Raw genomic sequence first — 471,648 nt, 5'->3', positions numbered from 1 at the left:
ATGCTCCATCTCTTACCTTGTTAACCCCTTGCTGGGGTCACAAGGAGTTGGTTGCAGTTGACGGCACATTGTTACTGTTCCTGGAGACAGATCAAAATGAGTCGCTATGTTAGCCTGTCTGTAGCAGCAGAAAAGAGCCAGGGTCCAGCAGCACCTGAAAGACTAACAAAATCTGTGGCTGGGGGGGGGGGGGGGGGGCGGAGGAGCTTTCCTGAGTCACTGCTGCTTCAGATATCAGCCTTGAAGAAGAGAGCACTCACTCATGAAAGCTCCTCCCTGCCACAGATTTTGTTAAGTCTTCAAGGTGCTACTGGACACTTGCTCTTTATTGTCGTTGTTGTTAGAGCTCCCCTTCAGCACAGAACTATGAACTGAGAAGCCACCTGATGCTGTGTTAGCACTTCAGACACCAGCCTGTGAAGAGTCCTGCCCAGGGCCATTTTGCCACTGGCTTTTTGTCTGAGGATTGAATTGCAGGGCTAAATTCTGCAGTCATGTTTAAACTGCCTTTTTACCCACAGTGCATCTTGTTCCAGTGAAATTTCATGCCTGTGGCTGCTGGTGCCATTGACACCAGACAGTGCTGGGGAGGCTGCAAAATATTCTGAGAAAAGGTTGGTTGTAACCTGCAGCGTTGCTGTTTTATCTGCACACTTTTTAAAAACTTGTCCTTTATAGGCTCAGAAATGGTACGTAGAACTTGGCTTTGCAGAAACGAGGTATGAAGAAGTCAGCACGCATCTGAAAGATGCTCTCTCAGAACTGCAGCACTTCAAGGAAGCTGAAATGGACTGCCCAAGAAAGGCTCCTCGCATTCCAGTGGTAGGGTCTGGCTTCTTTTTCTCTGCGCAAGTTGTGGTGCCCAGATTCAAGCATCTGGGTTTGTTTGGAGGCATAAGTGTTTGATTTCCCCCCTTTTTGTTTTCCGACAGAAAAAGTGGTAACTGAATGTAAAGCAGAGAAACCATTTTGTGGTTTTTTGGGTTGCCCGAATCAGTGGTTCTGTTCATTTCATGTTTTTTTTCAATTTCTCAAGCAATTTGTGGTTTGTTGGTTTCTCTGTTGGTTTCTTCTGTGAAGCAGAGAAAGACAAAAAGAAGTCAATGAATGCATTAAAATCAAGTAGCAGATCAGAGGGCTTTCTCCATGGCCCTTGCAAACGTTTACTTTCAAGAATGGAGGTGAATCTATGGAGCTGCACAGCCTGAAAGTTGTTATGGGATGGGCTAGGGATGGGCATGGAATGTGAAAATGGTGGTTCGTTTCATTTTGTGGTTCTTTGGGTTGCTCAAATCAGTGGTTCTGTTCATTTCGTGTTGTTTCCCAGTTTCCCAAGCAATTTGTGGTTTGTTGGTTTCTTTATTTTGGGAAGGCATAGAATGGCCCCCGAATGGGCTAGAGATGTCAAACTTGTGGCAAACTCTTCAGTGGACTCTCCTCTACCTGCTTTCCAAGTTTGGTGTTAATTGGATTTTGGGGACTAAGCTACAATCCTCCCCCCCCCCCCCAAAAAAAGCAGGTGCCCCCTGTAAACTGCTCTCCTAGGAGCTGGGGAAAGAGTTGGAGCTGCCCTGCAGTTTCCAGTTGGTTCCACCTCCAGAAGACTGGAAACTGACTAGATGCTGCAATTCCACATTCCCGGTGCCTACGCTTCTGTTCATTTTCCTGTGGAACTGACTAAAAGCCGCAGGGGGCTGAGAGTGGAGCTGTGGCATCTAGCCAGTTTTAGTGGAAACTGACCAGAAGTACAGGCCATGGGGAGAGCAGAGCTGCTGCTTCTAGTCTGTTTCACTTGAAACTGACCAGAAGTGCACATGCCAGTGGCAGGCTGTCTGGAAAAACAAAGCAAACATTGACCAAACCACATGCCAAGAAAAAAAGCTGGTTTGTTATGGTGGGATCAGAGGAACCAATTCTGAATAAACCATGCATCAGCCATTTTTAGCACAAATAGTGATCTGTGGTTCAGTTCTTGCCCATCCCTAGGGTGGGCTATCAAGTAGATGTTGTGGCTTAACCACTTCCATGTGCAGCTTGCAGCTGGTCTGCTGTGGACCCCATGAGAATGTTTACTGGGAATGCAAAAGAAGTTATGGGCCAATGAATGTGTTCCTGATTCAGGTGGTTCCAGGTGTTTTGGCTCCTCAACTGGAGAATGGAAACCTCCCTGTGCAGCAAAGTCTTAGTCCAGATTTCATCTACCTACATGGAACTGTGGCCCAGTAAGGTCTTTGTCCCCTGCCACAAAAGCTCCCCCCCCCCCAAACATCCACTCCTGTTCTTGTCTCTCTGTAATCTGTTTCACTGAAATATTTCAAATGTGGAGGACAAGGGTTAGATTGGATCATGACTCAATGATTAATGCCCATCCAAAATTTTATCTTCCATACCAAATTAAAGCTCTCCCTGTGCCAAAGTGCTTCAGATATATACTTGCACACAGCCAGAGCAGACTCTGAAAGACAGGGGCTTTGTGATCACAGTCTCTAATTATTTGAGAGATTCTTTCTTCTTTGTGTGCATTCTGCACATATTAAAAGGGTTTTATTCAAGCACTTAAATCTGTAGCACATCATACAATGTGCAGTGTATTGCACCACAGCATGAAGCCTTTGATGCATCATATGGTGTCCCTGTCAGAGAATCGTGAACTGTCAACACAATCCCACAGAAATGCCGAGTCAGCCAGGACTTCTGTGGAAGGGGGTGGGGGTGGAGAGAAAGTGCTGCTACTCGTGCTTGGGGCCGCTCTCAGCCCAAACCCGGCTCCATCCCTTTCCATCAGCTTACTGGGCTCTATCTCTCCCAAGAGCTTTGACAGTTAACATTTTTGCCATATTGTTACATATCTGGATATTTAGTCTTCCATAATCTGTATATTTTTGACTAAAAGTACGGTATATTATAATTTGCTGGGATTGTCTGTACTGCATAAAGTAGTGATTTATTTTTTGGGTATGATAATGAGTCTCCTGTAAGTGGCTCACCCTTGTTAAAATATGGTTACATTCATTGAGATTAATAGCAATTTGTTCTTATACATTTAAGGACCATTGGTGTGTGTGTGTGGGGGGGGGGGTTGTCTGTGGGGCCTCTGGTACTTAGTAGCCTTTGTGTTTTCTGATCTCTGTGGAGCCAGTGCTCTTAGGAAGGCTGCCTCTGAAAGCCATTGAGTCTCACATGCCCATTCAAAGATCACCAGAAAGAGTTCACATCTTGGTGCTCCTCCCACTTTGGCAAAGTTTTGTAGTTGATATTGGTGGGCCAGAGGCTGCTGTCTGTCTCCTGCCCCTCTCAGGGCTGCATCAGCTCCAGCTGGAGCCTCTTCTTCTCCCAAGCTGAGATGGTTTCCTCCAGGTGGAGCCTCTGCATCTCACATTCAGGGGCCATCTGAGCAAGGCCTATTTGCACTGTGATTTGGTGAGGCGGCTCTGGTTGGTCCACTTGCTTAAGCCAAGTTGTGACTCAGCCCAGACCACGGAGATCGCCCTCTGCCACACCCCAGTGCTGACCACTGTGGTACAGCCCCCCTGTAATGCTGCTCAGCGTCTCCCCCAGGAGACCCATTGTTACAAGACATAGAACTGTCAGGAACCCCTCTCTGGCTAGTGGGTGCACTCATCCCATGGCCCTGGGCAGACAAGGAAGTTCCATCCTCCACCCAGCCCCAGGAGGACTGCCTCTGCTCTTGTTAGTCCCCATTCTGACTAACCAAATGGCCCCTCACAAGCAAAAACCCTCCAAAACTTCCGCACCAATCCTCTGCTTGAGTTTACTCAAGAGTCATGTGTGCCCACTCCCAGCCTGCACAGAATTCCTTAATTCATTCTGCAGCTGATGCCAACAATGTGGTGGGACTGCCTTCCAGCCCCATAAATGTCTGGGTACTTTCTTCCCAGCCTTCCCCTGCCAACTCGCAGCCCACTTGGGAATCTGGGGTAGAAAGCTGTTAATTGCCCCTCCTTCTCTGATAGCATGCCACTACCTGGGGTAAAAACAGCTTCTGTCTCTCTTGGTGTTACCAGCAGGATTGCTGCCATGTGAGCAGGTGGATAGGAAAGGAAGTGTGCAGACTCTTCTGTTACACAGCTTTATTTCTGCAAGGCATAGACTCAAAGTAGCTACAAGTCAGGGTCTAATGCATCCAGCAAAATAAAGAAAAAGTTACTAATTAGATATTCAACAATCCATGGAGCATCTGGTCTTTGGCTGCATGATGCCCTCCCCCCACAGCACATCTTCTAGCATCATTCCCCTTTGTCATCTCTCATTTCAAATGAATGCTGTTGCAGGATTTTGAAGTCCAGGAGTATTCCTGGAGCCCCCAGTTCCCTTGAGCTCTTTTATTGGTTGGGTGGAAACTGGCAAAGGGCTGGATGTAGTAGAGAGAGGCAGTGGTACTAAAACAAAACTAGTCTATTCAATTAGAAGCTTTTTATATCAGAAAGTACTTCATCAATTATAAATCTTTAAGACAGAAAACATAACATTTCAATGTTCAGCATATCATAATTTCATAAAAGCCCAATACTTGACTTTGTGCATGCGTATGACCCTTAAGAGGTTCAGAAATACAGAACGTTCTGGACCGATCACTAAGGTCTCATAAGAGCTGTCGATGGCCAGCCTTGAGGAGACCATTTATACCCTCTGGGCTCAATCAAAATGGCTCACATCAGGCTAATGCAATTTTAGCAGAAGCAAATATCCAGTACAGTTTTACTTTGTACTCAGCTATAGATAAGAAAGGATGATATGTGATAGAGAGTCATAGATATCAATCAAGGATCATTCTGAGAATCTAGGAGCCTTCAGCAGATAAACTAATTGCTTTGCCATTACTTTTGATCGCATGGGGAATATAGCACATAGCTGTGGCCCTTGTGTGTTGGCAAGTATGATTGGTAGGTCATGTACTACCGAACTTCACCCAACAAGACTGCATCGTGGAGACCCATGGGCACCAGGAAAGGGAGTGATAACCTTAGAAAAATAGAAACAATTATTTTATACATAGGAAAGCCAAAGTCTCAAGGCAAGTGGTCAACATAGCATAGTGGTCTCAAGGCAACATAGCAAAGTCTCAAGGCAAGTGGTCAGCATAGACAAATTCAATTTATTCCATTTTATCAAATCTCCATCGATCTTACACCAGAGTTTCTCATAATTATTTTTGTACAAATCAATATTTTTTGTTGTTATTTCCACACCTAAATATTTTACTTTAGAGGTAACTTCACATTCTGTTGACCTCTGTAGTCCTTCCTGTTTGCTCTTTAACATATTTTTGCACAAAATTTTCGATTTCTTTGTTTAGGTAAAAGCCTGCCAATTCTCCATATTCTTGTATCTTACGAAGCAACAATGGTGTTACATGAGTGGGATTTTCATTAATAAACATTACTTCATATGCAAATGCTCTGTATTTATAAAAAAAAACTTTCACTTTCAGCCCCTCTATCTCTTTATCTTCTTGAATTTGCATTAGCAAAATCTCTGAAGTCATTATAAATATCAGTGGAGACAGAGGGCAACCTTGTCTTGTTCCTTTACTTATTATCATTTTTTCCGTTAAATCTGCATTAATACAGAGCCTTGCTTGTTGTTCAAAATATATCGCCTTTACCATTCTTATAAAATCTTCTCCCAATCTCAGTTTCGCCATTACTGCAAACATAAAGTCCCAATGAACATTATCAAATGCTTTCTCTGCATCTGCAAAGAATAATGCTACTTCTTTTTCAGGATGTTTCTCATAATATTCAATAACATCTATAACTGTTCTGATATTATCTCTAATTTGCCTTCTGGGAAGAAATCCTGCTTGTTCTTTAATAAAACTGCTCAAATGCTGTTTAAGGCGTTCTGCCAGAATTCTTGCATATATTTTATAGTCATTGTTAAGTAATGAAATTGGTTTATAGTTTTTTACATTTGTAGCATCTCTGTCTTCTTTTGATATCAACGAAATTACTGCTTCTTTCAATGTGTTGGGAATTTTCCCATCTGTTCTTATAATGTTCATCAGTTTCTGAAGTTTTGGTTATAACACCTCTGCGAGAACTTTATAAAATTTTGCCGTAAAGCCATCTGGACCGGGTGCTTTTCCTAACTTCATTGAGTTAATCGCCTCCTCTATTTCTCCTCTTTAAATTGGTTTATTCAACACCTTCTCCATATTTTCTGTTAAGGGATTTACCTTAATTTTCTGTAGATACGCATCATTTTTTTTTCTGTCCACGCTTTGACTTTTAAATAGCTTGGCGTAATATTTATAAAATTCCCTTTTAATTCCTTCATGATCAACAATGTCCTTTTCCTCCCGACACAATTTTGTTAATTACTTTATTCTCCCTTCTTTTTTTCATTTGACAAGCCAGATATTTTCCAGGTTTATTCGCTCCTTCAAAAAATTTCTGTTGGAGTCTTTTTAAATTCCATTCCACCTCTTTATTCAACAAATGTCTCGATTGGCTTTGTAATATTGTAATCTCTCTTATAATTTTCTTTTTCCAGGTCACTTTTTAAGCTCCTTCTCCTTTTTTCCAATTTCTTTCTAAATGTCCATCATTTGCTTATTTTTGGCTCTTTTATCTTTATTATTCAATGTAATTAAAATGCCCCTCATTACTGCTTTGTAGGCATCCCACACAATTTGGAATTGAGTGTCCTCATTTTCATTTATTTGGAAGAAGCATTTAGTTTCTGTCCAGCATGAGATCTCAAAATAACCAGTCCTTGAATTTTGAAACAAAGTTCGGTTTATTGATAATCCATGTGGCTCATCCGAGCAGGGAGAAATTGGAACTGATACTTTATAACAGAAGAATACAGGCTTTAAGATGGCACATCAAAGGTTCTATAAACAATTCTAAATTCACGTGTAAAATTCACACGCTAGGTTCCTTATCTATCTTGCGGCTAGCACATCCTGGGTTCAGGCCTGGCTGAGCCTGAGAACAAGTTCCAGGAGGTCTTATCTTCAAAGAGGACATTCCTGCATTTGTTAGTAGAAGTGAGAGAAGAAAGGTGGGGGTTGCTACTTTGATGTGCCTTGGTTTAATTCAGGGTTAGTAACAAATCTATACTTCTGAATACTATAGCAGAAGATGAATACACAATGCTTGACTGTTTCCTTTTCCAGAGACACCACTATCACCTGTTCCTGTAGCAAGTCCTTATTTATCCACCATCTTGGAGTCTTTTTCGCTGATTTTGTAGACCACATTATTGGATTGTGGTCTGCCGTTATTTTAGGAAGTATCTCTATTTTTTTCATTAATAGTCCAAGATCTTTTGTGGTTGATATATCAATTCTCAAGAAGGAATTATGCCTTGCAGAAAAATAAGTATAATCATGTTCTTTGGAATTTAATTCCCTCCAAATGTCTTCTAAACTCTTTTGTTTTACCAGCTCAAAAAATGACTTTGGTAATTTTCCTTCATTATTTTTTTTCCCAGACCTGTCCAGAGTATTTTTTACTGTTTCATTAAAATCTCCCATTATCATAATTTGTTCATACACCACTTGGTCTAATTGTTGCACAATATCTTTTTTAAAAGTGTCTTTTGCTCCATTTGGGGCATATATTCCCAACAACAAAGTTCTTCTATAGTTCAATGTCACTTCCACCACAATATATCTGTCATTATCATCTTTACAAATTAATTTTGGGTCTAATTCTTGTTTGATGTAAAAAACTATACCCTTTTTTTCTCCTTGGCCAATAAAATTCCATGCCAAGTTGTTTGTTCCATAAAAATTTATAATCCATTTGTTTGATATGTACTTCTTGCAGGCAAATTATGTTACATTTTTTTTCCCAATCCAATGAAAAGTTGCCCTTCTTTTTTGTGGTGAATTAAGTCCATTTATATTCCAAGATATTAATTTGTAATCCATAATGGTTTTTATTCTTGATCTGTTCCCCCAAATTCCTTATGATCCCCCCAAAACTTTGTCATTTCCTGTGTATTTGTGATGGTAAATCTCTGTCCTTTATATTCAAAACTTAAACCTTCTGGGAGTATCCATCTGTATCTCATTTCATTTTCTCTCAGCTTTTCTGTCAACTTTTTATAGAGTTTCCTGTCGCTGATGACTTTCCTTGGCAATTCTTTCATGATTCTTAACACTACTGCCATCCACCTCCAATGTGCTCTCAAATAGTTTACTCAGAATCTTTCCCACCATATCTCTTGTTACAAATCTTACTACCACATCTCTTGGTAGTTTGTTTCTTCTGGCATATTCCGAATTTACCCTGTAAATGTAGTCATAGAGATGATTAGTTTAATCTGGGTCTTCATCTAAAAATTCAGCAATAAATTTTATTATATATGTCCTTAAATCAGTCTCAATAGATTCAGGTACCCCTCTTAACCGTATCTGATTTTCCATTAGTTTACAGTCAAGTAGTAGTGCTTTCTCCTGCATTTTTTGAATAGTGGAATCCACTGTGTCTATTCTTGTACCTTGGTCTTTCACCTTTTCTTCCACCTCTTGAACTTTCTTCATCGCCACTTGAGAATCTTTTCTAAGATCTTCAATTTCTTTTTTAATTTCCTTTTTAACCTCTTCTGCACTGGACTCAATGTTTTTTTTATTTCTTTCTTTATTTCTGTTTTTGACTCCTTTATTATCTTTACCAATCTTGCTTCCATAGCATCCATTGCCTCCTGTCATTTCGCCATTTTTGCTTCTTCAAGTGACCCAGCCCTCGTTCGAATCTGCTTTGTTGCTGATTTTTGCACAGACATCACTGTTTGCCCATTGCTTAAATAGGCTCCAAAGTTGACCTCTCAAATTTAGTTTTCAAATACGCAGTCTTATAGATTGGACCATGCCCTTTTATATGAGCCCAAAATCTCCGTTCCCTGATGCTCCTAAGTCCAGATATTATTTTTTTTAAAAAATTATTCCTTCAAAATAGCATCCACGGCTTTTCTGCCCTTTAAAAAAATTTTTTTCCTTTTTTCTCCAAAACTGCACCAAAGTTGATTCTGAACATATAATCCAATAGATTTCACCTTTTAATAGTGATATCTGCCAGCTCCACTATTTTTTAAAGTCCTGATTTCCTTTAATTTTAAAAATCTAAAACTTAATTTTAATTAATTTTAAAAATCTAAAACAGAAACTCAGGCCCATTTAAATAAATTCCACTCCAAATGCACTGCTGGTCTCCCCGAAGAGGCAGATCCCCAACAAAGGAACAGCTCCCCTTTCCAGGCCCCTCGACACATAGACTCCTAGGGCCTTGGCCAATCTGGTGCCAGGTCAGGGGGCTCAAGCCTGCCAGAGTATGGACCCTTCAATCAAGAGGTATTCCCACATACATTAAAGAAGTTGCATGTTTTCCCTTAAGTTGTAAAAGATGCTGTCTCCCCTTCCCATTCTCTGTCTGTCACTTCATTTCTGTCTCTACATTTCCTTTATGTTAATGTTTTGGGGGCATTTCTTATTGACTTGTTTGTTTGGCAAGTTTTAGATGATGGGCTTTACTGGGAAAGTGTTGTGGGTGTTTGTGTCTTCTTGTAGAATATCCAGATATTGGAAGTTGTTGCCACCCAAGATCTAAGGAGTAGGACATCCTCAAGGGCTCCACTCTGCTCTTGACTTCCCCTCTTCATTTCATGCAGAAAAACTTCCACTCAGACTCTTCGCTTTGTATCTGGAATTCTTTCAGAACGAACCTCACGAACTGGTCGAAGAGAAACTCCTCATTCAGAAACTGGAGCAACAAGTGCTGACCTACAAGGCGCAGCATAGGGACCATGGATTGCTCCACCATCAGTATGAAGCCTTGAAAAAAGAGATGGAGCTTCTTCAGACACAGATCACGGAGAAGGTATGGGAGGCTGTCAAGTACATCGCAGGAAACATCCTTTGTTTTGTTTCTCTTCTCAATGGGAACACAAAGTGACTTCAAATATCATTCTCCCTTCCATCATTTTATTCTACCAACAACTACCCTGTGGTCTAGGTTAGGCTGTGAGAGTGTGCGACTGGCACTGTGGTGATTAGAACCCTTGGTCTGCTAGATCTTAGTCTTGCACTTTAGCCACCATGCCCCATTCCCTCTCTCAGTGCTTGCCAGAGAGTTGCTTTCCATTATACAATCTACAGCTGCTTCTCTTTTTCTCTTCTGCTCACTGCTTACATAAGGGAGGAAAGGGTACATTTACCTAATCCCACTCATTGTAGCCATGTCCAATTGCTGTTGTGCATGTTGTTCATGAGGTTCTCCAGATCTTTCCAGAGGATTCTAAGAGCAGCAGTCAGGATGTTTGAGGAGCAGGGAGGTGGGGACAGATTCACTCTGCTGATACTTTGCACAATGTCTTCTGCTAGATTTCACATAGAAACATAAGAGAAGCCATGTTGGATCAAGCCAATGGCCCATACAGTCCAACACTTGGTGTCATAGTTAAGAATGCTGCAGCCAGGCTGTTACTGGGTCTCTCTATTTGGGATTATGTGCAGCCGGGGCTGCGGAGACTGCACTGGCTGCCAATAGTATTCCGGATTCGCTACAAGGTGCTGGTTATTACCTTTAAAGCCCTATATGGCCGAGGTCCTGTCTACCTTAGGGACCATCTCTCCCCACATATTCACCAGAGAGTACTGAGATCTGGATCACAAAATCTATTAGAAATCCCCAGGCTGAGGGAGGTGAGAGTGAAGGCTACCAGAGAAAGAGCCTTCTCTATTGCTGCCCCCCACTGGTGGAACCAACTCCCTGATGTTAGAGCCTTGCGGGACCTTGCCCAATTCTGTAAGGCTTGCAAAACAACACTTTTTTGAATGGCCTTCAACTAAAGTACAGAGCTGCTTAACATCATGGTATGGAACATAGCACCAAAACTGTTTTTAAAATCTGTTCAATATTTAAAGTGTAATTGTTAATTTTAATTGATCTTACTGTAAATGTTTGTATTGCTTTATGGTTTTATTGTTGATATTTAATTATGTTGTTAGCTGCCCTGAGCCTGCTTCGGCGGGGAGGGCGGGATATAAATGCGAAAAATAAATAAATAAATAGTGGTCCAAACGGAGGTGGCATCAGGAGGTCCACCAGCAGGGCCAGAACTCCAGAAGCCCTCCCACTGCTGCCCCCCAAGCAGCAAACGGACAGAGCATCACTGCCCCAGACAGAGCAGAGCATTCCATATATACTTTGTGGCTAATGGAACTCTGCTCCATATTTTCATTCAATCCCCTCTTGAAGCTCCGCTTGCAACATGTGGCAGTGAATCCCACATGTTAATGACTCTTTGGGTGAAGAAGTATCCTTTTGATCTATTCCAAGCTTACTGCTCATTAATTTCATTGGGTGCCCACGAATTCTTGTATTGTGCAAAAGGTAGAAAAATACTTCTTTCTCTACCTTCTCTATCCTATGCATAATTTTGTAAACCTTTATCATGTCACCCCTCAATAATCATTTTTCCAGGCTAAAGAGCCCTAACCTTTTAAATCTTTATTCATAAGGAAGGTGTTCCATACCCTTACTCATTTTAGTTGCCCTTTTCTGCACCTTCCCCAGTGTTATAATATCTCTTTGAGGTGCAGTGTCCAGAACCATGCAGAGTATTCTGAATTAGACCACAGCGTAGATTTATACAGGGGCCTTCCTACTAATCCCCAGCATAGCACTTGCCTTTTGTATTGCAGTTGCACATGGGTTGACACCTTCAGTGAGTTCTCTATCATGACTTCAAGATCTCTCTCCTGGTCAGTTACTTCCAGTTCAGACCTCATCAACATATATTAATAGTAACAATTAGAATTACCCAAATGCTACAAGATACTCATGACTGTGTTTGGGGTTCACATGGTCCTTTTTTGCCTTTCTGGTGCAATGAAAACCAGACCTGGTGGTACAAATTAAATCAAGCCAAGAAAGCTCTTTTAGGCCTGATTTCAGTGTGATGCTGGCACGGCAGAAGCTGCTTGCCTGTGAATCTTTGCTTTTGCACAGGGTCTTGTTGGCACAAATTGCTCTGTATGTGCAATTAACACACCAGTGCAAAACACTCCCAGGCACCCTTGGTACACTAATGAATGTGAATCCCTGGCTTGTGCAAATTGGAGAACAGTTGTAATGTGAGGCTGAGTGGGAGCAAAGTCCTACTGGAGAGTGTTTCTACCTCACCAGCAATGTTCACTCTAAGCTGCAGAGTCTTGTGAGCAAAAATTCTACTTTTTGAAGTGCTGGCATTAAAGTTGTGAGCTCCTGGCATTAAAATTGTGAGCTACTGTATAAATTATTGTGCTCTGGAGCCATTGAGCTAAGACAAAAATGTGTGAGCTGGAGGCTAATTAACTGTGAGCTAGCTCACACTAACTCAGCTTAGAGGGAACACTGGTCACCTGTATCCTGGGCATTCTTTACCTGTCTGCCTCCTCCTGGACCTCCATCTTGGGCAGCTGGTCCATGGCTTCCCTATGCCTCTGTCTCTTCGTTGAGTTCCCTCTGCCTTGCCTCCGCCCCCCTTCCCGGCTTTGGCAATCAAACCGTTCCTTCTTTCAGCTTCCCCTGGCAGCCCTCACTCCCCTTTCTTCCTTTGGCTTCCTGTGCTTGTGTGCGCTGCTCTCTCACTCCGTTGTCACTGGTTTTCTTCTGTTAGAATGAAGAGCTCCAGAGAAGACAGTCAGAAGCGAAGCTTGCTGCAGCTCCATTCAAGGTAACCTGAAGTTTGCAAGCCATGTTAGTCCTGATAAGTGAGGAGTGGCCGTGGCATGCATCTTTCATCCAAAGCATATGTGCCTTTTCTCTCTCTCTCTGTCTCAACTCTAAAAGGTCCCAGCCAAGAGCCGTGTCCTGAACTCTGCTCTCTCCCATGAGGTGTTACCTCACATTGCTCTTCCTCTCTCATCTTGTGGTGTTCAAGCTAGGAATGCAGCAAAGTGTGCTGAGGCAGTGGGCCGAGAGCGTGGGAGCCTTTTCCAGAGGGGCCTCCTGATCCCATTCCACTTCTACCTGCTGAGAGGGAGTGGGCATCTTCTTCCTACTGGCCACAGCTCTTTCCCCCTGTGCCTGCTGATGATTGAGGAGGACAAGTGTTGGGAGGGTTGTGTTTTTGATGAATGGGCCTGTCATACCTGGTTGTGCCCTGGGAGCTACTCATTTTGGCTCAAGCTTGAATTGACTTCTGAGCCTTCTGCATAAAACAAAGTTTGAGTCCAGTCAGGCACCTTGAAGACCAACCAAGTTTCATTCTGGGTAGAAGCACATAGACATGGGCACACGAAAGCTTCTACCCACAATGAAACTGTGTTGGTCTTCAAGGTGCCTGACTGGACTCAAACTTTGTTCTATTGCTTCAGACCAACCTGAAGCTACCTTTTAAGTATGTCAGCAGGAGAGACCCTTGGCACTCAGGCACCCAGTTATAATCCTTCCCTCCGTCTGCACACTGATGTGCACTGCCATGTCTTTCTTTCTAGGCTAAGCTGGCCTGCCTTGTGCAGAAATGTCACAAAAGGAACTGCCTGATTGCTCGGCTGGTGCAAAAGCTTGGCCAGTGTGGCATCACTGAGGGCACTGAGGAAGCGGAGGAGCTGGTGCACGATGCTGCGCTGCACGAGTATGCCTCTGCCTTTGCACTGGAATTCAAGCAGGAGGTAAATTTACAGGAGGCTGCCAGGGGCTTATGTGAAGAGGCTGTGCAGGACGAAGCTCTGAGGCAAACAGGCCCCAGGCAGGAATTACAGCTCATCTCTCCAGACTACAAAATGGACGCTTCGAAGGATGGCCTCTGGGGCTTCACACCCCCACTGAGGCTCTTGTCCTTCTCCCCAGGCTCCATTCCCAAATCTCCAGGAGTTTCCCAACCTGGAGCTGGCAACCTTCCCCCCCTACCCCACCAGGGGGCAGGGAGGACCTGACAACCCCACTCTTGGCTCAGAGCTGTATTATGTTGAGGATTGTGTAGTTCTAAATCTCAGGGCCCTTTGTAGTTGCCTGGAACCTTTCTGAAATGGCCCTTCCCTCATGCTAGCCTCTCTTTGTCTTTGAATCACCATCTGCCCACATCCATGAGGGCAGCTGACATGAGCTTGTAGAGAAGTGTTGGTAGGGTGTAACCTGTGCCCCCCCCCCCATATCTCTACATCAGACACTCTTATTGGATACACTAATGAGGTAAATGTTGTCAAGTAGATTAAAAACACAGACACCTTCTCCTCATTTCTAGGTGTTTGTTTTTTTGGTAGTTGTATTATGTCCTTCTCTGTGGAGCTGAGAACTCTTCTCTAGAGCCATTTGCTGGGCAGAAGGTAGTAGCTATGTAGAATTTGGATGAACTAATGCTTTAAATTTAGCTTTTCCTTGGTTGGGGATCTAAAAAATAAAGCTACATGGGTAAGTAATATTGAGTGGCCTTGTATTTCTTATCTTCTCTGAACTTCCTTGCATGTACCAAGTGGCTTTGTGAGGAGGGGAGATTATGGTATCCATTCTAACAATGAGCAAAGGGGCTGTAATGGGGCCCCCAAAGTGGCACTGGCAGCACCTCCTGTGGCAGCAGGACCAGCCACTGCCTGTCCTTGAAACTGAGTGAGCAGCACTCAGGAGCCATAAGGAAGAGTCATCATGACAGGAAGCAGAGGAGGACTGGAGACTGCCCAGCGAAGGGACTTCCCTGCTCAGCTGACAGAGTGAAGGAAGAAACCTGCACACTCAGGCCCCGCATCAGATGTAACCAGTGCATGAAACGCCCACCTGGCAAAGCGCTGCTGGAAGGTCTGTGAGCAGCACAGGGATCCTTCAGCAGCCAGGAACCTGGGATCATCGTGGCTGATGTCCTCCTCCTGAGATGGGAGAAATGCTGTGCCGGCATGTGCAGAGCCCACTCCCGGGGGGCCTTCAGGCACAACACTGCAGATTTCCTTGAGGGCAGTTTTTTTCTCTTGGGTATCTAAGGCGAAGCTGAGCCCAGTGCTCATCCCAGGCCAGAGGAGGGCCTTGGGAAAGAAGCACAGCAGAGGAATTGCTCAGGGCACTGCGGTTTAGCTCCAGAAGAATGAAAATGGGTTGGGCATGGTATGCTTTGAGAGTTCAACATGCTTTGCCCATCTCTGTAATCCTTACAATACCACTATAAGGCGTGTCGCTATTAGCATTCCCTCCCATGTTGAGGTTCTGACAGTGGCCTCAGGGTGAAACTGTTCCCTTAATGTAAGAAAAGCTTCCTGCCTGCTTTTCCTAAGGTGGGGGGGGGGGCCTTGTGTTTAGCCCATTCCCTCCCTCCCTTGCAATCTCTCGCCCTCCCAAGCTGCTTTTCTCTTGCAGAACTGCTGAGGAGGCAAGAGTCAAATCAGGGGCTTCTTTGTTCCTGGCTGAGCTTGCCCTGAAAGGTGGTGCTGTGGTGCAGGCCCTTCTGCTAGCAAGGAGGCAGTACTTGTTTCTAGAGGCTGCCTTGTAAAGCCAGGCTCACCTGGGAAGCTGTCTTTGAAGCACTGGTCCTGGGAGTCCCCAGCTGTTCCTCTGCTGGGACCTGTGCCTAGTGAGGAGCTTGGGTGGTCCTCTCAGTTTACCGCCTCCCATCTGCGCCTTGAATTGTCAGAGTTCGGTGGACTTCCAACCCCTGCCCACTGTGCTCTCCAAAATGGAGCAAAATCTTAGATCTTCTAAATTTTTCTGTGGCCTTTAGTTTGCAGAAGTTAACATAACATACGGCAGACTGGACAGCTCTCAGCAATGATACTTCAGTCCTTAAAACAGTTACACCGTAGAAGACAGTGAGCTTTGAAGGGTGTAATTCTGCTTAGAACTGCACCATTAATCTACTGTGGTATAAACCCAAATAGTTAAAAAAAATCAATGACTAATAACAAGGCTGGTGGACACATTCTGTAAAGCAACCGGTAATTGTGATGAGTCTCATCTTGTTCAGTGTTAAAGCCATCTGACCAAACCCACCAGGGTCAGCCGAAGACAGCCTTTTCCCAGAGTTCAAATGTGACGGAATTGGCCTGGCAGCTTAGCAAAACCACAAATAAAACTTGCATTTATACAAACAGACAGACCGACCAACACACACACACTTAAAAATTGTGCTTGAAATTGTAGCACAGTCAGGGAGCTTGTTTAACTTGAGTAAAATTTCTGCTAGTGCAAGGAACTGTGTCCACTTGGCAATTTTGTGTTAGTATTTTTTCTTCCTCTAGGAAAACTTTTTTTACATTCACAGTTTTCCTCTTTATTCCAAGTGACTCACCATGTTCTCTTTTTGGTTTTGCTTCAGTTTGCATCTCCTCCTTCCAGCCCTGCGAGTGACCCGGGCGTGTGCCTGGCAGGAGCAAATGAGGATGCGGGGCAGCCGGTGGCAGCATCTGTTTCCCCAGAGGCAGGAGGCAGCTGCTCAGCCCGCAGCCCTCCTCCCATCAAGGGCACAGCCTCTCTCTTAAAATTAACAAGCCCAGAGAAAGTCATCGACTTCCACCGAGAGCTTAGCAAAAACCATTGCTTTGATTATAAGGTCAGTAATTTGAATACTTTGGATTGTTTCATGTGCATATGTATTTATATCGCTTCTCCCTGTTTTAAGAAGATGCTGCATGGGATTATTGAATCATGAATGTGCTTCTGCATTGGCCAGAACTCTCCAAGGGGGAAGGCTTGTGCTTATCCTGCCATTGACTGGTTGGATCAACTTGGGACCACTGCATGGTTATGGTGGGAGGAAACATGTTGCATCTGTTCTCTCTGCCTTCTCCCTTTGCAAATGATCCAATTATTGCCATGCCCTGAAGCTCTTTACAGTAATTTCCATTAACTGCTGGAATCCTGTTAAAAACAGAACTGATCATTTGCAAAAGCATCTCTGCTGCTAAACTTAGTCAAATTCTGGGAGATATTCACCTTTTCAGAACAATATCCTTCTTAGCCACCAAAATTTGCTCTTATACAGCAAAGGCAAACTAGTGGTAGCTGCATATTAGGGGGTTGGAGCATCTTCCCTGTGAGGAAAGGCTGAAGAATCTGGGACTTTTCAGTTTAGAAAAGAGACATCTAAAGGTGGGGCATGATAAAGGCTTATAAAATTATGCTTGGGGTGGAGAGACTTGACAGAGATATTGCATCCCCATGAAGAACAATGTCAGTATGAATTGGCTTGCAAAGAGAATGGTTTCTGGATAGTCAGGCTACAATTCTCCAGTAAGCACCTCTCAGCTTATTTGAAGTAGTTTCGAGCTACTTTCATCCCTTGAGTTTAAGGAGTTGAAACTTCTTGGAATAGTGTATGGGCCAGAGGGGCCCTTATACCCCCAACTCCTTCTCAATCTTGGGAGGCTTGAGTGGTGGCTGTGGGGTGTAGGGGTTAGGGGGGAGAGGCTCTGAGGCAACAGCCTTCTAGATGGAGGAATATCCAGTCCCCCACTTTGGCCTTTGCTAGACCCACCTGCCCACAGGTATATCAAAGGCAGGGGGACAAGATTTAATAAAGGATAGGTAGCAAATAAGCTGCTGGCTCCCTACAGGTCTGTTTATGGAAACCTGTGAGACTGAAGCTGTCCTTATATGACAGGTAAACAGAAACCCCCTGATGCTTAGATTTTTGGCTCAGCAAGGTAAGACACAGAGGGAGATGCACAACAATGGTATATTGAACAGAAAATAAAGTGTTTAATAAGGTATGTGCAGATAACTTAAGGTATATAAAGCAAACCTGGTTCTCTGTCATGTTCTCAGAGTGCAGGCAGGCAGGAGTCCAAAGCCAGTCCAAGGTCAAAGTCCAGGAAGTCAAGCAGGAGCCAAGTCACCAATGCAGAATCACAAATCAGAATCAGAAGTCATTGTCCAAAAGCCAAAAGGTCAGGGTGCCAAGGAAATCAAGCAAGTCAGGATCAGGAAGCAGTGTGGATACAACCCAGAGAATAGACTTGTTGCTTCCACAAGGTTACCAGGTCCTGGGTGGGAGCTATATGGGAGTCTCAATCAGCCTGCTCCCCTGGTAGCAGTGACTCTGCTATAACTCAGGGCTGAGAGACCGGAAGCATCGATGTGCCTCGTGTCTTTGCTCTGAAAGTTCTTTCTGGAGCCTGCTTTGAACTCTTGAGATGGGAGGAGGAGATTGATTGTCAACAGCTGACACTGGTACCTGGAGAGTGATTGATGGGTCAGCTGCTGTTTGTTCAGCTGAGGAACTGGCTGGCAACTCTTCCAGGTCTGTTAACCCTTCCAGTTCCTCCTCGTCAGGGCTCATTACATTCTCAAACAAAGCAAATAAACCCTGAGGGGAATTTTGGACAGGTGGGTTTCTCTGCAGGTTCCCAGCTTCTGTTCTTTTCTTTCTCAGAGCACATCTTTCCACAGAAACTGCACACATGCCCAGGTAGGAAGGGTGGGCCCTGAACAGCGATGCTTATTTGTACCATTGGTATAAGCTTTCTTCCCTAAACTGACCCTCAAATCCTAAATAGAAAGCCTGGCTAAGAAGATGGTTCTTCCCAGACCCACAAAACCCCTGCTCTCAAAAGTTGTGGTGTGTGTGTGTGTTGGGGCTGGATCAGCCCCCCTCCCCCATCCAAGGGAGTTCCATTGGGTCTGATTGGCTGACAGTCCCTTAGATTTGCATAAGGCCTAAATCACAGGGATTGGTTCAGAGCCCTGGTGGAGAGGCGGGACTTTTAAAGAAGACTTCCACAGCTGGAGGAAGGGGAAAATTAACTCCTGGGGAGGCATGTCCCATCACACCTTTTAAAATCTCTGGGGACTTCAGAGGACTTGCCACTCCTTCTCTGACCCAAAATTCACACTCTCCCCCTGCCACTTCAGTTAATAACCAGTTCCAGGCTGTGTACACACACACACACACACACACACACACACCCCGGCCGCTGCTGTCCTCCAGCAGCAGGCACAGCCCTGGTCCCTCACAGGGCCTGCGTTGGGCGGGGGGGGGGGGGGGGGGAGCCAGTTGCATCTTTAACAAACCATACTTCAGAGATCCCCCCCCCCCTCAGTATGCAAGCTCCCCCTCTCACTGCTTGTGTTTTGGCATTCAGAAATCCTTCCCTCCAGGAACCAGGGGTGCCAACCTCCAGGTGGGGCTAGAGATCCTCTTGAATTACGGTGGAACTCGACTACATGGATAGCTTCTTTATTTATTTCAAATGTTTATTCCACTTCTCCTGGAGAAAATGGCTGCTTTGGGGGGGGGGGGGGTTAGACTGTATGGCCTGATAACCAATGAAGGTCCCTTGCCTCCCTAAAGCTCATCCTCAAATCTCCAGATATTTCCAAACCTGGAGTTCGCAGCTCCTACCAGGAACCCACTCTATAAATAGAGATGGTGGCAAGAGGGGTGGCTGCAACAAAATGTTGCCTAATGTGTTGTGGCTTGCTTTAACTCACTGCAGTGCGTTCCATAGGTTAACTCCATGTGATGCTGGGGGGGGGGGCGAGTTCTTGGCAGAGTGGGGATTTAACCTGGGTCTTCCAGAGCCTAATTTATGGACTAGCCATTAGTGGTGGAAAGTGTTGCTGTCAAGGCAATGTATGGCAGTTCTGTGAGTCTCGAGGCAAGAGACTAACAGAGCTGGTTTGCCATGTCCTTCCCTCACATAGGAACCCTGGACTTCCTTTGTGGTCTCCCATCCTAGTACTAACAGAGGCAATTCTTAGCTTCTGTGATGCAGCATGATTACAGCTGTTTAAAGGCCTCAATGCTGGGGGTGGGGAGGAGGAGGAAGGTTTTCAGGACTTGGAAGATGATCCAGTGGTCAAGGAGGAAGCATCACTTTCTGGAGGAGTGGAGGGTGGGAGTGTCAGGCGATGGAGACTCAAGGACGTATTCATTTCAACAATGTATACTTTATTGGAAACGCATAGCTTGAAACAGAAGTTGAGACTAATACTGTCACGGCTGGGGCCGGGTCAGGCAAAGTCCAGGGGCAGTCCGAGGTCTGTAGCCAGTAAGCAGGAGGGTCCGAGGCGCCAAATCCGAATCACTGTACAAGTATCGCAGGTCGGAGGTCCAGAAGCCGAGGTCAGGGAGTCCAGAAACCAAAGTCAAGCCGGAGTGGATGCTAGAACGTCAGGGAGATGACTAGTTGCTTCCACAAAGCCTCCTCCCAAAGCCTACAGCTATATAGCCCTCTGCTGGCTGTTGCCCATTTGGGCTAATTGCTGGCTCAGAGAGGCAGCCAGGATCCTGTTACAACTCAAGCATCCTTGCTCTTAGAAGGGCCAGAATCCTCTCAAAACTCAGGGCTCAGGGAGCGTCTTGCTTGTGAGCGTGCCACCCTCCTCCGATCCCTGAGGTCCTGACGGAGGCGGTCACGCACACGCGCCACCCGAGAGGGCGAGGCAGGGGGGCTGGGATCTTCTCCAGCAGGAGGCAGGGGCACTGGTGCAGGTGGCAGGGGCACAGTTTCTTCTGCAGGCTCCACTTCCTCTGCAGGGTCCCCAGCACCCATGACAAATACCTTGGTATGGGTGTTTCGGGGTCTTATGGAATCTACTTCAAAGCAATATCTAAACAATAGCAGTATTCTCAAAACAAAGGGGAGTCGAGGTGCAAACTTTCACACGAGAGCTCGCTCTTATCTTTTAGCCCCTGGGAAGAGGCTAGCTAGCAGTCGTATCTAATAACGGTTACATTCCTTTGGTCTCACTGTCTCCTAAACACATTTTGCACTTCAAACATTCTCTTTGATATGCATGTGGACTACAGCATTCACCTAGACTAAAAGTTAGTATTAAACAAGCCATTTGATTAGTATTTGTTACTTTCCATAGGATAGAGTTACAGAGCCTGACAGGGAGGACAGTACTGCCTTGGGAAGTGTAAGCTTCGATGTTCCATTGGGGATGGGGAGGGGTGCCCTGTTAACTGTTCAGGAAGGGAGCTGTTGATTCTAAAGAGGCATTTAGATGCACCATGGGGAGACTCTCCTGCCACAGCTCCAGCAGCAGGGACCTGGCAACCTCCTGTGGCATCCTGCTGGCCACAGGAGGGACCCAGAGCACCTGCAGCTCCAAGGGCATTCTGCCGGCTGTGGAGAGGCACCTGGTGGGGTGTCCTGCTGGCTGTGTGGTTGCGGTTTGAGCAGCAGCGGGATGGTTAGTGGTGCGGCGGCTTGCTTTATACAGGTGCGATGGCTATTCACACACCTCTATAAGTTAGGTCTCTGCACATGTGCAGAGCAATCAGTTTTAGCTTTGGGGGGATTTAAGTAACCTTTGTTTAGTTTTTTAAACATGTTGTTTTTCTGCACACCAGGGGAGTGCCCCAAGTGTACAGAAGAGTCTCTTCCCTCCATGTGCCCCATATCTGTAGAAATAAGTATTTGCACATAGGGGGGATGTTGGGATTTAGATACAGGGCTGGTGCATGCGAGTAAGCCAGGTAGATGGCCACCTAGGACACCACCTGGCCGCAGGGGTGGGTGCCCCCTCCCTCCTCATGCCATCCCTGCTCACCTCAAATGTTCGCAGTAGCTCCAAATACCTTGGAGGTGAGCAAACATGCCACACGTCCCACCTAGACCCCTCCAGTCCCAGGTAGGAGAAACAGGCTGATGGAAAGCTAGAAAAAGGGAACTGAGGACTGGAGGCAGAGAATTTTGGGGATTCCTGCAGCAGGACTGAAGCTCCAGGTAGAGACTTTGTTGTTGGACAGTGTCAGGCAAGCCCCAGGACGAAGGGGCAAACTAACTCTTGCTAGTTGACTGGCAAGCACTAAAAGGCCTTGCCAAGGATTTGCAGATCCCAGTTACTTTCTCCATCCCCACCCTGCTTTGAATCTATACAATGAAAGTGTAGTGCAGTTGCTGGAACCCATCAGGGTTGGGAAAAGATTGCCAGTCCTGGAGCTCCATTAGCACTTGCACAGTTACCACTGGATGGGCCAGGCTGGCCTGTTCTCATCAGATCTCGGAAGCAAAACAGACTCAGGTTCGCACTTGGATGGGAGACCAGGGGTGCTACACACTGGCAGACAATGGCAAACCACCTCTCTTGGTCTCTTGCCTTGAAAACTCTGTAGGTCAGATGGCACTTTTCACATGGACAGTACTTGGTAGTTAATCCAGAATACCTTTTGCTCTGCAGACCCTTCTTTCTTTCTTGTTGCAGACAGCCCCTTTAAATCAGGAAAGCGCTTCCGGTTTGTTCTGGGATGATGTGACTTCTGTGGCGTCTAAGAGGCGGAGTGCGATAGGACTTTCTGACCCTGCTCATTTCACTCTGACAAAGAGGCAGGAACAATTATCCCAACATAGTGATGTGTCCCAGAATCAGACGGGAAATCTGCACCCAGGAGCTTTTGACCAGGGGATGAAACTGAAAAATGTCCTCATGAATAACTCATGGCTCTCTAGGGAGAAACCAGGTGGTTCAGCCTCCATTGCTGCAGCAAGAAACCATTTATCAGACACTTTGTCATCCAATAATAAATGCCTGAGGAGGCCTTTGGGGGAGAAAACAGCTGCATCAAAACGAGGAAACCTCACGGAAATAACACAAGGTAAAAAAAACACCTCACAGCGTATGCTTTCAGTGTTAGTGTTAAAAAGTATTTGGCTTTTAGTGTTAAATTATTTTATAGGCAGGCCCTCAGTGTTCAGGAATTACGTACTAAAATTAACTCCTGTGAAAAAAGTGATGCAAAAATTGAGCAATTTTTTTTTACTAACGTATTAATAAAGTTAAGATATTTGCCAGTTTGCATCTATATCTGTATTGTGTGTTGGTGTTATGTCTGCACATCTGAACTCTAGGAGAGAAGGAAAAGCTTCTGTCATAAAGGTATGCCTGCCCACACATACTCCCCTCCCCCATATAAGAACATAAGAGAAGCCCTGTTGGATCAGGCCAATGGCCCCTCCAGTCCAACACTCTGTGTCACAGAAGAACATAAGAGAAGCCCTCTTGGATCAGGCCAGTGGCCCATCCAGTCCAACACTCTGTATCACATAAGAACATAAGAGAAGCCATGTTAGATCAGGCCAATGGCCCCTCCAGTCCAACACTCTGTGTCACATAAGAACATAAGAGAAGCCCTCTTGGATCAGGCCAGTGGCCCATCCAGTCCAACACTCTGTGTCACATAAGAACATAAGAGAAGCCATGTTGGATCAGGCCAGTGGCTCCTCCAGTCCAACACTCTGTGTCACATAAGAGAAGCCATGTTGGATCAGGCCAATGGCCCCTCCAGTCCAACACTCCAAGCTGCCTCTCCCCGGTTTCACACAGACAACCCTTCTCTCTTCACAGAGAAGTGTGAGAAGGTTTGATGTTTTCAATAGCCTAAGATTCCTTAGTAGTAAAATAGATACTTGCTTAGTAACTTTTGAACCTGTGACTCCAGAATGCATCTGTAATGTAACCTTTGATGATATCCTATATAGCAACTGTGTAACCGTTTGTACCCCATTACTCCCAAGGCTTGTGTCCTTGGCAAAGCTCCTGAGTTTCTTACAATAAACCTATCTTTTGATTCAAAACAAAAGGTCTCTGTTATTGGGAAATATCGGCGCTTGACACCAAGATTTAGAGAGATAACTGAGAGAGTAATGAGATCTAGGAATCTTTTGGGGGAAGTAATGATTCCACAATTGTCAATGGAATGTAGACATTTGATAAGATACCCTATCACTTCTCCTAATGTCTCTCTCTCTCGGCTTGGCTTCGCGAACGAAGATTTAAGAAGGGTGCAATAGTCCACGTTTGCTGCAGGCTCGCTGGTGGCTGACAAGACCAATGTGGGACAGGCAGGTCCGGCCACAGCGGCTGCAGGGAAAAGTCTGATTTAGGGTTGGTCCTGTAGCAGTGCGATTCTTCCTCAATCTCCTTTTGTCCTCAAGACCAGCTATGCGTGCGTTCTCAAAGGAAGAGACAGCCTGGTGGATGGTGTGCCTCCATGCTTTGCGATCTGAGGCTAGGTCAGACCACTGGTGATGGTTGATGTGACAGGTGCTAAGGGATTTCTTCAAGGAGTCCTTGTACCTCTTCTTTGGTGCCCCTCTATTTCGATGGCCGGTGGAGAGTTCGCCATACAGGGCAATCTTGGGAAGGCGGTGGTTTTCCATCCTAGAAATATGCCCTGCCCAGCGCAGCTGCGTCTTCAACAGCAGTGCCTCGATGCTGGTAACCTCTGCCCGCTTGAGGACTTCAGTGTTGGTCACAAAGTCACTCCAGTGGATGTTGAGGATGGTGCGAAGGCAGCGCTGATGAAAGCGCTCAAGGAGTCGCAGGTGATGACGGTATAAAACCCACGATTCGGAGCCGTAGATGAGGGTTGTCATCACAACCGCTTTGTAAACATGGATCTTTGTGCCTTTTTTCAGATGCTTGTTGCTCCACACTCTTTTGTGCAGTCGGCCAAATGCACGGTTTGCCTTTGCCAGCCTGTTGTCAATCTCCTTGTCGATCTTGGCATCGGAGGAGATGATGCACCCCAGGTAGCTGAACTGCTGGACTGTCTTCAGAACTGATTCACCCACAGTGATGCAGGGAGGGTGATAATCTTCCTGGGGTGCAGGCTGGTGGAGAACTTCTGTCTTCTTCAGACTAACTTCTAGGCCGAATAGCTTGGCAGCTTCTGAAAAGCAGGACGTCATATGCTGCAGAGCTGATACCGAGTGGGCAGATAGAGCTCGTTAATGTAACACCTACCACCTGGAGGACTCACTGCCGGCGTCCCGGCTTACTGGGCCATGGCAGATGACCCCCAGGTGAAAGGCTGGAGCCAGTACCGTGCACACTGCGCTTCACCTAAAAAAAATTCCTCTCCTAATGTAACAACAATAGTAAAGATCCATGAAATATAACAGGGCAACTGGACCAGATGGATTCGAGAATGTGTTATATACAGCAGAATTGATACAAATTATGGTTAATTAATTTTCCCATGCAATTGCATGGGGAAAGAAATGTGGAGGGAAAATTAATGAGATAATAAATTCTCCTTGTCTAAGACAGGAAATTCTGGAACGCCTTTGTTTTGTAACTGCCAACAAGCATTTGATCAAATATAACTTTTTTACAAAGTGCTGAGGTCATTGGTTTAGATATTAAATGTAAACAATGGCTAAATATAATTTACAGTGTTCTGACATTAATTATTGAACAGCAAGCCACAAAAATGCTGACGATGTTTGGTAGCAGTGAAAAAGGCAAAACCCGTGCTGGTCTGAAGCAGTAGACACAGTCTGAGTCCGGTGGCACCTTGACCAACAAAGTTTAATTCTGGGAACACGCGTTTGTGCGCACACACAGTTTCTCGGATACTAATACCATGCTGAGTATTATTAGGAACAGGACTAAGATAGGGTTGCCGGCCACACTCTTCACTCCAGTACATTTACAGGAAGTGTGTGGAAATATTTGCTGGAAATATTAAAAAGTTGAATGGCTTTTTAAATAAGTTTTATGGGACTATGTGGATTCTCAGATTTTTGGAATTTTTAAAACTTTTGGATCACAAATTATAATGCCTCCCCCACCCTTGCTGTTTTCCCACCCACCCAGGTGAATGCATTCACTCCAGGAGAGCTGATCTCTGCCATCTGGAGAGCAATTGTAATTCTGAGCGATCTCCAGGTGAGGTGGCAACAGTGATTCCCCAGGAAGAAATGAAGGGTGAAGTGTATGGCATTGTACCTGTCTGAGGTCCCACCCCTCCTCAAATCTACCCTATCCAGTCTCTACCCCTCAAATCTCCAGGAATTTCACAACCTGGAGTTGGCATTGGCAACTGCTAAGTCACATTGGCTGTCATAGAGGGGCTGCTGCTGAACCCACCCTCTTTAGTTATAGCAAATGAGGGAGTGATAGGAAAGTGGCAGCTGCCATGGCTTCTGAGGAAATGTTTCTGGCAGGGGCAGGTCTTGCCACTTAGTTGCATTACCACCTTCATTTTCTGTCTGTTCACCATTTCCCCCCTGCTGCTGAATGAAGAGACTGAATGCCACAGAGAGTAGGTAAGCAACAATGGGCTGGAGAGAGGAGTGGGCCCAGCCAATAGCATACAGGTTCTTTTGAGCGGGGGTTGATGGGCCAATATCTGATGGAGTGCACACCATAGCCAATGGGAATGCCAGATTTGGCCAATTTCATTAGGAAATTATTATCTATATATGATGATTATACTATATGGATAGGGTATTGAAGATAGTTCCTTATTTTGTAAATCATTCAAATTGTTTTTGTTTTTAAATTACCTCTTTAAAAAGTCAAATACCAGTTCCCAGTTAATGGAGTAAGCTGCTTTTTCAAGCCATGAATGAGTAATTCTCATGTATGTGGCATATTTGCTGACATGGTGAAATTAACCTGGTGCAGGGAAGCAGCTACTTAAGGAATGGCTGTCTGCCTTTATTTCATCCATTAACATCCGTGCTTTTCTTTAGGTCTTTGTTTTATAGCTCTATTCCTTCCTGATTGCTCAATGAATCTGCATTTTATTTTATTTTAAAAAAAACAGCCATCACATTTTCTTCTTGTATTTTCAGTGTGATAGAAATTATAGGAATGGTCACTTGACCCTGAAACAGTCAAAGATAAAGAAATAGCTAGGCTGAAGGTATCGCATAGCCATGCTGTGGGTTTCCAAGGGCAGAGATTCCCTTTTCTCAATTGAAGCAGAAACAACAAGGTCAGCATGATGGATGGCGTTGGGTCTTGGGTTATTTATGTTGTGGTGTTAGGAATAATTTCCTTGTGGGTTTGATTTATGCTTACTTGCATTGCTGTGTCTTTTATGCATTCATGTAGTCTACGTTGGAGGCATCTGGGGAAGGTTTGAATGCTATGTTTTCCTCATTTGTAGAAATGAACAAGCTGGCGCTTCAGACTGGGCGCCTGCTAAGGGCTGGGGGAGGAATAAAGAAAAGAGAGATTTCCACCACCTAAATCTCCAAGACCCTGTCAGCTCTTAGACTTGGGAATTTTTCTTTCCATCTGTGCTGCATCCCCTACCGGCTCTGCTGATGCTCCATTGCCACTGGCGTTACATGCCACAGGCTGGGACTCTCCGTGGATTGTGCTGCTGCTGGCTCACAAGGGGAGAGGCTGTGGGTGCTGTCAGGGAAAGGAACAAGGAAATGGGGAGAAATGAGAGGATCATAGTGCCTTCGGGTTCCCCACTTGTTATATCTAATTCTGAACATGATGTAAAAACCCACAGAACAAGGCCATGAAAGAGTTTATACATGTTTCTACAGACTTGCGATAGCTCTCAGGTTTGCAGAAAAAATACAAAAGTAACAATAAGAGATCAGAGAATTGAAATTTTCCCACATCAGAGAACACTGGCTGAGATCTCATGAAATCTCCTGGGATCACAGTCAGCACTGTTAGGTTGCCTAGCAACCAAGGCTCTGGAGGTGTGGCCCAGACAATCCCGGCAGTGATGGATGAGGCAGGACCATGAATTGGTGAGCGGGACAAAGAAGAGGAAAGCCTAGGAAGACAAACAAGAGAGTGAAGAAAATATGGCAGGGAAACCTGGAAAAAAGTAATAAAGGGAGAGTGGATATAAGGCTACAGAGAAAGTGGGAAAATGTGTGTGTGGGGGAGATATTTTGGAAAAAAATGAAAACTGTCTCTGTGTGTGGTGCGTGTGTGTATGAAAAACTCTTTTGAGCATTTCTTGAGAATTCTATACCGTTCACTTCTTTCTTTGACATTTCTACAGTCCTCCCACTTAACAGGAAGTGTGCTTAATTACTTCTGTGGTGAAGCTAATGGTACTTTAATTTTTAACATGCCTTCAGCATTTTAAGCAAAATTACTGAAGATTTTGGGTGGTACCAATCTAATTGGTATCCACAATTTTAGGCATTTCCCCCTTTTCTCTAGATTTTTCCCTTATTTATTTTAAGAATAGGTTGAGATCGTTTCGGCCCCAAGACCTCTAATCATTCACTTTACCAGATAAAACTGCGGGTAGGGCTGTGCCCCCCGCATGACCCTCCCCCCGGGTGGGGGGGAACGGTGGGGGGATGTGGGGTTTTCTTGGCATCACTGCGAGCGCCAGCTATCCTGAGGGAAACTTCGGAGGGAACCAGCTACTAGATGGTTCGATTAGTCTTTCGCACCTATACCCAGGTTGGACGACCGATTTACATGTCAGGACCGTTACAGACCTCCACCAGAGTTTTCTCTGGCTTTGCCCTGCCATTTCTATCTCACTCTTTCTACCGAAGGTACTCAAGGTAACTTACAGACAGTGGGATGCATCTGTCACATTTTCCACTGGGGTAAGAATGAGGAGGGACAATCTGGCCTGATTCTCCTCCTCCCTGCCACCCTGTCCTACACGACTTTTGGGCCAAATGGGTCGCATAATCCTTGGCAGAGCCTCTAAGGGGGGATGGCACCAGCATAGTTATTAGGATCTAACCCAAGTCAAACAACATAAAAATACCATTATAAATAAATTGCATATTAAAATACAAGCAATGAAATAGAAATCACTTGTACTGAAACAGCATCAATAATAGTAACTTTCTTAGGCACCTCAAAACAACAGCAGCAATAAAATCAAACGTCACTGGCACAACAATTTGCGATAGAGAATTAATGGTGAAAGCCAGAATATAAACATCTATTTTTTAAAATGGTTTTGCCTAGAAGGTGGTTATCACATGATGTACAGTGTTGTCCTAAGCAGAATTACAACCTTCCATGACTTGAAGTGACCAGAAAGGGAACTGAGCGCTGAAGGAGGGGGAATAAATGCAGAACAAAAAAGAAAACCTGATGGACATGCGGGGTGAAAGCGAGGCAAAAGACCTGCGCCTAACTTGCTCAGCAGTTCTAAGGACTAATTGGAATGCATGTAAATGCCCTGAAAACTCAAATGAGCTGAATAAATGCCAGTTTTTGCTGCTGAATAATTCTAGGAACAGAAATGTGGAAAGAATAAATATAGCCTGACACGAAGGGGGGCTGTTGGAACTCACCTTGGTATCCTACAGAAGTGACAGAATTCTAAATGTGACCTTCTAGTCATTAAATATAACGTAAGCCTGTACTGGACTTCAAGCAGAGTCATCCATTTGTCCTTATGGTGCTTAACTGCTCTAAAGTTGTAATTATTTCCAAACTAAGATCATCTGAGCAGTTCTTGGATTTCTCCGTGGGGTATATGAAGCTGCCCTCTCCAGAGTCATATGGTTGGCTCCTCTTGCCCACTGGCACTGGCATCCTACATAGATTTCTGCCCTGCTTACCTTCCAAGCTCTGACAAGGATAACCACACTGGGCTGTTCAGGTTGCCAAGGCTGTGGCACAATTACACAGTTGTTGTTGTTGTTTTAATGCATGGCTTCTGATTGCAGGAGGAGGTTGTGATGGGTCTTTCCCAGGCAGCTGGTGCCAAATTGTTTTGGAGCTGAATGGCTAAGAATGTACACTCTGCGTTTATTCTTCAGGAGTCCCGGCCCCAGTCCTTTCTGTCCATGTTATTAAAACCATTGGGAAAAGCACTCTGATGGTTGGCTGGAAGAGACCTGCACTAGATGGATTAGGATGTAGCAATGGGACTTTCATCACCGGATATAAGGTATGTACCTGCTCTGGTTCCAGAAAGCACAGCATATTGGGTAGACCAGGATGCTGGATCTGTATGAGGGAGACCTGCCTTCGCATCTCCCCCCCCTCAGCTGTCGTGCCTGAGCCAGGCTGGGCCAGGTCGCCTCAGCACAGAGCTGTTTCTGGAAGGGTTGCCAACTACAGGTTGGGGAATTCCCGGACATTTGGAGGTGGGGCCTGGGAAAGGCGGGGTTTGGGGAGTGGCCAGAGTTCATCCACCCTCCAAATCAGCCATTTTGATCTCTGTAGTTTGAAAATCAATTTTACTTCTGGAAGATCTCCATGCCCTGCATGGAGACTGGCAACCCTGGTCAAATGGGATGTCCCTCTGCTTTGAGCTTCTTGAGGAAAGTGTGAGAGCCAAATGCAAAAAATTGCTAACTACATCTTAACTCTTCTTTCCAACTTAATGGAGCAACTGGACACCCACATCACATCCCAGGCGAATGTACCAAGTTATTACCCTCCCAGGAACTGGGGCAAGATCTTTTAAAACACTAATTATGTTTATATACTCTGTGCTGGACTCGCTGCTAATATTCTATCATTCTAACTACAGCCTAAACAAAGGCTAAAATATCCACATAAGTATTTAATTAGTTTATTAAGTAAGAGAACGGGTGAAGGTGTACATGGAAACAGCTGAGGAGAGGCTTCCTAACTTAGTGCCTTTGGGCTCATTATTTTACTAGTAATAGTCAGATATCAAAGAAAAGTAGTTAGCAATAAAAAGGTAAAGGTAGTCCGCTGTGCAGGCACCAATCGTTTCCGACTCTGGGGTGACATCACATCATGACATTTTCATGGCGGACTTTTTTTACAGGGTGGTTTCCCCAGTCATCTGCACTCCCCCCCCCCCCTAGCAATCTGGGTACTCATTTTACTGACTTTGGAAGGGTGGAAGGCTAAGTCAACTTTGAGCGGACTACCTGAACCCAGCTTCTGCCAGGGATCGAACTCAGTCGTGAGTGCCACAGGGCTGCTTAGTTAGTAATAAATGTCCTTAATCCATAAATACGGGTCTGTGTGACCCAAACAGTTAATAGCACAAGCAAACTTGAGGAGTTTACAAACATCCCCCCCAGGATGTGTGAAGGGTGTTGCCAGTTAAGCAAAATGGAATTAATTGATTTCACTGACTTGCTGCTTGCTGTGGCCTTCAAATTGCCAAGAGGCCTGTCCAGCCACGGACTGAGACGGAAGCCTTCTCTCTCTGGCACGTCTCCTCCGCAGTGGCTGGGGCCCAGAAGCATCTGCAGTCCCAGGCTGTGGTCAGAGGGCTGCCAGCTCCCGGGTGGGAAATATTTGGGAGATAGAGGCTGAGGAGGGCAGGGTTTGGGGAGGGGAGGGGCTTCAGTGGGGTATAATCCCATAGACTCCACCTTCCAAAGCAGCCATTTTCTCCATGACCTGGAGATCACCTGCAGTCCTAGGAGATCTCCAGCCACCACCTGGAGGCCAAAAGACACGAAAGAAAGAATGCGATACAAAGTAGATTAGCAAAAAAAGCACCTGTGGCTGTCACAATAACAAATTACTAATATCTAAAGAATTATCAATACAAAATATAATGTCTAATTCCCAAGGTAATCAATTAACATATATTTCATTTAAAATCTGCACAAGCTCCAACTTCAATTAGTGAAGCATTGTAATACAAGAGTCCATAAATGTCTTTAAAATCCATTTGTGGTTTGGAAATAATCTCATCATGATTCCTTAAAGTGGTAACTATTTCAATAGAAGCCCATGTGAAGAGCTAATAAGCAAAAGTCTCTTTCCTAATGTAAAGTACTTTTCACTCCAGGAACTTCAGCCTTCCAAGAGGAAATTAATTCCAAATTTCCTTGGGCTGTTACTTCACACAGACGGTCATAGTTGTATTGTTTAGGAAGGCAAACTGTGTCTCCTCCATCCTGGCTGATGAAGAGTCAACCTGGAGTGTCCATTTTCCCTGATGGCTTTTTCCAGGTTGGGACAGATTAAAGTAATTTAACTGAATCTTAAAAATCATACAAATTCACAATCCCAACTGGCTGACAAGAAATTAACAAGAAAAGAAAATACCGTAGTTGGTTTGGATTGTGAACGTGTATGATTTGTAAGCTTCAGTGAATAGGAAAAATCCCGTGCATGGTTATAGGATAGGGAAGACTTGTCGGTAGTAGTATGTGTGAAAAGGATCTAGGGTCTTAGCAGACCATACGCTGAACATGAGTAAACATTGTGATGTGGTGGCTAAAAAGACATGCAATATTGGGCTGTATTAACAGAAGTATAGTGTCTAGATCACGTGAAGTGATGGTATCGCTTTGCTCTGCTCTGGTAAGACCTCACCTGGAGAGGAGGTGGCTGAGAGGTGATATGATCACCATCTTCAAGTACTTGAAGGGCTGTCATATAGAAGATGGTGCGGAATTTTTTTCTATTGCCCCAGAAGGTAGGCTGAAATTAAATCAAAACAGTTTCCAGCTAAACATTATGAGGAACTTCCTGACAGAGTTGTTCCTCAGTGGAACAGGCTTCCTCGGGAGGTGGTGGGCTCTCCTTCCTTGGAGGTTTTTAAACCGAGGCTAGATGGCCATCTGACAGCAATGCGGATCCTGTGAATTTAGGGGGAGGTGTTTGTGAAATTCCTGTATTGTGCAGGGGGTTGGACTAGATGACCCTGGAGGTCCCTTCCAACTCTATGATTCTATAATTCTAATTACTTTAGTCTTTCCCAACCTGGAAAAAGTCATCACGGGAAATGATTTTTTCCCCCTGTGCAATGTGACTGGCATGGTGATGTCACTTCCGGTCCCGGGTGATGTCATCATGCCAGGCCCATTGGGGGCATGCAGAAAACACTTAGTGAGAGGAACAGAGTCCACTGCCAGCAGCCAGGTAAGACCTGGAAACCCTAGTGATAAATCATGGGGACATATTAACTCCCCTCTTCTGAGGTTTGCTGCTGTATTGCTGTTTGATACATTCTAAGTTGCCAACTAGGATGGATAAGGAGTAACTCACAAATAAAGAGGCAGGGATTAGAAATGGGCTAGAGAGGAATAAAGGCAGATCATGAAAGGAAAAGAGCAAATGAAGAAGTAGAAAAGTGTAGTAAAGAGGGAGAGAAATTCCTGGTTCTGATCTTTTTCTAACAAGGTTTTTTTTATATAAATACATTTTTTTTCACTATCACACACTAACTGGGTTGCCCTTTTTCAGGATCTGGCTGTAAACTATGGAGCTTGGTGGAGCTAAAGATGAGGGAAACCGTAGACAGATTGAGACAACAACCTTATTAGGAGGCTGAATCCTGGCAGTGACTGTAGTTTGTCCTGGCTGATCTTGCTTTGCTCCAGTGTCAACATGGTTGATGGGTTTAGCAGGATCTGACAAGCAAGGCTTTCCCTCAGCCTCCTAGTAAATGTTGCAGAGAGGATTGGCCAGCAGATTCTGAGGCGCTGCTACCATTTAGTGTGCTCTACCTTCCCTCTGCTCCTAGTGGCTGCAGTGCATAATTACATTAGAATAAAACCAATACCTTTCCATGCCAGCAGCCTGGCCCTGGCTTCAGGAGTCCTCCAGATGACTTGGGGGATTTCCACAGGCAGAAGATGGGGCAATTTTCATCTGTTCTCTCCTCATGCTATTTTTAAGGTCCTCCGTCTTGATAGCAGCAGCATTTGGGTAGACATTTGTGACTAAAGCTGGAGGATGGAGGTGAGGAGCTCATGTTCTTCTGATGGAAGTCTTTGTGTCAGGGGAAATATTCAGCTGGATCCAAGCCTGTAAACCCACAGAAGGAGAAATGGCTGTCCTATATATATGAAAGCTGTTTTGTCTTGACAAATCCAAGCTCCCTTATTGGTTGGGATTTGGTGAGACTGTGGTGCAACAACCTTTGGCCCGTCAAACCATCCATCAACTGCTCTTGCATCACATTGGCTGACTCTGCTCTCTTCCACCCAGTGCTGGCCCCAGAACAGATGAGGATTGGCCCTCTGGGGAAACTGCTAGGTGATTAACCTTGTTTCTCTCAGTAAAAAGCAACCAAGCTTGGTTCTCACAGTAAAAGGTGGTGGTGGAGGCACTTTCAAGTCCTATTTTGGCCTTTGAGGGAGAACTTACTGGTTGAATTTGCTCCTCTCTCTCGCCTGAGTTGCTGTTGCTAGCTAGCCAAGCTGATTTGGATTCTGTCATTCACAGGCAACCAACCTTGGTTCTGGTAGTTTATGGCTCTCTCTATTCTCCCATTGGCTAAGCTGCCTGTCGCTCTGGTTTGCAGAGGAAAGAAAGAACGCCTTCCCTCAACTGGCTGAGGGATGGAGGAGGAGGGCCATAGAGAAAGCCTTCTCATGATTGGCTGAAGAAGGGAGGAGGAGGGAAGGCTTTCTCTCGATTGGCTGAGGGCTCCCTTGATTGGCTGAGGACTCCTCCTTATTCTCCTCTGGAAAGGAGACAGACAGGGGAAAAAATGGTGTCCTGCACCTGCAGACCAGATCCAGAGAGAGTGATAGGGAGGGAAAGTGAGAGACAGAGATGAATTGAAGTACTGTGCTTAGGACCAACAACATTATCAGAGAGAGTCTGTTGGTCGTCTGAAAGGTACCACTATAGGCCTCTGAAGGAGAACTCATTGGGGTAATATAGTCCTAACTATGACTGCCAGTCCCAGGTTGATGGGAAATTCCTGGAGATCCTGTGGTGGAGTTTGAGGAGGACATAGAAATTAAAAAGGTAAAGGTAGTCTCCTGTGCAAGCACCAGTTGTTTCCAACTCTGGGGTGATGTTGCATCATGACGTTTTCACAGCAGACTTTTTACAGGGTGGTTTGCCATTGCCTTCCCCTGTCATCTACACTTTCCCCCCAGCAAGCTTGGTACTCATTTTACCGACCTTGGAAGGCTGGAAGACTGAGTTAACCTGGAGTTGGCTACCTAAACCCAGCTTCTGCTGGGATTGAACTCAGGTTGTGAGCAGAGAGCTTAAGACTGCAGTACTGCAGGGCTGTGTTCTTGCCCCTTATCTCTTTAATCTGTTTCTGAATGACTTGAATCAACACCCTACGCCATTAGTTAATTAGTAAATCAGGGCTTCAGAATGTGCTCTGTCAGACCCAGGTTAAGAACATAAGAGAAGTCATGTTGGATCAGGCCAGTGGCCCATCCAGTCCAAAACTGTATGTCACACAGTGGCCAAAAAAAACCCCAGGTGCCATCAGGAGGTCCATCAATGGATCCAGGAGACTAGAAGCCCTCCCACTGTTGTCCCCCTTCCCCCCCCGAGCACCAAGAATATAGAGGTCCTTGCTATGAAAGCTGACTGGGTGATTTTGGACCAGTCACAAATTTCCAGCCTAACCTGCCACACAGGATTGTTGTTCAGATCAAAGGGTGGGGTGGGGGGGAGAAGAGAATAATGTAAGCTGCCTTGGTCCCCACCACTGTGGAGAGAGACTAGATGGAGGCTGCAGGGATGAGGGAGGCAATGGAAAGCTAAAGTCAGAGGGGCAGATAAAGGGAAAGAGATAGGGTTGCTTACTCTGGGTTAGGAAATTCCTGGGTATTTAAGGGGTAGAGCCTGGAGAGTGTGGGGTTTGAGGAGGGGTGGGATCTCATAAGAACATAAGAGAAGCCATGTTGGATCAGGCCAACGGCCCATCCAGTCCAAGACTCTGTGTCACACAGTGGCAAAAAAATTTATATACACACATACACTGTGGCTAATAGCCACTGATGGACCTGTGCTCCATATTTTTATCTAAACCCCTCTTGAAGGTGGCTATACTTGTGGCTGCCACCACCTCCTGTGGCAGTGAATTCCACATGTTAATCACCCTTTGGATGAAGAAGTACTTCCTTTTATCCGTTTTAACCTGTCTGCTCAGCAATTTCATCGAATGCCCACGAGTTCTTGTATTGTGCGAAAGGGAGAAAAGTACTTCTTTCTCTACTTTCTCCATCCCATGCATTATCTTGTAAACCTCTATCATGTCACCCCGCAGTCGACGTTTCTCCAAGCTAAAGAGTCCCAAGCGTTTCAACCTTTCTTCATAGGGAAAGTGCTCCAGCCCTTTAATCATTCTAGTTGCCCTTCTCTGGACTTTCTCCAATGCTATAATATCCTTTTTGAGGTGCGGCAACCAGAACTGCACACAGTACTCCAAATGAGACCGCACCATCGATTTATACAGGGGCATTATGATACTGGCTGATTTGTTTTCAATACCCTTCCTAATAATTCCCAGCATGGCGTTGGCCTTTTTTATTGCAAACGCACACTGTCTTGACATTTTCAGTGAGTTATCTACCATGACCCCAAGATCTCTCTCTTGGTCAGACTCTGCCAGTTCACACCCCATCAACTTGTATTTGTAGCTGGGATTCTTAGCCCCAATGTGCATTACTTTGCACTTGGCCACATTGAACCGCATCTGCCACATGGACGCCCACTCACCCAGCCTCAACAGATCCTTTTGGAGTTCCTCACAATCCTCTCTGGTTCTCACCACCCTGAACAATTTAGTGTCATCCGCAAACTTGGCCACTTCACTGCTCACTCCCAACTCTAAATCATTTATGAACAAGTTAAAGAGCATGGGACCCAGTACCGAGCCCTGCGGCACCCCACTGCTTACCGTCCTCCACTGCAAAGACTGTCCATTTATACTCACTCTCTGCTTCCTATTAGTCAGCCAGTTTTTGATCCGCAAGAGGACCTGTCCTTTTACTCCATGACTCTCAAGCTTTCTAAGGAGCCTTTGATGAGGAACTTTATCAAAAGCTTTCTGGAAGTCAAGGTAAACAACATCTATTGGGTCTCCTTTGTCCACATGTTTGTTCACCCCCTCAAAGAAATGTAACAGGTTAGTGAGGCAAGATCTTCCCTTGCAGAACCCATGCTGAGTCTTCCTCAATAACCTGTGTTCATCAATGTGCCTACTCATTCTGTCCTTGATAATGGTTTCTACCAACTTTCCCGGTATTGAAGTCAGACTGACTGGCCTGTAATTTCCTGGATCTCCTCTGGAACCTTTTTTAAAGATGGGGGTGACATTTGCTACCTTCCAGTCCTCAGGAACGGAGGCAGATTTCAATGAAAGACTACAGATTTTTGTTAGAAGATCCAAAAGTTCAACTTTGAGTTCTTTCAGAACTCTTGGATGTATGCCGTCTGGACCTGGTGACTTATTAGTTTTTAATTTGTCTATCAGTTGTAGGGCCTCCTCTTTTGTCACCTCAATCTGACTCAGGTCTTTCAACACCCCTTCCAAAATTAGTGGTTCTGGGGCGGGCAAAAAGTTCTCGTCTTCCACAGTGACAGGAACAATGCCATACACTGCACCCTTCGAACCAGCCATTTTCTTCTCAGGAAACACTGTTGCCAATATCCAGGTGAGGGCTGGAGATCTCTCAGAAATGCAACTGCTCTCCAGATGGCAGAGATCAGCTCCCCTTGAGGTGGTGGTGGGGAATGAATGCCACTTGGGTGGGTGGGAAGACAGCAAGGGTATGGGGGCACTTGCCCACTTCTTTCTAGAGCCTGTTGTATTTTTCTCCTAGTTCCTCATAAATCTCTTAATTGATTTAGTTTCCTTGAAAAGCAGCTGTTCAGAAGAAGCCTCTGACGTTGCCCAGCTTGTAAGAGGGGACCAGCCACAAAAATCTACCGCGTATCAATCAGATGGTTAAACAAGGTTTTTTTCCTTGCTTCAACTAGTCTCCATTCTACCTCCTAGGTCTACATTGATGGGAGCTACCACAAGTCCATCACAAGCTCCGCATGTACTAAAGTAAGCAGGGAATGACGCTGGATGGCTTCTTGTTGTGGGGAGTGTTTCCTTTGGAGGAGCCATTGAGCAGCTTGGTTTGGTGGATGATGTCATTTTAATGAGTATTTGAGGGTACAGTACTGTTATTTTCTGTCCTAATTTAAATTCTTGTGGGGCAGCTGTATCACTCTGTGGCAGCAGAAAGAAGAGGCTCACGTGGCACCTTAACACATTTCTTGTGTTAAGGGATGCTCCGTCTGCAAGATTGTTATGAACCGAGAGCAGAAAAATGGTTGATGTGCAAAACTCAGAAGTATGCAGCTAAGCACAGTGCTTAAGCATATGGAACGTGACTCAGGAGAGAGTTTTGTTTCCTTGTTTGGCAGTGGCATAAACAGCTGGAGCTCAGTGGTGGTTTAGGCCAGATCACTAAGGCCAACCATAGGTGAATCAGGCAGTGACTGAGGGCACTAGGCTTTAAGGGGTTACAAATGAAGTGAATTTCTGTTCTCTGGTCAAAGTATATGAATATATTATCTCTTATAAATGAAAGTGTCAGATATTGAACTTGCGGAACAATACACCTTTGCCTTATTACAAGTTGTTATATTATTTATTTCACATTGTGGAGAATGGCAGGGTATGAAAGTGTTCATTTATAATAGTTAAAATTAAAATCTTAATTTATCTTTGTGGTCTCTGTGCTTCACACTTTAGGGATTTAGGTGCCTGCGCTGACTCCGAAGGTGATACACAAGCTCCAATACAAGGATTTTAGTGTCCTCCCTCTAAGCATGCTCAAGAACTCCACTGTGCATGCCCAGAGGAGCAAGTTCTTTTCTGACCACACGTGTGATAGGATGTCTTCTCCTGAGGCTCTGGTCAGCGATCTTTCTAATTTTTCCTCTCTTTCCCCAAGAGCCTAAAGGCCTCACATAACATCAGCATCCTGTTCACTTCTAAATCTTACAAACCCAAGTCCTAGTCTAGATAGTGGTCCAGAAGCAGTTCCAACAGAAGCTCTCTGGTCTCTTCCCGTCAATATAACACCTTTCAGCGATCCTTCTACCAGAACAAGTCAAAATGTCAGGGGCAGCAGCAACACTTCTGCCGCAAGACTCCCAAGAAACACCAAACAGAATCTTTGATTTTCCAGATGTTGGCCCACCAGATTCCACTGTCCAGTCATCCAGTCTATACCCCTACTTAACATCTTGGCAACTCATTACAACAGACAGATAGGTATTGGTTGTTGCAGATTTTCCGGGCTGTGTGGCCATGGTCTTGGCAAATGGGTACTTTCCATCATCGCCAAGAGATATGCTATTGAGTTCCAACATCTTCCACTCAACTCATGGATCATTATCACCCCCACATCTCTGGTGCTCAGAGAAGAAGTAATTATGCTGATAAACAAAGCAGCCATAAAACCTGTTCCAAGAACAGAGTGGGGGCTTGGCTTTTCTTCCCGTTAGTTTATGATCTCCAAGAATGGTGGCATCCTCCAATCTTTTCTTCCAGCCCTGAAGGGCAAAGTGTTATCAGTCTTCATGGACAAAACCGCAACCCTCAGCTATATCAGTCGTCAAGGAGGACCGCAACCCTCAGCCTCCAGGACTCTATATTCCCTTGCTATTCAACTATGATACTGGTGTATTCAAAACAACCTCTTATTACCCTTGGGACCTGAACACACAAGTGGACTTCTTGAGCTGGGGAGGAATGCTATTACACAAATGGGACTACCTGTACCCTGTTTTCCAGCATTGGGGACACCCAACCATAGATGTGTTTGCGACCAGAGCAATTAAGAAATGGGCCACATTGAACATGTTTATTAAACATTATGCACTAGACATCTATGCATGGCACAGGGCAGTAGTTGGAGTTCGATTCTTCACTCAGTCTGCAACTAATTCTAGACAGCATCCTCCTCCAGGTAATTTTTTTTCAGTGGTCAGAAGGAACTGGTGGGATCCTAGTGCCCTCCTCTGGGCATGTGCAGTGGAGTTCCTGAGCATGCTCAGAGGGAGGATGCTAAAATCCTTGTATTGGAGCTTGTGTATCACTGTTGGAGTCAGTGCAGGCACCTAAATCCCTAAGGTGTGAATACCCAGATGACCACTTGAAGATCATCAGTTACAGGTAAGCAACCTATTTTTCTCTATATTGAATATTGCAGGGGAGCAATGAGCAGCAGAACCCCATGGGCCAGCCCTACAGCTGTCCAGTAGCCACATCAATAATATTTTGAAGACAACCATGATGGTCTCACAGAGTAAAGTTTGGGTCCAGTGACACTTTTAAGGCCAACAGCAGCTTGGAATAAAATGCTGCTGATCTTCAAGGTGCCACTGAACTCAGACTTTGTTTTGCTGCTTCAGGCCCACACGACCCATCAGGCGTTCCTGACTCTGCAGCCCCACCAGTGTCAACGTTGGCCTGACTGCCACTGCTCTGTTAAATCTGCTTTCGTGACTGTGTGGATGTAATTTTTAGTGATACGGGGTGCATCCTACCCCTATCCTACCACTCCTCTAAGCAAAGTTTATTTGTTTATTAAAGTATAACACATTTGGCTGAAATGTGAGGCCTTCTTCCAACTTTAAATAGCTCTTCTCTATTGGAGGAAGAGCCAGTTAAAGTGGACAAAGGCTCCTTCAGCAGAAAGAAAGCTCTTTGGAAGACGGCTGGATCTAGTGCAGTATAAACTGGCTATGTAGTTTATGGCCAACAACAAGTTCGTGAAATCAGGGGGTGCCAGTTAATGAGCAGAGCTGGAACAACCTCTTGCTTCCAGAGTGACTTCGCAAAAGGCCCTGCTTGTCTCTAACTTCAAGTCTCTTGGTATTTTTTGCTTGTTTTTTCTCAGACAGTGTTAGAAAATCTTGATCTTTCTGTGCCGTTTGAAGTCAGTGTTCAAAGTGTTGGGGCCAGTGGCTTGGTTTCCGTGAAGAGGCATGTTCAGTACCATTGCTGTCCCACCAAGAAAGAAGCCTCAGAAATGCCTTTGAGTTTGGGTCAGGCTGAGCCAGCTGAGGCTGATCAAGAGGTACAAACGAGAGCAGCTTTGATTTGTGTGAGAACGGATGAAGCACTTGCACATTCATAATTGGAATTAGACAGCATTTTACTGTTTTACTGAGAGAGGAACAATTTGTTTTCTGAATCCTGTATTTTGCATATCCATTTTTTGGGTGTTACTGTAATGAATTTCTTTTTTAAATTAGAAAACTAGAAAAAGTCATGCTTAAATGACATGATTTCAGGGGTGTGAAACATGTGGCTTGGGGGCCAAATCAGGCCCCTGGAGGGCTCTTTTTAGGCCCCTAAGCAACTGGCTCTTGTCTGCTTCCCTCTCCCTCTCTCTTGCCTCTTTCTGCATCACAGCTTGCTTTGGAAGGCTTGCTCAATTGCACAGGAGCTACAGGAACTCTGTTTTCTCCATTGGCTGAGGCTCCTCCCTTGAGGAGGAAGGGGGGAGGCAGAGCTTGCTTTGCCAGGCTCTCTCAATCACACAGCAGGCTGAGGCTCCTCCTGGGGAAGGAAGGAAAGAGCCGGAGTATCCTTTGCCCAGTTCCCTGGATCCCATGGGAGAAATACAAAGAAAGCACCTTTAAAACCGAGTGCCAATGTTTTAAGCTTGTTTTAAATTAAAAAAAAAATCTTTAATGATGTTTGTGTTCTTTATAAAGTTTGTATCTCTACCTAATCTTAAATAGGTACATACATGGCCTGGCCCAATGATGTCAAGCATGCGGTTTCAATGACGAGTCGAAGTTGATACAAAACTACGTTTATTGATAAACTGATACTTTCAGTGTAACAGATTCTTGAGAGTGATGCTGCGAATACATTGATACAATACTTTTAAGGCTTACTTCAAAAGGATTCCAAAAGGTGGGGGCGAGGGATAGCTCTCACACATAAATTATCATAAATGTCTACATTCTCATAGCGTTATCAGGACTCCGTCCTTGCTTTCTGCAGATGCGTCGCACTCCCTAACAGGAGTGTATGGAAAGGTGCTGATTACTTCTTCTCAAGTTAGTTTCGTTTCTCTCTACTTCTACTTTGCAAGCAATAAAGCAGGAAGAGGGAGGGGAAAGAATAACACAGCTAACAGACCTTGGTCCTCCAAGATACTTCACAGACCAGTGTTATGGAGGACCCTAATACAATCAACTATCAATGGAATTTTACCATGCTTGACATACTGCCCCCCTTAACATCAGCGTTGGGGTTTTTGAGGGAATGCTTTATAAAACTTGTTTATCAAATCAGGGGCTAAAACATCATGTTCTGCTACCCATTCATTTTCACTGGCCGGGAAATGTTTCCATTTAATCAAATAATACAACACTCCACGTTTTACTTTAGCATCTAAAATTTCTTGTACTTCATGATGACTCTGATTCCCAATCTGGATAGGTTGTGGAGCTGGCGGTCAAGGGTGGCAAGGAGTACCACCTGGGTCGCTTCGCAAAAGACTGCAATGAAAGACAGGGTGTATTTTACTAAACATCTTGGGCAGCTCCAGTTCTACTGTCACTTTATTGATTACCCTCTTGATCTTAAAAGGACCCAGAAATCTATAAGCCAGCTTCTTTGAAGTCTGATTCAGTGGAACGTTTTTTGCTGACACAAACACAGAATCCCCAACTTGGAAATCCCAAGCGGGCACATGGAATTTATCATATTGCTTTTTATAAGCTTCCTTGGCCAATTCCAGATTCTCTTGGATCCCCTTCCAGCTGCCTTCCAATTTGTCCCACCATTGCTCAAAAGAGGTGGGGTCTCGGGTTCACTCTCCCCCCAGCAACAATGGGACAGGCTTGCCTTCATACCCATTTACAATCTGAAACGGGGAAGCTTTGGTTGCACACTGTTGTTGTAACCATACTCGGCAAACAGCAAGAGGTCCACCCAATTAGACTGTTGGTGGTTCACATAACACAGTAATACTGTTCTAAAAGCGCTTTCACCTGTTCCGTCTGTCCATCTGTCTGTGGCTGGTAAGCTGAGCTCAACCCCTGTTCTATACCCATCAGTTTGCAAAACTCCCGCCAGAAATTGGCAACGAACTGTGGGCCTCTGTCACTAATGATCTTATCGGGGAAGGAGTGGAGTTTCCACAATATGGTGGAAAAACAAATAAGCTAGTTGGCAGTTGCGCACAAGGAATGAAGTGCACCTGTTTGGAAAAGGTGTCCACTACTACCAGAATTACGGTCTTCCCTTGCGAGGCTGGTAGTTCGACTATGAAGTCCATTGACACTACAGACCAAGGACGTGTGGCTGTTTCTAAAGGTTTCAATAACCCGGGGGGGCTTTCTTCCCCTTTTCTTAGCCATTAAGCAAATAGGGCAAGAAGCCACGAATTCAGAAACATCCTTTTTCATGGATGGCCACCAGAACTGCCTATTAATCAGATGCAGTGTCTTCACATACCCAAAGTGCCCAGCTAGCTTGTTGGAATGGCAAAATTGCAGGACCTCTGAGCGGAGGCTCTTAGGAACATAAAGTTTGCCATCTTTATACCGGAATCCATCCTCCCCCTTCTGCACTTCACCCGGTCGGTCTTCCCCTTCCTTTTTGGTCTCTGTGGCCAGTCCCCCCCCCCCCACTTCTCCATTTGCAGATTCCGCCTTGTTTTGGATCAGGTGGTTACCATGGCGGCTACTTGAGAGGGAGAGATCAAGGAGTCCACTACCTCCTATTTTTGGCTGTTGTGCTGAGGGAGGTGCGAAAGGGCGTTTGCCAAGAAATTTTTTGTCCCCGGGATGTGCCTTAGTACGAAATCAAATTTGGAAAAGAACCCCGCCCACCTAATTTGCTTTTCATTGAGTTTACGATGGCCAGTGAGCGCCTCCAGATTTTTGTGATTGGTCCAAATTTCAAATGGCAGTTTGGCGCCTTTCAGCCATGACCTCCATGTTTTTAAGGCATGTCACAGCAAAAGCCTCTTTATCCCACACCGACCAATTTCTCTGCTCCTGGGAAAACTTTTTAGAAATATAGGCACAGGGCTTTAGCCTTCCCTCCTCATCTCTTTGCATGAGGATGGCTCCGACAGCGACGTCAGAAGCGTCACATTGCACAATGAAATGCTTCAATTCATTGGGGTGGCTTAAGACTGGCTCACTTGTGAACAGCCTTTTGAGCCTATTGAATGCTTCCTGACATTTCGGCGTCCAATTTAGCTTTGCTCCCAGTTTTTTGGAGTCTGGACCTGTCCCTTTTGTTTCCAGTAACTCAGTGAGGGGCAACATTATTTGGGCAAACCCCAGTATAAAGGTTCAGTAAAAATTTGCGAACCCGAGGAATGATTGGAGCTGTCTACGTGTTCTTGGGGGAGCCCAATCTAGTACCGCTTGAACCTTACTCGGGTCCATAGCCAACCCCTGCCCTGATACTCTGAAACCCAACGTCGAGTTCGGTCTTGTGGAACTCACATTTTGACAACTTAGCATACAACTTATGCTTTTTACCTTTAAAGCCCTATATGGCTGAGGACCTGTCTACCTTAGGGACCGCCTCTCTCCATATGCTCCCCAGAGAGCACTACGATCTAGCTCACAAAATCTCCTGGAAGTACCTGGGCCAAAGGAGGCCAAACTAAAAATAACTAGAGAACAGGCCTTCTCTATAAAAGCACCCCAATGGTGGAACCAGCTGCCGGAAGAGGTGCGGGCCCTACGGGACCTTAGTCAATTCCGTAGGGCGTGCAAAACCGCCCTCTTCCGGCTAGCCTTTCAAGATGGAGCTTGAAATAAACATCACGCCATCACAAATACTAATAACTGAGATAATAACTGAGATTATTTTAGACTGTTTTTAGATTGTTTTAGATTATGTAAAAAATTTAACAGTAAATTGTAATTTTATTGAATTGTGTAACTGTTTTATTGTTCAATGGCTTTGCCATACCTGCAAGCTGCCCTAAGCCTGCCTTGGTGGGGAGGGCGGGGTATAAATAAATTATTATTATTATTATTATTATTATTATTATTATTATTATTATTATTATTATTATTCAACAGTGTACTGAGGACCTCCCTCAATAATTTCACATGTGATTGGAGATCTTGTGAATAAATAATTATGTCATCCAGGTACACCACCACCCCCTTAAACAAATATTCTCTCAGCACTTCATTGATAAAGTTCATGAACACTCCCGGCACTCCTTGTAACCCAAATGGCATCACTAGGTACTCAAATTGTCCTATTGGTGTATTGAATGCCATTTTCCATTCATCCCCCTCTTTGATGCGCACCCTGAAGTACGCATCCCTCAAGTCCAGCTTAGTAAAGACCTTCCCCTCTGACATAGTACTGAGTAAGTCCTTGATGAGGAACGGGGAGGGGAAAGAATAACAGAGCTAACAGACCTTGGTCCTCCAAGATACTTCACAGACCAGTGTTATGGAGGACCCTAAAACAAACAATTATCAATGGAATTTTACCATGCTTGACAAATGAGGTCTCATTTATGTCAGATCTGTCCCTTATAACAAATTAGTTTGACACCCCTGCTCTACATATTCTCTACATAAGATAATTTATCCTGATACTTCCATATTCGTTGCTGTAATCCAGTCTAATACTCCCTTTTTTAACAATTCCATGGAAACGACCCTTGGCACTTACCGTGAGGGGTCCTTCTCCTAAGAGGACAGGAGGACATCTTGGGTGTTTCCCACCGTCCAATCAGGGAGGCAGGAATCTTAAAAAACTTCCCCTTCCTGTGGATGTGGGAACCACCCTCCTTCCAGTTCGGGTGACTCCGAGAAGCAGTAAAAAACTCTTGCAACCATTGCTGCTATGAAAAAAAGGTGAGCTAACTGGTGGTCGGTACAAAAACTTGGCATGAGCCTCCCAAACCGACTGAAATAAACTCATATAGAAACTGAGAAAAAACAGGTAAACTACAGGTAGCCTGTGTTAAAGAGTAATCAACAGCTGTAGATGAGACTACAGGAGAAGAAGTTAGATCCAGACACATAAAAGATAGATGCTGCCCGAGGTAGGACGATAGAAGAAGGGGAGGGCAAATTCTTGTTCCCCAAAGAGACAAAGGGTGACCATCCTTATGCAAAAGTATTTTGTACTCGTGATTTTTTAAGATAGAATCATTGAGGGATCTTCAGGGTCATCTAGTCCAACCCCCTGCACAATGCAAGATGGCCCTTGCTTTTACATAGAGATTTTACCCATTAACATAACAAACGACAGTTTTCAAAACCATAACTCCAGTGTTGATAGAACAAAGTCTGAGTCCAGTGGCACCCTTAAGACCAACAAAGTTTTTATTCAAGGTGTGAGAGCACACTTCTTCAGATACAGATGGGATAAAAATCCTTCTGTAGTTTCTACAGAGAATTACATCACAACAATATCAATTAGGCCCATTTTCACATGCTGAATTCACATTTGGGCCATCCAACTTTTAAAACTGGGAAGAAATATTTTTGAACAGCAATTTTTACAAATGCAACAGCTACTGGTATCAAAATGTGGCCCTACAAGACAGTTTCAGCATCTCCCTCATTCTTGGAAACTCTAATTGAATAAATGCAGAAAATGAAACCTACAGTATTTGTTTAGAAACATTTAATGTTGATTAATAAATATAATACACGAAGTTTCAGAAATAAATGGAATCAGGATCTAGATCACCCTATTTTGTCCAATAAATAAATTATGGCTCTAAATTTTTATACCTGTTGTTTCTATGAACCTTAAGCTCTGGTTTATTCTGCAAAAAATATATTGGGATACACTGGACACCAGAACAACTTTTTAGTAAAGGACTAAGTAACATGTCTAATTGTTGCCATTGTAACTTACAGATGCATCTCTTAAACTTACGCTTTTTAATCTCAAATAAAGCTTCATCTCATCTGAGAAGTAAGTTCCGTTGGGTGATTCTCAGAGCAAAACCTGACACACAGAGTGGAAGGAATAGTAAGAATTTCTCCTTGTCCTGCACCAGATGTGGTATTTACAAGCCAGTTCTTTGGGGCTGTTTTATGAAGTCCATGAAACCATCTTTTGACTGGGTGTAATGCATTTTTTCAAGATGGGTTGCAGTTATCTTCCCTGCCCCCATTCCATCTACTAAAATATTAATGAACTCTGCATGGGCTGTTTCCATGTTCTTACGTAGGAGCTGATGCAGCTAATTTTAAAAATCCTTTATGTTCTCTTTATTATCCAATTTTAGTGCTGAATTTACATACAACAGAACTAGTTCTGTAAGCTGAAGATGCCTTCGAGCTTGTGTTTCTTCAAGACCAGACTTTCATGCTACTTTGCAAACTGTTTTTGAAACGGAGGGAATTCTCACAAGCAGGTGGGTGGGTCTGATTTGAAAGCAAAAAAGAAAAGAAAAGGAAGTTGGCTGTCCCCCTGAGGGTAGGCAGGTTCTTGGATGTACTCAGAATCGCCTTTCAGAACATGGCCATTCACTTGCAATTGCTAATACATCCTTCAAAGAAATAGTATAAATTATCCCATTTTCCGGTGTTTGAAACGAATTATGGGCCTCAAGTGGATTAATGCTTTGTTGGGTGTGACAGACAGAAACAGGACACATCTGAACCCTGTAATGGATTAATCTTTCAAGTGCCCCGTCTGTTTCTAAATTCATTAGTCCGGCTCCCAAACCTTCTCAGCTGGCTCCATTCTATGCAGGTTGCTATGGTAACCTTGTTTCATGATGGTAGGGGAGGGATGTATCATGTCCACAGAAGCAAGGGGCATTTGTTAGAACTATTCCTAAACCATCTGAATTCCTAAGATTAGGCTCTCCAGAATTTATAATGCTGCATGAAAAGCCATTGGCAGGCAGATGCTGGCATAGATTTAACAATTCACTTAAAAACCCAAATGCTTGATATATAGTTTAATGGAGTTTAATAGTTACTACCAGGCCTCGGATTCAGTGGGAGCTCACAGAAGTGCAGCTCCTGAACCTTTCTGAGAGTTCCACCTCCTCCTTCCCATCTTGTCCATTGAATAGTAGGTGCAGCTGCATAACAATCCCTGGATGAGCTCCACCACCTATTTTCCTACAAAACGACCCCTGTTTACTACTAGTGATGGGTCTGAACAGGGCGCTCTAGCATACTATCGGTTAAGATCCTCTAGTCTTGCTGAACATGGAGCATGCACCCAACATTTGCCTGCAGTCAGCTCAGACATACAAACTTGAGGTCATTGCATGGCAACCTCTTGGTTCTAAGGCCTGGAGCTCCCTTGGATAGTCCCCAGTGTGGTAATTATGCACTAGCTGAAGCAGGCCTTAAATCTGATTATAGTAGGAGTCAAACAAATATTAGTGTAGTTCCAGTTTTCAATACTTGGAGGTAACATGGATGTTAATATAGTCTAGTGTGGAATGTGTTTACATTTGGATGTATGCCTTCTGCATAGTGGGGATATTTTCTCTTTCTTAAAGATCAGTTTACATGGTTCTCTGTTTTATTTTCACACACAGGACCAGGGCCAGGGTTTTGGGTGCCCTAGGTGAGGCCGCTGCCATCTGCGCCCTCCCTCCCCCCACCCATGGGCAAAGGCAGGCCAGGGCCTGGCCACCTCACTGCCCATGCCTGTCCCACTGCCCCCGCTCAGCCCCTTCCCCACTGCTGCCCACCCGAAGCACTCCTGGCCAGGCTGGACGGTGAGGGCAAGCGCAGCAGCAGCTGCAGGGCAGGCTCTGAGCACCTCCAAGCCCACATGCCATCCCACTGACCTTGCTCAGCCTTTCTGGATCTGTGCTTCCAGCAGAACTGGGAAGGCTGAGTGGGAGTGGCGGGGTGGTCCATGCGCTTGGGGGTGCTCGGAGCCTGCCCTCCCTGGCCACCGAAGCCTTAGAGGCTCCGAGCGCCTCTGAGCATAGAGGCATATTGAGTTGCATTAACCTGCCTTATTACCTGTTTTGTTCTGTTGCCTGCCATAACCTGTGTGTCAGACAGTGGAACTTCAAATTAAGCAGACTTCCATTGGTTACAATGTTAAGACTTTATTTGATAATCCAAGGTTTCTGAGCATGGATACATTGGAACTGATACTCTGTTCCTGGAGCATAGATGTTTTAACTAGAAGCACATCAAAGGTTTTCTAAACAAAACTACATTCCCACACCATAGTGATACATTTCACACATTTGCTCTCTCTTATCTTGTTGTGGTTCCCATTCTCACAGGAACAGCTCTGCTAGCTGCCCCTGAGGCATTTTATCTTCAAAGGGTTGTTGCCTTTGTTAGTACCAAGGAAAGGAATTCACAGTAGGGTTAGTAACAGCTTCACTTCTACTTTGATATGCAAGGTTCCTACTCAGGGTTAGTAGCAAATGTTAGAAAATGGAGTCAGTTAGGTCAAGCAACACATTGCAGTTTGAACATAGCATCATATCATAACATGAAAGCTTTCCAGTGTCTGACACGGTGACTGCATGCCGAAAAGCAAGGCCCAGTTCCTGTAACCAGGTTAGCTTTGTCAAATGAGAATTGCTGTGCATGCACCATGCTATGGTGGTGTGTTACCCACACACCTCAGGAAAGGGCCCTTTGCACTGCTTCTCAGCCAGAGATTTGTAATCATATAATCAGCCATTACCTAGGCATGTAGTGCAGCATTCCAGCAACCCATGTGCAGTGGATTTGATGCATGCAAAGGTAAGACGCAACATAAGCTGCATGAGGGGCATTTGAGGCAGACCTGGCAGAGGTCACTAGCCTAGCTCTTTTCATGTTAATTTTATTTGCAAAGAGCTATTCTTCTAATGGCAACAATGACGTGTATAAATCTATAAAATGATGACACACCTCATTTTATGATGCAGGAAAAGCCTCTTTCTTGAATTAGTCTCTTGCTGTTTAATTGCCTCTTGTTGAGAAAGCTGCTTCTTCCCTCCTGATCTGAATATTGCAGTGACCTGTAGTTGTCACTTCAATGACCTCAATTAAAGCTTTGCAATTATATAAAATTGGAAATAACAGTGTAAACCTGATATTTTTCTCCTGTGGCTTTTATGGATTTCCCTGGTGAAAGAAGCATTGGGGGACAGAAAACGGGCATGAACAAAAGGATTGGTGCCAGTTCTGTGGTCCAGTGAGTAACAGCAGGCTGATGCTGGCTAACGTTGGAAATGGGCTGTAAACTCCTATCTCCCACCCACTAGCCAAAAAGCAGTGATAGAAAACAGCTGGCAGCAGTTGGAACAATATGTGGGCTCTCTTATTACTGGGCATCCAGGGGCCAAAGTCTTGGTGGCAGGTGATTTAAATGTTTGGGTCCTGATGATTCCACCCTGGCCTCTAAATCCAAAGTATGTCTGGACTCTGGATGGTTTGGAGGAGGCCCAGAGCCTCCCCGTCAAATATGATGTTCTAAGGGCCAGATGGCTAATTTTGCAGGGGCATGCTTAGCAAAGTCATTGCTTAGGTTAGGAATGTATATCCAAATGGCTCTATCAAAAGAGAAATCTCAGGCAAATTCACCTTTGGATAGAGGCTGGAATTGGTTTCCTATCCATTTTCAAATGGGGAACTGGAAGTATAAACCCCAGGGGGCTGTTCCCTCTAATCTTTCATGAATTCCAGTCCAAATGGCATAGAGTGGTCTTGAATACCATTGAGACATTAGGCTTCTCTCCCCGAGCCCTTCTGGATCTTGGTATAGATCAGGCAAAATCACTTATCAAGCAGAGAGTGATGGACACTGAAAGATAAATGGATATTCTTAGTTCTTCATTTCCGCACAGCAAATAGCAGCTATTTATGACTGTTTTATCCTGCTATAGTCACAGATACCCAATTTTATGAATGCCACTGATGGTTTTATTATATGTTCTGTATTCAAAAGTATTATGTAAATTGATTGAGGGAGCTGGTTGTTGACTGTAACAATAAACTAAACTAAACTAAACTAAACTAAACAGTGACCTGTATTTTTCACTTCAATGGCTTCTATTAAAGGTTTGTAATTATATAAGATTGGAAATAACAGTGCGAACCTGATATCTTTCTCCCTGGCTTTTATGGATATCCCTGGCAACAGAAGTGTTGGAACAGAAAATGGGCATGGAACGAAAAGATTGGTGCCAGTTCAGTGGTCCAGTGAGTAACAGCAGACTGATGCTGGCTAACGTTGGGGCTGGGGTGGACTGACCACTATGGGTACCAGGACATCTCCAGACAGACAGATGCCTGCCCAGTGGCAGTAGGGCTGTGTCTTGAATACCATTGAGACATTAGGCTTCTCTCCCCGAGCCCTTCTGGATCTTGGTATAGATCAGGCAAAATCACATATCAAGCAGAGAGTGATGGACACTGAAAGACAAATGGATATTTTTAATTCTTCATTTCCCCACAGCAAATAGCAGCTATATATAGCCGCTCCTACAGCCTATTTCCCCAAATCTGTCCCTCCTGAGCCCTGTGTGGCCCAGGAGAGGCAGTGCTAGCAAGCTGGGTAGGCAGAGTGTCTCTTCCTTCCTCTCTCCTGGGGGGTGGGGGTGCAGCAGGGTGGGTGTGTTTACCTCCCTTTCCACCCACCCACCCCATTGGAGGGCATCTGCTTTGTGAAAGCTGTTCTTATTTTGGTTGCAAAAGATTATCTCTTTGCATATTACAATATTTGCATATTGATCACCTTTGCAAACTGTAGGTGAAGTCTTGCATTTTGTGGCAGGTAAAACTAACAGGGCATGGCCCCTCCTGTGAGAGTCCAATCCTTACTTGGAAATGTACACAGTTCTAGAGTTTATTTTTGGGTCTTGTTATCTACTGCATACATTGACACCTTTCTTGCTACTGATTGCTGCCTGGAACTTAACTTGAGGTACATCGATTCAGGTGGGTAGCTGTGTTGGTCTGAAGCAGCAAAAGCTGTACATGCACACAAAGATGAAGTGTACATGCACACAAAAGCATATACCCTGAGTAAAACTTTGTTGGTCTTAAAGGTGCCACTGGACTCTAACTTTGTTTTGATGTACATAATTAACAGAAATTAGTATTGTCATGAAAGGAAGAGACCGAGAGCTCTTGTTGCCATTACACTATTTATCCTTCTCTCTCTTTACATCACTTCTCCCTTTGTGGCCACCACCCTGTTCTTTAAATCCCCATCTCATGCACCTGGCAGCCTTCCACCTCGTACACCTGGCAGCCTTCAGTCCAGTGGCTCTTGGCCCCTTAAATGAGCTGCTGCCTCTCGCTCCCCATCACAAGTATAATAGCACATACATCACTATCAGATCTGGTTATTGGCAGCTGTGGTCTTACACGTGTCATGTTTTCAGAAAAGGGCCGCAGTAGTTAGCCTCAGTGTAATGCTCACATCTTTACTCTGGGAGCTGGCAGTTTGTACATCGGAATTCTCCTCTTGATTTGATATCCCCATGCAATTTCATATGAGTAGAGCGGCTTAACAGCAGAAGTGGAAAGTTTCACTTGATCCAAAGCACAGCAGTCAAGCTGTATTTGGAATGGTGGTGGGTGCAAGGAATGTGTCACCTCTTTGCTGGAAATCCTAAGCTGGCTGCCAGTTCTCACCTTGAAGTAACTGGATGGTTTGGCATCCTTGGAGGCCAGACTCAGTGGTGGCCCCTCATCTATGGAGAGCCTTTCTGGGTCACCTGGCACTTTCCTTACTTTTAGTTAGGAGCCAAATCAGAACATTTCTTTTAATACAAGCTTTTCCCTGAGGGGTTCTATCTTTTTGAAGCTGTTTTTAGGGCTGTTTGCTAGTTAGAGTTCTCTTTTCATTTGCTGAGTAGGATGCTTGGGTGGCTTGTTTTTATGCTGTTGGTTTTATGACTTACGAGCTGCCTTGAGCAGGTCTCTGAAGAGACAACTTATAAAACCTCTAAACAGTCAATTTATTTCATCTCTATCCCCCTTTCCCCTCCAGTGGAGAGACCCCAAGCTGGGTAAACCATCCTTCTCTCCATTTTATCCTCCCAACAGCCCTTTGATGTAGGCTAGAATGAGAGTGTGATTAGCTCAAAGCCACCCAGCCAAGATCATGGCACGAGTGGGGATTCAAATCTGGCTCTCCGTGATCCCAGCTCAACACTCTAACCGCTACACAGTACTGTATAAATAAACCCATATATTTCTTTCCCTCTACATAAAAATGAAGAGCAGACTTCTATAAAACTGCACATCCAGTACTTAAACAGCCCTAATACGAGCATCCAAGAAGTGTTTGTAGTCAGGAAATTCATGTGAGAAATGCAAGGATGGCGAAGCCGCAGCCCTGCCAGTTTGTCTGTTCAAGTTCTCCTTGGGGAGGGGGGGCAGCTGCAGTAAGGATATGGGGAGGGGAAAGGGAATGCCTGTGGGTGTGGCCATTTGGCCTTGCTATTTTTTGTTTTCCTTCCATTTATTTTGCTCACTCTAGAAAGGCATGAAATCCTAAAGGGAGGCATTCTGAATTAATTATGGTTTAGTGTCTGCTGCATTACAAATTCATGCAGTTTGGACTTGATGCTCCTGAATATCACATGTAAATACATGAATTCTTAATTTAAATCACCATATTTGAAAGATAAGGGCTTCAACAGATTTAAATGTTCATGGTACTGAAACCATTTTCTCCACATTAAAAATGGAAGCAAGACTAGTAAACAGGAAAATCTTACTGAATTAGTGTTGCTCTTTGTATGTCAAGATCATCCACAGAACAAAGACCTTTGGATTGCAGAGCCCTCACAAAAGATACCACATGTGCTGATCCACACATGGAGCACATTTGCTGTTTGTATTGATGTTGGTAGAGGGGAAGGCACAGGGAGCTCATTTTCATACATGAAAATGAATGGGGAAGCTCATTGGGACTTTCATGATTAAGCAATTCCAAAATCTCAGCAAGTGCACAACGGTAATGCTGAAATTCTGAAAAAGACTGTGGTTGCCTCCTCATCCTGGAAAATGTATCCCCCCATTGCAATGTGCTGAGGGCTGGACAAGCATCAAACTGGGGAAATCAAACTGGGGAAAGGGGGTTGCCCATCTTAGAAACAATTTGAATAGAGGCACAAACAAAACTTCCAAAGCTCATGCAGTAGATGTCTGATTTTAAAATCATGTTAAATTATGTATTTCCCAACCTAGGGTAATTAGGAGTATATTAGAGATGCTAGATGAAAAAAACACTGAACTGAACTTAGAATTTTGGTGGCAGCACTCTTAAAATTTTGCTTTTTTTATCTTCAGGGGCACACCAGTTTTCTACATAGCTAATTCCTGTATTTAGACTTCTGCACTACATAAATTCTACCTTCAACTTAAGGCAGGGGTGGCCAACGGTAGCTCTCCAGATGTTTTTTGCCTACAACTCCCATCAGCCCCAGCCAGCATGGCCAATGGCTGGGGCTGATGGGAATTGTAGGCAAAAAAACATCTGGAGAGCTACCATTGGCCACCCCGACTTAAGGGAAGAGCTGAGGCACCTACAAATGAACTTTTCATCTTTTAACAACTCTCAGCTGGGCACCAGCCAGATCTGGTCACCTGTTAATTTTTAACTTGTCTGTTGGTCCCAGAACTTTATCTTCAGTCTCCCTCCTGCTTCTGCCCTCCAAATTCCTATTTGACATGTAAAGAGTAATACAGGATACTTTTGTTGTTAATAGTCACACATGTAAGTACTATGATCCCATCATTAAAGCAGGGTGTCAAACTCATTTGTTATGAAGAAGAAGAAGAATTGCAGATTTATACCCCGCCCTTCTCTCTGAATCAGAGACTCATAGCGGCTTACAATCTCCTATATCTTCTCCCCCCACAACAGACACCCTGTGAGGTGGGTGGGGCTGAGAGGGTTCTCACAGCAGCCACCCTTTCAAGGACAACCTCTGCCAGAGCTATGGCTAACCCAAGGCCATTCCAGCAGCTGCAAGTGGAGGAGTGGGGAATCAAACCTGATTCTTCCAGATAAGAGTCCACGCACTTAACCACTGCACCAAACTGAGGACTGAATCTGACATAAATGAGACTTTGTTGGGATAGGCCATTTGTGTCATGAAATGTAATGCCAGTTAGTGGAGATATAAACTTTATAAAGGATGCAATCAAACACAATGGACTTTTTAAAACTTAAAATAAAAACATGCTTACAAGATTAGCACTCTTTCAATATTTTGTTTATTTTACAGTCTCGGATAACTGACACCTCTTGCTTTGAATTATTGCATCAAAATGTCTGTGCTTTAACAGTCTTGAGTATGCTCAAGTGTGTATCTGTGTATGCTGCAAACTTACTTTGGATTTATTATTATTTTATATATTGCCTAAGATATACAAGGAGGGGAGACCTGGATGACCCACTGAGTTGCACCGCAACTCTATTTTAGACCCAATTGCTAAATATTTAGATCACTTTCTAAAGCTCTTTGTTGCACAGTCCTCCTCATATATTAAAGACACAGTGGACTTTATTTTAAAAACTAAGCATTTGAATATACCTGCTGCAGCAATTTTGGCAGCATTAGATGTAATATCACTTTATACAAGTATTACAAGTATACCACACAAGGATATTCGAATCGGTATGCACAGTACATTAGAACTACGTATACATACATAAAGACCGTCCAACCCACTCTGAGTCTCTGATTCAGAGAGAAGGGCGGGGTATAAATCTGCAATTCTTGATTTGATATTGGATAAAAATTATTTTAGGTTTCAGAGACAGTTCCTTTTTCAGGTAAAGGGTGTTGCAATGGGCTGCGTGGCAGCAACAAGTATTGCTGATATTTTTATGATGGATTTGGGAAAGTGTTAATCTGTAATCAGGGTTCCAATCCATATTTTTTAAAAATATATATAGATGTTTCATAGATGATCTGTTTATGGTTTATGAGCATTCCTCCAGCTTCACTGATTTTGTTCAATGGCTTCATAACATTAATTCTTTAATTAGGTTTACTAGTCACCAGAATTGTCATAGTATTCCATTTTTGGATATGATTGTTTATTGGACTGAGACTAATGGCTTAGTAGTAAGAACTTATACTAAGCCTACAGATAAGAATGCCTGCCTGCATTTCAGGTCACATCACCCAAGGCATTTAAGACAAAACATTCTGTATGGACAATATTTGTGATTAAAAAGAACTTCCACCAACTCTTCTTACTTTATTACTGATAAGAAAAGATTGGAAAGATCCATTTCACAGAGGGGTTATCCAGCTTCCAAGAGGCAAAACAGAAAGCTTTAGCTAGACCTTGATCAGATTTATTCAAAGACAAAAACCAAACAGATACTCATAAATTACCATACCTGTTCCTTGGGCTTTGGATTTTTTGGCATGCTCTGATGCCATAAGTAAAATTGCTTAGAGAAATTGGCACTTGGTGCAACATATTCCAAGCCAACATATTCCAGGCCTTCCCTTTTGCAGGTTTGAGAAAAACTAAAAGTATTAGGGATATTGTAATATGATCAGATATTCTTCCACCTTTAAAAAGGTTTTATCTACTACCGGACATTTCTCTTGTGGCTCCTGTTCCGCATGTCCACAGTCCTGGAACATTACAAAAATTAATCCTGCCCAATGTTGTGAAAGCATTGACTCAATATACTACCTGCACCTCCTCAGGAGTCATTCATTTGATCTGGCGTATGTGCCTGGGGCTATACATGGATCAACTATGCGCCCAGTTAGACAAAGAATCTCGGAACATAAATCTTGATTGAAACAAGGAGTTCCAGATGCCCCTCTGATGAATGATTTTCAGGAGGGAAACCATGCCTATGATGAATTTAAATTCATTATTTTGGAGAAATTAGATATGCATATGTTTGTTGTTGTTCAGTTGCTCAGTCGAGTCTGACTCTTTGCAATCCTGTGGACCAAGTCACGCCAGGCCCTCCTGTCTTCCACCATCCTCTGAAATTTGCTCAAATTCATGTTAGTTACATCAGTAACACTGTCCAGCCATCTCATCTTTTGCCGTCCCCTTCTTCTTTTGCCTTCTGTCTTTCCCAGCATCAGGATCTTCTCCAGGGAGTGCTCCCTTCTCATTTGGTGGCCAAAGTATATGAGTTCAGCTTCAGCATCTGACTTTCCAGGGAACAGTCTGGGTTGATTTCCCTTTGGACTGATTGATTTGATCTTCTTGCAGTCCAAGGGACTCTCAAGATTCTTCTCCAGCACCATAGCTCAAAAGCATCTATTCTTCTGCGCTTGGCCTTCCTTATGGTCCAGCTCTCACAGCCATACATTACTACTTGTAGATGTACAATGTAATAAATATGCAAAGGGGAGAGCTGGTGGATCTTTCATTTGAATATGCCAGAACCTCAGGGGTTAAGCCAAGCAATGGATTTATCATGTTATCTATAACACTGTGGAAATATTATATGATCTAATGTACTATGTAGGAGTCCTTTAAAGATTTCTTCTGAGTGACAGAGCAGCTGTAAGCAGTTATTCTGAGTTCTTTTGTATAATGTGTGATTGTATCAGCATAGGGAAGAGCTATTAAATTAAATTATCTGAGCTTACAAGGCGAGTTCCTGATGTGAATGTTATTGGTAAAGGTAAAGGTAAAGGTGCAAGCACCAGTCGTTTCTGACTCTGGGGTGGCATTGCTTTCACAACGTTTTCACGGCAGACTTTTTATGGGTGGTTTGCTATTGCCTTCCCCAGTCATCTGCACTTTCCCCCCAGCAAGCTGGGTACTCATTTTACCGACCTTGGAAGGATGGAAGGCTGAGTCGACCTTGAGCATGCAACCTGAAAACCCAGCTTCCATGGGAATCGAACTCAGGTTGTGAGCAGAGCTTAGGACCGCAGTATTGCAGCTTTACCACTCTGCGCCACGGGGCTCTTACAGTGTGTTATGTACCTAGTATTAATAATATTAGTTGCATTACATTTTGACTTGATGCTATTGTAGGTTTTGCATTTGCTTCTAGAGACACATGAAAGATGGTGTTCCTGTGATTACTTTGTTTCCTCTAATCTGAATTAGTGAGTTAGCTACCTCACAGATTTTTAGCCTCCAGCTCACACATTTTTGTCTTAGCTCAGGAAAAATGGCCCCGGACACACTAATGTATTCAGTAGCTCACAACTCAGTAGCTCAGGAGTTGTTGCTCACAAGACTCCACAGCTTAGAGGGAGCATTGCTTGTTACTATGAGCTTGGTATAGCCTGTGAAACTGAACTGCGTGATTCATTAGTTTTGTGTTCTGAATATGTTTCTATGGAAAGAGTTTGATAGTCTTTAGTATAATTGGAAAAACTGACAGATTAATTTTGATACTTTGGATACAGCTTTATTGTGTCATTAGCTTGATACCCGTGCTTTGCTATGGTGTGTAAGGACTATTTGTGAACTTCTTTGCTGCATCTCTTAAGTTGCTTCCTCCTTATAGCGTTGGTGTATCTTACACAATGTCTGCCAGGAGTTTTCTTGAGGGCAGTAAGAGGTGATGGCTGTGAGAGGTGTGGGGGGGAGTTGGCTTGAGGGAGCAGTGGTGCGTAGACACTTGGCATGTTCATGTGAGAGGCTCGCTTCCAAATGGGCCTTCAAAAGGTCATGCACCATTTCCCCTGATCATCTGAAAGCTCAGTTTCCATACTGTCTTTTATGTCGAATCCCTAGCGAATTTTTAGAGGAAGACTGGGAGGTGCATATTACCTCAGGGCACATTTGATGACACCCCCCCCCCCAATTGGAAATGCATACTGTTTAGAATGTTGTGAGTCGCAGATGCAGATGACCACTGTGTTCCAACTGTTTTGGGGGTGGGAGGGGAGGTATGGAATGTTGTCAGCAGTTTCCTGTAACTGGAACTCAGAGCAGCCAGGCTCCACGGAAAGATTGGCAAGCCTATTGTTATTTAGAATATTGGAGGAGGCGTCCAATCAGGCGGGTTATGCAAATGACCGTTTGCGGTAACTGTCTCTATGAGCGGGAGAAGAAGCAGCAGCCTCCAAGCCATCCTTATGGGGAAACACATTTTACTCCTTTTCACCCCCTTAGGGGGTGAATTTCTTAAAATCCTTTCTTAGTGACTGTCTACATCATGAAGGGAATGTTCTCCCCAAATTTCAAGTCTCCAGGTCCAGGGGTTTTGGCTGGGGCTTGATTTGTAGGTCAGGAGACTTGTCTTCTATATATATAAAGACAAGTCTCCTAACCTACAAATATTTATATAGATCAGTTTCTTGGTTTTTTGATACTGTCTTTGGGCTGTGGTTCCTTTTTGGTTTTGATTCCTAACCCATAAACATAACATTTGACAAGTTAACAAGATAAAATGGAATAGAACAATTCACCCTTAACCAATCCAAAGGGATTGAGAACATGCAGGCCTCATTTTGGGAAGGAGCTCACAGGAGCAGAGCTCCAGAACCTCTACATTTTATTGTGCTATTTTTTTCTTTTCCCCGCCCACCCCCTCAAAAAAAAAATACTTGCTTTTGGGCTCCATTTTTCAACCCCCTTTGAGAATTTTGCTGAACTCTAAAGATTTGACAAACTTACTAATATTTTCCTCCACAAAAATTGCGGGGGCGGGTCAGACAGATGGAAATCTTCATCATGTCACTGTGGCCACATAGGAGAAAATAATTTAAAAAGTATAATGACAGGATTTATGATGGTTTTATGATGACAATTATAATTCAAGAAGCGTTTTAAGGTAGATGCTGAGCTGATATAATTTTGTACACCTTCCAGTGACGTCAGGCATATGCAAATGAGTTGCGCTGATGACCTCCGGCACCTGAGAACATGAACAAGCATGGTGAATTACAGGGGTTCTGGCACTGCCACTCAGTTCAGTTTATTATTACAGTCATTGACCAGAACATTGTAGTCATCTAGAACAGACACTGCCTTTGTCTCCTGTGTGACTGAGAGAGCCTGGCCAGAAAGCAAGCTGTGGTGCATTCCCTTGAGGAGGGGAAGGAGCTTCAAGCAATGCAGAGAATGGAGGCTTGCCTATCTATCTCTCCTTTGCGATTGAGAGAGTCTGGCAAAGAAAACTATGATGCAGCAGTAGCAGAACTGGAGATGGAAGCAGGAGAGGTAGTTGCTCAAGGAATGAATAGGAGCTCTGCAGGGGTCAGATCTGTCCTGCAAGCCATTTGTTTGACACCCCTGATTTAATGAACTCCATTTGAGTGCCTTGAACAATTCCATTTGAATTCTTGTGATCAGCTTTGTCAATTTAAATGAAGAATTCATGTATCTGTCAGTTTAAAGATAAAAAGTAAAGGCAGTCCTCTGTACAAGCACCAGTCATTTCCGACTATGGGGTGACGTCACATCACTACGTTTTCAAGGCAGACTTTTTACGGGATGGTTTGCCATTGCCTTTCCTAGTCATCCACACTTTCCCACCAGCAAGCTGGGTACTCATTTTACTGACTTCGGAAAGATGGAAGGTTGAGTCAACCTTGAGCTGGCTACCTGAACCCAGCTTCTGCCGGGATTGAACTCAGGTTGTGAGCAGGGAGCTCGGACTGCAGTACTGCAGTTTTACCACGCTGCAGCATGGGCTTCTTCAGTTAACTCTAGAACTTTTAAAATATGCAGATATTTCTCACTAAACTGGTGAAGAAGAGACCCCACAACATCCTTAACGTGTTGACATTATTGACAAAGCACAAACTGAAACTCTGCTTTGGTTAGGCACCCATATGGTCAGAAAGGTTAGCCTATGGAATTGTTTTTAAAGGACTTTAATATCTGCAGCATGTGAACACTCTTTTCTCCTGGTTTTACCCAGTTAAACTGCTTTGAGGCAATACAAAGCATTTCCCTGCATTGCTTCAGATTCATTCAGTAGAACTATTGTTAGGTAACAAAAATTGCACCAAGGCACTGATGTATTCCACAGTTGTTTTTATAATGAGTCACTTTTAAAAACTTCTGTTACATTAATAAAGCATAGAATTTGGATTTCACTTTTTCTGTGTTAAAAGACAGCTAATACTTTCCCTCTTCGTGCTACAGGAAAGAATGTCCGTGGCGAAAAGCATCGTGTTGCTGAATCCACCACACTCACTTCATTTGGAGAAGGAGCTTCAAAGCCAACCCATAATGACACCTGCTTGTCCAGCCCTCCAAAAGCAAAAAACAGCCAGATGTTTTCTTCAAGGATATTCATAGCTTAATATTTCAGTGTTTCAGACTGACCACATTTCATGCTGCATGAGTCTAATTACATGAAGTTGCTCTCATAACTTCTTTGAAAATAGATTCAGGCAGGTAGCCGTGTTGGTCTGAAGCAACAGAAAAGGTTTGAGCCCAGTGGCACCTTTAAGGCCAGCCAAGTTTAATTCTGGGTATATGCTTTCATGTGCATGCACACTTCTTCAGATAGATTCAGCTGTGTTGGTCTGAAGCAGCAGAACAAAGTTTGAGTCCAGGGGCACTATGACCAACAAAGTTTAATTCTGGTTATAGGCTTTCATGTGCACACCACATGTGCACACAAGAAAGCTTAACTTTGGTATGTATTTGTTCTGCTCATCACGTCTGAGAGTTCTTGGCAGGCTGACTCTGAGGTGGTGGTTTGTTGCCACAGGCAAGACACCCCGTCCCTCAGGGGCCCACACTGCTGCTGTTCATGTTCAAGCCAAGCTCCAGCAACACTGCAGGCCCAGGGGAGGCGCTGATGGCTGGGCGTAAGCTTGGGCACCCTTCCTTGTTGTGCTGGCTCAAGGAGTGGCCTGGGCGGCTTGGCAGGAGAGCTGGCCCTGGCCACTGGGAATGGTCTCCGCCCTCCTTCTGGGGGCCAGTCATTGACTGGTCCTGTCTGCATGCTTGCCCTTAGGAATCTCTGGCATTGCCAGTTTCATCAGAGGATCAACATAAGGATGACCTTATATTATCTTGGCTGAACTGGCTGTTGTGTAATGAGATGAAGCCATCCGGCGGTCTTGGCAGTGAGGCAGAGCAGAGAAGCTGATGGGCAGGTGGAATAGGTTCATCAACTGAGGTGCAGACATCTTGTGGCTCCCTAAAATAACTATGATGAAATAATCATTAGTGCACTGCTTTTCCACGATAACTTGGAAAGCAAATTGCAGTCAATAGAAACAAAGCTGAAACACAAGATAAATGAAAAACTAAGACAAATGTTAAATTTAAAAGAAGAACAAAACAGAGCCAGGCTAATTAAATCATAAGGGTTTTTTTTAAAAACCCAGTCTTTTATTGTCTCTATAGTAATGAGAATATTTGGTGGGATGGCCCTTGGCAAAGAATTCCACAGGGAAAGAACTGCCATGGAGAGAACTCTGCTGTCCCTCCAGCAAATGAAACTACAAGGGCATGAAGCAAGAAATGGAGAGGGCAAGGAGGGGATATATCATGTGGGGCTGTGCTTGCAAATATACATACTTGCTATCCTTACTTTATGAAACACTTACAGAGATAAATAAGGACCAGTGTTCCCTCTAAGCTGAGCTAGTGCGAGCCAGCTCACAGATTTTTAGCCTCCAGCTCACACATTTTTGTCTTAGCTCAGGAAGGATGATCGTAGAGCACACTAAATTATGCAGTAGCTCACAACTTTAATGCCAGTAGCTCACAAAGTAGAATTTTTGCTCACAAGAGTCTGCAGCTTAGAGGGAACATTGATAAGGACCATTTCTGATCATGATGCTGGCAACCTTTTATCTGCTGCTATAATTGCCTTCCTAGTGGCCTGCACACACTGGGGGCCCATTCCCCACAAACAATAGGATATAATGGCATGGGAGGTGGAAGAGCTGCCATGTAGTTCTTGGCAAAGTCTCCTTATTCTGGTACCTAAACCAGGAAGATGAGCTTGCTTAAAGTCCCCTGTATCCCAGGCTGGCTCCATAACTACCCCAATACTGGGAACTGCCCCTTCCATGATTTCTATCCTCCTCGGAAGCTACCATGAGCATCCGCCAGAGCACCCATGGCCTCGGATTCTTGTATCCCCTCACCCTTGCATGGAGAGGGGGAGAGGTCCAAGAAAGTGCCAAGGCTCCCCATAGTAGTAGTGAGTTGTGATGGGTGTGTTGTCATGTTATCCTGGCTGCACAGGGGGTGGGGGGGTGTGGCTAGAAGCTCCACACACTGTGGAACCAGTCTGAAGCACCCGCCATCCAGCCATAGTGCAGAAAGCTAATGCAGCTAATCTGGATCAGTTCTCAAATAAATTTAAACAACAGGTTATGTGCTCTGCACTCAAAGGCTGGAAAACAACACATTTGAAGCTTTTTTTGTGTACAGATTAATCTCTTGTTGATTAAAGGTTTATATATAATCAGGTGTCGTTTTATAGAAAAATAGGTGGTGGTGCTCATCCAGGGTTTGTTATGCAGCTGCACATACTATTCAATGGACAAGGAGGTGGAACTCTCAGAAAGGTTCAGGAGCTGCGCTTCTGTGAGCTCCCACTGCCAGAGGGTTTAAACTTAAGACCATTTTCTTGTGGCTTTAAATTCTGAGGCACCACATTTAATTTTTACTATTAACCAGGTCTCTTGTCCTGGCACATAAATATGAGCAAAGTCTAAAAACCTGTAAGTAAATAATAGTTGCATCTTTTCAATGATGGCCTTTGGGACCTAACAGTGTTGTTGGTTTGCTTTGGGGGTATTAAGGAATATTGATGTACAAACAGAAGTTGGGTGGGAAAGAGATGCCAAAGAATATGCAACAAATTTGTCAGCCCATTCAGAAAGCTTATTATAAATATCAAAGGTTAAGCCCCTAAATTTTTGCACCTTCCATTCATTTTGCTGTTCTTCCATCTGAGCATACAGTCATGCCTTCAATATGCTTGCACCACAATGTGTATATCCAGAAGACATTACTTTCTGGAACAGCAAATCAAACAAGTGAGGTGCTGCAGCTGTTTTTTCAGCCATCTAGGATGGTTTCAGAGTAGTACATGTTTCCATTTTTTTCTTAAAACCAAATGTTCATATTTATCAACAACTTTTTGAACAATAAATTAGAAAAAGGTTGCACTGTGTCCTTTGTGTTACCCCTACAACTAAGGGTTAAAATGGAAGTTACAGGTTGCTTTAAGGAGGACTTTGTTGGATCAGATCAAAGCTCCACCTCAACCAGCCTCCTTTTCCCAACAGCAGGCCAGGATTATTTGTGTGCCCCACCCCGCAAAAAACTACACGGGATACCCCATGGGAAGAAGGGTAGTGGAGACAAATGTACCATGGATGGAAATATGCTGTCGACCTGCGTTTGCTTCAGTATTAAGATGGGTTCATCAGGTTGGTCAGACAGACAGACTGCACTGAGCTGCCTGGTCACTGTACCTGCTTCTTTTGTAAGACCCTGAACAGGCAGGGACCACTCTGCTCTGCTCACTGGCCTGAGCTCCCTCCCTCCCCTTCCTGCCTGACCCCAGGGAGATCCCACTGCCCAGAAGTCAGAGCAATTCCGCAAATAACTGATGCTGGGCTGGGCCGGGACAGGCATCCCCACCCCTTACAGGGAAGGAAGTGTGTAACCATGTAGATTTTCATGTAACTACAGAGAAAACAGAATTGTAATAATCACAAAAGCTACTTTGATCACATTTTGTTGGTCTCAATTAATTGTGTAAAATGTCAAGCTACATTTTGTTACCAAGATGTATTTTTCTATGTTAAATGTATACTTTGTATAATTTTGCATATTAAAACGTATGCACATTTTCAGTTCAAACTTCCCCACTTTTTGTGAAAATGCTAAAATATTTTTGAAACCTATCTAAAGGAAATACTAAAAAACTGTGGGGGTTTGAAGAGTTTAAAAACCCAGCTGGTCAAACAACGGATGATTTCGTAAGAAGGTCCTGCCAGTGGGGAGGGGGCAGATCCCTGGGCAGCTGAAGCCAAGGGAGCCTCTTCGCCAGGGAAAAGCCTGCGGGGGGGGGGGGGGGGATTAACATTCCCGTTGAATCTGACAGCCAGCTGGCTGGGGAGGAGGTGTGTATGGTTAAACTTCTCTGCAGGAGTCCAGCCCCAGCCCCAGCCCCACACTGTTCCCTTATGTAGAGAAAAAAACTGCGCAAGGGAGTTGCTAAAAGATGCACCAGGCTGGAGGCTCAGTGGGGAGGGAAGAGAAGATGGGGGGAGGCTTGAATCCCACTCCAAGGAAATGGGAATGCAGGCTTCGGCAGCCGTTCCTGGAATGTCTGTTCCAGGTTTGGACCCAGAGACCAATACCTGGGAAATCCAGAGTGTATTCATACACGTTCAGTTTTGAGACTGCCTGCATACTGCTGCTGCTGTGCCCTGGGTGGAGAGAGAGCCAGGATACACATAGTCTGTGCAGGTATAACAAATGTGAATTGTACGCTGAATGTGTGAAAAGAACTCCTGCCACACACTCTAACATTGGAGACTTGGGTTTTTACACCACTAGTGATGTGCTCTGACTGACAGCAGTGTCAGTATCCTCTACTACCTGGGATGGAGAGTAGGAGGGAACTCATAGACAGGGGTGTCAAACATAAGGCTGAGCAACTGGTGCAAGGAGGCTACTCGTGGCAGAACCACTCTGATTGTGGCTTTAGCATGACAGAACAAACTCATCTGCAACAGTCAAGCAGAACCCCTTTGCTCCAGGGACAGCCACATTCTCATCTCTCCACTCAGCCTGCAGCTCTGGGGATGCTGTCCCTATGCCCACAGGAATTAGCATTTGCATGTGGGGGGTGCAGACGATCCTCTGTTGGGGCCTGCTGGTAGCCAGCTCCTCTGTTGTATTCCAGCCCCCTGTGCAGAAGCTGTGCTTTGGCTCATTGGGGGGGGAGGGGGGGCTGTCAAGCATGAGATTTCAAAATAACCAGACCTTGGGTTTTGAAACAAAGTTTGGTTAATTGATAATCCATTTGGCTCAGTTGAGCTAGGTATTGGGACGGAAACTTAGTAACAACAGAATCCAAGCTTTAAAATGGCACATCAAAGGTTCTATAAACAATTCTACATTCACGTGTGAAATTCACACTCTAACTTCCTTATCTCTATTGCGGTTGGCGCATCCTATTGGGTCCAGGCCTCGCTGGGCCTGGGAATGAGTCCCAGGAGGTCTTATCTTCAAAGAGGACATTCCTGCATTTGTTAGTAAAAGCGAAAGAAGCAATGGAGGGGGTTTGTTACTTTGATGTGCCTGAATCTAATTCATGGTTAGTAACAATTCTATGATCTGACAATTATAACAACTGGAAAATTCACAATGCTTGACAAGGGCACTCTTTGACCTAGTCCTGCCACCAAGAATGTGACTCAGTGGCCGGGCCTCCCTCCCCATGGACCATCCAGAAGAAGAAGAAGGTACTGGATTTATATCCTGTCCTCCGCTCCAAATCTCAGAGTCTCAGAATGACTCACAGTCTCCTTTATCTTCCTCCCCCACAACAGACACCATGTGAGATAGGTGGGGCTGAGAGAGCTCTCCCAGAAGCTGCCCTTTCAAGGACAACTCTGCGATAGCTATGGCTGACCCAAGGCCATTCCAGCAGCTGCAATTGGAGGAGTGGAGAATCAAACCCGGTTCTCCCAGATAGGAGTCCACATGCTTAACCACTACACCAGACTGGCAGCTGCTGCTGCAAACAAGCATCTCCATCTTCTTGGGCTTTGCTTGGCCAGGGTCACACTGTGCATGTGGCCATAGACCTGAGCTAATGCCCCCTGCTTCCACAAGTGTGTGTGTGTGGGGTGGTGGTGGTGGCGGTTAGTTCAGCTTGTCTTCCCAGTTCCCTTCCATGGTGGCTTGAGGGCAGGGGGGACTTCACAACACTCAGCTGCTTTGGCATAGTGGTTAAGTGTGTGAACTCTTATCTGGGAGAACCGGGTTTGATTTCCCACTCCTCTACTTGCACCTGCTGGAATGGCCTTGGGTCAGCCATAGCTTTCTCAAGAGTTGTCCTTGAAAGGGCAGCTGCAGTAAAAAGCTCTCTCAGCCCCACCTACCTCACAGGGTGTCTGTTGTGGGTGGGGGGAAGATAAAGGAGATTGTGACTGCTCTGAGACTCTGAGATTCAGAGTATAGGGTGGGATATAAATCCAGTATCTTCTTATTCTTTGCGTTTCACCCTGGCTCACAATGTTGGCAGTGGGAGTGGGCTGGGGAATGTCTGCCCAGTGCTGCATTGCTGGCTCTCCAGTCCGCCCATATTGGTTTTCCTCTGCATTCCCCCCCCTCAGCCTATAGGGCCTTGCAGTAAGGACACACACACTCAAAGTTCATCAGCTGCTGTCCTTTGTAATTTTATGGCACAAATGGCCCAGCCTGACAAAGTGAGGGGGAGCTCACCACCGCCCTAGGCAGATGTTTCCATTGCTGGACTACTCTTACTTTAAGGTGCTTTCATTCTCTGTAGTCAGTGTATGACTACTTTATCCTGTTGGGGGAGGGGGGAGTTCAACCCATATGTTGGAATTCTTTGGTGTGTCATAGAGACCCAAGGACTGGATGGCAAATCCCTACAGAGCTGCCATATTTGTTGCCATGTTTTGGAAACCCTTGCTGCTGCTGTGCCCTGGGTGGAGAGAGAGCCAGGATGCTGCCCTGCCTGCCTTGTTTTACATGCAGGTTCACTCAGTGATGGTGAGGATTCCTCCCTGGCTTGATGTGTGCAATGGTACACCCCTGGTGCTCAGTTTCTGGTTTCTGTGCCTGGCTCCCATGGTCTGCTGCCCTCTCTCCTGGCCCCACCACTGGCTAGGGTCATATTTCTGGCTCCCCTTCTTCCTGTCACAGGCCATGTGCTTGTACGTAGCATGTAATAAAAGGGAACACAGGCTGTGGCAAATCAAATGCAAGACTGTGATCAGGCAGGCAAAAAGGGACTATGAGGAGCATATTGCAAAAAACATAAAAACCAACAATAAAAATTTCTTCAAATATATTAGAAGCAGGAAACTGGCCAGGGAGGCAGTGGGGCCCTTGGATGACCAAGGGGTAAAAGGATTACTGAAGGAGGATAGGGAAATGGCTGAGAAGCTGAATGCATTTTTTGCCTCCGTCTTCACTGTGGAAGACGAGAAGTGTTTGCCCGCTCAGAACCACTAATTTTGAAAGGGGTGTTGAAAGACCTGAGTCAGATTGAGGTGACAAGAGAGGAGGTCCTACAGCTGATAGACGAATTAAAAACTAATAAGTCACCAGGTTCGGATGGCATACATCCAAGAGTTCTGAAAGAACTCAAAGTTGAACTTGTGGATCTCCTGACAAAAATATGTAATCTTTCATTGAAATCTGCTTCTGTTCCTGAGGACCGGAAGGTAGCAAATGTCACCCCCATCTTTAAAAAGGGTTCCAGAGGAGATCCAGGAAATTACAGGCCAGTCAGTCTGACTTCAATACCGGGAAAGTTGGTAGAAACCATTATAAAGGACAGAATGAGCAGGCACATTGATGAACATGGGTTATTGAGGAAGACTCAGCATGGGTTCTGTAAGGGAAGATCTTGCCTCACTAACCTGTTGCATTTCTTTGAGGGGGTGAACAAACATGTGGACAAAGGAGACCCAATAGATGTTGTTTACCTTGACTTCCAGAAAGCTTTTGATAAAGTTCCTCATCAAAGGCTCCTTAGAAAGCTCGAGAGTCATGGAGAAAAAGGACAGGTCCTCTTGTGGATCAAAAACTGGCTAATTAATAGGAAGCAGAGAGTGAGTATAAATGGGCAGTCTTCGCAGTGGAGGACGGTAAGCAGTGGGGTGCCGCAGGGCTCGGTACTGGGTCCCATGCTCTTTAAGTTGTTCATAAATGATTTAGAGTTGGGAGTGAGCAGTGACCTCTTCAGTGTAGTTCCAGCAGCAAAAAATGGACATGGGCTAAAAAGTATGCTGCTGTAACTCACAGATACTTGACATCACCTGGAGCTAGTCCATCATGGTCTACCAGCATCACTTTTTGAGAGAGTTGCACCAGTCTTTTCCTAATTTTATTTTTTAAAGAAAGAAAGCACCATGGGCAATTGCTAGCTGGAAACACTACCTGCTCCTTGGCCTGCCTTCCTCAATTGTGGGAATGTGGGTGCTGACAGGCAACCTCTGTTTCCCTCTGTATGTGTGTCTCCAGCTTGTTGAGATGACTGATGCTGGTGGAGAAAAATGGTGTACCCCACCCCGCTGGACAATGGGCTGTTCCTCCTCTTCCACTCCAATTTCCCTGCCAATGTTGGTTGATGGGAAGGAAAAGCCAGAGCTGCTGTTGATGTAGAAGATAACAGAAACATTGTCAGAACTGCAGAAATTAGAGAAAAGACATGTGGGAAATGAGCAGAGAAACTAAGAGGCTTGAACGAGACATAAAGAATGAAATGAATAAACAGCAAGCCAAGGAAGGAAGGAAGGAATTACAGGCCAGTCAGTCTGACTTCAATACCGGGAAAGTTGGTAGAAACCATTATCAAGGACAGAAGGCACATTGATGAGTAGGCACATTGATGAACACGGGTTATTGAGGAAGACTCAGCATGGGTTCTGCAAGGGAAGATCTTGCCTCACTAACCTGTTACATTTCTTTGAGGGGGTGAACAAACATGTGGACAAAGGCGACCCGATAGATGTTGTTTACCTTGACTTCCAGAAAGCTTTTGATAAAGTTCCTCATCAAAGGCTCCTTAGAAAACTTGAGAGTCATGGAGTAAAAGGACAGGTCCTCTTGTGGATCAAAAACTGGCTTAGTAATAGGAAGCAGAGAGTCAGTATAAATGGGCAGTCTTCGCAGTGGAGGACGGTAAGCAGTGGGGTGCCGCAGGGCTCGGTACTGGGTCCCATGCTCTTTAACTTGTTCATAAATGATTTAGAGTTGGGAGTGAGCAGTGAAGTGGCCAAGTTTGCGGATGACACTAAATTGTTCAGGGTGGTGAGAACCAGAGAGGATTGTGAGGATCTCCAAAGGGATCTGTTGAGGCTGGGTGAGTGGGTGTCAACGTGGCAGATGCGGTTCAATGTGGCCAAGTGCAAAGTAATGCACATTGGGGCCAAGAATCCCAGCTACAAATACAAGTTGATGGGGTGTGAACTGGCAGAGACTGACCAAGAGAGAGATCTTGGGGTCGTGGTAGATAACTCACTGAAAATGTCAAGACAGTGTGCGTCTGCAATAAAAAAGGCCAACGCCATGCTGGGAATTATTAGGAAGGGAATTGAAAACAAATCAGCCAGTATCATAATGCCACTGTATAAATCGATGGTGCGGTCTCATTTGGAGTACTGTGTGCAGTTCTGGTCGCCGCACCTCAAAAAGGATATTATAGCATTGGAGAAAGTCCAGAGAAGGGCAACTAGAATGATTAAAGGGCTGGAGCACTTTCCCTATGAAGAAAGGTTGAAACGCTTGGGACTCTTTAGCTTGGAGAAACGTCAACTGCGGGGTGACATGATAGAGGTTTACAAGATAATGCATGGGATGGAGAAAGTAGAGAAAGAAGTACTTTTCTCCCTTTCTCACAATACAAGAACTCGTGGGCATTCGATGAAATTGCTGAGCAGAAAGGTTAAAACGGATAAAAGGAAGTACTTCTTCACCCAAAGGGTGATTAACATGTGGAATTCACTGCCACAGGAGGTGGCGGCGGCCACAAGTATAGCCACCTTCAAGAGGGGTTTAGATAAAAATATGGAGCACAGGTCCATCAGTGGCTATTAGCCACAGTGTATGTGTGTATATAAAATTTTTTGCCACTGTGTGACACAGAGTGTTGGACTTGATGGGCCGTTGGCCTGATCCAACATGGCTTCTCTTATGTTCTTAAGGAAGGAAGGCAGGCTCTCCGCATGCACAGCTGCTGTGAGGGCCATAGTGGAAATGCACTGCAGGTGTGGTTATCTCTTGCCTAGTCTAAAAAAACCATTTTACAATCTGACAGAGGGCTTTTTATTGTCTACTGAGGCTTTAACCTTCTTGGAAAACTTGTGGTGTTTGTGCAATGACATTCAAGATATATGCAAAAAGGAATGTCAGGCCTTCACATTGAGAATTTATCATTTCTTGAAGTAATATCTTGACCTTTTCACTGGCACATTTACGTAAATGTTGCCTTTACCAATCACCCTTGTTATGCATACTGATGCCCTCTAGAAATCCAGATCAGGGAGGGGGCACTGAAAATGGTTGGGAGCTCCTGCTTGTTGGGGGATACTGGTTGAGGCAAGGAATTGTGCTGATGGATGGCATTTAATCCACTGTTGAAGGCAAGACAACTCATCCGTGCAATATGCTGGATCTAAGAGAGGCATTCTTAATTTATTACAGCCTCTGTAGAGGGCTGTGCACGGGGAGTCCCTGAGTGGGTACTGGAGGAGCACTCAAGTTCTGGAAGTTCCGCCAGGCGGGGCAGCTGCCGCTCAGCTCTCTCCGGTCTGCTTTGCTCAGCTGTGGCGGGCCACGCGCACCATGCCCAGGGAGGGGAGCGCAGTGCTCAGGAAGACGGGGGCGGGGCCTGGCGAGGGACGGCCTCCCCTGGGCGGGTGCTGCAGGGACAGCTCCGGGGGGCGGGGCGAAGCGAGGCGAAGGCGGGCCCGCCGGAGCTCTTCCTTCCTTCCTTCCTCCGGCGGGGTCGGGGCTGCTGCGGCCGCCGCTCGGCTGGGCTCTTTGTGCGCCAGGAGGCGCGATGGGGTCGGAGCGGGCGGGGCGGGCGTGGCGGGCGGCGGCCGAGGAGGAGCTGCCGGTGTACCTGGCGCGGCCGGGCTCGACGGCGCAGACGCCGCGGCAGAAGTACGGCGGGATGTTCGCGTCGGTGGAGGGCGCCTACGAGAACAAGACCATCGACTTCGAGGCCTACAGCGTGGGCCAGAAGGGCGCCCGCACCCCGCGCAGCGGCTCCCGCCACGACGACCTGCTGCTCCTCGACGGCTACAGCGAGACCGCCAGCGACGCCAGCGAGCTCTCCGGCTCCGCCATCAGCTCGCCCGGCGCAGACCTCGGCGTCCGCATCCGCCACGCCCCCGCGCCCGAGGGCAAGGAGCGCCTCTGGCTCCACGGCCTCCTCCCCGGCAGCGGCCAGGTACGCCTCCCGGGGGGCCCTCGCCAAAGCCGCCCTTTCTCCGGGGAACTGCAGGCGGGAGATGAGCTGGAACCCCGGCCTCACCTGGAGGCTGCCAGCCGGCTCTCCCAGGGAGCTCTGTCGGAGATGGGGCGGCGGCTGGGCGGTGCAGCCCTTCCTCTCCCACCCGGAAGAGCAACGCAGGAGCCGCCATCTGCTCAGTTGGCGCCTGTAAGGAGCCCAGCCTCACTTGGGGGGCAGCGGGGCTCACTTGAGGGCCTGTGTTGGGGCCCCACCTCTGGTCCCCTTCCCCTGCCGGGCACTCTCCCTGCCTGCAGTTCAGCCCACAGACTAATTTCCCATGCTGCTAACCACCATCTGGCTTTGGCAGTAGCTGGAATGACTGCCAACCTGAGAAGTTGCACAGCGGCAGGCGGCAGACCCTCCCAAGCTCCCCACCTCTTGTCTGAATTGCCACTTGTGCTGCTCCAGCAGTGCTGAGCTTTCCCAAGGGCCCTGGCTGGCTCCTGCCCTCTTCTGCTTGACTGCCCTCACAGAAGCGCTGTGGAATGCCTGCCTCCTTTCTCTGTGCTTTGGAGGCCCTTCCCTGAGAAACCCAGCTGGGATGGCTGCCCAGGAACCGGGGGAGACAATCCATTCAGGGGCTGCCTGCACATGCCCCAGACTGCACATCTTGATTATTTCCTTCCTTTAAGGAGCTCAGGATTAATCCTCACAACAGCCCTGCTGAGGTAGTTTAGGCTGATCCACAATCTGCTAGTGAGGTTCATGGTAGAGGAGGATTTGAACCTGGGTCGTCACAGGCCTCTTGCACAACACTCTAGCCCCTCTCCCAGACTGACTTTCAAACCATTAGGTGGGTCACCATGTTGGTGTGAAGCCACAGAACAAAGGTTGAATCCAGGGGCTCAACCAATCAAATCTTATTCTGAGTGTAAACATGAAAGCGTCTACTCAGAATTAAACTCTGTTGGTCTTAAAGGGGCCAGCTGGGCTCATCCTTTGTTCTGTGGCTTTGGAATGCTTAAAAAATAATTACTTGTCCTGAGCTGCAGCCTCCAGCCCCATCTGTTTCCCCTTGTTCATATGGACACGGGTCCTCTTTTGCAGTTCTGTTCCCCCCCCCTGGTTTTGGAGAATAGTGGGACCATGGGGGAGGATGGGTGCTCAGTATCCCAGAAACCCAAAGCTCCTTTGCTCTGCTTGCTCAGGGTCTTGAGGGTTGCTCAACCAGCGCCTGTTTGCAAGTGCTCTTTCCAGCCCTCTGGACAAACACCACTGGAAAGATGGATGGTGGGACATCATTTTTTCATGTAGAAGAAATGTGGTTTGTGCCTGAGGTCTGTGGGCATCTGTGGCAAAGTCCAGTAAGCCAACTTTCAGTCTTCCTAAGTAGCAGCTGTCCAAAAACCTTGTCGGGGCTACATGATCTTGACCAATAGGGGTTAGATAAAAATATGGAGCAGAGGTGTTGGACCGGATGGGCCATTGGCCTGATGCAACAGGGCTTCTCTTATTTTCTTCTGTGACACAGTGATGGACTGGATGGGCCATTGGCCTGATCCAACATGGCTTCTCTTATGTTCTTCTGTGACACAGTGTTGGACTGGATGGGCCATTGGCCTGATCCAACATGGTTTCTCTTATGTTCTTCTGTGACACAGTGTTGGACTGCATGGGCCATTGGCCTGATCCAACATGGTTTCTCTTATGTTCTTCTGTGATACAGTGTTGGACTGGATGGGCCATTGGCCTGATCCAACAGGGCTTCTCTTATGTTCTTATGTGACACAGAGTGTTGTACTGGATGGGCCACTGGCCTGATCTAACATGGTTTCTCTTATGTTCTTCTGTGACACAGTGTTGGACTGCATGGGCCATTGGCCTGATCCAACATGGTTTCTCTTATGTTCTTCTGTGATACAGTGTTGGACTGGATGGGCCATTGGCCTGATCCAACATGGCTTCTCTTATGTTCTTATGTGACACAGAGTGTTGTACTGGATGGGCCACTGGCCTGATCTAACATGGTTTCTCTTATGTTCTTCTGTGACACAGTGTTGGACTGGATGGACCATTGGCCTGATCCAACATGGCTTCTCTTATGTTCTTCTGTGACACAGTGTTGGACTGGATGGGCCATTGGCCTGATCCAACATGGCTTCTCTTATGTTCTTCTGTGATACAGTGTTGGACTGGATGGGCCATTGGCCTGATCCAACATGGCTTCTCTTATGTTCTTCTGTGACACAGTGTTGGACTGGATGGGCCATTGGCCTGATCCAACATGGTTTCTCTTATGTTCTTCTGTGACACAGTGTTGGACTGCATGGGCCATTGGCCTGATCCAACATGGTTTCTCTTATGTTCTTCTGTGATACAGTGTTGGACTGGATGGGCCATTGGCCTGATCCAACAGGGCTTCTCTTATGTTCTTATGTGACACAGAGTGTTGTACTGGATGGGTCACTGGCCTGATCTAACATGGTTTCTCTTATGTTCTTCTGTGACACAGTGTTGGACTGGATGGACCATTGGCCTGATCCAACATGGCTTCTCTTATGTTCTTCTGTGACACAGTGTTGGACTGGATGGGCCATTGGCCTGATCCAACATGGCTTCTCTTATGTTTTCTGTGACACAGTGTTGGACTGGATGGGCCATTGGCCTGATCCAACAGGGCTTCTCTTATGTTCTTCTGTGACACAGTGTTGGACTGGATGGGCCATTGGCCTGATCCAACAGGGCTTCTCTTATGTTCTTCTGTGACACAGTGTTGGACTGGATGGGCCATTGGCCTGATCCAACAGGGCTTCTCTTATGTTCTTCTGTGACACAGTGTTGGACTGGATGGGCCATTGGCCTGATCCAACATGGGTTCTCTTATGTACTTATGTGACACAGAGTGTTGTACTGGATGGGCCACTGGCCTGATTCAACATGGCTTCTCTTATGTCCTTAATGTTCCCTCTAAGCTGCAGAGTCTTGTGAGCAAAAATTCTACTTTGTGAGCTGCTGGCATCAAAGTTTTGAGCTGCTACATCAATTAGTGTGCTCTGGGGTCATGCTTCCTGAGCTAAGACAAAATGTGTGATCTGGAGACTAAAAATCTGTGAGCTAGCTCGTGCTAACTCAGCTTAGAGGGAACCCTGGTCTTGACCTCATTGTAACCTGTAAGCTGTGCAAGTGAGTGGCTGCTGATGAGCACAGGCATCCCTGCTCAGCAGCCATCTGGAGCCATGCAGGGTCTTAGCCTGCCAGTGGCCCATTTTAAGATTACAGCAGTTCTATTCTGCTCAAGATGTGAGCTGCTCCACTTGGGGGGTGGGGCGGCAATTAGAGGGATCATTGCTTGGCATGTAGGTCTAATTTTATAAATGTTTCTTATTTTCTTGATGGCCACTACATTCAGGCCAAAGATCTCTGTTAACCTGGTTAGAGTCTGTGCCGCAGTCTGGCCTCCATTAGGAAATCCCAGAAGCTTCTGTTGGAGTGGGGGAGACAGATCCCAGGAGACTGACCTCCAGCCCTCAGGAGGACCCAAGGACAGTTCTGCTCCAGATCTCTTCCAGAGTAGTCTGGGCGGGAGTCCCAGGATCCCTAGAATCCTTAGCTGATACTAAGTGAAATCTCCTGAGGGATGGAAATGGTTGGTCCTCAGGGCTTTTTTTTTTTTTTTTGTAGCAGGAACTCATTTGCCTATTAGGCCACACACCCCTGATGTAGCCAGTCCTCCTGGAGCTTACAGGGCCTACTGTAAGCTCCAGGAGGATTGGCTACATCAGGGGTGTGTGGCCTAATAGGCAAATGAGTTCCTGCTACAAAAAAAAAAAGCCCTGGGTTCTCTGCAGGCTGTTTGTTTATTTAGAATATTTATTAGCCACCTTTTTGACTTATGGAGCTTGAGGTGGCTTACAATATAAATAAAATATATAGAATAAAGTACATAAAACAAAAATATAGACTGACAATATAGGATTGCTTTAATCAAAGAGGTATAAACCTAAGTGCGCTGGGAGGGGGGAGGAGGCTGGCCTCCCCAATGCAGCAGGGCAGGACAAAGGGATCCTGGGCGCCCGTGTCTCCCATGCAGAGCCCCCCAGGCCAAGGGCCCCTGGGCGGCTGTCTGGGAAGCCGGGGAGCTGCCTGCCGCCGGGGCCTGGAGCGGGGCGGGCTGCCTTTGCCCTCCGTCTGGCGGGGTCCCCGCTCCCCCTTGGCGGCTTCCCGCGGCCGGGCCGGGCCTGGCGCCGAGAGGGCCTCTGGGGCGGGGACGGGCGCGCCGGTGCAGACGTTCGCGCCGTCACGCGTCTCCGCCGGAGGAGGGAGGGAGGAAGGAAGGAAGGAAGGAAGCGCTTCCTGGGCTGGGGGCCCTGCCGCCGCCGCCGCCCCTCCTCGCCCGAGCTGGCCGCGCCCCCTGCCGCCGCCGCCGCTGCCCCGCGCTTTGTTGCCGCCGCCGCCGCCGGCATGTCGGGCTTCCAGGGCAAGAAGAGCATCCCGCGCATCACGGTGAGGGCGGGCGGGGGGGGGCATTGTTTGCAGCACGTGGCGGCCGCGACCCCCCCCCCCCCCCGCCGCCGCACAAAAGGCCGCTGCGGCAGCCTGCACCCTCTCCGAGCCCCGCGCCCCAGGAAGGGCACGACGGCCTTTGGGCTGCTCTCTGGCCCCCGCCGCTCCGGTGGGCAGCGCTTCCCGCTGGGTTTGCCACAGCCACAGCTGCAAAGACATCCCTCAGTGCCTGAAGGGCTGGCTGAGAGCACAGGAGGGGCCAGGCAGAATGCCCCTGTGGGTGCGGATGGGGGAGAAGCACTCCTGCAGCAGTCCAGAGCGGGTTGACCACCTTCCCTTTGTGCAGGACCAAGGAGAGCAGCCTCAGGAGCTGGCCGGATGGTCAAGCCACGCAGCCTTGTATGGGCTCCTCTACCTCTGCCATTGGGGGTGCCTGAAGACCCTGAAGGTCCGAGCTACCTGTCCCTCCTCCCCCTCCTCTGCTGCAAGCCGACCCTCACTAAAAAGCCCCACTAAAGCCTGACAAATGCGATGTTCTTTCCAGGGCCACCCAATCCCCTGCCCCACAAGGAAGGGGGGGGGGGGTCCCTCCTTTCTTAAGCTGAGAGTGCTATAGCTCCTCCCATCCAGGGGAGTTTCATGGGCTCTGATTGGCTGGCAGCCAATTGGTTTTGCATGTGGCCCAAATCACAAGGATTTGTGATATGCCTAGATATAAGGGGGGGGGGGAGGTTAGTTGCCAGGAAGGGATAATTAGAGTCAAGCTACATAAGTGATCAATAAGTATGGCTGAGTTTGTAATGCCTGTTTGTGAAAGTTTGTTTTAATGTATCTGAAGTGTGCATCTACACATGCTAAGTTACTCAGTTCTCGCTTATACTCAGAATTAAACTTTCTTGGTCTTAAAAGTGCCACTGAACTCACACTTAACTCTCAGACATGTTTGTTAACTTTTTTATTTATAAATTCATTTGCTGCTATTCCCAAGTCTTACCAATTGCTTTAATTCAACCACAGCTGTACTTATGCATCTTGACTCTAACTAGTCCTTCCTGACAATTAAGCTTTTCTGCTCTCTACCTATGTATATATAAGGCTTGAGGAAGTCTTTCTCAATGTATTTGAAAAAGTGCATGCACATAAAACCAGAATTAACTTTCATTGGTCTCGAAGGGGCCACTGGACTGTTGGGAAAGATCTTTCCTGTAAGCAAGTAGCATGGGCTGCCTGGCTTGCTTTCACGGTCACATCAGAGGCGACACCTTCCTGTTGCTTTCTCTACCTCTGTCTGTCAGTGTCTGAAATTGTCATGAAGGCTCTTTGCTGCACTGAATGCTAAAAGTTAACCAACCCACTTTTATTATTAGGCATTCTGACAGGTGAATTTATTCAAACTGCATTTGTAAAGGCATATGACAAACAATAATCAAGTCTTATTTTAAGGCAAAGGTTTTTGGAGGGTTTGATTTAAGTTCCAAAGTGTATGACATACAAAGATGCGGAGGAGTCGGATTCTTGTGGGGCTTTGTGCTTTGACCTAGCATCTTAGGTCTTGCCAGTAATGCCAGTTTTTTGGAAGCAATGCTGATTAAATCGAATGTGAAGGGTTTTGGGGGCCATCTCAATTCTTCTGCGTCAAAGATGTTTACTGTGCATCTGGCTAGAAACAGGTGAACAAGCAATGGACTTGTTGAACAGTTTCAGACAGTGAAATGAAGACAATCAGTCAGGTCTCTGACATAACATGGGAGAAAGGAAGAGAGCAGAGGCCAGTTTGGTGTAGTGGTTAAGTGTGCAGACTCTTATCTGGGAGAACTGGGTTTGATTCCCCACTCCTGCACTTGCAGCTGCTGGAATGGCCTTGGGTCAGCCATAGCTCTGGCAGAGGTTGTCCTTGAAAGGGCAGCTGCTTTCAGCCCCACCCACCTCAAGGGTGTCTGTTGTGGGGGAGGAAGATAAAGGAGATTGTGAGCTGCTCTGAGTTTCAGGGTGGAGGGTGGGATATAAATCCAATATCATCATCATCACCTTCTTTATCTTGATAGGGAGAAAAAAAATGTTTTTGGGTGAATTTCTTATGTCTCTGTTAAGCAAATGAAGGAATCACCCTGGCAGTTGAGAAATCAGGTTAGGTACTGTGCAGCATCAAGGCCCACCCCTGATTTTGCGTGTTCACTGGAGTGTACAAGTGGGTCTCTCTGTAATCAGGAGCCCTGTTTATAAAAGATGGGTGGCCATATTAGTCTGTCTGCAGCAGGAGAAAAGACCCAGAGTCCAGTCCCACCTTCAAGGCTAACAACATCTGTGGCAGGGGAGGTGCTTTCGTGAGCCACTGCTCACTTCTTCAGATAGAGGTAGAGAGATTATTATCTGTGGGCTAGTTTGTGTTTCTGCACAAACATTTCAGAATATGTTCTAACAGATGAGCACGAGCCAGGGTGGAGCTTGCCACCTCTTGCCCTCCCACGGCACCTCATTTAGAGCAATTTAACAATAACATTAAAACACCTCTGTAAAGCACACCATATGACATAAGCTCTGAAAGCGACAATTAAGGAAATTCAGTGAAAATAAATAATGCACAGTACAACCAATCAAAAAGTGAGGCAGCATTTAAAAACAAGATAAGAACATAAGAGAAGCCATGTTGGATCAGGCCAACGGCCCATCCAGTCCAACACTCTGTGTCACACAGTGGCAAAAAATTTTATATACACACATACACTGTGGCTAATAGCCACTGATGGACCTGTGCGCCATATTTTTATCTAAACCCTTCTTGAAGGTGGCTATACTTGTGGCCGCCACCACCTCCTGTGGCAGTGAATTCCACATGTTAATCACCCTTTGGGTGAAGAAGTACTTCCTTTTATCCGTTTTAACCTGTCTGCTCAGCAATTTCATCGAATGCCCACGAGTTCTTGTATTGTGAGAAATGGAGAAAAGTACTTCTTTCTCTACTTTCTCCATCCCATGCATTATCTTGTAAACCTCTATCATGTCACCCCGCAGTCGACGTTTCTCCAAGCTAAAGAGTCCCAAGCGTTTCAACCTTTCTTCATAGGGAAAGTGCTCCAGCCCTTTAATCATTCTAGTTGCCCTTCTCTGGACTTTCTCCAATGCTATAATATCCTTTTTGAGGTGCGGCAACCAGAACTGCACACAGTACTCCAAATGAGACCGCACCATCGATTTATACAGGGGCATTATGATACTGGCTGATTTGTTTTCAATTCCCTTCCTAATAATTCCCAGCATGGCGTTGGCCTTTTTTATTGCAAACGCACACTGTCTTGACATTTTCAGTGAGTTATCTACCACGACCCCAAGATCTCTCTCTTGGTCAGTCTCTGCCAGTTCACACCCCATCAACTTGTATTTGTAGCTGGGATTCTTGGCCCCAATGTGCATTACTTTGCACTTGGCCACATTGAACCGCATCTGCCACGTTGACACCCACTCACCCAGCCTCAACAGATCCCTCTGGAGTGCCTCACAATCCTCTCTGGTTCTCACCACCCTGAACAATTTTGTGTCATCCGCAAACTTGGCCACTTCACTGCTCACTCCCAGTTTTATTCTTAGTGCTCAAACAAATCGTGGGTTATAAACAATAATTTTGGTGTGATGGTGAAGGGTGAAAACCAGTACAGGTGGTAAAAATCAAATAAACAGCCCTCACGCCACTCTCTTAGCATTCCCTACTTCTATTAACGTATCAACTCACCCCACTTCCAGGTGAGGGGAAAAGCTCTCTTGGTGAAGCTCCCTCCAGCTCAGCATCCTAGAGAGAACCAGTCTCCCTCTCTGGTCAGGCCTATTTATCTTCTCCTTCTAGGTCCCATTCTCCTCTGGGTCAGTCTCCCTCCAAAACTGCTTTCATCCAATCAGAGGGAGAGAAGGGATCCTGGGAAATGTAGGCCCACTAGCCAATTGAGGTAGGCTTCCCCAGGCCCTCTAGGCCTCACTAGGCCCCAGAGCATGACTCCTCATGGAAAACTAGAGAGAGAACCCAAAGAAGAAAATATTGTCTTTTGTATAATTAACTTGTACAACTAATTCAGGGGCAAAGGAGATCAATGTGACCAAGAAGAAAAATGCACCATTTATTACATAAGAGAATATCAAAAGCCATATTTACTAGATTAATTTTTTTAAAAAAATGTATGTTTCATAAGGATAAAATTTTACCCATATGGGATGTCTTCTAATTAATGGGGGGAATTAGCGTAACTGGAGAACGGTGAGATTTTTTTTGGGGGGGGGGACTAGGAGATCTCCACCAACGTCTTACAGGGATTGTTCCCTGAGAATGCACAAATATTAAGAAAAAGAACAAAGAGTAAAAACATACATAATTTTTTTAATTAAAATAGTAATACAACATAAATTTTAGTTGCATTACAGTAATAATATTGGAACTTCTATTATATTTTCAAACTACTAAAAGGTCATTAACATTTTAAACATATTGACACCCTGGCCAGGCTGCCACTGACTGCTAAAACATCATCTTGAGAACAGTTCTTTCTGGAATAGGAGTGTGCACATCAAAGAATTTTGGATCCAAATTTGGGAAGGCATGCTTTTCCTAATTCTTGCCTTACTGTTTCAGAATATTTTTTCCGGTTTTTTTTTGGGGGGGGGGTCCCAAAATGCAGGACCATTTTAAGATTTGCTTCCCACCCCCCAGAGGCAATAGGAGCAGGGAGGGAGGGAGAGGAAACTGTTAGGTTCGAAAAGGATCTAGGGGTCTTAGTGGATCATATGCTGAACATGAGTCAACAGTGTGATGCGATGGCTAAAAAGGCAAATGCAATTTTGGGCTGTATCAAAGGAGCATAGTGTCCAGATCACGTGATGCGATGGTATCGCTTTACTCTACTCTGGTAAGACCTCACCTGGAGTATTGTGTTCAGTTTTGGGCACCATATTTTAAGAAGGGTATAGACAAGCTGGAATGGGTCCAGAGGAGGGCGACGAAGATGGTGAGGGGTCTGGAGACCGTCCTATGAGGAAAGGTTGAAGGAGCTGGGGATGTTTAGCCTGGAGAGGAGGCGGCTGAGAGGTGATATGATCACCATCTTCAAGTACTTGAAGGGTTATCATGTAGAGGATGGTGTGGAATTGTTTTCTGTGATGCCAGAAGGTAGGACCAGAACCAATGGGTTGAAATTAAATCAGAAGAGTTTCTGGCTCAACATTAAGAAGAACTTCCTGACCGTTAGAGCGATTCCTCAGTGTAACAGGCTTCCTTGAGAGGTTGTGGGCTCTCCTTCCTTGGAGGTTTTTCAACAGAGGCTAGATGGCCATCTGACAGCGATGAAGAACCTGTGAATTTGGGGTAGGTATTTGTGGGTTGCCTGCATTGTGCAGGGGGTTGGACTAGATGACCCTGGAGATCCCTTACAACTCTATGATTCTAGTTTCTTTCCTTTGTGTTTTAAAGGGCTCCATTATTTTCAATGGGTGGTAGACAAGCCTGCAAGGACAGAGGTGTGCCCAGTCAACTGTTACTTGCTGTCTCCAGTCTCAAGGACCATTATTTTCTGTGCGTGTGTGTGTGGGGGAGTGTGGTCCCCGCAGAAAATTATTTCTGAAAAAGTATTGGCAAAACAGGTGATGGCTGTATGGACTGTGTTCATCAGGGAACTCTGTGAAGTGGGGGCCATCACTTCAAAAGCCGGGTTATTTTAATCTGTACTGTTTCTGGAGGTGGGGGGGATATGAAGAGTTCACTGTTACTGCTGGAGGTGTTATACAGCTTCTACTGTGTACTGAGGTTGAAAGACTCCTGGCCCACAGCGACTCATGAGCTTTTGGGAATAAGTGTACTGGCAGTCAGCATTGGGTGCTGCTGGGAGGGAGGGGAGGGGAGGGGAGAGCCAGGAAGACCCACAGTCCTTTTGTGGCTGGACGTGGCTGAGAGAAGGAAGGCAGGAGAACCTCGTGTGGCCCTTGCAGAGTCCTTGAGCTAGAGGCAGCCATTGTCTGTCAGTTCCTGGAGGAGGGACTTAGCAAAGTGGTCTTAGTTGGGCAAAAGAACTGGAAAAAGGGAGACTTTTGATAGCAAGGGCTTCTGTTACATTTCTTATCTATTACCAAATAGCCATTGAGTGAGTAAAAACTCTTGACTCCTTCTTCCCATGGTAGATTTAAAAAGTGGTAATTAGAAAAAAGACTTGAAGAGCAAAATGGCTCCATTTCCTTTTACACCCAGTTTTAGTGAGCAAGAGATGGCTCCTGAAAGCAAACGCTGCCTGAGCAATTAGCCCTTGGGCCCTGGATGGTGTCTTCTGCCTTCGGCCACTGAGGTTTAATGGCACACAGTTTTTATGGTACTTCTCTTGTTCCTGATGATGTCTTTCCCTCCCCACAGAGTGATCGACTACTCATTAAAGGCGGACGGATTATCAATGATGACCATTCATTCTATGCAGATGTGTACCTTGAAGATGGACTTATAAAGTTAGTTTTAAAACACTGAACTTTCTTTACCTGTCTTTTGATGCTGTCTATATTCTGGTCAGTTTAAGATCCATCAGTCTCTTTCAGCAATTGCATGTAAAAACTAATGTACTGCAAAAGAGTGAAGAATATGCCCCCCCCCCCCCCGCCCACTTGCTGGCACTTTGAATACCCACTGAAGATGAAGTTGTTAAAAACAGCTTAAAAAAAAATTAGATTCCAGTATGTGTTACGTGTGCATGATACTAAATTAAATGTTGTACATAGATTCAGTACACCCCTAGAGCAGTGTTGGTTTTTAAGACCATCAAAGGTTTATTCACGGTTATACCTTGAATAAAACTTTGTTGGTCTTAAAGGTGTCACTGGACTCACTTTGTTTCAGTGTTGTAAATTAGACCTTAAACTTGATCTTTATACCTGAGATCTTCAAGATGCTTGTTGCAGCAGGCTTAGATCCGTATGGATCCCATCTGATAATCACATTGCTTCCCTCTGACTCCACAGAGGCATCAGTGGAGAGACTCCTCGTGCCCGAAGAAAGAGCTTCCTTTAGTGGGTAGATCGGTAGGATTCAACCCACTGGTTCTGGGCAGTGGAATAAACAGCCCTTCTTGTTTTTTGTTAGGCAAATAGGAGAGAATTTGATTGTTCCTGGGGGAGTGAAGACTATTGAGGTGAATGGGCGAATGGTTATTCCTGGAGGCATCGATGTCAATACTTACCTCCAGAAGCCCTGCCAGGGCATGACTGCTGTGGATGATTTCTTCCAAGGCACAAAGGCTGCTCTAGCAGGAGGCACCACCATGATCAGTAAGTCTATCAAGATCCCTTGCCATTTTACTGTGTTGCTCTTCTGTCTGTTCTAAAGCACCTGCTATGCTGGCTAGGAAAAGCGAAAGCATTTAGGCCCTCTGACAAGGTCATCACTGTCTGTTAGAGTGTTTTGCTAACAACTATTGTGGCCCGCAGTAGCTTTAGCGCCTCCTTGCTCTTCCTTGCCTGCTCGGCAGCCGCGCACAGTCTAAGCGGACGAGGGTGTAAGGAAGAGAAGTTCGCGGGAACATGGCTCGTACCAAGCAAACTGCCCGTAAATCCACCGGTGGGAAGGCGCCCCGGAAGCAACTCGCAACAAAAGCCGCTCGCAAGAGTTCGCCCTCTACTGGTGGGGTCAAGAAACCTCATCGCTACAGGCCAGGTACTGTGGCTCTTCGTGAAATCAGGCGTTATCAGAAGTCGACTGAACTTCTGATCCGCAAACTTCCTTTCCAGCGCCTGGTGCGTGAAATTGCTCAGGACTTCAAAACAGATCTGCGTTTCCAGAGCGCAGCTATTGGTGCTTTGCAGGAGGCAAGTGAGGCCTACCTGGTTGGCCTGTTTGAAGACACCAATCTGTGTGCTATCCACGCCAAACGTGTCACAATCATGCCAAAAGATATCCAGCTAGCACGCCGCATACGTGGAGAGCGTGCTTAAACTCTACTAAGATGGATTTGCCATTCTCAAAACAAATAAAATCTCTTCTTCCTGTTATTGGTAGTAATGAACGTTAGATATTTTTTTCCATGGGGTTAAAAGGTACCTAAGTATATGGTCGCAAACGAAAAAATAGGGACAGAATCTGGTATTGGCAAGCTCATTTTTGTTTTCATTTGTGTGTGGATTTTTAATATAAACATGGGGACATATAAAGCATTATTGCTATCAAAAACCATTTCATTGAACAAGTTTCAGCAGTTCAACTTTATAAAGTATAAATATGCCAGTCAAACTTTTCTGGACAATGCCAGCATTTGGATTTTTTTAAAAAAACAAAATAAGTAAATTTCTTATTGATGGCAACTATATGGTGTCTAACATTTTTATCATACAGTAGATTCCATCCATTCACTATACTTTCTAACTAAGTTGTCCTACATGCAAGTACATGTTTTTAATGTTGTCTGTCTTCTGTGCTGTTCCTGTAAGTAACAACTATTGTGCTATGAGAATGTCTGCCTTGTAACAATTTTATATTTTGAACTTATCTCGCACCAGAAAATCAGGCATGCATGTAACAGCTAACTGCTTCTATATATCTTCACCTTCATTTGAACCGCCCTAATTTTGCCACTGGCCTTGCCAGTGGTACTGTCCTGTCTTACAATGAACGCTTATCCTAATGAAATGGAGAGTTGTTGTAATGGAAGATAGTCATAGACCTGACAAAGTCCAGGCAAGACGGGATGTGTTCCTTTTGGAGAAGAACTTGCTCTCCTCATTCCATGTGGCCAGAACTCTTGTAAAAGATGGTGGTTGAGGAGGGTATGGCAGTTCCCGGGGGTGTCTGCCAGTGGGTTTTCTGAAGGCCGGAGGGGGCATATGTGCTGCTGTTCAGTGAAGACCTTAGGCCGGATCCTGTGGGTGTTCCACTTATGGAAGTCGGAGGAGGGTAGATCTTGCTCGATTCCCGTCCTGGCTTCAGCCCCCTGACATCAGGGCCTTTTGTCTTTGAGAGTTCCCCAGCCTCCATGGGTTGCTGAGAGGGAGGGAGGCAGGGGGAGGCGAAGGAAAGACCCAGTAGAACATCCATAGAGCACACCTCCCTGCGACTGTATGCCCAGTGGTGTGACTGCTGTGTTTCCATAATCTTAGTTTTTTATGCTTTTTGCACTGTTGCAGTAATCTTATGCAGAGAGCGATTCGCATAATCTTATGCAGAGAGAGCCTGCTGTTGGTTCTGGGATCATAAACCTGGGTTTCCTGCTAGGAGCCCATTTGCCTTCAAGCTTGCTTCCTTTAAAGAGCGGCTGTATGATGTATATGTGTGCAAACATGATTGCCATTGTAGATTTGCATTGCAGTGAAAACAATATTCAAAGAAGCCTTGTGAGTGGATTGGAATGTGAATCTCTCTTGCTCAGGTGCATTATTCTGTCCCTAAATCCCATTGATCATGCACAGAAAGATGTAAAAAAAAATTGTTGTATCTATCTGCTAACTTTCTACCTATAACTTAAACCCACTTATTGTGGGTCCTCCTCTTCTGCCAAACAGGCACATCTCCCTGCCCTCCTCCCTGCCTTTCAAATACTGGAAGAGAGCAATCCCATCCCTCCGCAGTCTCCTCTTCTCCAGACTGAACGTTCCCAAGTTCCTCAGGCTTCCCTTGTAGGGCTTGATCTCCAGAGCCCTGATCATCTTCTTGTGTCCTGGCCCCACTGATGGGCCTCCTGATTGCACTTGTTTTTTTGGCCACTGTGTGACACAGAGTGTCCGACTGGATGGGCCATTGGCCTGATCTAACATGTCTTCTCTTATGGTCTTATGTCCATTGCTTTCCTCTGCATCTGCTGCATTCTGCCCACATGCAGGAAAATAACAACAGTGGGGCAAACTTTGCAACCTTTCAGACCTGCCAGGTTGTTCTTGGTGTAGTTATGTCCCAGCCAGCTCTCAACATTCCTGCTCTAGAAACCCACAATTCTGACTCTCCTTGGCAGCAGTAGGAAGACAAGTCTCCTGGGCTGGAGTAAAAACATCCTGTCCCTTATTAGAGGCTTCATGCAAAGGTGATTTACTGGGCAATGTTTTTTACCTCCATGCCTTGGAAAGCTTTTGACTGCTATTTCCATGCACTGAGCCTCTGTTGGAGGGGCAGGATTCCGCAATATGCAGACACACAACCCTTCCTGTCCCAAGCAAGGCATTTTGTTATTGACAAAAGGCAGATACTGTTTCCTGTCCAGAATGGTGCCTCAGCCAATGTGAACAGTGGATTGCAGTGGAAAGGGCACCACTTTTTCAGAAGGGCACCCAGCAGCAGAATCCAAACAAGTAAATCATAATACATGGACAAGATAGTCCACATTAGCAAATGCACATACCAGCCCTTCAGCAGATAGCCACACACAGAAATATGTCTCCCCAACAGTCTGGGTCCTTCCTCAGAACTAGGAAGGGGGATTGAGAGTTCTGTTCCTCTCAGTGGGAACCCCTAAAATGAGCAGGTGGTGGCAGGGAAGACCGAAGTGGAAGGAAAGGAATAGCTCCCTCCAGGAGGTGGCAACCCAAAGGAGGGAATGGGCTTAACAAGGTCCACAAGTCAAGCAGGCCTGTCCCGTCACACCTTGGAAAACAGCACACCAACAAAACCTGAGCTTTCATGGCCTGGCTTATTTCTGGTACCCTGTGAGATAAAGCTTCTGCTGGCCCTGTGTAGATTGTTGTGGCTAAAAATTCCATGGTCTCATGGTCTGTGTTCCTTTCTCCTTGCAGTTGACCACGTCCTTCCAGAACCAGGTTCCAGTTTATTAACCTCATTTGAAAAGTGGCACGAGGCAGCAGACACCATGTCCTGCTGTGATTATTCTCTCCATGTGGATATCACCACCTGGTACGATGGGATTCGGGAAGAACTGGATATCCTGGTGCAAGATAAAGGTCAGTTATGGGTGAGGGGAAAGGCGGGGGTGGGCAAGAGGCAATCTTGAGAGAAAGTGTGCCTGTCAGTTACCAAGAAGGTTGGCTGAGCCTTGGTCTCTTTTTCTGGGCTTCTCCAGGATTCAGTGGCACAGGCAGTGGTGGCCAGAGCTTGGTGCCTCCCATTTATGGAGACTTTCTAGAGAGCCACCCGAAAGCTCCCATCTGCCAGGCTTGTTTCTCTCCTTGCCATCACCTACACGACTGCCAGCACTTTATTTTTTTTTATTTTTTTTTATTTATTTAAGATTTATATCCCGCCCTTCCCACAAGTGGCTCAGGGCGACTTCCAATAGTAGATCCATCAAAATTACACATATAAAGGGATCCATATTTAAAACAGATAAAACAGATAAAACAGATAAAACCCTAGTTATTAATACACATAAATATTTCAGCTATATATAAAAGGAATCCAGCAAGTTACAGTAAAATTCTCAAGCTAAGTATAGGCTAGCCGGAAGAGGGTCGTCTTACAGGCCCTGCGGAACTGAACAAGGTCCCGCAGGGCCCTCACCTCTTCCGGCAGCTGATTCCACCATGTAGGGGCCCACTGAGGGGAGGGGGGACTTTTTCACCCGAATTTTGTGTCTGCAAACGGGCCTCTGCAGAAATTGGCACTGATAAAGGTGACAGGGCTAATCCATGTGGAAGACCTTCTCACAAGTAACTTAAGTGATCCCTCTGGGCCTTCTCAGCCATTAACTGCTATTGAAAACAGTTTGAACACACAGAGATCCGTGAGGGGGAGAAAGAAAGGTTCAGTTGCAGCAGTAGCAGCAGTGGTGACAGGAAGAAGAGGTGGGGCGTTTGAGTTTTAGGCTGATTCCGCATTAGCCTTTGCTCCGGCGCTGTGTTTCCCCCGGGGCAGATGTTGGTTTCCGCATATCTTGACCCGGGGCGGCAGTTTGACCCGCCTCCAAAGCAGTGTCACCGCATATTTAGGAGATCAGCAAAATGCAAGAGTTTATTTTTGATGCAGTTTCGGGGCTCAAAATTTATGTGCGGAACTCATGTCGATGCTCTGTCAAACTTCTTGCATCTGTAGAACACACCCACATAACTCCACGCCCATGATTCCGCCCAGTTATTTCGTCATACTTTCTTAATTTTACTCCCTTTGAAAATTATCCAATATTTTCCTGAAATAGAGTAATTTTTTTAAACAAACGTTTCACGTTACAACGTGAAAAATATATAACTATGTAACGCGATTTTCTTTTACTGAATACATCCCTTGCTTCCATCTGCCCCCATTCTTTATGGTATTCCACGTGATTTTGATAATGTGTCATTGCATTGTGATTACTTTCTTTCCCCCTCCGATAAAAATCGCTCCTGACTATTATAATTTTTTTTTCAAATAAGATCGTTATAACGCAACTAAATAAATAGCGATGTTACATGAACTACTTTAAAGATGCGTGATTGCCACCTTTTTTGATCCCCCCCCCCCCCGTATGGCCTCCAATGGGAATGGGAATTTGATTATGTTTATAGGTTTATATTTTTGATAGGTTGGGAAAACTTTCTCCTTTAACCCCTCTGCATAAATCTCCCTCCCCCTTCACGCATCTGTTTGTAATTTGTTATAGCTTTTAATGGAAAACTGTGTGCTTAACGTTCAGTGTGTGTGGATAAAAATGGTGGATCGCCGACTCAGATTTCCTGGGGCTTAGATAACCTGCCGATGGCAGGGTGAAAGGAAAACATGTGACTTTGCCAGTATTATGCCTCTGGCATTACGTTGTAATGCAAACAAAGACGATCGTGTTGTAACGTGAACCCACATGCGTGTTTAAAAAAAAAAAAGGGAAACGTATGAGGGAGGGGAAAATTGCTACGATTGTGGGGGAAACTCCGGGAGCAGCAGTAATGCGGAATCAGAACACACGGAACAGATTGGGAATTGAATCCGGGAGAAATCCTCTAGTGCAGAATCAGGAAATCACACCCGCATGGAACAACCTCGGAGTGAAAGGGAGGCAAACGCCAAATGCGGAATCAGCCTTAGCCTAGAATGTGTGACTGGCTCCATCTGGCCTGTGTGCTCCACAGAAAATTTCCCAGGCAGCAGTTTGAATGCTTCCTTCTGAGGAGGGCATCTGGCTGCACTTTTTCAGTCTCTTTCTTCTAGAAGGAGATCAGATTGGTCCAGTGGTGGAAGTGTCCAGGTGGGGCCACCTTTGTACCCCCCTCTGTCTCCCCCCCAGAGCTCTGCAGCCACTGGCCATGTCGTTGGCAAGTTAGAGGATGCAAAATCAGGTGGCCCACTCTATGGGCAAAGGGCAGCTGGGTGGGGCTGAGACTTCCCAAGTGAGGAAAGCGCCTCTGCTGCTCCCGTCTTGGACTGGCCCACAGATGTACTTCACCTGGCCCTGCTGCCAAGGCAGAGCCAAACGCCCATGCTGAAAAGAGGGAGCGAAGGTGGCATGGCTGTCGGGTGGCTAAGCAGGGCTGACTGGCTTGCCTCTGGAGAGCCCAGTGCCCCCTAGCAGTGCTGTGGGGGTGCAAGAGGCTTGGCATTGGGAACAGCTGTTGTTGGCAACTACAAGATTTGCTGCCTTAGGCTGAAAGGGGTGTTGGCAAATTCTGTTTATGCACAGCTCCTCTACCTCCAATTACCCAAACAACCAGGAACTTCTGAAATCACATCGATGGGTCACCAACTTCATTGGGAAATTTCTTTTGTATCCCCAACAGCACAAACCAAAAACTAAAACTTGCAGTTACCAAAACAACCTGCAGTTATCAGAAGGCTAATACACACTCACTAATAAGTTTTAAGACCTTGTAGATAAACTTTATTAGACTCCCAGTTTGGAAAAGCAAGACAGTTTATTAGACTCCAAGTTTCTCCTTTAGACAGAAGGCTTAAAATATATGATAGAAAAGTACAGTTGGATAAACGTAATACATTTAAGAAAACAATTACACAGTTAGAATTCAGTCAAGCATAAAGCACAGTTCTACAATAAAGCAGAGAGCATAATGAATGGAATGGAGTCGAATGGAATAAAGTTTATCTGCATTGTTTGTCTGTGGCTGTTTGGGTTATTGGGTACCGGGGAGTGTACTTAATGCACTCCCACTTCAAGGTGTGTGTTTTGCAGTGCTTCACAAGGCTTTCTCCTTGCACAGGTACCTGAGACTGCCCTTGCTGAGGCTCCCTGACTGAGCTCGTGGGGGTGGTGTCTGGCCTGCTTTGGGAGCTCCTGTGTTGTGTAATGCTGGGGGGAGGGGGGGCTTCTGTGTTTTGTTTGATTTGATTCAGGCCTGAAGGGCACCAGGGCAACTCTGGGGATGATTTAATGCAGGGGTGTCGAACTCATTTGTTAGGAGGGCGGGATCTGACATAAATGGGACTTTGTGGGGCCGAACCATACATGCCATAAAATGTAATGCCAGAGTTATAAACTTTATAAAGTACACAAACACAATTAAACATATTATTTTAAAACTTAAAATACAAACATGCTTAAAACTTTTACAAGATTTTGTTTAAAATGGAAAGTTGGGAGAATAGTTGGATTTTGCAATTAAATTCTAAAAATAAAGCATTAAGAAAAAGTACAAGGATCACAGCAGAAACTAAAAATATAAAATGCTCTCAGCCTGAGAAAACATCAAATGGCAGAGCATTGCAAACTTCTCTCTTCCCCCCACCCCCCATCTACTCAGCTTGGCAATGGCTCTCCAGTGTAATATCCCCCTTTGGCTGTGGGTTCCCAAGTTAGAGTACTCACTACGTACCAGTTCTCACATTCATTGAGTAAAGACAAAACTGGCTCAAAGCATCAACCCTTTATGTGCAAGGAATGCTGAGAAGTTACACTGAGCTCCATTCCATTGGAGCACATTGCAGCACAGACAAAGTTGCAAGGAAAACATGGAGTGGATTTTTCGATTCAGGTCTATGTGCCCAGAGGAAAATCCACTCCGCATTTTCTGTGCAGCTTTGCTTTCTGCTTTAGCCTCTGCAAACGCAAGGAAGAAGGAACTGGGAACTTTGGCAGCCTCAGAGCTTGGGTGAGGGTGAGGACAGAAGTGGGGGAGCGGAAGAAAAGAACCCTCTGGGCCTAATTAAAGCCCTGGGCAGACTGGTTATCTCATGGGCCAGACATTTCACTCCCCTGGTTTGAAGCTAGAACACTTAATCCAGAGTTCCTGAAGGATTTTCTCCATCCTTCCCAGCCCAGGGTTTGAGATTAGTAAGGCTGGCCTCCCTGTGGAACCTGTGTCCTGAGACTCTATTGGCAGAGCCCCTTGTCTGAGCTGGCTCAGAAGCAGTGGAATTCCCTCCCTGAGGAGGTGTCTGTCTTTAAGAGGTCTTCCGGTATGAACTGAAAATGGTTTTATTGTCTTTGAAAGGCGCTGTTGGTTTGTCTGAGGTCTGGATGTGGGTGGGCTGCTTTTTGGTGTTTTTTTAGGTCCTGTCTTGTATATTTTATATTGTTTCATGAGTTGCCAGCACTTTGAGGGCTTTGCCGGAGGCAGAAGGGTAGCAAATACTTAAACAAATAATCAAATGGAGAAGGGGCTCCTGTTGGCTTCTGGAGGGAAGAGAGGCTGTATGGATCCCTGGAAGGCCTCAGGGGAGCCCAGGGGTTGTCCTTTGAGAATGTCAAAAAAAGTGTTTAGTTAAAATCTTTCTATCCTGCCTTCTTCTTTCCTGGGCTGCAGGGCAGCCTGAACAATGCAACGTGGGAGTCATCACATAGTTTGCATCCACAGTCATCTTAGAAGGGCCTTTTTGGAGTGTGTGAGGGGAGGAACTTGATACATTTCTTGAGTTGGGGTGTGTTTATGTTAGACTTTCCCACACAGAATGTTTTGGCCTTGTGCTTGCAATTGTTGAGTCCTAAAGACGTGTATTTCTGCAGGTTTTTCACAGCCACACTGAGCTGGGTTTGTGGATATTATTTTTCCATTTCTCTGGGGAGGTCCTGAGCAGTTTGTAGCTCTTTGGCTCCTTTGCAGGCCTCTTGGTGGGGATTGTCTTAAAAGGTGCTGCTCCTGATCCGGGGTCTGGCTGTGGTGTGGTGCTGTCAGTTGAGCCAGGCCAGCCTTGAGGGCTTGGCAGCTTCTCAGGGCAGTGGGATGCCATTGCAGACTGCACTGAGGGATTCAAAGGAACTCTCCAGACCTCAGGGTAGGTTGAGGATGTATTGGGGGGAATTTTTACAGTCAGATGAGGGAAACCTCTAGACAGAGATTTCTTAGAAATGTGGTAAAGCTGCTATAGGAACTATGCCAGGATACTGAAATCAGTTAATGCAGGATCAAAGAGAGAAAACAGTGTATGTAACCCTTTGAATGGCACCCTTCTTTTCTTCCTGCAACAATCTGCCTGTGTTTTCAGTGCTTGGTGCGAATTATCTGCTCTGCTATCAGTCCACGAACTTAAACTGCTTCCCACATAATGCAGCATTTGCACAGGACATAAACAGAAGGCGCTTATGCACCCGGCCTGGTTCTGGGCCTTTGCTTTCTCCACATCTCCTCTGCCTGCATGCAGCCTTCATCCAGCTCACACAGTGGCTCTGGCATTCCACATGGGCTTTAAGACCCCAGTGTGGAGTAGTGGTTAGTGTACAATAACAAAAATGGGCTCCTGTGTTAAAACTGCACAGCTATATAAAATACAGGCAGATACACTCATGCAATTCAATATCTTACATCACAGTGAACTTTATATATGTTGTACAATAGTAAATATGAATCCATATGCAATTACTCTATTCATACAAAACATTCAAATCCTCTGTCTCCAGCAGTAGCAAAGTACTGGTAAGTTACTCAAGCCACATCTCATTAAACAAGTCCTCTCTACAAAACAAAAGTCCTTCAAACAGAGTGCTCAAGGAATTATTTAAGAAGACAAACTCTGGAAGACAATAAAACTCTTAGAAGACGCTGAATTCTTTGGCTCCTGAGGCCCCTTGCCCGATGATCAAGGGAGGGTCTTTCTCAAGGACTGGGAGTTTCTCCTCACCAGTAATTTATATGGAATGGTGAAGCCTTCCACAGCTACAGAAGGGGCCATGCTGACCTACAGTTTAAGAATCTGACAAGCCCAAGCTGTTTTGTATTAACAGAGTAATTGCATATAGCTTCATATTTATTGTTGTATAAAATATATATTAACTGTGATATAAGATATTGAATTGTATGAGGAGTGTATTTTCCTGTGTTTTATATAGCTGTGTAATGGTTAGCGTATCAGACTAGGGTCTGGGAAACGCAGGTTCAAATCCCCGCCCTGCTGTGGAAACTCCTGGGGTGACCTTGGGTCAGTGACATTCTCTCCCCCTCAACTCCCTCACTGGGAGGATAAAATGAAGGAGAAGAGGAGCAAAGGGGGGGGGGGGGTGGAAATGAAGCAAATAACTAACCAAAATGTATGCTGGGCCTGCCCATAAGCCACCTGGGCAGTGCTGGCTTGGCTCCTGAATCTGGGCAAAATGGGACTAGCTATGCTTAGCTGGATTAAAATGGAGGGACAGATGTGCCAAGTCATGTGTCATAATGTGGAGCACCTTGGATTGCAGGGAAAACAATATCAAAATCCAGATTGAGAGACATTTCTCAAAGAAAACAGAACAAGATGGGTTGGAGCCTCCAACTCCACGGGCTGAGGTTGAGTTGACTGCGAGGCTTCATCTATAGACGGTCTGAAATGCTAAGCTTGAATAAAGAACTCGCTATGCATGTGCAAGTCAGTAACCCAGAGCTGTTAATTAACATCTCCCATATTAATATCCCCGTGTTCTGTCAGCTGTGCAGTGCTAAAAGCAGGTGCTTATTCTCTTGTTTTGCATGACTTAATTTCCCCCTCTGTAACAGGTGTTAATTCCTTTCAAGTCTACATGGCCTACAAAGATCTCTACCAAATGACTGACAGCCAGGTAATCTGCATGCTTCCCCCGTCTCCCCACCCCCTTGTGTCCCAGGGCGCAGCCTCATTTCTGCTGCTTTTGAACTGAGCTTATCCTTGGGGGGGAAATCCCACTAATGGCTTCTCAAGACAGAGAGGTGTGAATGTCTTGCAGTACCTTTTGGAAGGTCATGTGATGTAACTCAGCAAGTAGTTTATTTTGCATTGATATTTTGTAGCGTGTGAGTGTGTAGAACCGTACATGGAGCCGGAACTGAATGTATTTGAAAGGATCACTGAAACATTTGAATTCTAAAACTGGTCGTTTTAGACCAGCACCGGGGAGAAGGTTCCCTTCAGTTTCCAGGAGATCTTCGCATAGAATCATAGAAGAGTTGGAAGGGACCTCCAGGGTCATCTAGTCCAACTTCCTGCACAATGCAGGAAACTCACAAATACCTCCCCAGTGACCCCTCCTCCAATGCCTGAAGATGGTGGGGAAAAAACCCTCCAGGATCCTGGTCAAACTGGCCTGGAGAAAAATCGCTGCCTGAACCCAGAGTGGCAAACAGCATTTCCCTGGGCATGTAAAGAAAGGGCCACAAGAATTTAGCATTGATGCAACCCTTCCCAGCCTCCTTCTCATGATCTGCCTAAGCTCACAGAATCAACACTGTTGTCAGATGGCCATCTGGCCTCTGTTTGGAAACCTCCAAAAACCTCAGGAGGCCCATCACCTCCCGAGGAAGCCTGTTCCACTGAGGAACCGCTCTGTCAGGAAGTTCTTCCTAATGTTTAGCTGAAAACTCATCTGACTCAATTTCAACCTGTTGGGTCTTGTCTGACTTTCTGGGGCAGCTTGCCAAGATTTTCCTGTGAAATCTATTCCAGGCTATTTTTTAATTTAATTTTTTATTTTTTAAAAATATTAAATGCCACAGGGCTGGGTATTATTGGTTGTGACATTGAGAAATTGTATATTTTCCCCAGAAATATTATCAAGAAATTTATGATGAGGTCCTGGAGCGGTTTAACCAGAGATTTTATTTATATACAAACATATTTTTAAGAGGTTTTTGTTGTGTTTTTTAATGCATTTGATCATTATTCCTCGGCAACAGGATTGCCCTGAAGGAAGAAGAGATGTATAATTTGTTCAGTTTTGATTGGATTTGCTTCCCAAAATAAACTATAAATTTATTGTAGGACTTGTTATTCTCTAGATATGAAATTATAAACAAAACAGTAAGCATTCAATAGCAAAAAATAGTTTAGTCAAAAGTACTGTGGATCTGGAGGTTGAAAACAATAGCTGAATTCTAGAGATGTTAAATGCCTGTTCATTGGGAGTTTGATTTTTAAGATAGTTCAGAAACTGGCCCTTGAGTGTTAGCACAATTTAGGTGGTTTAGTATCTATTCTAGGAACAAGATATGAAGAAGTAGACTTTACTGGGAAAGTTGTAGAACCTTTGACAGGTTTTTTTTTTTTTAAAATGTTCCCTCCTTACTTACCTCCTAAGAGTCAGTTTGCACGTGATTCCCCCCCCTCCCCCTTGAGAGATTTTTCTTGCAGTGCTTCAGTAGGGGAGGGGAGGGGACTGTTTCTTCACTGCAGATCTGAGCACCTGGGAGTGACCACATCTGTCAGGCTTGGGGCAGGGTCTGCCCTTTCTGTGGCTCCTTCACAGCATTGCTCTGTTTTCTTGGTCACTGGCAGACCTCATAGTTCTGGCCCAGGATGGAGAGGGGATGGACTTCAACAGTGCCTCCCTCTCCCATAAGTGGCTGAAGGAAAGGGGAAAGCGATGCATAGCTCTCAAAGAGAAGTGAGGGTTTGCCTTTCTAGGACTCTAGCTTCATCCAAAAGTGGGACGCTAAAAGTCATAAAATGCTATAAAGGTGGAAAGAACAGACTGCCGTCACTGACTGTGTTTTCTCTCTTTGTCCTGCATGTAGCTCTATGAAGCCTTTGCTTTCTTGAAAAGTCTTGGAGCTGTAATCATGGTCCATGCTGAAAATGGGGATTTGATAGCTCAGGTGAGAAAGCATTTTTGGTTCCATTTTGGAGGGGGTTTGATGCCTGTTCCCAGGGGATTCCTGCTTAGACTCCTGCCACTTTTTGTTTTGAGGGGACATTTTCTATTTCAGATTGTGGCATTTGTTAGAATGGGGAGGATACTCAGAAGCACCTGCCTATTTAGAGTCTCTTCTGCTGTGTGGCAGAGAAACCACTGCTGGCAAACCTCCCTGGGCAGTGGGAAGTAGGAGGCTCATCAGAATGAGCTGGAGAGGACCCTGTTTCTGTCTGGGCTGGCCAGGTTATTCTTCACCTGGACGGGGTCTGCTCAGTGTCATTTAGTGGCTGTTACAGAAGGAAAGAGAGAGAGAGGTTTGTTTACCACTGATTCCCCTGGAGCAGCTCTCTGTGTTGGCTTTGGCATCCATCAGCTCTTTTAGTGGGTGAAGCAGTTGAGAGGGAGGTCCAGGGGCAGCATCGCCTTTGAGCCACTTCTGCCCAGCAGCTGACACAGCAACTTGTTGTGATCCATTTGGTGGGTTTTAGTGGCAGCTTTGCGAGGCCTCCTTGCATGAGCTGGCACTTTCTCTTGGCTGTATGTTGATATGGCCAGGCTTACGGCACTGACCAGACGTGTTATTTTTCCAGGAACAGAAGCGGATGCTTGAGCTGGGGATCACTGGCCCTGAGGGGCATGCCTTGAGCAGGCCTGAGGAGGTGAGAGAGCAGCAGCCATCTTGGCCCCATGGGCTGAAATGATCTCATTTTGCAGGCACACACAATGCAGGATGGTTTGGGCAATCAGTCACCACTTCACAACTTTGCACTTCTGGGAGAAAAACACTCTAAATATAGAACAGCCCGCTCTCAGCTCCCCACCGAGGGATCTGTACAAGGGGCGTGGCTGATTTCTATGAGGAAGTTCATGCGGAGTTTTTTGTGACAGTGTCATTTTGGGGAGGGACCCTTCTTGTCCTTCTTCCTGCAGCTGCCCAGCTGGGTCTGCCGGTTACTTCAAACAACAGCACAGCACCTCCATCATTGTGATGTTTGCAGCTGTGTGAGAATTGCTTTCCAGAGGCTGCTGTGAGCTGCTGGTGCATTTTGGGATCTGCTCTGGCCATTGAGTCCATGAGAACCTTCTAATACAGCCAAGGAGAATTTTTGTCACAAGCCTGGGAATTGAACCTAGTTGCAAATCAAAGAATTGTGCAGGAGCCAAGCCTCTGCCCAGCCTGGGAGCCCTCTTCCTTCCACCTCTGTGCGGCCATGTGTTCCCCTCCCCCACTTTAACATTCTCAACCAGCTTGGTCTTCCTGGGGGGGTGGGGAGGGGTGTCTGGACTGCTGAAGCTGTTCTCCATGCAGGAGTCATTTGATGATTAAAGGCCATGAAAGCACATCCTTGTTTCTGTGGCTGCATTTGAGTCATGAATGATTTGTTTTGCAGTTGGCTTCAGACTAGTTCTAAGGCTGTATTCTGAGTCTATCATTTTGGTGCTGTAACTGGACTGGCAAGAGGGTCCTTGCAGGGTATTAACCACATCAAAGGAGTCAGCATTTTGTCGGCTCTTCCCCCTTTTCTTCTTTTACTCTTATGCTGACAAAGCAAATGTGCACGTATCCCTCAGTGTTTTGCAGCTGCCTGCCTTCTCCTGGTCTGCTTCACTGTGCAGACATGCTGCTGAGACGGAGGGAAGGGACGGGGAAGGGCTGCCCTTGGGGGACAGGAGTGCTTTCCCTTGGGAGGGGGCTCCCGAAAGAGCTGCAGGGCTGCCCTGAGCACGCTGGCTGGAGTGCCACAGTGGCAGCAGCAGGCCAAGCCCTACCATCGAGCCGCACTCCCTCCCACTGACTTGCTCAAGCGCCTGCCTTATTTTCCCTTCCCAGCCTTTGGGAGCATCTGCCTGGGAGAGATAATCAAAGACGGAAGGGGGTGGAGAACTGGAGAACAGTGTTTGGGAGGGAGGATTTCCTGGAGGTGGCCTGGAGTGTATTTTCTGGAGTTTGCAATTGATGGTTATTACTTACATTTTTTACTTATTTTAAAAATATTCATATATACTTACATTTTAAAATTATTATTTGATCGTACACCTTGATTGTAAATGCAACTCTTTTAATCTCTCTGGAGACTCCTAGTTTCTGATAGATGGAAAGAGATTATTATAATTTGTTTGTCTCACATCTCATTGCTAAGGAAGCCAGAGCACCTCTGGACTGGGAAAGGCCTGTTTAGGATGGTGGGGCCAAAACTTTGCTTGGAGAAAAAGCAGAAGAGACCAAGTAGGGTGGAGGGGTGGAAGGGAAAGGTGTCGAAAAGATGGTTGAGGTGTGGCCAGGAGAAGGCTGCCAACCCCTGGAGCTCCCTGTGTGAAGGTGCTGCCTGGCTATTCATGCCTTGCCCTCAGTGGCATTTCTGTGTTTGCATTTCAGCTCGAAGCGGAGGCTGTGTTCCGGGCCATCACTATTGCCAGTCGGATCAACTGCCCATTGTACATCACCAAGGTCATGAGCAAGAGTGCGGCTGACATCATTTCCTTGGCCAGAAAGAAAGGTACGGGATGTGCTTGGCCTGCTGGAACTGTGACTCAGTCGGGCCCAGCTGTAGAATGTTGGCTTGGGGGCCGAACTAGACCACGGGAGCATCTGGCAAAGGACTGGCAGGAACGTGCTGGGCTGGGCTGCCTATTGGCTGGGGGAGGTACTTGTGATTTCCTGCATTGTGGGGGGGTTGGACTAGATGACCCTGGAGGTCCTTTCCAATTCTTTGATTCTGTGATTCTAAGCCACTGATCTAAATGGGTGTTTGGACAAGAGGCTCTTCTGAGCCAGACGTAAAGAATACTGATACTGTTTCTCCCACGTAGCACATCATCAGTACTTGTTTTCAAGATGGTAGAAAAACACAGAACAAGAAAAAGCAAAAGAACGGTCAGTGCCTTGAAAATAATTCATTCCACTGGACAATCACAATTGAGTAATTTATCCCCCCCCCAAGGCACAAAAGGTTCTTTTGCTTCTTCTTGTCCCAGTCGCTGGGGGGCCCCTCTCCTTCCACAGCCTCCTCCACTCTGACACGCCCAGTGCTGCTTCACGCCAGCCGGCACCGGCCTCCCTGTTTCCCTGTGAGGATGGCTTGCTCCCGGCTGTAGGAAAGGTCCCGTCTGACTGCCTTTCACTGGCACAAGAGGGAGAGGGATGGCCCTTGAATAAAACCAGTGCTGGCTTCATCTCTTCAGCATCAGCAAATGGATGTTGAAAGCCCCCTGATGAAGCCTGCAGGTTGCTTTGCTTGTGCACACTGCCTCAGGAAAGGGTTCTGTTGTCAGGTCAGGCAGGCCCAAGTGAAACTCTCCAGTTGCCCTCAGTGGTTGTGCCTTTCCTTCTCTGCAGGTGCTCTTGTTTTTGGGGAGCCAATCGCAGCCAGTCTGGGGACTGATGGGACACACTATTGGAGCAAAAACTGGGCCAAGGCAGCCGCATTTGTGACCTCGCCCCCTCTGAGTCTGGATCCAACAACCCCTGATCATTTGACCTCTCTTCTCGCTTGGTATGGAACTGGCACTGCTGGGAAGCCACTGACTGGCTGGGGTGATTGAAGGGGATGAGAGTCACCAGGCAAGGCGGGGTCCTGATGTGGTCTGGAGTGCTGCTGAGCCTTGCTCACTTTCAAAGGAGCAGCAGATCTTGTATTCAGCTTCAGGCCGTGTTAAACTTCACTCTTGAAATGTGTTAAGTGTCCCCCAGCTTCTTAAACGCCAGTTGTTGCACTTAGGATTTGATGGCGGGGGGCTTTGCCTTCACACCATTTTCCTATCTACCATCCTCCTTCTCAAGTCAACTTCCCCTTATGTTGGGGGGAAGAAAAAAAAGGAGGTCTCTATCTGTTCCCCTGCAGGGTGGGCTGCAGTAGGAGGAAGGGGTGGGACAGGAAGAGTCAAGCTGCACTCCCTGCTGCACCTCTGCCTACCGGCAGTCAGTTGCCCATGGCTGCTTCTCAGGAATATAACTGGGAGGCTGGGAGGGGCGTTCTACTAGGGCCTGTTCCTTATTCGCCTTCCTGGCCTCTGGTTTGACTCTGCTGGAAAGGATGGGGCACAGAATCAGTTTTTAAAAAGCGAAACATAAATTAGCCCAGCCTAGTCACAATTAGTACTCATAGGAGAGACCACCAAGGAAGCCCAGGGCTGCTTTGCAGAGGAAGTCAGTGTGAACCACCTCTGCCCTGAAAACCTCCATGGCTCCTGAAGTCACCATCAGTCTGTTGTGACTTTGTGGCATGCAGTTATTATCAGTACATGAAATGAACTGAACTCAGATCTCTTGGGAAGATGAGCAGTCGGTGAGTGACAGCGGAGGGTGGAGCCAGTGGCGTAGCGTGGGTTGCCAGTGCCCGGGGCAAGGCAGGTATTGTGCCCCCTAACCTATGGACCATTAGCACTCCTGGAGTCCAGTATTGAACCCCTTACTCTCCAAGCACATGTATTGTATTTTAAGAAAATACTGATGTAATTAAAACAAATTTAATGCTAGTATACTCAAATTTATATAAAATCACCTGGTTTTAATTTGTGCAAATTTTTCAATAACAGTGTTGAAATCTACATTGAAATGTCTCTCAGTTGAGAGTAAAAGTTAGGTTACTCAGTCTTTCTTGATTCATTATAGATCTCTGATACGTTTGGATTAATTTAAGTTTTGAGAAACTTCTTTCACAACTGGCACTTGGAACAGTGATAGTTAAAAAGACTCTTAATGTCACACAACTAAGTTAATTAAACTCTCTTGCAGTTTCTACTTGTACACCCACTGAAGCAAATCTAAAGCTGTCCAGTTAGCAATCCGGTCAGTGTGGTGCTGAAGGTGATAGAATTTGTTGATCATAGCTGCAGCATTCAACTCTGTGTACTTAGCACATGGGTGCTGAATTTGTTCATTGATGAAATCATCTTTTTCAGTATCCAGCACTGTCTGGATTTGCAAGAGAGCAAATAGCTGGTGAAGAGTATTCATCTGTATTGTGCATTTCTGCTTTTAGCCAATCAATTGCTTCCAGTTGTTCTCTGTGTGTTTCTTGTACTAAGGTCAAACCAGGATCACAACTCTGCTCACCAGGCATCTTCTTATGTCTTCCGACTCTTCTCTCTGTAGAAATGTTGTACGTTTTGCACATCTGCAGAGCTTTCTCAGTTGCCTTTGACACTAGACAGTCTCATTTTTCCTGGCACAATAGAGCCAGTGCTTTCAACTTTTGTACACATTGATGAAGCTCAAGTCCTTCTTGCTGCAGGTAGATCTGAGCATCATTCACTTTACTTAGTATTGGGCTCCAGAAATGCAAGAATGAGAGAAGAAAAGGACAGGTCATGATGCAAACTAATAGACTTCCTGCATCACCCTTGGTTTCAGAGATGCCCATCTCGCAACACTTCCAAAGCTTCTGTTATCTCCTCGGTGTGGTCAGCAAGTAAGCGTATAGTTTCATGCTTTGAACTCCATCTTGTGTGAATTGGTACATGTTCCTTAAAAGCATTCCACCTATGTGTGGAGCTTGAGAAGAATGTGTCCACCTTTTCCACAGTGCCAAAGAAAGTCACAGACTGTGTCCCAACATCAACTGCAGGCATACCAGCGAGACTGAGCGAGTGATTGTTACATGGCACAAACACTGCCTTGGGATTCATATCCAAAATACATTTCTGTGTACCTCAGTCGTGGCATTGTCATATCCTTGAGTGCAGTAGTGCTTGCAACTTGTCACAAATCTGTGTTGTAATGACATTAGCTGATTTCCTGTGCAACTGAATAAAGTCAATGAAAGACTCTACCACACTGACTTCTGAATCTTCAGTGTGCACATATTGAATCACTTAGTACATTTGGTCAGTGTGAGAAATATCTGGAGTGTTTTCAAACATGATGTCAAACTACTTGGCCTTTGTGATTTTTTTTGAAAGATGGCTGTTCTAATGTGATCACTGAGCAGGCTGATGAACTCATTCTGGCTTTGCAGAGAGAGACAGGACACAACGTGGCCATCTATCTGCTGAACTTTGTGAAGATGCTGATTGGCAACTGCAAGACTGTTTGGCAAGTAACTTGAAAGTTTCTAGGAAATTTCCACAGTTACCATCTGTGCTTAGACCACGTTTGCCTGGCTAGACACATCCTGCACGCAATCAGGCATTCTGGCTAAGATTGCCTTCCACTTCTCACATGACCTCTGTTGTGCAAGCTGGGCAGCAGCATCAATACTGTCTTGTTTCTGTAGCTGCATTTCAGATTCTTTTCCCACACTGTACGTGCACGCGCTCATGCTCTAGTAATCTAGGGGTTAGCTTTTCCCATGCATTAAATCCACTTGGCTTTCCAAAAGAACTTTTCCCCTTGGCCTTCTGAAAAAGCATGAAAGGAAAGGCATATGCAGCACTGTTTACAGGAGAAGACACCAACCATGTTCTTAACATAGTCCCACCATTGTCCAGATTCATATAGAAACAATCTTTGGAAAATCACCTGCCATCACTGTCTTTTGGAAACAATGCATCCTTATTCTGCAGTTCCACTGTCCCTCTCTTGGCAAGTTCAGTTTTCAAAGTTTCATCCATAGTTTCAGGCCAAAAGCCGGTATCAGTGAAAACGTTGAAGTCAATACTCCCTGGCAGAATATTTGTCTGAGCAGAAGTGGAAGCCTCTTCAGGCACAGCTGCCTCTGCTTCTAAAGCAACAACAGTCTGGATCAGGCTCCTGTGGTGCTGCTGGCGAGTCTGGTGGGATCCTTGCAGCAGTGCTCACAAGAACCTGTCAGGGCTTTCGGCTGGCTTCGCTTGCTGCTCCTGCTCTGTCTTCCTGCCTTGTGCACCTGATGCTTTCTTGTTTGGCATTGCCCTGTCTAGGCCTCGAGGGCTTGAAGGAGCCTGCAAGACCTACATCTCCTAGGATCCCTCTAATGGGCCAGCCCGCAGTTTTAGAAGGGAAGCTGGCCCAGTGGGGGACAGAGGGGTGGGACCTGGGAGGAAAACAAGGAAGGCTTTACCCAGAAGGGGAGGTATTCTTTTCTCAGGGAGCGGAGCCAGGAAGAGGTGCTGTGGACAGAAAGAGGGTGAATTAATGAAGGAAAGCACTCAGAGAAACAGGGACTTATGGCTAGTCACATTAGTGTGTGTTGTTTCTTTTCCCTTTACCTTCTTTACTGTTCTTACTGTTACTTGCACCAATTTTCAACCAGTTGTTATTTCACTTTTAAAATAAAAGCATTAAATATTTAGAGATGAAGAATATGTCATTCTGAGTAGAAAATCTTCTACACACATATGCATTTTAAGGAGTACTTTAGGCTCGAGGTGGATTTGTCACACCCGTTGCAGAGGGGAGGGGAGGGAGGCTGTTGAGGGGCCCCCTTGCAACTTGCGGGTGGGAGACTGCAAGGTTTAATTATGGTTTTTATGCAAGTCATGGAACATTACAGGACAGGTATCTTCAAATGGGAAATCATGCTATTAATAGGCATAATGTATGTAATTCATCCATAAGGATTTCACGAGGACAGCATGGCTGTAATTAGCAAGAAGAAAAATACTGTAAATGTTACTTGGCAACATTTATTTGCTCCGTCATGTTGAAAAACTGTGTAGAATGTTTAAACACTAGATTTTCTGTGTGAGGGGGAGGGTGCACTATTTTAAAATTATTACGATTGCTTTTTTTCTTTTGAAAATTTGCTCCCCTAAGAATTTTGTGACTGCTCCTGTCTCCCCCCCCCCCCCAAATGCTACGCCAGTGGATGGCCCTGAAAACAGCAGATGTCAGGAGAGAGTATGTTTTGTGTCCCTCTCTGGCCCCACCCCAGAGTAATGAAAACTGCAGGCAGCCTTCAGCTTCTCTTGCAGCCATGTTCCCTCAAAGCTGAGTCAGTGTGAGCTAGCTCACAGTTTGTTAGCCTTTGGCTCACACATTTTTATCTCAGCTCAAGAAAAATCACCCCAGAGCAAAGAAATTTATGCAGTAGCTCACAGCTTTAATGCCAGTAGCTCACAAAGTAGTATTTTTGCTCACAATACACCACAGCTTAGATGGAGTATTGCTTGCAGCCAGTTCAAATCTCTCTCCTGTGAATTTTTTCAGTGGTGACCTGCAAGTGACGGGCAGTAGCCACTGTACATACAGCACAGCCCAGAAGGCAGTCGGGAAAGACAACTTCACCTTGATCCCGGAAGGTGTGAATGGGATTGAGGAGAGGATGACTGTGATCTGGGACAAGTGTGTGGTAAGTTTAGCCATTGAGAGGCTGCAGGGTCTGGGAAGCCAGAAGCACCTGGGCCAGAAGGTGGGCTGCCTGCAGCCTCTTCCTCAGACTCCAGATGGATGTGAAAGGTGTGGCTGTCACACAGACCCAATGTGTGAAACTATGGACTAGAATCATAGAGTTGGAAGGGACCTCCAGGGTCATCTAGTCTCAGTTCATTTATTGTAAATAGCCATTGGCTGTTACAAATCTACAAAAATCTCAAGAAAAACGAAAGTAAACTAGAAGTTAAAACATATGTGTCATCTAGTCAAACCAGAAATCCCTCCCCCCCACCCCACCCCCAGTGACCATGACCAGAAGACGGGAAAAACCTTCCAGGATCCCTGCAAAACTGGCCTGGAGAAAATTGCTTCCTGACCCTAAGTGGAGATCAGCATTTCCTTGGGCATGTAAGAAAGTGCCGCAAGAACTAAGCACTGATGCGACCCCTCCTGCCCTCCTTCAACCCTTCCTCCCCTCCTCCTTATGATCTGCTTAAGTTCAGAGGAACTTCATTGCTGTCATATGGCCATCTAGCCTCTGTTTTAAAACCTCCAAGGAAGGCAAGCCCAGCACCTCCTGAGGAAGCCTGCTCCACTGAGGAACCACTCTAACGGTCACGGAGTTCTTCCTAATCATAGAATCATAGAGTTGGAAGGGACCACCGAGGTCGTCTAGTACAACCCCCTGCACAATGCAGGAAACTCACAAACACCTTCCCCTAAATTCACAGGATCTTCATTGCTGTCAGATGGCCATCTAGCCTCTGTTTAAAAACCTCCAAGGAAGGAGAGCCCACCACCTCCTGAGCAAGCCTGTTCCACTGAGGAACTGCTCTAACAGTCAGGAAGTTCTCCTTAATTTTGCACCAGAAACTTTGATTTAATGTCAACTCATTGGTTCTGATTCTACCTTCTGGGGCCACAGAAAACAATTCCACACTATCCTCTATAGGACAGCCCTTCAAGTACTTGAAGATGATGATCATATCACCTCTCAGCCGCCTCCTCTCCAGGCTGAACATCCCCAGCTCCTTCAACCTTTCCTCACAGGACTTGGTCTCCAGACCCCTCACCATCTTTGTTGTCCTCCTCTAGACCTGTTCCAGCTTGTCTAGATCCTTCTTAAAATGTGGTGCCCAAAACTGAACACAAGACTCCAGGTGATGTCTTACCAGAGCAGAGTAAAGCAATACTATCACATCACGTGATCTGGACGCTATACTTCTGTTGATACAGCCCAAAATTGCATTTGCCTTTTTAGCCACCACATCACACTGTTGACTCATGTTCAGCGTATGGTCCACTAAGACCCCTAGATCCTTTTCGCACAGACTACTGCTAAGACAGGTCTCCCCCATCCTATAGCCATGCATTGGATTTTTCCTGCCTACATGCAGAACTGTAAACATTTATCCTTGTTAAAATTTATCTTTTTGGAGGACAGATTCTTGAGGCACTCCACTTGTCACTCCTCTCCAAGAGGATGAGGAAGCATTCACAAGCACTCTTTGGGTGCGATCAAAACTACATTTTACCAACTGGTCAACAAAGACAGTATGTGGAACCTCAAAAAAGAGATCTGGTTAGTCTGACATGACTTGTTCTCAAGAAACCCCATGCTGGCTCTTAGTAATCACGGCCATCCTTTCTAAATGTTCCAGGACTGACTGAAGATTTGTTCTGATGTTGAGTCGGAATCTCTTCTGACTCATGTTCAGCGTGTGGTCCACTAAGACCCCAAGATCCTTTTTGCACAGATTACTGCCAAGACAAATCTCCCCCATTCTATAACTATGCATTGGATTTTTCCTTCTTGAATGCAGAACTGTAAACATTTATCCTTGTTAAAATTCATCTTACTGTTTTCAGCCCAGTTTTCCAGCCTGTCAGGATCATCCCGTATCCTGTTTCTGTCTTCTACTGTATTTGCAACCCCTCCCAATTTAGTATCATCTGCAAATTTAATAAGCATTCCCTCTATTCCTTCATCCAGATCATTTATAAAAATATTGAACAGAACAGGTCCCAGGACAGATCCTTGAGGCACTCCACCTGTCACTCCTCTCCAAGAGGATGAGGAACCATTCACAAGCACTCTTTGGGTGTGATCTCTCAGCCAGTTACAGATCCACCTAACAGGAACAGGATCCAAACCACATTTTACCAACTTATCAACAAGGATAATATGTGGAGCCTTACTGAAATTGAGAAAAATGGTGTCTACAGTATTCTCCTGATCCAGCAAGGTCATAATTTAGGTGTGTGCTCAATTTCTTCCTGGACACTTGCATAAAAGCTTTCAGTTTCTTCATCAGTTTCTGTAGTTGGGGTGTAAACCTGGATGATGGTTAGGTTGATTGGCTTCCCATGAAGTCCGATTGATATTATTATAGACCCCCGAGTGCCTGGGCAACATCATGCTTCACTATTAGAGCAACTCCTTTTCTTCTGTGTTTGTCATTCCCTGATTAAAACACATTGTAATTTTCTGACTGAAAATGTCCTAATCCAATCCACTTTCGTTTGTTGGCTCACAAGATTGCAGTGTTTAAACAGTCATTTCTCATTTTCCATTTCGAGCTGACCTTGATTCCTCCTTCTCATCTTCTGTGTGCGTCAAGCAGCTTTGTACTTTCTCTTTGCATCCTCCATTCACGTCAACCACCGAACGTCTTTTCAGCTTGAGCCCATTTGGGGCATTAAGAGTCGTGCTTTTTGTAGTTGTCCTGCACTCACTCTTCCCTGTGAGCCGATGGAGTGCTGTCTGACCTGGTGGTCCCTCTTCCAGCACTCGATATCTTTTTTCATTTTGGATTGTCTCATGATAAGGTTTTCGAGGTAAGAGATGATCAGGAGTGGTTTCCGTTGCCTTCCTCCGTGCAGTACTAACTGGGGTTAGCCAAGGTGGCACTGCCATCGTCTAGGAAAGATCCTCCACCAGCATCACCTGCTGCCCAGTAGCTGCCCTTCAAGGATTTCTCTGCTCCCAGCCCACTGGAATTGCCTGTTCTCTCCTGCTGATCCCTGAAAGTGGGGCGGGGGGGTGCATCTTGGTCTGGGGTCCCAGCTGTGACTTTTCCTCCTTCGGTGGCTCTGCTGGGAGTTTAGCATCTTGACAGAGGCCAGCCTCTCGACTCCAGTGACACACACACAAACCCCCTTGCCATGTTCCGGTGTGTAACCAGTCGACTCTCTCTGTGCAAACTGCTTTGAGTCTCAGTGGGAAAGAAGGACTATTAATAATGAAAATAATTATTTTAAAATATGGTAGCACAACTTCATTCAAAGATTTGTTACTCATGGAAAATGGATTTCAGTCCACAGGTAAAATGGATGAAAACCAGTTTGTCGCAGTTACCAGCAGCAGTGCGGCCAAAATTTTCAATCTGTATCCCCGGAAGGGCAGGATTGCTGTGGGCTCTGATGCAGATATTGTGATCTGGGATCCAGAGAAGGGGAAGACAATCACGGCCAAAAGCCACAAGTCGGTAAGCCAAGGGCAAGAATGTTTTGGTCCCAAGACATAGTTGCTGAACCCTGGAAAACTGCAGCCTGTGGTGTGGCTCCCATGAGCCTGTGCTGATGTTTAAACACTGCTCCTAGTCTGTCTTGTTTGGTGTGCCCTCCCCTAGGACATCATGGTGCTCTTCATACATTTGGGCATTAGAAGGGGGTGTGGTAAACATGGCCTTAGCCCTGGGAGTCTTCATGAGTCAGTAGTCCAGGCCGAAACACAAAATATTCCCGTTGGATTATTGTAGATCACTTTTTTTCCTTACTACTGTTAATAAAAAAGAAAGCAGCTCTCAATTCTTTTTGCCATGAAGATAGTTTCAGGGGTTTGCCATGTTTGTCTGAAGCAGTAGAACAAAGTTTCAGTCCAGTGGCACCTCTGAGACCACCTAAGTTTAATTCTGGGTCTCAGCGAAAGAATAACACTTTGTTGGTCTTAAAGGTGCCACTGGAGTCAAACTTTGTCCTGTCCTCTCTTGTGCTCCTGATTTTTTGGACTTTAAGTGCAGCATCTTCAGGGCCCAAATAAGTTTGGGATCTGTGTGCATGGAGGAGCTCTGAGGAGCCAGCCCACTGTAGGCCGGGGGCTCTGGTGCAGCCTGGGGGTGGGGCCTGTGTTGTGCCTGCCTTTTTCCCTCCCAGGGCATCAAGCATCAGAAGAAGAGTTGCTGCCCTGTTCTCGCCCCCCCCCCCCCCCGATTGGCCCCTTTGTGGTGGCTTTTTGGCGGCCTCATGGATCCCCGGATCTTGTGAAGTCAAGTGGCTTTTATGGCTGCTCTGAGTAGCCAAAGAGGGACTTGTGATAGCTGGGGGGTTTTTGCTGCCTCTGGCCTGGGAATCCCTGGAGATTTGGGGGCAGTTCCTGTGGAGGTGGAAGTTTAAGGAGGGATTTCCCCAAGTCTCCCTCTGCAGCTGCCACTTTCCCCAGGGGGAGGCATTTTGCAGAGAGGAGCTCAGAGCATTTCAGGCCCCACCTGGTGGCTGGCACCCCTCTGAGGCCAGGGAAAGCCTGACTCTTCCTCACCAAGGAGAGGGGGGGGCAGGTGCTGCTCAGGAAAGGCCAGTCTCCTTCCTGTGCAGGGCAGCAGAGCTGAGTGGCTGGTGAAAGCAACCCGAAGATGACGTGCTCAGTATTATTTTAAGTTCCTTACCTAGAATAATAATAACCCTCCCCCCAAACACTTCAGCCCCTGGGCCTGTAATGTTTGAATTAAACTCTATTCATACATTAAACTATCAGACTCAGGAAGGAATTTGCTCCCTCCTGTTTCATTAGTATTTCCGTCAATGAACGAGAGACTAAACGGCATCTTTCTTCTGCTCAGGCTGTTGAGTATAATATCTTTGAAGGCATGGAATGCCGTGGAGCGCCTCTCGTAGTGCTCAGCCAAGGGAAGGTTGTGTTTGAAGATGGAAATCTCCATGTCAATAAAGGGATGGGCCGTTTCATTCCCCGGAAGCCTTTCCCGGAATACCTTTATCAGCGCATCAAAATCAGGAGTAAGGTAGGCTTGTGGACAGTGCGGTGCTCTCTCTCTTGCCCAATTAGGTGGGAAGCCTTTGGGTGAGAGAGGAGCCCGCGTGTCCCTCATGGCTGGCGAGATCTTCTGCCTACTTATTCACCATCTTGATGCATGAATTTTACCTTTGAGTTGCTGGTTCACAGCAGATGAAGTTGGTGGTTGTAGGAAAGACAGGCTGCAGCATTTGCGTGGTTTTATTGTACATGTATAAAAGGTTGTGAGCCGCCTAGGCGGGGAGGGCGGGATACAAATAAAATTTATTATTATTATTATTATTATTTAGGACTGCAGAGAATGTCTCTCAGCCAGCTGACTGGATTTTGCCAAAATACATCTTGTGATGTGCAAAGCAAGAAAAGAAAGTGCTGTTGCTCCCTCTGGTGGCTATACTCAGGCATTGCCAGCTTCTGTCAGTTCCTCAGAACCAGCATGCAACAGGAGTTGGTCTCCTGCCTTGGGGTTCTTGCTGTGAGACACAAAAGTGCCTTGCAGTGCCTGATAGGGAGAGAGCTCTTCCCTGTCCCCTTTTGCCATCCCTTCCGGGCTGAGAAGGATCATACAGTGTCATTAGCACATACAACTGTTGCATAAGAGCTGGAAGCAGTAGTGGAAGGGTGTGACTTCTTCGCATCCAAAGTCACTCCAAAGTATAGAGCACCTCTGTATTTGTGTATCTTTGTGTGTGCTATTGCAGGTAACAGGACTACAAGGAGTATCCCGAGGAATGTATGACGGGCCCGTCTATGAAGTCCCAGCGACTCCAAAATATGCAACTCCTGCGCCTTCCACGAAATCCTCCCCTGCCAAAAACCAGCCTCTGCCAATCAGGAACCTCCACCAGTCTAATTTTAGCTTATCAGGTGAAGTAGTGCAGCCCCTTGTGGTGTTGGACCCACGTTTGCTCGGCAGGGGGCCTGTCGCTTTGAAGCCACCCACAGCTGGCTCTGGCATAGCAGACGGCTGCCTGCTTGACTGGGAAGGGGCTTCCAGATGTGGATTACGGGTTGGTGGGGTGGGGTGGGGTGGGCGAACGCTGTATTTGCAAAGCCAGAGTTAAGCTGTGGGATTTCCAGACTAAACCTTTCAAATCTTAGGGAGGGAACTGCTCTTCCAGGAAACAGGAGCTTGGCCCCCATGTTATACACTTTTATGGAATTTCATTGGTGCACAGGGAGGGAAGGCGGGATGGTAGGTAGCCCCATCATGTCAGCTCTTGGAAGCTCTGCAGGGTCGGCAATTGGAAGGGAGTCTCTGCAGAAGAAGACAAGGGCATCCCCACCTCTGCTTCTCACTGGCCTTGAAAGCCCCTTGCTGGAGTGGCCAGAAGAAGATGATGATGATGATATTGGATTTATATCCCATCCTCCACGCTGAATCTCAGCTGCAGATTGGCTCACAATTCCTTTATCTTCTCCCTCCACAACAGACACCCTGTGAGGTGGGTGGGGCTGAGAGAGCTCTAACAGAAGCTGCCCTTTCAAGGACAATTCCTACCAGAGCTCTGGCTGACCCAAGGCCATTCCAGCAGGTGCAAGTAGAGGAGTGGGGAATCAAACCTGGTCCACGCACTTACCGCTACACCAAACTCGCTCTCTCTCTCTTTCACACACACACACACACGTTCACTCTCCTACATAAACTTTAACAAGAATTTAACCTTCCTTTAATTTATTTATTTTTTTGCCAAAAAGTCTGAGGTACTTCTGGTGCCCCCACCAGGGGCTTTCCAAGCAAGAGATGTTTCAGAGGTGGTTGGCTGCTGCCTGCCTCCACATCATGGCCCTGGGCTTCCTGGGGGGCCTCTCCTCCAAGTACTGGCCAGGGCCGACCCGGCTTAGCTGCCAAGTTCTGGCTAGCCTGGGCTATCCAGGGCCTTTAATGACCTGAGCAATTGTCCAGAGCCCTCTCGCAACACAGGTTTCGCCTGGGAACCACACAGGTTAACACCAATGCCTGGATACAAAATGTCGCCTCTGGTTAGCAGAGGGGGGGGCCCAGTTGGCTTTCTTCTGTTGGTGCTGTGTCAGCATCCCAGCAAAAAGCTGGGGGAAGGGCAGGGTCCTGTGTTCCCTGGGGGCCTGTGAACAGAGGGCCTGCTGCTCCCGCAAAACTACGCAAATCCATTTTGAGAGAAACCAGATTCTCCTTCCTTAGAACAGGCTAAAAGTTCACTAAAGATCCCCTGTATTTAGCTTTTATGATTGCTGGTGCCATAAATGTTGCATAAATGAAAATGAAAAAGCCTGTGGGGCCATTTCCTTTTTCTGTCCCTGTTTGTTGAGGTCACTGCTGCATTTTTGGCCTCAAGGCACCCAAGCCACTAGGAGCAAGGCCTTTTTGGTTATGGCACCCTAAGCCTGGAATGCCCACATCTTAAGATGGCTGCCTGGTGCCAGGTTCACTGCCTGTCTCTTGCTGGGTGAAGAACTGCTTATTCTCCCCAGCTTGCCTCTTCTTTGACCCGTCTGCTCTCTGAAACCCTGAACTGTGTCAGTTGGTGGGTTTTGTTGTTGTTTTAATCTGGATTTGAGTTTTGCTCATTGGGTTCCGTTTGCTGAGGACTGCTTCCTGATTTTCACTTGCTGATGTTTGTCTCTTCATCTCTCCACTGTTCAAGTGACTTGCAAATATAATTTGCAATTCATTGTGTCTGTGGACTCTGGTCATTTTGCTTCTTTGTAGAAACATTTTTCCCATTGGGTAGTAGGGGTGGGTGGGTGGGATAGAAGCATTCTAAAGAAATGAAAGAGGCCATTAACCCTCTCCTTCCCTTCAAATTACTCTTTTGCAGGGGCTCAGGTAGATGACAACAACCCGCGTCGCACTGGGCACCGCATTGTGGCTCCCCCTGGTGGTCGCTCCAATATTACCAGTCTTGGGTGAGCTCAGGTGGAAAAGCCAGAAGGAAGGCGGGTGGAAATAATCTGATTTCCCTTCTATGTCCTTGTTGTTGAACCCACAGTTTTATTCGGTACTAATGAAGAAAAAAATTAATGGTTTTTTCCCCTTTTTGTTTAATTTTTGCATAGAAAGAAGTCATCATAGTGTGGTGTGTTTGCTTGGAACTGATTGCCTCACCATTGTGCATTTGTGCATTGTCACCTTAAAGCATGGTGCTTCCATTGCCCCCCCCCCCCCCCTCCTTGACTCTGCTGCTTTTTGCTTTGTCTTGAAAGTCCCTGATGGCTCCTTTGCCCCTCCCTGGTCCCCTTAGCTGTGCTAGAGTAGATGATGCATGTGACTAAGTTATTGATGCAAGCTGCTGTTTGTGAGTGAGTCCATTTTAGAACCTCTTGCCAACAATGCCAAAAGAAGAAATGCCACAGAGCAGGATGGATGGACATAGACTAGGACCAGCAGATTTCTGTTGATATCTATTCCGTTCTTATCGACCCACCCAAGAAGTGTTTTCACCACAAAGCTTTGCCACACCTGTTGGCCACCAATCCCGCTTGTTTCTAAGGAGAGCCACAACTTCACAGAGTGGTGCCGTTGCCGTCTTGTTCAGGGGACTTCCACATAATGGGCAACCGCGCTCACCTTTGCATGACATTTTTTGGTACTTGCAAATAGTCCAACTTGCTGTTGGGTTTTTAAAGTTTTTGTACAAAATTCTCCTTTGTAATCCACGTTCATTTTTACTTGCGATAATGTATTGGATTGACTAAGTGTGGTTCATTTTCTGAATGGAAGGCTTGTGAAATAAAAGAAAAGTGAGTGTTTTGCCTCCTTTGGTTTCCTGTTCAGTCATTTGCACCTCACGGGATTTGGACCAACTAAAACATGCAAAATATCCAGTGTTCATTGTCATCTTCGTGTGGATTTGCATGGAGCTGGCTTCCCAGTGATTTCTTGTCTCTCTTCTGAAAAAGGGCTTTGAGTCTTGCTGGTTTAGAGAGATTTGAGACATTTGTTGGATTTGAGTTTTCCTATGGATTACTACCTCTTGCCTGAAGTAATTTGAAACTCACTCCCCTCGAATTTGCTGTGCATCCAACATGCAAGGCAGGTTTCAGCAGATCTTAACGTCCTGTCCTCCCAAAACTATACACATTCTTGTCACATCCAGCCTGATTAAAAGTCTTGGAGAATTCAAAAGTTTGCACACTGTTCTGTGTCACTTGGCTGATCCTAATAAAAGGTACTGCGTGGATTTGGTATTTGGATTTTACTTTTGGATCAAGCAAACCACTTCCTTCTGTCATGACTTGGCGGTACCTCAGTAAGAAAATTCTGCAGGTTGAACTCAATGAAATAGCTTTTAGCTGAAAAATAACTGCGAGGAAGTGATCAAAATGGCTGCCTGAATTGACTGTAATTGGCCAGCATAAATTCCCCTGCAAGGGGTTCATGAGAAAGAGAAAAAAAGCAGCCTCAGTCATGGAGGAAGGGAGAAACTGGCAGAGGAGGGCTTGCCTGGGTGTCCTGTCTCGTAGAGGCATTCGTGCAGCAAATGTCTGGGACTTCAAAACTGATAGCTTTTTCCACTCCCCAGGCCAGCTGACTCAGAGCTAGGCAAAAATCAGGATGGGTTTTTTCCTCAGCTGGCCTTTCTGGAGGGAGGGGTGCTGCCGACTGAAACAGCTTTTGGTTCTAGTGTTCTGTGGATTCTGTTCAACCTTTTGCAGCCGTCCTAACTGCAGAAAATGAGAGAAGATCTCGGCTGGCAGACAGATTCACATGGGCACAGATGCCCTGCATCCCTCTGGAGACTTCATTCCCTGGCCACGCTGTCCACGGCTGGGTAACAGCGCCCTCTCTCTTTAGGGTTGTTATTGTGTATCTAGTCCCTGGCCCACTTCTCCCACCATTTCATGGGAGACAGAAGTGGACTGCCGTGGGCTCCCCACAGGCCAGTGTCATGGGGTTGTTTGCCCAGTTGACTGTCAGCCAACAAGAGCCCAGCACTTCCAATAGCCCGCCTGGCAAAGACAGAGACTGCGTGTTTCCAGACAAAGTCCCAAAAGAAGCAACTGGGTCCCATGGGCATCTCCTAATAACTGTAATGCCTTGGGGTGATTTCAGTTTCAAAAACCAGGCCTGACCTTGAATGGCAGCATGTCTAGAAAGTCCCCCTGATCCAAGGAAGCTTGAAGCTGACCAGCTGCCACCTTGCCTGAGAAAAGCACACCTGCTATTGGCTGAGAGCTCTTCAGCTCATTTGGTGGCTTCTTAAAGAGGGGGTCTCCTTAGTGATGAATGGCCCTGGGAAACCTCAGTGTGTGGGGAATCCCCCCGTGGGCCGGAAACCTCAGGCAGCCATTTGGGGTGGGCGGGTGAGACAATCTCAGGGTTTATCAGAGGCTTCTGCTTGGAGGAGGAATAACAGCAATGCAGCACCCAAGTCACAAGCAGCTCCTGGCACCCCTGCCCAGCGGAGGGAGCAGAACTCATCACTGGCATTCTTATATTTGACCACCAGAGGGCACTCTTGGCATAGACTTGGGAAACAAGAGCAGTTAAATGGGGGGGGGGGAAATGGACTCTACTGCAAGGTTTATAGAAACTGAGAGCCCACGCAAAGCCTTTCTGAAGAGGGGCTGGGACTTCTTTCCGTCCGCTGTGGTGGTGGGAAGCGCTGTCAAGCCACAGTGGATTTTTGGTGACCTCAGCAAGGGGTTTTCAGAAGTGGTTTGCCATTGCCCGTCTCCATGTCGTGACCCTGGGATTCCGTGGAGGTCTCCCATCTGAATATTAGCCGGGACCAGCCCTGCTTAGCTTCTAAAATCTGACAAGATCAGGCTGGCCTGGGCCCTGCCCACTGCCCCACATCAGGGTATGCTTGTGCCCCCCCTCCACTGGTACCTGCAAGATGCACTCTGAGGCCAAAAGGTGTCTGGAGAAACAATGAAGGAGGCTGAGGCAGGCCAAAGAGGGGGCAGAGAACTGATGGCGAGACCTCTGCAGAGGCTACGGCTCTCTTCCTCTGGGCGAATGGGAGAGCTTCCTGCTGGCCCACGGAATCCCAGGAAGCGGGGGGGAAGGGCATGCTGTGCTGGCTAGAAGGCCTGCCATGTCTGGCCCCAACTGCCACAGGATTAGGCAGCCTCACCCCGAGTCACTATAGAGTCCAGTCAAGGAGCCATGAAGACAAACAGTTTAATTCTGCATATACGCTCTGCACACACATGAAAGCTTCTACCAGAATAAAACTTTGACAGTCTTGGAGGTGGATTCTAACTTTGTTCTGCTGCTTCAGACCAACACAGTGACCCACCTGAATCTGGAAGTCACTACAACCCCCCTAGTGTGCTTAGACTGGAGTTTTTGGCACAGCTGCTCCTGGAGCCTGGGGTGTGTAAAAGTCACAGTAAAGGTGGACACAAGAGAAGTGGAGGTGTCTGAGCGTACAGGTTGGATAGTGACATATGCAAAGACATATGAAAGAGGTATTTTCAACCACATGCCGAATTCCAGAACTTGACAGGGAAGGCATCTGAGCAGCTAACCCTTCTCAAGGGCTTCTGAGAGGCAACACAGAACAAGCAGGGGGTTGTCCACATGGAAAATTCAACATGCAAAAGGACCTCTGAATTTCTTAAACGGGAAGAAGCTATAATGGCCCCTGTCTGAGTGACGGCCAATCCACCATGGGCAGGGGTTTGGATGCTGTGTTCCTGGGATGAGAAAGGTAGGTGGGATGTCCGAAATTATCTCCTCGATACATTTAGAAACTAGTGCTGTAACAGTGCCTCGTTACTTCTGAGAAATACTCAGGGTGTAACTGTGGTATCGAGTCTACATTACAAATCACAGGAGTACCAGAAATACAAACTTGACATATGCCTTTAAAAAAACGAATATGAAAAATTGCTTTGAACCCTTTATTGTGAGTTCTAAAAGGGCACTTCCACAAAGCAGTTGTTCAGGTGCTTCTCGGTGTGCAGGGAGCTCTGATGCTCTCCATCCAGTCCTCAAGTGCTGCGCAGGCTGGCCTTTCAATCTAAGGCTTCCCCCCTCCCCAGATGCTACAGGAAGGATTTATACCCTTGCTAATTATCAGGGCAAGCATTTCTTTGGTGCTTTGCAATGATTTTTGGGGAAATTTGTGTTTAAATGGGGGGAATGCTCCAAGAGGGGGGGCAGGTATGGCGAGGGGCTTTGTCTGTCACAAGAAGAGCCAAGTCACTTGTCTTGGGAAAACTTCTGCTGCCCGCAGAGGGGAATGATAGATGCCCATTGAGCATGATCCAAGGACTGGACTACTGGCCAAATGCAGCAGACTCAGGGCTCCAATGCTGTGTCTCCAGACCACCAAAGGATTAATGTCTGCACGCAGATTTCCAGAGCACAGAGTCCCCCGAATGGCTTTGGGTCTCCGGCAGCACTGAGCAGCAGTCGGGAGCTGGCTGCAGTGGTGCTCCTGGAGGTGTTGGGCCTGACTCTGCAGGACGCTCTTGCAGCTGGGGGGCCTCAGTGTCAAGTCTGCTATGAATTACTCAATACTTGTATTAAGTTTGGTTCTGAAGTGAAGGAGTCTGGGTACTTTACAGTGTACACCGATTGCTGCTAGCTCACTTTCCTGCCCCCTCATTAGAGAGGCCTTTGTTGTGTAGTCTGCTTTGAAATGCTAACATGTGAATAAGATAAGGGCGCCTTCCCAGCCTTGCTCTCTGTGGGAGAGGCTTCGGTCTGGGAACGAAGGGAGTAGCATCCTAGTGCGAAAATGTGTTGCATAGATTACCCCCACCGTAGGAATTCCTTTCATCTATACCTTAAATGCTGGTTTAGAGCCTATGTATTTTAGTCCTTCAATCTCTGCCATGGTCTCTAGTTCTGTTTACAATAAACTTGTTACTCTGTTTCACCAAGAGACTCGTTATTGAATTCAGCCGACTTGACATTTTGAAGGACTCCCCTATCTTGGAGTTCAACCTTTCCGGCAACTGAAAAGGCGATGTCCGAACAGTCTCCGGAGAACGGAGAACTCCCAACCAGAGTGGAGGGGGCCGAGACACCCTGGCACATCCATACGGCCAGAAGGACCGCGGCCTCCCCTCCCCAGTTTCAGCTGGTGGTGACCCCACGGCAATACCAGCCAAGGACCTCCACCACGCTGATGGATCAAGCCCCGATCCGACGGGAGGCGATCATGACCCGCCACACCAAGCGGGTCCAACTGGCCGAGGCCGCCGCCGCCAACCCGGGCGAGACGAGCGAAGGCGCCGGAGCTGCGGGGACTCAAGACCCCGGGAGTGGAGGCGAAGGGGCCGAGTGCGGAGCGGATGACGGAGGGGCGAGACCCAAGGACCAGACCGATGAGGATTACGAAACGTTTCGGGCGATGGTCCGCAGGGAGATTGACGGGGCGGTGAGAGACCTCAAGGACCAGATGCAGACCCTGACCGCGCAGCTGGGCAGAGCGCTGGGGGTGACCGGGGCTCGCCAGCAGCAGCCAGCCCCGGCGGGTCCGCGGGGACCCCCGGCTCAACCGGGCCCTGCCGCCCCTCCACCCGGAGCGGCCCCGCAAGCCCCAGCGGCGCCCCCTCCTGCCCCGGTCAGACAAAGAGACCTGGGGGGAGGCCGGGAGCTGGACGCCACGTTTGATGGAGACCCAGAGGAAGTGAACTACTTTGCGATCCAGGCGAACAGCTACATGTACTACTGGGGGGACCTATTCCCCGATGAGATGAGCCGCGTGGACTACCTCGGGTCGAAGCTGCGGGGCGCAGCAAAGAAGTGGTATGTGAGCCTATGCGAAACTAACAGCCCGGTACTCCACTTCGTAAACACCTTCGTGCAAGCCCTACTGACCCAATACGAGGACCCCCTGCAAGAAGCCCGAGCGCTGGCGGCGCTGCGGAACATGAAGCAAGGGGCCCGATCCATCCGAGAGTACGCGGCCGACTTCCAGGCCAACGCCGCCCGGGCTCGGAATTGGAACGAGGTGATGAAGATCGAGCACTTCACCAATGGGCTGAACCCGAGCATCCTGGATAGGGCGCTCACGCAAGCCAGCCCCGATACCCTGGTGGGGTGGATTCAGCTGGCGGGGGAGGTGGAGACCAACCTGAAACGAGTGGCAATGCTGCGCCAAGCACTAGCCGCCGGCAGGGGAACGCCGAAAGCAGCCCCCGGGAAGGCTGAGCCACCTAAAGTCAAGAAGCCGGCGGCGGCTGCTCCGGGGGGGCCCCGACGTTGTTTCCGGTGTGGGGACCCCAACCATCTGGCCTCCGGCTGCCCCCAACCAGCCACCGGGGCTGCCCCACCGCAGGGAGCCACCCGCCCGGGCACCCCCGGCCCCAAAAAGACCACCGGCTGCCCTAAGGATGCGGCGAAGGGCAGCGCGCTCCTAGTGCAAGAGGACCTGCAGGAGGAGGAGGTGCGTCTGTCCGAGGAGCTGGCCGAGCTGGCGTGGGAAGAGGAGCCGGCGGGAAACGACGCCGACCTGCTTTGAACGGTGCCAGCCAGCAGGTCGACCGGGAGGAGGCACCACTAACGGTGAGACCCACGGGAAGGTTGTACTTTATAGTGGTCAAATTGTTGAACCCAAAGCTAAAAAGGTTCCTACAGATCCGGGCCCTCATAGACTCGGGCTGTAATAGAGAGCTGATTTCCCCCAAGGTGGTGGAGGCTCTGGGGTTGGAACGCTTTCAACTGCCCCACCCCATGCACTTTGAACAGATGGATGAGTCAGTAATGGGGGGGGAACCCTGCACGCAAGAGACTGAGCCGTGCCCCCTGGGGATTGAGGACCACTGGGACTCAGAGACGTTTGTGATCGCGCCCGCCTGCGGCTACCCCGTGGTCCTGGGAGTGGGGTGGTTGGAGAAGCACGAGCCTCTCATCCGCTGGAGAGCCCAGACCATCAGATTTCCCGACCCAAGTTGCAGCCAGCACCTTTGGCAAGCGGCATGGGGGCCACGAGCGCCAACCGCTCGGGAGAGGGCGTGCGTCCTGGTGGAAGAGGTGCACCATGTCCCGGACGCCTACCGCGACCTAATGGAAGTGTTTAGTGAACGGGAGGCCAACCAGCTACCCCCCCACAGGAGCACAGACTGTGCGATAGAACTGATCCCCGGGGAAAGCCTTCCCAGGGCCAAACTCTACCAAATGGGGTGGGCTGAGAAGAAGGAGTTGCGTAAATTTCTAGACCTGAACTTGAAAAGGGGGTTCATCAGACCCGCGACGGCCCCCCACGCGGCCCCCGTGTTGTTTAGAAAGAAGGACAACAGCCTTAGGCTTTGCACTGACTTTCGCGGGATTAACGCGATTTCCATGTCAAACGCCTACCCCATCCCCCTCATCAAAGACCTGCTAAGCACGGTGGCGGGGGGGAAAATTTTCACAAAGCGTGACCTGCGGGACGCGTACTTCCGAGTGCGCATCAAAGAGGGGGATGAGTGGAAAACGGCATTCAACACACCGATGGGACAATTTGAATACTTGGTCATGCCGTTTGGATTGCAAGGGGCACCGGGGGTGTTCATGAATTTCATAAATGATGTATTGCGGAAATTTCTGTACAAGGGGGTGGTGGTGTACCTTGATGACATCATTATTTATTCTCAAGATGAACAGTCCCATGTGAAACTAGTGAGGGAGGTGTTGGCCACCCTGCTGAAGCACCAGCTCTACGCCAAGTTGTCCAAATGCGAGTTTCACCGCACGGAACTAGATTATTTGGGCTTCCGGGTGTCTGGGGACGGGCTGGCCATGGATCCAGCCAAAGTTCAGGCAGTTTTAGAGTGGGCCCCCCCGAGGACACGTAGACAGCTCCAAAGTTTCCTCGGTTTCTCCAATTTCTATAGGGGATTCATTGAGGGGTTTGCCCAAATCGCTCTGCCCCTAACAGACCTCCTGAAGACGAAGGGGAGGGGGGAAGAGGCAAAGCGACCAGGGGCCAGGCTGAATTGGACACCGACTTGTCAGGCGGCTTTCGACCGGCTTAAACAACTGTTCACAAGCGAGCCGGTCTTAAGCCACCCAGATGAGCGGAAGGGGTTCGTGGTCCAATGCGACGCCTCCGATGTCGCCGTAGGAGCCATTCTCATGCAAAGGGATGAGGAGGGGAAGCTCAGACCCTGTGCTTACATTTCGCGAAAGTTCTCGGAGGAGCAGAGGAACTGGTCGGTGTGGGACAAAGAGGCCTTCGCTGTCATGTTTGCACTGAAAACTTGGAGGTCCTGGTTGGAGGGAGCCAGGGTGCCCTTTGAGATATGGACGGACCACAAAAATTTAGAGGCCCTAACAGGGAAAAGAAAATTGAGTGAAAAACAAATCAGGTGGGCGGGCTTCTTCTCCAAATTCGACTTCACCCTGAAGCACATCCTGGGGACCCACAATTTTCTAGCGGACGCCCTGTCCAGGCTCCCACAGCATGAGAGCCAGAGAGAGGAAGTGGTAGATTCCCTGATCCCCCCCACGCAAGTGGCGGCTATGGTTACCACCCGCTCACAGAGAAAAAAGGAATTGAGTGGGCTAAGCAAAGAACGAATCGCCCTAGAGGCCGAACGGGAGGGAGGTGGGCGGCCAGAGGGGTTGCAGAAAAGAAAAGATGGTCTTTGGTACAAGGGAGAGAAACTGTACGTCCCGGAAACCTTAAGGAAAGAAATTCTCCAACTGTGTCACTGCTCCAAGCTAGCTGGGCACTTCGGCTATGTCAAAACCTTGCACTTAGTGCACCGGCAGTTCTGGTGGCCGTCTCTAAAGAAAGATGTGTCGGACTTTGTGGCTGGTTGCCCGGTGTGTGTGATGGCAAAAAAGAGGGGGGGGGGGAACCCCAGGGCTCCTACAGCCGTTAGAAACAGCGAAACGGCCATGGGCCGTGGTGTCCATGGACTTCATAGTCGAGCTGCCACCCTCCCAGGGGAAAACAGTCATACTGGTGGTAGTGGACACGTTTTCAAAACAAGCCCACTTCATCCCCTGCAGCCAGTTACCCACAGCCAAGAAACTAGCAGCTTTATTTTTCGACCACGTGGCCAAACATCACTCCATCCCTGACAAGGTCATAAGTGACAGGGGCCCTCAGTTCGTTGCCACCTTCTGGCGGGAGTTCTGTAAATTATTAGGGATGGAACAGAGGCTAAGCTCTGCCTATCACCCCCAGACGGACGGACAGACAGAGAGAGTGAACGGGGTGCTAGAGCAGTACCTACGGTGCTTTGTAAGCCTACGCCAATCAGACTGGGTGGACCTCCTCCCCTTCGCAGAATACGCTTACAACAACAGCGCTCACAGTTCCACCAAAGCATCTCCCTTTGCAACAGTGTTTGGGTATGAGGGGAAGCCGATCCCCATGTTGCCAGGGGGGGAGGGATTGACGGGCTCAAGTTTCGAGCAATGGTGGCAAGGTCCCAGCCAATGTTGGCCAGCCATACAAGAAAACCTGAAGCTGGCCAAAGAGGCGTATAAAAGACAGTACGATAAAAGCCATGTGCCAGTCTGGGACTTGAAGGTGGGGGACTCTGTATTTCTGTCAACAAAAAACCTGCCTCTGGCACAACCGTCTAGAAAGTTGGCTTTTAAGTTCCTAGGGCCATTTAAGATCAAGCGGGTAATCAACCCGGTGACAGTAGAGCTAGACCTTCCCCCTGCTCTTGGTAAAGTCCACCCTGTTTTTCATTGCAGCCTACTGCGCCGATCTCCGGGGCCGTCCAAGTGGCACTCACAAGATTCACCAACCCTCCCCTCGAAGGGGGAGTGCCGGAGCCTCTCGGGGCCCGAGTTGCTGAGCCATAAATGTGAACCGCCCTCCTCGCAAGGCCGCCCGGCAGGGGAGGGGGCCTAGGGGGGGCAGTATGTCAAGTCTGCTATGAATTACTCAATACTTGTATTAAGTTTGGTTCTGAAGTGAAGGAGTCTGGGTACTTTACAGTGTACACCGATTGCTGCTAGCTCACTTTCCCGCCCCCTCATTAGAGAGGCCTTTGTTGTGTAGTCTGCTTTGAAATGCTAACATGTGAATAAGATAAGGGCGCCTTCCCAGCCTTGCTCTCTGTGGGAGAGGCTTCGGCCTGGGAACGAAGGGAGTAGCATCCTAGTGCGAAAATGTGTTGCATAGATTACCCCCACCGTAGGAATTCCTTTCATCTATACCTTAAATGCTGGTTTAGAGCCTATGTATTTTAGTCCTTCAATCTCTGCCATGGTCTCTAGTTCTGTTTACAATAAACTTGTTACTCTGTTTCACCAAGAGACTCGTTATTGAATTCAGCCGACTTGACACTCAGGGCAGAAGACCGGCTTCATTGTCTCCCAGCACGAGGCTGAGGTGACGCTTGGACACCACTGGAGCTTGTCTGATGCTGTCACTCCGCTGCATGTGATTCAGAACAAGTTAAAAGTGTTTTTTATGAAGTGTTCTTACACCTTTTCTCCAACAGCTTCTCTGGATTTTTCACACGGCCAGCTTCATCTTCCTGGCAACTCTGCCATTTATTTCTAGTAAGGAAAGACAGTGAAATCATTCCTCTGGACTGTGACAGCCATGGGCAACCTGCATGGAGCCCAACGTGTAACCGTTAACTGTGCAATCAGTGTTAACAGCAGCTGAGTTATCAGTTTAAACCTGGAAGCTGCAGCAGCTGAGTCTCCCCAACTGGCTTGTTCCGCCCTCCCGACAGGGTTCATGGAAGAGAAGCAGCATCAGCCCTGCCCCCATCTCACCCCCAAAGCTATGGGTCTGTCTGACCAGGATGGCACAGAATGTGGCGCATGCTGACAGCTGCCTATCAAGTACCCTGCCCAAGGCCAAGGCGCCCAGTGTAGGCACCGCATGCCACGTGCTTATCAGAGGCAAGTGGAGGGCAGAGTTCTGCTGAGTTCATGTTGAGCCCAGGAACATCCAGCATCCAGCCTGATCTGGGCAACAGCCCCCACTGCCTCCCATCTCTGCCAAGGCACCCTTTGGGCCCTGGAGATACGATTGTGGCCCTGGCCTCAGTCCCTGTGGAGAGTGACCCTCCTTGTCACCCTCCCTGCCATCCTCACCTTCTGGTAGGCTGCCCACGAGAGAAAGGGCATCTGTCCATGAGGAGGAATCCAGGGAGGGCTGGGACAGGCCCAGCCTAACGGGCAGCCCTCAAATGAGTCAAGTCCCTCACTGCTGATGGTTTCCTGGGCTGGGATGTCTACAATACCTGAAGGCCTTTGAGACTGGGCCAGGAGAAACACTGTCCTTGCCATGGTGGTGCTCCTCTCTTTCCTGGGAATGGAGATCCAGGCTTTTGGACTGTGGCTTCCTTCCTGGAGAAAGCGAAAGGCCAAGTGAAGGGCTGGATCATACTGGTGCACCTGTTCCCTTGACATCTGCCTCTTTCTCTCAGGGGCGGAGTTGGGTGGAGACAGCTGACCACACTACCCAGGGAAGAATCTATGCAGAGGCTTCAAAGGTGTTTCTTTTCCCATCTGAGGGGCTTTTGTTTTTAATGTGGAACTTCAACTATGGCCAACTGTAATCATTTTATGTATTTAATTTTTAACCTGCTCTTCCTACAAGTGCGCTCAGAGCAGGTGACAAATTTTGAGGCACTGCTAATGGCCAATGCAAGAACACTGACAAAAAGTTCTTTCCAAAAGTCTCTGGCACTTTAAAGAAACAAAGGCTCATATTTCTTAAAGAATGAAAATCGTTTTCTGTTTAGTAGGAGCAAAACATTTCCATGTGGAAAGCAAGCTGCACTGCCAAAGTCTCACCAAGATAAACTGCCAAAAGCCTTCCTCACATAGTGTGAATTTTTCTGGGAGTGCCTCTATTTCCTCCAGCCAAATTCCAACTCTCCCTTTCTTGCCTTCAGCCTGAAACCGTCAGCTGATCTTGCTTCACAGGCATTTAAGATGCCCAGAAGGTCCATGGACTGGCACTCCCAGCAAAGCACGTCTTCTTTGGGCTCAGGATACACCCCCGGTTCAACAGGTGGGTGAGCTTGATGGGCTCTTCTGCCTTTCTCATTTCCCTTGCTTGTGTGTTCCTGTTGCTTCATTTCTTTCCTTTTCTTCATGTGTTTTGCATACAGCAATGTAATCTCCAATTGGCTACTAGGGCTGTGATCACACATGCTAAACAATGCACTTCCGAATTGGATTTTGCCAATCCAGTTGGAAACTGCACTGAAAGTGGAATGAAAGGGCATCGTTTAGCCTGAAGGGAGCAAAAGACATTGAGAGAGCCCCCGCGACAGGGATCCAGGAGTGGGGAATGAGAACCCAGCACAGCCAGCCCAGGGAAGAGCTTCCTCCTCCTCCTCCTCTCTCCTGCAGCAGCAGCTCCTTGTGGCTAGAGGAGGGCTGGCGGGCAGAGATGCTCCTTCCTTCCTGACCCAGCGCGCCACGTGCTGCACATGGGGGAGCTGCCCTTGCTGCAAGAGTGTCCACGGGGTTGGCCAGGGAGGGCTTCTGTTTAGGCAATCAGTATTTTGGGGGGTTGGCTATACCAAACCTCCAAAATATTGGTGTATACCGATATTCCTACTATTGGTATCATTTGGGAAACATCTGGCAATATACCTTCCCTCCCTGAGTGGAGCCACAGCAGCAGTGACTGAAGCGAACACATTTAACCCTTCAAAGGCCTCCCCTTCCTTGGGTGAGGTGTCCTGCCACTGTGGCGCAACTCAGGGAGGGGAGGGAAGGCAATGCTCCTTAAAGTCTTTAGGATACGACTGGACTCTGACTGGACTGCAGCGCTGGCCCCCTGCCATTGGGCAAACGAGGCGACTGCCTAGGGCGCCAGCCTTCTGGGGGCACCACATTGGGCCTTCCCCCAGGGAGCTGCCAGAAGTCAGCCTTGCCTAGGGGGCCAGACACTCTAGGGCCAACCCTGATGGACTGCTGCTAACCTTGTCGAGACTTGCTCCTGTGTCTATTTCCGTTTCCACTCATTGCCCACTGCCTTGAAAGGGTGCTCTCCCCACCCTTCCTTGAGCTTCCCTGGCAAAGGCACACACTTCCCCAGCAGGATGGAGCTGCAGCCTAGAGGCATTTTAGACAGAGCGGCCATTTTGCCCTTTCAAAATATCAAACAGCAAAAGGTTCACCTAATTCTGCAGCTGATTCCAAGGGCTGCCTGTGAACGGGCCAGGGAAGGCGAATGGCAGCTGACAGCTCCGTCACCAACTGCTGCTCCGCTCTCTGAAGGCAGAAAACAGCAACAGAACAGTTAGGACCTCCAATTGCAGGATCCTGCTTCAGTGACATATTCTGTTAAGTCAGACAGGTGCCCAAGCTTGCTCCAGATGGCACCGCTGGTACTTCCTCTCCCACCAGCTTTTGGAGGCTGTTGTCCTCCTTCCCCCCCAGTGGCTCTGAGCCTCATTTCTGGGATGACCAGCAGGTTCTCCAGACAGATTTTTTATGTAAAAACCACTCGCAGTCCAATGGAGCCTCTTCTGTTTCCCAGTGCTGCAGCCAAGAAAATGGCCTCCTTGGGTCCTGCCTGCTGGTCTGAAGGCCCCTGGAGCTGTTTGGAAGCAGAAGTGGAGCAGGTGGGCCCTTTGGGAGCTCTGAGGGGGCGGGGAGGAGCTGGGAAAATAAACGTGTCCCAGTCAGTGTTCCCTCTAAGCTGAGTTGGTGTGAGCTATTTGTGTCTTAGCTCAGGAAAAATGGCCCCAGAGCAAGCTAATTGATGCAGGAGCTCACAACTTTAACGCCAGGAGCTCACAAAGTAGAATTTTTGCTCACCAGGCTCCACAGCTTAGAGGGAGCACTGATCCCAGTTATTTTGGATCCACTCTGTTTCTCCAACAGCCACAAAAGCAGCTGACAACAGGTTGGCTGTACAGTAAAACTACATCCAATAAGGTCCTGAAAACAAAACAGCACAGAAGTCATTCCTCAGAGAAGAGAAGAGCCCCCTGCCACCCAAGGCAAACCAGGCATTTCAGGCTGGCGGGCCCAACACTGAGATGGAGGCTGTACAAAGTGTGCTGCGCTCCTCTTGGTGGGCCCCAGAGCCCCCTCTCAAAGCTGGGTTTAATCCAAGGCTGAACGTTTCCCTCCCCCCACCCCCGCCATGTTACCATTAGCTTCTTCTCTAGTTCCATCTCCATGTGGTTCAGGCGCGCCACCTTTTGCTTCAGGACGGCTAAGCGGCCCCGCTGCTGGATGTCAAACCAAGCCCAGACCCTCTTTGGCTTCTGAAGTGTTCTGGCAAAACAGAGCTGGACAGTTAGACCTCCTGGAGGCTTCTTTACAGACTGATTTTGTTTTCAAATTATGGAAAATCATAGAAAGTTGACCAGCTGTTCCCAGGCAACAAGAAGAGCACCACATTTCCATGGCGACAGATTCCGATGGGAGCCACCTTGTTAGTCTGCCTGTGGCAGTCTTCAGATCTGAAGAAGTGAGCAGTGGCTCAGGAAAGCTCCTGCCCTGCCACAAATTGTGTTCGTCTTGAAGGCGCTCCTGGACTCCTGCTCTTTTCTGCAGCAACAGTGCAGTCATTTGTTTCAGCAGTGATGGAGTCTAGCAACACTGGAACTACCCTGGTTGGACCATTCTGTGGGTCACCAAGTATCCAACAGAGCATTTCCACAGACAAAAGGAGGCCTCTTAACAGACTGCAAGGAAGCAACCCTTCATGGAAATGCTCTGCTAGATCCTTTCCACTGTAGTGATGAGAAACACACACTGGAAAAACAATGGCTGGTGGAGATAATGTTCTATGCATTTACATGCACACACCTAGAGCAGGAAAAGTTAATTGCTACTGTGTGTGCCCTCGGGATGCCCGTCACGGTTACAGATTGAAGCAAGAGAACGAAGCTCTACTGTGACATCCACGTTCTTCTGCCCACCTCTGCTGTGGACCTCGGCTTGGATGCTCTAAACCAGGCAGCAAAGTACTAGAATAAATTAATACTGACCAAAGCTGCTAGTTTCTATAGTTACTTTCATTATTATAACAGTAATAACTAATAAGAGTCTTTCATTTTTACACCAGTTAATAAACAAATGAACCTCCCTAATAATTACAGTATACATTTCTTTAAAGGTAACTAAAAAGTAGTTTACGTATTTAATCCCGATAAACTTATGAATCCAAAATCAGCAGTTTCCAACTCACATTGATCCTTTTAAAAAAAATCATATTTAGCTGCTGATTGTAAGTGGCTCATTAAGTGTTGATTTCCATTTTGCATTTAATAATCCTCAAACATTTCTGCAAATAACAAGTGCTTAGCCATTCTAAGCACTTTGGCATGCATATTAATTTGTGAACAAACACACTCCTTCAGTGACAAGCAAAAAAAAGATGCAAAGAATCCGGTTTCTGAAGTTTGCCTCAATGCTGCAAGCACCATGTCTCACCTTTCCCGGTAGGCAGGTGAAGCGCTCGGAGGGTCTGGCCGGTCTCCTTGCTCAGAGTTCCACTTCCTTCGATGCCTCTGGCCTTCAGTCCTTTCTGTTAAAATATCACTTATCTATAACCTCCTGCTTGCTTATAATGAGCACTTTATGCCACAAATTGTAGCAGCCTGTTAACGGAGATTTCTTATCAGCCCAACACAGCCCACACCAAATCAAGTCTTTAAAGGGCTGCAATACAGCTCCTTTATACACCCGCTGGGTATACTTCTGGCAATGTAATTAAAAACTCTAGAGCCAGTTATTAAAAAATAGTATTTTTTTTAAAAAAAATCACATCTCCTGGATAATTAGATGTATGCAAAAGTCAGGAGCTTCTTAAAGTCTGCTCACAACATAAAGGAAGGAAGCATCTGCCCCTCTTCTGGCTTGCCATTGGGGCTGTCCACTTGCAGGGCATTTTCAGTGTGGTCCTCTGGGGACCTCTGGAACAGAATCCTCACCTTGGGCCTTTGCCATCTCATCTTCCTGCATGTGTGAATGGGCCCACGTTTCTTGCTGTGCTCCGTGGGACTTTGCTCCAATAAACATGCATAGGCAGAGTGGGGTAGTGGTTAGAGTACCAGCCTCCGAATCTCTGCTCAGCTCAGGGGAAGAGAGGACCAAGCTGGCTGCCCTAAGAACTTTCTGGAAAAGTTGGGATTTAAAAAACCTCCAAACCCGAGACTTCTGCTCACTGGGAAGGGAAGCCCGCCTGTTACCAACACAATTACTCCAAGGAATAAATTGATCTTCACAGGCCTCTCAGTTTGTCAATTAAATGCAGATACAAATAATGGAGGCTTTGCCCCTCCCAAGCAGCCTACCTTGCAATGTTTTCCATGCCGCATCTTCATGACTCTCTTGGATCTTGGCCACTTGCTCTGAGTAATTCTGCAGCAACACTTGAGCTTGGTCACTGGTCACGTAAACGTTCACCCTGGAGTCTTCCTTCAGCATCTCCTGCAAGGCACGGCAAGAAACAAAGAAGCCAGTCAGTTGAAGGATGCCTTCTCTCGAGCTCTTCAGAGGAGGGAAACCAACATCAAGACCACACAAACCATAAGGAAGTGGGCTCACTTCACTTTAATGCGTGCCATCATGTATGAATTATGCATTTCCATTCTACGCTGGTCATTGGAGAACCAAGGAACATGGATCAGACAAAACTGCAGCATTCAGAAACTGGTGGGGGAACATTTTAATCTTCCTGGACATACTGGGTTGCAGATCTGAAAGTCACTATTTCTCTCTCTCTCTCTCTCTCACACACAGACTTACTTCAGAGGGACAATGGTTTGCCAAAATGCTGAATCTATCATTCTGGTCTAGATCGACTTGAAATTCCTTAGGCCCTAATATTTCTGACAGCTCAAGAGAGCCCACTTTTTAGAAACTGTAATTGGCTGATCCCATCACGCTGCATTGTCCGATCACCCCTCATTGATGTCATTTAATTTTCTTGGGCTTCAGACTGTGTCAGTATTTAGTCTCCTAAGACCCACTTTTGCTTGCCGCACCCCACGAGACTCTGCTCCCCCCCCCGCACAGCTGCATTTCTTTATTATATCCCGCTCCCCCCCCCATTCCCCCCCCCCCACAGCAGGCCAAGAAGGTCACCCAGGGCGGGGGTGGGGACACAAACCCAGGCTTTGCAGGCTCCCAGCCCTCCACTCTCCCCCCTTCACCACACTGGCTCTAATCACCACCACTTCCATTGTTCCAGTCCCTTCTACAGAGAATCACACCTGAAAGGGATGGTGGATTTACCCCCAGCCTTTCCCTGCCCCAGCTCCTTTCTCCTCTTGTGTAATTTTCTTCATGAACATAAGAAGAACATTTTTCTCTTCATAGCCTTAAAGAAGTGAGCTCTGACTCATGAGAGGCCACCAGACTTGCCTTTTATTCAGTGCAGAAACCCTGTGTGTGTGTGTGTGTGTGAGCCTGGCTTCAGGTGTGACCAGGGAGGCTCCCGTTTCCAGCCATACCTTGAGGTCTCTGTCCTCATCTGCGTCATGCTTTGCTGCCAGCTGCCGGGCGTGCTGGGCCAAGGCCCGGCCGATCCCTTGCTGCAGGTGCCGCTGCAAGAACTGAAGGCTCTCCTGGACTTCTGCCGTTAACTGCTGGTGGAATTCCATCCTGGTCTGCTGCATCTCGTTGCCCAGTTTCCCCTCCTCTTCGGCAATGTGCAGCTCCTTGCAAACAGAGAAAACCATCAGTCCTCAAGCCAACCCGGCCTCAGGGGCCTGGAGGTCAAGAGTGGGTGTGGGGTCACCATCAGCTCCAGGCCTGGACCACAGGTGTCTTGGCCCTGTCGACACCTTTGAACCAGTCGGCCCAAATAATCTGATCTGTGCTGAGTCCTCCCTGAAAGCCTGTCTTCAAGTGGCCTCCAGGTCCTCCTCGCTAGTGGGGCTCAGCGCGTTCCAAACAAGGGGCAGCTCCAGCCACCCGGAATGCCGGTCCTTTCGTTTGGCCGTTTCACACTCAATCATTTCGTTAATGAAAATCCAGGAAAATGCTGCCTCAAGATTAGCAATTTATTTATTTACGTTATTATTTCCAGTCCCCCTTTCTCACTGGGACTCAAGGAGTGGGTCAGGACGCTCAAGAAACAATGACACAAGAGCCAACCAGAAATCTAAAAAAGAAAACTGAAGCAAAGCCTAAGTGTTCATATGACACATTCAAGGATGCAAGATGACGTAGTAGGATCCAATTTATAGCAAGCTATACACAGCAGTAAGGACCACAGTCCCTAATAATTGGCCCAAGTAACTTTTGGCATCATTTTGTACTTTGCTACCCCCTACTGTCTGTGTCAAGAAGCCCTCTTGGCTAGTTCAGGTTTGTGTAGTTTGTGGGAGCCAGGAGAAGGGAGGCCTTCCTGACCTCCCCAAGCAGACCAGTCTACAAGACGGGGGCCACAACAGAGAAGGCCTGTGTGTACGGGCAGCAGCTGCAGAAGGCCCTGCTGGGAGAAGCAAAGCATGGGGGGAGAGATGGTCCTGCAGATTCAAGGCTCCAAGTCCAGAGAGGGCTTCATATGGGGCAGTCAGACTTTAAATGGAGCCCAGTAATGGATGCGCAGCCAGTGGAGTTTGTGGGAACTGATTTAGGCCAAGGCTGACAGGAGCTGTGTGTGTGTGGGGCAGGGGGGAGGGAGCTGAGAAACAATATCTGTAGAATCTGTGTGGGGACAGCAGTAGCTCATCCACAGAGATGTCTGTTCCCTTTTTCAGAAAATAAATTTGAGGCAGTTTTGTCAGGTCCTGCTTAGGTAAAGCACTAAAAAATCAGGCAAAGTGGTGTTAATTCTAAAGCCTGACATAACTTTATTAAATAACAGTTACAAGATCTTCACAAAATCCTTGGCTTGTCATTTAGCGTAAATTATTTACAAAATATATAATCAATGATCGAGCAGTCATTACCTTCAAATATACTAATGTAATTCTAACAAAAATCTGTAATCTTTCATTGAAATCTGCCTCCGTTCCTGAGGACTGGAAGGTAGCAAATGTCACCCCCATCTTTAAAAAGGGTTCCAGAGGAGATCCGGGAAATTACAGGCCAGTCAGTCTGACTTCAATACCGGGAAAGTTGGTAGAAACCATTATCAAGGACAGAATGAGTAGGCACATTGATGAACACGGGTTATTGAGGAAGACTCAGCATGGGTTCTGCAAGGGAAGATCTTGCCTCACTAACCTGTTACATTTCTTTGAGGGGGTGAACAAACATGTGGACAAAGGAGACCCGATAGATGTTGTTTACCTTGACTTCCAGAAAGCTTTTGATAAAGTTCCTCATCAAAGGCTCCTTAGAAAGCTTGAGAGTCTTGGAGTAAAAGGACAGGTCCTCTTGTGGATCAAAAACTGGCTGAGTAATAGGAAGCAGAGAGTGAGTATAAATGGGCAGTCTTCGCAGTGGAGGACGGTAAGCAGTGGGGTGCCGCAGGGCTCGGTACTGGGTCCCATCCTCTTTAACTTGTTCATAAATGATTTGGAGTTGGGAGTGAGCAGTGAAGTGGCCAAATTTGCGGATGACACTAAATTGTTCAGGGTGGTGAGAACCAGAGAGGATTGTGAGGAACTCCAAAGGGATCTGTTGAGGCTGGGTGAGTGGGCGTCAACGTGGCAGATGCGGTTCAATGTGGCCAAGTGCAAAGTAATGCACATTGGGGCCAAGAATCCCAGCTACAAATACAAGTTGATGGGGTGTGAACTGGCAGAGACAGACCAAGAGAGAGATCTTGGGGTCATGGTAGATAATTCACTGAAAATGTCAAGACAGTGTGCGTTTGCAATAAAAAAGGCCAACGCCATGCTGGGAATTATTAGGAAGGGAATTGAAAACAAATCAGCCAGTATCATAATGCCTCTGTATAAATCGATGGTGCGGTCTCATTTGGAGTACTGTGTGCAGTTCTGGTCGCCGCACCTCAAAAAGGATATTATAGCATTGGAGAAAGTTCAGAAAAGGGCAACTAAAATGATTAAAGGGCTGGAACACCTTCCCTATGAAGAAAGGTTGAAACGCTTAGGGCTCTTTAGCTTGGAGAAACGTCGACTGCGGGGTGACATGAGAGAGGTTGACAAGATAATGCATGGGATGGAGAAAGTAGAGAAAGAAGTACTTTTCTCCCTTTCTCACAATACAAGAACTCGTGGGCATTCGATGAAATTGCTGAGCAGACAGGTTAAAACGGATAAAAGGAAGTACTTCTTCACCCAAAGGGTGATTAACATGTGGAATTCACTGCCACAGGAGGTGGTGGCGTCCACAAGCATAGCCACCTTCAAGAAGGGGTTAGATAAAAATATGGAGCAGAGGTCCATCAGTGGCTATTAGCCACAGTGTGTGTGTGTGTGTGTGTGTGTGTGTGTGTGTGTGTGTGTGTATATATATATATATATATATATATATATATATATATATATATATATATATGGCCGCTGTGTGACACAGAGTGTTGGACTGGATGGGCCATTGGCCTGATCTAACATGGCTTCTCTTATGTTCTTATACAGAAAGTTTCTACTTGAATTCAATAAGTAAAACTTAAAAGCTTCTTGATGCAGAAAAGGCTTTTGATAGTGTGGAACCTCAATTCAGATGGGCAAAGCTTAAAGCATTTGGTTTTGGTGCTGGCTTTGTTAACCGGGTGAGAAGAATTTATTCAGATGCATTGTCAGGAACAGCAATATCTGCCCCAATATATATCTTAAGAGGAGTTAAGCCTTTCAGCTCTATGTTTTGCAGCAGTGATTGAACCACTAGAAATCTATACATGTGATTCTCCCGACACTCAAGGGATTCAAATCCAAAATCATGGTTTCAAACTTTACGCCAATGATTTGGCAGTTTCCATGTTAGACATCAGAAAGTCTAACAGGAAGCTTAAGAAAGTCATCGGTGAGTCTGCTGCAATACATGGGTGTAAAACTCCAGAACTCCTGTTAGGACAATGGAAAAAGATGTAGATGACTGGAAAAGTATCCCATTTGGGTATTAAGGTATTAAGATAGAGCCGCGTGGCGCAGAGTGGTTCAGCTCAGTATTCAGTCTGAGCTCCCTGCTCACGACCTGAGTTCAATCCTGGTGGAAGCTGGGTTCAGGTAGCCGGCTCCAGGTTGACTCAGCCTTCCCTCCTTCTGAGGTTGGTAAAATGAGTCCCCAGCTTGCTGGGGGGAAAGTGTAGATGACTGGGGAAGGCAAGGGCAAACCACCCCGTAAAAAGTTTTCTGTGAAAACGTTGTGAAAGCAACGTCACCCCAGAGTCGGAAACGACTGGTGCTTGCATGGGGGACTACCTTTACCTTTTTTACCTTTAGGTATTAAAATACATGTAGATTTAAATCTGACATCTTAATTTGGAAGAGTTCTTAAATTTAAATTTGATCGTCTATTTTTTCTAGTTTTATTTGCTTGATAAAATTAATGTGATTAAAATGCTGGTCCTCCCAAAATTATTTATATTCATATTTAAAAATCTTCTGGTTTGTATTTCAGTAAATATGGTTAATTGAATGTTTGTTTGTTTTTTTAAAAAAAGGTTTTAAAACAAACCAAGCAATAACATCAATGGAACCAGCTTTGCTAAGATAAGTGGCATCAACCAGTTGGGGTCTCCACTCAGACCACACAGAACAGGAGCTATAGATGGCTGCTGGCCAAAAGCATGATCAACTCTCGAGAGCGAGATGGACCATATCCAGAAAATCTGGTGATAAGTGTGTAAGCCCCCACACACAAGGCTGTCAAGTTCTGTACAGCGGTCACCAATAAGCACTCCTAATTTAAGTAAGGATGTTTTTTAAGTGATTAAGCAGCTACAGCATACACGATACCTTGCTGAGGCTGAGGCTGCAGGCCTCAGTTCCCTCACTTATAGGTTCAGGTCCGTCCGTTACATTCAAAATGTGGAGCGCCAAAAGCTACCCATGACAGTCCCTCCATCGCCCACCAGCATTCCACGAGAGAAGTGAAAGCAGACATTCTCCGGGAATCAGACAGCATGAGCTGGCCCAGGTGCCCCTGCATTCTCCTCTCTCCCCAGGGCAGAAATGGTTACCTAGTGAGGTACAGACACAACAGGCAAAGCTGGCTGATAAAAGCTAAGCTGCACCGAGAGGTTACATGAAGTCATTAATACCCCTGCAAATGAAACCACCCGGAGCCCTGTGCAGCGTTCATGCCAGACTCTGCCCACAGGGCAGCTGCCAACTCCAAAAACCTGAGGACGGTCAAGGTGACTGCAGAGGCAGCCCTCTGGCTGTAGAGGGCAACAGGACAGGGCTGCAAAGAACCAGATGGTGAGAGACAGGCAGGGCTTTTTGATAGCAGGAACTCCTTTGCATGTTAGGCCACACACCCCTGATGTAGCCAATCCTCCTGGAGCTTACAGAGCTCTTCATAGAGGGCCTACTGTAAGCTCTTGGAGGATTGGCTACATCAGGGTGTGGTGGCCTAACCGGCAAAAGAGTTTCTGCTACAAAAAAGCCCTGCCCTGGAGACAGGTGGGCAGAAGTGTTGGCTGCATCAGCAGAACCCAGCATGTCAGAGGGGGCTGAGAGTCTGGCAGACCATGGAAGGGGGAGGTGCCAGTTCTCCTTGTCAAAGTGCTCTCCATATGCAGAGGCTCCTCCTCCTCACTGAGATGAGGACGGGACAAACACCCCCCCCCCCCTGCCAGTGTTCTTCATTGTCAGTCTAAACATAGGGAAAGGTTCTTATTTCAAGGGCTAAATTTAGATCAAATAAACTGTCATTTGATTACTTGAATACCTAATAGGAAATCAGGGGAGAAAGTGATGCACTTTAAATGTCCCAGGTATTCTCTAGGGCTACAGAACCTGCATCAATGGTGTGTTTTGACACCTCTTTCTATATATACCGCAGGCAGATGGTCCCTGCTTTTGTTTTTGTTCCTTGTCAAGAGCAACCTGTAGCATCAAAAAAAATGTCATCGCATCACAGTGGAGGTTGGGTTTTATTACAGCTAATATCCTGAATCAGATTTACGTTTTGGAGTCTAACCCAGGACCTCCATGGCCCCTCCTACACAGCTCAGCAGCAAACTTCACTGACATCTAATTGACACTAAAAAACCCCCAGAAGAACCTCCATGTGGAGACCCCTTCCACATGTGCAGAGCCTGGCCATGACAGATGACCCACGACTGGAAGCTTTTTCCCATCTGACAGTCGCCAGTGCCCGGAGCAGCCAGCAAGCCTGACTTCGAAGGAGACCAACCTGAGAACAGCAGATGAGAAGAAGGAAGATGATATTGGATTTATATCCTGCCCTTTACTCTGAATCTCAGAGTCTCAGATTGGCTCTCCTTTATCTTCCTCCTCCACAACAAACACCCTATGAGGTGGGTGTGGCTGAGACAGCTCTCCCAGAAGCTGTCCTTTCAAGGACAACTCCTATGAGAGCTATGGCTGACCAAAGGCCATTCCAGCAGCTGCAAGTGGAGGAGTGGGGAATCAAACCCAGTTCTCCCAGATAAGAGTCTGCACACTTAACCACTACACCAAACTGGAAACAAGGCTGCCCTTCTAGCCACTAATGGAATCAGGATGCTGGGCCTTTGGTGTGTTCCATGCTATGCTGAATCCATGTTTTCTCTACTGCTTTTGTTTTTATGAAAAACCGGTCATGATGTTGCTGGCAACACAGCCTGGGAGCTGCACCAGGCCCGGTGATGGCAGAGGTGCAGGCCTGGGCCTGCAAGAAAGTGGGAGAAGTGCAGAGCGGCTTCCTCCAGGGGGGCTGGGCCCTGGGCCACATCACCAGCCCCACTGAAGCTGGGGGCAGGCTGGGCAATGGACATCCAGAGGCTGGGAGTGGGCAGGGAGGGGATGGCCGCTATGTGGAGCTCCTGCCTGGAAGGGCCTCACAGCTGTCGCCCAGCTAAACCCTTCAACAGCCAATCAAGGAGGCCAGAGAGAGGGTCTTGAAGCCACTTCAGCCAGCCCCCTGGCTCAGCTAATGTGTGTGTGTGTGTGTGGGGGGGGGCTCTGGAGTAAAAGGATGAAGGGCACGAGGGTTTCCAGCAGGCAGGAATTCCAAACTTGGCCCCTCTGGGCGGATGCTTATTTCTGCAGATTGGGGGCACATGGAGGGAAAGAGATTTCCTTGCACACTTGCGGCACTCCCCAGGTTTGCAAAAAAAAAAAAAAGTTTTAAAAAGTACCCTGGGGATACTTAAATCCACCCCCCAAACGAAAACTGTGTTCCCATCACTGCCCGCATTGCTGCTAGGACTCCAGGGAAAGCCTGTTGGAGCTGCAAGGACAGCTGCAGCAGCAATAACCACCCCAGCCACTGCGTGGCCTCCCGCAGCAAGAGCTGTCTACGCCACTGCAGGAACCGCCCCGGCACCGTGACTGCTGACAAGGTAGGGTTGCACTTTTTCGGGCTGCTGCCGCCGTCACAACCACTGGCAAGAAGACAGCAGGGCTGTGCCTTCAACAGCCATGTGTGCATGAGAGAGTGACCGGGGGGGGGGGGGGGAGGAAAAGCCTCAGAGATCAGCAGCTGTGCAGCTCTTGGTCTCCAAGGCACCCATGTGCATGTGAGTGTGAGAGAGGAAGAAGACTCAGAGATCTCCGAGGCATGCATGTTTGTGTGTGTGTGTGTGTGTGTGTGGGGAGCAAGCCACAAGCCAAAACACATAATGCAACATTTTGTTGTAGGTCCCCACTTGTATGTGTACACACACACAGAGTTATGGAGTGGTGGAGGGAGACAGAGAAAAAGACTGACAGTAGCAATGATGGAGGAGAGAAAGAATAATTAGGAATGAGACACAAAGTAAGAGAAGGAGTGAGAAAAAAGAGAGATGGTGAGAAGCGGGGTGGGGGTGAGAGAGGAGAATAAGCAAAGGCGAGGAAATGGGCTGGCTGCCCCTTCAAGTTCCTTGCAGGTCTCCACTTGTCTATTCTATTAGCAAAGTTAGCCAAATCTGAGGAGACTTAAATCCAGAGACTGGAGTTGTGAACAGGCAAGATGGATCTTCTAACAAACCTGAAAAATACCTTTGGTTTACTGAAGAGCCTACCCAGTTCTTTGCTGCTACACAGAAGATGGCCTCCCTTTTTAGGAGTTCTTCCTGCCCTGGAAAGGCTGAATCACCTCTCCAGGTGCCCTGTCTTGGTGATGGAAGCCAGATTGCAATTTCACTCTAGAGCATCACGACCAGGGTTCCCTAGGTCTAACAGAGGTGCCCTTGTGGCAGCGTCCTTCACTCTGGCACAATTGAAACAGATCTAGCACCTAAACCTCTGCACTTGACAGATTTTGACCACCTTGTTATTCTGACCAGATGGGCTGAATGTGACCTGAGAAATAAGAGGGGAGCCAAAGGGCAAGGCTGGGTACCGTTTCCTTCAGCTGTTTCCACTGGAGTTCATCTAAGCAGTGCAAAGAACTCTGCTGCAGGACCTGATGCTCCTTCAGCTGCAAAATGAAGCTTCTTCTCTGGGAGGTTCGCATTTGTGCAAGAACACTCAGAGCCGTCTGTCGCAGGGCCACCCTCCGCAGGACAGGCTGCAACAAGGACTTGTGCTCCTGAGCTATGCATTTTGAAGCCCTGTGAAAAGATCACAGTTCATGAGTGGAGATTCAGGGAGAAGCATCTGTGGAATGCCACCTGAGGCTTGTAAGGCGCCTTTGATTGGAGTAGGGGTGGCCGAACTTGCTTAACATAACAGCCATATAGAATAGATGTCTGTGTCAAGCATGCATATTTCTGAGTACCATTGTAGCTCCTCAGACAAAGTACAGGACACCACGCTCTCCTGCCCACCCCCCCTTTACAACTTAAGGGCAATAATAAATCCATCTGGCTCAAGGATGTTTAGGTTAACTTAGCTGGTAATGGTGTGATACGCCTCTCCCCCAGATTCACACAGTCTTATCTACTTGCAGAGAAAGTGTGAGAAAGGGAGATGTTTCTATTACTTGCATTCCTTAACATAAAAGAGATATGTAGTAGTAACCTTTGAACTCATGACTCAAATTGCATCTGTATGTTATCCTTTGAAGCTATCCTATAAAGCAACTATGTGAGTCTGTACACGTCATTACTTCCAAGGCTTTTGTCCTTGATAAAGCTATGTAGTTTCTACAATAAAGCAACTTTTGATTTAATAACAAAAGACTGATTATTGAGAAATATCGATGCTTGACAGTCTGGAGAGCTGCAAGCCTGGGAGGGAGGGAAGGAAGGAAGGGCGGGAGGGAGGAAGGAAGGAACGGAGGGAGGGAATAGATGGGGATGGAGGGAGAGGTGGAAAGAGAGCAACTTTAACTCTAAATGCATTCTCCAAGCTGCTGGCTGTCTTGGCAAAGTGATTTAAAGAGAAAAATGCCTTCTCCAAGCTGGCTGATAGGGTGGGGGGTGGGTTCAAGTGCCACACATGTGAAAGAGCTAAATGCGGTTCCTGAGCCACAGTTTGGCCACCCCTGGACTGGAGCCTTTGCTCTAGAACTCATGTGGGTGCTGTGGGATAGATTCAACTATCCTCTAACCATCCTCCTGCAGCCAATGGGGCCTTCTTCCTCCAGCAAAAGAGCCCCTGAAGTCTCCTTAGATTGAAGAAAGGCTTCACACTTGAGCCAAAAGGAAAGGTGGGCATCAATATTTTAATAAACAAATAAATGAATCAATAAATGAATCAATGCAGAAGTGGTGGTGCAGGACCTTCAAATGGTCCTGCTTCTGTGCAAAAGGGGAAATCCTCTTTCACAGCCAGGACAGCGTAAGCCCAAAAAGGGAAAGAAAATCAAGAAACAGCCCCCCAAAGAGAAAGTCTTAGCAGAGAAAAGGCAGCAGCAGACCTGGCCTTTAATTCTAAGCCACTGATGTCTGATGAGAGAAGGCAGCCAGAGAACACAGCCATCCCTCCCAGGGCAAAAGAAGGAGCCAAGCCAAAGGCAACTAGACCATGTTGGTGGAGCAGCGCCTGCTCTCAGGCTCAGCAAGGGATCCAAGAGAAACGTGCAAACAGGCCACCCCTCTGCCTCTCACTGTATGTGCCCTGGCTGGTCATATCTTAAGGCAGGCTCTTGAAGTTAGAAGTTACAGAGTTTTAACAGCTTTCCATTGCTTTGTTCAGGCCTGCAGCTGCAGATGGGAGAAGTCCCTGTGTAAGATCTCCTTGCTTCTAGATGGAAAGAGGGCCTTCCCTCTGCACCAATAGGCTTTATTATCCCTGTTTTTCCACCTCTTCTATAGGTCAAAGAAGGCTTTCCTGAAATTTCCAGAAAGAGATTTTCTTGCATTGTAAAACTAAAAAAAATCTCTTTCCTGCTAGGGGTCATTGTCTTCTAGCTGGAAATGTGACTTGATCATCTCGTTTCTGGCCAGGGAGCAAATAAGCATTCCTAGAGCTGAGCTGGGTGAGACTTGACTCCCCCCCTCCTGCCTGTCTCTGCTAAGAGAGAGAAACACTTTTAAAATTAAAGGTGAAGGTTTTGAACAGTCCACATCTCCAAAGTAAAACACATTCTCATCCATCTCCAGTTTGGGACTGCTGGTTGGTACCAAGCCCCAACGGTGACTCTTTTCCTCTGCTCTCTTGCCCCAGACATTCTCTGTGTCAGCTTTGGGCACCCTGGCAATGCTGGTCTCAGCAACTGTTTGTTTAGGGGCTTCTGCTGCTGCAAGGACACACACTGTGTTTTCAGCATTTGTAACTCTGTAGAGAAATGCCCTTTTGTGTGTGTGGGCTTAACTGTCTGTGGGCTGGTTGGGAGAAGACTACCAAACTTTAGGTAGGTCTTGGCCTAATCTCCTCCTTCTTCCTCCTCCCCTCCTGTCTGTAACCAGTAATCTTAGGAGGGCAACTCCCTACAGAGTACAGGAAATCCCTCAGGGTTAAAGAGCTGCCCCAGAATGCTGCAGGAGAGAGAGAGTTCCTGGATGGGACCTGCTTGTTTTATATTATTGGGTTTGGGGCAGGAAGCAAGTCAGTCGGTTGAGCTTGCCCTGCTCCTGGGCCAGAATTGATTGCCATTTTGGGGGATACGTTTGACCAGCTTACCCCAGAGTAACTAAGGAAGGTGCCTGCCCCGCAAACCATCTAGATAGGGCATGAGTTTATCGTAGGGAGAGAGATGAAGCGCTTTTGCTTATGTTATTGTATTTTCCATTCATTTCTAATTTGCCTGTATGTAGTTGGAAGTTTAAAATAAATTTTTAAATTTATCGTGTTGTCAAGCGCGCTTATTTCTGTAACTTAATCATTAGTCAAAGAGCAGGTCACCAGCTCTCTACTGCTCCCCCCTTATTTACAACCATTGGGCAAGTAATAAATCCATCTGGCCCAAGGATGTTTATACTACAGCCTGGCTGTACCAGGAGAGCAGACCGATTTAGCAATAAACGTAGTTTTGTATCCACTTGACTCGTTCTTTTGAAAATCGCATGCTTGACACTACTACCTTAAAAAATTCTAATAATTTCTGGGCCATAGTCTCGGGTGCATTTCGGGCCGATGACCCATCTATGTCTGCCATTTCCTCTTATGTTTGGTTTCAGCACTTCTCAGTTCTGTTCCATCAAGATCTAACTTGTGCTCAACCATCTGATTTTCCTCTAGCCGATTTACCTGACTGGCCTCCTGTCCCTCCAGAGGAAATAAAAGAATTAATTACACAACTGAAATTAGGAAAGGCTCCTGGCCCAGATGCCATTTCCTCCAAAATCTTAAAATTAGACCCAGACTGGTGGGCTTCTCCCCTTGCGTCTCTGTTTACAATTGTAGATCGAACTGGCATGGTGGAATGCAATAGTGGTCCCGCTATACAAAAAAGGTGATCACACTAACCCTGCCAATTACAGGCCGATTAGCCTACTCTCCATCATTGGCATGCTTTACTCCAAACATCTCTTAGTCAAGCTCAATCTCTGGATGTTGCAGGAAAAAATTCTAGGCCCTGAACAGTTGGGCTTCTGCAAAGGGAAGACCACTTTAGACCACTGCATTACCCTATCCCATCTAGTCAACAAGTATACTGTGCATAATAAAAACAGGTTGCTTACCTGTAACTGATAATCTTTGAGTGGTCATCTGTGCAGTCACACACATGGGTCTTGCCGCAGGCAACAGATCCATACCTCGGAGTCTCCAGTAGCTCGCCTCAAGCATTTTTTGGCGCGCTCTCCCGCTCGCCCTGGGGAGCAGGCATCGACTGCGCATGCCTGGAGCGAGCAGGAGGCGCCCCTCCCACTCAGTTTCTTCCAGCCGCTACTGACAGTCTACAACGGTAAAAACCAAGGCAGAAAAAGCCAGCAGAGGGGAAGGCTGGGTGGGCGTGTGTGACTGAACAGATGACCACTCGAAGATCATCAGTTACAGGTAAACAACCTGTTTATCTTCATTGTGGTCTCTGTGCAGTCCCACACATGGATGACTAGCAAGCTGAAAGTCAAAAAGGAAGGTGGGTGCTGGCAAGAAAAAAACATTTTCATACTTATAACGTATGCATGCACTCACCTGGGGTGATTTCAGTGGAAGATGGACCTGAGGACCGCTTGGCCGAAGGAGGCGTCCTGTCTGGCATGAACGTCCAAAGCATAGTGGGAGACGAACGTGGATGGTGAGGACCATGATGCAGCAGAGTAAACGTCCTCTAAGGAGACGCCGTCCAGGAAGGCCGAGGAGGTCGAGACTGCTCTAGTCAAGTGAGCCTTAAGACCCTCAGGTAAAGGTTGGTTAGCAACTTCGTAGCACAACCGGATTGCAATGGATACCCGCTTAGAGAGTCTCTGGGTAGAAATTTTGCAACCTCTTTGAGGATTGCCGTAGGCCATAAACAAGTTAAGGTCCTTATGGAAAGCTTGTGTACGAGAGAAGTAAAAAGACAAAGCTCTTCTGACATCGAGGGCGTGTAGAGCTCTTTGTCCAGAGTCCTTAGGATCAGGAAAAAATGTGGGCAAAGAAGTAGAAGTTGAAAGATGAAATTTCGATACGACCTTGGGTAAGAAAGCTGGATCCGCTCTCAGGACCACCTTGTTCCTATGAAAAACTGTGTAAGGTGAGTCAGAGCGGAAAGCACAGAAATCACTGGCCCGCTTGCCGGAAGTGAGCGCAACCAACAGGGCAGTCTTCCAAGAAAGAAGATTGAGGTCCACAATAGCCAAGGGTTCAAACGGGGGTTTCATAAGTTGTGCAAGAACTAATGACAAACTCCAAACTGGCACAATCGGTTTGATAGGAGGGTGAAGGTGCAACATGCACCTAAGGAATGATTTGGACAGTCTATGGGAGAAAACAGTCTGACCGTCAACAGGCTTATGGAAAGCTAAGATGGTGAACCTTCATGGAGGAACAGCTGAGATCCGAAACCTGTAGAGACAGAAGGTATTCCAGGATCGAAGGGAGAGGTACAGACTGTGGATTAAGTTGTTGAGAAGACGGAAAGGAGCAGAAACGCCTCCACTTGCATTGGTATGAGCACCTGGTAGAAGGTTTTCTGGCATTTAGGATAACTTCTGCGACCCCTGGTGTTAAAATCAAGGCCGAATTCTCCATGCTGTGAGTTGCAGGATTTGGGGATTGTGGTACCATACTTGGTCGTGATTTTGGGTGAGGAGATCGTCTGCCAAGGGCAGACGGCGGTAGGTATGATTCGACATCTGAAGGAGTCTCATGAACCACGGTTGCCGTGGCCACCATGGTGCTATCAGTATGAAATCTGTACCGTCCCAAACGATCTTGAGTAGGGATCGAGTAATTAGAGGAGTTGGAGGGAAAAGGTAATGAAGTGGACCCCTCCAAGTGTGAAGGAAGGCATCGTTGCCTCTCCTGGAGTAAAAGAGAGGGCATTTTGAATTGTCCTTCGTAGCAAAGACATCTATCCGTGGAAGCCCTAAGCATGCAAAGATGCGATGCAGGTAGCGTGGACTGAGAGACCATTTGTGGTCGTCTATGCGAATTCTGCTGAGGAAGTCGGCCAACACATTCTCTATCCCAGGCAGGTGAATGGCAGTCAGGAAGATGTTGTTTTTGATGCACCATTCCCAAAGGACTATGGGTATGCGGCACAGACAGACAGACCTGGTCCCACCCTGCTTGTTCAGATAAAAAACTGTGGCCATGTTGTCAGTTGTGATCTGAACATGTAGGTCGGTTACAGATGGAAGAAAGGACTAAAGAGCCCTGTGAACAGCAATAAGTTCTAGGCAGTTTATATGCATAGCCCTCTTGGGTGCAGTTCACAGACCCCTGACAGTCTTGTCCTCTAAGTGGGCTCCCCATCCTCACTTGGAGGCATCTGTAGTCACAATGGCAGAAGGAGGAGGAAGGACAAAAGGCATTCCGCAGAGTAAATTGTCTGGTACTGTTCACCAGAAAAGGGAGAGTTGAACTTTCTGAGGTACAGTGAGAACGGTATTCTGAGGTTGTACATGTGGATGGTAGGCACGAACAAACCAAAGCTGGAGTGGCCGCATACGTAGTCTTGCAAAGTGAAGAACGGAGGTTGTTGCAGCCATGAGGCCCAGAAGATGTTGAATGGTAATTGCAGGTTGTGTTGGGGCAAGTATGACCTCCTGGGCCAAAGACAGAAAAGTCTGGGCGCGATCCATGGGAAGATAGATGAGGTGAGGGCAGGTGCAGAGATGAGCACCTATGAACTGTAGGTCCTGTGTTGGGGTGAGGTGAGACTTGGTAGCATTCACACACAGGCCCAAGGAGGCAAGGAGAGAGAGGGTTGTTTTGAGATTCTTTGCCAGTTGATGTGCTGTCGGGGCGATGAGCAACCAGTTGTCTATGTACGGGAACACAGGAAAGTTGCAAAGATGCAGGGCAACTGCCACCACTGCCATGCATTTCGTGAACACCCTCGGGGCAGTGGACAGCCTGAACGGAAGGGCTCGATACTGGAAATGATGTTGTCCCATGGCAAAGCGAAGATATTTGCGGTGCTGAGGTCTGATGGTTACATGGAAATAGGCATCCTGGAGATCCAGGGAGGCCATCCATGAATCCTGCAGAATTAAAGGTAGGATGGATTGGACAGAGATCATTCTGAATTTCTTGTAGACTATCTACTTGTTTAGTCTCCTGAGATCCAGAATGGGTCTCTTGCCCTCATCCCTCTTGGGAACTAGGAAATATCGTGAGTAGAAGCCTGTCCCTTGATGGTGATGAGGAACAGGTTCTATCGCATTTTTTGGGAGAAAGTCCACAATCTCTTGTTTGAGATGAGGGGACGGAGGGGTAACAATGAAATGGTGATGGCGAGGTGGCAAAATGAACTCGATGGCGTAACCTAGGCGAATTATGGTGAGCACCCAAGAGTCTGTGGTGATTGAGCTCCAAGTCGGATAGAACAGGAAGAGTCGTGTGTGATAAAGAGGATCCAGCTGTTGGGAAGGGTACAGAGGGAAGTCAAAGAGACTGCTTGGCTGGCTGGGTAGACTTTTTGGTCTGCTGAGAGCGTGGCTTCTGGTGGAAAGGTTGTTTTTGTTGAGGAGTTTTCCTCTTCCAATACTCGGATTGTTTAGGAGAGCGCTGACGCCTCTGAAAAGATGGTCAAGGACTAGGCGGTTTGAACTGTTGTGAGGCTGGCTGAGAGACCCCAAGACGCTTTGCCCTCTTGCGGCCGACATCTACAGAGGTGAGGACCTCATCAGTGAAGGCGTGAAAGAGGCCAAGGCCATCAAAGGGAAGATCTTTGATTTTCTGTTGGATGTCCGGTTGCAGATTTGTGGATCTGAGCCAAGCGTGCCGACGCAGTGCCACGGAAGATGCAAAAACCCTAGACGAATAAGAAACAGCATGCCTGATAGAATTTATTTGCTGTTTGGTAACTCTTGAGAGCTCGGAGACTAAGTTGGATGCGACCCTCTGAGAAGTTTCAGGGAGAGAAGGGATGAGAGACGTAAATTGATTGGCAAGATTGAAGGTATAGGCAGGGAAATAAGCCAAGTAATTGTTAACCTTTGAATTAGTAGAGGCAAGATTGTAGATTTTGTGAGCCAGGGTGTCCAACTTCCAGTCCTCACGATCAGGAGGTGTAGGGTGTCTAGAAGGCTTGGCTTTAGTTGCGGAGTGTACGATGATGGAATTTGGAGCTGGATGTGAGGCTAAAAATTTAGATTCTGGAGCATGTACCCTGTACAGGGAATCAAAGCGCTTCGAGGTAGGTGGAATGGAAGCAGGTTTGTCCCAGGCCTCACGAAGTCCTTCCAAATGCACTGACAGCATAGGTAGGAGTGACCCTGATGGGAAATCAGCTTGAACCAGATCGTGGACCACATCTGAAACCTTGGGTGAATCCGAAGGGGGAGTCACATTCAAGGCCTCAGCCATAGGGGTAATCAGATTAAGGTAGGCTTTTGAACCGTCAGATGGAGAGAGACGGGTTGGATGCGTAGTATCAGAACCAGGAGAGCCAGGAGGATTTTTGGAGTCAGAGGAGCCAGAACTGTCCTTGTCGGATTCGGATTCCTCTGGTTTGGGAGGAGGAGCTACAGGCTTGGTAGGTGCAGATGCAGATACAGGGTCCTCGGAAGGAAGAGATTTTGAATGGGATGGCAAAGCGGTCGAAGTCGTGGCAGGTGCCGAAGACATAGTGGTGCAAGCTGTGGCATGGGCTCGAGGCATATAAGACTCACGGTACCGAAGAGGTTCGCTGTCTCGAGAAGAGAGATACTCCGGGTCTCGGGTTCGAGAAGGGTCATGGTACCGAGGCGATTCAAAGTCACGAAGTCGAGGCGTTGACACTTCACGGTCTCTGTGGGGCGCGACATCCAGTTCATGGTACCGAGAGCGCCGGAAAGCTTCCTCTGAGGGGGAACGGGAGTAGCAATGGTAGACTCGACGGTGATGAGGTGATGGAGATCTGGAGTCAAGGAGTACTCATATTGACCCATTTCGTAATAATCCCGGTAGTCATGGTAGACTGGTAAGTGTGAACGGAGATCATGACATTGAGCCGGTGAGAGAGAGCGGACATGTTGGGTGGAAACTTGTGTCGAAGACTCCAGGTATACAGGTAAAACTCCAATGTCCCGAAAAGATCCTGCTTGAAGCAGAGACCGTGGATGCTCTAGAGGAAGGGTCAGAGGATCCGAACGTGGGTCGGGTTCGAAGATGTCAAACGGCATGACACTACGGACCGAGGGTGAACGAGACTGAACCAGAATGACCTTGACTGGAGCTGGAGAATGAGGAGTGAGATGAGGCATGTCTGAAATAACGTTGGAAGGCGCCAAAAGCTCTGGAGGAACTAGAGGTTGGGTCGAGACTGCTTGGGTGGAAACCGAAGCCATAGTTGTCGAGATGGTAGCTGTTGAGGTGGTAGCCCTCGGAGAAGTCGTCGACGTCGACCTTGTCGGATCGCAAGATTTCTTCAGAGCCGAGGCTGATGAATCGGTGTGGTGAGATTTCTTCGAAGACCTATGGCCGGTGTCGGAGTGCTTGGATGCTCTCTTGTCGGACTTATGCTTCGAGGGGTTGAGGAGCAGCTGACGCAGCCGAATCTCCCACTCAGTGTGGGGGAAGCGGCGAATCAGAGATGGGCATGGCCTGGAGAGATTTTTTGAGCAGAAAACTTTGGAGTCTAGCCACTTGATTTTTTCGCGCCTGTTTACCGAAGTTCGCACAGTGGGGGCAAGTATTGACCCGATGAGCTTCGCCGAAGCAAAAAAGTCAGTAAGAGTGTTCGTCTGAAGTAGGGATTTTAGTTCCACACCTCCGACACTTTTTGAAAGTAATTTTCCCTTCCATACGCTCTGGACAAGGGAGGGGAAGGGAGGGAAGAAAATAAAGGGAAAGGAAAGTGCAGAAACAAGGGCTTTTTTTTATTTTATAAGGACAAAAAAGACAGGGCAGAAATGGAGATAAAGAGAAAAAAGAGAATACGATACCAAAGGCAGGAGAAGACGAGCTGAGGGGAGAGGAACGCAGCAAGGTAGGTGTTGTCTGGGCGGCGGAAAGGAAGAAACTGAGTGGGAGGGGCACCTCCTGCTCGCTCCAGGCATGCACAGTCGATGCCTGCTCCCCAGGGTGAGCGGGAGAGCGCGCCAAAAAACGCTGTAGGCGAGCTATTGGAGACTCCGAGGTATGGATCCGTGCCTGTGGCAAGACCCATGTGTGGGACTGCACAGACCACGATGAAGATCCAGAAATTATTTGTTGCTTTTTTAGATTTAAAAGGTGCATTTGATTCAATTGACAGGGACCTCCTCTGGATTAAGCTAGATAAACGAAACATGGATAAAAGACTCCTTATGCTTATTAAGAGATTACACACTTCTACCACCTGCCAGATCAAATGCTCATTAGCAGGCAACCTAACATCGAAGATTGCTGCCAATAAGGGTGTCAAATAGGGTTGCATTTTGGCTCCCTTTTTATTCAATCTCTTCCTTAATGACCTAGCTATTCAGTTGTCTGGTCTTGACTGCCATAGTCCAAAACTCGGTGCATTACATGTACCCTTGTCACTTTATGCTGACGATACAGTGCTGTTGACCTGCTCTAGAGTGGGTTTAAGAGGTCTGTTGTCCCGTTGTGTTCTGTATTTTACTAGTAATAAGCTCCAGCTCAATTATGAGAAGTCCAAAATCTTAGTTTTCTCAAAACAGTGGAGACTTTACAAATGGGTTGTTGATGGTAAAGACATAGAGCAAGTCAAGTATTTTAAATACTTAGGTGTTTATTTTCAATATAATGTGACTTGGTCTACCCATCGCAAGTGTGCAGTGAAGATAGCTAACATCAGTGCATCTGCCATAGCTCACTTTTTTTATGGCAGAGGTAACCAATTTGTACCAGCTGCCATAAAAATATTCAAAGCCGAAGTGATTTCACAACTTCTGTATGGCATCCCAATCTGGATTGGATCTTATGAAGGTGCTATTGAATGCGTCCAATCCAAATTGTTGCGTAAAATTCTGGGCATGCCAAAATGTGTCCCATATGCTGTTATCTGCTTAGAGACTGGCATGTTTTTAATGGTTACTAGTGCATGGCTCATGATCTTCAAATTGTGGCTACGCTTGCACTACAACTCTGAACCGTGGAGCTATATCTCTCAAATGCTCTCTGAATTTAATTTGTCAAATTGGTCAGCGCAAATTGAGAGAAAAATAAAAGCAATGGGTTTATCCCTAGAACTATTGTCCATGCTGTCCTTCACCACCGCAGTCCAACAAATTAAAAACAGGTTGCTAGATGTTGAGTGCCAAGAACTATACAGTCTGGCTAAGAAAACTTGTTCTCCACTGAGTTTTGAGATTTCTCTTAGTACTGGGAAAATGGCCTCATATCTATCCGTCTTGCAGGTGCCATAGCAGCGTAGAGCTTTTTCCCTTGCCAGATGCAATGCCATGCCCTCCGCCATTCTTTATGGCAGATTTAACAAGACAGCCTACTCAGTCAGATACTGTCTCTGTAAGCAAAAATGTGTGGAGTCAGTTACTCATATTCTTCTTTATTGTAATTTGTATACAGATCTTCCTCACAAGTATTTACATCCTCTTTTAGTTAGCATGGTTGATTGTTCTGATGCACTTAAGGTCTATAATCTTTTGACTGATACTTCATCTAGTGTCACTGAGAAAGTGGCTAAGTTTCTTTATTCTGTTTTAAAGGCACGCAGAGGATCTCACAGAAATAGTTTATGTTTATGCTTTTCCTGATGTATATGTATGCAATCGTTCCATTTTATCTTTTTCTTTTAGCCAATTTGCTCTGATATATATATCTATATATTTTATGCCAATAAAGACTAACTTGACTTGACTTGACATGAAATGGATGGGACAGTGATGAGAGGGGAACCCTGTACAGAGCATACCAAGGGGGTGCCCACGGGAATAGAAGACCACTGGGATACAGACATTTTTGTGGTGGCTCCTTCTTCATCATTCGACATTGTTCTGGGAGTGGGATGGTTGGCCAAACATGAACCTGACATCAAAGGGGGTGATCAAATCATAGACTTTAGAGATGGGGGATGCGAGCCCCACCAATGGAACGTGGAGTGGGGTCTAGAACCGCCCCCCTTAAATGAAAAACTGTGCCTCACTACAGAGGAGGTGAAATCAATTCCCCATGAGTACAGAGACTTAAAACAAGTGTTCAGTGAAGAAGCAGCTAATGAGCTTCCCCCCCCATCGAGATATGGACTGTGCTATAGAATTGATTCCGGGGCAGAGCCTCCCTCAAGCTAAAATATATTCCATGGAGTGGGCTGAAAAAACAGAACTTCGCAAGTTCCTAGACAAGAACTTAAAGCGGGGGTTCATGAGACCGACTATAGCCCCACCACGCTGCCCCCATGCTGTTTAGGAAGAAGGAGGACGGGGGGCTCAGGCTATGTACAGATTTTAGGGGGAGCAACGCGATTTCGACCTCAAATGCGTACCCCATACCCCTCATAAAGGATTTATTGAGCACTGTGTCAGAGGGAAAGATTTTCACCAAGCTGGATCTAAGAGACGCTTATTTCCGGGTATGCATAAAAGAGGGAAATGAATGGAAGACGGTGTTTAACACGCCGATGGGACAATTCGAATACTTAGTCATGCCATTCGGGCTACAGGGGCCCAGGGAGTCTTTATGAACTTTATAAATTACGTCCTACGAAAACTTTTGTACCGTGGGCCAGTGGTGTACTTGGATAATATAATTATTTATTCAAATGACCTCCCCTCCCATGTGAAATTAGTGAGGGAAATCTTAGCAACCCTCTATGAAAACCAGCTGTATGCAAAACTATCCAAGTGTGAATTCCACAAGACCGAATTGGATTACTTAGGTTACAGAGTGTCGGGGAAGGGTTTGGCAATGGAACCCGCCAAAATATAAGCCATACTAGATTAGGAACCCCCAAGGACATGTAGACAGCTCCAATCCTTCATCGGATTCGCAATTTTTATCGTAACTTTATACAAGGGTTTGCACACACCATGCTACCTTTGACGGACCTTCTTAAGACGAAAAGGAAAGGTCCAGAGGCCAAGCGGCCAGGAGCAAAATTAAATTGGACAGAAAATTGTCAAGAAGCCTTCAACAAGTTAAAAAGTTTGTTCACCAGCAAACCCATCTTGATTCCCCCCCCCAATGAATTAAAACCCTTTGTGGTTCAATGCAACACCAGCTGTGTTGCTGTGGGGGCAATTCTCATGCAACCAGATGAGGGGGGGGGGTCCCTAAAACTGTGTGCTTACATCTCTAAAAAATTCTCTCAAGATCAGAAGAATTAGTCAATATGGGACAAGGAAGCTTTCACTTTAACGTTCGCACTAAAGACATGGCGATCTTGGTTAGAAGGGGCGAGGGTTTGAAATATGGACTGATCATAAGAACCTAGAAGCCCTTACTGGTCGTAGGAAACTAACTGAGAAACAGATCCGGTGGGCGGGATTCTTTGCTAAATTCGATTTTAAGCTGAAGCACATCCCAGGATCTCGACTGCCTCAGCACAACAACCAAAGGGAGGAGGTGATCGATTCACTCATCTCCCCCAGCCATTTGGGGGGAGTAGTAACTACCCGCTCACAAGCAAAACGCAAAAAGTTAGAAGTGCGTGTGTGTGTGTGTGAAAGACTGATTGTCAAGGTGGAAAAGGAGGGAGATGCAATACCCGAAGGGGTAAAGAAAGGGGAGGGAGGATTCTGGTACAAGGACAGTAAACTTTACGTACCAGAGAACCTCCGAAAAGTGCTTCAACTGTGTCACGAAAGCAAGCTATCTGGGCATTTTGGATATGTAAAAACCTTGCATCTGGTGAACAGACAATTTTGGTGGCCATTTATGAAAAAAGACATCTCTAATTATGTCACTTCATGCCCAATATGCTTGATGGCTAAGGGGGGGGGGGGAAGCCCCCAGGGTTGTTACAACCACTGGAAACAGCAACCAGACCGTAGTCGGTAGTCTCACTGGATTTTATCGTAGAGCTTTCCCCCTTGCAGGGAAAGGCCGTAATTCTTGTAGTAGTGGATACTTTTTTAAAGCAAGCCCACTTCATTCCATGTTCTCAAATACCCACGGCTAAAAGACTAGCTCAATTATTCTTCTAACACGTGGTGAAACTACACTCATTTCCGGATAAGTTAATTAGTGACAGAGGCATACAGTTCGTTCCCAACTTCTGGCATGAGTTTTGTAAATTAATGGGGATTGAGCTCTGCATACCATCCCCAGACGGACAGACAAATGGAAAGGATAAATGTGCTGTTGGAGCAATACTTAAGATGCTTTGTAAACTATCAGCAGTCCAACTAGGCAGAGTTGCTTCCATTTGCAGAATATGGCTGTAATAACAGCATACATGGCTCCACCAAATCATCCCCCTTTCTAGTAGTGAATGGGTATGAAGGGAAACCTTTACACAGCTACTGGGGGGGAATGATGCCTGAAATCCCGTCAACTTTTGAACAATGGTAGGGAAAGTTGGGGAAAGCTTGGAACAACATCCAATAAAATTTGGAATTGGCTAAGGAGAACTACAAAAAACATTACGATAAGCATTATTCAACCGCTTGGGATTTTAAAGTGGGAGATACAGTGTTCCTATCTACCAAGAACTTGCCTCTACCACAAACTGGCATACATGTTTTTGGGACCATTCCTGTAATCAATAAAGTGTAATCAATAAAGTGACTGTGTAATCAATAAAGTGACTGTAGAACTTGAATTAGCCAAACTGTTTAGTAAGATACACCCAATCTTTCATTGCAGTTTACTTCGGAGGGATGCTGGAGCTATGTCTTGGCCCAGCCCAAGGCTCCCAAGCCTATTTCAGTGGGGGACCTGAATCACCATGAAGCAAAAGAAATCTTAGATGCTAAACCGAAGCGGGGTGTATTGTATTTTCTGATTAGATCGAAACATTTTTCAACAGCACACGATGAGTGGGTAATTTGCTCAAATGTGAGAGTGCCAGCTCTTATTAAACAATTCTATGCTAAATATCCTTCAAAACCCCAGAGAAGGGCTTGGGGGGGCAGTATGTCAAGTGCGCTTATTTCTGTAACTTAATTGTTTGTTAGAGCTCTGTTATTTATAACCATTGGGCAAGTAATAAATCCATCTGGCCCAAGGATGTTTATACTACAGCCTGGCTGGTACCACTTTCAAGTCGCCTCTCCCACAGGTTCACACAGACAACTCTTATCTTCTGCTGGAGAAGTGTGAGAATGGGAGATGTTCCTTAGTAATAAAAGAGATAGCGTTTAGTAACCTTTGAACCCGTGACTCAAGTATGCATCTGCAAAGTATGCATCTTTGAAGATATCCTATATAGCAACTGTGTAACCCTGTATATGGCATTACTCCCAAGGCTTGTGTCCTTGGTACAGCTCCTGAATTTCTAACAATAAAACAGCTTTGATTTAAAACAAAAGGCTGCTTATTGAGAAATATCGGCGCTTGACAGGTGTTAATTTCTATTCCGCAAGCAGACAGGAGTGAAGTTCCTTAACTGTTGAAGGAGTGAAGTCCCTCCGTACCACACAGTTCCCCCAACTACTTGGAAACGCTAGGAATGGATATGGTGATCCCTAGGCAGGAGAAAAGTGGCAAAGGCAGGTTCCTGGTGACATGGGAGGGAGGTTGGGAGGCTGCCCACTAACCAGAGCCCAGGAGAGGGTCAGCGGTGGCAGCAGTATCCTAAGGCAGTGGAGTGGAACAGCCCCTTCAGGTCAGGGAGCCAGTTTGGTGTAGTGGTTAAGTGTGCGGACTCTTATCTGGGAGAGCCGGGTTTGATTCCCCACTCCTCCACTTGCACCTGCTAGCATGGCCTTGGGTCAGCCATAGCTCTGATAGGAGTTGTCCTTGAAAGGGCAGCTGCTGTGAGAGCCCTCTCCAGCCCCACCACCTCACAGGGTGTCTGTTGTGGGGGAGGAAGGTAAAGGAGATTGTGAGCCGCTCTGAGACTCTTCGGAGTGGAGGGCGGGATATAAATCCAATATCTTCGTCTTCTTCAGAATCCCAGGAGGGCTGGGCGGAGCCGGGGCCTGCCTGCAGACACAGGCCCGGTCTGCCACAAACTCTAATGGAAAAACATGCTTGGCTCTAACCTTCTGCTTACTGATCCCTTATAAGCCGCTTCAATACCAAACAAGTGATGCAGTTTAATTCTCTGGCTTAGCTACTTACGCCTTGCTCAGCCCGCCCAGTCTGGTAGTCACACACTGAATCACCTTCTCATTGGTCTCTGACAAATGCCTTTGCATCACAGCAGAGAAGGCATGATCTTCCATCCACAGCTGGTTTGGGAAGCAGGAAAAACTCTTTGGTAAAGCTGGTTCACAGCATTTTTTCAAATTCAAACATGACCAATTACAAAACCAACTTATTCCAGTAAGCAACAGATGCCCCTCCCCCACCCACCCCAACATCTCTAGATTTCAACAGCTAAAATAGCTTGGTTTCTAGCAGTGATTTTAAAAAAACTGTTCTAATCATGCTCCTTCAAATCTGTATCTTAACAAACAATAAAGCATCAGATACAAACTGACATGTTATAGAAGCTGTAATGGACAGTAAATGGTTAATGCTTTATCCTGGTCTGAGAACCTTGAGTGACAAGGGATTTAGATGGAATTCTTCAGTTGAGAATGTCAGTTAAGAATGACAGTTGGGAGTATAGTGAGAACAGTGAAGGAGAGTTAAGCAGAGGGAAACGTATGAACACATGAAGCTGCCTTCTACTGAATCAGACCCTCGATCCATCAAAGTCAGTATTGTCTACTCAGACTGGCAGCAGCTCTCCAGGGTCTCAAGCTGAGGTTTTTCATGTCTACTTGCCTGGCCCCTTTTTAGTTGGAAATGCTGGGGATTGAACCTGGGACTTTCTGCTTACCAAGCAGATGCTCTACCACTGAGTCACCGTCCCTCCCCAAAGGATCAATGACCGATCCTGAATTAGGGAAGTGGGACTTTTCCAGAACTCTTAAAAGGGGGTGGTAGTGCTTAAGAAAGAAAACTGGAACTTGTGCGAATGTTTATGCCTTTGTGAACTTAAGTATTTATGAGATAAAGAAGCTTAAGATCTTTCTCCACAATTTTAAAGATCTGCCTACTTCACTGTAACAAACTATCTATTGTTTATACAAAACTACCTAATTCCTGTTGCTTGTTCACCTTCTAAGTCCTAAACCTACATGTCCATTTCCCCTCAAAAGTGAAATAAAACCGTTTGTTAGTTTTGAATTACCACCAGCCTCTTGTGTGCCATTATCAGACAAAGACAAGAGAAGGGTTTTATTTAGTCCTTCAGTTTCCTAGGCTGGGTCAGCATATATCTATATACATTTCAACAAGTGGGACAGACAGATAAAGAAAAAGAAAAGGGACTGCTCATCAAACGATATAGAAAAATAGAATCAGAGAAAAAGAGGAATTGTTATCAAAGCTCATATTTAAATAAGGTTAATTTAAATTTAAAAAGTATAATGTAACCGCCCCCACTCCAGACTTCTTGTTGATCTGTGTAACCAAGGTCCCTGTGCCATACTGATAATAAAAGCCACAGAGACAGAATGCCTCTTCTGTGCCCTATTCAAGAGACAGCAACTCTGCAAAAGTCTCAAACTGGGGTCCAAAGATAGAGCCACAAGTCGTTCACAAGGACAGCGTACGAGTCACTTTCACACCCAACCGGCCAACGAAAAAAAGAGCCCTCTCAGGGACAAGCTACATGAGAGGCTTTTTTAGAACATCAGGTCTGGGTTCCTGGATCCAACTTGCTATCCCTGCAGTGACACGGCAGCTGTGGGGGGAGAAGGAGCTCCTGCCTCTCCCCCAAGCCTCTAAATCTCCAGATGAGAGTTATTTGCCCCACTTTGGAGCTGCACATGCAGTATTCCTACCTGACTTGTCAGAGAATGTCAGAAAATTGCCCCCCAGGCTGCTCTGAACATGGGCATGACCTTTCCCCCTCAGCAGAAGGGAGAGCAGTAAAGATGTGATAAGAAACAGGGCCGGGTCTCATGCTGTACCTTCTGCTCCTGCTGCATCTGGTCCTGGAAGAAAGTCCAAAGCTTCTGCCGCTGGCTCTCTGATTTCTCCAACTGCAGGGCCAAGTCCTCCTGCTGCTCCTCTTTCAGAAGCTCACGTTCTTTGAGTGGCAGACTTGTTAAAACAGGCAGAGTCCGAAGAAACAGCTGAGCAGTCAAATCCTCCAAACTACGAGAGTACTGAGAATACAGTTTCTGCAATGAAGACAAACTGTGATTTCAGAGGCTGCCATCCCTTCAGGAGTGCTGCCTGCCTACTGAGTCAGGCACCAGCTGTGAATTTCGTGCTGGGAGCTCAGCTCTCCAACGCGACTGATTTGGATCAGGACCTCAGCAAGTGGGGAGGAGGGGCTTCTGCTTCCCCATCCACTCTGCAGGTGTGCTTCTTTGCCATGTTAGGGACTGTGAATGTACTGCTAAGCCACACATGCAGTAGTCAATGCCATATGCAGCTCCCCCAGGGAAGTGGGACAGGGGAGAAGTCTCTGCTCCCTGCACGTAGGGTCCTGATCTGAATTGTGGCCCCACACACGTGAGAACATCTGACTAGAAGTCCCTACAGAGCACGAGTGTCAACATAGCATGCAGTTGGACCCTATGGCTATACACAGCTGTCTGAAAGGTCCTCTGTCTCCATCAAAGGTTACTACAAGCTAAATACCCAGCACTAATCAATGAAGTCTCCACATGACAGGGGTTACAAATACAGCGGAAGACAGAAACAGGATCCAGGATGATCTTGACAGGCTGGAAAACTTGGGCTAAAACCAATAAATGAATTTTAATAGGGATAAATGTAAAGTTCTGCATTTAGGTAGGAAAAATCCCATAAGAACATAAGAGAAGCCATGTTAGATCAGGTCAATGGCCCATCCAGTCCAACACTCTGTGTCACACAGTGGCAAAAATTTTTATATATACACACACACTGTGGCTAATAGCCACTGATGGACTTCTGCTCCATATTTTTATCTAAACCCCTCTCGAAGGTGGCTATGCTTGTGGCCGCCACCACCTCCTGTGGCAGTGAATTCCACATGTTAATCACCCTTTGGGTGAAGAAGTACTTCCTTTTATCCGTTTTAACCTGTCTGCTCAGCAATTTCATCGAATGCCCACGAGTTCTTGTATTGTGAGAAAGGGAGAAAAGTACTTCTTTCTCTACTTTCTCCATCCCATGCATTATCTTGTAAACCTCTATCATGTCACCCCGCAGTCGACGTTTCTCCAAGCTAAAGAGTCCCAAGCGTTTCAACTTTTCTTCATAGGGAAAGTGTTCCAGCCCTTTAATCATTCTTGTTGCCCTTTTCTGGACTTTCTCCAATGCTATAATATCCTTTTTGAGGTGCGGCGACCAGAACTGCACACAGTACTCCAAATGAGACCGCACCATCGATTTATACAGGGGCATTATGATACTGGCTGATTTGTTTTCAATTCCCTTCCTAATAATTCCCAGCATGGCATTGGCCTTTTTTATTGCAAGCACACACTGTCTTGACATTTTCAGTGAGTTATCTACCACGAACCCGAGATCTCTCTCTTGGTCAGTCTCTGCCAGTTCACACCCCATCAACTTGTATTGGTAGCTGGGATTCTTGGCCCCAATGTGCATTACTTTGCACTTGGCCACATTGAACCACATCTGCCACGTTGACGCCCACTCACCCAGCCTCAACAGATCCCTTTGGAGTTCCTCACAATCCTCTCTGGTTCTCACCACCCTGAACAATTTAGTGTCATCCGCAAACTTGGCCACTTCACTGCTCACTTCCAACTCTAAATCATTTATGAACAAGTTAAAGAGCATGGGACCCAGTACTGAGCCCTGCGGCACCCCACTGCTTACCGTCCTCCACTGCGAAGACTGCCCATTTATACTCACTCTCTGCTTCCTATTGCTCAGACAGTTTTTGATCCACAAGAGGACCTGTCCTTTTACTCCATGACTCTCAAGCTTTGTAAGGAGCCTTTGATGAGGAACTTTATCAAAAGCTATAGGATGGGGGAAACTTGTCTTAGCAGTAGTCTGTGTGAAAAGAATCTAGGGGTCTTAGAGGACCATACACTGAACATGAGTCAACAGTGTGATGCAGTGGCTAAAAAGGCAAATGCACTTTTAGGTTGTATCAACAGAAGTATAGTGTCCAGATCACGTGATGTGATGGTATCGCTTTACTCTGCTCTGGGAAGACTTCACCCGGGGTATTGTGTTCAGTTTTGGGCACCACTTTTAAATACGGATATAGACAAGCTGGAACGGGTCCAGAGGAAGGCAACCAAGATGGTGAGGGGTCTGGAGACCGTCCTATGAGGAAAGGTTGAAGGAGCTGGGGATGTTTCGCCTGGAGAAGAGGCGGCTGAGAGGTGATAGGATCACCATCTTCAAGTACTTGAAGGGCTGTCATATAGAGGATGGTGTGGAATTGCTTTCTGTGGCCTCAGAAGGTAGGACCAGAACCAACGGGTTGAAATTAAATCAAGAGTTTCCAAATCAACATTAGGAAGAACTTTCTGTTAGAGCAGTTTCTCAGTGGAACAGGCTTCCTTGGGAGGTGGTGGTCTCTCCTTTCTTGAAGGTTTTTAAACAGAGGCTAGATGGCCATCTGACAGCAATGAAGATCCTGTGAATTTAGGGGGAGGTATTTGTGTGCAGGGGGTTGGACTAGATGACCCTGGAGTTCCCTTCCAACTCTATGATTCTTTGATTCTATGTATCCTTCCACCAGGAAAAACCTGAAGACACCCTAAGAAACCCAGACAGACAGCACCAGGGATGTTTAAGAGCCACTGACATCTGAAAGAGACATAGCAATATCGCACCTTGTAGAGATCTACGACGGCCTCACTGATTTCATGATCACTCTCTTCTTCCATCTTGCATCGCGCTTTTCTCTGCCGTTCTGACAATTCAGGATAAACCTAAAGTTGAGAGAAGAGAACCTTCTTTAGAACAGAAGGCCACTGTCCTGCAAGATCTGGCTCCATGCTTCTGGGAGCCCACCCTAACTAGCTTTAGAGGGCAGAACAGGGATGTCTTTGTGCAGCTGAGAGTTACGCCAGAATCCATGCCAACCACAGATCCTACAGCGATCTGACTGATCCATTTTCTTGCTTATTAGAACATTTACATGCCTTCTGAGTCAAGGCTGAAGCCTTTCTCCAGTCTTAGGAGAGGTGCTTCAGATTAAGTGGTTCTCCTGTTGGAGGACACCTCCTTGGGCCAGAAGGGAGGCTCTACTCTGTATTTATTAAAAGATAATACTCTGTATTTATCCAACCTACTCTGTATTTATTAGAAGAGACTGATTCCAGGTCTGCAGTTGGAAATGGCAGTCTCCTTAAAATCCAAACCCTTCTGATGTTCAACTGCAATAGACAGAGATCACTGAAAGCTAAATCTACTTCTCCTTGGAGGGGGGGGAGGGAAGCAGCCTGACTGATGGATGCATCTGCTATTGATATGGACAGCATCTGCCGCAACATCAGCCATCTGAGCAGGCATCTACTCACATCCTCAGCAGAAAGGTCAAACACAGAGCTGGCAAGGACACACCCTGCGTCCAAGATGGGGGGGGGGGAAGTGCCAGTAACCCCCCCCCCCGCCATCTCCCAGAAGCTTGAGGAGCTCGACTGCTGTGCTGCTCTACTGGGGAAGGGCTGCAGCTCCGGGACAGAACCTCTGCTTGGCATGCATGAGCAACAAACCCTGAACCTTCAAGGAACCAGTTTGTGAGGTTTGTAGCACGGTAGAACTGCCCCCCTGCAAGCTGAAGGCATCAAACGTGCAGAGGACCTCCCTGGGATGCCCCTCTACCTGCCCTCCAACTCATGTGCAGATTGGCTTTTGGGGAGGGGAAGATCCTAGGTTCCAATGTGCAAAAGGGTCTTTAAAAGGTCTCTTCTCCAAGCTCCACCACTGGCGGCATGTCTGCCAACACGAACCACACTAACTTCCCTGTTAGGTTTGTGGGGGGTGGAATGGCATGAACCTTGGTTCACGAACAACAAACTGGGCTCGCTTCATCACAAATTTAGCCAGTTTGTGCCCATCCCTAGGTGCCAGTCTGGGTAGACAATACGGACTCGAATAACCAAGGGTCTGATTCAGTATAAGGCAGCTTCATGTGTTCTTTGAAGGCACCAGCACTCGCCATGAACAGCTGGGAGCTGCAGGAGGGGAAAATCTGGAACCTATTTGCATATTAGGCCACATCCCTGATGCCAAGCCAGCTGGAACTGCATTCTTGTGCGTTCCTGCTCAAAAAAAGCCCTGAAGATAATAGATTCAGGCAGGTAACTGTGTTGGTCTGATGCAACAGAACAAAGTTTGAGTCTAGTGGTACCTTAAAAGTATAATTCTGGGTAAAAACACACAAAAGATTATATGCAGAATTAAACTGTGTCTTAAAGGTGCCACTGGACTTCAACTTGGTTCTAAGATAATTTATAATCCTATTATCTCACCTTTTTTGCAATAATTTTTTGCAGGGCTGTTTTGATTATATGTAGCGCCCCCGCGGTGCAGAGTGGTAAAGCAGCAGTACCGCAGTACTGTGGTTTGAACTCTGCTCACGACCTGAGTTCGATTCTGGCAGAAGCTGGATTCAGGTAGCCGACCCAAGGTTGACTCAGCCGTCCATCCTTTCGAGATTGGCAAAATGAGTACCCAGCTTGCTGGGGGGAAAGTGTAAGAGACTGGGGAAGGCAATGGCAAACCACCCCGTAAAAAAAAAGTCTGCCGTGAAAACATTGTGAAAGCAGTGTCACCCCAGAGTCGGAAACAACTGGTGCTTGCACAGGGGACATTTTCTTTCCTTTGATTATATGAGTTATTTGTGAATTCCTTTGTGCTTGAAAGTTTTATTTCTGCAACCTGTTCTATTGGGATAAAAATTAATAGACTTTTAAAAAAAGATAAGCAGTCCATCAGCAGTTCCAAGGAACTCTCCAGCCAAGACTGGTTTTCTCAAAGGCTGCTGCTCTGAACTCTGTCTTTGGGGGGCAGTTTAGGAGCTTCAGTAACATCCAGGAAACGCAGAATTGCAGCATCTTGGAGTGTTAGGAGTTGCCTCCCTCCCAGCTCAAGTATTTCACAGCACTCTTAGACCCTCCAGCACAGACTCCCCCCCCCCCGCTAACTCTAATGGTGGAATGGTTGTGCATGCCACTGTGAAGGCCACCCTCTACGTGCTCACAGGACTTCCCTGACACAGTAACTAAACCAAAAGATGGAGGAAAAAACCTAATGATCCCTGAGCAGCAGCACACTCCAGGATGAAAGAAGAGTCCCTGAAAGGGAAAGTGTCCTGTAAGATCCCCAGGAGTCCGAAAGGGGAAACGCAGCTCTAAGGAGGGGCAGTTCCGTTATTTTACCACCCTAGCAACTCCTTGTGAGTTTCCACCTTTTCTGAAGAGCCATTCATGCTGTCACAGGTACCTTCAGGAATGCATCGAGGCTTCCCAGCTGCTGGCTTTCATTGAGGAGAGTTCTTTGCTCTGCTTCCTGAGCTTTGCTGAGGCTTTCTAGCTTCTCTGCATCACTCCTAAGGCACTTCTGGATTAGATTTTTGCCTAGCTGAACACAGTCTGAAATGCAGAATTTTAAAGATTCGTTTTTATAGCCCAGGAGAGAAAGAGAGAGTGATCTTCTGTATCTTAAAATAATCTAAATGAAGCATGTCATACTTTTTAATCTGAACTCTGCTTGTGGAATCCTTCTTCAAGAGCAGATGAACCACTTTTTAAATGCCTTTTAAATTCCCTCAAGACTGTGCCATGGCACCTGCAGACTGTGAGGTTTTTGCCCAACAAGGCTTCTGATTGGTCACTGGAGAGTTGATTGGGCGTACAGATTTTTAAAAATGTCACCTTGGTAACAGCTGCAATGCAACTACAGCACAAAGATTTTCACTGTGGGACTATAAAGGTAAACTAAAGCGGCCATTTTGTGCCTGGCCCTGTCTCCTGTGGCAGCCATTTTTGGCAGCCATTTTCTCGCTGTGCCCACCACTGTAAGAATTCTGAAGGTGCCCACAGGCTCAAAAAAGTTGGGGACCCCTACACTATAGGTTAACAGTCCTCTGACCAAAGAGAAGTCAGAAATTTACTTATTAAAACCGTCAAGCGAAAACCTTGTATCTCAAACAAAGACTACCTACATTTTTCTTTAAGGATTTTGATTTAAAATCAATCTGATCATTCTTAAAATGAGTAAATTATAAAAGAATCACAATGAGACAAAAACACTTGTATATATAAATGAAATCAGAAATGGAAAGACATACATATAATCCTAATCCTATGTATTTTAAGTTAAATACAGTCTTGGAGATTCTCACCAAAGTTTTTTCAGAAAGATTAGATAGTTTCATGTAACCCACATCTGACAGATTCAGGGGTCTTTTGGGTATGGCTATCTTATATAGGCCCAATTATGTGAAACTCACTTGTCTCTTATCAATGCCAATAAATTCATCTGTTTTGATTGTGTGATGTAAGCATTTTCAATCTTAGAATTATTTTTTCCAAAGCAATGGAACAACCTGCCTCATCCCAACTTTGCTAGATTTATTTCTGGACACTTCTTCAATAATTCACAATTACCTTTCCAAGGATGTACCAGTGAGATTTTGCAGAAAGGGCAAAAATAAATTCTCAGGCCAGATTTGTTCATTTGGGGTTCCGGACAAGTGTAATGATATGACAATATTCTAGCGCTCTGAGAGATAAAGAGGAGGAGAGAGACGGACACAAAAAGGGAGTTCTATGACTGGAGGAAGCACCTCTAAGCTGGGCCTTTGAGCTTTCTTCTGTTGGAGGAAGATGAGTGAGGAGGAGGAGGAGGTGGCTGCAGTGGGAGGGGGAGGAGAGATCTTGCTCCTCAGGAATTGCAGAAATGCAGTCCAAGCTTAAGAAGGTATATCTTTTTACAGAGATGGAAAGGTTTGATTCTGAGGACCAGAAAGTTGATTATTGTCTTGTTAGAGCTGGTGACCAGTAAAGGCAAAGGGAAGCTATTGTGTTGATCTCCCTGAGTCTGAGAAGGAGAAGGGGTGGGAAATGGTGGCCTGTGAGGGACACCTCTTGAGCCCAGCGGCTGAAGGTGACCCCCAGGAAGTTCTCCCACAGGAGCTACTGATCTGCTTCACTCATCCACATTTCAACAGGGCTTGCAGGGTGAACTCCTGGCAAATGACACTCACAGAGCTGGCAGAGTCCCCCTGATCCTGCTTTGCCCCCACAAGGAGGAGAGGGGGAGGACAGGTGAGCAAGTGCACATCATGATACTTCACTTTTTAAAAAAGAGAGAACAGAAGAAGGCAGTGACCTGGAGACCAAAAAGACCTGCGAGGAAAGGCTCTGAGGGGCTTGCAATAATCGGTTTAAAATAAAGGCAGGACGGTGCCTTTATTGGATATTTGATCTTAGGAATAACATCTTTGCAGTAAGAGTTGTTCAGCAGTAGAACTGGCTGCTCAGGGGGCTGATGAGCTCCCCCTCCCTGCCAGTCTTCAAGCCGCAGCTGGATGAACGCTTGTCAGGGATGCTCCTGCATTGAGTAGGGGGCTGGACTCACTGGAGTCTAGACCATCCCTTCCAACTTTATGACTCTATGGCAGGGGATAAGCTTTCGTGAGTCACTGTTCACGTCTTCAGATATACGAAGAATCCAAAGCAGTGACCCCCAAACGTTCTTTTCTGCTGCTACAGACAAACTAACATGGCAACCCATCTTGATCCATGAGTCCACAACCCCGACAGCTAGCAGAGGGGGAAATCCTTGGGGGCAGGTGATGCAGGAGAGAGGGAGTGAAGGCTCTCTCAGACCCTCCCAGCAGGTCAGTCAACTCTCTGACAAAGGAAAGGATCCTGCAGCAGCTGCACTGGAAGCTAAAAGTCATGAGCAAGGACTGTGACAAAGGGGGAGGAAAGCTGGGGAAGTGCAGAAGAGTACAGTGGCTTGAGGGAAATGTGGCCTGGATGCTCAGAGCCAGCAGAACATGGGGAGGCTGGAATCCGACCATCTCTACTTCAGAAATCCTCAATAAACTCACCATCTTCATAGAGTTCCACTTTCCCCCAAAAAGCCTTCTGGATTCCTGCGAAGAGCTCCTCCTTCTGCTTCACAGTGAGGTTATTCCTTTGAACTAACAGATCCAGGATGTGAGATATTGCATGGAGTCTGCATTTACTCTCTTCCTGCAACTGTGTCCTCAGCAAACCAACGATTTTCACCAGTTGCTCCCAGTTAAACATTCTTTCTTGGATGGCCTGAAAATAAAATGTGCCCCACATGAACACCAAAGAGGGCCATGCCAGCACGATGTAGTGGCATGAGGGTCTGGGAGACCTGGGTTCAAATCCCCACTCTCAGAAAAGAGTTCTGCCTGACCTTGAGCCAATCAACACCCTCTCAGCCTGACCAACCTCACGGGGTTGTTGTTGTGAGGAGAGAAGGAGGTCAAGCTGCTTTGGGTTCCTACAGGGGAAGAGGGGAAAGGAAAGAAGCACAAATCTCAGCTGTTTTCTTGCAGGGCTTTGCACGGTGGTGACTTCACTGGAGCTGCTGAGCAGCACATGCTGGGCTCCATTGGGAGGCACAACCCGCCCTTCAGCAGCCGTCTCAGAAAGCACAGCTGGGGGACCTGAGCAAACTGATATTTTCCAAAGTGTTCTGAACACCTGTAAACAAAGACCTCAAAAAACCCCTCCATCTCACATTATTATTTATTTATTTTTATTTTATTTTATTCGATTTATATCCCGCCCTACCCCACCGAGGGTTAGGTGGGTTAGTCACATTGGGTTAGTCTAATTCTTATACCATAAAAAGAGAACGGGGGAAATAAAAAGTTCCGAACTGAGGTCCTGGAATGCACCTGGCTCTTGCAAACTGGATTAATTAAGGGGCTTGAGGACAGGGACAGCTGCAGATCACAGCTGGGCATCTCTGCCTTCCAGGCCTCATTTTGGTCAGAAGCGGAACTCTGGAGCCTCTAAATTTTATTGCGTTCTTTATTTCTTACCTAAAAAGGTCAAGGTAGTCCCCCTGTGCAAGCACCATTCGTTTTCGACTCTGGGGTGACGTTGCTTTCACAACGTTTTCACAGCAGACTTTTTACGAGGTGGTTTGCCCTTGCCTTCCCCAGTCATCTACACTTCCCCGCCCCGGCAAGCTGGGTACCGACCTTGGAAGTATGGAAGGCTGAGTCAACCTGGAGCTGGCTACCTAAACCAGCTTCCACTGGGATCGAACTCAGGTCGTGAGCAGAGGGCTCCGATTGCAGTACTACAGGTTTACCACTCTGCGCCATAGGGCTCTTACTATTTCTTACCTGCCCACCCCAAAAAAACTTGCTTCTGGGTTCCATTGTTCAAACCCCCTGTGAGAATTTTGCTGAACTCCAAGGTTTGACAAACTTTCTAATATTTTTTTTCCTCACAAAAAATGGGGAAACAACCAAAACATATAAAGCAGATAGCTGGAAATCTTCATCATGCCACTGTGGCCACACAGGAGAAAGTAATTTAAAAAATATGATGGGAGTCAGGATTTTATTATGACAATGGTAATTCAAGAATCATTTTAAGGTAGATGCTGAACTGACATAATTTAGTCCACCTTCCGGTGATGTCAGGGGTGTGTGCAATAGGCAAATGAGTTGTGCCAATGAGTTGTGCTAATGAGCTCCGGCACCTCTTTTTCTATGAAATGACCCCTGCTGCCTTCTCTCTTCCACAGACTGCCTGTCCTTGTCCCCATCCTCCCAACCAGTGTTTCCTCTTAGCTGAGTTAACGGGAGCTCGCTCACAGATTTTTAGCTGCCAGCTCATGCATTTTTGTCTTAGCTCAGGAAGGATGACCTCAGAGCCCAATAATTTATGCAGTAGCCCACTTTAATGCAGTAGCTCACAAAGCAGAATTTTTGCTCACAACACTTAAAGAGAACATTGCTCCCAATCCTCTCTAGCTGACTTGCTTAACAGACCGCCTTTTAAAAAAGAGGTTCGAACTGAAGTAGAACAGAGCTGTCAAGAGTGCCTCTTGCCATTTAGACAGGATGTTACTTTCACTTCTCACTTAGCCAGCTCCTACGTCTATGCAACAACTGAAGCATTCTTTCTGCCTGATCTCAGGGATGGCCAAGGCCGTCTCTGCCTGATACGTGTGCACCTGTGAGGGGCCTGGGAAAAAAAGGGGGGAGGGACTGCTTCGCGTCTTAGGTATGAATGTGTAACAGTTTTAGCATAAGGTATAAGTAGAGGAGCCCCGTGGTGCAGAGTGGTAAAGTTGCAGTACTGCAGCCGAAGCGCTCTGCTCATGACCTGAGTTTGATCCCAACGAAAGCTGGTTCAGGTAGCTGAGGTTGACTCAGCCTTCCATCCTTCCGAGGTCATTAAAATGAGTACCCAGCTTGCTAGGGGGAAAGTGTAGATGACTGGGGAAGGCAATGGCAAACCACCCTGTAAAAAGTCTGCCATGAAAACGTTGTGAAAACTACTGGTGCTTGCACAGGGGACTACCTTTTTTATAAGTAGAGGAAGCTGGATTCAGGTAGCCGGCTCAAGGCTGACTCAGCTTTCCATCCTTCTGAGATCGGTAAAAGGAGTACCCAGCTTGCTGGGGAGAAAGTGTAGATGACTGCAGGAGGCAATGGCAAACCACCCCATAAAAAGTCTGCTGTGAAAATGTCGTCTGCCTTCTGTATTGTTCACAGTTCCCATTGCCTTGGTCAGTTTTTCATTGAATTTGTTTAATTTTGTTTAATGAATTTAATTTCACCTAATTCTACAGTCCTAGCCCAATTCTTCTGCCATCTGACTGCACTGTGTAACCTGCCTTGAGCATCAGCAAGAAAGGCGGGCTATAAAGGGGGCAAAGAAACAAACAAGGGCCGCACAGATATCTCCACAAACCTCCAGGAATGAAATGCCCGGCTGAGTGAATGGGAGCTCCAGCATTAATCTCACTAGAGGGAGTGAAAATACAATATTTGACTGGCCAGTCAGGAGTCAACGGCCAGTACTTGTGCCTATAGTTAAGAGTTGATGGGATTTGGGTGGGGTCATTTGCATGCATATAACCTTGGTGCTCAGTCTTGTTGCTGATTTCACTTAATAAAGCAGAGCTGTTTCACTGCCATGTGGCTTGAACCCAGGATTTAAAATAAACATTACCCTGGTCCATGAATCCTGTGAGTCTCTGAAGGACTCCTCCAGAACAAGCATTGCCTCCGTCAGGCGCATCCGGATTTTCTGGGCTTTGGCGCTTGTGCACTTGGATTGATCCAGGAGAAAGAGCAGGGCATGGCTGGTCTGTTTCCAGAAAGCTTCCATCTAGGCATTAGGAATTATAAGCGTTAGTATTTTATAATCGCTTGGAAGAAAAAGTATTTTATAATCACACTGTGACAGAAAGAGAGTTGGGGGCGGGGAGAAAGGTTCTAATAATGGGTAAAATATTCCAATGAGCCTTCTAATAATGAAAGAAAAAGAACTTGCACTCATTATTAGAAGGTTTATTAGCTGTTGGAAGAGTGGGGAAGATTACCACTCTTTCGTGCTGAATGATGCCAGTTTCTGGCCTTGGAAGTCCAGCTTGTGCCTCATGTACAGCAGTGATTCTCCATTGAGAAAGTTTGACTATGAAACAAGAAATACTCCTGGATCTTGTCTGGAATTGTGGAGTATCCTCTTAAGAATTTGCAATATGGACTATTGTTAATTAAATGTTTTTGGACACTCTTTGTGGTTTAGGATTTTTGACTTTATGAAAGTACCTTATGTGTGGATATGTAATTCTATTAAGTAGAATGTGATTTGGAGTAAATACTCCAATACAATATACAGTATATTTGGTAATTCAGTGTTATATGATTTGAGCCCACACAGTATTTTATTCTGAGCTGGCTTTGTTGTACTGTGAGCCTTAGTTGTTTAATTGTATCTGACAAAGTGTGCATGCACATAAGCTTATATCCTGAATTAAACTTTGTTGGTCTTAAAGGTGCCACTGGACTCAAACTTAGAGCCTTTCTAATTCGGCTGGTATTGTCCCATCATCCAGTAAACCAGTATAGGGACGGGGGTTTCACACAGCAATCTTCCTTCCGATAATGAGCTGTATCTGAAGCACTGTGTCATTTTAAACTGCATCACTTTCTTTTCTTGCCCTCCCCCCCTCCCCCATGTGAGTGATCTTCCTCAGAGGTTCCTCTTTTTTTGAACACTGTATTGGGAGTGCTATGGCACTGAAACCAAACTGCAAATCAACAGAATAACACCACCATTGGGATGCCTGGCCTCCAGGGTCCTGTTTTAGCACCACAGCACTCTCAATAGAATACTTTTTTTAAAAAAAGGAAGATTGTGTACATGACAAAAAAAGGGCATCAAAATGTCGTTGCAGGAAGTGTTATGGGGATTTTTCCCAGCATCCCAGTGATTCCAAAATGAAAGGGAAGACTGGGCAATGGAAGAAAGCAGTTTTCATCAGGAATGGCACAAGCCCCCTTCCCAAACAGGACTGAAGCAGGATTATTTGTAAAGGTAAATAAATACCGCTAGCAGCCAGTTACTGTAACAGAACCGTCTGAAAGGATAGAAAAAAACATTACCAGCCGGTTACTAGACCGGAATAGATAGGCTGTCTGAAAAGGTTCTTAAGTAGAAGGTAGTCTTGTTAAAATCATGGTTTCATAAAGGAGCACCCAGATCTTGAAACGTGTTCAGAGCTTCCCAAAACTGGCTCCTGCACCAGTGAACTCTTCCAAAGCACAATGAGGACTTTAAAAATCATCATCTGTCTTCATGTATCTGATTAACAAGTAATTTTTAAAAAACAGAATTAAGGTTTCAGGCGCTGAAGATTATCAACGTTTTTGAGATGATGTAATAAACAGAAGAAGGCAGAAATGCTGCACATGCCTGAAGCACTTTCCAAGCCCTCCAAGAACCAGGTTTTGGGGGCGGGGGGAGAGATCACCCCAAACTGAGGCAGCAAGACTTCGATCCATCAAAAGCAATCTGGACAGAGAAAGATCAAGGGGGGAAAGCCCACTGATCCCTATAATCCTATAATTGTGGTGTTAGGATATTTCTAAAGTCTGATAAAAAACACTGACGGAGACATTTCTTAAAGAGGAAGAGGGTGATTACATTGTCCAGGACATGATCCGCATATCCCTTCTCATTCCTCTCCAAGTCATCCAAGGTTTGATACTCTGTTTCATGAGCTCCGGAGACCTCCACGTTCAGGAGTCTGGAACTGAGCTGGGTTTGCAGCTCTTCAAAGGCCTGGGAAAGGAATACAACACAAGGTTTATTGGATTAGAATAACACTTATCTGGAGCTGGCTAATTGGTTAGAGGAAGCAAGCTGTTCTATCATTTCTCCTGCTGCCCTAAATAAGGGTGCACAAGATCCCCACTTGAGGACACCAGACAAAGATGACGCGCCAACTGATCCTGCCAAGCCGTGGGAGCCAGAGGGACATTTGTGGCACCGTGATGCAGCAGAGAGAGGCAGTGACCTGTTGGGGGCCTGAAGAAAAGACGGCTGTGGCAAAACGAAACCAAAAATCCCTTCTCCCTGCCAGGAGCACTATGGAGATGCAAAGGCTCACCAGACCCCAAAGCCCAGCACCAGCCAGAACGAGCTTTGAGACCGCACTGGTTCATTTGGTTGTAGCTTCCTTCCAAAGTGTGGCCTCAGCACAAAGGAGAAGCCTTGCAAAAATGACCCCTGATGGAGCTCTCTGAAAAGGTCGGCCCAGCCAAAGTCCTGATGGCCTCACAATATCAGGCAGGGTCACCTCTGAACTGCAACCCGGAGGCCTGGTTGTTCAAGGATACATCTGATGCCAGCCAAAATCTGGCACCAAGCTGTCGCTCTGTCTTCAGCAGAGGGTCCTTTGCAACCACTGGTGAGTGAGCAGTCAGTCTGCAACAGCAGCAGTTATGAAGGGGAGGCCCACAAAAAGAGCAGACGTCAACTTTAGAAAACGGGGCATCCCTTTGTCCTTTCTGCTGCTCTCAGGACTGGGGTGGGTCTTTCACAACCAGCCAGTTCTCAACCGTAGCAAAGTAAATGTCTGCACAGAAAAGACATCTGCCAGGAGAAGTTCTGAAGGACAAATCCTGCTCTCTTATTTGCAGATCCCCCTCAGCCTTTCTTGAACCAGGTTTTTAAATGAAATGCATCTTATCTCTGCCCCACTCTATTGTTCTGACCACTGCACTGCAGAATGCCTGGATTCACTGTCTGGGTTTGCTTTCTTTTTTTGTTTGGAATCAAGTCCCACTCTGTGACCAGACCTTAATGGTCCCCAGCAGGTGAAAACAATCAGCCACTCTCTGTGGGAAGAAAGGAAACTGCATGGAAGGGGGCGGGGGGGGGGGGGGGACAGGTGTAAGTTATTGCCAGTTATTGACTCCACGAATCTGTGCTCATATGGTTAGGACTTATTAAAGTCAGATATAAGAGATAACCTTCTGCTAGAAAGCCATTGCCAGGAATAACTTAATGGGCAATTATACACATCAAAAAACACAGGCTAACAGAATCCCCTCCCCCGCCCCAAGTCCGTTGGTTCTTACAGAAGTTGCTCCTGCAAGGCGTGAGGACATCTCCTGAGGCTTCTGACCTCCAATGCTGCAGTTGCATTCCCAGGCTGAACTGGCCCATTACAATAACAACTAGATAAGGAAGCTCATTACAACAATGATATATGAATAACAAGGTCTCTGTCTCCATCTCCCTCCTGCACCCACTTCATAATGTATAGTTACATGCAAGCACTCAAGAAGCGAAGCTTAACACAGTTAGGAAGAACTAAAGAAAGAATGCCAGGCTCATCCTGAAAGTGCGGGGGAGAGGGGGGGAGTGAGAGCCAGCGAGGTGCCTTGGGGTCAATTCTGCTCATGTGTGTTGGTGGATGGACAAACATAGGGCTTTTTTTGTAGAAAAAGCCCAGCAGGAACTCATTTGCATATTAGGCCACACCCCTGACACCAATCCAGCTGGAACTGTGTTCCTGCTCAAAAAAAGCTCTAGACAAAGAAGAGGAGATCGAGGCCAGGAGGTGGCTCTGAGCAGCCAAGGATGCAGAACCCTGGGAGACCAGCCCTGCTGGGCACAGGTGGCCACGTCAGCCTCCTCCCCAGATGCATCTCAGAATCTGATGTGGGGCTAATGGCTTCAGCCTTAGGAGGGAAATTTTCCCCCACTGCAACAGATTTTTTTTTAAGTATGAGAACAGAACTACTTTTAAAAGCATCTCATCTTTAAAAGCTGGCATAGTGTCATCATTATATAAAAATCTCAACACAGCCAAGTCATGGATACAAATCCAAAGACCGAAGCCATAAATAGATTTAGACAGATCTTTCTACAAGCCTGAAAAAAGCTGCAGAGAATCTGAAATTTAAAAAGTGAAACAAAACCCTGGGGGATTAACTGCCCTGAAAATAACAGAAGCAGCAAGGAGAAATGAATGGTCTTTGCTTTAAGAAATGAATGGTCTCTCAAAGAGCTGTTGCTAGGCAACCACTGTGTATCTATCATGAGATGCACACTAAACAGGTCTCTTCTTACCCTCTTCTTAGAGCCACTGTAGAAAGTTCACTATCTGGTCAAGAAAAATACAGGGTTTTTTGTTGTTTTTTTAAATCTTGGACAGCCAATTAATGAAGCTGGGGGGAAAAGCAGAATTGTCACTTTTAATTATAGCCTTTTTAATTTTGCTTGAGCAGTTAACAAGCCTTATCAGATATTATCTTACCACACCTGTGTATGATCTCATAAAATCATTTTGAGAACCAATCACTTATCTGTAAAGTCATCATACAACGAAGTTATGATTTTCTGAGATAGTGGATGTCCTTTTGTCTTTAGTGTTGCACTGAAAGAATTGTCAAAGAATGCATGTGATATTTGTGTCTATGTAAAGGATTGCCTAAGTTTTCTAAAGCATTCTAAGACAGCTATTTGAAATGTGATTCTCTCTACAGCTCATTTATTCAGTTATGAGAAATGTTAGAAGAGAGTTGATTTTCCTTGAATATGGTCTTTCAGTATTTTAGGGTTAATGCTTTTGTCTCTGTTTTTTATTAGCTTGTTTAATAAAAAGAGTTATTTCTTTTTCAGTAAAAGATTAACTTGCTGAAAGTTTCTGCCTGATTTTCTGGTGCAAGGTTAAACACAGAACTGACATAAATATTGTACTATTGTAGACAAGTTCCCCCTTTATCAGGTCTTATCTGTGTAGATACTTTTGAAGTCTGCGAAAATTACTTTGCAGTGAGAATAATTCTCACAAAGCAAGTGGCTCAAAACCTTTGAAAGGATACAGCATAATTATTTCAGTTACCCAACAACAGTATTGCCAGCTGTCAAGCCTCAGTTTCTCTCAGTAAGAGGCGGGGGGGGCAGGGCCTTATCCAAAACTGTTTTGGCCTCAGAAGGAGGACTCAGTGGGGCCAGGCCTACTAACAAGCACTGAGCAAACCACTCACCCAAGACTGACTACTTAGTACTGCTGTTCAACAGCAGCCATCCCAAGAAGGCCAGGGTGGTGCAGTGGCTAGAGTTTCAGACTAGGATCTGGGAGACCAGGTTTAAATTTCCACTCTGCCTGGGAAACTCACTGGGTCTTGTCCACTCACACATTCTCTGCCTAGCCTACCTCACAAGCAATGTTCCCTCCAAGCTACAGAGTCTTGTGAGCAAACATTCTCGTTTGTGAGCTACTGGCATTAAAGCTGTGAGCTACTGCATAAATTAGAGTGTTCTGGGGTCATCCTTCCTGAGCTAAGACAAAAATGTGTGAGCTGGATGCTAAAAATCTGTGAGCTAGCTCACACTAACTCAGCTTAGAGGAACACTGCTCACAAGGCGGTTGTGAGGATAAAATGGAGAAGGAATTATATCATTTGCTCTGGGAGGGAGAGAAAGCCAGGTATAAATGAAGAAAATACATAATAAATGCAGCCAGGGCTTTTTTTGTATATAGCCTTGTAAGCTCTTGGAAGATTGGCTACATCAGGGGGGGTGTATCCTAATATGCAAAGGAGTTCCTGCTACAAAAAAAGCCCTGAATACAGCTGAGAGATGGGGCGAAGATGAAAGTAGTATTGGAAAGGAGAAATGGAAGAAGGGGAAGCTGGGATATGGGGCTGCCAAGAGGAAACTAGTATATGGAGGAGCGATACAGGGCAAAGCGAGGTGCCCCCTGCATGTCTTAATGAGTTCCCCCCTGTGCAACTGAGCTTGTTGTTCAGGACTGCGCAACTCAGCCATAGTTCTCCTGCAGAGAGACGCCGCGAGGCACTGACTGAGGGGAAAGCAGATAAAAGTGTATTGGCTGGGTGGGTGGGAAGGACAGAAGGAAGCTGGAATGGGGAAGATACTATGTGGATTTCAGAAAAGGAAAGAAAAAATAACAGGGGGTGGGGGGATGAGATGCCTCACACAAATCCTTGTGGGTCCCCTATTCATAGGATACCATCGCTCTTCTTATCTTCTAATCTCAGAAACTCAAATGTTACTCAGATCCTCAGTGCTGGTCCCCGCATAACTAACTTTTCACGCAGCAACTGATTTGTATATCACTTTTCCTTCAATGACTCAGAACAACAGTATATTGCCATGGGTCACTTTCCTCTCCTCCAGTTTATTGTTACAACAAACCTGAGAGGTAGGTTAGGATGAGACAGAGAGCGTGAGACTGACCAAAGTCACCTAAAATAAGTAAATATAAAAGCTGAATAGGGATTCAAATCCGGGCTGGCCAGCTGTAATTCGACATTCTATCTATCACAGTACAAGACCAGCATGCCTTGAAGGTCAGCATCCTGCACTCTTAAGTGCTTTTTTTTAGTGCTGCAAATGTTAGGATCAGTTTGTGGGCACCATATTTAAGAAGGGTATAGACAAGCTGGAACGGGTCCAGAGGAGGGCGAGGAAGATGGTGAGGGGTCTGAAGACCAAGTCTATGAGGAAAGGTTGAAGGAGCTGGGGATGTTTAGCCTGAGAGAGGAGGCGGCAGAGAGGTGATATGATCACCATCTTCAAGTACTTGAGGGCTGTCCTAGAGAGGATGTGTGGATTTGTTTTCTGTGGCCCCGGAAGGTAGGACCAGAACCAATGGGTTGAAATTAAATCAAAAGAGTTTCCGGCTCAACATTAGGAAGAACTTCCTGACCGTTAGAGCAATTCCTCAGTGGAACAGGCTTCCTCGGGAGGTGGTGGGCTCTCCTTCATGGGAGGTTTTAAACAGAGGCTTGATGGCCATCTGACAGCAATGAAGAGCCTGTGAATTTAGGGGGAGGTGTTTGTGAGTTTTCTGAATTGTGCAGGAGTTGGACTAGATGACTCTAGAGGTCCCTTCCAACTCTATGATTCTATTAAAGGATTTACAGTCTATTCATCTATTTTTGTACATTAGCTTGTAAATGTCTAGAATTCTGTTTCTACTAAAGCTAGCATGAAAAGTGGATTCTGGTAAGCATGCAGTACCATAACTGTTCTCATTAACACTTACACTTTCTATGATGCTGTTCTTACAAACAGCAGAAGGATAAAAAGATGGTTAATTAGAGCTTATTGACCCAGTTGAATGAACAGAACTTCTCGTATCTCCAGCAATCTCAGTGCCTTTTTCCCTTGTAGCAGGCTGCACAGATTTGAACTGTCTGACTGTGACAGGTAGAACATTGCTCAAACACTGGCTTAAAACGATACATTTTGGAAAGATCAATAGAACTGAAGAGTTTGCTGATTAAATGGACCGTGATACGTACTGTTTCTTGTGTACAAAGGATGCTTTGATACAAATCTTCAGACATTTTCTTTTCTAAGATAAAAACTGACCGTGAGCATTCTGAAAATGTGCAAAATTGCCTATGTGAAAAACAGAATAAAGCAGAAACAAATGTCATCACAGAACCATCCTACCAGCAACTGTCACTTTTGCTGCTGAAATGTAATCATGAGAAAGAGCCCAGTCTGGAGTCTGCCTGGGGAGGGTAGGCTTTCCAAGTCTCATATTTAGTAAATTCACCAATGCTTAGTTACTCATTTAACTGGGGGGCCTGAGGGGATTCTGGCATCCAAGATGAACACATCAAGCTTGTCAGTGGCTTTCCACGCTCAGTGTCCAGAGATGCCTTCCCACCTACACAGCTCTTGAACTGCACTGCGCCAGCGGAAGACTAGTCAGCTCTCCCTGCTACAGAACTGGGCATCTTTTGGACTCTCTTCTAAAATTTTCTCTGAAGTGAGTTCTAGTTAGCTGCTCATCATTTAGACCAGTGTTTCCCATTTGCAGGGTTGTGACCCGAAGCCAAAGCTAGCCCCACCCCCAGCAAAGCTAGCCCACCGTCTCTGTTGTGCAGAGAGGAGCTGGGCTGCCTCTCCTTCCTTCTCCCCCGCTCCCAGAGTTTTGGAGAGAAAAGCTGCATCCACTGGCACTTTAGACCCATGAAGTGTCTTCAATATATGAACTTTCAGTGTGCCTTGCAGTATGTTCTTTTGGGGAGATTTCCCCGGGAGGCCTGGGCAGCAAAGGAGGGTGTGTGTGTTTTTTTCAGCTGGGAGGGGCAGGCAGTGGGGATTCCAGTAGCTATTCTTTTTACCAAATGACAGAATTTTTGCTGACTGGGGTCATCTGATGGTGAGGAAGACTTTTTTCTTTGCCCCCCCCCCTCTTTCTTTCTTCTTTCTTTTCTTATCTTTCTTTCTTCTTTCTTTCTTTCTTTCTTTCTTCTCCCCTGCATGTGATACTCTGTCTGTATTCTTGGTGCTGGGAGGAGGGGAAGCAACAGTGGGAGGGCCTCTAGTGCTCTGGCCCCACTGGTGGACATTCTGGTGCTTTCTGGGCATTGTATGAGGGAATTTTGGACTGGATAGTCCACTGGCCTGATCCAACATGAGCTCCTCTTATGTTTATGTTTTTTCTTTCCATGTCTTTCCTTTCTTTCTTTCTTTCTTCTTTCTTTCTTTCTTCTTTTCTTTCTTTCTTTCTTCTTCTTTCTTTCTTTCTTCTTTCTTCTTTCTTTCTTTCTTTCTTTCTTTCTTCTTTCCTTCCTTGTTTCCTTTCTTCCTTTTTTACTGGATGAAACTTTTCTGTTGATCATACCGTTGTTGCAGACATAAGAGCTCTGCCAATGAAAAATTGCCCCCCCCCCCCAGTTGTAGCCAAGTGGCCTTCTATGAGGTTTCTGTGTGAGTGAGTGAGAGTAAGAGGTGTGGGGCAGAAAGAGATTATTGGGGATTACTGCGGTATATCTCAACAGCACTGGAAGAGATGGTACTATGAACTTGGCACCATTTTACTGGTCCTGCTTTTAACAGCTGTCTGACACCAAAATTAAACTCCTCCTGTATGTATTAAAAAGGATGAAAGTAGTTCACTGGCTAAGTATCTGCACAACAGGTTGCTTTTAAAGGCATGGAAACACAGCCAGTAAAAAGCTGCAAGCCCCTCATAAATATCCTTTTTGGGATAACTGCAGAAAAGCTTGTATGAAGTTCATATAACTTGAAATTAATTCATTAATTGCAGTACAATTCTCTGCTAGCTTTTACAGCAATTTCCCCATGTTTCAACCAAAGAAAAGTATGAAAAATAGCTATCGAAAGATTTTCTTGAAACCAAGCAAGCTTGGTTATAGCTTGAGGCAGGGTTCCAGTAGCAGCAGCTGAAGGAAGGGCCTACTAAATGTGTCAGCATATTTTAAGGTAGAGCAGCTTCCAGGGCCCAGTGTGGGTGGTACACAGTGCTGGTATTCCTGATGGCAATGGCAACAGAACTCCCAATTGCATACAATGGCCAGTGCTGTTGAGGAAGGGATGTGTAGGTGGTGCAGGCAACTGAACATGGGCATTAGGAGTGCTTGCAAGCTGGAGAAGAATACACAAACAGATAGGTGCATGCAGATGTGAGGGTGAAAAGAGAGGCCCGCCCACTTTCACCCCCATTTTGGCTCAGCATAAGTTTCAGAGAGATTTTTCTGAAAATGAATTACTTCCGAAGAAGAGGCAGGTTTGGGGGAGTGCCCTGGAAGTTACAGAAAAAGGTGAAGTTTTGGTTCAGTGTGCCCCGGAAGTGACATCGCTTGGTCCTTGACACCACAGGAAATGACATAATTCCTGTCTCCCGGCTCCACCCCCAAATTTTAGTGGGCCATGAAGGAGAAGTGTAAAAATAACCAGGCCACGGGAAAGAAAAGGTTGGAAACCCTGATTTTAGACTACAAAATGACAGGTGAGAGCCACAAGGCCTCGCAAAGGAGGGGAAATCCCACTTCCCCTGCTGCCCCCCCTTCTCGACCTCCCACTGATTCTGTCTTCCCCTCCTTGGCTCTGCTTCCCACCCCCCTTACCTTCCCCTTTCCACCCAAATAGGGTCCTCTTGTATCTATCTATATCTGTGTTTCAGTTGACAAACATAGCTATGCTGGAATAATCTTTCAACATACAATTAATCTTTCAACATGAAATTAACTCGGAGCATAAAACAAACAAAACATGTTACCCTGATTAATCACAAAACTAATATTTATTGTATTTTTATCCGATCCACCAGGGACAGTGCGCAGGGCTCTGTGCGCCTCCATTTTATCCTCACAATGTCCCTGTATGTGGAAGGGGTTAAACCGGGGGGGGGGGCAGTGACTGGCCCAAGGCCTTCTAGTGAGATTCCTTAGGCCCACGTCCACCCCGTTGTAGCTGCTATGACACACCAGCTCTAAAGTATGATGTTACCAAGTAAACCACGTTTTTAATGACTTAAGAAACATTAGTGTGATGTGCCCTCAGGGAAACCTCTCTCACACTGTCTGAGTCTCAGAGAAGGAGAAAGTTTATGCGTAAAGGGGAAATATTCAAATAATTAAATTGAGTTCTATTTTTTGAAGGCTGCGGTCTGGAAAGGTGGAAGTTATCTACCTTAAAGAGAAGTTAATAGTCCCCAAAATGAGGAAGCATTAAAGACAGTCAGTGTGTGTGTGTGTGTGTGGGAAGGGTTTACAGTAATTCTAGGGGACTCCCAGGAGAAACCCAGCTGACACAAGCCGAGTCTCTCTGTTCTTGGTTATGCCCAGAATTGTTCTTGGTTATGCCCTGGTTATGCCCAGAATTGACTTTCCTTTTCTTGGAAGTGCCACCAGACTGAAAACTGCATTCTCACATCTGGTTTGCTAACTCTTGTATTTGTATGCTAATTTCCTGCTATTCATAGTTTTACCAGTTACTTTAATCCAATCTTTGCTGTACTTATTGGTCAGTTACTCGTGCTTCTTGACTCTAACTAGCCCTTCCTGGCAACTAACCCCCCTCCTACCCTATATGTAAGGCTTGAGAAAGTCTGCTTAAATGTTTCTAAAGAAGGGTACATGTATTCCTGTCAAGGCCAGTACAGGATTCTCTTTCTGTGCTTTCTGAAGAGGGAAAAGAAGCTACATGTTGGATGATTTGCCTCACTGTGTCCTACCCACCATCCTTTCAAGGAGCTCAGAACCACACAGGGGCCTTATTGCAGCACTTGAGAGGTGTGACACCCGGGCAGAGCAGTGACTTGCCCAAGTCTGTGCATTAAGCTTCTGAGCCAAGCAGGGATTTGAAGCAAGACTGCCTCACTGCCCCAGGGAGGCAGAGCGGAACCCAGAGCACAATCAGTGGGAACCATCTCCTAAGAAAACCCTCTGAAAGGAAAGGGGGTCCATCTGCTTTTGCCTGCCTTAGGCACCCAAATAACTCCAGCTGGGCATGATGAAATAACCCCAAATGTACCAAGTGCACCTACCACATGCTTCTGTTTCCTTAGTTCCATGTCCAGCAGTTGGAGAGGCCTCAGAAAGAGGCTGTACAAGCACATCTTCACATCAAATCTAAAACACCCCAAAGACATCTCATTAATATCTACGCAACAATGCATATACATTGGATTTTTTGCAAAGAAGCCAGTCAACACTATTAAATAATACTGCCTGGCTCTGAAAGTCTTGACAATTGTGACTGAGCTGTCAGGTCAGCTTAACCATGAAAGAGGGCAACTGCACAGCATAGTGGCCTTAAATCGAGGCTGTCCTGGTTTGACTTTGTCACAGCAAGATGAATGGCCATCACATGCAATTGCCATTTCCCTCACAGTCTTCAAAGTCCAGTCTGAAGTGAAGTGAAGCCAGCGGCCAAGCCGCAGGACTGAGGGTACCCTCTGCTGCGCCCCCCTCCCCAACTATTCTGTTTTCAGCACTGCCTGTGGTCACTGCTGTTAATCTGGTCCTGCTGCGCCCCTGCAGAATGTGGCTGCGCACACCCTGAAGACCTCCTTACTGCAGGTTTGCATTCAGTCAGAAGCAATGCATTGTCAAGCATTGATATTTCACAATAATCAAGCTTTTGTTTTTAATCAAAGACTTGCTTTATTGAAACTCCATGACTTGCTCCAAGGATGGATTCCTTGGAAGTAATGATTGACACAGTATTGAATAGTATCTTATAGGCTACTTCAAAAGGCAGGGTACTTCAATAGAATAACATAAGGATGCAAATTGAGTTGAAGGTTCAAAAGCTACTCGCTGGTATCTCTTTTATGACTAAAAAATGTTAACATCTCCATTTCTCAACACATTCTCTGCTAGCTGATAAGACATGGCTGTGTGAATCTGGGGAGAGGCACTTTACACCATTAATACAAGGTTACGCTAAACATCCTGGAGTCAGAGGGATTTTATTATGCATCCACAGGGGGAAGGGAGAGAAGAAAGGTATGAGTAAACCAGCACTTAGAAATAGCACGCTTGACATGTATCTCTGCTCAGTGAACGTGGCTTGACTCAGTTGTAACAGACTGAGCAGTCTTGATTCACTCAGAGCCACTGGAATGCTGACAGGAACAGGGGCCCAGAAGATATACAGAGCATCAAAGAAGAGACAGAGGCAGAAGATGGGTCTTCTCCAGCAAAAGAGCAGGAAAGTTCATCCCAGCCAAATGCTGAGTGAACCTTTCCAGTAGTAGAACGAGCCCCTAGCACCTGTCTGTTCTTTGTCTTGATGTGAAAAATAAAATGATGGTGCATTTATTTTGAGGAAGACACTGATCCCTTGAGAAAATGACTGGGTGAAACTGGGAAGGCAGATACTGAGAACAGAACTGTCTTTCATCTGAAACAATCCCAACCAATTTTTTTTTAAAAAGGCACATTAGGTTGAGAGCAATGTCCATTTTGGGGGAACATTTCTCTCCCTCCAGAGAGCTTTCCTCTTCCCCAATAGGAACTTCAAATGTCTTTTGCAATAGGGATAGGACCTTCGTCTTTCATCTCTCTCACTTTTCTCCTCCTTTCTCACAGTTGGTTATTTTCTCTTTCATCTTCTTTATTATTCTTGCTATTTTCTCCTTCGTCCACTATCCCAGCTGCCTGAAAGCTGTGCTGACTCCCCCTGGAAAGGAGGCAATTAGACTGAATGACCAACTGGGCCTGAAGCAGGGGGATTTTTAAAATTATGGATGACTCGGTTTAATTTTGCTCAGCCAATGAACTAATGTGGAGGTAACGTCAGGGCATGTCTGCAATTGCTAGAGCATGCAGCTTAATTTATGAAACAGAAGAACAGCTTTCAACCTGTTGCTTCCTATCCCTCGAGACTTTGTTTTAAATGCATCATGAATTGTTTTTTCTCTCCACTATGTTTTGAGAAGCTTCTGGATTGAATGTCTGTCATTACTTCCAGGTTCATCCTTCTACCACCTCATTCATAAACTTCAGATGCCTGTTCAGAGATTTCACTCACTAATGCATTTATGCTTCACTGAGCCCATAAAATGTGTTTCAGTTAAATGATGATGTCTCTGTGTTCTTACTGGTTAAGCATTACCCACTGGCAAGGCAGAGAACCCAGAATAATCCCCCACTAACCTGGGCAAAATCTCAAACAGGTTTAATCAGCAAACTCAGTAAACCTGGAAGTAACTGGCATCCTCAAGGTAAGTTTGGAAGCATACCAGTTGGCGTGATGATGTGTTATCTGCCCCAAATTCTTTTCAGAAAAGGTCCCCCCTTCCAGCTTCCCCACTGCATCATGTCACATTCATGCTCTCACAACTTTTCTACAATCTTTTCCAGACCTGCTCTGCCCTGAAGATTAGGGAAAGATCCCAGTAAAACCTGGGTGGCCAGTGTGTGGCCTGGGAAAATCCAGATTTTTTGGCTGTCATGGCAGCCACTTTCAGTGACCCCATCTTCACTGAAGCCATTTTCTCCCCTGCCTTTAGGGAGCATTTTTTTGAGGGAAAGGCACTCAAGTATCATTATCTTCATAGAACAGTGTTACAAGTATAGCAGGTTGTTTGAATTCCAAGCTTCTAACGTTTTTAAAAAGCAAGTCCCACCCTTGCAAAGATATAAGGGAAATAGCATATCTTTGCAAGAGAAGGAGGATAGAGATTTACATTTTTTTAAAAAAGAAAGCCGGTAACTCAGAGACTCTGATACCCATATTGTTGCAATGGTATACTGAGGTAATGATTATTCTAGTGCCTTCTCTTAAGTGCAAAAGGCAGGGAGGATGGCCACTTGTGGAGGCTTGGGGAATGGAAACTGCGTGAGAACCTGCTGCCGTTGCCCCCTCCCAAACAGCTCAGCAGCTTGGAGTCTTCAGTGGAAGAGCCGGTGGCTGAGGAGGGCAGGGAGGTAGAGGTGTGGGTTGATAGTGTGTCCAGTGGAGGCCATCCTGCCTGAGCCTGCAAGTAAGTCCTTGATGTTGGGCCCTGAGATATGCACCAGGATCCCATTGGGCAGAATGAGACCCCCCCCTCCCGCGCCGCCACTAGCTCATGGCCTCCCTGGGGTGCTCTCACTCCGAAGGAGCAGCAACAGCAGCAGCAGGCCCAAATGAGGCAAAGTGCTGGCTGCACTCCACCCCACCCCACCCAGAGCCAGGGGGTGGAAACTATAGTTCTTTGCAGGATCCTGGATAGGCACAGTGAGGCTGCAGGAGCTCAACACCTGCCAGCAGGGTGGCTCAGCCTGATTACTGCCTGGCCTATTTAGGCTGCGGCTTGGGAGATCTGCTACTAGGTGCAACCCCTGTGCTCCTTGCTGTCAGCTCCAGCCTGTGCCCCACTCTCATGATCCTGGTCTGAGGACACTGCTCCAGAGGAGACCTGGCCAGGCAGAGCATAGGACATGCCCCACCCCCGCCACGTGAAGCCCCGTAGCTCCTTCTCTCTATCGCCACTTGTACTGGCAGTGGGGAAACCACACAATCCCATCCCCAAGAACCAGGGACAGTGGTGTTGCACAGAACACCAACAGTGAGCCAGTCAGGGGGCCATGTGGGGGGGGGGGAGGAAACCGAAAGGCGATCTGGGTGAGGTAGTGTTGCCAGCTCCAGGCTTGGAAAGACCCGGAGATTCTGGGGTGGTGCCTGGGGAGGGAGGGGTTTGGGGAGAGGAGGGGCTTCAAGAAGGAACAATGCCACGGAGTCCTCCTCCCAAAGTGGCCATTTTCTCTGCTGCCAGGAGACTTCCAGCCACCACCAGCCGGTCAACAGCCCTAGGGGAGTGACCCTGCAGTCCACTCCTGGCTCATAAACCTTGATTTGCAACCAGCGCTCAGAGCTGGCCTGCCTAGGATTTACAGTATTTGCAAGAGAAAATATACTACACCAGCCAACGGCACAGTCTTTCACTCACAGCAGAAACCAAGTCTGCCTCTCTTACGTGTCACAGGCCAGCACTTCAGCAAAACAAGTCACTTCTGGGGAAGGTTCGATCCTGGTATCTGTCATCACTTGCTGCAGAGTGGATGGTGGTGGATGAAGCCGCGTCCTCTTTGGCTTCCTGGCCGAGAGACCCCAGGCTGCTTGAGGTGGTGGACCCTTCCAGGATCTGATGGGCAGAACCACCTGCTGCTTTGCCACTGTCATGTAGAGAGGGATTGGAGGAGCCATCTGCCAAGGGCTGTGGGGAGAGCGAATGGACACCTGAAGCTGCCTTCTACTTACTCAGACCAGGCCTCAGATTCAGTGGGAGCTCACAGGATCTCAGCTCCTGAACCTTTCTGAGAGTTCCCCCTCCTCCTTCCCACCTTGTCCATTGAATAGTAGGTGCAGCTGCAGAACAATCCCTGGATGAGCTCCACCACCTATTTTTCTACAAAACGACCCCTACTGAGACCCCCTCCCCCTGCTCCATCAAAGTCAGCACTGTCGACTCAGCCCAGGAGCACTTCTCTCCTGGGTCCCAGCTGAGGTCTTTGCCTACCTGATCCTTTTAACTGGAGGTGCCAGGGATTGAGCCAAGCAGATGGCCCTCCCCAATCAGTTACTGCTTCACAAAGTCCTTCCTCATCAACCTGTTTATGTGGCACATGGTGTGCCTTTGTCTCTTCTATATCTGGGACATGGGCTTCATTGCTCAAAGAGGACCTCTGTTTTTGGAGCAACAGGCAGAGCTTCCCTCAAACACTGACCATTTCACAGAGACCGGAGAGAGCAGAGCCTGCTGAAGGGGCAGGGCTGATTGGCTCACTGTCCTGTCCTGATGGAGGGGGAGGGGCATGTCAAGGGGTGTCAAACTCATTTGTTACGAGGACCGGATCTGACTTTGGGGGGGCCGAGACTTGCATGTAATAAAATATACTTCCAGATAGTGGAGACATAAACTTTATAAAGGATACAGAGAAACACAATTAAATATATTGTTTTTACTTAAAATACAAACAAGCTTAAAACTCTTGTGATGTTTTGTTTAAAATGGAAAGGTGGGGAAATAGTGGTATTTGGCAATGCGGTTTTTAAAATAAAATGTTAAGAAAAAGCTCAAGGATCACAGCAAAAACTAGAATATAAACCAAAGATATAAAATGCTCTGGGCATGAAATGGCTGGGCACGGCAAGCTTCTCCTCCTGCCCCCAGTTCTACTCAGATTGGCAATGGCTCTCCTTTGGCTGTGGTTAGGCACCAGTTCTAAGGTCCATTCAACAGAGACATGCTGGCTCAAAGCATCAACTCTTTATTGCAAGATCACACAACTCAGCAAGGAACAGCTTCTAACTGGCCATATAAAAGCTGAAAAGTGAAACTGAGCTTCACTCCATTAAAATACACTCCAGCACAAACAAGGCTGCAAGGAAAAGATGGAATGGATTTTTCCATTAAGGTCTCTGTGCCCAGGCAGACTATTCCCAGGGCACAGAGACCTTAAAGGAAAGTCCATTCTGCATTTTCTTTGCAACCTTGCAAGCCCAGAATTGCTTCCTGCTTTAGCCTGCAAGGACAAAGAAGAAAGAGCTGGGAACTTTGGCAGCCTCTGAGCTTCAAGGGGTGAGGGAACAGGAGAGAGGGGGGGGGGGAGAAAAGAGCCTCATGGGCTTGATTAAAGCCCTGGGCAAGCTGGTTTTGATCCACAGAGCCAGACATTTGATACCCTCAGTCTACATGATTCTGTCATGAGATGGTCAGCACAGACGGCTAGGCTTCCTTTAGTGGCTGTCACATCTTCTCCTCTCTTCTAAGGTGCATAAGTTTTAGGATACCCGCTCTTGGGTTTATGTAAAGTTTTGGAGTGGTGCCCCCAAGGGATGACCTGGTCAGTCACACAGGAACTGATGCTGCCCCTAGACCATGCACAAAAATCTTTTTCAGTTCCCAGGGGTCCTGGAAAAGATGCTCCATGAGCAAGTCAATTGCAGAAGCGTCCCCTTAAGTAGATGGTCTGAAAACCATTGCCTCTAAATGACCTTTGGGATCTCCCAAATCTTATTCTATGTTAGTGTTCAGATCCTACTTTGACTGAGAGAAAAGTTTCCACTGTTAATCTTTATTAATACTTTCAGTCAAAAGCAACACCAAATCCAGCCTCGATTTGGATAGCCCAGCCAAGCCCAATGTTGTCAGGGCCAACTCTGGCAAGGACTTGGCTGGGAGACCTCCTTGAAATACCAGATGCTGAAGGCGGGGCCAGGCTTTATTCAGCCACCTCTCTGAATAAGAGAGGGGTCAGTCACCATGACTTCCAGGTGCACATGCACGCTCTCACACGTAAAAATACCCCCCCCCCAAAAGCGGCATCTAATCCATAGAACATTTGTGATAAATGGAGGCCCCTTTCCTCCTAAATTCCTCATCTTCCTACAGGAAACCAGAAGATGCTACCCCCATTCCCCTATGGGGCTATGGCCTGAAAGGGTTTCTGCAGCAAAGAGCTAATTGTTTGCTGTCGCAGGTGCCAGGGAAAAGGAAACCATGCACATCAGAGAAGAGGACGAAGGGACTGCGCCACCTGGGTTGGGTGGGGGAGATTTCCTTCCACGATTTGAAGGATAATAAATGTTACAACTTGGAACGCAACACAAAAAGCAGGGGGGGGGGGGATAGAGAAAGGAAGGGAAAGGAATTTCAATTCAGTTATTTCCTCCTGTAACTATTTTCTCTTGGTGTCACATGAGGAGTCTTGCTTCTGCTTCTCTGGGAGAAAGGAACAAATTGGGGGCTCCTCAGATTAGCAAAGCAATGGCATTCCCCACCCCCACCCCGGCCCCTGCTGGCTCTGGACTCCTGTCTCTGCTGTGGCTCGAGGGGAGAGGCACATCAACCCTTGCCAAGCCAGGTGGGGAGGTGAGTTGGATGTTCCAGCTCTTGGCTGTTTTTCTACACAGCTGATGAGTTTCCACCAGCAGCAACACTGTTCTATCATAGCCTGTCCTATTTGTGAATCCTGGGATGGCCATACAGAGACATGCCGCTTACCATACCCAGGGGGTGACTGTTGGTTGAATGGAATTGCAACTTTCTTGGCTATGGTTTAACCCAAATGGCTATACTGGTCACCAAAATGAAACTTCATGGATGTTAACACCATTGTTCTCTGGTTCTTGCAGGTCAATAAGTTATCCTTTTGTTTTCACAAAACAATTCATAAGGCTTACCCTAAATTTTTGGTTGATTGGATAGATGACTTTAGCTTTTAGGGCAAATTCTGTCACATCAACATCCAGGGGAGGCTGGTCTTCCTGCAAGGAAACAGAACACAGGGGGGGGGGGGGGGAGTCTAACAAATCTGGATACGACAGCCAAAGATTGCCAGTTTTCACATTCAGGTCTACCAGAGCCAAAAATATATTTCGGTTTCCCAAATGTGTCCAGCTTTTCTCAGGTAAACCAGGGGGGAAATCCTGAGAAATTCCTGGATATATTGGGGGATTTGGGGTAGATCTGAAAAGAGCTGAAAACAGCAGATAGTTCCCGCCTCTTAGCTGTTAGTCAGGCAAGCTCATGCAGTCCTGTTAAAGCTTAAAGGGACTGCAGAAGTCAGGCTGAGGATCAGCCAAGGTGGCAGGGAGCTGAAAGCTTCCTGTCACCTTGCAGCTCAATTTAAACCGGTCTGCAAGAAAAGCCAGCCCAGATCAGCTGGATCAATAAGGAGTTGAAAGCTCCCTGATAGCAAAACTCTGTGCTACCTTCTCCTGCTGCCCAGGTTAATTTTTCTTCTTGGGTCTATGGAAACTGCCCCCAATTGGACTTCTGTAAAAGCCTGCATCCCAGGCATTGGAATCCAGGATTTTTCAGAAATTCCAATTGGGGGGGGGGGGGTCTATAGATCCCAGAAGAAAAATTCCAGTCAAAATGGCTTCTCCTGCAGCAGGGTTTAAACTGTGCTGCAGAAGAAGCTGGCCCCACGATCCGCATGCGGTTGGGGAAGTCTCTTCCTGGGATTTTGCAAAAATACAGAATTTTTTTTCCAGGTCCAATAAACTCAAACAGAAAAATAGCAGATAAAAAATTGCACGCCTCTGGTTTGCCCTTGGAAGTCATCTGGGAACCTCAGGAAATACCACTTGTTCCTGGCATCAGCACAAGCTCTGAACATTAGACTGAGAGACATAAAGCTGCAGAAGAGAAAATAGGAAACACAACGGTAATTCCTACTCGTCCCCTGTCAGAGTCAGTCTGGGAATATCAACAGCCAGACACAACTGCAGAAGTCAACTCAAGGATGTTGAGGTCAGTCACTTGGGCTAGATCCTGAAAGGCATCCACCCTGCCTGCCAGCTAAAGGTACATGAGGCCTCAGCTCACAAACTACCAGGCAATGTACTAGGTTAGATATGAGTCTCAGATTCTGAGGTCCAGCCATAGAGTCTTTAATACCCACAAACTAGACCCATTTTGCTATCTCTTCTTTGAGAATTACCTATAGCAGCAGTCCCAAAACTTTTTAAACCCATAGGCACTTCTGGAGTTCTGACAAAGGATGGTGTACGCAACCCCCCCCCCCCCAAAAAAAATGGCTGCCAGTTCAGGTGGAATCAATGACAAAATGGCTGCCAGAGGAGGCAGAACCACACAGAGAAAGAAAGCCCAAGTGCAGGAGAAGAAAGGAGAAACTTCAGACACCACTGCCTCAAAGCAAATGGCCTATTACCTTTCCTCTGGCTGTCCACATTTCTCTCTCCTTCATTTCTGGTAAGGAATAAACTTCATGGTGATGTTTCTGAGCCGCAGAGTGACGACCTGCAACCATTCTTCGGGAGTCTTCCTTTTGAAAACCCAAGGACAATTTTTTTTTTTAAGTTATAGAAGCAAAACAACAGACTTCATCTGAAATATTTTAAATGACCTTGCTTCAGACAGCACTACCTCTACTGATAAACTGGCCAGTTTACCATATGAGGTAAAGATTGCATTCCTGAAACAGTACGTCGAGATTCAATACAGTCTGTTCCCCAGCTCTTTAAGTTAACTTGCTTTTGCCCATCAGTATGGTCTGGCATCCTTTAGTCCTTACACTCAGTGGATCCCCTATATGTAGGGTTGCCTGCTCTGGGTTGGGAAATCCCTGGAAATTCTGGGGGTGGAACCTGAAAAGGGGAGGGGAGGGACCTCAGCATGGTTCAACTTCAAAGCAGCCATTTTCTCCAGAGGACATCTCTGTAGTCTGCAGATGAGTTGAAAGAACACATCACCAAGCCCTACCTGGAGGCTGGCAACCCTGTGTACACATCATAAACACATGCAGGGCAAGGCACATAGAAAGGGAAGTGGGATCCAGTGCTCTGTTTCTGTCCATGCCTGCTGCCTCTTGGCTCTGCCCCTTTGCTCAGGAAGGAATGCAGACTCCAGAATGCAGAACCCTAACAGGCGGTGGGGGCGGGGTGTGCAAGGGCTTCCAATTACAGAGATGGAGCCAGGCCCGGCTCATGGGAGTAGGCAAACTAGGCAAACGCCTAGGGGAGACGGGTGGGCATCCCCTCCCTGCTTCTGCTGTCCCCAAGCCTCGCTTCCTGTCTGCAGCCGAATTGGGCAAGTGCTGCGAAGCGGAAGGGCTGCTTCTCGGCTTTAAGAGGTTGCACAAGTTTCCCCCACCCCTTAAAAGCCAAGAAAAAACAGCACTCTACTTCTGCAGGGCTTGCTGAACTCAGCAAGGGCTGTGGAGGGGATGCGCTGAGTGCCGGCATGATGACGTCACCTCTGGGTGATGTCATCAGACTGTGTGCGCGTGCAAAAAAAATGAACTGGGGGATGGCATGCCTCGGGCAGCAGAACCCCACATGCTGGGCCTGGATGGAGCTTCTACCCAGAGGCTGGGCATTTACTGGTATGCAGCTTCCCACACGTGATCTCGTGCCGTGGTGAATGTGTGCATGATGTAGGGGCAGCACCGAGACACTCACTCCTTGGTGAGATACATGCTGATGTCAGCATTAAGTGGTAGGATTCTGAAGAGCAGGTGCAGGAATGCATCATATTCTTGCCATGAAAACAGATTCAGGTAGGTCACCATGTTGGTCTGAAGCAAGAGAACAAACGTTGAGTTCAGTGGCAGCTTTAGTTTAATATCAACAACGTTTAAACCTGGGTATAAACTATCATGTGCACACCGTGAAAGCTTCTACCCAGGATTAAACTTTGTTGATTTTAAAGGTGCCACTGGGTCCGTGCTAAATCATTCTCTCTGATGTGCTAGCAGCTGCTCACATGCAGGCAGGGGGTTCCTTAAAATATAAGGAGCCACTAAAACATTCGCCCACTCCAAAGTCTGAAGCACGACAGGTTGGAGCACCACAGCACTCATGCTGAAACAGATGCAAATGCATGTGGCAAATGGCCAAGGCCCCACAATTTCAAAGCAAAAGCACTTTGGAGCAGAGAAAGCTACACACATGCACAGAAATCTGGGTCCAACAGTTGGGCCTCCAGTCGTATCATTTCGTAAGCCAAGCCCTCCTTCCTGACTGGAGGCACTTATAGACACCATTTAACTGCCTGCTTTTATGGCCTTGAGGCTGCTACTGAGGGCCCTCGTGACCACAATTTCTGCCCCTTCTCAGGTCCCAAAGTTTAAACCACACTAATGCTTTTCAAATGGCACAGAGAAGAGGAATGGATCTTCCAGCTGGTTAGACTGAAGATACAGCAACACGTGATGCTTCCGACAGGCATATGTGCCCAGGGAAAGAGCACAGTGCAGTTAGGTCCTGAGCACTGAAATTGGTGGGAAAATTCCCAGTGGGTTACTGTTTTGCAAAGCTGAGCTGCTTGCTGGCCCTGCAGTGCTGGGCTGCGTCATGCTGCAGGGAGCCCTCAACATGGCCTGCTCCAGCACTATCCCTGATCCCAGACTGCCTTGCAGAGCAATGGCCCATTTTCTAACATGCCTTTAGTAAACATGCTATCATTCCTGCCATGTAAAAATGAACACCTGAATCACCTGTGGTCACTAGAGATACACTCACAGGCCCTGTCCCGACCTCCACAAATGTAATGTGTTATTTGCAAAGCACAATTCCCCACATCCTTACATCCATTTTTGCAGGCAAGAGACTGCACATGCAGCCAGGTGTACCGGTCTAAGTCTGGCTCCAAGGGATCCATGTTTGGAAACAGTGGGGGGTGGGGGGGGCAGGAAGGACTTGAATGGGTTCTGTTGACACACAGTCTTCCTGCAACAGAACAAAGGTTGAGTCAAGAGGCACCTTGAAGACCAAGAAAGTTTAATTCTGGGTATAATCAGCTTTTGTGTGCAGGCCCACTGCGGAGTGCCACTGGATTCAGACTCTGTTCTGTTGCTTCAGACCAACACAGCGACTCATCCGGACCCCTCTGAAGCAATGTGCCTGCGCGCAGAAGCTGATGTCTGAATAAAATCCAGCGGCTCCTCAAAGTGTGCCTGTCTGTACATGACGGCTTATTATTCGCAGAATTAAACTTTCCTGGTTCTATTGCTACAGCCCAAGCGGGCGACCCACCAGAATCTGTCGCAGTCCTGCAAAGGTTGGAGACTGAACGGGGGATGGGTGCAGGGAAAGACGGGGAGAGCCCGAAGGAGGCTCGGGGTTCTAGTCCAGCCCGGGCCGGGGGGGGGGGGGGGGAGGGCGGCCTACCTGGCGGCGGCGGCGGGCGGCGAGCGAGAGCAGGGCGGCCGCGCCTCCGCCCAGCGCCAGCCCGAGCAGCACGGCCAGCGCCAGGAGGCCCGCCGACGGCTGCCAGAGGCGCGCCCAGCCCCGCAGCTCCACCTCCGCGCCGCACGGGCCGCCGCCAGCCGCCCCCATAGCAGCCCCCGAGGCCGGCAGGAAGGCGAGCGCCGCGGCGCCGCCTCCCTCCCTCCCTCCCTCCCGCTCTCTCGCTCGTCGCCGTCCGGGGCGGGCCGGGCTGGGAGGAAGGGGGGCGCCCGCCCGCCCGCCTTCTTCCCGGAAACTTTGCGAGGGGCAGGCGAGAGCGGCTGCCCCTCCCGATGCCCGCCGCGCCCCTCCGGCTGCTGCTGCTGCTGCTGGCGGCTCCCTCGGGCTCCCCGGCGCGCCCGCCCGCCCCTCCCCTCCGCCCCGGAGCCCGCGCGGTGAGTGAGGGAGGGAGGGGCCCGAGGGCGCCCGGCCGCTTGGCTTTGCAGGCGTGGAAGGCGCGTGGCCGCCGCCCTGCAGAGGCAGAGAGACCCGGGCTCGCTCGCAGAGAAAGGGGCGGCAGGCGGACCTCTGCGGGGCTGCTGTGGCTTGGCCAGGCGTCTCCTGGAGCGGCTCGCCCCACTGGCCCCCTCTGGGCCCCTTCTCACCCCCCGCAGGGCTTGCTGCTTCTCAGCAGCTTTCTGGGACGGGGGCAAAAGCTGGAGGCTCTCAAAGCAGCCGCATTGAGGCAGCCGAGCCGAAAACTGTGGAGCAGCGAAGCGACTGAACCTTGCATGCTGCGGCGGGGCGGCTCTCTGCCACCCAGGCACTTTGGAGCCAGGAGCTCCAGCCCACTGCACATGGCTTCCTCTGCCTCCCTCCTCTCCACCTGTTGCTTCTCCTGCCACAGTGCCCTGTGGCCTGCTGTGCTCTCCTGGCTCTGGCTGCCACTGATGAGGCTCCACCAGCTCAAGTATGGCAAAAAGAAAATTTGCAAAAAGCAGACTGCGCCCCCCAGGCCTCCGTATGGCTACAGGCCTGACTCTCAGAAACCTCCACCCCCACCCCTGAAATCTTGTTGGTCTTGCTTGAATTTACCTGTTCTGGCTGGCAGCAGCAGCAGCAGCAACAACTCTCCAGGGGCTCCAGCAGAGAGGCCTATGACTGGACAAACAGGCAGCAGCTGTCAAGGGCCTCTTCTCACCTTAGCAGCCTGTTCCTTCCACCCACCCCCGCTGGATGGAGGCGGCCAACACCGCGGAAGAGGCCAGGCAGCCTGTGGCCCCTTCCGACCTCTTGCGGCTTTTCATCTACTAACTGCATTGGGTTTTGGCAGCTTTCTCACAGGCTCCGCAGCAAATTTTAATCCCGCTATGAAGCCTGCCTGATTTCCATTCTTCAGTTTGTTTGGTGACATCATGCCCAGCAGGGCCTCCAGGTTCAGGGGTATGAGCTGCTGCCCCCTTGCCCACGGCACGGTTATGGGGTTTGGCAGGTTACAAAAAATTTTCACTGCCTTGGGCTGCTTGGATTTCCAATTCTTCCAGAAGTTTATACAACTGGATAGTGCAAATGGAGCCTCTGGGGGTTCCTTCCCACTCTGTGTTTCTAAGTGCCATCCAAAAACATTTGGTATGGTGATAAATATTCAGGGGGGAATCAAGTCTTGGCAAGATATCAGAGATAAAGGTGTAAATATTCAATGGCTGCTATATTATCAGTCAGTCCCAAGACTAAAGGAGATCACTGAAAGTGGAGTTCTAAGGGATGCAGCTGAATTTGAACTGCTGATTATAAAACAAAAAGAACATTTACTATGATGGATATATAAGATTTATTCCAGATAGAATCAGAAGATGAACAAGTGAACAAATGTATGATTAAGTAGAAGCAAAACTTTAAAGAACAGATATTTATGCAACAGTGGGAATGACTATGGGGAAAAGATATTGAATTTATAGCCAGCCAGACCTTAAGAGAAATTTGGTACCAAATGTTTTTCAGACAGTATATAACTCTAAGGCACATTGAGAAAGTAGATAAAAACTACAAAGGAAAATGCTGAAAATGTCATGGTGTGGGTGGAACCTTCCTACATATGTGGTAGTGTAAAAAAGAAAAAAAATATTCTGGAAAGAAATGTATCAAAAATGTGGAACATATTAAAGTTTTAATTCTCAATGGAAGCTAAGAAGTGTTCTGCCTAACAAATTACCTTTAATATGCCAGTCCCAGGCTGCTCAGGGCTTTGAAGGTAAATACCATCACCTTGAAGCAGATCTGGTACTCAATTGGTAGCCAGTCCCAACTGGCGGAGCACCAGCTGATTACATATCTGTATGGGTATTTCAGTCAGCAGGTGAACTGCCGCATCCAGGTCAGGTTCAAGACAAGCTCACGTACAGTAATCTAACCTGGAAGTGACCATTGCATTGGTTACTGCGGCTGGGTCCTTGGTGGTGAGAGATAAGGAACTGATTGCCTCATCTGCTGTAGGTGATAAAAGGTAGACCTGGTGATAGTGGTGACCTGGGCTGCCATAGGAAGGTGGGCATCCAGGATCACCCCAAAGCTCCTAAGCCTTGGCGCAGGCCCCAGCGGTGTGCTGCTGAGGGCTGGGTGTCTGATTCCTAAACCAGCCGCCTCCTCCCCCCACCCCAGCTCAGACACAGGACCTCCACATTGATGGATTCCGTTTCAGCTGGCTGTGTTGCAACCACCCAGCCGCGGCCTGCAGAGCCTGGCCAAGATTTTCTGGGGTGGAGTCTGGGCAGCCATCCATCAACAGACAGAGCTGGGTGTCATCAGCATACTGGTGACAACCCAGCCCATACCTCCATACCATCTAGGTAAAGGAGCACATGTAGATGTTAAACAGCATTGGTGAGAGGATTGCCCCTTGCAGTGCTTTGCATTCCATTGGGAATGTGTTCTCACACATCCTCTGTTCTCACTGAGTGCCACCCTCTGTTCCCCGCCATGAAGAAAGGAAGGAAACTATTGTAAGGCAACCCCACTATTTTGGTGAGGCAGTGGGTCAGATCGTTAACCAACCATGTTGATGCTGCTATCAGATCTAAAAGCAACAGCAGAGACAACCCACCCTGATCCAGATTTCTCCGGAGGTAGAATCACAAGAGTTGAACGGGACCGTACAAGCCATGTAGTCCAACATCCTGTTCAATGCAGGATCAGCCTAGAGCAGCCCTGACAAGTGTTTGTCCAGATGTGGCTTAGAGACTGCCAGTGAGGGGGAGGGGGAGCTCACTGCCTTCCTTAGTGGCTGATTCCACTGTTGCACAACTTACTGTAAGAAAGATTTTCTTAATATCTAACTGCCCTATGTGCCCTTAATTTAAGCCCATGATTGTGAGTTCTCTCCTCTGCTGCCCACAAGCTCCCTGTCCTCTAAGTGACAGTCCTTCAGAGAGCAGTCGCTGCCCCCTCAACCTTCTCTTCTCCAGGCTGAAGATTCCCAAGCCCTTTAGCCTTTCCTCATAGGGCTTCGTCTCCAGGTCATCCATGAGGGTGACCAGTGCTGTCTCCATCCCATGACCAGAGTGGAAACTGGACGGGAGTGGGTCCAGGATAGATATTTCATCCAGGAAGAGCTGTAGTTGCTCAGCTACTGCCCTCTCAACTACCTTACCGAGGAACAGCAGGTTTGACACTGGGCAATAGTTGTCTAGGACCACAGCGTTTGAAGGTGGCTTCTTTAGGAGCGGATGTACCATAGCCTCCTTCAGCCCCACAAGAAAGGTCCCTGACAAGAGGGATAGGCTGATAATCTCTTCCAGGGGGCCCAAGTACGATTCCCACAGACCTTGACCAGCCAAGATGAGCATGGTCAAGGAGGCAAGTGGTAGGCCTTACAGCTGCCAGGATCCTGTCAACATCTTCCTGGGAGATGCAGATGAAATGGTCCAAACAAGGACCAGAAGACAGACAAGTTCTTTTACTGCTTTAAGTGTGGCCAAAAGGTCCTGGCAAAGGGACAAGACCTCCTGCGAAATGCATTACAGCTGATAGCTAATTCCCTACTAGTCTGTTGACCGTGTGGCAGTGCGGTTAATGATCAAATGGTCCTGAACCATTGGGCCAGGCGAGAGCTTGCAGATACAACGGAGGCCATGTAGAAGGCTTTTTTCATGGTCTTCATTTCCCTCTCATAGGCTTTCATAAGCTTCCTATAAGATGTTCATGCCGCTTTGTCATGAGTATATTGCTGCCTTCTTTTTAGCCATCTCAACTCTGGTTTCATCGTCATAGCTCTGGGGCATAACTTGTTACTGATCTGAGAAAAATAAAAATACATTTAAGCTGAAATGAAACTGTTAAATTTTCTCCACAGCATGAAGATGTGTCAAGAACTGCAATGTCTTCCATGCATGGAATCACTTTTCAGAAATGTGCAGTGGTAAGTTTGAAAGTCTCTCCTTAGAGCCACATGACCCAAATCTTTAATAAGCAGACTGCGCCCCAGAGGGCTGAGTTTTGGCCGCAAGTCCCTCCTCCCCTTTAAAAACATATATAAACCCCAAGCCAGTAAGCAGAATTAAACCATGGCCCAAATCTCCATTGTAACATTTTGTGTACCATGCCCTTTTTATTATTTTATTTTATTTGCTTAATCGCCCCATCCCAGCGTAGGTCGGGCTCTGGGTGATGCACGTCTGTAAAGTGCAAATTAAAAATACAAGAAATCCCCCAATAGCCAATATTCGAGTGCAGTTTTTTAAGTTGTCGCACTGGTACATCATGCCATATAAACTACATTTAATATCAAAGACCTATGATCTTTATTGTTGAAAAAAATATGGCAACATAGGAACAGTGTATCACCTATGGTGGGAATGCCCAATTATACAAAAAGTTTGGAAACAAGTTCACTACCAAATCTTTAACATAATGTCCACAAAACTCCCCTACTGATTTTTTGCTTTTTGGTCATTGGGCAGGTGTCTGCATCCAACGCACATCTAAAGTAGTGTTATCTAACCTGTTAGTGGCTGCCAAGTTGACTATAGCCAGTGCCTGGAATCAACCATCTCCCCCTTTAAATTTATGGCGTACTAAGCTGTGGGAACAATTTTTAATGAGTAGACAATGGACAATCCATTTTTTCTGGAATTTCTGGCATGTCCTGTATAGATCATCTGGAGCTGTGGTCACCAGTTTTGACTCTGCTAACCAGTAAAGAAACACTTCCTATAGTTGTCAATACTTTAGATGGTTGAGGTTCTAAGAAATGGGATCGTGTTCTTGGACTTACTTGATAGACTGCATTGGGTGTGTGTTATCTAGTGTTGGATATTAGATTTCTCTGTGTATAAATGAAATTTGCTTTCTCTTCCTGTTGCAATCTATATTTGGACACTTTAGTTATGGTTTTGTTTGTTGTGTACCTATTTTATTTCTGAATAATTTAAAAAACCCACAAGAAATCCGCAGATAAACATAATACAATAAAATTACAATAAAATTATCCTGATGGATAAGTTCTTCCAGGATATCGGAGCACATGGGGTGGGGATGGGGCAGGAAACCATCTTGGGAGGGGGATGAAGAAGAAAAGGTGTCATCTGTTGGGTTCTTCGATCAAAAGGCATCTCTGTCTTGCAAGCCCGTGGAATTGCCCCCAATCCCTCAGGGCCTGGGTGTCATCTGGCAGAGAGTTCCACCAGGTTGGGGCCAGAAGTGAAAAGGCCCTGTCCCTTGTTGAGGACAGCTAGGCCTCTTTAGGCCTGGGGATCACCAAGCAAGTTGTTGCCAGCAGAGTGGAATGCTCTTTCCAGTCCAAACAATGCAATGAAAGGGGGAAATGGAGCAGAACAGAAGGATGTTGCCCACTGTGGACCTGTCTGCACTCCAGCACGCAACTATTCTGCCTCTCCCAGAGCCTGATTAACAAGGCTCAGTTCTGTCCTGCATGATGCCTTGCTGGGATGTTCTGCTGCTCTTATTCAGTCCTGTCTCTGCATGTGCATTCGGACCAATGGCTTTCTGTTGCTTGGTTTCCAAGCAACCGTTTGCTGTAATGGAGATTAAAACCATCTTGAGAATTTGACATCAGAGTCTGGTGATATCTGTGAGTTCCCCCAAATGCCCCCAGAAAACCAGGAATGACCCTTGACCCTTTCTGTGCCAGAAATGAATTGGAGGCGCTGCATATTAGGTGGAGGCCTGTGCAATTTTCCCCAGTGGTCCCCCCCACACTTTTTGATTGGAAAGAAAGCACTGCTGCTGGGAGTCGAGGGGCTAATGCAGAAGGGGCATGACTATTTTGCTCATAGATGTTTTTTCTTCCCAGAATGGTTATTTTCAAGCTGCTTATCTCCATATAAGCAAGCAGAAACACATTCCCCTGTGGAAGAGAAACAGCTTGAGAAAGAGGGAAAGCTCCCCCCCCCCATGCTTTTCTCTGTTTCAGACAGCAGCTTCTAATGGCTTCTTTTCATGAGAATAATGACGAGGAAAGTTGCTTGGGTTTTGTGCAGTATGGTTTGGCTTTATGTTAAGGGTTGTTAATGTTTCTACTGCAATTAACACTGGTTTCATTCTCAGGTTCGAACTGAGCATGCACTTCAAAGAGCTTATGTGAAACTCCTGATTAACAACACAAATACACCACACGCATTCAACGTCACGGATCTTGTTTTAGTGGATAACATCACAGGTCTCCATATTCAAGGCATAAAGGGAAATCAGACTGCAGATGGGTTTCAGACATTCAGAATACAATTTTTGCATGGTACGTTTATTGGTTTTTTTCATAGAATGTAGGTCAAGATGGAATATTAGGGCTGAGGGGTACAACTTATTGAAAAGGGACAGACAAAGGAGGCCAGAAGTATAGCATTATATGTGAAGAAGTTATATACTTGTGAGGAAATACGTGAACCTGAGCATAGCAGTTCAGTTGAGAGTCCCTGGGTAAAAATAAAAGGAGTAAAAAATAACAGTGATATCATGGTGGGGGTCTTCTATAGACCACCAAGCCAGGCAGAGGACTTGGATGAGATGCTCCTATAGCAGAGAAGGTGTCAAGTCGGCTGAATTCAATAACGAGTCTCTGGCAGAGAGTTCCACCAGGGTGTCATCTGGCAGAGAGTTCCACCAGGTTGGTGTTTATTGTAATCAGAACTGTGGACCATGGCAGAGATTGAAGGACTGGAACACATATGCACTAATCCAGTATTTAAAGTATGAATCTAAAGGATTCCTACGGGGGGCAATCTATGCAACACATCTTCACACTACGATGCTACTTCTTTCGTTCCCAGACCGAAGTCTTGACACCCCATACTCCCCACAGAGAACAAGGCTGGGAAGGCGCCACTATCTTGTTCACAGGTTAGCATTTCAAAGCAGGTTACACAACAAAGGCATTTCTAGAGAGGGGGCAGGAGAGTGAGCTAGCAGCCCCCGGTGTACACTGTAAAGTACCCAGACTCCTTCACTTCAGAACCAACCTTAATACAGATATTGAGTAACCCATAGCAGACTTGACATACTGCCCCCCCTAGGATCCCCCTCCTGCCGGGCGGCCTTGCAAGGAGGGCGAGTCACATTTATGGCTCCGGAACTCGGGCCCCGAGAGGCTCCGGCACTCCCCCTTCGAGGGGAGGGTTGGTGAATCTTGTGAATGCCATTTGGACGGCCCCGGAGATCTGCGCAGTAGGCTGCAATGAAAAACAGGGTGGACTTTACCAAGAGCAGGGGGGAGGTCTAACTCTACTGTCACCGGGTTGATTACCCGCTTGATTTTGAATGGCCCTAAGAACTTAAAAGCCAATTTCCTAGACGGTTGTGCCAGAGGCAGGTTTTTTGTTGACAGGTACACGGAGTCCCCCACCTTCGAGTCCCAGACTGGCACATGGCTTTTATCGTACTGTTTCTTATACGCCTCTTTGGCCAGCTTCAGGTTTTCTTGTATGGCTGGCCAACATTGGCTGGGACCTTGCCACCATTGCTCGAAACTTGAGCCCGTCAATCCCTCCCCCCCTGGCAGCATGGGAATCGGCTTTCCCTCATACCCGAACACTGTTGCAAAGGGAGATGCTTTTGTGGAACTGTGAGCGCTGTTGTTGTAAGCGTATTCAGCGAAGGGGAGGAGGTCCACCCAGTCCGACTGGCGTAGGCTCACAAAGCACCGTAGGTACTGCTCTAGCACCCCGTTCACTCTCTCAGTCTGTCCGTCCGTCTGGGGGTGATAGGCAGAACTTAGCCCCTGTTCCATCCCTAGTAACTTACAAAACTCCCGCCAGAAGGTGGCAACGAACTGAGGCCCCCTGTCACTTATGTCCTTGTCAGGGATGGAGTGATGTTTGGCCGCGTGGTCGAAAAATAAAGTCGCTAGTTTCTTGGCCGTGGGTAATTGGCTGCAGGGGATGAAGTGGGCTTGTTTTGAAAACGTGTCCACCACCACCAGTATGACTGTTTTCCCCCGGGAGGGGGGTAGCTCGACTATGAAGTCCATGGACACCATGGCCCATGGCCGTTTTGCTGTTTCCAGAGGCTGTAGGAGTCCCGGGGGTTTCCCCCCCCTCCTTTTTGCCATCACACACACCGGGCAACCAGCTACAAAGTCCGACACATCCTTCTTTAGGGACGGCCACCAGAACTGCCGGTGCACCAAGTGCAAGGTTTTTACATAGCCGAAGTGCCCAGCTAATTTGGAGCAGTGACATAGTTGGAGAATTTCTTTCCTTAATATTTCCGGGATGTACAGTTTCTCCCCCTTGTACCAAAGAGCGTCTTTTCTTTTCTGCAACCCCTCCGGCCGCCCACCTCCCTCCCGTTCGGCCTCTAGGGTGATTCGTTCTTTGCTTAGCCCGCTCAATTCCTTTTTCCTCTGCGAGCGGGTAGTGACCATAGCCGCCACTTGTGTGGGGGGGATCAGGGAATCTACCACTTCCTCTCTCTGGCTCTCATGCTGTGGGAGCCTGGACAGGGCGTCTGCTAGGAAATTGCGGGTCCCCGGGATGTGTTTCAGGGTGAAGTCGAATCTGGAGAAGAAGCCCGCCCACCTGATTTGCTTTTCACTCAATTTTCTTTTCCCTGTTAGTGCCTCTAGATTTTTGTGGTCCGTCCATATCTCAAAGGGCACCCTGGCTCCCTCCAACCAGGACCTCCAAGTTTTCAGTGCAAACATGACAGCGAAAGCCTCTTTGTCCCACACTGACCAGTTCCTCTGCTCCTCCGAGAACTTTCGCGAAATGTAAGCGCAGGGTCTCAGCTTCCCCTCCTCATCCCTCTGCATGAGAATGGCTCCTACGGCGACGTCGGAGGCGTCGCATTGGACCACAAACCCCTTCCGCTCATCTGGGTGGCTTAAGACCGGCTCGCTTGTGAACAGTTGTTTAAGCCGGTCGAAAGCCGCCTGACAAGTCGGTGTCCAATTCAGCCTGGCCCCTGGTCGCTTTGCCTCCTCCCCCTTCCCCTTCGTCTTCAGGAGGTCTGTTAGGGGCAGAGCGATCTGGGCGAACCCCTCAATGAATGTCCTATAGAAATTGGAGAATCCGAGGAAACTTTGGAGCTGTCTACGTGTCCTCGGGGGGGCCCACTCTAGAACTGCCTGAACTTTGGCTGGATCCATGGCCAGCCCGTCCCCAGACACCCGGAAGCCCAAATAGTCTAGTTCCGTGCGGTGGAACTCGCATTTAGACAGCTTGGCGTAGAGCTGGTGCTTCAGCAGGGTGGCCAGCACTTCCCTCACTAGTTTCACATGGGATTGTTCGTCTTGCGAATAAATAATGATGTCATCAAGGTACACCACCACCCCCTTGTACAGAAATTCCCGCAATACATCATTTATGAAATTCATGAACACCCCCGGTGCCCCTTGCAATCCAAACGGCATGACTAAATATTCAAATTGCCCCATCGGGGTGTTGAACGCCGTTTTCCACTCATCCCCCTCCTTGATGCGCACTCGGAAGTACGCGTCCCGCAGGTCAAGCTTTGTGAAAATCTCCCCCCCCCGCCACCGTGCTTAGCAAATCTTTGATGAGGGGGATGGGGTAGGCGTTTGACATGGAAATCGCGTTAATCCCACGAAAATCCGTGCAAAGCCTAAGACTGTGGTCCTTTTTCTTTCTAAACAACACGGGGGCCGCGTGGGGGGCCGTCGCGGGTCTGATGAACCCCCTTTTCAAGTTCAAGTCTAGGAATTTTCGCAGCTCCTTCTTCTCAGCCCACCCCATTTGGTAGAGCTTGGCCCTGGGAAGGCTTTCCCCGGGGATTAGTTCTATCGCACAGTCTGTGCTCCTGTGGGGGGGTAGCTGGTTGGCCTCCCGCTCACTAAATACCTCCATCAGGTCGCGGTAGGCGTCCGGGACATGGTGCACCTCTTCCACCAGGACGCACGCCCTCTCCCGAGCGGCTGGCGCTCGTGGCCCCCATGCTGCCTGCCAAAGGTGCTGGTTGCAACTTGGGTCGGGAAATCTGATGGTCTGGGCTCTCCAGCGGATGAGGGGCTCGTGCTTTTCCAACCACCCCACTCCCAGGACCACGGGGTAGCCGCAGGCGGGCGCGATCACAAACGTCTCTGAGTCCCAGTGATCCTCAATCCCCAGGGGGCACGGCTCAGTCTCTTGCGTGCAGGGTTCCCCCCCCATTACTGACTCATCCATCTGTTCAAAGTGCATGGGGTGGGGCAGTTGTAAGCGTTTCAATCCCAGAGCCTCCACCACCTTGGGGGAAATCAGCTCTCTATTACAGCCCGAGTCTATGAGGGCCCGGATCTGTAGGAACCTTTTTAGCTTTGGGTTCAACAATTTGACCACTATAAAGTACAACCTTCCCGTGGGTCTCACCGTGAGCGGTGCCTCCTCTCGGTCGACCTGCTGGTTGGCACCGTTCAAAGCAGGTCGGCGTCGTTTCCCGCCGGCTCCTCTTCCCACGCCAGCTCGGCCAGCTCCTCTGACAGACGCACCTCCTCCTCTTGTAGGTCGTCTTGCACCAGGAGCGCGCTGCTCTTCGCCGCGTCCTTAGGGCGGCCGGTGGTTTTCTTGGGGCCGGGGGTGCCCGGGCGGGTGGCTCCCTGCGGTGGGGCGGCCCCGGTGGCTGATTGGGGGCAGCCGGAGGCTAGATGGTTGGGGTCCCCACACCGAAAACAATGTCGGGGCCCCCCCGGGGCAGCCACCGCCTGCTTCTTGACTTTAGGTGGCTCAGCCTTCCCGGGGCTTGCTTTCGGCGTTCCCCTGCCGGCGGCCAGTGCTTGGTGCAGCATCGCCACTCGTTTCAGGTTGGTCTCCACCTCCCCCGCCAGCTGAATCCACCCCACCAGGGTATCGGGGCGGGCTTGCGTGAGCGCTCTATCCAGGATGCTCGGGTTCAGCCCATTGGTGAAGTGCTCGATCTTCATCACCTCGTTCCAGTTCCGAGCCCGGGCGGCGTTGGCCTGGAAGTCGGCCGCGTACTCCCGGATGGATCGGGCCCCTTGCTTCATGTTCCGCAGCGCCGCCAGCGCTCGGGTTTCTTGCAGGGGGTCCTCGTACTGGGTCAGCAGGGCCTGCACGAAAGTGTTTACGAAATGGAGGACCGGGCTGTTGGTTTCGCATAGGCTCACATACCACTTCTTCGCTGCGCCCCGTAGCTTCGACCCGAGGTAGTCCACGCGGCTCATCTCATCGGGGAATGAGTCCCCCCAGTAGTGCATGTAGCTGTTTGCTTGGATCGCGAAGTAGTTCACTTCCTCCGGGTCCCCGTCGAACGTGGCGTCCAGCTCCCGGCCCCCCCCCAGGTCTCTTTGTCTGACCGGGGCAGGGGGGGGCGCCGCTGGGGCTTGCGGGGCCGCTCCGGGTGGAGGAGCGGCGGGGCCCTGTCGAGCCGGGGGTCCCCGCGGACCCGCCGGGGCTGGCTGTTGCTGGCGAGCCCCGGTCACCCCCAGCGCTCTGCCCAGCTGCGCGGTCAGGGTCTGCATCTGGTCCTTTAGGTCTCTCACCGCCCCGTCGATCTCCCTGCGGACCATCGCGCGAAACGTCTCGTACTCCTCATCGGTCTGGTCCTTGGGGCTCGCCCCTCCGTCCTCCGCTCCGCACTCGGCCCCTTCGCTTCCACTCTCGAGGTCCTGCACCCCCGCGTCGCTGGCGCCTTCGCTCGCCTCGCCCGGGTGGACGGCGGCGGCCTCGGCCAATTGGACCCGCTTGGTGTGGCGGGTCATGATCGCCTCCCGACGGACCGGGGCTTGATCCATCAGCGTAGTGGAGGTTCTTGGCTGGTATTGCCGTGGGGTCGCCACCAGCTGAAACTGTGGAGGGGAGGCCGCGGTCCTTCTGGCAGTATGGATGTGCCAGGGTGTCTCGGCCCCCTCCACTCTGGTTGGGAATCCTCCATTCTCCGGAGACTGTTCGGACATCGCCTTTTCAGTTGCCGGAAAGGTTGAACTCCAAGATAGGGAGTCCTTCAAAATGTCAAGTCGGCTGAATTCAATAACGAGTCTCTTGATATAGTAGCAAGTTTATTGTAATCAGAACTGTGGACCATGGCAGAGATTGAAGGACTGGAACACATATGCACTAATCCAGTATTTAAAGTATGAATCTAAAGGATTCCTACGGGGGGCAATCTATGCAACACATCTTCACACTAGGATGCTACTTCTTTCGTTCCCAGACCGAAGTCTTGACACCCCATACTCCCCACAGAGAACAAGGCTGGGAAGGCGCCACTATCTTGTTCACAGGTTAGCATTTCAAAGCAGGTTACACAACAAAGGCATTTCTAGAGAGGGGGCAGGAGAGTGAGCTAGCAGCCCCCGGTGTACACTGTAAAGTACCCAGACTCCTTCACTTCAGAACCAACCTTAATACAGATATTGAGTAACCCATAGCAGACTTGACAGAAGGGACACTGGTCAGGGGAGATTTCAGCTACCCAAATATATGTTGAAAGTCCAACTGCTAAAAACGAAAAGTCAGATACATTCCTGATTTGTCTTGCTGACAACTTCCTTTTCCAGAAAGTGGAGAGAGAGAAAAGGGGATTGCTATCTTGGACTTGATTTCCATCAACAGGGAAGAACTGGTTGAGGAGGTGGAAGTAGTGAGCACCCTGGGTAGTAGTAATCATATGATTTTGGAACTTACAGTCTTGGGGAAGGGAAAAGCTGTTCCTAGTCAGACAAAGAGGTTAGACTTCAGGAAAGCAAATTTTGACAAATAGTAATGCTGGGTAAGATCCCATGGTCAGAAAAGGGAGTTCATGGTCAGGGTAAGGAGAAGGGAGTTCAAGAAGGGTGGGAGTTTCTGAAAAGTGACATATTGAAGTCGCAATCAAACAGAGAAGGAAAAATGGAAGGAGCCTAAAGAAGCCGAGGTGGCTCCATAAACAGCTCTCTAGAGAAATAAACAAGACTTGTTTTGGAAATGGAAGGAGGGCCTTATAACCCAGGATGAATATAACCAAATCATCAGTGCTTGCAGAGAAAGAGTTAGGAAAGCTGATCCTGTGAACTTGGGCAGATCATGAGAAGGAGGGCAGGAAGGGTTGCATCAGTGCTTAGTTCTTGTGGCCCCTTCTTACATGCCCAGGGAAATGCTTTTTGCCACTTTGGGGTCAGTCAGCAATGTTTGCCCAGGCCAGCTTGGCCAGGGATCCAGGAGGGTTTTGCCATCTGGGCATGGAGCAAGTGCTACTGGGGGTTTGTGGGCTGAGGCATTTGTGAATTTTGTACAATGTACAGGGGGTTGGACTAGATTACTCTGGAGGTCCAGCTGTGGTTCTGTGAGCAAGGGACAATGTATGCCTTTGGTATTAGAGGGTGGTTTCTCACAAGAGATTTGGCCCGACCTAGCCCCGCCACCCATTCAGATCACATGAGCACATCTGGCCTCCGAGCTGCACCTCACCCCGTCTCCAGACGCCACCTATCCAGATTAAAAAGCTACCTGGATTCTCCTGGTAGTTTCTAGGTCACATAATCAGCTGCTGTCTGAATGCCTGGGCGCAACTCATAAGCGGAAGAGTTGTGTGATCGTGCCAAGCTGTTTCGGGCACAGTTTTTCCCCCTTCTTCCCCAACCCCCTTCCGGAGGAGCACTTGTGCACTTCTGTGCTTGAGCACACACACGGGGAATTTTTTTTAATAAAAAACCAACACTTTCCGCGGCGGGTACATGGTTGAACCATGCTAGCAGTGTGAATGGCCAACCACGGACTGCTGCCAGGATCCTGCCACTTCAACGGCAGCTGTCTGAGCCCTCTGAAATGGATAAAACTTATTTGGTTTTTTTGGCAATGGGATAATATTGCATCGGTTTCACGGTGTGAAACCACTCACAGGGTCTCGGCAGATTATTTTATCTCTTTTCTGTTTCCAAAGTAAATTCTGGTGGATGGCTGTGTTGGTCTGAAGCAATGGAACAAAGTTGGATTCCAGAGGCAACAAAGTTTAATCCCGGGCATAATGTTTTGTGTGCATGCTGCATGAAAGCCTACACCCAGATTTAAAGTTTGTCGGTCTTAAAGGTGTCACTAGAATAAAACTTATTCCAATATCCAAGTTGTAGCCCTAGAGGATGCAGATAGTGTCAGACTCTGTTCATTGATACTATTGCTGAATGCTGATTACTAACCAGATTGATTAACTCACATATATGCTCACTAACATGTGCTAGTAGAATAGGAGGGGGGGCCAAGTAGGGAATAGCCAGAGAGTAGCTTCCCAGGGACATCAAAGGTTGTTAAGCATTCTTTGAAGTGGAGACTGCCCAGCAGATTCTCACCTATCCCTAGAAGCAGCAAGGACATTGCCGCCGGGAAATGTAACCACCAACTGTAGAAGGTAAGGGGGAGCCGTGTGAAAAGTCTCATATGCAAAAGCAGCCTTTGTTTTGGGAATTGGGGGGTAGTTGTAATTGCTTTGATGTAGAATGTTAAATACCAATGACTCGAACTGCTTGCCATCAGTTCCAATGCCTATCATGCTGAAGTAACTTTGGAGTATACAATAAATGCAACTTTGTTTTAAATAATCAAGCTTGCTTATTTTGGGAGCTTCAATGAACTGTCGCTGACAGATAGGAGACAAAAGTATCCCAACACTTTTCACACATCTTTCCTTCTCTTTACTTTCAGTTGGGGAACATTATTTACTGGACTACATTGCCATGGTGAATGCAGAGGAATCAGGCAATGCTGGAGTGTTGATTTTGCCTGCTAGACTGACTTTCCGTTCATTGCTGGTATTTCCCTTATATTTCCAGTATACTCAGTTATGTACATTTCTGTATCAGTGTGGAAGCCAGTGTGGTATGGGGGCCAGAATATCGGATGAGGCCTGAGGGAAGACCTGGCCCAGGTTTCTGTTTCACCACAGAGCTTGTTGGGAAAATTGTAAATTGTCTGTTTAAGAAGCATTAATCTGGAATATCTTCTGAGCAGAAGAACCCCTCACTGTGGATGTGGAACTATTGTACTGGTATGATCACCTAGTTTAGACTGCCTTAAGGAAGGTTTGTCCCATCCAAACATGGTAGAAACAAGAAAGATGATATTTCAGAAGAATAATGTATATGCTAGTGGTTCTTCAGTGGAACAGGCTTCCTCAGGAGGTGGTGGGTTCTCCTTTGGAGGTTTGTAAGCCGAGGCTAGACGACCACCTGGCAGTAGTGCTGATTCTATGACTCCATATGAATTTTAGGCAGATCATGAGAGGGAGGGCAGGAAGGACTGAGCCAAGGCCCCAGGGTGATGCTGGTCACCATTTTGGGGTCCGGAAGGAATTTTCCTCCAGGCCAGATTGGCCCAGGGATCCTGGAGGGTTTGTTTTGGTTTGGTTTTTTGCCTTCCTCTGAGCATAGAGGAAGTGGGGAGAAATTTGTGAATTTCCTGTGTTGTGCAGGGGGGTTAGACTAGATGGCCCTAGAGAAACCTTCCAGCTTTATTTTTCTGTGTTTCAATGTGTTGTTACATTGCTTGGAAGAAGGAGGGATAAAAATGTTTGAAATGTAAATCCCATGTATGCCAACTTCTGATCTGCATATAAATAAACTATTGCGTGGTGACCTGAAGGTCTAAGCCTGGTGTGGCCAAGAGTTCCTTGGTCCCTGTGTTCGGAGGGGCTTGCATTGACCACTAAGCCAAACAGTCAGGCAGGGATATGATGACCTTAAGGAAATGGCAGCCAGTAGCTGTGGTCTGTGGCAGCTTTTTCATGGGAGGGGACTCTGCAGCCTTCTAGAGACATTTTGCTTTTCCGGCACTCCCCTTTGGTTTGCAACACTCTTATCAGTAGGTGGTGGTATCTCCTAGGCGCTTGTTAGAAAGTATGTGCTTCATGTGGTTATGATCTGATATTGTTCCATTTAGCTATTGGAGTCTGCCTTTGTCTGAAATTTGCATCATTTTGTGAGAGGAGGCGTGGGATGAACTTCTTCTGAAAAGATGATCTGAGTGTCAAGTTAGACTATGCTGACTGAAAAAAGCTGATAAATGGATCTGGTTTTTTGTCTCTCTTCAGAACAATTCTCAGTTTGATCCACTGACAGCATCACTGAGAATAAGAGGAGAAAAGAAGACACAGGTAAATAACTCTTCTTTCTCCTGCAAGCCCTTTCCTTTCTTTGTTAGCTTTTGGCGGTTTTATGGACCAGTTTGTGATGGAGTTCCTGGCGCAACTCATTCAGAAGTACAGCTTCAAGATTATGAAAGTTGCTGGTGATCACAGAGGAAAACACAACAGATCTGTTCTGGAAGGCTTGCTGGCTCTGCTGGCATTCTTTCTTAGACTGAGGCTGGTGCTGATGAGGTGACTACAAAGAGAACTGGCGAGTGAAACTGAGCTGTGAATCGGGGGTTCCTGGCTCAAGTCTCGCTGTTGCCACTCTTGAGGTGGCCTTTAGCAAACTATTTCTCTCTCTCTCAGCCTTAGTTAGTCTGCCTCAACTTTACTGTGGTTATAATCAAATCGACCTTATTTGCAGGGCATCTGGGCTCACAAGAAGGTCACAGACGGGGGAGCATTTTGAACCCTCTGATACACCATGTGACAAAGTATTTTGGTGTTCTGCAAATTGAGAGATCATCTAAAAGGGTTGTGACTGAGTGCCTCAACTGTAAAAGAAATACAATAAATAAGTCATAAACAATAGGTTTCCCCCCCACACCTGATTCCCACCCCCCTTCCTTCATTTATTTTCATCCTTGCCAACGAAAGTCTTGTTTCATCTGGCAGGTTTTTTTGAGGTCCAAAGGAGTGCACTGCTAAAGCAGTTGACAAATGATTACTCATAGAGTTTGACATGCTGGAGTGCACATTGAGTTAGTTTTGTGAAGTGGGAGTTTCAAGGAAATAAAAGTCAGAAAATGAAAACTACTAACCATTAAAAATAAACAGTTTTCTGTACAGCCTCTGGCTGGTCTGCCAAACAGTCATCCCAGGTGGCAGCTTGCTCCTAGATCCAGGGAGGGGGCAGCTTCCTGTAGCCCAGTCTCCCCAGCATTGCTCAAGTGCTGTCAAAGCCACCCCCCCACCCCCACCATGTGCTTCCTACTGGCAAGCTGCAGCAAACGGTGAGCCTGAACCAGGCCGTGCTTCTGGGTTGAGGATCAGCACATTCATGTTAGCACTTCTTGCCGTATTGATGGCCTGCTAACACTAGGAAACCAGGAGCATCTCTGTGCCAATTTACAAACACTTCCTGCTTGGTTCCTCTGGGGGCAATATTTCCTTATCACAGGCAACCAGATTACAAGACCTGTGTTAAATGTCTTATCAAACCTCTCCTGCTTTGTAAGATGCAATTTTTAATTCTGGTGGGTTCTTTTAATCTTGGCCCTTTGGCATCTAATATGACTACAGAACTACCTGCTTCCCCCCACCCACCCACTGTCCCTCAAAAATCTTTAGGCCTTTTCTGGGTTTTTTGGCCAACACTTGCTGGTATTTTACTGATAATGGTATTTGTGCAACTCCATCCTTGTTCTGCCACTCTTTCAGCCATCTTGAATTTTATTCATTTCTTCTTTTGCTTTCCCCACTCTAATAAAGCAGTCTGTATTCTGAGTGATTCAGCAAGGTACATTTACTGCAACTGCTTTGCCCTTTCTTCTTCAGGGAGAGCCAGTTTGGTGTAGTGGTTATCTGGGAGAACCAGATTTGATTCCCCACTCCTCCACTTGCACCTGCTAGCATGGCCTTGGGTCAGCCATAGCTCTGGCAGAGGTTGTCCTTGAAAGGGCGCTGCTGTGAGAGCCCTCTCCAGCCTCACCCACCTCACAGGCTGTCTGTTGTGGGGGAGGAAGGTAAAGGAGATTGTGAGCCGCTCTGAGACTCTTCGGAATGGAGGGTGGGATATAAATCCAATATCTTCTTCTTCAGCAGGGGTAACAAGGTGCTTTCAGTATATTCTATCAAACCCTATGCTCTTTTTCTTGAATTTTGTGGCCCTTTAACATACAGTTTCCTCTGTGTGTATATCTGGGGTCTGAGAAGTCACTTCATGTGTCTATTTATGCACCTATAAATAAGTTCATCTTTAAAGTGCCAAAGTATTCATGTTAGGAATGGAGAAATGGGGCAGAAATGTTTTCCTCTCTTGAGACACTGGAACTTGGGATCCTGTAAGGAAACTGATTGGCCAGTAGATTTGAGGGAGACAAAAGTAGAACTTCTTTCCACTGTTTGCAGTAAACTGATGCAATTTGCTGCCGCTGTTTTTGTGGTGAAGGTAACAAAGTTGGTGAAGGTAACGAAGGCTAGAGGATTAGACATGTTCATGGGGGATTTGTTGGTCACTGGTTATCTAAAGTAATAATTCTCTTATTGTCATGACCAAATCGAGGATGGCCATTCTCTAATACTTTGAGAACAAACGATTGGCCCATCACATGTTGGTTAGTGTTTCTGGCCTCCCATTGGCTGACTTCCCCACCCCTCCTACTCAGGCCCAGGAATGTTGAACAAACTGCCTGAAGCAGTCTTACCTCAGAGACAGCCACATCTCTTAGCTCTTCTCTGTCAGTTGACCTCAGAAAGGGCTGCAGAGCTCCTGTGGCCTCACAAAAGGCCCTATCAACAGCCCATACAGATGGCCTCCCAGCACACGCAGCCTCCGATAGATGGATGGTAGAGATCAGCTCCCCTTAAGGGGTGGGGTGGGGGAACTAGCCTGCAATAGCCAGGCACCGCCTCAGAGGGCATGGCTGTCCCACCTTTATTGTCTTTCATTCCCTCTCTCCTCCCTTTAGCCTCACCCCAGAATGGTTGCCTGAGAAGGAGATAGGGAAGCCACACAGAATTGTTGTGCAGATCAAAGGGGGGAGAGGAATGAGGAGAATGATGTAGGTTTCTTTGGTCCCCCCCCCCCCTCCGGCACTGTGAAGAAAGACTTCCTTTTCCTATCTAGAGGCTGCAGGGTTGCCAACTCCAGGTTAACAAATTCCAGATGGCAGAGATCAGCTCCCCTTGAGGGGGGGGGGGAGTGAATGGCTTCACTTGAGTGGGTGTGAAGATAGAAAGGCTTGGGGGGGGGGCACTCACCCAGAGGCCTTTAGTGATACCTTTCCAGGTTGGTGGGAAATTCCTAAAGTACCACTACAGGCCTTTCCTCCTGGGGAATCACTTTTGCCAAACTTCAGGTGAGGCTTGGAGAGCTCTCAGAATTACAACTGCTATCCAGATAGATGGTAGAGATCAGCTCCCCTTGAGGTGTGGGGGGGAACTGAATGCCTTCATATGGGTGGATGGGAATGTCAAGCATGCTATTTCTATGCATTATTCTGATTTCTTCTTCGCTAGTCATGACAACTGTCCCTTCTCATAGCTGCATATCAAAGCTAAACCACCCCACTACTTTCTCACCTCCCTTCCTCCTTTCCCACCTCTGGGTAGCAAATGTAGGAATGCTGTAACTTTGATGATAGAAAGAAAGGAGGCGCCTCCCCCGAACAGTTCCCATTCATTGCTTATCAACTGTAGCAAGAATGTATGAGACTGAGGGAAGTTTCAACCACAAGATAGTACTTTGCATAGTTGTAACAGTTCACACATGCTTGTTATCTCTTGAAGCTATCTTTCCTATACTCTTTGATGTAATCCTTAAAACACCATGCTATGAGCAACTCTGTATCACTTTCAAGGTGCTGCACCTTGAGCAACAATGGATTATCAATAAACTTAGACTTGGTATTCAACAATTGCTTGGTTACTTGAAATACCTATGCTTGACAGGGAAGACAGCAAGGCTGGGGGGCACTTTAGTAGTACCTTTCCAGGTTGGTGGGAAATTCCTGGAGATTCTGTGTTGGAATTTGAGGAGGACATATGAGTTAGGGCTTCAGAGTGGGATCTGCCAGACCCAGGTTATTGCTGTGGAAACTGACTGGGTGATTTCGGACCAGTCACAGACTTCCAGCCTAACCTGCCTTGCAGGGTTGTTGTTCAGATCACATGGAGGGAGAGGAGAATGATGTAAACTGCTTTGCCCCCCCACTGTGAAGAAAGACTGTAATTTTCCTACGTAGAAGCTGCAGGAAAGGGGAAGGTGATGGAAAGGGATAGAAGAGGATAGAAAATAGGGTTGCCAACTCCAGGTTAGGGAATTTCTGGAGATTAAAGGGGGGGCCTGGGGATGGTGGAGTTTGAGGAGGGATAGGACAGACAGATACAATGCCATTTCTTCCTGAGGAACCTCTGGAGATCACTCAGATTTACAATTGCTCTCTAGATGGCAGAGATCAGCTCCCCTTGAGGTGGGAGGGGGAGTCAATGCCTTCATTTGTGTGGATGGGAAGACAGCAAGGGTGGTGGGCAGAAAAATATTTTATTGAAATATCAGTAGCAAACACTCAGCAAGGTTGTCCTTCCCAGAACTGACACAAATGAAACTAAATGAATACTTATAGAAGCTCTAAACTGCTACCATTGCGCACCCAATCTTTCCCATGCTTAACACTTTTTAAAAGATTCCCAAGCCTGGCATTAGTTACATCTACTCCAAGGTTAACTAGAAACAGATACAGCCTGTGGTGGTACGGTCTCAGTCTGTCTCCTGGGAGACTAGATAAATGCATTCCACTGAGATAACACACAAAACCCTTCATTCTCACCGAGCTCTCTCCTTTTATAATAGTGTTAAAATAATAATATCCAACTACAGTAAAATATTGTTTGAGTAGGTTATATGAAATGGGAATAAGATTATATGATATAAGTGTCATAAAGAATCAGAAGGTATGGATATAATACCAAATATGTGATTAATAAGCAAGGAAAATAATACCAAAATACAGAACACACCACAGAACATGTGACCAATGAACAAGGGAAACAATACTGGAACCCAAGAGCTCAAGCCAGGAGATCATCCTGACAGCTGGCCAAATTGCATGTAACCCTTGATGTGTTTCTTCATACACAGTGCTTGCTTTGATTTGTTTTTAATCGCCATCTGAGGGATTTCCAGCTTTAAAGCCCTGCTTATGGGCATACCAAAACAGTTGGAAGATATTTTCCCTTGGTTTGTATTCATTGACTTACTCATCTACTGCATTTTGTTCCGCATATTTCTCCAAGGCACACAGGGCAGCCTATAGGTTTGCTATATTATATTCTGTTGGAACCACACACAGCTCTCATTGTGAATGTCAATGAATTGCTCTTGCATGGATGCAGGTGCCACAGAAATGCATGCAGTTTTTCTTTTCAGGTATTGTTGAGCCACGGCACCCACGCTTTGGGATTCTTTGCTGCTTTTATAATTTCTTTTGTGCTAACAAGTGTGACGTTGTGGACTGCCTACGGAACCCGGCAGATTCTCAGGGAGCACCAGGTGGGCCACTTTATTTACTTACTGTATTTTTCTCCCCCACCCCCACATGCCCAGGTGGCTTACAAATTAAAATGTATAAAATACAAGGTTAAAAACAACAAATCAGAAATCATTCAGCAGCAACCTGAAATTCTAAAACTTCACCCCCATATGAAATCAAGGGATAAAAGCAATACACGTGAAGTTGCCTTCTACTGAATCGGATCCTGGTCTAGCAAGGTCAGTATTGTTTACTCAGATTGGCAATGGCTCTCCCAGTGGAAGCTTTTTACCTCGCCTTCCACCTGATCCTTTTAGACAGAGATGCTGGGATTGAACCTGACACCCTCTGCATGCCTAGATGCTCTGCCACAGAGTCATGACCCCTCCCCAAACAAGTACATCCCAGTCCAGCAGCATCACTTAACCCTCAAAGGCCACCAGAAGCCCAGCATGGAAAGTCTGTTTTGTCCTTTTCAAAGCCTGGGGGAGGGGGGGCATCTTCACCTACCTCCAGAAAATCAGCAACAGGATGGGGGAGCGACCATGTCACTTGAACTAGGAATTCTGAAGCCCGGGGGCACTGTTGGAAAAGCCCTCTCCCATACACCTACCAATTTTACCTAATCCATGGCAGGCAAGGGTAGAATAAGAACATCCAAAAGAACATAAGAGAAACCATGTTGGATCAGATCAATGGCCGATCCAGTTCAGCAATGTGTTACACAGTGGCCAAAACCCAGGTGCCATCAAGAAGTCCCACAGCGGGGCCAGAACTCCAGAAGCCCTCCCACTGCTGCTCTCTCCCAAGCACCAAGAATACAGAGCATCACTGTATTCCATATAGTTCCATCTATATGTCAAGCATGAGATTTCAAAATAACCAGTCCTTGGATTTTGAAACAAAGTTATGTTTATTGATAATCCATGTGGCTCATTCAAGCTGAAGATTGGGACTGATACTTTGTAACATTAGAATACATGCTTTAAAATGGCACATCAAAGGTTCTATAAACAATTCTACATTCACACATTAAATTCACACTCTGGGTTCCTTATCTCTATTACGGCTATCGCATACTGGGTTCAGGCCTTACTATGCCTGGGAACAAGTCCCAGGAGGTCTTCTCTTCAAAGAGGACATTCCTGCATCTGTTAGTAAAAGCGAAAGAAGAAAGATGGGGGTTGCTACTTTGATGTGCTCACATTTTAACTTTGGGTTAGTAACATTTCTACCATCTAAATTCTCTAACATAAGAATAACAATTCTAAGGTCTGACTCCAGCAATATAGAAGGGGTATACAGTACTTGACAATATGCCTTACAGCTAATAGCCACTGATGGATTCTGCTCTTTTATCCAATCCCCTCTTAAAGCTGTCTATGCTTGTAGCCAGCACCATTTTCTGTGGCAGTGAATTCCATGTGTTAATTACTCTTTGGGTGAAGAAGTATTTCCTTTTACCTGGTCTAAATCTACTACTCATTAATTTCATTGAGTGCCCATGTGTTCTTGTATTGTGAAATTTCTCTATTTCTCTACCTTCTCTATCCCAGAATAATTTTGTAATCTTTTCTGAGGTGAGGTGACCAGAACTGTTCACAATATTCCAGGGGCATTATGATACTGGTTGATATTTTTTCAGTCCTCTTCCTAATAATCCCCACATAGCACTTGCCTTTTTTAGTTCAGTTGCACACTGGGTTGACATCGTCAGTGAGACAAGATCTCCCATTACGGAATCCATGCTGATTCTTCCTCAGTAGCATCAGTGTGCCTACTATTCTGTCTTTGATAACTGATTCCACCAATTTACTCACTATCAACTGACCAGCCTGCAATCTCCCTGATTTCCTTTGGAACATTTATAGGGATGGGGGTTACACGAGTTGCCTTCCAGTCCTCAAGAATGGAGGCAGATTTAGTGACAGACAGCATTTTTTTTTGTTAGGAGATCCACAAGTTCACATTTGAGTTCTTTCAGAACCCTTGGATGTATGCCATCTGGACTTGATGATTTGACAGATGTTGGTCCAATGCTTTGGATCCAGCCAGCTTTTCCACTGGTGAAGAAAGGGAGGTCAGGAGCCCTTTGATCAGCAAGATGGCTCTGCTATGGATCTCAGCTCCTACATGGACAAAATCCCTGTGGGGGTGCAGTAAGGAAGAGAACTGGGAGAGGCTGAGTGAAAACCAAAGACAAGGTGCTTCCTCATATTCATCGATCAACAAGATTTCCAGTGTATAAGCTTTCCCTTCTGTGAGGTTTTGCTCAGATTCATCCAAAGAGTCTTCTCTGATGAATGCAGAAAAAGCTTTTATTAAAAGATCAGTAGCAGACACTTGGCAAGGGTATCCTTGCCAGAACTGGCTTAATCAAAACTGAGCACATATATATCAGTTCTAAGTTGTGCGCCCAAAGTTCGCACTCTACACACATTTTAAAAGATTCCCAACCTTTACACTAACTATGTTCAGTGCAAGGTTAGTTTTCCGTGGGCTGGAGCATCTGCCTGGGCCAGTCCAGTCCCTCACCATGGATACCAGATAACAACATTCCTTGAAGAAACATTCTAAGGCTGATGCTCCCACCAATGCTATCCTATCAAATATCAATATCAAAACTACAAAATAAAATCGTTACATGATGATTATAAGATGAATAAAATTTATGGTGATTAAATGTCAAGGAGTATGGATATAATAATTGAATGAATAAATGAGCAAACAGAATCAGAACAAAATACAATATGAAATAGGATTAATAAGCAAGGAAAACAATACTGGAAGATGTGCTTAATTAGCAAGGAAACAACACCAACATACAGAACACACCACAGAGCCTGTGACCAATGAGCAAAGAAAACAATACTGGAAACTAAGAACTCCTGTCAGGAGGCCCTCCTGACACCTTTGTCAGATCCTCTCTCTGACAAAAGGGAGCTTTGGGTATTTAGAGCTTCTGCCTTGGAAATTCTGTTGGATCTTTTTCTTGGTCTCTGTGCTTCACACCCATGGGATAGTGCACCTGCGCCGATCCCCGAATCGGTACCTGAAAAGCCCGGGATTTTTCCGCGCTTGGCGCCAGTGGGCATGCGCAGGCATCCCAGTACGCATGCCCACCAGCGCCAGCACGGGGAATCCCGCCAGTTCCTTTCTGATCGCTGCGCGGAGAGGTTTCCCTTCTTATGTCCCCGGTCAGTGAGAGTCTTTTGGCCTTTGCTTTTCTCGTGTATATAGCCCATTTGTTGTTTTTGTTAGTGTAGTTAGTTAGATAGATAGATAGTTAGATAGTTTTAAAAAAACAAAAACAGTTTTTCCGTGTGTGTTTGTCGGACTGCCCTTCGGGGCTTTCCCTTCGCCTGTTTCCCCCAGTTTTTCCCCTCAGAGGACTCTGAGCGGGTTTTTTAGCGGCTATTGTCTATGGACAGTCGCTGGGGTTTTTTCAAGCGGTGCAGTTCCTGCGGAAAGAAGATTGCCCCCCCCAGACGGCCATTCTTTGTGTCTTCTCTGCTTGGGTGAAGCGCACCATGTGGAGGCCTGCCCGCACTGTCTCCGCTTCTCCAAGCAAACGCGGAAGAACCGGGCGGCGAGGCTCTCGGCAGCCTTAACTGAGTCAGCATTCCGCCCTCAGAGATCGGCACCGGGCCAGTTGGTATCGACAATGGTGGACGCCCAGGCCCTGGCGGTCACATTGGCCAATGCGACCCCAATCGCGACCGAAGTGCCGGTAGAGCGAGGCTCCTCCACCAAACAGTCCCATGATGGATCGGTGGATACGCCTGCCAAGAAGCGTCGAGATGACTCAGGGACCCGAGCATCTACATCGAAGAAGGCCAAGTCGAAGGAGAAGCAGAAGAGGCCCCGCACTCCATCGCCTTCACTGGACGCTTCGGCACCAATGACCTCCGAGCCGCCGAGGAAGATTCTGGCTTCCCCGCGTCGTAGCCCATCGGCACCGAGAGGCAGTGCCCTGCAGCCCCGTCTCTCGACGTCGGAGCCCAAGATCGACCTTACCCAGCGATCCTCGTCCTCAGGGTCGCGATGGCATAGTGGCAGCGAGTCGATCTCGGAGTTGGAGGCATTGGCACTGATGGACCCAGATACGCTGGTAAGACCTAGAGGCAGATGGGAGCCTGAGCCTCCATTTGAACCACGCTGGTTCCCACCACCTCCACCATGGGAGCAGCGTCGCTGGCAGTCCTATCCGTACTCCTACCCCCCGTACCAATGGTACCTGCCGCGGGAGTTTCCGGAGTGGGAGAGCAGTTGAAGGTGTCCTGCATGTCCAGGGTCTCACATCACTCCCGAAAGCGGTCGGCATCGGCGTCGATCCCTCCAGAGAGGCGCATCGTACTGGTTGAACCTCCTCGACGGCAATCGACACCGATTCAGTCACCACTGCGGGAATCGACACCGATCCTGTCGGAGCACTCCGCTCATCGGGAGTCCTCGTCGGAATCGGAGAGTGACGTCCAAGAGGGTGCCTTGGAGCCCTCGCCAGTTTCCCAGATGGCCGAAGATCTTCTGATTTCACTGTCGGAGGATCTGAAGTCTTATGGGGACCTAGTGAGGAGAATGCCTGCCTCCCTCTCTCTGTCGGTGACTCAGCCACAAACTGTCGTGGATGACAACGTCTTCGACATCATGCAGAGGGACACATCCACTGCTGTCGCCTTACCGGTCACTAAGGTGATTTTGCAGGCAGTCAAGGAACTCTGGAAGAAGCCATCCACAACACCGGTGTTTTCCAGAAGGCTGGACCACATGTACAGGGTCCAGGAGACGAGGGCTGAGTTCCTTTTCAACCATCCAAGACCGAACTCAGTTTTCATCTCATCCTCATCCAAGGCTCGCAAGGTCCACTCCTCCCCACCGGACAAAGAGGGGAAGAAGCTTGACAGCATGGGAAGGAAGGTGTACTCCACAGGGGCCCTCGGAGTGAAGGTATCTAACTATGCGGCTTGCATGGCTAGATACCAGTACTCTGTATGGGAACAGCTCACCCCTCTCCTCTCTTCCCTAAGTGAGAATAAGAAGGCTGCTGCTAGGAAGCTGTAGAAGGAAGGCTTTGCTGTAGCCAAGCAGCAACTGGCTGCAGCAAAGCACATGGTAGATGTGTCAGCTAAGGCTATCACATCTGCTGTGTGTATCCGCTATCACTCCTGGCTGAGGTCGACTGCCCTGCAACAGGACACCAAGGCATTTGTTGAGGACTTGCCTTTTGAGGGAGATGGCCTCTTCAGTGCAACTACTGACAGTGCTCTGCAGGAGTTCGACAAGAGCCTCAAGACCTCCAGAAACCTGGGTGTGCAGGCTTCCTCTAGAACACCCAGGATGAAGCAGTGGCATAAGCCTTGGGCCAAGAACCCCTATCAGAATTTTTCACCAGAACAGCAATGGCGTCCCCGATCGACTCAGCCTGATAGGCCATCCTATTCGGGCAATAACAGGAACCACTATGGGTCCCAGCCTGCGGGCAAGTCCAAGGGTGCCCGCCCTCAGAAGCAGGGCCTTTGACTTTCCTGTGGCACGTGTCGTCGCCCCCACTGGTTCATCTATCCGCCTCTGCCCTTTCCTGCCTGCCTGGGAGTTGATCTCCTCAGACAGGTGGGCTCTGTCCATCATAAAAGAGGGCTACAAAATAGAGTTTGTTCAGATTCCGAACCAATCCGTGGTAATCACTACTCCCCCTTCCCCACCTCTGCTGGCAGAGGTGAGCAACCTCCTACAGAAACAAGCCATAGAGAAGGTTCCGTTGGAGGCCAGGACGGGAGGTTTTTACTCTCGCTACTTCCTGGTCCCCAAGAGGGACGGGGGCTTGAGACCAATCATGGATCTTAAGAACATAAGAACATAAGAGAAGCCATGTTGGATCAGGCCAACGGCCCATCAAGTCCAATACTCTGTGTCACACAGTGGCAAAAAATTTTATATACACACATACACTGTGGCTAATAGCCACTGATGGACCTGTGCTCCATATTTTTATCTAAACCCTTCTTGAAGGTGGCTATACTTGTGGCCGCCACCACCTCCTGTGGCAGTGAATTCCACATGTTAATCACCCTTTGGGTGAAGAAGTACTTCCTTTTATCCGTTTTAACCTGTCTGCTCAGCAATTTCATCGAATGCCCACGAGTTCTTGTATTGTGAGAAAGGGAGAAAAGTACTTCTTTCTCTACTTTCTCCATCCCATGCATTATCTTGTAAACCTCTATCATGTCACCCCGCAGTCGACGTTTCTCCAAGCTAAAGAGTCACAAGCGTTTCAACCTTTCTTCATAGGGAAAGTGCTCCAGCCCTTTAATCATTCTAGTCGCCCTTCTCTAGACTTTCTCCAATGCTATAATATCCTTTTTAAGATGCGGCGACCAGAACTGCACACAGTACTCCAAATGAGACCGCACCATTGATTTATACAGGGGCATTATGATACTGGCTGATTTGTTTTCAATTCCCTTCCTAATAATTCCCAGCATGGCGTTGGCCTTTTTTATTGCAAACGCACACTGTCTTGACATTTTCAGTGAGTTATCTACCACGACCCCAAGATCTCTCTCTTGGTCAGTCTCTGCCAGTTCACACCCCATCAACTTGTATTTGTAGCTGGGATTCTTAGCCCCAATGTGCATTACTTTGCACTTGGCCACATTGAACCGCATCTGCCACGTTGACGCCCACTCACCCAGCCTCAACAGATCCCTTTGGAGTTCCTCACAATCCTCTCTGGTTCTCACCATCCTGAACAATTTAGTGTCATCCGCAAACTTGGCCACTTCACTGCTCACTCCCAACTCTAAATCATTTATGAACAAGTTAAAGAGCATGGGACCCAGTACCGAGCCCTGCGGCACCCCACTGCTTACCGTCCTCCACTGTGAAGACTGCCCATTTATACTCACTCTGTGCTTCCTATTACTCAGCCAGTTTTTGATCCACAAGAGGACCTGTCCTTTTACTCCATGACTCTCAAGCTTTCTAAGGAGCCTTTGATGAGGAACTTTATCAAAAGCTTTCTGGAAGTCAAGGTAAACAACATCTATTGGGTCTCCTTTGTCCACATGTTTGTTCACCCCCTCAAAGAAATGTAACAGGTTAGTGAGGCAAGATCTTCCCTTGCAGAACCCATGCTGAGTCTTCCTCAATAACCCTTCGGAATCTGAACAAATCTATTCTGTACCAGAAGTTCAGAATGTCTATGCTGCAAACAATCCTGCCCCTCATCAATCAAGGGGATTGGATGGCAACTCTGGACCTCAAGGATGCCTACTTCCACGTCAGCATCCATCCGGCATTCAGGCGTTTCCTCAGATTTGCAGTGGGTGCCCAGCACTTCCAGTTCAAAGCCCTTCCGTTCGGCCTGTCTACTGCACCTCGGGTGTTTACGAAGATGATGAGCGTTGTGGCTGCCCATCTTCGTCTCCAAGGAGTTGTCGTTTTCCCATACATCGACGACTTGCTCCTTGTGGCAAAGTCGAGGGAGAGTCTGTCAAGGCACATTGTCATCACTCTGCGTCTTCTCGACACCCTGGGGCTGCAGGTCAATTTGGAGAAATCCCATCTCACTCCGTCAAGGACAGTGCAGTTCATTGGGGCTTTGCTGGATACAAACCAACATCGTGCATTCCTGCCTTCGCAGAGGGCAAAGGACATTGTCGATCGGGTACAACTGCTTCGAAGGCGAAAGTGGGGCACAGCGCAGCAGCTACAGCGGATGCTGGGGCTGATGGCGGCGACGACAAGCGTGCTTCTGTTCGCGAAACTGAGAATGAGAGGCCTACAGTTGTGGTTTCTTCGCCAGTTTTGTCCGCTCAGAGACTCACCTCGGAAGAGGTTCACCATTCCATCCGAGACTCTCCAAACGGTACAAATAAAATTTATTATTATTATTATTATTATTATTACAGTGGTGGGAGTCGGAGAACAACATCTGCCAAGGGGCTCCTTTCCACCTTCCAACTCCTGCTGTGACCATCACCACAGATGCTTCTTTGTGGGGCTGGGGGGCCCACATGGAGGGTTTGTGTGTGGGGGGCCAGTGGCCGCCAAAACTGACTCAGTTCCACATAAACTATCTGGAGCTTCTGGTGGTTCACTTTGCCCTGTGTTCTTTCCGCCCCCTAGTGGTGGGGAAGACTGTAGCACTGTTCACGGACAATACCACTGCCCTGTGCTACATCAACAGGCAGGGTGGGACAGTGTCTCGTCGGCTCTGCGCATTGGCGATGGATCTCTGGTCGGAGTGTCTGCAGTACGACATCTTTGTAAAGGCGGCACACCTTCCGGGCAGACTCAACCTCCAGGCAGACTCCCTCAGCAGGGGGGGGGAGCTTCCCCACACGAGTGGGAACTGCAATCGCGTTTCCTAAAGCCAGTATTTCAGTGTTGGGGGTACCCGCAGCTGGATGTCTTCGCCACGGCAGAGAACACGAAGTGCCCCATGTTCTGCTCGGGGGTGTGTGTGTGTGTGTGTGCGGATCCAGCCTCTCTAGGAGACAGACTCCTACTTCCATGGGAGGGTTGGTTCCTCTACATGTTCCCGCCCCTGCTGTTGTTGACGAAGGTGGTCAACAAAATTGCAAGGGAGAGGCCACGATGCATCCTGGTGACTCCCTGGTGGCCCCGCCAGAACTGGTTCGCTATCCTGCTCCAACTTTCGGGGGGCGGGGTCTTCCACCAGTTTCCAGCACAGCCGGATCTCCTGTCAGCCCAGGGAGGGTATGTTCTCCATCACAACGTTCCGCACCTGAAGCTGACAGCGTGGTTCATCGACCAGTAGGGTTCTCTGACAGAGTCCAGCAGGTCCTTATGAACAGTAGAAAGCCATCCACCCGTGATTCCTATGACAGGAAGTGGCGGAAGTTTACTAAGTTTTTGGTGGACCCTTTAGTCTCGCCTAGTAGGGCGGGATTGTCAGCCATTTTTGTTTTTTTGTTGTCCCTAGTGGATGCAGGCCTGGTTTTCTCCTCCATCAAAGTTTATTTGGCAGCAATATCTGCCTTCCATGAGCCGGTGGAGGGGTACTCCGTCTTTGCACACCCTCAGTCCAAGAAATTTTTGAAGGGATTGTTTAGGCTGCACCCACCATCAAGATCGCCCCCACAGTTGTGGGACTTGACTTTGGTGCTGGACAAACTAACCCGTCGCCCCTTTGAGCCGATGGCCATGTGCTCTTTGCAGCTCTTGTCATGGAAGACTGCATTTTTGGTTGCCATCACATCAGCTCGCTGTGTTGGGGAGCTCACGGCGATGCGGTGTGATTACCCTTATCTTGTGTTCAGAGAGGCTGGGGTTTCCATGGCTCCGGACATTAGTTTTCTCCCAAAGGTGGTCTCTCAGTTCCACCTCAATTTAGAAGTTTGGTTGCCCACTTTTTACCCTAGCCCTTCCTCGGACAAGGAACGTAGGTTGCATGCTCTGGATGTTAAGCGTGCTTTACTGTTTTATTTGAATCGGTCAAGGGTTTTCCGTAAGGACAAGCAGCTTTTTGTTTCATATGCTGCTCCCAAGTTAGGCTCCAGGATTTTGTCTCAGAGGCTCTCAAAATGGCTCACTGAGACAATTAAACTCTGTTATTTGTTGGCAAAGAAGCCTTTACCTGGGCCTGTTCGTGGACACTCCACAAGAGCGATGGCCACATCGATGGCATTCCTGAGAGGTGTGTCCCTTTCCGATGTCTGCAAGGCTGCTACCTGGTCTTCTCCGCATGCCTTCATGAAGCACTATGCGCTGGACGTGCATGCTCAGCAGAGGACTCAGTTGGGAACTGTGGTGTTGCAAGCTGTTTCTTCTGGTTGACCGTCTTCCCGCCTCCAGGTATGCCTTGCTTTCTAATCTCCCACGGGTGTGACGCACAGAGGCCACGAAAAAGATAGACAGGTTGCTTACCTGTAACTGTAGATCTTCGAGTGGTCATCTGTGTATTCACACTACCCGCCCTCCTTCCCCACTGCTGACGGTCTCCCTCCAGTAGGGGCTTCCAGCGGTCAGGAAGGAACTGGCGGGATTTCCCGCGCTGGCGCTGGTGGGCATGCGTACTGGGACGCCTGCGCATGCCCACTGGCGCCGAGCGCAGAAAAATGCCGGGCTTTTCAGGTACCGATTCGGCGCAGGCGCACTGTCCCATGGGTGTGAATGCACAGACGACCACTCGAAGATCTGCAGTTACAGGTAAGCAACCTGTCTTTTTTAAGGTGCTTTGGGACTTGAAGCTTGCCCTTCTGCAGACCAACACAATGAATCACTTGAAACTCATCTTCATTGTAGCTTATGGTATTGCATTTTATATATGGTCTAGTGATGATACTTGGAAATATGTACTGAGGATTTAAGGACATTTCATAAAATCAGAAAAATAAAATAGGGAGATGTCATAGAGGCCACGTAGTCTAACCCCCTGCTCAATGCAGGATCAGCCTAAATCCTTGTTTGTCCAGCTGCTGTGTGAGGGGAACTCACGACCTCCCTAGGCAGCTCATTCCACTAATGGAAACTCTTTTTTCTAATATCCCCCAGTACCTCTCCTCCTGTGATTTAAACCCATTATTGTGAGTCTTATCCTCAACTTTAGTGGAGACATTTTATGGTCATTTTTAGATGTGTGTAGAAGGACAACAGTATGAACGCATTGGCTAGTTCAGACATAATGCAAAACTATGGTTTCTTTTAATGGCAGTTAGGTTGTGAAACAAGGGTTCAGCTCACAGATAGTTGAAATCCAGAATTGCTTCAGGAACTGTCAGTTTCATTGCATTTTTGAGAGAAGAAGCCTGGAGAAAACCAGGATTACTGCTGAATATTGATACAATTAATTAACACACAGCAGATTACTCAGTCATTTCCAAGAAATAATAATGATCTAAACATTTGTTTTATGTATGAATTTAGGAGGCAGAACAAGACCCTACCCCAGAGTATAAAAAGGAACACTCACACTTTAATTCGGGTGGCACCAACCACGAGGACATCTTGAATGACCACATTATTGACATCTTGTTTTTTGAAGAATCGGAGAACATGCTCCAGTCTCTACAAGAGTAAGCGTTTTTCTACCATTGCTTCATCTTTTGTGGTAGCAACAGGAAATCAGAGATAGGGAAGAACAACTACTTAATGGGGCAAGTAGTTTGCGGTCTCCCCCAAGGCCGCAGAAAGTCTGCGCTATTATTACACAAGGCAGGCACATTTTGCATTAGTTTCCATTGGAATAATTGGTTTTCAGGTTCCTTGATTCCTGTTTTCCAGAAAGATTTTGAATTTCATTGCCTTAGTCTAATTTGCAGTTAATGCTGTGATTCTGTGACCGCTGCTAGGGTATGAGGCCTGTTCACCCAGTGGAAATTGTATCTGTGCATAATATCTGGCTGCAGAAGTTTGTTTTTTAACCTCTTATGAAATGGTGATTCACTAGTTTTAAAGTTTCCAGAGGAGTTAACTTGGAACACTCTGAAGCCCTCTGAAGTTTTCCTGCACAGGCCTGATGGGAATGAATGGAGGTCGTGTAAGAGGACAGAGCCTGCTCTTACGCAGCTCTCATTCAGGTGCCAGACATCTTTTTCATGGATTGTGTCCACAGAGTTCCCCAGAAAGAGGTCACTTTCGGCTGATCAGCTGCAAAGAAAGAATTGAAGCTGACATAGTGATTTGGGTAGATGAGGACTTGCAGTCAGTCCATGGTGTCTGTTTAGTTTTGGATGTATTAGTTTGGAAAGCTGTCCTTTCCATGCCTGACATTTCTCCTCTAAAGGGTGTTTTCATCACAGTAAAGAGGGTTAGCCTAATTATACTGTTATAGAGCAGAGTTTTCCTTTAGGCCAGCATGACTTATACATGGAAAAGGGCAGCTGTCATTAGAACTCTTTGGCTGCTGAGATGTATTCTTGATCTTGGTATCTTTCAAATACCTGGAGGAAGGAATGACAGCTAGAGATGGGCATGAATCAGGAAAATGCAGTTCGGTTTATGGTGTGCCTCATTCATGAACTGCGGACCATCACAAACTTTTAGCTGCCTCGTGAGCCAGTTCGTAAGGTGGTAGAGTGCCCACCTGGCATGCTAAAAACACCAGACTTTCAGGGGATCTCTGGCTGACTCTTCTCTACCTGCCCTCCACGTTTGGTGGGGATCAGAGTTATGCCCTCGCCTCCTGAAGGTGCCCACAGGAAAGTGCTTTCTGGGCATATCATCGATGATGATGATGATGATGAAGACGAACCACCCAGTCCTCGCTATTGCAGGGCTGGGTGCTGTACAGTTTCATAAGAAAACATACAAATAAAACAATCAATACTTAAAAACATTTTAAAATCTGATAGTGATAATTAATCCCATAATTAATTACTTCACAGGCAGGGAGAGGAGACAAAATGCATCTGGAGAGCAGAGAAAAATGCCAGCTAAGATGGTAACCTTTGCTGTCCTTAACCAAAAGCCTGTGGAACATCTCTGCCTTACAGGCCCTGTGGAATTGCATAAGGTCCTGCAGGGTGCTTATGGAATCCAGCAGAGAGTTTCACCAGGTTGTGGCCAGAGCTGAAAAGGCTCTGGTCCTGGTCAAGTACAGTCTTTAAGGCTGGGGACCATTAGCAAATTTCTATCTGAGGAGTATAATGCTCTCCCTGAGACATAATGGAGGAGACGGCCCCGTAGGTACATTGGTCCCTGACCACTCAAGGCCTTGTAGGTCAATACTGAAACCTTGAACTTGACTCGGTGCTCCACTGGGAGTCAGTGTAGCTGGTGCAGCACAGGTTGTATATGTGTCATCCATGGCTTTCCCATCAGGATTTATGATGCTGCATTCTGGACTCTCTCAGCAGCAGCCACACAATAGACACACAGAAGCAATGAGAAGCCCCTCTCCAGCAGACTTCAAGCACTCATACTGTTCTTTCATACAGCAACCCTAGGTAATGCTCCCCAGCAGTTTTGGAAAAGCAAAATTAACACTCGCCTCACCAGCAGTTCTGTCCCAGCTCTAAGCACCTTCCTCCAACCCAGCTGAGTCACCCAACTGAGCATAGTTGGATGGCCAACAGATGGCTGCCCGATGACCATAGTTGGGGCCCAGATATTTAGAGGAGAGGAGAGTCTTTCAACTGTGTGAGTCTCTGGTTGTGAAGGTCATCATAACCAGCACCTTGAATTCATCTCAGAAATAGACTGGCAACCAGTGTAACTATTTCAAAATGGGCAACGTGTATTCCTGATGGTTAGCCCCTGACAACAGTTGGGTGTCTTCTGACCAGTTGTAGTTTCTGGGTTGTCTTCAAGGGAAGTCCCACATAGAGTGCATTGCAGTAATCCAAACAGTCATTCTAAACATCCTTATTCCATTTTACAGCCTTGAAACAGCGACCTTCACTCATGCAGACAGAGATTTGGAAGACTGTCGAGTGCAGATTTCCCAAGAAGCAATTGCTCTGTTAGTGAAGAACATGGTTGCAACTTGTGGGCTCCCTCCTCATGTGGAGAAAAGGATGAATTTGGCCTTCAGAAAGCAATTCCGCACCATGGAGGTGGAGATTCAAGAAGAGTACAACAGGAAGATGGTGGCTTTGACAGCTGAGTGTAGCCTGGAGAACAGGAAGGCAGCTGAGTCTCAGCACCGCAGAGAGAGAGCGGGGAGCAGAGAAGTTGAGGAATTGTTGAAAAAGGCCAATGAAAAGGTAGCTCAAATGCAGAAGCATCAAGAGGTAGCAGGAACTGTCTTTTCCCACCTTGGGGGAGGGCTGCTGCTGGTAATTACAGCTTTGTCCCTCTCGCAGTGCAGTGTAGATTAACAATCAAGGCCCATTTCCCAAGATGATGTTCTTGAACCCAGAATGTAAAATGAGATTGGTCATATCAGCAGTCAGCTTAATGTGCAAAAGTACTCTCAGTGAGGAGAAGACTTTCATTAAATGTGGGCAATGGATCAAGAGTCCTGAATACTCATCGCAGCTCAACTGGAACAGTGCAAAAGCCAACAAACACTTTTGTTTTTAAGGTTCCCAGGAACGGTCCTTTCCCTGTTCTGTCGGCCAGCAAGGACCCAGGCCAGGGAAACTGCCAAACCCCTGGGCTTGTCTCACCCAGTCTAGTAGGGCAGTTCCCAGATACAAATGAGCAGAGGTTTCCCCTCCCAGCCCACTCCCGAGTGCTGTGCCTGCCTCAGCATTTGAGCCGAGCCGGCCTGTGGAAGGGGACTGCGACTCCTCCTGCTTCTGGTTGAAAAGGGTGGGTGGGGGCTTTGAGGGTGGAATAGACTGGCAGTAACCGGCTGCTTGCTTCCTCAGTCGGCTGCAGAATGCAGAGCCCTCCTGGAGAAACTTCACCAGCTGGAGGACCGCCATCAAAAGAGATCTCTTCTGGCAAAGCAAGAAGAATACTTTGCTGTGGCATACAGAGAACTGGCTTGTTCTGAAAGAAATGAGATCCATAGCATCTTTTTCACTCAGATGAAAAGTATGATTTGTAAAGGAGAACTGAAGTTAGAAGCAGCTAAATCTCTTGTTGAGAATTACTCTAAAATACAGGTATTGGGATTTACAACAATAGCCCTCATGAAACAACAGAATAAACAAATCAATACTGTACATAGCTATAGTCACAGCTTCAATAAAGCAAGCCTGGGGCCTCTTTAGTGGTTGGACACTCGGGCAATGGGGCACACCAGCCCCATCTTCCAAGAGATGACCAGGTTTTTCCCAGGACCCACGTTGCTTAGTGGCAGAGGAACAGATGGGGTTGTGGGTGGGAGAATACTGAGATACCTGCCTTAGTTCTCCTTCCTCAGCTGACCATGAGCCTTTGCCCAAGTTGGTTGAGAGGAGAAGGAAGCAGGCCAAGCTAACTGGTAATCTAGTCCCCAACCCCCTACTTTTACTGGCATGTAGCTTCAAGAGAAGTGTGCAGAATACCAACACATTTGGGGAATCCCACCTCAGTCAAAAGTCTGGCAGAGTTTCTGACCAAAGCTGACATTGCCGACAAAGCTAGAGTGGAGAAGACTGTGATCCAATATGGACCTTGTCCACCAGCCAGTAATCTTGTCTGCCTGTGGTACCAACCTCCCTAAAACTTGCAACATACTGATGCTGTGATTTCAATTTCTCATTCCAGTTAATTGGATGTGTTTGTATATATTTTTCTCTGCAGGAGGACATTGAAGAGCGGATGGATCTTTTGCAAGCTCATAAGAACTACCACCTGAGTAAAAGATTTGCTCACAGGGAATCCCTCATTCAAATGATTCAGACACTGGATTTCCAGATGCCTTCTCTGTGGGATCTTGCAGCAAACCGGATAGCCATGTTCATTAGTAAAGTGGAAAGGTGACTGTTGCGATATTTGGAGAGGCACAGGGGGGTGGTTTTGCTAAGGAAAAAAAAGTTCAACATGATGTTTTAAAACAAATTTTGAGTCCAGTGGCACCTTTCAGACCAACAAAGTTTAATTCTGGGTATAAGCTTACGTGTGCATGCACACTTCTTTGAATTCTGGGCATAAGCTTTATTGTGCACTCTGTGTACTACTGGACTCAAGCTTGGTCAGTCTTAAAGGTACCACTGGCCTCAAGTGTTGTGGGTCTTGAACGTGCCACTGGACTCGAGCTTTGTGGTTCTTGAAGGTGCCTGATTGGACTCAAACTTTGTTCTGTTGCTTCAGACCAACGTGGCAACCCACCTGGAGATGTTTTAAATTTTGCTATGAAAAAGGTTGGGTTCTTGTGAAGAAGGTGCAAAACGAAGCCCAGCTCTGCTGCTTTTGGGCTGGCTGGCCTCCTGCATGCTACAGTGGGAATCCGCCTCAGGTGAGCGGGCCAGAGCAGTCCCGGGTCAGGGCTTGTTTGTTGTCTCTTCTCCCCTTCAGAGCAGTTCCGATCCGTGTGAGAGTCATTTTCTTTCTGAAGGTTCAGAAGAATTACACAGCCAGTACTTACTGCAAGTGTTATCCTTTTGTTCCTCTGGGGGCTTTCTTAATGCTCAGTTCAGCTCTGGTCCAGTGCCTGTAGAACAGCAGAACTGATAAGCCGCCCACAAGCTAATTTGTCTCAGGAACAGTGGTGCACACGGCAGACTGAGGAAGAGTGTCCATCAGTTGCTGGCAGAATTCAGAATTTTTCAGGGAGTCACGCCTGGCCCATCAGTTAGCAGAAAAAGATGACAAAAATGTGTAAAAATACTTCGATGGCAAGACTGTAAAAATAAACCCTCAATAGACATAGCAGTACAGAAAGTTCTTAATGAACAAGAAATTGACTAAAAGAGAGAAGAAAGATATGACCAGTTATCACACAGAACAGCAACCTATATAATGAAGAGTAAATCTCAGGTGTCTTCTAAAGAGAAAGGAAAGGGATGAAGTCTCCCCCCCACCCCCGCACTGCCAAGGTAAGAGATAATTGAGTGCTTAGAGAACAGACAATAGCATGGCTTTACGTTTAGGAGCAATGTGAAGGAACCAGTAGGAGTTTTTAAAATGCATCTTTCATTATAACTGAGTGAATATTGGATATCCATAAGCAGCACGAAAAATGGAAGAAAATGAGTTCACCTGGATCTTTTTTTCATGCATTACTAAGTACTGTAAAATTTAGTAAATACCCAGTCATAAAATGCAGCTAATTACAGTAGCATTATTGACCACAACTTCATTGGCTGGGAATGAGGACAGCTCAAAGCAAAATTCAGGCACCGGCACATTGCTGGGGAGATGTGGCAGGTCAGTATTCTTTGACCCCTGAGCATGGAAAAGAAAAAAGGCAAAAGAGTCCCAGGTTCAAGGAGCTGAGAATATATCAGTGACCCTTGAGTGCAAAGCAGCAATCATCTGTCATGCTGACATGTGCCCCATCTCAGCCATGTCTGCAAACAGCCAGCCAACAACACCTCACACACAGATTCAAACAAGGGAAGAGAAGAGGCAAAACAGCACCCTCTACTGGTTGGAGGACTTTGAATCAGTGCAAACAGGGCTGGTATTCTGAACATGGATCATGCGAGTAGAGCTGCCTGTTGTCTTTCGTTGAGTAGCTGTCAAGTGTAGGAAGCAACCACACAAGACACATGTCCTGGGAGAATTGCTCAGCTTGCAAGCCAGCAGTCTTTATTTTTATAGGATTTTGGTCTCAGATTTTGTCATCACAATCACAAGACTCGCATAAGGGACATGCAAAACATTTACCGAAATACCGAAATCTACCATGACAATTATCCGGAAATAACTTGTCTCAAGGTGACAGACGTAAGAACATCTCTGTTTCCCCACATTTGAGAAGGTCCCTGCTGACCTTTGTCTGGGTAGCTAGACTCGTGATCTTCCCACCCATCTAGTGGTTGCAGGGTCAAAAAGTCATGTAACTACTCTCTGTAACTGGGGCAAAGTATCAAGTCTCTACTGCATGATGGGTAAGTGCAATGTGTTACTGGTTTGAGGGTCCCTGTTCATGATGTATGGTACTACAGTCAAGCATCAGTAGTTTGAATAAACAAGCAATTGTTTGATACAAAGACTTGTTTTATTGATAATCCATTGTTGCTCAAGGTATGGAACCTTGAGAGTGATATAGAGTTTCACACAGCATAGCGTTTTAAGGGCTACATCAAAGGAAATAGAAAAGATAGCTTCAAGACATAACATATATATGTGAATTGTTACAACTATGCAAAAATACTACCCACTACTACCATGCGGTTGAAACTTCCCTGGTTTCTATACATTCCTGCTCCTCTTGATAAGCGGTGAATGAGAACGGTTCGGGGGAGGCGCCTCTTTTCTCTCTATCATCAAAGTTACTGCATTCCTACATTTTCTACCCAGAGGTGAGAAAGGAAAAGGAAGGGAAAAGTGAGGGGGGGAGTAAGCTTTGAAATGCAACTATGGGAAAGAAAAGGTTTCAGAATAAAAGAGAGGAATTAGATTCCAATAACTGTATTGATTTAATACACAGAAATAGCATCCTTGACAGTAGCAACACTTCTGTTCCTTTAAAAGATGCATTGACATACCACAGAACCATGGCAAGAGCTTCATGCCCCTGAGAGGAGCAACACCGGGGGTCAAACACTGAATGTTAAGCAGGTTGCAGGATGGTGCTGGAGCCAGTCTGGCAGAAGACAGTTGACAGCACAGCAGCTGGAGGCATTCTGGTCACCTACAGGCTCAGTACATGGTTGGCATTGCACTGTGAATGGGGTCTGTGTTACCTGTACCCCTCTGTCTGAAAAGAACCAAAAGTAACACAAAGAAAGCCACAAGTAACACATGTGCTGATTACTGCACTTTCAACTGACTTCCAATGCACTTTTCTGATCGTTTGCAAGTAGATTTTCAAATTTCACACAGTAAAATCCAGTTGCAAAGTGCATTGAAAGTGCATTATTCAGTGTGTGTGAAAGTGTCCATGGTCTGCAGGTGCAAGAGACAGCCAAGTGGCTCAAGTGCTTGGTGTGACCACAGATCTGAGAAAGGAGCACCACCCCTGTGTTCTCCTAAGCACTTGGTGACTCAAACAGCAAAGTGCATCTGTCAAGCATGATATTTCTGGTTATTGAATCAATATGTATTATTGAACTCTCTTTCTTTTCCTCTATTCCTTTTTCTGCATAAGACTACTCTTCAAAGCTTTCCCCCCCTACCTAGTAATTCTAAAGGATTCAGAATATGCAAGTAACCTTGTCTTTGTGAGTAAATTGCCTCTCCCACCAGTTCCCATCCATACGTCTTATCAGTAAGTCAAGAATGTGTGGGAACTAGGAGATGTTGTAGTGACCAAATGAATAGTTGAATGAACCTTCTCTGCAATTCACATCTGTGTGTTATGCTTTTGAAGCTATCTACTATTGTGCCTTTGAAGTAGTCTTTAAGATTCCATGCCGTGTGAAACTATGTATCCCGTCCAAGGTATCGTTCCTTGGAGCAAGTATTGGATTATCAATAAAACTAGTCTTTGAATTAAACAAAAGCTTGGTTATTTGAAATACTGATGCTTGACATTTTGGAAGTGAACCTGCTTGGGGTTTAACTTAACTGGCAACTTTCTAACCATATGGCGCAGAGAACACCAGACAATGGCAAACTCCCTACATCCCCGGAGAGGAGACGAGGCGAACGCAGGGAGGAGGAAGCTGGGGTGCGGACCCCTTTGTGGCACATCCTAGATGCCCGTAGAGTTACGGGGAGAGGGTCTCCTCTGCACATCCAACAACTCCTCATCACCTCCAGAGGCTGGGAGCTTGAACGTCCACTACCCTAATGGAGGAGGCACCAGCTCGAAGGGAGGTGATCCTGATGCGACCTTCCCGATGGGTGAGGGTGGTGGGCGAGAGCGCCCAAGACGAGGCGTGAGCTGGAAGCTGTGGGGAACGAGACGAACCCTGACTGGAGGAGGAAGAATATGAGGATCCTGAACCCCCATGCCCAGACGAGGAGGACGAGGATCCTGAGCCTGACGATCGAGGGCTCTTCCAGATGGTGAGGAGTGAGATGGCCGAAATGGCAAAGTGTTTGAGAGATGAAATGCAAGCCAACGTCACCTTCATGGCGCAAGAGATGAGAAGGCAACTGGAGAAAGTATTACCGCCGGCAGACCCCAGAGGAGCCCCAATACCCCCTTCAGTGAGTCAGCCAACAGCACCACAACTCCATTGCCACTTGTCCCTCGAGAGTATGGTCGGGGGAGGGAGCTAGATGCCACATTCGATGGGGACCCCGAAGAAGTGGAATACTTCTCCATCCAAGCCAATAGCTACCTGCACTATTATGGGAACACCTTCCCAGATGAATTCAGTCGAGTGGACTACTTGGGGTTGAAGCTGAAAGGGTACGTGAGTCTGTACGAAACCAGTCCTGAGTTGGACACCGTGGCCGCTTTCCTACAGGCGCTGCTAACGCAGTATGAAGATCCACTCCAAGAAACCTGAGCTCTGACTGCAGCACATGCAGCTCTGACTTGCGAGATATGCAGCAAGGGTTGAAATCAGTGTGTGAGTATGCGGCCGAATTTTGAGCAAACACGGCTAAGGTTCAGGGATGGAAGGAGCTAATGAAAATCGCGCAATTCCAGAGGGGTCTGAATGTGAGCGTGTTGGACCGAGCGCTATAACAAGCCTGCCCAACCACGCTGGTAGGGTGGGTGTAACTAGTCGGTGAGGTCGAGACCAACATGAAAAGAGTGGCCCTACAACGGCAGCAGCAGCAAGGGAAAAAGGGAGGACGTGAGTCTTGGATGGGGGCAAAAGCAGATGGGAAAAAGACCAACCCCACAGGGGGGAGCTAACAAACCAGCTACCCCACGACGTTGTTTTCGATGTGGGGACCTGAATCACCTGGCCGCCAATTGCCCGGAATGGCCTTGAGGCTCCCCTTGCTCCAAAGCCCAGCACACCAAAGCCAAAGAAGAATGAAGGCTGCCTGAAGGACTCAGCGAAAGGGAGTACAGTAACCGCAACTTCAGTGGACGAAGATACTATCATCATAGATGAGCTGAGCTAGATGTCCTGGGAAGATGAACCGGCGGGAAACGGGGACAACCTGCACTGAGAGGTGCCGAGCAGCAGGTCGTGGAACTAACGGCACCACTAAGGGTGAGGATAACTGGATCTTTATTTTTTGTTCCTCTGACATTATTAAACCCAAGGTTAAAGCGATTTATTCATGTTCGGTCCCTAATTGATTCGGAGTGCACAAGAGACATAATCACACCCAAGTTGGTGGAAGCCCTGGACCTCCACAAAACTCAGTTGCCTCACCCCATACAATTTGAACAGATGGACGGGACTATAATGAGAGGGGAGCCATGCATCAATCAGACTCAAGAAGTACCAGTGGGGATAGAGAACCACTGGGACACTGAACTCTTTGTGATAGCCCCCTCTTCATTCTTTGACATTGTATTAGGGATAGGATGGCTGGTGAAGCATTAGCCTGATATTAAATGAGGAGAACAGACTATAGACTTTACAGATAAGAAGTGTGATCACTCTCGCTGGGACAAAACTTGGGGCACTGATTCACCACCTAGGAACAAAAAACTGCTTAACGATAGAAGAAGTTTGCTTGATCCCTAAGGAATACAAAGACTTGAGAAGAGTCTTCAGTGAAGAGGAAGCAAATGAACTTCCTCCCCACCGGGACATTGATTGCGCCATAGAACTGATTCCAGGGCAGGAGCTCCCCAGAGCAAAACTCTACACGATGGGGTGGGCAGAGAAAGCCGAGTTACGGAAATTTTTAGACAAAAATTTTAAAAGAGGTTTTATCCGACCGGCTAGAGCCCCCGTGCAGCTCCTGTACTCTTCAAAAAGAAGGATGGAGGGCTGCAGCTTTGCATGGATTTTCGAGGAGTTAATGGAATTTCTACCTCGAATGCCTACCCCATACCCCTAATCAAAGATCTGTTAAGCATGATGTCAGAGGGAAAAGTTTTCACCAAGCTAGATTTGCGGGACGCGTACTTCAGAGTGCGCATAAAGGAGGGGGATGAATGGAAAACCGCCTTCAATACCCCATGGGTCAATTCGAATATCTGATCATGCCATTTGGATTACAAGGGGCCCCAGGAGTTTTTACGAACTTCATAAATGAAGTGTTATGCAAATATTTGTATAAAGGGGGTTGTGGTGTACCTGGACGATATAATTATTTATTCCAAAGACTTACAATCACATGTGAAGCTGGTGAGGGAAGTATTAAGCACCCAATACGAAAACAGACTGTATGCCAAGCTGTCTAAGTGCGAATTCCACAAACGGAGCTTGACTATTTGGGATATAGGGTGTCCGGGAGAGGATTGGCAATGGACCCCGCCAAAATCCAGGTGGTATTAGACTGGGAACCCCAGAGGACAGGTAGACAGCTCCAATCATTCCTCGGTTTTGCCAATTTTTACCGTAATTTCATTCAGGGGTTCACGCAAACGATGCTACCCCTGACGGACCTTCTCGAAATGAAAGGGAAAAGTCCCGAAGCTAAAAAACCAGGGGCGAAATTAGAATGGAAAGCCAAATGCCAAGAAGCATTCAATAAACTGAAAAGACTGTTCACTAGCGAACCTATTCTCATTCACCCTAACGAATTGAAACCTTTCGTGGTGCAATGCGATGCCTCCGATGTCGCTGTGGGAGCAATACTGATGCAACCCGATGACGAGGGGGGGGGGGTTTAAAACCTTGTGCATACATTTCCAAAAAGTTCTCCCAAGGGCAACGGAATTGGTCCGTCTGGGATAAGGAGGTGTTTGCAATAACTTTTGCATTAAAAACCTGGCAATCTTGGTTAGAAGGAGCGAGGGTTCCTTTTGAGATTTGGACAGACCATAAGAATTTAGAAGCCCTCATGGGGTGGAGGAAACTGATGGAGAAACAGATTCGTTGGGCAGGTTTGTTCGCCAAGTTTGATTTTACTTTGAAACACCTTCCAGGCTCAAAGAACTTTTTAGCAGATGCATTGTCTCGACTTCCTGAGCATAATAGCCAGAGGGAAGAAGTGATCGACTCCATCATCTCACCCCATCTCTTAGTGGGGGCGGTGACTACCCATTCCAAAGCTAAGAGGGAGAACCTCGAAGAGAAATGGGGGGGGGGGAGAGAGACTGATTACTGAAGTAGAGAAGGAAGAGGACCACAGACCGGATGGAGTTATTAAAGGAGATGGAGGATTCTGGTACAAAGAGGGGAAACTCTATGTACCTGCAAGCCTTAGAAAAGAAGTACTGCAATTTTGCCATAGTAGCAAACTGTCTGGACATTTTAGTTAGTTATGTGAAAACGTTGCATTTGATGAATCGGCAGTTTTGGTGGCCCTCCCTGAAAAACGATATTTCTAACTTTGTACCCCGGGACTATTACAGCCCTTAGAAACTGCTAACAGACCATGGTCAGTGGTCTCAATGGACTTTATAGTGGAACTCCTGGTGTCCCAAGGGAAAACGGTAATCTTGGTAGTGGTGGACACCTTTTCGAAACAAGCACATTTCATTCCATGCGCTCAACTGCCTACGGCAAAGAGACTGGCCCACTTGTTTTTCCAACATGTAGTTAAATTACACTCATTCCCAGACAAGATCATTAATGACAGGGGGCCTCAGTTTGTTGCCAACTTCTAGTGGGAGTTTTGTAAATTAAAAGGAATGGAGCAAGGTCAGAGCTCAGCGTAACTCTCAGACCGACGGACAAACAGAAAGAGTGAATGTGCTTCTAGAACAATATTTACGGTGTTTTGTGAATTACCAACAATCTAATTGGGTAGAGCTCCTGCCTTTCGCGGAGTATGGATACAATAATAGTGTGCATAGCTCTACAAAAACCTCCCCTTTCTTGGTTGTGAATGGGTATGAGGGAAAGCCTTTTCCGTTGTTACCGGGTGGAACTACCCCGGACCTACCGTCCTCTTCTGAACATTGGTGGGGAAACCTAGGGAAGGTGTGGAAAGCAATACAGGAAAACTTGGATGCAGCTAAAGACACTTACAAAAAACATTATGACAAGAGTCATACTCCAGTGTGGGACTTTAAAGTAGGAGAAACGGTTTTCCTTTCCACTAAGAATTTGCCTTTGCCTGTCAGACACTGGAGAATCTTAATGTGATATTATGCTGAATATGAATAAACTGTAACATGTATCTTGACATGACTAACCCCATTTTGAGGATTTGCTACTAACCATGGCACAGAGACCTTGCATATCAAAGTAGCTCTAAAGATGTTACTAATTCCTGCTGTGAATTCCTCTGCATAGTACTAACAAAAGCAACAGTTCTTTGAAGATAGCATGCCTCAAGGAGAGCCAGCAGGGCTCCTCTGTGAGAAGAGGAACCACAAGCGATAAGGGGCCGAGAAGGTGTTACTTGTAGTTCAGAAGTGTGAGAATGTAGTATTGTTTAGAAACTCTTTGATGTAGGCGTTTAAAAGTGTGTCTTTCCCGCTAAATGATATCAGTTCCAATGCTTGCCTGTCCAGAACCTTGAGATATCAAATAAACGTCTTAACATTTGCAACAAATGGAAGTCCGTTTACTTTGAACCTCCATCGTCTGACATTGCCTCAACCATCCAAAAAACTAGCCTACAACCATCCAAAAAACTAGCCTTCAAAATAAAGAGAGTTATCAATAGTAGAACTGGAGTTACCTAAAATGTTCAGTAAAATCCACCCTGTTTTTCATTGCAGTCTACTCTGCCAAGATTCTGGAGCTATGCCTTGGCACCCTCAACCACAAGCTCCATAACCTATCCAGATTGGGGGTCAGAGTCACCATGAAGTCAAGAAAATTTTGGATGCAAAATTAAAATGAGGGGTGTATTTTTTAATTAGGTGGAAACATTTCTCACCAAGTCATGACGAGTGGGTAGAGAACTCAAATGTGCGGGCAAAAGAATTAATAAATTTTTGCAACCTGCATCCATCTAAGCCCCGGAAGAAATCTTAGGGTGGGCAGTATGTCAAGCATGATATTTCTGGTTATTGAATCGATATGTATTATTGAACTCTCTTTCTTTTCCTCTATTCCTTTTTCTGCATAAGACTTCTCTGCAAAGCTCCCCCCCCCACCTAGTAATTCAGAATATGCAAGTAACCTTGTTTTTGTAAGTAAATTGCCTCTCCCACCAGTTCCCATCCATATGTCTATCAGTAAGTCAAGAATGTGTGGGAACTAGGAGATGTTGTAGTGACCAAATGAATAGTTGATAGTACCTTCTCTGCAATTCACATCTGTATGTTATGCTTTTGAAGCTATCTACTATTGTGCCTTTGAAGTAGCCTTTAAGATTCCATGCCGTGTATCACTTCCAAGGTATCGTTCCTTGAAGCAAGTATTGGATTATCAATAAAACGAGTCTTTGAATTAAACAAAAGCTTGGTTATTTGAAATACTGATGCTTGACAGCATCCTTGCTTGCCCCTGGAAATGCATAACTAGAACTGGATATGAGCCATGGTCCATGTATAAGTATGTTCAGCATAAAGGATTCAGTTGGGTAATGAAGAGGACTAAAGTCTGGGCTTGCAAGTCTTCATGAGATTTTTCACCTTCCTTGCAGGGATTGTTGCCTGACTGAAAATCATTTGGGGGGAGTCCTGAACATAGCTCAAGATGAACTGCACTCTGCTCAACAGAAGTTTGCTCGTATCGTAAAGGAAGAGAAACAAAAACTTCATCAAGAACTGATGGCCAGAAGGCGACAAGAAATTCTGCAGAAGGTAATTGAGAACTGGGTGAGAAGATGCATCCACGGGACAAGAAATGTGAGAAGGATCCTCCTTGGCTTGATGGGTGGAGCCAGGAAGCTTTGTGAGCGCCCTTTCCCATGCTCCCCATCAGCAAGGGGTGTGCTTTGCACAGGCACTCAGTCCTAGAGGATGAGGCCCGGCTGGTGCTGCCAGCCCCTCCCTTTGCAAGAGACCCGGATGCAGGAGGGATGCCTGGTGCCTGTCATAAGCAGAATCCAGACCTTGGACTTGGGATTGGCTCATGACGGCTCAGAATCTTGCCAAGCCCAGCTGCTCCTCACATTTAAAATGTTCCACTCTTGCATTGTAGGGTCCTGCAAACAGGCAAGTTTAGCAGTTGTCCAGACATGGGCCTTCTCTGTAGTGGCCTCTACCCTGCAGAATAGCCAGCCTGAGAAGGTCAGGAAGGTTCCCACAGTCCCGATATTCCACAAGCTGTACAAACTGAATTGTTCCGGACAGGGGTCATTTCATAGAAAATGAGGTGCCATAGCTCATCAGCACAACTCATTTGCATATGCCACACACCCCTGACATCACCGGAAGGTGTACTAAATTATATCAGTTTAGCATCTACCGTAAAAAACTTCTTGAATTATAATGGTCATAATAAAACCTTACTCCCATCATACTTTTAAAATTTTAAAATACTTTTAAAAGCTGCCCTGAGCCTGCTTCGGTGGGGAGGGCAGGATATAAATCCAATAAAATAAATAAAATTACTTTCTCCTGTGTGGCCACAGTGGCATGAGGAAGATTTCCATCCGTCTGCCTTATATGTTTTGTTTATTTTCCCATTTTTTTGTGGGGGGTGGGAAATATTAGAAAGTTTGTCAGATTTTAGAGTTCAGCAAAATTCTCACAGGGGGTTTTAACAACGGGGCCCAGAAGTAAGTATTGGGGGGGAGGGTAAGAAAGAGAGAGCACAATAAAATTTAGAGGCTCCGAAATTCCTGCCCAAAATGAGGCCTGGTTCTGGAGGGTATTGTATCAGAATGGCTGAGAAGATGCTGGAGGTCCCTTCCAGCTCTATGATTCTATGCTTCAAGGAAGCGGACAGGTCTGTGGATTTTACTACTAGGTATGGTATGAGTTATCTCCTGCTGTATGCATCATCAACAACAACAACAACAAAATTTTATTTGTATCCCGCCCTCCCCGCTGGAGCAGGCTCAGGGCGGCTAACAGCATCATTCAAGTTTCAGTTATACAGAGATAAATAAAATTACATTTAAACATTAAAATTCTGGTTAAGTTTTAAAAATTAAATTAAACTAGATTGGTAAAAGTGCTAATGCTATATTTGTTTTTTATGATGGCGGTTATCATTAGCAGTTTCCTTTTTCATCAGCGAAAGCCAGTCGGAAGAGGAAGGTCTTGCAGGCCCTGCAGAATTGTTCAAGATCCCGCAGGGCCCACATTTCCTCTGGAAGTTGGTTCCATAGGCTCGGGGCTATAGAGGAGAAGGCCCGGTTATGGGTGCTTTGCAGCTTCACCTCTCTCGGTCCGGGAGTAGTCAACAAGTTTTTCCCGGCTGACCTCAGTGCTCTCTGGGGTTCATATGGGGAGAGACAGTCCCTAAGGTAGACAGGTCCTCGACCATATAGGGCTTTAAAGGTAATGACCAGCACTTTGTAACGAACCCGGTATATAACTGGCAGCCAGTGCAGTTCGCGCAGTCCAGGCTGTATGTGCTCCCATTTAGGAAGCCCCAACAACAGTCTAGCTGCTGCATTCTGCACCAGCTGCAGCTTCCGGGTTTGGTACAGAGGCAGCCCCATGTAGAGGGCATTGCAGTAATCCAGTCTCAAGGTGACCGTTGCGTGAAGCACCGTTGCCAGATCTTGGCGCTCTAGGAAGGGAGCCAACTGCTTTGCCCGCCTTAGATGGAAAAAGGCTGACTTGGCAGTGGCTGCAATCTGGGCCTCCATTGATAATGAAGGCTCCAGTAAAACTCCCAGGCTCCTAACCCGGTGCGCCGCTTTCAGCGGCGCCCCGTCGAAGACCGGGAGAGGTATTTCCCCTTCCCAAGCGCCCTGACCCAGACAAAGGATTCAGTTTCAGCCCGCTCCTCCTCAACCAAGTTGCCATATCCTGCAAGGCCCGGTCTAAATTCTCTGGGACGCAGTCAGGCCAGCCATCCATCAGCAGATAGAGTTGGGTGTCATCTGCATATTGATGGCACCCAAGTCCATGTCTCCTGGCAATCTGGGCAAGGGGGCGCATATAGATATTAAATAACATTGGTGAGAGAACTGCCCCCTGAGGCACTCCACAGTCCAGTGTGCGCCTCTGGGACTGCTCGCCCCCAATTGCCACCCTTTGTCCCCGATCTTCGAGGAAGGAGGAGAGCCATTGTAAGGCAGACCCCCTCACCCCTACATCGGTGAGGCGGCGGGTCAGTAGCCGATGGTCAACCGTGTCGAACGCGGCCGACAGATCCAGCAACATTAGCACCGCCACACCGCCCTGATCCAGGTGCCGTTGGAGATCATCTACCAGGGCGACCAGTACTGTCTCCGTCCCATAACCCGGGCGAAAGCCGGACTGGCAAGGGTCTAGGATCATCTTGCCCCCAGTGCATTTCCTACTTAGGTAATACCATTTTCTGCACTGACCTGAGTGGCCCAGGCTAGCCTGATCTTGTCTGACCTCAGAGGCTAAACAGAGTTGGCCCTGGTTAGTATTTGGATTATAGCTCACGCCCAGTCCTGGAAAAGGCCTCAGCATTTTGCTGCTGACTCAAGGTGCTTAAAACCCCAGCTGGTGCTTTATGGACAAGAGATAGGAATGGATTGCAGGCTTATAAACTAAGGCTGACACATCATACAAAGGAGGGAAAAAATAAGACAAAGAGAGAGACCATAGGAAAAGGAGGGCTTTAACTCTATATTGTCCCATCTGAACTAACGAGTCTAGCTAGAAGGAAGAGGACCTGAGGTGCTCCTTATAGAGAGGAGTCCCAAATCCAGGGGCAACCTGGGAACTACAGCACAAGGTGCCTGGGATGCCACAGGAGATGGGGGCCGGCCTCAGTAGCTGCAGGTGGAAGAGCTCAGGGCAGATCATGCTCCGATTTCTTCATGGTCTGGAGCCAGTTCTGGGTAGGAACTCATTCTGCGTGGCTCCCACCTCGAGTCAGCCTGGCAGCAGGGAGAGGAGCTCCCAGAGAAAGAGCAGACGTCCCAAAGCTGCCCCCCATGGCCTCAGTGACAGCAAGAGTGGGGGGGGTGACTGTCACGGGTGGGGGGAGTAGTGGAATGACAAGGGTGTGAGCGTCGTTGAGCGGAAGAGGTGGTTGAGGGGGTGGGAAGACACCAAGGGTAGTGTGTGTGTGTGGAGGGGGGCAATTAATGCCTTCACTTGGGTGGATGTGTGGGGGCACTTGCCCAGAGCCTCTTTCTAGAGCCCGTTGTATTTTCCTCCACAGCAGGCCTTATTTTCCTCCACAGCAGGCCTTATTCCTAGTAAATAAATAATGTTGTTGCATTGGTCACAGAAAGAAGAACAACTGGCCCTCACGTGTCCTGAGGAAGCTTCCAGAAGCCCTAAAGACATCTGCTGTTTCCTGGCTCAGTGGGAAAGGATGCTGGTGGATCACTTCACTAGACTGGAGGAGCTCACTGAAAGACTTGATAATGAGGCCAAAGAAGAACTTGTCATGCTCAGACAGCATCTGACAGAGAGAGCTAGTGAGGAAATCAGGCGCATTCACTACCAATCTGTTGTTCAGGAACTCAGTGTGCCAAAACTGTATTTGCACAAAGCAATGGAGGAGCATCAAAGGGAGCTGGCTGAGGCCACACAAGAGCTTGAGAAAGGAGACCAGGGCAGAATAATGACTGCTGAAAGACTCTTTCAGAGTAAGAGAGAAAAACTGAGCAAAGAATTTCTGAACAGAATTCGAGAACAGAAGAAAGTAAGGGACTGGGAACATTTAGTGCTTTTGTGAGTATCTGCCCTGTCTCTTTTATTGATTTTCTCACCCAGAAGAAGAAATCTTAGGCATACTTGCCAGATATACAATCTTAATTTTGATATTCTTCTTCTGCTGCTGCAAACTGTACAGAGCCTGTTTTCATTTTTTGAAAAGCCTTTTCTGGTTTAGATTCAGGTGGATCACCACATTGGTCTGAAGTAACAGAACAAAGTTTGAGTCCAGTGGCACCTTTAAGTTAATTCTGGGTATAAGCTTTCATGTGCACACAGGATAGTTACACCCAGAATTAAACTTTGTTGTCTCTAGGTAGACAGAGGAGACACCTGGCTGAGGTGTACACGTTCAAGCTAGCTGCAGCTTCAGAGTGTGGTTTGGATTTTCTTTAATGCTTTCAGGCACAAACAGGCTTTCATGGACTAGCCATTCAATTGGATCCTCTCTCACACCTATGCAAGGTTCCAACCACACTCTTTGCAATGCTACCAGGTGGGAACTGCCCTTCAAATTGCTCTTTTGTTGAAGTAGACCTAAAACTATGACTCCTCCCTGAGGTGGACCTGAACTCAGTTCCTGCTGTGCTTCCTTCCAACCTTCCATCCCTGGCATCTCCAAAAAGGGTCCAGGCAAGTAGGCGTGAAAATCCTCAGCTTGAGACCCTGGAGAGCCGCTGCCAGTCTGAGAAGACAATACTGACTTTGATGGACCAAGGATCTGATTCAGTATAAGGCAGCTTCATGTGTTCATATGTTCTTCCGGAAAGGTGATTGGATGATAAAGCAGCACTCTTAGGGGCAGGACAGCCTCCTGTCTGTCTCATCCCTATGCTCTTTGAGTTTATGATAGGCTACAGAGCATTGTCCTTTAAGGTAATGATCGGGAATAAGCAGCCATAGAAATATCTTTCATTTTAAAGTGGGACAATTGTATTTCTGCCTAAAATGGCATTTGTAAAAAATCACATACAACAATATAAACAAAAGTATAAGCAAGTAAAACTAGGTTTTATTCTTTAAAATGTAATGTTGTTAGAAAGCTGCTCTGCATTAATGCAGATATTTCTAGCTGCAAGCTGGGAAGTGTAGCCATGATATAGATCAGTGGTCCCCAACCTTTTTGGCACCAGGGATCGGTTTTGTGGAAGACAATTTTTCCACGGACCTGCAGTGGGGTGGGGAGGATTGTTTTGGGATGATACAATTGTGTACTTTATTTTGGTATGGTGGTTGTGTGTGCAGACTCTTATCTGAGAGAACTGGGTTTGATTCCCCACTCCTCCACTTGCAGCTGCTGGAATGGCTTTGGGTCAGCCATAGCTCTGGCAGAACTGTCCTCATAGGGTGTCTGTTGTAGGGAAGGAAGATAAAGGAGATTCTGAGCTGCTCTGAGACTCTGAGATTCAGAGTGGAGGGCGGGATATAAATCCAATGTCTTATTATTATTATTATTATTATTATTATTATTATTATTATTATTATTATTATTATTACATTATAATATATAATGAAATAATTATACAACCCACAGCCCAGTTGCTAACAGGCCACGGCCTGGTACTGGTCTGATATAGATGGTCTTGACTGAATGAGCCTCATGTTGTTTGAGTGGGAGAAGTAATTGGAATCTATCTAACAAAGAGCGATATTTTAGAAATCTGAAGTGTGCTTCTCCGTGATGCCCTGTTGAGTCCAATGTGAACTGTTTGGGCTGGTCATGAAAAGGCACATTTTTGCAAATTATTCTGGTGGAAGAATTACATTCCCTGAAAAACCAAGAGTTTTAGCAACCTTCTGGGTCTGTCAGAATAATCTTCCCCAAACAGCAATGTGTTGTTGTTGTTGTTGTTGTTCAGTCGCACAATCAAGTCCGACTTCTTGTGACCCCATGGGCCATGCCAGGCCCTCCTGTCTTTCACCATCCTCCGAAGTCTGTTCAAATTCATGTTAGTTACATCAGTAACACTGTCCAGCCATCTCATCTTTTGCCATCCCCTTCTTCTTTTGCCTTCTGTCTTTCCCAGCATACCTGTCAAGCAAGCGGATCTCAAAGTAACCAGTCCTTGATTTTTGAAACAAAGTATAGTGTCAGAACTTGGAGAACTTCAAATGAGACTCATTACTTTGTTTCAAAAGTATAAGACATTTATTGAGAATAACGGGTTCAGTTATCGATACATTCTTTATGCAGTTGTAACAGAAACAATAAAACCATTTCTCACACTCTAGGAGACAGTTGTCTGTTCCCAGGGTCCCTTATCTCCAAGGAGGAGGAAGGAGCCCTGCTGTGAGGCTCTGGCAGGCTGGCTTCAAAGGACACCTGCAGATGTTTTCCAGAGGCTATCAGCCACCCTTCAGTGGTTACAGTTTGTTTGAAATGCAAAGCATTTGGTTAGTAGGCATGACTGCAAGGACATGGGGTTAGTAGGCAGTTGCAATATGGAGTCGTTTAGGCTAATATCATCAAGCTCAGCATACATAACAGTTACAAGTTCTGACATATAGGTTTATTGATAATCCATGTGCTTCTATTGAGCCAAGAATTGGAACTGATACAGAGTAATAGCAGAGTGTATACTTAAGGATGGCACATCAGAAGTTCTATCAACAAAGCTACAATTACTAAACAGTCCTGTATTCATGTGTGAAAGTTCACACAGTTCTTTATCTCCCTGCGGTTATATTTCCTGGGTCCAGGCTTGGCCTGGGAAAATGTCCCTGGAGGCTTTATCTTCAAAGAGCGAATTCCTGCATTTGTTAGTAAAAGCGAGAGAGGCGCAGGGAGGAGGCACCAGCTAACTTTTCTACTTTGATGTGCCTTAGCTTTGTTTCAGGGTTAGTAACAGGTACGGTATAGCAGTTATAGTCTGATAAACATAGACAGTTATAGTGAAATGAAACATTGCTTGACATACTGCCCCCCTAAGCTCCTGCTTGGGGTTTGTCTGGGTGCAGTAAAATCTTTTGAGAAGGAGAGGGCCCCTCAGGTCGGAGGATTTTACCCATTCATCACAGCTAGGGGGAAAATATTTCCAACGGACTAAGTAATATAATACCCCCCTCTTCTTCTTGGCGTCCAGCACTTCCTGGACCTCATGATGACTCTGACCCTTCACTTGAATAGGTTTGGGTTCTAGAGGGCGGGGATGCCAGTTCGTAGCCCCCGGATCTTTCCGAAGAAGACTGCAATGGAAAACAGGGTGAATTTTACTAAATAGTTTAGGCAGTTCTAATTCCACTGTCACTTTATTGGTCACCCGTTTTATTTTGGATGGCCCCAAGTATTTGTAGGCTAGTTTTTTGAATGTTTGTAGTAATGGCAAGTTCTTGGTGCATAAGAATACTGTCTCTCCTATTTTGAAGTCCCACTCCAGAGAGTGCTTTTTGTCAAAGTGTGCTTTGTAATCCTTTTTGGCCATTTCCAGGTTGTCTTGGATCACAGCCCAGCCTTTTCCCAACGTCTCCCACCACTGCTGGCATGAAGTAGGGGGTTGGGTCCCACTGTTGCTGGGTAACAGAGGGAAGGGCTTCCCCTCATAGCTATTTACAATTTTAAACGGTGGTGTTTTGGTGGAGCTATGGAGACTATTGTTGTACCCATATTCCGCAAAAGGCAGTAACTCCACCCAGTTAGACTGTTGGTAGTTAATATAGATCTGTAAATATTGTTCTAGAAGGGCGTTCACTCGTTCCATCTGTCTGTCCGTCTGGGGGTGGTACGCGGAGCTTAGCCCTTGCTCCATGCCTTTCACTTTGCAGAACTCCCACCAGAAGTTGGCAACGAACTGTGGCCCGCGGTCGTTAATGACCTTGTCCGGGAATGAGTGTACTTTAACAATGTGCTGAAAGAACAAATAAGCCAACTTCTTTGCAGCGGGCAATTTTTTGCAGGGGATAAAGCGGGCTTGCTTTGAGAAGGTGTCCACCACTACTAATATCACAGTTCATCCCTGGGACACCAGCAATTCCACTATGAAGTCCATAGACACTACTGACCATGGGCGTTAGGCTGTGGGGGTTGGCTGGAGGAGACCTGGTATCCCCCCCCCTTTTCTTTGCCATTATGCAGACCGGGCAGGTGGCCACAAACTCTGAAATGTCCTTTTTCATGTGTGGCCACCAGAACTGACTGTTGACTAACTGCAGGATTTTCACGTACCCAAAATGACTGGCCAGTTTGTTACAGTGGCAATGCTGTAAAACCTCCTTGCGCAAAGTCTTGGGAACATACAGTTTTTCAGCATAATACCAAAACCCTCCTGCCCCTTTTGTAAGTCCTTCTGGTCTCCCTTCACCCTCGCGCTCCATTTCCTCTGGGCTTTTTCCCCGATTGTGTGGCCACTGTGCCTGCTATGGCGCTAGGGGGAATGATAGAGTCTACCACCTCCTCCCTTTGGCTCTCATGTTGGGGCAGCCTCGATAGGGCGTCAGCTAAGAAGTTTTTCGACCCAGGAATATGTTTGAGGGTGAAGTCGAACTTTGCAAAGAACCCGGCCCACCGAATCTGCTTTTTGGTCAATTTCCTGCACCTGGTGAGCGCTTCTAGGTTCTTGTGGTCAGTCCAGATCTCAAACGGCACCCTTGCTCCTTCGAGCCAGGATTGCCATGTTTTTAATGCAAAAGTCACTGAGAACACTTCCTTGTCCCACACTGACCAGCTGCACTGTTCTTGTGAGAATTTTTTAGAGATATAGGCACATGGTCTTAACCTCCCCTCTGAGTCTTTTTGCATTAATATGGCGCCTACAGCCACATCAGAAGCATCACATTGGACCACAAAGGGCTTAAGCTCGTCGGGATGAGCCAGCACCGGTTCACTGGTAAATAAGCATTTGAGTCGCTCGAAGGCCTTTTGACAGGTGGGAGTCCAAATCAACTTTGCTCCAGGTTTTTTCGCTTCGGGCCCTTTTCCTTTAGTCTTAAGCAAGTCTGTTAGGGGCAACATCACCTGGGCAAACCCCTGAATGAAGCCCCTATAAAAATTGGCGAACCCGATAAAAGATTGTAGCTGTCTACGTGTCCTTGGGGTTTCCCAATCTAGCACAGCTTGTATTTTGGCGGGATCCATTGCCAATCCCTTCCCAGAGACACGAAACCTCACACTTTGACAGTTTGGCATACTGTTTATGTTCATACAGGTTAGTGAGCACCTTCCTCACCAGTTGTACGTGGAAGTTTAGGTCTTTCGAATAAATAATGATGTCATCCAGGTACACGACCACCCCCTTGTACAAGTACTCTCTTAGGACTTCATTTATAAAGTTCATGAATACTCCCGGGGCCCCTTGCAGTCTGAAAGGCATCACTAAGTATTCAAACTGCCCCATAGGAGTGTTAAACGCTGTCTTCCACTTGTCCCCCTCTTTGATTCGCACTCTAAAGTAGGCATCCCTCAGGTCCAGTTTTGTGAATATGGACCCCTCTGACACCGTGCTAAACAAATCTTTGATCAAGGGGATGGGATAAGCGTTGGACATCGAAATCCCATTTATCCCACGAAAGTTGGTGCAAAGCCTGAGGCTCCCGTCCTTCTTTTTCCGGAACAGGACGGGGGCAGCGTGCGGGGTGGTGGCCTTCTCATTAAAACCAGTCAGGTTTTCACTAAGCATTTTCCAAACATCCACGTCCTCTCCAGTTCTTTATAAGGACGGATGTTCAGGATAGCTGAGGAGTCTCTGAGGAATGAGTTTTTTGTGTGATGCTTTCTGAACAGGAAACTTCTGGGTTCCTCCCTCTCTTTATCTGAAGAAGAATTCCTGAAACTGAAGCAAGAGTTCCATGGGTGCTTTTCCCAGATGGACGGCAGCTTGGCTATGCCAAAGATCCGGGGCAGAGTGCTGCTTCAGAAGTACCAGTCTGAGTGGAGAGAAGCAGCACTGCAGAAGGTGGCTCAGAAGATGCAAGCGTTGAGCAAGCAGGTAAGACTCGGAGCCACCCGTAGGTTCCAGGCCTCTTTCTCTGTCCCCCTTATGAAGCCAGAAAACCCTTTCTTCAGCACCTGAAGGGAAACATTGAGGGTGTAAACTCTGCTCTGCCCCGATTGAACCTTCCAGCGTTACTGGCTGGAGTAATTTTTTAGCAGGCCTGGAGATGCAGACAGAGGTGATGGGCAAAACCAGTCCCTGTAACAAGCTGTCTTATCCTGGTACCTCCAGCTCTGCATTGTCTGTTCTGACTTGGAGCAGCTCTTCAGGATCTCCAGCTGAGGAAGGTCTTCTGCTGAGGGGCCAGGCCAGGCCAGACGCTGGGAACACCCGAGAGGGAGCTCAGGAGCCTGAGACATGCCTGGGCAAGACCGGATGTCTTTATCTGAGCCATGGGGCTGTAAATTGAAATTATAAATAAATATTACAAATTATAAACAAATAACATGCAAACAAGCAAACAAACTGTGAGTTGACCCCCCCCCCCCCCCCCCTTATACCATCTGGGAACTATCCTAGCATAATGTTGCAGTTGTTACCTGTCTGTCAAGGACATTCTGTTTTCAGCACTGGTGAGGTATTTGTCTCTAAATATATTTCTACTTTGTTTTTGAGGGAATGTGTGTTAAAGTAATAATAGCTGTACCTGATTTGGCTGTTGAGAATTGACTTTAATATATGATTTTGTCTTTCAGGAAGAGCCTGAAGTCAGTAGAAAAACAAGAAACAAAAATAAGATAGATGTTCTAAAGAAATCTTTAGAGAAAAAGATTTCCATCTATGAAGAATCTTTGACAGAGCGATATGAGGACAAGGTAATGGTACTTGATGCCTGTGCTCACTGGGACAAAAGAACATCATTTTTACAGTAGTTGCCTCCAAAGCCAAGGGAATGAAGCCTTAAGAGAGCTTCTGGAATACACAGTGGGAAGCTTTATCCTGATGCTTGGGGTGGAGGTCACAAACCTAGGCTTGAACCTGGAAACACAGGCTATGCAGGGGTTCTGTATCTGAGGAGTGTGTTGGCATGGGCAGGGCAAAGGACACATCCCTGTAACTAGTGAATGACCCGAGGATCTGATACAACCAAAGGTTCTTCCATAAATGCCTGCATTGGGCAGAGAATATTTGGCTATGACCCAGCCGAGGTCTCTGTGCAGAGCCAAGAAAGGGGTGGTGGTGGGAAGTGCTCTCAGGTTGCAGCTGGCTTATGGCGGCCTCATAAGAAGGCTGTTTGCCGTTGCCTGCCTCTGCACAGCAACTGTGGGCTTCCTTGGTGCTCTCCCACTCAAGAGCCAACACTACCCACCTGGATCTGATCAAGGATTTTGTCAGCCTTGCTGTAACCAGAGATTTGGGTTTCTTCCCCCCCCCCCTCCCCCAGATTCTCAGTGAACTACAGCTGGAAAGATCACGTCAGCTGCAGGCTTTGGAGAATAAAATGGGGGAGCAGATTGCTTCTCTGCAGTTCCAAAAAGCTGCAGAAATACCAGCTACGTTGGAGTTTTACACAGCCATCGTAAAGTTATGCACTTTGCTTCTGGAAGAGATGAGAACATCAGAGACCCTGATCAACTCTGATTGGGCTGAGGTTGTAGAACAGAGCAACTGTGTAAGTAACAAAAATAGTAACTTGAGCTAAGCTTTCAAACTGTGAAGTAACTGTATTGACATTGACTTCGTTCAGACAGAACATGAAACTGTGGTTTATTTTTAACTGTGGTTGGTTTGTGAAACAAGGATTAGGTAGCAGGCAATCACTCTGATTTTGGCTTGCCTCAGTGAATGTTGGTGTCATAAGTTAGAGAGGTTGTTAACTATGGTCTTTTAAAAGGCTAGGTATTGTCAAGAGTCACTCCATCTTTGTTCCTCTTGCCATGTGTATCCAATTAACTAACAGTTATACACTGCTAATGCTGTGCTTACTATGCTGGTTATTGCTTTGAAGCATCCCCACTGCTTATCTAGAGGGAGGGTAGCATGTCTGGGAATTTGTATGTTACTATGTAACCAAGGTCAAGGGAGCCGGTCGAGAAGTAGCCGAAGAGGTAGATAACAGACACCTGGAGTGATGATAGAGTAGGAGGGAACCCATGCAAAATCCCCGCTTTTGCTTGGCGCGCTTTGCTTAAATTGTAACGGCCAGGGCAAGGAATTATAAGACCTGGGAACTGGTGGGAGAGTCAGTTCCGACAACGCCTGTAACTGCCTATGATGCTGGAATAAAGATCTTGTTTACTTGTATTTTCCTTGCCTCTGGGTCTAACATTTTGTCGGAACTGTAACCACCTCTGAGTGGCCTGAATGGGGGCAACCATAACCACCACAACCAAGGAGAAGGAACCAAAGTTCGAAGGGCCGAGGGTGACTCCTGCCACAATGATGGTTCGGAGGAGAGAATGGGGTTCCATGGATTTCCGGGAGAGTATTATTGGAGATCTGAGAGAGGACTCCCATCAGCGCAACCAACTCTCAGGGCTACAGAGATCCTACCACCTGTGGGGATTCCAGGGTGATGAGAGTGGAGGGGAATATTCCCATGCGGGCAGCAAGGGGAATGGTGCTACCGAGTGGGTGCAGGAAGCCCTCGCTAGCCAGAGCAGCCAACTACGCGAGGAGATGCAAGCTATGCATGCCTTTGTGATCCAAGAGATTCACCACCTCGCCCAGCAGCTTCAGACGGTTGTGGAACGGGTAGCGGCTGTGCCCTCCCCCAACAAGTCCCGGGGGAGGGGCGGCCATCCAGTGGTCCTGGCGGGAGGGGAACCGCCACCAGCGGTGTCAGACTCTGTTCATTGATACTCTTCTTGAATACTGACCATTAACCATATTGATTAATAAAGATATATGCTTACTAATTCATATTAGTATAGTAGAAGAAGGGGGGGCCAAGTAGAGGCTAGCCCCAGAGTAGCTTCCCAGGAATATCAAAGGTTCTTAGCTAGTCTTTGAAGTAGAAAGTGCCTGGCCGATTCTCACCTCCTCACTAGAGGCAGCAAGGACATAGCCGCTGGGAAATGTAACCAACAACTGTAGGAGATAAGGGGGAGCCGTGTGAAATATCTCACATGCAAAGACAGTCTTTGTTTTGGGAATTGGGGGTAGATGTGAATATTTTGATGTATAATGTTAAATACCAATGACTTGAACTGCTAGCCATCAGTTCCAATGTCTTCGATGCTGAAGTAACTTTGGAGAAATCAATAAATGCAACTTTGTTTCAAATAACTAAGTCTGCTCATTTTGGGAACTTCAATTAACCTTCGCTGACAAGCGGGCGAGTCGCCCACCGGCGGCATACCGGCCCCCCAACCCAGACCAGAGGAACCAGCCCCGGTGCCCAGTGGGCCTCGAGTCAGTGAAACAAAGTTCGATGGAGACCCTGTGGAACTTGCCTACTTTATAGTATCGGTACGGGGCCACCTCAGTGTGTGGGCACGCAACTTCCCGACGGAGCAGTTGCGGGTGGTATACATCGGGAGCTGTCTTTGTGGGGTGGCCACCCAGTGGTATGTCACCCTGTTCAAAGTCGATCCCCGGCCCTCAATTAAGCCACAGATCTCCTGCGGACCCTCTGCCACCACTTCGAGGACCCCCTGCAAGAGACCAATGCCATATCAGCCATGCAGGACCTGAAACAGGGCGCCAGGTCGGTACGTGACTACCTCGATGAATTCAGGGCTCTGAATTCCAAGGTCCACCAATGGGACGAAGGGGCCAGGATTGAACAATTCAAGAGGGGCTTGAATTCCAACATCTACAGAGAGGCCCTAAAGGTGGGGGAGCCGAGAGACCTAGTTAGTTGGATCCAATTAACCTGTGAGATAGAGGATCGCAACAAGATGATTGCCCTCCACAAGAAGCAACGGGGGGGGGGGGCAAAGAGGCCAGAGAAAGAATTCCAACACCGAGCCTGCCCAAGAGGGCCCCCAAGTCACTATCCCAAGAGGAGTGAGACCGTAGAGCCAAGGCCAAATTATGCTTCAAATGTGGAAGGGAGAACCACATCGCTAGCGAGTTCCCAAGCAAGCCAATCAAGCCGGAGGCAAAGAAGAAAGCCAGAGGAGCGGTGGCCCTGATTGCCAAGGCCAAGTCTGCGGTGCTACAATGCCAGGAACCAATCCTGGAAGAAGAATCAGAGGGAGAAGACAGAGAGGCCCAGTTGATGGGAAATGACAATGACCTACTGTGAGGAGTGCGCAACAGCAGGTCCAAGCCACGGCCACGGCAATACAGGTGAGATTATCCAGGGCTTTGTATTAGGGCCCTACTGAACTCAGGGTGCTTGAAAAACTTACTATCGCCTAACCTAGTAGAGACGCTAGGACTGAGAACCATGCCCCTTAAATAGTCTTATATATTCGAGCAGACGGGAGCCCAATGAAGGGGAAACTGTGTAGCACGGGGATGGAGGTGTGCGCCCTGGGGGTGGGGGAGCACTGGGAGCCCTGCACCATCATCATAGCCCTGGCTGCCAAGTTCCAAGCTGTCCTCAGCCTAGAATGGTTGAGCAATCACGATCCGCTCGTCCAGTGGAGCGGAAGCGTGATATACTTCCTAGACCCAGTGTGCGAAAGCTACTGTTGGGACAAGAAGTGGGGCCTGCATCCCCTTCCCCAACTGGAAAGTTGTGTGTCATCAGAGCTGAGGCACCCTCCCTGCCCCCCCGAATACCAAGACCTCCATAAGGTGTTTGATGCTCAGGAGACAGAAAAGCTGCCCCCTCAACAGGATACAGACTGCACCATTGAGCTGGTGGAGGGGGAGCCACTGCCCAAAGCCAAACTGTATTCAATGAGCCGAGGGGAGCAGGAGGAACTACAAAAATTCCTGGAGCTGAACCTACGCTGGAGTTTCATCCGGCCAGCCAAATCACCCCATGCCGCCCCCGTACTCTTCAAAAAGAAAAAGGACGGCAGTTTATGGCTATGTACTGACTTTCGCAGCTTGAACGTGATTTCTATGAGCAACGCGTACCCTCCCCCGTTCATTTGGGACTTTGGGGGGGAGGTGTCTCAAGGGAAAATCTTTACCAAACTCGATCTCCGGGACGTGTACTTCCGGGTGCGCATCAAGGAGGGAGACAAGTGGAAAACTGCATTTAACACCCCGCTCGGACAATTTGAATACTTGGTCATGCCATTCAGCCTCAAGGGGGCCCTGGGGGTGTTCATGAACTTGATCAACGAGGTGTTGCACAAATACCTCTATAAGGGCGTGGTTTGTTACCTGGATGACTTGTTAATATACTCCCAGGACCTCCCCTCGCACATCCAACTAGTGAGGGAGGTACTCCAGACCTTATACGAGCACAAACTGTATGCCAAGCTGTCCAAGTGTGAGTTTCACAAAACAGAACTCGATTTCTTGGGGTATCGCATATCCACGGGGGGTTTAGGGATGGACCCGAACAAGGTGCAAGCAGTGATCGATTGGGAACCCCCGCACCCGCAAGAAGCTCCAAAGTTTCTGGGGGTTTGCCAATTTTTACCGGGGGTTCATCAATAATTTTACTGAGGTCACCCTACCTCTTACCAAACTGTTAAAAACAAAAGGGAAGGGGCCGCAAACCTTAAAAGGCAATTCCAGCCTCCAGTGGTCAGAGGAGTGCCAAAAAGCATTCGAGGAACTGAAGGCACGGTTTACATCTGAACCCTGCCTAATACAGCCCGATGAAAACAAGATGTTCGTAGTTCAGTGTGACACAAGCGACGTTGCATGCGCAGCTGTATTGCTCCAGGAAGGGCTGGACAGTCAACCTTCCGTATTGCTCTAGGAAGGCCCTGCGCGTACCTGTCCCAAAAATTTAACCCAACTGAACGCAATTGGTCGGTTTGGGACAAAGAAGCTTCCACCATTAAGCAGGCCCTAGAAAAATGGAGGCACTACCTAGAGGGAACCCGGGAACCTTTTGAACTGTGGACAGATCACAAAAATCTAGCCGCCCTCATTGCCACCTGCAGCCTCAACAGCAAGTGAGGTGGGCAGGCTTGGGAAGGGATAGTGGCTCAATGACAGAGCATCTGCTTGGGAAGAAGAAGGTCTCAGGTTCAATCCCTAGCATCTCCACTAAAAAAAAAGGGTCCAGGCAAATAGGCATGAAAAACCTCAGCTTGAGACCCTGGAGAGCCGCTGCCAGTCTGAGTAGACAATACTGACTTTGATGGACCGAGGGCCTGATTCAGTATAAGGCAGCTTCATATGTTCATATGCTTGTTCCGGCGCTTCAATTTTAAGCTGGGCCACATTCCGGGGAAGTTGAACTTTTTGGCTGACGCCCTGTCCCGCCTTCCTTAACATGACAGCAAGAGGAAGGAAGTCATTGTTCACGTCCTCCCAGTTAAGTGCCTTAGTGACCACGCGTGCACAGAGCTGGAAGGAAGCAGTGCCTCCAGAGGGGTTTTTATTGGAACTGAAGGAAGCAGTTACTGACAATCCACCCGGGGGGAGCTCCAATTGGAGAAATCTGAAGATGGGCTTTGGCAAAAGGGGGAGAAACTTTACATGCCCCCCCTTGCGCAAACAAGTATTCCAGAGGTCGCACGACTCCAAGCTGGGGGGGGCACTTTGGGTTCGTCAAAACGGTGCACCTAATCCAGAGACAATTTTGGTGGCCGGGACTTAGAAAAGATGTGGGGGAATATACAGCAGGATGCCCCAGTTGCATTACGGCAAAGAAAAGGGGGGCCTCCCTCCCGGGCATCTGCAACCTCCTCCCCCTGCCTCACGCCCCTGGGAATGTATTTCAATGGACTTTTTTCACCGACCTTCCCCCGTCTATGGAGAAAACAGTAATCTGGGTGGTAGTAGACACCTTTTCAAAGCAAGCTCACTTTATACCCTGTAAACAAGTGTCCACAGCCAAACAACTAGCCCAAATGTTTATCCAACACGTCTTCTGGCTACGCCTTCCCCAGCAAGGTGATTTCGGACTGTGGACCACAATTTGTCGCCAAATTCTGGTCACACCTGTGTGAGTTGGCTGGGATAGAACAAGGGATTAGCTCCGCCTACCACCCTCAAACAGATGGACAGACAGAATGCACCAATGTGGTGCTGGAACAATTCTTACGCTGTTATACCTCTTTTCAACAGGACAATTGGGTGGCTTTATTACCTTTTGCGGAATATGCTTATAATAATAGTGTGCACAGCACCACCAAGATAAGCCCGTTTAAAGCAGCGCATGGCTATGAAAGCAATCCCTTCCCCGAACTTGCCGCACCCCCTTCAGCACCAGTAAATTTTGCCGAATGGTGGAAGGAAATAGCTGGGGGGTGGACGGTTATCAAACAACAACTCCAGAGGGCGCAAGAGGCCTATAAAGCCCAATATGACAAGAAACATTCTGAACTGTGGGACTTGGCGGTGGGAGACAAAGTATAAATTTCAACCAAGCATTTACCCAACACCCAAAATTGCAAGAAGTTGGGACTAAAGTACTTGGGGCCTTTCCCGATCAAATGGATTATAAATGAAGTGACTGTAGAATTAGAACCGCCAAAGAATCTTAAACATGTGCACCCTTGTTTCCACACTAGCTATCTGAAACCCTCGTCATGGCACCCTGGGCCCTCGTCATGGCACCCCCAGATGGAACCACCACCCCCGACTCTGGTTCGTGGTCAGATTTATCATGAGGTGCAGGAAATTTTGGATGCCAAGCTGAAACGTGGTGAACTCTTTTACTTTTCCACTGCGTCAAGCGGAATGGGTCAAAGCCATGGACACGAACTTGTAAAGCTTTGATCAGGGACTTTTACAACAAGCATCTCGACAAGCCCGGGGGAAGGGGACCTTAGGGGGGGCAGAATGTCAGGAGTCACTCCATTTTTGTTCCTCTTGCCATGTGTATCCAATTAACTAACAGTTATACACTGCTAATGCTGTGCTCGCTTTGCTGGTTTTTGCTTTGAAGCATCCCCACTGCTTATCTAGAGGGAGGGTAGCATGTCTGGGAATTTGTATGTTACTATGCAACCAAGGTCAAGGGAGCCGGTGGAGAAGTAGCTGAAGGGGTAGATAACAGACACCTGGGGTGATGATAGAGTAGGCAGGAACCCACGCAAAATTCCCACTTTCACTTGGCGTGCTTTGCTTGAATTGTAATGGCCAGGGCAAGGGGGTATAAGACCTGGGAACTGGTGGGAGAGTCAGTTCCGACAACGCCTGTAACTGCCTATGATGCTGGAATAAAGATCTTGTTTACTTGTCTTTTCCTTGCCTTAGGGTCTGACAGGTATGACCTGGGAAAATGGAGGTTCATGAAGGTTCTTACAAACTTCCACAATCCTGTTTAGATGCACCACAGAATCCAGAGGAGGGTGACAACGATGGTGAGAGGTCTGGAGACCAAGTCCTATGAGGAAAGATTGAAGGAGCTGGGCATGTTTAGCCTGGAGAGGAGGTGGCTGAGAGGTGATATGATCACCATCATCAACTACTTGAAGGGCTGTCATCTAGAGGATGGTGTGGAACTGTTTTTTGTTGCCCCAGAAGGTTGGACCAGAACCAATGAATTGAAATTAAATCAGAAGAGTTTCCGGCTCAACATTAGGAAAAACTTCCTGATGGTTAGAGTGGTTCCTCAGTGGAACAGGCTTCCTCGGGAGGTGGTGGCCCCTACCTCCTTCTTGGAGGTTTTTAAACAGAGGCTAGATGGCCATCTGACAGCAATGCTGATCCTGTGACTGTAGGGGGAGGCATTTGTGAATTCCTACATTGTGCAGGGGGTTGGACTAGATGACCCTGGAGGACTCTTCCAACTCTATGATTCTGATTAACCACAGTTAGTAGAGAGGTCTGTGTACTGACCATGACACTAACCAAAGATAATTTAATTAATTCAAAAGTTTTTAGTGATGCCTGAAGCAAAGTCACAGTGACACTCTTGGGTCAATCATGAGGTGCTTCTCCCTGGTTCAAACTGAGATTTAGAGACACAGAGCTGGAAGGCACTCCAAAGGGTCATCTAGTCCAACCCCTTGCACAATGCAGGAAATTCACAACTACCTTCCCCCACCCCCACCGGAACCCTGCTCTATGCCCAGAGGAAGGAAGAAAATTTCCAGGATCCTTGGCAAATCTGGCCTGGGGGAGAATTCCTTCCTGACACCAGAGTGACTATTGGCATTACCCTGAGCATGTCAAAAGGGCATGAAAGCCCAGAACTGGCTCATCCCTTCCTGCCCTCCCTCTCACACTCTTCCTTAATTCACAGGATCCGCATTGCTGTCAGATGGCCATCTAGCCTCTATTTAAAAACCTCTGGAAAAGGAGAGCCCACCACCTTCCAAGGAAGCCTGTTCTACTGAGGAACTGCTCCGACAGGAAGTTCTTCCTAAAACGTTTTTGATTTAATTTCAATCCATTGATTCTGGTCCAATCTTACGGGGCAAGGAAAAACAGCTCCCTACCATCCTTTATGTGACAACCCTTCAAATACTTGAAGATTATTACCATATTGCCTCTCAATCATCTCCTCTCTAGGCTAAACATACCCAGCTCCTTTCCTCATAGGACTTGGTCTCCAGACCCCTCATCATCTTTGTTGCCCTCCTCTGGATGTGTTCCAGCTTATCTATAGCTTTCTTTAACTGTAGTACCGAAAACTGAACACAGTGCTCCAAGTGACCATTGAGATCAGGGTTCAGGAAAATGATCAGGAAAAATGATCTGTGAAAAAGCAGAACTGTGCATTAAAATGGAGTAGAGTACATCTCCCCACCATGTTTTATGTTAGAGGTTATATGGCTACTTGTGAGTTTGTGTCACACACATTTTTGCAGAGAGTTCTTCATGAATGCATCTCTTCTAGGACTTCTGGGTGTATTGGCATAGTCCAGCAAGAATGGGCAGCTTTGATGTATTTCTCCCAAGTGGCCATTGTTCCCACACAGCACACCAACCTCTTTCTTCTTCACGCAGCTCCACAAGACCTGATGTAGATTGGAGGGTGCACTTCATAGGAACTGGGACTTAAAGTGAAAACTTTACACTACTGGAGTGTATTTCAGGCAGGCTTGTACAAGAATATGGTATGCTCCAATACTGCCTCTAAGCTGTGGAGTCTTATGAGCAAAAATTCTACTTTGTGAGCTCCTGGCATTAAAGTTGTGAGCAGGTGATTTGGCTGCTGCATCAATGAGTTTGCTCTGGGGCCATTCTTCCTGAGCAAAGACGAAAATGTGTGAACCAGAGGCTAGAAAACAGTGAGCTAGCTCACCCTCACTCAGCTTAGAGGGAACACTGGTATGTTCCCATTTTGATTCTGGCAGCCCCCCAAGCAGCACTCTGCAAATTGGTGACAACTTTATAAGGTTGTAAGATTAGTGTTAAAATGCAGTTTGCAAAACTGCAATATGGTTTCAGCTGGTCAGTTTGTTCCACTGTATTTAAACAGTAAGATTTTGGCAACAAGATGTATGAATCCTTGTAAAGCAGACCTTTTTTTTTTTGTGGGAGGGGGGAATCAAACTTTCTTTTCTCTTGGTTTGTGTTGCTGAGGTAGTTTCATGATGTTGTTTGCTTTGAAAATAAAGGGAATTGAGGAGCTGGAAAAGAAGATGGAGGAGGAGCTGTTGCATCAAGAGCGACAGTTTTCTCTGATGAACAGGAAGAGGAGACAGAGTCCAGATCGAAGGGGCCTTGCAAACAGTGATGAGAACTTGCATGCAGGTGGACCAGCATCTGCACTCCTACAGCAGGCACTGGCCAAGCGCAAGCAGTTGGTGTGCCTGCACAGACAAAGGCAAGGCTCCCTGGCTTTCTCGCTCTCTCTGCCGGCTTAATTGGTAAAACCTTCATGACCGCTCTTCAAATCATAGGGATTGTTTTGTTTATTATTTGCTATAAACAGCAGAATTGGATTTGATAGTGTACCCATAACTTTCGGCTAAGAAGGTGGTCACGTCAGTAGATAATCCAGGGCTGGGAAGGAGTTGGGCAGAAGACTTAGGAATTACATTATCTAAATAAGAAAAAGGGAAGCTGAAATTTAAAGCGAGTGGAAAGAAAGGCCTTAAGGCCAGGAGGCTGATTGGCTGCATTACTTGGATTAGTCAGCAAATCAAGCCGCTGGCCAGAGGAAGTATCAGAGTATCTGCTGTGAACTATCCATTGCCCAGTGGGCAGCAGAATAATTTCAATATCCTTCCATTGCTACCCAGACTACAGTGACTTAGTGGCTCCACCCTGGGAGTAATGGGAGGATAAACTTATGCACTACACCTTCAGAAGCTGGGCAATGAAACATCATGGGAGATTGGAAGTGGGGAAAAAATACTGGAGTTTAACCCACTGATTCCGTGGGTGGCATTTCTTGAAAACCTCCAGGATTGCAGTTTAGAATCTAGAAATCACAGTGTGGGGGAAATCAGGGTGTGAAATTGTTTTCTGTGGCCCCAGAAGGTAGAACCAGAACCAATGGGTTGAAATTAAATCAAAAGAGTTTCTGGCTCAACATTAGGAAGAACTTTCTGACCGTTAGAGTGGTTCCTCGGTGGAACAGGCTTCCTCCTTGGGAGGTGGTGGGCTCTCCTTCCTTGGAGGTTGTTAAACAGAGGCTAGATGGCCATCTGACAGCAATGAAGGTCCTGTGAATTTAGGGGAAAGTGTTTGTGAGTTTCCTACATTGTGCAGGGGGTTGGACTAGATGACCCTGGAGGTCCCTTCCAACTCTATGATTCTATGATGCTATGATTCTAAGCTTTCTTTTGTCTTGCAGGCCTCCCATGAGTGCCGAAGAATATATTTTGGCTTTCAAAATAATATCGTTGCCTTTTTTAAATTTTAGTTTAAGAGAAGTTCAGCAGACTCTAGTGGTTCTTGAAAATTTTCTGGAGAACGTAGAAATGGATACCCTTTTGGCACTTTATGCCAAGGTAAGGACTTTGCTTCTATGTCACGACCCTGGACTTCCTTGGTGGTCTCCCATCCAAATACTAGCCGGGGTCGACCCTGCTTAGCTTCCGAGATTTCACGAGGTCAGGCCAGCCTTGGTTGTCCAGATAACCATGTAAAAAATTCCTGTCTGTATCTTTTAGAGACATCAACTTCCCTCCACTGTGCAGTTTTAGAAATGCATCTTGGTTTCCCACTATTTATTTCAATTATTACCTCCTTTATTTCACTGCAGGAGCTAAGATTCGCATCCTGTTTAACCCAATTGGCTCTCGTGCCCGTGGGAACATTGCAGAGACTCATGCCCTTGCTTCTACCAACTCACTCGCCAAATGTGCTCCTTTCTGTTCTGGCCTTAATTGCCAGTAATCACTCTGAAGCCGTCCTCAAAACAGACAGCGGTGGAGAGGAAGCCAGCAGCTGTCAGAAGAGGTAAAGGGGGCTGGGTGATGTTTTTAGCAGAAAATTCCAGGTGCTTCAAAGCCAAATATAGAGCTGTTTGGCAGCAATAGAGCAAGGAGATTCATGAGTGTGCTGGGTAAACATGTCCTTTTCTCAGGGGATCAGGGATTTGAAGAAGTGGGTTTGAATAAAATCGTGGCTATTGTGGCCTGGGTAGCTTATGAATCTTTGCAGTGGGTCAGCTCTCTGTTTCCTGAATGTGCCATCTCACTGTCTGTTCCCTTGACTGCCATGACCCCTTCTTGTGTATCCTGGGGCTGGGTGGAGGTCCACTGGCAGAGTTGCTTTGGATGGATGGTGGTGGTGGAAAGTGCTGTTGCAGCTGACAAAGTTTTTCAAGGCAATAGAGGAGCAAAGTCGATTTGCCGCTGCTTGCTTCGTTGTAGCAACCCTGGATTTCCTGGGTGGCCTCCCATCCCAATACTAACCTGCTTTGACACTGGGCTAGCCTGCGCTATCCAGGTCAGGGCAGTAGCTACCTGCAAGGCCCTGCCAGCTGTGTCCTTGCCTGCCCCTGAGCCTTCCAGCACGTGCAGGTCTGTCCCTTTGACCTTTCGCTCTGCCAGGCAGCTGTGCTTTGCCCCTGAGATCCATTTCACATCCCCGTTCTTGCAGCCTGCAGAGTGAGGTGGAGGGGAATGGCTCAGCTGAGAAGGGAACATCTGCAGTCAATACTCCTGTCACTTGCTTCTCATGTAGAATGTGTTCCCTCTATGCTGTTTTTTAGCCTCTGGCTCACGTATTTTTGTCTTGTTTATGCTGTAGCTCACAACTTTAATGCCATGAAGTAGAGTTTTTGCTCACGAGACTCCACAGCTTAAGAGGGAGTATGGGATCCAGCTGCCATTAAAAATTATTTGATAAATAAGGTTTTTTTTCTGTTTATCTTTGCAAATCTCTCCTGTGACTTCCCCTCAGGTGGCACCAACAGTCATGGAAAACCTTGGAAATCAAATTGAAACAAGAGATGATAAATGCCAACTTGGGGAAAATGAATTCAACTGACAGTAATAAAAGGTCTGGAAAAGCTTCTTACCTGTTTTGGGGAAGGGGGTGTAAAGCTTGGATTTCATTATGTGCCTTTTGATATCCAACATACTTCATGTCAAAATGTGGAAGGTGTGGGATTCCCTGCCAGAGGAGGTACTGATGCTTGTGAGGATAGTTGGTTTTAAAATGAGTTTAGACAGGTTCATGTGTCAGGCGTGGGTTCATTGAAGCTCACAAGAAAGCAGACTTAGTAATTTAAAACAAAGTTGCATTTATTGGATGCTTCAGAGTTACTTCAGCATGATAGGTATTGGAACTGATGGAGATCAGCTCTAGCTATTGGCATTTATTCTTCTACATCAAAGCAATGGCTTCTACCCCCTAATTCCCAAAACAAAAGGTTACTTTGCATGTGAGATCTTTCCCAATGCTCCCCTCCTTATCTCTTCTGTTGGTGGTTACATTTCCCAGCGCCAATGTCCTTGGGGCCTCCGGTGAGGAGGTGAGAATCTGGCATGCACTGTCTACTTCAAAGGGGCCTTGGCAACCTTTGATATTCTTGGGAAGCTGTTTTCTACTCTTCCCCCCCCCCTCCTTGTTACCCCGCTTCTATGTTAGTAGGCCTTTCTAGCAGCATTGAATATGATTAGTGACAGTATTGATTGGCATCATAAATGAACAGAGCCTGACATCATGGAGGAGAGAAATCTAGATGGGTAGCTGTGTTAGTCTGCTTACAGCAGTAGAAAAGAGTCCAGTAGCAAAGACTAACAAAATTCGTATTACCACAAAATTAAGATGCTGCTAGAGAGGCCTATTAGTGGCTACTAGCCGTGGTGACTGAAGGCAGCCTCCATGTCCAGAGGCGGGCCAGGAGCACTTGCCTCTACAACTCTAAATACCAGCAACAAGAGGCAGTATCGGGGGAAGGCCTCAGCCTCTGGATCCCGTTGTTGGCCCTCCAGAGGAACTGGTTGGCCACTCTGAGAGAAATAAAAATATTGGACTAGATGTACCCTCAATGGTCTGATCCAGCAGGGCTCTTCTAATGTTCATAGCTGGCCAGTTTTACTACAATATATAGAAAGAAGGGATTCAGGGAAAATGGGAGAACTGGAAATGATGGTAGCAGATCCGTGTTCCTGAGCACCAGCTGTGCATTGCGGGGGTGGGGTGTGTGTGAAGGAGTGGAAGACCTTCCAGGGAAGCCTCTGCCTGCCCCACTAGCTTCTGGAGCCCCCCCCCCCCCAACTCCAGTACATACACACATGAGCTGCTTTGTCTTTATTCAAACTTATTTCCAGTCTTGGAGACCTGCAAGGAGAAAAGGGACTTAGAGGAAGGCTGGTGGTGGTGCTGGTGGGGGAAAGGCTAGAGGGGTTCCTCCTTCCCTCTGCTTTTCTATTTGAAACCATTCCCTCCCACTTTACAACTGTTCATTTACAACTGCACATTAAGACTTCAGCCTCATGCCCCCTGATGCGCTTGTGAAGTCCTGCAGGGAGACCCCTTGATCAACATACTGGATCTAGTATATCAAGTCTTCAGAATCATAAATCACCTTTTATCTTGCTGCCCTTCCTTCTGGGAGGCTGGGGCAGCAAAAACAACCTGCCTAGGTTATAGTGACAAAATCGAATCTTTTATGGTGAAAGTATAGTTCACATTGCTCACACATTACATGTTGAATGCATTACATATATTCTCAATATTTAACAATTTTACAAATAAAATACACAAAATAAGTAGACTTCCAATGAAAATAAGTAGAGTTCCAATGTACAGATATCCTGCTTTGAGGTTTTCTTCCAGCAAAGGTGCACTCTACGTTCTTTTGTTTCTCAATGAAGACAACTCCTACAAGTTTTATAACACTTCAATTGGAAGGCACTTCACACTCGTCCTCCTTCAATATTACAACATTTCCTTATGTACAGTATTTATAAACAGGCACCAAGTCTCAGTGTTTTTTACAGCCAGCAACAGCTGCAATCACGGCTCAGCCTCATGCCCCTGTGAAGTCTGCAGGGAGACCCCTTGATCAACATATCAGGCCTTCAGAATCATAGATCACCTGTTATCTTGCTACCCTTCCTTCAGGGAGGCTGGGGCACATGCAGTGCTTTCCCCATTTTCATTTGTTCATCACAACATCCCTGTAAAGGTGGATTTTTCTGAGAGAGAGTTTCTGTCTCAGGTCACCCCAGTGAGCTTTCTGGCAGAGGAGAATTTGAATCCAAGTCTCCCAGGTCATCATAGTACCATATTCTGACTGCTGCATCACCTAAAGCTATGCCACATTTCATAACACAACATTCACCCTGGTTTGCAAGTAATGCACCTTGTGCAGTATAGATTCACCTCTTGGATCCTGTACATGACAGATGTTTGAAATGCCTCTTTTGCCTTTCTGAATCCAGAGCTCTGAAGCAAAAACAGATGGCCCTTCTGGAAAAAGCTACATTCTTCCATCCTGAGTGTTTGTCCGAACAACTTCAGCCAGATGTAGCCAGCATTGCAGAAGTTATCGAGCTCCCAGACACAAAAGAGAAGATACTTGTTTTCCGGGATTCTCCTTTTTCCATGGATACTACAGCAAAGAAAAAGAAGACCAGCTTTCTAAATTCAAAGAAATTGGGCTTTCTAAAGATGGATAAGTGAAATGTGGCAGTATTAACCTCTTACATTAAATATGTCATAAAGTTCATTCCCCCATTTGTCTTAAAATAGGAAAACCTCAGATATTTCTATCATTTGTATATAAACATCTATAATTTCCCATTTTGATCTGTAAGTGTTGCATAAATTGCATTTACAACATTTGCAGATAAATTAACAAAGCAGAAGCTGTTGATAGAAAAAAGAGACAGTGGTAGGTCAAAGGGAACAAATTAGATTATGGGTGGGGAGGGGTGAGTTTTCGGAAACATGGCTTTATTATGGTATGTTTCAGGTGGGCAGCCATGCTGGCTTGCAGTAGAAGAGCTAGACTGAAGTTGAGTAGCGCTTTAGAGACAAGCCAGATTTCCAGCGTAGAAGCTTTCAGGAATCCCCTTTGTGCTGTCAGGAATAGTACAGCCAGACGTAACGGCAGGTGGTTTCATCATCCCTGTTCTCCTTCCTTGGCACTAGAAAACATGAGAGTCTTGATCCCTGTGCAGATGCCAACCTAGTGCAACTAATCCATCTGCTGCGATTGCAACAAGAGCAGGAAAAAACCCTACCAAACCCAAACACACTAAATGAAGCACAAAGAAGAATATGAATAGTGGATGTCTCAACTTGATCCAGAACTCACCAAGAACTGAGCTCAAGATAGTGTTTGATTGGTAGATGATGGGGTTACCCAATGGGTTGTGAGTGCTGTGGGAGTAGAAGAATCGTAGCACCTGTGTGTGCCGTCCTGAAGCCTGCATCATGTCCCCCAGATATTTGCTGTCTCCCATTCTGTCGTTAAAAAAAATTTTCAAGCAAGGCTGTAACTCTCTGAAGTTCCTTATGTTTTCTGTATTAGTCCGGTTCTATGTGTGAATTTAAATTCTATCAACCAGAAGGAATGGACCAAAAAAAAGGTAAATGTTCTACTGAGCCCGAAAACAGTAAAAAAGACACAAGGCAGAAGGTCATTAGAAGATAGGGTGAAGACAATATTTTATTCCATACAATGGAAGTGCCTCCTTTGAAGGCATTTCAGTTATTGCCACATCAAAAGAATCGAAGTCATGTAAAGGATTTAAAGCAGGCGCTGTGCTTTGCTAGTGTTTTTGTTTTGTTACCACCATAGTACTCATGGAAACTGAACACCTATATATAACAAAACCCTAAATGGAACTGGCTCAATCCGGCTTTCCTATTGGCTGTGGTGTGTGTTCCCATGAACACTCACACAGTCACTCTCACATCCCATGTGCTGGCTATGGTCCCCTCCCCCACCTACTGGCCGGCTGGGGAAACAAAGCCCTTCAGAATGCCTGTCGCTTCTCCTGCTGACGCTCCTCCTGTTGGCCTCCCTATGCAAGCTCCCAGCGTACTGAGACAAGTGTCCAACATACCTGCTGCAGTGGGATCCTCTCCCACCTGCCCTGCCCTTCCCAGTTTGGTGCAGTGGTGAAGTGTGCGGACTCTTATCTGGGAGAACTGGGTTTGATTTCCCACTCCTCCACTTGCACCTGCTGGAATGGCCTTGGGTCAGCCAGAGCTCTTGTAGGAGTTGTCCTTGAAAGGGCAGCTTCTGGAAGAGCTCTCTCAGCCCCACCTACATTACAGTGTGGCTTGTGGGCGAAGGAGATGAAGGAGATTGTAAGCTGCTCTGAGACTGATCCAGAGAAAAGGGTGGGGTATTAATCTGTGGTCTTCTTCCTTCCTTCCTTCCCTTCTCTCTTATGCCATTCACGTCAATCTCCTCTCCACATTCCCTCCATATCATTTGTGGACCAACAGCCACTCACCTCACAGTTTCCTGGCACCCTCTCTTGCATCCGGCTGCCAGACAATGTCACCACGAGGGCCCAGCACACCATCCCAAATGGACCAAGATGCTGCCTCTCTTCCACCGTTTCCGGAGCTCTCTCTCTCCCACTTGGACTCTGCTGCCCTCCCCCAGTGCTCTTCCACGCCCAAAACAAGCCTCACAGAGGCCCTAGCAGATGCTGCTGCTGCTGCAGTTCTCCTGCACCATCCAAAGGCCTGCCAACGCATAGGTCCTCCCCCCACCTCATGATCCAGGCCTCTGCCACCCCATCTCCACCCCATGACCAGGCAGGAGACAGCCACCTTGCCAAGGTTGTCACCTCGTCTTTTGCGCTGCTGAACGCTTAAGAGAAGATTTTTGTGAAGACCTTGGAGATGGAGCCCAATGACACCATGAAAGCTGAGATATAGGACTAAGAGGTTCCTGGCAAGCAGCTAGAAGATGGCTGCACCCTCTCCAACCATACAATTTCAGTAAAGCTATTGGATTCCATTTTTTAAAAGTACAGTATACTTTACTTAAAAGAATGGCTCCCGAGTCAGAGAAAAGCAATTCAAGGAGAGATCTGCATGCCTGGGGTGGGGTGGGGGGGGCAAGGAGCTGCTTTGACCTGTCTCTGCAAAATCAGCACTCTGTCAGTCTTGCTCTGCCAGCTGCTGTTTAAAGACTCCTATCAGAAAAGCAGCTGTCTAGGCAGGGCATAGCAGCACTGTGGCGGCTCAGGAAAAGATTTCCAGGCCCCAGGCGTCTAAGCAAGGACTAGTTAGTTTTATTTATGTCAATGATACTTTACTCTGGAGCAAGTGTAGGGGTGGAAAGGAGAAAGATGCCTATCCCAAGAGCTGCAGAAAACTGTGTAAATACAACACAACTGGTTGTTTTAGATGAGGTTGCCAAACTTTTTGTGCCTGTGGGCACCTTTGGAATTCTGACACAGGTCACCAGGCACAATCACAAAATGGCTGCCACAGGAAGTGGAGCCACTTACAAGATGGCTGCCACAGGAGGCACAGCCAGCCACAAAATGACAGTGAGTGATGATACATAGAACTTTAACTCTTCAGACAGAAGCTCTGTCCAGAAGCTCAGAATCCCTGTCAGGCAGAAGCCTCGCCTAGCTCTGTCAACTTTTTAAAAGCCCTTGGCAGGCACCAGGAAAGGTGTTGGTGAGCATCCTGGTGCCCTTGGGCACCACCCCTGTCTTAGAGAATCATCCCACACAGTGGCAGAGGTGCTATTCTCTATATACCTATTAATGACCATGAGAATATTAGAGAATCCCCCTGCTGCTCTTGTTCACTGGCATATCTTCTAATTACAACCAGCCTGTGAATGGACATGACTGCATCCTTGTGCATCAGATGAAACATGGCTGCAATTATGCTTTGATACACTTCATGGGACTGTGATCATTTCATCCAATCGGCATGATATGATATTTACATTCAGGCAGACACTTCCAGACTTGACACAAATGTCTTCACAAGGCATGATCCATATTTCAGAATGAGTTTGCTGCTTGTAATTCATGTAGACAGAATATTTCCACTGGTGTTGGATGGAGCAAAGTTGGATGACATCTGCAGGTGGGCTTCTTTCAAGGTTTGTTCCAGAAAGAACTGTAAAACTTCAACATGTCACTGTTCAGGCATGATTACTGGTAGGACAGTTGTAAAAATCAAGATCTTTGTGCTTTTCAAAGATTTGCAGTCTTTATATTTGAATCAGTTTTGCTGAGAGGAGGGTTGGAGAGAAGTCCTGGAGCTTGCACAAAGAGTCTGGCTCCACCAGCCCTTTGAAGATTAAATTGTCTGTGGGCATCAGTTGCAACTAGCTGCAGCAGCCCCGTGTGCAGCCATGTCCCGGCACGTTGTTGTTGTGCCCATCCTGAAGTTTGCCATGAACTGGAAATATTGCTGTGGTATCCACGCCATCCATCTCACTTTGTTCTTCCTTTCTGAGCCTAAGAGAAACAAAATGGACATGGAGGCAGTCCTGAGGCTGGATACATATTGTCCCAATACACACCCCAAAGAAGACACAAAAAAGATCCTGCTTCAGAGTGGCACACTGGAAGTCCTGACTTGGCTAGAGCCACAAGGAGAGGTGCCACCTGCATGTTCCTGTGGCTCCATGTGGATCTTTAAGGGGTCTTTATGCAGCTGCAGCATCAGCCGCTCAAATGAACACGCCTCTGCGTCAGGTGCTGGCTCATGCAACTGGCATTACCACAAACCACCAGCTGGACTGTAAATCTGCTGGCAGCTCCTCCATGCCCATTAGAAACTTCATGAGGCTGGGGCCGGGTTGTCAAAAGGCCTGGGAGGAAATGTTTTGCCCCTTTAATAGAGGCTTAATTATGGAAAAGGGCAGTTGAAGCTTTTCATTGCAGGGAGGCAAATACATCACATGGCAAATAACATCCCATTAAGTGTCTGCAAAAAGGGCAGGGCATTTCTTCCCCAGGCAGTTAGCAAACCTAGGCTCTGACTGCACTTACATGTAGAATTGTCATCATTTGACCCAGCAAGACTACAAGGCAAAATGAGGAGGAGGATTTGAAAACCTTGATTGCTATCCTCCCCTGAACATCTGGTGGCATCATACGATTATTGATATAAAGCAATACAGAATGAAACGTGTGTCCACTGAGGGTGGGGCAGACATGATTGATGGTCAGAAGCTCCCCCTGAAGTCAGGCTGGGTTGTGAGAGAGGCTTCTCCCACAATCTACTCTCATCACTAAAATGTACTAATTTATAAACTCCAACAGTCAAAGATGAATCTGAAAACAAAAAAAAATCAGCCAAGAGCAAGAGAGGTGGTGAAAGTTTGTCCCCTCAGGTTCCCCCTCTGAGATTGTGATAGTAGAGAAGGGCTGAGTGCCCCCCCACATGACCACTTAGAAGGGAACTTGATAGTAAGTGAACAAACTTTCTTTTCTCCAGTGGTTCTGGATGGAGCAGCCACAACTCATGAGATGTACAGGTTGCTCAAACTTAGGGCTGCCAAGCCCCCAGTCCAAGCAGGGTTTCCCCTTCCCCACTTGGTGCGATGATGTCACCTGGAAGTGACGTTATCAAAATGGTGGCATGTGCATGGGCCGCTCTAGGCGTTTTCAGGAAAACTCTATTTGAGAGGGAAAACTATGGTACAATAGATACCATAGAGTTTTTTTTATCTCCCAAATGGCTAGAGCATCCAGGAAAACCATAGAGTTTTCCTGTAAATGCCTAGAACGGTCCATGCACATGCCACCATTTTGATGATGTCACTTCTTGGTGACATCATTGTGTTGCATGTGCACAAAGCTGTTCTGAAAGATGCCACTAGATTCAACCTTTGCTCTATTGCTTCAGACCAACACAGCAACCCACCTTAATATATTTTCAGTGGGAGTTTTTCTAAAGGACTCCTACCTCCTCCCACACTGCCCAGACACCAGTTACAACCTTCTCCCAGGCCATGCCATCTGGCCACCAGCCTGCTGAGCAGCCAGAGTCTGGCAGCTCCGTAGCCAGGATTTGAAGAATTGGGGGGCCCTGTTTTTTTTCAGGGGGCACATAGTGGCCTTCTCTCCTACCACCGCTGAGGAGGAAAGCTGACAGCTCACTGCCATACAGCCTCCCCCTCTCCCCACAGCTGCCCCAAGGTGATCCCTTTCCACCCCTCTTCCAGCAGCTCTGGTGGGGAGCCACTCAGAGGTTTAGATATGTGCCGCACAGTCTCCTGCCCTTACCTGTAGCATGATCCAGCTAGGCAAGCCTGGCGGGACAAGGGGGGGCGCGAGGTGGAAGGCACCACCAAGTCGCAACTGACTTCTGGGGCTACAAGACCTCCAAATCGGATTTCTTCCTGTCGGAGGGTGAGCCGAGGCTGCCCAAGCGCAGCTTCCACCCTCACTCTGGTGGCCAGCGAGACCAGGCCAGAAAATCCCTGCAGGCGAACATCACCTCTCCACTGATCCCCAGCCCCGGACTGCAGCCAAGACCTCCACTTGTGTGCGCCAGCCTGCCCTACCCTGCCCTGTCTGCAATGGAGCCATCCGCCCACTACCCCCGCTGTCCCACTTGAGGGTAGGGTTGCCAAGTCCAATTCAAGAAATATCTGGGAACTTTGGGGTGGAGCCAGGAGACTTTGGGGGTGGAGCCAGGAGACATTAGGGGTGGAGCCAAGATCAAGGCTGTGACAAGCATCATTGAACTCCAAAGGGAGTTCTGGCCATCACATTTAAAGGGATGGCACACCTTTTCAATTCCTTCCTTCCATAGGAAATAATGAAGGATAGGGGCATCTTCTTTTGGGGCTCACAGAATTGGACCCCCTGGTCCAATCCTTTTGAAACTTGGGGGTATTTTGAGGAGAGGCACTAGATGCTATACTGAAAATTTGGTGCCTCTACCCAAAAAAACAGCCCCCCCCAGAGCCCCAGATACCCGTGGATCAATTCTCCATGATTTTCTATGGGAATAAATCTCCATAGGGAATAATAGAGTTCCCAGCAGACATTTCCCTCCCCTCCCCCTGCTTTCTGAGGACCCTGAAGCGGGGGGAGGGTCTCCAAACCAGGGGATCTCCTGCCCCCATCTGGGGATTGGCAACCCTACTTGAGGGCCAGAACGGCCTCTTCTTGCAGGCGCCCTCTAGACCAACGTCAGCCCAACATGGAGCTTAACTTTCAGTCCTGGGTGCTGAAAGTGCCCTGTTGTTTCTGCTTGCTGGAGGGTCAGAGATTTCTTCCAGCCCCTAAGCAAGCAGAAGCAAGGTGGAGCTTAACTTTCAGTCCTGTGTTGCTTCTGCTTGCTGAGGGGTCAGAGATTTCTTCCAGCCCCTAAGCAAACAGAAGCAACATGGAGCTTAACTTTCAGTCCTGGGCGCTGAAAGTGCCTCATTGTTTCCTACTGAGGGGTCAGAGATTTCTTCCAGCCCCTAAGCAAGCAGAAGCAAGGTGGAGCTTAACTTTCAGTCCTGGGCGCTGAAAGTGCCTCATTGTTTCCTACTGAGGGGTCAGAGATTTCTTCCAGCCCCTAAGCAAGCAGAAGCAAGGTGGAGCTTAACTTTCAGTCCTGTGTTGCTTCTGCTTGCTGAGGGGTCAGAGATTTCTTCCAGCCCCTAAGCAAACAGAAGCAACATGGAGCTTAACTTTCAGTCCTGTGTTGCTTCTGCTTGCTGAGGGGTCAGAGATTTCTTCCAGCCCCTAAGCAAGCAGAAGCAAGGTGGAGCTTAACTTTCAGTCCTGGGCGCTGAAAGTGCCTCATTGTTTCCTACTGAGGGGTCAGAGATTTCTTCCAGCCCCTAAGCAAACAGAAGCAAGGTGGAGCTTAACTTTCAGTCCTGTGTTGCTTCTGCTTGCTGAGGGGTCAGAGATTTCTTCCAGCCCCTAAGCAAGCAGAAGCAAGGTGGAGCTTAACTTTCAGTCCTGGGCGCTGAAAGTGCCTCATTGTTTCCTACTGAGGGGTCAGAGATTTCTTCCAGCCCCTAAGCAAACAGAAGCAACATGGAGCTTAACTTTCAGTCCTGTGTTGCTTCTGCTTGCTGAGGGGTCAGAGATTTCTTCCAGCCCCTAAGCAAACAGAAGCAAGGTGGAGCTTAACTTTCAGTCCTGGGCGCTGAAAGTGCCTCATTGTTTCCTACTGAGGGGTCAGAGATTTCTTCCAGCCCCTAAGCAAGCAGAAGCAACAGGGAGCTTAAGTTTCAGTCCTGGGCTCCGAAAGTGCCCTGTTGTTTCTGCTTGCTGAGGGGTCAGAGAATTCTTCAGGCCCCTAAGCAAGCAGAAGCAACTGCTTATGATCAGGTCCCCTAAGCAAGCAGAAGCAATGGTATATGGCAGAATGGAGAAGGATGCAGCTGAGGCACTGGAGGCTGGTTAGGGGACCCAAGTCAGGGGGCCCTGCCTAGCAGTCATGGGGCTGTGCCCCCTCGTAGCTATGGGCCTGGAGTCTGGGCTCTTTCAGTGCTGGCACCTCTTGCCCTTTACCCTGGTGATTCCCTAGGCTGCAAGCAGAAAGATTTCTTTTTATCCAGGCTTCTGATTTGAGGATTGATCTTTTAAACCGTTATTTGAGACTTTAATGCTTCTTAATCAATAATCTGCCTTGGGTCCCAGTTGCCTGGGTGAACAGAGGGCTTATAAATATTTTAAACAAATGAGAAGGAAGTGTGAGAGATCTAAAAATCATTTCAGTAGTATATGATACTTACTTTTCTCTGTTGAAGATGAAGAATTCCTTCCTCACACTTTCCAGGCACTGCTGTAGGTGTATGTTCTTTAAAAAGAGGATGATGACATTTAAAAAACCCAAGACAACCACACAGAAAGCTACAGCAGCGCAACGGAATGCAATCAAAGCTTGGTAACAGGTATTGTGACTAACTTTCTCAAAGAACAGCTGACTCCTGATGTCAGAACTTTTTTTAAAAAAAGTGAAGTTGTTTATTTTCAATGGATGGCAGAAATTTCATAATTTAAAATGCAAGCATTTGTAAATCCTGAGGTCACATCATGGTTGTGATAAATGGAAGAATTTTATAAAAAGTTTCTGGAAATAGCTAAAGAATGAACAATGCCAATTTTGACAATGTTAAAAATGAAACAGAATGGTCTCAATCTTTCTGCCTTCTTTTTTAGGCACAGGAAGAAGACCCCCCCCCCCACCCCTTACCAGTGGGCAGCTGTCTTTGGTGTCATCTCTGGCTTTATTCTTAGCTAGTCGTTTCTTCTTTTTGTGAAGTGGTTTTGATTCTAGAATCATTTCTTCTAGTTCAAACGTTGGGTCACAATTTAACCTTCGTTTCTGTTTTGGGCAAACAGAGAGACGTTTTCCAAGAGATGTCTTTGCATTAGGGTTCCCAAGTCCCTCCGCTGCTGTGGCGGGGGATTTCTTTCACAACTGCAGCACGATGACTTCACCCAGAAGTGATGCCATCGCACTGCGTTAGGGATGCTCTAGGACTTGTGAAAAAACTCTATGGTGCCATAGAGTTTTACCATGATTCCTAGAGCAGCACACCAGAAACACTCTAGGATTCGCAGTAAAACTCTATGGTACCATAGAGTTTTTAGTGCGAGTCCTATAGTGTCCCCAGTGTGATGTCCCTGGAATGATGACCTTGCTTCCGGGTGACATCATCGTGCCGGGAAGGCACATGCTGATAGGGCTCTTTGGGGGCAGGAATCCCCCCTGGCAGCCTGCTCCCTGCCAGGGGGGATCCCCCATCCCCGGCAGCCCTACTTAGCATTTTACTGTACAAACAAGAAGAAAACAATAAAAGACTTTCATGACCAGGACCAGAACAGATCAGTACTTCACAGGTTTGCATTTCTGCAGATTGTTATGGCCATACAAAAGCTATCACATAAAAGGCACAGAAATATTCTTGATATTACCAATTTGCTTTTGAATTACAACATGAATTTAGTAACAACAGCAAAACTACAAAATGTGAAGGCAGGAACAGACAACTGTTTACCAAGAAGGTAGAAATTCAAGGCAGTCCTTAAAGAGTCAGTTTCCCATGGAGAGAGAACTGGAGAACTTCTGTCACTGGTATGAATCTCTTTGTGTGTCTGTGTGTGTGTGTTGAATGGACATTAGAGGGCTGTGGTGAACCCAGTCTGCAGCATAGGGTTGCCAGGCATTCCCTAGCAACCGGTGGGGGGAATTTTCTAGCAGTAAACTCAGGCCTCTACCACTGGATATTGAAGTGAATAGATATTGAAGCTCACACAACCCCGATTTAAAATCTGACGAAGCAATACATGAAACAGCTGGTTCCAGCCTGCAGCCCCATAATATTAATCAGAATTAGGGGTACAACTTCTGCGTCCACTGACAACCTTTGAAGAAGGACACTGGTTTCCGTTATGAAATTTGGAATGGCTTTGGTGGAATACTCAGTATTATGAACTGCTGCTTTGTTTGTCCTCGCTAACAGCAGGACTCTGTCGGGTCAAAGATTTTATATATGTAGTTGTTTGTGTGTTTGCAACACATTTAAAATCACTGAGATAACATGTTCATAAATTTTGTACATTTGCACAAGAACTTGAGATTGCCAGTAATTTATAGCCATGAGTTTTTGCTTGTATAATTTTCACACGGCATCCTCTGATTTGCCAGCAAAGACAAGGCAGAAAGCTGAAGCTCATGCTTCCTGGAGTTGCAAATAAAGGGTTGATGCTTTAACCTGGGAACCCATAGCCAGAGGGGGATATTACACTGAAGAGCCATGGCCAACCTGAGTAGACCTTGGGGTGCGGGTGGGTGGGGGAAGCTTGCAATGCCATTTCATTGTTTTCCCAGGCCCAGAACATTTTATATTTTATAGTGTCTTCTGTGATCCTTGTGCTTTTTCATGATGTTTTATTTTAAAAATTATATTGCCAAATCCCATTATTCCCCCACCTTTCCATTTTAAACAAAATACTGCAAGAATTTTAAGCATGTTTGTATTTTAAGTTAACAAATATCTTTAATTGTGTTTGTCTGTGTCCTTTATAAAGTTTATATCTCTGCTACCTCACATTGTATTTTCTGACCCACACGGCCTGGCCCCACAAAGTTCCATGTGTGTCATCTGCAGCCCTCCTCACAAATGAGTTCAACACCCCTGCTCTAAACCATTTATTTCCTCCGGGTAAAATGATGTCTGGAGTCTGGGAATCAGTTGTGATTCCAGGTGATCTCCAGGCTCCATCTGGAGATTGGCAACTGTAACTCTGCAGGACATGTAACATGGCAGTGACATGGCTTTGAACTGATTTTGTCATGCAGTAATCTCCTTAAAGGGGAAAACCCCCCAGCGAGAAATAGTTATCTGGGAAAGAAGAGTGCTGGTGAGGGAAGGGCCTTTGGTTGAGTGATGACATGTCACATCTAGCTTCTGAGAGGGAAGTTGGAAGTAAGCCTTGTCCTTTCACACAAGCTCTCTCCCCTGCTTCCTTCACTAAGGGTAGATGTGCCTGACTCTGTTCATCTGAATGATGTCTCTCCCTGGTCCTTAGATTGCCCCTTTCCTATCCAGCTACCCTCTCTTTCACACGCTGACAGAAGATGCTCATGTTGTTACCCAAGCTCTAAAATACATCCCCCTCATCCACCATCTTGTCTCCAGCCTAACAGACGGGAAAGAAGAAGTGGCACCATCATATAGATGACCGGGAATATTGACTCACATTTGGTATGAAACCCGGGACAAGGGATTTCTCAAGAACAGCATCCCAATTCATATCGGCTAAGTAGGGGGAACTCTGCATGTCAGAAAGACTGGAGACTCGGCACCCAGGGTCCTTTGTGAGGAGCTGAAATTAAAAATGGTGGTATTCAGTTAGAAGTGGCAGGAATTAGCTGCTGCAAAGTGGTAATCATACTAATCTTTTAAAAAAATAAAACTAGGCTAAACCCAGAGAACCATCTGATGCTTCTTAGAAGACCAAACATAGAAGAAGAAGAAGAAGAAGAAGAAGAAGAAGAAGAAGAAGAAGAAGAAGAAGAAGAAGAAGAAGAAGAAGAAGAAGAAGAAGAAGAAGAAGAAGAAGAAGAAGAAGAAGAAGAAGAAGAAGAAGAAGAAGAAGAAGAAGAAGAAGAAGAAGAAGAAGAAGAAGAAGAAGAAAAGAAGAAGAAGAAGAAGAAGAAGAAGAAGAAGAAGAAGAAGAAGAAGAAGAAGAAGAAGAAGAAGAAGAGAAGAAGAAGAAGAAGAAGAAGAAGAAGAAAGAAGAAGAAGAAGAAGAAGAAGAAGAAGAAGAAGAAGAAGAAGAAGAAGAAGAAGAGGAGGAGGAGGAGGTTGGATTTATTCCATGCCCTTCACTTGGAGGCTTACAATCTCCTTTTCCTTCCCCTTCCCACAACACACACCCTGTGAGGTCGCTGGGGCTGAAAGCTCTGGCAGAAACTGCTCTTGAGAGAGCAGCTCTTTCAAGAATTGTGACTGACCCAAGGTCACTCAGCAGCTGCATGTTGTGGAGGAGTGGGCAATCAAACCCGGTTCTCCCACATTAGAGTCTGTGCACTTAACCACTACACTACTGGCTCTGGTGTAGAATAAAAAAATGCTGATGCAGATCTGGACGCTGATCTGAGGCCTCTGGGAGTCCACAGGACCAAGTCAAGCCATTCTGAGCCCCAAGGCCTTTCTTCTGTGTTGCCAGGGTGGTCTCCAGAGACAATGCCTCTGCATCCCATTCCATACATTGGAATTGTGCCTCATCCAGTGCTGCCACAACCAATTCCATGACATGGAAGGGTTTGTTTGGAAACAGGTGCCAGCTACACCCATAGCCTCCTCTCACCTCCGTTGGAATAACTGGCTCTGCAGGACTTTAATTGCTACATTGCTCTAAGTGCGTATATGTGTTATTTCCTTGAATGAGATGCTTTTATTTGAGCCAGTTTGTAGTGGTTAAGTGTGCAGACTGTTATCTGGGAGAACTGGGTTTGATTCTCCACTCCTCCACTTGCAGCTACTGGAATGACCTTGGGTCAGCCATAGCTCTCGTAGGAGTTGTCCTTGAAAGGGCAGCTTCTGGGAGAGCTCTCTCAGCCCCACCCACCTCGCAGGGTGTCTGTTGTGGGGGAAGAAGATAAAGAATATTGTAAGCTGCTCTGAGACTCTAATTCAGAGAGAAGGGTGGGGTATAAATCTATGGTCTTCTATTTGTTCTTAACCTTAAAACTGCTCTCTGACCCCCCCCCCCCCGTGCCCTTTCTTCTACCTCTGAGGAGGAGGACATCTTGGTGGGTGATTCTTACCCTCCATTCAGGGAGGCAGGAACAAAGTCTTTCACCTCCAATCTCCTTGGTGGAAGTCACCCATCTCTTCAGTTCTTTTCCTGCCTCGATAGGGAGAACCATTTAGAATAGGTGCTGTCTATTTCTACTTTCTTTTTCCTTTCTTAGATCTCTAACTTACCTAATCTCCACTTCCTTCTAAATTCTGCTTCGATTTAACTCCCTTTCTCTCTCATTCCAACAAAGAGGTTTTAAAAACCCAAACCTGACTGCTGGCTGCAGTGGCCACTTTCGTGCCTTCTTCGCTCACCAGTTGTTTAGGTGGTGGACCAGCCCCTGGAGTCTAGCTCCAAAGGAGGTCAGTATGGAGTAGGTAGGCTTTACTTGTGGGCTGGTGGGTTCTAAAACAGTGTTCTTTTCAATATCAGTTAGAACAGCCTTTATTGGATGGAGAAAACAAGCAAAGAAGGACTCAGGCTGCCCAGATTGTTGGAAGTGAAAGACTGTGCAATGGCTCTTAGTACTTAGTGCACTAGGACAGTAGAGGAGTCAGTAGAATGAGTGAGATGGACAAGTCAGCTCCTTCTATCAACTTTCTCTTGTCTGCTCTGCTGCTTTCTCTCTTTGTCACCTAGATTGCTGTTTTTAGGGGCTTCCTTTCTTCTAATTCCATCTTTCACTTTTTCTGCTCTCTCTTGAGATTCCAGGAGGACAACACATGTTCTCTGAATCACTTGCCATTTCCTAGGTTAGATGTCTAGCCAGAGTGATCATCTTACCTTCCCTATTACAGTATGGATTTAAGAGTAAAGAATATCCTTTCTCTTCCTTAACACAACCAGCCTTCTGTGGACCTTATTCTACGGTGCCCCCTCTCTTCTGCTTGCACCCAGTCAGCACCTCCTAACACAGGTCTCAGTTCTGTCCTCCAGGCTGGCCCCTTCAGTCTCTCCCAAGACGGCCCTTTTTCCTCCTTACCTTCTTGAGCAGTGCCACCATGCCCTTGCACCAAGCTGAGGAGTAATGAACTTGCTCTACTTTGAACATGCTGAGGATCTCTTCAATTGGTGTGACTGAGCGGATTTCGTATGGCCTCTGGGGCAAAATATAAAGATGAACCACACAAAGTAAAATGCTAGAAAATAGCAGCATTCGACAGAAGTTCACTGTTCAAAACATTCTTTTAGGACCAAATTGCACATTACTTGACAAGGTGTGCAGATAAAGATACTGTACTTGTATAATCCATATGTATATGCATATAAACAAGAAGCTCAACATTTGGGGAGTGCATTCCTTCCATGACATCAGTAGTGCGCACTAAGATGGCATTTATAGACATTTGACTCCTAAGTGAGTGAAAAGGGATACAATGTGCTTTCCCAATGGGGTAGAGCTGTGCTGTGTACCTGGCAGGGTGCTGCCTGCTTCCACCCCTCCGCCCACAGGTCAAGTGTGGAGCTCTGTGTCCTGAGGTGGCAACCAGTTAATGGAGACTGCAGACAGTCGAAGCTCCCCCCTCTCTCTGATTGCTCAGCTGTGCAGCTCTGTGTTCTGAGGTAAAAATCAGTTTACACAGACTGCAGACAGTTGAACAGGTGTCCTGACTGACTCATCCATGCCCAGCCCGAACCCCTGGACCTGTGTAATAATATAGCTAATGCTGCTACTGCTGCTGGCAAGGACATAGGGTTGTCAACTCCACATTGGGAAATTCCTGGAGATTTAGAGCATGGAGAGGGTGGGGTTTGAGGAGGGGTGGGACCTCAGACAGGTACAATGCCATAGTCTCCACCCTCCAAACCAGCCACTTCCTCCTGGAGAACCATTGTTGCCACTCTCGAGGTGAGGGCTGGAGATCACTCAGAATTACAACTGCTCTCCAGATGGCAGAGATCAGCTCCCATGGAGAAAATGGCTGCTTTGCAGGCTGGACTCTGTGTCATTATACCTGCTAAGGTTGCTCCCCTCCTGCTTTGGTCCACATAGTGAGTTCAGACCACTCACAGACTTTCAGCCTAACCTACCTCACAGGGTTGTTGTGCAGACCAAAAGGGGAAGTCAGCTCTAAACCAGAATAGGCATTTTTCATAACAGTTGGTATGGAAATTGAGTTTCTAAATCTTCCAAAACCAAAACACTCTTCCTATCTAAAACAAATTTAGGTAGTTAAATGCTGTAGCAAAGCATGGGTTTTTGGCTAGTTGTTAATATTCCAGCAAAAAATATGGAATCATAAACATGGTATCAACCAAACTATGATGCATGGACTACAAAAATGGAAGTTATTGCCTGATTAAAAAGAAGGCTACATTTTTACCCAGCCTCGTAGTAATTCATATGTTGTGATTCCTAAAGACCACCAGTCTACAGGGTATGAGTATCCTGGGCCTCCATCCATAAATGTCTGGAATATTTCTGGAGCTGAAAAGAAAAGAAAAGTCCAACATCAGTTATTGGTAATTATTTCTTGGATACAATTTGAGTCCAGTGGCACCCTTAAGACCAACAAACTTTGTTCTTTTGCTTCAGACCAGCACAACTACCCACCTGAATCCATTTCTTGGATTGTTACTCCTTCTTCCCTTCCTCCCCCAAGCTCTGGGTAGTGCACAAGTTCTCTTTTATCCTTACCATAACTTGTGTGACAGGTCAGGCTGAGAGAAGGTGACTGACTGGCCTCCCAGTGAACTTCCATGACAGAGTAGGAATATGAAATTGTGGCCTCTCAACTCAACACTCCAACCACTTTGACATACTTAGTCTATGTTGTTCCTTGACAGTTAAAAATAAAGGATTTTATATGTTCAAAACCAAATAGCTGTATTGCTGAGAACCACTTTGGTGCAGTGGCTAGACTATGAAATTCCTCTTCGGCTTTGAAACTTTACTATGTGACTGCAACAGGCCCTTTCTTTAAACTGAGGGACCCACACATTCTCTTATGATTTGGGGAAACCAAGTGTGTTTTGAGCTGCAAACCTTCCCCTCTTAAGGTAGCAAGTGTAACCGCTTTAGGTTTCCTGCCGTTAGGTAAGCTTTGTGGTGAGGACAAAGACCATGGAGATCACTGGGGCAGGAGTTGCATGCAGATAAAAAAGATTAATTTTTTTGTTGATGGACCACATCACACAAGGCCCTTCTATTTTCCTCCACCCTCCTAAATTCACTCAAATGCATGTTCGTTGCATTGGTAACACTGTCTAACCATCTCATCCTTTGCCATCCCCTTCTTCTTCTACCTTCAATCTTTCCCAGCATCAGGGTCTTCTCCAGGGAGTTGTTTACAACAGCAGCACAGGTTCCCAGATAGTCAAAGAAGAAGCCTGGGCCTGGTTGGGCCATGTGGCTGGTGGTGCGCTCTGGTGGCACTTAAATGCCATTTGGAGCTCACTTCTGGTTGGGCTCTGAAAGTATTGAAATGGCTTTGGGGCCCACATGGACCTCCCCAAACTTTCAGGGAGGGTTCATGGGAGTCACATTTTCCCAACCTCTGTCCTGGTTCAGGCTGGTTCATGATCCTTTCTATTGAGGATCCCTGTACTATGCAAAAAGGCTCTAACGAATGTGGAAAATTTTGGCTGAAATTGGTTCCCATTTCCTTAGTTGCACATTCTAGTTTCTTATTCACAAAACCATCCACAAATATTGAGAAGTCAAAAGCACTGCACCCTAAAGTAAGTTTTGAACCACTACATAGCATATATCACCACATTAATGGTGGTGCATTTCAAAAGGACCTGTGTTGTTTCCTGGTTCAAAGCCTATTTTTGTGAGTGTTAAATAAGTATCACTGGCACAATTGCAGGTTAAGAACCTGGGGGATGCTGTATGACACGGGTGACAAACATGCAGTTCAAGGGCTGAATCAGGCCCCCAGAGAGGTCCTATCAGGCCCCCGAGCAACTGGCTGCCATTTGCTTCCTTCTCCCTCTCTCTTGCTTTCCTCTGCATAACAGCTTGTTTTGCAAGGCTTGCTCAATCACACAGGAGCTACAGAGCAAAACCTCTATTTTCTCTGTTGGTTGAGGCTCCTCCCTTGGGGAGGAATGGGAGGAGGAATAGCTTGCTTTGTCAGGCTCTCTCAATTGCACAACAGAGCTTACTGAGCCAAGCCTCTCTTCCTTCTATTGGCTGAGGCTCCTCCGCCTCCTGGTCTCCTGGGGAAGGAAGGAAAGAGCCAGAGCTTCCTTTGCCCAGTTCCCTGGATACCGTGGGAGAAATACAAAGCAAGCATCTTTAAGAACAATGAGTGCTAAGCATATCTTACATTTTTAAAAATAGATATTTATGTTTGTCTGTGTTCTTTATAAAATTTATATCTGTGCTACCTAATCCTAATCACATGGCCTGGCCTGACATGGCTTGGCCCAACCCGATATGGTCCATACCGACAAGGTCTCATTTATGTCAGTTCTGGCCCACATAATAAATGAGTTCGACACCCCTGCGTGTGATCTCAAACTAATCTTTAGACCAGGATCGCACATTCCCACAATGGAGACTGTCGTCTCATTCACATTTTTTCATTCTCCACATCTCCTCAGTAAAGCAAGGGCTGCTGCCAGGCTCTGGAGGCATAGGGGAGGGTGCTGGGGAGCAATTGTGTCTATTACAATTCCAAATTCCAAGGTCAACCAGGGCATTGATGGGAATGCTGACCACATCAACAGGAAAATCCCCTGGTGCCATCTGAAAACCAGCCCTGAAAACTATCAGGCTGCAGGAGTGGATCTATTCGTTCTAGCTTTCTTTTACAGACACTTTTAAAAGGGATACACAGCAAAGGAGACTCCAACTGGAATGCCTTCCCCCACCCTTGCTTAGGGCATCCTTGTCAAGCATGCTATTTCTGTGTATTGAATCAATGTATGTATTGGGAGCCATTTCCTCTCTGCCGCAACATTTTTCTCTCTCATAGTTGCATTTCAAAGCTTGCTTCCCCCCCCCTTTTTTCTCTCCTTCTTGTCTCACCTCTTGATAGAAGATTTAGAATATGCAAGTAACCTTGATGCTGGAAGCAAGGCGCCTCCCCTGACATCTTATCAGAAAGACAGGAATGTCTGGGAACCGGGAGAAGTTGTAGTAACATAATGGTAGTTGATAGTACCCTTTGAACCTTTGTTGTAATTTACATCTGCATGTTATGGTTTGAAGATATCTTTTCTATTGCCTTTGAAGTAGCCTGTAAGAATCTATACCGTGTGAAATTTTGTATCACTTCCAAGGTATCGCACCTTGGAGCAAGTACCGGATTAGGGTTTGTAGAATCTTTTAAGCTCAAGTGCCGTGTTCTACTTTCTCCAGTAGAACACGGCACTTGAGCCCGAAAGATTCTACAAACCCTAATGATGTTACCAGCCGTGAAAACCTGAAATCTTTGATAAGTACCGGATTATCAATAAAATGAGTCTTTGTATTAAACAATTGCTTGGTTATCGAAATACCTATGCTTGACAATCCTCCTCTTACATCTCCACCATCTGTGTGTGACAAGGTGACCAAGTCTGTATGATGAGCTCCCAGAAAGAAAACAACTGAAGGGAGCCTTGGCGCAGAAACAAAGATGAGGCACCAAAACAGCCTCTCAAACATGCCAATCAAAACCACACAAACAAAAATATTCCCTATTTTTGAGAACAAACTGTTTGCCAAATTGTTGTAGTGTGAGTTTCATAAGATGGAGCTGGGTTTCCTGGGCCACTGAGTGACTGGGGCAGGGCTAGGGATGGTCCCCACCCAAGCTAGAGATGTGGTAGGCTGGGAACCCTCCAAGACAAGATGTCAACTACAGTCATTCTTAGGGTTTGCCAATGTCTACCATCTGATTTTAGAAATGTCAAACCATTTCAAGAGAACTTTTTACTTCTTCAAAGGATTTTATGTATATATTTATTAAGGCATGAAAAGTTCTATCTTTGCTATTGTTCTATTGCTATTTATTTTGTGGATGTTCTTTAAAAAATCCTTGTTGTCTTCAGAAGGGTCCATAAGACTTACCCATATAGGGCTTGGTCCCAGCCAAGGAGGCAGCTGTTTCTGAGCCATTCACAACTGTAGCGATGTTAAAGTCTGTGATATGAACATGCCCTGCAGTTTAAACCAACAAAACAAAAGATTAAATACAGCTAGAAGTTTCTCTTCTAAGCTTCACCCATAGGAAGTCACTCAGCTTTGTTCACTGAACCAGAGAATGGTGCCTTTTAACTTTGCTTCTTCTGGATGCAGTTAAGATTTACTCATTTGCACAAAGATATCGAGAGACCAATAAAGAAAAATGTAGCCAAAATTGAATCTTGTCCAAAGTGCAGTTGTTCTTAACTGCATAAAAACAAACTGTTATTATATACAGTGCAAACAATCCCTATAGATAAGACTCAGAATGGCCAAACAGTTCCCTCCTAGGTTTGCAATTATTTTGATTCCAAGGCAGGCTGATGTCACAGTTCAGATATCCATATGGATAAAATTTCTTAGTCAAGGTATCAGCTTCAGCAGGATAGACAAAAGCAGGTGAAGTATTGCATTTAATATGTAAAAAGGAACTAAAAGGAAGATTGCTAATTAGCCATGGCAACTGAAAACTAGAATAATGCAGAAGAGAATCTTTATACGGAGGCTTCATGAAATGTTTGACACATAAATGACCTTTATGAACGTATATTAATGTGTCAAAAGAAATAAATCTGATCAGGGCCAGGCATGGGAAAAGAGGGTGGGGGAGGGAGGGAGAAGAGATTGGATTTATACGTTGCCCTTCACTCAGAGTCTCAGAGCATCTAACAGTCTCCTTCCCTTCCTTTCCCCACAACAGACACCCAGGCTGGGTCCAGATCAGCAGTTTAAGTCAACACAGGGACGGCTGGTCAACAGATTTAAAAATCAAGTCCAAATATGCGCATCTGTTTCCTGTCCCACTCATATGAAGCTGCCTTATACTGAATCAGACCCTCGGTCCATCAAAGTTAGTATTGTCTTCTCAGACTTGCAGCGGCTCTCCAGGGTCTCAAGCTGAGGTTTTTCACACCTATTTGCCTGGACCCTTTTTAGTTGGAGATGCCGGGGATTGAACCTGGAACCTTCTGCTTACCAAGCAGATGCTCTACCACTGAGCCACCATCCCTCCCCACTCTCGTGCTCACCCCGTTCTCCAGTGTCTCTGAGGAGGCTCAAAAAGCTACCACTTACAAAGTGATAGCAAATTCTTCTGCTGCATGCCATACACCTTAATGGGTGTCAGAACATGGGAGAGTGCCAGCGAGGCAGACTGTTGGGGTGGACCTGCCAATCTGCTCTAGGCACTCATTGGTATTCTTTAAAAAAAAACTGTCCTAGGCGCATGGGCACATGGCTACTAAAAAAAAAAGAAACCCAAACTGTACTATGGAGATGGAGTGCAACAGCCAAAGTGCCTCCCATGCGAGATATGGGTGTTTTGCAGGGGAGCATCTGAATGGGACTTGGCCGCTCCTTTTTGAACCTGCCTGATTTGGGATGCCTCCTGTGCGCTCGAAGATGCTGGTCTGGACCCAGTTCCTGTAAAGTAGATGGACTGAGAGAGCTCTTTTGAGAACTGCTCTTGAGAGTACAGCTCTGAGAGAACTGTGGCTGACCCCAAAGTCACCCAACTGGCTGCATGTGGAGGAGGAGGGGGAAATGAACCTGGTTCTTCCACATTAGAGTCCACAGCACTTCACCACGACACCAGACTGGTTCTCCAACTTAAAACTTGATAGAAAGATGTAGGTTATGGGAACCACTCAACAAATTCACAAAATTTATCACATCCATTAAAAATCATAGAACTACCATCAATATATCATAAATAAACTTTGAAATGATACAATAAAGTGGAAGAAGATTGTAAAATAAGTTCTTCAAAAATCAGTTATGGCAGGAGCAGAACAACCCTTCAGAGCTTGCAGGGATGGGGGGAACTTTGTAACTTGTCCAAATAAGCTCTGAGAAATCCCCTAACCTGAATGTCAAGCATTAGATCTCAAAGTAACCAGTCCTTGATTTTTGAAACAAAGTTTGGTTTATTGATTATCCATGTGGCTCAGCTGAGCCAAGTATTGGAACTGATGCAGTGTAACAGTAAAATGCATACTTAAAGATGGCACATCAAAGGTTCTATAAACATCTCTACATTCCCTAAACAATTCTACATTCACGAGTGAAAGTTCTCACTGCAACTTCCTTATCTCTACTGCGGTCGGTTCTTCCTGGGTCCCAGCTTAGCTGGCATGGGAATTAGTCCCAGGAGGCTTTATCTTCAAAGAGCGCATTCCTGCATTTGTTAGTAAAGCGAAAGGAACAAAAGGGGGGTTTTCTACTTTGATGTGCATAGGGCTCAATTCATGGTTAGTAACATTTCTATATTTTGGTAACTATAATAATAAAGAAATAAACAATGCTTGACACTGAATAGCCAGTATTTTATATGAAGTTTTTATTATTGCCTTTGCCCTCCACTCCTCCCCTGCTTTTATTTCCTGGTTTTTACTCATGGTAGAAAATGTCTTCCAAAAGCCAGTGCATTTCACACACTTCACACATTACAGTGTCCCTGAGGGAATTTGGAAGAGCAGCTGTGGGCCTGTGGTTGTTATGACCATTAATGTGGAGATGGGGCTAAAGGGGGAAAAAGTTCATACTGGCAGGATAAAGACAAGGAGGCATGATTTTGCCTCCTTAGAAAGAAGAAATCTGAAAATCTCACTGTGAGATAAAAGGGATTGGGTGGGGGGAGAGAAGTAGGGCAGGAAAGAGAGGAAAGATGGATGAATGCAGAGGCTGCTCCCCCATTTCCTAAGCTATGGCTGCGGGAACAACAGCAGCACCTTGGCTGCTTGATGAGGTGTTGGACAGAGTGTTGGACTGGATGGGCCACTGGCCTGATCCAACATGGCTTCTCTTATGTTCTTAGGTGGAGGCCTCTGCAGCACTGATCACTACAATGTGAGGACACAAAGAGGGCAAAAGTTCTGCTGAGCTCTCTTTGCAACTGGTGCGTCTGTTGTACTGTCATGATGCTCACACAGAAAAAGGCAACCTGCTTGTACAAAACTATCTGCAGTACCTAGTAACCCTCATATAACCTTTAGAGGTCAGTCCTTCTCTCCATTTCCTGAACATTTCCTTTTTCTCCCTTAGCTTATTCTGGAGCTCTCTGTTCATCCACATCGGTTTCTTGGATCCCTTGCCATGTTTCCGTCTAGCTGGAATAGTGAGGGCTTGAGTTCTTCCCTGCCTATACAAATCTGCCTGTGATACTGCTAGGCCAGCCATTCTTCTCCCAGATATCTAGTTTTTGCTAGACTTGATTAGTACCTCCTCAGAAAACTGCACTCCTCACCTCCCTCCCCAAAAGGGTATCAAATTGTGGCAGAACAGGCCTGCTCTGGCTTGCTGGCCCTATTCCAACCCTGCCCTCCTAGGTTTTTCTCCATCCCTGGAGAAGCTTTTCTTTCACCCTTGGGTAGTTCACCACCACCATCACCTGATCTTTGTACAGAATTGCCCACTGGGAGGGTCAGGACTCCCAGCTTCCCTTCCAAATTCTGAGGCCTGGCCTCTCTGTCTCCCACTGCCCAGTATCTGGTCTCCACAGAGACAGTTTACTGCCTTGTGTGCCCTTGGAGGAACAGCCACTTGCCAACTGCTAGCCTTCCCCCTGACACTCTTTTTAAAATAGTGTGTCCAAGACAGTGGAGGTCTCTTTGTGGTACGGAGAACCACAGCCAGCATCAAACATTAGAAAGTATTTATTAAGAAGAAAATGTTCATAGGCATACATTTAGCACAGCACCAGACTAATCAAGGGAACAAAAGAAAATAGGTAAAATGCTGTTTCTCTGTCCCACTCTCTAGACATGCCCTATCAGATGTTAAAATATAGGACAAATGGTAGAAGAAGCCACTAGGGGCTTGGCCATACTAGACTTAATATTAACCAACTGTCAAGCATAGGCGTTTCAAAAGATCCAAACAATGTTTAGAAACAAAGTATTGGTTTATTGATAATCCATGTTACTTATCCAAGGACCATATTGAAAGTGAAACATTGTATTGTATAGCAGCTGGATTTAAGCAGTACATCAAAGGAATACTAAAGATTGCTAGGAATTCTAACATAGGAGTGTGAAGTGCTACATTCACAGGTTCAGTTATCTTTTGTGGTTAATAACATCCTGGGTCCCAGGCTGAGGCCTGGGAATCTGTCCCGAGAGGTGTTATCTTCAAAGCTGGCATTTCTGCATTTGTTACAAGAGGTGTAAACTAGAAAACGGGTTACATGGCTTTGATATGCACCAGCAAAGAGCAAGGATAAACAATACAGTTCTATACTAACAAGAATACATATGCTTGACATACTGCCCCCCCCCCCCCAAGCCTTGGCCCAGGGTTTTTCAGGGTGCAGTAGGTAAAACTTCTTCAGTAATCGGGGTGCCTTTACATGAGATGCCTCCACCCTCTCATCGTTGCTTGGGGGAAAATGTTTCCACCTTATTAAGAAGTAGAGCACCCCCCTTTTCACCCTGGCATCCAGTATCTCCTGCACCTCATGGTGACTCTGCCCCTCCACTTGAATTGGCTGTGGCGCCAGCGGATGAGGGTGCCAATTCGTAGCCCCCAGGTCCCGGCATAAAAGGCTGCAATGAAAGACAGGGTGGGTTTTACTAAACAATTTTGGCAACTCTAATTCCACTGTCACTTTATTGATTACCTTTTTTATCTTGAATGGCCCCAGATATTTATAAACCAGTTTCTTAGAGGTTTGTGGTAAAGGCAGGTTTTTTGTAGACAAGAACACCGTGTCCCCCACCTTAAAGTCCCATACCGGAACGTGCTTTTTATCATAATGCTTCTTGTAGGTCTCTTTAGCATTTTCTAAATTTTCTTGTATTACCTTCCATCCCCACCATTGTTCGAAGGAAGAGGGGGTCTCAGTTTGCTCGCCCCCTGGTAGCAGGGGAAAAGGCTTCCCTTCATATCCATTCACTATCTTGAAAGGGGATGTTTTAGTGGAGGTGTGAATGCTGTTGTTATATCCATATTCAGCGAACGGTAACAGTTCTACCCAACTGGATTGCTGGTGGTTAATATAGCACCGTAAATACTGTTCGAGAAGCGCGTTCACTCTCTCAGTTTGCCCGTCTGTCTGTGGGTGATAGGCGGAACTCAGTTCCTGTTCCATCCTGGTTAGCTTACAAAATTCCCGCCAGAAGTTGGCAATGAACTGCGGGCCCCTGTCACTTATGATCTTATCAAGGAAGGAGTGGACTTTAACCACGTGCTAGAAAAACAGATACGCCAGTTTGCGTTTGGTAGTTTGGTGCAAGGAATGAAATGGGCTTGTTTAGAGAATGTGTCAACTACCACCTGTCAGCCTGTGCTTCATTGAAGTCTCTTTGCTTTATGAATGTATTTAATCCCTGCTTACTAATATCATCACTGAATAAAATTCTATGCTACTAACCTATGTGTCCTGTAAGGAAAAGAGGAGGGGTGGGAATGGAGGCTGCCAAGACTCCAAAGGCCAGTAAGGCCTTTGAAGTGCAAAGCGCCCACCTAGCCTCCCTGGCGCCTCCCGAGCAAAGCAAGGACATCACCAAGGGGGGGAATGTAACCATCACCGGTAAAAGATAAGCGGGTGTGTGAAAGTGTTACTTGCAGGAACAACTGTAGTTTTGTTATGAGAAGTAGTTTAAAGCCCAAAGCCTTTGAAGTGTATTCATAAATGCCAATGGTTCAAGCTGTCTGTTATCAGTTTCAATGTATCTATGTAGAGAGTAACATTGTTGTAATCAATAAATGAAACTTAGTTTTTAACAAAGACAAGTCTGATGATTTTGAAACTTCAATGAACCCTTTGCTGACACCACCAATATTACGGTCTTTCCCTGGGACAGTGGTAGTTCAACAATAAAATCCATAGAGACAAGGGACCAAGACCTCCCTGCTGTCTCGAGTGGTTATAGGAGCCCGGGGGGGCTTTCCCCCCCTCTTTTTTGCCATGATGCACACGGGGCAAGTAGAGAAGTATTCTGAAATATTCTTTTTCATTTGGGGCCACCAGAATTGCCGGTTGACTAGATGTAGAGTTCTTACATAACCAAAATGTCCCGACAGTTTACTGTTGTGGCAAAATTGCAAGACTTCTTTCCAGAGGGTCTCCGGCACGTAGTTTCCCCTCACAATACCAAACCCCCCCTTTGCCCTTTTTTACTCCTTCCGGCTTTGCCTCGCCTTCTGCTTCTACCACCTCTATTAGGCGTTGCCCTCCCCGTTTTCCTCTACCTTCCCTCTCTTAGATCTGGTAGTAACCATTCCAGTCAAGTGATCGGGGGATAGTATTGAATCAATCACCTCCTCCTTTTGACTATCATGCTGTGGTAGTCTAGAGAGAGTGTCCGCCAGAAAGTTTTTGGAGCCCGGGATGTGTTTCAAGGTGAAGTCAAATTTGGCGAAAAACCCTGCCCACCAGATTTGTTTTTCGGTCAGTTTTCTGCATTCCGTTAAGGCTTCCAAATTTTTGTGGTCAATCCAAATTTCAAACGGGACTCTTGCCCCTTCTAACCACCATCGCCATGTTTTTAAAGCGAACATGACTGCAAACACCTCTTTGTCCCACACGGACCAGTTCCTTTGCTCTTGTGAGAATTTCTTGGAAATGTAGGCACAGGGTCGTAACCTCCCATCCTCATCTGTTTGCATTAGTATTGCCCCCATGGCCACATTGGAGGTGTTGCATTTGCCCATGAAGGGTCTGAGCTCATTAGGGTGGCTCAAAATGGGCTTGCTAGTGAACAGTCTCTTTAATTTGCTGAATGCTTGTTGACACTCAGGCGTCCAGTTTAGCTTTGCCCCCGGTTTTTTCGCTTCTGGACCCTTCCCCTTAGTTTTTAGGAGATCAGTGAGGGGTAGCATTGTCTGGGCGAACCCCTAGATAAAGTTACGATAAAAGTTTGCAAACCCGATAAATAATTGGAGCTGTCTACGTGTCCTCTGGGGTTCCCAATCTACTACTGCTTGGATTTTAGCCGGATCCATTGCTAACCCTTTGCCGGACACCCAGAACCCCAAGTAATCCAATTCTCTCTTATGGAACTCGCATTTGGACAGTTTGGCATACAGTTTGTGTTCATGAAGGGTGGTTAGTACCTTCCTTACCAATCTCAAGTGTGAGTCCATGTCATTGGAATAAATAATTATGTCATCCAGGTACACCACCACTCCCTTGTACAGGCACTCCCTTAAGACTTCATTGATAAAGTTCATGAATACCTCCGGGGCCCCTTGTAATCCAAATGGCATGACCAGGTATTCGAATTGGCCCATCGGGGTGTTGAAGGCGGTTTTCCACTCGTCCACCTCTTTTATCCGGACTCTAAAGTATGCATCCCTTATGTCCAGTTTTGTAAAAATTTTCCCCTCTGAGACTGTGCTTAGCAGGTCTCTGATTAGGGGGATGGGGTACGCGTTGGAGGTTGAAATCCCATCAATCCCCCTAAAATCGGTGCAAAGCCTGAGACTACCGTCTTTCTTCTTCCTGAACAGCACCAATACGGCATGCGGGGCCGTCGCAGGTCAGATAAAGCCCCTCTTGAGATTCTTGTCTAAGAATTTTCTTAGCTCTGCTTTCTCAGCCCACCCCATGGAATACAATTTTGCTTTGGGTAGCTTCTGACAGGGGATAAGTTCAATTGCACAGTCTGTGCTTCGGTGAGGGGGGAGTTCGTTGGCCTCCTCCTCACTGAACACTCTCTTTTGGTCACGATATTCCTTAGGGATGGACCGAACCTCCTCCACTGCCAGGCACAATTTTTTGTTTCATTGAGGAGGATTGGACCCCCATGCCTTGATCTACTGGTGTCACTTGCATTTACTGTCGTAAAGTCTATGCTCTGATCCCCCCACCTAATGTCCAGTTCATGTTTGGCTAACCAGCCGACTTCCAGGACTACATCGAAGGAGGCGAAGGGGGCAATCACAAACAATTCAACGTCCCAGTGGTCTTCTATGCCCACTGGTACTGCCCGCGTTTGTTCCACGCAGGGATCCCCTTTCATTACGGATCCATTCATCTGTTCGAATTGGATGGGATGGGGCAAGGGGATTCGTGAGAGGCCAAGAGCTTCCACTAATTTGGGAGTAATTATCTCCCTCGTACACCTGGAGTCTATTAGAGCTCTCACATGTACAAATCTCTTAAGTCTCAGGTTTAACAAAGTCAATGGCACAAAAACTAAAGATCCGGTTATTCTCACCCTCAGTAATGCTTTTAGATCCACGACCTGCTGCTCGGCACTTTTCAGTGCAGGTCGTCCTCGTTTTCCGCCGGCTCCTTCTCCCACGATATTTCACTCAACTCATCCAAGATGATGGTTGGTGTCGTGGTGCTCTCTTTCGCTGACTCTCTTGCGCACGCCGGGGCCTTCCTGGGTGCTGCTGCGATGGGCTTCAGAGTCAGGGGGGGCCTTGAGGTCTCTCTGGGCAGTTCACCGCTAGGTGATTCGGGTCCCCACATCGGTAGCACCTGTGTGCCGGAGGAATTTTGGTGGTTCCCCCCGCTTGTGGGGCCTTCCTCACCTCGGTCTTTGCTCCTGACCGAGACTCATGTCCCTCCTTTCCCCCTTGCTGCTGCTGCCATTGCAGGGCCACCAGCTTCATGTTGGTTTCAACTTCCCCCGCCAGCTGCACCCACCCCACCAACGTGGTGGGGCGCGCTTGCTGGAGGGCCCGATCCAACAATCTAACATTCAGACCCCTCTGGAACTGCCCTATTTTCATCAGCTCATTCCAACCCTGGACCTTAGCCGAGTTGGCTCTAAAGTCGGCGGCATACTCGCGCACCGACTTTGACCCCTGCTGCATGTCCCGCAAAGCAGTTAAAGCTCGAGTCTCTTGCAGCGGGTCCTCATATTGCGTCAGCAGGGCTTGCTCCGGGCTTCTAGTCTCCTATAGGTTCACGTACCATCTTTTGGCGGCCCGTTTGAGCTTGGACCCCAGGTAGTCCACCCGGCTAAATTTATCTGAGAACATGTTCCCCCAATAGTACATGTAACTATTGGCCTGGATGGAAAAGTATTCCAGTTCCTCGGGGTCCCCATCGAAGGTCGCATCTAGCTCCCTTCTCCTTCTGTAGTCTCAGGGCCCTGAGGCCGTCAGTGACAGGGCCGGCACCCCCAGCAGCGCAGGAGGCTGCTGGGCTTGTGCTGGTGGAGCCGGTGCTGCTGGCTGAGCAGGGAGCTGGGGGCCAGTGGTGGTCTAACCCCCCGGAACCCCGGTAATCCTCTCGGGTTCCCCGGTCTCAGCAGGCAATGGATCTGCCTTTGCATCTCTTGGGCCATGAAGGCTGCGTTAGCCTGGATCTCATCCCGTAAGCCCCTCACCATTGTAGCCATCTCTCCCCTCACCGTCTCGAGGATATCTGGCTCACTGGGCCCTCAACCTCCGTCCTTGCCCTTGGAGTCGGAACCACCCGGCCCTCCATCGCCATCATCGGGTTGGGGCTCCCTCCGGTCCTCATCCTCCTCGGGTAGGTTGTTCTCCCGCTCACCTCCCAGGGCTCCGCCGCTTCTTCCTCCACGAGTGTGCCTTGTCAGGATGGCGTCTTGTTGAGCTGGGGCTTCTTCCATCAGAGTGGTTAAAGTTCGTGGCTCCCACTTCCATGGGGTGATGAAAAGTTGTTGTATGTGCAGAGGGGCCCCACGCCCCACTACTCTCCTCGTGTCCAAGACGTGCCATGGGGGGGATCCGCACCTCTATCCTGTCTTCCATCCCTCTCTCCAGTGGATTAAAAGGTTCACTGTTATCTGAAACTCCCTCAGTCATTCGGTTTGAAAGTTGCCAGATCAGTTGAACTTTAAAGCGGATCAATTTCAAATTGTCAAGCATAGGAGTTTCAAAAGATCCAAACAATGTTTAGAAACAAAGTATTGGTTTATTGATAATCCATGTTACTTATCCAAGGACCATATTGAAAGTGATACATTGTATTGTATAGCAGCTGGATTTAAGCAGTACATCAAAGGAATACTAAAGATTGCTAGGAATTCTAACATAGGAGTGTGAAGTGCTACATTCACAGGTTCAGTTATCTTTTGTGGTTAATAACATCCTGAGTCCCAGGCTGAGGCCTGGGAATCTGTCTCGAGAGGCGCTATCTTCAAAGCTGGCATTCCTGCATTTGTTACAAGAGGTGCAAACTAGAAAACGGGTTACATGGCTTTGATATGCACCAGCAAAGAGCAAGGATAAACAATACAGTTCTATACTAACAAGAATACAAATGCTTGACACCGACAAGGAAGTGTTGGTAGAAGGGTGAAGGTGGTGGGGACTTTAGGGTGAAGTGACCATGAACAGAGAGCTCCAGAATAAGCTAAGGGAGAAAAAGGAAACTGAGAGAAGGACTGACCTCTAAAGAAGATTACATGAGGATTACTAGGTACTGCAGATCAACCATCAGAGAGGCCAAAGCTCAGTATGAGCTGGGTCTGGCTAGAAGGTCTCACTATATGAAAAATTTCTTCAGATATATGAGAAGCAAACATAAAGTAAAGGAGGCAACTGGTCCACTACTGGGAGTAAAAGGAGAAACTCTGACAGAGGACAGGGAAAAAGCAGACAGGCTTAATGACTTTTTTACCTTGGTTTTCTCCCTGAAGAAGAATTTGAGCCCATCTAGAGTTGGTAGAAGACTTAACAGAACACCTGAGAGGCTTATTGACATGGACAGAGAAACTGTGAAGAAGTAGATATTGGATTTATATCCCGCCCTCCACTCCGAAGAGTCTCAGAGCTGCTCACAATCTCCTTTCCCTTCCTCCCCCACAACAGACACCCTGTGAGGTTGGTGGGGCTGAGAGAGCTATGACAGCAGCTGCCCTTTCAAGGACAACCTCTGCCAGAGCTATGGCTGACCCTAGGCCATTCCAGCAGGTGCAAGTGGAGGAGTGGGGAATCAAACCCAGTTCTCCCAGATAAGAGTCCACACACTTAACTACTACACCAAACTGGCTCTCCAGTTTGGAGAGGCACCTGGCTGCACTGGATAAGTATGAATCCTCTGCGCCAGACCGTGTGCACCCGAGGGTGCTCAAAGAACTTTCTAAAAAACTAGCAGAGCCTTTGTCCATCATCTTCAAGACCTCCTGGAGGATTGGGAATGTCCCACAAGATTGGAAGAGAGCAAACGTTATCCCAATCTTTAAGAAAGGGAAGAAGGATGAGCCGGGAAACTACAGGCCAGTTAGTCTGACTTCTGTTGCTGGAAAGTTATTTGAGCAGATTTTAAGGGGGTTGATTTGTGAGCATCTGAAGGATAACTTGATGAAGTCAGCAATTTGAGGAAGTCAGCATGGATTTGTCCCCAACAGGTCTTCCCAGACCAACCTGGTTTTGTTCTTTAATCGAATAACAAGCTTACTGGATTGTGGGAACACTGTTGATGTGGTTTACCTGGATTTCAGTAAAGCTTTTGATAAGGTTCTCCATTACATTCTCATGGGCAAACTGGAAGACTGTGGACTGGACTATAGGGCAGTTTGGTGGATAGGAAAATTGTACCCAAAGAGTGGTTGTCAATGGAGTTTTGTCAGATTGGAAAGAGGTGTCCAGTGGGGTGCCACGGGGCTCAGTTTTAGGTCCAGTTCTTTTCAACAATTTTATCAATGATCTGGATGAATGGGTGGAAGGACTGCTCATAAAATTTGCTGATGATACCAAACTGGGGGGAGTAGCACCCAGGAGGATAGAATAATAGAATCATAGAGTTGGCAGGGACCTCTAGAGTCATCTAGTCCAATCCCCTGCACTCACAAATACCTTCCTCTAAATTCACAGGATCCTCATAGCTGTCAGTACTCCAGTAGCACACAGCATTCCAGGTGTGGCCTGACCAAGGCAGTATACAGCGGAGCTATGACCTCCTGTTATTTTGATGCTATAGCCCTTTTGATACAACCCAGGGTTGAATTTGCGTTTTTTGCCACAGCATCACACTGACTGCTCATATTTAGTTTACAGTCCACTAGTACCTCAAGATCTCTTTCACACACACTACTTCTCAAAAGTGCATCCCCCATCCAGTATTTGTGTTTCACATTTTTGTGGTCCAGATGTAAAATTTTGCACTTATCTTTGTTGAATTGCATCTTGTTCACACCCGCCCACTTCTCCAGATTATCCAGATCTTGTTGGATTTTAACTCTGGAGACCAAGTCCTATGAAGAAAAGTTGAAGGAGCTGGGTATGTTTAGCCTGGAGTGGAGGCAACTGAGAGGTGATATGATCACTATCTTCAACTACTTGAAGGGCTGTCATCTAGAGTACAGTGTGGAACCGTTTTCTGTTGCCCCAGATGGTTGGACCAGAACCAGTGGGTTGAAATTGCATCAGAGGAGTTTCCAGCTAAACATTAAGACGAACTTCCTGGCAGAGCAGTTCCTCAGTGGAACAGACTTCCTTAGGAAGTGATGGGCTCTCCTTCTTTAGAAGTTTTTAAAGAGAGACCAGATAGCCATCTGACAGCAATGCTGATTCTGTGAATTAGGCAGATCATGAGAAGGAGGGCAGGAAGGGTTGCATCAGTGCTTAGTTCTTGTGGCCCTTTCTTACATGCTTAGGAAAATGCTGATCACCACTTTGGGGTCTGTCAGCAATTTTTCTCCAGAGGTCCTGGAGGGTTTTTGCCATCTTCTGGGCATGGAGCAGGAGTCACTAGGGATGTGTGTGTGTGGGGGGGGGGGGGCGGGGAAGGTATTTGTGAAGTTCATGCACTGTGCATGGGGTTGGACTAGATGACCCTGGAGGTATCTTCCAACTCTATGATTCTATGTCTTCTTTAAAAAATTACAATGCCATTCTTACAGAAGATTCTTTACCAACTCACCATGCTCATCCAGTAGTATGTTGTCAGGTTTGATATCTCTGCAAAATAAAGAATGAAAATATATTATGTGGCATTCTGAATAGCCGATGCTTGGAGAAGTGTGTATTCATCTTTAATCAAAAAGCTAAGAATGTAGGGGTGGTAAATTCCTGGAGATTTGGGGGAGGGGTGGAAGAAGACTGGGGAATGTATAATTCCTTCATCTAGCACTATGTATTGGCTTCTGGACTGGGTTACCAGGCCACAGCTGGTAATTTCAGGGAGGAAAATGGGGGTGGGGCCTGGCAATTTCACACTCTCCATGTAACTATGATCACATTATGTGGCTCTCTGTCATCCCAGTAAAGCCATCGTGGATACTGATAGCAAACAGTGTGAACTCACCTCAACCATGAACGCACCATGGAGCATTGTTACGTTTGCCAACCTCCAGGAGACATGTGGAGATCTCCCACTCTTACAATTGACCTCCAAATGACCAAGATCAGTCCCCCTGCTGAAGCCCCCCCCCCCAAATGCCACCATCCCCAGGCTGCACCCCCAGTATCTCATGGTATCTCCCCACATGTTCCCCAGAGGGTGCTTAGATCAGGAACACAAAACTTGTAATTGATCCCAGGGCCGAGGGAGGCAAGACTGAAAACAATGTGAGAAAGAGCCTTCTCCATTGCTGCCCTCACTGGTGGAACCAATTGCCTGAGGAGGTCAGAGCCTTGTGGGACCTTGCCCAGTTTCACAAGGCTTGCAAGACAATATTATTTCAGTTAGCTTTTAACTGAATGCTGACCACCACCACCAAGACGCTAGATCCAACAGATGTTTAAGATCATTGAATGCCATCTTAAACATGTATTGAAACTAGCACCAAATTATTTTTAAACTGTTTATGCTTCTAATGTATATGTTTTTATTGTAAGCTATGTGTTATGAGCTGCCCTGAGTCTGCTTTGGTGGGGAGGATGGGATATACATCATAACAAACAAACAAACATTTCCCAACCCAGAGCTGGCAAACCTAACCATTACACTTTCTGGCATGCTGTCTCCAAACCTTGTCCCTGACATGGAGCCCAGTTCTGTTCAAATAATTCCTGGCATGTATTCCCAGTTAATGGACTTCCAATAGCAGGGGATATGTGTTTATAGGCAAGAGCAGGATCTTTTCATTAAGGGAAAGTCTGGTGTGGAATTCTTCCCTTGAGAGACTTACAAGACTAGTTTCCTCATTAACAATGCAATCCTAAATAGAATTATTCCCTTTTATTGACTTCAATGTGTTCATAAGGATCCCACTCTATTTAGGGTGGCAATTATCCCCCTTATTTATTATTGTATATCATCTCCTTCCTCCAAGAAGCTCAGAATACTGGACATGCCCCCATACCCCAACCACACCCTGTAGGTTAAGTTTCAGTGGCAAAACTTTTCAATGTCTTGGGCACTACCTTTATGCAATAAGGAACTTATTTCATCTTTTGGTATGGTTTCACACAGTTTTATATTGGGGTTTTATTTCGATTACACATAGTACTTCTGCTTTCTGTTCCTGCAAGCTACTCTGGACAGTGCCAGTCTTGGAGACCCCAGTTCCTGCAGCTCCTTGCTGCCACTTCTGCTTGTCCCCACCCCCCACCCCAATTTCCACTTGGAAGGAGAATACAGGAAGTCCTCAACTTGCATTCCAAAAGTTTGTAAGACAAGTGTTGTTAATTTTGAACACATTGCCCCATAAATAGAGGATGGTTAGGTTCTCAGGTTAGCCAACACAAGCCTATTGAACCCAGAACATAGCCGAAATATGTTTACAATGAGAAACAGAGGAAAGCAGTTCTGCTGTAATACCATGAAACAATTAAACAAGACAGACAGCAGAATAACTACGGAACAATAAACCCTTTTGTCTTTTCTTTGAATGCTGGTGCTGCCTTGGGCAGCACACAATTCAGTCATGATGCCACCATGTGTCAACAGGCACATGAGGCGTGGCATCAATTTAATAATTGGCATTACAGAGGTGCACTTCTGTGTGCATCAGGAGATGCCTGCAGTTCAAAAGAGGAAAACGGAGGAAACAAAGGGCTAAGCTGTTTGGATAATATGAGATCTCAGAGTAGGGCAAACCAGGTTTTTGAGTGGAACAGAGCATAGTTGCAGGAGGCAGGCAGCAGATTGGAGGGGGTACCAATAGAAGGGCAGAATATTGTTAACTGTTTGGCTAATGAATTATGATTTTTTTTTTTTGCTGTGAAGTTTGCATCCCAATGGCACAAATGACACAAATCTGACTGCTGGGCAACACCTGCCCTACACACAGTAAGTTCCTGGAAGAAAGAAAGGATTTCCACCAGAGTGTCTGACTGCACAGGCACTGGACTCAGGGGGCAGCCAGGGACTGCCAAGGCAGCACTGTGTGGTCAACGCCCCTCCCCCTGTCCCTCACCTCCACCTCCCAGTCTGTGGCGGCTGCAACAACATGGTCAGAGAGGGAAGCAGGAAGCAGCACAAAGGCCTGAAGCAGTTCCTACAGCTCCTTGCTGCCACTTCTGCTGCTTTTGCCATAGCAGGAGAGAGTGCAGCAGTAACCAAGGCGGCACAGCAGTCAGCACAGGCCCCCACCAGGACCCACAGCCGATACCACCAGTGGCTCTAAGAGTCCATCCGTTCAGGAGGTGGAATATAAATGTGGCTTTTCAGCTGAGAAAAAAAGATGGAGAGAAAGAACTTTCTCTCCTTCTCCTACTATATTATTATTATCATTATGATTATGATCATTTTTATGATTAGATATTTACATTGGATGAATCACCTATCCCAGCTAGCGCCAGGCTCAGGGCAATGTACAACACACACACACACACATATCAAATCAGTTGTGTTAAAAAATTACAAACCCTGATGGAGTCTTTAAAGTGCTCTTATTCAGTCATTACATCACATCAGGGGTGGGGGAAAAAGTTGCCAGCACGGCAGCTGTTGCTGTCCTTATGCAAAGGCTTGGCGGGACATCTCTGCCTTACAGGCCCTGCGGAATTGTAAAAGATCCCACAGGGCCCTGATGTCTTCTGGCAGAGCATTCCATCAAGTCGGGGCCAGGATTGAAAAAGTCTTGGTCCTTGTTGAGGACAACCGGACCTCTTTTGGGCCAGGGATCACCAGCAGATTTTGACCAGTGGAGTGTAATGCCCTTCCAGGGACATAGTGGAGGAAACGGTCCCATAGATACATCAGTCCCAGACCGCTCAAGGTCATAACCAAAACCTTGAATCTAATCTGGTACTCACCCAGCAACCAGTGTAGCTGGCACAGCACAGGCAGAACATGTGCTGTCCGTGATGTTCTTGTCAGGACTTGCGCTGCTGCATTCTGGACCCATTGGAGCTGCCGGTTGTGAACTTGGGGGCACTCAATTAAGTTGGTGGGCAATACATTCAAATGAACAAAGGGGAAAAAACTCTTTAACCAACACATTATTAAATTGTGAAATTCTTTGTCAGTGGATGTGACCCTGAGCTTAGATGGCTTTAAAGAGGGATTTGGCAGATTCATGGGGTAGAAGTCCATCAGTGGCTACTAGCCATAGTGACTAAAGGAATCCTCCAAATTCAGGGGCATCCTGGTGCTCTTCCTACCAGTAAGAGGTGTGGGCCTATTTGTTGGCCTTCCAAGGCAACTCATTGGCAGGGCAACTCATTCTGTTCTTACTTTTCTGTGGTTATCAGCAATTACATAAAGGGCGTTTTCGCACTTACCTTAAGCCGGAGCGACGTCCCTCTTCACCGCGCAGCATCTGCACAGTTTTCGCACTAATTGCTGCGGAGCACCTGGAAGAGTCGCAAAGTCCCGCGGGGCTCAGGGGAGCCCAGGTTGTGCGCTGAGCTAGAGAAGACCTGAGGCGACGGCTGGACTAACCAAGAGCTCATAAGAAGATCCTTGCCTCCCCTCCCACCCACCTCCCCCCCCCCCCCAGGGTTGCCAGGCTATAGACGTCCGAGCAGTTGAACCAAACCCGAGGCGACTACCACCTGCACTTACATTCCAACATCAGTGGGACTACGCTAACATCGTGATATCACTGGCACCTGCACCTTAATACCAGTGGGACTATTCTAACATCTTGATACCATCAGCACCTGCTGCATCGTCGGGACTAATTCTGTAAATGTTACCAATGAAGAACATTCATGGGCAGTGTGCAATAAGCCCCCAACAGACTATCTGGACTCACACCCCACAGATGAACGAAAGCTAGCCCACTAATAGAACCAAATATTATTACTGTTAATTAATTATTGATTAATTCATCAATCAATTAGTGACCAAATTAATATCTTTATATAAAAAATTTTTTTTTTCCCTTAACTTATTAATTAGGACGGGATGGGAGGGATTTTTATTAATAAGTTTAGGAACCAATGAACTTATAAAAATTTAAACTAATTGACTGTAAGGTGGATTGGGAGGGCTAATTAAATTAATTAATTTAAGATTCAAGTAGTGGGTTATTAGCCGGGAATCGGAGGGGCTAGTGAGGAGGGTAACTGAAACTGCAGGTGGAGACAAATCGGGGAAGTGACGCCGGTGATTTTATCTTGGGCTGCTACAGATGCTCGGCCAAGGGATTCCAGTGCTCCTGGGGAGGGGAAGATATGACGGTGGGAATAGACAGAAATATAATGGAAGGAGACAGAGACAAAACAGTGCTCGGCCACCTTCCAGTCTACTTCCCATCCCAACGGTGGCAGGTAGTGGGACCAAGAGGAAATGCCCGCCTCTGTCATTGGTGTTATGTAATGCCAGGTCCATAAACAATAAGACCGCGACTCTTAGGGAGTTTCTGCTATGGCAGAATATGGACCTGGCTTGCGTGACCGAGACCTGGGTGAGGGACGGGGAGACAGTAGCTCTCTCCCAGATGTCCCCCCCGGGATACTCGGTCTTTCACCAATCACGGACCAGCGGGCGGGGGGGGGAGGCGTAGCGTTACTCATACGGGAGGATTACTCCTTTCGGGCCCTCCCGGACCCAAAGATCGATGGGGTTGAATGCGCCGGTCTGATGTGGGATGTTGGAGAGGGGTTGGCGGTCTGGCTGGTGTACCGTCCGCCCAACGCACCAGCTAACGCCTTACCATCACTATTGGAGGCAGTGGCGGGCTGGGCGTTGGAGTACCCGAGGTTTATGGTCTTGGGCGACTTCAATGTCCATGCCGACGACACGGCCTCCACTCAGGCGATGGACCTAGTGTCGACCATGGCGACACTGGGACTCTCTCAATTTGTCACGACTCCCACACACCAGGCCGGGCACACATTAGACCTGATCTTTGCATCTGGGATTCTGGTGAACGATATCGCCGTAGAAGCGGTACCATGGTCGGATCACCTGGCCCTTAAGGCCCGTATGGGGGCGCTGCCCCAACCCTGTATGGGCGGAGAGCCTATTTTGGCTCGCCCTCGGGGCTTGATGGACCCGGAACGGTTCCAAACAGCCCTGAGGGATCCCTGGCCCACTGGCAATTCCCTCGATGACCTGGTGGAGATCTGGCAGGACCAGCTGTCCAGGGCTATCGACGAAATTGCACCTCAGCGTCCTCTACGCCCTCGTACGAAGCTGGCGCCATGGTATACCTTGGAGCTGCGCCGGCTGAAACAAGGGCTCAGACGACTAGAGAGGCAATGGAGGCATACTCGGGACGAAGCAACGAGAACATCCTACAGAACGTTTATGAAGTCTTACGAGATGGCAGTCAAGGCTGCAAAGAAAGATTACTTTGCAACCAAGATTGCATCTGCAAATTCGCGCCCAGCACAATTATTTAGAGTAATTGGGGATCTTATAACGCTGCCACAAGGCAAACCAAACGTTAGGGAATTAGAAATAGGCTGTGAGGCATTTGCGAAATACTTTGCAGATAAAATCTCGTTGCTCCGCCAAGACCTGCCTACCACTTTGGATACAGTGAGTGAAATTGAGGCACCGTGCCTGTCTTCGGGTTTAGTGCTGGACCACTTCGACTCGCTTAGCCTGGAGGAAGTCGACAGAATCCTTTCTGCTGCTCGCCCGACAACATGCGATCTGGACCCTTGCCCCTCTTGGCTGATTAAATCTTGCCAGGGGGAGCTTAGTTGTCCTTTACGGGACATCATAAACAGGTCCCTCTCAGAGGGGCAGTTTCCAACACCTCTGAAAGAGGCTTTGGTCCGCCCTCTCTTGAAAAAAGCTACAGCAGACCCGGCCGAATTGGCGAACTACCGGCCGGTGTCTAACTTACCGTTTTTAGGTAAAATTATTGAGAGGGCCGTGGCGTCGCAGCTTCAGAGGTTTCTGGATGACGCTTCTGTCTTAGACCCATGTCAGTCTGGTTTCCGGCCGGGCCATGGGACGGAGACGGTTTTGGTCGCCTTGGTAGATGACATCCAACGGCAACTGGATCGAGGCGGCGTTGCGGTGCTGATGCTATTAGATTTGTCGGCTGCATTCGATACAGTCGACCATCAGCTACTGACGCGCCGCCTCGCCGACATTGGGGTTGAGGGGTCGGCCTTGCAATGGCTTTCCTCCTTTCTCCTAGGTCGGGGACAGAGGGTGGCTATCGGGAGTGAACAGTCCCGGAGGCGCACACTGGACTGTGGGGTGCCCCAGGGAGCAGTGCTCTCCCCGATGTTGTTCAACATCTATATGCGCCCCCTCGCCCAGATTGCCCGGCGGTTTGGGCTGGGTTGCCATCAATATGCGGATGACACCCAGCTCTATCTACTAATGGACGGCTGGCCCGACCCCGCACCAGGGAATCTCGACCGGGCCTTACAGGCTGTTGAGACATGGCTCAGGCTGAGTGGGCTGAAGCTGAACCCAGCAAAGACAGAGGTCCTTTGCGTGGGTCGCGGCGCTCTGGGAAGGGAAATAGCTCTCCCGGTCTTCGATGGCGCGCCATTGAAAGCAGCGCGCCAGGTAAAGAGCCTGGGTGTTTTACTGGAGCCTTCACTATCGATGGAGGCCCAGATAGCAGCCACTGCCAAGTCAGCATTCTTCCATCTGAAGCGGGCAAGGCAGTTGGCCCCTTTCCTTGAGCGCCGGGACCTCGCAACAGTGATCCATGCAACGGTCACCTCAAGATTGGACTACTGTAATGCCCTCTACTTGGGGCTACCTTTGTGCCGGACTCGAAGACTGCAGTTAGTGCAGAATGCGGCGGCCAGGCTGTTGTTGGGACTCCCAAAACGGGAACATATACAGCCGAGGCTACGTGAACTGCACTGGCTGCCGATCATATACCGGGTCCAGTACAAAGTGTTGGTCATTACCTTTAAAGCCTTATATGGCCGAGGACCTACCTACCTGAGGGACCGTCTCTCCCCGTATGAACCCCAGAGGGCACTGAGATCAGTTGGGAAAAATCTAATGACCATCCCCGGGCCGAGGGAGACTAAATATCAGAATACTAGGGTACGGGCATTTTCAGTCGCGGCCCCTACCCTATGGAACCGACTCCCCGAGGAGGTGCGGGCCCTGCGGAACCTTGACCAGTTCCGCAGGGCCTGCGAGACCGCCCTTTTTAAACTTGCATACCTGGACTGTTAAGAAGATCGGCAATTAAGCACCCGCCAATGCGGTTAAGACCACACCGCTGAATAACTGCACTTACTGGATTGTTTTAATGTTATTAAGTTAATGTTACTGTTTTATATTGTTAAATGTAAAAGTTTTAACCATTATATGTTTTTATGAAATGTTGTTAACCGCCCTGAGCCTGCCGAGGTGGGGAGGGCGGGATAGAAATAAAATTTATTATTATTATTATTATTATTTTGCGGCGCAAATGTAAACCGCCAAAAACCGGTTTACATTTGCGCCGCAAAAGCTGTGGGACTTTGCGGCTCTTCCAGGTGCTCCGCAGCAATTAGTGCGAAAACCCTGCAGACGCTGCGCGGTGAAGAGGGACGTCGCTCCGGCTTAAGGTAAGTGCGAAAACGCCCTTAGAAAAAGAGTCCTAAGTGTCCTTTTAAAAAGAGTCCGTCACAAGGGCTGTGATCAGAGGAGCACTTTGATCTGAAGTCATGGCTGTTCCCCTCCAGGTTTAAAGTGCATGAATAGATAGTGACATCTGCCCCTTGTTCCCCAGTCATTGACACCTGGTTCTGACCCACCTTCAAAGCGAAGTTATTGGGCACCAATAAAAGTCAGGCCCTTATGGATGTGAGTGCTTTCAACCTGTGTTTCTGGATGTCTGAACTCCCCTATTGTGAACTGAAGTCGGTTGGGAAGTGTGGACATTCCTTTCCATTCCCCCCTCCCTTTTGATCAGGTAGGGACATGCACATAAGCTATAACTGCCCTTGGTCATCAATCACTGCTTGTGCATTTATTATTTACAATTTACAGACATCTCTCTCTCTCTCTTATGGGAGCTTTTCAAAACTGTATTTGCTTTAAGAAAACCTCCAAGGCACAGTTTCAAAAACATTCTCCCCATGCTGAACTACATATCCCAGCAGCCTTCTCCAGCAATCCCACTGACCACCAGCCACTGGCTGTCAAGTCGATGGATTCAAGAATGAGTCAAAGCTGATACTAAGTTCCCATTTATTGATAACTGGTACTCTGGCGCAAGCCTCTAGCTTGCTAAGAATGAAACCAATACAGTGATACATGGGTTTTAAGGTACACTTCAAAACATTCCTACAGGGGGGGGGGGGTTTACAGGAGGAAACATTCACACACAACAACTAGATACTTCCTCAGACGATAGCTAGCAAATGCTCTTGAATTGTTATGCAAGGCTTCCTCCCACCTCAGGCCCTGAGAAGGCGCCGGCTAGTTCCTTCACCCCAGTTACAAATCAAAATAAGAAAAGGGGGGAAGGGGAGCAACTAAGTGGATCCATTAAGATTTTAACAGGGCCTATTGCTTAGGCCATGATCCCCCAGTCTTAAGTCGTTATTAGTCGATCTTGACATACTGCCCCCCTTAAGCTGACCCTCTCGGCCTCTGAGGGTGTTTAGATAGAAATTTCTTGATCAGGTCAGGGGCTGGCACATCTTTCTCTGCTATCCACTCATTTTCACTAGGAGGGAAATTAGATAATACAGCTTCCCATGTTTAAGCTTTGAGTCCAAGATTTCCTGGATCTCATGGTGACTCTGGCTCCCTATCTGGATAGGTTGGGGTGCTTCCGGCCGAGGATGCCAAGGGCAACAACCAGGGTCTTTCCGAAGAAGACTGCAATGAAAGACAGGGTGCACTTTACTAAACATCTTTGGCAACTCCAGTTCTACTGTAACTTTATTTATCACCCTCTTGATTTTAAAAGGATCCAGGTATTTGTAAGCCAACTTTTTGGATGGTTGAGTGAGGGGAAGGTTTTTTGTAGATACAAACACTGAGTCTCCTACTTTGAAATCCCAGGCAGGGACATGGCTTTTGTCATATTGCTTTTTGTAAGCTTCTTTGGCTACTTCCAGGTTCTCCTGTATTTCCTTCCAACTCTTCGTCAGTGTGCACCACCACTGATCAAAAGGGCTCCCCTCTTTCTTTACTTCCCCCCCTGGTAGTAGCGGGAGGGGCTTTCCCTCATACCCACTCATGGTCTGAAAGGGGGAGGCTTTGGTGGAGCTGTGGACACTGTTGTTATAGCAGTACTCTGCAAAGGGCAATAGATCCACCCAGTTGGATTATTGATGGTTTATATAGCACTTTAAGTACTGCTCTAGAAGCCCGTTCACATGCTCAGTCTGTCCGTCTGTCTGTGGGTGGTAGGCGGAACTCAACCCCTGCTCCATGCCCATCAGTCTACAGAACTCCCGCCAGAAGTTGGCAACGAATTGCAGGCTGCGGTCACTAATCACCTTGTCGGGGATTGAGTGTAGCTTGGCTACATGGTTGAAGAACAAATAAGCCAGCTTCTTTGCGGTGGGGAGTTGGGCACAGGGAATAAAGTGGGCTTGCTTGGAAAAAGTATCTACTACCACCAATATTACTGTCTTCCCATGAGAGGGCGGTAGTTCTACAATAAAGTCCATAGAGACTATCGACCAGGGTCTAGAGGCGGTCTCCAGCGGTTTGAGTAGCCCAGGGGGTTTCCCTCCCCTTCTTTTAGCCATTATGCAAATAGGGCAGGTAGACACAAATTCAGATACATCCTTTTTCATGGAGGGCCACCAAAACTGCCTGTTGACCAGATGTAATGTTTGATGTACCCAAAATGCCCAGCCAGTTTGTTGGAGTGACAGAACTGTAATACTTCTAATCTCATGGTTTTAGGAATGTATAGTTTTTCTCCTTTGTACCACAGCCCATCCTCTCATTTTTGGATTTCCCCTGGCCGTTTGTCCCCCTCCTTTTCATTCTCTGCTGCCATTTTTTCCATTCCCTACCCCTGTAGTTGCCGCTTCTTTTGCGACCATGTAGTTACAACGGCGGCCACTTGGGTGGGCAGAACTAAAGAGTCCACTATCTCCTCCCTTTGACTGTTGTGCTGGGGCAAGCGAGACAGCGTGTCTGCTAGAAAGTTCTTCGTGCCGGGGATGTGCATTAGCACAAAATCGAATTTAGAGAAGAAACCGGCCCACCTGATTTGTTTTTCGCTCAATTTCCTTTTCCCTGTGAGGGCCTCGAGTTTTTTGTGGTCGGTCCATATTTCGAACGGCACTTTCGCCCCCTTTAACCAAGACCACCATGTTTTTAGGGCAAACATTACTGCAAACACCTCCTTGTCCCACACTGACCAATTTCTTTGTTCTGCCGCGAACTTTTTTGAGATGTAAGCACACGGCCTCAGTTTCCCTTCCTCATCCTGCATGAGAATGGCCCCGACGGTTACATCGGAGGCATTGCATTGCATGACGAAGGGTTTGAGCTCATTGGGGTGGCTCAGGACCGGCTCACTTGTGAACAGCTGCTTCAATTTATCAAACGCCGACTGGCAGTTTGATGTCCAATTTAACCGGGCTCCCGGTCACTTGGCTTCCGGGCCCTTCCCCTTCATCTTTAACAACTCAGTTAAGGGGAGCATGATTTGTGCGAACCCCGGTATGAACATCCTATAGAAATTTGCAAACCTGAGGAACGATTGGAGTTGTCTACGTGTCCTTGGCTGAGCCCAATCTAATACTGCTTGCACTTTTGCCGGGTCCATTGCCAGTCCCCTAGCGGACACTCGGAAACCCAAGTAATCCAGCTCTGTTTTGTGAAATTCGCATTTGGACAGCTTAGCATACAATTTATGTTTCAACAGGGTGCTTAACACCTCCCGCACTAATTTCACATGGGATAGTTCGTCTTGTGAGTAAATAATGATGTCATCCAGGTACACCACCACCCCCTTAAACAAAAACTTTCTTAACACATTGTTTATAAAACTCATGAACACTCCGGGGGCCCTTTGCAGTCCAAAGGGCATCACCAGGTATTCGAACTGCCCCAGTGGTGTGTTGAACGCCGTTTTCCACTCATCCCCCTCCTTAATGCGCACCTGGAACCATGCATCTCTCAAATCCAACTTTGTAAAAATTTTCCCCTCTGACACAGTACTCAATGTCCTTAATGAGGGGGATGGGGTAGGCGTTGGAGGTTGAAATCGCGTTTATCCCGCGAAAATCTGTGCAAAGTCTAAGCAAGTTGTCCTTTTTCCGGAACAAGACCGGAGCTGCGTGGGGGGCCGTGGCCGGCCTAATAAACCCCTGTTTTAAGTTCTTGTCCAGAAATTTGCGCAGCTCCGCCTTCTCCGCCCATCCCATTTGGTACAGTTTGGCTTTTGGGAGCGATTCCCCCAGTATTAACTCGATAGCACAGTCTGTGTCCCTATGGGGCGGCAGCTTGTTGGCGCCCTGCTTGCTGAACACCCCCATCAAGTCCCGGTATGCCCAGGGGACTTTTGGAACTTCTTCCAGTGTCATGCATACCCTCTCAGTGGAGGGCGGAGGGCTAGGCCCCCACTCTGACTTCCATAGGTGATCTTTGCATAGTGGGTCTATGAACCTTATGGTTTGCCTCCCTCACCGAATATCCGGTTCGTGCCTGGCCAGCCACCCCACCCCCAACACTACTGGGTAAGAACAGGAGGGGGCGATTACGAAAGCCTCCTGCTCCCAATGTTCCTCGATCCCCATCGGCAGAAATTGAGTCTTTGAACCACAAGGCTCCCCCCTCATCACTGACCCATCCATCTGCTCAAATCGTAGGGGGCGGGGGAGAGGGGTGGTAGCCAGGCCTAAGGCCTCTACTATTTGGGGCATTATTAATTCCCGGTTGCACCCCGAGTCAATTAAAGCCCTCACTTGCATGCATCTTTTGAGCTTGGGGTTCAACAGTCTCACTGGTACAAAGTATAGTGATCCAGTCACTCTCACCCTCACTGGTGCCGGCTCCTCTGCGACCTGCTGGTGGGCACCCTTCAGAGCAGTTCGTTCTCGTTTCCCGACGGCTCTTCCATCCAGCCCAGCTCTGCTTCGCTCATCGCTCAGGAGCGGGTCCTCTTCTGCCTCCTCGATGGTCGCCCTGCTGCCTTTCGCCGCTTCCTTAGGGCGGCTGGGGGCCTTCTTCGGCACAGGGGTGCTCTGCTTCGGGGCACTTGGTGGTGCTCGCGGCGGGTTCGGGCAGCCGCTTGCTAAGTGCCCCGGGTCTCCACACTGAAAACACTTTCGGGGCCTGGTGGGCTTGCCCCCACTGGAATTCCCTGCCGGTTTCTTCACCTCTGCTTTCGGGGCTGCCTTTGGGTCCCATCCCCCTCTCCTGCTCTGTTGCTGGTGTTGCACGGAGATGTGCTTCATATTGGTCTCAATCTCACCCGCTAACTGGATCCAACCTACCAACGTGGTAGGTCAGGCTTGGGTGAGGGCCCGATCCAATATGCCCGCATTCAGCCCCTGGGTGAAGTGCTCGATCTTCATCAGCTCACTCCACCCTCGCATCTTCGCTGTGTTGGCTCGAAAGTCTGCAGCATACTCTCAGACTGACTTCTGCCCCTGTTGTATGTCGTGCAGGGCCGCCAAAGCTCGGGTCTCCTGGAGGGAGTCTTCGTACTGGGCCAACAGAGCCTGTAGGAACATTGCCACATAGTCCAGTTCTGGGCTCATGGCTTCGTACAGACTCACGTACCATCTTTTAGCCGCCCCTTTCAGCTTCGACCCCAGGTAATCCACTCGGCTGAACTCATCTGGGAAGGTGTTCCCCCAATAATGCATGTAGCTGTTCGCCTGGATTGTGAAGTATTCTACTTCATCGGGGTCCCCATCAAAGGTAGCATCGAGCTCCCTTCCTCTCCCTCCATCTCGAGGTGCCAGAGGGGGAGCCCCTGCCAGGGCGCTGCGGGAGGCGTTGGCGCCATGGCTGGGGCCGCTGGCATGGGGATCGCGGGTGCTGGTTGCTGCCGGATCAAGGGGGGTTGAGTCGCCCTTCTAGGCCCAGGCAGCCCTAGAGAGCGAGAGATCTCCCGGGTGATCTTTCCCGCCATGCGGTTGGTCATGGCCTACATCTCCACCTTCAGGCCCTTGACCACGCTCTCCACTTTGTTGCGGACCATGGCTCGAAACTCCCTGGCTGTTTCGTCCTCCTCGTCCTTGGGCGCTGCTGCGCCTAGCTCTCCCTCGTCTGGCTCCATGCCCTCTTCATGTAGCAGGACCACCACCATGGCATTGATCTCCTCCAGCTCCTGGATTGGGCCCTTCAGTGTTTGCCATCCACATCCTCCGCATGTGCCGGGTTAGGATGGCTTCGCGTCTCGCCGGGGCCTCATCCATTGTACTAGTGGAGGTCTGGGGCTGCCACTGCTTCAGTGTGACAAGCAGCTGCTGGAACTGTGGAGGAGATGCTGCTACTCTCCGGGCATCCAAAACGTGCCAGGGAATAGATGGCCCTTCTTCAGTATTGGGAAGCTCACCACCTTCTGGTATCTTTTCAGCCATTTGCTACGGTGGCCAGGGTGGTTAAGCGTCAAAGTGGATTCTTAGCAAAATGTCAAGTCGACGGATTCAAGAATGAGTCAAAGTTGATACTAAGTTCCCATTTATTGATAACCAGTACTCTGGCGCAAGCCTCTAGCTTGCTAAGAATGAAACCAATACAGTGATACATGGGTTTTAAGGTACACTTTAAAACATTCCTACGGGGGGAAACATTCACAAACAACTACTAGATACTTCCTCAGACAATAGCTAGCAAATGCTCTTGAATTGTTATGCCACCTCAGGCCCTGAGAAGGTGCCGGCTAGTTCCTTCACCCCAGTTACAAATCAAAATAAGAAAAGGGGGGAAGGGGAGCAACTAAGGTAGAACATTAGTAGCAGTGGATCCATTAAGATTTTAACAGGGCCTATTGCTTAGGCCATGATCCCCCAGTCTTAAGTCGTTATTAGTCGATTTTGACACTGGCATCCTGCCAGGAGGTTGAAGCACTGCTTTCCATAAGCACTTATGCACATGCTCAGGAAACAAACGATGAACAAGTGCTGCCTGATTCCTCACTCCTCAGTTGCTTTCCAGCAGTAATCTGATCTATCAACTATGGAGTAAATATGAGCTGAAGGGGGTTATGGTGAGATATCTGATCAAAACTCTCTGTTACAAAAAAACCCTAGATTAATTAGAGGTGGGGCCAGATCACATTAAGGCTGTTGTCTGAATACAGCCAGGGTCTTAAAATAGAGCAGTCTTCTGTGAACTCTGTAATAGGCTACTCGGGAGCAAGAGCTAAGAATACATTTCTCACCTGAGCACCTACTTTAGCAAAATGGAAAGAATATCACCTGCAAATGTTGTTTTCTGCTATGTTTATTTCAGTGCTAGATAAGCATTAAAAAGATCACAAGATTCCAGTCACAGCTGTGCAATATCCCTGGTCTGAAGTGAAAACATGTGTATGAGTTGAAGGCATCCATTTGATCCTCCCCCCCCCCTTCATCCATGAAGAACACCTGCAAGAGGATAGGAAAAGGCCCCTTTGCCTCCTCCCTCTTATCTCTCTGCCCTGTCAGAAATTTGCCAGGTAGTGATGCTTCTGAAATTTAAATAGAAGGGGCTCATAATATGCTACTTATTATGAGGTACTTGTTCTTGACCTGAAACTGTTTCTCCGTGATTAAAAACAGGCATATTTTTTGCTGCTATTACATCTGCAAGGTTGGTACTCATCAAACTAAGTGGTCAAGACCAGTTGGTTCACATTGAGAAGCTGATTATTTTATAGGATCTCAGTGAAACTGTCTTGGTTGCTAAAATTAACTTGAATTTTTTTAAAAATGGAACTGTCATTTTAATGCAATATCCTGAGTCCAGCAACCAAGGTGGAGAAATTCAAGTACTCTCTAGGGGCATGGTTTGAATCAGAATAATGTGACCTTTACAAAAGTGAGTGTTTAATGGATGTGGTTTTTTAAAAAAAGATTTCTTTCTGATCAAACCAACCAAACATGATCTACCAATACAAATATTAACCGTATCATTTGAAATATCCTTACTCCCATTCAAGACTCAAATGAGCCCTTTAGGAAGAAGAAACACATGCAAATTAAATGTCCCAATTATTTTAAAGATGCTACTTGTGGAACAAATTGTGTCTCCCAAAACCCGTATTATAGCTTGCTAGCATGCACAAAAAATAAAGCCTATTTAGAACTCTCAATTAAAAGCTCAGTTGTTTTGAGCATTTGCACATAATTGGTGACTTAATTATTGTTCAAGCTGTGAGGAGATTGCCATCACTATCTGCAAGATTTTGTTACTCAGTTTTTAGCTCTGTGCAGTTGCTGGCATGATTTGCCCTCTTGGAAGGGCAATTTCCAACATCTTTGAAAGAGGCCATGGTCCGCCCTCTCCTAAAAAAGAGTACAGCAGATCCGGCCGAACTGGCAAACTACCGACCGGTCTCGAACCTACCATTCTTAGGTAAGGTTATAGAGAGGTCAGTGGCGTCACAGTTGCAGAGTTTTTTGGATGACACTTCCGCCTTAGACTCCCACCAGTCCGGCTTTCGTCCGGGTTATGGGACGGAGACAGTGCTGGTCGCCTTGGTGGATGACCTCCAACGGCATCTGGATCGAGGCGGTGTGGCGGTGCTGGTACTGTTGGATCTGTTGGCCGCATTTGATACGGTCGATCATCAGCTACTGGCCCACCGGCTCGCCGACACAGGGATTAGGGGATTGGCCTTACAGTGGCTTTCCTTCTTCCTTGATGGACGGGGACAAAGGGTGGCCATTGGGGGAGAGCGGTCCCGGAGGCATCCACTAGTGTGTGGGGTGCCACAAGGGGCAGTTCTCTCCCCGATGCTGTTTAACATCTATATGCACCCCCTTGCCCAGATTGCCTGGAGGTTTGGGCTTGGGTGCCATCAATATGCTGATGACCCCCAGCTCTATCTACTAATGGATGGCCGGCCTGGCTCCGTCCCAGAAAACCTGGACCTAGCACTGCATGCCATGGCAGGTTGGCTCAGACTGAGCGGGCTGAAGTTGAATCCAACGAAGACAGAGGTCCTTTGCTTGGGTCGCGGTGCCCTGGGAGGGGAAATCCCCTTGCCGGTCTTTGACGGTGCGCTGCTGAAAGCAGCCCATAAGGTCAAGAGTCTGGGGGTTCTTCTGGAGCCTTCATTATCAATGGAGGCACAGATAGCGGCTGCTGCCAAGTCTGTGTTCTTTCATCTTCGACGGGCGAAGCAGTTGGCCCCCTTCCTGGAGCGCCGTGACCTAGCAATGGTGATCCATGCTACGGTCACCTCGAGACTGGACTACTGCAACGCCCTCTACATGGGGCTGCCCTTGTGCCGAACTCGGCGGCTGCAGCTGGTGCAGAATGCGGCGGCTAGGCTGTTGCTGGGGCTCCCAAGGTGGGAGCACATACAGCCGGGGCTACGCGGACTGCACTGGCTGCCAGTGGTATACCGAGTTCGCTACAAAGTACTGGTCATCACCTTTAAAGCCCTATATGGCCGAGGACCTACCTACCTGAGGGACCGTCTCTCCCCATATGAGCCCCAGAGAGCGCTGAGGTCAGCTGGAAAAAACCAGCTGAATGTCCCTGGGCCAAGGGAGGCCAGATTGAAGGCCACCCGGGATCGGGCCTTCTCTGTTGCAGCTCCACTACTGTGGAATCAACTCCCTGAGGAGGTGCGGGCCCTACGATGCTTAGATCAATTCCGAAGGGCCTGTAAGACCCACCTCTTCAGGATGGCCTTCAACTAGTGACAAAGCTAGGAAATGCTGCTGAAAATGCTTTTAGTCACTGAATTCCATTGAAGACCTAATGTTTTAACGCCACATTGTTAAATGTTAATTTTAATAATTTATAATTTGTTTTAACTATGTTTTTATAAGTATAACTGATGTACAGTGCATTTTATGTTGTGAGCCGCCCTGAGCCTGCTTCGGCGGGGAGGGCGGGATAGAAATAAAATTATTATTATTATATTATTATTTATTTATGCACTTGATCCCCAGATATTAATCTTTGGAAAGAGAACTTTAAGGGGAAATGAGGTTTTTGAAACATAGGAGAAAGTGTCTGATGGAATACAGAGGGGATTCATTCTTACCTGTCTTTCCACTGAGGAGAGGCAGGTTGTTGAGCTAAAAGCCTGACTGGAGGGACCCATTCTGTGGCTGCTAAGACGTGTGACCATTTTGGAGACTTGGGAAGCTTGAAGCAACCAGGAATAAGGATGTAGTATAGCGAAGCTGTTCTACAAGAAAATTTGGAACTGCACAATGATAACTGTGATTTATGGGCTCCTACAATACAATGGTGTGTTTCTTTGTGTGTGCAGATGTACTTTGTTCCTTAGAGAGTCATGTCTCATGACACAGAGGAGTGCACTTAGAATAGGAGGAAATAGCCGGAATTTGAGAGCAGGAATATAGAAGGATGACATTGCTGTCCCTGTTCAACTAAGCAAGTGTGTTGCACTTTCTTTTCCTTCTCCCACTCTGCTTGCACCCAACAACAAAACAGGAGAGTACTCAAAGAGATCCCTATATTTGTTAATAGAGGAAACAAAGGAAAGGTACCCTTACACAAATCATCTATTTGTCCCAGCCTCTCCAGACAAAATCCCAAACAAATCACTACTTTGATCTCAGCCACAATATATATATTTACTTCAGGGCTGTTCACTTACCGGTGAATGATATGATACCTCTGCAAATAGTCAAGGGCCAAGGTCAGCTCACAGATATATAGCTTCACTGCTGCTTCATTAAACTGAACATTCTGGTGCAAATGATAGCGCAAATCTCCGCCCATCAACAGGTCCACCACCATGAACATGTCTTCTTCATCCTGAAAAGAATACCTGGAGAAATAATTGTGGAAGTGAGACCCTGTTGGCTATAGTTTGGTGTAGTGGTTAAGAGCCAGTTTGGTGTAGTGGTTAAGTGTGCAGACTCTTATCTGGGAGAACCGTGTTTGATTCCCCATTCCTCCACTTGCACCTGCTGGAATGGCCTTGGGCCAGCCATAGCTCTGGCAGAGGTTGTCCTTGAAAGGGCAGCTGCTATGAGAGCCCTCTCAGCCCCACCCACTTCACAGGGTGTCTGTTGTGGGGGGAGAAGATATAGGAGATTGTAAGCCGCTCTGACTCTCTGATTCAGAGAAGGGCGGAGTATAAATCTGCAATTCTTCTTCTTCTATAGAAGTCCCAGCTGCAAAGAAAGTAGTGCAGAAAGTGGAGATACATTCAAAAGAACTGCCTTTAAAGAGTATCAATCTTTCTCTCTACTGCAAAATCCATTATTTAAATAGCAAAATCTCTGAAATAGTCTCTTACAAATGGCTGCGTTTATAGCATATAATTCAAGCTCTGGTGATGCCTTCCACACAAATGCCCAACAGGAGCAGGGCTGTTTATTATTTATATTCGGTTACACTGATAAGTTTATTGGGCAGGTTTTTATGTTGTTGTGGAAGCTGAGCCCTGTACATTGCCCTACTTGGTTTGTAGCACTGGCCCTCAAGAGACTGTGAGAGCAGAAATTAACTGCGAACTGCCTGCCTCGGAAGAAAACAACTCATGCTCATTAATGGACATAATTAAGACAGAAGCATGATGCACACATGCCCAGAGGTTAATGCAGATTCTGCTAGCAAAGCTACAAAACATTTCTTGCCTCTTCAGAGGTTATCTGAAGAGTGTATCACCCGCATATTCATTGAGATCTACCAAGATGGGCAGCCTGTCTGTAGCAGTAGGAAGGAGCAAGAATCCAGGAGCACCTGAAAAATTAACACGTGTGGCAGGGTGGAAGTTTTCATGAGCCATTGCTTGCTATTTGTTTAAATGGTATGAATTTAGTCCATGGGTTTTCTACAAAAGACTAGGTGTATTGCTTGGCTACACCCATTGGCAGAATACTGCCATATGCTCAGACAAAATAGGCCCACTTCTGCATGGTACATGACTGTTCCAGAATGGTCCATTTTAAGGTTCTGAATCCAGGCTTCCCTGTCTCCCTGACACAAAAGCTCATGACAGAAATTAGGAAGTAGTCCAGGCTGGCACATTACACTTAGGGATGTTTGGATAGATTGCTAACTCCCATGCCAGGGTGTTTAAGACAATGCAAAGCAGAGAGTGGGAAAAAAACTTTATAAACATCCTTGATCAGCAACAGTGATTTTGATGAATGCTGTTTCTGTGAAATGTGGCTGTCAGACTGGAAGGTGTCACAGAATGAACTGTTGCAGGGGAATCTATTCTAAGAGTCTAGGAGGAGACACTTTGGTCTAGCTCCCTGAGTTGGTAAATGAATGGAAAGAAGAAGACAGGAAGTGAGTGGGAGAAGTAGGAGGGGTTTCAATGGAAGGAAATAGTGGCCTATTGGATGGGTGCCTAAAGGAGAATAGCAGACACAGAACTGATTTATCTGGAAAAACAGAAATCTTGTGGGGAAATATGAGGGAGGGAGAGCAGATGATGGACAAGAATAAATCTTCTTTATTTAGATAAAGAAGAATAAATCTTCTTTATTTGTTTAGATAAAGTTAGGTGATTAGCATTTATTAGAAATCTCTGTTGCAGCATACAATATAGTTAGGACAAAAACCTGACAGTCTTATGATGAACAGAATACATTGTAATCCATCATAATTCAACAATGATGGACAGATCTCCAAGAAAAAGGAGTGGATTGAATAGTTTATCTGTGTCTTTGTGAGCAGAGTAAGATTGGCAATTGAAAGCTAGACGTAAAGAATAACACTTCGAAAAAAAAAATTGTCTGCAATTTTAGACACTCCAGAGAACTCAGACAATGTTTCCTTGGCAGGATGCTTATGCTGAATGCAGGCTCTTTCTGGGTAGGATGGCAGCTTTGGAGCTCTATTTTTACTCAGTCTTTTTTTATGCTTGAAATTTTGGAGAATTGTGTTTGTGTGTGTGTGTGGGGGAAGTAAGTCAGAAATAAAAGTGAGTTGGTACAGACCCTGTGGCTGCAAACAGGAAGATCATCCTCTTCCCACCCCCCACTCCAATAAGGAGCTGCCATAAAGCCTATTAGCAGTTTTCATGACTGGGGAGGGGATGGAGCATTCAGTTGGTTATTTTTTTTTTTTTAAAAAAAAACAGGGTTCACCATTCATTTGTACAAAAGAATGTTGTGTGCTTTCACAGGCAATTTCTGTGATGGTTTGGAAATCACTGTGAGCAGCATTCAGACAATAACTTTCCCCACCAGGCCCCTCTGTCTCATTCAGAGATGCCCAGTCCCTGATGCACACAGGCTGGGAGAGAGGACAGGGCATCATTACGGATGGTTCTCCATACCAGAGATTGACAAGGAAAGGGTGCTCCAGCCCCTGCATGATCCGTAGTTCTCGAAGGACATTCTGAACCTCGTCTCTCTCGATGCATTTCTGCTTGCTCATGTATTTCATGGCATACATTTTCTTGGTGTCCCTCTTCTGAACAATGCACACCTGCCAGAGGGCAAAGGGAAAGAAGTTTCAACTCGGCTCCCCAAAGTCAGAGTCATCTCTCTGGCCTCTGACATATTTAAACCAAAACAATTAGAGAGACAGGCCACCAGCTTTCTTCTGCTGCTGCCAGATGCTTTAAAAATAATTCTTGAATCCAAATCTGAGTAAAGAGAAGTACATTTATTTGAAACAGCACCACTTCTATAACAACACAGCTCCTTACCTTCACTTTGGAGTGCAGTTATTTTCAAAGCACAGGATTACTTTTTATTTATTTAAAAAGTTCTCGATCCGTAGTTCTCGAAGGACATTCTGAACCTCGTCTCTCTCGATGCATTTCTGCTTGCTCATGTATTTCATGGCATACATTTTGTGAAAAATTTCTTTGGAGTAGCCTGACATTTGCCACACAGAGATAGATGGCCAGGAAAATCCTTTGGGGTTATTTTTGAGACTGGCTTTAAGGTTGCCAGCCCCCTAGGAGGGCTGAGAACATAAGAACATAAGAGAAGCCATGTTGGATCAGGCCAACGGCCCATCAAGTCCAACACTCTGTGTCACACAGTGGCAAAAAATGTTATATACACATATACCTCTCCAAATGTTATATACACAGTGGCTAATAGCCACTGATGGACCTCTCCATATTTTTATCTAAACCCCTCTTGAAGGTGGCTATACTTGTGGCCGCCACTACCTCCTGTGGCAGTGAATTCCATATGTTAATCACCCTTTGGGTGAAGAAGTACTTCCTTTTATCCATTTTAACCTGTCTGCTCAGCAATTTCATCGAATGCCCACGAGTTCTTGTACTGTGAGAAAGGGAGAAAAGTACTTCTTTCTCTACTTTCTCCATCCCATGCATTATCTTGTAAACCTCTATCATGTCACCCCGCAGTCGACGTTTCTCCAAGCTAAAGAGTCCCAAGCGTTTCAACCTTTCTTCATAGGGAAAGTGCTCCAGCCCTTTAATCATTCTAGTTGCCCTTCTCTGGACTTTCTCCAATGCTATAATATCCTTTTTGAGGTGCGGCGACCAGAACTGCACACAGTACTCCAAATGAGACCGCACCATCGATTTATACAGGGGCATTATGATACTGGCTGATTTGTTTTCAATTCCCTTCCTAATAATTCCCAGCATGGCGTTGGCCTTTTTTATTGCAAACGCACACTGTCTTGACATTTTCAGTGAGTTATCTACCACGACCCCAAGATCTCTCTCTTGGTCAGTCTCTGCCAGTTCACACCCCATCAACTTGTATTTGTAGCTGGGATTCTTGGCCCCAATGTGCATTACTTTGCACTTGGCCACATTGAACCGCATCTGCCACGTTGACACCCACTCACCCAGCCTCAACAGATCCCTTTGGAGATCCTCACAATCCTCTCTGGTTCTCACCACCCTGAACAATTTAGTGTCATCCGCAAACTTGGCCACTTCACTGCTCACTCCCAACTCTAAATCATTTATGAACAAGTTAAAGAGCATGGGACCCAGTACCGAGCCCTGCGGCACCCCACTGCTTACCGTCCTCCACTGCGGAGACTGCCCATTTATACTCACTCTCTGCTTCCTATTACTCAGCCAGTTTTTGATCCACAAGAGGACCTGTCCTTTTACTCCATGACTCTCAAGCTTTCTAAGGAGCCTTTGATGAGGAACTTTATCAAAAGCTTTTGGAAGTCAAGGTAAACAACATCTATTGGGTCTCCTTTGTCCACATGTTTGTTCACCCCCTCAAAGAAATGTAACAGGTTAGTGAGGCAAGATCTTCCCTTGCAGAACCCATGCTGAGTCTTCCTCAATAACCCGTGTTCATCAATGTGCCTACTCATTCTGTCCTTGATAATGGTTTCTACCAACTTTCCCGGTATTGAAGTCAGACTGACTGGCCTGTAATATCCCGGGTCTCCTCTGGAACCTTTTTTAAAGATGGGGGTGACATTTGCTACCTTCCAGTCCTCAGGAACAGAGGCAGATTTCAATGAAAGATTACAGATTTTTGTTAGAAGATCCACAAGTTCAACTTTGAGTTCTTTCAGAACTCTCAGATGTATGCCATCCGGACCCGGTGACTTATTAGTTTTTAATTTGTCTATCAGTTGTAGGACCTCCTCTTTTGTCACCTCAATCTGACTCAGGTCTTTCAATACCCCTTCCAAAATTAGTGGTTCTGGGGCGGGCAAAAAGTTCTCATCTTCCACAGTGAAGACGGAGGCAAAAAATGCATTCAGCTTCTCAGCCATTTCCCTATCCTCCTTCAGTAATCCTTTTACCCCATGGTCATCCAAGGGCCCCACTGCCTCCCTGGCTGGTTTCCTACTTCTAATATATTTGAAGAAAGTTTTATTGTTGGTCTTTATGTTTTTTGCAATATGCTCCTCATAGTCCCTTTTTGCCTGCCTGATCACAGTCTTGCATTTGATTTGCCACAGCCTGTGTTCCCTTTTACTAATCTCACTTGGACTGGTTTTCCACCGCTTAAAGGAGTCCTTCTTACCTTTTACAGCTTCCATTACTTTGTTTGTTAACCACGCAGGCCTTTTCTTATGCCTGTTTGTGCCTTTCCTAACTTGTGGTATGTATTTTATCTGAGCTTCTAGGATTATAGTTTTAAATAGCCTCCAAGCTTCCCCAAGGGTTTTGACCGTATGTACCTTTCCTTTCAGTTTCCTCCTCACATGCCTCCTCATCTCAGTGTATTTACCCCTTTTAAAGTTAAACGTGGTTGAGGATCCCTCCTACCCACATCTTGTTTCTTGCTGCCGTTCAGCTGGCAATGGGAGAAATCTTTCTTAAAATGGCCGTTGGCCTGATAGAGAGAAAACCCAGAAGAGATGTCTGTCCTCTCTAGGAATTGCCATCAAAGAGTTTCTAGTGATTTGTGGAAAAGTGTAACATCACTTCTGGGTTTTTCTGGAAGTGATGTCATGCCATTGTCAACACTTCCCCCATCTACCTATTCCTGTCTCCTGCTAGTTGCCAGGCCATGCCATACCTGGCAATCCTGAATGGTCTCTGCCCACATCTTTTCTGTCAGTCGACACCGAGTTCCTTGCTTTTAACATGCAAACCCTGCTGACTCATTTTCCAAAGTGCATTTTGCGTGTTGCATTTTATGCTGCTTGTGTTTTTGAGCAGGTTAGCATAGAAATAGTCTAAATAAATAAATAGTTTTTGACTTGCTTCCTACATGCTCCCATTTGTTTCAAATAGACCTGAGCAGAAAAGCTTCTCCACAAACTGTCAAGCATTGTATACTCATTTTATATTGTAGAAGCCAGATTTGAGAATTGTTACTTTTATATTATAGAATTCAATTCAGATTGTAGAGTTGTTACTAACCCAGAATTAAATCTGTGCACATCAAAGTAGCAGCCCCCACCTTTCTTCTTTCGCTTTTACTAACAGATGCAGGAATGTCCTCTTTGAAGATAAGACCTTACCAGGCCCAGCCAGGCCTGAACCCAGGATGTGCTAGTCACAATATAGATAAGGAACCCAGCATGTGAATTCACACGTGAATGTGGAATTGTTTATAGAACCTTTGACGTGCCATTTTAAAGCATGTATTCTAGTGCTACAAAGTATCAGTTCCAATCTTCAGCTGGAGTGAGCCACATGGATTATCAATAAACTTAACTTTGTTTCAAAATCCAAGGACTGGTTATTTTGAAATCTCATGCTTGACACAGACTGCGTGCCCAAGTGGTCCTAGAATTTCCCTGAATCACAGTCTTTCAGTTCCCCTGGATAAAATGGTTGCTTTGGAGGGTGGATTCCAGAGCATCACATCTGTCCCCAAATCTCTAGGGAAACCCCCCCCCCCCAGCTACTAGGACAAGACCAAGGCTGTTGCACCTGGACCCTAGAGGCTAAACGCAGGGCAATGGCCCATCCAGCTTCCTCCTGATGAGCACATTCAAAAGAAGCCACCCCCAACAGGTCTCTGTTCTCCACAGCTAGCAGCTAAGACTGTGGGTCAGAGTCTGGAGGAGGAGCAACAGCCTTTTGGTCAGCCCAGAAGTCTTGACTGAATGTGGTTCCAAACCTTAACTCAGCGCTGACAGTTACAATTCACATTAGCATGTGGCAGTGGCATATGCCAGGAACTGAAAATCTTCATGCAAAACATATACTTGGCTACTGAGTTTCTCCTGAAACTGGGCCCTCGTTTGTCACTGTTTAAAGCTATATATTTTCCTAGTAGGGATCTGAAATCAGAAATGATTTCAGCTGAGAGATCACCAAGATGGATTTTATAGTTCCATATCACATCTAATTTAAGCTCGGGCTCATGGTGACTTCCTATAGTTTGAGGAAAGATATAAATCTACAGGATGAACAGATGCCAAAATAACCTTTTGCTGTTGAGCTTGACTGTGTTGCCAACTCTGGCATGAGAAATCCCTGGAGATTCGGAGGTGTTACATGGGGAGCACTGACCAAAGGGGAACCAGTGGAGAATGGCAAGCGTCCTCCAAAGAGCTTCAAGCTGCACACAGGATACTGTTTCATTTTAGACCCATAATAACCCTTGTGGTGGAACCTGCCTGCTTTCATTTTTGTACATCTGATGTATTAGATAGGGTAAAGCAGCCACCAGCTTGTTAAATTGTGGTGCCCAAAACTGAACCCCATACTCCAGGTGAGGTCTAACCGGAGCAGAGTAAAGCAATACCATCATCTGGACACTACTGGACACTCACATTGGCCTTTTTAACTTATGGCATCACACTGCAGACTTTATTTATTTAGAAAACTTATATTCTGCCCTTTCCCATAACGGGCTCAGGGTGGATCATGTTCGGCGTATGCATCTCTGTATCTCAATGCACTGGGAAGGAAAGACTTCACATATTTCGGCTATTAAATAAGATGGCACTTACCTTTCCAAAACTTCCCTTCCCAATAGCCCGGAGAATTTGAAAGTGGTCAAAGTTAACTGTAAGAAGAGAAACAGAAAAGTGAGGTAGAATTTGCAAGATTAAAACCATTTAGGGAAAACTGAGTGAAAAAACGAATGCCAATCTAAATATGCTCACTCATCACTGCATTTTAATGACTTTGGGGATTGGGAAGTTTCATTTCAGTGTGGCATTATTGAGGGATGCTTTCATAATCCATTGTCCATAAGACCTTTGTTACTGTCTTACCTGTGGGAAGTGTCTAGGTGAGAGTAAGGAAGGGATAGACCAACAGTGTGTTTGTGGTGTGTTACAAACTGCCTATTTGGGGGAAGAGGAGGATGCTCCCCTCTAGGGACAACTGGCCAAACTGTCCAATCCAGTGGCTATTAGTGATTTTAATTTCCCTGATGTGTATTGGGAGACTTACGCTGCCAAGAACCCGGAATCAGGCAGTTTCTTGATTTGTTTACAGGATAACCTCCTCGTTCAAAAGGTGGGAAAGGATGGCTAGGAGAGCTCAGCTATTTCACATTTGATTTTAACTGACAACGAAGAGCTGATGGATGAAGTGATAATGGAGGGTGCCTTTGTAGAAGCAATCATGCATTGTTAGAATTCTCTCTTTTATGGGATAAATGTTTTTAGTGGAGCATATATGTTGGATTTTAGTAGGACTGGTTTTAGTAAATTTATATTTATTTATAATTTAGATTTGTATACCACCCTTCCTTGAATTCACAGATATTTTGTTGCCTTTTGGAAGGATGAGCTACTAGTGCAGAGGGCAAGGCTGCAGGGTCAGAGAGATGATGTGAAGGATTCCATGGGGAAGAGAGTTGGAAGGGAAGGGGTAACCGAAGGGTGTATTCTTTCCAGTTTCAAGCTATTGCCATTCTAAGAAGAAAACACGGTAGGAGATCCAAGTTCGCACCACAGATCTTAATGATTCTATGACAATTGGTGCCTCCTGCAGACGTCACATAAGAGTTCTGTCAATGGAAGCAGCACCAAATAAGACTCTCCTCTTTGCTCCTTGGAGTTTTGTCATGTCTGTTTCTCCTCCTACTGGCAGGACTGGATCTACATGGGGTTTTTTGGGGGGGAAGGGCAAAATTAAGAAATGGCGCCCCCTTATGGGCCATTTTATGTTATGGTCCCATTGAATACAATGGACTCCATACCCAGTTTGGTGGGGGGCCCCCTCTGTCGGCGCCAAGGGCAAGCACCCCCCTCTCCCCCCCCTAGATTCAGCCCTGCCTACTGACCAGGTCAGACTAGGCCAGGGGTGGCCAAACTGTGGCTCTTTCACACATTTTGTGTGGCTCTTGAAGCTCCCACCACTCCATCGGCAGACTTGGAGAAGACATTTAATGTTTCTTTCCACCTCTGCTTCCCTCCTCCCTCTCATCTTCCTTCCTTCCTTCCTTCCTTCCTTCCTTCCTTCCTTCCTTCCTTCCTTCCTTCCTTCCTTCCTTCCTTCCTTGTCTTGTGGCTCTAAAACATCTGGTGTTTATAAATATAAAGGACAGTGTTAAAAACTGTTAAAAAGTGGAAAGGAATTTATTGTTTAGTCTACTTGCGGTTCTGGAAGAAAAAGCACCATCGTCATATTGGCACAGACCTGTATACTATTGGTCATATTATTTGTGTAGACCTCAGAAGTTTTTAAAAGGGGGAAAAAATTGCAAGGAGCAGTAAAAAGTTGCGACCGCCATTTTGGAAGATTTAAAAACTTTAAAAATAAATATCTTGAGTTCGGGAGCTCCGAGGAAGGCGAAATTGGGCTTGTTATAGAGGGCAAGTCCTACTCTATTGAACCTGATAGTTGAATTGGAAATTGGTGAGGTCCAAAATTTTGTGGTTTTTTGAAGGGTTTAAAAGTTTTAAAAATTAATATCTTGGTCTAGGAAGCTCCGAGGACGGCGAAATTAGGCTTGTTATAAAAAGCAAGCTCTAATGTTTCGAACCTGATAGTTAAATTTGAATTCTGTGAGATTAAAATTTTTGGTGTTTTTAAATGTCTGAACACAAACAGCCCCGAACAAGGGCTATTTTATTGGAACAAATGCAGGATCAATTAGACGCAATGGAGGCCAGAATGATGAAACGGGTGAGAGAGATGATAGATGATTCGAAAAAAGAAATTATCACAGAGATTAAAAAAGATATGGAAGATCTCAGAAAGGAAACTGAGGAAACATCTACGAAAGTGCAAGAGGTAGAAGGCAAAATGAAAGTATATGATTCCACCTTATTGAAAATGCAAGAAAAAGTGACGATCCGTGACTGCAAATTGATGGAGACCCAGATACGTCTGAGAGGAGTACCTGAAGGGGAGGATGGTGATTTAAAAGGATATATAATAAAAATAATTGCAGAATTTTTAGATGAAGACCCTGAAGAAACTAAAAACATGTATGACTATATGAATTCACTTTTTGCCAAGAAAAATAACCTTCCAAGAGATGTTATAAGATATATGACAAAGGAAATGGTGGGAAGGATCATGAATAAAAACTTTGAAAAGACATTGATTGTGGGAGGCAGTAAAGTGAGAATCATGAAGGAGCTGCCAAGGCAAGTGATAAGTGACAGAAGAACATATACAAAGTTGACAGAAAAATTGAGAGATAATGGAATGAGTTTTAGATGGATAATACCTGAAGGCTTGAGTTTTGAACTCCAGGGGAAGAGAATCACAATTACAAATGCTCAGAAGCTGCGAAGATTTTTTGAAGATAATAAAGAATTTGCACCATGATGGATTACAAATTATTGTCTTGGAATGTTAATGGACTAAATTCACCGCAAAAAAGAAGGGCAACATTTCATTGTATTAATGAAACTGTAATATAATTTGTTTGCAAGAAGTGCATATTAAACAAAAGGATTATAAATTTTTATGGAACAAACAATTGGGAGTAGAATTTTTTTCATTAGCTGAACAGAAGAAAAGGGGAGTGGTTTTGTATATTAAACAAATTGGAGCCAAAATTAGTGTTTAAAGATAAAGATGTAAGATTTGTAGCAGTAGAGACAATATTAAATGGACAAAAAACGTTATTGGGATTCTATGCGCCTAATGGTGCAAAGGATGCTTTTTAAAAAGATATTACACAACAGCTTGATGAACTGACCTATGACCAAGTTTTGATAATGGGAGATTTTAATGGAACAGTTAAAAACTCATTGGATAGATCTGGAGGGAAAAAAAATAATTGTAAAGAAGGAAAATTTCCAAAGTCTTTTTTTGAATTGGTTAAACAAGAAAATTTGGAAGATATATGGAGGAAATTTAACCCTGAAGTTTGGAACTATACTTTTTTTTCAGCAAGACACAAACTTTTTCTAGAATTGACATGCTGTGGGGAACTAAAGATTTAGGTCTTATAACAAGAAAGTTAGAGATTTTACCTAAAATTGGGGCTGATCATAACCCAATAATGTGGATTACAAAATTGTCCAAGAAATTGAGAAGATGGAGATTGAATGAAGATTTGCTACAGAATAAAGAAACAGTGACATACCTAGAAAATGAAACTAAAGCTTTTTTCCAAGTGAATGACAAAGAAGATATTGACTTTCAGATGGTCTGGGATGCTTATAAAGCAGTAATGAGAGGAGTGTTGATTACTTTGAATAATAAAGATAAGAAAATGAAAGAAAAACAGTTGTTGGACATTCAAAATGAAATAAAGAAAAAGGAAGGGGAGTTGAGAAAAAGACCAGGGAAAAAGAAAATTTTAAGGGAAATTACAATATTACAAACTAAATTGAGACATTTGTTAAATAAAGAAGTGGAATGGAGTTTGAAAAGACTTCAGCAGAAATCCTTTGAAGGAGCAAATAAACTAGGAAAGTATTTGGCTTGGCAATTGAAGAAAAAGAGAGAAAATAGAGTTATTAACAGAATCGTGGTAGATGGAAGAGAAGTGGTTACTCAAGAGGCAATAAAAAGAGAATTTTTTTAATACTATGCCAAATTGTTTAAATGTGTTAAAATGAAGAAAGAGAAGATGGATGAGTATTTACAAAAGATAAAAATAGAGCCCTTAGCTGAAAATATGAGGAAAATTTTGAATGATCCTATTGAAAAAATAGAAGTTGAAGTAGCAATTAACGCAATGAAAAATGGAAAAGCACCTGGACCAGATGGATATACAGCTAAATATTTTAAAACTTTTAAAGATGAATTAATACCAAAACTGCAGAAGTTGATGAATATGATAAGAATAAGAGGGAATATACCAAACACATGGAAAGAAGCTGTTATTTCATTGATACCCAAGGAAGATAGAGATGTCACGAATGTAAAAAATCATAGACCTATTTCGCTATTAAATAATGACTATAAAATATTTACAAGAATCTTGGCAGAACGGCTTAAACAACATTTGATAAACTTTATAAAGGAGGATCAAGCAGGGTTTCTTCCCAAAAGACAAATAAGAGACAATATTAGAACTGTTGTAAATACTGTAGAATATTATGAAAGACATCCAGAAAAAGAAGTAGCATTATTCTTTGCAGATGCAGAGAAAGCATTTGACAATTTAAACTGGGACTTTATGTTTGCAGTAATGGAAAAAATGGAGCTGGGAGAAAATTTTATAAGAATGATAAAAGCAATACACTCTGAACAAAATGCAAGGTTGTGTATAAATGCAGACCTTACAGAAGGTATGAAAGTCAGCAAAGATACCAGACAAGGCTGTCCGCTTTCACCATTGTTGTTTATAATGACTCCTGAAATATTACTGATGCAGATCCAAGAGGAAAAAGAGATAGAAGGTCTAAGAATAAAAGGATTTACTTACAAATACAGAGCTTTCGCTGATGATATAATGTTTATAAATGAAAACCCCATACAAGTTACACCTTTGTTGTTAGCTAAAATACAAGAATATGGGGAGTTGGCGGGACTTTGTATTAAGAGAGAAAAATCAAAAATTCTGTGTAAAAATATGCAGATGATTACGCAACAAGAACTACAGAGACTAACGGGCTGTGAAGTCACTTCTAAGGTAAAGTACCTAGGGGTAGAGATTACAATGAAAAATATTGACTTGTTTAAAAATAACTATGAGAAGTTATGGCGTAAAATGGATGAAGACATGCTAAAATGGAACAAGCTTAATTTGTCATTGCTGGGTAGAACAGCTGCAATTAAAATGAATATCTTACCAAGAATAATGTATTTGTTTCAAACTATTCCTATTGTGAAGGAGGGCAAACAATTTGATAAATGGCGAAGGAAAATCTCAGAATTTGTGTGGGCTGGGAAGAAACCAAGGATTAAAATGAAAATTTTGACTGATGCAAAAGAGAGAGGCGGATTTCAACTACCAGATTTAAAATTATATTATGAAGCAGTTTGTTTAGTGTGGATGAAAGAATGGATAACGTTGTTAAATAAAAAAAACTTTTGGCACTGGAAGGTCATGGAAATAAATTTGGCTGGCACGCGTATTTGTATTATGGAAAAAAGAAGATGGACGGTTTTTTCTCTCACCATTATATAAGAAGTAATTTACTAAATACATGGATGAAATACAAGAAATATGGAGATGAGAGAAGACCATTATGGATAGTGCCAGCTGAAGTAATAAAAATAACGGCTGAGATAGGTGAAGAAAAATGGTTGTCATATAATCAATTATTAAAAATACAAAGTGGCAAAATAGAACTGAAAACTGCTGAAGAGTTGAATCATAAATATGATTGGTTCCAAATGCATCAAATAAAGAGCTTGGTGGAGAATGATATTAAAACTGAAGGAATAAGGAAAGAGCAAACAGAAATGGAAAAAGTTCTGCTTGGAGACAATGATAAATTAATTTCAAAAGTATATAAATTACTTCTACAATGGTCTACAGAAGATGAAGTAGTGAAATCTCAAAAGATCAAATGGGCAATTAATGTAAATAAAGAAATACAGATGGAAACTTGGGAATATTTGTGGAAGAACTCTATGAAACTTTCAACATGTCAAAGTATTAAAGAAAACTGTTTTAAGATGATGTATAGATGGTATATGACTCCTAAAAATGAGCAAAGATGAATAACAAGATGCCAGACAGATGTTGGAAATGTAAAAAGCATGAAGGTTTTTTCTACCATATGTGGTGGACTTGTGAAAGAGCAAAACAGTATTGGCAAATGATTCAACAAGAAATTTCTAGGATATTGGGATACGAAGTAATGAAAGTTGCAGAGACTTTCTTATTGGGATTACAAATGGAAAAATTTCCAAAAGAAGATGGAACTTTAATTTGGTACTTGCTTTCAACTGCTAGGACATTGTATGCGCAGTTGTGGAAGCAAGAAAAAATACCAGAGAAATGGAATTGGATTATAAAAGTTATGACATGGAGTGAAATGGGCAAAATAACAAGAATATTAAGAGACTATGATTTAGAAGTTTTTAAGATGGAGTGGAAAAAGTTTAGAAAACATATAGAAAAAGAGTGGAAAATAAAAGGACATTGGACAATTTTTGATAATAATTAAGCTTTAAAAAGAAGAAGAATATAAATTTTTGTTTTAATAGTTAAGGGTACCTTTAATATATATTTTTTTAAGTACATAACACTGGCGGGGGTCAAGTAATGGGGGGAGTGATGGATGGAAAGTAATATATGGGGTAGATAAAAGAAATTTTTAAAGATGTAAGATATAGATATAGATTTATTACCATATGTTAGTAATAAAAAAATGTTTTACCAAAAAAATAAAACATCTGGTGTTTATTCTATGTGGCTCTTATGTTAAGCAAGTTTCCCCCCACCCCCGCCCAGGCTAGGCCAAAGAAACGTCTCCTGGAGACACAAGAACATGTTTCCTGCAGTCTTTCCTCCAAATCTCTGTTCTCTGCTAGAAATCACCTGTCTGGGGTGTGGAGCTTGGCCATCCCATTGTCCCTAGCTGGAGTTGTTAGCATTTCTCAAAGGGTGGAAAGCGACGGAATGGACTTTCCCCTGTCCTCCTACGTATTCTCTTCCTAGAGAGAAAACCTTTTTAAAACTCAAGGTGAAGGTTTTGCTCAGTTGAGACCTCCGAAGAAAAAAATGCATTTCTTCACCATGCTGTTCTCAGGACCTCCCTCGCCATGTGTGTCCAAGAGAAGGGAGGATTCCTACATCCAGGGGAAAATGGAGTGGGAAACAGGAACAGAAACAAAAAAGGTGATTCTGTCATAGCTCTGAAACCTTCTGGAGGTGGAAGTGGTTAAAAACCTCTTCGTTTAGGAGGGGGAATTCATTAGGGCCTAATAGCCTGGGAGCTGGGACAGCTAGATAAATTCCACACACATACAGACATATGGCCTGTGGTGTCCGCAGGTCCTGTTTTTCAGCAACTGCCATGAGCTCCTTCACAGCAAGCCCAAGCCCTCCACTTGGAGAGAAAAGACTTGCTCTCCTGCCCAGTCTGCAATATCTGCCTGGCCATGTGCTGTGTGGGGCTGGCTGGCTCTTTCTGCCTCCCTCCTTGAGGAGGCAGGACTCTTTTCCAGGGCCATTGTACTCCTGGTTCCTGGATGGTATTGCCAGCTCCGGTGGGAAATACCTGGAGATTTTGGAGGCAGAGCCTGAGGTGGGTGGGGTTTGGGGAGGGGGGACCTCCGCAGGGTCCAATGCCCCAGAGTCCACCCTCCAGAGCAGCCATTTTCTCCAGGGGAGCTGATCTCTGTTGTCTGGAGGTTGGCAACTGTATGCCTGGAGCTCATACACTGAGCCCCTCAGGAGCCCCTCCTCGCATGCTCTGCTTGTCATCGAAGAGCAAATGTGACCTCAGGGGCAGCTAGTATGTGAAGGCCGACAACCTGTAAGTTCTTCAGAGTATCTATTTCGCTGCAGCATCTGAAGAAAACAGCCAGGTCAATCTACACACACTTCGTAGTGGTCAAGTTTTTTCAGAAGGAGCAGCTAAAGTTATAAATGAAATGTGACAAAAACTTAACAAAAACTGGATGTGTAATGTCTTCCTTTCAAGATTAAAATGTCTTGGAAAACCATTTATAAGAGTAATGATCCCTGCAGGTGAAGAGCAGACAGTCTTCCTGCCTTGCCATTCATTCAGCTTCCCTCTGGTGCAGACATCATCTTCACAATTGCAGAGAAAACGGCTGATTTATTGCTGGGACGAGCAGGAGAGAGAGTTGCCCTGTTCCCCTGCAGTGGTGGCATAACTCATGTAATTCTCACCAGATGAAAATAAAAGATACAGTCCTGCTATTTGTTCCATGTAAAAGGCAGCTTCAAGAAAGTATAGAACGCACACGAAAACTTATACCCAGAATAAAGCTTTGTCAGTGTAAAGGTGCCACTAGACTCAGACTTTATTCTGTTGCTTCAGACTAGTGTTGCCAGCCTCCAGGTGGGGGCTGGAGATCTCCTGCTTTTACAACTGATCTCCAGCTGGCCAAGATCAGCTTCCCTGGAGAAAACGGCTGCTTAAGGGTGGACTCTATGGCATTGTACCACGCTGAGGCCCTGAACTGTGTCTTCTCCCAGCTCTACCCCCAAAGTAGGAGAAACAGTATTCTTATCCACCACGAACTTGCCATTGCCCCAAACGTCCAAAAAACTGTCCTACAAATACTTGGGGCCATTCAAAATAAAACGGGTGATCAATAAAGTGACAGTGGAATTAGAACTGCCTAAACTATTTAGTAAAATTCACCCTGTTTTCCATTGCAGTCTTCTTCGGAAGGTTCTGGGGGCTACAAACTGGCATCCCCACCCTCCAGAACCCAAACCTATTCAAGTGAAGGGTCAGAGTCATCATGAGGTCCAGGAAGTACTGGACGCCAAGAAGAAGAGGGGGGTATTATATTACTTGGTCCACTGGAAATATTTTCCCCCTAGCTGTGATGAATGGGTAAAATCCTCCAATCTGAGGGCCCCCTCCTTCTCAAAAAATTTTACCCACTGCACCCAGACAAACCCTGAGCAGGAGCTTAGGGGGGGCAGTATGTCAAGCAATGTTTCATATTATCATAACTGTCTATGTTTATCAGAATATGACTGCTATACTGTACCTGTAACTAACCATGAAATCAAGCTGAGGCACATCAAAGTAGAAGGGTTAGCCGGCACCCCTCCCTGCACCTCTCTTGCTTTTACTAACAAATGCAGGAATTCACTCTTTGAAGATAAAGCCTCCAGGGACATTTTCCCAGGCCTAGCTTGGACCCAGGAAGAATAACCGCAGGGAGATAAGAGAAAGTACTGTGTGACTTTTCACATGTGAATACAAGACTGTTTAGCAAATGTAGCTTTGTTTATAGAACCTTTGATGTGCCATCTTTAAAATATACATTCTGCTGTTACTCTGTATCAGTTCCAATTCTTGGCTCAATAGAAGCATATGGATTATAAATAAATCTATACTTTGTTTCAAATCAAGGACTAACTGCTGTTACTCTGTATCAGTTCCAATTCTTAGCTCAATAGAAGCATAAGGATTATCAATAAATCTATACTTTGTTTCAAATCAAGGACTAATTACTTTGAGATCCAATTGCTCGACAACCTCCCAATTTCATATCAAATTTAATAAGCATCCCCTCTACTCCTTCATCCAAATCATTGATAAAGATGTTGGACAATACAGGCCCCAGGATATATCCTTGAGGCACTCCACTTGTCACTCCTCTCCAAGAGGATGAGGAACCATTCACAAGCACACTTTGGGTGCAATGTGTCAACCAGTTACAGATTCACTTAACAGTAAGAGGATCCAATCCACATTTTACCAACATGTCAACAAGAATAGTAGGTGGAACCTTATCAAAAGCCTTACTGAAATCAAGATAAACTATGTCTACAGCAATCCCCTGATCCAGCAAGGTAGTAACTTCCTTAAAAAAGAGAGAGAGATAAAGTTAGCCTGACATGACTTGTTCTTGAGAAACCCATGCTGGCTCTTGGTGATCACAGCCATCTTTTCTAAATGCTCAAGGACTGACTGGTGATGTGTTCTAAAACTTTTCCAGGAATAGACATCAAGCTTACAGGTTGGTAGTTACCCAGATCCTCCTTTTTCTCTTTCTTGAAGATGGGAACAACATTCGCCTGTCTCCAATCTTCTGACACCTCATCTGTTCACCAATAATTCTCAAAAATAATGGCCAGAGGTTCAGAAATTACATCTGCAAGTTCTTTTCATGCTCTTGGATGCAGTTCATCTGGCCCCAAGATCTTGGTTTCATGTAAAGAAACTTGATGCTTATGCACTACCCCTGTGCTGATCCTAAACTGCAATCCCTTCCCTCATCATGTGTTCTATTTTTGCCATGCAAAACACAAGAGAAGACTGAGAAAAAGTAGGAATTCTGTATTTGCTTTAAAAACATAAGAGAAGCCATGTTGGATCAGGCCAATGGCCCATCCAGTCCAACACTCTGTGTCACTCAGTGGCCAATACATATATATACACACTGTGGCTAATAGCCACTGATGGACCTCTGCTCCATATTTTTATCTAACCCCCTCTTGAAGCTGGCTATGCTTGTAGCCACCACCACCTCCTGTGGCAGTGAATTCCACATGTTAATCACCCTTTGGGTGAAGAAGTACCTCCTTTTATCCATTTTAACCTGACTGCTCAGCAATTTCATTGAATGCCCACGCGTTCTTGTATTGTGAGAAAGGGAGAAAAATACTTCTTTCTCTACCTTCTCCATCCCATGCATAATCTTGTAAACCTCTATCATGTCACCCTGCAGTCGACGTTCCTCCAAGCTAAAGAGCCCCAAGCATTTCAACCTTTCTTCATAGGGAAAGTGTTCCAAACCTTTAATCATTCTAGTTGCCTTTTTCTGCACTTTTTCCAATGCTATAATATCCTTTTTGAGGTGCGGTGACCAGAATTGCACACCTGGGCATGTTTCAGAAACAGCAAAGATATACCTGAAGTGCTAACTATGGGAATTTGGTAGACAGAAGGAACACATTTAAGAAAAAAGCTGCCAAGAGGGCTAATGTGAAGCAAGTCCATTCCCAAATTCAATTTGCAATTTTGCAGTGGGAAATCAAGTTCATCTTGATTAGTAATGGAACTTGCCACATGTATTTGTGTGTGGAGAAGTAGCACAGAGCTGGGAGGGATCTCAAAGGTCATTTAGTCCAACCCCTTGTACAGCGCAGGAAATTCACAAGTTCCTTCCACTCTACTCCCCCAGTGACCCCTCACTCCATGCCCAGAGAAAGGCAAAAGGGCAGGTTCCATTGACACTCATGGTTCTTAATTTTCAAAGGAAGCATCACTGACATTATATTCCACTGCTGGTTCCTTTCCTCCTCCTTCATCCCAAACTTTCCTCCCTGTGATTTTTGCTTCCTCCAGTCCATTCAAGCAGAGACTGTGCTCTGGTGCTTTAGTGAGTCCTTTGCTTGGTGGGAGACAGGAGCAGGCAAACCTGGAGTGTGCTGCTACTTCTCCTGCATCAGAGCAGCCTCCTGTTCTCTCACCCACCCCATTTCATCACAGAACTCCTACAATGTTGTGTGTTTAAAATGGGCTTTCTCATTTTCTGTTTATTTAGACTGGACTTGATTATGAGTCATCTATCAAGGCAGAAGATAAGATGAGGAGGAAAATATTGACAAAATAGAGTTCATTATTTTGTCACTTGGAGGGGATCCAGATATAACTGTGAATGTTACAAACAAACAAACCCCATCTGCGAAAGCAAGGAGACAGCAGTGATTTCCTGCCTGTGTTCAATTCCATCAGCAGGCAGATAGAGGGTTTTCTTTAAAATGAGGGGATCATCATGGCTTTCATCATACACAGAATTTTTGCAAGCCATCTCATATAGACAGAAACAGATGCACATCTGAAGGAGTCTAAATGGACCTTTTTAGACCACTCTAAACAAGAGCTGTACCCAGTTTTCCATCTTGGCCTCAGTCCCCCTCCCGAGTCCCTGCTGCTGCCCGTCAGCCTGGCTGTGTTTCTGTGCTGCTAGCTTGGCTTCCTTGCAGAGTGAGTTCTCTAAGGCCTTGCAGATTTCAATCAAAACGGCCAATTCCATGAACTATACAAATTAAATGTCATTTTTAAAGGTCCATGTAAACTCTTTTCTGTAATTTATACTTCCTTTCTCCAGGCTCATTTCAAACTTCAGTGTACCCTAAAACCAACCTTCTTCTGTCTTTACATGTGGAATACCTTTCTTGGCAGTTGGGTCCTGTACTTCAGTAAGAACATTCCAGCTTAACTTTTCCTACTGTAGCAGGACAAAGGGATCTTGCGGACAGGGACTGCAAAATCATGAAACTGTTGCTCTAGATTCTATTCATATATTTAGAGAGGAAGGATTCAGTCCAACCATTCACAGCCCCATGTTTATATACCTTTTCCCAACATGTTTTTAAAAAGGGATAGGATTTTGTTCATTGTGCATCTCTGAAGCAACAGTGCCTGTTGAGCAAAACCAATACTCCCCTGTCTCTGAAACACTGTAATAAGTGAACTTCACCTCTAGAATTTCAGTCTACAAGGACTCAAAAAAGGAACAACCCTTGGACAAATACCTCCTCCAGGACTCAACAGGGATATTGGTTTCTTATCTCATTACATATGCTAAACTCATCCTGTCCTTATATATGTATTCCCATCAAGAAGGGCTATACATCCACTGTATTTTAGTATATTTCTTTTAAAAAATGATATATTGGGATAGTGATTGCAATGCAGTGCAATGTATTGGAATGTATCCCATCCAAGGATGCTATCAGGGTTTGTTTTGTTTTGCTTTTTTAGCAGGAACACACAGAAACGCAGTTCTGGCTGGCTTGGCTGGGGCTCCAGCTGAAAAAAAAAAGGTATCCGGCAGAGGGAAGGCCTTAGGCAGCCATGCGCTCCCAGCCCATGCACGCCATCCTCTCTGCTGCCTCCAGCCTCCAAAAGGCTTGTGAAAAGAGCAAGAGATGCAAAACTGTCCCTCCCAGGAGAAGTGGACCTACTGCCGCCCACTCCACCACACACGGCTTTCTGGCCATGTTTGGGAGGGGGCGAAACAAGGTCTCTCATTGGGCTGTGTAAGAAAACACACCCATGATTTGCAGCTGATGGCATCACACTGTCCTGTGTCAATATGCAGAAAGTAATCTACTGAGCAGGTGATGTCACTTTTTGTGGCCTAATATCCAAATAAGTTCCTGATGGGCTTTTTCTACATGCTGTTAATTAACTTCATGCTAGAGAGGAGAAGAATGGAGTGTAACAGCTGAGAATGATGCTTCTACACATCTGTTTCATATTTAGACATACTTATTGCTTCACTGTCTCCCTCCCCATTAAATCCAAATTTATGGTGACCCTATGAACTTATCTTGCTATTGCAGTTTGGCCTTTGCATATGTCAAAACATCTTCCTTAAGTGCTATGCTAATTTGCTGTTCACCTATGTAGAGGCATCTGTCTGTATATATATGAACTGTTAACCTCCATTCCAATGTCTCTGAGGAAGTGTGCCTGCACATGAAAACTCACACCTTGAATAAAGCTTTGTTGGTCTGAAAGATGCCTGACTGGACTCAAGGTTTGTTCAAGTCCAAATGGAAGGCACCTTAAAGAGGAGGCTGTCTGATGAGATGACCTGGCACAGTGGAGACTCCACAGTGAAACATAATACAAACAAAAAGAAGATGAAGAAGATATTGGATCTATATCCCGCCCGATACTCTGAATCTCAGAGTCTCAGAGTGGTCACAATCTGTGTGTTCCCTCTAAGTTGAGTTAGCGTGACCTGGTTCACAGATTTTTAGCCACCAACTCACACATTGTTGTCTTAGCTCAGGAAGAATGACCCCAGAGCACACTAATTTATGCAATACCTTACAACTTTAATGCCAGTAGCTCACAAAGTAGAGTTTTTGCTCACAAGGTTCTGCAGCTTAGAGGGTTAGGAACATTGGTCGCAATCCCCTTTAACTTCCTCCCCCACAACAGACACCCTGTGAGGTGGGTGGGGCCAAGAGAGCTCTTACAGCAGCTGCCCTTTCAAGGACAACTCTGCAAGACCCAAGGCCATTCCAGCAGCTGCAAGTGGAGAAGTGGGGAATCAAACCCGGTTCTTCCCAGAGAAGAGTCCGTGTACTTTACCACTACATCAAACTGGCTCTCAACACCAAACTGGCTGGTTCCTGCCCAAGAAGCCCTGCCCAGGCCAGCCAAATCTTCCCAGTTAAGCAGGGTTGGCTCTAGTTAGTTCTTGGATCACCAAGGAAGTCCCAGGTCTCGAGGCAGAGGCAAGCAACAGCAAACCATTGACAATCCTATGAGGTCAGCTGCAACATGAATGTACTGTCCACCACCATGCTCAAGGAGAAATCTCAGTTGAAACAGAAGGGAGAACCAACAAGACAGACCCCCCCGGGTGGTGATTTGATGGGGCTGTTTCAAGGTTCCCCCCCCTGCAAGGAACACCCTTCCTGGGCCAGTGTTGACCTGACTAGCAGCAGTGGGGGCTCAGGGAGCCCCCTATAGAGAATGCAGCCAGTCGCCTCATCAAGCAGCTGGTGGATGGGACTGAGCTGAGCTTCTGCAGCTCCATTGTCTCCCCACTGCCTCCCCACACCAAGCAGTCAATGGGGTGAGTCAGCTGGAGAACCAGCCCATTGGATATATCCCAGAACTCAAATGGAGCAGACCTGAAAGATAACCACTTGTGAGGACCCAATATTCTTTTGCATTTTCTTCCCAGTATACCTTGTTGGTAGCAGTTCTGTTAATATTTTTTGATTAAATGTATTTTTGAATGGACTGACAAACAAAATGCAGGCCAGTACAAATCTGCAGTGCTGCACATATCTACCAGTTACAACTATTAAGTGCAGTTTGCAAAACACAGATCAGCATGGGACTTCACATTTTTCTAATGGAATGGGAGAACTTTTACAGACACTCGGTGGGTTTTCCAAAGGAGCTGGGCCACTGGGTTTTCTTCCATTTTCAACATGGTAGAGTTCCATGCATGAGAGAAAGTACCTGTCAAGCATGCTATTTCTATGTACCTAATAGACAGGCCAGATATAAAGCAGACCACCACCATGGCCTATTCTCCCCCCCCCCCCCACCTATGCAACAAAAGAGTGCATATGAAATCCATCTGGACCCAGGATGTTTAGGTTAACCTTGCAGTAACTGTGTAGAGTGCCTCACCCCCAAATTCACACAGCCAGGTCTTATTGGCTCTCAGAGAAAGTGTGAGAAAGAGAGATGTTTTTATTAGCTTGCATTCTTTAGCCATAGCAGAGATACTAGCTAGTAGTCTTTGAACCTATGACTCAAACTGCATCTGTATGTTATCCTTTGGAAGTTATCTGTATGCCATCCTTTTGAAGTTTTCCTATAAGCCACTATTCAATGCTGTGTACGTCATTACTTCCAAGGAACCCATCCTTGGATAAGCTATGGAGTTTTACAATAAAGCAACTTTTGATTAAAAGAACAAAAGCTTGATTATTGAGAAATATTGATGCTTGACAGTACCATTCGGGACAGAATGCAAATGTTAGTCGTCTTTGAGCATGATGGTTCCTCAGAACACCTACAATGTGATGACCACAAAAACCCCTAAGACAATAACGAAAATGTGACAATTTGAGTCCAATGTAAGCATTGGTGTTTAAGAATATTTCTATGATTCTCTCATCCATGATCATTCAGAATGCAGAGCATTCTAGGTATTACATAGCTTGCCTTTATTGCCCCGTTATCCAAGGAATCTGGATGATCTGACACCAGCTTCACACTGCCTTCCTGTAGGAATGTATCCTTCTATGATTCAAAGCTGAACATGTTTTGGGTGTAGGAATGACTCTAAGATATTGATTGCACAACAAACAATTTGGCTGGTTCCAACTGAATGTTTCTCCCACAAATGCAACAATACAAACAACCACAATGGCAACACTAAATGCCCAGTTGTTTAGCTCAGAACAACTAAAGTTTTCCCAGCCCAGTCCTCTGTGGGGGTATTTGTGTGAGCCACAGAAGCAACTTTCTCTGTGTGAGGTGAGGGGGGGGGAGGGGAGGGCAAGAAGTCAGGCCTGGGAACCAGTTTATAATTTGACACAGTAACTGAGGGGAAATCACTGAGGTCCTGATTCAGCTAAGTTTGGACATTTTAAAAGACCTCTTGATTTCAGCAGGAGACATCTATTCAGCTCTGCCCATGGAAATCCTTGGGTCTTGGAAAAGCTTAGGGTTTTTTGCTGGTTTATGCCAGACGTTTATAAATGCAAGTTCAACTAATGAATGATAAACATATTCCAAAATGTGTGATATTGACCTTCCCCATCCAAAATGAGGCACTTCATTTACAAAACTGGAATCGAGAGAGTGGAAATGTGACCCAATGGGGCTCCAGTAGTTTGGTTGGATTGTTCTCTATACTCACATTCTTCATAATAGCAATTATATTTCCTATATGTACATCTGATGAAAAATCTGTGATTAGATCTTTCAGCAGAAGCAGAAGAAAGCTCCCGTTTACGCATGGAAGTTCATGAGCACTTGTTGCTTACAAAAATAACCCCAAATTAAAAAAGGAAAGAATCATTATTCTGTTATTTACATGTTAAGACAACTTGAGATCAGCACAATTCCTGCACAATTTGGACACACCGTATTGTCCAGCCTCACCCATGACTCTCTCCTACCCCCGATAACACACCACGGAGGTCCGCAGGCTTTGGAATGGGGTTGCAAGCTGAAGATGGCCCCAGGGACTTTCAGACAAAGGCAGGCAACAATCTCTACCTGTTCATCTCCAGTCCCACCACAAATGCGTCTCTCCGCCCCCAAGTAGTCTGCCGCGGGGCCACCGGCTTCAAGACCTGGCCGGGCTGCAAGTTCCCGCCCGCCGAGAGGGCGAAGGGACGTTCAGCACCGCGGAGAGCTCCCCACTCACCCTCCTCGTCCTCGGCGAAGACCGGCGCCTGGCGGGAGCGGGAGCGAGCGCCGCCCATCATGGCCGCATGCCCGGCGTGGCGGGAGGCTCCGGGGGGCATCGCCCTCGCTGGGCATCCGCGTCTCTCCACGCGCTCCGGCGCCGGCCGCGGCTCTGCCCAGGCAGCGGGGGAGGGGAGGGGAGGGGAGGGGCCAGGGCTGCCCCGCCCAGGAGGGGGCGGGACCCCCTGCCCAGCAGTGGAATCCTTCGCAAGCAGGACAAAGAAGAGGGGAACGACCCCCTCCCCCCCCCGCCCGGGAGGGCTGAGCAGGGCAGCAGCGAAAGCAGCAAGCGGAGAGGAGGGAGGTGGAGGAGGGGAGGGGAGGGGGGCAGATGGAGCTGAAAGGAAACACCCCCCCCCCCTTTCATGCAAGCTGCAGTCCTTTCTTGACTCCAAATTTTAGGCACTTTCAGAGCCTCCAGCTTTTGCCCCTGCCCCAGAAAGCTTCCAAGAAGCAGCAAGCCCCGCATTGGATGGGAAAGGGCCCCCCCTAACTTTTAAAAAAGCCCCCGACTTTTAAAATCCTGGCAAAGGCCCTGCAACAACCCCCACCCCCGCATCTCTTGTCACAAGTTCTCTCAGAGCTGTCCTCTCAAGAGCAGCTCTGGGAGAGCTCTCTCAGCCCCACCTACCTCACAGGGGAGGGGAAGGGAAAGGAGATTGGAAACTGCTCTGAGACTCCTTCAGGTAGTGAAGGGTGGGGTATAAATCCAGTCTCCTCCTCCAATCCAATTAAACAACATTTGTCAGTTGATCGAAAAAGAAGCAAGGTTGGTCTGGTAGGATCTGTTGGGGACAAATCACTACACACTTCCCTAGATCACCAAGTTGTCCTTCAGATGCTTGCAGACTGATCCCTTAAAGATGTGCTCCAGTTTCTTCCCTGGGGCAGAGATTAGACTGACTAGCCTGTAGGTTTTGGGTCATCCTTCCTCCCTTTTTTGAGGACCAGGATAACATTTTTACCCTTCTGCAGTCTCATGACACATCTTCCATCTTCCAAGGGGTCTTGAAGATCATGGACAAAGGCCCTGCAGATTCTCTAGAAAGTTCTTTGAGTGCTCCGCTTTCTGGAGCATACTATCTGGCCTGGGGGATTTGTACTCATCCAGTGCAGCTGGATTCTGTCTGAACATGATAAGAACCCCATGAGAGCATGAGATCCAGTAGTCCATTAGCCCAGCATCCTGTTTCACACAGTGGCCACCCAATTGTCCCAGATGGGCAACCAACAGGGCACAGGTGCATCAAATGTCCCAGCAAGCCTCTTTTCTGCTGGCCTTACTTCAGTTCTGTAAAGAAAGGAGGGCAGGATGATGGCGCTTTCTCTCCCCCAACACTGCCCACTTGACTTGCTGAGCACATCTAGGATTTGCCTCCGAGAAAAGAACAGCTGTGTCAGGCCCTTTCCAGCGAGGGGTCCCCCTCTAGCCACATTAATAAACGGGAGCAGACTCTCTAGATGGAAATGGAGCAGGGGTGAAGATCTTTTTATCCCCAGGAAAGTCCTCTTAGGATTGCATGCCTGGGTGCTTCCTGCTTCAGCCCTGCGAGGTGGCAGGAGGGGCTGAGCCAGACAGAATCAGCATGCAGGTCACTGGTTGAGCCCTGCAAATGGAGAAGCCTCAGGGGGAGATTACAATACGAGACTGCTGGATGTGAATTGATTCTACACGTTCAGAACAATGGACCCCCAGGGCCAGATAGGGACATAGAATTCTTAACCCACTCCAGATGCTAATTTTCTGGGGCCCCCCAGCATCTCTCCTTCCCTCTAATCAAGCTGATTGCAGTGCACTTCGTACCTCTGCATCTTTCTTTGCAACACCCCCTCCCACCAGCTGGCTGGGGTGGAAGGACTGAGGAATCTCCATTCCACATAGTATCTGGCTAAGGGAGCTTTGACTCTGGAAGGCTCAAGCCCAGGAAATCTTGTTGGTTTCTGAGGTGCTCCTGGACTTGAAATCTAACTGTGCTCTGCCTTTGTCTCCTTTCAAGAGACCTTGTTTTGCCAATAGCGACACCTATTGGTTCATTGAGTACTTTCACATGGCTCTTTTAGGTGCCTCCATCATAAGCAGTTAACAGCATTTTGCCAAATTTTCCCAGTATGAGCCTTTTCTGCAGTATGAGTGAAGCTGGCTGTTGCTTAAACTCACATGGAAAATGCCTCTCCTTCTCTTTCTCTGTCAGAACAAAAGATTCACATATATAGATGGGGAGGGGTGGTCAATGAAGCCTTGCCTGTCAGTGGTCTCCAATTAAACTTGCAGAAATCCTCCTGTGCAATTAAGGTGCAATTGTCTGGCATGCGCATTTCATTTTGTCCTTCCATTTAAAAAAAAGTGAAGAAAAGTTTGCAGATAATACAAAGAGCCAGAAACAAACTAAACTGAACTTTTGATTCATCAAAGGAAACTCCTTCTGAGGACAGCAGAGTTTTATTTGATAGTAATTTCCACAGATGAATTAAGCACCAGCTTAAAGTTCTCCAGCTGAACCTGAGATTCTGTAAATGCATTTAACTTGGTTGGGTTGCATGAAACATCCAACATGTATAACCAAGAGGCCTCTTTGCTGCTGAAAGTGTGGCCCTGCCCTGAGCCAAAGTGTGTGACCCTCTCTTGCTTTTTCAATATGGGCATTCAGATAGAAAATAAGTTGCCTGTGATTTTCCATTAAGATACTGGGGAATCAATCTTTTCTTTGTGCATTTAGCCCTGACAGGATTCATACAGGAAACTGCAAAGCAGAGCACAGCAGTTCTTTTTTGCGGGGGGAGAGGGAAGGAACATAATTTGACAATTTTTGTGGTCAGATCCAATTGCTTAGAAACATAGTAACATAGATCTGAAAAGGACCTCAAGGATCGTCTAGTTGAACTCCCTGCACAATGCAGGAAATTCACCACTACCTCCCCCAATGACCCCAACTCCATGCCCAGAAGAAGGCAAAAACCCTCCAGGATCTCTGGGCTAATCCATCCTGGAGGAAAATTCCTTCCTAACCCCAAAGTGGCAATCAACATTACCCTGGGCATACAAGAAGGCACCATGAGAGCTGCGCACTGGCGCATCCCTTCCTGCCCAAGTTCACACAATCAGCATTGCTGTCTGTCAGGTGACCATCCAGCCTCTGCTTGGAAAACCTGTTTGTTCTCAGTAAGAAGGATGATTTGTCTTTAATCTGCAGCCTAAAGGTTTAGATCAGGGGTGCCAAACAAATTTGTTATGAGGGCCAGGTCTGACAAAAATCCAAGGAGAGCCCACCACCTCCCCAGGAGGAAGCTTGTTCTACTGAGAAACTGCTCTGGCTGTCAGGAAGTTCTTCCTAATGTTGAGCCGGAAACTCTTCTGATTTACTAATTTACCATCATTTGGAATGGGTCCTGGAAGCAGACAGTAGCCTAGAGTGGGCAGATGATTCCAAGCAACTGTCCCAGAAAGGAGTCTCACTGCCAATTTTTGCACAATTGACGTTTCTGAGTTGCCTTCAAAGGCAGCCCCTAGTAGAGTAGGGTTGCCAGATCATCCTCTGGTGGGGAATTGTAGGGTCACCAGCTCCAGGTTGGGGAATGCCTAGAGATTTGGGGGCAGCACCTTGGGAGGACAAGGACTTCAGTGGGGTACATTGCCATAGAGTCCGCTCTCCAAAGCGCTCATTTCTTGTCCAAGGGAACTGATCTCTGTAGTCTGGAGATGAGCTGTAATTGAGGGAGAACTCCAGGTCCCAGCCCTTGGTTCAGCCTGTGTTTCTTAAAATGCACGTTGGTGATTCCTACATCACATGTCAAATCCCTGCATTTCTGCTGCTGGCTCAGGGTATCTTCTCTGTCCCATAAACAGCATCTGTGTTGTTGGGTGCACAATGGAAACACATGCACAGAGGCCATGAACAGCCATGCAGGCTTCCACGCATACAAAACTGAAAATTCATTAACTTTGAAAATTGATTAACTGTATCATATTTTGGCACAAGCAATTTAACTAATTGAAAAGACTGCATTTTGTATTCAACTGGATTGCTATGCTGTTAAATATTTCTTGCGAGTTCCACTAATATACTACAAATAAGTTTTTGTCTGTATTGGATGTCATTGTTTAGTAATTCCATGGCAACCCTCGCATGCAGAAGTTAGTTCCAGCGGCATTCATTTGGCACAATATGTTTGGGGGCAAAGGGGCAGGGATCCCCATCTGCTTTTTAAAATACATATTCAGGTAGGCAGCTGGGTTGGTCTGAAGCAGCAGCACAAAGCTTGAGTCTATTCAGGCACCTTTAAGGCCAACGAAGTTTTATTCTGGGATAAGTTTTGAAAGAGCAAGAATATCATATTCTCCAAGATCAAGCTATAGAAGGGGGCGTGGGGGAGAGAAATTAATGTCAGCCATTGTCTACGTTTTTTTCACATTTTCATGCTTTTCTGACTTTGTTTGATCTTGTTGGGTTCAAAGCCCTGTGACCGGAATGTGAAGTTTATTTGTATGCCTCACTGGAAGTGAGAGTGTTTTGCTGGGAGAGAAATGCTTCCTTTTGTTGCCAGTTGCAGCCCTGCAGCGAATGACTGATTGCTACCTGCAGTGTTGACAGTTAGAATGGCTGGAGGAGCCTGACAGGCAGCAACAAGAGGAACAAATGCTTAGAAGGGGAAATGTTAACTTAGAACTGTATTGTGGGGAGTGAGGGACACTTTATGAGAATTGGCTGCTTCCGAGCCAAGAATATTCTCTGCCCCTGCTGCTCAGCAGCTACGAAGAGAAGCGACAGAGCTCAGTCCATTATCTCTCCAAGAGATGCTGTGATCAGCCTTTGGTCTGAAGGATGTGCTGAATGCATTAAGAAGCTTTCCTGTGATAAGAAAAAGCAACAGGACAACTGGTGCAGCAGGAAAAATAATTTATACCACTTAACAGTCGACTTAATGCCTATGTTTCAGCAGCAGGATCTGTAAAATATATAAATAAACAAGTCTCAAGAATGACAGATCATACATCATCTAAAAGACAATTATTAAAAGATGATGGCAGCTGAGCATGTAAGAAACACAGCTGATACACATTGATGGCCCTGGAAGTTAGCAGGTGGTACCTATTGAATAAATTGTTGTCAGTTTCCTCAGAGGTTCATTTTGAGAAAACATTATAAAATGATGGTTATTGGAAAGTTCTTAAAAGGTATAGATAGGGTTGCTGATGAAAATACTTGGGGACTTTGGTGGGGAGACTTTAGACTTTAGGGTGGGGAGACTTTAGCCAGGAGACTTTCCCATTCCCTAAAATAAATAAATAAAAATAAAGCAGTGCAGTTCCCCTGAATACAGTCTTCAATTCCCAGCAGCTGGCTGCACTTCTATTTCCACTCTCTCTGTCTCACACACACACTCACACACATGGACAAAGCAGCCAAAATAAACACAGTTTGGGAGCACACACTTTGTGATTTTACTGGGGCAATTTACTCACCGTGGGAGTTATTGAATGCTGTATACTCAACCAAGATCATCAGTCTAACACAGGGAAACCATTACTGCGCAAATGACTTCTGAAGGGACTGGGCTGCTTCCCTTTCCTTTTTCACAACAGCTGCATTGTTCTGCAAGCTTCATTCAGCCTAGCTCCTGAGATTTAAAGGCACACACACCTTTTAAAACGCAAGCCTTTCCCAAGTGTTTTCTAAGCCTTCTGAGGTGGACAGGCACATGGTGGCTGTGGAGGCAAGGCTTCCCCCTGCTTGCCACCTGACTGTGGGCAGGAAGGAGCCTGCAAACCTGGGGGATCCCCTGTTGGGACCTGGGGATTGGCAAGCTTAGGTACAGACTATTAAACTTATATAACTTAAATTTATTCTGGGTAGAATTCCATGGCCAGAAATACTTAAGGAAAAGTGAGTTCAAGATGGGTGGGAGTTTCTTAAAAGCAAACACTGAAGGCCCAATCACAAAGGATTCCTGTGAGAAGGAAAATGGGAGGAGCCTAAGGAAGCCAAGGGGGCTCCATAAACAACTTTATAAGAGCTTGAGAAATAATAATAAAAAAGCTCATTTAGGAAATTGAGGGAGAACCTTGTAAGCAAAATGAATATAAACAAATAACCAGTGTCTGTAGAATAGTATTGCCATAAGCTTCCCCAGCAGGTAAACTCCAAAGAACTGTGGCAAATTCAATCATAAACTATTCATATGGATATTGGTACACAGAAACATGCATGCAAGCACACATACATCACATATATATGTCATACTCCCTTCACATATTCTATTCTAGTGAGGGAACTTTTCAGCTTTGCAAGCCACCTTGTGTGTTTCTAAGAGATTAAATTAAAGAAGGAGAGAATAGGTCTGATGGGAACCAAAGTAGCTTATAATATCCTGCCCTTCTCCATTCACATGAGTTGATGCGCATCCAATAGGTGTGAAAAACCTCAGCTTGAGACCCTGGAGAGCCGCTGCCAGTCTGAGAAGACAATACTGACTTTGATGGACCAAAGGTCTGATTCAGTATAAGGCAGCTTCATATGTTCATATATGTTCAAATGCAAACATTCAGTTTGCATGTAGCCCACTAACAATGCAGATATTGCCTCTCAAGGCTGCTTCAGGTTGGGAAAACTGGGCGGTGGGGGAGGGGGGAGAGAGGAAATGCAGTAGCCCCTCTTCTTCGCCCTACACTGTGGTCCCAATCTCAACCTTCCCACATGTGGTGCTTCTCAACTGAGTTGTCATGGGGAACCCATGGCAACTGTATTGCATGGGAAAAACATAACATGTCATCTGGGACACCGTGAGAAAGGTGGGCTGTTAAATCTGTTTCCATTCCAGGTTGGCACTTCACATGTGTCATGGAAGAGGGGTGTAGATTTAGGGTTGCCAATCCCCAGTTGGAGGCAGGGGATCCTCAGTTTGGAGACCCTCCCCTCACTTCAGGGTCATCAGAAAGTGGGGGGGGGGAAGGGAAATGTCTGCTGGGCACTCCATTAGATCTTATGGAGATTGATTCCCATAGGGTATAATGGAGAATTGATCTGTGGGTATCTGAGGCTCTGGGAGGAGCTGTGTTTTGAGAGATACCTCTGCTCAAAACATCCACCATCTTTAAAAAAGGCTGGACCAGGCGATCCAACTCTATAAGACCCCAAAGAAGGTGCCCCTATCCTTCATGAGAAGGAAGATGGAAGTTGACTCATTGCTAACTGACTTCCTAAAAGCTCTACTCCCCACCTCTGCCATAAGACCCTATAGAGCATGCGATCCCTTTAAATGTGATTGCCAGAACTCCCTTTGGAGTTCAGTTGGGCTTGTCACAGCCTTGCTCCTGGTTCCACCCCCAAAGTCCCCAGATATTTCTTGAATCAGACTTGGCAACCCTAGGTGTGGGGTTCTAAACCATGAGCACAAGAAGGCTCCAAGCAAATCAGTGTTCTGGTATTTACACCCCTCTGGTCATCCGGAGAGGGTGGGGTGGTTGCTGGCCCCACCCTCTACTGTTGCTCTGGCTGTTGAGTCAGAGGCTTTAATTTGCAAGGCTCATCCTTGCCAGAGGCAGAAGTGGCTCAGCTGCATTAGAGGAAGGTTCTTGGAGCTGGGAGAGAACTGCTGGTAAGGTAAGTGTCGATTTGCTTTTCTAAAACTGCTGGGGATCATTACCTAGGGTTGCTGTGGGAGGGAACTGTATGAGTGCTTGGTGCCTGCTGGAAAGTAGCTTCTGATTGCTTTTGTGTAGCTGTTGCTGAGAGAGGAGAGCTTGTTTGCCTGGGGGTGGTTGCTGGTCCCAGCCTCTACTGTTGCTCTGGCTGTTGAGTCAGAGGTGGGTGGGGGCTTGAGCCTTTAATTGGCAAGGCTCATCCTTGCCAGAGGCACTAGCCTTTGGCAAGAGCCAAAGGGCTCTTGGCCTGTGACTCTTAGCTTGGGGGTTCTGTAGGAAGGTGGGTAGTTCCTCATGAGTAGTCTCAAGGGGCAGTTGGTAGTGGAATTTACAGGGAAGTCAAGATAAAAAGAATTTTGAAATGGATTGCAGCAGCATGGCTGGTGAGGGACCTGAGGCAGTGATGTGTAAAGACTGTGGAATGTTTGTATTTCTACCTGAGAGTAGCAGCACTTGCACAAATGTGTAAGTTAGTAGCCCTGTTGGAGGAGAAGATACGGGGACTGGAGGCACGATTGTCCACACTGCAGTGTATAAAGGATTTTCTTGACAGAACCCATGAGGCGCTCTTGAAAGGGCAAGAGGAGGAAGAGGAAATGGTATCTCAGCAATTAGAAGAGAACCCAATGCAGGAGGAGGGTTCATGAAAAAATGTAACCCAAAGGAGCAGGAAAATCAGGAGATGTTCTGAGCCTCTGCTGCTCAGCAATAGGTTTCAGGATCTCCCCACAGTAACTGATTCTGAACCATTGGAACAAGGGCTGCTTCTCCAGCCTCTGTGAAGCTTGAAGAAAGTTTCTCAGGATCCTGTGGATAAGAAGCCTGGAGCTTCTGCTCCCCAATATAGGAAGAGGAAGGTGGTGGTAATTGGAGACTCCTTGCTCAGAGGGGTGGAGCTGAAAGTGTGTCGACTGGTCTTGTCTGCCGACTGGACTTGTCATCCCAAGAGGGCCATCTGACAACAATGAAGATCCTGTGAATTTAGGGGGAGGTGTTTGTGAGTTTTCTGCATAGTGCAAGGGGTTGGACTTGATGACCCTGGAGGTCCCTTCCAGTTGGTTCTATCCCACCAAGTTAGAGGGGCAGAGCTGGGTAGAGAAGTAGGAGGAAGGGCAAAGACCATAGAACTTACTATCACCTCACATCACCTGCCCTGCCAATCTTTGACTTGACAGCAAGAGCTACAAAGTCAGGGAGGTGGTTATTGTCAAAAGACATTAAAGCCAAAGTCCTGTTTAAGGGGGTAGGCTGGACAACACAAAACCCAAAAGGCTGAAGTGTGACTTCTCACACCCCAGGGTAAAGCTACCACCAGTTCCCCCCCCCCCCCCCCCCTTACTATCCACTCAGCCAGAGACTGAGGGACTAGGCCTGTAGTTCCCCTGGGTCTAAGAACACGAACATAAGAGAAGCCATGTTAGATCAGGCCAATGGCCCATCCAGTCCAATACTCTGTGTCACACAGTGGCCAAAAATTTTTATACACACACACACACACACACTGTGGCTAATAGCCACTGATGGACCTCTGCATATTTTTATCTAACCCCCTCTTGAAGGTGGCTATGCTTGTGGCCGCCACCACCTCCTGTGGCAGTGAATTCCACATGTTAATCACCCTTTGGGTGAAGAAGTACTTCCTTTTATCTGTTTTAACCTGTCTGCTCAGCAGTTTCATCGAATGCCCACAAGTTCTTGTATTGTGAGAAAGGGAGAAAAGTACTTCTTTCTCTACTTTCTCCATCCCATGGATTATCTTGTCACCTCTATCATGTCACGAAAGTCCATCCTGCAAGGTAGGATGCTTTCCAAAAAAGGTAGGTCGAGTTCCAGAAAACAGTTATGTAGGTAGCTGTAAGCCTAGAGGAGTTAAAACACTGGATTCAGATTGAAATCTAGAAATTCAAAAACACCACACAGTAGAATCAAAGTGATTTATTATCAAATTGTCAGGAGTATACAAAAAACCCCCTATAAAAATAACAAAACTATAGATCCAAGTTAAGCACATTTACAAGCATTAGTTCATGATCCAGCAAGAATGAGCCCAACAGGGTTTCAATGTCCAAGGCCCCCTTCTCCCCCCCAGAATCAAATAGTGCCCCAAAGGCAGATGTACTCCAGGCAAAGGACAAAACTAGAATGAAAGATCTTTACTTTATCCTCAAAGACCCACTGAAGAGAAATGTAATCTTAATTGAAAGCTGGAAGAAAGGTGGAGCAACAAAAGCAAAACAGAAATGAGAGAGAGACATCAAGAAGGAGACTGCAAAGCAGAGACTGGGAGGGCGGATTACTCTTTTCCTATCTTTGTTATGGAAACTTCATAAATCACTGCTTTGTGCCAAACTACTGAGGGCCTTGGCACAGAAGGCACCCTCATGGGCATGACTCTAGTGGACCTATCAGATGTCCAGCAGATAGTATAACATGACCAAGCAGGTGTGTTGCTAACAAAGTGACTCAGTCAGTCAGGTGAGTTTGTCAATTAGATCAAAACATCCTGGGTCTAGTTATGGAAGCACATTCTCCCACTGATGGGTTTAGGCACTAGCGAGATGGAAGGTACCTTTCAGGTTCTTGTGGCTTCGAAGCTGCCAGGCCTAATGGTTTGGTTCCCTCCCATCTCCCTTAACTGAGTCTTTGAAGCTACAAGCGACCTGACCTTAGTTCTCCGAGAAGAGGAAAATTTCCATGATTCCCTGCCTCAGTCTCAGCCTGAACCATTCTTTGAATTGCCAAGAGACTATGAAAAGGGACCAGTCTCTTGACAATTATCGCTCACATAATGGGCTGGTAGGTAGGAGAGCTTATACAGTAGCTGGAAAAGTTAAGTGACTGATGGACAGACCTGGGGTTTGTGAAGAGCAGGGCAGATGCTGATGCAAGGAAGCCCCAAGGGGGCAGAATCCTCCTGTAGCCCAGGCACTTCCTTTTTTGGTGGAAGAAGATACCCAAACCATAGAAATGGTGCCCCCCCCCCCACTATTCAAATAAAGATGGTTGCTAACCTCCAGGTGGTGTCTGGAGCTGTCTTGGGATTACAACTAATCTCCAGGCAACAGAGATCAGTTCAACTGGAGAAAATGGCTGCTTTGGAAGGTGGATTCTATGGCATCGAAGTTCCTCCCCTCCCCAAATCCCATGCTCCTTAGTTCCCAGCCCTCCAATCTTCAGGTATTTCCCAATCCAGAGCTGGTGACTTTCTAGTGCCTGGAGTTGCACTGAGCCATGAATGAAAGAAAAAATCTGTCTTTGCTCTCACTTGCCTTTTATGTTGCTCCAGAAGTCTGCTTCCTCTGTCTCTTTCTTCTGTGCTGGAGAAAACTAGGTATCCTCTTCAAGTCTGCTCCCAAGTCCAGCTCAGAAAAAGACTATTGTGTGGCAGAATTAGGGTTGCTAACTGGAGTTGCCAGCTCCTGCTTGGGAAATCCCTGGAGATTTGAGGGTGGAATTTGGAGAGGGGAGGGACTGCAGCAGGGTCGAGTGCCTCCAAGGGTTTTCTTTAGGGGAACTGACCTCGCCATCCAGTTGTAATCCAGCCACCACCTTCAGGTTGGCAACCTTATTGCCAATGCCAGCTGGGAGGGTGGGGGTTGGGGAGGGTAGAGAACTCCTAAGGAATAGGATGCCAATAGAGTCCACCCTCCAAAGCAGCCATTTACTTCTGCGGGATTGATCTCTGCAGTCTGGAGATCAGTTCTAATTCTGGCAACTCTCCAGGGCCCAGCTGCAGACTGGCAACCCCAGTCAGAGCAGAGTCCATGTCAGTCTCCAGAAAGCATGCAGGGTGTGGGGTGCCACCTCCTCATGGCTCTCTCCCCCTCCTATTTATTTTCAGAACTTTATTTTTTTTAAAAGATGAAAAAGAAACACTTCCTGTTTGTGATCTACGTTATAGTTACTGACTTTAGAAAAGGGAAAACAGAACTACACCCAGTCTTTGGTTCTGGAATTAAAACCAAACGTGTCTCGCATGGCCCTAACTGAAAGTTCTGAGTGCAGCTCTGGAGCCTCTTTTTCAAGACTTAACAGCACATTTAAACAGAGTTCCCTGATTGAATCCCCCCGCCCCCGCCCCCCCCGTCCTCTCAATGCTAAAAAGTAGCCACGGAGCCCACAATTCAGGCTGGGGTCAGAGAAACAGTTCTCATTCTTTCCTCATGCTATTTCCACCCTCACCCCCAGTATAAGATGGATTTTGGGTGCCTCACCTGGTGTCATCCCAATGATGTCAGCTTGATCCAAGCTGAGTCCTCTTGTAGCTGCATTTAAAGGTTAACATTAATCCATGGGGAGATCTGATCCTGCATCTCCTAAATAACGAAGTTTAAGCCCTCGTTGCAGTTGCAAACCTGCAGTCTGGGCCCAGCGGAACATTTCAGGCTACAGGTGGGAGCTGACCTCTCACCTACCATCTCCCATGGTACAGCTTAGACAAGGTTTCCAAGGAGGAAATTTCAGCTAAGCTTAGGTCTAGATTCTGCTCCCTGAACTTTCTTCAGTTGTATACACAAGGAAGCAAAGCAATAGAAACTGGCAATGGAAAATACTAGGGAATGTTTTCTTTTGAAAAACAATTTTATTCCTAGCATAGTTCTTCCAGATACTTTTAGGGTAATCCCTCCACTGCAGTTGAATTCTGCAAAGGTGGCACTTTGAGGATGAAGTCAAAGGAAGGCTGGTGTGGAAAGCAGGGATGGAGGAAAGACCCTCTTTCAATGGGGTACCTGATTGAGAGGCAGCCAGTGAGGATCAGTCCATGCTCTCTGTGTCTGCTGTGACATGGCCTCCAGTCCTCAGCACACTGACTCCAGTCCTCTGGGAAGACGAGTTCCTCTGCTAGCCTCATTGGAATGAATCCTCTCTACCATCCTCTTGCGCAGCAAAGTGATCTTCCGAGTCTATTATGCCCACAGCCTTTGTCCAATGCTTCCTTCTACTGCTGCTGCTGAGCAGCATCTAGACAGGGGTGTCAAGCATGCAGTCCAGGGGCAGAATCAGGCCCCTGGAGGGCTCCTATCAGGCCCCTGAGCAACTGGCTGTTTTTTGCTTCCAACTCCCTCTCTCTTGCTACCTTCTGCATCACAGCTTGCTTTGCAAGGCTTGCTCAATCACACAGGGGCTACAGAGCAAAACCTCTATTTTCTCCATTGGCTGAGGCTCCTCCCTTGGGGAGGAAGGGGGAAGGCAGAGCTTGTTTTGCCAGGCTCTCTCAATCACATAGCAGAGCTACTGAGCCAAACCTCTCTTCCTTCTAGTGTCTGAGGCTCCCCCTCCCCAGTCCCCTGGGGAAGGAAGGAAAGAGCCACAGCTTTCTTTGCCCAGGTCCCTGGATTCCATGAGAGAAATACAAAGAAAGCACCTTTAAGACCAGAGAGTCCTAATGTTTTAAGTTTTAAAAAAAATACATTTGTGTTTGTCTGTATCGTTTATAAAGTTTATGTCTCTGCTACCTAATCTTAAATAGGTCCACAAGTGGCCCAGCCCAACCCAACATGGCCCGGCCCAACAAGGTCTCATTTATGTTAGATCTGGCCTTCATAACAAATGAGTTCGACACCCCTGATCTAGACTTTGAGTGCCTTCACAATATCTAGTTTGTTTGATACACACAGAGTAATTTCAAGAGTACCAACAACTCCTTTCTTCTACTAATACTTCGTTTCTAGCTAAACTTCTAGCTAAATCAGCTATAGTTTTTAAAATGCCATATAAAGAGTAGTTCAGAAGGTGTGTAAGGCACACATTTCATTTCCTGGCATCCTGAGAAATGTGGTGCTGGGGATCATGTTCTGAAAGCATGAAGGCGGTTCTCCTTTCATCTGACAGCATTCTGGACTGCTTGGTCTCTTTCCAAACATTTCCTGGGCTAGGCAGGAATCCTACTTCTGAATGGCTGAAGGATTGGTAGGGGAAAGCACTGGAATTTCCAGAGCATTGCAGTCTTCACTAAGAAAGACCAAGTCCTAGGGAAAGGAGAGAAATCACTGGGTTATAAGCAGAAGCCACAAAAATGCTCCAAGGGAGGGAAAAGACACAAGGGGGCCCAATCCACTGGGAAGGTTTCTTGTGCATTGAGATGAATGGAATCTGTGTGAGAGCAAAGTTGTGCTTCTGCACAGCCCACACTTATGACTGTGTGGCTCATGTATGAGAGGATTGTGCAGTTGCATCCCCCCCCTGAAAATTAAGGTTGCCAACCTCCAGTTGGTGGCTGAAGATCTCCTGGGATTACAACTGATCTCCAGAAATCAGTTCACCTGGAAAAAAATTATGCTTTGGAAGGTGGACTGTGTGGCATTATGCCCCATTGATGTCCCTCCCTCTGAACTCCACCTTCCTCGGGCTCCACCCCCAAAATATCCAGGTATTTCACAAGCCAGAGCTGGCCACCCTACCTGAAAACAGAGGTGCTCAACTGATACATTCTCAGGGCAGAGCCAGTCTCCAGACAATAATCTGAGCCCTGAAACATTTCCATTTACTGCCTTATTCTTATTCCTTCAGAGAAAAATCATGGACAAAAACAATGACTGTGATTTAGAAACATGTATCCCTCTGTGGATGAATGCTCTGAGCCAAAAAACAGAAAATATCCAGGCTGCATTTCTGCGACAACTTTTAGGAATCCCCAACTGTGTTCCTTATTTTGTAATCTGTTCAGAAACAGGCCAATCTCTCATTGAAACAAAAGCTTGGACTCTTAACTTTTAAATATTGGCTACGGATATTTTATAGGGCTGAACCAGCTAGCTTGCTCAACTATCTAAAAAGAGACCCTTATAATGCTGCTTGGCAAGATGGAATCATATCGAAGCTCAAACACATGGGAATTGCAATTGACGACCTATTTTTATCTGATGAATCTTATAATTTTAGATTTATCTAGCAGAGAATCTTAGATCTAGAATCTCATAAACTGTGTCCTGTCCAATTTTATACCTGCTCTCCTGCCTCACTTGGACTTGATCAATGGCCAGGAAAATGGCCAAATATTTATCTGAACTAGATAACCCGCAACATTGGAAAGCTTTTATAGGATGAATGGATCTCCCTCCAATATTCTCTATGAGAGATTTCTTCAAGTCCCCTTTAGCGAGAGACATTGACTCTGCAAGTCAAACTTGCCAGATTCCATCCAGCATATTTTATTGAACTGCCAACTGTATACTAATCTCCGGAAGGTTCTGTGAGATAGTCTTTCCTTACCATCCTACATTCAAGAAAATAGGATTGATTGCCGTTTCCTAATAAATGACAACATAATCGATATCACAAAAGCTGTTGCCAAATTCTTGGCTGAAATTGTTAAAAATTATTCTAAGCAGGTTTTATTGTGATCTTAATCTTAGTTTAGTCTTTTATGCTTTGAGCAGACATATCTGATTGTTGTTTGGTTGACAAGTCTCTATATATCTCTTTTCATTATGCCAATAAAAGTGTGATTGGATTGGATTTAGAAACATAATCTTGACAAAAACTGCATCAGGAGCTGGAGGCTGGATCTGGCTCAAGTGGAACCACTTGGCCAATCACTTTTCTCCAAAACTGACTGCCTTCTGCAATATGTCAAAATGGCCACAAGATGAGAGCCTCTTCTAGAGCACAAGGATTCCACAGGACAAAAAATGGTATCTGTCAGATCCATGGACAGCAACCAATAACAATGTTCAAAGTCTTTTTACGCGGGGGCCCACACACAGCACAGTCTCTCAACTGATGTCAGCCAGTTTGTCAATTGTCAGAAATTGTCTTTATGTATGCCAGGTTTCCCCACCAGCTGTGGAGTAGAATGCCACTGAGCTGACTCTCCCAAATAGCCATTTTTCCAGAGAAACTGATCTCTGTCTTCTGGGACTTGCCTCTAAATGTAGGAGGTCTCCAGGCCCCAGCTGGAGGTTGGCATTCCTAGCAGAGATATGTTCCTTCCTGTTTCTGCCTTTCCTTTATGCACATCTCTGTGTGTTTTCATTTATTCTTTCTTTTTTGGGTGGTGGAAGCCTAACAACTGTCATTTTTCAAAGGAGACGGATCTTTCATGGAGGGAGGGGGAGAGAATGAAAGGCACTTTCCTAAAATTGCAAGTATGAGGCAGTGGCCTAGTTGGTAGGGCTGCCAGCTCTGGGTTGAGAAATACCAGGAGATTTGGAGAGGGTGAGTTTGGGGAGGAGAAGGATCTCAGAATGGTGCAATGCCACACACTTTGCCCTCCAAAGCCACCATAGGGGAATTGATCTCTTAGTCTGGAGATCAATCGCAAAAGTGGGAGATCTCCAGGCATCAACCGGAGGTTGGCAGCTCCACTAGTTGGTGGAACTAGCAGTAGAGTGCTGAAGAGTTTCCAGGCCTCCCTTCCTGAGTGCCCCTCTGGGCTACTCTGACTGCCTGGCATTCCCAGTTGTTCTTGGTTAATTATGACTCCTTCCATCAGTCCAAGGTAAACTGGCCTGCTGGCTTGGGGGTGGGGGTGTGGGATCTTGTTCTCTTTAGCCAGAGCGAGTCCATTTTGTGGATTTCAATAAGGAAGGCTGAGTACAGTGGGGTATTTAAGCATGCACGTTGATTCAAGTTCACTGGAGTCAAGAGAATGAAAAACACTTCTCTTTCCTTAGATCCTGTCCACCATAACTGCTTAACTGGTTGCCTTGAGGAACACTTGTGTCTTCTTGGCTGCACTCTGAAACTCTTGTTCTATTTTCTCAAAGCTCATCTGTTGATAAACACATTAATCCATGCAGTGTTTCTCTGCCACTTTGCCTCATTGCTCAAAGCCGAAAGAGAAGGATTGGCCTTATACACTTACAGTCACATTGTCAGCTCCAGATATCTATAAGCCAAACAGCAATGACATGGTGAGAGGGGACAAGTGTGTGTTCGTGGATTACTACAACCTGACCCGGTTCTGCTGGGATCACTCTACTGGAACCTGAAATAACAGAGCTAAGACAAGAAGGAGGCCTACCCTTCTGCAGAAGGAGGTCATGATGGTGTACAGGCTCCGGGCTTTATCCTTCAGAGCAGTCACTTGAGGCACTCGCCGGCATTGGGGGTATGCTACAAACTCTCTCAGTTTTGCCAGTACACAGTAATTCTGCAGTGAGAATGGGCAAAAACATTAATAATGTTTTGTGGATAGAGGAGGATCACCAGCTCCAGGGCTGGAAAATTCCTGGAGATTGGAAATGCTGGGAAGTTTGGGAAGAAGGAGAAGGAGGAGGAGGAGGAAGAGGAGGAAGAGGAGGAGGAGATTGGATTTATACCCCACTTTTCACTCAAAATCTGAGTGGTTTATAATCTCCTTTCCCTTCCCCTCCCCACAACAGGTACCATGTGAGGTAGGTGGGGCTGAGAGAGCCCTTTTGAGAACTGCTCTTGGGAGAACAGCTTTGAAAAAACTTGTGACTGACCCAAAGTCACACTAGCTGCTGCAAGTGGAGGAGTGAGGAATCAAACCCAGTTCTCCCAGATAAGAGTCCATACACTTAACCACTATACCAAACTGACCTCTGCAGGACTGTATATGGAGAGTGCTTTAGTTGGCACTACCCTGCAAATGAAAAAACATTTAACTCCTATTTTAATTTTAGTTTGGGTAAAAATAATTTGTAACTCTCTCAGAGCTGTTCTGCTCAAGAGCAGTTATGGGACAGCTCTCTCAGCTCCACCTACCTCACAGGGTATCTGTTGTGGGGAGGGGAAGGGAAGGGAAGGGAAGGGAAAGGAGATTGTAAACTGCTCTGAGACTCCAAGAGAAAAGCAGGATATAATTCCAGTCTCCTCCTCCTCTGTCTTTTTAAAAATGAAAGCCCACATTACAAAATATGCTGCACTAAATTGGGCCAGAGTGGATTTTTGCAGAAGCAATTCATGCAACTCACTCAGTGTTGCTCCAATCTGCCTCATAGTGAAATTAAACAGGTTTAAGTCCTACTACATTTCAACCATTAAGGATTCAAAGTGTGTAACAGTGCCTGAATTGTGACCAGATAGAAAAGAAAGCAATTTCTGACCCAGTGGTAACCAAGCAACCTGTGTTCTTCTATTGTTTGTTTCCCTTCGAAAGGAATAAGCAGCATCTCCAAGGACAATCACAACCAACTGCTGCTTGCAGATTTCTATAGCAGAAAAGCTTCCAATGATGAATCAGTAAATTAATAAGAAGTCTACTTGCCATTCAAAGACAGCCACTAGCAGTTCCTCTTCTAAAGCCAATGAAAGATGCCATTGCATTTAACTGGCTGGCTGACACCAACATAAAGTGAGCTGAAAACTCTGTTACTGTCCCTTTCCCTATTCTGTTCAACACTCTCTGTTTGCATGGCGTGCTTTAATTACTGCCCAATTAAAGGCATTATGCACTTCATTACAATAAGAGAGATTTAAATATGTCATTGAGACTCCTGCTACAAACAGGCGGGGCTTAACTCTGGCTAGGTTGTCCCTCTTGCTGATTTCTAACTGGTGATGCAGAAGCACTGATATAAAACCTCCAGAAACAGTCTGCGAAGTCCAGAATATACACTGAGCCTTGCTGGGTCAGATGCTAGACTTAAAGACCCTCTTTGTGTTTCCTGCAGGTCTACAAGGCAAATGCCTCCCCTTTCTGGTATTCCAAGGAAACAAAATTTCTGAACATGGAGATCTACTAACATGGCTAGTTGCCATTAACAGATACACAGTCCATGCATTTTCCAAATCCTTTTCCAAATCCACCTAAGCTAGTGGCTGTCATTACTTCTTGTGACTGTGAGTTCCACAAGTTCCAGTTCTCCTTATGTGTGGTCTGAAGAATCTCTTTGTTTTTTTGCCCTGAACAGAGTACCAATCACTTTTATGGGCTGTTGGAAAGAACAAACTTTCCATCTGCTGACTGCCTTCGTACTTTTCATGCCCTCTCCACTGCTCTGGTGGCCTTTCCCAAGTGGTCTCACCAGCAGCATTCCCTCTAAGCTGAATTAGTGTGAGCTAGCTCACAATTTTTTAGTCTCTGGTTCACACATTTTTGTCTTAGCTCAGGAAAAATGGCCCCAGAGCAATTTACGCAGCAGCTTGCAACTTTAATGCCAGTAGGTCAAAAAGCAGAGTTTTTGCTCACAAGACTCCACAGCTTAGAGGGAGACTTGCTCACCAGAATGATACAAAAACAGCACACGCCTCATGATCGTGTTCTGAAACATCCCCTACCCTTTCTGCATTAGCCCAGTGGTCTTGCAGCCTTGCACCCCCCACCTTTCTGTTTGCTCTGCAGGAAAGGCAAAGGGCATGGCGCGGCACGGCAGTTGCTGCAGCTGCTGACTTCCACGTCGCATCCCTGCTGCTCTTGCCCAGCTCAGAGCCACACCCCGGATTCCAAGGGAGGCCACCCGCCAGAGAACGGCCTAAAGACATACTGCTCTTGTTACTTCCAGGAAATGTTTCCAGCCCCTTTTCTTAGACCAAACATTTTTCTCCCCTGAGCCAAACCTCGGAGAGGTTCAGCACAACAAACTCACATGTATGTCCAGATACAGCCTGGGCAGGGTCTTCACACATGGCTCCTGTAGTCAAAACAAAGAGCATTAGACAGGTTTTTGCCAAAAAGATTTTTACACTCCTTATTTCTACCTCTATAGAGAAATGATTGTTATAATTTTTTTTAAAAAAGAACACCCCTCACCACCATTTGGGATTTCTGTAGATTCATGTAACTTTCTGTGATTTCCTTCCCCAAAGACAACACCCTCGAGTAGCAGGTCGGAGGGGCGGAGCTGCTGAGCAGAAAGGCCCCAAGTAGCACAGTGAGCCCCAGCAGCTGCTTCATGTTGGTGGAAGAAGGGGCAGCAAATGACCTCATTGAAGGGAATGCTTGGTAAATTCACCTTCCTGCTCAGCCCTCAGCTTAAATAGGCTTCAGTGTGAATGGAGGGGAACACCCTCTGGGGGTGGTCGAGAGAGCTGCTGCCTGCCAGTTTAAATTTCCTGCCGAGCTGTGAGCCAAAACTGCAAGCATTTTTTTAACCCTAAGGCAAAGCAAAAAGGAGAGAATATTACCAAACAAACATCACTGGAACACTTTCTGCCCCAGAGAAAAAGCCGGAGCAAACATCTTACAAAACACAGATGCTTCCTTGCTTCAAGGGGGGTGTCAACAGGGGCTCCACATCCACAAGGGTCTCCCCTCAGAGCCTTGCCTCGATCCTCAGGCCTAGACAAACTGCTGGGCTGTGTCCCTTTTTCCTGCCCTGGGCAGTTAATTCTAAACTCCAGTTCAGCTCTCCCCCATTGTAATTTCCCTTTGAAGCTTCTCTGTTTTGAGAACTGCCACTTGTAGGTCAGTTATGGAATGATCTAAAAGAAGGGAAGTGTCAAGCATACTATTTCTGTGATTTAAATCAATATAGGTATTGGAAGCCATTTCCTCTCTGCCTCAAAATTCTTCACTCATAGCTGCATTTCAAAGCTTGCTTCCCCACCCCCCTTTCTTTTCTCTCCTTTCTTTCTCACTCCTGGGTAGAAGATTTAGAATATGCAAGTAACCTTGATGCTAGAAGAAAGGTGCCTCCCCCAAGCAGTTCCCATTCATACATCTTATTGGAAAGACAGGGATGTCTGGGAACCGGGAGAAGTTGTAGCAACATAATGGTAGTTGATAGTACCCTTTGAACATCTGTTGCAATTCACATGTATGTTATGGTTTGAAGCTATTTTTCCTATTGCCTTTGAAGTAGCCTTTAAGAATCTATACCATGTGAAACTTTGTATCACTTCCAAGGTATCACACCTTGGGCAAGTACCGGATTATCAATAAAACGAGTCTTTGTATCAAACAATTGCTTGGTTATTCAAAATACCGATGCTTGACAGGAAGCTTCAAGGGGAGATTGCTGAGCCTGGGTTCATTCACAAGTATGGAACAATGGACCACTCAGGGCTGAATAGGGACACAGTATTCTTATCCCACTCCAGATACTAATTTTCTGCCCCCCAACATTTTCCCCCTGCTTTAATCAAGCTGATTACAATGTTCATTGTATTTCTGCATCCTGAATTCCTATTTTGCAACCCCCCCCCCCAAACCCACCTTCTGATTGGGATGCAAGAACTGGGATATATTCCAACTTGTATCTGACAAAGGGAACTTTGAATCACAAGAGCTTTTTCCCTGGAAATCTTGTTGGTATCTAAGGGGCTCCTGGACTCGAATCCAGCTGTTCTACTGCAGACCAACATGGCTCCCCTCTGAAAGGATCTGTTTAGGAAATGCTGTTGCCTCTCTAGAGTTCCTTTCTCCCCTAATGGTGACGCTTTTCACGGGTGCTTCCCCCCAGGTGCAAGAAACTCTTCTGCATCATCAGGGGAAGGGATCTTGTGGCAGGGGAAGGTGCTGGCATTTGGAGAACCGATTCCTGCCTGGGATCCAGCCCTCCCAGTTCCACACCAGCCAGTTCTTGCTTCTGCTTTATGAAAGCACACACATCCCACAGATTTGAACAAGATGCAAATTTCAGTCACAACAGTGCTGAGAATCAAAATAAAGCACCCCTGTCATTTTGCAAAGGAGCCAATCCTGGTGCACAGTTTCATTATTTATCAGTTTTATTAATTCCTCCAGATACTTAGCCAGGAGTGAAGCGCAGGGATTTTATATTCATGATCCAGAGAACAAGAAAGGGCTCAAAGTCTTCTGGGCTGCAGGGGCACATAGCCAGCAAGCAGCCATTGTCACAGAGTGAAGAGCAAGGTCTGCTCAAGGGGTGTGACTAGTGTCAAGTTGGAAGGGAGATTTTTTGTTACTCCTTCTGCTGCCCAAGGGTCCCATATCCAAATGATCTCTGGAGGGTCAGCGAAACAGGGAAACGGATGCAAATCCCACAATAGGTCACTATCTGAAAAGTCCCCTCCCCCTCCTCCTGTTTCAGTGGGGAGGGGGGGAGTTGTTCACTTTCCTTGTGACATTGCCCTGAATATGGCACTTCTCCCTTTGTTGGAGGGTGCCTGTATCAGGCCTATTATGCACGGGGGTTTCCCCTCACTTTCACCATGCATGTCTGTTGGGCTTCCTTTGTCATTCTGCATTGATTTTCCTCCCTTCAGTGCTCAGTTAGCTTTCTGGTTCTGTTTCTCCGGGTTTTCTGAGAGTGCTTTTGTGCCAATGTCTTCCCCTCATTTTGCTTCCAAGCTTAATTCAAAAGCATACACTTTGCCCCTTTGCTGCCCCTTGAAGCTCACTCCCCTGCCCACATCAAGGTCATTATGCCCACTCAGACCTTTGGGCATCCTCCCCCCTTCGTTGGTGAACAGTATCCATTTTCCCATCATCATTTTCAAAAATTTTTTTACAAACACCATGAATCTAGTGATCTGAGACTATCACTAGTCTAGTGATATGAGACTATCTCAGATCACTGAATAATTTTTTAAGGGGAAGGTTTAAAAGGAGCTGCATGAGGTTTAGTTCTCTGCTGGTATCAACTTGAAAGGGAGATTGGGGAGGATGCAAATGGCAGGGACCCCAGTGCAAAAAAAAATATTTCAACATCAGTCCCCCCACCCCACTGCCTTCACCTGAGTTCCTTTCTATTTCATTTCATTCAATGAAATAATGCTAACATGCATGCACAAAACCAGGACCACAAGGATTTAAATGTAAGGTGCTTGCTAGACACTACTATGCAGCTGCTATAGGGCAAAAAGGGGGGAAAAAACCTTTGGACACCCCCCCCCCCACATGTCACAAGTGATGTTCCACCTGATTTAGAAAACGGCATTTTTTACTGTAGCTACGGAATAAGTACACTGGAGGAAACAGAATGGTGTGTAAGGAGGGCACAGAATCCAAAGTCAAGATTAGAGGCTCCATGCTCTGAAACACTGCAGTCAAGGGCATGGATTTTCCCATTTCCAGGGGAGGGAGGCTGGGCTGGAGGTGTTACTGTGCCACGTCCTTAGAATGTGTGTGCTTAATGGGCCTCTGTCCCAGGAAGACTGTGGAAGGGAGTCATGGGCTCTCACTGAGTGGAAATGAATCACTGGCTTCTTCAATCCCCAAAGTACCTTGTATCTAAAGCAGCAAAATGATTTGTAAGCCCTTCTAAATGAACTCGGTGGGACTTTGAGGAAGCCTTGGCATCATGCAGAATGTCTGCTTGAAATGGCAGTTTAGTTTTCATCCATCCCCAAAACAAACACAATCAACTATCCTGAGGGTTTCCCTCGAACTGCCTGAAAAGGTTGGTGATGGAGCAGAGGGGCAGGCCTTTCCTTTTTGTTGCCTTAGCAAGACAGACTTAGTCTTCAGCAAGTCAACAAGCAAATGTCAGCTGCACACTATAAACATTGCAAATATTCATGTCACAAGGAAAAAAATTGTTTCACATAAGTGTTCATTATGAATTCTAAGTTCACCAACCTGACCATGATATAAAGCAGGAGTCAAGTGGCACCTTTAAGACCAACCCATTTTTATTGAGAACATCAGCTTTCGTGCGCTCTTAAGCACACTTCATCAGACGAGGCATCCAGCACAGTGAGCAAAGCTATACATAGCTGAGCAGAGCCATACATAGCTGGTAGGCAGTGGCCCAGAATGCAACATGGTACAGAACCAATGACAGTGAAGTAAAATTACCTGTAGGCAGTGGTTTAGAATGTAAAATGGTACAATGACAGAATAGTAAAATTAACAAATTGAGCAAACCTTTGATCTGAGTAGCATGAGCATGCGAAAGCAACAAAATAGCAGTATGCAGTAAAATTAACAAATTGAGCAAACCTTTGATCTGAGTAGCATGAGCATACGAAAGCAACAAAACAGTAGTATGTCAAAATGTGAGATTGACTGTCAATGACAATGGAAGATGGGGTCAATATATGTAATGGGATAAGCAACCAAAGTCCCTGTTTGAGTGTGTCAATACAGCTAAAAGAGAAATACATTGGATAGTGATGTTTTTGTCCACCTAATTTACTTTTTAATGTAAACATAATTCTAGTTGGCCATAGGAAAAAGGAATACAATAAAATATAGTGAAAATGGGTACAGCATATGTAATGAGATATACAGCCAATATCCCTATTTTGAGTATGTCAATACAAATAATTATACTGATACACAGTTCTAAAAGAGAAACACATTGGAATACTGTGGATATATAGCTATACTCACTGAGAGTGGGTTTAGCATCTGTAATGAGATAAAAAAAACCAATATCCCTGTTCAGTCTTGGGGAGGTGTTTGTTTCAAGTTTCATAATAATTTGTAATTCACAGTTTCTCTCCCCATTCTGTTCTTGAAGTTCCTTTGTAGTCTTTGCTCACTGTGCTGGATTCCTCGTCTGATGAAGTGTGCTTAAGAGCACAAGAAAGCTTACGTTCTGAATAAAAATTGGTTGGTCTTAAAGGTGTACTTGACTCCTGTTTTGTTCAACTGCTTCAGACCAACATGGCTGCCTGCTTGGATCGATCTGACCATGATATGTAAATGTTACAGAGTGCATGGGTTGGGTCAGGTCTCCATCCTGTGTAACAGCCAGATATGAGTTTCAGGTGCACTTCCTTCCTGTAAGGACAGAGCACCTGACTCAAATCAGGACTGTGCTATATGTGAAGAAGGGGATTTGACCTGCTGTGCCTAGTTTTAAAGCCTCCAGATGGCACTTGGAGCTCTTCTGCTATTACAATTATTCTCTAGACAGCCAATTCCTCTGGAGAAAATGGCAGTCTTGGAGGGGGGGGACTGTGTGGCATTACGCCCTGACGAGGTCTCCCTTCAAACCCAGCTCTCCCCAGGCTCCACCTCCAACATCTCCAGGTACTTCCAGGTATTTCCCAAGCCAGAACTGCAACTCTGTCTATTTTTCATATCTGAAATGGTGAGCCAGAGGCTCAATATTTGGCCTCTTTGGCCACATTTGTCAAGCATCGGTATTTCGAATAAACAAGCAATTGTTTGATACAGAGACTTGTTTTATTGATAACTTTGATGATAGAAGTAAAGGAGCCACCTCATTTTATTGATAATCTGTTGTTGGCTCAAGGTTGGATACATTGAGAGTGATACAGCGCTTCACACAGCATAGTGTTTTAAGGGCTACTTCAAAGGCAATAGAAAAGATAGCTTCAAGTCATAACATACAGATGTGAATTACTACAGATATGCAAAAATACTATTTGCTACTATTAGGTGGTTATAACTTCCCTGGTTCCCAGACATTCTTGCCTCTCTTGATAAGCGGTATGAATGGGAACTATTCGGGGGAGGCGCCTCTTTTACTTCTATCTTCAAAGTTACTAGCATTCCTGCATTTGCTACCCAGAGAAAGGCGAGAAAAGGGAGGGAGGAGTAGGCTTTGAAATGCATCTATGGGAAAGAAGAGATTTTAGAACAGAGAGAGAAGAATTGAACCCCAATAAATGTATTGATTTAATACACGGAAATAGCATGCTTGACAACATTGACCTCCTTGATAGGCCAAATAGTCCCCCTTTGGCCATTTCAGGTGAGGAAAATGGCACAGCAGAGGGAAACCATAGAGTCATAGAGTTGGAAGGGGCCATATAGGCCATCTAGTCCCTGCCGTCTGCTCAATGCAGGATCAGCCTAGAGCATCCCTGACCAGTGTTCATCCAGCCACTGCTTAAAGACTGCCAGTGGGGGGAACTCACCACCATGTCCCTTGGTAGCTGATTCCACTGTTGAACAACTCTTACTGTAAAAAAGTTGTTTCTAATATCCAGTCAATACCTTCCCGCTCTTAATTTAAACCCATTATTACCTCTCCACTGCTGTCAACAGGAACAGCTCCCAGCCCTCCTCTAAGTGACAGCCCTTCAAATACTTCAAGAGACTGAGCCTGTCCCTCCCCCCCTCAACCTCCTTTTCTCCAAACTTCTCCTTCAGCCTTTCCTCCTAGGGCTCAGTCTCCAGGCCCTTGGTCATTCTTGTTGCTCTCCTCTGCACCCGCTCCATTCTGTCCACATCCTTCTTGAAGTGAGGCCTCCAGAACTGCGCACAATACTCCAGGTGTGGCCTGACCAATGCAGTGTACAGTGGAACTATGACATCTTGCGATCTGGAAGTTATGCCTTTGTTGATACACCCCAAGATGGCATTTGCCTTTTTTGTCACTGCATCACACTGGCTGCTTGTATTTAACTTATGGTCCACCCATACCCCAAGATCTTGTTCACACACACTGCTACTCAGAAGCATATCTCCCATCTGGTATGGATGGTCCTCATTTCTGTCACCTAGATGTAGAACTCAGCACTTACCTTGTGAAATTGCATCTTGTTCACTTCTGCCCACTTTTCCAGCATGTTCAGATCTTGTTGAATTCTAACTTTATCTTCTTGTGTATTTGCTGCTCCTCTCAGTTTGGTGTCATCTGCAAATTTATGTTTATGTTTATTTGATTTATATACTGCCTCCCCACCAAAGCAGGAGTAGCCCCTCCACACCCTCATCCAGATCACTGATAAAATATTAAAAAGTACAGGGCCCAAAACTGAGCCCTGTGTCACCCCTACTAGACGCCTGCCTCCATTCAGATGTAATGCCATTGCCAACTTCTCTCTGAGTGTGGTTCTCCAGCCAGTTCCCTCTCCACCTAACTATCCTAGAGCCCCTCCTCGAAGCATGCAATGACACCAATATGAATTGGGCACCAGCTGCAGGGGAACTGAGGAGAGCCCAGAAGTCACATCTGACTGTTTAGAGAGGTGTGGATACCAGGCCCAGTCCATATCGTCTGTAATGTATGGAAGTCCAAATGATGAAGAGCTGCATTTTACACCACAGTGTTCGTTCCAGAAGGAAATAGAATGGTGGGGCTGAGTAGAAAGTGAATCATCATGGCTTGGAAGGATTCTAGCTGAAGGCCGTGATCAGTATTTGGAGTGTGAATCAGAGCTCTTTGCACATCACAGTTTAAAGATGTTGATCTACAGATGTTTTTTCTTAAGGTAATCTAAACAAATATGAATATGACAGAGAGATGCTGGTGAAATATATGTTAACAGATGGGTTTACTTGTCAGTCAGCCTGGATTGACTGCAGCTCCCTTTTAAGAATATGCCTGGTGACAAAGGCAAATTTGTTGCTATGTGATGTGTAAAGGTTATCTGGAGATACTCGAAGTGTGTACTGATGAACGTTTGGAGGGAGTGGGTGGGGCTGCTCCTCCTCTTCTCTTCTCACCCATGAACATTATGTCTGAAAGGTCCCCCAATCTCAGCAGAGCCAGAAAATTTATTGCAGAGGTGGGTGGAGAGTAACTCATTGGGTAGGTAGTACAGTTGGTCATGTGATAGGTGGACCCTTAAGCAAGAGCTTCAAGCACAGTTATTAGAAATGCCTTCACTGGGGGGAAGACCCTGTTGTTTCATCAATTTCAAATACATTGCTGGACTACAAAGGTTCTGATGAAAAATGCAGATCATGTGAGATTGCTGCTAAGCTACCCTTGCTTTAGAAAGCCAGATGGAACTCTGTTGGCTACTTTCGTTCCCTGGTCCCTATTGAACGAGGAGCTCCATTACTGTCTCCTGCTGATACTGAAGCACACCAGAGAGAGAAGACAAGCATCGTCCTTCTCTGCAAAAGTACCATGTGGTGGTCTGGCACATGATGATATTGTCTGTACCAGTTGATGGTTGTGTGACATGCAATGGCAGAGTCTAGATAGTGGACAGGAGACCTGACTAGGGGGTGTGTGCCACGAGGGTAGAAGGCCATAAGAAAAGAAATACTTGAGACTCTGGAAGGGAGAAGGCAGCAAAAACAGCTTTCCAGCCCCTGGTTTCAATGAACCTGCAGGGCTTTGGTGATGCATAAATGCACCTCTGGGCTGACTGGCTGCGAGCCTCTCCCCTGCCCAAGTTATGATGTCACGCACGGGCTGGCATTTACAACCTATTTGTTTACCTTTCTCGGGAGCACAAAAACAAACTTGAATGGAGAGAGAAAGAGAAGGGTCTCATGATTTAACTTGGTGACATTTTTAAGATGCCTGGGCTTATTTGCTCTTCATTTTCCTGGAAAATGAAAACAAAATATTTTTAAAAATATGAAAGGACTTTCTGTTTGGAGACAAATTCCTTTTGAGTTGGAACAGTTTGGAGACACACCAGACAGATTTCCCTATTATCCCCTTCCAGTGGACAAATTGCATAAGTAAAAATCTGGTTTTTAATGAATGAGCTTATTTAAAAATAGCTCAGTGGCCACAAGAGGCACTTCATGAAATGTGCCACTGATTGCAGTCAAAAAAGGAAAACATCCCCAGACAGAGCAGACAGAGCAGTCTTGTGCACTGAGGAAATGACCCATGGGGGGGCTTGCAGAGGTCTGCGATTCAAATAACAAAAGTGCCTCTTGGAAAGCCAGTTGGCAGCTCTGAGCTCTTTTTGCAAATTTGGGTCTTCCTCATCACACAAAGCTTCAAGCCCAATTGGATTAACTGAATTATTATCTCACAGGTTGACTGAGGGAGGAGGGTAACAAGCGGAAAGAGATTTAGGACTTTTCCGCATTCTCTGTTTCTGTTTCTTCAGGGCTTTTTCCTGTTCCACGCATGTTTTGCTCCCTTTAGTGGCTGATTTGATATTACATAGGTTTATGTCCAGCATAAAAAACCCTGCAGTTTAAATCTTCAAGGAGATATGCTGAGTTAGCACTGAAATGCTGTAGCTAAAACAGTAAATGTGATTTTGGGCTGTATCAACAGAAATATATTGTCAGGATCATGCAAAGTGATGGTATGGGTTTACTCTGCTCTGGTTTGGTGTCTGTTGGAAAAGAAAGTATAGTCCTTAACCCTGGCTGGCTGCATCCACTCTCAGTGTGGCCACAGACTGCAAGGCCTTTGTTGGGCTCAACAATTTACATTGGGAGAAAGTGAGATTGGGTGGTGGGGACATGAAAATGAGAGGTCCGTTAAAATTTCCTTTTGTCCTGTGTGCAGTCCAGAGACAACACTGGCGAGGAATGTGCACTCTGCAAATGTTTATGCTTTTCATTTTGCTGTTACCTAAAATGGTGTTGTACGGGTTCAAAGGGGCAAGCAACTAGCTAATGGATTCAGGTGGGATAGCTGTGTTGGTCTGAAGCAGCAGAACAAAGTTAGATTCCAGTGGCACCTTTAAGACCAATCAAGTTTAATTCTAGATATAAACTTTCATGAGCATGCACACTGTTTTATTTTGATCCAGATGGGTAGCCATGTTCTGAAGCAATAGAATCCGGTGGCACCTTTAAGACCAATGATGTTTTATTCTGAGTATAAGATTTTGTGTGCAAACACACTTCATCAGGTACAGGTGAAACAGAATTTAGAGTCAAGATACATAAGTACAAGGTGATTATAGCTGAGATTGGATGTGAGAGAGGTCAGTGAATGACAGTAAATTAGCAAGCAAATACAAGAGTTAACAAGCAGGTGTGGGAACAAGGTTAAGAACATAAAGAACATAAGAGAAGCCATGTTAGATCAGGCCAATGGCCCATCCAGTCCAACCCTCTGTGTCACATAAGAACATAAGAGAAGCCCTGTTGGATCAGGCCAGTGGCCCATCGAGTCCAACACTCTGTGTCACATAAGAACATAAGGGAAGCCATGTTGGATCAGGCCAATGGCCCCTCCAGTCCAGCACTCTGTGTCACATAAGAACATAAGTGTCAAGTCTGCTGTATTTTTATTAACATGTTTTCTAACTCCGGTTCAGAAGCAAGGGATTCTGGGCTCATACTGAACACGGAATGCTGCTAGCTACCTCTCCCCCCCCCCTCCGCTTAGCTATGCCTTTGTTGTGTAGTCTGCTTTGAAATGCTGATATGTGAACAAGATAGTGGAGCCTTCTCAAGCCGGGTGTCTGTGGGAGTGTGAAGCGCCAAGGCCTTGGCTTGGGAATGAGGGAGTAACATCCTAGTGTGAAAATATACTGCATGGAGTACCCCGCCCGTAGGAATCCTTTGATCTATACCTTAAATGCTTGGTTAATGTCTATGTACCCCAGTCCTTCAATCTCTATCATGGTCTTCAGTTCTGCTTTCAATAAACTAGCAACTTTGTTTCAACCAAAGACTCGTTATTGAATTCAGCCGACTTGACATTTTGAAGGACTCCCTTTCTTGGGGTTCAACCTTTCTGGCAAATGAAAAGGCGATGACCGATCAGCCTCCGGACAATGGAGAACTCCCAACCAGAGCGGAGGGGGCTGAGACACCCTGGCACATTCATACGGCCAGAAGGACCACGGCCTCCCCCCCCCCCAGTTTCAACTGGTGGTTACTCCCCGGCAATACCAGCCGAGGACCTCGACCACGTTGATGGACCAGGCACCGATCCGCCAAGAGGCGATCATGACCCGCCACACCAAGCGGGTTCAACTGGCCGAAGCCGCGGCTACCAACCCGGGCAAGACGGGCGAGGGAGTCGAGGCGACCGGGGCTCAAGCCCCTAGCAGCGGGAGTGAAGGCACGGAGTGCGGGGCGGAGGATGGAGGGCCGAAGCCCAAGGACCCGCACGATGAGGACTACGAGATGTTTCGATCGATGGTCCGCCGCGAGGTCGACGGGGCGGTGAAGGACCTCAAAGACCAAATGCAGACCCTGACCGCGCAGCTGGGGCGAGCGCTGGGAGTAACCGGGGCCCGCCAGCAACAGCCAGGGCCGGCGGGGCCGCCCCAGCCAACCCCCACCCGTCGCCCCTGCGGCACCCCAAGTGCCGGCGGCGCCCCAAGCGCCGGTGGGCCCCGCCCCGGCCAGGCAACGAGACCTGGGGGGGGGGGCCGGGAGCTGGATGCAACTTTCGACGGGGACCCGGAGGAAGTGAACTACTTTGCAATCCAAGCAAATAGCTACATGTACTATTGGGGAGACCTGTTCCCCGACGAGATGAGCCGAGTTGACTATCTGGGATCGAAACTGCGGGGCGCTGCTAAGAAATGGTACGTGAGCCTGTGTGAGACCAACAGCCCGATCCTGCACTTCGTGAACACGTTCGTACAAGCGCTACTGACCCAGTACGAGGACTCCCTGCAGGAGGCCCGAGCACTATCGGCGCTGCGGAACATGAAGCAGGGGGCCCGATCCATCCGGGAGTATGCCGCAGATTTCCAGGCTAACGCTGCCCGAGCCCGGAACTGGAACGAGGTAATGAAGATCGAGCACTTCACCAACAGGCTGAACCCTAGCATTCTGGACCGGGCGCTCACCCAAGCCAGCCCAGACACGCTAGTGGGGTGGATTCAGCTCGCAGGAGAGGTGGAAACCAACCTGAAGAGAGTGGCAATACTGTGCCAAGCACTGGCAGCCGGCAAAGGAGCACCCAAGACTACCCCCGGGAAGGTCGAGCCTCCCAAAGCCAAGAAACCGCTGGCGGCCGCCCCGGCGGGGCTCCGCCGCTGCTTCCGCTGCGGCGACCCAAACCACCTTGCCTCCAACTGCCCTCAGCCGCCTGCGGGGACTGCCCCGACGCCGGGGATGACCAGGCAAAGCACCCCGGGCCCCAAGAAGCCTACTGGCTGCCCTAAGGATGCGGCGGAAAGCAGCGCGCTGATGGTGCAGGAGGAGCTACAGGAGGAAGAGGTCCGTCTTTCCGCCGAATTGGCCGACCTCACGTGGGAAGAGGAGCCGGCGGGAAACGACTTTGACCTGCTTTAAACGGTGCCAACCAGCAGGTCGATTGGGAGAAGGCACCACTAACGGTGAGAACCATGGGAAAGCTGTACTTTGTGATGGTGAAACTATTGAACCCAAAACTGAAAAGATTCCTACAGATTCGAGCCCTCATAGACTCAGGGTGTAACCGAGAACTAATCTCCCCCAAGGTGGTGGAGGCCCTGGGACTAGAGCGCTCACAGCTTCCCCACCCCATGCTGTTTGAGCAGATGGATGAGTCGGTGATGCGGGGGGGAACCCTGTATGCAGGAGACAGAGCCATGCCCCATGGGGATTGAGGGACATTGGGACATGGAGACTTTTGTCATTGCCCAGGCTTGCGGCTACCCCGTGGTGTTGGGAGTGGGGTGGTTGGAGAAACATGAGCCCTTCATCCACTGGAAAGCGCAAACCATTCGTTTCCCCGACCCCGATTGTAGCGGGCACTCCTGGAGCCCGGCGTGGGGCCCGCGAGCACCCGCCGCCCGGGAAAGGGCGTGCGTCCTGGTAGAAGAGGTGCACCAGGTCCCGAGCGCATACCGAGACCTAATGGAAGTGTTTAGCGAATGGGAAGCCAACCAGTTACCCCCCCCCATCGGAACACAGACTGTGCCATAGAACTGATCCCCGGGGAAAGCCTACCCCGAGCCAAACTCTACCAGATGGGGTGGGCCGAGAAAAAAGAACTGCGCAAGTTCCTAGACTTGAACTTGGAGAGGGGTTTCATTAGGCCAGCAACGGCCCCCCATGCGGCCCCGGTGCTGTTTAGAAAGAAGAAGGACAATACTCTTAGACTTTGCACGGATTTTCGCGGGATAAATGCGATATCAATGTCCAACGCCTACCCCATTTCCCTAATCAAAGACTTGCTGAGCACAGTGGCGGGGGGGGGGGGGAGATCTTCACCAAGCTCAACTTGAGAGATGCGTACTTCCGAGTGCGCATCAAAGAGGGGGATAAGTGGAAGACGGCGTTTAACACTCCGATGGGACAATTTGAGTACTTAGTCATGCCATTCGGTTTGCAGGGGGCGCCTGGGGTGTTCATGAATTTTATAAATGATGTGTTGAGAAAATTTCTGTACAAGGGGGTGGTGGTGTACCTGGATGACATCATTATTTACTCACTGGATGAGCAGTCTCATGTAAAATTGGTGAGGGAGGTGCTGACCACCCTGCTGGAGCACCAACTGTATGCCAAACTATCTAAATGCGAGTTTCACCGCACTGAATTAGACTACCTCAGGTTCTGAGTGTCTAAAGATGGGTTAGCCATGGACCCCGCGAAAGTGCAGGCGGTCGTAGAGTGGCCCCCCCCCCCGAGGACACGTAGACAGCTCCAATCTTTCATCGGATTCGCAAATTTTTACAGAGGATTCATTGAGGGGTTCGCCCAGATCGCCCTGCCCCTGACGGACCTCCTAAAGAAAAAAGGGGAGGACGCGAAGTGACCCGGGGCGAAGCTAAACTGGACGCCCGCTTGCCAGGAGGCTTTCGACCGGCTCAAGCAACTGTTCACTAGCGAGCCGGTCCTGAGCCACCCGTACGAGCTCAAGGGCTTCGTGGTCCAATGCGACGCCTCCGATGTCGCCGTAGGAGCCATACTCATGCAGAGGGATGGGGAAGGGAAGTTGCGACCCTGTGCCTATATCTAGAGAAAATTCTCAGACGAGCAGATAAATTGGTCAGTGTGGGACAAGGAAGCTTTCGTGGTCATGTTTGCGCTAAAAACCTGGAGATCGTGGCTAGAGGGGGCTAGAGTGCCATTCGAGATATGGACGGACCACAAAAACCTCGAGGCACTGACTGGGAAAAGGAAACTAAGTGAGAAGCAAATCAGGTGGGCGGGGTTCTTTTCCAAGTTCGATTTCACTCTGAAACACATCCCAGGGACCCGGAACTTCTTAGCCGATGCCCTGTCCAGGCTCCCACAACACGAGAGCCAGAGGGAAGAGGTGGTTGACTCGTTAATATCCCCCACGCAAGTGGAGGCCATGGTCACTTCCCGCTCACAGTAAAGGAGAGAGCTGGACGAGCTCAGCCATGAGCGCATCGCCTTGGAGACCGAAAGGGAGGGAGGTGGGTGGCCCGAGGGGGTGCAGAAAGGAAAAGACGGTCTGTGGTATAAGAGGGAGAAACTATACATCCCGATGACGCTGAGAAAAGAAATCTTACAACTATGCCATTCATCTAAATTGGCCGGGCACTTTGGCTATGTGAAAACCTTGCACTTAGTAAACCGGCAGCTTTGGTGGCCGTCCCTCCGAAAGGACGTGTCGGAATTCGTAACCAGCTGCCCGGTATGCATAAATGCGAAAAAGAGAGGGGGGGAGCCCCCAGGCCTGCTGCAACCACTAGAAACGGCCAAACGCCCCTGGGCCATTGTGTCTATGGACTTTATAGTAGAGCTTCCTTCTTCACGAGGGAAGACAGTCATTTTAGTGGTAGTAGACACATTTTCCAAGCAGGCTCATTTCATCCCCTGTGCTCAACTACCCACCGCCAAGAAACTGGCCACCCTATTCTTTGATCACGTGGCCAAACACCACTCAATTCCAGACAAAGTTATTAGTGACCGGGGGCCTCAGTTTGTTGCCACCTTTTGGCGGGAGTTCTGCAAACTGTTAGGAATGGAGCAGGGGTTAAGCTCAGCGTACCACCCCCAGACGGACGGACAGACGGAGGGAGTGAACGGGGTGCTGGAACAGTATTTGCGGTGCTTTGTGAGTCAACGCCAATCCGACTGGGTAGACCTCCTCCCCTTTGCAGAATATGCCTATAACAACAGTGCTCACAGTTCCACTAAAGCCTCCCCCTTCTCCACAGTGTTTGAGTATGAGGGAAAACCGATCCCGATGCTGCCGGGGTGGGGGGGGAAGGTCCAGGGACAGGCTCTGCCTTCGAGCAGTGGTGGCAGGGACCTAGCCAGTGCTGGCCATCTATCCAGGAGAACTTAAAAGCAGCAAAAGAGGCTTACAAGAGGCAATATGACAAGTCTCATGTGCCAGTCTGGGAACTAAAAGTTGGGGACTCAGTATACCTGTCAACGAAAAATCTACCCCTCTCCCAACCATCCAGGAAGCTGGCTTTTAAATTCGTGGGTCCCTTTAAGATCAAGCGAGTAATTAACCCAGTAACTGTGGAATTAGATTTGCCTCCGGCCCTTGGTAAAGTCCACCCTGTGTTTCATTGCAGCTTACTTCGGCCAAGCCCGAACTCGACCGATTGGCACCAGTCAGAATCAACGAAACACAGTTCCGAAACACAGAGCCATAATTGGGGGCAACCTCGAGCCCGCGCCGTAGGGGGGGCTTAGGGGGGGCAGTATGTCATGTCTGCTGTATTTTTATTAACATGTTTTCTAACTCCGGTTCAGAAGCAAGGGATTCTGGGCTCATACTGAACACCGAATGCTGCTAGCTACCTCTCCGCCCCCCCCCCCCTCCGCTTAGCTATGCCTTTGTTGTGTAGTCTGCTTTGAAATGCTGATATGTGAACAAGATTGTGGAGCCTTCTCAAGCCGGGTGTCTGTGGGAGTGTGAGGCGCCAAGGCCTTGGCTTGGGAACGAGGGAGTAACATCCTAGTGTGAAAATATACTGCATGGAGTACCCCGCCCGTAGGAATCCTTTGATCTATACCTTAAATGCTTGGTTAATGTCTATGTACCCCAGTCCTTCAATCTCTATCATGGTCTTCAGTTCTGCTTTCAATAAACTAGCAACTTTGTTTCAACCAAAGACTCGTTATTGAATTCAGCCGACTTCACAATAAGAGAAGCTCTGTTGGATCAGGCCAGTGGCCCATCCAGTCCAACACTCTGTGTCACATAAGAACATAAGAGAAGCCATGTTGGATCAGGCCAATGGCCCATCCAGTCCAACGCTCTGTGCCACATAAGAGAAGCCATGTTGGATCAGGCCAGTGGCCCCTCCAGTCCAACCCTCTGTGTCACATAAGAACATAAGGGAAGCCCTGTTGGATCAGGCCAGTGGCCCATCCAGTCCAACGCTCTGTGTCACATAAGAACATAAGGGAAGCCATGTTGGATCAGGCCAGTGGCCCCTCCAGTCCAACACTCTGTGCCACATAAGAGAAGCCATGTTGGATCAGGCCAGTGGCCCCTCCAGTCCAACCCTCTGTGTCACATAAGAACATAAGAGAAGCCATGTTAGATCAGGCCAGTGGCCCCTCCAGTCCAACGCTCTGTGTCACATAAGAACATAAGGGAAGCCATGTTGGATCAGGCCAATGGCCCCTCCAGTCCAACGCTCTGTGTCACATAAGAACATAAGGGAAGCCATGTTGGATCAGGCCAATGGCCCCTCCAGTCCAACACTCTGTGCCACATAAGAACATAAGAGAAGCCATGTTGGATCAGGCCGGTGGCCCCTCCAGTCCAACACTCAGTGCCACATAAGAACATAAGAGAAGCCATGTTAGATCAGGCCAATGGCCCATCCAGTCCAACCCTCTGTGTCACACAGTGGCAATTTTTTTTATACACACACACACACTGTGGCTAGTAGCCACTGATGGACCTCTGCTCCATATTTTTATCTAACCCCCTCTTGAAGCTGGCTATGCTTGTAGCCGCCACCACCTCTTGTGGCAGTGAATTCCACATGTTAATCACCCTTTGGGTGAAGAAGTACTTCCTTTTATCTGTTTTAACCTGTCTGCTCAGCAACTTAATCGAATGCCCAGGAGTTCTTGTATTGTGAGAAAGGGAGAAAAGTACTTCTTTCTCTACTTTCTCCATCCCATGCATTATCTTGTAAACCTCTATCATGTCACCCCGCAGTCGACGTTTCTCCAAGCTGAAGAGTCCCAAGCGTTTCAACCTTTCTTCATAGGGAAAGTGTTCCAGCCCTTTAATCATTCTAGTTGCCTTTTTCTGGACTTTCTCCAATGCTATAATATCCTTTTTGAGGTGCGGTGACCAGAACTGCACACAGTACTCCAAATGAGACTGCACCATAAGTTTATACAGGGGCATTATGATACTGGCTGATTTGTTTTCAATTCCCTTCCTAATAATTCCCAGCATGGCGTTGGCCTTTTTTATTGCAAACACACACTGTCTTGACATTTTCAGTGAGTTATCTACCACAACCCCAAGATCTCTCTCTTGGTCAGTCTCTGCCAGTTCACACCCCATCAACTTGTATTTGTAGCTGGGATTCTTGGCCCCAATGTGCATTACTTTGCACTTGGCCACATTGAACCGCATCTGCCACGTTGACGCCCACTCACCCAGCCTCAACAGATCCCTTTGGAGTTCCTCACAATCCTCTCTGGTTCTCACCACCCTGAACAATTTAGTGTCATCCGCAAACTTGGCCACTTCACTGCTCACTCCCAACTCTAAATCATTTATGAACAAGTTAAAGAGCATGGGACCCAGTACCGAGCCCTGCGGCACCCCACTGCTTACCGTCCTCCGCTGCGAAGACTGCCCATTTATACTCACTCTCTGCTTCCTATTACTCAGCCAGTTTTTGATCCACAAGAGGACCTGTCCTTTTACTCCATGACTCTCAAGCTTTCTAAGGAGCCTTTGATGAGGAACTTTATCAAAAGCTTTCTGGAAGTCAAGGTAAACAACATCTATCGGGTCTCCTTTGTCCATATGTTTGCTCACCCCCTCAAAGAAATGTAACAGGTTAGTGAGGCAAGATCTTCCCTTACAGAACCCATGCTGAGTTTTCCTCAATAACCCGTGTTCATCAATGTGCCTACTCATTCTGTCCTTGATAATGCTTCCTACCAACTTTCCCGGTATTGAAGTCAGACTGACTGGCCTGTAATTTCTCCTTTGGAACCCTTTTTAAAGATGGGGGTGACATTTGCTACCTTCCAGTCCTCAGGAACAGAGGCAGATTTCAATTAAAGATTACAGGTTTTTGTTAGAAGATCCACAAGTTCAACTTTGAGTTTTTTCAAAACTCTCGGATGTATGCCATCTGGACCTGGTGACTTATTAGTTTTTAATTTGTCTATCAGTTGTAGGACCTCCTCTTTTGTCACCTCAATCTGACTCTGGTCTTTCAACACCCCTTCCAAAATTAGTGGTTCTTGGGCGGGCAAAAAGTTCTCATCTTCCACAGTGAAGACGGAGGCAAAAAATGCATTCAGCTTCTCAGCCATTTCCCTATCCTCCTTCAGTAATCCTTTTACCCCATGGTCATCCAAGGGCCCCACTGCCTCCCTGGCTGGTTCCCTACTTCTAATAGGCCCGCCACCTTCCTCCTGCCACCTCGAGACTCTGGCAGACAGTCCATACAGTCCATACTGTTTGTCACCATCACAGTGGACAACTCTGGTCCGTTACCTGGTAGAAAATTAGCAGCCAACCCTTCATCTCTTTGAGATGAGTCCTCCCGAACCAGAGACATTTCATCTCCTGTCAGCTTTCCCCCAAGATTTAGTTTAAAAACTGCTCTGCCACCTTTTTGATTCTAAGTGCCAGCAGCCTGGTTCCATCTGGAGACAAGTGGAGACCGTCTCGTTTGTACAGCTCCCGCTTGTTCCAGAAAGCATCCCAGTGCCTAACAAACTTAAACCCTTCCTCCTTACACCATCGTCTCATCCACACATTGAGAGTTCTAATTTGTGCCTGTCTCTCCTGCCCTGCACGTGGAACAGGTCGCACTTCTGAGAAGACTACCTTGGAGGTCCTGGCCTTAAGTCTCCTGCCTAGCAGCCTAAATTTTTCCTCCAGGACCTCATGACTGCATTTCCCCACATCGTTGGTGTCAATATGCACCATGACCACAGGCTCCTCCCCAGCACTGTCTATCAGCCTATCTACTACACGGGTAATGTCCGCTACCTTCGCACCAGGCAGGCAAGTCACCATACGGTCAGTACGCGGTTTTGCCACCCAGCTGTCTACTTGCCTAAGGATTGAATCACCAACTACCAAAACCCCCCCTCTCCCCCTGCCCAGGGATGGTTCCTTGGCGTGAAAGGATTCCCGCTCACCAACCGAAGAAGAGGTCCCTTCTGAGGGCGCATTCTTCTTATCCTCAGCACGGTGCCCTGTTCCCTCTCGACCCTCATGCTCTCTGGCAGCAACGGGGCTGCTACGTTCAGAGCGGGGCTCATCTAATACACCCCCAAGAGTCTTCCCCAAGTGCCTAACTGACCGTCTCTGCTTCTCCAGGTTTGTGTCCAGTGCTACATATGGTTCTCCGTCCTGCTTCTCCAGGTTTGAGTCCAGTGCTATATACAGTTCAAGTAAAGTTCCATTATGGGTATAAGCAAGAACTGAGAGACATAGTATGTTTATTCCTTAAGATAAATTAAAACAGATTTTTTTCAAATATTACATATAGGCAAGCGGGATTAAATTGCCAGGAAGAGCTAATTGAAGTAAAAATATCTAAGTAACTGAGCAATACATGCAGCCAAGACTGGAATAACACATTAGGTAAGACGTGAAAATTGCAGTAAATTGGTATACAGATAATAAAGCAATTAACAACAGATGTGAGAACTAAGTTTGAGTCCAGTGGCACCATTTAGAACAACATAGTTTGATTTCTAGGTATAAATGAGAACTGAGTGACTTAGTATGTGTAGTGTGAGAAGAAGCCAATATCTCTGTTAAGTCCTGAGAGTTCCATTGTTCTGAGTGTTGTAATAGCTTGCAATTCAGCAGTCTCCTATTCCCATCTGTTTCTGAAGTTTCTGAGTGTCTTGGAAAGTAGAAGTGTTCATCTGTTCTTGCATATGTTGGAAGTACTCTGTGATGGACTCAGGCACTTAGCCTGAGTAGCTGAGTTGCTGAGAAACAGACTTGCAGAGATTGGCTGGAATGTTGCCCGAGCAATGGAAAAGTATCATTTGTGGTTTGCTCAGCAGAAAATCACTCAGGGTTTTAGTCTGAGCCAGGGAGTCTTCAAGAGAAGTCTTCAGTATACCAGTCTGAAGTGCAGACAGTGGGTTTAGGCCAGGCAGTTGTAAAATCAACTGGACGAGGGGCTGAGAGTGGCCAGAGCAGCTGGACTCCTTGTGGGAGACAGAGCTGAGTGGGCTCTGTCTGAAAGAGGGAGTTTTCAAGCGGGTTGAAACTCTCTATGGGAGATTTTGCCAGTGCATCAGGTAATCTCCAAGTACAAACAAGATCACACAAAGACACACTGAGGGGAGAACTGGATTCTGGTGGTCAGCAGGGTTACCCAAGACTCAGACCAGAGGATTAGCTGTGGGGCTGAGATGCATCGGTATAGAGGGGTGTGAGTCCTGGAAGATAGCTAGTGTGAAAGGGTCTGTGAGGGAGAATACTGACACCAGTCAGGAGTTCTCTATGTGTGTGTGGGAGAGTGATTGAAGTTTGTTATTTTTATGATTTTATGAAGTTAGGGTAAAACATCTGAAGAAACAGAATTCTGAGTGCCCAGAACGCACAAACAGCCTGTGTGAAGTAGAGTCTAGTGGGACTCTGAAACCTGCCTGGCTATTGTTTATTTTTAAGATCTTCTGCCAAAATAGTGTTATACTTTACCTCAGCCTAATAAGTCTCTACTCTCTGTAATTGTTTTATTCTGCCAACCAGATTCCAACTGGTTTGCCTCTTGCATAGTGAACAGTTCAAATCTGTATTTTTTCATTCCTCTCCCTTGCGTTTTGTTTCTTAATAAATATTTTGTGGTTTTTGACTTTAAAACCGTCTGGTACCAATTATTTATAGTTCTGACAGGATTTCGGTGAGTCGGACTGAGGGACTGAGGGAAGGTGACTGGGGAGAAATTTGAAGTGGTCACCTCCAGAGTAAAGCCTCTGACTGGGTTCCTCACATACTCCTTCTGTTGGAAGTCCAACTCTGCTAAAAATGAAAAGTCAAATAGATTCCTGGCTTGTCTTGCTGACAACTTCCTTTTCCAGAAAGTGAAGAAGGAAACAAGGGGGTCTGCTATCTTGGATTTGATTCTCACCAACAAGGAAGAATTGACTGAAGAAGTGGAAATAGTGGGCACCCTGGGCAGTAGTGACCATGTGATTTTGGAATTTACAGTCTTAGGGAAGGGAAAAGCTATACGTAGTCAGACTTATAGGTTGGACTTCGGAAAGGCAAACTTTGATAAACTTAGAACTATGCTGGGTCAGAAATACTTAGGAGGAAGGGGAGGGGTGGGAGTTTCTTAAAAGTGAAATACTGAAAGCGCAATCACAGACGATTCCTATGAGAAGAAAAAATTGAAAAAGCCTAAAGAAGCTGAAGTGGCTCCATAAACAGCTCTCTAAAGACTTGAGAAATAAAAAACACTCCTTTAGGAATTTGAAGGAGGGCCTTATAACCAAGGATGAATATAAACAAATCACCAGTGCTTGTAGAGAAAAAGTTAGGATAGCTGAACCTCAATATGAGCTTAAGCTGGCCAAAGATGCTAAAAACAACAAAAAAGGGTTCTTTTCTTATGTTCAGAGCAAGCACATGGTAGGCCCATTGCGAGAGCATGAAAGTGAAATTGTAACAGGTAATGAAGAGAGGGCGGAACTGCTCAATTCCTACTTTTCCTCAGTCTTCTCTTCTGAGGGAAATGATGCTCAACATGGCAAAACAGAACATATAAGGAGGGTGAAGATAGGACTTTAATTTGGTATTTGCTCTCAGCTGCTAGGACATTGTATGTGCAGTTGTGGAAGCAAGAAAAAATACCAGAGAAATGGGATGGGATTGTAAAAGTTTTATCGTGGAGTGAGATGGACAAACTAACAAGAACTTTAAGAGACTATGATTTGGACGTGTTTAAAAAGGAGTGGAAGAAATTTAGAGGATATATAGAGAAAGAGTGGAATGTAAAAAGACATTGGACAATTTTTTAATATGAATGCGAGAAAAGAAAGATATTGAACTTTGATTGGTTAAGGGTACCTTTATAATTGAACTTAAGTATATAACCTTGGCGGGAGTCTAGTAACGGAGGGAGGGGGGATTGGAAAATATCATATGGGTTAGAGATAGCAATGATATAATTAGACATTATTGCCATATGTTATTAATAAAATTGTTAAAACACAGAACATATAAGGAGGGTGTGAAGTTCCAACCTAGGATCAGCATAGGGGGTAGTACATAAACACCTAGTTTCTTTAAATGAAACTAAGTCCTCAGGGCCAGATGAATTGCATCCAAGGGTTCTAAAAGAGCTTGCGGATGTAATTTCTGAGCCTCTGGCTATTATTTTTGAGAATTCTTGGAGAACAGGAGAGGTGCCAGAAGATTGGAGGCGGGTGAATGTTGTCCCCATCTTCAAGAAGGGGGAAAAAAGATGATCCGGGTAAATACCGACCCGTCAGCTTGACGTCTATACCTGGAAAAGTTTTAGAACAAATAATCAAACAGTTGGTCCTGGAACATTTGGAAAGAATGGATGTGATTACTAAGAGCCAGCATGGTTTTCTCAAGAACAAGTCATGTCAGACTAACCTGATCTCTTTTTTTGAAAAAGTGACTACCTTGCTGGATCAGGGGAATGCTGTAGACGTTGTTTATCTTGATTTCAGTTTATCTTGATTAAGGTTCCACATACTATCCTTGTTGACAAGTTGGTAAAATATGGTTTGGATCCTGTTACCATTAGGTGAATCTGTAACTGGTTGACAGATCACACCCAAAGAATGCTTGTGAATGGTTCCTCATCCTCTTAGAGAGGAGTGACAAGTGGAGTGCCTCAAGGATCTGTCCTGGGACCTGTTTTGGGTGGGCTATCCTTCCTTGGAGATTTTTAAACAGAGGCTAGATGGCCATCTGACAGCAATGAAGATCCTGTGAATTTTGGGGGAGGTATTTGTGAGTTTCCTGCATTGTGCTGAGGGTTGGACTAGATGACCCTAGAGGTACCTTCCAACTCTATGATTCTATGATTCCTTCTGTCAAGTGCCTTGCCAATATAGAGTTAAATTGGGAAACTGTAAAGCTATTTTTGATGATTGTTCATCTATGACTCCTTCATTTGTTAGCCAAAATGCCCTCAAAACGAGGTTGGGGAATTAGTTAGGTGGGCACCTGGCTCACTAGGAATCTTTTAACCAATATATACCAGGCTCAACCATCCAGAGGGTGATGCTCAATAAAAGGACTCTAATTTTAATAAAACCAATTGTAATTTATTGTGAAAAATATAGTTCTTTCATACAAGATAAAAATACAATCACACATTCACACAGTCCTAAGAAACACAGATAGATTGATAGGGGAACATATAAGGGTAAACAGACAGGGTAATATTACCTATCGCAGTCTTCAAGGAAGGCTCCAATGGCGACATGAGAGGACAGGGGAAATGGACCCAAAACTGTGGCCAGAATTGGGGATGGATCTAGACAGCGGAACTGGGATACTGTTAGATGCACACATGAGTGGAGTTGGGTCAGAGGTTAAATAGGCTCCCTTAGACCCTTCAGGGGCTGGGAGGGAGGAGGGATGAGAAAGGGGAGGCTCTGCAATGACCAGGAGGCTGGACATTTGCAGAGCCAATGGCAAGTTCCTTGGTTGCACCTAATTGGGTGCCTGTCTTGACCAATGAGCTTGCCTGGATCCTGGGTACCTGAAAGAATCTTCCTGATTAGAACAGGCCATGGGGTGACAGTTGGGAAAATGAATAGAAGTGATTACTGGGTGGGGAACACTTAAGATTAAATGGGCTTATCTGAAAAGGTGATAATAGAGAATCAAATACTGGCCTAGGTATCACCCGGTTTAGACAAAAGACTTGGCTCATGCAGGAGATGGTCTTCCTCTTCCTTATCTTCTTCCTGGCACCTGTCTTTGTTCTGGGTTTCATTAGACAAAAGGCTTGAGTGGTCTCGCAGGATCCATGCCTGGATAAGCTTGAATGCCTTATGCAAAAGCTGAAGCAGCTGTTGGATATGGAGTCAGGAAAGCAAGATGGATTCTGGTGGTGTTAGCCTTTGGTTCATGGAAACAGGCTGGAAACATGGTGGCCTGGCTTCCTCCACTGCAGTGGCCAAGACTGGGCACACAAGGAGCAGCTGGAGCACGTCTGTAGTTCTGGCTAACACCCTTCAGAGATGTAGAATGCTGCTGCAAAGCTGAAGTTTATAGTATCCACATAAGCCTTAGAAACTGTAAGCAAAGTCCACTTCTTAGAGCAGATGTGTGAGAGTCAAAACTCCAGGCACCCTGGCAACCATACTGGTGATCACGATGTCCATATGTATGAAAAGTAGGGGGCTTTCCTTACACATTCTTCTTCTTATCAGGCCTTTGCTTTCTCAGCCTTGCACCTGGTGTTTAGACTATGTTAAGTGCAACTAGGTATGTTAAGCACAACTAGTAGCCTTGGGGATGGAAGCTGTGTATCACTACTGTTCTCAAAGAACCGTTACTGTGGGAAATATATGGGAGGGGGCTTATGATTATATCCAATGGTTTATTGCGAAGTATAATAACTCTATCATGCTAATTCGTATCAGTCTTAACTCAGACTTTGTCCGAGCTGTGTGCCCACCTGAAGCCTTGAATAAATGGAACCATTTGAAACTATGGCAGAAAAAGTCTTTTAGATCCCCTGATGCAATAGACGCAAATCTGTAGAATCACAAGACTGAGAGACCTGTAGGAGAACACTTGAACCTTCCAGGACACTCAGTGGGGACCTCAGAGTAGCTTTTTTCTTGCACAGTTGCTTTGAATGCACAGCAACTGTTTTCTATTCTGCCCTAGTTCAGCAACCATGCATTTACCAAATGAAGGTATCTGTGATACCATAATTTTGTAAATTTCAGTACAATGTTACCCTTATGATATGAATAAGGCAAAAACAAGACACTTGTGAATGAACATCCAGGGAAACTTTTTTAAAAGTTCCCCTTTTCCGTGTTGCCTTTTACTGTCAAATTTGTAGCCATTAATTTATCCTATGCACATCCAGATCTTAAAGTGACTATTCTAAAAGTGAAGTTCAAAAACAGGACACAGCAGGAGACTGCAGAGATGCCAGTATAGCCACTGGCCACCTTTTCCTGGGTTTGGCCCAGCCCAGGGGCATTGCTAGGGGGGGGGGGGTTCCTGCTAAATTTCTGGGGAACTTCTCCCTAAATCCCCCATGGCCCCACCTCGATAGGTAGTGATAATGGAGGCCCCTTCCTGTAATGTCACTGGCTCCTCCCTACAATGTCATTGGATCCCAGTTCTTTTGAGGACCTGTCATAGCAATGCCTCTGGCCAAGCCCCAGCCCACCCCCACCCCCTGGATATTGGAAGGTCTATGCCCCTGCTCCTCTATCTTTTTTTCCAGCTCTGCAGTGTCCTTTTGGAGATATGGTGACCAGAAGTGTATGCATTATTCCAAAAGAGGCTGCACCATAAATCTATACAAGGGCATTGCAGTATTGGCCATTTTATTCTCAATCTCTTTCCTAATAATCCCAAACATAGATATTGCTTTTTCCCCACAAAGATCTCGGTGGGTGGGGGGTGGGGGGATAGTTGCTCTGTGCACACGTTACACTGAATACATGAACATCCTGCTTTTACATGGTGACAACTGTGAGAAACATCCCACAAAGTTACTTTAGAAATGTCACTGGGGATCAACACCTGAGTGAATGCAGGGCATAAATCACATGTTCATCTGTACATGCAGCGGATGTAACATGAGAGTTGCTCAGCATACATTTATTTATTTATTCCTCTCATTTACATCCTGCCATCCCCGCCAAAGCAGGCTCAGGGCATATATCTAATGAAAAATCAAGTGGACACAATACAAAGATTGTACATGCATTGACTGTAAGTTGTGAACCCACCTACACACTATTTCTTTGTACAGTAATTACTTTGTACAAGTAATTAATTGTACAGTAATTAATGTGTATTCCAAATTATTTCTTTGTAAGTAATTATTACATTACATTTATTGCATTTATGGCATAACTCATTTATCCAGGGATGGGTCCTCTGTTCCATTTTTAAAAGTGAACACATGTTAGCTCTTCCTTGCTTGAAATATTAAAAATCCCAATTTTCAGCTCTTACTTTTGATGGAAATTGCTGCACCTCTCTTTATAGGAAAAAGGCCCCGCAGTTCTTAGCAGGGTCCCCAATTAAATTACACTCACCCTGCCGGCTCTCTGAGTACAAAGGGCAGGCATTCTGAAAGCAGACATGGTTGGTGCCTCCTGCTTGCCTCCACTGGCTCCCTCCATCAAAAGGGCTGAGCACACAATCAGGCCTCTGTGTTCTGGCTCTTTGCCCTTCGGGCCAGATTTGTTTTGCATTAAAGCTTCAGAGTCTCACTTCGGCTTTCCCGCCTGTGTGTGCTTTGGCTGCTGCCATTTCTCTAAGGAATGTGTCCACACAGCTGAACAAGACACTTCCCTGCGGGAGAGCTACACTTTCACATGTGTTATAGCTTCACTTTCTAAAACTGCAGATGCTTCTTCAAAAGATGCTTCTTTTGAAGGAATCTGTCATCCTTTCATCTCTTCTTTACAGTTCTTCGATGTGTTGTTGCCGTCTTTTCTTTATTTTGTCCTGTTTAGTCAATGTATTTCCAGGTTAATCTTTCAGCATGCCTACCTGTGCTTTAATACATTTCCCTTTGATTTCTTGGATCTTGTGGAACAGATTGCTTTTTCTTCCCTTTTTGTAGTTCTCTTCTATTCCTTTATTGTGCGAGGCGTTGAAACATTGCATTTAGGCTTTTGATTCAGTTTCTGTCACCTTTTACTTTTGCTTCTCACCTATCTTTAGCAATATTAAAAGCTTCATCAGACATCCATAGAGGTTTTTCTTTTGGCTGCAGGAATAGACTTTGCACATTCTTCCTTGATACTATCTCTGGTTCCAACCCACAGTTGTTCTGGTTTACATTCACTTGAATTTAGTAATCCAGATATGTTCTTTACATGGTGTTTAAACACTTCAAGAATGTTGCTTAGATTGCATTTTGACATTATATGATAGTGTTTTTCATTGGCTTTATTCTAATTTTCAATATTAACAGTTCATGACCTCACCTAGAATATTGTGTTCAGCTCTGGGCACCACAATTTAAGAAGGACATAGACAAGCTGGAATGTGTGTGTCCAGAGGAAGGTGAAGAAGATGGTGAGGGTTCCAGAGATCGTTCTATGAGAAAAGGTTGAAGGAGCTGGGTATGTTTAGCCTGGAGAGGAGATGACTGAGAGGTGATATGATCACCATCTCCAAGTACTTGAAGAGCCAAATAAAGGATGGTGCAGAGTTGATTTCTGTTGCCCCAGAAGGTGGGACCAGAACCAACAGGTTGAAATTGAATCAAAAGAGTTTCTGGCTCAACATTAGGGAGAACTTCCAGACAGTTAGAGCAGTTCCTCAGTGGTGTGGTGTGCTCTCCTTTGGAGGTTTTTAAACAGACTAAATGGTCCTCTGACAGCAATGCTGATTCTGTGAACTCAGATATTTCAAATTGGTTCCTCAATGTCAGAAATTTGTTTGCTGGAGTTGTCCGATGGACACCATTCATGGGATGTTGCTTGCAGATCTGGCCAATGTTGACTGCAGTTCTCAATTTCCAGTAGCTGGTTTGGCTTCTCTTAATTTAATGAGGAGTCAATTGTAACCTTATAGTACTGTTGGAAGGAACCTCCATGTTCATCTTCTAGTCCAATCCCTTGCACAATGCAGGAAATTCACAAATATCTCCCCCACCCCACAGTGACCCCTGCTCCATGCCCAGAAGATGGCAAAAAACCTCCAGGATCCCTAATCACACTGGCTTGGAGAAAAATTGCTTCCTGACCTCAGTGGTGAACAGTATTTCCCTGGGCATGTAAGAAGGGGCCACAAGAACTAAGCACTGATGTAACCCTCCCTGTCATGATCTGCTTAAGTTCACAGAATCAGCATTGCTGTCAGATGGCCCTCTAGCATCTGTTCAAAAACTTCCAAAGAGAGTGGGGACCCTGTCCACGGCTCCTGTATACCCCTCATGCCCCAAAACCCTGGGAGTCCCTGACAGGCAATAGCAAAACCCCACAACCCTAGTGTGGAGCCATTTCCACTCCAAGGAAGATGTTACCTGTTGGTGGGTTGCTTTCTGAGTGAGGAGGAAATGACTGTGGCAAAGATGACAGGGCAGCTCACAGATTCTGGGACTGGCAGAATTGTGTGCTGCTGGAAGCCCAGGAAAGTTGTTCCTCCCCCCGCCCCCAGATAAGGGCAAGAGCAAAGAGAGGTGGCCCCAGATGACTTGCAACAATCCCAAAGGCTGAGCAGCAGAAGAACCACATCCATGCAGATACAATAGAGAAGGAGGTAATGGAATCCTCAGTTGCAGTCAAGATTCACTAGGATCTTGTGGATCCCCCAGTAGCAGTCAAAATCCACTAGGCCAGGGGTGGCCAACAGTAGCTCTCCAGATGTTTTTTGCCTATAACTCCCATCAGCCCCAGCCAGCATGGCCAATGGCTGGGGCTGATAGAGTTGTAGGCAAAAAACATCTGGAGAGCTACCGTTGGCCACTCTTGCACTAGGCAAATAGGTGAGACCACTCAGCAAGTATCATAGAATCACATAGAGTTGAAATGTTCTTGCCTTATTGTTTTAAATTTGTAACTGAAACTGTTGGTTTTATTATCATTGTTAGCAGCCATGAGTCTGTTTGTGGAATGGGCAGGATATAAATTTAAAGTAAATAAAATAAATAAGGGGCCATCCAGGCCATCTAGTCCCACCCCCTGCTCAGTGCCTAGCGTCTAGAGCAGCCCTGACAAGTGTTCGTCCAGCCCCTGCTTAAAGACTGTCAGGGAGGGGGAACTCACCACCTCCCTCGGTAACTGATTCCATTGTTGGACAACTCTTCCTGTAAAAAAGTTTTTCCTAATATCAAGTCAGTGCCGTCCCACCTTTAATTTAAGGGTGAGCCTGTCAAGCATGTGGTTTATATTCAATATTAAATTCTAAGTCTTGCTCTTTCCTGTAGAATGTTTCCCATGTAACTGCATATCAATAAACTGAGACTTTGTATTAAACAATTACTTGCTTATCTGAAAATTCCATGCTTGACATTTTGAAAGTGATCCGCGTGGAAATTCAACTTTCTGACTGGATGGCGGAGAGAGCTCCAGATAACAGCGAATTCCCTAACCCTCTGGAATGAGGACTGGATGGCGGAATCGAGGTGAGGACCCCCCTGTGGCACATCTGAGATGCAAGGAGAGTCACGGGGCATGGGTCCCCTCTGCACATACAACAACTCCTGATCACCCCCCGTAAGTGGGAGCTGCAAACTTCGACCACCCTAATGGAAGAAGCACCAGCCCAGAGGGACGCCATCCTGACCTGGCATTCCCGAACGTTGAGAATGATGATCGGGGAGGAAGGCCCGGGGGGGCAGGGGTGTGTGCGAGAGTATGCACCACCAGAAGAAGGTGATGAACGGGAAGAACCCCGGCCCGATGATGAAGATGGAGGGGGGGGGGAACTTGTTCAACCCGGCCCAGATGAGGAGGAAGGAAGAGGGCTGATCAAGAAAGGCATACTCCAAACCGTGAGGAACAAAATGGCAGGCCAGGGGCTTGAGGGACGAGATCCAAGCTAATGCCACCTTCATGGCCTAAGAGATTAGGAGGCAGATAGACCGAGTGCTAAGACCCGCGGTGTCAGGCGTGGGTTCATTGAAGATCACAAGAACGCAGACTTAGTGGTTTTAAAACAAAGTTGCATTTATTGGAAGCTTCAGCGTTACTCCAAGCAAGCAGGTAAATTGGAACTGATAGGGATTGTTTCAATCTATGGTTATTTATCCCCCCTACTTCAAAGCATTCACATCCATTCTACAGTTCCCAAAACAAAAGGCTGCTTTTGCATATGAGACATTCCCAGCGCTTCCCCCCTTATCTTTTCCGTTGGTGGTTACATTGCCCAGAGGCGCTGGCCTTGGAGCCTCTGGGGAGGAGGTGAGAAGCTGGCACCTACGGTTGGCTTCAAAGACTCTTGGCAACCTTGGCGAAGAATCCCGCCCACCGGATTTGCTTTCCCTTCAGTTTGCGGCGCCCCGTGAGCACTTCCAGATTTTTGTGATTGGTCCAGATTTCAAATGGCACTCGCACCCCCTCCAACCGAGACCTCCATGTTTTCAATGCAAAAGTCACTGCAAATGCTTCTTTGTCCCACACCGACCAATTACGTTGCTCTTGGGAAAACTTTTTAGAGATATAGGCACAGGGTCGGAGTTGGCCCCCCTCGTCCTTCTGCATTAATATGGCCCCTACGGCCACGTCGGACGCGTCACATTGCACCACGAAGGGTTTGAGCTTGTCTGGGTGCACCAGTACGGGTTCACTCTTGAATAGTCTCTTAAGGGTGTCGAATGTCTTTTGGCAGTCCCGGGACCAATTTAGTTTGGCTCCCAGCTTCTTTGCGTCTAGCCCCTTCCCCTTTGTCTTTAGGAGGTCGGTAAGGGGAAGCACTACCTTGGCGAACCCCTGAATGAACGATCTATAGAAATTTGCGAACCTGAGAAAAGATTGTAGCTGTCTACGTGTCCTTGGGGGTTCCCAATTTAGTACTGCCTGGATTTTGGCCAGATCCATGGCTAGGCCCTTGCCGGACACCCTGAAGCCTAGATAGTCCAGTTCCTCCTTGCGGAACTCGCATTTGGACAGTTTGGCGTACAGCTTATTTTGGTACAGGGTGGTCAGGACCTTCCTCACTAGTTTTACGTGTGAGGGGAGGTCCTTAGAGTAAATAATGATGTCATCCAGGTACACCACCATCCCCTTGTACAGGTACTCCCTGAGCACGCCATTGATGAAGTTCATAAACACCCCTGGGGCTCCTAGTAGTCCGAACGGCATTACTAGGTACTTGAACTGGCCCATGGGAGTGTTGAACGCCGTCTTCCACTCATCCCCCTCCTTAATCCTCACTCGGAAGTAGGCATCGTGCAAGTCTAGCTTGGTGAAGATGGACCCCTCGGAGACAGTGCTTAATAGGTCCTTAATCAAGGGGATCGGGTAGGCATTGGACATGGAAATGTCGTTTATCCCGCGAAAGTCAGTGCAAAGTCTAAGGCTCCCGTCCTTCTTCTTCCAGAAGAGGACCGGGGCGGTGTGAGGCGCCGTAGCCGGGCGGATGAAGCCCCGCTTTAGGTTTTTGTCCAAAAACTTCCTCAGCTCTGCCTTCTCCGCCCACCCCATGGAGTACAATTTAGCTTTGGGGAGGGATTGGCCCGGGATTAGCTCGATGGCACAATCCGTGTCCCGGTGGGGGGGCAGCTCATCAGCCTCAACCTCGCTAAATTCCCCCCTTAAGTCTAGGTACTCACGGGGGATGCTTTGCACTTCCTCAACCAACACACACAGCCTCTCGTTCTTCGGCGGAGCTTTGGGGCCCCATTGCTCCCGCCAGAGATGAGATTTGCATCGCCTGTCGGTGAAGTCTATAGTCTGCTCCCCCCACTGGATGTCCGGTTGGTGGCAGGACAACCACCCTACTCCGAGGACCAGGTCGAAGGACGAGGAAGGGGCAATCACGAATATCTCTAGGTCCCAATGGTCATCGATCCCTACTGGGATCTTCTGGGTCTCCTCTATGCAGGGCTCGCCCTTCATTACTATCCCGTCCATCTGTTCGAACTGGATTGGTCGGGGAGGGGCTCCCGGGGCAATTCTAACATCTCTACCAGCCGGAGTGTGATGATCTCTCGCGTGCACCCCGAGTCTATAAGGGCCCTGGCATGCACGAACCTTTTCAGCTTCACGTTTAACAAAGTCAAAGGGACAAATAAAAGGGCGCCGGATATGCTCACCCTCAGTGGTGCTGAGACTTCATTGACCTGTCTTCCGGCACCCATCAGTGCAGGTCGTTCCCGTTTCCCGCCGGCTTGGTTTCCCAGGGGTCCTCCCCCAGGTCTTCCATCATTATAGAATCCTTGTCTAGCACCATCGACAGGGTGGTGCTGCTTCGGCTTGGGTCTTTAGGCCTGGTTGCCTTCTTGACCCCCCGGGCCCCGGCTTGGGGGTCCCAGTGGGTCTGCGGAGTGGGGGCTCCAGGCAGTTAGTGGCCAGGTGGCCCGGGTCCCCACACCAGTAACACTTACGGGTTGAAGGGAGCTTAGCCGTCCCCCCACGATCTTCTTGGGCTCAGGCTTCACGCTTGGCCGCGCCTCACGCGAGGGTTTCCCCCCTTTGTCCAATTGACGCTGGAGGGCCACCATCTTCATGTTGGTTTTGACTTCCCCGGCCAGTTGTATCCACCCAATCAGCGTAGTTGGTCTGGCTTGCCCCAGAGCCCGGTCTAGGAGGCTGGCGTTCAGGCCCTGCCAGTACGCTGTTATTTTCATCATTTCACTCCAGCCCCGGATCTTTGCGCAGTGGGTCCGGAACTCTGCGGTGTAGTCTCGGATTGACATTGACCCTTGCCGCAGGTTCTGGATGGCGGCAATGGCCCTCGTTTCCTGCAGGGACAACAGTGCCTGGAGGAAGCCTCCCACGGTGTCTAACTCGGGCCCTCGGGTTTCGTACAGGCTCACGTACCACCTTTGGACGGCCCCACTCATCTTCGAGCCCAGGTAGTCCACTCGGCTGAACTCGTTGGGGAAGGTGTCCCCCCAGTAGTGCATGTAGCTGTGTGCCTGGATGATGAAGTATTCCACTCCTTCTGGGTTCCCGTTGAACGTTGCATCCAGTTCGTGGGACTTTGCTTTCCTCCCTCCCCTGACCAGGGCAGCTGGACCCACTGGTCCAGCCGGGGCTGCTGGGGCCGCCGGCGCCACCGGGGAGGCCAGCTGGCCAGTCGTTAGTGGCCTGGTCAGTCTCCCGATTCCCTCTGTCAGGGCCCGTTCAATCTGCTTCTGGACCTCCTGTGGCATCAGGGTCGAGTTCTCTTTCATTTCCCACCTCAAGTCGCGGGCTAAGGCGGACATCTCCCCCCGCAATGCTTCCATCAGTTCGGTGTCCCGGGGGTTCGTCCCCTCTTCCTCCTCCTCCTGTCGCCAATCCTCCGGGGTGGAGGACCGCTCTCCGCGGTCCGAGCCCAGAGGTGACTCACCGCCGCTCCCCGGGTTCCCCCTCTGCCCAGGCCGGTTCAGGATCACCTTGTGTCTGATCGCAGCCTCATCCATCAGGGTGGTGGACGTGTGGGGATACCACGCTTTCGGGGTGATGAAGAGCTGTTGAACGTACCTCGTTCCCCCGGGCTTGGCCGTTTGCCTTTCGGTGATGTGCCGTACCGGGGATCTCGGTATATTGATTGGTTGTGAAGGTTTTCGATCGCCGGGTGCCTTTTCAGCCATCCGCTTCAAAGTTACCCGCGCTGACAAACCTTCTGCGGGATCAGTTCCAAAATGTCAGGCGTGGGTTCATTGAAGATCACAAGAACACAGACTTAGTGGTTTTAAAACAAAGTTGCATTTATTGGAAGCTTCAGCGTTACTCCAAGCAAGCAGGTAAATTGGAACTGATAGGGATTGTTTCAATCTATGGTTATTTATCCCCCCTACTTCAAAGCTTTCACATCCATTCTACAGTTCCCAAAACAAAAGGCTGCTTTTGCATATGAGACATTCCCAGCGCTTCCCCCCTTATCTTTTCCTTTGGTGGTTACATTGCCCAGAGGCATGGCCTTGGAGCCTCCGGGGAAGAGGTGAGAAGCTGGCACCTACAGTTGGCTTCAAAGACTCTTGGCAACTTTTGATAGTCCTGGGAAACGGCACTCTACTCTTCCCTTCTCCCTTCTAGTTGACCCCATTTCTGGTTAGTAAGAATCCCCCCATGCATTTATGATTATAGTTAGTAGCATTGCTTAATTGCATTATGAATGAACAGAGCCTGACCCGCGGACCCGCGGGGAGCACCAGGACTCCCAGTCTACCCACAACAGTGACAAATTAAGTTTATTCCGCTTTAACATATCTTCATCCATTTTACGCCATAGCTTCTCATAATTATTTTTGAACAAATCAATATTCTTCATTGTTATCTCCACATCCAAATATTTTACCTTGGTGGTAACTTCACAGCCCGTTAGTCTCTGCAATTCTTGTTGCTTATTTATTTGCATATTTTTACATAGAAGTTTTGATTTTTCTTTATTAATACAAAGTCCCGCCAACTCCCCATTTTGGCTAACAACAAGGGTGTGACTTGTATGGGGTTTTCATTTATAAACATTATATCATCTGCAAATGCTCTGTATTTGTAAGTACATCCTTTTACTTTTAATCCTTCTATTTCTTTATCTTCTTGAATTTGCATCAGTAATATTTCAAGAGTCATTATAAACAACAATGAGTTCATTAAAGTCTGCCCTACTAAAATCTAACATACATGTCTAGCTACAAACTTCCTTGGCACAGCAAAAGGAATCCAAGGAAAACATGGTCACTTCTGCCTAAGGACATCTTGTGATTTCATCCTTCCTATTAGAGGAAGAGGAATGCAATGGGAATGGAAGATAATGGAGGTGAACGTGAACCACTGGCTGTGCTGGTGCTGTCAACAGAAGTAATTCACCTTCACCCCATCTACGAACTCTTGCCTGTTGCTTAATATTAAGTCAAGTATAGTTAAGCCCCTCGTAGCTTCCTTCCCCATTTGAAAAAGGAAGTTGCTGGCCAGGCAGGTCAGAATGTTGCGTGACTCTGGATGTTTAGTAGTGTTTGTCTCCCAGCACACATCAGGGGAGTCGAAGTCACCCCTAACTACCAGGTCATGGGACTTGGATACTCTGTCAAGCTGTTCAAGGAGGGCAGCATCTATCTCTTCACCTGGATCAGGCTGTCTGTAGCAGACTCCAGCCATAATACTGTTTTTCCTTCCTCCCCTTATCATCACCAAGATGCTTTCCACTGGGCTGCTGTCATTTGCCTCCTCCAGTATTTCCTGGCAAGCAAATCCTCTCCTCACATAGAGGACTACTCTGCCTCCCCTTTGACCCTCTTGGTCTTTCTTGAAGAACTCATATCCACCCACTACTACATCCCAGTCATGGGAATCATCCTATCAGGTCTCTGTAATGCTACTAAATCATACCCCTCTGTCTACATTAGACGTTTAAGCTGTTCCTTCTTATTGTCTGAGCTTTGGGCACTGGTACATAGACACCTGAAGGCCAGCACCACCTGCTCCATGTGACCTGGCCACCCCAGGTAGGCCACTGCTGTTTGCTTTCTTCTATTGTCGGTTGTCTCCTTCCCCTTGTGGTATCAGTTTAAAGCCCTCCTGATGAATCTCCCCAGGTTTCTGCAAACACGTTCTTCCTCAACATTGGTAGGTCAAGTCCATTGCATGTGAGTAGGCTGTCTTCCAGAACACCCAGCCTGTGGGCCCAGAATCCAAATGGCTCCTGTCATCAGCACCAATGCAGCTAGTGGTTCATCTCCATCAGGCTTTGTTTGTAGCAGGAACTCCTTTGCCTATTAGGCCACACACCCTGGTGTAGCCAATCCTCCTGGAGCTTACAGTTGGCCCTGGTGTGTGGCCTAATAGGCCTAATAGGCAAAGGAGTTCCTGCTACAAAAAAAGCCCTGACCTCCATTATCTTTCGTTCCCATTGCATTCCTCTTCCTCTGATGCCTCCTTTCCCTTCAGCTTTCTCCTGAGAACTTCATAGTGAGCCTTAAACATTGTGATGGAGTTAACAGCCATGTTGTTCATTTCCACATGAATAATCACAAATAGGTAAAGATCTGTAGGTTCGATCCATCTTGGCATCTGGTCTGCAATATCTTTACTCTTAGGAGGAAAAATCCAGGAGATTACATCCCAGGACAGCATTCCTTCCATCTCACACCACATCTGCAGGGACCCGGGGCCATCTCTGTGCCATGCTTGCCAATATTGGGTAATTGTGCATCTGGCAGAGGAGAGGGCTTCTGGGCAGATCCATGGGCTTTTTTATTTCATTTGGTATTCTCTCAATGATCTCTCCTTCTTAACCAGGATTTTAATTGCTGTTTTTAAATTTTGTTGGTTTTTATATTTTGTAAGTACATTAATTCTGTTTTTCAGTCATTTTAAATTGTTAGCCATCTTGATGGCTCTTCTAAGGGCAGAAAGGGAGGATGCACATTTTGTAGATAAAAACATGGACAACTGGAGCAGCCACAGGGCATGATAACTCACTGGGGGCAGTTGGAGGTGGTGCAAGTGTTTGTGAGGGACACACCAGGATAAAGGTAAAGGTAGTCCCCTGTGCAAGTACCAAGTCATTACTGACCCATGGGGTGATGTCACAGCACATTTTCTAGACAGATGTTTGTCATGAGGTGGTTTGCCATTGCCTTCCCCAGTCTTTACCCCCAGAAGAATGGAAGGCTGAGTCAACCTTGAGCCAGCTACCTGAATCCAGCTTCTGCTGGGATTGAACTTAGGTTTTGAGCAGAGCTTGGACTGCAGTACTGCAGCTTACCACTCTGTGCCACCGGGCTCCCTCTACATGTCAGAAATGGGGCATGCAAATGTTAAGATAACTGTCAAGCATGCTATTTCTAAGTGCTGATTTTATCCAGACATAAGAACATAAGAGAAGCCATGTTAGATCAGGCCAATGGCCCATCTAGTCCAACACTCTGTGTCACACAATACACACACACACACACACACACACACACACACATATACACACTGTGGCTAATAGCCAACATTTCATATATATATAGGCAAATGCCTCTATATAAGTGAACAACAAATTAGTATACATGAAGTTCATACCTTTTATTATTATTATTATTATTATTATTATTAAATTTTATTTGTATCCCGCCCTCCCCGCCTAGGCAGGCTCAGGGAGGCTAACAACATTCAGATAAAACATTATACAATATATACAATAATTAAAAACAGCATTAAAAGTTATACAGTAGTTAAATCCATGTCTTAAAAACCATTTCAGTTTATATAATTTATAATTTAACAGCAACAGGGATGTTCCTGGCGCAATTCTATCCATTTACATAATGGCAAGGATCACTATATAGAGTCACTTTGATGGATCATCAGTTCGGCCATCCTTTGTCAGCAGTCTGCGAAGGCCTGCCTAAAAAGGATGGTCTTGCAGACCTTGAATTTTTGTTGGTTTTAAAGGTGCCTGACTGGACTCAAAATCTGCTCTGCTGCTTCAGACCAACACAGCTGCTCACCTGGATCTATACTAGAGTATTGCTTTTTGTCCTGAAATAACTGCAAATGGCTTTAATTCAGACCCAAGAAATGTCATCCTAGGCTGAAGAGATGCAGCCTGATCCCAACTGTGGTCAATCAGACAGAAGCGTCCTTGATTGCACAGAGTTTCACTCCTTCAGATAAATGTTGGATTGCTGTTGTTGTTCTGAAGCCTCTCATTCCATTTCTCTGATGATCAGAAAATGAGACAGCGTAGAAATGCTGCCATGCCGTTCCCAGCTGCCTTTCATATGTCTTCGTGGCAAGCCATAATTGAGCACACTCTTCAGTTTTGGCTTGACTATACTTTATTGCTTTGAGCTATATAAAATGTGCATCATTCGTTTGAGCCATGAGCTGGGCTTGTGGATGTTATTAAATATCCAAAGGCATCTTGTGATGGACATCAACTACTAAACCCCGATGTTTCCTGTTGATGGGACAGTGTTACGTAAAGTGACGGAAAGCCTTTGATGAAAATGTTATGAGACCATGTCCCTCTTTTCCCCCCTTGCCTCTCTGATTGAATGAGCCCATTGAGGAGTGAGGAAATGAGGAGCGAGGAAACCTGGGCACACAAGGAAGCAATTTGTTGGCCTGTTTAGGGTTCCCACAAAAATATATGCAACGCAAGATCCCACAAAGCGGGAAACTTCAGCAGCCACAGCTCTTGAATCTGTCATAGACTCTATCTGTGAAGTGCTTCTTGTCCTTTAGGACCCTCTTCCATTTTATGAGGGGATAAAGTTTTGTTCTGTGGCACAAACAGCATCCAGGAGAAATGCCACTTTAATAGCTCAGCTTCATGGAACAACTTGTTCATGATCTCAAAAAAGACTGGTTCCTGCCAGGCCCCTCGTTTTATGTTTTTTAAACCTCAGATGTCTTTCCCTCATTGCATCTGAGAAAACAACATGTCATCTGAGAAAGAGTTAGATGATTAGACAGATTCCACAGGGAATAAAGGGAGCAGGAAATCTCTGGATGCCAGTGTCAGGAGGCAACATCAGGAAAGGGCTTGGTCCCTCTGCCTGCTGCTGGATCTCTAAAGTAACTGGTTGGCTGCTGTGTGAGACAGGAGGCTAGACAAGATGGACTGTAGCTGCTGTTATGCAGGGTACTCTTTGCTCAGCCAAAGGTGCTTCCACTCAAGCAGGGAGCATGCAGCAATTCCTACAGATTTTCTCCCCCTTTGAATTGCAGCCCCTTATCAAGTCCAAGTTTGATTTTATTTTGATACAACATCAGTTCCAGAGAGTCAGCAATAATAAAAAAGAGAACACATATAGTGTGACAAGCACAAAACAAGGAGTTCGGATTATTGTTAGCTTGATATGCAACTAGTTGACAGATTGCACCCAAAGAGTGCTTGTAAAGTGATTCCTCATTCTCTAGGAGTGGAGTGCCTCAAGGATCTGTCCTGGGACCTGTTTTGTTTAATATCTTTATAAATGATTTGGATGAAGGAATAAATGGGAGGCTTATTAAATCTGTAGATATACTAAATTGGGAGGGCTAGCAAATACAGTAGAAGACAGAGCCAGGATACAGGATGATCTTGACAAACTGGAAAATTGGGCTAAAACAAATAAAATGAATTTTAACAGGGATAAATGTGAAGTTCTGCATTTATATAGGAAAAATCATAGGACAGAGGAGACTTGTCCTGGCAGCAGTCTGTGTGAAAGGGATCTAGGGGTCTTCGTGGACCATATGCTGAACTTGAGTCAGGAGTGTGATGGAATAGCTAAAAAAGGCAAATGTGATTTTGGGCTGTATCAGCAGAAGTAGAATGTCCAGATCATGTGAAGAGATGGTATCGCTTTACTCTGCTCTGGTTAGACCTCACCTAGAATATTGTGTCCAGTTTTGGGCACCACAATTTAAGAAGGATATAGACAAACTGGAGCATGTCCAGAGGAGGGCAATGAAAATGGTGAGGGGTCTGCAGTCCAAGCCCTTTGAGGAACGGTTGAAGGAGCTGGGCATGTTTAACCTGGAGAGGATACGACTGAGAGGTGATATGATCACCATCTTCAAGTACTTGAAGGGCATGGAGTTGTTTTCTATTGCTCCAGAAGATCAGACCAGAACAACAGGTTGAAATTAAATCAAAAGAGTTTTTGATTAAACGTTAGAAAGACCTTCCTGACAGAACAGCTCCACAGTGGAACAAGCTACCTTGGGAGGTGGTGGGTTCTCCTTCCTTGGAGGTTTTTAAACAGGCTAGATGGCCATCTGACAGCAATACTAATTCTGTGAACTTAGGCAGATCATGAGAAGGAGGGCAGAAAGGTTTGCATCAGTGCTTAGTTCTCATGGTCCCCTCTTACATGCCCAGAGAAATGCAGATTGACACTTTGGGGATAGCCAGCATGTTTTCTCCAGAGCCGATTTGCCAGGGATCCTGGAAAGGGATTTGGGGGGGGGGGGGCGGGGGGGGGTTGGCCATCTTTTTGGCTTGGAGCAGGGGTCACTTGGGGTGTGTGGGAGGAGGTGCTTGTGAATTTCCTGCATTGTGCAGGGTGTTGGACTAGATGACCCTGGAGGTCCCTCCCAACTCTAAGATTCTATAAAAGAAGATACACCCCTCCTCTGACAGACAGGGAAAGTTACTGGAACTCAATCGGCCACTTGAGTATCTCGCATGCTTCTTTGCCTTTGGCTAGGACCAAGTGCAGCCCCCTTCTAAGAGTCCTTCACTGCTCAGAAGCACTTTTTAGTTGATATGGAAGCTGCAAAAGGTAGAAAGATTCATTCCATGCCCCTGGTTCCTTGGATCAAGCTTCTTCTTTGGAGATCCAGCCCCAACTTTTGTCCCCTATCCTGATGCTTAAATGTTTTCTAGATAAATTCCAAAACTGTGTACAGCAAGGACCATCCCTTTAGACTGTGACTCAGAAACAAACACAAAAGAATGCAATAAGAAGGAAAAGGTTTTAAATTATGCTCATGGACTACTCTTTTTGATATTGTATAGCTGGCAACACTGCCCAGCAGTAAAGAACGTAAGATTCTGAAGTAGATTGCATGGATCTGAGGAAGAGCGTGATTTGAAAAGAATGGAAGAAATGTCTGGTTTTGGTCTGATAGGATTCATTACCTGCTCTGGGCTTTTCTCTAGATACTAATGCTCTTTGAGTGCCTGAAGGCAGCACCTTCTGATAAGAGGAGGATATAAATCTATTCTAATTAAAAGCGGAATGGCAACCCTTAAACGAGATGTCCTATTATTCTGGGCCAGGATAAGCTTGACAGAAAATGTAAGGTAACACAAGGGCCACAGTTGTGAGGCCAACATGTATGCTGATAAGAGAGAGATTACTGTGTATAGAAACTGGCCCCAATACACAAAATACCTGCCTGCACATGGCATTATTGCATCTTTCTTAGGTGTCCCAGGGGACAACAGATTCCTGCATTGGTCATATTTCATTTTTGTATAATAAGAAAACATTATCATGAAATTATCTTTCTGATAAATAAGGATCATTGTTCTACAACATGATCTTAACTTGAATAACCCTCTCAGAATTGAAGACAGCCTGTTCACTATCCTCATTACAGCCAAATTCCATACTCTGAAAAACCAGTCTGCTAACAGAAGAAGGGAGAGGTCTCTTTTTCTCCAAATAAAAAGATAAGGTGATTTATGACCTGAAAATCCAAAAATTTTAATAAGCTGTCTCCATAGCATCATCCAGATATCCCAAGAAACCATCTCATGGATTCAGTGAAATATTTGTATCAATACTTTCATACTTCTCAAAATAATTTAATGTTATGTGGTACTGGACAAATGCCCCTCCATTCAATTTACAAATAGGCAGGGATAGGTGCTTGTAATGGCGGGGGGGGGGAGGGGGGAATCTGCAGATAACTCTTTTTGGAAAGCACCTACCACCATTTCTGCCAAACTTTTCTTGGCCATTGTCAAGGGACAATCAGCAATAAAAAAAAAAGCCAGACTGGTCATGTGGTTAAGAGTTGCAAACTCTGATCTGGAAAACCAATGTGGGGGGAGAGAGATCCTGCAGTTCTTCTCTGTATGAAGCCTGCCAAGTAAGTTTGAGCCTGTCCCGGTTGTCTCAGAACTCTCTCCACCCCACCTACCCGACACAAGGTGCTTGCTGTGGAGAGAGGAAGGGAAGGACAGTTGTAAACTGCTTTGAGACTCCTTCAGGTACAGAAAAGCAGGGTATAAAAACCTACTGTTCTTCAATAGATAGAACATCTTTTGTTTGTTGTGTAAGCTGAAGAATGTTAAAAGCATATCTTTCCTTATTGATATGTATAGAGTTAAATAGAAAGTATAATCTCATTATTTTGGGTCATAATATCTCCAGGGATCAAATAATACCCTAGCAGGGATTTTAAAAGGGATATTGGAAGCTACCCTTTACTTATAAACACACATGGGAGAAAATGAAATTTCCGTTATCTAAAGCATTTATAGATACTCTGGATAGATGGTGATTGGGAAACAATTATCATTAAATGGAAAGAGAGGAGAGCTGAGAACCAACATTTGCAGGCATCCCCAGGTAGAATCAGTGTTAGGCAAGGCTGATACTATTCGTCACACCCAATACATGGCAGGGTCAGCACAGAGTATGTTCATCTCCACCTGAGGAAAACTATCTATGAATTGACTCAAGTCTCCATTTTCCTTCACTTAAATGCAATCATTTTTAAAGAACAAAATTCTTCAGTCTGGCAGATTAAATGAAGAGAAGAAAATGTACATTCAGTTACAATTGATGTCATGGGCTCATACTTTGCATTCTTTACTAAACCTTTGCTTAGCCAGGGTTCCTGTCTACGGATTCTTCTATATGCTTGTCATGAGTTTTCTTTCAGCTTACTGAAAAGGGGGGGGGACTCTTTCTGTCCCTCTGCTGAGAATGGATGTGTGTTTGCTGTAACTGAGCACAATCCTCTGAGCAGATCTTTCATGTAAGCCCAGCGGAGAGTTAATGGCACAAGTATGTGTTTATTTCAGCCACACAGCTTCCCTGTAGGAACTCTGCCCTCTTCATGTTGTCAGTTTCCCAGAAGCACCGTGCGTGTTGGTGGAAGAGGTCCAATCCATTCCCAGAGAGTACAGAGACTTGCGTAGAGTGATAAATAAAGTGACAGTAGAGCTGGAGTTGCCAAAACTGTTTAGTAAAATTCACCCTGTTTTCCATTGCAGCCTTCTTCGGTGAGATCCAGGGGCTACGAATTGGCATCCTCGCCCCCCGGAATCCAAACCTATTCAAGTGAAGGGTCAGAGTCATCATGAGGTGCAGGAGGTGTTGGATGCAAGAGTAAAAAGGGGGGTGTTGTATTTCCTAATGTGCTGGAAGTATTTCCCCCCCAATTGTGATGAATGGGTGAAAGCATCCAACCTCCGAGCCCCGCTCCTCCTCAAAAGATTTTACCTACTGCACCCAGACAAACCCCGAGCAAGAGCTTAGGGGGGGGCAGTATGTCAAGCATTATATATTCATCTTCTGTTATAGCATTCAGATTATAGATTTGTTACTAACCCTGAATTAAACTAAGGCACATCAAAGTAGCAACCCCCACCTTTCTTCTCTCGCTTTTATTAACAAATGCAGAAATGTCCTCTTTGAAGATAAGACCTCCTGGGACTTGTTAGGCTCAGCCAGGCCTGAACCCAGGTTGTGCTAGCTGCAAGATAGATAAGGAACCTAGCGTGTGAATTTCACACATGAATGTAGAATTGTTTATAGAACCTTTGATGTGCCATCTTAAAGCCTGTATTCTACTGTTACAAAGTATCAGTTCCAATTTCTCCCAGCTTGGATGAGCCACATGGATTATCAATAAACCAAACTTTGTTTCAAGATTCAAGGACTGGTTATTTTGAGATCTCATGCTTGACACGTCACCCCAGAGTTGTAAACAACTGGTGCTTGCACAGGGGACCTTTCCTTTTCCTAAGAGGATACCAATGGAATATTACAACAGACTCTTATTTATTGCACTTCACACTTAGGAAACCTAATGACATAGAATCATAAAGTTGGAAGGGACCTCTAGGTTCCTCTAGTCCAACCCCCTGCACAATGCAGGAAACTCACAAATACCTCCCCCTAAATTCACAGGATTTTCATTGCTGTCAGATGGCCATCTAGACTCTGTTTAAAAACTTCCAAGGAAGGAGAGCCCACCACCTCCTGAAGAAGTCTGTTCCATTGAGGAACCACTCTAACAGTCAGAAAGTTCTTCCCAATGTTGAGCTGGAAACTCAGTCTCCAATTCTGATGTTTGCCTTTGCTTTTGTTTATGCCCAATCAACTCAAACTAACAATTACCAGACCCCTTGTGATTCTTTTAATCTGCTAAAACATTTCCACTATTTTGCATAGTAATTCACTGCCCACTCTCTCTATATGTAGGACTGCTAATTCCATCCTATACTATTGTCTAATGAAGTAAGAAAGCTTAGCATTGCAAATAAAACTTCGTTGGTCTTAAAGGCAGCGGTCATTTTGTGGAAAAAGAGGTGCTGGAGCTCATTAGCACAATTTTTCAGCATATGCCACAAACCCCTGACATCACCAGAAGGTGTACTAAATTATTTTTTTTCCATTTAACTATTTTATTTTCCAATATATACATAGCAGAAAAATATAAAGACAGACAAATATAACACAAAATACCTAAACAATAAACGGGAGATCAAGAGTTTAAGTCAGTTATTTACAATATGTTTCATCTTTCATCTTTCCAGCTACAATTTATTCCTAGTCCCAATTCACTTATTTCTGCTTCTTTCATATTTCTTACCTATTGTACTACTTTCAACCAATCATATAAAGGTTGCGAAGTTTCTTTGCAATCTTGTATATTTCCTTCTTTCAGTTTCACTGAAAGGAAGTCTATTTCTGCTGTTTCAAATAATATTTGAACAAACTCTTCTCTCTTCAGTATCTGCGGTGATTTCCAGTATCTCGCATAAACAATCCTCGCAGCCGTAACTGCGTGCACTAAAAAGCTAGCTATTAATTTAGATATGGGGGTTTGACATATGTTCAATAGATAAAACTCGGGAAGATGTTTTACATTCAGTTTTAATATCTTTTGTAGCCAACTGTGGATTTGGATTCAATATCTCTTTGCCTTTTCACATTGCCACCACATATGATAAAAAGATCCAACTGCCTTCTGGCATTTCCAGCATCTGTTAGAAGTATTCGCATATATCTTTGATAGCTTCTCTGGGGTAACATTCCACCTATACATAATCTTATATATGTTCTCTTTGAAGGTGGATGATCTAGTCATTTTTACATTTGTTTTCCATAGTTTTTCCCAATCTGAAAGTTCTATAACACGTCCAATATTTTGCATCCACTTAACCATACTTTCTTTAATGATTTCATCTTGCATTTTCATCTCTAATAGTAAATGGTATATCTTTTTTATTAATTTCTCATCATTCACTTTTTTTTTTTTTTTTGCAAATCCTAGCTCTTTATCTCTCATATCTAGATTGGATTTACATCTTTGTCCACCAGTCTAATTTTGAATTCCCCTCAATCTTCAAGTATCCTTGTTGGTCTAGCAATGTTTGTTAACTATGCGTTTCATCCCATTTGTATAAGTTTGGGTGCATCGATGCTTCTACTGGAGATAGCCACTTCAGCACATTCTTGTATATTTGTGGTTTAATTGCCATGTTCTATAAATTGTCATTCTGATTTTGTGTATAAGAAACACGCTATTTTTCTCTGGAACCTGGTACCAGATATAAGAGTGACAATTCAAGAAGCATTTTAAGGTAGATGCTGGGCTAATTTAATTTAGTACAGAAGGTGTACTAAATTATATCAGCCCAGCATCTACCTTAAAATGCTTTTTGAATTATAATTGCCATCAAAAAACCTTACTGCCATCATACTTTTTAAATAACTTTCTCCTAAGTGGCTACAGTGGCATGATGAAGATTTTCATCTGTCTGCTTTATATGTTTTGGGGTTTTTTCCCCATTTTTTATGGGGAAAAATATTTAAAAGTTTGTCAAATCTTAGAGTTCAACAACATTTTCACAGGGGAACAGTGGAGCCCAGAAGCAAGTATTTTGGGGTGTGGGGTAAAAAAGAAAGAGTACATGTGGAAGTTCTGGAGCTCTACTCCTGTGAGCTCCTGCCCAAAATGTGACCTGCTTAAAGGTGCTACTGGACTTCAACTTTGTTCTATGTTGGTCTCACTTCTACAAAAATAATCTCCTCTTCAATCAATATATGCACTTCCAAAGTTCCTTAAGGAGTAGAGCATTGCCCATGCAAAGTTCCAAAAGCCAAAAGCCGATGCATTTCCAGGTATTGTATCATGTTTCAATTGGATCTTTATCCAAATTATATTGGTTTCTAAGTGAGACCCAATTTCAACAGCATTTCAAATAGACAAAGGTTCATGACATAAGGTGGGATCAATAGGGCCAGTACACAACCACACATATTGTTTTGTTTCACTTTGGATATTTGAGAATATTGATATGAACTAAAAAAAAGGAGACTGAACATAAACTGATAGTTGAGAAAGATTTCATTGTGTGAATCTGTACAGTGGTTTTAACAGCGGTCCTGTTTCTTCCCTGTTGAGCTGCAGGTGGGGGCTGGAGATCTCCTGGCATCACAACTGACCTCCAGGTGACAGAGATCAGTTCCCCTGGGCTGCAGACTGCAGGAGGAAACTCACCTGATGACCGATCATTCCTCCTAACAAAAAATGCTTTCTACTGAAAAACCTTTCATGCCAGGGAGAGGGGAGAAAGGCACCACTGTAACCATTTTGCTAACATGCTGGTCCTCAATAGTCAGGAAATTAAGTCTCGTCATAGACAGAGCATTAGGTAGTCTTGCCAACATCAAGGTGGGACCTGGAGATCGCCTGCTATTACAACTAACCTCCGGGTGGGACCCAGGAACCCCTAGAATTACAGCTCGTTTTCCGACTACAGAGAGAAAATGGATGCTTGGGGGACAGCATCTGTGGCATTGTACCTCACTGATGCTCCTCTCCAGGCTCCACCCCCAAATCTCCAGGAGTTTCTCAACCTGGATCTGGCAACCCTGTTCCCCTTCCCCCTCCATGTGGCCGGGAGGGGGGGTGGGATCTGGCAGCCCTAATTGCAACCCATCTCCAGATGACCAAGATCAGTTCCCTTGGAAAAAATGGCTGCTCTGGAGGGTGGGCTCTGGAGCATTGTACTCTGCTGAGGTCCCTCCCCTCCTCAAACCCCGCCTTCCACAGGCTCCACCCTCAAAATCTCCAAGTACTTCCCAGCCCACAGCTGGCAACTCTAAGCTAAAGGGAAGGGGGAAAGGCTGCAGCTGTTAAAGTGTGTGTGTGTGTGTGTGGGGGGGGTTATGAACATTTATGACCCCTCCCTTTGTATTCTTCATTTTCATTCAGGAAGTGGGGGTTGCTTAACATTTGAGATGTAATGAGGCACAAGCACAAAAAGCCTAGTTTAGAGCACTTTCCCTGAATCCAAACCAGCAGTGTTCTCTTCCTTCCGTTTGTCTGAGAGTAGCTTTCATGAAGATATGCTGCAACCTAGTGGTCAAACTGAGGATAGGTGTGTAAAATTGAGCCATGTATTTAAGCAGAATTGGACTCCTGCAGCAATGCTGCTAGGCTGCATGGACAGGCTTTTGCCTCCCTGGAAGGAAGAGATGGCGGCGGCCCATTTGGGCGTGCATTTCAGGGGGCGGGGCCAGGCCATCTTAATAGCCAGACCTCTGCTCCCTTTCAGTCCTGGACACGATCGGGTCCGGGAGAGGAGCTTCGTCGCAGTGTGCTTACCGCGATTGTGTAGAGGCCTCCGTTTTCAGCGTCGGCAGCTGGGTCCTCTTGTGCAGCGGCAGAGCCTCTGGGTTCCTTAAGGTGGCAGGAACCTTTTTCTGGAGTTTGGGGGCTTCTGGCTCGTCTGAGGCTGGCTGGTGGCTTGGTCTGTGGGCTGTGGGAGCTCTGTGGGTTGTGAGAGGCTGTTTTGAGCTGGGGGTAGTCTTTCCACTCCCTCCCTTTTGCAAGGAGGAGAATATTATGGGGGATTGAGACTCCCAGGGTGAGCTAAGGTGATTTGTGCCTTAGCTGGATCTGTCATTTTTCCTCGAAGTGAGGGTTGTCGGCCATATTGGGGTCCCTTTCTTTGTTAAGGGAGGGCGGCCATTTTAGGAGGCTCTTGTGGAAGCCATTTTGAGGTGCTAAGTACCTTACCAAGATGTCTGGTGGAAAGGAGTCTGGGAGGTCTAAGGGGAAGAAGCCGGTGCCTAAGGCCCCTAAGGCTCCTGCCAAAAGGCCTCCACCCTCATTGTCCTAATCTGACGAGGAGGGTGATGTGGCTGTTAATGACAATATTCTGCAAAGGCTGCGGGCTTTGAAACAGGTGACAGGTATTCCTTCTTCAGAAGGGATGGAGGGGAATAGGGCCTCAAAGAGGGGGCTCCAAGCAAACGTATTAACCAGATTGTCTATCCTTGAGGGCAGATCTGGTGCATTCATCGCTGGCAGTACCTTGGGTCCCAGCGGTCTAGATGTGGGACCTGGGTCATCTTCAGGAAACCTTGGAGTTGGATCGTCACTGGTTCCTTCTGAATTTGTGGATAAGGCTGGGGAAAGCTGGCAGTCTTATACTGGGCAGGCTTGGCTGTGGGGAACTTGGGGTCCTGCCTCATCTGCTGGGCAGGGCATTCCTGCTACGAATTCTGGGTTGGCCGCCACTTCTGGGTTGGGCTCGTTCTCAAATTGGGCCTGGCCAAATGGGCAATGTGGCCCTCGTGGGGCTTGGCTGGGTGTAGAGCAGCAAGGTATGGCAGGCTCTTTTATGGGTAATTGGGGTGCCCCTTCTCCTTATGGGATGGTCTCTTTTACTGCATTGCCCTTCAAGGATGTAGCCTTGATTTGGGAGACCATCTGCTCCCTGCAACTAGGGAAAAATTTTTAAAGGGAGAATACGTAGACATTTCCCCCCTCCTTTTCTGGGAGATGGAAAGAAAGGATAAAGAGGAGTTAGATGAAAAGGAAAAAGAAAAGTTAAAAAAGCGTAAAGTGGATCAGACCTGGGCTAATTGGCTTCCGGGTTTTTCTATTTGCGCTGGGGTGATCGCTCGGGCACAGCCTTGGAGGGCAGCTGCACTTATCCAATACTTGGACATTACCTACGAGGGGTACATGACCTTTAGCGGCCCCGCCTGGCTGCAGTATGACGAGGAGTTTCGAATGAGGGCGGACTTGTATCCTTCCCTTCAGTGGGACCATATTCATCAGCAGCTGTAGCTGCAGGTCATGTCTCCGGTGCAGCCAAATTTAGGTGACCGCTCTGATAGCGGTCATTTGGTGAATAGGTCATCTGTAACCTCCTCAGTGTTGTCAGGTTCTTCCCACAATTCAGCGGGGCAGGCGGTTCAACCCTGCCTGCTCTGTTGGGAATTCGGTGTCAGACATTGGAGAGCATTACTGTGTCATTATGCTGAATGTATTCTGTAACTTGTTCCTTGACATGACTAACTCCATTTTTGAACTCCTGTTACTAACTATGAAGCAGAAGACCTTGCATATCAAACAGTCTTAGAAATATTACTAACCCATGCTGTGAATTCCTCTGCATAACACTAACAAAGCAATAGCTCTTTGAAGATAGCGAGCCTCAAGGAGAGCCAGCAGGGCCTCTCAGTGAGAAAGGGAGCCACAAGCAATAAGAAGTAGGGGGAGTGTTACTTGTAGCATTAGAGTGTGAGAATGTAGGATTGTTTGGAAATGCTTTGATGTAAGGCCTTAAAACCCATGTATGTTTCAATACTTGCTATCAGTTCCAATAACTGCCTATTCAGAACTCTGAGATATCAAATAAACGCTACTACTTTTGCAACAAATGATGGCCCATTTACTTTGAGCTCCAACGTCTGACATTCCTTTGAGGGTTAATTTTACATGGATAAAGCATTGCCAATGGGCTGCTCTGTATCATGCTCAGCTTTTGAGTGTTTTAGCACATTCTTGGAATGGGCTGTTCGGGAGAAAGTGGGGTTACAGGACGTCATTCATTACTTGGATGACTATCTTTTGTGGGTCCCAAGGGGACTGGGCATTGTGAGCAGCTGCTGTCTGGCTTTATAGAGCTGACCGCAGAGCTTAGGGTTCCTTTGGCTCCAGAAAAAATGGAGGGTCCGGCTCAAAAGCTGACCTTTTTGGGGATTGAGATTGACACCGTAGCACAGCTGTCCAGGGTACCTTTTCAAAAAATAGTCGAGTTGAGGACTAGGATTCTTTCCTTTCTTCTTAAAAAGGTTACCTTACTAGAGTTGCAACAGCTGGTTGGGCACATCAAGTTTGCTTGCAAAGTGGTTGCCCTGGGGAGGGCTTTTCTTAGAAGGCTGTGCAATGCTATGGCAGGGCTGCGCTTGCCTCAGCATAGAACACAGATTACCAGCAGCATGAGGGATGATTTGAGGGTTTGGCAGGAATTTTTGGAGTCCTTTAATGGAGTCTCTTTTTGGAGAGAGGACATGAGGCTTGAAGTTGAGCTCATGGTCATGTCTGATGCTGCGGGATCTTTGGGTTTTGGAGTCTATTTTCACGGACATTGGTGCGCAGATACTGGAAGCAGGTAGGAGTGAACCGAGATCTTACGTTTCTTGAGTTCTTTCCCATTTTAGTTGTGGTTTGGCTGTGGGGGAAGGATATGTAGTAGTTGTTTATTCACGGTCATCCGACCAGCTTAATACAAACAAAAACAAAATCATAAAAACAAACCCATCACCTCTTACACAAAATTCCTGACGCCAACTATTGCACATATTGTTAAAACTCATAACCAAGATTTACACTCTCACTTTCCCTCCTTTCCAACTGAGCAACATAACAGAAATGGGCAATCTTAGATGAAACATCAGAATGAGCGTCAGACAGGAGGAAGGCAATCTGCTCATCCTCCGGCCTGCCCGCCAAGGATCCGAGAATTGGAGAGATTAATCTTGCCCTCAAGTCATTGTAATTAGGGCACCGCAAAACGATGTGGAGAGTTGTTTCGACCTCATTGCAATTACAGGGGCACAATCTTTCCAGATATGGGTACCCAGCGTAACGTCCCAAAAGCACCGAAGAGAAAAGTGCGTTGAGTCGTGCTTTTGAGAAAGCTATCCGATATTTTGGGATAGTGATGTTGAAAAGATACCTGGCTGGGGACAGTACTTCGGCTTGCTTCCCTAAGAAAATGTGCGCAGAAAGACTAGCTCTAGCAGATCTCAGTTCAAGCTCAACCAACCTCAGGCGCAAAAGTTCTTTCGCATCCCTCAGTTCCATCACTGCTAGGGACTCAGGGGAGAGATCACAGAGTCTAAAATGATCTAGACACCTTTTCTCCCAAGTTCCCACAAAAGAGTCGAAAAAAATCAGATGGGAAAGGCCACCTGGCTTTGAGAAAACCCTCAAAAAGTAACAAAGGGTGTTTAACCACATAGACGTCTCGATGCTTGGGACGCCAGATTCCAACCTGATGGCAGTGTTTGGCACACAACTGGGAACAGACAGAAGCTTGCGCAAGAGTTTAGTTTGTACTATCTCCAACGGCTTGGTGGTTGAATAAGGGGCAATTTCAGCGCCATAGAGCAACTGGACCCTGGTCTTTGCAGTATGCAGCCTTAGTGCTGCAGGCAAGAATTTGGCCCCTTTGGAGATGTAAAAACGGTAGATGGCATCAGCTGTTCTTTGCGCAGATTGTGCAACATAGTTCTTATGTGCCAAACGCTTTCCCCGATAATGAAAAATCACCCCCAGGTATTTAATAATTTTTACTTGCTCAATGGGTTTGCCATTTAGAAACCAGCAATGAGCCTTGAAACGTTTGGTGAAGACTAAAACCTTGGTTTTATCTAGATTAATTTCCAACTTTTCCTGCAGACTGGTCTGGGTTAAATGGCGAAGGGCCCTTCGCATTCCAATCTGCGTCCTGGATAGTATAAGCACGTCATCAGCATACGCTAGAACTGGAATATGCCGATCGGCGAGCTTGGGAGGATGTAAAACCAAATCATTAAAGGAGGTTAGAAGTGAATTTATGTAGAAATTGAAAAGCAAGGGGGCGAGCACACAACCCTGCCTGACACCCTTGTTCACTAAAATTGGTTGGGTTAGATGGCCTTGAGATGAGCATCTTATCCTGATGCCCGAGTTACTATAAAGGCTAACCATTAGCAACAACAGCTGTCTGTCAATAGACGAAGCTGCAAGCTTGTCCCATAACCTGGATCTGGGTATCAGATCAAAGGCAGCCTTAAAGTCGACAAAGGCTGCAAAGAGTCTGGAGCCCTTTGTGGCCAAATATTTATCAACCAGAGATTGCAGCACCAAAGTCTGATCAAGGTGGGATCTTCCAGGGCAGAAGGCAGCCTGAACATCGGCAATAATGCCTTGAGAATCCATCCAGGCCATAAGTTTGTCCCTCAGATGTAAGGCATACAGTTTGCTAATAGCACTTAGCAAACTAATTGGCCTATAGTTCGAGGGGAGTTCATGACCCCCTCTTTTGTAAATGGGCACAATAATCGCCCAGCCCCAATTGGCTGGCATGTTTGCTGTCTCATCTATATATGAGAAAAGGGAAGCCAACATTGGAGCCCACCAATCCCGATGCTCTTTAAGTAGGTCAGACCTAATGTAATCCCCCCCAGGGGCTTTCCCGCTTTTCACCCTCCCTAAAAGGGAGTTCACCTCCTTGCAGGTGACAGGATCCCAGGACGGAATGTCCTCTGTTAGCAACTTCGCTCGTAGGGTGGGGCAAGAGGGCTCTTCAGAGGCATATATCCTCTGAAAGTGTTCCACCCACTCTGCAGCAGTAATATGATTTGAAGCTTCTGAGGGGAAAACTTTCAATAGTGGATTTATTGTATGCCAAAAAAGCGATGAATTGTTTGATTTAGCTGCATTAATCAGGGCCTCCCAGTTTTTCTTAATAAAAGTTTCTTTCTTATGTTGGGTAAGTTCCTTGAATTGTTTTTTTAGGACTTTTAACTGCATATAGTGAGCCGTCAATTGAGATTCCCTTGCCAGAATCAGGCCAGCTGTAACCTGCCTCTTTAAGGACCTGCATTCTGAATCGTACCACTCGTAAGATCGTCTTTTCAGAACTGTGTTATTATGCATATAACAGGAGAGAGTAGGTTTTAGGGCAGCAGTTATGTCATTGTAATGCGAAACAATGTTACCCTCCTTCTCCATTATCATTTTCCTGAGGCCCATCATCTGTTCACACCCCAAGAGACTCCTGATCTTAGCACTGACTCTGCTGGACCATTTTACACAGCTAGTCACAGGGCTTAAGTGGTCAGAAGGGTGATGGATTTCACTAGACTTAAACGGCAACGCAATTGAGACTTTGAGTGACAGCGGGAGGTGGTCACTCTCAGATCTACTAATAACCCTAAAATCCAGCACTTCTGTAAGCATAGCTCTGGAGGTAGCAACATAGTCTAGTAAAGAGGGCTTGATTCCCTTCCAGTAGGAGCAAACCGCAGGGTGAAGGATATGGCCAATCGCACTGTTCATTTTTGGTGCGATAATATGGCGGTAGTCCATGTCATTAATTCCCTTTAATCCAAATCCCGGCGTGTTATGAGGTTGGTGAGGGCCTTCACTCTGCGTTGTCTGCGGCTTAACATTTTTTTAGCCAAGCATGTTCCTGGGGTGAGTAACGGGGTGGCTGACGCTGTCTCTCGTAAACAGACGGAGAGGTTTCATCAGCTGGCCCCAGATGCCGACAGAGAGGCAGTGCCAATGCCCCAGGAGCTATGGTTGATTGGAGAGCTGAGGCCTGAAGAGCAATAGGTCTAGCCATCGCGCCTAGCACCAGGAAGTCTTACAAACGGGCTGTGTGGCAGTTTGAAGACTTTAGGGCTGAGGTAGGGTATCGCATCATTTGGCCCCTCCCGGTGAAGCAGTTGCTCCATTACTGTGTTTCGCTTTGAGGTAAGGGATTGGCTGTGCGAACGTTTAGGGGGCGCCTGTCTGCATTGGCTTTTGCCAGTAAAGCGCTGGATTATAAGGAAGAAACAGCTGATTTTCGTCTTCGAAATATGCTGGAGGGTGGGCCAGAGAGGCCAGACCTAGGGTAGATATGTGGAAACTTATGTCTCCTTCAATTCTGCGGGGCCTGAAGGGGGCCTGGGGCACGGTGTGTGTTTCTTCTTTTGAAGCATCTTTGTTTCATGCCATGTCTTTAGTAGCCTTTTTTGGGGCCCTTCGAGTCAGTGATCTGGTGGCACAGTCCAGAAATGATGTTTCTGGTAAGGCTCTGTTGCTGCGGGATGTGAGGTTATCTCATGGTCATGCGGTGATTACTGTCTGTTGCTCTAAGACGTATCAGTTTCAAAAAGGTACCGTGGTTGAGTTGGGTAATTGTTCAGAGCTTGAGCTGTGCCCAGTTGCTGTGTTGGCTGCTTATTTGGCAGTCTGGGGGCCCAAGGAAGGGTTTTTGTTTTGCCACAATGATGGTAGCCCATTGACGAAACATCAGTTTTGGGTGGTGACGTCACGGGCTTTAGGCGAGCTGGGGTTGTCTGGGGTGCAGTTTGGGTCCCACTCTTTTAGAATTGGGGCAACCTTGACAGCTGTTGCCCTGGGGAATCCTTCTTCCCCCATTCAGCGCTTGGGTCATTGGTGCTCATCAGCTTACAAGTCTTATGTTCGGCCTTTGCTCAGGCCCTAAGTTTGCTTGTTTGTTGGAATGTTATTGGTTATTTCTTGTTTGACTGTTTTTTCTTTTTAGATGCTGTTGTTCCTGGCCAGAGGAGCTGAGTTCTCATCTGTGACCTTAGCCACTGTCAAGTCTGTCTGTAACTCTGGCTCAGTCAGAGAGCATCCTGGGTAGAACCAAAGTATAATCAAATGCTGCTAGCTCATACCCGTCCTACCCCTCCCTTCCTGTAGTGAGTAACCTTGCTTTGAAATGGAAAGATGTGAAAGTCTTATCTGTGCCTTCTCAGGCCTGGCTCTCGGAAGGGAGTCAGGAGCCCACTACAATCAAGGCCATGCAAGCCTGAGAACGAATTGGTAACATCAATGTGTGAATGTTCCCTGCATAATCCTCCCCCCTTTGAAGTGTCCCTTATATGCAATGTATCTACAGTTTATTCTTTAGTCTTTTCAATGCTGGCCTAGCCTCAAGTATCAGTATCAATAAAGTAGTTTCTTTGTATTAACAACGACTCGTTATTGAATCTGCCGACTTGACAGCCACGTGTTTTGGGCCGCTCATCAGACATGGAGAACTTTGGTCGGCTCTCAGCTGGGACTCAGCCAATATGTTTGTATTGAGTGGCAGGGGCGCCGGGGCCTTCAGTGGCCGGGCCTGCTGCCTTTGTTATTCCAGGGCAGTGTGGGCCCTCCTCCTCAGGTTTTAATTGTTCACCTGGGAGGTAATGATCTCGGGCTAATAAAGGGCAAGGCTTTAGTCTGGCAGGCCCAGGAGGATTTTCAGTGCATTAGGGAGCGATGGCGTGGGACCATTATAATGTGACCAGGCACGCTTCCCCGGCTTGTTTGGCGCAGTGCGTGGGACCCTACAGCTATTGAGAGGGCATTCTACAAAGCTAAGGAAATTAGGAAGGTATTGGAAAGGGGGTTGGGCCACTACTTACCCCATCCGTACATTTCTATGGAATTTCCTGACTTTTACAGAGGGGATGGGGTACAACTCTCAGAAAAGGGTAACATGCTTTTCTTGAGAGATATTCGGCAAGGGTTGCAGGTGGCCTTGGGTCTCCCAGTGGGTGCTAAGCCCTAAGCAGAGACTTGGTCTTAGTAGTGGCAGGTTTTTAGGGATTTAGGGTACTATGCGGCTAGGGGAGGACCATGAAGCATCCCCCTTTCGGGGAATTAGGGGTCTGGCATGATCAACCTTGGGGTTTGGTGACCCGGGGTGGGGAGAATGCAGACCATCCTGGAGGCTCGACTAGAGGGGGCCTTCCATTGAGACATGCATCTGGTGGTTGGACCCTCTGGGGCGTGCCTTCCTGCTGGGTCAGCCTGGTGGGAGCTGTGTCACACAGCTCCGGTTGGGGGGCTGGGTCTCTCGCTCGCGAATGGCAGGGGAGCGGTCTGTAAGACCCCTAGCCCTGACCAGGCCGCAGTTTGGATGGGCTTGCCATTTGTTATAATGATTAATAAAGTGGCCCAGTATTTATACTAATGCTTGGTGTCCATCTCTTTATTCCGACTTGGGGGGCAAAAGAGCAGGAGTCCAGGAGCACCTTAAAGACTGGCAAAATTTGTGGCAGGGAAGGAGCTGAAGAAGTGAGCAGTGCCTGGGATCCCTGCCACAAATGTTGTTGATCTTGAAGATGCTCCTGGACTCTTGCTCTTTTCTACTGCTAAAAAAAAAAAGGTAAAGGAGTCCCCTGGACAAGCACCGGTCACTTCCAACTCTGGGGTGATGTCGCATCATGACGTCTTCATGGCAGGCTTTTCATGGGGTGGTTTGCCATTGCCTTCCCCAGTCAGCTACACTTTCTACTGCTACAGACAGACAGTAGCAACCCATCTGGATCTATCAGCACATTTCAAAGTTACAATTCTTTTACATGAAGCAGCCCTAGAACTGAGTCAGAGCATCAGGTAGCACAGCAGTCACCATTTGGTTGAAGTTGCTCAGAGTGTGTTTGCCCAGCTTTGGCTGGTGCCTCAGCTGTGATTGCTCCTGTGATACCACAGTGATCCCTGCCTTAGCTACACCTAGGCTGGACTACTGCAATGTGCTCAACATGGGGCTGCCCTGGAAGAGTGTTTGGAAGCTGCAGCTAGTGCAGAATACTCTGGCTGGACTGCTGGTTGGGGCCAGCTATGGGGAGGGAGTCTGTGGCCCTGCTACTACAGCAATTACTCTGGCCACTGAGCTGCTCCCAAACCCAATCCAAGATGTTGGTTTTGTCCTACAAAGCCTTACTTGGCTTGGGTATCTGAAGTACCATCTTCTCACTCACATTCTTGCCAGGTCTTCCTGATTGTCTGATCAATCAAAGAAAAGACGGCCTTTTCGGTGGCATCCCCACAATTATGAAACAACCTCCCTGGGGAGGTGTGCCTGGCCCCCTCACTGTCAACCTTCAGGAGACTGTTGAAAATGGTTTAATTTAGGACTGCATTTCACAAATAGTTTTTCTTCATTGGCCATCATTACCTATAGCTGGATCATGCTACAGGTAAGGGCAGGAGACCATGCGGCACGTATCTAAACCTCTGAGTGGCTCCCCACCAGAGCTGCTGGAGAGGGGTGGAAAGGAATCACCTTGGGGCAGCTGTGGGGTGGGGGGAGGCTGTATGGCAGTGAGCTGGCAGCTTTCCTTTCCTCTTCCATCCAGAAGAGACTGGTGATGGAGAAGAGGCTGGTGGCAGAGAAGTGAGGTCCAGCTGAGACAGCCCCTAGCAATGCATTTATAAATAATACTTAATGACTTTAATTTTCTGGCTATCCATAAAACATGGCCCTGCCAGCTAATTTCTAAAAGTATGGCCTAAACAATCACAGGCCATTCCCTCTTTGGAATTTGTTGTACTGGGTTAGAAAAACCTACTTCTGTCCTGGATAACCAGCATTCTAACAAGCGTCAGGCCATTTAACTGGAAAAATCACCAGGGAGCATTTTCAGTGCCACGCATCTGAATGCCCCTGTATGGCAGGCAGCTGACACAAACCACATTACTGACCATCACCCAGTGAAATATTGCCTTGTGGGAGGATTCTAAATCTTGGAGTGGTGCATTTCCCATCAGCTGAATTCATGCACAGCTGACTCACTGGCTTGTTACAGTTCCTACAGAACTATGAACGCATAATCAATTTATTTTTATTTGATTTTCTCCTACCATTTTTGTCACAAATTCTGTGCTTGCTTCAAGGCATACAGCTTCATAGTGTGACATCCTGGAACAGATTTTTTTTTCCCAGAAGGGTTTTTTTGTTTTTATTTTGTCAATTTCAGTATATTTCCCTTGTTGATGGGGTACTGTATACGCAATTTTTAATTTTTTTAAAATTATGTTATTTGTAATCCACCTTTCTCTCTTGGACTCAAGGCAGATTACACAGTGTGAGTCAAGACAATCCACAGGGTGGGACATTCAATAAACAATGAAATAGGATTTTGATTGAAGAAATCTAAAAACAGAACTGAAGCAAAGCATAAATATCACCATGACACATTAAATGGTGCAAAAATCAGTAGGACCTGGGATTGCCAGGTCCAATTTAAGAAATATCTGGGGACTTTGGGGGTGGAGCCAGGAGACATTAGGGGTGGAGCCAGGAGCAAGGTTGTGGCAAACATAACTGAACTCCAAAGGGATTTCTGGCCATCACATTTAAAGGGACCGCACACCTTTTAAATGCCTTCCCTCCACTGGAAATAATGAAGGCTAGGGGCACCAGAGTGGAAATAAATATGTCTCTTCTATTGTAATAAAAATGGCGACATGCATCTCCACCAGGGCAGGAAAGGGGGGCTTATGTGAGTTTCCATGATGTCATCAAAGAAAATTGATACTCTGATACCAGGAATAAAACCTTGTTGGTCTTAAAAGTCACACTGGACTTAAATTTTGTTTTGCTGCTTCAGACCAAAAGAGCTACCCATCTGCATTAATATCTGTGTTCTTAGAATCCCCCCCCCCCAACTCAATACAATTTCACTAAAGTACTATGTGAAAGGACTACCCTCCCTACTGAATACTGGATTCTGTTGAAAAGGTATTGCATGAAAAAAAGGAGATACTGGCATATTAACTCATTAAAGAGTCCTGTGACATCTAGTGGGCAGCAATCAAAATTGCATCTGCTGCAGCTGCTCATTGAGACCACTCAATTTCATTTTTTTTTTTGTATTTTGTATATTTTCAATGTGTGTATGCATGTGCGTGTGTGCACCTGAAAGTCATATTGACCTCTGGTGACTAACTCCTACTGGGAACTTGGAGGGTATTCAGAGAGTTGACTGAATAGAGCCTGCCCCTGACCTCTCAACTGGGTATTTCAAGGTGGTCTCCCATCCAAGTACTAACCACAGTCAACCTGGCTTAGCTTCCAAGTTCAGACCTTGCCTGGGAACAATTTAACTTTTTTAATGCAAGCAATTGTTTTTCAAACTGTGGTCACTGGGTCTGCAAGAAGGAAAAAGGTTAAATGCCTTCTTGCTCCTGTATGGCTGATGTGAAAATGGATCCTCTGATGGTGAAATGATTTTTAACCTGAAGTATACTGATAAACTATATGTGCAGCCCCCTCCCCTGATTGGGTAATAGCACCCCCAGGCTGTTTCAGGTCAGGGAAATAAAATGTGTGTGTGTGTGGGAGGGGGAGGCTGAAGCCCCTCCTTCTCCCCCCATGTCCAGGTCCAGATCTGAATCAGGCCCAAGGCACTTGAGAAATGAGTTCCCATGCGCCTGGAGGGTGACTGCTCTGAGTCAAAGTAATATATGTTTAAAATTGTGATGTGTCGCGTGGCTCTTCATTTTCTAGGCATGCAGGTGGTGAGGACTCTTTCGTGTGCATGCTTGTGCACTGGATTCAAACTCTGTTCTGTTTCATGTTAATTACTGTTCTGTATACCTTGGGACGTCAACCCAGAGTCAGAAGCAACTGGTACTTGCACAGGGGACTACCTTTACTTTTTTTTTATATACCTTAGCATTTCAGTCCTATATCTGAAAAGAATGAAAAGATACTTGGTTGCTCACTGCTCCTCTCAAGAGAAGTATTGTAGCCATGTCTGGTTACTTGCTTATTAGTCAGTATGCATGTTAAATATGAGTTTACATACTCTTCAGCTGTTTGTGAACTCTGTTTGCTTAAGGTTGCTTTAATCTTTGGCAATTAATTGAAACAGTTACAGAAAAGTGTGATTAATTGCTTTTGAATAGATATTCAGAATTAAGATTTGCCTTCTCATCTTCCTTTAGAGAAAATAACAAGAACATATCAGATGTAGCTCATATGCACCTTCTTTTTCGAGTATAAACAATTTTATTAGTAATATATGGTAGCAGAATTATATCTACAACTTATAAAGAGCTTAAAATGAAAGAAAAATCTTTCTACCCCATATCTTACTTTCCTCCCACCCCTCCCTCCATTACTTGACCCCCGCCAGTGTTATTTTTTTAAAAAAAACAAATATTAAAGGTACCCTTAACTGTTAAGAAAAAACAAAAAAAAGACCCCCCTTCAAAAATTATATTCTTATTTTAAAAATCTTAATCATCAAAAATTGTCCAATGTCCTTTTATTTTCCACTCTTTCTCTACGTATCTTCTGAATTTCTTCCACTCCAAATTAAAAAGTTCTAAATCATAGTCTCTTAGTTTTCTTGTTAATTTGTCCATTTCACTCCATGACATAACTTTTGTAATCCAGTCCCATTTTTCTGGTATTTTTTCTTGCTTCCATAACTGCGCATACAATGTCCTAGCAGCTGAGAGCAAGTACCATATTAAAGTTCTATCTTCTTTTGGAAATTTTTCCATTTGTAATCCCAGCAGAAAAGTCTCTGCCTCTTTGTTAAGTTCATATCCCAGAATCTTAGAAATCTCTTGCTGAATTATCTGCCAAAACATTTTAGCCCTTTCACAAGTCCACCACATATGGTAGAAAGAACCTTCATGCTTTTTACATTTCCAGCACCTATCTGGCATCTTATTATTCATCTTTGCTAATTTTTTTGGAGTCATATACCATCTATACATCATCTTAAAACAGTTTTCTTTAATACTATGACATGTTGCGAGTTTCATAGAGTTCTTCCACAAATATTCCCAAGATTCCATCTTTATTTCTTTATTTACATTAATTGCCCATTTTATCATTTGAGATTTCACTACTTCATCTTCTGTAGACCATTGTAAAAGTAATTTGTATACTTTTGAAATTAATTTCTCATTATCTCCAAGCAGAACTCTTTCCATTTCTGTTTGTTCTTTCCTTATTCCTTCGGCTTTAATATCATTCTCCATCAAGCTTTTTATTTGTTGCATTTGAAACCAATCATATTTATAACTCAGTTCTTCTGCAGTTTTCAGTTCTATTTTCCCACTTTGTATTTTTAGTAACTGGTTGTATGATAGCTGTTTTTCATTAACTGTTTTAGCCGTTAACTTTATCACTTCAGCTGGCACTATCCACAAAGGTCTCCTCTCATCACCATATTTCTTATACTTTATCCACACATTTAGTAGACTGCTTCTTATATAATGGTGAGAGAAAAGACCATCCATCTTCTTTTTTCCATAATACAAGTATGCATGCCAGCCGAATTTTTTTCCATGGCCTTCCAACACTAAAAGTTTTTTATTTAACAGCATTATCCATTCTTTCATCCATACTAAACAAATTGCTTCATGATACAATTTCAAATCTGGTAATTGGAATCCACCTCTCTCTCTTGCATCTGTCAAGACTTTCATTTTAATTCTTGGTTTCTTCCCGGCCCACACAAATTCCGAAATTTTCCTTCGCCATTTATCAAACTGTTTAGCATCTTTCACAATAGGGATGGCTTGAAACAAATACATAATCCTTGGTAAAATATTCATTTTTATTGCAGCTATTCTGCCCAACAATGACAAGTTGAGCTTGTTCCACTTCAGAATATCTTCTTCTATTTTACGCCATAGTTTTTCATAATTGTTCCTGAACAAATCAATATTTTTCATTGTTATCTCTACCCCTAGGTATTTTACCTTAGAGGCAACTTCACAACCCGTTAGTCTTTGTAATTCTTGTTGTCTATTTATCTGCATATTCTTGCACAAAATTTTTGATTTTTCTTTATTTATATAAAGTCCCGCCAACTCCCCAAACTTTTGTATTCTCGTTAATAACAAAGGTGTAGCTTGTATGGGATTTTCATTTATAAACATTATATCATCAGCAAATGCTCTGTATTTATAGGTATATCCTTTTATTTGTAACCCTTCTAAATCTTTTTCTTCTTGAATCTGCATCAATAAAATTTCAAGAGTCATTATGAACAGCAATGGCGAAAGCGGGCAGCCTTGTCTAATACCTTTGCTGATTTTCATTTCATCTGTAAGATCTGCATTAATGCACAACCTTGCCCTTTGTTCAGAATATATTGCCTTTATCATTCTTATAAAACTTTCTCCAAGCTCCATTTTTTCCATCACTGCAAACATAAAGTCCCAGTTTAAATTGTCAAATGCTTTTTCTGCATCCTTCTGATTGGCTCATCCACATGGTTTTAATTATCCAAAAGCACAGATGGGGAAGGCTGAGCAGGGTCGATGTGGTAGCAGGAGCACTCGAAGCCACTCAGAGCCAGGCTCCAAGCACTCGCAAATGCACCTGCTGCCACACTACCCTGCTCCACTGACAACCCCACTCAGCCTTCCCCAGGTCTGTGCTTCCAAGCACAGACCTGGGGAAGGCTAAGTGGGGTCGGTGCAGCAGCAGGTGCACTCAGAGCCAGACTCTGAGCACCTCTGAGTGCACCCACTGCCATGCTGTCATGCTGCCTTCCACCCCTGGTGCCCCTTCCCCACTGCCACCCACAGGTAAGAACATAAGAGAAGCCATGTTGGATCAGGCCAATGGCCCATCAAGTCCAACACTTTGTGTCACACAGTGGCAAAAATTTTATATACACACATACACTGTGGCTAATAACTACTGATGGACCTGTGCTCCATATTTTTATCTAAACCCTTCTTGAAGGTGGCTATACTTGTGGCCGCCACCACCTCCTGTGGCAGTGAATTCCACATGTTAATCACCCTTTGGGTGAAGAAGTACTTCCTTTTATCCGTTTTAACCTGTCTGCTCAGCAATTTCATCGAATGCCCACGAGTTCTTGTATTGTGAGAAAGGGAGAAAAGTACTTCTTTCTCTACTTTCTCCATCCCATGCATTATCTTGTAAACCTCTATCATGTCACCCCGCAGTCGACGTTTCTCCAAGCTAAAGAGTCCCAAGCGTTTCAACCTTTCTTCATAGGGAAAGTGCTCCAGCCCTTTAATCATTCTAGTTGCCCTTCTCTGGACTTTCTCCAATGCTATAATATGCTTTTTGAGGTGCGGCGACCAGAACTGCACACAGTACTCCAAATGAGACCGCACCATCGATTTATACAGGGGCATTATGATACTGGCTGATTTGTTTTCAATTCCCTTCCTAATAATTCCCAGCATGGCGTTGGCCTTTTTTATTGCAAACGCACACTGTCTTGACATTTTCAGTGAGTTATCTACCATGACCCCAAGATCTCTCTCTTGGTCAGTCTCTGCCAGTTCACACCCCATCAACTTGTATTTGTAGCTGGGATTCTTGGCCCCAATGTGCATTACTTTGCACTTGGCCACATTGAACCGCATCTGCCACGTTGACGCCCACTCACCCAGGCTCAACAGATCCGTTTGGAGTTCCTCACAATCCTCTCTGGTTCTCACCACCCTGAACAATTTAGTGTCATCTGCAAACTTGGCCACTTCACTGCTCACTCCCAATTCTAAATCATTTATGAACAAGTTAAAGAGCATGGGACCCAGTACCGAGCCCTGTGGCACCCCACTGCTTACCGTCCTCCACTGCGAAGACTGCCCATTTATACTCACTCTCTGCTTCCTATTACTCAGCCAGTTTTTGATCCACAAGAGGACCTGTCCTTTTACTCCATGACTCTCAAGCTTTCTAAGGAGCCTTTGATGAGGAACTTTATCAAAAGCTTTCTAGAAGTCAAGGTAAACAACATCTATTGGGTCTCCTTTGTCCACATGTTTGTTCACCCCCTCAAAGAAATGTAACAGGTTAGTGAGGCAAGATCTTCCCTTGCAGAACCCATGCTGAGTCTTCCTCAATAACCCGTGTTCATCAATGTGCCTACTCATTCTGTCCTTGATAATTTTTTCTACCAACTTTCCCGGTATTGAAGTCAGACTGACTGGCCTGTAATTTCCCGGGTCTCCTCTGGAACCTTTTTTAAAGATGGGGGTGACATTTGCTACCTTCCAGTCCTCAGGAACGGAGGCAGATTTCAATGAAAGATTACAGATTTTTGTTAGAAGATCCACAAGTTCAACTTTGAGTTCTTTCAGAACTCTCGGATGTATGCCATCCGGACCCGGTGACTTATTAGTTTTTAATTTGTCTATCAGTTGTAGGACCTCCTCTTTTGTCACCTCAATCTGACTCAGGTCTTTCAATACCCCTTCCAAAATTAGTGGTTCTGGGGTGGGCAAAAAGTTCTCATCTTCCACAGTGAAGACGGAGGCAAAAAATTCATTTAGCTTCTCAGCCATTTCCCTATCCTCCTTCAGCAATCCTTTTACCCCATGGTCATCCAAGGGCCCCACTGCCTCCCTGGCTGGTTTCCTACTTCTAATATATTTGAAGAAAGTTTTATTGTTGGTCTTTATGTTTTTTGCAATATGCTCCTCATAGTCCCTTTTTGCCTGCCTGATCACAGTCTTGCATTTGATTTGCCACAGCCTGTGCTCCCTTTTACTAATCTCACTTGGACTGGTTTTCCACCGCTTAAAGGAGTCCTTCTTACCTTTTACAGCTTCCATTACTTTGTTTGTTAACCACGCAGGCCTTTTCTTATGCCTGTTTGTGCCTTTCCTAACTTGTGGTATGTATTTTATCTGAGCTTCTAGGATTATAGTTTTAAATAGCATCCAAGCTTCCCCAAGGGTTTTGACCGTATGTACCTTTCCTTTCAGTTTCCTCCTCACATGCCTCCTCATCTCAGTGTATTTACCCCTTTTAAAGTTAAACGTGGTTGTGGCGGTCTTTTTGGACAACTCCCTATTTATACAAACGGTGAAATCAATAACATTATGGTCACTGCTCCCAAGTGGCGCAATCACTTTTACATCTCTCACCAAGTCTTGGGCATTACTTAGGACCAAATCCAGGATCGCCCCACCCCTGGTAGGTTCTGAGACCATCTGCTCCATAGCACAGTCATTGAGAGCATCAAGAATCTCAATCTCTTTCTCTCGACCAGAACACATATTGACCCAATCAATCTGCGGGTAGTTAAAATCACCTATTACGACACAGTTTTTATGTTTAGCTGCTATCTTTAAGCCTTCCATCATATTATAATCGTCCTCTCTCTTTTGATTTGGTGGGCGATAACAAACTCCCATAGTTAAATTTCCTTTTGGGCCCTCTATTTCAACCCAAAGCATTTCTAAAAGTGAATCTAATTCTCTGATCTCAGTTTTACTGGACCGTATATCCTCTCTGACATACAGAGCCACCCCACCTCCAACCCTTCCCTCCCTATCCTTCCGATATAGCTTATATCCAGGAATCACCGTGTCCCACTGATTCTCCTCATTCCACCAAGTTTCTGAAATTCCCACAAAGTCTATGTTTTCTCCCAACACTAAACATTCCAATTCACCAATTTTACTTTGAACACTTCTAGCATTTGCATACAAACATCTATAATTTCCCAGGCGAGCTAGGCCCGCCACCTTCCTCCTGCCGCCTCGAGACTCTGGCAGACAGTCCATATTGTTTGTCACCTTCACAGTGGACAACTCTGGTCTGTTACCCGGTAGAAAAATAGCAGCTAACCCTTCATCTCTTTGAGATGAGTCCTCCCGAACCAGAGACATTTCATCTCCTGTCGGCTTTCCCCCAAGATTTAGTTTAAAAACTGCTCTGCCACCTTTTTGATTTTAAGCGCCAGCAGCCTGGTTCCATCCGGGGACAAGTGGAGACCGTCTCTTTTGTACATCTCCCGCTTGTTCCAGAAAGCATTCCCGCTTGTTCCAGAAAGGTAGGTGGTGAGATGGGCAGTAAGTGCAGCAGGAAGTGGCACCGGGGCAGTGGGTCATGTGTGGGGAGGGAGCACCAGCTGCCCATCCTTAAGGCCAAGTAGGGTTGCCAAGTCCAATTCAAGAAATATCTGGGGACTTTGGGGGTGGAGCCAGGAGACATTGGGGGTGGAGCCATGAACAAGGGTGTGACAAGCATAATTGAACTCCAAGGGAGTTCTTGCCATTGTCAAGCAATGTTTTATCTCACTATGACTGTCTGTGTTTATTAGAATGTAACTGCCATGCCTTAACTGTTACTAACCCTAAAATAAATCTGAGGCACATCAAAGTAGAAAACTAGCTGGCCTCTTTCACGCTTCTTTCACTTTTACTAACAAATGCAAGAATGCGCCTTGATAAGATAAAGCCTCCAGGGACAATTTCCCAGGCAGTGCCTGGGCCCAGGAAGAGTAACCACAAAGGAGATAAAGAAGGGAACCGTGTGAACTTTCACACGTGAATATAGAAATGTTTAGCAATTGTTTATGGAACCTTTGATGTGCCACCTTTTAAGTATGCATTCTGCTGTTACTCTGTATCAGTTCCAAATTTTGGCTCAATAGAAGCACATGGATTATCAATAAACCTATACTTTGTTTCAACTCAAGGAATGGTTACTTTGAGATCCACTTGCTTGACATTTTGGAACTGATCCCACTAATAGGGTTTATCTGCACTGACAACTTTTAAGCCGGATGGCTGAAAAAGTTCTGGATAGCAGAGAACCTACTGATCCTTGGGAAGGAGTAGAAGTAAAGACCCCCCCCCCGGCACATCGTCGGCGCCCGGAGAGTTGGGGGACGCAGGTCCTCACTACACATCCAGGAGCTGTTCATCACCCCTCAGAAGTGGGAGCCCTGCACCTCTACCACCCTGATGGACGAGGCTCTGGCACGGCACAAGACCTTCCTGACGAGGCCATGGTTGCCATCTCTCCTCTTACGGTTTTTAGGACCTCCTTTTCCTTCGGGGGACTCCCGTTTTCCTCCTCTGACCCCTCGCGGCAGTCCTCATTGGATCGTGGCCCTCCCCATTCTTCCTCGTCTCGGCTGGAGCCTTTGTCCCTGTGTTCTCCAGGGTTCCTGCTCTTCCCCCCCTTCGCAGGCCTCGTCAGCTGGAAACATCTCCCACAGACTTCTGCTTCTCCTTGTGGTCAGCCTGCTCCTTTTTACTTTCCAGCTGCCTTTGCTCCTCAGCCAAGAGTTTGCCGGTCACGTAAGGCAACGTCAGCTTGTCTGCATCTTGCCCTTCAAATGCTATCACCAGCATATCGAATCTCTCGTCCAGAGAGCTTAATATTAGATAGACCTTGTCCTCATCAGCCACCGCCTTGCCTCTCGCCTCTAGCTCTTGGAAACAAACAGAAATACCATCGAGGTGGTCCCTCACCGACTCCCTGGCCAGCATACGGTTCCTGTAGAGCCTCCGAGTTAGAGATATCAGTGAGCCTGCTGATTTCTGGACATACACAGCCTTAAGAGCTTCCCAAGCCTCCTTAGCTGTCTGGTGCCCACGGACATGCACCAGCTGGTCGTCTGAGACACTCAGAATGATAGTGGCTAGAGCCTTTTGGTCCTGAACGGCCTCTGCCGGCATGGGATCAGCGGGAGGAGCTGACACACAGTCCCAAAGCCCCTCTCTCTTCAGGAAATGCTCTAACCTCAACGACCAGGTGTTGTAGTTGGTGGTGGTGAGTTTATCCACCAGCACGGTAGCTGCTGCTGTAGCCATCCTGCTCAGCCTCCTTCCTTCAGCCACTGCTGGTCTCACCTCCCAGGCAGCCTCTGGAGCAACTCAGCGTCCTTTCTTCACCACCTCTCTCAGGGCTTCTAAGCGCAGCGGAAGTGTGCTGGGCCCATAACCCTGTTGTCACGCCTAGAGCTTAAGAGGGTGATCTTTAGTGACGCAAGAATGAAGGTTGCACACAGTAGTTGTAAAACCACTATATACAGTTTATTTACACACCATTCACTCTCCAATCTGACAGAATGCTCCGCTGCACTCCAACTTCCTTAACCCACACATAGCAAGGTGTCTTTGTACATTTATACAGAATGTCCAGCCGGGTAACCAATCAGCTTCCTGCTGAGTCATGCTGACTGATGCTTCTAGCAACCAGCCACCTCTTGTCACCTAGATGATCTAGTTTGGCAGATCAGTTTCACTTTCCCCAGCATGTGTTAGAAACTGTCAAAGGCTTTGCATATAAACTGACAATCCAGTGGGCGGGGTTCTTCTCCAAGTTCGACTTCACCCTACGGTACATCCCGGGGACAAAAAACTTCTTAGCGGATGCCCTCTCACGGCTTCCCCAGTATGAGAGCCAGAGGGAAGAAGTAGTGGACTCCCTAGTTCCCCCCTCGCAAGTGGCTGCCATGGTCACTACCTGGTCGCAAAAGAAGAGAGAACTCGAGGGGCTGCATAGGAAAAAGCTGGCTGCAGAAACTGAAAGGGAGGGAGAGGAACGACCCGAGGGGGTGCAGAAGGGATAGGACGGGCTGTGGTACAAAGGGGAGAAGCTGTATGTCCCGAAAAGCCTACGGGCCGAAGTGCTGCAGTTCTGTCATTCAAATAAGCTAGCGGGGCACTTCGGCTACGTGAAAACCCTGCACCTGATCAATAGACAATTCTGGTGGCCGTCCCTAAAAAAGGACGTGTCCGAGTACGTGGCTTCTTGCCCCATCTGCATCATGGCCAAAAGAAGGGGGGGAAACACCGGGACTCCTCCAGCCCTTAGAAACAGCGAAGCGCCCCTGGTCAGTGGTTTCCATGGACTTTATTGTGGAGTTGCCCCCCTCCCATGGGAAGATGGTGATCCTGGTGGTGGTGGACACTTTTTCTAAGCAAGCTCACTTCATTCCTTGTGCGCAGTTGCCTACCGCGAGGAAACTGGCCATTTTATTCTTTAATCACGTGGTCCGACTCCACTCCTTCCTGGACAAGGTCATTAGCGACCGCGGGCCACAATTCGTTGCCACCGTCTGGCGGGAGTTTTGTAACTTGGTAGGGATTGAGCAAGGCCTGAGCTCTGCTATCACCCCCAGACGGACGGACAGATGGAGAGAGTGAATGGGGTTCTAGAGCAGTACCTGCGCTGTTTCGTAAACCACCGCCAGTCCGACTGGGTCGACCTGCTCCCATTTGCCGAATATGGGTATAACAACAGTGTGCATAGCTCAACCAAGGCCTCTCCCTTTTCCACCGTTCACGGTTACGAGGGGAGGCCTATACCCTTGCTGCCGGGAGGGGAGCCACCCTCTGACCCAACAGCTTTTGAGCAGTGGTGGCAGAGGCCGAGTGGAAGTTAGAAAACTATTCAGGAAAACCTACAAGAAACAATATGATAAATCCCATGTCCCTGTGTGGGATTTTAAGGTGGGAGATTCAGTATTTGTATCTACCAAAAACCTGCCTCTCACCCAACCATCGAGAAAGCTAGCCTATAGGTTTCTGGGGCCCTTTAAGATCAAAAGAGTCATAAACCAAGTGACGGTGGAACTAGAGCTGCCCAAGGCACTTAGTAAAATACACCCTGTATTTCATTGCAGCCTTCTCCTTCAAGACCCCCGGGGCTTTGGCTTGGAATCCTCGAGCGCCCGCCCCCCAGCCCGTGGTAATTGGAAACCAGAGTCTTCACGAGGTCCAAGAAATCCTGGACTCTAGAGTCAAAAGAGGGGTCTGGTGTTACTTGATAAAATGGATACACTTCCCCATCAGTGAAAATGAGTGGGTGGCCGAGGGGGACATATCGGCACCGGACCTGATTAGAAAATTCCAACAACAATGTTCCAACACAGCTGTGGAGGGGGCTTAGGGTGGGCAGTATGTCAAGTCTGTCTGTAAACTCTGGCTCAGTCAGAGAGCATTCTGGGTAGAACCAAAGCATAACCAAATGCTGCTAGCTCAAACCTTTCCCATCCCCTCCTTCCTGTAGTGGATAGTTTTGCTTTGAAATGGAAAGATGTGAAAGCCTTATCTGTGCCATCTCAGGCTTGGCTCTCAGGAGGGAGTCAGGAGCTCGGGACGATCAAGGCCATCAGCCTGAGAACGAAGTTGTAACATCAATGTGTGAATGTGCCCTGCATAATCCCCCCCTTAGGAATTCCTCAGAAGTACCCCCTTAAATGCAATGTATCAAGGTATATTCTTTAGTCTTTCAATGCTGGCTTTGCCTCAAGTAACTGTAGCAATAAACTAGTTTCTTTGTATCAACAAACGACTGGTTATTGAATCTGCCGACTTGACAGTGGCCACACATGAAAAAGGACATTTCAGAATTTGTGGCTACCTGCCCAGTGTGCATAATGGCAAATAAAAGGGGGGGGGGGAACCCCGGGTCTCCTCCAACCATCTCCCACGGCCGAGCAGCCTTGGTCAGTGGTCTCTATGGATTTTATAGTGGAACTACCGGTGTCCCAGGGGCGAACTGTGATACTTGTGGTGGTGGACACCTTCTCAAAACAAGCCCACTTTATCCCCTGCAAAAAACTGCCCACCGCAAAAAAGCTGGCCTATTTGTTCTTTCAACACATTGTTAAGGTACACTCGTTCCCGGACAAGGTCATTAGTGACCGCAGGCCACAGTTTGTTGCCACCTTCTGGCGGGAGTTCTGCAAACTAACAGGCATGGAACAAGGGCTAAGTTCTGCATACCACCCCCAGATGGACGGACAGACGGAATGAGTGAACGCCCTTCTAGAACAATATTTACGGTGCTATGTTAACTACCAGCAGTCCAACTGGGTGGATCTACTGCCATTTGCTGAATATGGGTACAATAATAGCCTCCACAGCTCCACCAAAACAACACCGTTTAAAATTGTAAATGGCTATGAGAGAAAACCCTTCCCACTGTTACCCAGCAACAGTAGAGCCCAATCTCCCACTTCGTGCCAGCAGTGGTGGGAGACGCTAGGAAAAGGCTGGGCTGTAATCCAAGACAACCTGGAATCGGCAAAAAGGGATTACAAAGCACACTTTGACAAAAAGCACTCTCCGGAGTGGGAATTCAAAGTGGGGAAAACAGTATTTTTATCCACCAAGAACTTACCTCTGCCCCAAACATCCAGAAAACTAGCCTACAAATACTTGGGGCCGTTGAAAATTAAATGGGTGATCAATAAAGTAACCGTGGAGTTAGAGCTGCCTAAACTGTTTAGTAAAATTCACCCTGTTTTCCATTGCAGCCTTCTTCGGAAAGATCCGGGGGCTACGAGCTGGCATCCTCGCCCTCCAGAGCCCAAACCTATTCAAGTGAGGGGTCAGAGTCACCATGAGGTCCAGGAGGTGCTGGATGCCAAGAAGAAGAGGGGGGTACTATATTACCTAGTTCGTTGGAAGTATTTCCCCCCTAGCTGTGATGAGTGGGTCAAATCCTCTGACCTTAGGGCCCCCCTCCTTCTCAAAAGATTTTACCTACTGCACCCAGACAAACCCCGAGCAGGAGCTTAGGGGGGGCAGTATGTCAAGCAATATTTTATCTCACTATGACTGTCTGTGTTTATTAGCATGTAATTGCTATGCCTTAACTCTTACTAACCCTAAAATAAATCCGAAGCACATCAAAGTAGAAAACTAGCCAGCCTCTTTTGCACCTCTTTTGCTTTTACTAACAAATGCAAGAATGCGCCTTTGAAGATAAAGCCTCCAGGGACAATTTCCCAGGCAGTGCCTGGGCCCAGGAAGAGTAACCACAAAAGAGATAAAGAAGGGAACCGTGTGAACTTTCACACGTGAATATAGAAATGTTTAGCAATTGTAGCAATGTTTATGGAACCTTTGATGTGCCACCTTTTAAGTATGCATTCTGCTGTTACTCTGTATCAGTTCCAATTCTTGGCTCAATAGAAGTGCATGGATTATCAATAAACCTATACTTTGTTTCAACTCAAGGACTGGTTACTTTGAGACCTGCTTGCTTGACAGCCATCACATTTACAGGGACAGCACACCTTTTAAATGTCTTCCTTCCATAGGAAATAATGAAGGATAGGGGCACCTTCTTTGGGGGCTCATAGAATTGGACCCCCTGGTCCAATCGTTTTGAAACTTGGGGGGTACTTTGGGGAGAGGCACTAGATACTATACTGAAAACTTGGTGCCTCTAACTCAAAAAACAGCTCCCCCAGAGCCCCCAAAACCTCCAGATCAATTCCTCATTATACCCTATGAGAATTGGTCTCCACATAAGGAATAATGAAGTGCTCAGCAGACGTTCCTCTCCCCACCCCTCATCCCGGTTTCTGGTGACTCTGAAGTGAGGGATTGGCCTCTCTACTCATGAGTTGCAGCCAACTTCTTCCAAGTAACACAGACACCCCATCCCAAGAGGAGCCTTTCCAATCAGAGACTGGAGCCTCAGGAGGGGAAAAATCACATGGTGGCTTTGGGGGCGGGGCTTCCCCCGCCGGCCAGCTGACTGGGGGCAGGAAGGAGCCTGGGAAAGTGGAAGAACCCTCGCTGGGACCTGGGGATTGACAAGCCTAAGGCCAAGTAACACCCTAGGTCTAATTGGATGTGTCGGCTCTGTATCTGATAATCCTTAAAAGCAGTGAGAAAAAAACCCTGAAACCTAGTTTGCTTTTAAATATATATATTACTCATATGATTAAGCAATATTAGTGGCTCAGATCATTTTAGCACTTGGATTACTGTAACTGTAGAGTAAATTTTCACATGGCTGAACTTCTTAATGTCTATCACAAGAAAGAGAATGATTTTTGTTTTTCAATATAATATAAAGTCTTTGAAGATTCTTGGTTTGGTTTGCTTGCTATAGTTCAAAGAACAGAATTCACACCTAACTCATTTGTATGATCAGGTTTAAGTTTGATGGACAACTTTACTGCTAAACAGTTTAAATAGGCAAAGTCCTTCTAGAACTGTTAGTCCAGTTTCTCTAACTGGATGCAGGTGGAAACATCCTGTTGCAGGATTATAGGTGGGATCATACTGTCCAAAACATGAACTCAATTATTTAATTGGGTTTTTTTTTTCTTTTTCTGATTGAAATCTCTCTTAGAGTTTTTCTTAGAGTAAAAGTCACACTTGAATGACTTCTGGACTAAACAAGGAGGGGTGCGGATGGTTTCAACAAAAATACTGGACAAAATTGAAATAAATTTGTCAACCACAATAAAAAAGAAAAATGACCGGTCTCTTTAATAGAGGCTTATGTGTGGACATAATTCATTGAAGCGTTTAATGGCATGGAGGTGTCAGAACTTGTATCTGTTATGCATGCTAAGCTTGGTGATGTTAGCCTGACTGACTCCATATTGTAACTGCATACTAATCCCATGTCCTTGTAGCTAGACCCACTAACTAAATGCCTTGCATTTCAAACAAACCGTAACCACTGAAGGGTGACAGATAGCCTCTGGAAAACATCTGCAGGTGTCCTTTGAAGCTAGCCTGCTAGAGCATCACAGCAGGGCTCCTTCCTCCCTTTGGAGATAAGGGACCCTGGGAACAGACAACTGTCTCCCAGAGTGTGAGAAATGGTTTTATTGTTTCGGTAACAACTGCATAAAAAATGTATCAATCGCTGAGCCTGTTATCAGAGTCAACTTGTGCCTTCCCTGAACACAGTTCTCAATAAATGCCTTATACTTTTGCAACAAAGTAATGGGCCTCGTTTGAAGTTCTTCAAGTTCTGACAGGAGGTAAATAAGATCATATTAAGCCTCTATTAAGAGCGACAAGACCTTTTTATGCAGGTAGCTGGCAGCCCTAACCAGGATCCTCTCAGCCCTGGCCTCACATGCTATACCCCATTAAATACATACAGGGATTTCTGGGTTTCAAATAGTTGTGCAGTAGGTAGAAATTCAACAGACAACACCATTACTAGGTTAAGTTTTCTTTATAGTGATATTTTATAGCTTCTGAAAGCAAAACCACTGAGTTCTTGATCATATTATGGTCTCCAGGGGACATGTAATAAAATTTAAACATATATTCAAGGGTTGCATATGTTTTGCCACAGCTGCTTTATGTCAGTTTCTCTCAAATTCTTCAGTTTGTCCAGTTTTCTCCAGCCTTCAGGGAGGCACAGCACAGCACAGCACCGACATCTGGGCAGAGATCTTTGCACACAGCATGCTGAGATGCCAAGGGAAAGAAAAGCTGAGGTTCTTCTCCCTGCTGTCCAGTCGTTTATGTGCCAAAGGGTGTGCTTTCTTTTCTTTACTGACTTCATTTACACCACACTTTCCTCCAGAATGGGGATTCCATGTGGCTTACATTGTTCTCCTCCATTGGATCCTGACAACAGCCCTGTGAGGTAGGCTCAGCTGAGAGTAGGTGACTGGCCTGAAGTAGAGCACATCATCCTGAAATGGCTGCCACAGGAGATGGAATCAAACCCAAAATGGCTGCCATGGGAGGCAGAGCCAAATGTGATTGTGGTCACCAGAACAGGCCCTTGACACCTGAGCAGCGTCAGGAAACTTCAAACAGCCCAACTGGAAGGCAAATCATATTGGTGAGGAGACACAAGTCTGCACATTCAGCACTGGTATAAAAAGAAATTATGGAGCCTATATAGTGTGGCTAAAATCACTGATAGCCTTTCTGATGTAGTATCTAACATTCCTAAATTAAACTTTGAAACCATTTGGTTTCCTGTATTGGAATATTTGACTGCACAGGAAGAAACTCCTCATGAAATTGATCAACTGAGTTTATGGTAGTATTTTCGACTACTGTATTGTGCATTTTCCTTTGTTGAACTTTCTTTGTTGATATTTATTTATGCCCTTCATTGTAATTACCAAAGATTTTCAATAAATATTTTATTGGGGGTGGGGAAGGGTGAGGGGGTGCTGGCTGGGAAAGGAACCTGCATGGGCAAGCTGCACATTTAAAAAGAGACAGTGGGCCGAAGTGGGGAGGGATTATAGCAGCAGATGCTCTGGAGCTGGCATAGAGCTGGAAGAGTAAAGGAACAGCTGGGAACAGTGAAGCAGCTCTCAGCTGTGGGCTGTGGGATTGGAGGCAGAACCAGAAGAAGTCTTAGGAAGGGCAAGAAAACGTAAGAACATAAGAGAAGCCATGTTGGATCAGGTCAGTGACCCATCCAGTCCAACACTCTGTCACACAGTTGCAAAAAACAAACCAAAAAACCAGCCATCAGGAGGTCCACTAGTGGGTCCAGGACACTAGAAACTCAACCACTGTTGTCCTCCCCAAGCACCAAGAATACAGAGCATCACTTGCCCCAGTCAGAGAGTTCCATTTATACCCTGTGGCTAGTAGCCACTGATGGACCTCTGCTCCATATGCTTATCCAAACCCCTCTTGAAGCTGTCTAATGTTTGTAGCTGCCACCACCTCCTGTGGCAGTGAATTCCACATGTCAATCACCCATTGGGTGAAGAAGTACTTCCTTCTATCAGTTTTAACTCGACTGCTCAGCAATTTCATTGAATGCCTACGAGTTCTTGTATTGTGAGAAAGGGAGAAAAGTACTTCTTTCTCTATCCCATATATAATCTTGTAAACCTCTATCATGTCACCACTCAGTCAACGTTTCTCCAAGCTAAAGAGCACCAAGCACTTTAACCTTTCTTCACAGGGAAAGCGTTCCAACCCTTTTATAATATACTGGGTTCTATACAATAATGAGGCGAGGTGGTAGTGAACATAGCTCTTTTATTGAATACAGCATGGTATAGCGCTGCCTACGAAGACTGAGAACAAGGGCTGCAGGGCCCACTATATATACACACTCAAAGTTCCTGCGCTGCCTGTGACTGGACCATTCAAACCAGTCGGGGGCTCTTGACTGGAGCAGGGCAGCAGGGATTTGGATCCTGCTGCCTCTTGTTCCCAAGTCCCCCAAGCTCTGTCCTTCAGGCCCCAGTGAGCCAGGCAAGAACTCCAGCTTATAGATACCAGCATGTCTGGGAGGCCATGTGTGGCACATACCTGGCAGAGGCCGCTGATGGCGGCCGGGGAGGAGGTGGGTGCCACCGGGAGCACCTCCAACCATTTCGAGTATGAGTCCACAATTAAGAAAAACGTTTGTCCCTGGAAGGGCTCCGCAAAGTCCAGGTGCAACCAGGACCAGGAGTTTCATGTGGATTCCCAGTGCTGCACTGGAGCCCGAGGAGGCGCCGGCCAGGTCTCCTGGCAGGGTGGCATCGAGCGACCCAAGACTCGATTGCCTCGTCCATCCTGGGCCACCATACATAACTGCGGGTGAGTGCCTTCATGTGCACAATCCCTGGGTGGGTTTCTTGCAGCGCCGTGAGGACTTGGTGTCTCAGAACCGGAGGCACCACCACCCTGTTCCCCCATAGCAAACACCCCTTATGGACAGCTTGTCCCTGCTGGACGCAAACGCCCCAAACTCCAGTCCCACCCGGCCTGTGGGCCATCCCCTCCAAACCCAGTTCAGAACTCAGGAGAGTATTTTGTCCTTGGCCAAGCACTATGCAATGTCTTTTGCGTGCACTGAGGGGTCTGGGAGGGACTCTAGAAGCAGGATCTGGTGTGCTGGGGCCAGATCCAGATCTTCCGACGGCAGCAGCAGGCAGCTGAGGGCGTCCGCATGGCCCATGGCTTTCCCCAGCCTGTACTGAAGACCATACTTGTACCCCACCAAGAAAATGGATCACTGCAGTATCATGGCTGACAACATCTGAGGCATTTGTTGGTTGGGGGTGAAGAGGCCGAGTAAGGGCTTGTGGTCCGTATGGATGATGAAGGGCCAGCCGTATAAGTAATCATGGAATTTTTTTACTCCCACTATGGTTCCCAGGCCCTCCTTGTCTATTTGCTCATAGTTGCGCTCCCGTTTCTGCAATGTTCTAGAGTAATAGGCCACTGGGACTTCCCTGCCGTCTGGCAGCACATGGGCCAGGACAGCGCCCACCCCGGAGGGGGAGATGTCGCAGGTCAAAACGACGGGCATCCTCACGTCGAAGTGCGCCAGCAAGCTGTTGGATGTCAGGAGGCCTTTAACGACCTGGAAGGCACCAGCTTGCCAGCGGTCCCAAACCCACAGAGCCCTTTTGTCTAAGAGCCTATGCTAGGGATCCTCTACCGCCGCCTTGTGGAGAAGGAATGTGTGGTAACAGTTGAGGACGCCAGGGAATGATTGCCATTTGGCTTTGTCAGTGGGGGCTGACACGTCACAAATGGCTGTGATTTTGTCCTTGGATGGGTGGATCCTGTTCACAACTGGAAAGCCAGTTTGGTGTAGTGGTTAAGTGTGCGGACCGGGTTTGGGAGAACCGGGTTTGATTCCCCACTGCTCCACTTGCACCTGCTGGAATGGCCTTGGGTCAGCCATAGCTCTGGCAGAAGTTGTCCTTGAAAGGGCAGCTGCTATGAGAGCCCTCTCCAGCCCCACCCACCTCACAGGGTGTTTGTTGTGGGGAGGAAGGTAAAGGAGATTGTGAGCCGCTCTGAGACTCTTCGGAGTGGAGGGCGGGATATAAATCCAATATCTTCTTCTTCATCATCTTCTTCATCCACTGTGTACCCCAAAAAGTTTACTGTAGGGACCCCCAACAGGCTTTTTCCGCTTTACCTTGAGCCCTGCCTCATTGAAACGCTGTAGTATGGTACGGAGGCTGCTGGCGAATTCCTCTTCCGTTGCTGCGGCGATCAGCACATCGTCAAAGAATGGCTGGACCCCGGGAATCCCTTTTAAGAGAGAATCTATTAAGCTCTGAAAAATCCCCGGGGCCACGCTGATCCCGAACTGGAGGCACATTACCCGGAAAGTGCCCAGATGTGTGACTATGGTTTGGGCCTCGGTTGTGGCGGCATCCACTGGCAATTGCTGGTACGCTTGGGTCAAAAATTTTGGCAACTGCTAGGGATGCTAACACATGGCTGACCACTGGGACTGGGTAGGCGTGATCCTGCAGTGCTTTATTGATCGTGCATTTGTAGTTTGCACAGATGCGGGTGCTCCCATTTGGCTTGACTGGGGTTTCCCATCATGCATTGGTGACCGGCTCCATGATCCTTTGTGCCACTAGGTGGTCTAGCTTCTCTGTCTTGAGTTTCAAGGCAAAGGGTACCCACCGGGCCTTTAGCTGTATGGGCAGCACATTGGGGTTTATTTGTAATGACACGGGGGAACCCGTGTATGTTCCTAGTGTCCCATTGAAAACTGACGAGAACTTCCCACAGATGTCCTGGAAATCCATGCTGGTGGGGGGCGTGATGGATTCCATCTACTCAGATCCCCAAGGGTGCAAATCAAGCCCGGCCCAACAGGCTACTCAGATCCCCTTCCACCACCAGCAAGGGGAGGTCTCTTGAAAATCTCCCGTATTGCACCTTGAATACCCCGGCACCATTGATACCAATTGCCCTTTTCTGGAAGTCTCGTATGAGCACGGGGGATGGGTATAGCTTAGGTCCCCCCTTGGGGCAAAGTTTCTTTAGGGTCTGGGTAGATATGATGGTGTGTGTGCCCCTCAGTCAACCTCCATTCGACAGGGGGCGCCCTTAATAAATACTGTCGTTTTGAGTTTATCTGGGGATGGCATGGGGATGTCGCATACCTGTCTGACCGATGCAGTGATGGCATTGATATCCTCTACGACGGCGACCTTGTGGCAGTGGCCATTTTTTCCGCTCTTCTGACGGGGGGCGCTCTCTTGGGTTGGTGTCCTTTTCGAGTGGCAGACCCTGGCGAGGTGACCCATCTTCCCACACTGGGGGCAGATGGTATCCCAGAATTGGCAGGAGCGGCGCTCGTGGTTTTCCCCACAACTTTCACACTCTTGAGCAGGTGCCTTTTCGGTCGCACGTGGCAGCTGGCGATTTGCGGTGGCGTGGTGGAGCTTGAGAGTGTCATCTCCCCCTGAGTCGTGCACTTCCAAGGAGGATGAGGCAGCATGGTGAGCCACCGCCGCTATGCGCTCTGCCTGCAATTTCTCATGGGTGGTAGCTGCTTTGATCGCCTTGGGGAGGTCCATATCATCTTTCCCAAGCAGCTTCCTTCTCAGCGACTCATCCTGCAACCCAAAAATAAACTGGTCCCTCAGTCTTTCCTCCAATTTGTGAAACTCACAGCAAAGTGACAGCCAGCAGAGGGCTGCAATGTAGTCAACGGCAGACTTGTTGGGCCGCTGCCTGCACTTGGAAAAGTCAAAGCGACGGGTCAGGACTGACGACTGTGGTGCGAAATAGGTCGTCAGGGTGGTGGTGATGTCCGTGTAGGAGGCATCCTTGAGGAGGGTGGGCGACATTAGCCCCTGGGCTAGCTCCTGGGTGTTCATCCCACACAAGCTGAGGAATAGCGATCTCTTTTTATCCCCCCTCTTTTTAACTGTGGTAGTGGATGAAGTTCTCCAGTCGATCCAACCAGGTCTCCCATCGCTCTGGGCTGGTCACATCGAACTCGGGAATCATTTCTGGCGTAGCGGCCATTATACATGCTGGTGGTGCGTGCGTGGTGCGGAACGTTTGTAGCTGCTGGCCTCACTTACAAGGATCCCACCTTTGTTGCCACTATAATATACTGGGTTCTATAAAATAATGAGGCGAGGTGGTAGTGAACATAGCTCTTTTATTGAATACAGCATGGTATAGCGCAGCCTACAAAGACTGAGAACTAGGGCCGCAGAGCCCACTATATATACACACCCAAAGTTCCCGCACTGCCTGTGTCTGGACCATTCAAACCAGTCGGGGGCTCTTGACTGGAGCAGGGCAGCAGGGATTTGGATCCTGCTGCCTCTTGTTCCCGAGTCCCCCAAGCTCTGTCCTTCAGGCCCCAGTGAGCCAGGCAAGAACTCCAGCTTATAGATACAATTCTAAGCACATATACAACACCTTTAATCATTCTAGTTGCCCTTTTCTGCACTTTTTCCAATGCTATAGTATCTTTTATGAGGAGTGGTGACCAGAATTGTACAGAGTACTCCAAAAGCGGCTGCACCATTGATTTATATAGGGGCCTTATGATACTGGCTGATTTGTTTTCAATTCCCTTCCTAATAAAGAGCTAGTTGCTGAAGGTGATGGAGCTCACCCAGAGAAGGTGGGGCAGCCACAGGCAACACCTCTTGGGACTGGAGACTAAGAGAGTCCCCTGGTGAGAAGGCTTGGGAGAGGAGCACAGTGGGAAGGCCAAGGAGCTCAGCCTTGAAGGGACAGCTCCTGGTCCAAGGCCATAGACCACTTGTCACACTGAAAACTCCCTCCTCACTTTGAAAAGAATTGCAGAAGGGGAACGAAGGAAGGGAGGGAGGGAGGGAAGGAGGGAGAAAGGGAGGGAGGGAGGGAGGAATCATAGAATCATAGAGTTGGAAGGGACCTCCAGGGTCATCTAGTCCAACCCCCTGCACAATGCAGAAAACTCACGAACACTTCCCCCTAAATTCACAGGATCTTCATTGCTGTCAGATGGTTATCTAGCCTCTTTTTAAAAACCTCTAAGGAAGGAGAGTCCACCCTCTCCCGAGGAAGCCTGTTCTACTGAGGAATTGCTCTAACAGTCAGGAAGTTCTTTCTAATGTTGAGCCGGAAACTCTTTTGATTTAATTTCAACCCATTGGTTCTGGTCCTTCCTTCTGGGGCCTCAGAAAGCAATTTCGCACCATCCTCTAGATGACAGCCCTTCAAGTACTTGAAGATGGTGATCATATCATCTCTCAGCCACCTCCTCTCCAGGCTAAACATCCCCAGCTCCTTCAACCTTTCCTCATAGGACTTGGTCTCCAGACCCCTCACCATCTTCGTCGCCCTCCTCTGGAGCCATTCCAGCTTGTCTATATCCTTCTTAAAATGTGGTGCCCAAAACTGAACACAATAATCCAGGTGAGGTCTTACCAGAGCAGAGTAAAGCAATACCATTACATCATGTGATCTGAACACTATACTTCTGTTGATACAGCCCAAAATTGCATTTGCCTTTTTAGCCACCACATCGCACTGTTGACTCATGTTCAGTGTATGACCCACTAAGACCCCTAGATTCTTTTTGCACATACTACTGCTAAGACAAGTCTCCCCCATCCTATAACCATAACAAGGAAATAAGAAAGGAAGGGAGGGAGGGAGGGAGGGAGGGAGGGAGGGAGGGAAAGAAAGAAAGAAAGTCTGGAGGCAAAATGGACCCATAAACTAAGGCTGCAATCAGACAGGCAGTTTGGCCTGATATAGTTGCTTTTCCTTAATGGATTAAATGGGCTTGGTCACACAGCCACATCTGGCAGCCATTCCCTAGTTGCACTCACCCCATCATAAGATGAGTTGGAGTAAATAGACTGTAGTTTAATTCTGGTGCTAACGGATCCCCACACATTCATCCTGTGTTTCCAGATGTTTGAACTCTTCCGGTGCATGCTCAAACCAATTTGGAAGAATAAAATTTTAAAATTTAAATTTTAAAAAACAGGGAAAAAATGGTTTGGAAGCATGAACCTTTAGTTCTGTTTTTACCATTCAGTTTTTTTAAAATGGTAAAACATATGCACATGGGTGCATGAGTGCACATGCATACCTAAAAATGTTTTTTAAAAAGGACCAGACTGCGCACTCTGTGGTTGATGTGGAGCACTAATCTGAATGGTCAATCACAGAAGAAGTTTGTGGTGTTGCCAGATCAGGGTGGGAGTCTGATAGAAAATCTTCATCACAAAATGCAGCAGAATACTTAGTGCTGCTTCCAAAGAGCCCCAAGCTGCCAGTCTGACCACAGCCTGAGGAAAGCTCAAGTGCTTCCCAGTTCTCCTGATCCCACAGTGGTTGCAGCTGCTGTCTCAGATCCAGAAAACCCTTTCATCTGATTGAAGGCAGCCAGTAAACAGTCCTGCCTCCCAATGGCCTTGCCTCCTTTCTGAAAAGCTGAGTGGGCCACAGGGAAAGCAGTGGTGGGTGCTGAAGCACTCGTAGGCAGTTCATTGGGCCTCCTTGTCCTATGGCAAATCCTATTATGGGGCCCACTTCCCAAAAATGTCTAGAAGTGTCACTTTGTGCAAAATGCAGCCATGAGGTCCTCCATATTAGGGCCTGCTAGGATGACCATCTGAATCCAGTGATGAATTGACACCTTATTTTCCACAACCTTTGAATAAGCAAGTGTGCTTTCTGTGCTGCTCTTCCTGCTGTCGGGACACTTACTGTTTTTTTAGTGTTCCAATGTGTATCTTGTAGTCTTTCCTCAGATAAGCCTCCTTGTGCATGAGTAGAAAAGTAGGATGGAAATATTTTGAATGAATAATAAGTAATATTTGGTGCTCTTTGCTGTAGCAGTAATTGGCTGGCAGCTCCTGTGACCACAACTGCTCTCTTTTCTGTTTAGGCCTGGACATCGGGTAGGGCAATGCTGATTCTGTGAATTAGGCATATCATGAGAAGGAGGGCAGGAAGGGCCTCATCCGTGCTTAGTTCTTGTGGCGCTTTCTTACACACCCAGGGAATGCTGTTCACCGCTTTGGAGTCAGGAAGCAATTTTTCTCCAAGCCACTTGGGTGAGAGATCCTGGAGGTTTTGGCCATCTTCTGGACATGGAGCAGGGGTCACTGGGGTGTATGTGTGGGGGGAGGTATTTGTGAGTTTCCTGAATTGTGCAGGGGGTTGGACTAGATGACTCTGGAGGTACCTTCTACTTCTATGATTCTAGGGGTCTTCCACAATGCAATAAGATTGCCAGCTTCCTGATCTCAGCTGGTGTTTTCCACCACTGCTCAGATGAAGATAGGAGAAAAATAAAATTTAAAAGCTGTTTGTCAACAGTGTTTCCTCAGAAGTGATGTCAGCCTGCTCTAGGAATTGGCTGAAACTCTATGGCTTGATACTATTTCCAGAGTGAACTACTCTGGTTTCCAGAGGAGATCCGGGAAATTACAGGCCTGTCAGTCTGACTTCAATACCGGGAAAGTTGGTAGAAACCATTATCAAGGACAGAATGAGTAGGCACATTGATGAACACGGGTTATTGAGGAAGACTCAGCATGGGTTCTGCAAGGGAAGATCTTGCCTCACTAACCTGTTACAGTTCTTTGAGGGGGTAAATAAACATGAGGACAAAGGTGACCCGATAGATGTTATTTACCTTGACTTCCAGAAAGCTTTTGATAAAGTTCCTCATCAAAGGCTCCTTAGAAAGCTTGAGAGTCATGGAGTAAAAGGACAGGTCCTCTTGTGGATCAAAAACTGGCTGAGTAATAGGAAGCAAAGAGTGAGTATAAATGGGCAGTCTTCGCAGTGGAGGACGGTAAGCAGTGGGGTGCCGCAGGGCTCGGTACTGGGTCCCATGCTCTTTAACTTGTTCATAAATGATTTAGAGTTGGAAGTGAGCAGTGAAGTGGCCAAGTTTGCGGATGACACTAAATTGTTCAGGGTGGTGAGAACCAGAGAGGATTGTGAGGAACTCCAAAGGGATCTGTTGAGGCTGGGTGAGTGGGCGTCAACGCGGCAGATGCAGTTCAATGTGGCCAAGTGCAAAGTAATGCACATTGGGGCCAAGAATCCCAACTACAAATACAAGTTGATGGGGTGTGAACAGGCAGAGACTGACCAAGAGAGAGATCTCGGGGTCGTGGTAGATAACTCACTGAAAATGTCAAGACAGTGTGCGTTTGAAATAAAAAAGGCCAACGCCATGCTGGGAATTATTAGGAAGGGAATTGAAAACAAATCAGCCAGTATCATAATGCCCCTGTATAAATCGATGGTGCGGTCTCATTTGGTGTACTGTGAGCAGTTCTGGTCACCGCACCTCAAAAAGGATATTATAGCATTGGAGAAAGTCCAGAAAAGGGCAACTAGAATGATTAAAGGGCTGGAACACTTTCCCTATGGTTGGTTTACAACAGAAATGGGGGTTTGATGCCAAATTATGATTTTGGTTTTAATACCACAACTCATCTCACTCTGTATGTAAATAAGTGCTATAGGATGATGTTAATCCTATTTTTTTTTCTGGATAATTTTGTTCAGTCTGTATGATTTGAAGGACGGAAAATAAAACAGAAATCTCAAAAAAGAAAGAAAAGAAAAGAAAAAGAAAGGTTGAAATGCTTGGGACTCTTTAGCTTGGAGAAACATCGACTGCGGGGTGACATGATAGAGGTTTACAAGATAATGCATGGGATGGAGAAAGTAGAGAAAGAAGTACTTTTCTCCCTTTCTCACAATACAAGAACTCGTGGGCATTCAATGAAATTGCTGAGCAGACAAGTTAAAACGGATAAAAGGAAGTACTTCTTCACCCAAAGGGTGATTAACATGTGGAATTCACTGCCACAGGAGGTGGTGGCGGCCACAAGCATAGCCACTTTCAAGAGGGGTTTAGATAAAAATATGGAGCAGAGGTCCATCAGTGGCTATTAGCCACAGTGTGTGTGTATATATAAAATTTTTTCCACTGTGTGACACAGAGTGTTTGTCAGAACTTGAAGAACTTCAAACGAGGCCCAGTACTTCGTTACAAAGTATAGGTGTTTATTGAGAACTAAGTTCATGAAGGCACAGAATAACTCTGATAACAGCTTAGCATTGGTTACAATTTTATGCGGTTGTTACAGAAACAATCAAGTTGGTTCTCACACTTCCAGAGACACTGGTCTGTTCCCAGAGTCTGTTATCAGCAGAGGGAGGAAGGAGTCCTGCTGCGATGTCCTGGGCGGTTGCCTTCAAAGGACACCTGCAGGCTATTCCCAGGTGCTATCTGTCATTCCTCCGGCGGTTACAGTTTGTTTGAAATGCAAAGCACTTTGATTAGAGGCCTAGCTATGAGTATACAGGGTTAGTATTGGCACACAAGATGGAGTCAGTTAGGCTAACATTGCTAAGCTTAGCAAGCAGGGAAAGTACAAGTTCTGACAGTGTTGGACTGGATGGGCCATTGGCCTGATCCAACATGGCTTCTCTTATGTTCTTATGTTCTTACCATTCCAGGAGTCAGTGGAAACAGTGGAAACCATAGTGTTTCCACTAAATCCTAGAGAAGTATGATGTAACTTCTGAGTTTGGCCATAAGTGGCAACAAAATGGCACTCTCCCATGTCCCCACTCCTTAGTCTCCTGCTGGGTGCCAGCCAATCATACCTCTGAAAGTATATCAACCAAGAGAGAATCATGGAAGGAGCACAACCAGAAAACAGCCATGAAGTATAATTAACAAAATTCTTCAATGCCTCCAAAGGAATTGTCAATTTAATATCCATTTCTCCTTATGGCTTTTTCAAAGAGGCATAATCCAAAGTCCATCGCATTCCAAATAGGACGCTTGAGTCCCAAGCACTGTGTGCAAGAATATTCCGTCAGAGGCTTATTGTTCTGGGTCCGTACCATCATTGGAATCATTGGAATTATTAATGCATGAAAGTGATGAGACACGCCACCATACGGATTCTTCAAAGATCTTTATTTCATCATTGGGGCTGCACAAGCACTTTCTAAGAAGAATTTAGAAGCAGATAGGAAGGCCTGTTTACCTTGAGAAAGAACAAGTGATGCACTTTATGAACATTTTGAGAATATTTACGGGACGATTTTTGGTATATGATGTATCGATGAATGTGTGTTACTTCAATTTACAATAACGATTTATAATAATATATTGACTTGAGAATTTTGTTAGTTATACTTCACAGCTGTTTTCTGGCTGGCAAGTCTAATCACAAGACACACAATGCTGTTTTTCAAGGGTCCCCTGAAATCTCCCATCGTTTGCAGGAGCTGGGCTGGCAAGCCTACTTCAGTAAGCTCCAAGTTTGGCTATAAATGAATTCTCCCTGTTTATGGAATTCAATTATATTGCTAAACAACCATAAAGCTGGAAGTGTTTGAAATCACAGCAGATACATATGCAGCTAGGGTGAATTGAATTTTCTTCTTGAATGACTCCTTGGTGTTGCATGGTTCTGGGGAAACTCAAAACACATTAAAGAATTGTAATGACACCCATCTGTAAAGCTGTAAATCAAGTCCTGGTAATACTGCATAAAAATAGATGAAATGGAAAATCACCAACAAAAATGTTAAAATGTTGAACACCAAATGATCTACAATGTTGCTCCCCAAGTGATTAATATTCTGGCATTTTTCTGACCTGCTGCAATTTAATAGCCTGGTTTTTTTTATTCCTAGAATCTAATCAAATATTATTTCATTACAGAAACTTCCACATTAACTATCAACATATGCTGCATTTATTTTTTTCAAACCAAACTAAGCCAAAGATCTCTAATTGGTGCCCTGATTAATGAATGAATTAGAAACAATTATACTATGGGTAACTTCCATTGTACGAAGGTTAGGAGGAAAAATATTTTTTCAACAAAGATCAAATAAATCTATGGAATATTTTGCTTTGTTTTACAATGCTGTGAAAATGTGCAAGAGACTGTGTTGTAAAAGGTTGGCTGGGCAAAAAGAGACGAGTGAATCAAGACCTTTGGCCATAAGAAACCTGCCAGTTACATGAAGATTACAGCATTGTTTGTTGCTATATAAAGGTTATTTTTGCTATTAAAAGACTAATTTCCATTTATAGGGGCTTAAGGCAATTTTCCATCTAATTTTACATTTTATGGTGTCTGCTAAAATCTTGGTGCCTTATTAGTTTATGTGGTTGAATGTATATTGTTTTCAAATTTCAAGGTCAATGGTTCTTCTCTGGCAAAAGGAAATGTGATTATAGGGGCTTACTAAAATATGGAAAATTGTATGAAGCTGAAGGCAAAACACATTCCAGGCACCCGTCTTTGAGACAAGGGGGGCACCACCAATAGCACTGATTCTGCCCATCTTTCTTGGATGAGAAAGGGCCGTGTCTGTCTTCAGCTGTTAATACCTAATTTTTTTTTTTAAAAAAAAAATCAGAACCCTTTCTGAGTTCTTGAATTTTGTAGAAACAATATTTTTTTAAAAAATAATACATAGCAAAAAATGGCCAAAGCTGACTTGGTTCCTACATGCCTGGGACAGAAGCCCTTCCCACAAACAGCAGAGCAGAGGAATCCCTGGCTGGTTTTGTTTTACAAGAGAAGACCAAAAAGCTGCCATAAGTACGGTAAATGCTTTGGTTGAGACCTGATTTGGGTCATCAGATATTGCTGCCACCCACCAAAAACACTTTCGGAGCTGACAGGGGGTTCTTCTGACAGGATGTTACAGGCATCTTTGAGTTTCATGCGATGTGGCCACTTCTCACACGGAAGGTGAATGCAAGACAGTTTTCAATGTTCAGGTTTGGATTTTAATGCAGGAGAGACAGTGGCATGGATGGCATGGGGGAGTGGGCAAGGTAGCCACTTCGCCTATGGGACACCTCAGAGCACCCCCCTCCCTGCTGCTCTTGGCTTCCTGGGTCGCTGACCCAGAAAGCTGAGAGCTGTAGTACAGCGCATTGGCGCTGCTCTCCTCAGAAGGGAAGCCTGACTCAGAGGAGAATGCCTCTGCAGCACACTCTTGGAGGCACTCCGCACCTCCAAGAGCACACTGCGCAGGCCCAGCTTGCCCTCCTTCCATGCTGCCGCACCTGCACTCCCCGTGGACGGGGTTGTGGTGGTGGGACAGGTGTGTGTGGGGTGCTGGGCAGATGCCAGTCTGGGGGACCAGAGGCCCTTGCACCGGGCCTGGACAGTGGACATCATTTTGGCCAGTCTGGTAATAGGTGTGGAGAAAATCCTGTTGCACATTTTTTGTGAAAATACCTTAGGGTACTTTCACAAGTGACACTTCAGCTAGTTGCATATGCTAATTTATTATCCCTTCAGTCAGCTTCCACATATTAGATATGTGAGAGAGTTCTATATTTCTGCTGTTTATGTCTCCTGCGTGTTTTGAACTGCCCCCACTTTTAGTTGCTTCACTGGTCCCCTGGTTTGCTTGGCTAATGTGGGGCAATTGTATCTTACATGTCCTATTTCTCTACCATTAAAACACCTCAGTTCCTTGTTGGAAGAGAAGGATGTGGTGATGTCTTTTTACCTGGGGGGGGGGGGCGCTTTACAAGAGAGTCGGATAGGTAGACAGGCAAAAACTTTGGGACATCCTTTCTGTTTACTCTTCTGCCTCAGCCCTCTTTGATGTGTATACTGATACATTCTTAGGGCACAATTTCCTGTCTTCCAACCATACACTTCCTCACACTCACACACACAAAGAAGGAGCACACTGCTGTTATCTTTGAACAATAAATGCAGAGCCACTCTACCCTGCTTCCATACCTGCCCTAGGTAGTATAGATTTAATCTCTGCCTCTCATCTCTACTGTCTAGAATGGAGTTCCATATAATAAAGAACTCTTATTAGTTTAAATCTGATTACTGGCTCTGTGTAACTGTGTAAGTCTGCTAGCACACCCAAAGCTTCTGCTGCGTGGTTAGCCAGGTGCATTTTGCTGGATTTATAGGTTCCTGGCCGTACTAAACCAAGGAATTCAACATTCCTCAGGTTCTTTCCTAGTCTGAGAAATTTGCTTTACAGGGTTGGTTTTCTGGGGTAAATGTTTTTCCGGGGTGGGGGGCTTGTTTCTTTTGATCCCCTGGGGGTGAAAATATGTTCCCTCCAAATCCTTTTCCAGGGAATCCATAATTTCTGCAGCTTTGGCTACATTTTTATCTTTCTTATCATGTACAATCCATTTATACTGTCTGGGTGTTGCCCTGTAAAATGGTTCCAGCTCTATTAAATTCACTACCTGATCTCTAGATTTGGCCCCGTTGCCAGGCTGTCTTAGTGACAAGCTAACTGGCAGTAATTCACATCTGATTCCCCCCCCCCCCCAAAGTTCTGTAAAAAATTTTCTGCTGTGCTCAAAAATTAACCCAAATCTTTGTCTCACCCTTTCTCTAAGGAGATTATAGACCAGGGACTCTTCATTCTTCAGTTCAGAGAAGTTGTCATTTAGCCTGCCACATACTTGGGAGAGAATATAAATCACTCTCTTCTTTTCAGCCATTTGAAAAATTTGTCAAGCCCTTTTACAGGTTTCAAAGTAGTCACCATTCCGAAATGTTGGCAGTTTCTAGATATGGGCAGAAACTGGTGGCGGAGAAGGGGAGGGCAGTGGAGGCAGTTGGTGGCAAGGCAGAGGAGATGATGATGATGAAGAAGAAGACTGCAGATTTATACCCCGCCCTTCTCTCTGAATCAGAGACTCAGAGCAGCTTACAATCTCCTATATCTTCTCCCCTCACAACAGACACCCTGTGAGGTGGGTGGGGCTGAGAGGGCTCTCACAGCAGCTGTCCTTTCAAGGACAACCTCTGCCAGAGCTATGGCTAACCCAAGGCCATTCCAGCAGCTGCAAGTGGAGGAGTGGGGAATCAAACCCGGTTCTCCCAGATAAGAGTCTGCACACTTAACCACTATACCAAACTGGCTGTGGTGAGCTGGGGAGCAGCCACAAGGATGCTGCCAAACAGCCCCGTAGCCAGGATTTGAAGAATTGGGGGGCCCTGTTTTTTTTCAGGGGGCATATAGTGGCCCCAACCTCCACGGCCTTCTCTCCTACCACCACTGAGGAGGAAAGCTGCCAGCTCGCTGCCATACAGCCTCCCCCCTCCCCACAGCTGCCCCAAGGTGATCCCTTTCCACCCCTCTTCCAGCAGCTCTGGTGGGGAGCCACTCAGAGGTTTAGATACGTGCCGCCCGGTCTCCTGCCCTTACCTGTAGCATGATCCAGCTGGGGGTGGTGTTGGTGGTGGAAGGCACCACCAAGTCGCAGCTGACTTCTGGGGCTACAAAACCTCTGGAGACCAGGCCAAAAAACCCCTGCAGGCAAACATCACCTCTCCACTGATCCCCAGCCCCGGACTGCAGCTGGGACCTCCACTTGTGTGCGCCAGCCTACCCTACCCTGCCCTGTCTGCAATGGAGCCATCCGCCCACTACCTCCGCCGCCCCACTTGAGGGCCAGAATGGCCTCTTCTTGCAGGTGCCCTCTAGCCCAATGTCAGCCCAATGTGGAGCTTAACTTTCAGACCTGGTTTCTGCTTGCTGAGGGGTCAGAGATTTCTTCCAGCCCCTAAGCAAGCAGAAACAAGACGGAACTTAACTTTCAGTCCTGAGCTCCGAAAGTGCCCAGTTGCTTCTGCTTGCTGAGGGCTCAGAGATTTCTTCCAGCCCCTAAGCAAGCAGAAGCAACAGGAAGCTTAACTTTCAGTCCTGGGCAATAAAAGTGCTCCATTGTTTCTGCTTGCTGAGGGGTCAGAAAATTCTTCTGGCCCTCAGAAAGCAGAAGCAACTGTGTATGATCACGTCCCCTAAGCATGCAGAAGCCCGGTGTGTATGCTGATGGCAGAATGGAGAAGGATGCAGCCGAAGCACTGGAGGCTGGTTAGGGGCACCAAGTCAGGAGGCCCTGCCTAGAAGTCAGTGGGCTGTGCCCCCACAGCCCCCCCCCCGTAACTACAGGCCTGCTGCCAAAGGCTGCAGAAGCAGTGCAGCAGCTGCACCCCCCAGGAGCCCAGGGTGAGGCAAAGGAGATGGTGCCAACAAGGAAGGAGGCTGCTCCAGCCTGAGGACCACATAGGTTGGACATCCTCCAACTGTGGCAGGAAAGCCAGGACCAGCAGGAAGTGGGCTGGCCAAAGGGGATACCCAACCCACATGGTCCCCTGGGCTTCCTTCTGTGCTGGTGCCACCTCTCCCACCCAACCCTGAGCTCCTGGGGTGTCCTGCTGTAGTACTGCTGAGGCCTGCAGCTGTGACCTTGCTGCTGTTGGGTGGCTTGGTGTGCCCCTCTCCTCTGTCTTGCCCCCGACTGTCTCAGCTGGACTTCGCTTCTCTGCCACCAGCCTCTTCTCCATCACCAGTCTCTTCTCTCCCACTGGCCTTTTGGGTGAGTTTCTGCCAGGAGATCTAGGTGTCAGGGGCATTCTCAGGCAATGGGGGGAAGTTGTGTGAGTACCCAGGTTCTCCTGGATTGGTGGGCAATGGACAGGGGCTTCCCCTGTTGAAGCAGCACCCAGCTGTAACCTTGGCCAGGCTGCTCCCCATTTTCCGGCTTTCCTGTGCAGTTCCTTTAAACTTTCAGGCACAAAAAAGCCCAAACCAGATGAGCAGGGGGAGTGTTCCCAGCTGCTCAACTGTTTTTGCTCAGACTCAGAGTCCCTTTAAATCCCTGCTGTCTGCTCTGGCCATGAACTGGCATGAACCCCACCAATTGCCTCAAACATTAGTGGAAGTTTGTGATGGTAGACCCACTGCAAACTTTGTTTCATGAACCATGAACATGGCAAAATTCATAAGGAATTTTGTTTTGTGGTTTGGTTCATGCCCATCCCTTCTTTTGATCAATGTAGTAGGCTTCACTACCTAGTCTAGTATTTTCCATCTCAGTGCTTAACTGTAATTCTTCCATTTTTATTTTATTTAAACCGATTTCACACTGCCTTTGAGCTTCTCACATGTCTCCAGTACTTTCTCTTTCTCTAATTTTCTTTCTTCCTGTACTAAATGGGCTAATTCCCACTTTAATTTCCAGATCTCTACTTAATTTGTATTCACAACCTCCTCAGGTTCTATGCTATCTCCAGCCACCAACTCAGTTTCATTCTTTTCATGTGCTTTTACTTATTTAGGAGGCATTTTGACAAAACTTTCACCTCATAAAATGTATTGTTTTATGTCTTTATATTTCACCACCTTGTGAAACTGTTGGTCTATATCCCACCTCCATGGTGCCAATTTGGTGCCAGGCCCTTTGTTTAAACTGAGGGGACCCCATGGCCTCTTCTGATACTGCAGGTTTGTTTAGAACTGTAAACCTTCACCTCAGTTATGAAATGCTATTTGGGTAGCCAGTGTCAAGCGAGGTGAATTTTTTGGTGAAGATCACTCAGGCAGGAGATGTATGCAAATAACAAAGAAGGTTGACTGATGTACAGTTTGGTTTTAAAGACCAGATCTGCAGCATGGCTTCCAGACAGTCACAGGAGAAGCCTGGGTGCAGCCCATAAATTGAAGCGAGTTCTAGCTTCAGAGTGTGGTTTGGATGCTCTTGAATGCTGGCAGGTGCAGACTAGCCACTGGGCTGGATCCCCACCCCCCTCTCTCTCACCCACGCAGGGTCCCACCCACACCAGCCTCCCTTTCCCAAGAGTGTGAGGTCTGCTCATCACCAGAGACAGGCCTCATGGTTGGATATCCTGTCCCAGAGTTAAACCATTCAGACAGAGCTGCCCTTCAACCTGCTCTCTCCCTGAGGCAGACCCCAACTGAACTCCCCCTGTGCTTCCTCCTCTGACCTTCCACCCCCCTCAAAGGTGACTGGATTTATTTATTTTTATTTATTTTAGAATTTATATCCCACCCTTCTCACAAGTGACTCAGGGCGGCTTCCAACAATAAATCCAACACAAAAATTAAACAATATTTAAACATGTAAGGAATTAAACATTTAAAAACAGATAAAACCTTAAGAATTAATAAATATTCCAAATATATAAAAAGAAATCTGGCAAGTTGCATTAAATTCTCAAGCTAGGTGTAAGCTAGCCGGAAGAGGGTCGTCTTACAGGCCCTGCGGAAGTGAACAAGGTCCCGCAGGGCCCTCACCTCCTCCGGCAGCTGATTCCACCATGTAGGGGCCATAACAGAGAAGGCCCTTTCTCTGGTGGATTTCAAGCGGGCTTTTTTTGGCCCAGGGATAGTAAGGAGATTTTGTGTTCCCGACCTCAGTACTCTCTGGGGAACATGTGGGGAAAGACGGTCCTTCAGGTAGACAGGTCCCAAGCCATAAAGGGCTTTAAAGGTGATAACCAGCACCTTGTACTGGACTCGGTATATCACTGGGAGCCAGTGCAGGGTCCGGAGACCCGGCTGAATGTGTCCCCACTTTGGGAGACCCAGTAACAGCCGGGCCGCAGCATTCTGCACCAGCTGCAATTTCCGAGTTCGGGACAGGGGCAGCCCCATGTAGAGGGCATTACAGTAGTCCAACCTCGAGGTGACCGTAGCATGGATCACTGTTGCTAGGTCGTCGCGCTCCAGGAAGGGGGCCAACTGCCTTGCCCGTCTAAGGTGAAAAAACGCGGACTTGGCAGCGGCTGCTATCTGAGCCTCCATCTTTAAGGAAGGCTCCAATAGCAACCCCAAGCTCCTGACCCTGTCCGCCGCTAACAGCGGCGCACCGTCAAAGATTGGATGCCGGAGCCACCCTCCCACAGGCTCAGGGAAGACAAAGAGGCGGGGCGGGGGATTGTTTTTCCCTGCAGGGCCAAGACAGCTTCCTGTCTCTCATCCTGTCTCTCAAAGTACATATAAAAAGAGAGGAAACTGCTAAAGCCACAACTGGAGCACTGAGGAGACTTTATGGTGGGCAGCAGGATGAACATAGCCAGATTCCTTTACCCAGAAAGCTTTTTTCCTACCAGATTCCAGGAGAATGGAAATGCAGGTGCTCATACAGAATCCTTGTGAAATCTAACTGACAAATCTGCTACTGCTGGCCAGTATAGAATGAAAAGTTCAAGAAAGGATTATTTCTGAGCCTAAGTCCTATGCTTTGTTTATCTCAACCTTAAATAGAAATGATTCTTAGCTACAGGATTTTTCGAGGCTGATGTGGGCTGAGCACCATAAAGAAAAGGGCTACGCCAGGGTGGCCAAACTGTGGCTCTTTCACACATATTGTGTTGGCCAGCTTGGAGAAGTCATTTGTCTCTTTAAATCACTTCTCCGTCAAGCCAGCTGGCAGCTTGGAGAATACATTTAAAGTTAAAGTTGCTTTCTTTTCACCTCTCCCCATCTTCCTTCCTTCCTTCTTTCTTTCCTTCTTGTGGCTCTCAAACATCTGATGTTCATGTCTTGAGGCTCTTGTACATCTGACATTTATTCTATGTGGCTCTTAAATTAAGCAAGTGTGGTCACTCCTGGGCTATGCTTTCATGATTGTGCAACTTTGCTATACCAACTAACACATATTCCTAACAGTTTAAGCCATGGACGACCTATCCAGGAACAAATCTAGCAAGCAAGGTCTATTCTGTGACCTTGGCTTTTCCCTGCCGTTGATCCCAATAACAATTAGCAGTCAGCTGGGATTTTGCCCTAGAAAAATTATTTCTGCAGCCAACTGGCAAACATTTCGTTTCTGGTTTTACAGTTGCAAGCTGGGTGGCAGAGGACCTTTGTGTTTTTGGAAGGATATATATCAAAGTGATTTCTGGAGGAAAGACTTATTAAGCTCAGTCAAAAGCCTTTTATTTACACAGCCAAATGCCGAACGAAAGAAAGATTTTCAAGAATTACGCAGCCAAAGGCCAACTGGATTAATTGTCTGCCACCCACAAGAGGCTGCAAATTCAGCTCAGCTTCTGGAATTCGTATCACTGTTCTCCTTATAACTGGTGCTTCAGTCCTTTTTTGCTGCTATCTCTCTTCTCTTTCTCTCTCTGCAGTCGCTGGCATGACAGACTTTATCTTGGCTGTTTGTGTTGCTTCTGAGGGTGTATGTCCCTGGCTGAAATGGTCTGGTATGTGCTGGGGGAGTGCCTTCCCTTTAAACTGATCTCTGCTGTTCAAATTGCCCATGTGCAAACCCTGAGCTCTTGCTGGCTCAACTGAGTCCTTCAACCCTTCAACCCCCATCCCCCTCATGCTGACTCACATGAAGGCAGCAATTCCATCAGATACTCACTTTAAGAGGAATGAGGCCCAGATGAAGACCAAAGGCTGTCTGGGCATGGTAAAGCATCTGGCCACATTCCAACACACACTTTGGTATGTTAGAGCACACAACAAATACAATTAAGGCATTACTTTCTGGACAAATGTCAATGCACTAGAGATGTCAAACCATTATTCTGTGGCCTGGGGAATCACAGTCCCTCTCTGTCCACTGTTGAGCAGAATATCAATGGTGTTGCATTTCTCACCAGGCCACTCCCTCCTGTGTTGCATGGGAACTTTTTGAGATTTCTTCCAGCAGCTAGAAGGGAATGAACTTCAGTGTGATCTCGTTGGCACATCCCTCACCAACGCTTCCATGCCCACAGCTCTTCTGCAACTGTATTATTGAGCTGGAAGCCAAAACCAGAGATAGCTCCAGAGTGGCTGGGCTTCTCAGGAACAATATGTGTCAGATTTTTGTGCACACTGGAAAGCCTCCAATCAGCGTTATATTCAATTTAGAACTAGACCAGGTAGGGTATCCAGGCGCCCAAGCGGAGGCAGAGGTCTCCTCCCACCAGGCCTTACCTCCAGCTCCCAATCACCTGACTGGTGGGAGGGACTTTCCAAGAAAAAGGAGAAGGCCTAGGCTTGTGGCTGGCATCACACAGAAAGCGGCATCATCACACCAGTGTCATCTAGGTGACACTCTGGTATTTGGGCAACAACTCTATGGTAAACGCCAGTATTACCATAGAGATTTTGCCTCAAACCGGACCACTGTCTAGACATCACTGGTGTGATTATCAGGGCTGGCCTTGGACCCTTTGGCACCCTAGGCAAGGGCACTTCCTGCGTAATGCCAGCAATGAGAGCTGGGCCTTTCTCCTCCTAAGTCCCCCCATACCCTGCTAGCTGCCAGGATGGAGGGGGCCCCAGGATGGGGGAGGGACCAATCAAGCTTCCAACTATGATTTATCTAAGTCTTTGGCTTTAATTAAACTCATTCCCCCCCCCCCCACTAAGAGTCCTCTGGAAATGAGAGGCATGAAGGAGGAACAGCTTCCCCTAGGATTGTCAGCTCTGGGTTGGGAACTTCCTGGAGCTTTGGTGAGGAAGTGAGGGGAGGACCGGATATAAGCCCACTTGGGAAAGGGTGGAATATAAATCCACCAAATAAATAATAAATAAATATGGAACCTCAGAGGAGTATAATGCCATAGAGTCCACCTGTCAAAGCAGCCATTTTCTCCAGGGAAACTGATCTCTGCCATCTGGGGATCAGTTGTAATTCCAGGAGATCAACAGGTCCCATCTGGATGTTGGCAACCCTACTCCCACCCATCTGCCATTGAGGCCTGATTTAAACATGAGGCCGGTGGAGGTCAGGATGCTCTTTGGTGCTTGCATGGGGTTTCCTTTAAATTGGGCTGCTACCTGCTTGAAGCTTCTTCAAGTAGGAATGCCAGCATAGGATCTAAAAACATAAGAGTTGGAAGATACTTCCAGGGTAATCTAGTCCAACCCCATGCACAATGCAGGAGCTTCTCAAATACATCCCCCCACACCACACCACCAGCAACTCCTGTTCCACTCCCAGAAGATGTAAAAAAAAAAAGCCCTGCAGGTTCCCTGGCCAAACTGACCTGGAGAAAAATTGCTGCCTGACCCCAAAGTGGTGAACAGCATTCCCTGGGTGTGTAAGAAAGGGCCATGAGAACTAAGCACTGTTACAACCCCTCCTTCTCATGATCTGACTAATTCACAGAATCAGCATTGCTGTCAGATGGCCCTCTAGCCTCTCTTTAAAAACCTCCAGAGACCACCATCCCCCAAGGAACCCTGTTCCACTGAGGAACGGTTCTAACTGTCAGGAAGATCTTCTTAATGTTCAGTTGAAAACTCTTCTGATTTAATTTCAACCCATTGGTTCTGGTCTGATTTTGTGGGGCCACAGAAAACAATTCTGTGCCATCCTCTATATGACAGCCTTTTGAGTACCTGAAGATGGTGATCTTCAATTCAATTCAATTCAATTCAATTCACATCTCAATTGTCTCCTCTTCAGGCTGAACATATCCAGCTCCTTCAACCTTTCCTCAGAGGACTTGGTCTCCAGACCCCTCATCATCTTCGTTGCCCTCCTCTGAACATTTTCTAGTTTGTCTATATCCTTCTTATGTTGTGGTGCCCAACACTGTACTCTAGATCAGGGGTGGCCAACGGTTGCTCTCCAGATGTTTTTTGCCTACAGGTCCCATCAGCCCCAGCCATTGGCCATGCTGGCTGGGGCTGATGGGAGGTGTAGGCAAAAAAACATCTGGAGAGCTACCATTGACCACCCCTGCTCTAGATGAGGTCTAACCATATCAGAGTAAAGTGATACCATCACTTCATGTGATCTGGACAGTACATTTCTGTTGATACAGCTCAAAACGACACTTGCCTTTTTAGCTCCTGCATCACACTGTTGACTCATGTTCAGTGTATGGTCCACTAGGAAAAGTCTCAGGGTCTCCAGTGTACAAGTTCAGCACAGACAGCAGAAGAGTCTGAACAAGAGTCAGGCTCTGCAGAGTCCCACAAAGGCTCTTTGCCCTGCCAGCATCGCCAGTCAGGCTGAAGCTCTGAGTCAGGGAAGGAGGTCGAGGGGGCACCTGCCATCAGGACTGGGGGGGACAGCAACCAGATCAGGTTTCAATGGTGTGGAGCATGAAGTGGGAATTCCATGCTGTGGCAGCAGCTTTTGGCCTGTAGGCGGCATCTGCATGTGCTTGCAGGAGACCGAAGATCCTCTGATGCCCAGCAGGTCATGGAAAAACCCCTCCCCACAGAAAACCAGTTCTTATCCCCGTTGCTGAAAAGAGAACTCCGAATGACATGGTGAAAATTCTCTCTGAAAAGATTAGAAGGGGCCATGAAAAAAAAAATCAGTATCGGAATATTTTGCCAAGCTGACAATTTCTTAGGGGCAAATAATTTTGCAACATGTGGCCTTCATCAGAAAATGGCTTTCATTTAGCCCTGTTGTCCACGATGCCAAGTCCTACTCTAAGCAGAACCAGACTGGCTCCCTGGCTTCTGGAATGATGGTGCCTGAGGCCCTTCAGACTACAGCGAGCCCTTTGCCAAGGCCTTCCTCCACCTGTAATGTTATGCAGGTCGACAGAGACTCCTCCAGCTCTCCACTCAGGAACTCCCCAGGGCAGCCACCTTTCTCTAGGGTCTAGGTCACACATGCAAGCAGGTTTGAAGTATAATCTGTCCAAGGAGCTGAGGTGGCCTGGGGTCAGCAGCAGCAAACACTTTTCAGTAGCTCGTGAGGTGAGCTGCTGCGACTGCTTGCTTGGGTGGAACACACGTTGTCTCCTTCTCTCTCTCAGGTAAGCCATGCAACTGCCAAAAGCTCTCTTGGCCTTCTGGAAGAGACCATCAAACAGCACTTATACGGATCGGGAGGGCAGGAATCATCATCCTCTGGTAACTGACAGGTGGCTCCAGGAACTGGCATTCTGGGATTTGTGTTTGATGGGTGTGCAATCAACCAAAGTTTACAACAGTGCAATTTAAAAGTGGAAAAGTATTTATTTAAGTATTTAAAAGTATTTATTCCCACTCAAGGATTTTAGGAATACAGTTTATTCATCTCTCTTTGCCTGGTTTCAGTATAAATAATAATTGCAAAAATTTCAAGAACGCTTTTTAAAAATGGCACATAAATACATAAAGCATAATGCCTTAATTTTACTTAGTGTTGGTTGGCACAGGTCATAGAAACATGGAATTTACAAATTGGAAGGGGCCTAAAGACCACCCCGCCCAACCCACTGGACCATGCAGGATGTCTTAAAGTACCCCTGACAAATTAATGTCCAGTCTCCACTTAAACATCCCCAAGGAGGGAGAACCCACAACATGCGGAAACTGAACCACCAACCCCAATCCTCCCCTACATCTCTGACCACCCCATAGAAATAATTCCTTTGGCGAGTGTCATGGAGAGCATTTCTAATTGTCCAAGCCCCTGGGCCTAGTCCTCAGCCCCTACGGGCAACTCTTTGGGAAAGAAAACCGTACACAGTAGGATCTAAGGGGAATTCACTACCCCAAGCCAAATGTCAAATATCTAGGAACATCTCAGGATAGTCACACGTCCTACCAAAAAGAAAACCTGGCTTTGGTGGCCCAAGTCAACATGATGGACCACTCTCAAAGCATGTTTCTGATGCCTAAAGCTTTGGTAGAGAGTTTCCTATGAGATGGCTGTTCGTTTTGCTTAGGTCCCTCCCTCCTTTGTATAACCAACTCCGTTTCTGTGGAATATTTTCAGGACACCTTTTTGTGAAATGAGAGGGTCTGTGTCTCTCCAGAGCACTTCAAAAGCCTTCCATGAATCAATAGCCTCTAGAAAAAAAGCATGGGGTTCCCATATCCCAGCTTACTATGTTGTCTGGGACCAATGAGCACTCCAGTCACAAGATCAGTAGATTTTTTTTTCTGGTGTTGCTTTATGCTCCAGGTGCTTTTTTGTTTACAGGAAGAAAAATTTTGGTTGGCACATGACACATGAATGGAGTTATTGCAAAGAATAGAATGGTGGTACAAAATTATCATTTCTGATGTGTGTGGGCTCCTCAAGATATGCAGGCCTCACGGACAGCAAAACTTTAGAATTATTATTTGGGGCCACGCTATTTCAGTGAGCCACATACAACTTGCCTTGCCAGGAACAGATATTCTATACTTTCCAGTGTGTGTTATTATTTAGACTACTGAAAGGGCCCTTAGGGCTGAATCATGTTTGGCCAGATGGTAGGGTTGCCAGGTCTGTGTTGGAAAATACCTGGAGACCTTGGGGGTGAATCTGGGAGAGGGCGGGGTTTGGGGAGGGGAGGGACCTCAGCATGGTGCAATGGCATAAAGTCCACCCTGCAAAGCTGCCGTTTTCCTCAGGGGAACTGTTCTTTGTAGTCTGAAGATTAGTTGTAAAGGCAGGAGATCTCCAGGCTCCACCTGGAGGCTGGCAACATTATGTGGTTATTTTATGTGTAACCAATATTTTTTTTGTTGTTCAGTCACACAGTCAAGTCTGACTCGTTGCGACCCCATGGACAAAGTCACACCAGGCCCTCCTGCCTTCACCATCCTCCAAAGTCTGCTCAAATTCGTGTTAGTTACATCAGTAACGCTGTCCAGCCGTCTCATCTTTTGCTTTCTCCTTCTTTTATTTTTATTTTATTTTAGCCTAGTGGTTACTGTATGTATAACTTGTAAGTTATGCATACAATGGCCCACTACATGATACTAATGGATGATACATGGTACTCACAACCTCTACATTATATGAATGTGTGTTTAATTTGTAGTTACTGTGCACTTTGCAAGAAATAGATGTATTTTGCTCTACGTTTTAGCTGCTCAACCTTTGAGGATTCTAACTTGACTCTCAGATTGGGTTTGTTTCCCTTTTGCTATTTCCCACTAATATTGTGTTGTCACAACACTGTCAGACATTGTAACTTACCTGTTTTAATATGCCTTACGTTGGTTATGACCCGTTTTGCAACAGTTACTAACTCCCTTGGGAAATGCCTAGCATAGCACTAACAAACGTAACAGCTCTTTGAAGATAGGGAGCCTCAAGGTAACCAGCAGGGTTCCTTCCTTGAGAAAGAGATAAGGGGGCCTGGGAACTGGCTATTGCTTCTCAAAAGTGTGAGAATGGTTTTATTGTTTAGCTTTTGATGTTAGAGGTTAAAATGGCATGTTCTGCTTTGAATTGTATCAATCTCAATCCGTCTTTACCCCAGACAACAAGTTCTCAAATAAATGGATTAAGCTGCTACAAACTATGGTCCGTTTTACTTTGAAGTGCCAAGTCTGACAAACACAATAGTTCTGGCTTCCATTAGCGATGCTACTGGACATGCCTTCCTCTTTCAACATTTTCTATGTTCCCTTTCAATATTGAGACTTAAATGCAAGGCTTTTTTTTTTTTTTTTTTTTTAAAAGCAGGAACGCAGTTCCAGCTGGCTTGGCATCAGAGGGTGTGGCCTAATATGCAAATGAGTTCCTGCTAGGTATGTTCTACCAAAAAAAGCCCTGTGTGAAACAACAGTGATGTCAGGGGTGTGTGACCTAATATGCAAATTAGTTCCAGCTGGGCTTTTTCTACAAAAAAGTCCCGCTTACATGAGCCTCTGTTTCAGGTTTTTCCAGTAACCCCTGTGTTTGGGGCATGGTTGCCAGGAGCTCTGGCCACTGGGGAGGTAGGGAGTAGGGTTGTCAGATCCAGGTTGGGAAACTCCTGGAGATTTGGGGGATGGAGCTGGGGGGGCAGGGCCCTCCATGGGGTAATGCCACAGAGCCCCCCTCGCTGCCCTGCTCCAATCACGGCCCCCCTACTAGTTTGAATGGTCCAATGGCATGCTTGCACGGGAACCTGAATGTATATATAGTTGGCCCTGTGCAGCCCTGTCCCTGATAAAAGAGCTATGATCACTACCACCTCACCTCTTCATCACTTGGAACCCACGATATTATAGTACTCCTCCCCATCAGACTTCTCTGATAATAAAGTTGTCTTTGACTAAGTGGGCACCAAATATTAGCCTCCTGGGTAGTGTGGGAACAGCTTAACCATTTCAGCCAAACTTTGTGAGTCTCATTTGAGGTAGTAATGCTGTCTTCATATCTGGGGGTTGGTTCCTATGACAAGGGGAGATTTTGAATCCCAACTGCTGCTTCCAATTATGAGACAGGTGTGACCGATTTAACCAGCACTCCACTAAAATCCATCACCCTGCCACTATTTCTGTTTTAAAAATTTAACCTACAGAAAATGGCATAGTAGGCAAAGGGAAGGATTAAACAAAAGTCATTTTATTAAAACTGGCAGGAAAGGGAATTAATATGTGCATAGATGTTTGGCCTATAGCAGATGGAAACAGACATTTAAAATTCCTCACAAAACACTTTTGAAGTGGCTGGCTACACACGATAAAGTGTTTCCCTGAAAGTGGCTTCACTTTCCCTAAAGGTTTCAAGTATCTTTCTGGTTTATCTATTGATGACTGGACTATATTTCTAGTTAATGTTTTCACTTCACAATTTCACATAAACTTGAGTGTGCAGTGCTTTGTCCCTACGGATGTAAGACCAAGGTCCCTGCACGACACCTTCTTGCGGCACGATCGTTACTATCTGCCTGTTCAGACTAGTAACCTGGGTATTTGACTCCTTCTTAGGGCCTTGTACTGTTGCCTCAAAATCCCTTTTTCGAAGCCTGACCTGCCAGCCTTTCAGTCTTGTCCCTTCTTTGGACACTAAGCTTCATAAAGGGGATTGTTTCCACCCTCACGATGTGCTTATTTGATTGACAAATACAGAGACTGCTCTTCACTTCTGAGAGCAGTCGCTCACCAGAGACTCTAAGATTTAAAACCCCACTTCATAGGTTCTGCATTAGACTTGGCTTTGTGACGTTTGTCACACTCTCAAGAGCATCTCCAAAAGACCTCTGCTCTCTTCTCCAGTCAGTCTTCCATCCCCATCAGCTCTGCAGGGGTCATTTTGTAGAAAAAGATGTGCTGGAGCTCATTAGCACAACTCATTTGCATATGCCACACACCCCTGATGTCACAAGAAGGTGAACTAAATTATGTTACTCAGCATCTAGAGGCTAGATGGCCATCTGACAGCAATGAAGATCCTGAAGAATTTAGGGGGAGGTGTTTGTGAGTTTCCTGCATTGTGCAGGGGGTTGGACCAGATGACCCTGGAGGTCCCTTCCAACTCTAGGATTCTATGATTCTATCTACCTTAAAATGCCAGTTTGGTGTAGTGGTTGAGTGCAGATTCTTATCTGGGAGAACCAGGTTTGATTCCCCACTCCTCCACTTGCACCAGCTGGAATGGCCTTGGGTCAACCATAACTCTGGAAGAGGTTGTCCTTGAAAGGGCAGCTGTTGTGAGAGTCCTCTCAGCCCCACCCACCTCACAGGGTGTCTTTTGTGGGGGAGGAAGATAAAGGAGATTGTGAGCTGCTCTGAGACTCTGAGATGTGGAAATGGAGGGCAGGATATATATCCAATATGATCTTCTTCTTCTTCTTCTTCTTCTTCTTCTTCTTCTTCTTCTTCTTCTTCTTCTTCTTCTTCTTCTTCTTCTTCTTCTTCTTCTTCTTCTTCTTCTTCTTCTTCTTCTAGAATTGTCATAATAAAACCTTACTCCCAGATGGGGATCTTCATCATGCCATCATGCCATTGTGGCCACATAGGAGAAAGTAATTTTAAAAGGTATAATTACTTTCTCCCATGTGGTCACAGTCGCAAGATGACGATTCCCATCTGTTTGCCTTATATGTTTTGATTATTTCCCATTTTTTTGTGGGGAAAATATTAGAAAGTTTGTTAGATCTTAGAGTTCAGTAAAATTCTCACAGGGGGCTTGAACAACGGAGCCCAGAAGCAAGTATTGGGGGGGGGGGGTTAAGAAAGAAAGGGTGCAATAAAATGTAGAGGTCCGCTCCTGTGAGCTCCTGCCCCAAATGAGGCTTGTCTGTAACTGCATTGTGCAGGGGGTTGGACTAGATGACCCTGGAGTTCCCTTCCAACTCTATGATTCTTCAGTTATAATGTGTTGGCCTTCAAGGTGCCACTGGACTTTAACTTTATTCTTTTGAGGAGGGATAGGCAATTGCTGTGCCAGACACCTTCTTCTCCCCAAGTATCCTGCTAGCCAAGGTTGTGGCCACAGCTCCCTTTTCTGAGCTGGCACTTGCAAGGACCACAGAGGTTCCTCAGCAGGGAGGGGGGGAAGGGCTGGCAGAAGGTTCATCAGTTGCTGGTTCCCTGGCATATTTGTATAACTTAGCTAGAAGGCCTGAGTTTCCCTTCCCTCTGCTTGAGACTGTGAAGGTTTTTATCAACATCCTTCCTTTCCCAAAGAGAAATTTGTCCATTTTAAAAGGCTAGTTTGAACTGTTCTCTCTATAATTCAGGAACTTGATGCTAATGAATTACAGAGCGGGGACTGGCAACCGTCAATACGTTTCATTGTGTCCAGTTCCCCTTCCAGACCAACTGAAAGATCTGTTGGAGAAAGAATTATTCACAGAAACATTAATCAGTGGAAATGGTTTCCTGCAATCTTTGGATCAAGTATCACTTTTACGAAATGGCCTTTCTACCTTTTGCTTAACATGTTTTCATATTTTAAAAAGGGCTGATTTCTATTGGTGCTTGCTGTGTAGAGAAGAGACTTCATGCAGCTTCCCTCTAGGCATTGTGGCCACCCCCCAGGGAAGACACTGCCCACCTAGTTGTCCCCCTCTGCACCCCCCAGGGAAGAATTTACCTGCTGTTGTGATGTCACAACAAGGGAACATTCTGATAGATGCTAGGGGGGGGGGGGCTAGACAGGCACAACATCTCAGGTTGCCAACTCTGGCTTGGGAGATTCCTGGGTATTTGGAGGCAGGGCCCAGGAAAGGCAGAGTTTGGGGAAGGAAGAGAGCTCAGCAGGGATGGGAAGCTGCCATTTTCTCCAGGAGCAGAGGCCTCTGTGGGTCCACCTTCAGGCCAATAGCCACAGAAGACAAGGCACAGAAAGTCAAAACACAGTTCAGAGGTCAAAGCGCCCAGTAGTCCAAGTGTCAAAACCAGCAGGGCAACTCCAAGATGCACCAGCCAGGAGGCCAAGCACACAGAAGTGCAAAAGAAAGCAAGGGGGTGGTTGCAGCCACACAAGGATTGTGGAACAGTCACCTCCACACTGGCTCACCCATTCTGGCTGCTTTTATCAGGGAAACCCAGGAACAGGCACAACTCATCAGTGGCAGAGTAACCTACAGGGCTGTCTGGCCTAATTCTGAAGTGACTCTTGCTCACAGGCAGAAGTTGACCGGTGCTAAGTGCACTATGGCATCAGCCCTGCACCTCTCTCTTGGCTCACCTGTGAGGTGAGGCTGGTGGCTGCGGGGCTTCTGCTTCAGGTCCTGGACAGCAGAACCAGGGCGGGAGGGGGGGGGGCACTGACTGTATATTGCCTTCTCCATCTGCAGCCTGACAAAAGTCTCCTCCTTGTCCAGCAGGTCCTCTTACAGCATCTGAGGGCTGAGGCCAGCTTCCTCCGCCTCCTTGTCATCCGAGGAAGCATCAGCAGGCAGACACTGAAGACACTGTTGAGAGATGCCTTGTGATGCCAGGAGAACCTCAGGCCCACCTCCCAAGGAAGCCTGGTCCACTGAGGAACCACTCTGTCAGGAAGTTCTTCCTAAAGTTTAGCTGGAAATGGTTTTGATTTAATTTCAACCCGTTTGTTCTGGTCTGACCTTCTGGGGCACCAGAAGTCATTGTGTGAGTGGAAAGGCACTGATGGGTTCAACCCAAGAGCTGAGTCAGTGGCTCTGTTGTAGCTGGCTCCTCTTTGTTCCTCAGCAACATTTGCAACTGCTGGCTAAAGAAGGTCAGGCCAATGTCCTTGTTGGATGGGATTTCATTTCAAGTTTGTTTCTCACTGCTCCAGTTCTGTTCCTAAGGCTCAAGTGCTTTTCAAGTCTAGAAGCGTGACATGGATATCTTTACATGTTCCCCATGAAGAAGAAGGAAAAGCAGAAGCTGTAAGAACAGCAAAATAAGAAGTGGAATTTAACTTTACTGTCCCCTCCCACCCTGTGATGAGATTCCCTCACTGACTAAAGAAAGAGAGGAAATTATCTCCCCACTTACTAATTGTCAGATCATCTCCAGGATATGGGTGCTCATTTGGGGGCACCACCTAGGCTTGGCAACCTCCAGGTAGGGCCTGGAAATCTCCCAGAATTACAATTGATCTCCAGACTACAGAGATCAGTTCCCCTGAAGAAAATGGCTGCTCTGGAGGGTGTGCTCTATGGCTTTATACTCTGCTGAGGTTGTTCCCTTTCCCCAACTCTGCCCTAGGGTTGCCAGATCTGACTCAAGGAATATGGGGTGGGGCCAGGAGTCTTTGGGGTGGAGCCAGCAGCAAGGGTGTGCATGATTGAACTCCAAAGGGAGTTCTGGCCATCACATTTAAAGGGACTACACATCTTTTAAATGCCTTTCTTTTGGGGCTCATAGAACTGGACCCAATCTTTTTTCAAACTTGGAGGGTGTTTTGAGGAGAGGCACTGGATGCTATGCTGAAAATATGGTGCTACTACCTCAAAAAACAGACAACCCCCCCCCCCCCGAGCCCCATATGCGCACAGATCAATTCTCCATTATACCCCATGGGAATCAGTCTCCATACAGCAGGGGTGTCGAACTCATTTGATATGAAGATTGGATCCAGAGGCGGCTCATTGGCTGCCTAGGGCACGCACTGGGGGTGGTGGTGCTGAACTGGGCCCTTCCCCTACCTCCTGGGTGAGGAGAGCCAGTTTGGTGTAGTGGTTAAGTGTGCGGACTCTTATCTGGGAGAACGGGGTTTGATTCCCCACTCCTCCACTTGCACCTGCTGGAATGGCCTTGGGTCAGCCATAGCTCTGGCAGAAGTTGTCCTTGAAAGGGCAGCTGCTGTGAGAGCCCTCTCCAGCCCCACCCACCTCACAGGGTGTTTGTTGTGGGGGAGGAAGGTAAAGGAGATTGTGAGCCACTCTGAGACTCTTCGGAGTGGAGGGTGGGATATAAATCCAATATCTTCTTCTTCTTCTTCTTGGAGCTGGAAAGAGGCCGTGTGTCAGAACTTGTAACTTTCCTATGTGCTGTTAGCCAAACCAACTCCATGCTGTAACCCGATACTAACCCATGCTATGCTGTATAAACAACTAACACAAGATCCCAGGGCCTGGCAATATTCTGTGATCACTGAAGGGTAACCGATAGCCTAGGGTCCACATCTGCAGGTGGCCTTTTGAAGCCAGGCCGCTTGTCCTTCACAGCAGGAGAGCATCCTCCCTTCTGATAACAGGGCCTGGGAAGGAGACACTTGTCTGCAATCCGTGTGAAAGATGACTTTATGATATCTCTTCTGACTGCATAAAATGTAACCAAATGCCAGTACTGGCATTACTGTTATCTCGTACCTCCAGCACTATAGTTCTCAATAAAGATCCTATACTTTGTAACGAGTTTGGGAATCGTCTGAAGTTCTTCAAGTTCTGACACCGTGCACTGCCCAGCCACCATCCAGCCTCATCCACAGTGCCTGCCCCACCCTTCTGCCCCCTGGGGGCAAAGCCAAAGGCTGGGGCGGGCACATGTGGTGGTGTGGCAAGGCTCTGAGCAGTGCAGAAAGGCTGCACACCTCCTGGCGGCTGTCACTCCACTTCTGCTTCTGGAAGGCAAAGTGACGGTGGCTAGGCAGCACGTGGCCTCTCTACACCACTCAGAGTTTCACTCCAGCTTTGGCTGTGGGGGTGGCAGGGGTGGGGGATGGGTTGGGTGCTCTAGGGCCACCCCACCCGGATCTGACATAAATTAGACTTTCTTGGACCAGGCCATCTGTGTCATAAAAAGTAATGCCAGGTAGCAGATACATAAACTTTATAAAGGACACAGAACGCACAATGAATTAAAAAAAACTTTAAATAAAACATGCTTAAAACATTAGCAGTCTTGCAATATTTCATTTATTAAATGGTCTCTGATAAGTGACACCTCTGAATTATTGCATCAAAATCTGAAGACAATGTGCTGTAGCAAGCTTCAGTATGCTGTTCAGGCGTTGTTCAGGTGTGTATCTATAAATTGCAAACCTACTTTTGATTTACTGGCATTCAGGGCTTGATTGAGTAAGCCTGGCAAAGCAAGCTGTGATGCAGAAGGAAGCAAGAGATGGAGAGGGAAGCAGTGAGTTGCTTTCAGGTCTGATAGGAGCCCTCCAGGGGCCTGATCCATCCCATAGGCCAAAAGTTTGACACCCATGATGTAGAGTATAATGGAATGCCCAGCAGAAATTTCCCTCCCCTCTCATTTTCTGATGACCCTAGCTGCAGTAATAATGTGTATCATCAAGTGTTTATCCTGTCTTGAAAGATCCATCAGTAGAATACTCAATAAGAAAAGTTCCAGTTTATATATGAGTTTTCAATATCCTTTGTTAATATAATGTACCATAATCCAGTACTTTTTCATCACCCCACATGACCACCACACATGATAAAATGTGCCTACATGAGAAAAACATTTCCAACAATTGTTAGAGACAAGTGTTATATACCATCCATAAAACATTTTATAAATATTTTCTTTAAAAGTAATAGCTCTAGTAAGTTTTATATGTGATTTCCATAATGTTTCCCACACCCCTATTTCAATATCATAATAACCCAAATTTTGCGCCCATTTTATCATAGTATCTTTCACTTCTTCATCTTGTAACTTCATTTGGAGAAGCACTGAATAGATTCTTTTTATTAGATGTTGGTGTGGACCCAAAATGATTTTTTCAAAACCTTGTTGATCAGTAATAAATCCTGTTACTTTGTCCCTAGCACATCTTGACTCTAGCTGAAGCCTGGTCCACCAATCGAAGGTAACATTGTAGGTCAGTAACTCTTCTTGTGTTTTCAGTTCATCAGTCTTTAACAATTCTACTATGTAAATATTATATTTGGTGACAGCAGTATTGGTTGAATAAAGGCTTCAGTTGGTGAGACTCACTTAGGAACTTTGTTGTAAATTTTTGGTTTTAACCAGGACCACACCTGGTTAAGAGACCGTCTTATTAAATGAGTGTTGAAATGTTTTTGAGTATCTGTTTTCTGGTATCACAGATACAAATGCCATCCCTTGGCAAGATCATGTCCCTCTAATATTAACAGTCTCCTATTTTTTAATAGTATCCAGTCTCTCACCCAAGTTAGAGCACAGGCTTTATAGTATAATTGCTAGTCAGGAAGGACAAATCCTGCCCTTTCTTTGGAGATTTGAAGCGCTTTCAACTTGATTTTTGGTTTTTTATTCTGCCAAATAAAACTAGTGGTTAGTTTATTTAGCTCTTGAAAGAACACCTTCAGTAACACTATAGGAATAGTTTGGGAAATAAAAAGTATCCTTGGTAGTATGTTCACTTTAATTGTTGCTATTCTTCCCATGCTCAAGTCTTTCCATGTTTCCAAATCTTTTTTTATTTCGTTAATTAGTTTTTCATAATTCTCTTTATATAGGGTGCTTACTTTATTAGTAAGTTGAATGCCCAAATATTTGACTTTCTTCTCATAAGCGAATCCTGATTCTTGTTGGAAACTTTTAATTTGATCAAGAGTCATATTTTTTTATAGAAAGTTCGTTTTCTGGTAGTTAATCTTCATACCTGCCATTTCTCCAAATTGCTTAAGATTCAATGAGGAAAGGAAAGGTTCCCTGTGCAAGCACCAGTCATTTCCGACTCTGGGGTGACGTTGCTTTCACAATGTTTTCACGGCAGACTTTTTTTGGGTTGGTTTGCCATTGCTTTCCTCAGTCATTTACACTCCACCCCCCCAGCAAGTTGGGTACTCATTTTACCGACTTTGGAAGGATGGAAGGCTGAGTCAACCTGAGCCGGCTATCTGAAACCAGCTTCTGCTGAAATCAAACTCAGGTCATGAGCAGAGCTTAGGACTGCAGTACTGCAGCTTTAACACTCTGCGCGATGGGGCTCTTATTAAGATTCAATACCAGATGTTTAATGGAGTTGGCAGGTTGTTCTAAAATAAAGACCATATCATCAGCAAATGCTCTCAACTTAAAACGTTCACCTCTAAACGAAAGTCCCTTGATGTTAGAATCTTCTCTAATCTGATTGTTCAGTGTTTCCAACATAAGAATGAATAGTAAGAGAGACAAAGGGCAGCCTTGTCTTGTACCTTTTTGAAACTCAATAGAGTCTGTTGAATCTCCATTTATTACAACTTTTGCTATTTGTTGGGAGTAGATAGCTTGAATATTCTTGAGGAAATCTGTCCCACAGTTCATAAATTGTAATTGTTGCAGCATAAACTGCCAATTAAGATTATTCGAAGGCCTTCTCTGCGTCTGGGTTTTCAGTCACTTCTGTGCCATCTCTTTTATTTCGTGACTGATCCAGCAGCATCACAGATGCTTTTTGCTGGAAAATGCTCCTTAGCTGCCCTCAAAACCCAGCCCATTCTCACTTTTCCATGCTGAAATTAAATGATTTTGCAGAAGTCCAGGGCAGAGCTCAAGACCTTGTTTCCCAGGAGTCTTTTGGCACATCTGAGAAATAAACAGCAGGAAAGACGTTTCCAAAAATGCATGCCTGGCACAAAAAAGTTTGGCATTTTGACTCAATGTGTGCTTCTTGGCATGAGGCCCATTTTTCACTGCCATTGGAAAGTCCTTAAGTGCAAAAGCATTTTCAGACAATCTTCACTTGAGCCTCACTTTGAACTGGCATGAAGAGCCTGAGATTAAGCCCTTGCCAAAATATATATTTTTGAATTCTAACATTTCCCTTGAGCAAATTAAGAGACATAGCAATACTCAGATTCTCTGTGTGGCTAATGTGAAGGGCTGCACTCATCGTAGCAGGCCAAGCCAAATTAGCTGAGCATTCTGGGGACATTTGAAAGGGAAGGAGCAAAGCCACCGATTAAAGCTTACAGCCTAGTATTGGACTGGCAAAGAAAAACAACAGCCCATGTTCATTCTACTTGTGACATAATGTTCCATTTTATTCTCCCCTCGGTTTCTCTTTCCTGTTATTGACTCTGAATTCAGTGAAAGGAAACAAACTTACTCTTTTCATACTGAAAAGAGCCAGGTTTCCCTAGAATGCCATGTGACTCCAAGCAAGGTTGCCAGCCTCCTGGTGGTGTGTGGAGATCTTCTGCCATTACAATTGCTCTCCAGACAACAGAGATCGGTTTCCCTGGAGAAAATGGCAGCTTTGGAGGATGAATTCCAGGGCATTATACCCTGCTGAGATCCCTGCCTTCTGTAGGCTCCACTCCCAAAAGCTCTGGGTGCTTTTCTGCCCAGAACATGAGCTCGGTTCTAGGCCTCACCAGGATTGTTCAGGCTGTGAATAATAAACACCAGGCCCGTAGCTACGGGGGGCCCCGGGGGGCATGCCCTCCAACTCCCCCCCTCAGACCTTTGTGGCCCCTCCTTTCCCCGGCCCCCACTCTCTTCACTGCCTCTTTTGTCCCCATGGCTCTGGCGGCCCCGCACCCCTCCCTGTGAAACCTCCCCCTCCCTCCCACCAACCGGGCGAAAGAGTAAAGAGCGGGCTCCTAGGGCTCTTGCAAGGCGGCCCCCTCGCCGATCACATGATCAGCAGAAAAAGCCGCTACAAAGCCAGCTTTCCAGAGTGATCAGCAAGTTCAGTGCTGGCCTTGCAAGAGCCCCTGGAGTGTTCTCTTTGCTCTTTTGTCCAGTTGGTGGGTAAGTGGGTGGGTGGGAGGGAGAAGTGCCATGTGGAGGGGGTGAGGCCTCCAGAGTCAGGGAGAGAAAAGTGGCAGTGGAGAGAGGGGGGGCTGCCAGAGGGGGGCCCTCCATCCAAAAATTTTCCCGTGCCCCCCCCCCAACCAAAATTTTCTGGCTATTGGCCTGATGAACACTCAAGCTGGAGTGTTGCAAACTTGCTGACAGTTTAATTGCTGTGTGTTCCTGGGCTAATGGCACAAAAAGTCTGGCATTTTGGCACCAATCCATCTTCTGGTACACTCATGAGGCTAGAACACTTGTTCAGCCACTAGGTGTTCTGAAGCAACTAACCCAGATTCATGATGACTGTAGAGCTTTGCAGAGAGGGCCTATTTACTAATGGTAGGTGTCTAGGGGTTGAGAGAGTGGCTTGGAGGAGGGGGCCAGTTACCAATCCAAGGAACTCAAGCACATGTGAAAATGGTCAAGAGTTTAATGAGATCCATGTACAGGGCAAAGACCCTTCTTGCTGAAGAGCCATTGCTGAGTATAACTTGCTACAGACAAGGCCAATAATATAGGAAACAAAAAGGTGTGCAAAGTTAAGCTCCCCCCAGAGTCTGTTATAGTTCCCAGACTTGGAAGTGAGCCCGAGATGTCTTCCCTGGGTACTCAAGGTTACTCTGCTAATTCCAACCATTCCCATAACTACCAGATAACCAGCTTCTTGTGACAGCCACCCTCCTGTAGGAAGATGTGACAGCCACCCACCTTAGGAAGATGTTACAAGCAAGCAGACACTACAATACAGGATGAATGTGTAAATACTTGGCAAGACAATACAGCAAATATATAAGCAATGCGGTAACTACAATAACTGACCAGTATAGTGAATACATGACAATACAATGCGAGCAGGACCAGGGAACCTGACAAGTGTCAGACAATGGGACTTCGAATCAACCAGACTTCGATTTGAAACAAAGTATAGGTTTTATTAGAGAACCCATAGCATTTGAACGAAGAAAGATTGGAACTGATACATTGTTGCACATGAGTACATAACTTAAAGAATTCTACATCAAAGCTTGCTATGCAAAAACCCACACATCTAAACATTGCTAGGTCGGGGTGCTAACTTTCACACGGGTACTTCCTCTTATCTCTTTGTTTAGCTGCTTCACAGGGATGGCCGAATTGCCAGCCCTGAGGCCCTTATCTTCAAAGAAAAGTATCTTTTGTTAGTTTGCAGGGAAAGGAATGTGCACAACAACTGTTAGTAACATTCTGTGACCTCTACTTTGATATGCAGCAAGCTTTCTCATGGTTAGTATCACTGCTAAGAAAATGGAGTCAGTTACGCTAAGCAGTACTGTAATTGTATTCCAGTGTCTGACATACTGCCCCCCCCCCCTAAGCTCTTGCTCGAGGTTTGTCTGGGTGCAGCAGGTGAAATTTCTTAAGGAGTATAGGAGCCCGGAGGTCGGATGATTTGACCCACTCATCGCAGCTGGGAGGGAAATGCTTCCAGCGCACTAAGTAGTGCAATACCCCTCTTTTTATCTTGGCGTTTAACAGCTCTTGCACCTCATGGTGACTCTGGCCCTTCATTGGAATAGGTGGAGGCTCTGGAGAGCAGGGGTGCCAAGACGAGCCGCCAGGGTCTCGACGGAGAAGGCTGCAATGAAACACAGGGTGAACTTTACTAAACATCTTAGGGAGTTCCAATTCAACAGTCACTTTATTGATCACCCGTTTGATCTTAAAGGGTCCCAGATACTTGTAAGCCAACTTCTGACAGGTCTGCGGCAATGGCAGGTTCTTAGTCGATAAAAACACTGTCTCCCCTACTTTAAAGTCCCATTCTGGGGAGTGCTTCTTGTCAAAATGGGTTTGTAGTCCTTTTTTGCTGCCTCTAGATTTTCTTGGATGATTGCCCACCTTTTTTTTATTTCTTCCCACCATTGTTGACAGGAGGTAGGTGGCGCTGTTGCTTTTTGGTTGGACAGCAGTGGGAATGGCTTCCTTCGTAGCCATGGACTATCTGAAACGGGATTGCTTTGGTTGAGCTATGCAAGCTATTATTGTATCTGTACTCGGCAAATGGCAGCAGTTCAACCCAATTGGTTTGATAGTTTACATAGCACCTTAGGTATTGTTCTAGAAGAGCGTTCTCGCGTTCCATCTGTCCGTCCGTCTGTGGGTGGTACGCGGAACTCAAACCTTGTTCTATGCTCACCAGCTTGCAAAACTCCCGCCAGAAGTTAGCAACGAACTGTGGCCCATAGTCACTAATGACCTTGTCTGGGAATGAGTGTAGCCTAACAACGTGTTGGAAAAACAGGTAGGCCAGTTTTTTGGAAGATGGGAGTTGTTTACAGGGGATAAAGTGCGCCTGTTTAGAAAAAGTGTCCACCACTACCATGATTACAGTTTTGCCATGAGATGATGGGAGCTCTACTATTAAGTCCATGGATACTACCGACTACAGTCTCGTTGCTGTGGGGGTCGGTTGGAGGAGGCCAGGTGTTTTGCCCCCTCTCTTTTTGGCCATGATACATGTCGGGCAGGAATTCACAAACTCAAAGATGTCCTTTTTCATTTTCGGCCACCAGAACTGCCAATTTACTAAATGCAGTGTCTTCACATACCCAAAATGCCGTGCTATTCTGTTGCAGTGGCAGTGTTGCAAGACCTCAGAGCGGAGGGCTTTGGGCACGTACAGTTTTTCTTCGTGATACCAACCCCCCTTCCCCCTTTACAAGGCCCTCTGGTCTTTGCTCGCCCTCTTTCTCTGTCTCCTCGATTAGTCTACTGCCCCCCCCCCCACGGCTCCAGGGCTTTCGAGTTCTTCCCGGAGCGAGTAGTCACCGCCCCGACTACCGCCGAAGGAGGAATTAGAGAGTCTACGACCTCCTCCTTCTGACTTTCGTGCTGGGGAAGCCGAGATAGGGCGTCTGCTAGAAAGTTCTTTGCCCCCGGGATGTGTCTTAAGGTAAAGTCAAATTTGGCAAAGAAGCCGACCCAACGGATCTGCTTAGCAGGCAGCTGCTGGGAGAGCCCTCTCAACCCCACCCACCTCACAGGGTGTCTGTTGTGGGGGAAAAGATATAGGAGATTGTGAGCCACTCTGAGTCTCTGATTCAGGGAGAAGGGCGGGGTACAAATCTGCAGTTGTCTTCTTTTTCTTCCTCCACCTGCCAAGTGGGGACCCAAAGTGGCTCACAACATTCTGTCCTGCTCCATTTTATCCTTCCAAGAGCCCTGTGAGGAAGGCCAAGCAGAGAGGGGGTGGCTGGCTCAAGCTCATCCAGTAGGCTTCCAGGGCAGAGGGAGGATTCAGACTGGAGCCTCCCAGATGATGCTCTACTCACTGTGCCACGTTGTAGAGACACCTGCTTCCATCTGGACAAGCAGGTCACTTATGGGCCATTTATGGGCCATGAGAGCCAGTTTGGTGTAGTGGTTAAGTGTGTGGACTCTTATCTGGGAGAACCGGGTTTGATTTCCCACTCCTCCACTTGCACCTGCTGGAATGGCCTTGGGTTAGCCACAGCTCTCACAGAGTTGTCCTTGAAAGGGCAGCTGCTATAAGAGCTCTCTCAGCCCCACCTAGCTCACAGGGTGTCTGTTGTGGAGAGGAAGATAAAGGAGATTGTGAGCTGCTCTGAGACTTTGAGATTCCGAGTGGAGGGCAGGATATAAATCCAATATCATCATCATCATTTAGCACAGAGCCGGGAATTCATGAGAGACATGTGATTCTTGACCTTGGCAAACAAATGAAATTACCCAATTAGCCTCCTGAAACAGATCTTCAGCTTTGTACCCAGCAAGTCCAGGTCTGAAAAAAATGTTGAATTCTGAAGTTTGCTTCATTTCCACACATTTTAAAACCAATTCCTCCTAAAGAAAGAAGTGCTGTTTCTTAGATAACCATTAGAACTTCAGGTAGTAAAGTTCTGTGGAAAACTCACTAAGTTTTTTTTTTAAACTGCTGGCGATAGCAAAGATTTCCAGATATTTGACCAATGATATTTTGCCTTTCTTGAGACTAATGTCTGATTTGGAATAAGAATGTTGAGTACTGGCATGAATGTCATAGTAGGATCTGGGAGACACGGCTTTGAATCTCTCTTCCCCCCCCCCCCCATGGAGGCCTTGAGCCAATTATTCCCTCTCAGCCTCACCTACCTCACAGAGTTGCTGTGAGGGTAAGATGGAGCGGAGGAGAATGATGGTAGCCACTTTGGGTCCCTGCTGGGGAGAAAGGAGGGGTATCAGTGAAGCCGATATAAATAATAAACATCCACAGGACCTGCCCTGATAATTACAGCTGAAGGTTGTTGATCCATCTGCTGGTAGGCTTGCCAATTTCCAGGTCCCAGCGGGGGTTCTTCCACTTTCCCAGGCTTCTTCCCGTCCCCAGTCAGCTGGCCGGTGGGAGGAAGCCCCGCCCGCAAAGCCACCATGTGACTTTTCCCCTCCAGAGCCTTCAGTCTCCGATTGAAAGGCTTCCTCTTGGGATGGGGTGTCTGTGTTACTTTTAAAAAGTTGGCAGCAACTCGTGAGTAGAGAGACCAATCCCTCACTTCAGAGTCGCCAGAAAATGGGGGCGGGGAGAGGGAAACATCTGCTGAGCACTTCATTATTCCCTATGTGGAGAACGATTCTCATAGAGTATAATGGGGAATTGATCTGGAGGTTTCAGGGGCTCTGGGGGAGCTTGTTTTTGAGGTAGAGGCACGAAATTTTCAATATAGTATCTAGTACCTCTCCCCAAAGTACCCCCCAAGTTGCAAAACGATTGAACCAGGGGGTCCAATTCTATGAGCCCCAAAAGAAGGTGCCCCTATCCTTCATTATTTCCAATGGAAGGAAGACATTTTAAAAGGTGTGCTGTCCCTTTAAATGTGATGGCCATAACTCCCTTGTATGCTTGTCACACCCTTGTTCCTGGCTCCACCCCCAAAGTTTCCTGGCTCCACCCCCAAAGTCCCCAGATATTTCTTCAATTGGGCTAGGCAACCCTATCTGCTGGTCTTCCAATCCATGTCCCTTTGGAAAGTAAATAGAACCAATAACATACAATGTGAAAGCCTGTGAGGATGGACATTTTTAATGATGAACAAAAAGTATAAAGAAGGTTTTGAAACATTGTGTTTTATTGTACAGGGCCAGAAAAGCAGAGAGATTATGTCATTTGGTAAAGACTGCCCACTTTCTGTTCTGCATTACTGGCAGTCCCCAGTGTCAGAACTTGTAACTTTACATGCTTTGCTTGACTGAACTGACTCCATGTTATAAATTAGAGTGCCTGACAGCGGTCATTGACCCAAGGCCCTTTGCTATGCAAAATATTCAGGGGGTAAGACAGGCGGCAGAAAGTCTCTGCTCAACATCACAGGTGCGCTTTGAAGCCAAGCCGTTTGGCCTTCGCAATAGGGGGGCATCCTCCTTTGCTGATAACGATGGCTGGGAAGAAGAGACTCTCACTTGATCTCGTGTGACTTATTGTTTTATTATGCTTTGCTGTGGGCATAAAATGTAACCAACTGCCCAGATGCGCCATTACTGTTATTTCGTTTCTATAGTACTGTTGTTCCTCAAATAAAGATCCTAACTTGTTACAAGTATTGGAATCGCTTGAAGTTCATCCAAGTTCTGACATTATAACAGTAATCCTTTTATTTGGACTTATCTGTGCTGGCAACCTGGCCGATGGCGGCACTGGCACCAGACAACGGAGAGCCCAACCTCCCACCCGACGAAGCACCCCTCGACCCGAAGGTAACGGGGGCGAGGAGGAAGATTAAAGTCCCCGCGCCGTTCTCCGTGGACGCCTTCCCTCAACGGACTTACAGCCCGAGGAAGTCCACAGCAGCCATGGAGGCAGCAGAACAGCGATACCGCGCCCTAGCAACGGGCGTGGAAGAGGGGGACGAGGACGAGCCCAGAGACGAGGGCCTCGGCACCCAGGGCGGAGGGGACCCAATCCGAACACTGCGCAACGAGTTGTACGATTGGGTGAGAGAGATCCACGATGAGGTCCATGCATCCCGAGCCCTGATGGCCGAAGAAATGCAGCAGAACATGGGAGCGATCCGCGACCAGATTCGCACGCTCCAAGGGATAGTGGCGGCCGGGCAAGCCCCTCCTGGCGGAGTACCGGCCGGCCCGCCAGCGGGGCCCCCGGCCGGCCCCCCAGCCGGACCGCCAGCTGGCCCTCCCGCGGGGCCCCCGCCGGGCCCACCCGTCGGGCCGCCGGTCGGGCCTCCGGTTGGCCCTCCAGCGGGGCCGCCAGCAGGGCCGCCGG

General features: G+C 46.5%; 6 protein-coding genes across 6 annotated transcripts; 3 read left to right on the top strand and 3 right to left on the bottom strand.

The window, feature by feature from the left end:
* Positions 1 to 75,747: 75,747 nt before the first annotated feature.
* Positions 75,748 to 112,696, top strand: CRMP1 (collapsin response mediator protein 1). Its single transcript, XM_060246124.1, has 14 exons — positions 75,748 to 75,816; positions 82,196 to 82,284; positions 82,913 to 83,097; positions 86,542 to 86,706; positions 93,592 to 93,653; positions 95,581 to 95,661; positions 96,290 to 96,358; positions 98,077 to 98,197; positions 99,037 to 99,193; positions 103,768 to 103,909; positions 107,250 to 107,420; positions 108,771 to 108,950; positions 109,663 to 109,828; positions 111,760 to 112,696. Exons 1-14 carry the CDS (start codon positions 75,775 to 75,777, stop codon positions 111,849 to 111,851), a joined length of 1,722 nt encoding a protein of 573 aa, XP_060102107.1. The 5' UTR covers positions 75,748 to 75,774; the 3' UTR covers positions 111,852 to 112,696.
* LOC132576880 (histone H3.3A-like) lies at positions 83,247 to 83,817 on the top strand. The gene has a single exon (XM_060246126.1). The coding sequence runs from the start codon at positions 83,350 to 83,352 to the stop codon at positions 83,758 to 83,760; it is 411 nt and encodes a 136-aa protein (XP_060102109.1). The 5' UTR covers positions 83,247 to 83,349; the 3' UTR covers positions 83,761 to 83,817.
* A 3,082-nt stretch (positions 112,697 to 115,778) lies between the features above and the next one.
* On the bottom strand, positions 115,779 to 186,302 carry EVC (EvC ciliary complex subunit 1). Its single transcript, XM_060246123.1, is given in 23 exon segments — positions 115,779 to 116,380; positions 122,140 to 122,354; positions 123,053 to 123,158; positions 124,949 to 125,042; positions 125,930 to 126,056; positions 127,221 to 127,314; positions 128,084 to 128,219; positions 129,245 to 129,451; positions 137,148 to 137,358; positions 152,894 to 153,003; positions 154,738 to 154,950; positions 157,579 to 157,677; positions 160,196 to 160,344; positions 162,813 to 163,029; positions 165,937 to 166,095; positions 167,917 to 168,054; positions 173,559 to 173,609; positions 173,611 to 173,658; positions 177,563 to 177,647; positions 181,484 to 181,518; positions 181,520 to 181,723; positions 184,693 to 184,776; positions 186,189 to 186,302. Coding segments are annotated over 22 exon segments (2,757 nt in total). The 5' UTR covers positions 186,288 to 186,302; the 3' UTR covers positions 115,779 to 116,380; positions 122,140 to 122,263.
* A 3,195-nt stretch (positions 186,303 to 189,497) lies between these two features.
* On the top strand, positions 189,498 to 262,139 carry EVC2 (EvC ciliary complex subunit 2). The gene is made up of 20 exons (XM_060247261.1): positions 189,498 to 189,599; positions 193,487 to 193,558; positions 195,706 to 195,892; positions 204,222 to 204,328; positions 205,606 to 205,668; positions 210,794 to 210,916; positions 221,787 to 221,935; positions 224,242 to 224,566; positions 225,176 to 225,415; positions 226,038 to 226,213; positions 235,920 to 236,170; positions 239,598 to 240,057; positions 245,756 to 245,960; positions 246,662 to 246,781; positions 247,351 to 247,578; positions 256,508 to 256,716; positions 257,692 to 257,848; positions 258,103 to 258,299; positions 259,248 to 259,346; positions 261,740 to 262,139. The coding sequence occupies exons 1-20, from the start codon at positions 189,498 to 189,500 to the stop codon at positions 261,978 to 261,980; spliced, it is 3,711 nt and encodes a 1,236-aa protein (XP_060103244.1). The 3' UTR covers positions 261,981 to 262,139.
* A 3,458-nt stretch (positions 262,140 to 265,597) lies between these two features.
* STK32B (serine/threonine kinase 32B) lies at positions 265,598 to 319,264 on the bottom strand. The gene is made up of 11 exons (XM_060247285.1): positions 319,213 to 319,264; positions 314,168 to 314,319; positions 311,525 to 311,698; positions 293,419 to 293,456; positions 280,518 to 280,607; positions 276,838 to 276,941; positions 275,496 to 275,612; positions 272,966 to 273,091; positions 270,453 to 270,584; positions 269,992 to 270,056; positions 265,598 to 265,753 (listed from the first exon to the last, which is right to left on the bottom strand). The coding sequence occupies exons 2-11, from the start codon at positions 314,284 to 314,286 to the stop codon at positions 265,621 to 265,623; spliced, it is 1,098 nt and encodes a 365-aa protein (XP_060103268.1). The 5' UTR covers positions 314,287 to 314,319; positions 319,213 to 319,264; the 3' UTR covers positions 265,598 to 265,620.
* A 30,422-nt stretch (positions 319,265 to 349,686) lies between these two features.
* CYTL1 (cytokine like 1) lies at positions 349,687 to 355,648 on the bottom strand. Its single transcript, XM_060247284.1, has 4 exons — positions 355,500 to 355,648; positions 355,336 to 355,380; positions 352,806 to 352,934; positions 349,687 to 349,809 (listed from the first exon to the last, which is right to left on the bottom strand). The coding sequence occupies exons 1-4, from the start codon at positions 355,641 to 355,643 to the stop codon at positions 349,726 to 349,728; spliced, it is 402 nt and encodes a 133-aa protein (XP_060103267.1). The 5' UTR covers positions 355,644 to 355,648; the 3' UTR covers positions 349,687 to 349,725.
* Between the last annotated feature and the right edge of the window lie 116,000 nt (positions 355,649 to 471,648).

This window comes from Heteronotia binoei, chromosome 9 (genome assembly GCF_032191835.1).
Source record: "Heteronotia binoei isolate CCM8104 ecotype False Entrance Well chromosome 9, APGP_CSIRO_Hbin_v1, whole genome shotgun sequence".
Lineage (NCBI taxonomy): Eukaryota > Metazoa > Chordata > Lepidosauria > Squamata > Gekkonidae > Heteronotia > Heteronotia binoei.
Note: the sequence above shows the minus strand (reverse complement) of the source record. Positions and strands in the feature narration are given on the sequence as shown.

Coding starts and splice junctions, on each gene's coding strand:
- CRMP1 (XM_060246124.1), top strand. CDS start 75,775: ATGTCGGGCTTCCAGGGCAAGAAGAGCATCCCGCGCATCACG. Junction 96,359..98,076: donor CCTTGAGCAGGCCTGAGGAG/GTGAGAGAGCAG, acceptor TTTGCATTTCAG/CTCGAAGCGGAGGCTGTGTT. Junction 108,951..109,662: donor GCATCAAAATCAGGAGTAAG/GTAGGCTTGTGG, acceptor GTGCTATTGCAG/GTAACAGGACTACAAGGAGT.
- LOC132576880 (XM_060246126.1), top strand. CDS start 83,350: ATGGCTCGTACCAAGCAAACTGCCCGTAAATCCACCGGTGGGAAGGCG.
- STK32B (XM_060247285.1), bottom strand. CDS start 314,286: ATGTATGCCATGAAATACATGAGCAAGCAGAAATGCATCGAGAGAGAC. Junction 311,699..314,167: donor CCTTTCCTTGTCAATCTCTG/GTATGGAGAACC, acceptor TTATTTCTCCAG/GTATTCTTTTCAGGATGAAG. Junction 276,942..280,517: donor TGGGACCAAGCCCTATATGG/GTAAGTCTTATG, acceptor TTTTCTTTTCAG/CTCCAGAAATATTCCAGACA.
- EVC2 (XM_060247261.1), top strand. CDS start 189,498: ATGCCCGCCGCGCCCCTCCGGCTGCTGCTGCTGCTGCTGGCGGCTCCC. Junction 189,600..193,486: donor TCCGCCCCGGAGCCCGCGCG/GTGAGTGAGGGA, acceptor GTTAAATTTTCT/CCACAGCATGAAGATGTGTC. Junction 258,300..259,247: donor GCCAGCAGCTGTCAGAAGAG/GTAAAGGGGGCT, acceptor ACTTCCCCTCAG/GTGGCACCAACAGTCATGGA.
- CYTL1 (XM_060247284.1), bottom strand. CDS start 355,643: ATGAAGCAGCTGCTGGGGCTCACTGTGCTACTTGGGGCCTTTCTGCTC. Junction 355,381..355,499: donor TACAGAAATCCCAAATGGTG/GTGAGGGGTGTT, acceptor TTTTGACTACAG/GAGCCATGTGTGAAGACCCT. Junction 352,935..355,335: donor GGCTGTATCTGGACATACAT/GTGAGTTTGTTG, acceptor TTCTCACTGCAG/AATTACTGTGTACTGGCAAA.